At 36.9% G+C, this 576,716-nt stretch overlaps 2 protein-coding genes across 2 annotated transcripts; one reads left to right on the forward strand and one right to left on the reverse strand.

The window, feature by feature from the left end:
* Positions 1 to 43,620: 43,620 nt before the first annotated feature.
* LOC150082051 (sodium- and chloride-dependent glycine transporter 1-like) lies at positions 43,621 to 202,564 on the forward strand. Its single transcript, XM_090379081.1, has 14 exons — positions 43,621 to 43,751; positions 61,704 to 62,019; positions 66,543 to 66,674; positions 76,433 to 76,724; positions 88,480 to 88,612; positions 94,893 to 95,027; positions 98,117 to 98,220; positions 109,483 to 109,607; positions 117,067 to 117,179; positions 154,319 to 154,450; positions 165,550 to 165,649; positions 167,900 to 168,000; positions 181,312 to 181,479; positions 201,235 to 202,564. The coding sequence occupies exons 1-14, from the start codon at positions 43,716 to 43,718 to the stop codon at positions 201,466 to 201,468; spliced, it is 2,121 nt and encodes a 706-aa protein (XP_090235207.1). The 5' UTR covers positions 43,621 to 43,715; the 3' UTR covers positions 201,469 to 202,564.
* Positions 202,565 to 214,436: 11,872 nt separating this feature from the next.
* Positions 214,437 to 462,907, reverse strand: LeuRS (Leucyl-tRNA synthetase). The gene is made up of 27 exons (XM_090379080.1): positions 462,741 to 462,907; positions 457,051 to 457,266; positions 454,810 to 454,890; positions 439,697 to 439,834; positions 412,640 to 412,801; positions 402,845 to 402,957; positions 399,717 to 399,780; positions 395,347 to 395,414; positions 378,100 to 378,325; positions 361,519 to 361,606; positions 344,705 to 344,835; positions 343,629 to 343,769; positions 335,365 to 335,442; positions 317,453 to 317,538; positions 315,451 to 315,599; positions 310,075 to 310,213; positions 299,742 to 300,012; positions 298,921 to 298,984; positions 295,159 to 295,342; positions 286,956 to 287,190; positions 264,121 to 264,264; positions 254,195 to 254,305; positions 241,546 to 241,653; positions 239,308 to 239,412; positions 234,338 to 234,433; positions 217,947 to 218,079; positions 214,437 to 214,642 (listed from the first exon to the last, which is right to left on the reverse strand). The coding sequence occupies exons 1-27, from the start codon at positions 462,744 to 462,746 to the stop codon at positions 214,437 to 214,439; spliced, it is 3,543 nt and encodes a 1,180-aa protein (XP_090235206.1). The 5' UTR covers positions 462,747 to 462,907.
* Between the last annotated feature and the right edge of the window lie 113,809 nt (positions 462,908 to 576,716).

Consider the following 576,716-nt stretch of genomic DNA (forward strand, 5'->3'; position numbering starts at 1 on the left):
TCCTCTGGCCATTTAGCCGCTAGACCCCTGCTGGGGCCCAACGTTGCCCACACTCAGCCCCGTGGAGGCAGACCAGGTACACCCAGCATAATTATTTACTCTGGCAGGCCCTGCCACCTAATTTCCTGAAATTTCAGTGGCTAGGGCCTAAAAAAAAAAAAATAAAATAAATAAAAATAGTAATAATAAATAAAATAAAATAAATAAAAATAATAATAATAACGCGATTTTAAGGGGTGGTTCGCTAATGAGGTTAAGTTTCGGAATTGATGCACGATTTGGCTGTTATAATTTGGAAGTTTAAGTTTTTGTCGTGTGGGGCGTACACTGTGATGTATAGAGAGAGAGAGTGGGGGGAAAGACTGAAGTATGAGGCCAATAGGGTAGACGACCCCAGATATCAGTGTGGCATGCCCATGCCGCACCAGGAGAAGTAAACGGGGGAGACGGGGGAGGGGACGGTCCCGGCCCCTCCCACCGCTAGGATATGGAGAGAAAGTGGGCCAGACTAGGTGTCCAACCCAGATCGCCAAAAGGCGAGGCAACAGCGTAGCTGCAGTCACAGTCATGGTTTTTGGATATTCAGTTCAGTGTCGCTTCAGGTAGGTCACAGTCTTGGTTCAGTCTCACTTGTCTCGTGTTCATCTTATGGGATCAGGAAGAGGAGTGATGACTCTGGTCAGTTTGTAGTACTGCTTTGATGTCAATTCAGGTAGTCATATTCGTTGAGAGCATCAGTCCTGGCCATTTGCACCAGGTCATGAATGGAGAGTTATCTTTGTTGGTAATTTCTTCTGATCGGTTGTAGTCATGCGGTATGTTCATGCTGTAGTCTCCTCCTTGGTTAGTTTCAATGGAGTTCTTCTATTCAGATGTTTCCATATTGTTGCGGATAGCGATTTCTGTTCTCCTTCTGTTAAAGATGTCCTGGGCGTAGCGGCTGAACGCGGTGTACTCGTCTTCCGAATCCAGGAGGTGATGCTCATTGTCTTTTGGTACAAATTTTATACTGGTGATGAGTACTGATCTTTGTTCCTCATAGCATTCACATTTGTGCATGATATGTTGCCACGTCTCCATATTGCCACAGGTGCAAGTTGGGTCCTCGGTCAGTCCGAATGAATTCAGTTTTGCGTTAAAGGGCCCATGGCCCGTCAGGAGGAAGGTGGTGTTCAGTCCTGGGTAGAACCATTTGGGGGCTTTTGGATAGGTCCTGTCTACGTAGGGTATAAATTTCCGTGTGACTTCACCCTTGGTCGTCTCTTGCCATCTCCTCTGCCAAGTTTTTTTCAGGTGTTCCATGATTTTCTGTTTTTCCATTCGGTGGTTGTTTGTAGGGTCCAGTGTAAAAGTGTCAAACGTGGTCGGTGTTCCCTTTGCCAGGTAGTACATCAACCCACATCTCGCCACCTCCAGGTCCAGAGGGAGAGTTCCCGCCAGGACCTGCAACGCACAGGTACTCACCGTGTTACACGCCCTGGTGATGGTGAGGAGTATTTTTCGCTGTATTGTATCGAGGATTCTTTTATTTACTGCAGTTCTTGCTTTGACGTACCATATTGGGGCTCCATGAGTAATTGCTGGGACGAAAATTGCTTTATAGTAGAGGGATAATGTTCTTTTGTTTAGTCCCCAGTCTCTGCGTGTTACTCTGACTACTAGTGCTGCGTATTTTCTCAGCTTCTCCTTCAGATATAAGAGGTGTTGTTTAAAGGACAGGTTGGAATCTAGGTATTTCATCTGTTTTGCCAGTTTGATTGTGCTTCCCCTTACTTTTATCTGGGGCGGCCGTCTGATGTCGAGTGTTCCTCTCAGTAGAATTGAGTTCGTTTTGGTCGGGGAAATCTCCAGTGTATGCAGGTTTGCCCAGTCCTGGAGCACTTGCAGTGCATGGTTTGCACGGGCTTCTAACTGTGATCTAGAGCTCGCTACCACTGTTAGGACGAGATCATCCGCGAAAGCTTGTGCGTTGACATTACCCAAGTCGAGTGCCAGGAATTCATCAAAAACAATGTTCCACAGGAGCGGCCCCAGGACAGATCCCTGCGGGCAGCCCCTGCGGACCGATCTTGTCAGGCTCCGGAATGGTGCCATTACCCTGATTTTTCTATCTGAGAGGTAGGATCTAATGCAATTATATAAATTCATGGGGATTTTTGCCTTGCGGAGTCTGCCCAGGACGCTCGGCCACCAGAGGGTGTCGAACGCCCCGGCGAAGTCGACCGCAATTACCAGGAAGTACTTTTCATTACATTGTGCTGCGCTTTCTAGGAGTTTCCGAATTGCTTCAATCGTGGAGAGTCCGGGTTTGAACCCATATTGTCTGGGTGACTCTAGGTTAGCTTCTTTGTAGTGGCTGAGTATTCTTCGATGTAGTATTCTCTCCAGGAGTTTACTTAGTGTTGATAGCAGCGCTATGGGACGGTAAGAGTTTGGTTGTTCAGGTGGTTTAGTTGGGTTTTTCAGGATGAGCTTGAGATGTGCTGTTTTCCAGCTAGTTGGGAAATGGCCCACTCTGAGGCAGCAGTTGAAGAGGTGCAGCAGGGGTTCCGGTATGTGCTCCACCGCCCTCTTAACGAGTTCTGGGTCCAAGAGGTCAGGGCCAGGGCATTTCTTGTTGCGCATTTGTGTTGCAGCTTCCTGCAGCTCATCCATGGTAATTGGCGGCTCCATTTGTTGGGTGTTATAGGTCTCGTTTGCCTGTATGATAGCTTGTTGGTCTTCCGTGAGTATATTCGGTGGGTCTTTTATAATGGTGTTCAAAATGTTGGCCACCGAGTCGTCCCATGTTGTGGTGAGGGTGCGTTGCGGCGTTATAGTTGCTGTGGTTATTTCCCCCCTGGGGAGTTTATTTGTTGTGATCTTGTAGACCACTCCCCAGGGATTCTCATTACCTTTAGTTGAGACCAGTCGTTCCCAGGAGGACTTTTTACTTTTCTTTATACTCTCGGTATAAGTATTTCTCAGTACTGTATATTGGCGGCGCAGGTAAGTGACCTCAGCGGGTGGCCACGACCTCCGTGCTCTCTGATATTCCTTCCTTTTTTGTTGGACTAATCTCCTTTGTCGTTGCAGCTCTGGGGTCCACCAGGGCATGGTCTTGCTCGAAAGCGTTTTTCTTTTTATGGCAACTTCAGCTGCCTTGGTTATGATGTTTGTTATTATTTGTTGCAGTTCGTCTGGGTCCTCTCTTATTTCTTGGCCATACTGTCTGGTTTGCCCAATTCTATCATGTTGGGCTCTACTAATAAGCTGTTCTCGGTAGAGTTCCCAATTGGCTTTGGAGATTGCAAATCTGTTTAGCATCGTCCTTTCTGTTGCGATTCTTGCTGTGGTTCTCTGTATCCGGTAGGTGATGGTACGGTGATCCGACGTGGTCCAAGCATTTTGCACTGTCCAGTCGGTCACGTGGGAATCGATATTTCTTGTGATTAGGGTGATGTCAATGGTCGCCTCCCAAAGTGTATTACAGAAGGTTGGGAGGCAGAAAGGTTGATTTTTAACCGTCAATATTGAGTTAGCCAGGAACTCTTCCAGTCTTTGGCCGTTTCTGGTGCCTTGCCGGTCCGGCGTGGCGCTGTGCCAGACTGGGGATCGGCAGTTGACGTCGGCACCTATTATGATCCTCTGTCCTGCTAGGGTAGTTTGGACATCCTGGAGATATGTAATGGCGAAGTCAATCTCGACGCCAGGTCTGCAGTAGAGAGAGACTGCATATAGGCAGCCGACAGAGCTGATTATATGTGCACATGCTGCCCATGGCGTGCATAACTGTGGGATCTTGGTTACTGTTATTTCTGGGTTGCGGACTATAATTGCTGCCCACGGTGTATCTTCGTCACTCTGTACTATTTTAAACCTGAGCGGGTATCCCCTAACCTTCTTCATGTGAGTGTAGGGCTCTTGAATAAGGATGAGATCAGCATTGTCTTCTTCTGCTTTTAGGCATACTTGGGCGACCACTGATTTCGCACGTTGCGCATTTATTTGGTGAATTTTTAGCACTCCATCGTTATATTTTTTACGTTGCGTACCCATAATCGGTTCTGAGTTGATATATACACTTGAACTTTTGATATGTCGGACATTTTGGATCTCTTATGGAATGCGTATGATCTAGCCTTAGTAGCTTGCAGTTGACGCATACAGGGTCTTTTGCTTTGTTTGGGCAGCTACTGAAGTTGTGCCCCTTTTCGGAGCAGTGGCCGCAGGTTGGTTCCATTTGATTACATGTGTGTGTCGTGTGCCCATATTTGCAGCACCTAAAACACTTTACTATAGCCACGTGTTCTCTGTACCTGTGGCTACTCCACTCTATATAAATTGATCGCTGTTCCCGAAGGACTTGCCAGGCCTCTGGGGCCAGCTCCACTACCCAGTTACAGTTTCCGCTGCTTCTGGCCCTTGTTTTATACTTGGGCATTACCATTAGCTTTTCATCCCTCTCTGGTAGTCCTCTCTGTAGGTTTTTCCTATAGATTTCCCCGGTTAGAGTCTCGGGGGTGATGTCTTGGTCCACGTCAAATATTATGACAGATGGCCCTTTTCTTCTTAGGGTTTCCGCAGTAAGGCCCAAGGTTGGGATCTTTGCATTGGACATGATTATTTCCGCTTCTTCCTTGGTCTCCGTTTCTATTACAATCCCTGGGTTTCTTGTTTTCCTTATTGCTTTAATTCGGGTAGCTTCGAGGTCTTTCCGCAGGTTTTCCATTACCACCTTCTTTATTTCTTCGCTTGTATGTTCATCTTGTCCTGTTGACTTTAGGATGACTATGTTGGGTGTTGGTAGGAGTGTTCTTCTCGAGGACACTCTTGCAGGTTTGGCGGCAGGTTCATTTATGTTTGCAGTGGTGGTTTTGCTCCTCAGCGCTTCCGAGAAGGTCGGGGCACGCTGTGTCATTTCTCTTGCCCCGCCTTGCAGGTATGCCTCTAATGTGGCGTTTATTTTTTCGTTCTCTATGTGGGTTTTGTACAGGATAGTTTCCAGTTTTGTCCACAGTGAGACAATGTCTGCTCGAATCGTTGTTGTAACTCGATTGTTCTGCTTTGCAAAAATTTCCTCCAGTGCAGACCTGAGTATGAGAATCTGGTCTGGTACTGAGTCCCCTGGTAAGGTGGGTCTAGGGTTTGCGTTTCTTCAGTCATCTCAGTCAGTTGGTTTTGTTGTTCCAAATTACTTTTGCTCAGGTCAGATTGCGATCTGGTTTCCCGTTCGAATTTCGGGACGCCCGGTTTCTTGTTCCTTTTTTTTGAAAGTGGGGTCGGTTTTTGTTCCTCGGTGTCGTCCCTATTGCCATCAATCAGGATGGGTTCTGGTTCTTTTCCGATGTTTTCTTCGGTTTGGTTGGGGTTTTCCGAAGGCATTTCTGGTCAGATCGGAAAATCGGAGTATTCGGATTAGCGGGGTTCTGTTTATATATTCTTGTAGCTGATTTAAAAAGACGAAGTTTGGTGGGTCACACAAGTTCGTGCGTTGTATGGTTGTCACACAATACCCTGGCAACGATTTGAGCTATCCCCAAGGTCAAATCGTTGGGGGGAGGGAGTCAAGTGTTAAAATGCCCCTAGAGCAGTGGGATTACCTCCGCATGGGGTTTCCTGTGACATCTAAAATATTGAAATAGGCACGTGAGAGAAGATTCCACAACATCATGGAAGTTTATGGCGGGGGGGAGTCACTAAAAACATTATTCACTGTCTTTTAAAACAGTTGTAAGCACAGCTTGTTGGAGCAGCTTTTGCTCTGGATATATCACAGATCGTGGCACCCTCCCCAGTCAAGTACAAGGTACCAACGTGGCTTCCGCTTTAAAATCGGTGCAGATAAGGTGGCAGTGGTTCAAGGTCGCGGGTTCGAATCCTGCCTTGGAATTGGATCAGAGTATAAAATGCAAATACTTTGGAAGGTGCAATATGGCCGCAGAAGCCAATGTGCCAACAACTAACAAAAAAAAAAAAAAAAAACCCAACACACATCAATTCTTTCCTCTTTCATAATAGCATCCAGTAGGTTCTCACTGACAGAACTGATGTGCAAATCATATGTTCGGATTTTCAAATATTGGCATAACAAAAAGAAAAAAAAAAAAAAAAAAAAAAGAAGCAGTAAAATTCCGAGGTAAAAGGAAGGATTTATCGGACTTTGATAAAGGACAGATTGTGGGTGCTCGACGAGCTGGTGCCTCGATTTCCCAAACGGCTGAAGTGGTGGGGTATTCGAGAGCCGCCGTAGTTAAAGTGTACCAGGACTGGCGTCAAAATGGTCAAACAACGACCCGACAGCAAAATGCAAAGGTTAGCGAAAGGTTGATGTTAGAGGTGAGCGCCGGGTCCGACGACTCGTACAGGCGCAGCACTATTGAAGAGTTGACTACCCAATACAACATGGGCTAACCCGGAACAATATCTGGCATGACCACGCGTCGCACGCATGGGCTATACCAGCAAACGACCCCTACGGCATCTTCTCACCAAGGTTCATCGGCGTAAAAGACTCGCCTGGTGCAAAGAGCATGCAAGTTGGACGTTAGAAGACTTTCCAGTCTTCTAACGTCCAACTCAACCCCACGCCGTGGATGATCGTGTACGGATTTGGCGTCAACAACATGCGGCTCTTGATCCATCATGCATGGTATCAAAAGTGCAGGCCGATGGAGGCGGTTGTATGGTGTGGGGCATGTTTCATTGGCAGGAACTTGGACCCTTGGTGCATGTGGAACAACGTATCAGTGGTCTCTGCTGTTGTCAACTGCTTCCTGACTGTGTACACCCCGCTATGTTACATTTTTTTCTGAATGGCGATAGTGTCTTCCAAGATGACAATGCGCCATCGGGCACTTGCTGTGCAGGAATGGTTTGAGGAACACTGTTTTGAATTCCAGCATATCGATTGGCCTCCGAACTCCACCGATATCAATCCCATAGAGCACTTGTGGGACACTATGGAAAGGCATATCAGGCGTCTGGATACACCAATCACCTCCATACCTGCATTGCTGACCGCATTACACACAGCTTGGTTGGCCATACCTCCCGAACGCTTCCGACATCTTGTTGAACCAATGCCACGTACTGAGGGCAAAAGGGGGACCTACGAAGTATTATGTAGGTGGTCATATTTCAGTGATCACTCAGTGTATATTACCTGTCATAAATAAAATATAACTTCAGGTACTGTACAAATGTTTCTGCACAAGTTTACCCTGTAATATGCCAATAGTTCTCAATAGATTTGAGATCGAGGCCAAGATAAGCGTGAAGTGTTCTTGTCATCGTAAATAAACATTGACCCAAAAGCTAAGTACTGTGCAAGTTCTATAAAAGACAAAATATAAAATAGAGCATTATTTATCAGCTAGAAAAAATGCCTGGCTTTATACCGGTTGCAGTAATAAAACTTGATATGCTCGAACGGTACAGTCCGGAAATTTTTCTGATCAATATTTCTTTCATTTAACTTTGTGAGTTTGTCGAATGATATTTATAGCTGCACCTTTCATTTATACAATTGCGAATTTAATATACCTATGCCAACAGTGTAGTCGAAAACTCCGGCAACGGGAGAGTCGGATCTGGCGTTGGTTAATTTTGATAAACAGCAATAGCATTTAGTTACGTAAAGAAATCAAAAACATTCTGTACCAAGTGCATAATATGTTTTGCCGCTAGCATATTTAACGTGTTTTACCTTTAAGAGTCATCGGTAGGCATTAAAAGCGTTTTAATTTTCAGATATTAATAAAATTCATGGATATTATAAAAATGTTTTTATTTTATTAATAATAATTACATATCCATGAGATTTTAGTTCACGACTAAATACACCATATATAGTTCTTCCATTACGTGTAGTACTTATCGAAAGGAAAGGGGAAAAAAAATAAATAATAAATAAGGGAAAATGAACTTGGCCTGTTATAACGTAAGAACACTCATCGGTGAAGACAGGATATTAGAGCTGGAAAAGGAATTGGAAAATGTGAATTGGAATATCATCGGTTTGGCTGAAACAAGAAGAAGAAATGAATCACTTATAAGTTTACCAAGTGGAAATCTGCTGTACACTAATGGAAACAGTGAAAGAAGTGAAGGTGGAGTTGGGTTTCTGGTCCATAAAGATTTTAAAAACAACATTTTGGAATTCAAAAGTACATCACCAAGAGTGTCAAGACTAATACTCAAGATTTCTAAGAGATACAAGCTAAAGATTATAATGATTTATGCACCAACATCGAGCCATGAGGATGAAGAGGTTGAAGAAATGTATACAGAAATGGAGAGTCTTCTAGATGACCAAAAAACCCACTACACTATTATTATGGGAGACTTCAATGCTAAGGTTGGAAAAAGACAAAACAGCGCAGAAAGGGGAACAATAGGAAATTTTGGAATTGGTGAAAGAAATGAAAGAGGTGAAAGACTTGTGGAATTTGCAGAATCTCAAGGATTGTCAGTAATGAACACTTTTTTCAAGAAAAGGGTGAACAGAAAGTGGACATGGAAGAGTCCAAATGGATTAACTACTAATGAAATCGACTTCATCCTCACTAACAGAAGATATATTGTGAATGATGTTACTGTCCTGAATAAGGTAAATGTTGGAAGTGATCACAGAATGGTAAGATGTACACTTGATATAGATGTAGGAAAGGAAAGGAAAAAACTGACCCGAGTAAATAATACAAAGGTCTTTGAGATAACAGAAGAAGAGAAAAAGCAGTATGTACTGGAACTTAAGAACAAGTATGAGCTTCTCCAGACTGCTCAGGACCAAGATATCGACGAGGAATATTACAACTTTTTGAAAGTGATAAAGCCCAAGAAACCTATAGGGAAAAAGAAATCCAAAGAAGAAAAAATTAGTCAACAAACACTTGTCATGATGAACCGAAGACGACAAATGAAAATCAAGAAAAACACTGACAGGGAGAAAATTGGGTATACTGAGTTATGCAAAGCCATTAGAAAGAGACTCAGAGAGGACATAAGAAGATTTAACACAAGAAAAGTAGAACAAGCATTAAGGGAAAACAAAGGAATTAAATCAGCAGCCATGAGCAGTAATACAGAAAGACAAATGATACTGAAACTGAAGAATAGCGATGGTGTACTTATAAACAGCAGAGAAGGCATAATTCAAATAGCAGAAGACTACTATAGAGAATTATACAAGGAGCAGGGGAATGATGCCAGCAGTGGGGAAGATGGATTGCAAAGTAGCAACACATACGACATACCCAATATTCTTCCTGATGAGGTAGAACATGCATTGAAGAAAATGAAGAATCAGAAAGCCCCGGGGGAAGATGAAGTTACTGTAGAGTTGTTAAAATTGGGAGGAAGAGACATAACACAAAAACTGGCAAGGCTCTTCACAAAGTGCATTAGAAAAGGTGTGACACCTAAGCAGTGGAATAATGCAATCATAGTTTTGCTGCATAAGAAAGGAGATAAATCAGAAATTGGAAATTATAGACCAATTAGCTTGCTATCCCACATCTACAAGTTGTTCACAAGGGTCATTACTAACAGATTAGACAGAATACTTGATGAGAATCAACCGAAAGAGCAAGCTGGCTTTAGGACAGGATTCTCAACTATGGATCACCTTCATGTAATATCACAGCTAATGGAGAAAGCAAATGAATATAAAACACCATTATGCCTGGCATTTGTGGATTATGAAAAGGCATTTGACTCCATACAGCATAAGGCAATGTTTCGGGCACTGGAAAGACAAGGCATTGATACCCCATATATTATGATTTTGAAGAAAATATATGAGAGTGCTACCTCCTTTATTAGACTAGATAAAGACAGTAGGAAATTTAAAATTGAGAAAGGAGTTCGACAAGGAGACACAATATCTCCGAAGCTGTTTACTGCTGCCCTTGAGGAAGCTTTCAGAAGATTAGACTGGTCGCAGAAAGGAGTCAATGTGAACGGAGAGTACCTAAACCATTTACGATTTGCAGATGACATTGTGGTCATTAGCCACGATCCCAACGAATTAGAGGAAAATCTTAATCAGTTATGCACAGCTAGTAAGGATTTTGGACTAAAGATGAATATGGCTAAAACAAAAGTAATGATGAACAAGTATGCCACAGAAAGGGAAATAAAGATTGAAGGAGCAGCAATTGAAAAGGTGGAGTCATATACTTATCTGGGACAAGTCATTAGCTGTAATAATGATAAATGGCTGGAAGTCAAGAGAAGAATAAATTTTGGATGGATAGCATTCAGGAAATATAGTCACATACTGAAGAGCAATATCCCAGTTTGTCTGAAACGTAAAATAATGAACCAATGTATACTCCCCACCATGACTTATGGAAGTGAAACTTGGGCACTCACCAAAAGAATGGAAGAGAAGCTGAGAACTACACAGCGAAGAATGGAACGAATCATATTGGGAATCAGACTGTTAGATAAGAAGAGAAACACATGGATTAGGCAACAAACTCAAGTAAAGGACATTCTTATCAAAACTAAAGAACTAAAATGGTCCTGGGCAGGACACATAGCTCGAAGACATGATGACAGATGGACTAAGAAAATAACAGAATGGTATCCAAGAGGAGCTAGAAGAAAACCTGGAAGACAAAGGCGGAGATGGATAGATGAAATTCATGAGTTTGTGGGTAGTAAATGGATGGCCAGTGCTCAAAACAGAAGGAACTGGAAAGTTGCTGGAGAGGCCTTCATCCTGCAGTGGATTGAAAATGGCTGATGATGATGATGATGAAGGGTTGAATAAATTTATTAAGCTCCAAGGCGGTCGGTTAATTAAGGAGAATACGCTCTATTATCATTAACATCATGTAGCTGAATATGTACATAAAATTAAAGAAAATTAAATTTTACTATTAATGCAGGGAGGTGCATTAATAGTAACTATTAATGCTAACATGATGTTAGTGATGTTTTCACCTCCCTGCAGTAATATTAAAATTTAATTTTCTGAATTTAATCTAATTAACTAAATAAATCATTATTGAAATGAGGGTGAGTGGAGGGGGGGAGGGTCTTCGTGTTATCGGTCGATTTGGGTAGGATGGGGAGGGGAACCCTCTCCTCACGAAACTTGGTCCAAGATCGACTAACTTGGTACTGAAAGAAAACTCTGGAAACTCTTCTAGTGGGGTTTGAACCCCGGTCTTTTTCAATTAGTAAGTTCACTGCCGAAGGCACTACCTACCGAGGCCCATGCATAAAGTTTAACTTCGATTACTTGAAGTCTTTGCATTCAAGTACATTACAGATGATAACGGAGCTTGCGTTATTCCGCTAGAAATGTGCAAGTTATTTATTAGACAATCCATACTTAAAGGGAAAAATTCAAACATTTATTTAATGATTCTGTTTTTCTTTCACAAATATTAGTAAATTACATAATAATCAAAGAAAATTTTCTACGGAATTTGTATTTCTCTCTGAAAAAAAAAAAAAAAAAAGTTAATTTTACTACAAAAAAGTTACAATTTATTAGTCATTGTCTATTTATAATTGGCAATAAATGATAAAGATAGCAGCCCTTCACCGCGTTACGGCAGAAATGAACGAAAATATTTCAGTGCATAGATGGTGTTGTAGACAGCAAATATTTGATGATGGACATTAATTTAGATTTCAAGACATCATTTTATGCATAGATTTTAGTTACGTATTGACATAACATTTGACACGGTTTGCGGAATGTATATTTCTATTAAAGTAGTCGTCAGTTGTGGTAATTGATTCCAAACCACCTCTGTCTGGTGGTTTGGCAAGAGATTCCAATCCACTAGACAGAGGTGTATGTGGGCAGTGTCGCAGAATAATCGGCGAAATTCAAATTTAATCTCACTTCGCAATCAAAGACTTGTCAATCTGTCAATTTGTTGGAGTCTTAAATAGAAAAGAAACAGTGAAGTAAAGGTTCTACATATAAATCATAGAACGAAGAAGAAGAATACAATAATATCGTAGTAAATAATTAAATAATATTTATTCTTTTTGATTGATTTTTTACTGTAACACATCATATGCTTCCATGTTATTGAAAAATCGTTAATTTTCGAAAATCGAAACTATTTTTTTGAATACTAATGAGACTCAAATTTGTTAACCTTTCTTGCTGGTAAAGAACTATTTAATATCAACATTTACTGTTGATATTAAATAGTTCTTTACCATTTTTAATTTGGAAAAAGCACACTCTCCATGTGATATGGTGACAGGAAGGTGAGGAAATTTGTATTGCAATAGAAACATAGCAAGAAGATCGTTTGAAAAAAATATACTGTTACACATCATATGCTTCCATGTTTGGCTGTATAAAAATTGACAAATTTTCTGTTTCTTCGCACAAGTCAATAGCATTGCTGATAATTTCTTTTAAAGAAGGATCCAACAAATTAGTTTGTAATTTGTTGGATCCACATAATGCTGGTTTCTTTATTTAGAGATGGACACGAATAAAGGTCCTATAAAAAATTGTCTTTCGAATTTCTCTTCTTTTTGTAATATTGTTATATCTAGTATGACATAAAAATTTATTTTGTATGAAGCTTCAGGTGTAGTTTCACAATTACTTTCATAAAGAAACATTCTTTTCTTTTTTCGTGGTCTTATAATTGAGACTTCTGTAAATCTGTGAGTTTCTCAGTCTTAGCAATAGCTGTTGCTTCAATTAACATATTTTGAAAACCATCATCTGTTCTAAATTCTTTAAAATACTCAATTCATGTAACATTTTTATGATTTTTGGTACTGATCTGTTTAAATTTTGCATCGATTTGCTAACAACGTTGATTTTTGATAATATATAATACCACATTACAAGAGAACAAATAAATGTATAAGATTTGATTTTTGTTATTAATGATTTAGCTACGTTTCTAGAATCGTTATCATAGGAAATATCTGTATAGATATTGTATAGAACATATATTTTATCAAGATTGAATCTAAGGATTTTTACGGCATCAAGTCTACATTCCCATCGTTTTTCACAAATATGTTTAAGTGTGTTTGTTAGAAGTTCCGATTTTAAGACACTCCAACGATATGTTGATGCTGAAAAGAAAACGTAAATTTCATGGACAATGTTAAAAAAATCCTGCACAATTTCCTAGAAAGGTTCTGTTAAGTGTTTCTGGAAATTTTTTGACCAAGGAAGTTCAGCAATGTAAAAAAAGCTGGAGTCCACCTAGAGCTCGCCCGAGTATTGAAGGGTTAATTTATATAGTAAATTTTAAGTATACAAGCATTATGCACACATCAGCAAAAGTTCAGTAACATGTTTTTAAATTTTCTTCATATGTATATGCAAGTTTCAGGTTTTCAGGCGCCTCTTGAACGTTGGCGTCCGTGTGCAGTGCACCTCTGGTCCTCTCCTGCCCTTAGTATGCATGTAAAGTTTCAGATCTGCAAAACTTGAGTTTCATAGTATCGGCGCTATGGCGCTGACGCTCACACGCAGGCACTTTTATTATGGATACATGATATGCCTGGTTACGTAATGCTGATTATTTTATTATATTCCGGGGCATCACACGATACGATGGTTATTAATACCTGCTTGTTAATAATTGTCCTGTCATGTGGTGTCACACTGACGAAGTCACTACTAGCTGACTTTAAAATATTTCTGTTTCTATCCGATTTTTATGTCTGCTGTTAATTCTGAAACTGCACAGAGTGCATCATTTTGCAATTAAAAACTGGAAATTTCAGTGGTTGTTCATTTAACCCCGGTTGCGGTCTCTTATTTATTTGTTAGTACTTCAGTTGTCAGTACTGGGATGTTCATTTGAATTTCCCTGTTCTATTAATTAAACGTTGTTATTTCACTGGATGATTGCCGTGTAGCTGCAGATTGAATGAAAATCTCAAAGGAATATACACCCATATAAAACCTACCTGTAGAATGTCATATTTATTCAGCCTCTTCGAATTCTATAAATATCCATATCACCTGCACTGTGTACGTATTACACATAAATTAATCTCCCCCTTTTTTTTTAATTTCAAACGAATATACATTCCCCAGAATAAACTATTGGTTGGAGACAGCTTGAAACCGATTAGGATGTCACCTTGTGAGAATTAAAAATAGTTCGGCCTCCAAACATATCCTGACCTCATTTTAGCGACGTCAGTCTATAAGATTACGTGTCTTTAATATTCATTTTTTATCAACGTTATGGGTGTCTGGTTATGCCTAGATATCCCCCTGCATAAAGTGCAGTAATTTTGAAAATTACCTCATTTCTACGGAAACCATTGCTGCATGAAGAATTGGTGAATTGTATGTGATTCAGTGTTTCTACGTTAGCAAATATAATAGATATCCAAAATGTAAGGATTTTTCAGGTTGAATTATTTTTGCGATGATCACGCTACTTATTCATTCTTCATTGATAAATGTGACTTCTGCTTTCCCCCCTCTAATTTATAATTCAGTCTCCTGCTTTGCGTTATCCTAAAAACACTAACATTAAACATTATTTCGTGATATTTCTTAATTAAAGAGTTTTGGTTGTTGTTTTCGAAACCTTTCTCAGCTCCTTTAGAACTCTTGCAGCCTAGGGTACTGTGAAACCAAGTTTTATAATTACTGTAATAGGTTATAGTGCTTGCTAATAGTAACTAGTTCGTTCTTCTCAAGTAGACGCTTCACTACAAAGTTTCGAGAGATAGCAGCTTTACAACATGGAATTTTTATTTTAAAAATAAGAGTCATCAGAAAAATACACACAAATACTACATGAATAAATATGTATAAATTTCATACTCCATCACAGGAAGAAGCGACTACTTCATTTAGGAGTAAAGCCAAGTTTAATGTCAGGAATATTCCCCGATTAGACTTCTATCACAAGTTGATTGGATTTAAGTAAAATTTGAAATAAAGTTACTTTATATGTCACAGAATCTGTAATAATTTTTCTGCAAACTGCTACACATTCTGTAGTAGTTTTACAGCATGACATGACAGCAACTATTTTGTGTCTAGCTAAGTGCTTCCTACACCTGCGTTTTTCTGCCACATGTACATTCGATGAAGAAACCTAACGTACAGGTGCTATTCGCGGGTTTGGGGAGGGGGGGGGGAAAGAAGGTAATTAAGTAAAAGCCAGACTACTTGACTCCAAAGTGCCCCTGAAATAGCTAAAAGCAAAGGGATGAAATAAAAAATTACAAAATTAGCCTTTCGGTGTTTAGCGTGTTGATGAAACAGTGAAGTTCATTCTCTCAGTGAACAAAACATTTTGCTTATAATTAAGCATTTATTACAACTAATTTTGAAATGTTTCGATTTATGTTTCAGTTCGAGGGCTGGAAGTCTACATTTTTGATTTACAGGAATAGTAAACACGTAAATATATTGTCATTGCTGATTTGTTCTTTCTATATCAATTTTTGAAAGGCAGTACAGTACTAGTTTTTCTGTTTAAATAAATAATTACTTAAAACAGTTTCGAAATTGAATAACGCTCCTCTTAGCCTTCTCTGAGCAGCTAATTCCACGTACACACCTCTACCCATTTTTAGCTTCGTCTGGAATAGTTTTATTTTAAATTGTCGTACTACAAAACTACATTCTCTAAAGGAGATTTTATTTCATGTTTTTTTTTTTTTTTTAACTGGTAGCTATAAACAACATTTGTAGACAGTACTATCTTGTTACTAATATTTTAATAGGCAAAAATGCACATTCCAAAGTTACCTATTACATAACTAAATGCATTTTTAAATGTTTCAGGTAAACATTACTGGTACATATTTAAGTGTAAGGTAACGTAACAAACAGTCAATAACGTTAGTACTTGGCAATTTATTTTTTGATCGATAATAAAACAAACTATCTATTGAATAATCTTCCATTTTGTCAGAATGTTTTGTCCAATCAGTTCCTGTTTATAAATCGCTCAACACAAGGTTGCGTCTAATATTGATCTAAACATATTTCTAACTCTACTTATTTTTCTTAAGTCTAGGTAAATATTAACGGAAGACCTAGTCTGACATAATAGAGTGCAATGTGTTTGACGGTTGACCTGTTTAGAGTTCATAGCACGTAGCTGACTTCCGGGAATCAATTAAAGACCTCAGCTTTTGCAATACAAATGAAGGTAGTTTTTTTATTTTATTTTTTTTTTTAATATTCCACTTCTTAATTTTCAATTTTTCCTTTTTCTTTTGGTTTTATATTCAACTGAGTATTTCCAGATAATCCTTAATGTAAAATTTTCTTTTCACAGAAAAGTACATTAAAGGAAAACTATGTTCCCTGGCTTATATCAGTAAGATAAATTGAAAGTCCATTTTATTAAATAAATAAATATTCTTTATTTCAGAGGAAATTTTGAGAATTTTATTCTTAATTCTTTATTCATTATTTCTCTAATATATAATAGAGAGCAATATACCTGAAATAAAGCCTTCACGGCCATCTTGGCCAGAGGTTTCATAAAACAAAATAGAGGATCTGACAGCTTAGTGCTTACATCAAGGCAATTGTAACAGCCTGTCAAATGTAAATTAATAAGTTTGGTGCAGGTTGTTGTTTAACATTTTCACAGAGATTGGAATGACAATATATGTTTATTTTAAAAAAAATAATAATAAAATTATGAAACACGCGCGCGCACACAACAAATGAAATTAGTAATAATAACAATCAAATAAAAATCCTTTTAGGGAGTAGGACAGTATAAATGACAATATCTCGCAGTTAGAAGAGGAACTGCCACTGTCAAGGCCCGAAGATTATGTTAAATAAAAGGAAGGCTGTCCAAGATCTTCCGCCTATATTTTTTTGTCGGAGAAAGAAACTTTCTGTAGTCGCAGTCAAGGGACTGAAGAGTTGGTAACGTCAATTGGGAGGAACCTATCGGTCAGCACAAGCTTGTTACAACTGACCGATAACGATGGTGTCTTCCTGAGAATGCCTTGTGGAATTCCTCATGAGCACAGTTCCCAGAAGTGCAGGTTTTCGATAATTTCGGAGAACATCTTATATCGTTAATATTAGGCGCCGTTCTGCGAACAGAGCTGGTAGTCTTAATTCCAAGAGAATGCGCCATCTGGGTTGTTCTCTGTTTGGGAGGTATGTGCAGCTTGTTGGTGACCCACCGCACCAGCCAGTACTCGTTAGCGTAGATATTCAATTATGGTTGTGGTGGCTCCATATAAGATGGCAGAGTATGTGGCTGAATAAATTAATTTGGACATGAAACGTGAGTTTAGGGTCAAAAGTTATTAGGAAGTTTGGTTTTGATTGGAGATATTAATTTTACTACTTATTATTCTGGTTAAGATTTGATCGTAGTTTCCCCAAATATAAAAATTTTAATGTGAATATGAACAAATATAATACTATTTTGCTAAGAGACTCCCCTCGAAAATGAAAATATAAAAAATCTAAAGGCAGTTGTTGATTTAAAGCATCGTTATCGAGTTATATGACTTCGAACTTTTTCAGATAATTTGTGCAGTCCAATCATGCCGTCTTCCACAGTGCTAATACACATTAATGCTGAAGTGCACTTGGAATCGAGCTTGCGTGACATTTTGTGGATTTTCCACTCACCTAATAATCAAATTGTGTATGTTAAGCACCTATTCAGATGTAAAAGTCGAATCTTCAGTACAGAGTACATTGAAGAGAATATGCAGATGGTCAATGTTATGGTGCAGGATCGAAGGACAGAACTCCAACTGGATCTGTTTATCTCCAGTTTGAATCGCGGAACTCGTTGTAAATGATATATAGATGCAAATCTGATGCTAAACGAAAATTTGACTCATCCCCATTGTTCTTGCGATCTGATGAGTGCATATGGAAGAGTAAATGGATAACATTCAGTAATATTGGTTCCGATTCTTATTGTTGCAAAGCCGACTATTTCTCCTTGTTACAGAATTCCATTCTTCGAGGTTATGGTGAATAGTAATAAACACTCACCGAATGGGATATGGACGCTGCGGAAATTGACGGAAACATTCGGCTGCTGCAACCTTTGTGCGTTTCCTTGATATGTGTTAAATACGTGCGTATTGGCATTCTCTGCTGATGTCAACGTTGTGCTTCACTTTTTGACGTAGCCCAGTGGTCAGGAGCTAGAGTGCACAGCACGCGTTCCTTGAGTGGACCGGGGTTCAAGCCCGTGACTACTAAATACGATAAATATTTGTATTGACGATTTATTGTAAACTCTACTGACTTGGTTGTCGTGCCTGAGTATAAACAGAAAATTTATATTCACTGAAAGGACAGAATTCATGGGATACCTGGATCCTGGGCAACGCGACGCTGTCATCCCTCTCGTGGACGCACCCCCCCGCTTGGCAGGTATATAGGTACACTGCATTCACGTAGGCGGTAATTTGGTAAGTACCGACTTTTAAAGAGGGATGATAGTGGGTACCCGACGCATGGGTCACTCTGTCGCGGAGGTGGTACAGAATTTGCACAATCCCCGTTCGACAGTATCAAGAGTGTGTCGAGAATACCCCATTTCCGGAATAAGACCTCATCGTGGATAGCGCTGTGCGCGACGAAAGTGGTGGATGAATGTGGCCATCGACGACTGTGTCGCATTGTTTCAGCCAACCGGAGAGCGACAGTGGCACAAATCACCGCCGAATTCAACGAGGGAGGTGCCAGAAACGTCGCCACTAAGACTATCAGGCGATCATTAGCCGCATTAGATTATAGGAGTCGCTGACCCACCAGAGTCCCATTGCTAACACCACGACACAGGACTCATACGCCTCAACTGGGCGAAAGAACACGGCACTGGACTTTGGATGATTGGAGACGGGTCTCCTGGTCCGATGGGTCCCGTTTTCAGTTATTTCGAGCGGACGGTAGGGGGCGTATTTGGCGGAAACCGCACGAAGTTATGCACCCGTCATGTTAACAAGGAACTGCCCAAGTTACTTGTCCATCCTTGTAGACCATCTGCATACCTTCATGGTCATCGTGCATCCACAGGGCAATGGACTTTCCAGCAGGACAATGCGCCAACCCACGGAGCTGTGGTGACTAGAACATGGTTCGAAGAGCATTCCTCAGAATTTACCACCATGGAACGCCTCCCCGTTCACCGGATATGAACCCTGTGGAGCGTGTTTTGGATGCTGTGGAAAGGTGAGTTCGAGCTTTGGATACTCTACCCAGGAATGCGACGGAATTATGGACAGCAGTGCAGCAAGCATGGATGGAAATACCTGTGGAACGCTTTCTAGTGGAACTAGTGGATTCAGTGCCTCACCGTGTGACTGCCCCTATCCGTGCGCAATGTGGGCCTACCTGTTACTAGGTAGATACCCATTATTTCTGTCCACTCAGTGTACAATCATAACATATTTCTGTTATGATTTCCTAGTAATAAAACCACAGCAGGATGATTCTTTCTGCGTGACTACAATTGCATAGTTTAAACGAAGTCTTTTTCAAAATTAGCATACATAAAGGAATTTAGTCAATGTTTTTGTTTTTCAGAAAACCCCACAAATTATTACATTGTATTAACAAGGAACTGATTTTTTTAGGGGAAAACTATATTGGTTAACGAAAATGACTTCACGAAATTTTGAAGTTGCATGATCAATAACCCTGCTTTATGACCTTTTCTGTCATAAAGCAGGATTATTGCTCTCACATCTGCGCCATAAGTACTCTTGTGAAGAAATGCAGTGACACTGTAAAGGCCACAAAAGTAGTGTTGTATATGTAAAGTGTTGTGTGTGCAGTATCGAAGGACAGAACCTTCTGACAGTCTGTCTTTTGTCCACAGGACCCATGGTGATACCCTATGTTGCCCGTACACACCGCTAGAGGTAAGCCAGGCTGCCCATTATTCTCTTGCTGGTCTCCGCCAGGGTCGTCTGAACTTCCTGGACGGAGACCAAGTTTAAAAAAAGATGAAGCATACGCTCCACCACGCGAAAGGAGAAGAAAGCCACACAGCAGGAGTATGGTGCTGACGGGGATTTAAGCCACGGATCCTACCCAGTCCAGGGACTTGGTTAGCAATATCATACCCTGGGAAACAGGGTCAGCAGAGGTTTGTGGTTGTCAGTTCCTGGAGTAAGAAAACAAGTCGCCTTCTGGTCAATCCAGTCTGTGCCACGTCCGGGCGTGTGGTCAATCCAGTAGGTATCAAGTCCAAAGATAAATCGATACAGTAGGTGTCAGGTCCAGGGATGAGAATAGACCGGTAAATATACATTCAGTGAGGCAGATCAAGAAACTTTTCAGTAAGCCTACACATCACCGTTGTTTTGGTTTTGTGGGCGAGCGAGCAGAGATTTTCTCCGTTTAAATAAACTCTGTGCGAAACTGGAGAATGCTTTGTAGCGAAGTGCATCATTGATATTGATATAGACTCGTGTCTTCGAGGAATATCTTTTATTTCTGTAAAAATGGTGTATCGGAGATCCTCGTAGCTGGGGCAGTCATAAACGATGTGGTTCCAATCTTAAGTGTGGTGTGTTATCTGCCAGGGCAATTGTTGGGACAGTTACCAGTATTATATAGCTTACCGATATATAGCTCCACATGTTTAGGTATCCGCCATTTATGAGTTGTATGTGGATGAAGTAATATACTGCCAACAGGGCAAGTTATTCCTTATTAAGTGTCGAATATTTCCACATTCCCTTGATTTAATCCCACTCGACTTCTACTTGTATGGCTACCTCAAAGATGTAGTGCAGTATACGGTAGAAAACCAGCCTCTTAAACAATTAAAGGATAAAATTACACGTGCGTGCGAAGCTATACCAGCACTTATGTGGGGAGGACACATTAGTCATTCAGTTCACTGCTGTGAACAGTGTCTAGAAGTAAATGATTCATAATTATGCACCATTTACATGGTGAACCATTCAAATTATAATTTGAATATCTATGCTAGTTCACCATGTGCCGCAAACTATTGTTTCTGTACATATCTGATAATAATAGTTTCTGAAGTTATGAATCTTATTTCCTAAACTGTGTTGACACGTTTAAAGACATCGTGTAATTGACAACGTAGATTGAATAAGAGCACAAAATAAAGGTGGAAATTTCGTCGCTCTCACACACACACACCAATTAAATTTTGGATACACTACAAAGAGTTGTGAGTATTGCACGGCAATTAGCATTTTGGCAATCCAATAGGCTATTTAATGACTAGAACCAGTGAGGAAAGTTCGTTACTGATGGTACCTGTTCCAGTGTCAGTAACTGATCGTTTTCCGGTGGAAGAAAAAAGTAGAATTTGGCTTCAAAACTGGTGAACATTTTAGCGAGTATTTGTTACCGAAACTGCGGCACTTCTTTTTTTTGGTGAGAAAGTGACGCGTGCTCTGTTTCGAATAGGTAAAGACGGAGCATTTCGGAGGCATCATAGATATGTGACCAGATTTGGCTAAAGGTAACAATACAATATTACTTTAAGTACGACATTCAGATATCTCTGGGGCGACGTTGAGGGTGGAGAAAATAACCTCGTTTGGGGCAATATATGGATTTCCTGTGATTCTGTTGATCCACCAGAGAAGTCAGCACTTTGAATCGCAAATTTTTCTTGAGATAGGTTGGCGCCTGATGATGTAATGCGATCAGCTGTAGGCGATTAATTCGACGATTTCTTGCTTAATTCCCCACACAAAAGCATTGTAATTTGATCTAGAGCTTTAAAAATTAGAGGAAACGGTAAAGCTTTGGTCCCAGATGAGGCCCATATCTTTATATATCCTAACATCTTAGCCAGCAGGCCGTTTGCTGAGAGAGCTGCTATTGATTTTTTTTTTTATTTCTTTGAAATGGATTTTGTCCTGTTATTCGTACCTAATTATTATTAATTTCGAGTGCTACAGTTGCGTGTTGGGAAATTGCGTTGCTGATTTTATTTGAGGTGTCTAACGGTTTTAAATTAACAGAACATGATAAAAAGTGTTTAGCTGAAAGAAACGGTTCAAGAGCAGCAGTAGGAAAAGGACTGAAGATTAAAACTCCACTTGAGGAATAAAACTGAAAACTCTGAGTAATGAAAATCCGTGCAAAAATTTAAGGTATTTGTGATGAAGGATGGTTTCTAAGATGTTTAGATTTCTAATTATATTGAAATAGAAAAATGTGTAGGAGTTTGAAATTCTATCGAAAACTGATTTGATATATAAAAATATTATGATTATAAAAATTATTATTATTGTCGGTTTGTTTATCCTATAGGATTCACCCTTAGACAGCCACGGGCTAGGAGGGTAATAACTACATACAGTACTTAAAATTTAACTTCCTGTGCATGTAGTGCGAGCTACTACATGCACAAGAGTTTCAGTATACGTGAGCCCCACCTGTTGAAATATTTACATGAGTCTTATTTACAAATTCTTATCTACAACAACAGCTTATATTCTTAGTATCGTTTAATTTTAATAATGAGAGACATTAAATTTAAATGGAAACGGGTTTTGGGTGGAGTGCTAGCAGGATAAACCTGATGGCTTAGATACTAGACCGTCAACATTATACAATAGTCTCTGTCGATATGGACACCGTCAGCTGGAGCGAGACCTGATATTTGTTATTCCGAGAATTTAGGCTTGGGATGACTAGAAGTATCCTTTAGATCTCCAAAGGTGTTAAGTTTTTCAGTCGACCATCGTGGGACGCTGTTTTTTCCCCCCTTCTGTGACGGTGATAGCATTCAGGCTTAGGCTCCTTAGAAACAATACGTTTGTCATGCGGTCAACGTAAAGTAACTAATATCGATTTTAATCAGATAACATCGCCCATTACGCGAAACCATTAAAAACTTAAGGCATTGCTGTGACTAATTCCGGAACTTATTAGTTTCATCATCAGACCTGTGGTCTGATGATGAAACTAGTTTTTCAGCATCAAACCACAAGTCTGATGATGAAACTAATAAGCAACCTTTCTTTAGCAACCTTTCTCGAGCGGTGATCTGACAGAAGCACTTCGGGGTGGAGGGGGGAGATCGTCTGAAAAACCTCACGAAGAGAGGCATTGCTTTAGGAAACTGTTTCAATTTTTTTATTAACCAGCGTTGAAGTAGTGCTCCGTTTTTTAACATATGTTGTGATATGTTGCTTCGTGGCCTACCTAATATTAAGGGGCTTAATGTACATAGTGTTTGGGGAGAGGCTGCCACCAGCGGTTTCCCACAACTGCATCATAAATACCCTTGTACTCTATAAAAGCCATAAAAAAGAGTTGTGTGTATGTGGTATGCGAACAGATTATGTTGGGTTCTGGCTTTTGGCAACAGGGCCCCAGATGGGACCCCCACGTTGCCTGTACACACCGCTAGGAGGTAAGCCAGGCTGTTCATTATTCTCTGGCTGGTCTCCGCCATGGTCGCCTGAGGGAGTACATGGTGTACGCATAAAAAGAGAGAGAAAGAGAAAAGGGGAGGGGAGAAAGTGTAAGAGTGAGGGGATGTAGTTGAAGTATCTCCCCTAGTTATTGGTTCCACCGAAAACTAGGGGAGATACCTTCTCCACCAGGCAAAAGGGAGAAGGGGTAACCCCAGTGAGAGGGAAGAAAAGCTACCCAGCGAGGGTGCTGGGTGTGGTTACCTGCTGGTGTTGGAGGGGTCTTAAACCACTGGATCCTATCCAATCCGAAGACTGGGTTAGCAGCACCTTACCCAGGATAAACACGCGTTAGCATGGCAAGGTTAATTCCTACCCAACCATGTGACTGGGTTAGCAAGGGGGATCCTACCCTGGATGTTCCAGGGTTAATAGTCCATGTAAGTGGATGTAGAAGAAGGTCAAGTCCGGTATGTAGGTCAATCCAGAGAAATACTTCAAGAAGCTGTAAGCAGTGCTGTAGTCGTAAAATTAGCAGAAGGTATACTCTATGAATGTTGCGAAAAGCAGAGTGTACTGTGCATATCAGGCTTATTAATCGAATTCCAGAGGGTATACCCGTGTGTGTGTGTGTGTGTGTGTGTGTATGCTGTAAATTCAGAAATATAGTAAAAGATGGGAAATAAATCAGAAATAAGTGGGAATGAATAAATTTTCTAACATTTTAAAACAATTAATTTATCAATACATACATATTAAGAAATGATTACTTACATGATGCACATAATATATTAGTACACTTTTAAAAATTATATCGTAAAATATTTGGTTATTTTTTTCTTGTATACTGTGGATTTTACTGTACATCGTTCATAAAAACGTTTCCATTTGTTTAAGCACTCAAGTATATTTTCTGGCACATTTTCTTCACACTGAAGACCTCGACGCAAAGTTTCAAATGCTGCCAACATGTCTTGTTTGAAAGGTTTAATATTGCTGTTGCTCTCATTTTCATCAAACTCATCGTCGGTATTGTCATTAGTTCTTTAAATACGCTCCAAAATGTTGGAGTCACTCGGATATTCAGCTACTATGACATCATTATCAACTTCTAAAAATTTGTCAAGAACAATTTCTCCACTGATCAAACCTCGCTTGGAACTCCTCCCAAGATTGTTCAATATATTGCAGCAGTTCATTCCTCTAATCGCTGTTGATTAACGTTTGCGAAACAATTCTTAATCGTTGCTTCCGTCACACCTTGACTTCACACTTCCGTCACATCTTTGACTCCACAATTCTGATATGCACAACCGAAAATCTATAACAGAATCTATAGGTTGGTTGGTTTCTATAATTTTTTTCAGTATGTGCCTTCGGTAGTGCATTTTAAAATCCTTGTCCCATTGGCTGCAGTTTAGATGAGGTATTCGAGGGAAGAAAACATGCTTTACACTTGTAAGTTTCGAAATTACGGAGTGAAGGTGGGCAAGGCAGTCGTCAACAATCTACGCGATTTTTCTATTTTCTTTCACCATCTTTCTATCGAAATTTAAAATCCACTGTCCAAAATTTGACTTGTCATCCAAGATTTTTTGTTGTAGTCCAAATCTAACGACTTTACTCTTTTGAAACATCGGGGTTGTTTATTTTTGCCTTTACCAAAAGACATATTTGCCATATTTGCACAAAACAAGAATGTAGTTCTCCCCTTACTATTTTTACCAACTAAACATTTATCGCCTTTAAAAGTCAGTGTCTCATTCGACAAACATTTAAAAAATAGATATGTTTCTTCAACTTTGAATATGTCTTTGGGCTCGTATTCATCCATAATTTTTTTTTCCCCCAAAACTGTTTCTTTACAATGGGTATAGTCTTCTTCGATTGAACTGCACTTTCATCAGAAATAACTTATTGGAGTAAGCCATGGCTCTCTTTAAATTTGTCCAGCCAGCCAGAACTGGCTTGGAATGTTTTATGCCCCAGAAAAGATGCGTATTCCATAGCCTTTTATTTTATTAATAGCCCTGACATCGGCATGTTTTGGTCCCAAATCAACTTCATTCACTTAAAAACTGCTTCATCTACATCTTCACAAAGGCATAATTTTGCATGCTTCCGACACGGTCCCGTTTCCCCAAACAGTTTAAAATCGAAACAGTTTTTCAGAATGGTTAACAAACTACAGGCAGGAATACCAAATTTTAAAGTTTTTTTTTTTTTTTTTTTTAAACTCCCCGGTGTACACTATTAAGCACTTCCACTTTTTCACACTACACTCAGGGATTTCCTCTTAGACACTGTAAGGTTACTTGCACAACAGTTATAACAAAACTGAAATTAGGGACCACTTTGTACCTACCATGTACACAGAGACCGGTGAAATTTTGTAAAAGTGTGGATGACTCATTTCTTCGAAACAGCAGATGAATTTCCGGGATAAAGGAAATCACTCTCTCCTAATTCTCTAATAGGATGCTTACAGTAGAAAACAGGTTGACCAGAGCCAATGTGCGCGTCGGGAATATTCCTTAATCTTTGCCAATGGCTGTGGACACATATTAGAAGTTGACCAGCACGACTTTTCGGTACAGTAGTGTATAGGTTGTATAGATTTTACTTCTTCTTTTTAGCCACTGCTGACCCACTTTTGGGCAAAGACCTCTCCCAAAACCTTCCATCTTTTCCTGTCCCGCGAATTAATCCCTTTAGCTCTTAAAAGCTAAAGGGATTAATTCTTAATCCTTTTAGCTCTTAATTCGTACTTTTTTCACATCAGCTTTATTGCCTAAAGGCCAGAGGTGCGAACAATGCGTACCCAGGTATCTCGAAATCAGTTCGTTACAGTATATGGAAATTTTCTTCATTGTACCGAAATTTTCTTCATTGTACGGAAACTGTTTTTAATGTAATGACCAAGGGGAAATCAAAAATGTTCGTTACATAGAAAAATTCGCTATATTGAAGTTTGTTAAAGAGAGGTCCGACTGTGTGTGTGTGTATATATATATATATATATATATATATAAGTATTGCCTAAGAATCTAATTCTAATAAATTTAATTTTTTAATTTTCAGCAAATATTTTAATTATACTGTATTTGTTTTGTTTTTTTTCAAATCTTTCAAAAACCAGAAGGTATACGCTATTTACTTAAAAAAAAAAAAAATCCAGTGTGTATACAGCATATACCCTCCACTGCAACCCTGGCTGTAAGTCCTAGTTAGAGATAATAGTAGAGTCATGTCCGGTTTAAGCCAAGTCCAGATTCGGTTAGCAAGAGTTTTAGGTAAGGATGCCCAGTTTTTTGATACTCAGGTTGGGAGAAAGTTTTCTGTGGCCATTATTGTTCTTCTGCGGGTGAAAAGCTTCCGAGCGAAGTTCGTACAAGCTTTGTAGTACTGTTGGTCTCTTATGAAAAGGTGCTCTTTATTTGTAGAAAGTAGTGTATATCTGTGATTAGTTGGCTACGAAGGTCCTCATAGCGAGGACAGATGTAGACTAGATGATTTCGGTATTCTGTCTGGCCGCAGTGACAGTAGGGATCCGCAGTAATGCTCAGATATGTTAGTTTTTGGTTTATGGGACCATGTCCTGTTAATAAGAAGGTGCTGTATAGACCCGGAAAGAACTACATTTGAAGCTTGGGATAGACAATTGCTATTTCTGGAATAAACTTTTTTGTGATGGATCCCTTGGTGGAGTCGGTCCATCGTGCTTGCCGGATTTGGTTCATTTTGCTAGAGAGAATAGGCTTTTCTTGTTTGATAGTGTTGATGGTATGGTCATAGATGATTGTGGGGATACCGCGGGAGAGACTATACAGGTAACGTAAGTTACTTTTTAATCAGAAGTTTTCTTCCGATCTACCATTTGGATACTCGTCTAGATTCGGTACATAAGTTTATCGCTAAACACTGTCTGATGTTGGACCCAATAAGTTCCGAAGCGGTCACAGCAGTGCTTTCAGTTTTTAATGGATAACGGATGTATCGAATCTAGACGAGCTATTTTGTCCACGTAGTCAACTTATAAACGATATTAGTGACTTTAGGTTGACTACATGGAGAAATGTAGTCGTCTCTAACGCGATTAACCCCAAATGCTGCCACCGTCACTGGGAAGGCCGTCTACTGAAAAATTTGACACAGAATCGACGTCTTTGAAAACTATTTCAATAAAACATCAGTGTCCTAAAATTATTGTTGTTCTAGAGTATAATCATACTGGTGCGCACACACACACTAATTTAAGAATATACAGTATTGGAAAAAAGGTGCAGTATTAAGTCAAGCCTTTCTATGGCTTTATAAGCCATAGAAAACTTAAAACGATGAAAAAGGAAGTAGAAAAAAAAAAAGAGAACAGAATAGGAAATTATTCCTAATGCGAAATTAAATGTAAATAATAGGTAATAATAAATTATATAAATCAAACATGAATTAATGTTTGGACATATGTTAATATACCAGGAGGATTTGGATTTGCGTTGGACATGACATTAATGTAGTAGGAAGATTTGGAATGCCAAATATTAGAACAAAAGGTCTAGTCGGGTCTAAAGAGTGGGAATGTATTAAAACAGTAAAGTACAGAAAATTAGCCATTACAATCTATCGTTTACATTCTGTTCTCTCAATGTACTTTATTTTTTAATACATTCCGATGTATGAATTTTATTCTCGATATGTGTATATTTCCCATTGCCTTTTTTGACATTTTTGTTTGGCTTTCTTGGAGCTTTTATTATTTTAAATCATTTATATATTGAAATCCACTTTATTTAATTATAAAGTTTTTTTCTTATAAGTGGTTTTTAGAGATTTATTTTCTGTTTCATTTTTTCCGTAGCTTCCCCCTTTTCACAGCTTCCCACCGGATTCACAACATTCATTCATTCTTTCATTCATTAATAGAATCTATACTTGCTATTATTACCTTTGTCCAACTGGAAAGTTGATAGAACGAAAAGTGATGATAAATCTCAATTTAAATTTTCGTTCCATGTCCGCCTCATCTCAAGGACAATCAAATATCACAAGCATCATTAATGCTGCTATTTCAGAAGATTTTTAACTCCTATCTAGCCTCAAAGAAATTGCTTCATCTCATGGAGGCACGTAGTGAAATCGCAATATCAGATATCAATAATATGCTTTTCCTCGAGTGTCTTTCGTTAGCATGCTTTCAAAGGAATGAGAAACCAAAGCCATTAAACAACTCATTCTTAGAACTTTGCGTGGTATGATAATTCGTTATTTTTCGACGTAACTTATCATGAACGTGACTAATCAGTTCGGTGACATAATTTAGGAAGTTTAGTATATATACTTTTTTTGTTTGTTTTCAAGGTTAGCCAGCACCGCAAATGCCCTTCATGCTCAAGATCACTTGCGAAATCAACTTTGAGAATTGGAGATGGATAAATGCTTAGAAGTGATAGCTTATTTATTCTCCTCTTACTACTTCCAGAAAAAAAACTCGTTTCAGTTTTGTAATTACCATGCCATTATACAATAAAAACCCAAATTTATGTTTTATATAATAATAATATTATTATTATTTCGGTTTATTAATCTTGGTTTTACACTTTGTACAGTTCGCTTGGCTAGAAGTAAAAAAGTATAACAGATGACACAATTATTATAAGGATATAATTAGATTGAGTTTCATCTATTTACGAGGTAATAATTTAGTTTAACATAATAAAAATTAATATAAGATAATTATTTTTGGTAAATATAGTGTTTATTGGGAAGTTCAAAAGTATAATAATTTTTAAGAAATATTTCCAGTGTCCATTATTTATACCGCAAGTGCGTTACAAGAACCATAGACTTGAAAACAGACAATAGTTCTGGTAACGTGTATCTAGTAGTGCACTGCTTATTTCGTTAGTGGGGTTTTAAACAGTTCAGGATCCTATTCGTCCTAGAAACGGCTTCTGATTAACTCGTAGATGAACTAGGCTTGATGGTGTTAGTCAAAACTCGCAGTACGTTGGGGTACGATGCTGGTCTTCCAGGATATAAACTGATGAGCCAAAACATTATGACCACCAACCTAATATGATGTTGGTCCTCCACGTGCAGCCAAAACAGCTCGTACCCGGCGAGGCATGGACGCTACAAGGTTTCTAAATGTGCCTTGAGGTATCTGGTACCAACACGTAACCAGCAGATCCTTTAATTCCTGTAAGCGTGGTTGAGACGCCGCATATCGGAGTTGCTGTTCCAACACAAACCACAGATGCTCGATGGGATTGATGTCTGTGGAATTTGGAGGCCAGGGCAATACCTGAAAGAATTCCTCATGTTCCGCAAACCAATCTCGAACAATCCGGGCGGTGTGGCATGGCACATTATCCTGCTGAAAGATGGCACCGCCAGAGAGGAAGACCGTTGCGATGAAAAGGTCTACCTGGTGAGCAATGATGTTTAGGTGTATATGTATATTCATGTATGGTGGCCGCTAGGCTTCCTCCCATCCCCACCTGGATGTGCTCTGGAATTGATGTAAAACTTCTACATGGGGCCTGAAAAGTGTGAAATGCAAGAATGTTGTAAAGTGTAATATGTTGTTATTGTTGTATAAGTGTAATATGTTGTTATTGTTGTATAAATGTTATATGTTGTAAGTCAGGCCTCTTTGCCACCAGGGAGAAGTCACCACATGGGCAAATCTCCCTGGTCCCGACCCTGTCACGAGAAGCCGGGCCCGAATCTACTATTCTGTCTGTGTGACTAGCACACCATCCAGCTTTCTACAGGAAACACAACCATCCTAGGTTGATCAGAAATCAACATAGAATAGGGCTCCTGAAGGCATATAATATCAAAGTTTTCATCAATGATGTTTAGGTAGGTGTAGGTGTTAGACGTCAGAGTGCCCGGCACATGGATGACTGGACCCAGGTATCCCATCCCAACAGAACATCGCCCAAAGCACCACCGTCACCGGCTTATTTTCGTCCCACGGTGCATCCAGGTGCAATCACTTCCCCAAGTAAACGACGCACACGTACCCAGCCGTCTACGTGGTGCAACAGGAAACGTGATTCATCAGACCAGACAACCTTCTTCCAATCACTCAAGGTCCAGTTTCGATGATCGCGTGCCCATTGTAGGCGCTGTCGCCGGTGACCGTGGTTAGCATGGGCACTCGGAGCGGCCTGCGGCTACGCAGCCCCATTTTTAGTGGGGTTCGATGTATTGTGTGTTGTTACACATTACTCCCGTCACCAGCATTCTAATTACCAGCGAGTTGCGCCACAGTCGCCCTTCTGTTGCCACGTACCATACGGGAGAGCCTTCGCACACCTCGAGCATCGATGAGCTGTGGTCGTCCAACACCTCGCCAGTGGTTCGTGGGTTTTCCCTCCTCGGACCACTTTCGGTAGGTACTAACCACGGCTGACCGTGAGCATCCCACCAGCCGTGCCGTTTCGGATATGTTCTGACCCAGTCGTCTGGCCATTACAATTTGGCCTTTGTCAAACTCGCTTAAGTCCATTGCCTTTCCCATCTTAAGAACAAGAGTAACACTGATTAACGGAGCTCAGTATCGGGTGTTTTTATACCGTGTCCCGACCCGCGCATGCGCCGTAGTTCATCTGCAGTTGCTTCGATTTGCATTACGACTCGCTGGCCGTAATGTTTTGGCTCATCGGTGTTTGCTTCCTGTATTGCCATCGACCAGCTTGTTGGGGTCAGTTTTCAAAATATTCAATCGTGTTTCCTAGGAACATATCTCTGAGGCAGTTGAGGTTATCAAGTGTCAGCCTATAATGTTTATATATCGCTCTCTAGTTTGGGAGTGGGGAGATACTGGAGGCTGCAATTATTTCATTTACCTTGGGAGAATCCATTTTATTGGTGAGAGGGGTTAGTAAAATGAATGAAGGGCCTTGGGAGAATCCATTTTATTGGTGAGAGGGGTTAGTAAAATGAATGAAGGGGGAATTTTCACTGTTGTGAATAATTCCAGAAATATGGGCTATAATTTTAGCCAGCGAAATGCTGATTACTGGAACAAGTTGCCACTGCAGGTAGTTGAGGCTGGAGAAATTCAGAGGTCAACTGGATTAGTACCTACGTGAGTAGAGAAGCGCATAGTTTGTTTTCTGTTTCTTATTTGCTTTTTCTTTCTTTTATTTATTACTTTTTTTGGCCGGTGCAGCAAAAGCGTGTGGGTTCCTTGCACTGTATGACTAATAGTAATATTCCGAATATCCTTCGTGATTATACGCCGTTGTGATTAGGTTAGGAAAGAGCCGCATGCATAGCAGACTTTTTTTTGGGATGATTTTTACACCTTGGAGGTATGACGATGAATATGTATAATTAATTAATCGATCTTACCTCAAAATTTATAATCAAATTAAATTATGAAATAACACGGATATAGATATTCACACAATTATAATAAAATTACTTGTGACGTTGGTTGAATATGTTGTTGAGGGTTTTGAATAGTATAAATCAGTCTTTTCATGTTAATGTAATCGGTCTTATCACCAAAAATAGACCTGGTGTAGGAAAACAGTTTTGGAATTAGCATCCAAAGGTCTATCTAGTCCACAAAAGTTTTTTTTTCTGATGAAAGATACTTGTTGACATGTGTTATTTATTCTGGACAGCAAAACAATATCTCATTGCACGCGAAACAAACCGCAACAACTGCAAGTTATATGAGGACTGCAGCGTATACAACCATAATTGTATAGCGCAGAAAATTGGAGTAACAGCTACTGCTGCCCGCAGTAAACGAATATATGTTATGAAATTTTCGCTGCTGAATTGGGTAAGCAATAAATAAACACCATCTCCCAAACATTTAAGGGACCTCGCAGCAGAACAACTTCATCTACGGCATTTAACGGACCTAATAACTTGGAAATGACTGATGAATTATCATCATGTGGACATGTGTATATATGTAAAGGATGGCTCCTAGAACGTTTGTTCAACTCTGCCTCGTATCTCTGTGAAGAACAGTATCACTACAAATGGGCCAGATATGTGTGTGACGTCGGTTTGTGTGCATTATGCGTGTGTTCTGTTGTTCTGTTCTGGCCGCTTGGCTACTCAGAAGCATCAGTCACCTGGACAGATGATTCTGGGTACTCGTCCACACCACGTGAAGGTGGGCCAGTCCATGTAAAGCACGCACTGTCTCAAGAGAGACCCTGACTCACCTAATGTTGTCAGAAGGTAGGCCAGGATCCTCTGGGGGCCCATTCCAGAGGGGAAAAAAAAAAAAAAAACGATCATCCATGGTGTTGGATATGGAACCGAAATTATTAAAATAAAACATTTATAAAAATAAATAAATAAATAATAGTAAAAAATATATATATCATCAAAGTATTTTATTATTTTTTTTTTTGGCGGGCTCCAGGGTTTCCCCTATCATCAGTTATCACTTTACTGATGCCACACAGCTGCCAGAAGGATGGTGGTGACACCATCCTTCTGGCAGCTGTGTGGATGACACATCCCGCCACCAACCTTAAGCAGCACGAAATCCCTAAGAATGAAAAGCAACAGACTAAGGATGGCAGATAAATTTATACAAGTATCAGACAGGCGATTTGCCTGTTTTGTTAGACGAAAACTTTACTGTCCACACCTGAAACCGTCTAACTCAGCCATGAATTGAAAAAAAGTTCATAACGTTTCTCGTCATTGACGGTATTTGAACCTGGGCCTTTTCCAGCCGATGTGAGGAGGACGGTGATTATAACCACTGTGCCACCGCACGGATGGTTTTTATCAGGCAGGGCAGAGTAATTCAAGGCTTACTGAATATTGGACTTGACCTTGAAAGGTTGACAGCTGATGTTGCTATAGGAAGCACATCGCGGTATGATTTGCTCTGGCTATTGTTGCCTAAACTATTGTCTAGACTCTAGAGTCTAGAGAAATTATGTTAGGCATTTCAAGGTCACTTTCTAGCGTCCCTCCTCTCACTCCTTTCACTTACGTGAGTCGTGGTACTGACTGATTACGTATAAACAGTACGTTTCTTAGACCAGAAGTTTGTTGAGGAGAGAGGGTAGAATTCTAACATGAATACGTCGCGCAGTGGCTAGTGAATGTCATTGATATACCTGTAGAAATTATAATTCTCTAAAACGTATCTCAGAATCCACAGATTACGATGATGCTAAAATTTCTGAAGTGCCTTAAATCACAAAGAGTATGTAGCTGTACCATGTGTCAGTCACGTTGGTTTACGTGGATGGTTTTTATATAAACATTTTAACAATTTGCAAATTCGGGCTTAATAGTGAGAATGACAAATTCTGATGTATTTAGTGGGAGCATCAAAGTCACACAGGTTGTGTTGTTTTATTGTGAACATTTTATGCCCTAACTGCCATGCCACTAGCAGGGTAGTTCTTTGACTACTACAAAGTTTTATTAAGTTTACAATAAGCATTTATTATGTTTGCAGCAAACTGCCGCCGTAGCCTAGTGGTCAGGCGCGCGGGTGCATACGTACACGTGCCTTGAGTGACCGGGGTTCAAACCCGTGACTGCTGAATACGGTGCTGCTTCTTGTATTCTATCTTATGAACTCCTCTGACCGTTTGGTCGTCCCGGAGTATAAACAGAAAATTTTTTTTTTATGTTAGTACTGTATATGTCATTTCCCTGTAATCCACTGTCGTGAATGGAATTAGTCTCCTACAGTGCCGTATCCAGGTATCATCGTAACGGGAGCATGGCGACAATGCCCAGGTGTCATCGTAAGAGGGAAGGGGTATGGCTATCAGTGAGTTTTTTAGAAAGCAGAAGATGTTAAAAAAAAAATTTAGGATTAAGGAGGGGCATATTGCCCCTTCTGCCCACCCCCGAATACGCCCCTGGTCTCTTATCGGTGTATTACATTTTACTTTTTTCTTTTTAAATGAAAACTCCAAACACTAAAGGGGTTGTCATTTAAAACCCCTTTCGTGGGTTTTAAATGAAAGGATTCTGGTAGGTAAATGAACACTGTATTAAATACTACAGGTATTAGAACCCGTAGTATTTAGTACAGTGCGTGCGTTGAAGGTTGTGAAAATGAAAGAAGATACTTGTTGGCAGTAGGTTGATTGGTTAGTTGTTGAAGCGTTTTAAGCGCATCAGCGACTTAGATGATATTGCTCTATATATATTATGTATGTAAATTGCGTGTGTTCTGTGGTCAATTTGCTGGAAGAAAAACCAGAGTTTTCGGGGAAGGGGGGAAAAAACAAAAAAACATGCGACTCTCGCCCAAGACCGACTAATTTAGCAACGGTGTGAAAAAGCCCTATAAAAATTACTGGCGTCATTGACAGGGTTCAAGGATTCAAACTGGGGTCTTTTCCGCTCGGTTTGGGAAGGACGGTGATTACCAACTGTGCTACCCCACGAGGGCGCTGACATTAGACTTGAATTTCTGTAGATTGTAATTTTCAGGAAATACGTCTGAAGGGAGATTGTTCCAGGAAACGGAAGTTGAAGGAATGAATGAGGAAAAATAAAAGTTGGTTCTGTGAGTTGGAAGTTGGACGCTGATTGGTTGCGTCACATGTTCGGACTGGTTTGGAAGAGACAGGGGAAATTATAGAAGCCAGTTCGGAAGAATAAGTGTCCATGGAAGTATCTATAGACAAGGCACACAGCAGAAACAGGATATCTATGAGACAGAGAATGGTGAGAATTTGTAAGAGATGGGTCATTGATTAACCTAACTGCTCTCTTTTGAATGGAGTCTAGAAGCCTCAGTGGGATTATTGGGGCACGCCCCAGATGTAAGAACAGTATTCCATGGTAGGGTGGGTTTCAGATTTGTACAGACTTCTAAACAGCTAACTACTTTTTTGTATAATTACAAAATAGTAGTCAGCTGTTTAGAAGAAAAGTAATGCCGAGAACGAAAGAGAAGGAGGAGAAGGATGCGGAGGAAGAAATATTTGTGATGTGTTTATGCCAAGAAAAATTAGAAGTCAGGATAATATACGTAATAGAGATATGTGATATGGTCTGGATATCTGAGTGTTATCGAAGATCAGCATTGGAACAGAAGAATCCTTTTTTGCGAGATATAAGACAGGACTAAGTTTTAGAAAGATTCAAATTAACCAAGTTATCTTTGGCCCAGAATTACCTGAAGATCAGCATTTAAGGAATTGGTAGTGGATATTCGAGAATTTGAAGCTGTTTGAGCAGGACAAGGTTTTCAAACAGGAAGGTGAAATGCAGTGTGCTGTCATTAGAAAAACTATGGATAGGATTTCCAGTCAATGGATGAACTTCATTAGTATATAAGAGGAAAAGAGTGGGAGAAAGAACTGAACCTTCGAGAACACTGGCATTAGTGATTTCGAAAGCAGTCTACCATCACCGCAAAGTGAATACCCAATTACAAAAAAGGAGTTGGCAAACCAAAAGATGGAAAAGCCTTTGAAATATCAAGAGCAACTGCTTGAATTTCACCAAACTCTTCCATTGAATTTTTCCATAGATGGGTAACATAAGCCAGTATTTCACCAGTGGATCGCCACTATGGAATCCATACCGGCGATCATTGATCAGATCGAAGGTTTCAAGATAGTTTAGGAGTTGTCGGTTAATGAATTTTTCCTTTATTTTACAAAGGCTAGAAGTAAGTGCAAACGGGTCGATAATTGGACGGGAGGGATTTGTCACCCTTTTTAGGAACCGGCTGGATATGAGCATCCGTGCAGAAGGAAAATCACTAGTGGAATAAAAAAAAAAGTGTAAAAATGGCGACACAGGACAAGGGAAAGCTCAGGAGCACAGGTTTTGAGAATAAGTGGAGAAATACCATCAGGACCTGCTACTTTCTTGTCATCTAAACTGCTCAAAATTCTTTTGACATCCTTTTGAGGGAAGACTACATGAGGCATTGAATGCGTGTACTGGGTAGGATGTGCATTACCAAGATAAATACAAAAGTTAGAAAAAAGTATGTTGCTAGCATGTCGGCTTTATCTTTAGCTGAGGTGGCAATAGAAGTATTGGGTTTTAACAGAAGTGGGAGTATAGATGGTGAGACGTTTCAACTTCGGTCTCATTATGATTTTTTGCCAATAGCTTTGGCAGGAAGGTTGGACAAAATCAAGTTTTCTGCTCTTAGCCTATTCAAAGTATAGTTTGGACTGATTAATACCTGCTTTACAATTGTTGCAAGCTTCGGTTTAGGCAGAAAATATTTGGAGATTTGGATACCATTCAATAGCCAATTGCGATATGCAACATTCTTATCTTGAACAGCATTAGCGTATTTATTGAAAAACCAAGGTTTAGATAAAGGACGAGGTTTGTAAGGTGGAATAAAGGATTGCCTTCCTGAAAAAAAATAATTTCACTGACATGATCTGAGCAAACATTGAAATTAGAAGGTTTAAAACATTAATCCAACCAAGGAAAAGAGCAAAAGAAATCTTGCAGATCATTCCATTTTTCATTCTTGTAATGCCAAACAACACAAGGTCGAGAATCGTCATGAGAGAAAGGCTGCATTTGGAGAATAGGCCATCACTGAGTTGTGATCTGAGGTGACTAGAGGACCGCTCCTTCGACTGTGTACTTGGAAAGGTTGTTTGTGAGAAAAATATCAAGGGCTTTGGCTATGTGGTTAGGATTTTTGTGGTATTCTGGTAGGTAAATGAACAATCTGAGCGAGGTCATTAGAAATTTCACAAGTCTCAACATCTCGACCAGCTGGGTAGAGACTAGAAAACGGAAGCCAACTGGAGTTGTAAACGATAAAATCACAAGGAAAATTACCTAATGGTAGGACAAGTAAAGATTTATTTAATTCGTGGCAGACCTGGTTGTGTGGTAGTTTCGCCACTGCGTAATTTGATTTAATTTTTGATTTTGCTCTTAACAGTATGTTCGATAGCATGAAAAAACATGTCCCTACCTTCTCGGGAAATTCCTTCCGCTACTTCTCGACTCTGAATGGCCACACTCTGTCGTTGTAACCCGAGCATTTAAAGTGGAGATTTGGAGCATCAATTAATATTATTACCTATAGTTGTCATCTGATATCGAGCAATTAATTTTTTTTTTTTTGGTTGTAGAGCAACATGTTGGCGGTCACAGGTTTCAAATTGATGACAGGGAAACATTGTGAGGTGATGGTGAATAGGAAAGGAATACAGCCCCTTCTATCGAGAGAGAGAGAGAGAGAGAGAGAGAGAGAGAGAGAGAGAGAGTGGAGCAGGCTCGTCCAACGGTATGGTGAGTGTCCCAGTCTCTGCGATGACTGTCGAAAAATAATAGGATGACTGTACAGTTGTCCTACACAATTCATATTGTGGATTATAGTAACGTCAAATTATACCTTGTAAACTTACTACAGTTAACTCAAGATAGACTGTTCTTGTGACTCTTTGTAGTATTCTGGTATTCTGGATGCCTGTGATACACTAAAAAGTTACTTCTAGCTACAACTCTCACAGTGACTACTTCTATTAGATGGTAACAATGTTTTGTTATATATTAGAACTACTTTCAGATTTCTACTGCTTCTGAAGATTCTTCTATATGATCCTTGGGAAAGATACTCCAGTGGATTTTCCTTTTGGACTTGTATTGTCTGGTGAACTGTTGAAGTGGTGAACTTGGACTTGCTACTGATTGTACATAGTGTATATATTTGTTAATAGTGAATTTTGCCCTATTAATGGAGTGTGATGGGGTGAAATTTGGTCCATGATATTTGTACTCTTTCCTCAAAGAAGACAGGAATATCCCTAACGAGCTTTCTTTCTTTGCTGATCCTGATACCAGGATGGGATTTTTGGTAAGTTGCCAGGTCACACAACATAACACCAGAACAGAGTATAAAATTTACACACGCACATAACCGGATTTGGTGATGTGCGTGTGGTGTGGCTTTTACAGTTCTTGTGGTGAGGCTGGCGCAAGCCTCACCACAAGAATTGTAAAAGCGGCTAATGAGGAAAACCCTGGGGTACGCAACAACTACACTTACGGTAAATACTTCCTTTGTAAACTTACTCTCTGATTCCCCTCGTATGACTATCTACCAGTTTCTTGATTAGTAGGAATAATCGACATCATATGAGCCATATTCGGAAATCGGCGTCTCAGTTTGCTAACTACCTTAACTCAGATGGTTCTGCTGTTCGAATTAATATCGCGGGTAAGTTAGATTGTATGGTATTAGAACTCAACCTGTATGGTATTAGAACGAAATGCCAATAAAGATAATGAAAAATCACCATTTCGCACGATATCTAGGCAAAATAAGTTAATTTGGAAATGCGAGTTCATTATGTTCTGCAGAATCGGAATTCTCTTATTGTAATTGATTTTTGTGGTATCCCAATTTCCGATTCAACGATTTTTAACTGGCATTCTAGAGGAAACAGGATCCTGCTTAAACATTTGACGTTTGTATTTCATCAATATGTTGATATTATTTGTACATTAATAATCGCAGTCCGCACTATTTTTATATACTAAGCTTATAAATCAAGTTTCAGTTAGATTTCTCATTCTCCCATAATGGGAGATGCATTTCAGACGAACAATGCCTGTGGAAAAGGTACTGTATTTCGAATGCCATTCGATAATCACAGAGACCAGCACTGCGGCGGCGCTATGCAGTGACGCTACGTCCGTAAGTTACTGTGCTCGTGAGAATAGTTGAATATTTAACCTTTGGGTCGATGCCATCGTTACACCCACTATAAGGCCACCGACTCCACTATCGTAAAGGGAATCATACCGTGGTCTCTATTAATATTATCACTTATAGGGCTCAGTCCTATGGGTGATAATATAATAGAGACTTAGTTATCGTGGTTAGTCCAGTGCTTAGTTACGTCAGTGATACTAGACCCGATGTAGCCTCATGGTCAAGCGTGAAAGTGCAGTAATGCACGCGCTTTTGAGTGGGCCGTGGTTCAAGCTTTCGTGATTGCTAAATGCGGATAATAGAATTTATTTGTCAAAATAATTAATTGCAAACTCCTTTAACCGAATCCTGTAATGGTCGTGCCAGAGTATAAACAAGAACATTTATTATTAGAATTTGTGCAATGATCGTATTGCCACAGCTGACATGGTACAGCGGAACACGCTGAACTGTATGGCTTGGTGGTAGATAGCGGAGATCCAGGCCATCCTTCAAACACCGTGTGGTATTGCCAAAATATCACACACACCACAGTCCAGACATCGGACGATTACGTAATCAATGTTGATTCCTGCTGTAGATATCTACACAACGTTTATCACAACGCCTAAGCCATATAATTCATGACAACTGAATAGTATTATATGAGTACCGTAACTAATGGTGCTCCATCTCTCAGTTACCACATTCTTTAACATTTTCGTGCACGACATCTTTGTAGTAAAATGATTACCTTTAATTCTGATGGCATCACAGTGAGAGAACTCTCTGTCGAGTATCGAGAAACTTTTACAGTATTGTACTGTTTTTGCTCACAGGGGAGCGTATCGATTCATAATCAACAAACTGCCCATTCTTGCATATCGGTGAATGGAAGGGCGCCATTCCTTTCAGATGCCATAGCCGAGTGGTCAGTGTAAAAGGAGAGATAGATAGAAAGAAAAAAAAACAAAAAAAAAAAAAAAAAAAAAACCCACAAATAATTTATTTTAAGTGGTAACAACAAATTTAGCGCATTCGGTTTTATTTTTGGAACGCATTTACCTTAAAAATGCATGATCACGTTCACTCTCCCCAAGGAAACTGTACGTTTACATCTGGGGTAATGGTCGTTTATTATGGTCCATCATTGTACTTTTGACAGTGCATAGCGAGTTTAATTTAATTTAATGAAATCCATCGGAATCGAGACATTCGCTTGAAATCTATTTCAGTGCTGAATTAGTCTCTGTGTTATTTATCTAGATATAGTAATTTTAATCCCCCCCCCTCTTCAATTTTGATACTATAAGCGGCCGCATGTGCATTAAATCCGTTACTTCTTCAAGAGGAACTTTATGTAGGCCATTGAATATGCGAAGTGGACTTCACATTCCTCTGTGTTTCTAATATGGGTGTGGGGGGGGGGGGTGAATCGTAATCTACATGATGTTTCCGTATCCGAATAGGATAGGATGAATTGTGCAATATCCTCTCCTTCAGTTCTTCTATGAAACTTTGCCTCCACGACTTCGACCGGAACTCCACTGCATGTTCTCTTGTCGGCTACGTGGTCACGACACTTCTGCCCTTATGAAAAATCTAGGCTTCATGTTGCCAGAGAAAATAGTACTTCCTATTGGGACGGTAGGAACACTTAAGTTTTTTTTTTTTTTTTTTTTAAAGCTCGTTTGCATATACAATATGCGTTGCGATCTGTCTGTCCGCCCGCAAGTAACAACTCGACTCCCAGTATCAGCCATTTCGGATAATCTATTCTACAAACAGAAATCTGGAAATTATTTCTTTTCCTTTTTCCCCCTCGTACAATTTTATGTGTATATATATAAAATTCGTAGTTTAAATGTAGTTTTTAATGCAGTAAGTATTGTTAGCTTTAGACAGTTCGTGAACGATCGTGTTTATTGTTTTGTAAGACTCGTGACGTGGTAGTACTTGTGAAGAGATATATATATAGAGAAAAGACTTAAAAAAAGGATGTACGGGTGGAGAATAATAAATATTATATACATGTAGTTGCAATTAAACCGAACACCTAAGTTTAGAGAATGTAAAACTGTAGTTTTATTAAGTGTTCTATAAAGTAGTTAATTGGTCACTCGTAGTAACTATTATAGGGGATACGGAGATAACTATATTTACTTTTCACTTCTATTAATCACAGAAAAAAAAAAAAAAATTCATTTAGTTAAAAAAAAAAAAAAAGCGCCAAAAATGCAACGCACTGCATGAATTAATGAATTTGTTTTTTAAAAAGAAACTGCCAGAAATGTTTTTATTTTAGTTAGACCTAAAAACAGTAATAGGGATTTTTAATCCCGCAGACATGGAAAACTGATCATAGAATATATGGAGTTGAGAGATATAATATGTTCGCTTACATTGAAACAACCCTATCCAACTCTGCAACATTAATAAATTAGCAACAATTAATAAATTACATAAATTTTAATAATTAGATCAATTAAATAATAAATTACTGAAGAGTGGCACTTTAGTTGTTCTGTCCTCCTTGAGACTTTCTCCTTCTCCCTCCACAAACAGAGAAATAATGAGCATAAAGAGTAATGATGCTCCTTATATATTACGCCATATACCATATAAGATCTCGTAGATATAAGATTTCCCCATCATTTCCATACCTTTTCTACATGTACTTATTATCTCTCTCTCTAATCCGTATCCTTAATTCAGAAACATTACTACCCCATTTTTCCTTTGGAAATTCAATGCTTTATCATCAATACATGTAAAATTATTCGTATATTTCTGTATATTTTTATGACCCATAGTCATCTAAAATTCCTTCATTATTTTCCTTACAGATCTTAAAAAGAGTAAGAGACAGTGCTCTGGTGTCTTGTTTCTTTGCCACTAGAAAACTCAGAATGACTGCAGCACTTTTGTTTATATTATAAATAATTCATTGTCTTCAATATTTTCCAAGGAGTTAGCATTTTTGTCATTTCTGATGCTCCTTGCTTCGATTTTTTTTTTAATTTAAAAATTTTGTCGAAATTTCATCTTATATTCCAGTGGTCTTGATTTTTCTTGAGATTTAGTCTATATTTCACTTTCATTTATATCGAAGCTGTAAAACTACATGGACGTGAGACGGTTTTGTTTTGACGAGGATTATTCAAAAGTGGCAACCTGCATACTAAATTAGCTTGCACAGCCAGGGCCATGCGAGTTAATTGACTTCCCAGATCAAACAGTTAATACTATTTCCTCTACAACTTGAAATTTACTTAATTTTTGCGCCCCTAACAGAAAATTCCATACTTGGGCACGGCCCTGACAGCAGTAGCCGTTTCGCAAGTGCTTGTGAATGGAAAGGTTGTTTTTCAGAACGGAGAAATACAAGTGTGGTGCTGCAGGTACTGAACTATGTTTGCAGAAAACATGCGAACATAATCGGTTGCTCATTGTACTGTGACAACATGGATAGAAAAGTGTACTTGACGTTTGTCAATTGTTCAGCAGATGTTGCACTCATTATTTCTTTAAGAGATGGCTATATGCGATGTTATAGGCTATAAGCGGCTTTTTACAGGCGCTTTTTTTTTTTTTTTTTTTGTACATATAGTTCATAATTTGCAGTAGAACTACTTTTCGACTTAGCTGACCGACTCTAAACCGTGCAGTGTAGTTCACCCACTGCATTAGCTAAGCCACCAGTGCATTTCGTATGTATTCTCCCCTCCCCCATCGAGAGGTGCATCTATGTGGTCTGTGACTGATGTTCTGACAGGGCGAAAGAACCAAATCTCTCGAGCGATTACCGGGTTTCTCTCACCCTTAAAGCTGGATAATATGATGTCCACAAAACTTTAATTTGCAGTTAGTGAACAAATAAAAACCACCGCGAGTGCAGCTATCTTCTCTTATAAGCAGCAACATTTTGTAGCAATATATTTATATCCAAATATATGAATTAAAGATATTTTAACAATGAGTTTTTTATTGTTTTTTTATTTTAAAAATTTGGCCGAAAATCAGTTTCTTAACGCTACTTACTCTGCCTGTAACTATTTGCTCTTCCCAGTAAACTCTCTTCTTTTTTTATGTTAATCTGTAGTGCCTTCTTTCCTTTATTTGGCTTTGGTATTAAACGTTGCATATCAAATGCCACTCTTGCTGTGTATTTTAATACGCGCTTCCTTTTCGAAGCATAAATTACTAAATTTGCAATAAATATTTCCCTATCAATTAATATAATTTTAATAAAGACAGCCATTATATATACGGTAGGTTATTGTATTAGTACTGCTATCTTAGCAACAAGGATGACACACTGACATCAATGTCTTTGCAGAGTAAAAAAAAAAGTAAAAGAAATTGAGTAATACTTTTCTGTGGACTTCAACCGGTTTCCAACCTGAGCTGGAGTTATTTGATTTGTACCTCTTCCTAACCGGTCAGGCTGCCATCATGAAAAGAGCGGAATTTTACATAGAGGATGGAAAATTCCATTCACTAATCAGCTTCAACCCCTGTAGGAGCAGTGTTCTGTTACAGCCAATCCGAAGGAGCAGCGACTGTGACGTTACCATCCGCTCACCAGCCTTTCTCTCTCTCTCTCTCTCTGTGTTCCTTTATGTCAAGAGCACGAGCCGGTTACCGCCAAAGTGTAGTTCACTGATCTACAGCACGCACTAAAGTGTCGTCTGGTACTCCACCGTTTTCGTTCGTTTCCGTGTTCATAATGGGAGTCAAGGATTCAGCTGTCTATTCGCCTTTTGTAAGTTATGCTTTAATTAGAACATATGAAAATGAATATTTTTAAAATGGCGTTTGAAAGAGTATCATTATAATTGGCTTAGGAAGCTCTTTTTATTTTTATTCACTTCGATTTAATTAAAAGAGGCAAAATTACTTAAACCAAGCGATTTAAAATATTTGATTTACAGAATTTCAATTATAAATCATAGCGTTAATTGGTATAAAATCAGATAGCAAAAGATTATTACACGAGGAAGAGAAATTTACGAAGCTCTGTGCCGAAAATTAATGGTTTAAACATTTCAGAGGGGTAGTCTATAAACGTTTTGGACAAGCAGATCGGTAAAATTCGAACCAAAGTGCTGGGGACCGGTTACCACGAGTGGGCGAAATTTTTTTTTTTAAACTAAGCCTGTGGCATATGTATAATTTTATTATTTTTGCGGACCGGCGTAATGAACCAGTACTATCTGGCAGACCACTGTTTTGGGAGTTCCTGCTTAAAAGGATTGTCCTAATTTAAACACCTTTCTAAATTTAAATTTCACAATGCAAAGTTCACGTGTACCAAATGGGAATAGCGATCATTGAAAACGAAAATGAGTACTTTATATACCATTAGAACTGTTTTGCACTTTCGCTAAGGAGTGTTAGTATTGATTGTAAGCTAAAATACTAATCCTGTTATAAGTTTTTAAAACGAGAGAGAGAAAATATTCCGAAAAATTATGATTTCTCTTTAATAAAATGTGCATCGGTAGTAACATATGTTTCGGCTTTATTTTATTTGTTTTATAATGTCATTAATTTTCTAATTGGCATTTATCTACTCTATTTGAATGAATGTGAAAATTTCTGAGCTTCTAAGTTAAAAAAAAATATATATATATATGAGATATTTCGTCAAGTGGCAACAGTGCATCTTATGCTGTTGCAACTTGACGAAATATCCCAGTTTAGCGAATCCCTTCATCCCCTCGGTTGCGCGCAGACCGAGGAAGAGCGTCTATTTTAAGATAGTTCGTAATCATTCATCTCCCAACTGCAGTGGATTCGGATTTAGACATTTAGAAATCCACCCACCCTCAATTTTGGACCAATCTTATTCATTTCCATTGTTTTTTTTTTTTTTTTTTTTTTTGTAAATGAGCGGTTTCGTTGTTACAGCGCAAATCGTATTAAAAAAAAATCAAATTTCTTTTGAATCTGTTATAATCATTATGTGGAGTGGTAGGGTAGAGATACAGGCAAGTGTTTAGGGAAATATTCTATAATCATTTCTGTGATTAAGGAAAGATTTTTTAATAGGCATATGCATTTTAGATTATAAATACATTTTTTGTTCATACTCCTAGATGGTTACACCAATCAGAGAAATTTGGAAAATAGGCGATGCGAAGAATATCATCGTTTTTATGTTGCGTTATGAATTCGGACATTCTGTGTGTGTGTAAATCTGTATTTTACCGACCACTCGATTACCTTAGTGTATGTTATCGGAACATTAAGAAAGTTGTAGTCCCTTCTTTCCTTTATTTTTTCTTTGGTATTAAACGTATTCTCTGTATCTTGTAGTGAACTCCTTTGACCGTGTGGTCGTTCCGCAGTATAAACAGAAAATTTGTTTATTTATATAATTGTATCCTGTAAAATCTAGCAGTTATTAGTTTAATCATTCGTTGTATTTTGTTAAATTACTTTTAAAGAAATAAAATTCATTAAAAGAAGAAAATTATCAGCTTAATGAGGGATATACAAATCTTAAGATCTTAAGTTCCTGTATATGTACACTAAATGCGATTTATTCATGGTTAATCTGATTATGGGTGAAATGCGTCATTGCATAGGTGCGACCTAAAATCATTTAATTTTTGTTTTATTTTATAGCTACCTCTAAAACGATGGAGAGTACCCAATTAAGTTTTGAAGAAAGAAAGGCAATTATAAAATGATTGAATGAAGTTCAGCGTGTTTGGAAATCACGATATGGAACAAAAGCTCGCACACGTTTAACAATTATTCGTTTGCGGGATAAATTTGAGGAGCATGGAACAATTCAGAATAACAATAATTGAGCATATAGCAGGAAGTGGACATCAAGAAGTAATGAAACCGTTGAAGCTGTAAGAAATGCAATCTGGTGCACTCCAAGAAAATCAACAAGACGGTGTTAACAAGAGCTAGGTTTAAACCATACGAGCGTTTTTAGAATGATGAAGGAATTAGTCATTTATACCTCGATCAGTGCATGAAATCCAGGAAGATGATCCGATCGACGATTGCAATTTTGTGAGCAGTACATAAAAAAAAAAAAAAAATGATAAGGCCACATTTAAAATGAATGGCCATATAAATCGTCACAATTGTGTTTACTGGGCCACTGAAAATCCACACATCTCTCTACAGATAGATGCCAATCTACCAGGCATTACTGCGTGGATGTGGCTCTCTTCACGTGGAGTAATTGGTCCCTATCGATTTCACGGCACTTAATGGGAAAAAATATATATATACACTGTATCTGGATATGTTGAGGGATTGTGCTGTATCAAAAATTAGACATGTTTGCAGATACATTGTTATATTTTCAACAAGATGGTGCACCTCCACATTATCATACAGCTGTGCGCGATTATATTGACAATGAATTTCATGATCAATGGATAGGTCGTCGGGGAAGTGTTTTTGAATATCCTCCAAGTCCCCAGATCGGGTTTACAGTCACAAACCGCAATCATTGGAGGAATTGTGAATGAAAATTCAACACGAAGCAGAAAACATTTCACCTGATTTGTGCATTTCAGTATGTAGATCTGTTGAAGATAGATTCCACTCATGCATTAATGATGATGGAGGGCATTTTGAACAATTGAAAAGTAAAGTTTTATCGTTGTAAAAATAAAAAATAATGTTTTCTTTCCTCATAAAGTATAAAAAAATTACATTTGTATATATTGTTCATTAAATATAAATTTTTAAAGTGTGTATACATAATTTTGAAACACCCTGTGTATAAATATCACATTAGCGTTAAAACGGTACAGAAAATGGACTAAGATCTCATTTGTACACCCTGGCCGTGAAGGGCCTTTGGAACACTGTGATTTGTCTATTCCTCAGCAATGGAATCTGAAGTGATGAGTAGTTGCGGAGCACCGGTTGAGAAACTGGTATATATGGTAATTTTTATTGCAAGGTACTGCAAAAGAGAGGCTACTTGAAATTGCTTTCAAGTATTCTCTCTAATTTCAGTGAAATTAATTTCATTTTCACATGGAAAAATGAAAATATTGTATAAATAGAACTGTGCGGCCGAGGGACCTTGACTAGTATTGTTCAGCACTGATGGGTAATATAATAATAATAAAACTTGATAACTCAGGTTTCCTGCTGCCAGAGGAGAAGGGAACCTAGTGGACCTTAGGCCATTATATGCCAAGTATCACTAGTTTCAATGAATCATTAATTTTTATTTATTTATTATTATTTTTTATCATTAAATAATTATTTTCAGTCAAACTAATGATTTTAATACTTTACCAAATTTTTGCAGTATAAGCAATACCCCGCATTGCACTGATAATTGGTACCGAAACTGTTCCGGGTTATGTGAAACCGTGCTGATTGAGGTATAATTATAATGGGTTTTAATTAAATGCGTACCAGAGAAACAGTCTATAAAAATTATAATAAATCTATAAACAGTTTGCGCTTGATAGCTAATTAAAAGGATTTGAAATAAAAAAAATATTGCAAAAATTTTATGAGAGATGAGAAAAAAGCTTTATTGTTTATTTAGGTATTTCAATGGTGAAGTCGTCTCTTTTTCTCTGCATACAAATATTTGTAGCATCGAATCCCATCTTGTAAAATTTGCCATATCTTGATACTACGTTTCTTTTGGATCTCCATTCATAATCGCCGTGTCAAACCCCTGAAAAACTTTCTCCAGTTCTTCTGTTAAATTCTTTTGGTGCCACTTCAGTGTTATCCACTTCAGAATTGTTTTTTTTCTTCATATGCAGTTTGCTCGTAAGTTTCAAGGAGAGTTGCATCATCTAAGTCATTTGCATATGAGTCAGTGCAGTCACGTACATTGGCAGTGTCCAAACTTTTGAATCCCAAGTCTTTTCCAATCTTCACAATGTCTTAAGCAATTGTCTGAACTTCCGATTCAAAACCAATGAAATCATTTGCCAAATGGGGCAAAACATGCTGCCAAACAGAACGAATGTTGTTGGCAGTGATTTCTAGCCAAGATGCAGATATATTTTCTATCGCATTTAAAGGATAAAAATATAAATTGTGAATTGAAAAGTTTTAAACGCTCTCACGTCATCTCTTCAGGATGGAATTAAAGTAACTTTTTCAGTTAAATCAGGTATGGCTAATTGACGTCCCCCAGGGTTCATCTTAACTCTGAAGCAAGTCTATATTTCATGTGAAATGCTATATTTCATATTATGATTGCCATTGATAGTCTGCATCAGCAGGGGGGGTGAGCGGCCCCCCATAGTTATTATTTCTGTCTTCTCCTAATGGGTTTTTCCCCATTCTGGGATGCAGTGGCGGATTTCCTCACAAGCGCGCGCCTGGGGCCTCTTAAATAGAGGGGTCCTCAAATCTCAGGTCTCAAAAAAATAAAAATAAATAAATAAATAAAAATAAATAAAATTGTTTAATTTTTAATTTTTACACTCATCATTATTACCGTTACTCAATAAAACTATAATTTAATATGAGAAGTTAGTAAAGTCTTATGCGAATATCCCTACATATTATATTAAATATCTATGCGAACTAAGTGAATCTGAAGTAGAATACGTATTATCATTAATGCTTAGTTGTGCCATTTTTTCAATTAAACATTAGTTAAAATATGTATGAAAGAATTGCGCAACCAAAATGATTAAAACCGCAACACCAAATCTAGAGCGCGTGCTATAGTAAAAACGTGCGCGTAGAATGCACACTGTAGTGGTACCGAAAATATTTAGAAGGAGGCCTCAAAATTGAATTGCGCCTGGGGCTTCTTAAGTGTTAAATCCGCCACTGCTGGGATGAGTACTGGAACCAGGTGCGTGGTGTGGTTGTTACGTCCGTTTATTTTATTGGCCGAGGAGCTCTCTGACTGTCCTATAGGTGTTTAGGATCGCGGCTTTCTGGAATTCCTAGTATGTTATCTGCGAGGCCTATTGCTGCTAGGTTCTTATGGATGCTTTTTGTGCCATGCCGGTGGTTGGGATGGCCATGACTTGTTCCATATGCCACGTTTCGTTGATTTCCTATATTAGGTCTGTGTGCTTCCTGATCTTTTCCTCGTAGGTTTTCTAGAGGTTGCTGATATTGGGCACCGCTACATCGATCAGGTAGGTAGCCATTCCTTCTTGTCGATGAGGGATAAGTCTGTTCTATTATGCGGGATCATCTTGTCCGTTATTATGGCGCGGTCCCAATATAGTTTGAGTAGAGGTCTCTAGTACCGCCCGGGGTTCATATTTGTAATACGATACACTTTCTTTGATCAACTGGCTTATTTGCCCCAGCTTCTGATGTATTATCCTGGCGACCTAGTCGTCTCTATGTGTGCTCCTGGGTGATCACCTTGCATTCCGTGGTGATGTGCTGGCTTGTTGCTGGACCAGGTGGCATCGTCGACATGTGTCATCTGTTACTCCGGAATCCTTGGCGATGTATTTCCTCTAGTTACTGGGACTGGCCCACTTTCCCGCGGTGTGTACGAATACCCAGAACCATCTCTCCAGGTGACTGATGCTTGTGGGTAGACAAGTGGCCAGAACACAGACCTACACTACTCACATATCTGGCCCTTCTGTAGTGGTACTGTTCTTTACAGAGACACGAGGCGGAGTTGAACTGACGTTCTAGGAGCTTCCCCTTGGTGTTGATTACTTGGTCTTGGATGGCGAGCATGAATCCTTCGGTTTCGGGGAAGAGCCTCCCGCTCGTGAGCTATGCGTTCGAAGCCATCTTATGTAGTCTCGATGGAGGTCATTGTAGTGTCTGCCATGGAGTGCCTTCTTCGCCCATCTTTCTATCTTTGTTTGCATTTGTCTAGGCTAAAATATCTCAGTAGTCCAGTGGTTAAGGCACTTGCCTCTGAAAGAGGTTGACCTCAGTTCAAATCCAACCAAATTATTTATCGGCCGCCGTAGCCGAGTGGTCAGGCACGCTGGTGCATAAGTATATGTGTCTTGAGTGACCGGGGTTAAACCACATGACTGCTAAATACGGTGCTGTCTCTTGTATTCTGTCTATCTTGTAAACTCCTCTGAAAACTTAATGATGCCAATTTATAACTACTTAAGTAGTTGGCTACGTACAGAAATTATGCCATTGCACTAACTTGTACGCTAGTTAACTCCCTACGTAACCTGAGGCTTTAGCCGTAAACCGTTCTGTAATCTACATTACTCCAATATGGCCTTAGTTGCTAATGCTCCTAAAAACCAAATAACAACAACAACATTACTCCACACCATTAGGCATCTCTCATATTTTGGAGTTATATTTCGCATCATTGCAACACCAGGGTACCTACCCACCCGCTGATGAGGAGCCAATAAGCTCCGAAACGGTGTCGTATGGGTGATAGTACTCGCTGAGAATAAGTAACAATAGGCTTCTCCTATGGTGAAGCGTTACTTATTCGAGGTAGTGCAATATCATGGCAACTCGTTGTGAAGATATTCACAATATGAGATACTTAATGATGCAATTGCATGAACTTGTACGCTAGCGAATGAAAGCTTAAAATAAAAGTCAGCAGACGTTTCCCGTCATTGAATTCGGTTGAGACGCTGAGGAGCAGGTCAGAGAACAGCCGATGAACTCTGGTTCAGCTAAGGCAGTTCTGCTCCGGATTATCTGAGACTCATTCTCGTAATTAGATGAGGCTTGAGGAATGTCCTGATATAAAGATTTCTTGTACTAAAGTGAGAAAAGGGATCCGTGGGTGGAAGATTTCGGAAAGGGAATAAATGCAAGTCTTCAGATCAGACATTTGGCTAATGTATGTTCAAAGTACTGGAGATTTGGAAGTTAAAAGAGATAATAACGAGCATAATATGATTAGTATACGGACGATTTATGTGAATGAAGTAGTCTGGTAATATATAGAATTAAAAGCGATAAGAAATAATTGTACTTGGATAGAATGATTATAGTTTTTTTTTTTTTTTTTTAATAGGAAGTTTTAAGTTATAAACGTATAATTGGAATTGAATTGTGAGAAGAAAAAAAAAAATGTTTGTAACAGTAAATGTGCCTTTAGCGAATTTTAAATAGATAATTGATGGAAGTAGCCCTGAAAGAGGATTATGATTGATTTAAATTTGTTATTGAGTTACATCTTAGTCTAATTAAGATTTTTTTTTTTTTTTTAGTGAGGGAGAGAAGCTTGGATATTTCATTGAAAGTTCAAATGTAGAAGTAAAATTGATAATTTAATTGTAACGACTGTCTTCTGTTTATGTGTATGCATGTAAATAGTTTAACTTGTATCATTAACGTTTTTTGGCTCTTTCTGGTGGCCAACTCTTAATTGCTCACGAAACTCACGCATCTTGCCATGTATACATATTTGTAAGTAAAACCACCAGTTCCTGGGATTTCCAGACCACACTGTAGTCAGATAGTATTGGAGGCTTTAGGCTTTGAGGGGAGCTGTGGTCATAATTGTCTCTGTAGCAGTAGTAAGGTGACGAGTGTGTACAGAGAAAGTAATAAGGAAGTAAATTGAGTATAGTTAGTATAAAAATAAATAATCGAGTAAATATCATAAAGAAAACGTTAGAAAGAAAATAAACCCTCCACAACTGCTTTATAGAAAAATATCTCTTAATTTACAATTTAATTATAGACATAATTCGTCAATTTAAAAGGTTTTATTATTACTTTTTAATGGTCAAAAGGTGAGTAGCATTTTACGTAGATTTCTTCCACTTTTATGATTATCTCAAGAAAGTGGATTTTCGCGTTTGTTTAACTTGAAATAAGTTTATTACTAATCTGAATTAGACTATAAAGGCCTCATGCTACGAGGTAGAATGATTCTGAATTTTAAATGAAACGAATATTTTTTTTCTTTCTTTTCTTTTTTTTTTTTTTTTAGGTTGCACTTGTCTTGATTTGTGTAATACTAGTGACTAAGGCTTAAAAACGTGACATATTCCAAAGCTATGAAAATGATCTTGACAATATTGGCTGACTCAGGCTAACGCAATCATATTTCTTAGAAAACGGAATCCTGCTGTGTGCATCTACTTTCGTTCAGTTCTGTCGTAAGTTTACGCATGTTCGATAGCAGGCACCAAGAAGACGATCAATATCAAATGCGTTGCCTGGGAAACGATACTTCACTGCATAGTATAACGTACCACGGTGAAATGTGCGTTCAAGGAAGTGCTGGATGGCGTCCATTATATGTTGGGATTTAAGTGTACAGATTGCCTAGTGAGGGATATTTTTTTTTTTTAGAAATATGGCAGTTGTTGTTAGCGGAACATTTCCTTTACTCTAAATAAATATTATAAATATCACTTTCACAACGTACTTTAATAGTATATATCAGAGGTATTTCTCAATTATTGCTAAACGTTAGCGACCACGTTCAACATGTACTGAGATGCTGTAAGGAGGGGGATTTCAAAGCGTGATTGTAAATGATCGCAGTCGATTGACTATTGGTTGGGAAGTGGAGTTGCTGTTTTAAGAACGCACTGTCCCGATGCGTAATAATTCCACAATTGCGAGGTGTATCTCAAAATTTGTCAGCTTCATACAAAACAGTCGCATTTGTCGCGCTTCCCGAAAAAAAGGATTCGAGTGACCAGCAAGGTCTCTATTATTATTTGTCATTTCTGATTTGTATATGGTGCATTTGTTTATTTGAGTATATATATTTCTATTCGTGCGATTAATTTGGACTAAATAAATGGCGTAATGGTAACTTAATTGACACAGGATATACTCCCCGAATGGGTGGGGGTGAGGGGGAAGGAGAGTTATAAAAGATACTAACCTAATAAATTTTTCATCTCATCCATGTTGGTTACAAAGTATCAAAAAACGTTTGGGTACATGGGAAAAAACCAAAAAAGTTCCCATGTAAGAAAGCCCATTAGAAAATTTGTCCGGGAGGGGGGTATTCTCATCTGCTCTTGTGTAAAAACTAGAAAGTTGAATAAATCGTTAAATGTGGATTTTATTTATTATTATTATTATTATTATTATTATTATTATTATTTTTTTTTTACAATTCTTGCAGTTACAAGAAGGCAGGGCTGTGCCCAACCATTTTAGTACCCGAGGCAAGAATGAAAAATTGCGCCCTACTGTTAATGATGGCAACGTTGGCAATTATTTAATCTTTCTTTTGGCGTCCTTTTTAGCTTTTAACCTGAGGCAAGAGCCTCGATCGCCTGACCCTCAGCACGGCTCTGCAAGAAGGTATATATCTCAGCCCTTTGTTTGCCCCTACTCTTATCTTCTCAGAATTTTAGTGAATCGATATTGCGATTTATTATACAGGGTGATTCAGAATTATGTGCAAAAGCTGCTGGGACATATTTTAGGGTATAAAACAAGAAAATGCTCACATAAACATGTGCCAGATTCTGAATAGTTACAGAGCTATGGCTGAATATTCAGTAATTAATAAAAATAAATAACAAGGTAGTTGATGTAGATAGTGTATGTTACATTTCAGGTGCGTTATATTTTGATTACTTAAATTAATTCAATTTTTTTCTTTTCCTATGAGTAATAGAAGTCAAAAGTAAATAATTATGAGGTTATCAATTAATTACCAACTGATTAAATAATGATTATATAAAGATAATTGTTTTCACTTCACTGTACATACCTTCTAATGTATTATTCACCCCACGTTTTTTGATACTTTGTAACCAACAGCACATGAAATGAAAGATGTATTTCTGGCTGTGATTTGATAAATTAAAACACCGCAGTACAGTGGCGTATCCAGGTATCATCGTAAAGGGGGGGCGGGGGAAACCAGGTTTTTGAGTTTTTTTTTTTAGAATGCCTCTTGTGTTCATTTTCTCTAATTTCAAATTTTTGGTTAAGGGGGCCATATGCTCTCTCTGCTGACGGAAAGCAAAGTGGAGGAGAAATTGTTGAAGTTAAACATAAAAAAAAAAAAAAAAAGGTCCTGGGGTTGGATGGAATCTATCCAGTTATATTGAAGGAGACAGTGAAGGAAGTTAGCAAACCTTTAGCCATAATTATGAGAGCATCCTTAGATTCAGGGGAGGTGCCCATGGACTGGAGATGTGCAAATGTATCCCCAATTCACAAAGGGGGTTCAAAGGGTGACACAAATAATTATAGACCTGCTAGTTTAACTTCTGTTCCGGGGAAAATAATGGAGTCACTGGTTAAAGAAGTGATGCAGGATCACCTAGACAAGACTGCAGTAATAGTTCAGACACGGCATGGGTTTGTTAAGGGGAAGTCACCTTGTTCATTTGTGGTGGTGCAGAACCTCTGCAGATCAGGTCCAAAAAGTGTTGGCAGTCATGTAAGCCTAATGTGGTCTGGGTCCACTATCACCTGTAGTGCTGAAATGCATAAAATCCTGCACCCACCGGAGATAGTGCAATACTTGTTATTTGTTATTTGTTTTTTTTTAGGAGCATTAGCAACTAAGGCCATATTGCTCTGGGGATATGTGGTGGTCATTCCTTGACCTTTCCGCATCCTCTGTATTTGGTGGCCACCGGCTTGAACCCCGGTTTAATCAAGAAGTGTGTGCTATGCACTGTTGCTCCTGCCCACCTGGCTACAGAGTAGTGCAATACCGGGTGGGTGCGAAATGGTTCTGCTGTGAATAGTATAATAAAATGGTAATAATTCATGATTTATGTATTTATTAAATTGATAATGAGAAAATGTACAAGTTACGGATTTGGAACTTGGCTGGCAAATTCATTCTTCTCTGTGTAGCTAACTTCTAGAGCTTCACAAAAAAAAGTGTTCATTGTTTTTGTTATCTAGGGCAGACATAAGTTGTGTGAGAACTGCACATATATGTTGCAATTCTTTTGTCGGTTACAAAATAATTTTTGTTGGATCACAAAAATAAATTTCGGTGCCACAGTTACAAAAAAAAAAAAAAAAAAAAAACAACAATGAAGCTGCTGCACTAAGGGGGGGGGATCATTTGGGAACTGAAAGTGCAAAGAATTTTAATTTATATTACACCTGCACATGTGTGGGTGGGTGTGCAGGTGGGAAGTGTAATAATCTATGTAGAAATATATGTATACATATAGGAGGTACATTCAAAAAGTTCCTGGAATTTTACTATAAAAGTTTATTGAGTGAACAGCTGGGTTTTTTAACTAATCACATTCAGAACATGCACACTTGCTCCATTGACCTTCCTAAGCTTTGAAATATTCTTTTAAATCATGTTTTTTAGAGCATGTAGGACCACGTTGGCATTTTCTTTGATGTCATCTACTAGAGAAACAATGACTCCACAGCTCCATTTTCAGTCTAAGGAACATCCAGAAGTTGGACAGTGCAAGGTTGGGGGAATAGGGAGGCTGCTGCATGACTATGATTTTTTTTTTTTTTTTAACAGCCAAGAAACTGTTAGGCTATAATGACTAGGCACATTATAGCCTAAGCTGCTCTTGCGCCAATAGCTCTCAAAACAACAACAGCCAAGAATTGCTGAACTGTCATTGCTGTGTGACTAGGCACATTGTCATGGTGCAGGATCCAGCCATTCTTCCATTTTTGAGGTTGTCTTCACCTCACATTCTCATGCAAACATGTCAAAACCTCAATGTAGTGAGCAGCAGTAATATTTTTCCCTCTAGTCACACAAACTTATAGTGTGCTATGCCCTCCCTCATTGTTGGGGGGAAAAATCAGTATGACTGATGTTGAATGAGACTTCTTGTGCCATGGGGGACATTTTTATATGCCATTCGGATGATTCCACCTTGGTCTCGGGGTTGTAGATAAACACCCAGCTCTCATCCACAGTGACCACTTTTCTCAGGAAACTTGGATTCTATGTAGATTTTTCGAACAAATCATCTGTGATGGCTTACCTGCAATCCATTTGATTGTCTGACAGCAAGCGTGGAACAAACTTTGCACACATACATACATGCGATGCATCCCTAAATCTTGCATCGGATTGTGTGCACTGAGCTACAGACAGTCCAATTTCATGAGCAATCTCAAGAACAGTCACATGCATATAATTTCACACGAGTTCCTTCACTTTTGCGACAATTTTATTGTTTCATGACATCAAAGGGCACTGTGAGGTTCATCTTCCAGTGATTTCTGTCCATTTTTAAACCAATTAAACCACTTGTAAACTGCTGTTTTCTTCAAGGTATCATCTCCATAAACTTTCCGTAATGCTTGCAGTGTCTCTAGCACTTTTTCCCAAGTTTAAAGAACATGATGTTAGCACACTGTTCAAACTGCAGCATTTCATAATCAATCAGCTATGATGAGCGAAGTGGTCAAGCCAGTTCCCACTTTGACATGTGTACACCAAAGTTGATGTTAATACCCCATGAAGCCTTATGGCCCTAGCACAAACCATTTAAATACTAGTGTGCAATTTTCTGAACTTTTTGAATGTACTATATATATATAAAAAAGATAAAGATGTAATGAAATTATGAAAGTCTTATAAAACCGGAGAGAGCTATAAGAGTTTATGCCAAATTTATGAAATTCATGGAAGACAGGTTATGGATCTGGGAGCTACGGCAAATGCAGAAAGGACCGGAAACCATAATGAATAATAGACAAAAAAAGGTAAAAATCAGTTTATTTGTGTATATGGAAGGGGAGTTGGGCTATAAGGTGTAGTAATCATGGAAGAATAGGGAGAACCTGTAAGTAAAAAATCAAATTACCTGAAATAAAAATAAAATGCAATTAATAATTAAGAACCAAAAGCTGTGGGTCCTAGGACTTTAACTACTTCTTCAAAGGGTTGGCAGCAAAAATTGTAGGAGCCACAGCAATAGACCTCAGGCTTATGCTGCACCAGCCAAAAAAAAAAAAAAAATCCCAAGTTACCCTGAGAGAGAGAGAGAGAGAGAGAGAGAGAGAGAGAGAGAGAGAGACTCATCAAGCCCATACTCACCAGATGTGAGCCCCTGGGGGTAAATTGCTTGGTCTGACGAGTTGAAGTTCCTAGTGCATTACGTTGATGAAAGGCTCAGAATTTGGCGAAAACAACATGAATCCATGGACCCATCATGTCTGACGACTACTGTGCAAGGTGGTGGGGGCAGTGTTATGGTGTGAGGAATGTTTTCTTGGCACACATTGGGTCCATTGCTACTCATAGATTCACGTCTGAATGCCACATTGTACCTAAACATCATTGCTCACCAAGTGCATCCATTCATGTTGACAGTTTATCCTCAGTCAGATGGTTACTTCCAGCAGGATAATGCACTGGTGCACAAAGCTCGAATCACTATGGAATGGTTCCAGGAACATGACAATGACTTTTCTTTGCTGCAGTGGCCCGCTCTGTCTGCAGATCTCAATCCTATTGAACATCTTTGGGATGAGCTGGAAAGGGCTGTTCGCTGCAGGCCTACACCTCCGTCGAATCTCAAGGAACTGCGTGACATACTCATATCTGCATGGTACTCCATTCCTGCACAGCGTTTTCAGCATCTTATTCAATCCATGCCTATAAGAATTCAGTCTATTTTGAAGGCTAAAGGAGGCTCAACACGCTACTAGGTAGGTGTACCTAATAAAGTGGCAGCATAGTACACACACACACACACACACACACACACACACACACACACACACACACACTGCCCTACTATTAATATCTGGACACTTGCCCTTAGACTTAAAAAAAAAAAAAAAAAAAGGGAGCTTTTATTGTGTCATTTAATTTTTTGTGCTGAAATCTTTTGCTTTTATGACGGCCTCCAACCGTTGTGCAATACTCTCAACCAGCTTTTTATAAATGTCAGGTGATATGTTCCTCCACTTAGCCTTTAATGCAGCCACCAGTTTGGCCTTGTTCTTTGGGCGATCTTGACGTGCATGTACCCGACAATCCAATACATCCCAAAGATGCTCGATAGGGTTCAGATCAGAACTCTGGGCTGGCCAATCTAACTTTTCCACATGTATGTCCTCAAACCACTCTGTTACGATCTGAGCAGTATGGCATGGTACGTTATCTTGCTGATACAGGTATGGACCTTCCCTGAAGTATTGCCATAATGTTGGAAGTGCATAATTGTCCAGGATGTCCTGGTATTGCACAGCATTCATGGTTTTGTCAGTAACGAACGGGACCAAGCCAAACCATGAAAAGCAGCCCAATACCATCACATTGCCTCCACCAAACTTCATTGTTGGGATGATACAATCGGGAAGGAACTGTTCCCTTGGCATTCGCCACACCCGTCAGTCTGGCAGAGTGTAAACCTCAACTGATCTGTCCATAGGACTGTTTTCCACTGTTCTACAGTCCAGGATTTGCACTCCTTACACCATGTTAATCGTCATCTAGTATTTGTTGAGGTGATCAATGGCTTGTGAATAGCTGCACGACCATTGTAACCCATATCATGGAATGTCCTTCGTATTGTACTAGTGCTGACATTAATCCCAATACTCTCACAGGGGGTTTGTGTGACTTGAGATAATGGCAAATTATGATGTGCATGCACAGTTCTTCGCAGAATTCTCTTGTCCCATTATGTTAGTTTTCGGGGTTTACCAGGCTGTTTTTTAGCACGTTCAGTCCCATTCCTCTTCCATTTGCATATGTGTCACTAACCGTTGACCCAGGGATCCCCAGAGTGACTGCAATGTCTCGTACAGAATGCTTGCTTATGTGGCATCCTACTATCATTCCATGTTGTGGAAGTCTGTTAATTCTGTTGAACGTGTTATCTTGCATGCCGACATTTGCAATTGTCTGTTTGAAGTCTAGTGTGCATATTTATAGCAGGTTCTGTGATGTGTTGCATGCATAGGACCTGTTTCCCCATTCATGATGGGGTCGTAGCTACCCTTTTTCGGGCCTGGAGCAAAGAACATGTTCAGGCCCCTAGTTAATTAATGAAAATTTCAAAAAACAGGAGACAGCCAAAGACGCCAGGCCCGGAGGCAATTGCCTTGTCTGCCTATAGTAGCTACACCCACTGTCTTAATATTAATGGTAGGGCAGTGTGTATGTGTGTGTGTGTGTGTGTGTGTGTATATATATATATATATATATATATATATATAACACGAGTAAGGAATAATAATCCACGTATCTTACAGTTAGTGTGGAATGATTGGAACATATGGATGATAGTTTTTGATTAAGCTGCTTTGTGCTGTTCTTTGCCATAGCCCTTATTCTGATAAAGTTTTAAGTAAATTCCATATCAATATACTGCTATGGGCAGTTTGTAGTGCTGTTAGTACCATGAACTGATCATAGTGATTGTCACAGGCTGCTCTTTGTGCTGGTTCCTGATACCTACAAAGCTCCAGCTCCTTGTGCTGTCACTTCTGGTATGGGCAGCTGCTTATAGTACAGGATTTTTTCATTGCACCACCTGATGCCTACAGACTGAGATGTGGCTTCTTGATGATTTCTAGCTTCTTTATTCAGTATCTATTGGAAAGCAGTTCCTTTCGTAGATAAACTCCTGGCCATGTTGCCGTGATGAGTATTATTGTTTCCAGTACTTAGCAGCAATAAAGATAATTTATAAAAAGGTGTAGATTGAGGCACATTTCAGCATTAGAAGATTCTGTTTTTTAGTGTGGTTTGCCATTGGTCTGCTGTTTGGTATGGTTTGCTGTAGCCATCTTAATTTATGATGCTGTGACTTTGAAATTGGCTGACAATTATAACCTGGACTTGGACACTTTAATCTGGACTTTGGAATGCTTCTTATATATATGTCTATTTTTGTGTTGCCTTAATGTATCTATTTTTGTCTCATCTTAGAGAATTACTTGAATTATCTCTATATTAGACAGCAGTGTTGCCAAACTTTGGCAGGGACCACCTAACACAATAAATAAATAAATATGTTCACTGCAGCCTAGTGGTTTCTTTATCTCAGGGGCATCCATCCTTTTTAGGCTAGGTTCCAAAACAGATAAACTGCTGAAGGTTGCAGGTTGTGAGGTTGTCTTGGCATGCAGGTTGTGTGCCAAAAGACTATTTTATCTTACCATTGTTTATGCATTTTCTGAAATATAATTTAATTTCTATTCCATAAAATTTTACATTTGTATTTATAGTTTTTTCTTTTACATATAATAATTAAATACAAAAATTCATCATTTATTATGTAATACTCCGTAGCCAAGTGGTCAAGAGCGGGAGTGCAGTAGCAACACACTCTTTGAGTAGACCGGGGTTCAAGCCCCTGACTGCTGAATGCGGTCGATCTGCCAACCCGCACTGGACCAGCGTGGCAGATTATGGTCAATTTCCCTCAGCATGAATTGTTGAGGAGGCTTCCATCCTGCAGTTGGTTGATAATGGCTGCACTTTACTTTTACTAATAATATTCTTATTTTATGGTTATAGTGATATTGCTAAATTCTAAGGAAGGTACATAAAATTGAGAAAGAAATTGAGAAAAATTGAGTAGTAACCAAAACAGATATTTTTAAAAGTCAAAGTGAAACTATATTTTGTGATATGCTAGCTTTAAACATGGGGGATGCATAACAATTGAAGGCTGTCTACATGGCTGAAAGCTGTGCAATGTGAAGGACTGGGTTGTGCATGGCTAGTGGATTGAGCACCCCTTCCTTATTTGAAAATTCTTATTGCATGAAGAGTCACTGCCGATAATCAGATAAAGAGTATTGCTTTCTCTTTGCCTCTGTGACATGCTGTTGTAGAAAACAGTAATTCAATAAATCCAAAAAAAAAACCGACCCTCCCTTCTGCACTTCAGTTGCACTTCATTCTCATCTCTCATTTCATTACTCTTTTATATGCACAAGACTTGAGGCATAATTTTATGTTACTTCATACCTTTTTAGTTTAAAATTGTATTTTGTAAACCCATCCACCACTACAAATGTTGTGTGAATGATCAGTCTGCAAGTTCCAGTCAGTACCTGGAAATTTAAAATTCCCAATTATAAGACATTTTGATTTACTGGGTCATTTGTATGTATAGTTCATTATACTCACACAGTCATTTGGCCTATAGGAGATGCCTACTCTCACTTTTGTTTTCCCAGTAGCTATTTTCACCCCAAACTGACTCAGCACTGAGTAAATTTGGGGTGAAAATTGCCACTGGAAACAAAAGTGAGGGTAGGTATCTACTGTACCAAACTGGCTACCCATGTCAGCTGAATGCACTGCTCTAGATTCTGTATGCATCTTAATTCAGAGCTCCTAATTCATAACTCCTTAATTCAGAGCTCTTAATTCATAACTCCTCCGCCCCTAATCCTTTTGGTATATATTGTGCTTACTGTGTTCAAATTTTGCATTCCCCCTATCTCTAAGTAGCACCATATTTCTGATTCTGTTTGCTAGTGTATACTACTAAGCTATCAGTCTTCCGTTCTTATTAATGGATTTGCTAAGTGGCATCATTCTAGTTATCTATAGCCAAGGTACAGTATCCTTGGCACAGTTGCACTTCATTCTCATCTCTTATTTCATTACTCTTTTATATGCACAAGACTTGAGGCATAATTTTATGTTACTTCATACCTTTTTAGTTTAAAATTGTATTTTGTAAACCCATCCACCACCACAAATAAATTATTCTAACAATGATCTTGACTGGCATTTCTTATTTTAATTGTGATATACCTCTGGAAACAATGATATATAATAAATTTTATATTAAAATGATATTTAAAGTAGTAAAATTAATAGTACTAATTGTATCTGTAAAATTTATGCATTTACCTGTTACAGAGTCATCGTCGTGAAAAGGATAATGATCAACTTGATGATACTAGCCTTTTGTCAAAATCAGAAAAATTTGCAAACCAAAAGGTCTGTAGTACTCCTAGTTCAAAGGCAACTACACCTGGATCTATAAGCTTGTCTGTGCCACTGCCACTTCCTGAAGATTCAGCTTCTACTATTAGTGATACAAGCAGTAGAAATGGAGAAACTGAGAGGGGTACTTGGGGAAGACAGCTTGACTTTTTCCTTTCATGTGTTGGCTATGCTGTTGGTTTAGGGAACATATGGCGTTTTCCCTATCTCTGTTATCGAAGTGGAGGAGGTGAGTGCCATCTCTGTTATAAAAAAATGTTGGTTCTATTTGTATATATAGGGGTTTATATTTTTACTATTCTGTTTTCCTTTGTGTGTGTGTGTGTGTGTGTGCGCGTGTGTGTTTTGGGTAAGTTTATTTTCTGCTCAGAGGTGGTTGCTTCAGGTTTTTCCACAGGTGGTTGCTTTCAGGTTCTTTTCTTTAAATGAAAACCCCATACACAAAAGGTATTTATACTTATAGTACTTAGTACTATTCTTGAGTTTGAAGGCTGAGAAGACAGAAGATACTCGTTGAAATTATAGTTAAATTATTTCTGTAGATTGTAATTTTTGGGAGATATATGTGAAGGAAGGTTCTTCCAGAAAACAGAAGTAGAAGGAATGAATGAGGAAGAGGAAAAGTTGGTCTGTGAATTTGGAGTTAAGACAATGAATGGACACTGACTGGTTATGGCATGTTTAAACTGTTGTGGAAGGAAGTGGGGAAATTACAATGCCAGTTCAGAAGATTAGTGTCTGTGAAAGTATCTCTAGAAAATGTATGGCACAGGAACTGAACATCTGTGTGACAAAGTGGAGAGACTAGCAAGAGATGGGCCATTATTTAATCTGACTGTCCTCTGTTCAAAAGAGCATAGAAGGTCAAGAGAGGATATTATTACCAATATTCCATGGTAGTCATATTGGGGTAATTCCCACCTAGTTCCTTTCTCACGCTTCTAGACTATTGAATAGTTGTTTAGAAGAAAATTAAGAGACTGAAAGAGAAAACCCAGATTTTTGGACACAGAAGAAACAGTATTTGTGATGTGCTTATGCCAAGAGAGAGTATTGAAGTCAGGATAATCCCTAATAGAAATATTTGATCTTATTTAGAAATCTGAGTGTCATAGGAGCAGTAGACACTTTCTTGCAAGAAATGATAGGACTGAGTTCTAGAGGGATTGAAATTGTCCAAAGATGAGTAATACAGTATATCACCAGTTGATTAATACTGATAGAATCCATATTGGCAGTCATTGATCAGGAAAGTTTTGAGATAGTTTGAGAGTTGAATGTTGACAAATTTCTCCAATACTTTTAAAAGAGTATTATTATTAGCTATATGGTGCAAGGAAGCCTGAGGCTTATGCTGCACCAGCCAAAAAAAATGCCCAAGTTACCGAGAGAGAGAGAGAGAGAGAGAGAGAGAGAGAGAGAGAGAGAGAGAGAGAGAGAGAGAGAGAGAGAGAGAGTCAAAAGTAGAAAGGAATCACCAAGAAAGAGAAGAATGATGATAGCCCCTGGGGTTAATAAGTAAGTGCAATGGGGCAATAATTGAAATGGGAGGGTATGTTATCCTTTTTAAGAATTTGCTTCCTACTCTTGACTTTCAAGAAACTGGACATCAGGTATTGTAAGCAGGATGAACACAGGAGCTTTTTTGGGCCAAACAAGTGAAAAAAAAGAAGCAGAAGCGCTTCCTAAAAAAAGGAGAAAAACAGGAGATTCAGAAAAAGCTGGAGGTTTTTTCAAGTCCACATTGCACTAGAAATTAAATTTTATTGGAAAAAATCAACCTTTTATGTTAATATAAAGCATAGGGCTGTTTTCCAGTACAATATGCTTATAATTTTTCTGTTTGGATATTCTATTATACATCATCTTTATGCTGATTTTAACAATAGTCTTGATGTCTAGACTTGGTCGTCAGGAGCATTTCCAAAGCTTCACTAGAAACAGAAGATCTGAACTCAGTTTTTGTTTTTTAACCTGGATGAATATTCTTTCACACTTAATGTTGTTGTGAGGAATTGTTAGAATGCCAAACATGACTTCGGATAATTTGTTATATTTCAACTTCCTTGTGCAGTTATCATTTTCTAACTAAGAATCATTGTGCATCAGTTCTTTTTTCTTTCTTAATAACATTTGGTTGGTTTTCATACTGAAAATGACAGAACTAATTCTACAAGACGTCTGTTGATCCATCTATTTCTTTATCTTTAATGACACCAACAAGTACTGGAAACTTGCACACAAAAAATTTGAACTTTGAAATTGATGCATTGCGAGCTGATGAAATTGGTGCTACCTCAGTGTTTATAAGAATACTCATTTTCAATGGGAATTTGTGGTTCCCAACCAAAGACAATTGTATATCAACTCTTTTTTTCTTTCATAATAGTGTCTTCTAGGTTCTCACACTGAAACAGGGACTTGTCCATAAAAAAGTTCAACTTTGAAAATGATGCATTACCAACTGATGAAATTTGTATACCTTAGTATTTATAAGAACATCTGTTTTCAGTGTGCAGCTTGTGCACCATGGAGTCATATGCAGTTATGAAGTACTTCTTAGTTGAAAAAAAGATTACTGTTACCATTTGGGTAGCAGCAATCTTAGAATAACATAACATTTTGTATAGCATCAAACTCAGGTTAGTTGTTAAGGAAAAAAGATGTAGGGATAACTGTACAGTCCAACACATTCTTTGAATAGTGGAGGTAGGTTGCTAGAACAGCTCATTGCTGATTATTTATCCAATTGTATAAAGCAGTGGTTAAGCCACATCGGAAATACTGCATACAAGTTTGGAAGTTCATTTTTAGTGAAAGGAAAAAAAAAAAAAAAAAAAAATTATTTGAATGGGTGCAGAGAAGTGCAACAAGGTTAGTTGGGGAGACAAAAAGGTATTCTTAATAAGAGAGACTGGTTCTCTAAATTGTTACGTTTGGAACTGTTTGAAATGTGTAAGACTTTAAAACGATCTGAGTAAACTAAATGCTGATGAGATCTTGACTCTTCTATGATAGTGTGTAAAAGAGAGAACACATTTAAATTGGAAAAAGGAAGGTTACAGAATAGACAGGTAGCAATTCACATTGAGAGAGAGAGAGAGAGAGAGAGAGAGAGAAGAGAGAGAGAGAGAGAGAGAGAGAGAGAGAGAGAGAGAGAGAGAGAGAGAGAGAGACAGAGAGTAACTGATTGTTCGAAATTAGCTTCGACCAAGTTTTGTGGAAGTGAATAGTTTGAATAAATTAAAGAGTGTTTGGACAAATTACTAAAAGCATAGAAAAATGAAGTTGGTAAAGTGTTTTTTTTTTTTTTTTTTAAATATACATTGCTTCTTTTCATCATTTGAAGTATAAATTATAATGTATCATTATAATTTATATTTCAGTCTTTGGATATTATTTGATAGCTTAAAATTTTAATAAATTCACTGAATTTTGTTTAGGATAAATATTAAGAAATTGGGGATTTTTATTAAATTAGTTATAAATAATGATGGGGTGGCATGGCACCTTTAAGTACTGTAAGAGATTAATTTCAAGTGCTGTAAGAAAAAACGAAGGAAAAAAAGTAGATTTAATGGAAAGTAAAAAAATAAATGAATAATAAAGAAAGGTAAATAATGAAGTTTTTAACAGAGAAGTAAAAATATCTGCTTAATGTGAAGGATAATCAGTTGATATTTTAGCAGAAATAAAACATTTCCTATTCCATCACGTCTCTCTTTACTTAAAGTAAAGAGAGATGTGGTGGAATAGGATTTCAAGAAGAGCTGAAAATATCTAACCTTTTCTATGGACATTTTCAGCCCCTGAGGAGTGAAGAAAGGCAGTGTTCTTGAGAACAGTATATGAGTCAGTAGAGTGTTTTTAGAATTTTAAAGGACATAAAGTGGTAGCCCTGCATACCTTAGCTGTTGTATGCAATTCAGGAAGATGATTGATATATGTAATTATCTAAGTGGTAATGTTACAAGAAAGGCAAAGGTGGTAATTTTTAGAATGTAAATATATGGTTATATGAAGCCACATTCAAACTAAATGGGCAAGTTAATCATCACTGCTGTGCTAGCATGTTGGGCTAACAAAAACTCTTATCTTTTCTTTTGGAAAGATGTCAATCTGCCATGGGATTGTGTAACTGTGAGATTATCAGACTGTTACTGTCAAAGTTATCTTGAAATGTTAATGAATTATGCAATCTGTACAGTAATAAATGTTTTCAGATAGGAATACCACCTATCTGGATATAGAATTTTCTGAGTGGTGGATAGGTCATCAAGGAGTGCTTGCGAATATCCTCTAGTGTGAATATCTTAAAGATAAATTGTACAGTTAAAAACTTGGAACACTTTTAGACTTGTGGTAGCATTGCAGTAGGAATTGCATAAAATTGCAATTGAGGTGTGTGCTACTGTCAATCAGATGAGAAAAGATACCATTCATGCCAGTGGTGGGCATATTGAACATTTGAACTAATTTTTATTATGTATCATATCACATTTCTACCTATAACTGTGTAGAAAATTTGAGTTTAGGCCTACTTAATGTTTAAAAGTTTTTATACATTACTTTGAATTACCCTGTTTATTTATATACACTATATTAAAATCAGTTTGCGGCATAAAATAACATTGTGCATGTATGCACACCCACCCATGCACATGCTCATGAGAATGCACAGTGGCATTTTTGACTATATTATCAATGGAATGGCATGTTTTACTGTAACTTTATTCTGTATTTCTGTTCCAGGTGCATTTCTGGTTCCTTATTTATTGTTCTTGGTAATCTGTGGAATGCCGTTATTTTTTTTGGAACTTAGTTTTGGTCAGTTTGCTAGTCTTGGACCAGTTGCTATTTGGAAAATATGTCCTCTTTTTAAGGGTAGGTATTGTTTGTTTTTAATTATGTGTTTTATATTTCTAAAATTTATATTTAACATGACATTCATTTAATACATAGTTTAATATTTATTTATTCTATAGCAACTGTATATTAAATCTGTTTTTTTACTTGCAAGTGATTTAAATTTCAAAATAAGTGTTTTGATAAAAACATTATCAAAGCATTTCTTTTGTAATGTATATTGATATTTATAGTTTTTATCATTTACCCTTAAGGCATTGCATAAGGAATCTAGACACATTATTTTCCAAATTTTTGTTAGGTTTTCAAATAAAGAAAAGAGAATAATTATCTTTTCTTATATCTATTTATTATATATCCTCTTAGTACTTTCTACATGTGATTATAGTCAATGGGGTAATCCTAACAAAAAAAAAAAAAAAAAACATATAATAATAATTATAATGAAAAATATGAGATTTTCTACTAACAAAGTTAATATGCAACTGAAATGTAATTTAATAAGTAATTTAAAGTATCACAAGTTAAAAGACAAAAAGACAAAGCACTTTGTGTCACTGAGGGAATAAATGCCATTGTTATTATTACTATTATTATTAGCCATATGGTGCAAGGAAGCCTGAGGCTTATGCTGCACCAGCCAAAAAACTTTGAGTTACCCTGAGAGAGAGAGAGAGAGAGAGAGAGAGAGAGAGAGAGAGAGAGAGAGAGAGAGAGAGAGAGAGAGAGAGAGTAGAAGGAAATCGAATTTTTGAAATGTTCTACAGCTGTGATATTAAACAACTGTGTAGCCTAAATCAGATTAAATAATTTCTGTTATTGTCAGCTCTGCAAAGCATGCTCCATAAACTTTTCCTGCTGATATTACTGTATAGACATTAACTTAGGGATTATCCCTGTTATGCCCAGTTAATTTCTTCTTGGGGGATTCCCTCTCCCATATCTGCAAATTGTGCCAGTTCAAGAGATGAAACTTGCTCCAACAGCTGAAATGTCATGAAATGCCAATTGTTAGCCACATTAGCCACATTTTTGTGGAACTCTGAACAGAGGTGATACTGTTTCACTTTGTTTATGGGTTTCAATTGCTACATAATTTATAACTGATAAGCATGGATACAAATGTACTTTCAAATGACTTGTTAAACTTGTTTTGGATATGTTAAGTTGCCTACTAGCATGCATTACCAGTTTTTGCAGACTATACAAAAATCATTATTTAATGTTTTCAATGTGTTTTCACTCACAGATCTGCTAATAATTTTTTCTTTACAGACTTAATGATGATTCATAAGAACACTTTATCAACCGAGTTGGTAAAGTATTTGTTGGTATCTGTTTTATGAAAAACTATCGTCTGAAATCCTTCTCTGGCTTTTTGCCATTTTTTTCACTACTGAGGAATTAGTGAATGGATTAGTGCCTTTGCACCATGTTTTGTTCGTAGTGAACTGCCAAAGTAGATAATTGGAATCATTTAAATTGTATCTCATATTGTGAATACCTTCACAATGAGTTTCCACAGTATTGCACTACCTCGAATAAGCGACGCTTATGGCAGATACTACCACCAAGATGGCACTGTTACAACACCAGAGTTGCAACATCAGGGTACCTGGTATTGAAACTTGTTTGAGACTTGTTGGCCTCTGTTGTTGCAACTGGTTTGAGACTCTCCTCAGTGAGGAGAGGCCAACAAGTCTCAAAATAGTGCTCTCTGGATGGTGGTATCTGCTGAGAATAAGTAACATTAATCTTCTTCATTGGTGAAGCATTACTTATTCGAGGTAGTGCAATACCATGGAAACTCATTGCGTCACGATATGAGATACAATTAAAATGATGCCAATTACCTACTTTGGCAGTTCATTATGAACAAAACATGGTGCAAAGGCACTAGCCTGTTCACTAGTGAATTGTATACATAGTCTCATGCTTGATGCAAAATAATCACTTTAGTTTTTACTACTGAGGAATGCACATTAAACTGCAATGTAGGCACTATATTGAAACTTTTGAGCTGATTTTTCCAACTGAGACACATAGTGTGTATACACTCGGTGTATGTGTACACACATACACTATATATAGTTAGAAATGGAAAATCGAAAATTATTTAAGAAATGATGTAACATTATATCTGCATTATATCAACGGATGCATAGTGTTACACCATTTGATAAAAATATTTTGAATTTGAAGTTTTGTTTCTAACTTTGTAATTCTACAAGCTATCATTACTGCATTGTGCATGTAGGCGTTAGTATCATATGCCTTTTCAGTCTGCTTGTACAAATTCTTCAGTCATTTTCTACTTTATTACCCGGGTCCTGAGCTGGATATCATCATTCTTCTCTTTCTTGGTGATGCATTTTTACTTCTGACTCTCTCTCTTTGAGGCGCCTCCGTAGCCAGGTGGGAAGGAGCAGCAGTGCGTAGCACACGCTTCTTGATTAGACCGGGGTTCGAGCCCGTCACCACCACCAAATATGGAGGATGCGGAAAGGTCGGGGAATGACCACCGCATATCCTGGAGCAATATGGCCTTAGTTGCTAATGCTCCTAAAAAAAAAAAAAAAAAAAAAACCGAGACCAAAAACCAACCTCTCTCTTTTTCTCTCTCACTCAGGGTAATGCGGGAATTTTTTTTTGACTGGTGCATCATAAGCTTCAGGTTATCTTGCACCATATGGCTAATAATAACATACATAGGATGTTCTGCAACATATTTAGTCAACCTTTGGGAGCTCATTCTAGAGGTGATTTGGAGCAAAATATGTCCTATAAACTATGGGTAAATTTGATACTGCTATTGAATCAAGCACTAATGTAACAGTGAATATAGAACCAGTTTTAAATTAATCTTTATTTTAGTTACTTCAAATGTTTAAAAGTATATTGAATTAACCTTCAGTTTATTATTAACAACTTAAAAGTTTACAATTAAATTCAATTTTAAATGATTACCTTGTTACAATGGAGCAATGCCAGGCATTGCTCCATTCAATATCCCTGTGGCATGCATACCAGTTCGTTTGACAACAGTATCTTTGTTTTATGGCATCTATCAACTATCACTTTATTCCCATTTTTCAATTCTAAAAAATTAGAATTGAAAAATGACGAGAAACAGAAACAGCATTTGCTGGTATGCTCAAATTTTAGGAATCTGGTTTGCATGTTGATGTATTTAATACAACTGACCTCTGTTGTGTTTCATGGATGTTGAAAATTATATCTAATGCCCCATGTGAATAATGGGATTCATATAGAATTCATGTTAGAATGGTTTGATTTGGGGCAGCAGCTACTGGCAGGAAAACCATCAATCACGAGAACCATTTATGCATTTGGAAAGTAAAAAGACACTGGCAGTATTTGCTGGAAAGGTTGGTAACTGTTATTCAACTTTTGGAATCTTGTAATTTAGTTTTTAGAGGCCACAGGGAAACATTATCCTTAGATATGAAATTCAGGAATTTTTTTTACATTTAGTGAAATTAATTTATAAGTATGATATGTACTACATGAGAATTTCCATCATATAAATGAAAATAACTAAAATAAATATCAGTTTATTATGAGAGAGGGTAGAAAGGGTACGTCCAGTCTTATATGCTGTGAATGACATAAGGCCAGAGGGGCTTACATCATAGAGATAAAACAATAATTAACAATAAACACTATAACAATAATTTATATGTGACTCACATACATTGAAAAAACAAATTAGAAAATCTACAATATTAAATACTGTAATAACATTTACGACAGAAAACAAAGGAGAAAAATCTATTGTATTAACATAGAAAATGTACAAAAGGAGAGCAGTTGCATAACTGTGGTGGGTATACCTAAGAAGGTTAGGAACATTCTCATGTATTCCAAATTTGCAATGTGTGTATTAATATTTAGCTGGAGTTTTTCTTCTCTGATTAAAAACAAAAAAAACAATTCTTAAAATACCTTGAGGTGCAAAATATTCTTTATATATGTTGTAAATGATGTGAACATATTTACATATTTGTTACATGTACCTTTTTTACTTTTAAAGAATACCTTTATCATTTTTTGTGGTTTTCTGCTTTTGTTCTCTACCATTTTAGCTGTGTCAGTATTGAATTATATTATTGTATTATTTTCTGTCTTGATTTATGTTAAAGTCACTAACTACCATGAAAATTGTATTAGGAAACTTTTCCAATTGATGGTGGTGGTTGTGGAAGGGGATAAAAACTGATTATAATATGAAGTTTTTTTGTTCCATATTTATATTTATGTAAACGCAGGTATTGCAGTACAGTGTTTGGGGTGCTAACCTAGCCTCCCCTTTTCCACACCCTGTTTACAATATATTCCTGAGTTTTTCAGAAAAAAAAAAAAAAAAAGGTGACAAACTGTGATGTACTCTTTTTACTAAGTGCAGATCTGGTAATCCTATTTACAAATAATGGATTGTTGTTATTATTATGACTTTGTCTCCTTATGGGATTTATTATTATTATTGTTGTCATTATTATTTCAGTAAGGTCAAATAGCATCTGTTATAATTTTTGGAGCTCTAAATTTGTGTATAGTTAATTTAAAAAATAAAGTGACTGTAATTTACAATTTTATTACATAAAATAATAGCTAGACAAAATATAAAACACACACACACACACACACACACACACACACACACACACACACACACACACACACACACACACACACACACAAATTGAAGTTGTTTGTAAATATGTGTTTTCCCCCCCGAGCTTGCCCTCAAATACAAATACTTATATCAGTCAAAAAATCTTGACATGAAATCAAGTTTAATATTAATCAGAATTAAATAAATTAATTTTAAATTATTTAATTGAATAATAACTTTCACTGCCAAGTTCAGCTCCTTTACTACTATTGTGGCATAGTAGTAAATCTCAATATTATAAGTATTGACAAATTTGTTGGATGCTTTTCATTTCATATTCAGATTTTGTTGGTATTAGGTACAGGGCTGTCAACTGCTATAAATTTATGGGCTTAAAAAAAAGTTAAAATTGTGTATGCTTAGAAAAATATTTTGGTGCCTAAAACTGCAAAGAATTCTTTACAGTTTCATATTTATCTTATTCCCTTTATTAATTCTTGAAAGAATTAAAGCCATTTTTATTAATGGAGGCAGATCAAAAATGTGAAATAAAATGACAAAAATGTGCTGTGGTAGACTTGTTTAACCTTTCCTGGAGTAGCATGTATGTATGTATGTATGCATGCATGCATGTATATATATATATATTTTTTTTTTTTCCTGTGTGGGTCCTAAGTAATATATTTCCAATAATATTTCATAATGCTTCAAAGTATATTACAAATCTTCTGATAACTGTGTTTCTAAGGATTGTAGACCTATTTTATAATGGATAGTATAAAAATGATTTTAAAACTGGAGGAGGAGGAGACTGCCTGTCAGCCACTGTTGTCCAAGTTTGCATTACAAAAGCTGAAATTTTTTGGAATCTAGCAGTTGAAATTGAATGAAATGATATGAAATTGAATGAAATGATATGTAAAGAGATGTAGAAAGTAATAATATAGGAAAAAAATGAGTAATGGGCAACTAGGTCAAAATAAGAATAATTTAATATTTAAAGGCAACTAGGTAAAATTATGTAGAAAGTTCATGAAGTTTTCATTTTTATGGATTTTCAAAATTTTGTGAATAAATTCTCTCCACAGCCCACGAGTAGCAAAAATCTGACTGCTTGGAGCCCAAGCTTACAGAGTTGTGCCAAGCCATTTTAGTACCTGAGGAAAGAATGAAAATTTTGCGTCCCCTAAAATATATTTATATATATATATATATATATATATATATATATATATATATATATGACTTATTTAAAATAAAGCAGAGCATCAGTTATCCGGAATAATTGATGTCAAATCTCTTCCGGAAAGCCAAATTTTCCGGATTATTGACTGGAAAAGTTTCAAGATAATTTTTCTGGTAAGATTAAATAAATGTAATCTAATTATTTAATTGAATAAATTTAATCTTATGATTAAATTAAATAAAAAAAAATTATAAACTAATCTTTGAAAACAAACATCCATCCAGGCATTTTTATGATTTTTTATACAAAACAGGAAAATTAGAAAGATTTTTAAATGCTCTCAGTTTTTTCAACTTACCAATAACGAGCACGGTCAATCTGCTTTCCCATGGCATTTGCACACACAGCAATTATAACTTACTGTTTTCTCATCTTAAAACCTGGTACAGGCATTTCTCTTTTAGTGGCTAGGGTTTTTCTTGGTAATGCATTCCATAATAAGCCCGTCTCATCAACATCATAAACATTTCTTTCTCTTAATTTGCTATAACTGAAGCAAATTTACTTTTAAAGGACACTGCTGCCTATTTTTTTGCAGTAAGTTTCTCACCTTGAATATTTAGTTCATGTTTATTGTGTCTCAGTTTAAAGTTTTTCAGCCAACCTGTGCTTGCCTTAAAATCTTCATTACCTCTTAATTTTCGATTAAAATCCAGTGCTTTTTCACACAACATTGGGTTCACTCCAACTTCACTTCTGAAGAAAATAAAACAAAAAAATAAATAAATAAATAAAGTCCACTCTCTAAAGCGACATTTTCAGGTTTCAGTATTGTCTTTTTCCTTCTAGATCCTCCTTCACTATCCATAATCGACACAAATTCTGTTATAGCATTGGAATTTTTCTTTATGTTGTAAATTGTTGAAGTCCCCACATTAAACCACTTTGGAGAGATTTCCTAAATTTTCACTTTTTCTAATTCTATTAATTATATTATTTCTAATTCTATTAATAATTTACATTTTTTGTTGCAATGTTAAAACTACGCATTTTATTTTCATTCACATTTTACCTTAAAAATTGAGAAAAATAATAAATCGAGCAGTTTCGGGCCGATATTATTCTTACCGAATCAGCTAAACTAATCTGAAATTCACTCATGGTGTCCGAGAAAACCCAGTAATCTCTGTGATATTTTTCTAAAGCATGTTTCTGAAGATTAACAGAATTCTAGGTGTTACAACCATAAAACAATAATAATTTCCAATTTTCAGTTTATTGGGCTTTTTGTTTGTACAATCAGTTATAAATGGGTAGTAAACTCAATATTTTGCTTATTATAATCAAAATTCAATTTACTACCATGAATAAAAAAAAAAAGATCAGCCTTTCAAATTATTCTGGATAACCGATGTTCTACTGTACATTTCTGGTACACGTTTTAATAAAAATAAAAGGATGAGAAAAAAAAAAAAAAAAATTAAAACTGTTTAAAGTGATTTTTATTGTCACAAGCAATATTTATTATAAATATATAACATATTTATTTATGCATCATTCATTTCAAAAATAATAACAATACTATTATAATACTTGAAACAAACCTTTTGTCAAAAATATTACAAATTAGAATAATTTAATAATATTTCTTTAAATAAATTAACAATAATATATTGTAGACAGACACATGGCTTTTATATGTACAGATTACAATTTTATTTTGCGAGCTTCAACTGACGGAAAGTCATTAATAATTTTGTATGGGCCTCTTAATTGATAAAATGGCCATATCAGATAATTTTGATTGGCTTAATGTTGACTGTTAATAGTTTTTAATCAGTTTCATCTTGCTGAAACCTCTTTCACATGATGCAACTGTCACTGGAATTGTTAAATACACCGGGTGGTTATAAAACAAGTTTCCCTATTCAGGAGACCATAGTGTCAAAATGGTTAGAGTTAGTGCTGTGAAAATCAATGGGTATGTCATATGGGGAAGTGATTTGTAAAAAAATATTTCAAATTTCTGCCACCAGGGGAAACGGCGCTGTACATATGTAAAAGTTGTCATTTACTTCAAGACACGCTGCTTACACAAATGACATCCTGTTAGATAAAAGCAGAAAGGCCAGTGCTACTGTCAATAACCATTATGGCTCTTACAAAAAAGGAATGCACTCTTTTAGTAAAACTGTTCTACCAGAATAATAGTAATGCTATTGTAGCAGTATGTGAATATCAGAAACTTAAAGGTTTGCGTAAAGGACCTTTGATGTCAGTGGGGTTCCAAAAACCAATAAAGAAATTTTAAGCGACTGGGGAGTTAGGTATAATTCCAGGCAGGAGACAATCACGTATTGAAACGGAGGTAGTGGATGAAGTGGCAGTTGCAATGGCCTCCAGGTCAGAATGCGAAACACTACCAGTCAGTAGTGCCAGAGGTGTGTCAAGAGACTTGAACCTTCCTCGGGCTACTGTATGTAAAGTGCTTCGAATAATTTTACACTGGTTCCTGTACAAGATTCACGTAGTGCAGGAACTAAAGTCTTGTGATCAGTAACAACGAATAGACTTTGCTCTATGATTTCTGGCTTGTATGGAACGACATTACATGTGCTTGAATGATCTTGTGGTCTGATGAGGCACATTTCACCCTTCATGGGGCTGTAAATACACAAAACTGCCGAACATAGGGAACTTTCTATCCATCTGTTGTGCACGAAAGACCACTACAAAGTCCATACATTACAGTATGGTGTGAATTTGCAGCAGAGTAAGGTGCATGGTAACTAGTGCACGGTACTACACTCTTCTAAGAGATCATATTATTCCCGCTCTGCAAGAAAGGCAATGCTTGGAGACCGTAGTGTTCATGCAAGATGGTGCCCACCCCTCCCCACGTTGGTCAACATTTGGAAATGATCGCATCATTTCTAGAGGCTTTCCGTAGTTCTGGCAAGTCTGATCACTAGATCTCAACCCCTGTGATTTCTGGCTATGGGGATACCTGAAAGACAGAGTTTACCATGGTGGCATACAGATGCTTGTCAATTTGAAAGCAAGCATTAAACAGCATGTAGCCAACATCCCCAATGAGGTGCTATGCGAAACAGTCGCATGCAGTCCTCCGTTTTCAGGATGTCATCTCAAGCAAAGGAAAGCACATAAAACAATATCTGTAGATTTCTAAGTTCTGATATTAAAATCTAATCTTAAGTTAAGTATTCCATCTCATGTCTACAATGCCCATTTCTCCCCTGGTGGCAGAAATCTGAAATATTTTTTTTTTTCTCTACAAATCATTTCCCCATACCCTAAATGATATACCCACCGATTTTCACAGCACTTTCTCTAACCATTTTTAAACTAGGGTCTCCTGAATAGAGAAACTTATTTTATAACCACCCGGTATTCTTAATGTCACTTCCAGGTGATTCTAACAGTTCATATTCATGAATAATTTTCAAGAGTTTGGTCTTGAAAAAGCAAGATGATAAATGGACTGGAATAATCAAAACATAAAATTGAAAATGGCAATTATTTAATCTTTATTTTGGCTCCACTTTCAGCTTTCAAAATGAGACAAGAGCCTCGTTCGCCTCAGCACGACTCTGCATGTTCGAGAAACTCACCCCAGAATAGGTTAGTCATGCACACTGACATGTTGGGGTGTTTAGTGAATATGACTGACTTCTCTTATGACTTCCACACTTCCTGCAGTAGTGGCAGTGTTTATTTTAGGTATTACATACTACTTGTAGCATTTTGAGCTGACTTCATATTATGCACAAATATATCTAAAAAAAAAAATTGGTTGTTTGTAAATTTTTCCTATCCTGTCCATAAAAGTAACTTTAAGCAGTTGGCAACCCCTAGTTGGTTATTTGTTACTTTTCAGTCTTCAGCTTTTTTTTTTAACAGTGTTAACTACAAATAATGTATTATTTATTCTAGGTTTAGGCTATGGCATGATAATTATCTCTGGTATTGTGTGTATATACTACAATGTGATTATTGCATGGACACTTTTCTATACATATCAATCATTTGCTGCAAATGTACCTTGGGCTACCTGTGGAAATTGGTGGAATACAAAGAATTGTGTTGATAATCATGAAGATGCCATTAATTTGAATAATAGTAGTCACTTGATTAATGGTACAATTGGTTATAACGAGATAGAAAATAGTACTACAGCAATTGAAATTACTGGTGCCAAGGTGACATCTAGTGAAGAATTTTGGTTGTGAGTATATTAGTTTATTGCTTAATTTTTTTAAAAATGCTAAGTTAACATTTTAGTGTAATCTGTATTCCTGCATTTTATAAAATGGGTGTCAAACTTAGAAGTGCATGTAAATCGTGAAAGTGGTTCTTGGGGTGTTCCAGTTTTTTTTTTTTTTTTATATGTAAACGCCAAAACACAAGCGGTATTAGGAGCTATAGTACTTAGTACCGTGCTTTGGTTGGAGGTTCAGAACACGAAAGAAGATATTTGTTGACATTGGACTTGAACTTCTGTAGACTGTAATTTTCAGGAAATACGTATGAAGGAAGGTTGTTCCAGAAAACAGCAGTTGAATGAATAAACATGAAAGATGAAAAGTTGGTTCTGTGAGTTTGCAGTGGGACAGTAAATGAATGTTGGCTGGTGGCTGCACATGTTCAAACTGTTTTGAAAGAGAGAGCGGGAATTATAGAGTCCAATTCAGAAGAACAGTGCCCATGGAAGTATCTGTAGAAGAGGCATGCAGCAGAAACAGTACGTCTATGAGACAGCGAGTGGAGAGACTCTGTTAGAGAGGAATCATTAATTAACCTAACTGCCCTCTTCTGAATCGAATCGAGAAGCCTGTGAGAGGTTTTGGGGGCACCACCCCAGATGTGGGAACAATATTGCATGGCAGCGCAGATTTGCGATTTATACAGAGTGAGCAGCTGTCTGGAAGAAAAGTAACGCCGAGAGCAAAAGAGAAAACCCCAAGTTTTTTAGATGCAGAGGAAGCAATATTTTTAAGTGCTTGTGCCAAGAGAGATTAGAAGTCAGGATAATCCCCAAAAGAGATATATCATTTTGCCTAGAAATTGGAGTTTCACCAAAGATAAGCATAGGAGCAGAAGAATCCTTTTTCCGAGATATAAGAGAAGACCGAGTTTTAGAAGGGTTGAAATCAATTAAGTTGTCTTTGCCCCACTGGAGAATTACCTGAAGATCGGCATTTAAGGAATTGGTGGCAGATTTTCGACAAGTTGAAGCTGATTGAGCAGGGCAAGGTTTCTCAAAATGGAAAGTTGAATTCAATATGCTGTCATCAGCAAAACTATGGATAGGATTTTCAGTCAATGGAAGAAGGTCATTAATATTCAAGAGGAAAAGAGTGGGGGGAAAGAACTGAACCTTGGGGGACACCGGCATCAGTGGAGAAGTTAGAAGACATAGCGCCATCTACCATCACCCTCAGTGAGCAATCAAAAAGAAAACGGGATAACCAATTACAAAAAACAGTTGGCAAACCATAAGATGGAATCTTGTTTCGAAGACCTTTATGCCAGACATGATCGAAAGCCTTTGAGATGTCAAGAGCAACTACTTGTGTTTCAGCGAACCTTTCCATTGAATTAGTCCATAAATGGGTAACATAAGCCAGAATATCACCAGTGGATCGACACTGACGGAATCCATACTGGCGATCGTTGATCAGATGGAAGGTTTCTAGATAGTTTAAGAGTTGGCGGTTAATTGATTTCTCCATTACTTTAGAAAGAGTAGAATTGCAGTGGGACGATAATTGAATGGGAGGGATTTGTCACCCTTTTTAGGAACTGGCTGGATTTGAGCAAATTTCCAAGCAGAAGGAAAAACACATTTGGAATAAGAAAATGAAAAAGGGCGACATAGAACGGGAGTAATTTTTCGAGCACAGGTTTTGAGAACATGTGGAGAAATGCCATCAGGACCTGGAGCCTTCTTAGCATCAAGATTCGTCAAAATCCTTCTGACATTCTTTTGATGGAAGACTACAGGAGATATTGAATGGAGCGTGTTGGGAATGGTGGGAGGTGTTTTCTCAAGATCATTAATACATGAGTTGGAAGAAAAATGGGATGCTAGCAGGTCAGCTTTATCCTTGGCTGAACAGAACCATCTGGTTTGGACAGAGGCGGGAGCAGAGATGGGCAAAAGTTGCGGCCAATAGCTTTGTCAAGAGACCAGAATGCTAGACTACCATTAGGGCAAGAAGCAAGTTTCTACTCTTAGCCTGTTCAAACTCTAGTTTGGACTGATTAATAACTGCTTTACAATTGTTGCGAGCTTTGGTTTAGGCAGAAAATGAAACTGAAGAATTATAAACAAGCCAATTATGATATGCAATATTCTTCTCTTGAACAGCCTTAGCACATTTATTGGAAAACCAAGATTTAGATAAAGGATAAGATTTTAAAGTGGAGTGTGGGATAAAGGATTCCATTCCTGCAAGAATAATTCACTGACACGATCTGAACAAACGTTGACATCAGAAGTTTTGAAACAGTAATTGGACTAAAGAAAAGAAATCTCGCAGGTCATCTCATTTTGCATTGTTGTAACGCCAAACAACACGAGGTTGGGAATAGCCATGAGATAAAGGCTCCATTGGAGAAGAAACACTCACCAAGTTGTGATCTGAAGTGCCTAATGGACCCCTCACTTCGACTGTGTACTTAGAAGGGTTGTTTGTGAGAAAAAGATCAAGCGTGTTTGCTGTATGATTAGGATTGTCCGGTATCCTTGTAGGTAAATGAACAATCTGTGCAAGGTCATTAGTAATTTCAAAAGCCTCAGCATCTCGACCAGCTAGGTCGGTGTGACTAGAAAACGGAAGCCAGCTGGAGTTGTGAACATTAAAATCACCAAGGAAAATTACCTCACTGTTAGGAAAGTTGGACTGGAGAAAGTCAAGTTGCAAAGAGAGGAAGTCAAAGAGCTCCAAGTGATTAGTGGAGTTGGGAGAACGGTAGAGACAACAGATGAATTTGACACAATGAGGTAGAGAGATTTTAAGCCAGAGAAGATCAAAGAGAGGAGATTCCAAATTGCCAAGTCTCTGACGGGGAATATCAGAACGGACATATGCACAAGTACCACCTTTTAGGCGAAAGGAATCATACAGCAAATAATTTGGTCATCTGAGATGAGCAGTAGTTGAATCAACTGATAACTGAGATTCTGTTCGAAAAGTATGGGGTTTTGCAGACTGCAAGTGGATAGGACATCGTTGAGATTAGAATTGAGACCACGTATATTTGTGAAATGAATTAGAAAGTGTTTGGGAGGTTTAGATCTTTTCACAGATAAGCTTGCTCTATTAGTTTGACAATTCATTGTGTATTCAATGGTAAGAAAATGTAGGTGGGACGTGCTGTATAAAGTAATGAAATTTTTGGATATGGCATACACATGGTAAGAATATACCCAGATCCTTGACATAACATGGCCTCGAAAATGCCCCCTGCATACAGGGGCTCACATCTATTGAGTATGGGCTTGGCAAACCCAGGGTCCTGAGCTGGATATCATCATTCTTCTCTTTCTTGCTTTCTTGGTGATTCCCTTCTACTTCTGACTCTCTCTCTCTCTCTCTCTCTCTCTCTCTCTCAGTAATGTGGGAATTTTTTTGGCTTGTGTAGCATAAGCCTCAGGCTTCCTTGCACCATATGGCTAATAATAATACACACTACTTGGACTCCTCCAGTCACTATCTGGCAGAGTAGAGGTAGCAAGATTATACACTAGCTGATCCAGAAGCCTCCAAGACCAATAGGTTTGGTCCGGTGTACTAACTAGTGGCCGGCCTGTGAACACCGTTTTAGAGCTGTATGTTCTCGAAATGTAAGGAATATTGGATCTTGCCACGACGTTCATCATAACCTCAAAAGTCATCAATCATACTGCATGAGGGAAGAGATGGGGAAGGGTTGACTGGAACTTAGCTCTAGAGACTAAACACGGGTTCCACCACTTCAAGCCTCCAATAAGCAAAGTGGTGGTATTGCACCGGTTGAGGAGTCATCTACCACCTAGTACTGCCTGGTAACATAGAGGGGCGGCATTTCTCCATGTGTTGTGGGTGCCACACTCGACCCCTGCTTACTTTGGTTCACACCTGGGTGGTCAACCATCATGTACTTGTGCATGGAGGTTATACCCACAATTACTAACAGTCCCACCATTGTGAAGGTACAAGCATAGGATTTGGCTGTCACAGACCATCCGGACTTTGCCGAAATTGGGTCCACTTGACTTGAGTGTCACCCGAATATCAGTTTCATCAGTGTTTTAGACTCCCAGGTAGCAAGTACAGCTTGTCTGGCATATCTGAGAGAATGTCTGTGACAACCTCAAGGACCAAAGTTGGTAATGTATACACAACATGTCAGCTAGTATTAGTAAAAGATATGGTAAATATTTTCAAATATTGGCCCTTGAATATAAACAGTTTTCTGATTATCAAAGATTTGTATAATTTAATAACTTTAAGCACCACTATTTATTTTCATATAGATATATCACAACGCTGTCAAGACTCAGTATAGTTAGGGAAGGACGATATGTGGTTGTTTTCCCTTAAGGTTATTATTATATTAATACCACTCTTATACCATGTGAAATGAATAATATATTTTATTAGGCTGTTCACTTACATTACTATACATTAAAGTGACATGACATTTCAGGTATCTTACTGATACCCCATTATCAGACCATGGGGACCATGCCGTTGGAGATACAGAAAAATAGGAAAGGTTACAAAAAATATTTTACAATATTACAGTTACAATTACCAATGCTACAATTACCAAATTTTTACAATTACAATTACCAATACTACAATTACCAAATTTTTTACAATTACAGTTATAATTACCAATATTACAATTACAGTTACAGCTATCAGTATTACAATTTGAAGATTTTGATTCTAAAGTATTAAGTTTTGAATTGCCATGACAATAGAAAATAGGAAATCTAAGGTAAATGCAAAAAGATGAAATTCTTACCTTCTAACAGACTCCTCTTGCCGATGTTCCCAGAAACCTGATGTGCATACAGGCAAGAGGTGCTACCAGCAGTTAATTTATAGGTGAGTAATGAACTCCATTAGCCAATAGGATAGTGCTAAGTTTTTATCCTAGATCTGTGGTTCTTCTGTATTGCAGCCTAACCTTTGCTTCCATACTCTGGACATCAGGGAAATGTCACTTTAATATATAGTAATGTAGGCGAACAGCCTAATAAATTATATTATAATTTCACATGGTATAAGAATGGTATTAATATAATAATAACTGTCAAGAAGCTCCTAGATGTAAACAAGAAAATGCTGTTCCTTTTCACTGCATGTTGTAGTAGTAGTAGCATGTGATGCAAGAAAGCAAGTGTTATGAGCTTATGCAGCATCAGCCAAAAAAAAAAAAAAAAAAAATTTACAAAACAATTCCCTCTAAATGTTTGTCCAGTTCCTCATTAAATTTATTTAACCTATCAAATTCCATGACAGATGGAAGTTTTTTCCAGCAATTAACCACCCACTGGCTAAAGGAAAATTTCTGCACATCTGTTCTACATCTGTCTTTCCTCAATTTGAATTTATGCCCCCTCAGTTCGTAATCTGAACAAGTGGAAGAATCCCATCAGAATTCAGCGTGCTCAACCCATTAAAGGCCTTATACATCTTAATCAGATCACCTCGCAGGTGTCTAGTCTGCAGCCGCTGCAATTTGCAGAACTTAAGCCTCTCTTGGTAAGAAGATCCTTTCATTCCCCTCACCAATCTTGTTGCCCTTCTCTGTACATGCTCAAGCAAATCTACATCCTTCCTAAAATGAGGCCTCCAGACCTGTACGCAGTACTCAAGGCGTGCCTGACCATTGCCTTATACAGAGGGACAGTCACCTGCTTTTCCCTGCTAGCAAAATTCCTGTATATCATTGACAATACCTCATTACCTGCCCTGGCAGCTTGTCTGCATTGCTCAGAAAACTTCATATGTGACTGCATAATTACACCCAGGTCTTTTTCATTTTTTACCACCTGAAGCGTAGTACCACACAGTTGGTATATTTCTCTGGGGTTACTTCTACCCATATGCAGTACTTTGACAAATGCAATGTTAAACTTCAGTTGCCACTTCTCAGACCATTTGCCCAAATTTTCTAGATCCTGATGCAGTAGCACACTGCCAAAAACAATCCTGCCAACCTTTGTATCATCTTCAAACTTTGACACTAAGCATGATATACCTTCATCAATATCATTGATAAATATACAAAACAATAGTAGACCCAACACTGAACCCTCTGAGACTCCACTAATAACTTTACTCCACGAAGAGCAGCACCCATTGATTACCACTCTCTGTCTTCTCCCACTCAACCATCCTTTTATCCATTGTAGCATCTTACCCTTAATACCATTCTTCTCCAATTTGTACAGTAGTCTTCCATGCGCAATGTCAAAAGCTTTCCCGAAATCCAAGTATATGATATCAAAATTATTTTTTGCATCCAGTTCCTTTGTAACCACATAATAATATCCAATCAAATTTGTCAGACAAGACTTTCCCTTAACAAACCCATGCTGTGTCTGAATTATTGCTGCAGTCTTGTCTAGATGATCCTGCAATGCATCTTTAACCAGTGACTCCATTATTTTACCCGGAACAGAAGTTAAACTAACTGGTCTGTAATTACTCATGTCACCCTTCGATCCCCCTTTGTGAACTAGGGATACATTTGCACATCTCCAGTCCGTGGGGACCTCTCCCCTGAGTCCAAGGATGCTCTCATAATTATGGCTAAGGGTTTGCTTAGTTGCTTTGCCGCCTCCTTTAATATAACTGGATGGATCCCATCCACCCCAGGTGCCTTTCTTATGTTTAACTTCAACAATTTCTCCTCCACTTTGCTCTCAGTTATTACAAAATCATTAAGCACCCTGCTACAATTTGATATCCTTCTGGCATTTTAAAACCTTAATAACTCCTCATGTGTGAATGTAGATGCAAAATACTCATTCAGTTTGTTTGCTATCTGAGCAGGATCATCAATAGTTGAACCATCGATATCAAGTGGACCAATCAGATTCCACTCCTTCCTTTTAGAGTTTATATAAGTAAAGAAATCCTTGCTGATTTTCTTAGCATCCTTTGCCAAAGATTTCTCATAATCTGCCTTCACCTGCCTAACCTCCTTTGTGATTTGATTACAGACTAGCTTATATCTGCCATAGGCTTCTAAGTCACTTGATAATTTATATGCATCCCATGCATTTTTCTTCTGTCACGAGTCTCATTAGTTTATTTGACAACCATTTAGGCCTAAACCTTGAACAATATTTCTTAATAGGTATGAAACTTTTAGGAGCTTCCACAATTAATTCCTTGACTGCTTCCCACTTAGAATTTGCTGTTGGTAACATCATCAGTTGATCCCACTGTACAGAATTTAAAAACTGTCTGAGACCACTGTAGTCTCCTTTTCGGAAGCAAACACCCTCCTTTCCTTTACCCCTGATGTTAATTATATCTTTAAGTAAATCCCACATTAGTACTCTGTGATCACTGCCACCTAGTAGTTCCGTTATCTGCAAATTCTTAATACACGAATGATCACTGCTGATAACCAGATCAAGAGTATTGCCTTCTCTGGTTGCCTCTCGAACATGCTGCTGCAGAAAACAATCATCCAATAAATCCACAAAATTCTTACTAGTGTGCGAGTGACCAATCCACAAGTTCCAGTCAATATTTGGGAAGTTAAAATCCCCCATTATAACACATTCTGATTTACTAGCCCACTCTATTTCTCTGTACAATTGTTCATTGTACTCATTCGAGTCATTAGGCCTATAATACACTCCTACTCTTATTTTTGCTTTAGCAGTGCTTATGTCACACCAAACTGACTCGACAGTGTACTGTTCATCTATATCAACTGGATGCACTTCTTTTGATTTTATGTTTTTCTTAATTAACAGCATAACCCCTCCTCCCTTCCTATCCTGTCTAGCCTTTCTGTACACGTACTCCCCAAATTCCAATTCTGCATTTCTAATATCTGTGTGACACCACATCTCTGATATCCCAACAATATCCGCCTTTGATGTCTTGACCAACACTTCAAATTCATCAAATTTATCTACTATACTTCTAGCATTGGTATACATGCAAGTATACATGCACCTTTTCTTATTCGTAGTTACCCTAACACATCCCATATACCCACCTGTTGCACGATGACTGCCATCAGTCCCTGAAACACCCAGCACCCCTTGCTCCAGGCCGCTGCTTATTCTAATAGAAGTAGTGCAAGAATCATCTTCACGTCTGCCTATGGCTACTTTTAACCTTTTAGTCTGTGAATCCCCCCAAATAGAATCCTAAATGCAGTGATGCGTATTATGCTATATATTTTTACGTTAGAGCTACATAGTTACCACAATTAAAAATTTGAATTCCCTGCCACACTATACAAAAACAATAGCTGCAAGATTCAAACGAAACAACGGTCTTACGTATATTAAGTAGTAAGCTACAAAAACTCTTATCTAAATTAAAAATAAAATTACCCAGCATAACTAGAACTATAAGGCTACGTATAAAGTATAATATAAAATAACCATTAGGTAAATAAAATGGCAAACACTTATTGCTTTTTCGGAGCCTGTAATTTACAGCTGTAATTTTTAAAGAGAGTCAGCGTCCTCTTTTTGTACAGTAATATTGTATTCTATTCTGTAATCTGCTATATTCTGTTCATTTTGCCACTTTCCCACTATATAGAAAGGTACTCTTTGATACTTTTCATTTTGCAGCCTTTGAGATTCAGCAGTACAGCATCATTTCTATTTTAATATGACTCTTGTTCAACACTGTAAAGCTGAAAGTTGGCAAAATTTGGCATCCTAACAAATGTTTGAGTGCTACCTGTGGTTTTTCTCATTGAAGTTTAAAGCATAAGTTTAATTAAAACTTTTTTTTTTAACTGATTAATTAGATTTTTGAAACTTAAAATTGAATTTTCAGATTACATTTTAAAAAAAAGAAGAAAAAAAAAGTGTTATAGATTAATGCTGGATACATTTTATGATAATTTACCCATATTTTATTAAATTTCATTGCATTGTATAAAATGGGTGTCAAAACGCAAACAAGTAGTCTGTACTACTTGTAGCATTTTGAGCCACCTTTGTATTAAGCTCAAATATATCTTTAAAAAAAGTTGGCTTTCTGTAAATATTTCTTATCCTGCCGAGAAAAGTAATTTCAAGGAGCTGGCAACTCTTAATGGGTATTTGTTTCTTTTCAGTCTTCAACTTTTTTTTGAACAGTACAAATAATGTATTATTTTATTCTTGGTTTAGGCTATGGTATGATAATTAGCTCTGGTATTCTGTGTATATACTACAATATAATTATTGCATGGGCACTTTTCTATATTTATCAGTCATTTTCCTCAGATCTCTGAATTTCAGTGTTCTTTCATTGTATTTATTTTAATATGCTGTCATTTGTATAATTTGCTATTTGAAATTGCCATTATTCATGTTCTTTCACTTGAAAATTTGCCTATTAAAATAAAGTCCTCTTTTCATTTCACTTTGAAATACATGATAATTGATTATGCATATCAAAATTTTTAATGTAGTAACAAATAATTTGACATTGAAACATATTAGTTCAGACATTTTAATTAATAACCATACATTATAATGTTTGAAACATTTCAGAACACTCTTGTTCCTTTGTTGTGGAAAAATAATTTAATTAACAATAATACTTATATGTAAATGCACCATTAAAAAGAGAAGGAAGAGGGGAAAAAAAAAACACATACACTCACATATATATACAGACACGTATAATGTCCAATTGGCATAATTACAATGGCATTAACGTTGCACATAAGTAGTCATTAAACTATAAGCTAAAATCTAACGTATTATGCATACTAATAATAATAATAATATATATATATATACACACACAAACTAAAATAAGCAAAAAAGTTCCGGTGAATATTGGGCTACAAATGAACCATTTCCGAGATAATGCACATTTTCTGTTAAGATCCACCACTGACACTGACTATGGGAGCACTAGTTTAGCAAAAAGCTGTGAATCCTTTGCTAAGGGTGGTTTTATTAAACATAAGATAATACATTTTTAATTTTTGGTTTCAACACCTCAGGATTTTACAGATGTTACAAAAGGTGTTTGAAATGCTGTCCTTGCATCTGTACGCAGCTTTGTAGTCTTATCTGCATTGAGTTGCAAATCCTCTCAGGCATTCCTGGGTCATTTCTGATTTTCTGAAAGGCTCCTTCAACCCGTCGCTGCAATTTCTCAACTGTGTTAATGTCAGAAGTGTACACCAAGCTTTTTACATGACCCCAGATACAAAAATCCATAGGATTTAAATCTGGTGATCTGGGAGGCCACATTACAGGCCCACCTCTACCTGTCCACCGTTGACCATACCTTCTAGTTAGATACTGAGTCACAACTCAAGCAAAATGTGCTGTTGCACCATCATGCATAAACCACATCTTCTGGCATTGCTGAAGTGAAACATTATCATCATCAAGGTGGATCCCAACTAGAAATGTGCAATATCTCGAAAACGATTCATATAAGGACCAATGTTTACTAGGCTTTTTTTGCATATTGTAGCCTGTACAGTTCACCTTTAAATTATTGATCATCACTTTTGAAACTCCTGTATATAAAGAGGTAAGAAGTTCCAAAAGGTGCATAGCAGCTTTCAAATATAAACTGACAGTGCCTTGAGCTTATCGGTAAATAATACAGTATAGCTAAAGTAGGACTTGTGTCTTTGTTATAGATCACAGGTAAAGAAAGACCCAATCTTACGAAAAGGGACTGATCTCTCAGATTGTAAGCTTACTATGGTAAGCTACCTTATGCTGCATCTACTAATAAGTAACACTTTTCTGTGAAGAGAAGTCTGACATTACTTATTAGTGTACAGTTTCTTTCAACCCAAGATGACATTTGGTTCAACTTCTTGGTGGAAGGTCAGGCAACTCAATAAACTAACTCATCCCCCCCACTGCTCCAACCAAGATTGGCTAGTCTCAATTAAAAAAGGACCTTAGAAATTCCTCCAGTCATCAATGGGAATTTAACACAGACCTCTCCAAATGAGTGAAAGGTATCATGCTGACTAAGCTGCCACATGGTACTCGCAGTATACAAATTCATATTTTGGGAATTTTTGTTAATCTCTGATTCTGCTATGTAAATCTTTCTGACCTTGGCTCCTTGCAAACTATTTTGATGTGTGTGATATTAATAGAAAAATTAATAAACTGGTATTTTTATTTGTTTATTATAAATAAAACACCCAACAAAATCTTAGCATAAGTTTGATATTGGCAAATACCTTGCTTTCAGGAAGTAAAAACTTGCTTGTCAAAATACTGTTCTACACTTAATTTTATGATGTCATGTGGCCACCATGACATGTAGTTGCCAGTTATGAAATTAGTTTTTTCCACCTGTGCTGCATAATTATTTTACTGCGATGTATTTTTAGTTTTTATGCTCAATTTAAATGAGTGCATTTTTGATCTTATTTCCAGGTTGGCAGTGAACCATAAGAATGTGAATGTTTGGGGTTGGATGTTAAGACAAAAATGTCTAAAGTATTTACTGTTTTTTTTTTCAAACAGAAATCATTTGATCTAACAACATAATTTATAATGTTCATCTCTACAAAAAAAGTGGATGGAGTGGAATTTTATGTGTTTTCCCCTTCCAATTTTATTAGCTACTTTTGGAATTTTATTCCTGCACAAGTGGAATATTTCCTACAAACTCTTATATGTGAGAAGACATTGTGCCACTCCAAAAAATTAATTAATATTGAAATCAGTAATATATTATCATTGAGCTCATTAGATGTAGATTTTCATTAGAAAATTATGATTTGTTTTTCAGGAACTATGTCCTCCAGTTGAGTCCTGGTATACATGATTTGGGTGGAATACAATGGCCCCTAGTTCTCACCTTGTTTATTGCTTGGATTGTTGTTTTCCTTTGTTTGCTAAAGGGTGTTAAGTCATCTGGAAAGGTAATACTTTTTTTAATGTCTGCACTACTATTAATTGTGCAATGTTATATAAATGCAAAACTGCATTTACAGATAAATATAAATAAATATTCTGTTTTAATTTTCAGCCAGTTTTTATCATTCAGATTATAGCATTGTAGCCATGATTACCTGAGTCATATCATCTGCAGTTTATCACCAGGCAACTTTGCTTTTGATGTGATATATATACAATTGAGTGCTATTGTTTTCCTATATGCAAATTGAAAAATTAGGCTTCTCAGTAGAAAATCATGTAGATTAGTTGCTGTTTGTTTGTTATTTGGTTTTTAGGAGCATTAGCAACTAAGGCCATATTGCTCCGGAATATGCAGTGGTCATTCCCTGACCTTTCCGCATCCTCCATATTTGGTGGTGACGGGCTCGAACCCCGGTCTAATCAAGAAGCGTGTGCTACGCAGTGCTGCTCCTTCCCACCTGGCTACGGAGGCGCCGTTGCTGTTTGTAACATTTTGTTAATGGCATTTAAAGCTTTCCACCGAGAGCAGGTAACAAATTCACTGCCCCATTGAGATTTAAAATGGCTTAGTAGTGTATATGGATTTAGGAAGTGTCACTAATTCTTTTTGACAGAATTGCAAGTTGTGCTAATACTCGTGCTACTAGCTGTTAATGCATGTTTAACCCTTTGTGGTCTGATGCTGCGGCCACCATGACATCATAAAATTCTGCTTCCTGTCTGATGTTGTGGCATCCATGATTATTATTGTTGCCAGCTATGAAATTAGTTTTCCTGCCTGTGCTGGGCATAATTATTTTACTATATATAAACAATACAAAAAACTTGACCGATGTTTGTATTCAATCGTTAACGGTAGGCAGCAGTCATTTTTATTTATTTTAGAAGTCACTGAGTATATTACACTCTATGTGAGAAGTGTTGAAAGTATTTAGGCATGGCATCAACATCTTGTAAAAGCCTTTTTGATGAAGAAATTGTTAGAATGTTCTGATTCAGGATTTGAATGAATGGAAGGAATTTTTTGGTGTTAATATGGGACTAAATGAAAATATAAAATAATACTGATTTGTAGAATGGACACAAATAATTTTGTTTTTTAAGACTGCATTTAGCAGGAAGAGATTTCTGCAGATATCATGATCACCCAACAAAATAGATAACAAAAAGAATTTAAAGTAGGGGATCTAAAGAAAAAATATATTCGATTATCGGAATGAAAAGTTTTATGAATATTTTGTTTTAAGAAGAAATATTTCAGAAAAAACTACTGGTTGTTTCATTGATAGAATTTCATTCAAACATTATACTCCTCAAAAGCTAACAAAGTGGGCCTTTGTGTATTTATTTTAGCTGACTCAGAAACAGGTTATCTGTCACATATTGTGTTCTATATTTTGAAAAGCCTGCTAGTGATAGTTCAATAAGACCAGATTGACTTTCACTTTAAGGGTTATGCTTCAACTCATCCAAAAACTACATAATTTTAACATTAGCATTAGTAGAGGCATAAGAATCTACAGATACAGGAACCACTGGGTGGCAGTGATCACAGTGTGCTGAAGTGGGATTTACTCAAGGAGGTAACTACCATCAGGGGTAAAGGGAAGGGTTATTGCTTTCGTAAAGGCGACTACGATGGTCTGAGACAGTATTTAAATTCTATACAGTGGGAGCAACTGATGATGTTACCAACAGCAAACTCAAAATGGGAAGCATTCAAAAAACTTATCTTAGAAGCTACTAGGCTTTACATACCAACTAAGAAATATTGTTCAAGGTTCAGGCCTAAATGGATGTCAGATGAACTAATGAGACATATGGCTGAGAAGAAAAATGCATGGGATACATATAAATTAACATGTGACACAGAAGCCTATGATATATATAAGTTGATCTGTAACCAAGTTACAAAGGAGATTAGGCAGACGAAGGCAGATTACGAGAAATCTTTGGCAAGGGATGCAAAGAAAAACAGCAAGGAGTTCTTTACTTATGTAAACTCTACAAGGAAGGGGATGAATCAGATTGGTCCACTTGATATCGATGGTTCAACTGTTCGTGATCCTGCTCAGGTAGCTAATGAACTAAATCAATATTTTGCATCTACATTCACACACAAGGAGTTATTCAGGAAGGGGAATGCCATAGATGAAGTAAACACTGGCAGTAAGCTAGATGATCTTGTAATAATTGAGAGTAAAGTTGAGGAGAAATTGTTGAAGATAAATACAAGAAAGGCACCTGGGGTGGATGGGATCTATCCAGTTATATTAAAGGAGGCAGCAAAGGAAGTAAGCAATTCGATAGCCATAACTATGAGAGCTTCCTTGGACTCAGGGGAGGTACCCACAGACTGGAGATGTGCAAATGTAACCCCAATTCACAAAGGAGGATCAAAGGCTGACACAAGTAATTATAGACCTGTGAGTTTAACTTCTGTTCCAGGAAAATTAATGGAAGCACTGGTTAAAGAAGCACTGCAGGATCATCCTGACAAGAATTTAGTTATAGCTCAGACACAGCATGGTTTTGTTAAGGGAAGGTCTTGCCTGACTAATTTGATTGGATACTATGATGTAGTCACAAAAACATTGGATGCAGGGAATAACTTTGATACTATATATTTGGATCTTAGAAAGGCTTTTGATACTGTTGCACATGGAAGACTGCTGCACAAATTGGAGCAGTGTGGCATTGGTGGCAAATTGTTGCTATGGATAAAGTGATGGTTGAGTGGCAGAAAACAGAGAGTGGTAATTAATGGACATTGCTCATCGTGGACTAATGTTATTAGTGGAGTCCCTCAGGGTTCAGTGTTGGGTCCATTGTTGTTTTCTGTATTTATAAATAATATTGATGATGGCATATCAAGCTTAATGTCCAAGTTTGCAGACAATACAAAGGTTTCATGGTTGTTAAGGACACTACTGACGCTATGCTGCTGCAACAGGATCTGGAAAGGTTGAGCAGATGGGCTGAGAGGTGGCAAATGAAGTTTAACTTTGACAAAAGTAAAATACTACATATGGAAAACAGCAACCCCAGAGCAACTTATCAACTCTGTGGTACTACACTGACAGTGGTAGAGAATGAAAAGGACCTGGGGGTAATTGTGTAGGCAGATATGAAGTTCTCTGAGCAGTGCAGACGGGCTGCAAGAGTAGCTCATTGTGTCTTATCAATGATATACAGGAATTTTTCTAGCAGGGATAAGGAGGTGATTATTCCCTTGTATAAGGCAATGGTCGGGCCGCACCTTTGAGTACTGTATAAAGGTCTGGGGGCCTCATTTCAAGAAGGATGTAGAGCTGCTGGAACGAGTACAGATAAGGGCAACAAGGTTAGTGAACGGAACGAAGGGTTGCTCTTACGAAGAAAGGCTTAAGTTTTGCAAATTACAAGTGTCTGGAGACTAGGCACCGGCGAGGTGATCTGATAGAGGTGTACAAAGCCTTGAATGGTTTGAGCATGCTCAATGCTGATGGGATACTGCCTCCTGCTCAGAATAATCACCTGAGAGGGCATAAATTCAAATTGAGGAAAGACAGATGTAGGATAGATGTGCGGAAATTTGCCTTTAGCCAGCAGGTAGTTGGTTGGTGGAATAGACTTCCATCCCTTGTTGGGGAAGTTGAAGCCTAAATAAATTTAAGGCTGAGCTGGACAGGTATTTTGGATGAACGGAGGGGTGAAGTGGAAGGGGTTTTTTTTTTTTTTTTTGGCTGATGCTGCATAAGCTTGCTTTCTTGCGTCATATGCCTATGCTAATGATGCAAGAAAGCAAGCTTGTACAGCATCAACCAAAAAAAAAAAAAAAAAAACCAACACTCCCCCTTTCACCCATCCATTTGCTCTAAAAATTTGTCCAGTTCTTCTTTGAATTAATTAAATCTATCAACTGTCACAATGAGTTTGTTCCAGCAGTCAACCACCTGTTGGCTAAAGGCAAATTTTTGCACACATCTGTTCTTCAACTGTCTTTCCTCAGTTTGAATTTATGCTCCCTTAAAGGCCTCCATAGCTGAGTGGTCAGGAGCGGGAGTGCAGTAACACATGCTCTTTGAGTAGACTGGGGTTCAGGCCCCTGACTGCTGAATACGGTTGATCTGCCAACCCGCACTGGACCAGCGTGGCAGATTATGGTCCATTTCCCTCAGCATGAATTGTTGAGGAGGCTTCCATCCTGCAGTGGGTTGATAATGGCTGCACTTTACTTTTTTTTTTAAGTACGTATTCTGAGCAAGAGGAAGAATCCGATCAGAATTGAGCTTGCTCAAACCATTCAAGGCCTTATACACCTCAGTCAGATCACCTTGCAGGTGCCTAGTCTTCAGATGCTGCAATTTGCAGAACTGAAACCTTTCTTGGTAGGAGCAATCCTTTGTCCCCCTCACCAATCTCATTGCTCTTATTTGTGCCTGTTCTAGCAACCCTATATCCTTTGTAAAATGAGGCCTCCAGACCCTATATGCAGTACTCTAGGCATTGCCTGACCATTGCCTTATACAAACAGATAATCACCTCCTTATCCCTGCTAGCAAAATTCCTGTATATCATCGACAAGACCCCATTACCTGCTCTGGCACCTGTCTGCACTGCTCAAAAAACTTCATATCTGATTGCATAATTACCCCCAGATCTTTTTCATTCTCTGTGAAGGTACCCCTGAGTGTAATACTGCACAGCTGGTACATTACTGTGGGGTTACTGCTACCCATATGCACTACTTAGCATTTGTCAATGTTAAACTTCAGTTGCCACCTCTCAGCCCATTTGCCCAACTTTTCTAGATCCTACTGCAGTAGTGTCATTACTGTTGTAATTTAAAACACTACTACACAGTATTGAGGATAGTGGATTTCATTTATTCACCGAGTGATTTTTACACTAGTATTCAACTAGCAGACGAACTTCATGAGCTAAGTATACACCTGAGAGGCACTGTTATGGAAACATGAAGATTACCATTGTGAAGATAACAAAGAAAATTGAAAAGCATGGGATTGTTGGTTTTTGATAAGAGAGTAAAGAATAGAAAGACAAAACTGTACTTATGCTTTCTGTTTCACTTTTTTTTTTTTATAATAACTGAAGGCAAAGTAAAGAGGGAGAAAAGACAGTCAGTATTTGTGAATATGCAAGAAATATGGGTACTGTAGGTAAAGCTAACCTTATTATGCAAGTTATTTGTTCAGTTAAAAACCAGTGAAATGGTGGGTGAAGTAGCTGTCTCAGATCTGAAAAGTTTCACCTTGGTGAAGGTTACAGCTCCTTCTCAAAACAACCTTCACCACAAACAGTTTTAAAAGAAGTTGCTTGTTCAGCTAGTAGAGGCTTGAAATATGAACATCCTTTTTAAAAAAAAAAAAAAAAAAAAAAGAAACAAAAGAAAAGAAAAATAAAGGCTGTCAAGTTTAGATGCAGAAGACAGATAACCATGATTTGTAGGAGAACTACCCTTGTGCAGTTCTGTGCTGCACAGAAACATTCCCACTGTTCAGAGTTCTCTGCTTTGTTGTTCTAGTCTGAGGCATGACTTCAGTTTTAAATTTAAATTGAAAATAGACGAAGAGATATGAAACTACAATAATCACAATATGCTGTCTATTCTCAGTTTGTGACACTATCTATATTCATCCTTTGCTATAAAATTGCATTATGTATTTTGTTATATAATTAGCTTATAAAATCATATTGTTATAGTATTAATTAACTTTTATGGATTTTTATAAAAGAATGATGTAAAGAATATTTATACCGATGTAGTGAACATAATGACAGAAAAATTCTCTCCTGTTTTATTTTTGTGTAATTTCCTAGGCCAAATAAGAAATAAATAAAAAAAATAAAATAAAATAAAATAAACAAATAAACATAAATAATGATTACACTATTAATTTGAAACAAAAAGATAACAAATGATTTTTAAGTAATAAAAGAGTCTACTTAGCAGAGTTCAGAAATGGCTTCCATGCAGTAGCTAGCACATTCACACTGATTCTACATGAATTTCTCTACTTTATCAGTTATAACCATTTCCATCTGGTTTTCATTTGATTTCAGTTCTGTAGTAGAGCTACTCATATATCAATTGCTCTGTATTTGCAGATAAGTGCAGAAATATTGTTGCATTATCATAGCATTTCTTTTTACCAATTATGATTCTTGTTATTGTCATTTTTGTATTTGCTGCATAAAATTTAAACATGAGTTAAGTTAGATGTGACCTTATATTTACCATGAACAAATAAAACTAATATTACACTATCTTGACTCCAGGTCGTATATGTATCTGCAACTTTTCCTTACATTGTATTGGTGATTCTTATGATTCGTGGAGTCACTCTTCCTGGAGCTTGGGAAGGAATTGTTTTTTATCTTACACCAAGATGGGAACTACTCATGTCCTTTAAAGTAAGTATTTAAAAATTTAAATCTATTGTATTTAAAGCAAACTAACTTGAATATGAGTTCTTTTTATGATTTTAAGTAATTGTTTCAGCAGTTAAATTTATAAACACTCAGATGTGCTGTTCAAATATTTTGTTTACAACTTTGGTGACAATATATTTCTTAATTTGAACAATTTTTAAGTGGATACTTCTGTATGCAAGGTCATTGTTAAAAATTTTCCAAATAGTATGACTTTATTTTTGATTGAAGCTGTTATATATGCTTCAGTCAAAGCAAATCTGATATGAAGAATGAAGCATGTCCGAAAGTCAGGCATTCTTCATTCTTCATATCAGAGCTGGCTTTCCCTCTGCACGAATGGCTAACTGATGTGTCAAATTTTTGCCGATGGCATTATAGGATACCCATTTTTTTTTTTTTTTTTTTTTAATAGCCCATGAGGATATCCTGCACACAGAGGAACAAAAGTTAAACTTTTTTTTTGTTAGTTGTTACTGCATTGGCTTCTGTGGCCATAATGCACCTCCCAAAGTTTTTGCATTTATTCTGATCCAAGCCTGAGGTGGGATTCAAACCCACGACCTTTGGGTTGCCAGGCAGGCACTTTACCCACCTGGCTAGCCCAGTCGGCAAAAGTTAAATGTTAGGTTTCCTAAATGTGATATGTAGTGTTACATAGAGGAAACATTATATATCTCATATATAGGTTGATAAACATTTGACACTGTTAATTGTAATCACTTCACCATTGAAACAGTGCAATGTGCTGCAATGCTGTGAAATGTGGCAGTAATGTGTGCGAAAGATGAACCAGCCAGACTTTTCTCACATAAAACAGGTTTGATCAAAATAAAAAGGATCACTAACTGTTTGTGAATTTATTATACAATGCAGTGCAGAGCCGAATGGAAATAAAAATAACAAGATGCAGTTAAAATAGGTTTAATGTCAAAATACGTACAGTAAACGGTAATACAAAAGAGCTTTCGGGCAGTATGTTTCCCTTTATCAGTTTTAATGGTTAATCTAAAAGTCTAGAAATACAGAACCTGTGTGTGTGTGCGATGGCAATCATGTATGGTGAACTGTGTGTAGCAACAATTAGCTGTTAGAAGGCAAAGCTTGTGGCTGTGACATGTGGGAATGTTGTGATTGCCAATGTTTTTCAGCCATAAGGATGGTTGCTTCAGTAATAGGATGGACACGACATCCTCTGTTTCTGTTAAAGGAAGTATTAGAGCACGAGATGTGCAGTAACTCCAACCAGGCGTGGTGCCGGTAACGGCAGGACTGATCGACAACCATAACATCGTGGCGTGGATCAATGTCATGTTGGGTTGACCAGAAGTGCTGCCGAGTCTACGTAGCAACTAGTGCAGTCATGACAAGAAATGCGGTAGCCTAGTCCGCTCCGCAGTAAGGTGGAGATTTTAATCCCATGAGATTTTAAGACCCTAGAAACCTGCTGTGATAGGTTCGGGTAATATGAGATAAAGGCAGTCAGAGTGATGTGTGGCTACCCCACCAGTACCCTAGATAGGTGCAACCTACAGGCCCGTGACCATGTAGCGACCCACAGGACCGTTCATGGTAATGACTCCGCTGTGACTACCTTTATTATTGCATAATCCTGATGATCTCTCCCACCAATTAATCCGGATTAGCAAGGATTTACTGTATATATATATAATAAAGACAAATGTATACAATCAGCATATTGGGTAGGAGTGCTCACCTGTCAAGTGTAATTACAATGGAATAAATTGAGAATGCCTGCAAAGTAAAAGCAGATTACCCAAAATTAAATAAAATTTCATTATGGTTGTTGGGTATTTCTGCTATAACTAGTAGTGCCCCAGATCCATAATCCAGTTTAATAAATTAATATTTTTTCATTCTTTTTTAGATGTTCAGTTTCATCACTACAACCTATTATTTTTATTTATATTATATATATAGAATAATATGTAATATATACAGGTTTGGAAACCTTATTTTAGGAAGGACATGGCTCTGTTGGAAAGGGTGCAAATGAGTAACAAGATTAGTTAGGGGCACAAAAGGGAGGAAAGTCTAGTAATTCAGCAGCAGGAGGGGGGATAGGGGGATAGGGTAGGTTTGCTAGTGCACTCTAATGCAAACTATTGGTAATTAGCAGCGAATGGTAGGGCTATCATGACGCAATCACTGATTCATGTCATGCTTTGGAATGATCGTTCAGAGCTAGTACCATATACTAAAGTTTACCAAAAAAAAATTTTATGTACGAAAAGGTCTCTAATGAAACTATCAAATTGATGCTTCCATTTTTTTATGCAAGTTTAGATATTTCTGCATAGTGAAACATGATGTAAAATTAGAATTATTCAAAGTTTGAGAATGAATTATATGTAATCTATATCACAAGTTTATTGGGTTAACATTATTAATCTCTTTAAAATTCACCTTAAATTGTTACAGTCTTTAATTTTTAATAAGGGATCATATTATATTGTGGGAATTTAATACTAAGAAAAATTCCTTCACTGTCTTCCTCTTATAAAATACAACTTTATTCTGGATTTAAAGTGTACAGAATCATTGCAAGTGTTTTGGATAGATTACCTAATCCTTCTTCACTGATGAAAATTAAACGATAAATGAAAATAGTAATTTTCATTTATTGTTTAAATTAAAATAGTTCATTAGATAATCAAAATATATTAGTAGTTGAGATGATTTGGCAATCTCTTTTAGTTTTACTGTTCTGATTATTCTGTTGTTCTATTGTTGTGCTTTTATTACTAAGGAAGACAAGAGTAATGTTTGAATGTTTATCCAATTTCTGTAATACATGTTCAGAATCAAGTCATAATTTTTGAAAATAACAGATTTACAAAAAAATCTGTTATTTTCAAATGCATCACTTGTACACTATTAGTATAATTGTCATATGAAATCAGAAATGTTTGAAATAAAAGCAAATACATCTTTGTATTTATCTAATTACATGAAATTGCCAAAATAAATGGCAAATTGCTTCATTCTTAAATAATTTCTTTAACTTACTGTACATTCAATTATTACTGTTATTGTTATTATTTTTTTAGGTATGGGGAGATGCTGCTACACAGATATTTTACTCTGTAGGGGCAGCATGGGGGGCTGTTCTCACCATGGCCAGTTATAATAGGTTTAATAACAACTGCTACAGGTAATTTGTTTTATTAAATCATTCAATCATTATAAGTATAAAATAAAAAGTTATATATTTGAGTTTCCAAGTAGTTACTCCTTGTGTGTGTGTGTGTGTGCGCGTGCGTGCGTGCGCACATGCTCGCTGGGACACAAATTATGGCTTGAAAAAGTAAGAATTTAAAATCATGGTGTAGCTGCCATGGGCTTTATTAATTACAGCAGTTCTGTGGGGTACATACTCAGTAAGGCTGTTTTGTATAAAGCACTTTTCAGAAACTTTTATGTACATACTTTGAGAACTAGTTTTGAAAGAACTTAATAGAACCAAGTTTTAGTTTTATTGAATATATTTTATATTTTTGTAATTTCAATTTAATTTTATCTAAAATTAATTGTGGTTTCTGTTAGAAGTAGCAAGAACAGAATGACTCAGGAAGATGTGGTTTTTTGTGGATGGGCAGAATTGCCATTGGTGATTCTAAGTCATGATCTTGTTTCTTATATTCACAGTTTTGCATTTGAGTGAAACCTCCTCTAGCTAATGGCGATCTGTGTGTTTGATGTAGGAAGTTCAATGAACTGAAGTTAAAAGGGTCATACTGTTGTACAAGGTGAGACTAAGAAAATGGGTAGCTGCCTTGGAAAGTAATAAATTTGCAAGCTTGACAGTTAGACAAATGTCCAGCACTATAACATGTGATGCTCTCCTAAAAGTTTAAGGGCTCCAGGGCTGCATCATTAGAATAGTTTGGTTCTAAATGAGGCAGTTTTAATGGGGAACTGATTCATTAAAGAAGTCAGGGATATAGTATATTAAAAAAAAAAAAAAAAAAAAAAAAAAAATGGAATAGAACCGTAGAACCAGAGTATTTCTTTTTCCTACAATACCTGACATTACATTACTAGTAATCAGTTATCAGTTCTTAAGGGTATCAGGTTATGCACATGAGAACTAATGATATAAAGAAAAAACAAATTGAGAGCTTGGTCATGAAATATAAGTTCAGGCTGGGAATATGCCACAGAATAAGTCAGAATGTTGTTATGTCTGTGGTTGTGTCTGAGAGCAACTCTGATGGGCTTATAACAAATTTTTTTCAGCATAGCTTTCCCTAACAGAGCATGTTATTTGTTACAGGAGTAATTTTTGTTTGAATTTATTAGAAAATTAATGAGTTATAGAGAAGATATATGGTATAGTCAGTGGCATAACTACCATGTAGCCAGGCAAGGCAATTGTCTCCGGGCTCTTTAGGGGCCCAGCATCTTTAGCTGTCTCCTCTTTTTGCAATTTTCATTAATTAAGTAGGGGCCTGAACATGTTCTTTGCCTCCCAGCCCGAAAAAGGGTAGCTACGCTACTGGGTATAGTAGAGGATGTAACCCCTTCCCCTTTCCCTAGTTATACTTCTGTGTAGCTCATTAATTCTCTAAAAAGGAGAATTAGAAATTTTGGTTAATAAATATGGAATTAATTTGAATACAGGAGGTGCAAAGATCTTTGTTAATGCTTTAAGGATTCAGGAAATCTGTCAGTTGGAAGAGGGAGGGAGGGAAACCTCTTGCAAAAATAGAGAAAGATATGAGATAGTGGATGAATCAAAGCTACATTTGTACTTTTATTCAGAGAACTTGTGTGCAAACCATGAAATTTATGAAAAGTAACAGTAATTACTAAATAATTATAGGCTACGGGGAAGACTTATTTAAGTAGCTATAAGGAATGTATGAGGGGTAGTATTATTTAAAAAAATTATACTACGCTGATACATCTAATGCAAGGGTGTTGCAAGAGTAATGCACAGATTTTTTTTTTTTTTTTTTTTATGTGAACCCCAAACACGAGAGGTATTAGAACCTATAGTACTTAGTACCGTGCTTGGGTTGGAGGTTGAGAAGATGAAAGAAGATATCTGTTGACATTGGACTTGAACTTCTGTAGATTGTAATTTTCAGGAAATACGTATGAAGGAAGGTTGTTCCAGAAAACGGCAGTTGAATGAATAAATGAGGAAGATGAAAAGTTGGTTCTGTGGGTTTGAAGTTGGACAGTAAATGGATGTTGGCTGGTGGTGGCACGTGTTCGGACTGTTTTGAAAGAGAGAGCGGGAATTATAGAAGCCAATTCAGAAGAACAGTGCCCATGGAAGTATCTGTAAAAGAGGCAAGAAGCAGAAACAGTGCATCTATGAGAAAGCGAGTGGAGAGACTCTGTTAGAGATGAGTCATTAATTAACCTAACTGCCCTCTTCTGAATGGAATCAAGAAGCCTGAGAGAGGTTTTGGGGGCACCACCCCAAATGTGGGAACAATATTCCATGGCAGGGCGGATTTGCGATTTATACAGAGTGAGCAGCTGTTTGGAAGAAAAGTAACGCCGAGAGCGAAAGAGAAAACCAAGTTTTTTAGATGCAGAGGAAGCAATATTTGTAATGTGCTTGTGCCAAGAGAGATTAGAAGTCAGGGTAATCCCCAAAAGAGATATATCATTTTGCCTAGAAATCGGAGTGTCACTAAAGATAAGCATAGGAGCAGAAGAATCCTTTTTGCGAGATATAAAACAAGACTGAGTTTTAGAAGGGTTGAAATCAACTAAGTTGTCTTTGCCCCACTGGAGAATTACCTGAAGATCGGCATTTAAGGAATTGGTAGCAGATTTTCGAGAAGTTGAAGCTGATTGAGCAGGACAAGATTTCTCAAAACGGAAAGTTGAATGCAATGTGCTATCATCGGCAAAACTATGGATAGGATTTCCAGTCAATGGAAGAAGGTCATTGATATACAAGAGGAAAAGAGTGGGGGAAAGAACTGAACCTTGGGGGACACCGGCATTAGTGGAGAAGTTAGAAGACAAAGAGCCATCTACCATCACCCTCAGTGAGCGATCAGAGAGAAAACTGGATAACCAATTACTAAAAACAGTTGGCAAACCATAAGATGGAAGCTTGTTTAGAAGACCTTTATGCCAAACACGATCAAAAGCCTTTGAGATGTCAAGAGCAACTACTTGTGTTTCACTGAACTTTTCCATTGAAGTAGTCCATAAATGGGTAACATAAGCCAAGATATCACCAGTGGATCGACACTGGCGGAATCCATACTGGTGATCGTTGATCAGACGGAAGGTTTCTAGGTAGTTTAAGAGTTGGCGGTTAATTGATTTCTCCATTACTTTAGAAAGAGTAGAAGTAATTGCAATGGGACGATAATTGGATGGGAGGGATTTGTCACCCTTTTTAGGAACTGGCTGGATATGAGCAAATTTCCAAGCAGAAGGAAAAACACCTTTGGAATAAGAAAGTGAAAAAAGGCGGCAAAGAATAGGAGTAAGTTCAGGAGCACAGATTTTGAGAACAAGTGGAGAAATACCATCAGGACCTGGAGCTTTCTTAGCATCAAGATTCATCAAAATCCTTCTGATATCCTTTTGACGGAAGACCACAGGAGGCATTGAATGGACCGTGTTGGGAATGGTGGGAGGTGTTTTACCAAGTTCATTAATACATGAGCTGGAAGAAAAATGGGATGTTAGCAGGTCAGCTTTATCCTTGGCTGAAGTGACAACAGAACCATCTGGTTTGGACAGAGGTGGAAGCAGAGATGGGCAAAAGTTGCGGCCAATAGCTTTGGCAAGAGACCAGAATGCTCGGCTACCATTAGGGCAAGAAGCAAGTTTTCTACTCTTAGCCTGTTCAAACTCTAGTTTGGACTGATTAATAACTGCTTTACAATTGTTGCGAGCTTTGGTGTAGGCAGAAAATGAAACTGAAGAATTAGAAACAAGCCAATTACGATATGCAACATTGTTCTCTTGAACAGCCTTAGCACATTTATTGGAAAACCAAGGTTTAGATAAAGGATGAGATTTTAAAGTGGAGTGTGGGATAAAGGATTCCATTCCTGCAAGAATAATTTCACTGACACGATCTGAGCAAACGTTGACATCAGTAGTTTTGAAACAGTAATCCGACCAAGGAAAAGAAGAAAAGAAGTCACGCAGGTCATCCCATTTTGCATTCTTGTAATGCCAAACAACACGATGTTGGGAATAGCCATGAGATAAAGGTTCCATTGGAGAAGAGACAATCACCAAGTTGTGATCTGAAGTGTCTAAAGGACCTCTCACTTCGACCGTGTACTTAGAAGGGTTGTTTGTGAGAAAAAGATCAAGCGTATTGGCTGTATGATTCGGATTGTCCGGTATTCTTGTAGGTAAATGAACAATCTGTGCTAGGTCATTAGTAATTGCAAAAGCCTCAGCATCTCGACCTGCTGGGTCGGCGTGACTAGAAAAAGGAAGCCAGCTGGAGTTGTGAACATTAAAATCACCAAGGAAAATTACCTCACTTTTAGGAAAGTTGGACTGGAGAAAGTCAAGTTTCAACGAGAGGAAGTCAAAGAGCTCCATGTGATTAGTGGAGTTGGGAGAACGGTAGAGACAACAGATGAATTTGACACAATGAAGTAGAGAGATTTTAAGCCAGAGAAGATCGAAGAGAGGAGATTCCAAATTGCCAAGTCTCTGACGGGGAATATCAGAACGGACATATGCACAAGTACCACCTTTGAGGCGAAAGGAATCATACAGCGAATAATTTGGGCATCTGAGATGAGCAGTAGTTGAATCAACCGATAACTGAGATTCTGTCAGAAAAAGTACATGGGGTTTTTCAGACTGCAAGTGGAAATGGACATCGTTGAGATTAGAATTGAGACCACGTATATTTGTGAAATGAATTAGGAAGTCCTTGGGAGGTTTAGATCTTTTCGCAGATAAGCTTGTTCTATTAGTTTGACAATTCATGGTGTATTCAATAGTAAGAAAAAGTGGGTGGGACATGCTGTATGAAGTAATGAAATTTTTGGATATGGCGTACATGTGGTAAGAATATACCCAGCTCCTTGACATAACGTGGCCTCGACAATGCTCCCCGCATACACACTACTCGGACTCCCTCCAGTCACTATCTGGCAGAGTAGAGGTAGCAAGATTATACACTAGCTGATCCGGAAGCCTCCTAGAGAGTTACCAATAGGTTCGGTCCGGTGTACTAACTAGCGGCCGGCCTGCGATAACCGTTTTAGAGCTGTACCCTCGAAATGTAAGGAACATTGGATCTCGCCACGACGTTCATCATAACCTCAAAAGTCATCAATCATACTGCATGATGGAAGAGATAGGGAAGGGTTGACCGGAACTGAGCTCTAGAGACTAAACATGGGTTCCACCACTTCAAGCCTCCAATAAGCAAAGTGGTGGTATTTCACCGGTTGATGAGAGTCATCTACCACCTAGTACTGCCTGGTAACATAGAGGGGCGGCGTTCCTCCATGTGGTGTGGGCACCACACCTCGACCCCTGCTTACGTTGGTTCACACCTGGGTGGTCACCCACCATGTGCTTGTGCATGGAGGTTATACCCAGTATTACTAACAGTCCCACCATCGTGAAGGTGCAAGTAGAGGATTTGGCTGTCACAGACCGTCTGGACTTCGCCGAAATTGGGTCCACTTGAGTTGAGTGTCACCCGAATATCAGTTCCATCAGTGTTTTAGACTCCCAGGTAGCAAGTACAGCTTGTACAGATGATATGAATTTGAGTTTCTGGTCATGTTAGGTAATGCAATATTATAGGGTTAACTGAGACATGATGCACTCCTTAGTTAGGGAATAAAGAACTTCATTATGGTGAATATAATGTGTTGAGGAGAGATAGGGAGTAGAGAATGGATCATGCTTTTTATTAAAAGCTTCCTGAAAGTGACATGGAGTCTGTTCAAGTCTGGGAATGTTAAGTTTTTGTTGTATGAGATGACTCACAGTAAAAGAAAATTTGATCTTGTGATACTGTGAATAGTCAAATGACTGCAGGAGTGGGATAAAATCTCTTTAGGTACTTGAATGGGCAATTATGAGTACCTCATCATAGGTGACTTTAATTTACCTGTTATATACTGGAAATTGATGACCAGCAGTACACCAAGAGGGATCAGAGTTTTTTTTGAACCAGTGGAATAGTTATTATTTATACCAACATTTCAGAGATAGTGCATGGGATGTTAATGTCCTTGAATGAGTCCTTACTACAGATCAAATTTATATCAAAAATATGATTGTGCAGGAGTTGATGGCAAGTAGTAACTATAATGTGAGTAATGTTCAGATAAATTTGGTGAAAAAAGGGAAAGGATTAAGCTATTTTTTGAGTCTGAACTGAGATGATTGTTTTGTTATACAAATGCATCATGGGAAATTTATAAAGGAGTTAATTTGGACACCAGAAACATTGCATCCCTTGGAGAAGTACCACAGAAGAATACCAAAATGGATGACAAGAGCTAACAAGATTGATTGAGAAAAATAAAACATATAGATAGCTACAGAGAAACACAGAACACCAGTTCATACATAAATTGTATAAGAATACAGGGCAAGTCAAAATTATGTACACACATTTAACAATCCATAATTTGTGAATTAGATGACCAATCTGTATTATTTCTTTTTTTCAGATTGGCAGAAACCCATGGAAATGATGGAGAACATGAAATTTTGATGAGAGAAAGGCAATTCTTAAATGGTACTGGAAATTTGAAAATGTCATGGAGGTTCAGCATGCATGGGAAAGACAATACAGAACAAGGGCATCCATGTCTAACAATAACCTATTAGAAGTATCGAAAACATTGAAGCTGTCATGAATGCAATTGAATATTCCCCTTAGAAGTCAACAAAACTGTGTTCATGAGAACTGCAGTGGAGTCAGTTGAGTATTATAAGAATCTTAAAGGTCATAAATTCAAAGCCTTTTAGATCTCAATTATTGTATGTTTCAATCCATCAGGAAGATGACCCTGATGGATTGAATCATCACAACTGTATTCACTAGGCCAGTGGAAATTCTCACCTTGCCTTGCAGTAAGATGTTAACCTGGTGGGATAACTGTGTGGATAGGAATTGCCTCTTGTGTGATTATTAAACCTTAGAGATTCAATGGCACTGTTATTGGGGAGATGTATCTTGATATGTTAAGGTATTATGCAGTACTGAATATTTAGGCTGGTGTTTTTTCAACAGGATGCTGCACCACCACATTTTCATACTGCTGTCTGTAATTTTCCAGACAAGGAATTTCATGAATAATGTGGATAGTTAACAGTGGGAGTGCTTTTTTGAATACCCACCAAGTTTCTCAGACTTCAGTCCCTTAGATTTTTTTGAATGGGATGCCTGAAATATAAGGTGTATGCTCAAAATTCAAAACATTGGAAGATCTGTGGATAGTGATACAGAAGGAAACATGCGAAATTTCAACTGATTTATTCAATAGAGTGTTGAAAAAAAAGAAAAAAAGTTGTTCATGCATTCCTGCTGAAGGAGAACATTTTGAACATCTTAAATGAGTTTTCTTTTAAATAGAATTCAAACACGTAATTCTGCTGATAAAAAAAAAAAAAAAGTATTTAAATATAGATTGTTAAAGCGTGTATGCGTAAGTCTAATTGACCCTGTATATATAAAAAAAATCAATGAATGAAACAAGCTGAGAATAATAAATCACCGACACACAGAGAGAGAGAGAGAGAGAGAGAGAGAGAGAGAGAGAGAGAGAGAGAGAGAGAGAGAGAGAGAGAGAGAGAGAGAGTGCTCTAAGAGTGAGGATAGTGAGGTATACTTATACATAAATCAGATAAAACCCTTATAAGAGTGAGTAACAGAGAGTGGTAATCAATGGACACTGCTCTTCGTGGACTAATGTTATTAGTGGAGTCCCTCAGGGTACAGTGTTTGGTCCATTGTTGTTTTCTGTATTTATAAATGATATTGATGAAGGTATATCGAGCTTAATGTTCAAGTTTGCAGACGATACGAAGGTTAGCAGGGTTGTTAATGCCACTAATGTCAGTACGCTGCTGCAGCAGGATCTGGAAAGGTTGGGCAGATGGGCTGAGAGGTGGCAAATGAAGTTTAACATTGACAAACGTAAAGTGCTGCATATGGGAAGCAGTAACCCCAGAGTAACATATCAACTGTGTGGTACTACACTGACAGTGGTAGAGAATGAAAAGGACCTGGGGGTAATTGTGCAGGCAGATATGAAGTTTTCTGAGCAGTGCAGACGGTTTGCAAGAGTAGCTCGTGCTGTCTTGTCAATGATATACAGGAATTTTTCTAGCAGGGATAAAGAGGTGATTATCCCCTTGTATAAGGCAATGGTCGGGCCGCACCTTGAGTACTGTATAAAGGTCTGGAGGCCTCATTTTAAGAAGGATGTAGAGCTGTTGGAACGAGTACAGAGAAGGGAAGCAAGATTAGTAATGGAACAAAGGGTTGCTCTTACGAAGAAAAGCTTAAATTTTGCAAATTACAGTGTCTGGAGACTAGGCACCTGAGAGGTGATCTGATTGAGGTGTATAAATCCTTGAATGGTTTCAGCATGCTCAATGCTGATGGGCTTCTTCCTCTTTCTCAGAATAATCACCCGAAAGGGCATAAATTCAAATTGAGGAAAGATGGTTATAGGATAGATGTGCGGAAGTTTGCCTTTAGCCACTGAGTGGTTGATTGCTGGAACAAACTTCCATCTGTCGTTGTAGAAGTTGATAGCTTAAATAGATTCAAGGCAGAACTTGACAAACATTTGAAGCGAGTGGATGGGTGAAATAAGGGTTTTTTTTTTTTTGGTTGATGCTAGGATTGTCAACGGGAAGTCTTGTCTGACCAATTTGATTGGATACTATGATATGGTCACAAAGGAACTGGATGCAAAAAATAATTTTGATATCATATATTTGGATTTCAGGAAAGCTTTTCATACTGTTGCACATGGAAGACTACTGTACAAATTGGAGCCGTATGGCATTAAAGGTAAGTTGCTACAATGGACAAAAGGATGGTTGAGTGGGAGAAGACAGAGTGGTGATCAATGGGTACTGCTCTATGTGGACTAATGTTATTAGTGGTGTCCTTCAGGGTTCGGCGTTGGGCCCATTGTTGTTTTTTATATTTATCAATGATATCGATGAAGGTATATCAAGCTTAATGTCAAAGTTTACAGATGATACAAAGGTTGGCAGGATTGTTAATAACAGTAATGCCAGTATGCTGCTGCAACAGGATCTGGAAAAGTTGGGTAGATGGGCTGAGAAGTGGCAACTGAAGTTTACCATTGACAAATGCAAAGTACTGTATATGGGTAGCAGTAACCCCAGAGAAATGTACCATGTGGTGTTATACTCAGGTAGTGGAGAATGAAAGAAACCTTGTGGTAATTTTGCTGTCAGGTATGAAGTTTTCTGAGCAGTGCAGACAGGCTGCCAGAGTAGGCCATGGGGTCTTGTCAGTGATATACAAGAGTTTTGCGAGCAATGATAAGGAGGTGATTATCCCCTTATATAAGGCAATTTGTCAGGCCACACCTTGAGTACTGTGTACAGGTCTGGAAGCCTCATTTTAGGTAGGATGTAGAGTTGCTAGAACGAGTATAGAGAAGGGCAACAAGACTGGTGAAGGGAACAAAGGGCATGCTCTTATGAAGAAAGGCTTAAGTTCTGCAAATTGCAGCTTCTGGAGACTAGGCACCTGCGACGCAATTTGATCGAGGTGTATAAGGCCTTGAATGGATTGAGCAGGCTTAATGCTGAGGGGATTCTGCCTCTTGCTCAGATTACAAACCTGAGGGGGCAACTGAGGAAAGACAGTTGTAGACTAGATGTGTGGAAGTTTGCATTTAGCCAGCAGGTAGTTGATTGCTGGAACAAACTTCCATCTGTTGTTGTGAAAGTTGATAGCTTAAATAAATTCAAGGCAGAACTAGACAAACATTTCAGATGAATGGATCAGTGAAATGGAAAGTTTTTTTTTTTTTTTTTTTTTGGCTAATGCTGTATAAGCTTGCTTTCTTGTATTATGTGCCTCTACAAATGCTAATGCTAATTCTAAGATCAAAGCAGTGGAATCATAGATAATTCTACCGAAGTAGATGAGCTGAACAAGTACTCTCACTTGTTTTATTAATATTAATTTCAATTATTTGCACTTATTTTGTCTGAGGTAATTTTCCAATTGTCTTGCATTTATTGGCTATGTAGATAGGATGAGTTGAATAAGTCATATTTCAACTTTATAGTGAATGCCAGTCTCCCTACTGCAATTAATTTAAATTTGCTCTTCGAAATTCTGATGAATTGGAAGAGCAAATATCAAATATGCAAGTTCTCCAGAATATTTATAGCTGTATGCATTTCCTCTTTAAATAAGAGAAATCTAGGATAATTTTTTTCAGTTGCACAATTTTTAATAAAACTTATGTATATAGAGCAATTAAATATTTTTCAATTATGAATGATTGTTTGATTTATTGACAAAAACCAAGCTTGCTCGAGAAGAAGTTTATAAAGTGGGAGTCATTTTCTCATAGTGTAATTATATAATTGGAGGATGTGTGCTAATAACAAATTTAGGAAAATTCTTTATGGTATCATTTATAGTATCATTGCTGCATTTGTTGCATATGCACACTATTTTATTATACATATATGTATATGCAGTACAGAAGTGCTAAAATTGAAACATATTTGACAATAGAAACAAGGTAAAGCATTTTTCAAAGTTTATCATTTATCAAAGTTTATTTATTAACATGTATTCAATGAGAACTGATGTTTTCATTGAATCTGTTGTTTGGATTCCACAATTAGTTACAAATATGCTTGGACTTGTAATTGATAATGCCCATCTTAATATATTGGAAACCATTTTTTCAAAATTTAACAACTAGAATACAAAGTTTAATTGCAAAAATCAAACTTATCAACCAAAATGATATACTCGTCCAATTTGAGCACTTCTGTACAATATTGTCTATCATATATAAAAAAAAAAATCATTTATACAATAATTAATGAAACAGTTTAAGATTTGTATAGTCTTCCCAAATTTCATTAAGATTGAACCAGTAGAAATCCTAAAATTAATATTTTGTTTTGTCTGTCTGTCTGTCTGCAGATAATAACTTGAGTCCCAGTTGATGGATTTTCATGAAATTTTATATTTCATTCATTTTAGAAGATTTTTCAAGCTTTCTCAAATATCATTAAAATCAGACTAATAGAAATATGACAATTACTATTTATTTTTTTTAAATACATATCACATAGGCTACCAATATACTGTATATAGTAGCTCTTTATTACTGTTTTTTTTTTTTTTTTTTATTATACTTTCCTATAGCAACTTAACGAAAATAATAAATAATTATATATTCTTTGTTTACAGGGATTCCCTTTTAATTCCAATGATAAACTGTGGCACTAGTATTTTTGCTGGGTTAGTTGTCTTTTCTATCATTGGCTTCATGGCATATGAAACTGGTCGTCCTATTGAGGATGTAGTGTCTCAAGGTGAGAATTCTGAGTTCTTTTGTCCAGAAATATTACTTATTATTTAAGTAATACAAGTATTTCAATATGTAGTATTTCTTAAACTAATAATATTTGAGGGCAGAAAGCCCCACAATTATGAAAAATTCAAACTATAACATTAGTTAGTGCATTTGTCGACCTAAGAAGCCTAATATTGTGTAAACAACTAATGAGTAGTAAATAGGTTCGAAACAGTATTGTCTAAGTGGTGGTACTCAACTGAAAATAAGTAATAGTAGTCTTTTCTAATGGGGAAGCATTACTTATATGAAGTATAAGAAGGGCAACCCATTGTGAAGGATTTCACAATATGAGATGTTACAATAATGATGGAAATGCACTAACTAATTCTGAACCTATAAAAATGAAATTTTTACCTTATTTCTAATAAATTTTTAAGTACAAAATGTAACTTACAGTAAACCCTTGCTAATCCAGAGTGGGGGGGGAGAGGTCATCTGGGTAAAGTGATAATCCAGATTAGTGAAGCAAAGGATAGCCCTAAAAGACAAATAAACTTAGAACACAAATAAATGGAAAATTCAATGATATAGGTAGTGCTGATGAAAATAAATTTTAAAAATATCACCGTAGAGCCTTTATTTAAAAACTATAAAAAGACAATACATTTATCCATCAATAATGGATAATGTATTGTATTTTTATACATTTATCATGTGCCGCTGGCGTCGCATGTGAATACCACATAATGCCGTTTCTTCCAGCAACCCTTCTTTTGCCTTTTTTATTGTCTGTCTATTTGATACACTGCTTTTAGCACTCCCCACATCGAATTTCAAAGGAAATGTCTCTATAGATTCTTTCTGTTTTTTAATATCTGACACAGCCAAATGCCAAATTCTTCAGCATTTTTTTTTTTCCCAGTTCTATCACTTTTAGCTTGTTAATGATAGTTAAAGTAAAGTGTTTTCTTTTTATTTCACTTTTTAATTCTTTAGAACCCATAATTATATAAAATATGTTAATTTATATACATATGTATAAAGAAGTGATATAAGAAGTGACACAAATGGAGTGATATAAGCAATAACATTTGTCCGACTCAGAGTCAACAACGATACTGAACAACACACAAGACAATCTAATATATATTCCATCTCCCACTGCACAGTCAATCAGCTTGCAGTGAGAGTTACTCATCAGCCTTCCTAAATCCCATGTGTCTTTCAGAGTACTCAACTGTGAAGAGAATTTTTCATATTTTGATCCGGATTAAACTGTAACCAGATTAGCAAGGGTATTTGTATTTGCAATTGTATTTTCTGAGAAAAATGTTTTTTAATGTGAGAAGTGTTTAACAGAACTGCGGTATATCCTGTTCAGTGACTTATCTAGACATAATGCCTGAATCATTGTTTATCTACAGTCAGTCTGAATTGGCATGTGTTGAATAGGTGTGTTATGTGTTTCATGAGATTTTTAAACAAGTGATTTTATTGAGGAGCAAATTTATATCACGTTTTGTTTCAAATTAGGGGAAAGTGGAACAGAAACCCATAAAGTGCTAAAAAACAGCTTTTAGAGAAAATGCAATGTGTTGTTCAAAGACTTTTAAATAATTTACGAAGTTTAAAGAGAGCTGCTTGTCAAATAGAGATGATACTTGTTCTGGCTTCCCTTAAAATTCTAAAACCAATGATTCAGTTTTTTATGTTCACGATCTTAACAGGGTTAGTTGATGTTTTAACTATCTGTGAAGTTGCTAGTGAAATTGGTTATTTGTTATGAGTCATGTCATTCAGTTTTAAAACAAGATTTGGAAATGTGATGCATGTCAGTCAAATTTGTGTCTCACATTCTCAATGAAGCTCACAGAGAGGTGCCTCCGTAGCCAGGAGCAGCAGTTCGTAGCATAGGCTTCTTGATTAGACTGGGGTTCGAGCCCGTGACCACCAAATACGGAGGATGCGGAAAGGTCAGGGAATGACCACCGCATATCCCTGGAGCAATATGGCCTTAGTTGCTAATGCTCCTAAAAACCAAATAAAAACAACAACTCATAGAGTGGCAAGTTCTTGCATGTTAGGATGTTTGTCAGTGTACTGTTGCTGACCACCCTTAGTTTCTTCTATCATTGCTGGTGATAAGTTGTGGATGAATTATTACTGAACTGTTATTGGAAACAAATTCCCAGTCCTTTGATGGACAACTCTGCCTTCTCTAAAAATGAGAATAAAATTTTGTTACCAAAATAAATGAAAATAAAAATAAAATTTTGTAAACAAAATAAAAATTACAAGTATTAATAGGGGAGTTTTAGAAAATGACTTGTGAATGTTACGGTTTAAGCTATGAAGATGAGAAATTAAAACTGGAACTGATGACAGAAATTTCTAGACATGTAACATATTAGTCTAATACAAGTTAAGGTAAAGAGATTTGAAAACATAGTAAAAAGTGAGTAGCCTTAAAAGAAAGCAAGAGATTTGAGATAACACTTAAGCAAAGTTTCACACAACAGCTTGCAGAAAAATGAAATATAGATATAAAATCAAACTAGTGGCACCTGTAAATAAATTTTCAACCAGAATCTAGCTAAGAGTAAAAGACATGTTAAGTGAACGTAATAAAGAATGGAAAAAATAATAACTTACATTGTAGAGATATATGAGGAAAAAGGTGTTAAAACAACTGTATAGAAGACAAACTAAAACTAAAGATGCATGCTAATGAAATCTAAATATAAAGTTATACCATAATGGCACCTAGTAATAAAAATTTTCAAAACTAGAGTCTAGAAATTGTAAATGATATATAGTGCCATTTGGCAGCTTTAAAAAGGTAGACATGAGAGAGAGAGAGAGAGAGAGAGAGAGAGAGAGAGAGAGAGAGAGAGAGAGAGAGAGAGAGAGAGAGAGAGAGAGAGAGAGAGATGCATACATTGCATAAAGACATCATACTAAATGTAGTCATAAACTGTTTAATGTATGTTGCATACATAATGTACAAGCCTAGAGTAAGAAATGGAAAATAAGGTGAGATATAAGCATATGTAGTGGACCCCTGCTTTACGATATTAATCTGTTCCAGAGAGACCATTGTATCATGAAAATATCATAACGCGAACCGAATAACACATTGTTTTTTGGTAATTCATTCCAAGACCTTGGAAGTTGAAATTTTTGCTATATAACTGAGCTATTTATCTAATCTCTAAAAGATGATTTTTTATAATGGAAATTTTACCTATTGAGTAAAGCACAACACAAAAAAAAAAAAAAAAATCATCACTTCAATTAAAGGATGCAAAAACGAAAACATGTGGCCAACACATCTACAAATGCTGCTATCGGCTGAGAGGAAAGACCATGTGGTCCAGTCTGAGACAGTCGTAAGCCCATCCCATCATAAAATGAAATAAATAGCCACCAGTTAATGTGATCACTGGTTAGTAGAATCAGCCACTGTATAGAATAAAATTAAAAAAAAAAAAAAAAAAAAAACAGTTAGATAGTGATTTCTACACTACAAGGCGCCTCCATAGCCAGGTGGGCAGGAGCAGCAGTGCATAGCGCACGCTTCTTGATTAGACTGGGGTTCGAGCCTGTGACCACCAAATACGGAGGATGTGGAAAGGTCAGGGAATGACCACCGCATATCCCCGGAGCAATATGGCCTTAGTTGCTAATGCTTCTAAAAGCCAAATAACAAACAAACTACACTACATTTTCATCGTTATCATGTGTTTGGTTATAAGAATACATTTTGAATGCTTTTGTGATATTTTTCTGAAGCACATTTCTGGAAGTCACCACCATAAAACAAAAACAATTTGCGGTTTCCGGTTTATTGAGCCTTTCTGTTAGCACAATCTATTATAAACAGGTAGTAAACTTGATCTTATTGCATTTGCGATAATACTGATATCTGGAATTCTGTGGATTTTACGTTATTATGGTGAAATGTGTTTCCCCTTCAATCATATAAAAAATATAAATAATTTTTCACAATCTTTTCTTCATTCCTGTTTTTAAGCGTCGTAAACTTGTTACTCCATATTTCACCTGTGTGTATCACGTTAGTTGAAATTTGTGCATGCCATGTTCTTTGTTATTGACTGACTGCATTTCTTTTTTACTGTTTTACAACCTCCCCCCCCCTCCAATGTAAGTGATCAGAAATGTCAACTAGTGAGTATGTACGTATTACAGTATTTATTAAGCTATGTATGTAAGCATAAATTTATTTTTATTTTGCTAACCTGTAAGTAAGTTAATGGTTTTGAAAAAAAAAAATTATGGTTGATTATGTTAAGAACTTTACAAAAGTGATAATTTAAATAAGATAACAGAAAAGAATTGGCAATGAGTTTTAAAAAAAAAATTTCAAGGTTGGAAATAGCAGTATTGTAGTTATTATATAAGGTAGCAATTCTAATTGGGAACTAATGACATTATAATGGACACTATTAGAAAGATTGGAAAATCAATGGGAATAATTAACTTCTTAAAAGAGCCACTTTTATTATAAAGATCAATTGAAGTATGATCATTAACAATGCTAATGTTTAGGTCCAAATAATTAGTGGTGTTGTTACAAGAATTAATTTTTTCTATAGTAAGTTCATGAGGATACAAATGGCCAAAATCCTTAATAAAATTTGAATAATTGATTACACAAAGTTTGTCAATATATCCAAATAACAGGATATTTTGAGGAAGAGAAATTTTGGACCAGTAAAGTTATAAATTTGCAATAATACAAGAAGCAGGGCTACCCACAAGAGTACCTTTGATCTGTTGATAGATCTGAAAACCATCAAAAATGTAGTTATTAAAGATATAGAGATTAGTCCAATTGTTCCAAGTTGGATAAATCTAAAAAGTGTGCTATAATAACACTAAGTTTAAGACCAAAAAGTATATTATGAATCAATTGTACATTGATAATATCAGTATCCCATCGATTAAGTAAAAGAGTAAAATCACCTACAGGTTGGAAGGAGCAGCAGTGCCTAGCACACGCTTCTTGATTAGACCGGGGTTCGAGCCCGTCATCACCAAATAGGGAGGATGCGGAAAGGTCAGGGAATGACCACCGCATTTCCTGGAGCAATATGGCCTTAGTTGCTAATGCTCCTAAAAATCAAATAACAAACAAACACAAAATCACCTAAATTAGATTTGTTTCTATTTTTGTCTTTAGGTTTTTTATAAGATCTAACAGTAGTAGTTTTAGAAAGATATTTAACAATCTGAAATTTATAATAAATGCGTGTATTAGATTTATGATTAGAGAAATAAATTGGTGGTTGAATTTATTATTAAGATCATAAGGATAAATAGATTCATATTTAAGCATAAAGATTTCTTTCTGTTTTAACCTCAAATTCAGTTGAATGAATCTGTGTGAAAACTGAAACATAAATATTAGAAAAAATATGTGATTGAAAATTCAGTCTCATGTTCAGTGATATTATTTTTAAGTTTATTGTAGCTATAGTTATTGATATCAGAGCTATGTAAATTAATCCTTAAAATGTAAATTATTACTTGTTTGTCCAATATATTTAATGTTGCAAGTTCTGCAGGTGATCAGGTAAATGACATTATTCAATTTACAAAACAAAAGATTAGTGTAGTAGTAGGATTATCAGTATAATGCTGTGAATGCATATAGGGGCATGTGAGGCAACTTTATTATTATAGTTATTAAATTTGGTAATAAAATTGCTATTGGTAGCAGCTGTAATTTTTTTTTTTTTTTTTTTTTTATGAAACCCCCAAACACGAAAGGTAATATTCCTACATCTAGAGTGGTGCCCTCAAAAAAACCTCTTTCAGGCTTTTAGACTCCATTCAGAAGAGAACAATCTGGTTAATTAATGATCCAGCTCTTATAATATGCCTCCACTCTCTGTCTCATATACACATTTTGTTTATGTTGCATGTCTGTCATACTCTGGGCAATGTTTTTCTGAATTGGCATTCCTAATTCCCCCACTCTTTTCCAAACCAGTCCAAATACAGCTGCAACCATTAAGTATCCATTTATTATCCAACTTCACACTTTCAGAACCAACTTTTGTTTTTCCTAATTTATCCTTTCAATTTCTGTCTTCTGGAATAACCTTCCTTCATGTGTATTTCTCAAAAACTATAATCTGTAGAAATTCAAATCTAATTTCAACAAGTCAAGTGTCTTTGGTCTTCTCAAACTTTAACCCACGAACACTACTTACTGCTATTGGTTCTAATACCTTTTGTATTTCGGATGTTCATTAAAAAAAAAAAAAGGGAGGTCTTAATCTACTAGTATCTACCAATAATAAGTGTTGCCATTTCTTATCTGTGGTTCGAAGTAATTTTAGACACAGTTTAAAATGTATGGCAACATGAAAATAGCTTTTGAAATTGGAGTAGATTACACCTTTTCAGCCACTGTCCAATTTAGGCTTGTTTGTTATTTGGTTTTTAGGAGCATTAGCAACTAAGGCCATATTGCTCTGGGGATATGCTGTGGTCATTCCCTGACCTTTCCGCATCCCTACCATATTTGGTGGTCACAGGCTCGAACCCGGCGCCTCCGTAGCCAGGTGGGCAGGAGCAGCAGTGCGTAGCACACGCTTCTTGATTAGACTGGGGTTCGAGCCGTTGACCACCAAATACGAAGGATGCGGAAAGGTCAGGAAATGACCACCGCATATCCCCGGAGAAATATGGCCTTAGTTGCTGATGCTCCTAAAAACCAAATAACAAACAAACAAACAAACGGGCTCGAACCCCAGTCTAACCAAGAAGTGTGTGCTATGCACTGCTGCTCCTGCCCACCTGGCTATGGAGCCTCCAATTTAGGCTTATAAAATCGAATGTTCTCGGGAATTGAGATTCAGAATTTGATGACATTGAATTAATAAGACATAAATAGATGTAGAAGATATAATTATGTAAAAAAGAAGTAATAAGGAGTTTTTTACAATGTTTTTAATGATTTTTTTTACAATGTTTTTAATGATTTTTTTACAATGTTTTAAATGAATTTTTACTATTTAAAAAAAAAAATTGATTTGATTTTTGATATTAATTTTGCTCTATTGGATGCCAAATCAAAATAAAGAACAAATTAATATGAATTTAAATGAATTTATACAAAATTTATAATTTTGCAAATTCTTAAATTCCATAAAGAAACTCAATCCACAGAACTAGTTGCTGGTGGGGAAACTCCCTCCTCAGGGCATACACATGTTCAGTTGACTCACTCCTTTCATGAGTGAGTCCATTGAAACTGTAGCAAGACATGCCTTTTTTTTTTAAACTCAAATATGTAAAAATATATGCATGCAATTAAGACTGGTGATTCTTCCTATTATGTTTAATCCTTTAGAATATGCTTATTTTTTAATTATGGTAATTTAATGCAACTGTTTTAATGTAATGTAGCTTTATATATTATTTACTTTTGTCTTATTTTTCAGGTCCTGGTTTAGCCTTTGTGGTATATCCAGAGGCAGTTTCACGACTGCCTTTGTCACCACTTTGGGCTTTACTTTTCTTCTTCATGCTTTTCACTATTGGTTTAGACAGTCAGGTAATCACCTGTCTCTTTTCTTTCTATATATTATAGCACATGTCCAATCTGTTATAGACTTCTTTCTTTTACTAGTAATATGCTCTGCATAATTGACTGCAAAAATTAATTTTGAAATTTAGATATTTGGGTAGATTTTATTTTGAAATAAATAATTTTAACTACAACTTCTGGTACTTTAATTTAAAAGTAAGCTGTGAGACTGAGAATTAGTATTAAAAAGTGCAGTAGGTACCCCAGGACTCTGTTTGCAGCACTTGTGCATAAACAGTTTGAGGTACTGTTTATTTTTTCATTCCTGTGTATGCCATGGAGTACAAGGTAAAATTATATCAGAAAATCACAGGAATGGTGTTGTATTGTGAAGTTTACCATACCAAAGGCTTGTGTCTCTTATGTTTGGCTCTATTTGAAAGCATTAGTTTATATTTGACCCATATTAATATAATTACTGTTGTTCAGTTAACAAAAATAATATAAAATGTTATATATCATCAATCTTTTTATGAATTACTGATATTAAAAATTTATTTAAAAACTATTTATATTTCTGAAGCATAAGAGGCACATAATTAAATTTATCTGGAAATAAAACCTTTGTCAATGAACTGAACAAAATCAAAAATATTTTACATTATGTGTATGTCTTCTTTTTTAATATTTTGATCTGGAGATTTATAATCTTAACCGTTTGAAACTATGAATGGAAAGTATGTGTGGTTTTATGCATGTTCATAATGAGTATACATATATAAATATGCTCTCTCTATATATATATCCCCCTTTCTCTCTCTCTCTCTCTCTGTATGTATATATATATGTGTGTGCATATGTATATATGTATATAATGTGTGTATGTAAAATGTAGGGCATGTGTTGATAATTAAAAGAAGACATCCATTCTCTAAAATTGGAAACCTTTGGAATGATGAACTGATTAATTTATTATTTTTGGGATACCTGTGGCACTTGCTGGTACACCTTCTCAGACACACCATTTCATTGTTTGAAGTAGAAAGCAGAGTATATTCTGTACAGAAAGAAGTCTTTATTAATAATATCTCAGGCCACACTCTACATATGTATATACACATATCTGTATATATGCACACACACACACATCAAAATTTTCTTGTAAGAATTGCTTTCCCTAAAATTTTAGAGTATTTATAAAACTAAAGTGTCTGTATTTTAAAAGTAAATTCTTTTAATGATACCTAAACCTTAAAAATTCTTTTCAAAAAGAAATAAGTTTGGAATAATAAACAAACAGAACAAAAACATGAAACACTAGCAGTGTGGCCCTCTATTTATTAATGACTGGTGCATTTATGACTGCATATTATCTAAGCTTCAAAAAAAGTAATCCTAGAAATTTCAGACGGTATGACTTCTTTTTACTGGAATTAGTTTGAAGTTTACCAAGGCAGTAGTGCTACTGCATGCATTTTGCATTCCAAGTAAAGCTGCTTGAAAAGAAAAGAAAAAAAAAAAGTTTACATAAATATGAGAGGTATTTGAAATGTTTCTGGCCTATCCTAGAAGGAACGAAGCAATCTGAAAATTGAAAATGAGCATTTAATTTTTTAAGGGTTCATATTTACTTCAATATATTTACTTCTAATTGTTACATATTTGATGCACATTCCTCCTTTCTTTTCTAGATCCCTCTTATATAGAATCCACTATTTTGGTCCTCTAACCACTCCTTAGTGAATGAACAACATCATTATTGTCTTAAAGTGTGTTTTTTCAGTGCAGGAAATATATGTTAATCTGAAGGGAACCATATCCGGAAAATTGGGATGGGTTTGGCAACAATTAATTCATAACTTAAATCTTTGATTATATTCATGGATATCTGTACCTTGAGATTGGAATGATTGTTGTATAGGAAGAAGATCCCTTTGGAACATTTTAATTGCTCATGAAATTTCATTATCAAGATAGAATAATATTAATTTGTACTTAATTTGCAAGGATTTGCTCTTTTGAAGGTAATCAGTGAATATCATCCCTTCTTTGTCCCCAAAAATGTTTCCATCACTTAGAAGCTGATGGTGTCCTTTGAAATTTTATGTAAAAAGATCCTTCATGATGTCAACCCCATGGACTGTTGTTTCATCTCTGAACTGTAGCAATGAATTCAAGTTTCTTCCATAGAGTAAATTAAATGCTGATGGCATTCTAACCCTTTGTTAGACGATACACATAAGGGGACATATTTAAATTAAAAAGGGATGGTTGTAGGATAGATGTGCAAAAATTTGGTTTCATGCAGAAAGTGATTGATTGTTGGAACAAACTTCCATCTGGTATTGTGGAAGTGAGTATTTTGAATACATAAATAAAGAAGAATTAGACAAACTATTAGAGGGGATGTGTGGATGAGGTGAGTAGGTTTTTTTTTTTTTTTTTAACCAACAGATTCTATATATATATATATATATATATATAAGCTTGCTTCTTTGCATCATTTTCCACCACTAATATGCTAATTAGTTGACAAGCTTATTTGAATTCTAGGAAAATTTTGTAATGTCTTTGTGCAGTTCACCTGCTGGCCAAATAATTCAAAGAATTTGATACCATTTTGCTGAAGTTTTTTTAATGCTCACTTTTTTAATGCTCACATATCCTATGATGACAGACTCATCATAGGATATGTTTAGTGTCTTTGCTATTATAACCCAATCCAGTTGTCCTATGTTGCTAAATCCTATGTTACTTCATCTGATAATATTTCAAAATCTTCTAATGAACAATGTGAAAGTTAAGGTAGGATGTGCAGACCCATTCCTTGATGGTATTGTTCGATGCGTGATCATTGTATAATGCCTCTATTATATAATTGTGGATTTGCTTCCTAGATTGTCCCTTCAAAAAAGGAGCTTTACATTTCTGCACAACGTTCTTCTTTTGCAAAATTATTGGTTTTGTAGACATAACACTTTTTATAAACCCAAAAAGAAATAATATTTAAATACAGCAGACACTCGATTTACCACGATCGTATAAACCGGGAAGCGGATTAACCAGGATCGTATTAACCAGGAAGCAGATTAACCGGGACACTTCAAGACTCCAAAGTAAAAAAAAAAAAAAAAAAATCCACCGGAAATCATAAGCGACAAGAAGCACCATTATACGTCGTGATTGGGAGATGAATGTACCTACAGTAGACTTTCAGAATAATGGATGGAACCTTCGGGAATTCAAGGTTGCCGTTATTTCGATTTTTCCGTTATTTGGAAAGTTTTGTTTTTAATATATTTAATGCAGAAATAATGAGGCTAAATAAGAAATAGAGAGATTAATAATGTAATTTTACTGAAATACGTTAAAGGCTTTAGCGTCAGGCTGCGAGAGATTTAGACAACGTACAAGTTAGTGCAAATGCATCATATTAGTATGCAGCTAAACTCTGAATTAGCAAAAATATGCAAAGGTGGCATTGTTTAAGTTATATCTCATATTGTGAATACCTTCACAACGAGTTGCCATGATATTGCACTACTTTGAATAAGTAACGCTTCACCAAAGGAGAAGACTGTTGTTACTTATTCTCAGTGGATACCAGTTATATCTCATATTTACAATATGAGATATAACTTAAACGGTGCTGCCTTTGCATATTTTTGCTAATTCACAGTGTAGCTGCATACTAATATGATGTGTTTGCACTAACTTGTATGTTGTCTAAATCTCTCGCATCCTGAGGCTAAAGCCCTTAACATATTTCAGTCTTAATTTATATTATACACCATCAGGCATCTCTCATATTGTGGAATTATACTTCATAACTGTTTTGTCATCATTGCATCACTAGGGTACCTACCCACCCACCGAAGAAGGGCCAAATAGTCCTGAAATGGTGCCGTCTGGGTGGTGGTATCTGCTGAGAGTAAGTAACAACAGTCTTCGCCTTTGGTGAAGCATTACTTATTTGAAGTAGTTCAATATCATGGCAACTCGTTGTGAAGGTATTCACAATATGAGATATAACTTAAACGATGCCACCTTTGCATATTTTTGCTAATTCAGAGTTTAGCTGTATACTAATATGATGCGTTTGAACTAACTTGTGCGTTTTCTAATGCAATTTTATTAACTTCATATAAAAAACACGAACATGTTGACTATCCAATGTTATATTCTGCCATTAATAAACTTCTACTTTTGCCCCGTTCTATTTTCTTTATTGTATCAAGTTTAGTCTGTGGGTTGCACAGCGGTATCGTCACTGGCCTCCCCACACCAGGTGGAAAAGGCCTGGGTTCGAATTCCATCGATGACACAAGGAAATTTTATAGACTTTTTTTCACTCTGTGGCTAAATTAGTCAGTCTCATGCATAGATAGCAAGGTTCCCCCCCCCCCCCTAGAAACTGGGATTTTTCACCCAGCAAAACAGGCAAATCTAGCAGAGAACACACACAATTTACAGACGGTACGTGAATTAACATGCAGGGTGATCCTGATGTAATAGTTTGGATTATATCAAGTTTGTCACTAAGCTTTAATGTTGTTCTTTTCTTCTCTGTATGAGGTTTATTAACTCTAGGAGCCATACTGAAGGGTTTTTAATTTAAAATTAATGTAAAACAGTGGTATAATCCATGATATCAGTGCAGAATTCATTTTCAAAATGTCTAATGTACACAAATGCAGTAATCATGTGACTTGCTGTTTTCTTTTTTTTTGGCACTGCAAGGCATCTGCGCTGAATGTAAACATCCTATCTTGATGTGTTGCTAGCTTGAATGTTCCTTTATTTGGGGCTGTTATTTCGATAGTCTACTGTATTATCCCACAACCCCTGCTGTCTTCACACCCACCACCCAAAAAACAATGGAAAGAGAACAAATGTTTAGTTTGTTTTAATGCGGCTCATGTATTGTTGTGTTCCATTGCACCAAAAAAAAAAAAGACTTTTTTTTCCCCTTATTTATGTCAAGTGCGTCAATGTTTTTTTATAGTAAATATATTTTTTTTTGGTTCAGAAATCGTGAAAATGATGGGTAAAAGCAAAAGAGTTGTGCTTTCAATTGAACAAAAACTTTAAAATTATTCAAAAATTTGAAAACGGTGTGGTAAGTTTCTCATCTTTCATCTATCGCCATATTTTTTAGGTACATTGCGAACATTTTTCGATATTTTTGTATTAACTGGGAAATCGATTATCCGGGATTTTATTTTTGCCATCTATCCTAGAAAATCAAGAGTCTACTGTATTTTGAATATAAATGTTATGTAATTTAAGATTTTCATATTTATTTTGTTTTCGAATAGCAAAACAGGAGACAGGCAAGAAACCTCTCAAATATCACTTTTATATAAGTGTATAGCCTCAGGAATATTTAGAGAAAACTTCTTTTTATTTTAAACTTAAGTTTATATTGTACCTACACAATATTAAACAATAATAATAAATATGGTAATACATAGTGTATTCTTACTATTTCACTATGCAGAAAGAAATGCATCAATCAGGATTAAATCTTCTTTGTCTTAAGAAATAATTTGTGGAAAGCAGTTGGAGTGTTTTTAAAATTAGCTTTTGATTAATTTCGTTCTTTAATATTGTCAGACTTTTTCTACAGTCAAGATCATTTAAAATAAAAATGCAGTTTAATAAGCTTCTAATTTCAGTTTCTGGTAAAGTAAAGTAAATGAGTAAAATAAAAGTAAAGTAAATGAGTAAAATGAGTAAAATATTGAGTAAACAAAATTTGCACAGGCAAAATTTAGATAACATAAGTCATACCAGATTTTATAATATTCATTATAAATTGATTAACTTCACTGTATAATTTTATCAAGTAAGCTATTAGCATCAAGAGTAAAATTAGTATTATCTCTCTCTCTCTGCTCAGACTTTTTTTTTTTTTTTTTTTACTTTTTCATCACTAACTTCCTTATCCAGTGAATTATTATAGTATTTCATTTCTAGTTGGCTCTTTTATTAATCATGCTCTTTAAACAACAGCAAAAATCATTTTGAAGGAATGTTAGATAGGGCTATACTTCAAGAACTCTTCCCAGCCATCGGTTATTTCTTCTTTTTTTAATTCTAATATTGCTATACATTGATGATATTAGGAAATGTCTGTAGCTGTAGGCCATATTTATCTGATAATTCTCACAATGCCTTATTAATGAACTCATGTCTAATCAGGTTAGCTGAACTCACCTTGTATCTGAAGCCTCACTTTATCTTGAGCTTAACCCAGTTATGTCAGTTGACCTGTCATCACTAAAATGAAATCTCTGTTACAGTTAAACCTCCCAAATCTTGGCAATGTTGGGACCAGAGATACACGCCATATCTTTGAATTTTCTGGATTTCAGATGGTCATATTATAGTCATGCAAAATAAAATAAAAAATAAATACTTTATTTCTATACTCAAAATTTTATTCTATGTTGAGGAAAGGGTAACACACATTGAAAAGTAATAGACTGTAAAGTACAGTAAAAATAATATTATGTTATGGTATTTAATATAGGAAAATGTATATGGGCTAGGACTAGTTAATATATACAGAGCAAGTCAAAATCATGTACAAACACTTTAATATGCCATACTTCAGAAAGTTTATCGAATAAATATGAACCATAAAGAGTTTCAAATACATTACATATATAGAAATTGGATGCATTACTGAAATTATGGCAATGTTCAGTGTGATGTGACATCTGTATCAGTTGTGCACACACATGAAAGCATTTTTTTCCAGTGATCTGATATATGGTAATGCATATGTCAACTGTAATTTTGCCTGCTTCCTGTTGTATCATCATCTACAAATCCTGCAGTATTTGTGATTTATTAGTGCACACTTTAAATACAGGCAATCCCATATAATATGGTACTTCTACAACACGGTTTTGCTCTAACATGATTGATAAAGTTGGCAATCCTCACACAACACGGTTTCAAATACATTAGATATATACAGAAATGGGATGCATTACTGAAATTATGTAGGCATGAGAATTGTGGCAAACCTCTCATAACATGGTATTTTTGAGCTTTTGTGCGGACAAGAACTCTGCGGGTAAGAAATCATTATAATCATTATTATGTTGGATGTAATTTTTCAACATATATATTCTTTTTTGTGAATCCCTGCTTTTGGCTTGTTAATCGTTATGCAAAAATAATTATTGGGAAATCCCCGTATTAGGTTCTGTGCTATTGAACTTGTGCTTATTGAACTTGTGGAAAAATCTATATTTCAAAGTTCTGTTACTATTGGTTAAGGTGCCAGGCCATCCAAAAAATTTAAGTCATCTAAACATTGAAATAATGTTCCTACCACCTAGTAAAACTTCTTTGATTAGATCAAGGCATCATATCTACCTTTGAAACTCATTACATCAGAAAATCATTATAATAGATTTTAGAAAAAATTGATTCCAAATTGAATTGATGGGAAATTAAAGTGATAAAGAGCATTGTCCTCCTGTTGAAAATACGCCAATTTATCCAGAAACATATTTATTGCTAGAACTGCATTATTCATTAACAACTGAAGATAAATTTGCTGATAACAGTATTATTGAATCTGTAGGGTCTGATTATTTTACGAGGAGAGAGAGAGAGGGAGAGAGAGAGAGAGAGAGAGAGAGACCTCTTCATACAGTGATCCCTGAAATTGACGTATTTCTGTAGAGTGAGGTGAAGAGTGTTCCTGGCACAGTAAACACAGTTGCGTTGATACAAATAACCATTTAATTTAAATGTTGCTTCATCTGACCATATGGTTATATCCTGAAAATCACTAGCTTTGCTGTCCCTCTAACAGTACTACTCACAAAAGCAGGCTTATTGAATTGTCTTCCTGAATTGTATGTATAGTAGCAAAGGTATGAAATTTATGTCCTTGACAAATTTTGTGATACTCGATTTGCCAATGCAGTTCTTGAAAGCACTCTTTTGGTGAATAGTCATATATGCTTATGGTTTGGATGTTTTGGCACTTCTTGATGTTCTTTTCTTCCTACAACTTTCCTTATTTTTGTGAACAACAGTTCCACGTTCTTCACATTCGTTATGGAGGCAGATTATTGTTAGATGCATTGGCACTTTTAGCCTATACTGACTTTCCCATGCTAAATGGCTTTAACATTTTCGTTCGTCTGGTACCATTTCAGAATGCGCTTCCTTTCTTCAAATGTTAGTTAGTTATCCTTCATCTTTAGTGGTCACCAGTTAAACTGAAACATAATGAAAATTTATTAAAACCTAACTGTTTATTTTAGCTTTAAAGTGAACAACATTTAATTAATATTTGTCATCTCTCTGCAAAATATGTCCATTTAAAGTGTTTTACATAATTCTGGCTCACCCTGTAGATGTAAAAGCACTTAGCTTGTTTCATCCAGTTATGTATTTTTCTGGCCAACAGATTTTAAACTGCAGAGAATATTACAATAGTCTTAGAACTCACAACAGAGCAAACTTCTGTAACATGAAATGTGTAGGTATTACATTGCTTTCAAACAAAAGATGTCTGTGGCTGGTCTTTCATTTATTTGTGGGACTATTTAAGGTTGGGGCTAGTAGACTCTCATCTTTCAAATAAATGGGAGTGTAGCTATTTGGTGTCCTTTGTTTGAAAGTAGTGCAATAGCTAGGCAACTCATGGTATAGAAGTTGGCAGCTCTGCTGTGAGTACTAAGGCTATTTCAATATATTCACTGCATTTTAAAATTTGCTGACTGAAAAAACACATAGGGGACAAAATAGGCCAATCTCTTTTACATATGTAAAATCAGTTCCCCTTCCAGAATATACCACACAGTTGATGAACCAACACCAGAAGTTTAATGCCATTTCTTCACTGAAATCCTACTGTTGAATTTCTTTAACAACATATTGCACGATGGATGTGCAATATGTTGATCTGTGTGTGCATTTTGAACCGTCACAATCCTCTGGGTTACTTGCTTTTCTGATGAGTGGCATCCAGGCAAATACTAATAGGTGAAAGTTGCTGTGCCAACATTGTTTACAAAAAATTTAAAAATTGTTTAGTGGATAATGTTTCACATGTGAATTACAAGACTGAGAAATTCTTGATTATCTTTTTTGCTAATTACTGATGAGTCACAAATTATGTTTGTAAATAGCAGCAGACAATCCAATGGTCTTCTATAAATTCCTTGATGTGGTTAGACCACAGCAAAAACTTTGTCTCTGAGGTGAAATCCTTACCCTGCACAATCAGCTGTATATGCTGCTTGGGTGAATAGCCAATCCAAGAACTAAATTTTTCAATCCTTGGGTTTGCCCATTTTCTTAAAGATAGTTGGAAAATGGTGGGGCCAGATATATATATATATTGCCAGATTTAAGAGCTTTAACCATATCATTATTCCTTAGGTCTAGCAACACTGTTATCCTGGTCATCAGGAAACAGCTAGATATGGATGGTTCCATCTGTTTGGATGCAACCTTTCATTTCATCCTCATGTCCAGATTTAGAAATAAATTTATAAAATTATTATGGTATAAAAGCAGAAACTTATGCTTCCTATCTGATGACTATAATCTATTATATTCATCACTTCATCTTCTGAAAAATTCTTTGTGTGGCTTTTTTTTTTGGGCAGTAACCTTTTTGTTCCCTTGTTTGATTGTGCTCTGCTAGGTATTGGATGCGTAGATGAATCAGTTGAAAATTTTTTTATAAATAAGGGTGTTCAAGGTTCATTTGTGTTAGAAGACTTAATCTCTCCTCTGCCAGTATTTAGTTGTCTATTATTAAAATTCTTTCAAAGATGTGTGAAGCTGTTGTCAGTTTCCACATGTTTAGGACCTGGAAGGGTAATGCATTCCCTGTGAAGGTATAAGAGGTGATCCCTATCTCATTCATACTCTGTCTTGAATTAAAGCTCATGATAAAACCATTCCCTAATTTCCTAAACAATAAAAACACTGATTCTTCCTCTCAATTAGATGAAGAATACAGACAAGATATACCTTGAGTAGTTTGGGCTCTGTCAGCTATGTCAACTCCATTATTTCTACTAAAACTTATGTACTTTACTTTCTTAACATGCAGTTATATTGGATTATAAGCAGTGTCTTCAAACTGCCTCATGTTATTCTTGGAACTAATTCCTCTTTATGCATTAGTAGTTAATGTAATTCCAATATGAAGCATTATTTTTCTCATTGTTACTACCTTATTCTGTAGGAGGTATTAGAGATTGTAATTTTTTAATGTAATTTTTTTTTTTTTTTATGAAAACCACAAGCACGAAAGGTATCAAAACCTATAGTACTTAGTACCGGCATGGGTTGAAGGAGAAGTATGGGGGGGATGCCAGAAACTTTGCTCTAGAGACTAAACATGGGTTACCCTTAGCTTCACTATTAACCTTAGTCAGAGTTGTTTTCCATCTTAATGATGTGAGACAACTCGAATGAATTTAGTTTTAATGTTTTTAATATGTAGATTCTGTTGACTTTTTGCATTACAATAACTTCTGTAAACAACTTTCCTTGCTCCCTTTTGGCCATGCTGGGAATTGCCATTTCATTGTCTTAAATTTTGTAAATGTTAGTGGATAGAATTTAATATGTACAATAAGTTAATTTGTTTACCTCCTCTCCCACAACACTCATCAGAAAAGAAGGGTTAGAGAGTTGATTAATTTATTGAAATATCCACTGATTGGCATCAATAATTGAAATCACTTGAAGACTAACAAATCATAAGTATAACAGTTAAAAGAGTAAATAAAAACCAAATTAATTTGCATAATACTTTTAAGTAGCCTTTAAAATTGGTAAAAGTACTAAGCAGCGAATAAGAAATATTAACAATTAAAGTAATGTCCAGCAATGGAATGTAGTAGATTGATGTAGTTTTTGATTAAGCATAAATGAATATAAAAGTAATAAGGCAAGCATTAGGAGCTAAGCTGTTATAATTCTTTATTGAATTTCCTATATTGTTTATTTGAGTTAAATTAAAATCTGTATTATGTAGGTTGGAAAGTTTTGAGTTACATAATAAGAGAAAGAAAAACTGCATAAAGTATGTTATTATTTAGCATACTTTTGACATTTGCATTCTTCATTTTGTACTTTTCCAGAAGAAAGGGACTCAGTTTTGGCATTATTATATTTTGTTTTAGAGTAAATTAATTTAATACCAGCTTTAACAACAAATTCATCTGAATATAAAGTACTTATAAGACTTTGTTAGAGTGAATACTAGCACTCTTAAACCAACTAACTGCAGTAAGCAATTGTATGAGTTGTGAGAATCTACATAAGTAAGAAATAAGTGTATTGGGTTATTTGTTTGTATCATACCAATGCATCATATCATGGATGACTGGAAATGAAGAATAAAATGACCATGCTTTTACAAGTTTTAAAAATTATTATTTAAATGTTTTAGCAAAGCATAGGCAGAAATTTCATTGTCAGATTGTTGAGGTTTATGCTAAAATGTTAATATCATGCCAGTGTATGAATAAATGATGTAATGGTATAGGGAGAATTAATAGCAAGCACACATTGATGAAGTTATACAGAATAATAGAAGAGTGACACTGAATATTATCCACAATATTTTTAGCTACTTAAGATGTGGGCTGATGGCTCCTTAGAACATTAACTGAATTCATGGTGGTTTGTTTTTCCATTTCTCAGAGATCTTAGAGGAAGGAAATGATTTACTGTATAACATCATTATACAGTAAATGATTGATGGTGATGAAACACGAGTCTAGTTTTTTTGCAATATTCAGGGAGTAATATTCATAGAGCAAAAATTTTTGAACAATAACATGAATTAAATTCTGCTTCAACTGTGAATATTTCTTAGGATAAGTCATACGGTATATGAGATAAGCCCCAGTTATCAAGATGTGTCCATACTGTGGTGATTATTGTGTTTTTAATGAAGGTCTTGTTATCTTGATGATCTTCAAGATGTGTCTATACTGTGCTGATTATTGTGTTTTTAATGAAGATCTTGTTATTGTAGCACTAAAGGACTGCTCTCACAGATGAGAATATAAAGAGGCATTGATGTTGGGCTTTATGAAGAATAACATGCCTTTGTCCCAATGCAACAGATAGAAGTACTTCCTGTATGTAAATTTACAAATGGATTAGTCGATCTTTATAAATATTTCTAAAATTTTTCCCAAAATACAATTATTTTACATTTTATCAAGCTTCTGTAACTAGTTAAATTGGCTATGGAATAACAGAAACATTTAAAACTGACAGATCTTGGAAGTGGTTTAGATTTGACATTTCAATGCATTTGAATAAATTAAACTTGGAATTACAAGGAAAATTAAAGTTGCTGTCTGATATAGTGTAAAGCATATTTGAGTTCACAGACTTCAGTTTTTTCACAGAAATACTGTTTCACATAAATGCTCAGATTAGTTCTTTGAGCACTTTCAGTGGTGCTAGTTCAAGCTACATGTACAGAAGATTGTACAGAATCTTTAGAACAGTCTATAATAGATACATGAGTATTATTAAAGATCTGAAATAAAGCTTGGAGGAGGGAAGATTTGGAGTTTTTGCTCAAATAAGGTTTCATATTGACCCTTTTAAAAATGCTGAAGCAGATTGTGTGATGTCATCTCAACAAAGAAAATAATGGCAATAATAGTGCTTTTGGAGGATGAAAATATGTTTGTGAAACAGAAGGAACTATTAGTTTTTGGAAATCAGTACTAAAGGATAAATACTGAAGCATCAAATGTGCTGTCCTAAAATTAATTTCTATATTTTCCTCGACCTTTCTTTATGAGACTGTTTTCTTAGCGTTAATCAATGTGAAATCGAAGCACTGCTCTGTTTTAATGGCAAAACATTTAAACAGAACATTAAGACAAATGCTCCACTGAATACACCAAACTTCTTGAAAATTGTTGAAGTTAAAAAGTCCCACAGAAAGTATTTGTTCTCATCATTGATAGTATATAATATACAGCATTTCATATATAAAGTTTTTCATGTGTAAAAGTTGCATCCATAGGGATTTTTATATAATTTTATAATATTTATTTCCTGATAAGCTATAAAAGTCACATGACACGAAGAGTGAGTTTAGTCTTGATGTGTGGATGGTGAGTGAGGTGAGTGCTTCAAATTGCAAAGTGCTGCATAGCTTACAGAACAGCATCCATGGATCTGAAAACTTGCCCAATCAGCCTCACTGTGTTAAGACAGGTTTAGACATGCATTTGTCAGTTAGATTGTTGTTGTTGTTTAGGAGCATTAGCAACTAAGGCCATATTGCGCCGGGGATATGCTGTGGTCATTCCATGACCTTTCTGCATCCTCCGTATTTGGTGGTCACGGGCTCGAACCCCGGTCTAATCAAGAAGCATGTGCTACGCACTGCCGCTCCTGCTCACCTGGCTATGGAGGCACCCTTGTTAATTAGAAAAAATGCTTCCAGACTGAAGGGAGATAACAATTTGAACACTGAATTTTATAAATAAAAATTTATGATGTTATTTAAGATTGCTATGGAATGCAATTTTGTGCTACCTGTGTTACTGCTGTGTATATACATATAATAAATTACACAAGCTTCATTATGTGTAAAATATATTTTATCAGTTCATTAATGTAATTGCATCTCTTTGGTGATGTCCACTACAGTACCATGGCTTCTGTTGAGTCCCAGTCCCAGCCTTGGCACACTTGATTATTTTTGTGTGTTATTTTTTTAAATAAGAGATACTGCATATTCAAATTATCCCCATTCATTGGAAGTGCATCAGGTCACAACTGAGAATGCAGTGGATGTCATATTGACAGACACATTACATGAAGTGTTTGTTTTGTAAAATAATTTGGCAGGAATGCACATGGATTTTCCTTATGTGAGGATCATAATGGTGATAACCTTCAATAATTTCTAAATAGAAATAGTTGAAATAGTAGTTTATTTATATAATTTCTAAAAGTAATATTAGCCAGAAACTGGCTAATTTCACAAGTTGCACTGTTCTTTGAACATGCTTAGTTTCATCTCTATATATTCAAGTTCTGCAGTAATTTAAGTATATAATAAACTCTAAGATTATTACTATGTTTAATACCACTCTTACACCACTTTAAATTAATAATATAGTTTATTAAGCTATTCACCTAAACTACTATACAGTATTGTGATGTTTCATAACTATATGACATCCTTCCTTAACTATATTAAACTCCGTAACCTTAACTTTTGATTAATCTTCATTTATCATTTAAATTTCTAAATTGTTTCAGTAATTTGTACATGGACAGACTATGTGTATATATTCTGCTGAACAAAACAGCGAGTCAAAAATCATCCATAATTCTTTATGATGTTCAACCTCCTTCATGGATAGATTGGATAGGTAGATAGGTTTGTTGTTAATTTTCCTGGAACATGAGTTGCAGGGAAGGGGGTGGGGAACCTCGAGTTTCTTTGAGAATGAAGTGTGTGGTCCTGCCTTAGATTGACTAACATGGCAAATTTGGCGAGGGGAGGATTCCACAGAGATAGGGTTAGAACTGGTGTGTAAGAACAGCAGGGTTTGCCAAGGGCCTATAGGTTATCAGTTCTACCTGAGACAAAGAATTCAGTTTTATTGAGCAAAAAAAAAAAAAAAAAAAAAATCATTAACCATCTGGAATGTGTTAGTTCTCCAGCACATAAAAGATGATTTTTAAGTAATTCAAATGATTATATGTATATAGCTAAAGGAGAGGCCTTTATCCTGCAGTGGATTGAAAATGGCTGATGATGATGATATAGCTAAAAAAGTATATTAAATTATTTGCTTAAGTAAGAAAGGATCAAGTGTTTCTAAGAAAATAGTACTACCCTATGGAAATTTAGAAACTGATTGTTTATTGCTCCTGCAGAAGTATGGCATAAAAATGTATGTGGAAGTTGTTTTTCAAATGCCATTTCCCATCTAACTTAGTGAGTTGGGATTACAAAGGTCTAATTGTCTTATGTACTGAGGTATTCAAGACAACCTCTAAATAGGAAACAATATGGAATGACTTGTTAAGGCTACTTTCAAGTGGAATATTTTACATGTACTTGGAAGAAACAGTGGTAAGTGTATAACAAATCATATGCACGTGATTTAGAATATTTTAATCTTTCTTTATTTATGACCCCCTTCAATTACCAAATGCAATTTTTTCCATATTCTCTTGTCTTACTTCTCTTGTTATCTTTAAATAGAGATAAATGTCTATTTAAATCTTGCAGTTGTTGGTTATCATCTTATATGATAAATAAAAACTTTAAGGTTTAAAGAATTCAAGTGAAATTCTGAATGAAAGGAGAATTCATTAATTTTTTTACTCTTTTATTATAATGGCAATTAAACTAAATGAAAACTATTTTTCTGCCTGAATGAAGAAAAGGAAAAATTGAAATGTGAAAAATTACTTCAATAATGAGAGTAGGAACAGATAAAATAAGGGTACTAAAACACAATAGCACTATAATTTTATAATGATGAGCATCTAAACATGAGTTCATTAATTTAACATTTAAAGGAATTAACCTTGAAGCACTAGTTAAAGATAGCTTATCTTCATATTATATAATAATTACATATTTAAAATTAAAAGTACCAATGTTAGGTTAAATTTGTGCATATTTTCAAAATTTAAAAGGTTAAATGAGAAGTTTCCAGCTGTTTTTCACAAAAAAGTGTGAATATATTTCATAATAACCTATTTATAGCAAGGCATGTTAATATCAGATGTAGCAGTAGTTATCCTGTGAATTCTATAAATCTTGTACAAGGTTGGATTTCTAATTATAACTATTATTGTTCAGTGTTATATGATATATTTGTTCACCAATTCAAGAAAGATGAACTAACACTACTACATCTTGGAACATGCCATTGCATTTTATAAATGTCCCATGTTAGAAATGTATAATGTGATTTTTGCTTTCCAGCAGCTATTGCCCTTCCACCGAAGATGTGAACTTACTGTGTTTTCCAGTTGTTTAAAGGAAATTAAATCTTTTGGCAAGTTTTTAATAAAAAAACTGAATTCATAGGGATTTATTAAAATATCCTGAGAACTGGAAAACACAGTAAGTGTGATGGACGGGTCAAATACGTACTAACCGGTGCAGAGATCCTACTTCCGATTCTGTTGCTGCAGTAAAAGAGGTATCTTTTAGCCCTGTAAATGGTATTACTTTTCTGGGTGTTGGTGGGGGTTTAGCGAACTTTCTTTCCTCCTCTAAGAGGTGCTTTAATCCTTGCACAGCATTAGTGCCCTTTTTACCCCTTTTTCCTTTCTTTATTTTATTATTTTTTAAAATTAATAATGTTGCAGGTCATTTGCTTCAGAGCAGACCTAATTTGAAAAGTTTGCTTGTTTATAACAAGTTTAAAAATTATTAACCAGTGTCAGTTCACTAGTTGTTTTATACTGACATTCTTTGTGACATCAATTTTGAAGGCATGACAGTTTACTTGCTCTATAAACACATCTAATTTAATATGATTCCTTTCCCAATTTCTTTCTCTCCTTTAAAGTTAATGAAATTTTATGGACTTATACATATTAGTTAATAATGGCAGTTGAACTTAAAGAGTTTTATTTTTTTTCTCTTGTTTAAAACATCTAATATTGAGTACATATATGTTGCTGCCTCACAATATATATTTCTGTAGTTGACAGTGTGGTTGGTCTTCTGTTGAATAAGTTAAAAGGAATTATTAAAGTAAACTAGTGATTTTATAAATGCCATACTGTTAAATGGATTACAATATTAAAATTCCTGAAATGATAAACATGTATAAATTATGGAAATTCATGAGCTAATAATGAGTGATGTTTAATTTTGTATATGTATATTAGGTGTCTTAAAATGTTTAAAGGATATACTGTAGCTTATAAATACTGTAGTGTAAACTTGTTTGTTTATTTGCTCTTCAGAGGAGTGAAGTGACCCAGTTTGTGGCTAGTAGCAGGTAAAGGGTTAAATATAACTTTTTCTTTATATTTTCATATAATATAACTCTCTTCTGAAACTTTATCAAAATAAATCTGAGAAAACTTTTTTTCTTTAAGGCTAGGTTTTTAATTAGCATTTGAAATAAATGTGGTTAAGTTATAAAATTAATTATGCACCCATTTAATAAAGTTTTTTAGAAAATTTGACATATAAATGTAATATATCAGGACTTTATTTAGGATTAATATGCATAATTCATGAAAAAACTGTATATTTGTTTACAAATTGGTCTAAGTAATATGAAGCTTTTTTTTTTTTTTAAATTTTTCCCCACAAAGGCTTCATAACTATATTACAGCATCATATTTAAAATCTCATTTTCTGAAAAACAGTTGAAAATCTGCTATTCTCTGAATGATAATGGACATCAACTACTGCCAGAATAATAACACTTAGAATCTTAATTTCATTTGTTTTAATGATTTTGGTTTCAAGAGACATTGTTAAAGATGTAAATAATGTAAAGTAATTGTGATATATACATCTGCTGTGAAAGTTCCAGTTTTAACTAGTTAACTATTAAAAAAACAAACATAGATGTTCTAAGACTCCACACTATATGATGAAATTTTTGTGGAGTGGGAGTGTGGGCACATTTGTACTAATTAGTTCAAAAAAAATTAAAGTTTTCATTTTAAGCATTTCTAAATTATAATATTTAATGTAAAAAAAAAAAAAAAAGAAAAAAAAAAAGTTTTTAATACTACTTATGCTCTATAAATAATGTAAAGTAATCCCTTTCAAACTAAAAATCAGCAGAAATAATTTAACATTAACATTTTATTTGCTTTTCTAAAAAGAAAAGTACATTATGCAGTACCACAATAAAAATTGATACAATTTTTTGTCGATTTCTGCCCCTTTTTTGGCATATAATTAATAGATTGTAATTTAACCCTTTGCTGAGTGAGTTTCCTAAACACATGTGGGTTACCTGTACTGAGTTTATTTATTATATTTTGAAGTGTTTATATGCTTTTAAATATTAATTTATTCATATATTGACTCGATTGCCTATCATTAAAGTAAAATTATAAAAAATATTCATCATTACTTTTCTTTTTTTGAACAAATAATATCCTTTACATCTATTTGTTAATTTAATTTCATCAACTTCTGATTCTAAATTCAGAATTAAAATTCTTACACTTCATTTCAGATACATTATTTGAAATTTACTTCAAATGATTCCAAAAACATAGATCAATGTATGTATCCCTCAGTGTGGTCACACCTGAAAGGGTTAAATAAAAAAAAAAAATAAAAAAAATAAAATAATAATAATTTTTGGGGCTTGCAATATGAGGGGCCTGTCAATGCATTTTACCACTCCGTTTTAGCATATAAAGCAAAATATGCCTCTTTTCTGCTGTAGAACTGTTTTTGTTAGTTTTTTAACATGCCAAAAATCCATGCTTTTGTGAGTTGGATAGTACCATCTTTTTTTTTTAATTAATTAATTTTTTTAAAATTTAAATGTGATTTTCTGCACTTTACAAATATTTCTTCAACCAATATACATTACATCCTTTATATGATAAAACTATGTAAATAGATGTGCTTTTATTTAGACTATGAACAGCAGTTAGTGGTCATTTAAGAATATGTTATCTTTGTAATTGTTGACAAAGAGTACTGCTTAGCTGTGAAATCAGTAATTTTTCTTTTAGAACCACAATTGTTTTAAATCAGCTGCTGAGATGATAATTTATATATCTCTTATATTCTAAATATTTTCATCTTCCATAGTGTTATAATTTTTGTAAGTACTTAATTATGCCTTTGAACCACCTTTGGTAAGCTTTGATATGTCTAAACCTACTGCCTATATGGCTGTTTGTTGTACTGCTTTATAAGCTTAAATCCATATTTTTCATATAACAGATAAGCTGATTGTTATTATTATAGAGTTGACTTTCAAAAACAAAACTTCCTTATGCTTTCTTTTTTTTCATTTTGGACTTAGTCTCTATTTTTATGGAAGTAAGGCATTTAAGAACCTGAATAATATTTATGGCTTGTCATATTATTTTCTAATATTTAAAATTTAAGTAATTCACATTAAGTTATATAAATTTTATGTTTAGTTTATTGGTACCACTTCCCCAGTTTGGTTTTTGTAGTGGTGCCTTCTCTGTGGGAGGAATAGGATAATACAGCTACGCACCATCTTTCAATTTATGTAAAGGTTAGGTCAATTTAGGTAAAGGTTATAATAATAGTTGAATGAGTATAAGATAGAGATATTTTTGTATAGATATTTATAAGATGTAGATGTATTTATATAGATATTTATAAGATGTAGATGTATTTATATATTTCTATAGATTTACATGGGCCCTGTTTTTCTGAGTTTGTATCTGTAATATTACTTCTGTCTTCCAAAGTAATCTGAACACATGTATCAACTAGTTAATATCAATTTACTCTTCATCTCCAAACTTGCAGAACTAATTTTCTTCTTTAATCTTTTATGCCATTTATCTCTTCTACTTCTGTCCTTTGGAGTAACTTTCCTTCACATGTATTTCCTGAAAATTACATGCTATAGAAATTCAAGCCCAATGTCAACAAATATCTTCAGTCTTTGCAACCTTCAATCCATACTGGGCACTAAAGTATTAATACTTAGTAAGAGTACCCTTTTGTGCCCCCGAATAATCTTGTTGCCCTTCTGTGCAACCATTCCAGCATATCTACATTTTTCTAAAACGAGGCTTCCAGGCCTATATGTAGCACTCAAGATATGCTCTTCTGTGCAAACATTCCAGCATATCTACATCTTTCTAAAACGAGGCTTCCAGGCCTGTATGTAGCACTCAAGATATGGCCTAACCATTGGGATAATCATCTCCAATGACATATTCTGTATCATGGCATGTATGAGTGCAATAGTGATTTCTTTGAACATATTTTTGTGGTTGCTGAGTTAACAATCTCAACAGGGAGGAAGTTTGTTTTTATGTGATTTTTCAGAAAGATGAGAAAAAGGAAACAACAGCCTACTGAGTGATGTTTTGGGTAAAATATATTTCATCTAGAGAATTCTGACCATTTTAGAAATTTTAAAACTTTATCTCAATTTTTTCTTGAAGTATATATAACTTTTGATGGTAAGACTAACATAAAGTTGTTTTTTTTTTTCATTTTTAGAACCCTAGGTGAATATTTAAAATTGTTCAGTATAAAAGTTTGACATCCAAACAGTTTTTTAAAAATAATTTTTACTCCGTTATGCTCAGCTTTATTGCTTTTTATTTGATTTATATACAGTAGAGCGCCAGTTATCTGGAATAATTATGTCAGACCTCTTCTGGATAGCAAAATTTTCCGGATAATTGAACATATAAAAAAAAAAGGTAAAATTATATAAATTCTGTTATAATGTATTAAGGTAAAAGAAAAAGACTTTAAATAGCATGAAAAAAAACAAATTTATTTAATTCAAAAAAAAAAAATAAAATAAATAATAATAATAACATATATAAAAATTCATGCATTTATATATTCAGATGTATATTCGGATAGGTATTTTACTGCAAATTTTATGTGGAAAAAAATTTAAAGTAATTTTTTAAAATAATGTTCGATTGTTGTGACTTTTTTTTTTTTGTTGCAAAATCTCTCAACTTCCTTAATAATATCGATTTGATTATATCAAATTCTTCCTGGTTTTCTGCCCATTTCAGTGCTGTTTCTTTTCATTGACATTTTACCGTAAAAAACTGAGAAAAATAAATCGCACAGTTTCAGGCCACTATTATTCTTACCGAATCTGGAGCTAAACTAAACTTAATATGAAATGAAGAGAACAAAATATGTCATGGAAAATTGGGTTCACGGAAGCGAATGACTAAACTCTTATCACTCACGATTTCTGAGTTGTTTGGTTTTTAGGAGCATTAGCAACTAAGGCCATATTGCTCCGGGGATATGCAGTGGTCATTCCCTGACCTTTCTGCATCCTCCATATTTGGTGGCTCATGGGCTCGAATGCCGTTCTAATCAAGAAGCATGTGCTACGCACTGTTGCTCCTGCCCACCTGGCTACGGAGGCGCCATGATTTCTGAGAAAACCCATTAGTCATGATCCAACATTTCACCAGATATATGACATAAAAAAAAAACCAGACAGAAATACTCTTGTAGCATCATTTGTCTCAAATACTACCATTAATAATAATAAGAAGAAAAAAAGTGAGAAAAATCAGCTTTTCAAATTATTCCAGATAACCGACGTTTTACTGTATTAATAATTTTTTTTTACACCAATAAATCTTTATTTCATTGATGAATAAACAACTTTTTATTTGTGTTATCTTTTTCATCCTTTACTGACATACTTTTCCCCCGAGTCATTTTGAAGAACAACTATTTTTATACTGTTCTAATAATTCTTTCGTATTTTATGCTATAGCTCACATGGAAACAAAATATTTGAACTTTATAGTTTGTAATGAGAAAAACAAATATAAAAATATTTGGTATAGAATTAGGATAATACACTGGAATATCCTTTCTAACAGCAAAAACTTAATATGCTATGGAAAAATTGAACCTCAAGTAGCTTATGTGGAAAGTAATTTAGCAATTTTCATCTTGATTCTTATAAAAAAAAATTTGGATGAGAGTGACTTACCTTCTTTAGAATTATGGTAATTAAATCATTAAGCTTAAGGAAGTGAAAGTATATAATTAGTTACTAGTTGTAAACTTTTTTTGCAAAGTTAATTTGTGATTTCATTACTGTCTCTGGTAGTAGTTACAGTCCATATCTTATTACAGGTCTCTAGAAAAGATTCTCAATTTTGATTTTAAGAATTAATGAGATTTTAATTTATATGTTTGCATAAAAAAAATAAATAAATAAAAAAAAAATAAAATAAGCAATAAAAATTCTTGCCTTAAGGTTACACAGTAAATTTTTTTTATAATTTTCAGCAAGTAAATAAATTATCTGAAAGATTTAATGATAAATAATGATTACGATACATTTTTAATGGACTCATCAGGCTTTTAGTTTTTAAAGGAACATAATAAAAAGGGTTATGTGCCTTTATATGTGTATTATATCTTTACGCCCCAACAGTGTCAGGCGTCTCGCGTCAAGGGGGAGAGAACATCGCAGCAGAGAATGGACAACATTTCCTGTGATCAGTGTAACTCCTCTGTGCCCTATTCTTCCCATTTTTATCATTGAATTATTTTTTATATATTGTTGTTGATGCAGGTGCCTCATTCACAGTGGATAGTTGTGGTTATTTTCAGATAGCCATATTTGACTAAAAAAATTAATTTTTTTTAGTCAAAAAAAAAAAAATTTTTTTTTTTTCCTGATTAGCGTACATTTGATCATTACTAAAAAAAAAAAAATTAAAAGATTATGTGAAGCACTTTATATGTACATGATATATATAGTTGCAAAAATTGTACTAGCTTGTTGAATATCCATTATCCTAAGGAAATTGTGTTATAATAAAAATTAAATCATAAAATAATACAGCCCACTAAAATTTGCAAGACATTTTAACTTTAAACAATAAATACACCACAACTAGCTGCTAATGTTAGTTCACTGTGTGACCTATTTTGCATCTCATTTCCAACATAGAGGAATCATTTTTTAAAATAAATCATGTTATGAATTGAAATTCTGCTTTAAAAAAAAATAGTTTTACATGTTAATTATTAATGCTTAAATTATGCATTTAAAAAATAACTTCATCGTATGAAAATTTGTGAAAACAGTTTATAATAAGAAAATGGTTCCTCATAATAAGTTTTTCCTGAATTAGTTTATAAGATTTTTGAGAAAATGATGATTGTTTGATATCACTCTTGTGACCTGCACAGTATTTTGTTTTGTTTCTTAAAATTTTCATATGCAATTTTAAAGATTTTTGGGTGATATATATTGTTGTTTGATGAATCTCTGTTTTGTATTTGTGTATGTCTGCAGTTATTTATGTGTTTGTAGATGTGTGTGTGTGTGTGTGCATGTATGCATGGTTTGATGGACCGCTTCATTCAGTTAATCAGCTATTTAGTTAATAATGATTTAATCAACCTTTTTATATCCAATAACTGAAAGCATCTAATGAGCAGAAAAAAAATTATGATCCCAACTTCAAATCTTTTGGTTGGGAAACTCCTAATCCTTTCCCTCCTTGGCAGTGGTGGGTTTTTCATTTTGTGTGCATATGTGTGTGTGTGGCATTGGAGATCTAGGTCCCCATTCCTTTTAACACTTTTTGGTAAGTATAAATGTTACTTACCAAATTTTTAAAAATAAATGCAAATACAGTGCAACTTCAGTATAATGCAGGTGTCAGGCAACAACTTAATACCTGCATTAAAAGTGAAGTGTGTTATAGGCTAAAATTTTATAATTTTTTCCCCCAGTTTTTTAACATAAATATACTTTACTTAGTAAATAAATACTTTATTTACTAATGTTTTATGAGTATACAGACTAAAAGACAAAGTATTAAAGATTTATATCATTCCCTTTACATTCTACTGTTATAGACTTACATTGTATGCACCTGTTCTGAAATTAAGTCATGTAATTTAGTTTGCCAGAACTGATGACAGCATTTTTTTCAATACTTAATCCAGTGATCAGATGCAATAAATGAAGATGTTCACTATCACTGTGATGTTCTAACCACACCATCAACTCATTAATGTTTGTAAGAACTTTGTTAATTCCCAGTGCTTTTTCCTTACACAAAGTCATTCACATTATCCTCTGAGTTACTCACTCTGTCACTGACCTGTTGTCAATGGTCTTCCCACTGTTCACAGAGGCTGCAGTTTCTTGTCACTCAGGTAATGTGCAGCTGGAGTGTTCACATCCACCTCAATCCAAGCAGCCAGGTCATTTGCTTCAAGACTGCCACCAAGTATGTTACAAGCAGCCTTTGCTTCTTGTTCTGAAAATGCTGCTACTTCAGGGTTATTATTAGTGATTGTTTTTTCCAACAGTTTTCAACTGCTGTTGAGCTTACTTTCTTTAATGCTAATCCAGTGTTGTATGCAACTCCTTTCAGTGTTATTTTCAGAAATTCTAGAATTTGAATTTCTGAGTTCACAACATGATTACGTAGCTCACCATGATAGTAGGCTTTGAAGGCTCAAATAATGCCCTGATCCATGAGCTGAATTAGTGCAGTTGCATTCCTTGGCAGAAATGCAGCTCTGATCGTGCCATTTTTTGATTTCAGGACATCAGCTGAAGGATGAGCTGGGAATTGATCCAACAGTAACAGAGATTTTTTTTTTCTTTTTTTTTTTTTTTCAAGTTTTTTTGGAAAGTAAGTGGCATCTCACCAATGGTATTAACTCACTTTTAAACTATGAAGCAAAAAGATCACTTGTCATCCAAGTATTAGAGCTATTTTTATAAATCACAGGTAGAGATTTTATTTTGATGTACTTAAAAACATTGGGGACTTCGATTTTTACAGATTTATAATGGCTTTAGATTGTGATTTCCAGTCTTTTTTATGCATAGTAACACAGTAATTCTCTTTGTTAGTTTTCATGCCCACTTTCTTGGGTGCATTTTTAATGTCTAGTGACTTGTAGGGAAGTTTATAGCTCAACACTACTTCATTACAGTTGTACAACTGTGATGAAGCAGTGCTATACATCTGTGACTTCACCATCTTGAATAACATTATGCAGAAATTCATGAAATACTGCTGCAATGTCACCAAATGCAGTTTCGCCTACAAGACTAATTTGGGCTATTCCATGATGAGCCTTCCATCTCCAAATCCACCTTTCAGAAGTTTAAAATATGTCATCATCTCCAACAAATAGTTTATGAAATTTAAGTGCCTATGGTTTCAAAATTATCTCATTTATTGGTACTCCACTCCATTTATGTAGAAACCTCCTATATAAGTATTGTTCACATCATTGTTTTCATAGAGTTTAGTTTTCGTTCTTTGGAGGCCTACTTTATCTTCTATGGAGTCTATGAATGAATGAAATGTTTCTTCCTCTTTCATCCAACTACAGATCATTCCTTCTGGAATTACACACTCGTGAAATATACTGCATTTTTTTTTTTGCCACTCTTATCTCTTTTGATAATCATTAACTTTTCTTCGACTGTAAAATTTTTTCTTTTGCTGGTCATTACTTCAGTCCTACTGATTTACTAATTTTGTTATGCATTTATTTCTGATGTCTTAGAACTTACCATGATTTTGAAAAAAACTAAATCAAAACCAAAGTGGCCAACCTATCATAGTGCTGAAGTGAAGTCATGTGACTTCACCATACACCATAAATCAACTTGTCAGTTCATGTATATTTTTGTCTACTTTATCTCTTAGCAGTTTTTGCTATCCTAAGTATAACTTCTAGTCAAGAAAGGATGTCATGTGCAGTTGTTTACAGAAATTTATTTTGTAACTAATGTAATGCAATTACCAAATCGTAGCCATATTTTCCTTCAGAGGTAGCTGTTTGTAATTAGCATTCCACCTATATACTCTTTATTGCATCTTCAGCCGAGGGAAGAAATTGGGTGTCCACAGTAATTAGTCCTTAACGAGCCCTGTTGTTTACAAAAATTACTCTGCAACTGAATACCGAATATATCAAAGAAAATTTTTAGCTGATATCTCCTCTTGGAAATATGGTAGCAGAATGTACAATAGATACAAGTGTATACAGTATTCTCTTTTCCCAGTTTTCAATATGAAATTGTTAGTTCTTTGAACTCACTACTTTTTTTTTTTTTTCATAATTTGTTTTGGGGTCATATCCAAAACAATGGTATGAAGAGGTGCATTATATTAGGGTTGCACTGTGTTGATATATTTATCATAATATATAAATCTACTATTGCACATATATATATATATGAAATATATAAATACTTGAAAGAGAAAATTAAATAAATACATTTGTATTTATTTATGTATTTTTCTCTTTCATATATTTTTAATTGTGCATTTTATTTTATACTTACTTTGTGGCACATAACAGTATGTAAAAAGATGTTTGTATGTATTTTGTGAGCTGAATCCAATGGTGCCATTGGTTTTCTCTGGTTTCAATATTTTGGTGGTAGTTGATGGTTTTATGTTTTTGTGACATTTATATGTATTACCTAAGTGAATGCCAATATTGTGATATATAAAGGCCTGTAATTATTTATTTTATTTATTTATTTTTTCGGTTTGCTATGATTACCAAATAAAGGTGTAGGTTATCTCCTGACTCATTCTGCGATGTTTGTGGATATTCCTTAGGTCCGAAGCAAGTGAAGCATAACATCATTGGTGGTACCAAGTTTTCCAGTGCATACAAAGCATAATTTGGAATGGTTGATCAAGACAAGCTGTGGGCATCTCATTTCTTCTGTGGTAGTTGGAGATCAGTATTAGTGGATTGTTCTGTGGTAATTGTAAATGTGTCTTTTGCTGTAATTTGAATATGGAGAGCTCACAGTATGTCGTAGGTTGAAAAGCTATAGTATATCCTATCATCCTCTATTGCTTTTGTACCACATGATGAAGGCTTGCCAATTCCCAATTTGCCTTCCAGAATTGGATGATAAATCTGGTGAACAGGATAATTAGAATTACACCTCAGCTTGTTCAAGTATAGTGCCACATTTCCATAATCAACAAGATTTGGATGTCTTAGTGAGAGCTTGTGTCTAACCAAATCCAGCACAGAGCTCCTGACATTTTAGTTAAAAGAGTAGAATCTGTTGGACCCAGGTTGCAAAACTTCCACATACAGAGCAAGATATGTCACTTATGCAAGTTTTTACCCTGTTGCAGAATCCCAGTGCTTATCATCTTGATTGGACATTATAAAGAAATTGGTATTAATCACAATCCAAAAGAGTGGCATTTTTTTTTTATTACAGAATTCAAGTAAAAGTTTGAAAAACATGTTGCTTCATAATGAGAATATGCACTCGTTGATTCCTGTTGTACACTCTATTCATAATTAAAGATTTTAAAGAAGACTGAAATGTGAAGCATATGTTAGAGCAGGGCAGTAGATCAGCACTACAGGAGAAGAGAATGGTGTGCGAGAATTGAGTTGCATGCAATCTTTATTCCAATGTTGCATATCCAGCTGGAACTGGTCAATTTGTTAAATCATTTTATCCTCAAGGTGATATCTTCAAGTATTACGCAATTTGTTTCCATAATTGTCTGATGCAGAAGTGAATTCACAAGAACTGATACAAAATGACTGTGCTCAGTGAAATGCTTGGCTGTCATTTTGCTTTGTTGTGAATGGCTTTCTTGGTGATATTAAGAGTGAAAATTATGAAGAACTAGTTGGCAAGTTGATTGAGGAATTATAGAATACAGAATGTCAGTCAAGCTCCATTACTTGCACTCTCATCTGTATTTTTTTAGACCAAATCTGGGAGATATTAGTTAAGAGCATGGGGAGAGATTCCATCAGGCCATATAGTCAATGGAGAAGAGGAACCGAGGAAGATGAGATGAAGCTATGATGGGTAAATATATCGGGTTCTTGGTTTAGAATGATCACACTGGTCACAAAAAGACAAAGATGTTTAAATGTACTTTTTTAAAGAATTTTTTTTATTAACCCGAGAAGGGTTTCTACTTTATTAATTTGTGAATTTTTTAGCTTTTTGCAAAGATTAATATTCTGTTCTATACAGAAACTAAATATTCTTAATAAATCTAGCATAGTATTATTACATATTTACTTTTCTTTCAGTTCTGGTCAAATTGAAGCTATGTAAAAAACTAAGGCTGTATTTGGAATCGGCATACCAAAATTCATACAGAAACAGCAAAATATGCATTGAGAATAATAATAACAAAAAAAGCAATGGGGGCTCAGAAGTTCGCTGGTTTTGTAATATATATTTAAAAAAAAAAAAAAAAAAAAATTCCTTTTCTTTTTTTTTTTTTTTGCAAAGTTTGGCTTGTTCAGTTCATTGTAACAGATAAATTCCGTTATTTATATTTAACCTTCTCTCACTAAATTTTATAAACATGCTTGTGTTGTCTGTTGACACCCTTTTCGTTTTAATTATAAAAATTAATTTTTATAATTTTACTTGATTAAATATGGTAATCCACTCTGGTGGTGGTAGTGCCCATAATGTAGCAAAAATGGTGGCAGGTCACCTGACAAGTACCGAACTTTTTTTTTCATTTTTGGAAAATGTCTTCGGTTTATAATTATTGCAGTTCTTATTTTATGTACTACTTAAGTTTTAATAAAAAATTAAATATTAAAACGTGCTGTATTGCAAAAAAATTTGGACATGAAATGGAAATTTCAATCTCTTAGTCTCTTCCAGTTTAAAAGACTTAAGTGCATATATTTCTGTTCATTATGTATATAAATATTATTAAAAAAAATGCACATATATATGTCTGATGCTATTAATTACTTCCATTTTTAGGTTTATTTCAAATTCATGCTCTGAAGTGTGCAAATTTTGAAACTAGCATATTTGGCAGCATTGCAGCCCATTTGAGAGAATGAGTTTAATTTTCTTGTCTTTACTTTTTGAAAACAGTAACAAAACTTTCAAAAACAACTAAGATAAGATTATAGCTGTTTATTGAACTAGTGGAAGAAGAAAAACAAGTAATCTGAAACTTTAAACAAACACGCATCTGGTATACTGCTCTATAAGCAAAAAGTCAGAAGACCTTCCTGATCCTTGCATGCAATTTCTGTATAAAAATAACTTCAGAAACTACTTCAGTTAAAAGTTTGACTATATTTAGGAAGGTAAATTTTTAATCTTTGATTTAATAATTAACACAAGAACATTATTTTCAAGGATGACCTGCCACTATCAACCAAGTTAATTATGATTTGCTAAACTAAATTAAAAATATTGAATGAAAATAAATGAAAGAAACTAGTAATAATAATAAAGTTTTTGACATCTTTTGGCATTTTCAAGGTTACTTATCACCCTAATTGAAACACATATTCTTGCATAGTGTCTTCCAAACACGATGAGGTCATCTGTATTTTTGTCAGTTGTTTGCACTTAGCTGGTGAAATTAAAGCTCTATGGAAAGATTAGATAATTGTCACTTCTCAAAAATGCCACATGGGAATGGGAGTTGCCTAGAAGAAAGATAGATGCATTTGCTCACTTAGTGTCTTTTAAATGTCAAACAGAAAACTAATGTCTCTTAATTCATAGTATATTAAAATGAATACAGAAAATATTGTATAATAATTTAGAGAATATTGGTGGGTAAAGGTATATGGGAAGATTTGATTTCATTCATTTACAAATTTTAAAAAGTGACATCTGTAAGACACAGTGCTAGCAGTGGAAGGTTAATAAGTTAATAATCCAGCATTATTATTTCTTTAACAGTATGTTTGAGTGGACTGTGGTTAAAACTCACACAGTTAATGATTTGTATTCATTGTGAAAATAAATAATTGCACACTCTTCTGACCTAGTAGTTGTGGTGCAGTATAAAGAAGAATATACACAGAAGTCCAGGAAAATTGCATTAGTCAGAAACACAAAAAATCTACACAGAGGCAGCAGTGCATCCACATGTAGTGTTACTCATATTACTGATAAATATGTCATTGAGAGGGTGGACTTCAGTGGTTCCCAAACTGTGTCCTGTCATCCAAGGTGCCAGGACACAATTTGAGAACCACTGACGTCTACTGAGGTTGAGTGTTGCAACCTTCAATTGTGCCCACAATAGCAATCACCTTTTAGGTGTGCCATAAATATAGTGTCTTTTAACTCTAAGTGTGACTGAAGTTTTTGAACCACTGGGATAGATTGTAAACAAATCTCCCTTTGCATTACCCACTAGGCCTGTCCCTATGGTCTACGTGAAGCAGAGCAATAATTGTATTCTTTTATTTAAAGAGACTGGATTGAATTGCATGGCAGGGTGGTTAATGACAATAATCAGGGAATGCTATTCCATGAAGATCTAGATAAATTAGGTAGATGGGCTGAGAAGTGGCAATTGAAGTTTAACATTGACAAATGCAAAGTACTTTATATGGGTAGCAGTAAACCCAGATTAACATACCAACTGCATAGTAACACACTCACTTTAGTGTATAGTGAAAAAGATCTGGAGGTAATTGTGCAATATATGAAGTTCTCTGACAGTGCAGACAGGCTACCAGGACAGCCTATTGAGTTTTGTCAATGATATACAGGAATTTTACTAGGGATAAGTAAAGGATTATTATATATAAGGCATCATAGTAGTACTGCATGCAGATCTGGAGGCCTCATTTTAGGACAGATGTGGATTTACTGGAATGGGTGCAGAGAAAGGCAACAATTTGGTGAGGGGAATGAAAGGGTGCTCTTATCAAGAAATGCTTCAGTTTTGGAAATTGGGCACCTGCGAAGTGATCCGATTCAGGTCTTTAAAGGATTGAGCAAGCTCAATGGTGATCGATGGAATTCTTTGTCTTTCTCAGACTACACATGAGGAAGGATGGTTGCAGGATAGATGTTCAGAAGTTTGTCTTCATCTATTGGGTTGTTGATTGTTGGAACAAACTTCCATTTGATGTATAAGTTGGCAATTTGAATAATTGCCAACTTATACATCAATTGCCAACTTATACAATAAATTCAAGGAAGAACTAGACAAACTATGAGAGGATATATCATTGATAAATATACAAAACAACAGTGGGCCCAACACTGAACCCTGGGGGACTCCACTAATAATATTAGTCTACGAAGTGCAGTGTCCATTGATTACTACTCTCTGTCTTCTCCCACTGAACCACCCTTTTATCCATTGTAGCAACTTGCCCTTAATACTATACTGCTCCAATTTGTACAGTAGTCTTTCATGTGCAACAGTATCAAAAGCTTTTATGAATATGATATATGATATCAAAGTATATGATATCAAAATTATTTTTTGCATCCAGCTACTTTGTAACCACATCATAGTATCCAATCAGATTTGTCAAACAAGGCTTTCCTTTAACAATCCCATACTGTCTGAATTATAACTGCAGTCTTGTCTAGATGATCCTGCAATGCTTCTTTAACCGGTAACTCTATTATTTTCCCTGGAACAGAAGTTAAACCGACAGGCCTGTAATTACTCATGTCACCCTTTGTGAATTGGGGATACGTTTGCACATCTCCAGTCTGTGGGGACTTCTCCTGAGTCCAACTATACTCTCATAATTATGGCTAAAGATTTTCTTACTTCCTTTAATATAATTGGATAGATCCCATCCACCCTAGGTGCCTTTCTTATGTTTAACTTCAGCAATTTCTCCTCCTTTGCTCTCAGTTATTACAAAATCATTAAGCTCCCTGTTAGAGTTTAATAAGCTTCTGTCCTCCGCTTCCCCACAGACCACAATAGTGCTAGCTTATCAGATATTCCAGAATACTGGAAGTTTATTTAAAAATGTTCATGATGTCTTCAATTAACTGAGAATTTTTGGTGTATCTGTATGCTATTAATTTTATATTTTATCCAGCTATTTTTTTATTTAAGAAGTTAATGTTTATATGTAATGGTAAAGTATACAGAATTAAAACTGAAACAACTTTAACAATGTTTTAAGCCTTTTGCGATTGCTTTAGCATAAACTGTACACCAAAAACAGAATCTTAGGGGGAAAAAATTACACCAGTTTAAATTTTAATATTCTTCCAGTCAGTGTAGGTAGTATTCAGTTTTGACCTGCATGGTTTATTTTTATAATTGGAAAATTACAGAATGCAAACATTTTTTATTGTTTAAAAAAATTCTTTTCGGCTCTATGCTTGTTCAAAAAGTGCACTGTGTTCCCATTCCCCTGTTAATTTTCGTAGAGCTTTGGTTTTGCCTTCAGTTCTGCTCGCTTCACTACTTTAGAGAATCCTTCAATATGGTAGTTGGTAAGCATTTTTTCTCCCCCTTATTGGATAATAATAAGCTTTGATGTTACTAATAGCATTAGAATTAAGAATAAAATCTTAAACTATTTCTTATCTTATCCCCCCCCCACAAAAAACCCATGATTGGTGAATAGAATACACCAAGTGGATTTATGTGTGTGTGTGTGCACACACACCTAATATACAGTTAATTGTCCATTTTTGTCTTTAATGTCATTCATAGAAGAACCAATATTAAACTTGGCCACAATAACACAGTTTCTCAGTGCTTATGTATAATAATTTGGTTCTATTGGAAAACTTTGGTGTAGATTCCTAAAGCAGCATATTTGATAATGCTAAACACCATAATATGATTGAATGATTCACTGATAAATTTCAGTAAAAACCGAAAGCTTTTAAATTTCTTTAGTGAACCTGTATGCTAAATTATTACTAGCATATCAAAACAACACAAAATAAAATAAATTATAGATTTGCTTCCCAAGTTGTGAACACTACTAAACTCTTTTGCTAATAAATATTAACAGACAATCTTTGATCTTCTAACCTCCCTGAGTGTATAATGGGTTTGTCACTTGTTTGGAAAGGTCTGGGTTTGCTTCTCATCTGTGGCCGGAGGAATTTCTAAGGTCCTCTTCAGTCGAGGCTGTAGTTGCTTTAGTGTGACTAAGTCTGTAAGGAATCCCTAACATAGAACCCTAGCTGCAACCAGTGAATAAGTTCTATATGGTTGAATTGAAAGCACTAAACTAATTGTGTAATCAAAATTTTTGATTACACAATTAGTTTAGTTTATTGATAATCATTGTTCTCTTTTTAATGATAGTGTTATATAAACACATTATTTGTATATGTATAACGGCCTCTGTAGCTGAGTGGTCAGGAGTGGGAGTGCAGTAGCACACGCTCTTTGAGTAGACCGGAGTTCAAGCCCCTGACTGCTGAATATGGTCAATCTGCCAACCTGCACTGGACCAGTGTGGCAGATTATGGTCCATTTCCCTCAGCACAAATTGTTGAGGAGGCTTCCATCCTGCAGTGGGTTTGATAATGGCTGCAGTTTTTTTTACCACTATGGTTCTACATTATGAATGCTTCACAGAATTAGTTACACTAAAGAAATTTAGACTAGAGCATCAGTGTATTGTGTGAGAGTTGTTTGCCTGGATTTCTAGGGAGGGGGGAGAAATACGCAATTCACAGTGGGGGAAAGTACATAAACTCTCAGAATTTCTGTCTTGATAGTATTCGAACCCAAGCCACATAGTGTGGAATAGTAGGGATTATAACTGTTGTATTATTTTTGAGGTGTCCAGAATTATCTTATTACTTTCTTTTATTCTCCTTTATTAGTACCGTTGTCAAAATAGTTGATACTAATTTGGTTTTATAGTACTGTATTCTACTAGGTGGCTACAATTAAAGTATCCTTGCTCAGAGCTGCTGGAGCATGATTTAATTGAGGGAGTGCAATCAAATCTGGTTAGTACATTCTCTAGAGGATGTAGACAAGAATTACAAGAAAAACAATACTGATTTCAAAAATTACCATCGGGAAAAAAGGTTTTCTGCAAACATGGTCTGTACTGCAAATGAAAATTGCACTGTTAACAACTGTAGGGTAACATAACTTTATTGCATGACATTTTCATATAACAGCATTATTATCAACACAATATATAGTATGGCTGTTATCAAGCACAATGTTAAAGTACTGTATGTTTTAAGTAACAATATTGGATTTGTCAGTCGATACATACTCAATGTGGTCGCCACTGTGGTCCAGCAGAACCTCAATCTGAGTAATAGCATGGTCAACTGCAGAACCTAAGATATAGAAAGTGATTTGTTTGCAAGCACTTGCAATGCCTATAATCTCACATTGCTCCATTTCTTCCATTCTGGTAAGGTGAGAAGTATTGTGCTCCTAATACTGCAGTAGCCTCACCTGCCTTCTGTTCTATATTTATGTGCAAGTGAAGTGGGATATGCAAATCATTCACAACACAATAGAAGTTTTTGGAATTAATGCTTTTCATGTAATTCTCTGATGCATCCTTCAGAGATTATACAAGCAACAACTGGTTGCATTTTCCCCATTAGATTACACTCCAGACAGCTGTAAATAGGGATATAATTTAATTGTGCCCACATGGTATATTAAGCAATACATTAAATTATATTAACTTAAGTAATTTATATACTGTAATGTATTTAATTATGCAATAAAAAATATAAGATTAAAATTAAACATTCTTAAATGAAGAACAGTATGCTCATACTGTCATTACACCGTGGAATTTGTTTAAATTGACTATGTAACATACTTTTTCAGATATTTATTATTTGCCTAAATTTTATAATTCTTAAAATCCATTATAAAAGTTTAATAATTTGAAAGCCTGTTATGAACTTTTTGTAGTTAAGTTTTTGAAAGTTAAGTTTTGCTTGCGTAAATTAAGAAAATATTTGGTACTGGTGTTTGAATAATTGTCATTAGTTGTTTGGAATGTTATTGGCTAAGTTTAAAGGTTTGTTAAAGGACATTTTTCTTCATTTCGATAGTTTAATAATTGGCAGTAAGAATTTATACAAATCTTTTTGAAGAAAGCCATGATACTATCCACCAAACCATGCACACAGTGTGTATTTTTATGTGTGAGTGAAAGTTATATAAACTGTGTTATTAACCTTAATTTATATTCTGAAACAGTAAAGGCAGTATCTCTCTCTCTTGCCATCCTTCTATCCTTTCTTCATTCTTCCTCTCCTCCCACATTATTTTTTACCTGTTTTACTAACACACATATATTAATTCATATTGTTGGAATTGTTTGACAGTACACCCGACTGCATACAAGTATATATATCCATCTTCTTCTTTTTTTTTTTTTTTTTTTTTTAAATAAAGGAATATTTGCTGTATATTGTGAATGCAACATGGAGAATATAAATCTTGAGCTAATAACTGAAAAGGATGAAGTGGCCGATTCTTAAAAAGTAATTTTGTTAATACATGTGGTATTGGATATAATAGACAGTGTTATTAAGAAGAGACAAACAATATACTCTTTATTTAGAGTGCAATAATAAAGACATTTACTAGGCTTCTGGTTGTAAGTGGATTAAGAGTGGAATGAACATAACATGCTGCAGATAAGGATAAAACACACACAAGAGGATCTTCTATGAAATGCATTAGAAAATTATTAATGTCCTGATTGTGAAGGATTTGCACTAGATTAAATATATGTCGCAACATTTATTGCACCACTAAAGGAAATTACGTTTGCTAACGGGTGGGGAGGGAGAAGTTTTTAATATTGAGTATGGCCTCTATTTGTTTTTAATGACATTAATAATGCTTTGTGAAAATTTGAACCTTTCCACACCTTTTGTAAGACTGTAGCTAGTTTTCTGCTTGAACTAGGATGTCTTGTTCTGGCTCTCAATTGTTGCTTAAAAACATCCCAAAAGTGTTTAGCTGGATTCGTATTTGGGCTCTGGGCCCTCAAATGGCAGGTTCACCACATTATTTTGCTCAAAACCATTTGTTTGCTGATTGTCCTTTGTGATGTGGGGTGTTCTCATGATGATACAAATATGCCCCCATTCTGCTCAAAAGAATTGTCAAAATGCAGGTAAAGCAGAATTATTCATGTTCAGAATGTAATACCAGACTTCTGTTGTTTATGGTTTCATTGATGAACAAATGGACTATGCTCAAAACATGTAAAACAATTCAGTACTACCAGTCTACCAAACACCACTGAATTTCATTGTTGGTGCAGGACAATTTGGGTGAACTATTCTTTGGGCACATGCAGTTAAGTCCATCTGATGCCTAAACTGTATAGTTTAAGTCATTATTCCATAGCTTTCATTTTCTCTGCATTGGGCAATGACATTCATATTTGGGAGGCAGCTTTAGCTGATGTAGCCTACCTTCTGTCTTCCATTGGCATGTGATATTTTCAATAGCTTATACGTATTTGAATGCCTCTCTCTCTCTCTCTCTCTCTCTAATATTTGACAACTGTGCATACCTATTGCATGACAGCTTACTATCACACCTCTTATGAAAAAAATAGGTCTTTTTCTCATCCCATTCTGTGATCACTGGAATTATTACCAGGTGTCTTAGTACATGTTAGAAGATAGTGTATATGTGAAGAGTAAATATACTCAGAATTATAATATTACATATTTTACAAAACAATGTGTTAAATCAGAAAGATTATTTTAGAAGGCACTTCCAAAAGTATATGATGTTTGCTGAGACTCTCATCCACAAATAGTACTGTTGAAGGATGTGAAATTTTGTATTAAGATAATAAAAAATCAAATAAAAACCTACTATATGAAAGGTTTTACAGCCAATTCCTATTTAATTTAATAACTAAAAAAAATCAAGTCTTTCGGATCTTAGCATATAGATATCTATGATCACATTCAGCTGTTTGCATTTTATTAATATATTTTGTGTGCAAACTGGTAGAGTTTGCAATTCTAAATTTCATTTTATTGATTATTGTGATGAGTAAGTTCATTATACCTGTTTTGTCTCTTTCTTTATATAACAGATGTATTTCTTCTATGTGGCAGCCAAATTTGGTAAATAAATCTGAAAAGATGGACTGAGAACTCTGCAGCTCTTGATTTTGCTTAGGCTTTAGGTAGCTTGCACTAAAGTGATCAGTTGTTTCAGTCTTCTTAATTTGGATTTGCTACAGCAGCATCATTGGTCATTAGATTCATTATTATAATTGGGAAATGAGTTGCATATAATGAAGTTGACTTGTATGCAGATCAGTTACTATTTTATGATTAATATTTTATATGGAAAAAATATCAAAATTTTTATAGTGTGGTGGGAAGGTATACCATATTGATTACATTGAGGGAGCATTGTTAAAAAAAAAAAGTTCAGTGCATTTATGAATTAAATATGTGTTTGTTGGGTAGTTTGTTATTTTCTTATTGCAGGCCACAAAGTGATGTTTTATATGTCCGTATGAATGTGCGTATTTGTGAATGAATGCCTGTCTGTATCAATGTGTGTACGTATGCAGATATGTGGGGATGCATGCATATGTATGTGTGGAAATGCTAGTATGATGTAAAAGTTTAAAGAAATTTAAGAAGAAAAATGGAATATGTCTTTCAGTATTAATACACTGGCTAATTTACTTACAGTTTGGGATGTTTGAAGCCATGGTCAGTGCTTTCGTAGATGAATTTCCACAATTCCTACAGAAAAGAAAAATTGCTTTTACTGGGTTCATGTGCTTCATCCTCTTCCTGTTGGGTCTTCCATGTGTTACTCAGGTTAGAGTTTTTATCTAATTTGTATTGTTATTGTGCATTGAATTGTTAATGCAAAATTTAGTTCAGTGATTAAAAATAAATTTTTTGTGCCTACCTAAATACAAGATCAGCAGAAAGATTTTAGTATTTTAAATGAACTTGATTAATTTTTAGTATCCAATATTAGTTTTAAATAACAGAAAAAAATATTTTTATTTACAATATAAATTACCTTGTCAGTTCATGTATTTTTCTTATAAAACAACCTAAATAAAATATAATTTAAGTCATTTGGAATATTGCTGTTTATCATCTTACTCAAAGAAGTATTATTTATTCTCTCTCTCTCTCTCAATGGCAACCCCAAACACAATAGGCAACTGGAACTTATAATACTCTAGTACAGTTGCACACAAATTGTGGTCCCTGGATCCAAGGGGATCTCATGAGATGAGAGGGTATATCTGCCCATTATGGGCACCATGAATAAGTTGTATAGTAGAAAAAAGATAGAAGCTTGCCAATCATGTATTCTGATGTGTTGATTTCTACAATGTGTACTAACTGATGTGTGGAATTTTGCTTTCAGTCAGTGGGTGGGTGGTTGGAATAAACTTTCATCTGTTGTTGTGGCAGTGGGTGGCTTGAATAAATTAAAAGAACTACTAGACAAATTCTTAGAGAGTTATGGATGGGTGAAGTGTGTAATTTTCCCTTTTTTTTTTGCTGTTGTTTGATAATTTTGCTTTCTTGCATCATTTGCCACTACTAATACTAATTTTTGAAAGGTAAGTTGTTAAAGCCCCCCCCCCCCTCATCATTTCTTGAAGCTGAGATAAAGTGATTAAGTATCAAGCAGACTGTACAGACAAACATGGATAGATTTTTAATTTTATTTTTAAATCTACATACTTTAAAACATGGGAGGGAAAATTTTGAAGGTGAATTTAGAAATATTTTTATTCTCAATAATAAAATGTTGATCACATTTTATTATTGAGAACAATAAAGCAAAGTGATATTTTATTTGGGGAGGGGGTCTATCAGTAAAGCTAAGAATCAAAAGGGGTCCATGGCCAAAAATTTTGTTTGACATTGTTCACATCTGGTGAGTATGGGCTTGGCACACCCAGGGTCCTGAGCTGGATATCATCATTCTTCTCTTTCTTGATGATTCCTTGTGTCTCTCTCTCTTTCTCTCTCTCTCAGGGTAACTCGGAAATTTTTTTTTTTTTTGGCTGGTGCAGCATAAGCCTCAGGCTTCCTTGTACCATATGGCTAATAATAATAATAATAAGTACAATTTTCAAGAAATATACCAAAAACAGGAATACAGGGTATATATATGAAGAAGGAGGAAAATTAGTTTGGAGTTGAACTCCAAGTGAATGTTCTAGTTGATGCATATATTGGGACTGGTTTTGAAGAAAAGGTGGAATTATGGATGCTAATTCAGAAGAACAGTCCACACATGGAAATATCTATAGAAAAGGCAGACAGCAAAATCTGAATGTCTATGTAATGAGAAATCAATAAAAAAAAATTATTGTACCATATTTTTATTAAGTGTGCAATATTCTTATGTTAATTTTCTCTGCAGTACTTTGGTTTCAGCTTTATTTTCGCTCACTTTATGTCACTAAGAATTCTTAGTGACATGGTGAGCGAAGAAGAATTCTTAGTGACACGAAGTGAGCAAAGAAGAATTCTTAGTGACATTGAAGTGAGTGACATGAATTGAAAGTGAGGCAGTCAGGAAAAAAAATTTTTTTGGACAACAGAACTATACTTATTACAGATATTATTTTGTCTTATTATCCAATACAGTAAAGACTTGATTTTACAGATCTCAATTTAATGGACTTATGGGGCAAGAGTGTACTCATGAATCATGGCAGCAAGTGTTTCAGTCTGTTTATGGATATGCTTACTATTATATTTTTAAGTGGTCATCTGTGTTCTGTTTATTATACAGTAGCCTCACTTACAGTCTACCATCATGGCCCCTAAGAAAATGTAAAAAGAGAAAACCATGTGCATCTAAGTGTTGCGCAGAAAGTAAAGCTGTTAGAGAAGTTGAACTATAGTGTGTCTGTTTTACCCGTCTGCTTGGAAAGAACAAACTATGTCAGATATTGTAAAGTGTCAGATATTGTAAAGAGAAAGGGTAGGTTTAAGAAGTTTTTAAGCAGCCAGAGTCAGAACTGAATAGAGTTTTTCTGGAACCACTACAGTCATGGTAAATTATCTACGTACTGTATATCAACCAATAAAGTCAATGTAAATAAAGCTTTTATTTTATTGTTTATAATACATACGTACACAGAGGAACTGTTTAAATTTTAAACAGTTCCTCAGGGGAAAGCTACCCCAATGCAGGCATAGGAATGACACATATCGACGAATTGACAGTGAAGCTTGGATGGACCACATCCGTAGATTCTCCAACATACATCATCAGTCACAAGTCATGAAGTTTGTGTGGGTTCTGTTGGTTGATAATGAGCTGGAGTCTGTTATTATCACAAAAGAAGTGCTGATACAGAGTATTAACTCCCTCAGGGCCACTAATACAGCTGGAGTTCATTGGGTCGCTCACTTCATGATAGTGTCTCAGCCCATATCTAATTGAACCATTGCAAACTATTTATAACTCTATCCTTGCTAATAGAGTTTCCCCTGAAAACTGGAGTAAGTATGCTGTAATCCCTATGCCAAAAATTGCAAACCCTAACCTCATGGAGCACTATAGGCCTATATCTACTGGAAAAATACTGGAGAAAGCCCTACTGCCAAAGTTTACAGATCAGATCCTGGCCAGTCAGCCTCAACAAATTCATTATCTAACAGATCAGCAATTATGAACTTCCTTACAGTCAAACCACAATATTGAATGCTTTCAAAGTCAGAAATTAAATTGCAATAATATATTCTGATATAAAGTCTGTCTTCGATAGTCTGAATGCACACGTCCTACTACATTGCTGCAACATGCATTCCAAATAAAAGGAAACTTGCTGAAGTTCCTGCAGTCCGTACTATCTTGTCATTCCATTTATTTGTATACAGTCAGATCCTCCAATGACCAGTCCATGTGGGAGTTCCACAAAGTGGCATCTTATCCGGACTTCTCTCAATGATGATCCCATTCTGCGAGGGCAGGGATGATGTATACACAGTGGCGGACTGGTCAGGGTGTCAGCTTGCCCGATGGCAAGTGGGCTCCCTTGCAATAACATTAGACAATATGTTAAAAATGTTAAATGACCTTTTAGTAGCTTGAAAATATAATAATTTTGGGTGGGCCCCCTTTGTCTCATGGCAACCAATATTTTTAGACCCAGTCTGTCACTGTGTATACACGTACAACAAAGGCCAACAGGCTGAAGATGGCCGATAAGTTTATACCAGCCAGGACTTTGGAATCAATCCACACCTTATCTCAAATTGTAATTCACTTTGAAAGGCTAACAGAAAATCCGAACTACAGGAAACAAACTGCGATATGTTCGCTCAGGCTTTCATTTTATGCCTACACCAAAGCTCCCAACAATTATAAAGCAGTCATTAATGAGTCTAAACTAGATTTTGAACAGACTAAGAGTAGAAAACTTGCTTCTTGCCCTAATGGTAGCCGAGCATTCTGGTCTCTTGCCAAAGCTATTGGCCGCAACTTTTGCCCATCTCTGCTCCCACCTCTATCCAAACCAGATGGTTCTGTTGTCACTTCAGCCAAGGATAAAGCTGATATGCTAGCATCCCATTTTTCTTCCAACTCATGTATTAATGATCTTGGTAAAACACCTCCCACCATTCCCAACATGCTCCATTCAATGCCTCCTGTGGTCTTCCGTCAAAAGGATGTCAGAAGGATTTTGACGAATCTTGATGCTAAGAAAGCTCCAGGTCCTGATGGTATGTCTCCACTTGTTCTCAAAACCTGTGCTCCCGAACTTACTCCTGTTCTTTCCACCTTTTTTCACTTTCTTATTCCAAAGGTGTTTTTCCTTCTACTTGGAAATTTGCTCATATCCAGCCAGTTCCTAAAAAGGGTGACAAATCCCTCCCATCCAATTATCATCCTATTTCAATTACTTCTACTCTTTCTAAAGTATTGGAGAAATCAATTAATTACCAACTCTTAAACTACCTAGAAACCTTCCGTCTGATCAACGATCGCCAGTATGGATTCTGTCAGTGTCGATCCACTGGTGATATTCTGGCTAATGTTACCCATTTATGGACTAATTCAATGGAAAGGTGTGAAACACAAGTAGTTGCTCTTGACATCTCAAAGGCTTTCGATTGTGTTTGGCATGAAGGTCTTCTAAACAAGCTTCCATCTTATGGTTTGTCGAGTCAGTTTGGTGTGACATAAGCATTGGGAGATCAAAATTGAGAGTAGGAGTGTGCTATAGGCCTAATGACTCTGATGAGTATAATAAGAAACTGTTCGGAGAAATAGAGTGGGCCAGTAAATCAGAGAGTCTTATAATGGGGGATTTTAATTTCCCAGATATTGACTGGAATTTGGGGGCTGGTCACTCACACAGTAGCAAGGCTTTTGTGGATTTATTGGATGATTGTTTTCTACATCAGCATGTTCGGGAGGCAACTAGAGGGAGTAATACTCTTGACTTGATTATCAGTAGTGATTCTTCATGCATTAAGAATCTGCAGATAAATGAACCACTTGGTGGCAGTGATCACAGTGTGCTGAAGTGGGAGTTACTCAAAGAGGTAACTACCATTAGGGGTAAAGGGAAGGGGTATTGCTTTCGTAAAGGCGACTACAATGGACTGAGACAGTATTTAAATTCTATACAGTGGGATCAACTGATGATATTGCCAACAGCAAATTCAAAATGGGAAGCATTCAAAGAACTTATCGTGGAAGCTACTAGGCTTTACATACCAACTAAGAAATATTGTTCAAGGTTAGGCCTAAATGGTTGTCAGATGAACTAATGAGGCATATGGCAGAGAAGAAAAATGCATGGGATACATACAAATTAACACGTGACACGGACGCCTATGATAGATACAAGTTGATCTGTAACCAAGTTACAAAGGAGGTTAGGCAGGCGAAGGCAGATTACGAGAGATCCTTGGCAAGGGATGCGAAGAAAAACAGCAAAGAGTTCTTTACTTATGTAAACTCTAGAAGGAAGGGGATGAATCAGATTGGTCCACTTGAGATCGATGGGTCAACTGTTGATGACCCTGCTCGGGTAGCTAACAAACTAAATGAATATTTTGCATCGACATTCACACATGAGGAGTTATTCAGCGAGGGGAATGCCAGAGGTGTATTCAACTCTAGCAGTAAGCTAGAGAATCTTGTAATAACTGAGAGCAAAGTGGAGGAGAAATTGTTGAAGATAAACACAAGAAAGGCACCTGGGGTGGATGGGATCTATCCAGTTATATTAAAGGAGGCAGCAAAGGAGGTAAGCAAACCCTTAGCCATAATTATGAGAGCTTCCTTGGACTCAGGGGAGGTACCCATTGACTGGAGATGTGCAAATGTGACCCCAATTCACAAAGGGGGATCAAAGGCTGACACAAGTAATTATAGACCTGTGAGTTTAACTTCTGTTCCCGGAAAATTAATGGAGGCACTGGTGAAAGAAGCACTGCAGGATCATCTAGACAAGACTTCAGTTATAGCTAGGACACAGCATGGTTTTGTTAAGGGGAAGTCTTGCCTGACCAATTTGATTGGATACTATGATGCAGTCACAAAAGAACTGGATGCAGGGAATAACTTTGATATTATATACTTGGATCTTAGAAAGGCTTTTGATACTGTTGCACATGGAAGACTGCTGCACAAATTGGAGCAGTGTGGCATTGGAGGCAAGTTGCTGCTATGGATAAAGGGGTGGTTGAGGGGGAGAAGACAGAGAGTGGTAATCAATGGACACTGCTCATCGTGGACTAATGTTATTAGTGGAGTCCCTCAGGGTTCAGTATTGGGGCCTTTATTGTTTTCTGTATTTATAAATGATATTGATGATGGTATATCAGGCTTAATGTCCAAGTTTGCAGACGATACGAAGGTTGGCAGGGTTGTCAAGGACACTACTGACACTATGCTGCTGCAACAGGATTTGGAAAGGTTGAGCAGATGGGCTTCGAGGTGGCAAATGAAGTTTAACATTGACAAATGTAAAGTACTACATATGGGAAACAGCAACCCCAGAGCAACGTATCAACTCTGTGGTACTACACTGACAGTGGTAGAGAATGAAAGGGACCTGGGGGTGGTTGTGCAGGCAGATATGAAGTTCTCTGAGCAGTGCAGACGGGCTGCAAGAGTAGCTCATGGTGTATTGTCAATGATATATAGGAATTTTTCTAGCAGGGATAAGGAGGTGATTATTCCCTTGTATAAGGCAATGGTCAGGCCACACCTAGAGTACTGTATACAGGCCTGGAGGCCTCATTTCAGGAAGGATGTAGAGCTGCTTGAACGAGTACAGAGAAGGGCAACTAGATTGGTCAATGGGACAAAGGGGTTCTCTTACGAAGAAAGGCTTAAGTTTTGCAAATTACAGTGTCTGGAAACTAGGCACCAGCGGGGTGATCTGATAGAGGTGTACAAAGCCTTGAATGGTTTGAGCATGCTCAATGCTGATGGGATTCTTCCTCTAGCTCAGAAAAATCACCTGAGAGGGCATAAATTCAAATTGAGGAAAGACAGATGTAGGATAGATGTGCGGAAATTTGCCTTTAGCCAGCGGGTGGTTGGTGGGTGGAACAGACTTCCATCCCTTGTCGTGGAAGTTGATAGCCTAAATAAGTTTAAGGCTCAGCTGGACAGGTATTTCGAACGAACAGAGGGGTGAAGTGGTTATTTTTATTTATTTATGTTACTTTTTTTTTTTTTTTTTTTTTTTGGCTGATGCTGCATAAGCTTGCTTTCTTGCATCAAATGCCTCTACTAATGCTAATGCTAATGCTAATGTTTGCCAACTGTTTTTTTGCAATTGGTTATCCAGTTTTCTCTCTGATCGCCCACTGAGGGTGATGGTAGATGGCTCTCTGTCTTCTAACTTCTCCACTAATGCTGGTGTTCCCCAAGGTTCAGTTCTTTCCCCCACTCTTTTCCTCTTGTATATTAATGACCTTCTTCCATTGACTGGAAATCCTATCCATAGTTTTGCCAATGATAGCACATTGCATTCCACTTTACATTTTGAGAAACCTTGCCCTGTTCGATCAGCTTCAACTTCTCGAATATCCGCTTCCAATTCTTTAAATGCAGGTAATTCTCCAGTGGGGCAAAGATAACTTAGTTGATTTCAATCCTTCTAAAACTCAGTCTTGTCTTATATCTCTCAAAAAGGATTCTTCTGCTCCCATGCTTATCTTTAGTGACACTCCGATTTCTAGGCAAAATGATATATCTCTTTTGGGGATTACCCTGACTTCTAATCTCTCTTGGCACAAGCACATTACAAATATTGCTTCCTCTGCATCTAAAAAACTTGGTTTTCTCTTTCGCTCTCGGCGTTACTTTTCTCCCAAACAGCTGCTCACTCTGTATAAATCGCAAATCCGCCCTGCCATGGTATATTGTTCCCACATCTGGGGTGGTGCCCCCAAAACCTCTCTCAGGCTTCTTGATTCCATTCAGAAGAGGGCGGTTAGGTTAATTAATGATTCATCTCTAACAGAGTCTCTCCACTCGCTTTCTCATAGCCGCACTGTTTCTGCTGCATGCCTTTTCTACAGATACTTCCATGGGCACTGTTCTTCTGAATTGGCTTCTATAATTCCCTCTCTCTCAGTGTTACTTTTCTTCCAAACGGCTGTTCACTCTGTACAAATCGCAAATTCGCCCTACCATGGAATATTGTTCCCACATCTCGGGTGGTATCCCCAAAACCTCGCTCATGCTTCTAAATTCCATTTAGAAGAGGGCAGTTAAATTAATTAATGACTCCTCTCTAACAGAGTCTCTACACTCGCTGTCGCATAGACGTACTGTTTCTGCTGCATGCCTTTTCTACAGATACTTCCATGGGCACTGTTCTTCTGAATTGGCTTCTATAATTCCCTCTCTCTCAGTGTTACTTTTCTTCCAAACGGCTGTTCACTCTGTACAAATCGCAAATTCGCCCTACCATGGAATATTGTTCCCACATCTCGGGTGGTATCCCCAAAACCTCGCTCATGCTTCTAAATTCCATTTAGAAGAGGGCAGTTAAATTAATTAATGACTCCTCTCTAACAGAGTCTCTACACTCGCTGTCGCATAGACGTACTGTTTCTGCTGCATGCCTTTTCTACAGATACTTCCATGGGCACTGTTCTTCTGAATTGGCTTCTATAATTGCCGCTCCAGCCAACATCCATTTACTGTTCAACTTCAAACTCACAGAACCAACTTTTCATCCTCCTCATTTATTCATTCAACTGCCGTTTTCTGGAACAACCTTCCTTCATACATATTTCCCGAAAATTACAGTCTACAGAAGTTCAAATCTAATGTCAACAAATATCTTCTTTCATCTTCTCAACCTCCAACCCAGGCACGGTACTAAGTACTATAGGTTCTAATACCTCTCATGTTTGGGGTTTTCAGGGAAAAAAAAAAAAAGAAAAAAAAGCTACTGTTGCCTAACAGTTTTGTGTGTTTTTCAAACAACTGCTTGTATTCAGTGTGTGGTGTTATACTTAGCAGTTAATACGTTAACTGCCAGGTCTCTAGATAGAAATGTAGTGTAAATCTAATCACTATATATTTTCTGTTCCTTTATATTTTATTATATTTGAATCCTCCGGCATTTATTGCTGTGAAGGGAATTTCACTCACCAATGTAGCGCTATTTATTTTGGTAGACAAATAAAGATTTATTTAATTCTAAATAAAGAAAATGGAACAAGTAAATACATGGGCTGTATTAGGTAACTAAAAGTAAGACCAGGTGCACGTATACTTGCATATGCACCAAGGCTAGAAGCATCGTAAAAAAATTTGATGAATTTGAATTGCTGGTCAAGTCATCAAAATGCAGACATTGTTGGAATATCAGAGATGTAGTGTCACTCAGATATAAGGGATGCAGAATTTGAATATAGGGAGTACAATGTTACACAAATGACAGACAGGATAGGAGGGTGGTTAAGCTCTTAGTTAAGAAGCACATAAAATCTGAGGCAGTGCATCCAGTTGACATTGGTAGCCAGTGCAATGTTGGGTCAGTTTGGTGTGACATAAGCCCTGGGAAAGCAAAAATGACTGTAGGACTATATTATAGGCTTAATGTCTCTGATGAGTACAATGATCAACTGTTCAGAGAAACAGAATGGGCCAGTAAATCAGAATGTCTTATAATGGGGATTTTCAATTTCTAGATATTGACTGGACTTGTGGGTTGGTCATCCATACATTAGCAAGTTTTGTGGATTTATTGGATGACTGTTTTCTACAGCAGCATGTTAGAGAGGCAACAAGAGAGAGCAGTTCTCTCGATCTGATTATCAGCAATGATTCTTCATGCATTAAGAATCTGCAGATAAAAGAACTGCTAGGTGGCAGTGATTACAGTCCATCAATGAGGGATTTACTTAAAGATGTAACTAACATCAAGGATAAAGGGAAGGCATTTTGCTTTTGTAAAGGAGACTACAGTGGTCTAAGACAAGGCTTCTTAAACTAGGGGTCGCAACCCCCAGGGAGGGGTCACAGAAAATTTAGGAAAAATAAAAAAATTTGATAATGGAGTTACTAATCACCCTTTCTTGAAAAGGCAACAATTGTTGGCTATTACAGTTTTGCACCTACACTTCAGTCAAAAGTGTGGACTGACACAACAAGCATAATCTGAATCACACTTAAAAAATTGTGGTTGTACAACATTACTGGCAGAGCCTGTACAATTATGAGTACTCGATAGAGATGTTGAAAGTAATGGTATGATTTCATGATTTAGCAGTAAATATGAATTAGAAGAAATGTAAACGAAAATTAGAAGAAATGCATTTTATTTCACTACCATGATGGTATATTTGGTATTTTTAATTGCACTCGTGCTCAACAATTGCTGTGCAGTGTTAATGATTATTACCACTTCTCCTCGATTGAGACGTTCTTTGAAATAACACCTACCGAAAGTCCCTACTGTTCTTAGAACTAATGTATTGCAAAACTTTCCTGGTAACCTTTGTACTAAGAAGCTGCTGTTCAAAACACATAATTGAAAGCAGCTCAGTTGTTATTCATACAGGGCGATCCGATTGTTGATTTTCACACAAATTCTTTGGGTGAGTTTATTATTGTGAGAAAATAGTGTGTAACAATAAGTTTGTTTTTTTTGGCTGATGCTGTATAAGCTTGCTTTCTTGCTTCCTTTGCCACGACTGATCTGATATTAAAGGTATGTATTTTTATTTGTAAATCTGAGTTTGAAGAAAAGCATAGGATTAGCAGATTTGTTTTGCAATTTATGAGATAGGGCTGAGTTTTGGATGTACATATTACTGAGAGAGGAACTGTGAGGTATAAGATTGAAATTGTCAAAATCTGACGAACACTATGTTCAATGTTAGACCTTGATTTTTCTCTTCTTCATAGAATGCAATGGGGGAGAGAGAGGGGAGGCACTTTTTTGAACACTCATTAATAGCATGAGAACCCATTGTGAGTGCTACCTGGCTCTCAGAGGTAATCATACCTCCCCCCAACCCTTGCTACACCCACTAAGATTCACACTCTCCTCTGCTGGACCCAAATTTCCAGGTATGCATGAGCTAATTTGCATATTTCGGAAATAACATTCTTTACCCACAGGTAAAGTGGTACTACGTAGTACTGCTTGTCATAATATAATGTAGTTCCATATCAAATTTCATTGATTTGCATCATTTTGTGAACTATTTCACTCTTATTTTCTCCAGTGTATATTAAAATTGATGTTATTTAGCTGGAATATATATGGAACATACTAAAACATGGCCAAACCTCTGAATATGCATTTAAACAAAGTCTAAACCTTGATGAAGTTATTTTAAATTCTGAAAATTATTCTGCGGTAATAATTATTATTATGAAATTTATCAGAGTTAATTGATTTACACTGTTTTAATTCAATATTCATTTTCTATTTAAGGGAGGAATGTACGTTCTGCAGTTAATGGATTGGTACAGTGCTACTTTTTCTCTTATGATCATTTCACTATTGGAGACTTTTGTTATTGGTTGGGTTTATGGTAAGTAACCCATTTAAATGAATAAATACTTTGTTATTTATTTTTTTAAAATTATTTTTCATTTATTCATTTAATGCTGTATTGTTTTAAATATCTGATGCACTATAAATGTGAGTATTATTGCTTAAAAGTGGTTTTAATTAACCTTATATCTGTTTAAATATTATATTATAATAATATCATATTTAGCTAAACAAACATGAACATTAGCAGTAGGAAGAGAGCAAGAGAGGTAGTCTTATATCCACTGAAAGATCTCTTAAACATCCTCCTGTACATTTTACATGCTTATGACCTGGGCTTGTTGCCATTGATGAATAAGAAATCCAGCCTGGTGATCAGTATTTTATAGGTAATGAATGTTGTCCTTTGATTTACACTTGCCATGTTTGATTTACACTTGCCATGACTTATAGTTATAAGTCCATTTTAAAATGGACATTAAACTACTGTCAGCATTTATATACGATAGGGGAAAAACAAATATTCAAAGGCTGTTCAATCATGAAAGATTGTTTATTTTATGATGCTTCATAATTCAGATGTTCATAACCCAGGAAATACCCAGTAGTTTCTTATTTATTGATGAAGATATTTTAAATTCTGAAAATTATTCTGTAGTAATAATTATTATTATGAAATTTATCAGAGTTATGCGTTGCTTAGTTCTGTTGGTAATAATTAATTTAACATTCAGATAAAACTTAATAAGTTTTTAATTTTCACAGGATATAATTATCAACTGTCCATTATCAGTGTGAGTCTTATTGATATGGATGCTTTGAGAAGATGGAATTATGTGAATTTAATACTAATAAAGTAAGATAAACGTGTGTTTTCTCCTCACCAAATGACACAAGGAGAAGAGTTTTTTGAATAATGGCTGTTCCAAAACCTTTCCCTTTGTTTACTATGCCACGCAGGTGGTGCCTAGATCTTAAAAATACTTGAGGCCTACTCATTGCATTTCTGTTCTTTCTATATTCATGATATGCAACAGGATTGATGCAATCAATGAATGATACAGTTTATGAAATCAAAAATATCCAAAGCAATGGGTATGCATTAGTTATCATTCTGTATAAATAGATTACAAAATTTTAAATAGCTACCTACATAACTATTTAAGGGCACCTCCGTAGCCAGGTGGGCAGGAGCAGCAGTGCATAGCACACGCTTCTAGATTAGACCAGGGTTCGAGCCTGTGACCACCAAATTCGGAGGATGTGGAAAGGTCAGGGAATGACCACTGCATACAACCGGTGAAATACCACCACTTTGCTTATTGGAGGCTTGAAGTGGTGAAACCCATGTTTAGTCTCTAGAGCAAAGTTTCCGGCATCCCCCCCCAATACTTCTCCTTCAACCCATGCACGGTACTAAGTACTATAGGTTTTGATTTGATACCTTTCGTGTTTGGGGTTTTCATAAAAAATATCCCCGGAGCAATATGGCCTTAGTTGCTAATGCTCCTAAAAACCAAATAACAAACAACAACATAACTATTTAAATGCAAGAAAGATAGGCAGGAAAACCTTGAAAATGAAAAGAGCTTAAGCTTCATCCTTGGTAAAGTATTGCTTGATATTGTGCTTCTTCAAACAGCATTTCCCTCTCTCAGCAGTAAAGAGTTTTTTTTTTTTTTTTTTTTTAATGGTGCAGTATAAAGGCAAATGTGGAGAAAGTACTATTACTGAGAATCTTTTTTTTTTTTTTTTTTTTTTAAATCAAGCTGCCTAGAATAGGAAAAGGACATACGATTTTTGGCTATTATTCACAGGACAGTAGGAATACATGACATTATTTCAGTGATCAATATGCAGACTGGTAAAAGCATCATGTAGTCGAAATGACTACTATATAATTATGAAGAGAAATTTCTTAGGCACGAATCCTTTTAAATGAATAAAAATACCGTATAAGTTTATGAGACATTTCTGAGTTCAGACAGTTGGAACACCTGAAATTTTGAAATATGTGGTGCAGAAATGAATTCACATTACCATCTGTGTTTTGCTGTAGGTTTTGACCATTAGTCATGTTGAACAAGTATAGGTTATGAAATAAGTGTCCACCTGGGGAGGGGCCTACTGTATATTTCTAATTAATTGGATAGTTATATTTTCCATTATGACCAAATCTGACCAACAACTTAATGCTTGGAATTTGCATCAGTAATTAATATATATAATACTAATTTGTTATAAGAATAAAAATCTGTCACTTAAAGACATTTTAATTACTTAATAGGAGCAGACAGATTCATGCAAGATATTGCCCTAATGGTCCGACGTGTTCCTCCACTGTGGTGGAAATTATGTTGGTGTTTTATCACTCCCATTGCTATCCTTGTAAGTAAATTAACCTTTGTTTACCTAGTAAATATATCAAACTGATTATAAGTATATTCTTTGTGGTGGAGTGATGTTGAACAATAAAGCTGAGTCAATTTTTAATCAAAGTTGGGTCATCAAGTGCACTTTGAGGGCTGATGTTAAAGTCACTACTTCTAATTTTAGTTTTGTGTTTCATTTCATAAGTGAGTAGCAAAATTTACCAAATGATGCTATTAAAATAAGTTTATATACAGATTATACATAAATTCATGACCTGGAGCCAGAAGAAGAGATCTGAAAGCTCCTATCTACAACGAGTGATGACAGATTATTGCACACTACTGTAGGTGACTGTGGACAGCATACAGCAGTGTCGCAGTGCTACTAGCTTATAGAAATAAATCTTATGTTTAAGTCACAGATTAGCATAGGATCTTGAACTGAAATAGCTAATCTAATTCTTTTCAGAATATGTTGTATCCTCTGCCCAGGAAATTTGTAGATTCAGGATTCCATTCCTTGAACAAGGCCCTATTGGAAACTTGCAGTTGTGGACACACCAGTGAAGCACAATACCTGTTGAGAACCAGGTATTACTGCTTCATTGATGTGCCCATAGCTGCTTCATTGGCAGAGAATCCCAAACATGCAGACAGCACTACCATCATGCATGGTGGTGTTGTCTATGTGTTCAGTATACTCTCTCATGCCTGTTGCATATGGCTGGAATGGCAATTCTTTAAATATTAGTGTTAGTCATATGTGTAAGAAACTCCAGGCTTTTGCTATACTAACCAAAAAATAAATAAATAAAATAAGCTATTTATGTGTTTCTCTCATCATATAAGTACCTATCCAGCTGAACTTTGGAAAATTCAAAGCTGCCAGAATAAGTAAATTTATTCAGCCAGAATTGGTTATTTTATTCTTTCTATGGTCACTGATTACTACTCTTCCTCTAATGATGTGTTGTTTAGTTGGCACTGATTGCCAGACTATTCATGTCCAAAATTTGCATTGCATCTCCTTACCTAGTGAAACATTGATTTGATTATACTATTTAAGTTGAAATAGCTATTTTGGCCTCTTTAAGAAATAACATTCTTTTGATACATTGCCATTCTATCAAGAAGCTTGTTGGTCCTATAAGTTTTGAAAAAATCTGCTATTTCTACTTACATCAGTAGAGTGAAGTTTGGTAAGAGAATTCCCCCCCCCCCCCTTAAATTCCTGGCTTTTGTCTCTGCATGGTTTGCTCCGTTTTTAACATTTCTTAATTCCTGTAGTCAATTGGGGGTGCCATACTCCAATAGTTTAACAGGCATGGTCTTGATTTATGATGCAAATACTTTAATTTAACCCTTTCTTCTTCTGGGTTCAAATGATCTGACGATGGTAGCAGCAAAAGACCTCATTTTATGATTTATGCTGTCAGTCTTGATGTCATTCCTTGTTTTTGTATTCTAAGAACATCTAATATAAAGATTACTTAATTTTTTTTTTATGCTAACTGTTTTTACCACTTTATTTAATAAAGTGATTGATAATTTTTTTTCTTGATTTCTTGGCATGCTTACAGGGGTTATGCCTATTCTGAAAAAGCTAAACCTGACTCTGCCTGGCATCAGTTCGCTCTTCTCTTTTAAAGTTATTGGAATAGATTTTACTCAAACCTTTTGACAGACCAAATCTTCTCTTTTAGGTTTTCTTCAGGTATATTTTGGGCTCCTAGATGTTCAAGTTTGAGTTTTGTCTCAATCTGTTGATTGAAATTATATCAGGAATTGGATTCTAAACAGTTTTTATCTGCAGTGTTAATTGCTCCTCTGCTAAAACATTTTGCATTAGGTGCTTGGAATTGAAGGTTCTATATTTAAGTTGTCATTAATCTTTTTTACAGGAAATGCTTTTCTCAAATGATGTGGTGTCAACATTCCTCTAGAAAGCTGGTGATCACCATTATTTAGTATTTTTCTTCTTTATTTAGCATCTTTTCTGTGTAGGAATAATACTGTTATTTTTTGCATAAACCAGTGATGTGCTTACCATAAATGGTCCTTCTCCAACGTCTCATTTCTTCTCTTTGGGGTTTAATAAGCTAATATGGTGTCAGATTAATCACTTCATTTCTTGTGCTACCCACTTAGAACTAAATTTGTTACCTGCAGTTCCTAAGTTTGTTGTTGAATATATGAGTCAACAACAAGCTTAGGAACAAATGTTCCAACTGTCTCCTTCATTTGTTGATTAGGTTTATGGGCATTATTTTCAATACTACACCAAGCTTACTCTTGCACATGGCTTTTAAGGAGTGTCTTATTGCTTTCAGGGTTAACCTCCTTCAGGTTTAATGGTTGACATGTCCATGGTCTCAAACCCAACACTTATTTTTAAATATTTTCATTTGTTTGGTTGTCCACTATTCCTTCAAATCTACAGATACTGTTAAATGCTGAATACATTATACTTTCTCACAGTAGAGAAGCATGGCATTTTGTATTTTTTCCCCCTGAATTTGATGTGTAGGATGACACTAGTATTGGCCTGGCACAATCCAAGGAATCATCTACATCATTTGTTAAAGGCCATTTTTTTAAAAAAATCAATGCTGCATTGAGTGTTTTTAATTCATCAAATCTCGATACTGATTTATTGAGCTCTGACTTTTTAATAATTTCTGCATTAAAAGAAAATTCTGTCATTTTAAAACAGAGTTGATGTTGCAATTTTGTAAGTTTTTTTTTTTTTTTTTTTTTTTTTATGCTTGATTATAAACTCCATTTGGGGTACTGCTTGTATTTATGCTTTTTTAATTTGGTAATAAAGCAACACACACACAGATTTTTCTCCCAAACCAAGCATTATAATTGAAATAATTCCACTTATAGCCACAAATTTATTATGCATTTTATTGATAAGAAAATAGATTGATTAAAATTAATATTATGTAATAAGATGGAATAAAATATACCAGCAAACAAATATGGTTGTGATACCATTAGATATTCTATAACAGATATTAGTATTTTGTTAGCCTACCATGAGCTTCAATTACTACCTTGCACAGAGCACATCAGATACTTGATATAATTGATGCTTAATACATGATAATTGATAATGGTTTCTTGCAATGTTACCTTGCTTGATGGCTTTTTAGCAGCAGTTTCCAGTCAGGTTCAAATTGGGACTGTTTCCTGACCATGATAAGGATTGGATATTGCAGTCTTACATGATGTTCTGTATTTGAAACAAGCTAATATTAGCATATTGGAAATTATATGAAATGTTGTACTAACCTTATGTGCAGCATGGCAAGATGCAGGGTCATGTGTTAGAAAACCCAATTTTCTGTTTTGAGTTTGCTGATGATGGGCAAGAGAGTGTCCTTGAAAATTTTTGTGTAGTAGTTACTGTTATCAGTATCATTTACAAAATGTGTTATGCACCCCAAAACCTAAGGAGGCATAAATTCAAATTAAGAAAAGATGTGCGGAAATTTGCCTTTAGCCAGCAGGTGGTTAATTACTGGAACAAACTTCCATCTGTTGTTGTGGAAGTTGACAGGTTACATAAATTTTTAAGGAGGAACTGGACAGGCATTTGGAGGGAATGGTATGATTTTTTTTTTTTTTTTTTTTCTTTTGGCTGATGCTGCATGAGCTCATACACTTGCTTTCTTGCATCACATGCCACCACTACTACTACCACCATCTGTTGACTGAATGCAGTCAGGGTGGATAAGCTTTGTTAGATCTATGCTACATGTAGTATTTACCATCTGAATCTGTGGAGGTTAAATTTGGATACATTTGAGAATATTAGTTTCTCAGTGCTCATTTGTCCAATTAGCATTTTGTTTAGCCCAGGTTAGTTATTTTTTCCTCTATGTATTTTCTCAAAAAGGGCTTCTTATGAGGTTGATATTTTCTAGACCACTAGTCAGACAGTTCTGTCATTTGCATTTACCCCAGTATGTTCCTTCCACGTGGTTTTAGGTCTGTGGAGCTTGCACAACGATCATGAAGGCATAGATGCATTTAAAACCCTGTCCTGTTCTGTAGTACTTTTCCATTTCAGTCTGGTTCCAGATTTTCTTTTGACATCTCTAGTCTTGTGTTTCTTTATAAGTAACTGTGACACAGTAGACTGGTTACGTTACAGCCAGCTAGAAAAGCCTTCCCTCTCAAGAGCAATAATTACCCTTTTATTCCTGAGTGTAAACCATACATACTGCTGCTGAATGGGAAGTGAAGACACAGTGGCAGGGAGAGAAGAAGGTGTAATATAATAATAGTATTCACCATATAGTGCAAGGAAGCCCAAGCTTTTGCTGCACTGGCAAAAAACCTCCAACCAAGTAGAAGAGAAAACACAAATTGAATGCATCCCTCCTCACACAGGTGACTATCCAGTTGACCTTTGAATTTATCCACACTGTCAGCCTCAACTACTTGGAGGGGCTACTTGTTCCAGCAATCAATGACTTACTGGCTAAAAGAAACTCCCTACAATATAATCTAAAGCTCAACCCCTGTAATTTGAATTTATGGCCATTTACAATATCACATTAGTTTTATAGGATGTTATAATAAATAGCCTTATAATAAATAGTATTAAACTTTATGAGAATGATGCAATTTATGTAACTGCTACTGTGGGTGTGGATACACTCAGTGATCACTGAATTATGACCACCCCCATCTGTAATGGCCTGTGCCACATAGCTTACAGTATCCTATGCTAGAGCAGTGGTAATTTGCACCTGGTCATGTAAGTCAAAATGATAAAGTAGTAGTTATGGGATACAGTAAAATATCACAGAGTTTCAAAAGAGCATGCTTGTGTGTTGGGTGCTTCCATATCGGAAACAGCATGCATGTTGATTGCTCACATCTCAGGGCAAAGAATAGTGCGAAATGGATCAAACCACCTCATGTCTACAGAACTGTAAAGGATTACGGAAGGTGGATGTTTGTGGTAAGTAAAGGGGGCAGTGCATTGTATGGACTCAACAGCAGGTCACTGTGCAACAGTTGGCATTGCAATACAGTGTGAGGAATGCAACAACAATATCTGAAATGATGGTGTGCAGCACACACAGACATGGGTTTCCACAGCAGATGGCCCAGGAGACATCCCTCTTCACTGCTGATCATTGTCAATGGCACAGTATGCTTTGTTGTTGACAAATAACCAGTGTACTGTTTGTCAGTAATGCACTGGAGACTGGAAATGAGTGAGTGTGTTGGTCAATGAATCCAAATGTCTGGTGCGACACACCAATGGATGCCTTCATATGTGGCACAAACAACACAAGTCCATGAATCCATCTTAAATTGTGCCCACTGTCCAGGCAGGTGGCTGCTTAATATGGTGCATGTTTTTCTGGCAAGAACTAGCACTCCTGGTGCATATGGACCAGCATTTCACTGGTAAGATCATAGGAGATCTTACCAGTGAAATGCTGGTCCATATGCATCAGGATCTTTCAAGATGATAATACGCAGTATCATCAGGCCCTCACCTTGCACGAGTGGTTTGGGGAACACAGTGAAGATATTGCTATCTTGATTGGCTTTCAATCCACCTGAACACCTGTGGGATGCTTTGGAATGATAATGAGGTGTATGGACACCCAATTGTCATCTATTCCCTACAGACATCTAGTGGAGTTGCTGCCTAAGCAAATAGTGACTGCTATCTGGGCAATGGCCCAACATGGTATTTATAGGTGGTCATAATTCAGTGATCACATTTTGAGTCCAAGAGCCTCAGTAATCCTCTTTTTTGATATTAAAACACTTGCCTGGAGACAAATTCTACCACACCGCAGGACGCTACTTTTCCATTTTAAAGTTGATTTTGTCGAGGCTATTGATCTTTCCTTGGCTCCAGGATGTCATTGATGTAACAAACTGATATTTGGGGTTTAGGCTGTTTGGTCCAACAATCCTCCTAAAAGTAGGATTGCCTACCAAATGATCTATGAGATTTATGGATATTGGCCTTGGAAATCCTAAACGTAGTTGATGGTCAAAGGATTCCTTGCTGGATGGTGGTGTATGTAATTGTATGTCAAAAGATAAAAAGATGTCTTCCAGTTGTATTTGAACCTTTTCTAATTTTTGGATAAGCATTATAGTGTTGCTAATGATAAAAGGATTCCTGGGATAACTGTTGATATAAGGCTAGTAAGCCATTTGGAAATCTTTTCACCTGAGTGGAATCTATCATTGATATAGTGAGTCTGAGAGGTGGAGTTCCTCCTTGTGGTACAATCTGGTCTACCATGGTCAAATTTTGACCATGGTAGACCAGATTTGGTCAAAAAAAAAAAACTCCTCAAAAACCTAGACCAGAAGACAGGTTTTGATACTGAAACCTGTAATGCAGCCAATGTTATTTAGCTATTAGGTTTTACCATTGTACCAATTGTCCTCTAACATACCAATAAAACTAATTAAAATATTGCATGTGGAAAAAGCCTTTGTTGAATCTTTTTTACCCAATAAATAGCGGGCGCCTCCGTAGCCAGGTGGGAAGGAGCAGCAGTGCATAGCACATGCTTCTTGATTAGACCGGGGTTCGAGCCCGTCACCACCAAATACGGAGGATGCGGAAAGGTCGGGGAATGACCATCGCAGAGCAATATGGCCTTAGTTGCTAATGCTCCTAAAAACCAAATAACCCAATAAATAGCTATTTCTGTGCATGAAAGCTTTAATAATGATGTAAGTGAATCTTCTCTCTCTCTTTTTTTTTTATCATCAGTAAGAGCTGCATTTACATTACAAACTTGGGGTACCAGCACACATTTAGGAACACTGTCCAGTAGTGTACTGTCATTAACAACCCTGCCAACCTTTGTGACATTAAGCCTGAATAAATACAGAAGTGTAATTTAAAAATTTTATTTTGCAGTATCTAGTAATAGATTCATAGACATATTTGACTGGAACTGTGTGACAACTTTTTGAACACCTTGTATAATACATATTAGCATTAGTAGAGGTATATGATGCAAGAAAGCAAGCTTATACAGCATCAGCCAAAAAAAAAAAAAACCCTCTTCCCATTCATTCACTCCAAATGTGTTTTTGTGTAGTTCTGCCTTGAATTTATTTAAACTGTCAACTTCTTCAATGACAGTTGGACTTTTTGCCAACAATCAACCACCCGCTGGCTAAAGGCAAATTTCTGTACATCTGTTCTAAAATTGTCTTTAACCAAATTTGATTTTATGCCCCCTTGGGCAATTAATCTGGGCAAGAGGAAGAATCCCATCAGCATTGAGGTTGCTTAAACCATTCAAGGCCTTATACACCACAGTCAGATCACCTCGCAAGTGCCTAGTCTCCAGACACTGTAATTTGCAAAACTTAAGCCTTTCTTCATAAAAGCAACCCTTTGTTACATTCACTAATCTTGTTGCCTTTCTCTATACTCGTTCCAGCAGCTCTACATCCTTCCTAAAATGAGGCCTTCACACCTGTATACACTACTCAAGGTATGGCCTGACCATTGCCTTATACAAGGGGATAATCACCTCCTTATATCTGCTAGAAAAATTCCTGTATATCATTGACAAGACACCATGAGCTACTCTTGCAGACCATCTGCACTGCTCAGAAAACTTCATATCTGATTGCACAATTACACCCAGGTCATTTTCATTCACTACAACACAGTTGATACTGTTACACTCCCTTTATTTTGAGGCCTTGGAAATTAGGTGGTGGAGCCTGCCACAGTACTTAAATAATCTACTGGGTGCCTGACCTGCCTCCTCGTGGCAAAGTGTGGGCAACGGTGGGTTCCAATGGCTAAATAGTCAGAGAAACAACAGAACATAATGCTACACAACAGACCACTCCCCACACACTTTTTAAATCTCTGGCATCCACAGTTCTGTGTCACTCACTCACAAATACAATGTGAAGATGGGGGAAATCCTTGGTGCTGTCAGACACCTAACACTGTTATTAACGCTACTCATATGCAGTATTTTACATTTGTTAATGTTAAACTTCAGTTGCCACCTCTCAGCCAATCTGCTCAACTTTTCTAGATCCTGTTGTATTAGTGATTAGTGTACTGTCATTAACGACCTTTGTATCATCTGAAAACTTAGACATTAAGCATGATATACCTTCATTAATAAATACAGAAAACAACGCTGGAGGACTCCACTAATAACATTATTCCATGAAGAGCAGTGTCCATTGATTACCACTCTCTATCTTCTCCAACTCACCCATCCCATTATCCATAGCAGCAACTTGCCCTTAATGCCACATTATCCAAAGCTTTTCTAAGATTCAAGTATATGATATCAAAATTAATCTTCGCATCCATTTCCTTTGTGGCCACATCCAATCAAATCAAATTGCTCAGACTTCCCCTTAACAAACCCATGCTGTTTCCAAACTATACTTGTCTAGATGATCCTGCAGTGCTTCTTTAACCAGTGCCTCCATTAATTTCCCCGGAACAGAAGTTAAACTAACAGGTCTGTAATTACTTGTGTCACACTTTGATCCTTCTTTGTGAGTTGGGGTCATATTTGCAAATCTCCAATCCATAGGTATCTCCCTCGAGTCCAAGGAAGTTCTCATAATTATGGCCAATGGTTTGCCACCTCCTTTAATATAACTGGACAGATCCCTTCACCCAAGTGCCTTTCTTATGTTTATTTCAACAATTTCTGCTCCACTTTACTTTCAGTTATTACAAAATCATTTAGCTCACTGCTAGAGCTTAATCCCCTCCTCATGTGTAAATGTTGATGCAAAATACTCATTCAGTTTGTTAGCTATCTGAGCAGGATCATCAACAGTTGAACCATCGATACCAAGTGGCCCAATCTGATTCATCCCTTCCTTCTAGAATTTACATAAGAACTCATACTCTTTGCATTGCATCCTTTGCCAAAGATTTCTCATAATCTGCTTTTGCTTGCCTAACCTCCTTTGTGACTTGATTACAGACCAGCTTATATCTATCATAAGCTTGTGTCACCTGTTAATTTATATGTATTCCATGCATTTTTCTTCTCTGCCACATATCAAATTAGTTCATCTGACATCCATTTAGGTCTAAACCTTGAACAATATTTCTTAGTTGTATGAAAAGCCTAGTAGCTTCCAAGATTAATTCTTTGAATGCTTCCCATTTAGAATTTGCTATTGGTAACATCATCAGTTGGTCCTCCCACTATATAGAATTTAAAAACTGACTCAGACCACTGTAGTTACCCTTACAAAAGCAAAAACCATTTACCCCTGATGGTAGTTACCTCTTTCAGTAAATCCCATATCAGTACCTTGTGATCACTGTCACCCAGTGGTTCCTTTATCTGCAGATTCTTAATGCATGAAGAATCACTACTGATAATCAGATCAAGAATATTACTCCCTCTGGTTGCTTCCTGAACATGCTGCTACAGAAAACAATCATCCCATTAATCCACAAAAGCCTTGCTAGTGTGTGAGTGACCAGCCCACAAGTTCCAGTCAATATCTGGGAAATTAAAATTCTCCATTATAAGACAATCTAATTGATTGGTCCACTTTATTTCTCTGTACAGTTGTTCATTAGCATTAATAGCATACGATGCAAGAAAGCAAGCTTATGCAGAGTAACCAAAAAAAAAAAAAAAAAAAAAAAAAAGGAGAGAGAACAAAACCTTCCCATTTCACCCCTCCATTCGCTCCGAATGCCTGTCCAGCTCAGCCTAAAATTTATCTAGGTTATCAACTACCCGCTGGCTAAAGGAAAATTTCCGCACGTCTATTCTACAAATGTCTTTTCTCAATTTGAATCTGTGCCCACTCAGGTTCTTAATCTGAGCAAGAGGAAGAATCCCATCAGCATTCAGCTTGCTCAAGCAAATCAGAGCCTTATACACCTCGCAGGTGCGTACTCTCCAGGCGCTGCAATTTGCATAACTTAAGCCTTTCTTGGTAAGAGCACCCCTTTGTTCCCCTTCTAGCAACTCTATATCCTTCCTAACATGAGGCCTCCAAGACCTGTACACAGTACTCTAGGTGTGGCCTGACCATTGCCTTGTATAACGGGATAATCACCTCCCTGTCTCTGCTAGCAAAATTCCTATATATTATTGATAAGACTCCATGACCAGCCCTGGCAGCCCATCTGCACTGCTCAGCAAACTTCATATTTGACTGCACAATTACCTCCAAGTTTGTGAGGTTCACTATAGCCCCTAAACCCTCAATACATTTGTTTGGAATGACAAATTCTGCCCGATATTATTAAGGCATCAGAAGCAGGAATGAGTTAGCCAATTTTATAACAGAGGAGTAGAAGAATCTCAAGCCTAAGTTTTTCCATTTCCACAGATTGACAGGCTAGCTGTAGAACACAATATATTGATGTCTTGTGGATTATGTTGTTTTGGCAACAATCCAAAATGAGCCAGCTACTAGATTAAACTTCCAAGTGATTCATATTTTTTTGATATGAACTGTTTGTTTTCCTGAAATTGATGGGATTCTTCCACTTGTTCAGATTACAAACCTAAGGGGGCATAAATTCAAATTAAGAAAAGACAGATGTAGAATAGATGTGCGGAAATTTGCCTTTAACCAGTGGGTGGTTAATTGCTGGAACAAACTTCCATCTGTCGTTGTGGAAGTTGATAGGTTGAATAAATTTAAGGAGGAACTGGACAGGCATTTGGAGGGATTTTTTTTTTTTTTTTTTTTTGGCTGATGCTGCATAAGCTCATACACTTGCTTTGTTGCATCACATGCCACTACTACTACTTGGTAACTTTTATCGCTTGTTTTAAATAACTGATTGTAAATAGTAATAGTAGTAGTAGTACTAGTAGTAGTGGCACATGATGCAAGAAAGCAAGTGTAGGAGCTTATGCAGCATCAGCCGAAAAAAAAAAAAATCACACCATTCCCTCCAAATGCCTGTCCAGTTCCTCCTTAAATTTATTTAACCTATCAACTTCCACAACGACAGATGGAAGTTTGTTCCAGCAATTAACCACCCGCTGGCTAAAGGCAAATTTCCGCACATCTATTCTACATCTGTCCTTTCTTAATTTGAACTTATGTCCCCGTAGGTTCGTAATCTGAACAAGTGGAAGGATCCCATCAGAATTCAGCGTGCTCAACCCATTCAAGGCCTTATAGACCTCAATCAGATCACCGCGCAGGTGCCTAGTCTCCAGCCACTGCAATTTGCAGAACTTAAGCCTCTCTTGGTAAGAGAATCCCTTCATTCCCTCACCACTCGTGTTGCTCTTCTCTGTACACGCTCAAGCAAATCTACATCCTTCCTAAAATGAGGCCTCCAGACCTGTACGCAGTACTCAAGGCGTGGCCTGACCATTGCCTTATACAGAGGGACAATCACCTCCTTTTCCCTGCTAGCGAAATTCCTATATATCATTGACAAAACCCCATGACCTGCCCTAGCAGCCTGTCTGCATTGCTCAGAAAACTTCATATCTGACTGCACAATTACTCCCAGGTCTTTTTCATTTTCTACCACCTTAAGTGTAGTACCACACAGTTGGTACGTTTCTCTGGGGTTACTTCTACCCATATGCAGTACTTTGCATTTGTCAAGGTTGAACTTCAGTTGCCACTTCTTAGCCCATCTGCCCAAATTATCTAGATCCTGTTGCAGTAGCACACTGCCATTACTGTCATTAACAACCCTGCCAACCTTTGTGTCATCTGCAAACTTCAACATTAAGCCTGATATACCTTCATCAATATCATTGATAAATACACAAAACAACAGTGGACCCAACACCGAACCCTGTGGACTCCACTAATAACATTAGTCCACGAAGAGCAGCACCCATTGATTACCACCCTCTGTCTTCTCCCACTTAACCATCCTTTTATCCATTGTAGCAACTTACCCTTAATACCATTCTGCTCCAATTTGTACAGTAGTCTTCCATGCGCAACAGTGTCAAAAGCTTTCCTGAAATCCAAGTATATGATATCAAAATTATTTTTTGCATCCAGTTCCTTTGTGACCACATCATAATAACCAATCAAATTTGTCAGACAAGACTTTCCCTTAACAAACCCATGCTGTGTTTGAATTATTGCTGCAGTCTTGTCTAGATGATCCTGCAATGCATCTTTAACCAGTGACTCCATTATTTTACCCGGAACAGAAGTTAAACTAACTGGTCTGTAATTACTCGTGTCACCCTTCGATCCACCTTTGTGAATTGGGGACACATTTGCACATCTCCAGTCCGTGGGAACCTCCCCTGAGTCCAAGGATGCTCTCATAATTATGGCTAAGGGTTTGCTTAGTTGCTTTGCCGCCTCCTTTAAAATAACTGGATAGATCCCATCCACCCCAGGTGCCTTTCTTATGTTTAACTTCAACAATTTCTCCTCCACTTTGCTCTCAGTTATTACAAAATCATTAAGCACACTGCTACAATTTGATAACCTTCTTCCATTTTCAAACTGTAATAATTCCTCACGTGTGAATGTAGATGCAAAATACTCATTCAGTTTGTTTGCTATCTGAGCAGGATCATCAACAGTCGAACCATCGATGTCAAGTGGACCAATCATATTCATCCCCTTCCTTTTAGAGTTTATATAAGTAAAGAAATCCTTGCTGTTTTTCTTAGCATCCTTTGCCAAAGATTTCTCGTAATCCGCCTTCGCCTGCCGAACCTCCTTTGTGACCTGATTACAGACTAGCTTATATCTGCCACAGGCTTCTGCGTCACCTGATAATTTATATGCATCCCATGCATTTTTCTTCTCTGTCACGAGTCTCATTAGTTCATTTGATAACCATTTAGGCCTAAACCTTGAACGATATTTCTTAATCGGTATATAAAGTCTAGTAGCTTCCACGATTAATTCCTTGAATGCTTCTCACTTGGAATTTACTGTTGGTAACATCGTCAGTTGATCCCACTGTACAGAATTTAAAAACTGTCTGAGACCACTGTACTCCCCTTTACGGAAGCAAAAACCCTTTCCTTTACCCCTGACAGTAGTTACCTCTTTGAGTAAATCCCACTTCAGCACACTGTGATCACTGCCACATAAGATGGTTATAATATGATATAATATGCCACATAATAAGATGGTTATGATATGAGATTAAGTGCATGGAATGAAATGCAGCACAAAAGTTTTTGAATCACCAATTTTAAAAGTGGTAATATAGGGTTAAAGTGATTTTAACAATATTAGTAGTATAGGTAATTTCATTTAATGTGTGCAGTACTTTAGTTTATTTACAAATTTATAGATAAGTAAAACATTTTTAATAATGCTAATTTTTTTTATATTTCAGTGTCTTTTGTTGTTCATCTTCATTAATCATAAAGCAGTTACATACAATGATTACATATATCCTGATTGGTCAGTTTGTCTTGGTTGGCTTATGGCAGTTTGCTCACTTGTGCCAATACCACTGGTGGCTGCAATTCAGCTTTACAAAGCCGAAGGCACATTCAAACAGGTACATTTGAATATTAAAATTTTAATTTTTCATAAGAATTAGAATGTATTTATTTGAAGAGAAGGGACCCTTAATCTGATACTTGTAGACAGACATGAAGATAAAATGCATTAGAAAAATGGCATGGGCTTATGCCTTGTGATTGAATTCCATATTTCTAGGTTTCTGATACTGAGAGGTTAGTCTACCTTTTGTTTTAAACATGAGATATTGCTATGACATCCTGTTTTGCAAATAAGTGTCTCTAATGGCAACTCATAGAAAAAACAGCAAAACAAGTTTGCTTAAATTGCCTCAATATTTACAGGCTGAAAAAGAACGAAGTAGTCCTATGTATTTTACTATTATTAGCTAGGTTAAATACAGTGGAAGGGGTGTTTAAAAAGTAATGAGATTTCTCACATTATTTGTTATCTAGGGCAGCAGGCATTGGCTTACTTCACTTCTGCCCTCATAGATTATATTTAAGCATTGGAAATACCCGACATAACACAGGGTTGGTATCGCCAGTGTGCTGCATATGGTTGTGCATTATCTCAAAACAAAAAGTATTTCTTATGGGACACGTCAATCAAGTTTAACAAGATTTTTGGTAATATGATGTATACTAGTCAAGTTTTTTCCTTGCACCTTCACTGAAGACCATAGTAGTGAGTTCTTGTATCTAAGGATCTTCAACACAACAGTAATGATGGAAGTTGATCTTTCATCATTTTAAGTGCATGGCTATGACTGGAAACAAAGACCCAGTCCTCTCAGTGGAAGACTATCTGCCCCAAATCCAACAGAGAAAATAAACTCAATCAAATGTGAAGATAATGCTTATCATAATTTTAGATGCACAGTTCATTGTGAATAGTCTATATAATATTGGTGTAAACGCCCCATAGATAACTCTTAAACAAAAAACGACATTAGTAGTGTGTGAAGGGCATCATTTTATCTGTATCTCATATTCTGCCCTTCCTTCACAACAATTGCCATGTATTGCACTACCTCGAATAAGTAACGCTTCACTAAAAGAGAAGACTATTGTTACTTATTCTCAGTGGACACCATCACTTCAAGGCTTGTTTGTATATGTGTGGGATAATAACTCTACTATCCACTTGTCCCTATTAGACTCAGAAAAGCAAAAAGTAGAGGGAAAGTTATAGTAGGTGTAGAAGAATGAAAGGGACAGTAACTCCTTCAACTCACACCACTCAAATTGGCAATGCTTCCCCAGTAGAGAAGACTATTGTTACCTATTCTCGGAATCTCCGTGAATATCAAGGCTCCCCTGGTATTGCAGCCATGACAATCCAGTTGTGAAGATAATCCAACAATATGAGAGATGCCAGAAGGTGTATGTGATAATATTTAAGTAAAATTAAATGCGACAAGGCATCATATCTCTAAGAGTATAATAATCTATATAATATTGGTGTAAACACACCATAGACAACTCTTAAACAAACTATGTTAGTAGTGTGAAGGGCATAATTTTATCTGTATCTCATGTTATGCTCTTCCTTCTCTATGAGATATAGATAAAATGATGCCCTTCACACTAACATAGTTTTTTGTTTGAGAGTTGTTTATGGTGTGTTTACACCAATATTATATAGATTATTATACTCTTAAAGATATGCCTTGTCGCATTTAATTTTAATTAAAAAATTGTGAATAGTGTACCAGGAATACTGCAAAACAGTTGTACAGGCAACCCCGGTATAACACAGTACTTCTACAACACGATTGACAAATTGTGGCGATCCTTGCATAACACGGTGTGTGGGGAAAACCCTGCTATTATGTTGGATGTAATTTTTGAACGTACGTTTCCACAGTTGACTCACTAGTTAAAAAAAAAAAAAAAAAAAAAAAAAAAAAATTCCCGTGTTACATTCTGTTCTGGCGCCTCCGTAGCCAGGTGGGAAGGAGCAGCAGTGCGTAGCACACGCTTCTTGATTAAACCGGGGTTCGAGCCCGTCAACCACCAAATACGGAGGATGCGGAAAGGTCAGGGAATGACCACCGCATATCCCGGAGCAATATGGCCTTAGTTGCTAATTCTCCTAAAAACCAAATAACAACAACAACAACATTCTGTGCTATTAAACTTGTGGAAAAGTCTAGATTTCAAAGTTTTATTACTATTGTATAGTATAGCACGCCAGCCTATCCAAAAGTTGAAGTTATGTTCCTACCGCCACAGTTGTACTGGGTTAATACAACTTCTTTCAATCAGCCGTTAGATCAAAGCATTATATCCACCTTTAAAACTAATTCCATCAGAAAATTGTTACAATGGATTCCGAATCGATTTAAGTAATGGACTGTATCAGAATCATAGCTTTATCGCTGAAAGAAGTAAAACTGTGAAAAAAATGTATGGTCAGAGTCAGTTCATTCAGGAAATATGATTGAACGGGCAGAAAATGGAATTAGTGCAATAGTAGAACCTGCTGTGTCAGTAGGAGGGGAAGGTTTTGATGATATGACTACTGAAGCTCTCGTGGGTAGCACAGTTGATAGAAACGTCCTCCTTCCCACACTGGCTGGAAAAGACCAGAGTGCGAATCATGTAGATGAAGGGAGGAATTTTTATGGGTCTTTTTCACAATGTGGCTGAGTTAGTCAGGCTCAGGTAGCATGGTTTTTTTCTCCCAGCAAAACAGAAAATCGACCTCAGACACATGCAATTTATAAACAATATACACAGAGTAAGATGGCCTTAGTTGCCGATGCTCCTAAAAAAAAAAAAAAAAAAAAAAAAAAAAGATATGATTACTGAAGACGTTCAAGAATTACTGGTAGAAAATGAGGCCGGCGTAGCAGAATCGTTGCAAATGGCATCGGAGGTAAAATCAAATCAATTCTAATGATGATATCGCAGATGAAAATCCTACACTAAAAAGCATAAAATTAGCCGAGCAATTAGAATCTTATTTTTTGAATGCAGATTCTTGAATGAAAGGAGCCCAAAGTTCAAAAATGCTTAATCAAGCAAAAGAAAACAAACCCAGATTACTAATTTTTTAAAGAGAGCAGAAGATATACGAAATCTAGAATGGTGTATTTTTGTTAGCTTTTGGAACGTAACCTCCTTTTTCTTAGTCCCGTATAACATAGTTTCGCACAACACATTTTACAGGAACCTAATAACCATGTTATACAAGGGTTACCTGTATATGGCACTTGTGCAGTATTGTTTTGAGAAAACAGCCATAAAAGTAGGTTTCAGGGAATTGGTACTTGTGTCACAACAGTGTTTCTGCACACTTTTCACGTCAAGGATTTCTTGCAAAATATACCAGTATATCTGCCATACTCATTATCTTTAGTGCCCAGTGATTTCCCCCTTCCCATTGAAAGGCCACAGATTTGCAAAATCTTAGGAAATGATTAAGAATACAATGCAACAAAAGAAGCCCATCAGGAATGCTTCCAGAAGTTACAAAACATTGAAATTGGCATATCACTACCTCCTAACATTACTGTGTCAAGGAGACTACTTCAAGGGAATTCCATCTGAAGTTTTTTCACTTCCTAGATATTAGTTCAGTCCCTGAACTTTTTTGATCACATATCTTATGTACATATATAGGGTGGGTCAAAATTATGTATCCATAATTTGTAAATTAGATGCTCAATTTGTATTTCTTCTTTGAGACTGGATGGAGACCATGCAATTCTTAAATAGTACAGAAAATGTCATGGAGGTTCAGTGTGCATGGGAAAGACAATATGGAACAAAAGGCACCTACATCTAACAATAATCATCTGCACAATTTGAGAAATATGGAAATGTACACAATATCAATAAGGCAAACAGTTAAAGTAAAATGGTATCAGGAAGTATTGGAGACATTGAAGCTGCAATGAACTTTACAGCTTTAATGTCTTACAATTTGAACATTCATCACAGAAGTCAAGACAGTGTACAAGAGAACTGCAAATAGTAGTAGAGGCACGTGATGCAAGAAAGTAAGTGTATGAGCTTATGTAGTAGATGACTCTCATCAACCGGTGAAATACCACCACTTTGCTTATTGGAGGCTTGAAGTGGTGGAACCCATGTTTAGTCTCTAGAGCTAAGTTCCGGTCAACCCTTCCTTTTCTCTTCCATCATGCAGTATGATTGATGACTTTTGAGGTTATGATGAACGTCGTGGCGAGATCCAATATTCCTTACATTTTGAGGGTACAGCTCTAAAACGGTGTTCGCAGGCCAGCCGCTAGTTAGTACACCGGACCGAACCTATTGGTAACTCTCTAGGAGACTTCCGGATCAGCTAGTGTATAATCTTGCTACCTCTACTCTGCCAGATAGTGACTGGAGGGAGTCCGAGTAGTGTGTATGCGGGGAGCATTGTTGAGGCCACGTTATGTCAAGGATCTGGGTATATTCTTACCATGTGTACGGCATATCCAAAAATTTCATTACTTCATACGGCATGTCCCACCCACTTTTTCTTACTATTGAATACACCATGAATTGTCAAACTAATAGAGCAAGCTTATCTGCGAAAAGATCTAAACCTCCCAAGCACTTCTTAATTCATTTCACAAATATACGTGGTCTCAATTCTAATCTCAACAATGTCCATTTCCACTTGCAGTCTGCCAAACCCCATGTACTTTATCTGACAGAATCTCAGTTATCAGTTGATTCAACTACTGCTAATCTCAGATGCCCAAATTATTCGCTGTATGATTCCTTTCACCTCAAAGGTGGTATTTGTGCATATGTCCGTCTCGTGTTGTTTGGCATTACAAGAATGCAAAATGGGATGACCTGCGAGACTTCTTTTCCTTTGTCGGAATACTGTTTCAAAACTTCTGATGTCAACGTTTGCTCAGATCGTGTCAGTAAAATTAATCTTGCAGGAATGGAATCCTTTATCCCACACTCCACTTTAAAATCTTGTCCTTTATCTAAACCTTGGTTTTCCAATAAATGTGCTAAGGCTGTTCAAGAGAAGAATGTTGCATATCGTAATTGGCTTGTTTCTAATTCTTCAGTTTCATTTTCTGCCTACACCAAAGCTCGCAACAATTGTAAAGCAGTTATTAATCAGTTGAAACTAGAGTTTGAACAGGCTAAGAGTAGAAAACTTGCTTCTTGCCCTAATGGTAGCCGAGCATTCTGGTCTCTTGCCAAAGCTATTGGCCGCAACTTTTGCCCATCTCTGCTCCCACCTCTGTCCAAACCAGATGGTTCTGTTGTCACTTCAGCCAAGGATAAAGCTGACCTGCTAGCATCCCATTTTTCTTCCAGCTCATGTATTAATGATCTTGGTAAAACACCTCCTACCATTCCCAACATGCTCCATTCAATGCCTCCTGTGGTCTTCCGTCAAAAGGATATCAGAAGGATATTGATGAATCTTGATGCTAAGAAAGTTCCAGGTCCTGATGGTATTTCTCCACTTGTTCTCAAAACCTGTGCTCCTGAACTTACTCCTATTCTTTGCCGCCTTTTTTCACTTTCTTATTCCAAAAGGTGTTTTTCCTTCTGCTTAGAAATTTGCTCATATCCAGCTAGTTCCTAAAAAGGGTGACAAATCCCTCCCATCCAATTATCGTCCCATTGTAATTACTTCTACTCTTTCTAAAGTAATGGAGAAATCAATTAACTGCCAACTCTTAAACTACCTAGAAACCTTCCGTCTGATCAACAATCGACAGTATGGATTCCGTCAGTGTCAATCCACTGGTGATATTCTGGCTTATGTTACCCATTTATGGACTAATTCAATGGAAAGGTTCGGTGAAACACAAGTAGTTGCACTTGACATCTCAAAGGCTTTTGATCGTGTTTGGCATAAAGGTCTTCTAAACAAGTTTCCATCTTATGGTTTGCCAACTGGTTTTAGTAATTGGTTATCCAGTTTTCTCTCTGATCGCTCACTGAGGGTGATGGTAGATGGCTCTCTGTCTTCTAACTTTTCCACTAATGCCGGTGTCCCTCAAGGTTCAGTTCTTTCCCCCACTCTTTTCCTCTTGTATATTAATGACCTTCTTCCATTAACTGGAAATCCTATCCATAGTTTTGTCGATGATAGCACATTGCATTCCACTTTCCATTTTGAGAAACCTTGTCCTGCTCAATCAGCTTCAATTTCTCGAAAATTTGCTACCAATTCCTTAAATGTCGATCTTCAGGCAATTCTCCAGTGGGGCAAAGACAACTTAGTTGATTTTAACCCTTCTAAAACTCAGTCTTGTCTTATATCTCGCAAAAAGGATTCTTCTGCTGCTATGCTTATCTTTAGTGACACTCCGATTTCTAGGCAAAATGATATCTCTTTTGGGGATTACCCTGACTTCTAATCTATCTTGGCACAAGCACATTACAAATATTGCTTCCTCTGCATTTAAAAAACTTGGTTTTCTCTTTCGCTCTCGGCGTTACTTTTCTTCCAAACAGCTGTTCACTCTGTATAAATCACAAATCCGCCCTGCCATGGAATATTGTTCCCACATCTGGGGTGGTGCCCCCAAAACCTCTCTCAGGCTTCTTGATTCCATTCAGAAGAGGGAAGTTAGGTTAATTAATAATTCATCTCTAACAGAGTCTCTCCACTCGCTTTCTCATAGACGTACTGTTTCTGCTGCATGCCTCTTTGACAGATACTTCCATGGGCACTGTTCTTCTGAATTGGCTTCTATAATTCCCGCTCTCTCTTTCAAAACAGTCTGAACACGTGCCGCCACCAGCCAACATCCATTTACTGTCCAACTTCAAACCTACAGAACCAACTTTTCATCTTCCTCATTTATTCATTCAACTACCATTTTCTGGAACAACCTCCCTTCTTATGTATTTCCTGAAAATTACAATCTACAGAAGTCCAATGTCAACAAATATCTTCTTTCGTCTTCTCAACCTCCAACCCAAGCACGGTACTAAGTACTATAGGTTCTAATACCTCTCATGTTTGGGGTTCACATAAAAAAAAAAATCCACACACAACCGTTCCCTCTAAAACTTTATCCAGTTCCTTCTTGAATTTATTTAAGCTATCAACTTTGTTCCAGCAATTAACCACCCACTGCCCAAAGGCAAATTTCTGCACATCTATTCTACAACTGTTTTTCCTCAATTTGAATTTATGCCCCTTCAGGTTTGTAATCTGAGCAAGTGAAAGGATCTCATCAGAATACAGCATGGTCAACTGATTCAAAGCCTTATATACCTCAATCAGATGCCTAGTCTCTAGCTGTCTGCAATTTGCAGAACTTAAGCCTTTCTTGGTGAGAGGATCCCTTCGTTTCCCTCCTCTGTACACGCTCAAGCAACTCTACATTTTCTAAAATGAGGGCTCCAGGCCTGTACACAGTACTCAAGGCAAGGCCTGACCATTGCTTTATACAAAGGGATAATCACCTCCCTTTCCCTGGTTGCAAAATTCCTGTATATCATTGACAATACCCCATGACCTGCTCTGGCAGCCTGTCTGCATTGCTCATAAAATTTCATATCTGACTACACAATTACGCCAGGTCTTTTTCACTCTCCACTTCCCTGAGTGTAGTACCACAAACTTGGTACGTTTCTCTGGGGTTACTTCTACCCATATGGAGTACTTTGCATTTGTCAATGTTAAAATTCAGTTGCAACTTCTCAGCCCATCTGCCCAAATTTTCTAGATCCTGTTGCAGCAGCACACTGCCATTACTGCAGATATTTGTACCATCTGCAAACTTCGATATTAAGCCTGATATGCCTTCATCAATATTGTTGATAAATACTTGTCTTCTCCTACTCAACCACCCTTTTATCCATTGTAGCAACTTACCCTTAATAACATAATGTTCCAATTTGTACAGTGATCTTCCATGCGTAACAGTGTCAAAAGCTTTTCTGAAATCCAAGTATATGATATCAAAATTATTTTTTTGCATCTAGTTCCTTTGTAGCCACATCATAGTATCCAATCAGATTTGTCAGACAAAACTTTTCCTTAACAAACCCATGTGTCTGAATTATTACTGCAGTTTTGTCTAGATGAACTGCAGTGCATCTTTAACCAGTGACTCTATAATTTTACCCAGAACAGAAGTTAAACTAACTGGTCTGTAATTACTTGTCACCGTTAGGACCCCCCCCCCTCCCTTGGGGATACATTTGCACACCTGCCGTACGTGGAGACGTCCCCTGAGTCCAAGGAAGCTCTCATAATTATGGCTAAGGGTTTGCTTAAGTTCCTTTGCCACCTCCAATATAACTGGATAGATCCCATCAACCCCATGTGCCTTTCTTATGTTTAACTTCAACAATTTCTCTTCCACTTTGCTCTCAGTTATTAAAAAATCATTAAGCACTCTGTTACAGTTTGATAATCTTCTGGCATTTTCCTTATTTAATAACACCTCCTGTGTGAATGTAGATGAAAAATATTCATTTAGATTATCAGCTATCTGAGCGGGATCGTCAACAGTCGAACCATCGATATCAAGCGAACCAATCTGATTCATCCTCTTCCTTCTAGAGTTTTTATAAGTAAAGAAGTCCTTGCTGTTTTTCTTAGCATCCTTTGCCAAAGATTTCTTGTAATCTGCCTTCACTTGCCTAACCTCCTTTACCATTCAATGATATACAGGGATAAGGAGGTGATTATTCCCTTGTATAAGGCAATGGTCAGGCCACACCTTGAGTACTGTATACAGGTCTGGAGGCCTCATTTCAAGAAGGATGTAGAGCTGCTGGAACGAGTACAGAGAAGGGCAACAAGATTGGTGAATGGAACAAAGGGGTACTCTTACGAAGAAAGGTTTAAGTTTTGCAAATTACAGTGTTTGGAGACTAGGCACCAGCGAGGTGATCTGATAGAGGTGTATAAAGTTTTGAATGGTTTGAGCATGCTCAATGCTGATGGGATTCTTCCTCTTGCTCAGAATAATCACCTGAGAGGGCATAAATTCAAATTGAGGAAAGACAGATGTAGGATAGATGTGCGGAAATTTGCCATTAGCCAGTGGGTAGTTGGTTGGCGGAACAGACTTCCATCCCTTGTTGTTGGAAGTTGATAGCCTAAATAAATTTAAGGCTCAGCTGGACAGGTACTTCAAACGAAAGGAGGGGTGAAGTGGAAGTGTGTTTTTTTTTTGGCTGATGCTGCATCATATGTCTCTACTAATGCTATATCTGGGAAGTTAAAATCCTCCATTATAACACAGTCTGATTTACTGGCCCATTCTAGTTCATTGTACTCATTAGACCTGTAACACACTCCTACTCTCATTTTTGCTTTCCCAGTGCTTATGTCACACCAAACTGACTCAACATTGTACTGTCCATCTATGTCAACTGGATGCAATTCCTTAGATTTTATGTTTTTCTCAATTAACAGCATAATCTCTCCTCTCTTCCTGTACACATTGTACTCCCCAAATTCCAATTCTGTGTGACACCATGTCTCTGATATCCCAACAGTATCTGCCTTTGATGTCTTGATCAGCACTTCAAATTCATCAAATTTATTTACTGTACTTCGAGCATTGGTGTACATGCACCTATTCTTATTTACCCTAACACAGCCCATATATTTATTCATTTTATAATGACTGCTATCAGTTCCTGAAATCCCCAGCACACCGCCCACTGATCATTCTAATAGAAGTAGTGCAAGAATCACCTTCACCTCTGCCTGCGGCTACTTTAAAATGTTTTAGTCTGTGAATCCCCCCTCAAGCTAGCAGTTTTCCGACCCACCTAACGCTGCCTCTATAACAACAGCAAACACTCTTGCACCCTTTCTATTTAAGTGTACCTCATCCTAGTAGAAGCAGTCTCTCCTGTAAACAAGCACAGACCATGCTGAGAAAAGTTCTACCCCGTGAACCTTGCACAATCCCTCTAGGGCTGAATTGCTTGACAAGGCATTGATAAGTAAATCTGTAGATCTCCTACTCTTAATGTCATTAATGCCAACGTGTACAACAATATCACCCTTTGTCCTTAAAAGATGATATCTGCTCTACAAAATCAACTTTTGCCCCTGGCAGACATACACTGGTCCTATTCCATCTATCCTTTTTTAGATATATTACCCATCTCCCTGACAGTACAGTCACTGATAATAACTAACTCCTGTGGGAGCAGCACATTCTGTCTTGGAGATTACCACTGTGTTGCCTGATGCACAAGAGTGAGCTCTGGTGTTGAATTGGGCAGCTGAGAGCTTGATGGTCCCCTCATATTAATTTCTTCGAGGGCATCTACCCTACACCGCAAGTTCTCATAGATGCCCATCAGAATGCTGAGTTGGCACCTAATTTCTAGACACTCTCTGCACCTAGCACACACAAATACATCCTCTTTGGCTAGATCATATTCTTTCCAGAGAGTTTGGCAAACATTTCACAAATTGCATATTTTTTTAGGCTGTGATGCATTGTAGAATCGCGCCACTTCATGCCCGTTGCTTTGCTGTTCTAGTCTGGGTCATGATACTGAAAATTAATAAGGTCAATAAATTTAATTTATTAATTATCAATACAAATGAGTTAGGCAAGTGTTATAAAGAATCTTAAAGGACATAAATTTGAAGTTTTTTAGACCTCGATTACTGCATGCAGTACAAGAAGATGATCCAGATTGACAAACACAAATTTGGGGTTTGTACATCATGGAATCAGTGTTGCTGTATGGTTAGATGAATCCATGTTTGAACTAAATGTACATTTGAATCATCACAACTGTGTTTACTGGGCTAATAAAAATCCTCACCTTGCAGATACAATGGCACTATTACTGAGGAGAAGTATCTTGATATATCAAGGATTTATGCAGTACCCAATATCAGATGCATGTTTTCACATAGGGTGATGCTTCTCTAATAGGATGCAATACCTCTGCATATTCATACTTCTGTGCATGACTATCTGGACATGGAATTTCAGCAAACACGGATAGGTTAAATTATGAAAAATGGGATGAGTCTGATGCAACAGCATTAAAGATTTATGGTAAAATTAATGAAATTCAAAGGACGGAGGATTATCCTCTAGAGAAAGATTCATACCCTGCAAAAATTTATTATAGAAAAACCACAGGTGCTGTTAATTAGATATTAAGTTTGAATCAGTATAAGTCTGTTGAGAAGGTTCAAGTGGAAGTATTAAAATCACCTATATTTGAAAATGTTAAAAAGTGACAGATATAAGAAAGTCAGAGGTTGAAGGCTCATAATAGAAACTGATACAATTGTTGCAAAACTGTGATAACATTGAAAGAGTGAGATCTCAAAGAGCCCTGACCCAAAACCACAAGAGAAGGAATTTATTAATGAATAATATAACAGTATGAAGAGCTTGTTGAAAATACTTCCAACAATGTTTTCCATAAAGTGGTAAATATCCTGTTTATTTTGCTTTTAGTCTACTTTTCTCAGTCTCCTCCTTACTTATTATTTGTCATTATATTATTTGGATTTCTTTATCCAAATTTCTGATTCCATGTAGTTTCCTTTCTGAGATATCAGTGAGATTAAATTAATAATATGCTGTGGTTGGTTCACTTTTCCCATAGAGTTTGATTATTTCTATTCCAACAGAAATAACCTCAGGGGCTCACATCTGGTGAGCGTGAACTTGGCAAACCCAGGGTCCTGAGCTGGATATCATCATTCTTCTCTTTCCCTTCTACTTCTCTCTCTCTGGGTAACTCAGAAATTTTTTTTGGCTGGTGCAGCATAAGCCTCAGGCTTCCTTGCACTATATGTCTAGTAATAATAATTAACAGACCATGAACTTTTGAGTAGTGAAATATTGTGCTCAGCTGATTTGGTCACCATCCCTGTGCAACTTAACTTGGTGGTGATGCTACCACATACATTTTTGCACATGCATTAAAAGTTTTATTTTCTTTATTGTTGCATGTTTCCTCATCTTTACTTCAGAGATATTTGTAAACTGTACTTAATTACAATTAAGAATTTTTGAGCAAAACACATCAAGTTTGCAAAAAGAATATTCTTTTTCTTTAATCTTCTAGTGATTTTAAATAGTTCAATATATTGGATTTACTGAGGATGGAGTGTTGGCAGATTTATGAGATTCTACTGTACTCTGAATTATTTTGCTTTTCATTAAATGGAACTTTTCAGTAACAGCAGTGCATGTTCATACCATGTGACAAATTCCTACATATCTGGGCAGATACATAGAGATGTTGTGTGTGCATTTTAGTGCAAGAATAGTCATGATGGAAGGCTCAAGTGACCTTGAATGTGGCATAGCAGTCAGTGTCTCAGAAATTGCCACCTTGCTGAGGTTTTCATGTATCGTGATTAGCAACAGCTCATTGAATAAAGAGGCCAGAGGAAGCTGACAAGACTTGTGCAAGGTAACAGAAGTTACTCTGCACAAATCAGTCAAATAGCCCAGTACAACAGTGGTAACCAAAAAGGCATGTTAAAATGCACAAGTGGGGATATCACAACCAATAACCAAACTGGGTTCCAATCCTCTTGGGCAAAAGGTGGTACAGTTACAGTGGACTCATGAGCATCAATATTGGACAGTAAAGGATTGAAAGAACATTGCCTGGTGTGCCTAATCCTAGTTCCTGCTGATGGGAGGACAAGGATATGGTGAAAAGGGAGAGTATTTTCATGGTGCACATTGGGAATCTTAATACCAATAGAGCAACATTTGGATGCCATTGACTATTTGGAAAAAAATGTTTCTGCCTGGTACTATCCATTATGGTTCTTCCAATTGTACAGAACTGGTTCTAGAAACATGAGTGAATTCAGCCTGCTGCAGTAGCCACCCAGTTTGATAACTGTGGAAAGTAATTGAGACAACACAAACTTTCTTTCTTGTGGCATTATTTTGGCATCTTGTTGAGTCCATGTCATTCTGAGGCTGGAGGGGGGACCTACTTACTATTAGGTATGTGTATCTAATAAAGTGGTCCCTCATATATAATTAATACCTTTGCCTTTTTTTTTTTGTCTCATAACCAAAAATATGTAAACTATCCTTATTCCTTCTGTTACATTTGTAGTGCAACACTGTTAATACAGAATTTATCACTCAATCTCTTCTGCCCATATTGTGATAAACTTACAGAAGTGTGAGCCAATGGAAAATAAAAATCCTTTGTTTGACATGTAGACTGTTTGTTGTGTTTTGCATGTTCAAATAAATAAAGCTATAATACATTATACAAATTTTACTCCCTCCCATAACTTTGAACTTACTGATCAAAGAACATCCAAAACTGTTTACAAAAGCTGAATTTGAATGATATGGTATGTGGGGCTTAGATCTAAGAATGCTGTAAAACTTCCAGCTAAGTTATAACTGGAAAGTTTTAACTATCAATATGATCTGTGTGCTACTATGATTTATTGGCAATGTTCTCTATTCTTTATCAGCCTTATTTGCATTTAAAATACAGCCACCCAGCCCCAATATTCTCTAATCATAAGCAGATTATTTGAGTTCTCAAACTCCTTTGAGAACTCAAATCCTTTCTCTGTGATTGAGAGAGCAAAGTCAAACTGATCACTAGTATATATAAAAAAGCACGTTTTTAGTTTTAGAAAAAGTTCCCTCAGCTTGGAGTTGAAATTATGGATGAATCAGACAGCAGACAAAAGTTTTTCCGCATGTACTTGTATTTCTCTAAAAATGACAGCTTGAACAACATTCAAGGATGTTGTGGAAAACTTTTTTGCAATCTTTGGTGTGGACTGAAAGATTTCATCAAGAACATGAAAAAATTGTGACGCTTAAAATAGATTGATTCTTTTTTTAATGATATTTGTTTTGATATGTTTAATACAATTATAAACCAACCTTCCTCTATCAAATGCTGCATCAGTACATTATCCATTATCTTCCTTTTCTAAACCTTGTGGTTTTTCTTGAAATACCAAATTATAAGATATTCTAATACTGTTAATGGGGGTGGGGAGTGAAACTTGTTTTAAAAACTCATCCCACTCAAACCAGTTGTCGATTGCATCCATAACTATCAAATTTCTGTCCTTTTTGAGATGTGGAAATAGAAAACAGTCCAATGGAGCCGAATCACTTGTCAACAAATCTGTCCTCAATTTGAATTTGTCCCCTCATATGTCATTAGCATTAGTAGAGGCATTTGATGCAAGAAAGCAAGCTTATGCAGCATCAGCCAAATAAAATAAATAAAAAATAACCACTTCCACTTCACCCCTCTGTTCGTTCGAAATACCTGTCCAGCTGAGCCTTAAACTTATTTAGGCTATCAACTTCCACGACAAGGGAAGTTGGTTGGTGGAAGTCTGTTCCACCAACCAACCAACCACCCGCTGGCTAAAGGCAAATTTCCTCACGTCTATCCTACATCTGTCTTTCCTCAATTTGAATTTATGCCCTCTCAGGTGATTATTCTGAGCAAAGGGAAGAATCCCATCAGCATTGAGCATGCTCAAACCATTCAAGGCTTTATACACCTCTATCAGATCACCTCGCTGGTGCCTAGTCTCCAGACACTGTAATTTGCAAAACTTAAGCCTTTCTTCGTAAGAGCACCCCTTTGTTCCATTCACCAATCTTGTTGCCCTTCTCTGTACTCGTTCCAGCATCTCTACATCCTTCTTGAAATGAGGCCTCCAGACCTGTATACAGTACTCTAAGTGTGGCCTGACCATTGCCTTATACAAGGGAATAATCACCTCCTTATCCCTGCTAGAAAAATTCCTGTATATCATTGACAAGACATCATGAGCTACTCTTGCAGCCCATCTGCACTGCTCAGAAAACTTCATATCTGCCTGCACAACCACCCCCAGGTCCCTTTCATTCTCTACCACTGTCAGTGTAGTACCACAGAGTTGATACGTTGCTCTGGGGTTGCTGTTTCCCATATGTAGTACTTTACATTTGTCAATGTTAAACTTCATTTGCCACCTCTCAGCCCATCTGCTCAACCTTTCCAGATCCTGTTGCAGCAGCATAGTGTCAGTAGTGTCCTTGACAACCCTGCCAACCTTTGTATCATCTGCAAACTTGGACATTAAGCTTGATATACCATCATCAATATCATTTATAAATACAGAAAACAATGGACCCAATACTGAACCCTGAGGGACTCCACTAATAACATTAGTCCACGATGAGTAGTGTCCATTGATTACCACTCTATCTTCTCCCCTCCCCTTCAACCACCCCTTTATCCATAGCAGTAATTTTCCTCCAATGCCACACTGCTCCAATTTGTGCAGCAGTCTTCCATGTGCAACAGTATATCAAAAGCCTTTCTAAGATCCAAGTATATAATATCAAAGTTATTCCCTGCATCCAGTTTTGTGACTGCATCGTAGTATCCAATCGAATTGGTCAGGCAAGACTTCCCTTAACAAAACCATGCTGTGTTTGAGCTATAACTTGAAATCTTGTCTAGATGATCCTGCAGTGCTTCTTTAACCAGTGCCTCCATTAATTTTCCGGGAACAGAAGTTAAACTAACAGGTCTATAATTGCTTGTGTCGCCCTTTGATCCTCCTTTGTGAATTGGGGTCACATTTGCACATATCCAGTCCATGGGTACTTCCCCTGAGTCCAAGGAAGCTCTCATAATTATGGCTAAGGGTTTGCTTACTTCCTTTGCTGCCTCCTTTAATATAACTGGATAGATCCCATCCACCCCAGGTGCCTTTCTTGTATTTATCTTCAACAATTTCTCCTCCACTTTACTCTCAGTTATTACAAGATTCTCTAGCTTACTGCAGAGTTGAATACACGTCCGGCATTCCCCTCACTGAATAACTCCTCATGTGTGAATGTTGATGCAAAATATTCATTTAGTTTGTTAGCTACCTGAGCAGGATCATCAACAGCTGACCCATCGATATCAAGTGGACCAATCTGATTCATCCCCTTCCTTCTAGAGTTTACATAAGTAAAGAACTCTTTGCTGTTTTTCTTTGCATCCCTTGCCAAAGATTTCTCGTAACCTCCTTTGTAACTTGGTTACAGATCAACTTGTATCTATCATAGGCTTCTGTGTCACGTGTTAATTTATATGTATCCCATGCATTTTTCTTCTCTGCCATATGTTCATCAGACATCCACTTAGGCCTAAACCTTGAACAATATTTCTTAGTTGGTATGTAAAGCCTAGTAGCTTCCAAGATAAGTTCTTTGAATGCTTCCCATTTTCAATTTGCTGTTGGTAACATCATCAGTTGGTCCCACTGTATAGAATTTAAATACTGTCTCAGTCCATCGTAGTCGCCTTTACGAAAGCAATAACCCTTCCCTTTACCCCTAATGGTAGTTACCTCTTTGAGTAAATCCCACTTCAGCACACTGTGATCATTGCCACCTAGTGGTTCATTTACCTGCAGATTCTTAATGCATGAAGAATCACTACTGATAATCAAATCAAGAGTATTACTCCCTCTAGTTGCCTCCCGAATATGCTGATGTAGAAAACAATCATCCAATAAATCCACAAAAGCCTTGCTAGTGTGTGAGTGAGTGACCAGCCCCCAAATTCCAGTCAATGTCTGGGAAATTAAAATCCCCCCGTTATAAGACTCTCTGATTTACTGGCCCACTCTATTTCCCTGTACAATTTCTTATTATACTCATCAGAGTCATTACGCCTATAGCACACTCCTACTCTCAATTTAGATCTCCCAATGCTTATGTCACACCAAACTGACTTGACACTGCACTGTCCAGCAATGTCGACTGGCTTCACTTCCTTAGATTTTATGTATTTCTTAACTAATAGCATAACCCCTCCTCCCTCCCTATCCTGTCTATCCTTTCTGTAGACATTGTACTCCCCAAATTCCAGTTCTGCATTCCTTATATCTGTGTGACACCACGTCTCTGAAATCCCCAAAATATCTGCCTTTGATGTTTTGAGCAATACCTCAAATTCATCAAATTTATTTACTAAACTCCTAGCATTGGTGTACACGCAAGTATACATGCACCTGTTCTTTTTCTTAGCTACCCTAACACAACCCATGTGTTTACTTGTACCCCAATGATTCCCAGCAGTCTCTGAAATATCCTGCATCTTATTTTCCAGGCTGTGGCTCATTCCAATAGAAGCAGTGCAAGAATCACTTTCACCTCTGCCAGTGGCTACTGTTAATCTATTAGTCCTTGTATCCCCCCCAATCTAGCAGTTTTCCGACCCACCTAACACTGCCTAGATAGCATCAGAAAATATTCTTGCACCCTTTCTATTTAAGTGTATCCCATCCCTGTAGAAGCAGTCTCTCCTGTTAACAAGTACAGACCAGGCTGAAAAAAATTCTACCCCTTGAGCCTTGCACAACCTTTCCAGGGCCGAATTGATCGACAGGGATCTCATCATATACTCCCTCCTATCGTGTCTGGGTAGAATTGCAGACACTTTCAAATTCAACCCTAATTCACGGCTTTTTTTTCAACAGTGACCTGTACTTGCTAAGTAATTCCGCCGGTCTCCTACTCTTAATATCATTAGTGCCAACGTGTACAACTATATCACCTTTTGTGCCCTTAAAAGATGATATCCGCTCTACAACGTCATCAACCTTTGCCCCTGGCAGACATACTGGCAGTCATCTGAGCAAGAGGAAGAATGATCTTAGTATTGGCTTGCTCAAGGCTTAAAGCCTTGAGCAAGCCAATACTAAGATCATTCTTAAACACTTCAACCATATCACCTCACAGGTACCTAGTCTCCAGCTGTTGCAATTTGCAGAATTAATGCCCTAATTGCTTCTTTGGTAGGATCACCCTTTTTGTTCCCTTCAGCATTCTTATTGCCCTTCTCTGCACCCATTCCAGCAGATCTACATCCTTCTTAAAACGAGGCCTCCAAACCTGTATGCAGTACTCAAGATACATACTAACCGTTGCCTTGTACAATGGGATAATCACCTCCTTATCCCTGCTAGCAACATTCCTGTATATCATTGACCTCCATGAGCTGTCCTGATAGCCTATCTATACTGCTCAGAGAACTTCATATCTGAGTACACAATTACTCCCCAGGTCTTTTTCATTTTCCACTACCCCGAGTGTAGTACCACACAGTTGATACATTAATCTGGGATTACGGCCACCCATATTCCATACCTTGAATTTTTCAAAGTTAAACCTCAGCCCATCTACTTAATTTCTCCAGACCTTATTGCACTAGCTTACCTTGATTATTGTCATTAGCCACCCTGCCAACCTTTGTATGATCTGCAAATTTGACATTAAGTCTTGATCAATATTATTAATAACCACTCAGCCATCCCTTTATCCATAGCAGTAACTTGCTCTTAATGCCACATTGCTCCAATTTGTACAGCAGTATTAAAAGCTCTCTTGAAATCCAAGTATATGATATAAAAGTTATTTTTTTGCATCCAGTTCCTTTGTTACTGCATCATAGTGTCCAATCACATGGGTCAGACAAGATCATCCCTTAAAAAATCATGCTGTGACTGCCGTATAATTGCATTACTTCTTTAAATTATTTAGTTCTCTGTTAACAAATTCTAAGGTTGGATCAGGATTTTCAATATTCTTAGTTTAAGCATAAAGCTATTTTGAATAGGTTGGATAAGATAATAAATTTCATTAATTCTTAGGGTTTTATATATATATATATATACACAGGTAATCCTCTTATAACATGGTAGTTAAGTTCTTATAAAATCTTGTGTAGTGTGAAACCGAGTTATATGGGACCAAGAATCAGTACAAAAAGGGGAGTTACTTTCTAAAAGCTAACAAAAATACACTTTTTTTTTACCATCGGAAACTTAATTTTTATTAAAAATAGTAATATCCAAATCCAATACAAATACTGAGTGCTTTTTCCATTTTCTCAATTATTAGTGCTCGGGGATGAACTTTCATTTGCAGAAATGAAAGATCCTGCAGCAACAGATTTTTAATTTTCTGTTCATTTTTCTTTATGGTCCAGATTGTTGCTTCATTTAAATTTAAACTTTTTGCAACATATGATACCTTTCCCCTTTTTTAAGACTTTCCAAAAATTGTATCTTTGATTCTAGAGAAATAAAGTTTCTTTTGAGCGGTGCCTTTTTACTTTCTGTAGGCATAATTTAGGGCTGTAATTTAATTCACAACAAAGAAATTATTCCAATATGGTTCTTAAGAACAAAGTTTAGTAATACATACCCGGAAAAATTTTTAAACTATCAAATAAAAACCAAAATAACCTTAAAAGTCATGAACTACCGCTTCAAAGTCACAAATTTTTATTTATTTATTTATTTTTTTTTGTATAACGACTAGCAAGTCAACAGTGGGATTCACAAAAAGAATTGAAATGTTGAAAAATTATATCCAACATAATTGTGGGGCTTGCCGCGTTAGAGAATTGTGGCAAACTGCATTATATGAGTACCACATTGTGCAAGGATTGCTGCAATTTATCAATCGTATTGTAGAAATACTGTGTTATATGGGAGTTACCTGTACACACACAATATTTTTTTCAATAGGAAATTCCTCTTGTAGAGGATTCTGTGTAGGTCAATTAAGGCCTAGCCTTAAACTTAAATGCTGTTCAGGAGACAGCCAGAGAGGGTCAGACAAGTAGTAATTTTCTTGGATATTTAGAAAAACTATTGTCAAGGGTAAGTAATTTCTCAAAGTTGATTTGTGAGATGGACTTTGACTATTATAGCAATTAGTATTTCTACAAAATATTTTAATAAGTGTGAAAGTCTATAAATGATTCATATTTAGGAATTCTTTTTATCAATTCAAAGTTTTTTTTAATTTTATTATTTCCAGCGTTTGTTGATCTGTTTACGGCCAACACCAGAATGGGGTCCTGCCATTGAAGAACATCGCCTTCTCTACAAGAAAAGTTTAAGTATTGTTTCAAGTCGCTTCCGCCAAACACATGTTGCTGGTCTTCAACCAAGCGAGAGCCAGACTTCCTGTGGCAAGTTATCCATGAATACTGACACCACACTTCAAGTTAACAGCGATGTAGTTCCCCTTCAGTATGAAAGTGTAGTTTAATTAGGGAATTAAAGTTGGGCCTGTTCTTAGATAAGGCCCCTGGTGTACAGCACTCCAGGGATTGGTGTTAAGGAGGAGCAGGGTTGGCTTTGGGCCTTCTGTTTGCCAAGGGCAGCAAGAATAAAGTGAGGAAACAGCAAGTGTTCACAGAGGATCACTGGGAAAGTCATTAGGCTGTTATATAAAATGAATTTCAAAATTTAAAGAATAAACCAGTAGGATTACCTCTGTCCCAATAGAGCATTTGCTGAGCGGCACTGCCTTACCTTGTCATCAGGGTTGTTGGCAGTTTTCGCCCCGTGCCGGGCGCTGTGGAGTTGCTACCATAGGTGGTGGTATTTTAAATTTTTTTTTGAAAGGTAGTCATGCTGTTACTACACAGTACATATACACTTTGTTTTTACACAATATATATATAATCTTTAAAGTTGAGTTAGCAACATTCCAGACATGTAGTATTTATACCCTGTACATAATTTCTGCCTTGAAAACTGTGATATTTGCAAGTCTCGAAAACAAAACTTGTGTTGCTTTGTAGAGGTACTTTTTTTACTATTTTTTCATTGTTATTTAATTTTTTGTGATATTAGAGACCATAAAGCAGTTGAGAATGTAGAACTTTTTTTATCAGTATTATTTCTCTCAAGGACACTTTGTAGATTTATCTTTCAGCAATACAAGTCAAGATATTTATATGTTAAACTTTATTTTCTCCCAAAATATGTAAAATAAAAGCCCCTTTGGTTCATTGAATTGTTTTTATTTTTTATTTTTTAAATAAAATCCCTTTACTGATGAAATTGGTACAGGTACTGTTTCCATAAACAACTTCAATAAAATTTGTAGTCCCCCACCTCTGTTTATCCTTACGTTTTTCATTACTAAAATTTTGACCATCATAAATGGCAAAAAAAAAAAACCCCTTAAAAACCTTTTATGTTCTCTGTGAAGCATTTACCTTGCCTATTCATTAGTAAACTAGGGAGCAAAGATCACTGTGATCATGTTGCCTTGGAAATAATTTTGCCCTATCAAAACAACTTTGTATATGGAATAAAGTTTGTACCTATCTTGACTGTTTGTAAACATTAGAATAAATGACAATTTCCATTAAAATTCTGATGAGTCACTTATTTTTCATTTTTATATAAAGAAATAATGATACTGGAACATTTAAAACTATTTTCTGTACAAAAAAGAAAATTAATGACATTGTTCATACATTTTTCTTTCTTTTAAGCTGACATTAATACCCCACCATTTCTTGTCTAGATATAGACTACTAGATATAGAGTGGTACAACAACTAGTAGTTGTTGGTGACTCAATTGTCAGGGAAACGGGGAACATGCTTTGTAAAAAGGATAGGTGGAATAGGACCAGGGTATGTCTGCCAGGGGCAAAGGTTGATGACGTTGTAGAGCGGATATCATCTTTTAAGGGCACAAAAGGTGATATAGTTGTACACGTTGGCACTAATGATATTAAGAGTAGGAGACCGGCGGAACTACTTAGCAAGTACAGGTCACTGTTGAAAAAAAGCCGTGAATTAGGGTTGAATTTGAAAGTGTCTGCAATTCTGCCCAGACACGATAGGAGGGAGTATATGATGAGAGCCTTGTCGATCAATTCGGCCCTGGAGGGATTGTGCAAGGCTCAAGGGGTAGAATTTTTTCATCCTGGTCTGTACTTGTTAACAGGAGAGATTGCTTCTACAGGGATGGGATACACTTAAATAGAAAGGGTGCAAGAATTTTTGCTGATGCTGTCGAGGCAGTGTTAGGTGGGTTGGAAAACTGCTAGTTGGGGGGGATACAAGGACTAATAGATTAACAGTAGCCACTGGCAGAGGTGGAAGTGATTCTTGCACTGCTTCTATTGAAATGAGCAGAAGCCTGAAAAAAAGATGCAGGATATTTCAGAGACTGCTGGGAGTCATTGCGGTACAAGTAAACACATGGGTTGTGTTAGCTAAGAATAGAAACAGGTGCATGCATACTTGCGTGTACACCAATGCTAGGAGTTTGGTAAATAAATTTGATGAATTTGAGGTATTGCTCAAAACATCAAAGGCAGATATTGTTGGGATATCAGAGACGTGGTGTCACACAGATATAAGGAATGCAGAACTGGAATTTGGGGAATACAATGTGTATAGAAAGGATAGACAGGAGGGGAGGGGAGGAGGGGTTATGCTATTAGTTAAAAAACACATAAAATCCAAGGAAGTGAAGCCAGTCGACATTGATGGACAGGGCAGTGTCGAGTCAGTTTGGTGTGACATAAGCATAGGTAAATCAAAATTGAGAGCAGGAGTGTGCTAGAGGCCTAATGACTCTGATGAGTATAATAAGATATTGTACAGGGAAATGGAGTGGGCCAGTAAATCAGTGAGTCTTATAATGGGGGATTTTAATTTCCCTGATATTGACTGGAATTTGTGGGTTGGTCACTCACACACTAGCCAGGCTTTTGTGGATTTATTGGATGATTGTTTTCTACATCAGCATGTTCGTGAGGCAACAAGCGGGAGCAATACTCTTGATCTGATTATCAGTAGTGATTCTTCATGCATTAATAATCTGCAGATAAATGAACCACTAGGTGGCAGTGATCACAGTGTGTTGAAGTGGGATTTACTCAAGGAGGTAACTACCATCAGAGGTAAAGGGAAGGGTTTTTGTTTTCGTAAAGGGAACTATGATGGTCTGAGACAGTATTTAAATTCTATATAGTGAGACCAACTGATGATGTTACCAACAGCAAACTCAAAATGGGAAGCATTCAAGGAACTAATCTTGGAATTGAAGCTACCAGGCTTTACATACCAACTAAGAAATATTGTTCAAGGTTTAGGCCTAAATGGTTGTCAGATGAACTAATGAGACATGTGGCAGAGAAGAAAAATGCATGGAATACATACAAATTAATGGGCGACATGGAAGCCTATGATAGATATAAGTTGGTCTGTAACCAAGTCACAAAGGAGATTAGGCAGGCAAAGGTAGACTACGAAAAATCTTTGGCAAAGGATGCAAAGAAAAACAGAAAAGAGTTCTTTACCTATTTAAACTCAAGAAGGAAAGGGATGAATCAGATTGGTCCACTGGATATTGATGGTTCAACAGTTGAGGATCCTGCTCAGGTGGCTAACAATCTAAACAAGTATTTTGCATCTACATTCACGCATGAGGAGTTATTCAGGAAGGAGAATGACATAGGTAAAGTAGACATTGGCAGTGAGCTAGATGATTTTGTAATAACTGAGAGGAAAGTGGAGGAGAGATTGTTGAGGATAAACATAAAAAAGGCACCTGGGGTGGATGGGATCTATCAAGTTATATTAAAGGAGGCAGCAAAGGTAGTAAGCAAACCCCTAGCCATAATTATGAGAGTTTCTTTGGAATCAGGGGAGGTACACATAGACTGGAGATGTGCAAATGTAACCCCAATTCACAAAGGAGGATCAAAGGCTGACACAAGTAATTATAGACCTGTTAGTTTAACATCTGTTCCAGGAAAATTAATGGAGGCACTGGTTAAGGAAGCACTGCAGGATCATCTAGACAAGAATTCAGTTATAGCTCAGACGCAGCATGGTTTTGTTAAGGGCAGGTCTTGCCTGACCAATTTGATTGGATACTATGATGTAGTCACAAAAGAACTGGATGCAGGGAATAACTTTGATATTATATATTTGGATCTTAGAAATCTTAGAAAGGCTTTTGATACTGTTGCACACGGAAGACTGCTGCACAAATTGGAGCAGTGTGGCATTGGAGGCAAATTGCTGCTATGGATAAGGGGATGGTTGAGTGGCAGAAGACAGAGTGGTAATCAATGGACACTGCTCAACGTGGACTAATGTTATTAGTAGAGTTCCTCAGGGTTCAGTGTTGGGTCCGTTGTTGTTTTCGGTGTTTATGAATGATACTGATGATGGTATATCAAGTTTAATGTCCAAGTTTGCAGATGATACAAAGGTTGGCAGGGTTGTTAAGGACACTACTGACGCTATGCTGCTGCAACAGGATCTGGAAAGGTTGAACAGATGGGTTGAGAGGTGGCAAATGAAGTTTAACATTGACAAATGTAAAATACTACATATGGGAAACAGTAACCCCAGAGCAACGTATCAACTCTGCGGTACTACACTGACAGTGGTGGAGAATGAAAAGGACCTGGGGGTAATTGTGCAGGCAGATATGAAGTTCTCTGAGCAGTGCAGACGAGCTGCAAGAGTAGCTCATGGTGTCTTGTCAATGATATACAGGAATTTTTCTAGCAGGGATAAGGAGGTGATTATTCCCTTGTATAAGGCAATGGTTAGGCCACATCTTGAGTACTGTATACAGGTCTGGAAGCCTCATTTCAAGAAGGATGTAGAGCTGCTGGAATGGGTACAGAGAAGGGCAGCAAGATTAGTGAATGGAACAAAGGGTTGCTCTTACGAAGAAAGGCTTAAGTTTTGCAAATTACAGAGTCTGGAGACTAGGCACCGGCGAGGTGATCTGATAGAGGTGTATAAGGCTTTGAATGGTTTGAGCATGCTCAATGCCAATGGGATTCTTCGTCTTGCTCAGAATAATCACCTCAGAGGGCATAAATTCAAATTGAGGAAGGATGGATGTGCGGAAATTTGCCTTTGGCCAGCGGGTGGTTGGTTGGTGGAACTAACTTTCATCATTTGTTGTTGAAGTTGATAGCCTAAACAAATTTAAGGCTCAACTGGACAGGTATTTTGAACGGAGGGGTAAAATGGGAGTGATGTGTTTTTTTTTTTTGGCTGATGCTGAATAAGCTTGCTTTCTTGCATCATATGCCTCTACTAATGCTAATGCTATAGCATTCCCTTGCAAAAAGTGATCCTCTAACTTATACTGTTGAAGCTTATTCATTTTGTTTCAAATATACAAGATTAGGGGGGTCAGAAAGAATTGTCCACTCCTGCCCTCTGAAAAATAAATTGCCATTTAAAGGGGCGCCTCCGTGGGCAGGAGCAGCAGCAGCAGCAGTGCGTAGCAAACGCTTCTTGATAGACCGGGGTTCGAGCCCGTGACTACCAAATACGGAGGATGCAGAAAGGTCAGGGAATGACCACCGCATATCCTGAGCAATATGGCCTTAGTTGCTAATGCTCCTAAAAACCAAAATAACAACAAAAAAGCCATTTAAAGGGTGACACAGAAAGATTAAGCAGAATCAGAATAGCAACACAGGATGATGGGAAAAAAATTGTACACAAAGATATATTTCACTTCATGCATAAGTAAAATGCACATGGCCTAAAAAAAAAAAAAAAAAAAAATGATTATTGTTATTGCTAGTTAAATCAGTACAATTTTCTTAATACAATAAGAAATCCCATATTGGCAGCAGCTCATTCTTGTTTGTTCAGTAGCTATCTAGTTGGCTCCCCGCTAACACATTACACCCTGAGTAGGTAAGCAGTGGACACTGACACCATTAGAAATTAAGACAAAATGACTATAGCAGAGAGGAAAACAATAGGTGGCTCAATGTCACTTATTAGGCCTTTTATTCCATAGAGTTAAGGACAGTGTAAAAAAAGTTGTGACCCTGAGCTATCTGTTCTTTTTTTTACATATGTATTGTAAAAAAAAATGAGTTGCTCATGCTCGCCCCACAGAGTGGCACAAGAATCATCTGTATAAAAAATTCAAGGCCCATCTGTTGGAAAAAAAAATCATGCATTCCATTTTTTGGGATAAGAGAGGGTTATTCTTATGGATTTGGCCCTATAATGGATGGCCTTTGTTGGGAAACTTTTCCAATGATGATATTATCATTGCAGCCATCAAGAAGTGGCTCTTGGAAGCTGATAGCAGCTTTTATGAGGGGGGGTACAGTTTAAATTGGTATATCTCAGTGATATCCAAGAAAAGAATTTGAAGGCAGTTTTAAACCAAATTAGTTTCGGAACAACTGTTTTACATGTAATGGTGGAAGGAGAGGATAAAGATTTGCAGATGATGTGGTGCTGATATTTGATGCAGAAGAGGGGGGCACAGATTTTATTGGAAAGAATATGGAATTGAAAAGACTGAAGTTTGGTAAAATTAAAATATAAACTACATGGTTGAAAACTTCTACCAGCAGACAAGTGAAAATTAAAACAAGCCTATACTCATTGAGGAAAGAACAGAGACATAGTCGCCTACTTAAAAGTATGGTACAACTGCTAGAAACAAGCTAGGAGGCCTGCACTCCACTCCACTCCACTCAACCCAACCCACCCCACCCCACCAGGCAATAGATATCCACTAAGAAGAAAAACTTAAAAAGAAAATTTAGAGAACCCACAGTGACATCTTCATAACTGAATTTCAGTTAGTAGATGTGCATATTTGCATTTGGGTTTGGCATGTCAATTGGGTGGTAGGCATCTAACTTGCATTTTGTTTTTTCAGTTTCAGTTTTATTCTAGTTAACCGTATTTAAGACATTTCTGTTGTTATATCTATCTTGATTGCTCGCATTGGGGCATCCCTGTTTTTTTTTTTTTTTTTTTTTTTTGCTGTGAGCAGGCCACAACAGAAATGTAGGTGTTTTCAGAACTTCCACAAAGTGTTATTTATTCGCGGTAGTACAATACTATGGCAACTTGTTGTGAAGGCAGTAACAATATGAGATATAACCAAAACGATGCCAATTTAATTAATTAATTAATTTAACTACTTTGATAGATAGCTATGTTAAAATGATGCATTTGCACTAACCTACATATTACAATTCAAATATTATTACAACACACTGTTTTATAAAGAGAGAAGTTCTAGTAGTGAAGATAGTTGTACCCAATTTAAAACAGTTAATTATATCAAACACCGACAAAAAATACATATTTTCTGAAAATTATGTGAGGAACTGGGGCATGATCATTTTTCTTTAATAATGCATACTGAAGTTCAGTGGCTATCGAAAAGAAATGTAATTATGCATATGTACGAGTTGAGCATTTGCTCATATTTTTTTTTCACTGGAGCAATCAGAATTTTGTGATTATTTAAGTGATGCTTAATAAATTAAATATCCGTATGCAAGGCACAGGGGAAAATTTACTCACTTCTACTGACAAGTTACCTTTAAAGAAAAGTTGAGCATATGGAAAAAATGTGTAAATGAAATGTTTCCCTTGACTGCCAAAATGAGTTATACTAAAATAATTAAATGTAATAAGCGAAACATCAGCGCTGTTAAAGACAAAAATTTAGCATCACTTTCCATTCCTTGATATCAAAATATATTTGTGTAAATTTGGAAACCTACCAAAGTTAGAACTGTATCTGCAAGAGGAAGAATTAGTTGAGATTAAAAAAATGTAAACAATCTTTAATGTAAACAATGTAGTGTCACTGGGAAAAAAACAGATTAAATAAAACAGGTTGAATAAACTAAAAAATAGGAACAAAAATAATAAACACAATAGCTTTCGGACAGGGGATGTTCTTCAGTTGTGACTGCTTTGCATCACCTGAATTCTCTGTCACCATTCATTCAATTTACCATTGAACTGGAATCGGGCAATGTGCTACCTATCTTGAATACCCTGTTCAGAGTGGTTTAAAGACATCAGTCCATCGCAAGTCAATGTGTGCTGGCCAATTCACCAACTACAAGTCGGCACATGCACACAGCCATCTTCTCAACATGGTACACTGGATGTGCAAAACTTAAGAACCAACACTATTTCTAAAGGTTACAACTACAAAATCTTTACTTAAGGTACTCTTTACTGATGAGAGTAGATTCAGTCTCAGCAGCGATTCTGGACGTCAGCTAATCTGGCAAGAGGTTGGCACACAGTATCACCCCGCAAACATCACTGCAAGGGATTGATATGGCAGTCGAGGTGTTCTCATCTGGGGAGGCGTTATCTTGGATGGATGTACAGAACTCCAGATACTGGAAGGCGGTAGTGTAATCGGTGCACGCTACTGTATTGAGGTAATCCTTCCCCATGTGCATCTGTTCTGAGGTGCCATTGGCCCTGAGTTCATGTTTACGGATGATAACGCAACACCCCATTGCACTGGCTTTTGGAAAGTGAGGACATCGTTCGTATGGATTGGCCTGCCTGTTCCACCGATCCCATTGAACACATATAGGCCACTCTGGAGAGCTGACGGAGGAATGGACGATGTTACTGCAAAAACGTATCAACAACATTGTTCTAAGTATGGACAGGCAGTGCAAAGCCTGCATTGACATTAGGGGTGGCCATATCTCCTACTGAGGATCACCTCTTCCTTTTGTTCCATCTTTGGCAGTGATGCATCTGTATCATTACAGCCACAGTGCTATGTTGCCATTTTTGAATAAAGTCCCCCTGTACTGTTGTTGTTTCCTTCATCATTTCTAAAAATACATACCAAAGGTATGAAAAGCATACCTTTGGTATGCTTTTCCCATATCCAGGCCACTCCTATGAGAAGCCATAGGTGAAAACCTGACTGGTCCTTAAATTTTTTGCACACCAGTGTATGAGCCTTACTAACCCGTACCTGGACCTAATCCAGTTCTGTGGATAAGAGGCGTACTGAGATTAAAGTGAAGGCAGATCTGCAAAGTGCGGCTACCCTACCAGTTCCCTAGATAAGTGTGACCTACAGGCCCGTGACTGTGTTGCCAACTACAGGGCCACATGCAGTGATGACCCCATCTCAACCACCTTTACCCCTACTACCTGAACCCGTTGCCACAACTTTCTAGGGTCTTACAGGCTCACAGGATAAAGTGCTTTTAACTTCTGGGCAGAAGGTTGCAGTCCCTAGTTTCAAGGATTAAGACACCGATTCCCCACCTCCTGCAAAGTGGCTTAGTGTACCATATTTCATGCCGTGACCGCACTAGTGGGCTGCTACATTGGGGAACCGGCGGAAGACTCAATAGTCGGGTCTCTGAGCACGAAAAAGCTATCTGTTAAGTGGATGTTGGAGCACTCAGCAATTGCTGAGCACAATAGCTCTCCCCCCTCATCCCATGATGTCTAGTTGCCTAGCTTTGCTCTAGTGGTTGCCCTTCTCAGAACCCTTTCTAGAAGTTGTCTTTTTAGCTACAGCCTCCAAACCAGAATACACTATTCCAGAGGTGGCTTCACTATCCTCTTACAAAAAAGGAACAGTGACATCCTCCTCTCTGCTTGCAAAGGTCCTATTAATCATAGAAAGAACACCATGCACTTCATGCTAATTTATTATTCTGTTCCTTAGGTGCTGAAACCTTATATTTAGATGCAGTATGATCTGGTTCTGGTCATTAAACATCCTTTGTACCTTTAAATAATTAGCAAAAAATTTGTTTGACAAGGGAGCTTTCTTCAGTAGAGTTATACTCCATTGTCAATGTCATTAAAGAAGATTAGAAACAGGAGGGGTCCCAACACTAACCCAATGGGGACTCCACTTGCTAAATGGTTCAACCTGAAAAAGTACATTCACAACTACCCTTTATCTCCCACACCCAACAAAGCCGTGACCCAAAAAAGGATCATACCAAATTTATGTATCCAGTTTATATAATAGTCCGTCACATTAACCCACATCAAGTCTTTGTGCATTCAAAGATTTTGAACTCCTGGGAGTGATAAGTTTCTTGGAAAGTTTTTACAGCTTTTTGACTTAATTAATATATTAAATTGTCTTTAATAAATAACTTAACGGTCTTAGTCACATTCATTAGCTTATTTTTGAATTTAGATAGAGATTTTACAAGTTATGACAATATATGTAGATATAAACCTTGTAGAACCTTTGTAACAGTGATTTGGTGCGAATATTGTATCTCAGAACTTATACTGTAGTCCATAGGGGAATTCCAGTGTTCTAACCGTGGTAAAGATATCTCGATAGTTCAAATCATGCAGGCCGGCATTAGTTAGATAATTTTATTATCTATTATAATTAACTTATAACTTTACAAATATAGCATAATACATATAATGTAAACTAGATAGGCTAGCATGAATTATTGCTCTATAACTGGTGAATTGGTCATGTTATTTTTGCATTTAAGTGTTAGTTTAGTATAGTATTCTCAATTATATTGAATTTTTATGGAAATCATGCACAAGACTAGACAGAAAAGTAACAAGCTCACTGTGGCTCAGGGAGAACTGAAGGGAGCAACGAACCATGGCTTGAAGAAATGTGCTGTTTGTGCAATGTTTTCTGGAACAGGACAATGATATAGCTAAGGGAGATGTCTTTGTGTGTGTGCTTGGTGCAGAGTGTGAAGAAATAAGGTGCCAACTCAGTGTTGTGATGGGTCTTTATGAGAGCTTGAAGAGTAGGGTATGAAGGTATAAAAATGGGGTCAGTCTGGTGTAACGTAAGCACTGGGAACGCAAAAATGACTGTAGGAGTGTGTTATAGGTCTAACGATACTGATGAGTACAATGATCAGCTGTACAGAGAAATAGAGTGGGCCAGTAGGTTGGAATGTCTTATAATGGGAGATTTTAACTTTCCAGATATTCACTGGAACTTGTGGACTGGTCACTCGCACACTAGCAAGACTTTTGTGGATTTTTACTGCATGATTGTTTTCTACAGCAGTATGTTAGCAAGGCAACAAGTGAAAGTAATACTATTGATCTGATTGTCAGCAGTGATTATTCATGCATTAAGGATCTGCAGATAAAAGAACCACCAGGTGGCAGTGTATTGATGAGGAATCAACAAAAAGAGTTTGTTTTCTGTATTGGTGTATCAGGTTTAATGTCCAAGTTTTCAGACGATACAAACATTGGCAGCGTGGTTAATGACAGTAATCAAGGTAAGCTACTGCAATAAGACCAAGAAAATTTAGGCATATGGTTTGAGAAATGGCAGTTGAAGTTTAACATTGACATTGCAAGGTACTGCATATGGGTAGCGGTATTTCCAGATTAACATAACAACTGTGTGGTACTATAGTATGGTTAGTGGAAAATTGGAAAATTAAAAAGAGCTGGGAGTAATTGTGCAGACAGATATGAGCAGACAGATATGAAGTTCTCTGAGTGTTGCAGACAATATGCCAGGCCAGCTCATGGGGTTTTGTCAATGGTTAGCAGGGATAAAGAGGTGATTATTCCATTGCACAAATCAACGGTTAGGCTGCGTCTACATACAGGTCTGGAGGCATTCCTTTTAGTTTTAGGAAGGGTGTAGATCTGCTAGAATGGGTGCAGAGAAGGGCAATGAGATTGGTGAGGGGGAATAAAAGGATGGCCTTCCTTATCAAGAAAGTCTTCAGTACTGCAAATTGCAGCATTTGAAGGCTAAGCAACCACAAGGAGATCTGATTGGGATGTTTAAGGTTTAGAATGGATTGAGTAAGTTCAATGCTGAAGGAATCCTAACCGTTGCTCAGACCACACAGATGAGAGGACAAACTGAGGAAGGACAGATGTGCAGAAGTTTGCCTTTAGTCAGCAGGTGGTTGATTGAAGAAACTTCAACTAATGTGGAAGTGGATAGCTTGAATAAATTCAAGGAAGAACTAGACAAACTGTTGAAGGGGGATGGATATGTGAATGGGAGGATTTTTTTTTTTTTTGTTGATGCTGTATAAGCTTGCTTTCTGATACCAAAGTGATTTCTTATAAATTCATCCTAATAATTAACCAGATTTGTCAGGTAAGACTCGCCCTTCACAAACCTGTGCTGCAATCCATTAGGATACTATAATCGCCGAAGCCAACCCCACTGGTCTATAATTGCTCAGTATGTTATTTGCATCTCTTTTGTGGATTGGGGAGACATTGGCAGTTCTTCAGTAAAGGGATACCATGGCAGAGTTTGATGATCTCTTTAACATTCCCAATACCAATAGGCTCATGCAACATTTTTTAGTTTAACTGGATATAACCCTCCCTTGAATCCTTACCTTCATTCAGCTTGAGTAGGTTTTTTTTTTTAATGGTCTTTTAACTGTAAATATTGCTGGCAAAGTATCTATTCAACTCATTTATGTTAGGCTTTCTATTCTGATTCATTTTGATCAAATAAGGAGCCTGTATAATTTTCACATTCTTCTTTTTATATGCAGGTACGAGTGGACTTGTCTATTCTTATACAAGTCCTGCTTGTACCTTAGCTCTTGTCTGTCTTATCTTTAGTAGTTTTGTTACATATACATTTATAATACTCATATAAATCAGTGTCTTGCAATAATCTGTAACTGTCCCATGCTTTTTTCTTTTGTTCAGTTAAACTCTTGTCATCTATCTTTTTCAGAACTTCTCCACTAGATCAGATGCATTGTGGCTTCCATGATAAATTCCTTTCATACTTTCCACATAGTATGAATATAGTTGTTTCTCCAGTTAATAGTCCACCATTAATCTATCATAGTCAATTCTAAAATTGAAGCTCCATCTCTTTCTTGGGCTGCAGCAATCTATTTCAACACCATCCATTTTTGATAGTATAGGAACCAATAGCAAAGACCCTGCCCACTACTGGTTCCTGTATTGTTCACATTTTGGATACAGTTTGTTTCAAAAATTTATATAGTTTTTTTTTTGGAAATTTACTGGCATCCATTTTTTGCCTTAAATTCTTCATTATTAAGAACTTTTATAAATAACTGTCCACTTAAAGGCATGTTTTCTCTGGATTGAAAATGACCAAGATTCTTTTCACAAACAAATCAAGTCATTGCACTTAATGCTTATTTTAAAACAAAAATGGGTTCTTTATAACTTCATGTCTCACAATTAGTATTTTATTCCTGTTGTATATTTCATGCAAAAAAAGGATTACAGATTCTTTTGTTTGTTTTTGCACCAACACTGGCATTTTTTTGGGGAGAAAAAAAAAAAAAAAGAAAAAAGAATCATAAATAAGGTGGAAAACGAAATAAAATAGAAATTTTTTAAAATTTATTTAAAAACTATACATTCAAACTAAACCCATAAAATGGGTAATTAATAAATATAACAGAAACCTAAAGCATTTCTGTTCATTTTACCATATAAACCAGCTGCTTTCCAACTTTCCATTTGATTCCATTTTCCCTAACTTCAAGTATTCCATCTGATGGGTTAATTATAAATGTAGCACTACCATGGATTTCAACTTTGTCAAATTCTGGCTGGTTGAACATTGGTAACTGTCGTGGTCCTGCAATGGGATCTTCATATCTCAGTATTCTTATATTTTGTGGATCTATCAAGAAAGGATAAAAAAAATAAAACAAAATTCAACCAATAAATAGTCTGAGCAATATTCCAGTTATTTATGTACAATATATTTGCCAACTGACTTGGTGAACACAGCATGTGTCTCATTTTGTCACATATATCGATTAATATCACAATATAGAAAAAAAATTATATTTTTACTTCCAGAACTATATTCTAAAAGCTCTTCATTCAAAGGAAGATTTATGGTAAAAATGATGGCAGTTTACAAGTTGTTTTTGCTTGCAGTGAATTAAATGATTGATTTATGTTCTACTTCCTCTCCCTCGTCCCCAAACAAGGAACAGCTGGAAGTAGACCTGATATGTTCGTCTATGTATTTGTTTAAATTTAATTTCTAGTTATTAATGCCTGCCCATCATTAAGCAGCTTACATCCTGTGTTATCTAAAGATAAAACCAGTTTACATTCATATCAGAAGTAAACTGATGTTGTTTATAGATTAAACCAACGACTGGGAATAAACTTTCAGCAATTAATGATCAATGCAGAGATTTTCAGAGTATTATAGATAATTTTAAGCATTGGTCAAGGTCATCTACGCTGGACATTCTAAGGATATTGGAAACAGGGCCGTTCCTAGTTCCTTGGCCGCCTGCATGCAGAAAGTATTTGGCACTCCTTTACGGACACAAATTTAAATAAAATTTTTGTTAAAACTGATACACAGAACTGCATAATAATCCTATATATAATTCTTGAAGTGTCCTTCTGCCCATCAGAACCCTCCTGTTCTGTTTTAAAAATCGTTTGACATAGATGGCAAATATATATGGAAAGAGATATAGACTCTCATTTTTGACCTCAAAAGAAAATTGTGTTGGTACAAGCTAAAGAGCTAAAGGTTATAATGATTTATGCACCAACATCGAGCCACGATGATGAAGAGGTTGAAGAAATGTACACAAAAATTGAGTCTTCTAGATGAGCAGAAAACCCACCACACTATCATTATGGGGAACTTCAATGCTAAGGTTGGAAAGAGACAAAACAGTGCAGAAAGGGGAACTATAGGAATTGGTGAAAGAAATGAAAGACTTGTGGAATTTGCAGAATCACGAGGATTGTCAGTAATGAACACTTTTTTTCAAGAAAAGGGTGAACAGAAAGTGGACATAGAAGAGCCCAAATGGATTAACAACATCGACTTCATCCTCACTATCTTTGAGATAACAGAAGAGGAGAAAAAGCAGTATGTACTGGAACTTAAGAACAAGTTTGAGCTGCTGCAGACTGCTCAGGACCAAGATATCAATGAGGAATATTACAACTTTCTGAAAGTGATAAAACCCAAGAAGCCTATAGGTAAAAAGAATCTAAAGAAGAAAAAATTACTTGTCATGATGAACCGAAGACGACAAATGAAGAGCAAAATAAACACTGACAAGGAGAAAATTGAGTATACTGAGTTATCCAAAGCCATTAGAAAGAGACTCAGAGAGGACATAAGATTTAACACAAGAAAAGTAGAACAAGCATTAAGGGAAAACAAAGGACTTAAATCAGTAGCCACAAGCAGTAATACAGAAAGACAAATGATACTGAAACTGAAGAATAGCGATGGTGTACTTATAAATAGCAGAGAAGGCATAATTCAAATAGCAGAAGACTATTATAGAGAATTATACAAGGAGTGAGGAAATGACGCCAGCAGTCGGGAAGATGGATCGCAAATTTGTAACACATACGACATTACCCGATATCCTTCCTGATGAGGTAGAACATGCGTTGAATAAAATGGAGAATCAGAAAGCCCTGGGGGAAGATGAGGTTACTGTAGAGTTGTTAAAATTGGGAGGAAGAGACTCTTAGTCACCCTAATGCAGCCCATGTATTTACTTATTCCACTATGACTCCCAGCAGTCCTGGAAATCTCCATTGCCTTGCTTTCCAGGCTGCTGCTCATTCTAATAGAAGCAGTGCAAGAATCACTTTTGCCTCTGCCTGCAGCCACTGTTAACCTTTTAGTTTATGTTTCCTCCCCAAGCTAGCAGTTTTCTGACCCACCTAACACTGCCTAGATAGCATCAGCATAACCATCCATTTATAAAAGTCTCCACACAAACATTTACTGCAGAAACTCTCAAGTAGACTAATAGCAATAGAGGCATGTGATGCAAGAAAGCAAGCATATGAGCTTATGTAGCATCAGCCAAAAAAATAAATCACATAACCATTCCCTCTAAAAGTTTGTCCAGTTCCTCCTTGAATTTATTTAAGCTCTATCAACTTCCACAATGACAAATGGAAGTTTGAATCAACCACCCACTGGCTAAAGGCAAATTTCCACACATCTAATGTTGAGGTTCAAATTATTATCCTGATAAATGTCAGTTGTACAAGCATATCCATAGCCGAGTGGTCTAGAGCGGGAGTGCAGTAGCACACGCTCTTTGATTAGACTGGAGTTCAAGCCCCTGATTGCTGAACACAGTCGATCTGCCAACCCGCACTGGACCAGCGTGGCAGATTACGGTTCATTTCTCTCAGCATGAATTGTTGAGGAGGCTTCCATCCTGCAGTGGGTTGATAATGACTGCAGTTTACGTTTTTTTTTGTTTTTTTTTATGGGCTGAGGAGCTTATGCATAATATGTATTATTTTTGGGATAATGTTTGTAATTTCCTTCTTCCCCTCAACTTGGTAAGTTGAAGGGAGAAGAAAAACATCAAAATTTACTACTTTTATATTACCGTATAAACGAAACTGCAAAAACGCAGTAAGTCTTATTGAATGCTGTTGTTTAACTACTCAAAATTTTAACAAAAATAATAATAAAATAGGTTTATAGTTATAGCACTAACAATTCTACTACCTTTGGGACCAATGCACTCTACCCTTTGGGATCATTGTATCATCCGATGCATGAATATAAACTCTAGTGATGAAGCAGGCAGGTGAGAGCTTAATGGCTACATTAATTCTTTCGAGACCATCAATCCCATTCTTCAAGTTTTCATAAATGCTTATCAGAACTCTGAGTTTGCACTTCATTTCCTCTCACTCTTTGTACTGAACACAAAGAGTATAATATAACAAGTGGTGAATGAATGCAAAATAATGAATAGAGCCACTTGATGAATTTGATCATTGATCATTACTTCGTCATTTGGTAGATCTATATCAATAATCTTCAGCATATATTCAAATAATATAATAACAAATGTGACCACAAAAATTGGCAGGTATAATATTGTTACCAGACTACTACAGTTAGGAAGAGCTTAAAATTTCTAAATAACTAATTTTTGATATACATGAATGATTACCTCTTATTCGTTTATCTTCCTTACACATTCTAGTAGCAATAATAAAAACTGTATCCCCATTGTATACAGGAAGGAGCATTTCAAAATGGCCACTTGAAGGTTGTGGATTAATGAACCTTACAATTACTGATGGCTGAAACGAGGAAAAATAATGCTTTATCATGTACAATGTTTCCAAACATTAATACTTAGAAAATAAACACAACAAAAGTTAAGATTTCAACCATAAAAATAAATGCCTGTAGATATAGTGAGGTCATAATTCCACTGTATAATACAATTGTAAGACCGCACTTGGAATACTCAGGTATGAAAACCTGAGTATTCCAAGAGATTGTACAAAAGGATGACACATGGAGAAACTTTGAAGATATGTGGGTTACAGAGATTGGCAACTAAGCACATTAGAGGGGATCTAATTGATATTTACAAGGCTCTGAGAGGGCTAATAACATAAAGGCAAAATTTTCACTGTTAAAACTAAGATTTAATTTTGTACAGATCGTTCAACTCCTCATGGCAAGAATGAGATCCAGCCAGCAGATTTCTAGACTTTTGCTGGCAGGCTGCTAAGAGTCCAGTCATACAACATATAGGACTGGCTTCACAGAGATGTTCAATGCAGGAACACAAGCCAGGTTTGAGGGAATCCTTAGGAACTGTTCTAACAAAGCTAAATATACTTACATACATATAATTTAAATAACTCCATAAGAAAAGGAAGGGTTAATAAAGAACCTTTCTATGAAATGTCTAATGGAAAATTGTTTTCCCCACTAGGCTAACTGGTAACACCCCATAAAACAATGAAATGTTGCTGACTAATGTGTGGTTCCTCAATGGAGTTTTCTCATTTCTTACATTCCCCTAATTTATTATGAAATGAATATATCTGGTTAGGTTACAAAAAAATTAGATAAAATATTTATTTATCATTGGCAATTGATTCTTTTATGAAACACTATCAAGTGAGTAAACTAATCTTCTTTTAATTGCAAATTAAAAGATCTTCAATGCAGATTCTTGTTTATAACCTGCCTTGACATAACTTACAATCATAATGAATCTGTTACATATAGTTAGGAGAGGAAAATTCACTGAAGTATTATATGGGGATAAGAAAGTTTTTATTTCTAATTTTCAGTTAGAAGAAGACAATGTTCTCGCTTGACACAATAATGGTTCCTGAAAAAATGCCTATTTGTATTAGGAAAATTGAAAGCATTCAAATAAAAAGCCTTAAAATTTATTTTGAAAAACAATGAAAAACAATGACAATTTTCTAAGGGGTGGTCTTAGCAACTACCACCTGCAATTTTTTAAACAGAGAAGAACAGACTGATTTCTGGATTTTGTATAAGGCTGTGCACAGTAAAATGCTAAATATTATTAGAATACATTCAATTACATGTAACTCTAAAAAAGTACACTGTTGCATATTTTTCAGAATATATTACAAATGTTTAAGTCCTCACTTATCTTCATTATGATTACCAAAGGATAATGAACCTGAGCTATTTTTAGAATGCTCAAAATTTCAGATGAAGCTAAACACTAAGGTTTTTTTTTCCTTTTTAAATTATATGGTTATATGGAAAGCAATGAAACCATACCCCCCCCCCCCGGTTGATATTGATAGTCCAGAAATTGTTACTTCTTTTGTCATAGAAAAGAAATAAAAATATATCTGATGGTACTTTGTTGTAAATGGCTGTCTTTGTTAAGTACTTTTTACAATTACTAGTATTTGGTCAATGAATGAAGACACAAAAGCTGTCTATGGTTAAATGTTTGCAATTTTGTATGCAAGTGGTCCTCTGTATTTAAGAATGCAACAATGTGAGTGTTAAAAAATATATATTTTGATATAACAAAAGATCAGAAGTTGTTAAGCTTAATTCTTATGTGGAGAAAACATACTTTATTCCTATTTCACGGGTACCAATATTATGCTGACATATGGTTCCAGATCCTACTTTAAAGCACGACAAATTTTATGCATCCACTTCTGAACGCGACTGCCCATCTTACTTGGAAATTATGTGGTTTCTCTTGAGACCATCAGAACTAATGTTTAACTTTCGATTTTAACTTAATTTGCCAAAGGCAAATTAAGTTAAAATTTAATAACTCCACTGGTATTACTGTCCTGGGGTACTCCCATAAAAGGAAAAAATACGATAGATAAAGCTTAATGGTTCAATTTATTTTAATATTAACTCCACTGGTATTACTGTCTTGGGGTACTGCCATAAAAGGAAAAATATGCTAGATAAAGCTTAATGGTTCAACTTATTTGAAGGAACAACTCAAAAGTTTCTATCAAAGTTAAAGTAATCACCAGATGGTGGGGATGAATAAAGCTAAATCTCAAAATGGTGTTCCTGTAACAGAAAGTAATGTGTGAACTGGTATTGGGAGTTTAACCCTGTCGTGATGGTGCCAAAATGTTACCAGTTGCAATATGAAGAGAAAGCAGTTGGAGGATGTTTCAATCACCACTGGATAGACTATCCAGCAGTGATTGAAAATTTCAAGAAACAGGCAGTGTAAAAACTGGATAGACTATCCAGCAGTGACTGAAAATTTCAAGAAACAGGCAGTGTTTGGCACCACAAATGGGTAGACAGGACTTGCATTGAGGCCAGGACAGTTGTTACAGTTTATGAAGCCTTTCAGCAGAGCCTGAGGAAATGTGCCTAAATGGCACCCTGTTGATGTCTATATGAAAACTTTTTCAGTTGTTCTTTCAAGTAAAACAAAATATTGCTTTTTATCTGATGTACTTTTCTTTTTTATGAGAGTTTGTCTTATGGTGAATAATATATGCATATCCTGATCATCATCACCATCATCTTCAGTCATTCTCAATCCACTGCAGGATGAAGGCCTCCCAACATGCTTCCAGCAACTGCAGTCTTGTGCTTTCTGTTGTTATTGTATACCAACAAATTTTAAAATTTCATCTATCCACCTCATCTTTGGCATTTAGTCAAGCAGCTAGAGTTTGAGTCAATGAATGAAATATAACCTTTTGTCTATTGTCAGTTCTTCTTGATGTGACCTGCACATTTGCATTTCAAGTGCTTTGTTCTTTCAATGATGTCACTGACCTTGGTTTGTTGGCAAATCCATGCATTTGGTTTTCAGTCTCTTTTGGTTATGTTCAAAATTCACACTACACTTCTTTGTGTGATCCTCAGTCTTGGTAAAGCTTTGGCACTCAATGTCCATGTTTAATACCATATGTTAGGACAGGGAGAAGACTGATCAAAAACTTTTTGTTTGAGACAGTGGTAACTTTCCAAATGCTGATCCCAATTTGATGCAAAGTTCAACTTCCATCATGATGTTTCCCTCTGTTTAAATTTCTTGTCAAGGTAAACATAACTTTCCACTTCTATTTCTTGTCCACTGGCCATGATTTTCTTTGGTCTAGTAAATTTGTTGAACATAACCTGTGTTTTCTTGATATCCATCTTCAAATTGAACTTCTTGTTTTCATGCTGCAGTTCTTCAATAAAAAAAAAAAAAAAAAAAAAAAAGCAAAAGTAAACTGCAGCCATTATCAACCCACCACAAGATGGACAGCTTCTCAACAATTCATGTTGAGGGAAATGGACAATAATCTGCCACCGTGGTCCAGTGTGGGTTGGCAGATCGACCGTATTTAGCAGTCAGTGGCTTGAACCCCGGTCTACTCAAAGAGCATGTGCTACTGCACTCCCGCTCCTGACCACTGAAGCCATATAGTTGTTTTGCTGCAATTCTTCTGGATCACTGGCAAAGAGAATGATATCGTTTGCAGATCGTAAGTGATTCAGATAATCTCCATTTTTCTTGAGTCCTTTATTATCCCAATTCATCTTGCAAAAAGTTTCTTCTAAACAGGCAGAAAATAGTTTTGGGGAGATTGTATCTTCTTGTTGGATGCCTTTTTATGATGATCTGAACTTTTTTTTTTATCATTGTTGACCCATATTGATGCAGTCACCTTTTCATATGTTGACTGAAAAATATTTATGTAAGCTATTGGCTGATTAGGGCATTGACTATTGCTTGGTTTTGTGACTGAGTTGAATGTTTTTTCATAGTCGATGAAGGCTATGCATGGAAGGTTATATTCATTGTGTTGCACTGTTTGGATGTGATCCATTGTACCGAAGCCACTTCTGAAACCTGTTTGTCCTTTAAGTTATATTGCATCAAGTATTGTGCATATTCTTCTTGAAAACCTTGCAGACAACTGGCAATAGGCTTAGTGGTCGGTAGTTTTTTTAAAAATGCCTTGTCACCTTTTTTGTGCAGTAGATGGCTTCTGCATTTTTCCAAGCTACAGGTACATTGTTAAGTAAAAGGCATTTTGAAAATTGTCTGACTAGAGATTTACACACTGGCTGGCCTCCAGCTAGCTCTTCATGAGTTGAGATCATAACTGACACATGAAGTATACTCCCGAACTATGTTTAGGATCCTACTATAGGAATGGGATATGCAACCCCCAGACTGCCCAAGCCTACTTATTTTCCCTCTTTTCACTGTCCTACTATCCTACAGTTTTTTCTTGTGAGTCATTAGTTTACCGAATGCAATATCAAAGATGCTATTTTTCTACTATACATACTTTTCTCCCCTTACAAAGTTTAGTGACTATTTACCACTACTTTGCAAACATCATTTTCTTCTCTATCCTGGGATGTACTACTTCATTTGTTTAATGATGATCGCCTAATAAACTCTCTTAATTTTAATTTAACATTGCCTGACTTACTGTCTCCTTTTTACAACACTTGGGGTCACTGCAACATACCAGAAATATGCTGAACAGAATAGCAGTCCTTTGGCCCCTTATCACCACAGCACATTGTGTCTCTACATTCAGTATACCACTCAACTCCAATGTTGGTAATCCAGTAAGTTATTTTCTTTTCTTTACCTTTTTTCCCTTTCTGTGTCTCTTTTCCTTGCCTCTGCTCTGGGTCAGCCATGAAATATGCACTAGCATTACTCTTGCTTACCACTACTTTTTTAACCTTACTTCCACATCATAATCAGCCATTTTCAATCCACTGCAGGATGATGACGACCTCTCCAGAAACTTTCCAGTTCCTTCTGTTTTGTGCAATGGCCATTCATTTAATACTCATGAATTTTACTGTCCATCTCCGTTGTTGCCTTCCAGGTTTTCTTTTAGCTCCTCTTGGGTACCGTTCTGTTATTTTCTTAGTTGATCTGTCATCATGTCTTTGAGTTATGTGTCCTGCCCAAGACCATTTCAGTTCTTTAGTTTTGATAAGAATGTCCTTTATTTGTGTTTTCTGTCTATCTTATCTAACAGTCTGATTCCTAATATAATTCTTGAAAAAAGTGTTCATTACTGACATTCCTCGAGATTCTGCAAATTCCACAAGTCTTTCACCTCTGTCATTTCTTTCATCAATTCTGAAATTTGCTAGAGCAATGTTTTCACTCTTTCCAACCTTAACATTGAAGTCCCCCACAATAATGGTGTAGTGAATTTTCTATTCATCTAGAAGTCTCTCAATTTCGGTGTATATTTCTTCAACCTCTTCTTCATCACGGCTCGATGTTGATGCATATATCATTATAACTTTTAATTTGTACCTCTTAGAAATCCTGAGTAGCAGTCTTGACACATTTGATGATGTTCTTTTGAATTCCAAAATGCTGTTTTTTATATCTTTATGGACTAGAAAGCCAACAACACCTTCACTCTTTTCACTGTTTCCATTGGTGTACAGCAGATTTCTACTTGATAAGCTTAGTGATTCATTTCTCCTTTTTGTTTCAGCCAAGCCGATGATATTCCAATTCACATTTTCTAATTCCTTTTCTAGTTCTAATATCCTATCTTCACTGATGAGCGATCTTACGTTGTAACAGGCCAAGTTCAGTTTCCATGCATGGCGGCCTGGTCCTATCCAGAGATTCTTAGCACTCTCTGCTTTCACTCAGATCCTCTCGCTGCTGTAATATGGGGGGGGTGAAAGCCACAGGGGACAGAGGGCTATTTGTTTCGTCATGTTGTACTGGAGGGTTTGGTTTTTCCCTCTTTATGTTGACCAGGCATCTTGAAGGGAACCACTCTACACATTCGTTGCCACCAAAGTGACGTAACAGGGCTTACCACTGAGGTGTGCACGAGTGGATTTAAGGATGCAGGCTAACCGGACTTCTCCTAAATCTTCTAAAATAGAAAGATATTGGATCCATCAGTGTTTTATACTGAGTGTGTGATACACACAGAACGCCTGTTCCCCTCTAAGCCCCTCTTACTTCCTACTGCACTTAATTCAAATCCTAACATGGCTTCGCCACTTCAACCACAAGCTACGTATATTTCATGCCAGAAACAGAGAGCTTACTTCTTGCTGTCTTTCTCCTGTGGTTTCGACAGTTTACCTTGAAGATGATGTTGAAATCATGGGATCTACAGCATTAAGTACTTCTTTTTATTTTAATATTTTTAATGTACCTTCTGGTTTTTCTGTAGTTTCAATTTCCGGTTTTGTTAGCTCATTCCTCTTACTCTCCTTCACTTGCTACTAACCTCTATATATTATCATCATCATCATCAGCCATTTTCAATCCACTGCAGGATAAAGGCTTCTCCAGCAACTTTCCAGTTCCTTCTATTTTGAGCACTGGCCATCCATTTACTACCCACAAACTCATGAATTTCATCTATCCATCTCCGCCTTTGTCTTCCAGGTTTTCTTCTAGCTCCTCTTGGATACCATTCTGTTATTTTCTTAGTCCATCTGTCATCATGTCTTCGAGCTATGTGTCCTGCCCAAGACCATTTTAGTTCTTTAGTTTTGATAAGAATGTCCTTTACTTGAATTTGCTGCCTAATCCATGTGTTTCTCTTCTTATCTAACAGTCTGATATATATAATGTGAGGTAAGTTAGGTAAAAGTAATAAAAAATAAATAAATTTGAATATGAAGCTATGTTTTTTATTTTAAATATTATATTTATTTATTTAATTATCAGATATATATATATATATATATATATATATAACTGTATGTAAATAAATAAAGAATGGAAAAGGATTGGAGAGAAGAAGAAATATTAGGTATTACAGACCAGGAACACTGCTTAAGGAAATGAACCCTACGACCATAACGTATAAATAGTGATATATTGGAAGTGTGAAGGAGGAAGCTGTTACAATTGAATTTACAGTACAGTAAACTCCCGCTATTCGCGGGGGTTAGGTTCCTGAGAAATGTCGCGAATACCGAAAACGCGAATACTGAGTTATGGCTCCCATAGTAATAAAGGGGTTCCGTTCCAAAGTATGAAATATATAAGAAAAACAAGTCTAAAATTTTGTCTATTTATATATTATATGTACCTTCATAATATGACTATGTAGATAGACAGTACATAATGAAATGCAAGCATATGGCATCGAAATGAAAATAAGAAACAATTTAATAATAAATGTAATATTTATTAGAAATTTCAAACAAATCTTTCAAACCAGCGCCTTTGCTAGCTAAAAAACGTATCCCGCCAGTGCTATCACCAGTTTCGCTAAAGTGTTGATAAAGGAATTTTGCATTTTCACGAATGATGAGTGAACTTAACGGAATTTTATTTTGAGTTCGGTCTTCTATCCACAGATTTAAAGCGTTTTCCATTTTTTCTAATTTAACATCACGAGTTACAGAGCAAATTTTTGAAGCAATTAGCGCGTTTTCACGGACACTACGGCGGATTTTTTCTTCCGATTTCTTGATTGATCGTACCGTTGACTCATTGATTTTATAATGTTTTGCCACTGAGGAGACACTTTCTGCAATAAGGCCTCTGAGGTTGGGATTATTCATACTACCAATTTTAGACACACACCCCAACCGTTTATGACTGGTTGAATAATGAAATAAAATAAAATAAAATGATAGAAAAGACTGTAAAATAATATTTACAAAAAACTTTTAATCATTTACAAAAAACTAAACTATAACAAAAGTAAAATAAGTAAATAAGTTAAAATGCATTAAAATATAAATATAAAAGCGATAAAAAGACGATAAAAAACACTAGAGCTTTCGGAGGTGTCTTCCTCCTTCCTCAGTAATAGTGAGACTTAAATGACACATCCTTAAATACCAGGTTCACGGCACACGTGGATGACCAGGCGCATACTCAGCATTCCTTTCACTTGTGCCGGAACCGGAAGTGGGCTGGACACGTGGAAAATTAAAACGTTTGTCTCTTGTCAAAACCACCGCCTCAAAAAGGGGGTGAAGCCTAACTCCCCTGTCTCTGTTTATACTATTGTTACCAGAGGATCCAATCCACAGACTTTCCAGCCACTTGCGGTCCCAGAATCTGTGCGCCCGGTCAAGGATGACAGCATTGTCGGGGGAGATCTGGTGTTGTTTTTCCCAATAGTGCTCGGCAATGGCGGATTTATTGAGCTCTGCGGTCCGTATCGCTCGTGAATGTTCTCCCAGACGGTCCTTGAGACGCCGTCCTGTCTCCCCCACGTAACATTCCCCACAATCCGGGCATGTGATCTCATACACGACCCCACTACTAGAATCCCTAGTAATGGGGTCTTTGACCTGTGACACTACTGTGTGCAACCTCCGGCCCGGAAGCTGCACACAGCGTGTCTGAAAGTCGCGAAGCATCCTCGCAATGCGATCTGACAGGCCCGGATAGTAGGGAACATACACTGTGGTAAGCGGTACAGGCGGAACTACCCGATTGGGCTCTTCCTCTCTGTTGTATTCATCAATGACCCTCTGGGGGTAACCGCACCTCATAAGATCCGTCGTGATTTGCCTAATTTCCTTCTCCCCCTCCTCAGGGGTACTGCAATGCGTTCTCACCCTACCCAAAAGTGCTCTGGCCACACTATTCTTATGTTGAACAGTCTGTGCCGTCCTATAATGTGTGTACTGGCCCCTATACATTGGTTTCCTATAAACCTTAGTTCTAAGTCTGGGGCCTTCCCTATATACCATTATGTCCAGAAATGGGAGGGTACCATCTATTTCTACCTCCGAGGTAAATTTTATGAAGGGGGAGAAACCATTGAGAAACGAGACCACATCTTCCTCTCTCCCCTTCCTTACAATAGTAAACGTGTCATCAACATATCGTTTCCACTTACGCATAGGGAACTCCAATCTTGAGAAAACCCTATTCTCAAATTCCTCCATAGCCTCTGGGGGTAACCGCACTCAGGAATGCTGAGTATGCGCCTGGTCATCCACGTGTGCCGTGAACCTGGTATGTAAGGATGTGTCATTTAAGTCTCACTATTACTGAGGAAGGAGGAAGACACCTCCGAAAGCTCTAGTGTTTTTTATCGTCTTTTTATCGCTTTTATATTTATATTTTAATGCATTTTAACTTATTTACTTATTTTACTTTTGTTATAGTTTAGTTTTTTGTAAATGATTAAAAGTTTTTTGTAAATATTATTTTACAGTCTTTTCTATCATTTTATTTTATTTTATTTCATTATTCAACCAGTCATAAACGGTTGGTGTGTGTGTCTAAAATTGGTAGTATGAATAATCCCAACCTCAGAGGCCTTATTGCAGATATAGTTAATGTTTATGGCCATACAGTTTTGCGGCACATCCGAAGGTTCCAGAGATATAGCATAGCTGAGTCCAAACAGCAACAGCACTTAAGGTTTGCCTACCGTTGCAGGGATCATAATCTTATGCCACATGGATTTAGGATCAAGGCACCATTTAAAGATGCCCGTTTGTCCAGGATTATCACATGGTATCAAAAGAAGGTTTTGAATACATGGATTCAGAAACTTCATGATGACTTGAGACATAGTAGGAGATTGATTGATGTAGCATTAGGTGATATTAGTAGTAGATTGTCCCCCCTACACCTGATAGGTGTGAAGAGGTTAGTTCTGGAGAGGACGAATAGGATTACCTATTCTTATAAACAGAGACATATTAGGAAGTTTCACACATTATTAGAGGAGCAGTCCACTGTATTTAGGGGTAGCGACCATTCCAACTTTATTCAGAATTTAAGTGACAAATCGTTAACCCAAGAACAAGGGAGACTATTGGCTCTTGGACCTAAGTTTGCATTGCTACCCCCTAAACCTCCAATTACCGAAACATCTATGGGTATTGAGAGGGCAATTAGCAAGTTACCTGAACATATTGCTAATCAAATTCGTGTTAAAGCTGTCGCCATCCTGGGCCAAGCAAAAACGATTGCTCCAAATCTTACTCCGAAACAGAAGAAAGCACTAGAAGAACTTAAACGGGACGAAGATATTATAATCCTACCAGCAGATAAAGGCAGATCAACTGTGGTATTAAACAAAGAAGATTACCACAAGAAAGCGTTAGACTTATTAGGTGATAATTGTACTTATAAGATTGTTCACAGAAACCCCTTGGCTAGCTTAGAACAGCGTGTAAATAAGATGCTACTTTCCTGGCTAAAGATGGAAAAGATTCCAAAGGACAAGTATTGGTCCATGCATGCAACAGGGTGTCGACTGCCCAGATTTTATGGGTTACCTAAGACACACAAGGAGAATGTTCCATTACGGCCCATAGTTTCCTTCATTGGTAGCCCTACGTATGCTTTATCTGAATATCTGGCGCAGCTGATTTCCCCAGTTGTGGGGCGGTCCACGTTGGTCATTGGAGACAGTGCGGAATTTGTGAACTTTGTAAGGAGTCAAGAAATAGGGGAGGACGAGATGATGATGTCATTAGATGTTATATCATTATTTACTTGTATCCCCATAGCACATGGGGTAGAATGTGTAAGGTTGGCTTTACAAAATGATAATACTTTAAGTGCTAGATCCCACCTAAACATAGAAGATATATGTGGTGCTGTTGAATTATGTCTTTCTAGTACAACCTTGGTTTTCCAAGGAGTGATGTATAAACAGGTTCACGGTACAGCCATGGGTTCTCCAATCAGCGCCATTGTTGCAAATCTGGCTATGGAGGAATTTGAGAATAGGGTTTTCGCAAGATTGGAGTTCCCTATGCGTAAGTGGAAACGATATGTTGATGACACGTTTACTATTGTAAGGAAGGGGAGAGAGGAAGATGTGGTCTCGTTTCTCAATGGTTTCTCCCCCTTCATAAAATTTACCTCGGAGGTAGAAATAGATGGTACCCTCCCATTTCTGGACATAATGGTATATAGGGAAGGCCCCAGACTTAGAACTAAGGTTTATAGGAAACCAATGTATAGGGGCCAGTACACACATTATAGGACGGCACAGACTGTTCAACATAAGAATAGTGTGGCCAGAGCACTTTTGGGTAGGGTGAGAACGCATTGCAGTACCCCTGAGGAGGGGGAGAAGGAAATTAGGCAAATCACGACGGATCTTATGAGGTGCGGTTACCCCCAGAGGGTCATTGATGAATACAACAGAGAGGAAGAGCCCAATCGGGTAGTTCCGCCTGTACCGCTTACCACAGTGTATGTTCCCTACTATCCGGGCCTGTCAGATCGCATTGCGAGGATGCTTCGCGACTTTCAGACACGCTGTGTGCAGCTTCCGGGCCGGAGGTTGCACACAGTAGTGTCACAGGTCAAAGACCCCATTACTAGGGATTCTAGTAGTGGGGTCGTGTATGAGATCACATGCCCGGATTGTGGGGAATGTTACGTGGGGGAGACAGGACGGCGTCTCAAGGACCGTCTGGGAGAACATTCACGAGCGATACGGACCGCAGAGCTCAATAAATCCGCCATTGCCGAGCACTATTGGGAAAAACAACACCAGATCTCCCCCGACAATGCTGTCATCCTTGACCGGGCGCACAGATTCTGGGACCGCAAGTGGCTGGAAAGTCTGTGGATTGGATCCTCTGGTAACAATAGTATAAACAGAGACAGGGGAGTTAGGCTTCACCCCCTTTTTGAGGCGGTGGTTTTGACAAGAGACAAACGTTTTAATTTTCCACGTGTCCAGCCCACTTCCGGTTCCGGCACAAGTGAAAGGAATGCTGAGTATGCGCCTGGTCATCCACGTGTGCCGTGAACCTGGTATTTAAGGATGTGTCATTTAAGTCTCACTATTACTGAGGAAGGAGGAAGACACCTCCGAAAGCTCTAGTGTTTTTTATCGTCTTTTTATCGCTTTTATATTTATATTTTAATGCATTTTAACTTATTTACTTATTTTACTTTTGTTATAGTTTAGTTTTTTGTAAATGATTAAAAGTTTTTTGTAAATATTATTTTACAGTCTTTTCTATCATTTTATTTTATTTTATTTCATTATTCAACCAGTCATAAACGGTTGGTGTGTGTGTCTAAAATTGGTAGAGACACTTTCACCATTAGAAATTTTGTGTTAATAACTCAATTTTATTCGCTAATGTTATCACATTCTTTGATATTTTCACATTTCTCTTGTTATCCGTAGCCATATTTTTGTACGGGTTAGAAAGAACTTGTCCACAATAAAGTCACTTTTGTCCGTTAACACATTCGAAAAAAAAGTCTGTTTTACACTGCAAAACAGTAATTTATCACTTTTGTAAGCATATCAATTTATAAATTGATAAATTTATTCAATTTATAAGCATATAAATTAAAAGTAAACGACGAAAACTTCCATTACAAGAGCATACTGAACAAGGATTAGCGAAAAACATCCACGCTCGCGATTTTGTCACCCCTCTCCCCCCACCCACTGAGCGCTGTTTTGACCGGGAAAGATAATTTTAGCCACGCCCATGTTTTTTTATGGCGGGAAATGTTCACGGCGCTTTAAAATTCAAATTTTTTTAGGTTTCATTTTATATCAGCGATCGCGAATACGCGAAACCGCGAATACAGATACCGCGAATAGCGGGGGTTTACTGTATACATAAATGTACTGTAAATTGAATAGTAACAGCTTTCCCCTTCACACTTTCAATATATCACTATGTGTGTATATATATATATATATATATATATATATATATATATATATATATATATATATATATATACACATAGTGATATATTGAAATTTGTATGATGATTGAAATGCAGCGATTCCATGACCATTATTGGCCTCTTGGTCCTCTGTCGATATGGGGCATAATGGTCAGTCTATCTTTTTGATATTTTAGTTTTTGTAGTTTCTTTAACCCCTTTTTGGTGATATTTCACGTCTTTTGGAACTGGTACCTTCAGGGGGGTACCGCTAAATTATATAGGGGATTATCGACTACCTTTTGTCCTATTATCTCTACTTTCCCTTCCCTGTTTGTTTATTTTATATTATTTTGCATTTCGTTTCGCTCTGTATTTTTGCCGTACTACTGGCTGATGTTTTTATTTTAAATATCATATTTATTTTAATTATCAGATATAATTAGGCTTCATGTGGAGGATGTGCATTTGCTGCCTCTAATGATAGCTACATATTCATATTTATTTATTTTTATTACTTTTGCCTAACTTTTACCTCACATAATATAAATTAGTGGTAGTAGTGGGTTAATATGCTAAATAAGCAGTGCCTGTGCCGCCATCTATTCTTTTCCTTTCTATTATATAAGCTGGTTAAGCTTGCATTATGTCAGTGGTGTGGCTCTGATCAAGAGTGCTGTCTGTTCTATAGATTATTTTTCGCTGCATAAGGACCACCGCCATGCAAATCCTCTGCATTGGTTGATCTATCGGAGAATGGGAGGGTGGTTTGGTTCTTCGATATTTCCGCCTTTGCGATGATTTGTATGACGATTGAAATGCAGCGATTCCATGACCATTATTGGCCTCTTGGTCCTCTGTCGATATAGGGCATAATGGTCAGTCTATCTTTTTGATATTTTAGTTTTTGTAGTTTCTTTAACCCCCTTTTTGGTGATATTTCACGTCTTTTGGAACTGGTACCTTCAAGGGGGTACCGCTAAATTATATATAATTGGCATTATTTTAAATTTACATCTTTTTTATTAATTGGGTTTAATGACTAAATTATATAGGGGATTATCGACTACCTTTTGTCCTATTATCTCTACTTTCCCTTCCCTGTTTGTTTATTTTATATTATTTTGCGTTTCGTTTCGCTCTGTATTTTTGCCGTACTACTGGCTGATGTTTTTATTTTAAATATCATATTTATTTTAATTATCAGATATAATTAGGCTTCATGTGGAGGATGTGCATTTGCTGCCTCTAATGATAGCTACATATTCATATTTATTTATTTTTATTACTTTTGCCTAACTTTTACCTCACATTATATATATGTAAATTAGCTATTGGCTTCACCATGTCAGTCTGTCTGTCTGTCCATCTGCATGTAATAACTCAACTACTAGTGGATTTTCACAAAATTTTGTATTTGGCTCTTAAGAAATATTTGCCGAACCATCCCAACTTTCATTAAAACGGAACCAATTGAAATCCAGCAATTATTATTTCTTTGTCCATCTGTCTACACATAATAAATCTACTCCCAGTATAGGGATTTTCAATAAATCATATTTCAGTCATTCAGAACAATGTTTTGAGCCTTACCAAATTTCGTTAAAATCAGGCCAGTAAAAATCCACATAATTATTTATTTCTTTTCATACATATCAGATAGGATATCCATGTACTGTAAAGTGTAGCTGAAGCACTGGATATTACGTTTGTTGCTGTGTGGTGCCTGGAGGAATGAATGGGCAATATAGTAGATGGTCTCACTTTGCGCATAAAAGTTGTTGCTTTTTTGCTTGTTCTTTTGTGTTATTCATCATGAACTATTACTATTTGCTAATAGTAGTAATTCATTATTAATTCATTAGTAATTAATTACATATCATCATCATATATATATATATATATATATATATATATATATATCGTTATTCATTATTATGAATAGTAATTCATTATTAATGAATAATAAATTAAACATATTATTCATTAAACTGGGATTAAACATTTCAAGTGTTAATGCACTTTAAATGTAATGCATTATGTAACTAACTTATTTTCTTTAAGAAACATTTATAAGATGCATGCTAATTATAAAAGCATCAATTCTGGGGGGGGGGGCGAATCATACCTCTTATAGGTATATGATCATATGGAAGCATGTTAATTTGGTGATATATGAGGTGTGACAATAAAGTTTCAAGAATAATTTTGTTTCCGTAAAAATGACCACCCTGTAAACTGTTACATCCTCCCGCTGTATAGCCTGAACCCGCCCCCCCCTCTACCTGCATGCAAAGTGTAAACGTCATCAGTCATTTCAGTCATTGTACAAGCTGGTTTGTGTAAAGATGTGTTTGAGTTCTGTGTTACGTGAAAAATGGAACGCAATTTAGAGCAAAGAGTTGTGATAATTTTTGGTGAAAAGTGGTGAATCATCAATGGATATTTATGAAAAGTTGACCAGAGTTTATGGAAATGATACCATGTTGAAACCACACATTTTTAATCGGGCAAAACAGTTTCGAGAATGATGTGAATCCGTTGAAGATGCTGAGCGTTCAGGGCATCCTTCCATGACTTTGGGAGGACAAAAACATTGTTCATGTGAGTGATCTTGTTCGAAGCGATAGGCGGTTAACCACAAGAATGACTGCCCGAAAAACTAAACATTAATCGGGAAAGTGTGTGCAAATCTGGTACCGAAAAACCTCTCATGAGCAGAAAGAAATTCGGTGTAGTGTAAGAGTTTTTAACTTCAAAATCGATCACAACGTTGCAGCACCCTCCATATTTTCCTGATTTGTCTCCTTGTGACTTCTTTTTATTTCCTCAACTAAAAGGAGTCATGAAAGGAATGGATTTTCAGTCAGTTTCTGAAATTCAGAGTAATGTAACGCAGGTATTAAAACAGATACCAGCAAATAAGTACCAGAAATGTTACGATCAATGGATCCTATGCTGGAATGCATGTGTACAGTCTGAAGGGGACTACTTCGAAGGCGATGGACTCACATCTGTACAATTTTCAAAATAAAATTTTTAAATGAATTATTCTCGAAACTTTATTGTCACACCTCGCATGTTGAACATATATGTTGAAGATATATATTTAATCTACATACTGCCATGAAACGTGTGCATCCCATTGTTAATTGAATGCAGTAACAATGAAGTTATAGCACACGTACTTCTAGGGATGCATGGCCCATTGCTAACTGAGTGAGTGTAATGGCAAATATCATTACAGCAGATACTGCATATATCTAACTTTTTTTGTATCACATACCAAAATATTCCTAATTTCTGAAATTTTGAAGTGCAGTGTGCAGTTTAATGCACATATTTTCATTTGAATGTAGTTTTTCACATAAAGTAATTTCTCAAACTGCTTCACATGACTGCAGAAGCCTTCATAAAATTATAGAATTTGAATTAAAAAAGCATAATGATTTTCTTACCTCATTTCTATACAAAATGAAAGGTTGACCTGGACAGCACTCTTCCCTTATTTTTTCATCTGCCTCATCAGAAGACTTGACTTCAATGCCTGCAAGCTAGTTACAAACAACATAAAAAACAAACAATATAAAAGCTAGCTACAAAATAATGTAAAAAGTGTAATATTTTTTTATTCATATATAAGAATTGCATTCTGGATTACAATCAAAGATAGTAATGGATTTGAAATTTTTTTCTAGTTAGAGTACACACAAGAGCAGCATAGCATAGCATACATACATTAGTCTATTGACAGATAAAATCAGACTGAGTGGTTAAAATTGGTAAAAATGGACATTTTTAAAATTTGTACATATGGTTAAAATATGCTTCATGGATAAAATGTCACATTCACATTGCTCACACACAGGAGGATGATCAGCCCTCAGCAGAAAGGAATGTGTCAGATGACTGTCTCTTATGTGGAGCCAAGCAAGAATAACTTCCTTTTTACAATCCCTGCGTAGACCAGACTGCCATAATTTGATTTCAGGAATGATTTGATAAAGTTTGTTTGTTACCTGCCTATGCCACAGGGAATATAATTTATTATGGATTATTTGCTGTATTCTTCATAGGGAATTGACAGGATAACATTATTCAGTAGGGCAGCTGATTTGGCTGCAATGTCAGCCAAATTGTTTCCACTAATCCCGATGTGGCTGGGGAACTAGCAGAAGCGGATATCAAAAACTACTTTCACAGAGGGTGATAGTAATGGCAAATGATGAAAGAAAGAAAGCTTATATAGCAAAAAAAAAAGAAAAAACCCACACACTTAACCATCCATACCCTCCAAGTATTTGTTTAGTTCTTCCTTGAATTTATTCCATCACCCACTTCCTTCTACAACAACAGATGGAAGCCTGTTCCAACAATAAACCACATGCTAGCTGAAGGTAAACTTCAGCACACCTATCCTGCAACCATCCATCCTCAACTTGAATTTATGCACTCTCATGTGTAGTCTCAGAAAGAGGAAGAATGCCATCAGCATTTAGCTTACTCAAACCATTCAAGGCCTTAGACACCTCAACAGATCTCTTGCATATGGCTAGTCTCCAGACACTGCAATTTGCAGGATTGAGGCCTTTTGTTCCCTTCATCAATCTGGCTGTCCTTCTCTGCACCCATTCCAGCAGATCTATATCCTTTTTAAAGTGAGGCCTCCAGTCCCATATACAGTACTCAAGATGCAGCCTAAGAATGGTCTTGTACAAGGGGATAATCACCTTCTTATCCCTGCTAGCAAAGTTTCTGTATATCATTGACAAAACCCCATGAGCTGTCCTGGCAATCTGTCTACTCAGAGAATTTCATTTCTGACTGCACAGTAACCTCTCCCCCTAACCACATCTTTTTAATTTTCCACTAGTACCACACAGATGAGTGCAAAGTTTATCTTTTATTTATGTATCAGGTGTGATGCTAAAATTTGACAGAAATCACTTATCAAATTCAGATATCAATCCTCCAGTGAAATGCAAATTATCTTTGCACACAACTAAAAAAAAAAAAAAAAAAAAAACACGAAGTAATTATGGTAAAACATAAAACAAACAAACAACTAGCCATATTTGAAACATGTTACAGAGAAGCTCAAAACTTAGCTTTTGCATTATGCAGAACCAAAATTAAACCAAAAAGTTTCAATACCTTTTCAAAAAAAAAAAAAAAAAAAAAAAAAATCACACCTGTGCATATGTCACAATAATAATAAAAAAATAAATAAATAAATAACATCTATTCTGCAACACAGTATCTGTTTTCTAATACTTTTTCAACCAGAACACATCATCATCATCATCATCATCAGCCATTTTCAATCCACTGCAGGATGAAGGCCTCTCCAGCAACTTTCCAGTTCCTTCTGTTTTGAGCACTGGCCATCCATTTACTACTCAAAAACTCATGAATTTCATCTATCCATCTCCGCCTTTGTCTTCCAGGTTTTCTTCTAGCTCCTCTTGGGTACATTCTGTTATTTTCTTAGTCCATCTGTCATCATGTCTTCTAGCTATGTGTCCTGCCCAAGACCATTTTAGTTCTTTAGTTTTGATAAGAATGTCCTTTACTTGAGTTTGCTGCCTAATCCATGTGTTTCTCTTCTTATCTAACAGTCTGATTCCCAATATAATTTGTTCCATTCTTCGCTGTGTAGTTCTTAGCTTCTCTTCCATTCTTTTGGTGAGTGCCCAAGTTTCACTTCCATAAGTCATGGTGGGGAGTATACATTGATTCATTATTTTACGTTTCAGACAAACTGGGATATTGCTCTTCAGTATGTGACTATATTTCCTGAATGCTATCCATCCAAAATTTATTCTTCTCTTGACTTCCAGCCATTTATCATTATTACAGCTAATAACTTGTCCCAAATAAGTATATGACTCCACCTTTTCAATTACTGCTCCTTCAATCATTATTTCCCTTTCCGTGGCATACTTGTTCATCATTACTTTTGTTTTAGCCATATTCATCTTTAGTCCAAAATCCTTACTAACTGTGCATAACTGATTAAGATTTTCCTCTAATTCTTTGGGATCGTGGCTTATGACCACAATGTCATCTGCAAATCGTAAATGGTTTAGGTACTCTCCGTTCACATTGACTCCTTTCTGCGACCAGTCTAATCTTCTGAAAGCTTCCTCAAGGGCAGCAGTAAACAGCTTCGGAGATATTGTGTCTCCTTGTCGAACTCCTTTCTCGATTTTAAATTTCCTACTGTCTTTGTCTAGTCTAATAAAGGATGTAGCACTCTCATATATTTTCTTCAAAATCATAATATATGGAGTATCTATGCCTTGTCTTTCCAGTGCCCGAAACATTGCCTTATGCTGTATGGAGTCAAATGCCTTTTCATAATCCACAAATGCCAGGCATAATGGTGTTTTATATTCATTTGCTTTCTCCATTAGCTGTGATATTACGTGAAGGTGATCCATAGTTGAGAATCCTGTCCTAAAGCCAGCTTGCTCTTTCGGTTGATTCTCATCAAGTATTCTTTCTAATCTGTTAGTAATGACCCTTGTGAACAACTTGTAGATATGGGATAACAAGCTAATTGGTCTATAATTTCCAATTTCTGATTTATCTCCTTTCTTATGCAGCAAAACTATGATTGCATTATTCCACTGCTTAGGCATCACACCTTTTCTAATGCACTTTGTGAAGAGCCTTGCCAGTTTTTGTGTTATGTCTCTTCTTCCCAATTTTAACAACTCTACAGTAACTTCATCTTCCCCCGGGGCTTTCCGATTCTTCATTTTCTTCAATGCATGTTCTACCTCATCAGGAAGAATATAGGGTATGTCGTATGTGTTGCTACTTTGCAATCCATCTTCCCCACTGCTGGTATCATTCCCTTGCTCCTTGTATAATTCTCTATAGTAGTCTTCTGCTATTTGAATTATGCCTTCTCTGCTGTTTATAAGTACACCATCGCTATTCTTCAGTTTCAGTATCATTTGTCTTTCTGTATTACTGCTCATGGCTGCTGATTTCAATCCTTTGTTTTCCCTTAATGCTTGTTCTACTTTTCTTGTGTTAAATCTTCTTATGTCCTCTCTGAGTCTCTTTCTAATGGCTTTGCATAACTCAGTATACACAATTTTCTCCCTGCCAGTGTTTTTCTTGCTCTTCATTTGTCGTCTTTGGTTCATCATGACAAGTGTTTCTTGACTAATTTTTTCTTCTTTGGATTTCTGTTTCCCTATAGGTTTCTTGGGCTTTATCACTTTCAGAAAGTTGTAATATTCCTCGTCGATATCTTGGTCCTGAGCAGTCTGCAGAAGCTCAAACTTGTTCTTAAGTTCCAGTATATACTGCTTTTTCTCCTCCTCTGTTATCTCAAAGACCTTTGTATTATTTACTCGAGTCAGTTTTTTCCTTTCCTTTCCTACATCTATATCAAGTGTACATCTTACCATTCTGTGATCACTTCCAACATTTACCTTATTCAGGACGGTAACATCATTCACAATATATCTTCTGTTAGTGAGGATGAAGTCGATTTCATTAGTTGTTAATCCATTTGGACTCTTCCATGTCCACTTTCTGTTCACCCTTTTCTTGAAAAAAGTGTTCATTACTGACATTTCTTGAGATTCTGCAAATTCCACAAGTCTTTCACCTCTTTTATTTCTTTCACCAATTCCAAAATTTCCTATAGTTCCTCTTTCTGCGCTGTTTTGCCTTTTTCCAACCTTAGCATTGAAGTCCCCCATAATAATAGTGTAGTGGGTTTTCTGCTCATCTAGAAGACTCTCAATTTCAGTGTACATTTCTTCAACCTCTTCATCATCATGGCTCGATGTTGGTGCATAAATCATTATAATCTTTAGCTTGTACCTCTTAGAAATCTTGAGTATTAGTCTTGACACCCTTGGTGATGTACTTTTGAATTCCAAAATGTTGTTTTTAAAATCTTTATGGACCAGAAACCCAACTCCACCTTCACTCCTTTCACTGTTTCCATTGGTGTACAGCAGATTTCCACTTGATAAACTTATAAGTGATTCATTTCTTCTTCTTGTTTCAGCCAAACCGATGATATTCCAAGAACACAAGCATTACCTTACTAAGAGTTATAATAAATGAAGTTTAATAAATAATTCTGCATTCTACCTGTTTGAGCAATAATTAATGGAGATTTTTCAAATGTTCAATAGAGAAATCAAAATGCTTTTCTTTGAAGGTAATGTGAGTTTCAGCTTCAGGAAGGGGTGGCTTAAGAGCATAAAAGTCACTGGATCTAATTAACCTTAAAGCTGAATGAAACATTAAACAATGTTTTATAGCTTTCTCTCTCATTATTAAGTAACTAATTTTTTATAGTCCCTTTAAACAGACTACATAAAAATAAAACTTTAATAACAACAAGTGCCCTAATAAAAGACATTTATCTATAGATGATTTCTGTGAACCTTACCTCTAATGTACTAGACAAATATACACTATTTTGTATCAGCACCTCGGTCTCATCAAAGTCTAAGGTAAGTTTTAGGGCACTGACTCCTATCTTCTGGATTTTCTCCTGAAAAAATTGAGTAAATACATAATTTGATGTGTCAAATTTGTATATTAAGAAATACACACTGAAGACAAGGAAAAAATTTAATTTTCTATTTTATTTAAATTGGCAGGTGATAAAGTTAAATAAAGTGGTGAAGAATATTGGTAGTTTTAATTTACTGGGATAAAACTTTTTTAAAGGTAAAAGGTAAAGCATTTACCTTTACAAGCTTACAAGTTGCAATTAGTGAAGGCATTAAAACCAAATGACAAACATAAGCAATACAAGTTTTGCTGTGCTCTTTAGCAGAAAGTGGAAAAGGATGGCATGGCACTACAGCATTTACTATAGTGCACTTGATATATGGAATATGCCTCAAATTGCATTTTCTACTAATGCAAGAAGTATTGTAGGCATTTTAATTTATAATTTATTATTAGTAGGTGTTGTTATTATTAATGTAAAAAGATTTTTTGAAAGATGGCCATGTAGCCAAAAAGGACTAATCTCACACTTGGAAGTAAAAATTGTCATAAACAAGCCAAGCAGTGTATTTCTGACACTATATATAAAACTAGAACAATGAAACAGTTAGTTAAGACCACAGATAAAGTTCAAAGCTACTTTCAGTGCACTGTTTTAAAATTTTGATGTTTATATATATATATATATATATATATATATATATATATATATATATATATATATATATCAGAGAGCTGCTGCAAGATGATAATTTCATAACTTCTCTGTCTCAGAAAGAAGTGGATGCTTGGTTAATATTCAAGAGTGTTGAGAAAAATTTACATTATAAACTGAAAGACTATAAAAGACTTTAATATCATGATTACAAGTTTTAAAAAACCAGGTTGTAGCATGGACATTTTCTGCACAGGAAACTTCAAATACTTTCCACAAAGTTCGATGCAGAAGTGAAGAGCAGGGTGAAAGATTTCATTAAGATATCCAGGGTATGTGGAATAAGCAATGATGGCAGACAACTGTTAGTGTTTGAAATAGAATCCATGTGATACAGAGCAGTTTTATAAAATTGTAAATTCAGCTATGTGAAAAAAAAAAATAAAAATTTATTTGGTGAGCAAGTATGTATACATTACTATTTGTTCTTAATACTCTGTACTAAAATCAGTGTGCTGAATGCTTTAAAATACAGATTTTTTTTAAGGGTTGTACATTTTTAAAATGTTGACTTGTAAAGCAAAATCAATCACAGATTTGTTACTACCAGCTAAAACTGTACATGTTCATCAACTTGCATTAAAAAAAGATTATTTAAAAATGTGTATGATTTCTGATACCAACAAACTTTTTCACACAATGTGTCTTAAAATGAAAACTTATGAAATGATTAAAAAGTCTCTTCGGATTGTGTTCCATATAATAAAAAAAAAAAGAAAAGTGCCTTCATGAAAACTGATTTCAGTGTTAGCATATAATGAAATGTATGGGAGGAAGTATCACCTTCAGGTTTTCTTGCAATGCATAAAGTTAGCAAAAACTGTTGTAACAGTACTTATTTTGTTCATTCCAATAAGTTATTATTATGTCATATTGCAATTTCACACTTAAACTGTAAGCATATTTTTCTAATCCTGCCCTTTTTAAACTTTGTGAAAAAACAAACTTTTTTCAAAAGACATTATGTAAAAAGGATTTCTGGCAATTATCTGCATAGGAACAATGTACAGCATGTCACACTAAAGTGCTACAACAATACAGATATAATTGTAGATTTATGACAAGAAAATGCAGGGTATAGAATGGTGAGTGAAATACAGTAAGTATAAAATATCTCGCCTGAGAAAAAGATGTTCACAAGTATGTAAATAAATTATTCAAAGAGTTTACATGACAAGGCATGTTATTACTATATATACCTACACCCTGTTGTAGAGCATAAAAACAAAGAATGTTAAAATATGTGGACAAACGGGTGTATATGGTATATAGCAATCCTGAATTTTTCATACTCTAAAGTGAGTAGAACTTTTCGTAATTTTTTTAGCTAAAACTAGTTCACAAATAAAAGTCAATGTACTTATGGATCAATTTAAAAGTTGATTTTCAACAGAAACTGGTCTGAGATTATATATATACACCTTTCAAGTGATATTAATGAACCATTACTATTACCTTTTTTGCCTGTACAAAAGGCATAACCTTCTTCATATACTTTTTAAGTTCTGGAATGTCTTTCATTTGGAATGAAATTATCTTGTTGTCAGGAAGTCCATTATTTTCCTGTAAGTTATTAATTTTGCAAATCAGAATATATATACACACACACACACATATATACACATGTTTAAGTTCTTCATGACATGCATAGCAAATATAAAATTAATTAAAGTGAAACTGCCACTAATAAAACAGAAAATGAAATAGCAGCTGAAAAATTGCAACTTTAAGTTCATGGATTAATATGAATATGGGGAAGGAGGAGGCAGGAAGAGAATCACATATCATTGTGTGGATAAGAGTGAAGAGTAAAGGGTTTCAGCTTATAACTTCAGTCCTAGGTGGTATAGCAAGTTCAAACAGGTTCTTCTTGTAGCTAACAGTTTCTAGTTTCTAGTTAGCATGTGTAGCAATTTTGCATGGTTATCGGTTTACAAGTTACTCTGTTTTAAATGATCTTTGAACGTGAGGCTCAAACAATTTACAGTTATAGTTTGACTGCCAAAAAAGTTAATCTTGTTAAACCTTGAATAAAGTGGAGATTCACCAGTATGGTTCAATAAATGCAAGACAGTTGAAGGAATTTTGCGATAAAATATCTCTATGATAAAAAAAAATATATGTAATAAAAATAAATAAATAAAAGTGATGCTGATTGTCCTTTGGGAATCTCTGGGTGTTATCAATGCCAAATTTTTGGAAAAAAGGTTTACAATCAATTCAGGATAAGTCAAAAACAAACAAATATACAGAATCAAATGAGTAAGGCTCGGCAGTACAGCAATGTTGCTTCAACATGACAATGTGCAACTTCACTGCAGCCATGCAGTGCTGGCATGAACTTTGTTGCTGGGATTTGTTACGACTCTAATGAAGATATCAAAGCAGGCATGAAGAGATGGTCAGCCTCTCTGTCAAAAGAATCTTAATTGAATGGCATACAAAAACTTGTTAATCACTGGACAAAATGTACCAAATTAAGTTAGGCATAAATAGAATAATGATATATCAAACAAAAGACAACCCTTATCTATTCCATTTTTCATAGAAAAATGCTTCACATTTCATTTCTTACTAAAGAAACTTATTTTTCTTTTCACAGCTCTACAAGTCATTATTATTTATACAAGACTGGTTCACTAAAGACATGCAAACTACTGCCATGTTAATAAATACTGTAAAAGAATAATAAAAAAAAGTGACACATTATCATCTTAAATATTCTTTTAGCAGCATGGTGTGCAGGTATATCAAGAACTGGAAATTGGTGAAATAACGAGCACTTAAACCTGTGTGGAGTGTAAGTCTTTAATATCTTAAAGACTTGCAGATTATTCTCAGACATTTATTTTGTGGTACTTCCTATACCACTTCTTCAGTGACTTTAAAGACAGCAGAATTAGTAAATTATGGTGACTTGATTAACTTAAAGTTGTTAATTTCATTAAACATTTCTTATTTGTTTAAGTTTAGTCCTGAATTAGTTAACAAATAACTATTAGCAAACATCAGGTGAAGGTTAAATTTTTTCAAAATTTGCCCAGAAGACCAGAGTTTTAATTCAAAACATTCTTAGTTTGAGAGTACAGTATAGAACATAAAAATGTAATGAATTTTAAACAACCGTCTTGGTATGTGAGGCTGGTGGTGTCATAAGGACAGCATTAAGGGAATGTAAGTATTCACAGTTATTCATTTACTTATGAGGGGCATTCAATAAGTTATCTATCTAAGGTACTTCCCACAGTTATATTTCACTCATTTATGATTCATCATGTTCCTACATATCTCAACTTGAATCATACTAATTTTAATCCCACTGTGTTTTTAGGTTGCGCTGCTGTAACAGAAAGAAGGGAGACACCTGTATCAAATTATGGATATGCTGAAATTGGAGCATTGTTCAGTCATCAAGTTTCTCACCAAAGACAGAAATGGAACAAAGGCTATTCATGAAAGGCTGTTGGCTATGTATGGCAACAGTGCACTTTCAAAGTACCAGGTGAAATTCTCATCAAAACAATTCAAGTGGTATAGAGAGTCCATCGAAGATGACCCATGTCCAGGAAGGCCTGTGACAGCAACTGCTCCAAAAAAATGTGCCAAGCTGTGGAAACCCTTGTGCTGAATGAGAGATGTTTAAAGGTGTCCCAAATCTCTAGGGAAGAATGTGACATATCTGAGGAATGATGAAAGAATTAGGAAAGAACTTATAAATAGTTGGCAGTCTTCATGGACGGCTGCTGATTTAGGTAGAGCTATATTCAAATTTTTTCCAAATGTGTCAGAGTTTCATAAGCAAAAGGTGTCCTGGTTTTGTCCAGGCCTAAATTTATCATTTCTATTTTCAGGGCATGGCAATCTGAACTCCAAGCTGTTTGCTTTGGGATTGGCTGCCTTGCCACTTTGTATGTGTGGTGTCCCAGAAACAATAGAACACTTAGTTTTTAATTGTAACTTGTATGTAGATCTAAGACAGGAATTACAAGTCCTGACTGATGTTTACCTGGAGGATGAATTACCTCGTTTGGTGGAGACAAAGGAAAATTATATGGTTTTCTCTAATTTTGCAGATAAGGTGTTTAAAAGACGTAAAAGACTTTTGGGTAGAAATCACTAGAGTTTATTGATTTAGTGTGGTTTGGTTTTCACCTTGTTCTGGAATGGGTATGAGTTTTCTTTTTCTACTGATCTTTTGAAGCTCTGTTCCTTGTTGAACAGGCTGGAATTAGGTTATTTTACTTAGGATTAAAGATAGACATAAAACGAACTGATGGTTTTGCTAATGGCTTTGATTTGATTTGAAGACAAAGTACAAGTGAACATATTTAGGTTGTCTTGATATAGGTCAACCGATAGAACTGGGAAATATTGAAATGATTGTCTTAATTTCGCACATACAATTTGCGGTATACTTGAAGTTCTTGAAAGACTGACTATATAATAACATAGCTGTCGGGTTGCCTATAGGAAGTTACTACATAAGCGAAGAGGTAATTTTGTATGGTAATTTGTGAATGAAGTTAGTACAGTTATGATGCCGTTGCGTCAAGGAGTTTAATGGTAAATAAACTGTGTTGATATTGTGGTGGGTCCAGTGGCGTAGGAACGCCTTGGCATTGGGGCAGGTGCCAAGGATGCTGACAGGAGAAGGGTGCCACTGACAGGCCACATCAGTACAGTGCCAAGCTATTTTGACACTCCAGGCTAGCTGACGAAATGGCGCCCCACGATGATGAATCAAGATGACAGCACAGGGAGGGTGAAAATTAATTTTCACACAGCGATTCAAGCCTGCACGCATCCTTACATCTGAGTACATACTGCATAGTATCATAGATCTATTTGCTGTCCAGAATGTAACTATGAAGGGACCAATCAGGTGATCGCTTCATCAGCACATGCTTGAATGCATAGTAGTTCGCAATTCACGCATTATTTACAAACTGAATAAGTTACAAGTTATAGTTTTTTTTTTATGTGAACCCCAAACATGAGAGGTATTAGAATCTATAGTACTTAGTACCTTGCTTGGATTAGAGGTTGAGAAGACAAAAGAAGACATTTGTTGACATTGGACTTGAACTTCTGTAGATTGTAATTTTAAGGAAACACGTATGAAGGAAGGTTGTTCCAGAAAACGGAAGTTGAATGAATAAATGAGGAAGATGAAAAGTTGGTTCTGTGGGTTTGAAGTTGGACAGTAAATGGATGTTGGCTGGTGGCGGCACATGTTCGGATTGTTTTGAAAGAGAGAGCGAGAATTATAGAAGCCAATTCAGAAGAACAGTGCCCATGGAAGTATCTGTAGAAGAGGCATGCAGCAGAAACAGTACATCTATGAGAAAGCGAGTGGAGAGACTCTGTTAGAGATGAATCATTAATTAACCTAACTGCCCTCTTCTGAATGGAATCAAGAAGCCTGAGAGAGGTTTTGGGGGCACCACCCCAGATGTGGGAACAATATTCCATGGCAGGGCGGATTTGCGATTTATACAGAGTGAGCAGCTGTTTGGAAGAAAAGTAACGCCGAGAGCGAAAGAGAAATCCAAGTTTTTTAGATGCAGAGGAAGCAATATTTGTAATGTGCTTGTGCCAAGAGAGATTAGAAGTCAGGGTAATCCCCAAAAGAGATATATTATTTTGCCTAGAAATCGGAGTGTCACTAAAGATAAGCATAGGAGCAGAAGAATCCTTTTTGCGAGATATAAGACAAGACTGAGTTTTAGAAGGGTTGAAATCAACTAAGTTGTCTTTGCCCCACTGGAGAATTGCCTGAAGATCGACATCTAAGGAATTGGTAGCAGATTTTCGAGAAGTTGAAGCTGATTGAGCAGGACAAGGTTTCTCAAAATGTAAAGTGGAATGCAATGTGCTATCATCGGCAAAACTATGGATAGGATTTCCAATCAATGGAAGAAGGTCATTAATATACAAGAGGAAAAGAGTGGGGGAAAGAACTGAACCTTGGGGGACACCGGCATTAGTGGAGAAGTTAGAAGACAGAGAGCCATCTACCATCACCCTCAGTGAGCAATCAGAGAGAAAACTGGATAACCAATTACTAAAAACATTTGGCAAACCATAAGATGGAAGCTTGTTTAGAAGACCTTTATGCCAAACACGATCAAAAGCCTTTGAGATGTCAAGAGCAACTACTTGTGTTTCACCGAACCTTTCCATTGAATTAGTCCATAAATGGGTAACATTAGCCAGAATATCACCAGTGGATCGACACTGATGGAATCCATACTGGCGATCGTTGATCAGACGGAAGGTTTCTAGGTAGATTAAGAGTTGGCGGTTAATTGATTTCTCCATTACTTTAGAAAGAGTAGAAGTAATTGCAATGGGACGATAATTGGATGGGAGGGATTTGTCACCCTTTTTAGGAACTGGCTGGATATGAGCAAATTTCCAAGCAGAAGGAAAAACCACCTTTGGAATAAGAAAGTGAAAAAAGGTGGCAAAGAATAGGAGTAAGTTCAGGAGCACAGATTTTGAGAACAAGTGGAGAAATAGCATCAGGACCTGGAGCTTTCTTAGCATCAAGATTCGTCAAAATCCTTCTGATATCCTTTTGATGGAAGACCACAGGAGGCATTGAATGGAGCGTGTTGGGAATGGTGGGAGGTGTTTCACCAAGATCATTAATACATGAGCTGGAAGAAAAATGGGATGCTAGCAGGTCAGCTTTATCCTTGGCTGAAGTGACAACAGAACCATCTGGTTTGGACAGAGGTGGGAGCAGCAATGGGCAAAAGTTGCGGCCAATAGCTTTGGCAAGAGACTAGAATGCTCGGCTACCATTAGGGCAAGAAGCAAGTTTTCTACTCTTAGCCTGTTCAAACTCTAGTTTGGACTGATTAATAACTGCTTTACAATTGTTGCGAGCTTTGGTGTAGGCAGAAAATGAAACTGAAGAATTAGAAACAAGCCAATTACGATATGCAACATTCTTCTCTTGAACAGCCTTAGCACATTTATTGAAAAACCAAGGTTTAGATAAAGGACGAGATTTTAAAGTGGCGTGTGGAATAAAGACTTCCATTCCTGCAAGAATAATTTCACTGACACGATCTGAGCAAATGTTGACATCAGAAGTTTTGAAACAGTAATCCAACCAAGGGAAGGAAGAAAAGAAGTCTCGCAGGTCATCCCATTTTGCATTCTTAAAATGCCAAACAATACGAGGTTGGGAATAGCCATGTGATAAAGGTTCCATTGGAGAAGAGACAGTCACCAAGTTGTGATCTGAAGTGGCTAAAGGACTTGTCACTTCGACCATGTACTTAGAAGGGTTGTTTGTGAGAAAAAGATCAAGCGTATTGGCTGTATGATTAGGATTGTCCGGTATTCTTGTAGGTAAATGAACAAACTAGGTCATTAGTAACTGCAAAAGCCTCAACATCTCGACCTGCTGGGTCGGTGTGACTGAGAAAACGGAAGCCAGCTGGAGTTGTGAACATTAAAATCACCAAGGAAAATTACCTCACTGTTAGGAAAGTTGGATTGGAGAGTGTTTTGTGATTGCTATATAAACAGGTAATCATGAATATTGTGATTTATAATTTAAATAAAACAAAGGCCAAATTAATTTTAGACATGCCACCAAAGAAAAAAAGTGGACATCAGTACCGTGTAGAAAGACTGCATAAAGAGGAAATTAGAAAAAACATTCTGCTAGTTTACAAAACTGGATTACAATATGCCACTCCAAACCTGAAAGTGACAAAGAAAAAGAACATGATTCGAATGAAGATAAAATAAATGATGATGCCACTGAAATGGAAGTCCAAGAAAAAGCTCAAATAGTTGAAGTTCTTTTAAAAGAATTAGAAAGTGTGGACAATAACCAACAACAGTTGGCAGAAGAAAATGATGGCAGCAATAATATTAACATGGAACATGTAAGTCTGAATTTTAATGATCCGACCACATGGAACTTTAATACCCACAAAAACAGATCTCTTATGGTGCAACACTGTCCTGAGCATGTAGTCTTAAATATGTATCCTGTCACTAATAGCTGATGTTTCAATAATTCGTGGAAATACAAAAATGAAGGTATTGAAAAAAAAAAAGAGGAAATGGTTATTTTATTGCAAAAAGAAAGATGCAATATATTGTTTTCCATGCCTCTTATTTGTATCTGGCACAAATAATGTTCCATTTTGCAGCTCAGATGGATTTAAGGATTGGAAACATCTAAACCCAAATGTTCTTTTTTCATGAGAATTCATTACAACACAAACAATTTCACAAAATGGAAATTATTAGAAAAGGGTCTTCAAAAAGGTGGACTAACTGATGATACTGCACATAGCAACACTAAGAAGCGAAATTTCGAAATGGTGTCATACATTGAAATGTATATTGCTCTGTACTGAAAATAATTTGACATTTCGTGGACATGTTAGTAATATCGATACCGAAGAAAAAAATTGTGGCGTATTTTTAAACTTGATAAAATTTGTCAGCCAATTTGACGTTGGTATGAAAAATGCTCTAGAATCGTACCTTAAACACCACACTAATTATTTATCTCCAGAAATTCAGAATGAATTTATTAATTTGTTAGTAACAAAAGTGCAAAGTGAAATAATTTAAAATAACTAAATGCAACAAGGCATAATATGTTAAGAGTAAGAGTTTTATATCTATATAATATTGGTGTGGATACACCATAGATAACTCTTAAGAAAAAACTACGATGGTAGCATGGGAGGCATCATTTCCTCTGTATCTCATATTGTGCTCGATGATAGGCCAATAGCTTTGAAACGGTGCCGTTTCGCTTCCACGAAACAACAGATGACCACTTGTCAGGATAAAGGAAAACCACTCTCTTCTAAATCTCTAACAGTGTGCTTACAATAGAAGGTTGACCAGAGCCTATTGTCCGAATGTTTAATACACCTTGGTCTGCCCACTGGCTATGGATACACAGAAAGTAGTTGACCAGCTTGACTTCTCGGTATGTGGGACATGTAGTCAGATAGGTTTTACGGGTCCCACTGAGTTTCAGATGGTAATCTCTTTATCTTTTATTTTGGGTGTTACAACAGCACTATTGCTTGCTTGAAGGCCATGGGTGTGAACGATGTGTACCCAGTTAAGTCTTGTAATGCAGTTGTTATATGGAAATTTTCTTCGTTCATAGAATGAAGAAAATTTTCATTTCCATAAAACGAAGAAATAAAAAAATTCTAAAAAAAATTTGGTAAAGAATAAAATTCTATTTAGCGAATTCTAAAAAAATTCAGTTAAAATAAAACTATCTCTAAATAGAAAAATTCACTATAAAAAAGTTTGTTAAACAGAGGTCCAACTGTACATATTATTTATTATGATTTTACCAATTATTGAAAAAAAGTGCATAGCCACAAATTTTCCAAGGGTGCCGAAAACCTAGCTATGCCTCTGGGTGGGTCTGTGTTAAGCTGGCAGTAGATGTTGGATATAGACCAAGGTTACATAATGGGTCTACATCCAAATGCAAAAGTGTAATTTTGTATATAGTTATTCTTTAATTGAAGCTAAGATGTAAAGGAGTGCAAACTTTAATTAATTAGTATTTAGCCATACAAAAGAATTTTTGGCTAAGCTCCCTAATTCAGATGAGCTATTTAACTTTGATGTATAAGTATTATGTGTATATTGCTGTTGTGTCAAGGAGCTTAATGGTAAGGGAATTGTGTTGTTGGTATTGTAGCGATCTGTGTTAAGTTGGCGGTAGATGTTGGATATAGAGCAAGGTTAAATACACATATAGTTATAGTTATTACCCAGTTTATTAACTGGGTAATAAACTGGGTAAATCAATCCGGCTTGCCGAAACTGACCTGTCCGCGGTCGCAGAACATTTTTGGGCCACCAACCATGATCTTGACCCCAAACGCGACTTTGAGATAGTGGACCACTCACGACACTTTCGCCACACCGCCTATGGCTAGAGTCACTCAACATAATAAGCAATCCTAAGGCATTAAATCGCCAGAAGGGCATGCGTCTACATCCCATCCTGGAAACTACCGTTTTATTGCTGGATGATCAGTGGCGTAGAAGCAGCACACGTCCGTGCAACAACAATGATGCATGATTAACGTGCCGCTTTGCTCGTTGTATTGTATTCAAAATTTGTATTAACTTGTCAGTTGACAAAGGGACACGCGTCCTGAAAGCTACTGGTTTTATCTTATTATATTTTATTATAATTTGTTTTTGTTAATAAACTGGGTAATAACTATAACTATATGTGTATTTGAGAACTATGGACCCCAGTACTCCAGGCCCATTTGTTACCAGACCAAGGTTACATACCGGTTCTATATTCAAATGCAAAAGTGTAATTTTGTATAATTGGTATTTAGCCATACAAAAGATGTATTTTCGGCTAAGCACCCTAATTCAGATGTGCTATTTAAAACTTTGATGTATAAGTATAATTTGTATGTTACTATTGTGTCGAGGAATTTATTAGTAAGGGAATTGTGTTGGTCTGTGTTAAGATGGATCTAGACCAAGGTTACATGTTGGTTCTACATCCAAATGCAAAAGTGTAATTTTATTGTATATAGTAATTCTTGAATTGAAGTTAAGATGTAAATGAGTGCAAAATTTGAAAGATTTGGTATATAGCCATAGGAAAGAAGTTTTTTTTTTTTTTTTTTTTAAGCTCTCTCATTCAGATGAGCTCTGAATTTAACTTTGATGTTTAAGTATAAGGTGTTGAAATTGCTGTTTTAGCTCCATATAGTGCTGGCCATTCCAGTGTGGTTCATATCTGGTTGGAAGGATGTCTATTTGGATTTGCTCTGGTTTGGCCTCTGGTTTGGCCTCTGTTTTGTTGTGCCAATGATTGGTTTGTCTTTTAGTTACAAGACAATATGAGTGGGTTTTTTTTCTCATGATTACTGTATATATAAGATAAATTTTTGGGTGATTTCCAGAGTGGTGATTGTGCCAAAATTGTGATGTAAATATTATATAGGTTGTGGCAACAGGACTGTTGTTTACTAGTTACTCTGCTGCTGCTCTTTTTTTTTTCTTTCTCAGGGGATATCTCCTTCTTCTTCCCCCACTGTCTGTCCTCCTTCCTCCCCCCCCTTTCCCACACTTCTCCTTCTATTTCCCTTTCTTCATTCATTCAATCTTTGAGATTTCAAGTTCTCTTGAAATCTCAATGAGAGTCTCTACCTGGTTGTGGAACCTGGCTGCCTCCACGTGGCTTGGGATGGGTGTCAAGGGGCAGGGGACCAGGTGTTCCATGCCCCCTGGCTGCAAAATGCCAGGTGCCGGCACTCAACACCCAACATAACAAAACACACATGTACATTACATAACACACACACACACACACAGTTGCTGGCCTTGGCCTAGTGCCTTCAGAAGCTACAGCAGCATATAGGGGAAACCCTGGAGGCCGCAACAAAGTACAAAAAAAAAATAAATAAAAAAAATAAATAAATATCTGAGGGAACAGCTATAACCTTCCTCCATGAACATTTGGGGGTGACTAAGGTCAGTGCAAGGTGGTTCCCCAGATTTCTGCCCCCCCTATGCAGAAGCAATTCAGAATATGGTGTTGTGAGGAGAATTAGAGCTTTATGGAAGGGATCCTGAAACTTTCATCTCCAGAATTGTTATAGGGGAAGAAACATGGATTCATCACTGGGATCCTGAGACCTAGCAAGAATCAATGCAATGGAAGCATGAGGGTTCTCCCCCACCCAAAATATTTCGGACACAACCTTCAGCTGGCAAGTTTATGGCCATCATTTTTTGGGATGCTGAGGGAATTTTGTATATTCACTACTTGGAACACAAGCAGACAGTCACTGGGGAGTCATATGCATCCTTAATGTACAACCCACGGGAAGTCATAAAGTTTGTTTGTTTGTTATTTGGTTTTTAGGAGCATTAGCAACTAAGGCCATATTGCTTCGGGATATGCGGTGGTCATTCCCTGACCTTTCCGCATCCTCTGTATTTGGTGGTGACAGGCTCAAACCCCAGTCTAATCAAGAAGAGTGTGCTACGCACTGCTGCTCCTTCCCACCTGGCTACGGAGGCGGCAAAGTCATAAAGGAAAAATGCAGTAAAAAAAACTTTCCAGAGGTGTGTTGCTTATTCATGACAATGCACCACTGGGCAGGTCACATGCTGTTGCTGCTTCTTTGAGAGACTGTGACTTTACAGAACTTACCCATCCACCTTATAGCCCAGATCTTGCCCCCAGTGACTATTTCCTGTTTTGTCACCTCAGAAAAATGTATGTGGACATTGCTTTGCTGATGATAATGAACCGAAGTCTGCTGTTTCTACTTTCTTTGATTGAGAGGACAAAAATTTTTATTTGTCTAGTATTTCCTCATGGCCAACAAAATAGAACAAGTACTACAGTTCACTTACATTTAAAAATAAAAACAGATTTTTGCCTCTATCTAATTTTGTTCATAGGTAGATAGATAATTTATTGAATTCCCCTTATAATGTTAACAATTTATTTAATTTTAATTAATAATCTTATTCACTAAATTAATAATTAATGTTAAAGTTATTAAAATGGTTAAAATTTATCTTTTCTGATGTTTGCTAACAGCTATTTTTTAAATAATTCAAGACTAAACCTTCACAAATAAGAAATGTGTAATCAAATTAACAATTTTAAGTAAATCAAGTCACCATATAATTTACCAGTTCTTCTGTCTTTATAGTCACTGAAGGACATAGGAAGTACCACAAAATGAATCTGAGAATAATTTGTAATTCTTTAAGAAATTAAAGGCAGATTACACTCCTCACAGGCTTAAATGTTCATTATTTCACCAATTTCCAGACAAATTATCATTTTGTCACATTTGCTATTAAATATTTCAATCCATCATTAAATCTTAAATTGTTTCATTAAATGTAAATAAGACAAAAGTACAACCAAACCCGACGTTCAATATTACATACATATTTTTGGAAATGAGTTTAAAAAGGATTCACCTAGGTAAGGAGAATTACAGTGCTTCTACACTGTCATCAGCTGGATCAACATAGATTCATTTTATAAAATGGTATATTACTATTACTCTCCATCTCTTGTGCCACTTCAAACTCAGAAAGACAAGATTTTCTGACATTTGCTAATATTGGTAGCACCAGGTTGCAGCTTCTCAGTTCTTGTATTCTGACAGGTCAGAATAAAAGCCTCAGCCTTCATTCATGCCACCCTCCTATGCTACACAGCTATGTAGCGTTCAGTGCTGAATTTACTTTTATTTTCAGAACCTGAGATGTATGATGAATATTGCAGCAACTAGGAAACAAAATTTTTGATTCAATTGATATTGCTAACTAAATTGTCTTGGTTATAAAGAGAAACAAACTAAAATAAGAATTATTAGTAAATACCAAGTGCAAATTTATTCCTATTGCATCTCCTAACATATTTTGTTAAGTTTTCCCTTGCCTTTTTCTTGTACAATTATTTAGAAAGAAATTTCAACACACACACACACGCACACACACACACACGCACGCACACACACACACACACACACACACACACACACACACACACACACACACACACACACACACACACACACACACACACACACACACACACAGTTATCAAACAAGCATTTTTTTCTAAGGAAAATTTTTTATAGCTACTTTCATTTTATTCTTTGACTAAGCCCATGAGGCATCAGTATACTGTCCCTATAAATTGTGTAATCTGATTGGGATAAAAAAAAAAAACAAGTTTCCAGGAGGAAAAAAAAAAAAAATAAATAAATAAAGATAATATATATATATATATAAAATAAACAAAGAAAATTATATCTGTATTGTATGTTACTTTTATTTGTAGCACTGCTGCCAGATGTTTCATTAGACATAAACAATCACTGAAAGTCCCAGTTCATTGTTACCTCATATATAAATTGTAAGTCTCATTAAATTCAACCCTTCCAAATGGTTCATAAAATTATGTTAATTCTTAATGCAGCATTCTAAAAAGACGAGCCCACAAATTTACATTCATTGCTTAGTTGTAAATAAAAACTAGTGCTAAATAACTGTTATTTATTAAAAAAGAGAAACTCACATCATACAATTTCCGAAGGGTAGTAAGAATAAGGGATTGCCAAGGAGGGAATGTTTTTGCCACCCAAATGGTTCCATGAGTTGGTCTTAATGGACTGGAATCACTTCCTTTCTACAAAGATAAACACAAACATTTTACATGTAACTATTCTGATGAGAAAACCATAAAATTCAGTAATAAAATTGGCAAAAACAGCATATTAATAACTAGTAATAATATACTCATATCATATACTACTCACATCAAATAAAACTATATGGATAAATAATGTCGCAACTTCTTACCACAGGAAAAAATATATATATTAATCCTCTCAGTTCTCTAATGACTTATATAAAGTCATGCATTTTAAAAGAAATTCAAAATATATAAGAGCAATGTGGCTCAATCCTTCCTACTTTGATACTATTTGAAAAATATAAGAGATTTAACTCATACCTTTTTATAGGAAGTTCTTCGGCCTGACACTCAACATCATATTATATTTAAAATTGTTAATATATATATGGGTTTCTTAAAAATAATTCTGTATTCAATTTCCATAATCTACTCACTGCCAAAAGGAAGAGCAAAGCAAAGTCTATGCACATCAACCCACCACAAACTAAACCACCCAGCAATAATGGACAGGAAATTGAAGACAATTGTCAAATTTACAATAATATTTTAGACTAAACTTTTTAATAAGGGCCAAAGTTATTTTGGGATGGTCTGTGCTCACAAGTAGTGACACTTAACAATCGCCACTCTTTTATACTAATTAATAAGATTTAATTTAGTGTACGCATAGATTATTTTTATTAACTAATGTAAATAATGTTATTTACACATTCGCGTAAAGGTCCATAAGTCAGAAATCATGTTTATTAGCCAATGTAAATAATGTTATTTACACATGTGCGTAAAGGTCCACGAATCCAAAATAATATGATGTGAGTGTCAGGCCGAAGAACTTCCTATAAAAAGGTATTAGCTAAATCTCTTATATTTTTCAAATTTTAAAAGAAAAGATAATCTTGTAAAATTAATTACATTATTATCATCACTCACCTCTTATGATTTGTAGTATTAGCTCTGAAGGACATGCATGAAAGTCTTTTAGAGTTCATACAAAAAAAAAAAAAAAAAAAAAGTCCTCAATCAGCTAAATGATTAAAAACATTACCCCATCCCCCCCCCCCCAAAACAGAGAACCAGAAAACTTGGCTAAACGAAAAATTCCACATAACAAGAATATAAGAAACACTCACAATATTTATCAAGAACTGTGCATTATATTTAATGAGTTATTACTGTCATAGGGGATGTATTTATTTAATCATGTGGTTTGCTTAGAACTTCCTTGATTAAAGAGCGAAAGAGCTGAGTGAAAAATACATTCTATTCATTACATGTGTTTGTCAAGCATACTAAGAATTAAAAAAGAAAAGATGAAAGCAAAAGGAAGGAAAGTTAGAAATAGACCATACTGGAAGGCTTCCAAATAAAAATAAAAATAAATAAAAATAATAATAAATAAATAAAATGAAGTCAACTGAGCTTTGTTACTGATATAGATAAAAACAAATTATGTAATGTTAAAAGTAAATAGCCTGGTCATATAAATAAAAGAAAGAATTTAATTTTAAGAAACCGATTTATCTGAAATAGTGGAAAGACCCAGTAACAAAATAACAGTGTTAATTGGACCTTAAGTGAACTGGGGTCTCTCACTGAATCTTGAGATCTGAAATCAGGAAGAATTTGTTTCCCCTTTGTTGATTATTAGGGTTCGGATTTTTATGTATTATCATATTCATTTTTCGTTTACATAAAGGCAAGAAACTTAGTGTGTCCATGTTACACGGTCTGAGGATCGTAAAGAAGTGTGTTTATAATTTCATATTTCATCATATTTTACACATTAAGTCATAATTTAAAAAAATATATATAAAATATCATATTTAATAGCATATTTTATACTTGTTGACATAAAACTTTCATATTTCGTCTTACGATAATCAACAAATTATTTATCAAATTGATTTAAAATATATTTCTAAAAAACCGTGGGAATTTACTACATTTAATCATTTCACATTCCAGCGTGGGTGGGCACAAGCAGCTAAATCTAAATCCCAAAGTTATTTTGATTGCCTCTTTAGTCACTGACAACCACACCATAGTGTAATCTTAGCTATAATTTAAAACTTTACAGTAGTTTTGCATTATACTGAGCTCAATGAATTATTCGTTCAACTTATTTTATACAGTAGAAACTTCAGCTGTTAGCAAAATGAAGCCAAAATTGAGCTTTTCAGAAAATGGATTTCTTCTGTGGTGAAAGAAGAGTCCAAAGACACATACCAAATGGATGGAAAAATAATATATTGCAACGCGTGCAATAAACAGGTACGTAAATTAATTAATATATATAATATCGGTGTAGATACACAATAGACAACTCTTAAAGGACAACTACGATATTAGTGTGAAAGGAATCATTTTGTCTTTATCTCATACTGTGTTCTTTCTTCACAACGAGTTGCCAACGTATAGCTATACCTCGAACAAGTGAAGCTTCACTAATAGAGAAGACTATTGTTACTTATTCTCAGTGAGTATCACCACCCAAACTGCACCGCTTCAAAGCTAGTCGGCTTTTCATCGGTGGGTGGGCAGGTACTCTGGTATTGCAAGTGAAGCGTTACTTATTCGAGGTAGTGCAATTCATGGCAAAATCATTGTGAAGGAAGAGCACAATATGAGATACAGATGAAATGATGCCTTTCACACTACTATCGTAGTTGTTCTTTAAGAGTATGGTGTATCTACACCAATAATTATATAGAATCTTAAACTCTTAAATATTATGCCTTGTTGCATTTAGTTTATTTAAGTAAATTAATTAATATGGGAAATTATAGAGTTCTTAAAATACCGTGGTTGTTAGACTAAATTCCAAATAGTAAATGCTTAATGTACGGTACTCACCTTATACAATCTGCAATAGTTTAGGGTGAAATGATGGCTAAATTTTGGGTTGAATAATTTAAATTAGTAAATTAAAAATATGTTAATTTGACGGAATTAAAATAAGTGCAAGGAGGCAGAAGTGCACAACCCCGTCCCTGGTTGTCATGAAGCAAAGTTGATTAAAAAACTGAGTAATATAAACTGATGAGGCCAATAGTCATAACGATGGACTTTTGTTTAGTTAAAAACGTCTTCAGTGGGCAAAGTTGAGTAGAGAGTGATCACGTGCTGTATTTAAAAGAAATATCTATACTTCCATGATGCTCTTTGGAACACGTGGGAATCTCAAATGAGAGAGATTCCAGACCGGGAAAAGACTGAAGGGGAGTTTTGCATTTATGATATTAAGTTTGGAGTGGTGACGGAACCATTCAATAATAAGAGCCTCATATTGAAGAATTTTATAGCTGGTTTTTAGTTTAACTATAGTAATGGCGGAATCGACTAGGGGGGTTATGGTTGTGAGCATGTGCATGTATTGTGAGCTCGGTGCTAGATTGTCCTGTTCTAAAACTGTTATGAAAATATGCGAGTGATATCTGTACCTGTAAATACCCGACGGAACTGTCTTGCGAGTTCACTGTGATAGGGAAGGATGATACATGTATTTTCCTTAGTAATATGTTTGGTTGAGTTGTTAATATTACTTTTTGCAATGAAAATAGTGTGTTGAATTAGCAAATAACCAAATTCATAATGCCATAAAATATACCTCCTCACAAGATGATTTATCCAACTAACTCCAATATCTCACAAAAAAGTTTATAGCTAGGAACTATCCACCCCGACTAATTCAACACACTATTTTCATTGCAAAAAGTAATATTAACAACTCAACCAAACATATTACTAAGGAAAATACACGTATCATCCTTCCCTATCACAGTGAACTTGCAAGACAGTTCCGTCGGGTATTTATTGGTACAGATATCACTCTCATATTTTCAGCAAACAACAAACTCGGATCTTTATTCAATACATATAAAGATACACACCAGTACCCAACAAGCGATATGAACAACATAACTGTAGCACAACAAAACTGTAATGCTTGCTATATTGGAAGCACTACCACAAAGTTCGGTTCCACAAAAACCTCTAATACACGCGCATACTATCACTATAACAGTTTTAGAACAGGACAATCTAGCACCGAGCTCACAACACATGCACATGCTCACAACCATACCCCCCTAATCAATTCCGCCATTACTACAGTTAAACCAAAAACCAGCTACAAAATTCTTCAATACGAGGCTCTCATTATTGCATGGTTCCGTCACCACTCCAAACTTAACATCATAAATGCAAAACTCCTCTTCAATCTTTTCCCGGTCTGGAATCTCTCTCATTTGAGATTCCCACGTGTTCCAAAGAGCATCATGGGAGTATAGATATTTCTTTTAAATACAGCACGTGATCACTCTCTACTCAACTTTGCCAACTGAAGACGTTTTTAACTAAACAAAAGTCCATCGTTATGACTATTTGCCTCATCAGTTTATATTACTCAGTTTTTTAATCAACTTTCCTTCATGACAACCAGGGACGGAGTTGTGCACTTCTGCCTCCTTGCGTTTATTTTAATTCCGTCAAATTAAAATATTTTTAATTTACTAATTTAAATTATTCAACCCAAAATTTAGCCATCATTTCGCCCTAAACTATTGCAGATTGTATAAGGTGAGTACTGTACATTAAGCATTTGCTATTTGGAATTTAGTAAATTAATTAATTACCTGGTAATAGATCGATCATAATTTTTATTTTTGGATGCTTCGATATATGGACATTCCAAATTTAATGCTCATGCATATTTAGTTTTTTCATATAAACCGGAAAATAATAATAATATTTATAAATAATCTTAAATAAATATATATAAATACATTTTAAGGTTCCATGCGCGAAAGTATCCCAATTACATAATGTTACTGCTTTGCATGAAGCAAAGGTAAGGAGAAGGAGAATTTCAGGGGTGCGTACTACACAGCAGCTGCTTACTTCAGAAAACCAAAAAACACCAGATCCATTCTTTGCCGATTTATGCCAAGCAATGGTTGCCCCAAACATTCTTTGGAACAAAGTGAACAATCCGGTCTTCAAAAGCTTCTTGGAAAAATACTGCTCCCGAAAAATTCCTCACGAATCAACGTTATGGAAAAATTACCGTTAGGACTGCTATAAATCGGTATGCTTCATTGATTTTATTAAATAATTTATTTATTTATTTACTTATTACTTGTAGTGTCTAAACAATATTCGCAAAGATATTAGAACCATTGTGTGTGGGGTTCAGTTGATGCAACCAGAGATTGTGAAGGATATAGCTAATTTTATTACTGGAAAGCTTGATTCAGATGTACCATCTAAATTGTATCTCCTTGCATCAAACGTTCTGGATAAAACTAATCATGCAACTGTTGCAAGATTCACCTTTCGCAGTGATGCATCTGTATCATGGCAGCCAGTGCTATGTTGCCATTTTTGAATAAAGTCCCTCTGTACCGTTTTGTGTCGGTGTTGTTTCCTTCATCATTTGTGTATCTCACGAGGTTCCTTTGGTATGCTTTTCCCATATGCAAAATTTCCCAAGTTTTAGAGGATACGGCCATTGAAGGACTTCCTCTCGCTCCCAATGTCATTAAGGCATTTAATTTTGCCCCGATCACATCTTGTGATGTTGAGAGGTCCTTCTCTGCTTACAAGCAAATATTAGCAGATGACAGAAGAAGATTAACTCCAAAACATTTGGAGTGGATACAGGTATGTGATGAAAGGTACTTAGCAACTTAAGTGTTAGTAAACTAGTACCTTAGTCTATACATTTTGGTTTTTGTATATTTAAAAAAAATTATTTTAATGTTTATATTTTAAAAAAAAAAAAAAAACGTTTGCAAATTGTGATATTTTCATTATATTATTTGTAAGAAATTTGTATAACAAGTCATTGTACAATTTTAAAAGAATAAAAAAAGTAAATATTATCATTTATACGGTTGTTGTTTTTTTAGGAGCATTAGCAACTAAGGCCATATTGCTCTGGGGATATGCGGTGGTCATTCCCTGACCTTTCTGCATCCTCTGTATTTGGTGGGCACGGGCTCGAACTCTGGTCTAATTAAGAAGCGTGTGCTACACGCTGCTGCTCCTGCCCACCTGGCTACGGAGGCATCTAAGTTTGAACATGGAAGCAAAATTATGTTAAATGATTTGAAGGACTGATCTGCATTTTAGAACTAAAATACATACATTTTAATTTACTGAATGATTTACAACATTAAAGCTTTGCAATTGGCAAAACCAACTCTATATCATGCAACTATTTTATATGGTATGTTTTTAGTTTCATTATTATGGATCTATAGTTTCAGAAAATTAATCTTATCTGATGAAATTTCACAAAGTTTAAAATAAAATTTAGTGTTTTAATTTCACAAAATCATTAACTGATGAAATGTGTTTCAATCACAACCTGGTATAACATTCTAGTGTACATTTCTAAATAAACCTTGCATCCTCGAGGTCATAGAAAGTTCTGGATTTTGAAATCATGATTTTTTGAAGGTTATGTAGTGGTCTAAGTGTTCAGGTGTAATTCATTATTTTATTTATTTATTTATTTTTTTATCAGATAATACAGTAGCTCTGATACTTATTAATTTACACTGAATAATAGTCACCAGCATCAAATAAAGACAAAACGTTAACCGGTACTGCTGGATTGGTCTAATGAATGTATTTGGGTAAGAAATAAAAGTTGCAAGTTCAAATGCTGTCTCTGGCATGCGATCATCCAATATTTTTTTAAGAGATATAAATAGTGAGCGATACAATTTTAACAATTGAATTGCCTTAAAAAATAAATATATACTACTGTAATATTAAGTACTATCCTGTGAACTAGTATCTGAATGTCTCACAAAATGAATGATTTATATGTTGCAAATATACAGTAACAATTATCCAGGAAACATTCAAAACAAAGAAACTGTTGTTTTGAAATTATTGACGAAATGTGAATAAATTTAGCACCTGTGGTGCTTTTTTTTTAAAAAGTCTGGTCAGCCCACAACCTGAAAACAATGAAAAGAGTTTGCAGAAATGTGTCCAATTCTGAATGGCTTTATGGCTGTTCCAATTAAAAAAAAAAAAAAAAAAAGACTATGAAGTCTTCAATGGTAAAAAATAATAAAAAATAAATAAGAATAAGCAAGCTTGTAATCAGCATGAATAAACATTTTACTAGCAATATGTCTGCTTATTCTTATTTATTACTATTGAAAATTCCATAGCTATTTTTTTTTCAAATTCAAACAGCTGTATCTCTATAACAATATAGAACTGTACTCAGAACTGATCCCCATATTTACATAAGCTTGTTCATTGTTTTCAGGTACTGAACCAATCTTGAAAGTATGGCCCATACATTAGAAACACCCATATATATTAATCTAGTTTCAATTAAACAGTGATAAAATATACAGGGTGATTATTTTAAATGAGAATCCACAAAAATGTGAATAACTTCAAGTAAGAGTGCAAGGACATGAAATTACAATGAACATTCTTTATTCTTTGACATCACTTTCAAAAATACAGGAATACCTCGCAAAGTGCAGTTTACAAATTGAAAAAAAAAAAAAAAATAAATAATAATAAATAAAAAAATAACTGCATTATGCACCAATACATTTGATATGCATGTATGTATTGTAATGCCAGCACATAGGCCAATGCGTTATGAGTTCAAGGCCACGCTTGACTGTTGTGACAACTCCCATTATATATGGACTCTGCTAGTATTCATACATTAGTAAACAGTCTAGATTCTGAGCGGTGAGGTCGTTCACTGTGCGTAAGCTGTACAAATATTTCTTGCTGTGTATTTTTATTAAAGATTATTTTTTAAAAACGTTAGTTTTTAAAAAACACGAGTGGAAAGAAGAAATGTAATGGCTGCGAGTGTTCTTCTAGATTCAAACATCGAACGAGGTATGAAAGTAAGGCAGGCGTTGCAAAATGACATTCGATGTTATAAAGAGATGTATGCAGGTAAAAAGAAGAAAAGAGCTGTGAAAACTAAGCTGACCAATTATTTTTCAAAATAAAAATAATTTGTACTGTACTTACTAGTATTTTTCATTTTTATCATTTTAATTTCTTTTTTTGCAAGAACTTCGTGCGCATCAATTTAAAGTAAACAAACAACTATATATTTTTGCAACTCAACCCATATAATTAAACTGTCGGAACGTATTACATTAAAATACTAATAATACCTCAAATCAGCATGGTTTTGCTGCTTGTTTGTTTGTTATTTGGTTTTTAGGAGCATTAGCAACTAAGGCCATATTGCTCCGGGAATATGCGGTGGTCATTCTCTGACCTTTCCGCATCCTCCGTATTTGGTGGTGACAGGCTCAAACCCCGGTCTAATCAAGAAGTGTGTACTACGCACTGCTGCTCTTTCCCACCTGGCTACGGAAGCGCCCGCAGTTTTGCATGGCGCGGTATTTTTTTGGCACGAATTAACCGCGCTATGCAAGGTATTCCTGTAATGCTGAAAATGGTCATCATGGTCACAAAATAACTGAGCATGACAAAGCGTGTTCCTTGACTACAAAAGTTGATATGCAATTTTCAAGTTCCCAGTCTCCCTGAACAATTTCACAAACTTCCACAGCAGATTTTGATGGTGCTTCGCAACGTTGAAATTTGCTACAAATATCACATTGAATAAATTCAAACAACTGTGTTTTGAGGTAATAATGTTCCAGATGTTTAAGCTCGCTCACTCACACAGTGCCAGTAATAATTTAAGTTTGTTTCATGTGCTGATAAAACTAATTATTTATACTTATAATTATTTGTGCTAGTTTTTATAAAACTCACGCTCCTCTATCTTGAATGCCATGTTCATTTACTGATTGCACTGAACATGCATGTTTGAAATTTTACAGACGTTGCCAACAGACCACTGTGCACAGAATAAAGAAAGTTATGTATATATTTCATGTCTCTAGCACATTTTTACTCGAGTTATTTGCAATTTCATGGGTTCTCATGAAATTGCAAATAACTCGAGTCTCTTTAAAAACAGACTGATACACATAAACCAAAGTAGCAAACATAACATAGTCCATAAAAATATATGTAACTCTATCCACATGTTTAAGCTCACTTGTTCACTCATCCACACTCATACAATGGCAGTAATAGTTTAAGTTTGTTTCACGTGCTGATAAAACTCGTGTAAATAACTATAATCCCTTTCTGTTAATGATGTATCAGACTTAGGTCTAATAGGGCTATTGATGCTAGCTGAACTGACTAATTACAATACATACTAATATTAGGGTGGCTACCATAAACACCAGTCTCATAAATAGGGTACAAGACTGACAGACTGAAATATCATTAATCCAAAATATTACACAATTCAAAAGATAACAATTTACAGTAGCAGGATAAGTACACAACCAAGTGTAGAAATGAAACTACAGTAAATGGCTACTAACAGAGCAGGCTAAAACAAACTAGGGTAGTCGTATACCTGTGCTGCAAACCACTTGCTCCAAAAAAAAGAAAAGAGAAAAAAAAAAAAAGAAGTAATAATAAAAATAAATGCACACAATTTAATGGTTAAATGACTGGGGGATAGGCTTATATATTTCAGTGGACTACATTATATTTGTGCTATCTCAGTCTATACATTTTACCATCATTTAACTAAAAACAAATTAGTTTATATATTTATGACTTTTGCGGTGTTCAATGCTAGGCTGGTTGGTTTTGTAAGCAAATATAAATAGAATACTTAAATCCAAAATATGAGCAGATAAAGAATTATCATTCAATAAATATGAAATACATAATAATGAAAACTGCACAACAAAAGCAGTCAATACCTTAGTTTTACTGCTACTTTGAAGATATGCTTTAAGTCGCAGTCGAAACTCATGAGCTGAATCCATTAAATACTGAGAAGACTTTAAGATAATCTCATCAACTGGGCCAGCTTCAGGCCACTTTGCTTTCATAATACTCTCTTCCTACAAATAAAAGCATTTCTTATTAAAATAAGTTTAGTATGAATATATTAGTTTACAAAGTGAGCAAATACACGCCAAAAAGATTTTTACATTACAAAATACTATACTTTTTAAAGTTCTTTACAAACTTGTTATGCCAAAATAAAATTATTCCATTTATTATTAGTTCTGTGCTTTTATTTCCAGTTCTACACATATAAAAAGTAGTTGTAGTTGTTTAACAACAATTATCTGTTGTTGTTAAACAACTACAATTTTTATAATATTTTTAATAAGAGTAATAATATTTTTATAAAACTATTATTACTCTTATATTATTTCTCCCTGATTGGGGATTCTGCCTCGTGATGAGTATTGCTACCAAGTACACAAGGTGGTTGTTGTTATGTCTGGTGTTACTGTTGGTCGAAGAATTCTCTGACTATCCTACAGGTGTTCAGGATTGCAACTTTCTGGAGTGCCTTGTAGGTGTTCGCTGGGAGACCTATTGCTGCTAGGCTGTTATGTATGGTCTTTGGCACTATACCTATGGTTAACACGATGATCGGGATGGTTGCGTATGCCACATTTCTTTGATCTCCTGTCTTAGGTTTGTGTACTTCCTGATTTTTTCCCCATGGGTTTTCTGCAGGTTGCCAGTGTTGGGTACCGCTACGTCAATCAGATAGGTAGCCCTTTCCTTCTTGTCCACAAGGGTTATGTCCGGTCTGTTGTGCAGGATTGTACTATCTGTTATTATGGTGCGGTCCCAGTACAGTTTGTGGGTTGTGGTCTCTAGTACAATCTGGGGTTTGTACTTGTAGTAAGGTACACTTTCTTCGACCAACTGGTATTTCCTCGCTAGCTTCTGATATATTATCCTGGCTACCTGGTCGTGTCTATGAGTGTACTCAGTCTGGGTGATCACCTTCTTCTCTGCCCATCTTTCTAGCTTCGTTTGTGCCTCCTGGTTGGGGGGGGCATACCGCTTGTCTATCTTCCTTATGGCCTGCTGCTGGAGTGCTGCTGTGTGTTTCTGGAAGTAATCCTTCAGGTTAACTATTGCTGTCTTCTGTTGCTCAATGAGGTCCTTCTTTCCAGGCAATTGTCAGTCTCTCCAAGGCTGATTTCAGGTGGTATTGGCAGCTCTTGGTCATCATTGTCCTTGTCTTTCTTATGATATCCTCCAGCTCGGTGTTAGTCCAATCTATGACCCTGGAGGAGTATGTTAGCACTGGGACCGCATAAGTGTTTATGGCTTTAACTGTGTTCCCTCCATTCAGCTTTGCTCTCAGCAGGCTTCTGAGAATGGTGCCTCCGTAGCCAGGTGGGCAGGAGTAGCATTGCGTAGCACATGCTTCTTGACTAGACTGGGGTTCAACCCGTGACCACCAAATACGAAGGATGCGGAAAGGTCAGGGAATGATCACCGCATATCTCTGGAGCGATATGGCCTTAGTTGCTAATGCTCTTAAAAAAAAAAAAAAAAAGCTTCCGAGTCTGATGGTATTTTTCGGTTAGGCAGGCCTTATTTTCCTTGTGCTGCAACTGCTGAGCCTGCATCGTTCCCAAGTATCTGTAGGCCTTTCCTTCTGCCATGGCTTCAATCTCTTTACCAGTCTGCAGCTGGTAGTTTCGGTTGACTAATTTTCCCTGGTGCAATCCGTAGGTCTTGCATTTGTCTAGACCAAATTCCATCCTAATATCATTGCTGAATTCTTAGGGTGATCTGGAATAGTTGCTGGGGGTGCTTCTCGGTTCCTGTGTAGAGCTTGATGTCATCCATGTACATCAGGTGAGTGAGGGTGTACAGGTTCTTCCTTCCTTCTTTGAGGTTATATCCATACTTGCTACTGTTGAGCATGGTGGATAGCAGGTTAAGTGCTAGACAGAACCACAATGGGCTCAGGGGCATCTCCCTGAAAGATTCCTCTCCTGATGGGGTTTATCCTGGTTGTGATGTTTTCAACCTTAATGGTGGTACTCCATTTCGGCATCGTTTCTCCTAGGAAGTTTGTCACTATCGGATTGACTTTGTAGATGTTCAGCGCCTCTGTTAGCTAGCTATGGGGCACGGAGTCGAAGGTCTTGCAGTAATCGATGTAGGCTGTGGTACATGTTGTGCCACTTCTTGTAGGCTTGCTCCATAACCACGGCATCTATGGTTAATTACTCCTTGCATCCTTTCTGCTGTTCAGCCATTATGTTCTGGCTCTCCAAGTGGTCTGATATCTTCCTGGTTATGCAGCTGGTCAGGATCTTGTACATTGTTGGGAGGCAGGTGATTGGCCTATATTTCGCTGGGTTTCTTGTATTTTCGTCTTTAGGCCTCAGATATGTGATTCTTTTTGAATGAGAAACTTCGGGATTGTCTCTGGGTGCCTTATCATTTGGGTGAACAAGATAGTTCCTGCAATCTTTTTTCCAAGATTGCAGGAGATATCAGGTTCTTCGTGACGATGGTCCTTCTGTGGTCCACTATTTGCTGTTCTGTGTCCTGAATATCCGGGAACTGCTCTGTCAGGTGCTTGTGTGTGCAAGTGAGCTTCTTGTACCAGTAGTTGTGGACGTTATCTATTCCTGGAGTTTGCCGGTTGTGAGCATTCTCGATCGTCTGTTTTACTTTGTCTTCCCGAATCTCCCACCCTCTCATTTCTTGTACGTCCTTGGTTTTCTTGCATTCTAGTCCTATCCAGGGGGCTCAGCTGTTATGCCTTACTTCCCTGCTCCATATGTTTCCCCAGAACTCCTCAATCATCTTCTGCTTGGGAGGTCCATTCCCTTCTTTCCCATCTTCTCCAAGACTCCTGTAGAAGCCTCTTTGGTCCTCATTGAAGATTCAGTTGTTTATTTTCCTCTGAGAGCTCTCTTGGTATCGACACAGTTTCTTGCTGAGTGCAAGGAGGTTCTGCTTCAATGTGTCCAAGTACTCTCCTATTCTCTGATTTTTGTCTCATGTTTGCTGTGGACCCTGTCTCTCTTGAGGATGCTCTTCACTTTTCCAATTAATTTCTTACTCCTATTGCCCCATTGGTACTGGGTCAATTGGCCTATTTTGACTATTAATTCTTTTATCTTCTGCTGCTGGTCTCATTTCTCTTCCATTAATCCTCGTGGCTGCGGTTGTTGTTGTTGTTTGGGTTTTAGGTGCATTAGCAACTAAGGCCATATTGCTCCGTGGATATGCGGTGGTCATTCCCTGACCTTTCCGCATCCTCCATATTTGGTGGTCACGAGCTAGAACCCCCTTCTAATCAAGAAGTGTGTGTGCTACTCACTACTGCTCCTCCTGGCCACGGAGGCGCCCGTGGCTGCGGTAGCAGCCACGAGGCTTAATGGTTAATGGTGTGGATGGCCTCCAGTGTTGCACGACTGCTGTTGAGGTATTGCAGTATTATGTGCTGATTGAGGTGGTCTGTGACTCTCCACAAGGTTCTATCTGGCCTCTGCTTCGGTATCACGTGAGTCTTTGTGTGGTCCATTCCTTCAAATTCTGTTAGGGCCTTTTTCCACTCGTCCTCTATTCTGGATATCATGACCTCGTCTCTTTCCACTTCAGCTGCTGTGGGTTGTATTTCTTGCTCTTTCTCCTCAGTGGTGGTATGTTCTTCCTTCTCTGGTTCCGTATTCTTTATCCTTTGTAGTTGATTGCTCACGTCCTGCTTGATTTTTTCCAAGATTGCAGGAGCTATCAGGTTCTTCGTGACGATGGTCCTTCTGTGGTCCACTATTTACTGTTCGGTGACCTGAATATCTGGGAATCATTCCAGCCACTTGGTATGTAGTCTCGCCCTGCAAGTTGTCATATTGGTCTCCAGCTTCGTTATTTCGTAGTATGCTTGCATGATGTAAATATTCATTTTGATGCTCCACTTCATGTGTTGGTATTTTCTCCCTTCCTGGGTGGTCATCATTATTATTATTAATACCAATTTAATCTGAATAAATGTCCCTTTACAGCTATGCAGCTAGAGGACACAAGTTACATCCAGAAATTAAATAAATAAATAATGACAGACAAATGGATTGTGTACATAGTCCAGATACAATAGACAGCCTTAAACAGCCTCTGGTAAAGATAACAACATATAAAAATACATAAAGATACAACAAAGTGTGAATAGAGTGGTATCTTCAAGAGACTTACCTAGAGCATGATGAGGGCATACATATCTGCAGGAGTGGAAGATCTGTAGGTTTTGTCCTTGCACAGCTTCTCAATGTCTATGGATAATCTATTCAATATTTCAATTGAATTAAGTGGAAACAAACTGTCCAGGGAGGACATGTTATGCAGCTTAGATCTGTATGAGGGTGTGTTGGTCTGGCATCTATTTCAATCTGGTGATGATATCCCAGCTATCAGGTGAGATCAGTTTTCTAGATAGAAGCTGAGAGAAGGTAACAAGGTTCCTAGAGATGATGTGATACCTCCAAGGAAGCATATCAAAACAGGTGAAGAACAGATTTTGAGATTGTAGGTGTTAGACCAGTTATCTTATTTAGCCATTTTAAAATCCAGTATTCCAGAGATAAGAACCTGGTTTGGTAAGATGAGGATGCAGAGGACCATATAGTTGAGGCATATAAAGGAATTGGGATTATGCATTGAAATGATGATAAGGTGCAGATTATGAAAGTTGGAAATCTCCTGTTTCACTGCCCATAAAGTCGCATATATTTTCATTCTAGTGGCATTAAAATGAGGCAAGAACGTAAGGTCTTTGTCCCAGGTGATGCCAAATCCTTACGTTGGGTGACTTTTTTTAACCGGGGAGTTTGCTATAATGATGTTGACATCGTTGATATTTCTCTTCTTGGGGAAAGAGTTGTGTGGTTTTCTCTTTGTTAATGGAGAGCCTAATAGCATAAAGGTAATTTTCCAGTTCATGTAGCTGTCGGCTAGAGCTCACAGTGTTAGACTGGAGAGACTGGGGGGCATTTTGTAACGATGAAGAACTTTAAATCATCGGTGTATGTGGTAAAGTTAGCATGATTTGCAAGAAGGGTTCTAAAGATGTGGCAAAGAGAACATCCCATTGGGAGAGCCCTATGGAGTTGTTGTAGTTGTTATTTGGTTTTTAGGAGCATTAGCAACTAAGGCCATATTGCTCCGGGGATATGCGGTGGTCAATCCCTGACCTTTCCGCATCCTCCGTATTTGGTGGTCACGGGCTTGAACCCTGGTCTAATCAAGAAGCTCATGCTACGCGCTGCTGCTCCTGCCCATCTAGATATGGAGGTGGCAACCCTATGGAGCAGAGAATCCTGTAGTGATGGTTCTGATTTCTGATGTGGACTGTAGGAGCATCTTAAGAAGAACTAAAATGTGGCCAGAGATTTTGAATTAATCGCACAATATGGCACATAATGCATGGATGGACAGATTGTCAAAAGCTGCCTTAATGTCGAGAAACACAATATCAAGTTGCTCAAGGTACATTCAATTCTGAAAAGTGTGTCTATGAGGTTGGTGACTGTGAATCGTTCAGGTAGTACACTATGGAGGTATGGAGGGTTGTGGCCAAATATATGATGGGTGAGAGCAGGAAGTATGGTTTTTTCCATAATTTTGAGGAATGTGCATCCTACAGAATCGGTCTGTAATCTTTAGGCGATTTTAGGTTAGAATTTTTTGAGATGGGAGAAACATAATATGGGTTCCAGATGGTAGGGTAAGCTCCTGTTTTCAGGATGGAACTGTATGTGTTGAGCAGGAGGCCGATAATATATACATTGCATAATTTAATCATAAAAATAGGGAATCCATCTGGGCCAGTTGCGGACTTGTTGGGAAGACTGTTGATGATCTCAATAAGGCATTCCTTTGTAATAGTTATTTTATCCAGTGTGATGTTTGGTTAGCTGGTGGATTAACCTGAATAAAGGAGGTGGGAGCAGGCAGGGGCTTAGTTTCGAGTGAGTTAGTCCACGTAAGGACCACCATGGGGTACTGGTGGTTCTTGTTGGTGTACATTCATAGTGTTGAACATAAAAGACGAAGAACAGTACCTGTTGTTATCAACGAGTACTGTTCGTTGTGGACTAGTGTTATTAGTGGAGTTCCCCAGGGTTCAGTGCTGGGCCCATTGTTGTGTTCTGTATTTATTAATGATACTGATGAAGATATATCAGGTTTAATGTCCAAGTTTGAAGATGATATAAAGATTGGCAGGGTGGTTAATGACAGTAATCGAGGTAAGCTACTGCAACAAGATCTAAAAAAAAAAAAATTAAGCAGATGGGCTCAGAAATGGCAATCAAAGTTTAACTTTGGCATTGCAAGGTACTGCATATGGCTAGCAATACAGGCACTCTCCGGCTTAAGTAATACCAGACTTACATAAGTTTTTGCCAGCCGGTGTAAACTTAAAAAATGAAGTTGTGGAAACGTATTTCGCATCCCGTAGGAATAAATGGAGGTATCGTGAAAATATCGTAATATGAACCAAATAACACTTTTTTTTGGCAATGGATTCCAAGACTTTGGAAGTTGAAATTTTAACTATATAACTAAGGTATATATCTCTCTAAAAGGTCATTTTTATAATAGAAATTGCACTACCTTTCATCGTTATCAAAACATTAGCATTAGTTGAGGCATATGATGCAAGAAACTAAGCTTATTTGTTAAGCATCAGCCAAAAAAAAAAAAAAAAAAAAAAAAGAAAACAAAACCTTCACATTTCACCCATCTGGCCACTCCAAATGTTTGTCTAATTCAGCCTTAAATTTATTTAAGCTATCAACTTCCACAACAACAGATGGAAGACTGTTTCAGCAATCAAGTACCCAATGGCAAACTTAGGCGCATCAATTCCACAACAGTCTTTCCTCAATTTGAATCTGTGTCCCCTTTAGAACCCCTCAGGTTCTGAGTAAGCGAAAGTATCACATCAGCATTGAGCCAGCTAAAACCATTCAAGACCTTATACACCTCAATCAGATCACCTCGCAGGTGCCTAGTCTCCAGATGCTGCAACTTGCAGAACTTAAGCCTTTCTTCATAAGAGTACTCCTTTGCTCCTCTCACCAATCTTGCTGCCCTTCTCTGTACTCGTACTAGCAACTCTACATCCTTCCTAATATGAGGCCTCCAGACCTGTACGGAGTATTGAATGTGAGAACTGGCCTGACCATTGCCTTATACAAAGGAATAATCACCTCCCTGTCTCTGCTAGCAAAATTCCTATATATCATTGACAAAACTCTGAGAGACATGACGTGCTCTGGCACATGTCTGTACTGCTCAGAGTACTTCATATCTGACTGCACAATTACCACCAGGTCTTTTTCATTCTACACCTCCCTGAGTGTAGTACCATACAGTTGGTACGTTTCTCTTAGGTTACTGCTACCCACATGGTACTTTGCATTTGTCAATGTTAAACTTCGGTTGTCACTTCTCAGCCCATCTGCCTAACTTTTCTAGATCCTGTTGCAGTAGCATACTTTCTTTACTGTCATTAACAACCCTGCTAACCTTTGTATCATCTGCAAAATTTGACATTAAGCCTGATATACCTTCATTGATATCATTGATAAATACATAAAACAATGGGTCCAACACTGAACCCTGGGGAACTCCACTAATAATATTAGTCCACATAGAGAAGTGTCCATTTATTACCACTCTCTGCTGTTTCCCACTCAACCATCCCTTTATCCGATGCTGCAACTTGCCCTTAATGCCATACCTCTTCAATTTGTACAGCAGTCTTCCATGTGCAACAGTATCAAAACCTTTCCTGAAATCCAAGTACAGTGAAACTTCTAACGGACACCTCTCGTTAACGGACATCTCTCTACAACGGACATTTTCAAATTCCCCAACTCACCTCCATTGGTTTTAACGTGTTTGCAGCTTCTGTCTAGCGGACATTCTCTGTAACGGACGCGGACAGGCAATCTGCACTGTTTCGTTTAGATTAGCACTTAATTTGATCTTCCCATAACGGACAGCGGGCGAGCTTACGGCCCTTTTTCTAGGAACTTTTCTTCCACGTATTGCCTCAATCCTGCGTTTATTTTCTATTTCCGATTCTCTGAATTTTATCAAGGTTTACGTCGCGGTTCTAAACCCTTTATCAAGAATTTTGAAAAAAGGTTTAGAAATTTTGAAGGCACGTGTAAAACTTCTGATGAATTCGGTGTGTGCAGGGGGGGAAGAATACGGTCGGCCTTTCGTCTTTTCAGTTTCAGTTTTCAGTTTTGTTCAGTGTCGTGTGAAGTGCACAATGTCTTCTCGTAAACATTTAACTTTAAAAGATAAAGTTGAACTCATTAATGCATATGATCGGCAAAAAAATAGTATTCGCAATCTTGCTGCAAAATCAAAATCTGGAAGACGCAGGTAAGCGACATCCTAAAGAAAAAAAATGAACTGCTCAAACAATTTTGGCAACACGTAAATGATCAGGTTCAAAAATCATTCCCGAAAACTGTTGGACTTCAAATCGACAATGTTACGTATGTCGCGAACGTGCAAAAAAAATTCCCATTAATGGGCCTATTATTAGGGAAAAGGCTTTGAAGGTTGCGAAATCTATGGGAGTAAATGAGTTCAAAGCTTCTGTGGGATGGCTAGACAAGTTCAAAACTCGGCATAAAATTTCTTGGAAAACCGTAAGTGGTGAAGGTGGATCTGTTGATACTGGGGTTGTATCAGAGTGGACCGTTAAATTGGAAGATTTATGTTGTGATTTTGAAGCTAAGGATATTTACAACTGTGACAAAACAGGGTTGTTTTTTAAAGCTCTTCCTGAAAAAACAATGAGTCTAAAAAACAAAAAGTGCCAGGGTGGAAAAATTTCTAAGGAACGCTTGACTGTACTATTGTGTACAAATATGCTGGGAGACTTTGAACAACCTCTTGTCATAGGAAAACCACAAAATCCACGTTGTTTCAAGGGCATAAAGTTGAATCTTTTGAATGTTAACTGGAAGTCTAATAAAGCGTGGATGACACGAGATATCATGAGCGAATGGATAAGTCACTTTAACCAAAACATGATTCGTCAAAACAGAAAAATTATTCTTTTCATGGATAATGCTGCATCTCACCCGCACATTGAATTGTCCAACATTCAAATCGTTTTTCTGCCACCAAACACATCTGCAGAGTGTCAGCCCTTGGATCAAGAGATAATAAAAAAATTTAAACTTCACTACAGAAAACGTGTTTTAAGACATCTCATTGCAACCATGAACGATGTAACATGTGCGAGTGACCTAGCAAAGAAAATCAGCATCCTAGATGCGATTCAGTGGATTTCCTCTTCAGTAAACGCAATTAGAAAACAAACTGTCGTGAACTGTTTTGTAAAGTCTGGCGTCTCAAACGCAAAAATTGAAGTTGTGAACAGAAATGTGGAGCACCAAGAAGAACAAGAACTTCAACATCTATGGATAATGTGCGATACTTCCGCTACAAGTGACCCTGGCTACAAAGATATAGACTCGAACCTCACTACAGAAGATGGTGCTATAGATATCAACAACATCATCGATATTTTTCAAGAAGTTCCTCATGAGGATGAAGAAATGGAAGGTCATTCTGTCGAAGAACATATTAACGACGAACCACCGATGAAAATAGAAGCACTCATACAAATCAATCGTTTAAAAATGTTTTTTGCCGCTGAAGAAGATACTGAAGGACTTTCGATGGTTTCTTCACTCCAAACAAATGTTGAAAACAAAATTATCAGCCGAAAGAAGGTGCAGAAGAAAATAAAGTGATTACTTTATGTATTTTTCTTAAGATAAAGTCATAATATGCATAGCACAATTGTATGTATATTATTTACAAAAATATTGTGCAAAATCTGTATATAATGTAATTTAATTTTACATTAAACGTTGAACGATTTTTCTTTCTTTCTTTCTTTTTTTCCCCCCTCAGACTTCTTGTTAGCGGACACTTCTCTCTAACGGACACATTTTTGTTCCCCATGGCTGTCCGTTAAAGGGAAGTTTCACTGTATATGATATCAAAATTATTTTCTGCATCCAGTTCCTTTGTGACCATATCATAGTATCCAATCAAGTTGGTCAGACAAGACTTCCCCTTAACAAACCCATGCAGTGTCTGAACTATTACTGCAGTCTTGTCTAGATGATCCTGTATCACCTCTTTGACCAGTGACTCCATTATTTTCCCTGGATCAGAAGTTAAACTAACAGGTCTATAATTATTTGTGTCACCCTTTGTGAATTGGGATACATTTACACATCTCCAGTCCATGGTGACCTCCCGTGACTCTAAAGGATGCTCTCATAATTATAGCTAAGGGTTTGCTTACTTCCCTTGCTGTCTCCTTCAATACAACCAGATAGATTCGTAATATGTTTAACCTCAACAATTTCTCTTCCACTGTTCCGTTATAAGAATCAATTTTGAACACATTTGTGATATTTTTCTAAAACACATTTCTGGAGGTCACTACCATTAAACAATAAAAACAATTTGCACTTTAGGGTTTATTGTGCTTTTATGTTAATGCAATCAATTATAAATGGGTAGTAAACTTGATCTTATTGCATTTGTAATAACACTGATAAATGGAATTCTGTGGGTTTTTAAATTACGGTATTATGGTGAAATGAATTTCTCCTTCACTGAAATCTTCAATCATGTAAAAAACATAAATTTTCAGAATCTTCTCTTCATTTCTATTTACTTATCACAATGGTGAAGGGAAAGGGACCAAGGTTAAGTGCAAGTGCTGGCAGTACTAGGAAATGAAACAAAATTGATTTAAAAATGAAGATGATTAATTAAGAAGTACGAAGCAGGACAAAGTTTGTCATCTATTACACAGAATTAGGTCTCACTACTCCAATAGTGAGTACTATTTTAAGAGACAGTGCGCATATAAAAGAACATGTTAATGGATCAAATGGATCAACGCATTTAAGATCAACAGTGATCACAAAACAGTGTTCAGGTGCTGTATTTAAGATGGAAAAGCTTTTAATAATACGGATGGAAAATCAGATTCAGAAGCAAGTGCCCCTGAGTCCAATGGCCATTCAAGCAAAAGCAAGAAGTATTTATGAAGATATTAAGGATAAGTAGGGCAAACCACAAGCCAAGTTTGTGGCAAGCAACAGGCGGTTTAATAGGTTCAAGCATCACGCTGGTTTCCAAAACATTAATATGTGGTGAAGTTGCAGTGTTGATTCTGCAGCTGCAGAGAAATTTTGTGATGTGTTAGAAAAAACCCCTTCTAAATTTTCACAGCCCTCAACTTCTGCAGTGGCGTGAGCTGGAGAGTTAATTCTGGCAATGATGATTGAAAAGTAAAACTTGCTGATGTTATACCTGTCTCCTCTCTCTTTTTTGTACTTTCATAATTTTGAAATTTTTGCAATTTTGTACACTTTTGTAATTTTTCCTGTGCATGAGATAAAAAAATTCAATGAATAATTTTATTTACATGTTCACCGAACATTTCTTTTTTGCTTCAATCAAATTCAGTGTGCATAGTTGCAAGTGCTGCATACGCACTTAGGGAAATTCTGACTTATGTAAAATTCGACTTACGTAGAGTTCTGCAGAACACAACCCTTACGTAAGTCGGGGAGTGGCTGTATTCCAGTTAACATACCAACTGTATGGTAAGACACTCAGGTTAGTGGGAAATATAAAAGATCTAGTGGTAATTGTGCAGTCAGATACAAAGTTCTCAGAGTAGCACATACAGTTCATAGGGTTTTGTTAATAATATATAGGAGTTTTGCTAACAGGAATAAAGATGTGATTATCTCATTGTACAAAGCAATTGTTAGGCTGCATCTTGAGTTCTGTATATAGGTCTGGTGGCCTCCCTTGTAGGATGTAGATCTGCTGGAATGGGTGCAGAGAAGGGCAATGAGTTGGTGTGTGGGGGGGGGGGGCAAAGGGATGACCTTATCAAGACAGTCAATTCTGCAAATTGCAGCATCTGATAACTAAGCACCCATGAGGAGATCTGAATGGGATGTTTAAGGGATTTGAAATTTTTAATGGATTGAGTAAGTTCAATGTTGATGGAATCCTCACCCTTGCCCAGACTACACACATGATAAGGCATAAATTCAAATTGAGGAAGGAGAGATGTGTGGAAGTTTGCTTTCAGCCAGCAGGTAGTTGACCGTAGGAACAAACTTCCATCTATTGTTTTAGATGTGGGTAGTTTGAAAGAAAACATACAAGGAAAAACTAGACAAACCATTGAAGGGTACTGAAAGGTGATGGAAAGTTAAATTTTTTTTTATCTCATGTTTTATAAGCTTGCTTTCTTGCATCACATTTGTCCCTACAAATACTAAATCATACGCCAGCATACCCTGCAATGTAACAATGATAACTGAAGAAGAAATACAGCTACTTTCTGGCTTACATAATACTTGACTTACTGAAATTCGACTTTAAGTAAGTTTTTGCTGGCCGGTGCAAACTTAAAAAAATCATGGAAATGTATTTTGCATCTTGTAGGAATAAATGGAGGTATTGTTTTTTTTTTTTTTTTTGGTAGTTGTTGGCGCATAGGCTTCTCTGGCCATAATGCACCTCCCAAGGATTTTGCAGTACTTTGATCCAAGCCCGAGGCGGGAATCGAACACACAACCTTTGGGTTGCCAGGTAGGCACTTTACCCACCCGGCTAGCCCGGTCGGCCTGGAGGTATTGTGAACCCAATAACAATTGTTTTTTTTTTTTGGGTAATTCGTTCCAAGACGAATAATGCACTATCTCACCCTTCCCTTGAAAAACTGAATTCAACTGAGAGAGAACTTCATTGTTAGGTTTTTACTGCCAAATGTTACAGCCATGCTGCAGCCAATGTGTTATAGAAAAGTGTTAAAGGTGTGATCAAGGTGGTATAGAAAATTATGCCTCTACAGATGATGTAGAGACCTTGGAAGTTGAAATTTTCGCTATATAACTAAGTCATTTATCTCAAAAAAAAAAAGGTCATTTTTATAGTGGGAATTGCACTACACTTTCATTGTTATCATATGTTCCATTATAAGAATCAATTTTGAACGCCTTTATGATATTTTTCTAAAACACATTTCTGGAGGTCACTAACATAAAACAATAAAAACAATTTGCACTTTCTGGTTTATTGGGGTTTTCTGTTAGTGCAATCTATTAAATGGAATTAAATGGAATTCTGTGGGTTTTTACTTTATGGTATTATGGTGAAATGAGTTCCCCTTCACTGAAATCTTCAATCATATAAAAAACATAAATAAATTTTCAGAATCTTCTCTTCATTCCTATTTACTTATTACAATAGCGAAGGGAAAAAAAGGGACCAAGTGCAAGATGCTGGCAGTACTAGGAAACAAAACAAAATTGATTTAGAAATGAATATGATTAATTAAGAAGTACGAAGCAGGACAAAGTTTGTCATCTAGTATACGGAATTAGGTCTCACTGCTTCAATAGTGAATACTATTTTAAGAGACAGTATGTGTATAAAAGAACATGTTAATGGATCAAAACATTTAAGATCAACAGTGATCACAAAACAGTGTTCAGGTGCTATATCGAAGATGGAAAAGCTATTAATAATATGGATGGAAAATCAGATCCAGAAGCAAGTGCCCCGATTCCAATGGCCATTCGAGCAAAAGCAAGAAGTATTTATGAAGATATTAAGGATAAGTAGGGCAAACCCCAAGCCAAGTTCGTGGCAAGCAATGGATGGTTTAATTCAAGCATCACACTGGTTTCTATATCATTAAAGTATGTGGTGAAGTTGCCAGTGCCGATTCTGCAGCTGCAGAGAAATTGTGATGTTTTGGAAAAAAAACCCTTTTAAATCTCCACAGCTCTCAACTTCTGCAGTGTCGTGCTTATCAGCTGGAGAGTTAATTCTGGCAATGATGTTCGAAAGGTAAAACTTGCTGACATTATACCTGTCTCCTCTCTCTTTCTGTGCATGAGATAAAAAAATTTAATAAATATTTCTATTTACGTGTTTGTTGAACATTTCTTTTTTTGCTTCGGTTAAATTTTCAAGTGCTGCATAAGCATTTAGGAAAATTCCGACTTACGTAGAGTTCCGTTGAACGCAATCCTTATGTAAGTTGGGGAGCGGCTGTACTCAAGTTAAAGTGAAACTGTTATTTAACAAGACATAAAGATAAAAATACAGTAGAACATTGATTACCCGAACCACTACAGCCCTCTTTCCAAAAAATTACAGTAATTACAGTATCTACTTTTAGTACACTGGTTGTTATGCTGAGATATTACGTCTGCAGCATTAATGCATTCGTTTCTGAATATTTATTCAAAGATATATGCAGTATAGTATAGAAATAGTCCTAATTTGTCATTATAGGAGTTAAAAAGCTTTTAAAGTCTATTCTGAAAATGGCAGAGGAAAAAAGTTTTTCCATGGATGACATTTACAATGCAGATAAAACTGGTCTTAATTGGAAGTCACTCCCTCTCAAGTCACTTGCATCGCAGCACGAAATGGCTTGTCCTGGTTTCAAAGCTAACAAAGAGTGTTACAGTTATGGTGTGTGCAAATGCAGGAATCCAAGATGCTTTAAAGGTGTAACTTGCCTACCAGTATGATATAAAGCACAGAAAAATGCTTAGATGAATTCCAACGTTTTTTTGGATTGGTTTAGCCAAGATTTTATTCCTAGTGTGAAGACGCATTGAGAAAATGAGGGTAAAGCTGGTAAAGTTTTGCTTATTATCGATAATGCACCATCTCACCCTCCTCTTGAAAAACTGAATTCAACTGAGAGAGAACTTCATTGTTAGGTTTTTAGTGCCAAATGTTACAGCCCTGCTGCAACCAATGTGTTATAGAAAGGTGTGATCAAGGTGTTATAGAAAAACTAAAAAAGATGTACAAAAAACAAGTCTTGCATCACTTGCTGTTACCAAAGGGATATGAAGAATGCGTGGCTGAGTTTTCAAAGAAGCTCAACATTAAGGATTGTTGCTACAGGTTAGCAGATGCTTGGAACATGTTGTTGGAGGGAAATCTGAAAAAAGGGATGGCATAAACTTTGGGGTGCTGCCGAAGAGACTGTCACACATGTGCATGATCTGAATGAAGACATAGGTGAGGTTGTAATTTTATATCAAGGCATTTCTGGGTTTTCTGAGTGTGGGCAAGATGATGTAGAGGTATGGTTAAACAACAATGCTGATGATCTTAGTTATCATATTTTAACCAAAGAAGAAATTGTTGCATTAGTCCAGAATGAAGAATGTGCTGCATTCAGAGCAACAGTCTGAATGCAGTTCTATGGAGATACTGCTATTACAGAGGATGAGAGACCCTGCTGCAAAAAGAGACAATCTTGCATGGTTCAAAGAAAAATTTAAGATACATATTTAAAAAAATAAACCTTCCCACCTAATTTTTGTACAATTACTTGTTTATGTCAAAAAAAAGTGTGATTTATAGTTGAATCCATGTAAAACAATTAGGTAGGTTCAAAATAAATATAATATGTATTGTTCCTTCTAAACGTAAAACTAATGCCCCTCAGGTTCGTAATCTGGGCAAGAGGAAGAATCCCATCACCACTGAGCCTGCTCGAACCATTCAAGGCCTTATACACCTCAATCAGATAACCTCACCGATGCATGATCTCCAGATGCTGCAATTTGCAGAAATTAAGCCTTTTTTGGTAAGAGCACCCCTTTGTTTCCCTCACCAGTCTTGTTGCACTTCTCTGTACTCGCTCTAGCAACTCTACATCCTTCCTAAAATGATGCCTCCAAACCTGTACACAGTACTAAAGGTATGGTCTGACCACTGCCTTATACAAAGGGATAATCACCTCCTCTTCCTGCTAGCAAAATTGCTGTAAATCATTGACAAGACCCTATGACTTGCTCTGGCAGCTGCCTGCACTGTTCATAAAACTTCACATCTAACTACACAACAAGAGTTAATGATGGTGTAGAGCAGATATCTTTTAAGGGCACAAAGAGTGATATTCTTCTAATATTAATGACAATAAAAGTAGGAGTTCTGCACATTTACTTAACAATTACAGGGCAATGCTGAAAACAAGTCACGAGTTATGGTTAAAGTTGGGAAACAAAAACAAAAAAAAAAAAAAAACAAACAAAACACAAATTTCAAAGTGCCTGCAATTCTGCCCACGCATGATAGGAGGGAGTAGATGATGAGAGCCTTGTGAATCAATTTGGTCCTAGAGAGATTGTGCAAGGCTCGTGGCGTAGAATGTTTCTTGGCGTAGTCTGTTTGTTAACAGGAGAGACTGCTTCTACAGGGATGGGATACCCTTGATTGGAAAGGGTGCAAGAACACCCTGATGCTATCGAGACAATTTTAGTTGGGTCAGAAAACTGCTAGCTTGGTGGGATAGACAGACTAATAGATAAACAATAGCTGAAGGCAGAGATAAAAGTAATTCTTGCACTGCTTCTATTGGAACGAGCAGCAGCCTTGAAAGCAAGGTGCTGGGAATTTCAAGGACTGCTGGGAGTTATCATGAAACAATTAAATACAAGGGCTGTGCTCGGATACTTGCATGTACATCAAAGCTGGGAGTATAGTAAATAAATTTGATGAATTTGAAGTGCAGGTCAAAACATCAAATGCAGACATTGTTGAGATATCAGAGATGTGGTGTCACCCAGATATAAGGGATGCAGAATTTGAATACAGAAAGGGTACAAGCAGGGGAGTGGTTATGCTCTTAGTTAAGAAGCACAAAATCTATGGCATGCATCCAGCTGACATGAGCAGCCAGTGCAATGTTCAGTCAGTTTGGTGTGACATAAGCACTGGGAAAGCAAAAATGAGAATAGGAGTGTGTTATAGGCCTAATGGTTCTGATAAGCACAACAAACAGCTCTACACAGAGAAAGAGTGGGCCAGTAAATCCAAACATCCAATAATGAGGGAATTTAACTTTCAAGATGTTGGCTGGAACTTGTGGATTGGTCACTCACAGATTAGCAAGTCTTTTGAGGATTTATTGAATAATTGTTTTCTACAGCAGAATGTCAGAGAGACAACATGAGTGAGTAATACTCTTGATCTGATCATCAGCAGATATAGAATCTAAAGATAAAAGACCCACAAGGTGGCAGTGATCACGATGTATTGATCTGGGATTTACAAACTACCATCAAAGGTAAAGGGTGGGGTTTTGCTTTCGTAAAGGTGACTGACTACAGTGGTCTCAGACAGCTTTTAAATTTTATACAGTGGGACTGACTGATAATGTTACCATCAGAATTAATCTTAGAAGCTACTAGACTTTTCATACCAACTAAGAAATACTGTTAAAGGTATTTATAATGCCTAAATGGATGTCAGATGAACTGATGAGACTCAGAAGAGAAGTGACTCCTTTGCCAAACATTGCTTGTATTCTGCTTTTTCTTGCCTAACTTCCAATGTGATGTGATTTGATTATGCACTAGTTTATATATACTACAGGGTTCGGTGTCCCAATATTTTATATGTGATGCACATAAATTATCGGGTGATACAGAAGCCTATGGTAGATATAAACTAGTCTGTAATCAAGTCACAGGGGAGGTTAGACAAATGAAAACAGATTAAGGGAATTTGGCAAACGAGGCAAAGAAAAGCAGCAAAGACTTCTTTACTTAGGTAAACACTAGAAGGAAAGGGATGAAACAAATTGGTCAACTAAATATCGATGGTTACACTACTGATGATCCTGCTTGGTTACTAACAAATGAATGAATATTTTGCATCTACATTCACACATGAGGAATTCTTTAGGAAAGGAGATGTGGAAGTTTATGAAAATCTAATATGGAGCTAAATGATTTTGTAATAACTGAGTGGAAAGCGGAAGAGAAATTGTTGAAATTAAACAAAAGAAAGGCACCTGGGCTGAATGTGATCTATCCAATTATATTAAGGGAGGCAGCAAAGGAAAAGTAGGCAAACCCTTAGCCATAATTATGAGAACATTTTTGGATTCAGGGGAGGTCTCTCATGGACTGCAGATTTGTGAATGTATTTAAGGGCAGAAACACACTATTATCACTTCACGAGACTTCACTCTTATACATATCTAACGTCAATGTGGGGGAGCTATATTTACCAATAGTTTATTGCTCGGAGACGCAGTGTTTTAATTGGCTGTATTCACAAGATAACACGTTGTTTCAAGGCCGAATGACATTGTCAGGAAGTCAAATTTTTTTCTGTTCAAACAGAAATTTTGTTAGGCGTGACAAGAGGAAAATGGAGGAAATGCTAATAGAAATTAAATTAGAAGTAAATAATCTGTTTTCAGGGCACAAGTAAGAATATCCAAAAACAAATAACAACAACAACATCAAGAACGTTGCTCCTGTGCCTATTCCGAAGCACCCTCCACTTCGACCAGCTACTCGGCATACTCACCGCAAATGTCCAGTCACAGGGACGCTCAAAAATGACCAAAGGAGGAAAATAGAACCAACAGAATTTCATTTCAATTTGCACAACTCATAACAATTTCTTACAAGTTCAATTTTTAAGGTTGAGAAGTAGTTTTTTGTTGTTATTAAATTTCATTAAAAATTTTTGTTTCGTATTTTGACAGAATAAGTCCTTATTCAAAATTAAACTTGCAGTATTTCAACTTTCCTTTAACATATAACTAATTTTTCTTTAGCGCTGACTGAATTTTGAAATTGCATATTTTGCCCTTGAATGTCATCTTTAATTAGAATATACAGTATAGGAAATTAAATTCTTCTTTATTCATCCATAAGTACATCCTAAAATGATTTTCATCTTCTTCAAGCCCTACAGTAAATGATGGAATTTGCCCTTTTCTTTTCTGTTCCCTTCCAGTTGATGTCGTGTATCCATTGTATACTCTTGTGTTTTCTCAGTTATAAGAGAAGCGCATGCATTTTCTAAATCTTCAAAATCTGAAGAGGAGGATGAACTGTGGCAATTTATTTTGCTTCAGCTTTCCTCAAAGAAAATGACACATATACAACGTTACAGGTTGCCAGACGTACCCCTTTTTTTGGAAGTATAATAAAATTTTCAAGATACCCCTTTTTTAACATTTGAAATGGGGAATTTGAAAAAGGCAGAAAACATAAAGCAACCCGGTGAGATGATTATTTAGGAAGAAAGAATTAACTGACGATAAAGTTGTTGAAATGCATCCTTAAAGACTCAAATACGACATTCTATCCTTTTTACAAAGAGGATTGTAGAATATATATTATTATGCTTACTTTGTAACCTTTTACATTCTACTTGACTTTTTTTTTTATTTCGTTGTAATGGTTTAAGGCTCAGGCAACAAATTTTTTTATTTAAAATTCCCAATATCAATATCGATTTGTTGTATGAAGAATATGTTCTTCTGAAATCATTCCGTAAAAATTTTGAGACAAAAGACCTCAAAAATACCACAGATGATTGGATAAAAATTTTAAATGTGTACGAAGTACGCAATACAGAAAAAAAATATTAATTTTGTGTTTGCTTTTCCTCACTCAAATGCAATGCGTGAGCGAGTATTTAGCTCAATGTTTAACGCATGGAAAAAGGATAGAAATAAGAATGTTGAAGAACTGTTGCAGAAAACCAATCCCAAAATTTCATGCAAAGAATTTTACTCATGTGCACTAAAAAATGAAAAACTGTTAAAGAAAATAAATCAGGTTTATTGAATATGTATTGTAAACAATTATGTAAAACATTTGATGTTAATATCTATAAAAGTTTCCTTTAGTGTTTATAACTTTTGCAATAAAATTTTCTGAATTAAGGCACGAGCTATAATTCAGTTAATTTTATTAAAATATGACTAATTTTGAATTCCACGAACTTGTAAAAATCAACAAAATATAGAAATAAAATGGTTGTTATTAAAATTGTTCGGTTTTCTTAAGATATAATGTGAGTACCCCTAAACAAGGAATGAATACCCCAAATATAAGCACAAGTACCTCGAGATCAAATTTTTAATCTGGCCACCCTACGTTACAGTTTCTTCTCCAACCGACTTCACAGTTTACACTAAACAGGGACCACAGAGTACTACTCTGTGACAGGGACATGATGAGATTCACGTGACGTAATAATAGTGTGTTTCTACCCTAATTCACAAAAGGTGATCAAAGGATAACATGGTAATTACAGACCTGTCAGTTTAACTCTGTTCCAGAGAAAATAAAGGAGTCACTGGTAAAAGAAGTAATGCAGGATCACCTAGAGACAAAGCTGTAATCATGCATCAGACACAACATTGGATTGTTACAGGAAATCTTGTGTAACCAACTTGATTGGATGCTATGTGGTCACAAAGGAATTGGATGCAAAAAATAATTTTGATATCATATACATGGATTTCAGGAAAGCTTTTAATACTGTTGCACATAAAAGACTGCAGTACAAATTGGAGTAGTGAGCATTAAGAGCAAGTTGCTGCAATGGATAAAGGAATGGTTGAGTGGAAGAAGATAGAGTGGTAATCAATGGACATTGCTCTTCGTTGACTAATGTTATTATTGGAGTTCCCCAGAGTTTGGTGTCAGGATAATTTGGTAATTTTCTATATTTATCAATGATATTGTTGAAGGCATAGCAGGCTTAATGTCCAAGTTTGCAGATGATATAAAGATTGGCAGGGTGGTTACTGACAGTAATGACTGTATGCTACTGCAACAGGATCTAGAAAAGTTAAGTGATCGGCTAAGAAATGGCAATGAAGTTTAACATTGATGTTGTTATTTGGTTTTTAGGAGCATTAGCAACTAAAGCCATATTTCTCCGGGAATATGCGGTGGTCATTCCCTGACCTTTACGCATCCCCCGTATTTGGTCAAGGGCTCGAATCCCGGTCTAATCAAGAAGCGTGTGCTACACACTGCTGCTCCTGCCCACCTGGCTATGGATGCGCCTTAACATTGATAAATGAAAAGTACTGTATATGGGTAGCAGTAACCCCAGAGTAACATTCCATCTGTGTGGTACTACACTCAGGAAATGAAAAAAGATCTGGGGGTAATTGTGCAGTCAGATATAAAGGTCTCTGAGCAGTGTAGACATTATGCCAGGGCAGCTCATGGGATTTTGTCAATGATATAGAGGAATTATGCTAGCAGGACTAAGGAGGTGATTATCCCATTATATAAAGCAATGATCAGGCCACATCTTAAGTACTGCATACTGGTCTGGAGGACCTATTTCAGGAAAGAGAGTTGCTAGAATGAGTAAAGAGAAGAACAATGAGATTGGTAAGGGGAACAAAGGGGAAGTCTATTGAAAAAAGGTTTCAGTTCTGCAAATTGCAGCACCTGGAGACTAGGTGCTGCAATTTGTTGCAATCTCACTGAGGTGTTTAAGGCTTTGAATGGATTGAGCATGTTCAATGCTGATGGGATTCTTCCCCTTGCCCAGACTGCACACATGAGGGGGCACATATTCAAATCGAGGAAGGATGGTTGCAGAAGTTTGCCTTAACCAGTGGGTGGTTGATTGCTGGGAAAAGCTTCCATCTGTTGTTGTGGAACTTGATAGCTTAAATAAATTCAAGGAACAGCTAGACAAACTATTGGAGGGAATGAACAGGAGAAATTTTTTTATTATTATTATTTTGGCTGATGCTGTATAAGCTTGCTTATACAGCATCATTTGTCACTGCTAACGGCAATACTAAGACAGTGAATTCAGTCTACTGCAGTAACTCCCTAAGTCACAGATCTCAATCCCATTGAGCAACTGTGGGATGAGGTGGAACAAACTCATCAGAGTAGAGAGTTACAACCATTCAATTTTCAACAACTGTGGGAAGAAACTGAGTTAACATGGGCTTGCATCCTTGTGGCATGCTTCTCCCATTTAGTTGAGTCCATGCCACAATGAATCCAGGCTGTTCTCTCAATTAAATGGGAGCCTACTCATTCTTAGGCAGGTATACCTTATAAAGTGGCCACCCAGTGTACATAAACAAATTTAGTGCTAAGTTTGTGATGTATATACTTTCATCAATTTTTTTATTTGACATACTATTGCCTTATTTTTTTTTTGGTATTTATCTTACGTACCAACATGCCTACTGTCACCCATTGGTAGAGCATCCATTATTTAGGTTTCTTTGTTTGTTGTTTTTATTTGGTTTTTAGGAGCATTAAGCAACTAAGGCCATATTGCTCTGGGGATATGTGGTCGTCATTCCCTGACCTTTCTGCACCCTCCGTATTTGGTGGTCACAGGCTCGAACCCTGGTCTAATCAAGAAGGGTGTGGTATGCACTGCTACTCCTGCCCACCTGGCTATGGAGGCACCATCCATTATTTAGGATAAAAAAAAAAAAAAAAAAAAAGTATCTAAATGATTTTGTAATAACTGAGAGGAAAGGCAGACATTTTCATAGTGTCAAACACATTCTTATTATTATAAATGTTTCATTGAAGGCTAAGAAACACGGTGGAAATTCCAAAGTACTTTGTATATGTGTGTGAGTGAAGGGGCTTGTCTATAAGTAAGGAATGGAAACATTATAAATATTTGGTCATAGAACAATATTTAATTTCTATTAAAATCTTTTTTTTTGAGTTGAGTTTCTTTTACACAATAATATTAATAAACAATATGCATTAAGAGAAAAAAATTCATAAATAAAATGCATAATGATGAAATGCAGTTATTTCATAAATACTACTTTATAAATAGATAATGACCCTTTTCCCAAATATAAGCACATCCTTACCTTTCCCATTAGAGTCCATATATATTCGGAAATGTGTGGACAGATCGGAGATAAAATTAAAACCTGAGTTTCAATAAACCTACAAACAAGATCATAATTCAACGATTCAGATATAGCTAGTTCCCTGTATTTGTCTCGAGATGCTTGGAACTCAAAAAAGCCTGTTCTCAGAGCCTCCTTGAACATCATCTTTTCATAGTGTTGAGCTGTTTCTTGAATCCCACGATTTATTTCACTAAAGGAGAGAGAAAACAAAATAAGTCAATTCAAAAATGTCAAACAATGAGCAAAAATTTAAGTGTAAAGAAATTTGATAATTTGTGAATACTGTAAGTGACAGGGGTGAAAAGTAATGTGGGCATATCAACAGCTCAGTCACAGTTAAAGTCTGAATGCAAGTTATAGAGTAAACTGGATTTTTAATGTCTTCACATCTCTTAAGACCCAACTAACAGAGGAAAACAAATAAATAAAATATCCACTATCTATTTCTTTGCAACATTCAAGTAACTTCTCAAAACAGAATAAAGACTGGATAATATAAGAAACAAAGAAAAACAAACAGTAATGGCAGCCCACCATATAGCATAATTAAGAGACTAACTTGTGATCCACAGGTTCTTAACAGCTGTATCCCCTCTATCTAAGCATAACAGAAGAAAGTATTTCTACATCAAAACAAATTCTTCCTGACAAAGTACAATTAAAACTTGCACTTTGTCTTTTCTCAAATTTTTTTACATCTTTAAAACATTACTCCACTTGCAAATTAAATTGCAGAGAAAACTTTGCTTTGTCCTTTAAATTAACAGTAGAATAATGACACATTTTGAAAGTGCAATAAACACACACACACACAAAAAAAATTCCTACTTTGGCATAAACGAAACTGAATAATATACAGAAATACATTGCACAGTGTGGTTAACATATTGGAAAAAAAATACCACACTGACTGAATGAGCACTAAACGGGGAACAATTTCAATAGGAAAAATAATGATACGCGGGTATCACAAGGATTTTTTTATATTAGAAAAAATTATACATGAATAGCTAGAAAAATAATAAATGCAAATAGTAATGAGCTAGGCTAAGAAAGAAATTAATTGATAATCAATCGCAGTCGCAGATTACAAACCACACTATAGCGAATCCCGTACTGATTGATCACAATCAGTACGGGATTTGCTACTGATTGTGTTCAATCAGTAGTGAATCCCATACAGGAATACCTGTATGGGATTCACTGAAGCTGCACTGTGCGAGGCATTCCTGTACATCCTAGATTATCTATACGAATTTTACTGTGTAAAATGCAACTAGCTTTTACCATTTGTGAAGTATATTTTCCACTACTTTTAAAAACATTCTATTTCAAGCGAAAATAACAATTATATTAAGAAAACTCATTAAAAGTCCATCAGCAAAGGAATTAAGCAGGCCCTTATCCATGGACTCAAGGAAGGCCACCACGGAATGCACATGTACAAATGTACCCCCAATTCACAAAGGGAGATCAAAAAGGTGAAAGAGTAATTACAGACCTGTTAGTTTAACTTCTGTTCCAGGGAAAATAGAGTCACTGGTTAAAGAAGCACTGCCGGATCATCTAGACAAGACTGTGGTTATAGTTCAGACACAGAAATACATGGGTTCGTTAAGAGCAAGTCTTGTCTGACCAATTCGATTGGATACTATGATGTGGTCACAAAGTAAATGGATGCAAAAAATAATTTTGATATCATAGTGGTTGTAGACAGAGGCAAAAGTGATTCTTGCACTGCTTCTATTAGAATGAGCAGCAGCATGGAAAGCAAGGCAATGGAGATTTCCAGGACTGTTGGGAGTCAAAGTGGAACAAATAAATACATGGGCTGTGTTAGGGTAATTAAGAGCAGAAACAGGTGCATGTATACTTGCATGTACACCAATGCTAGGAGTATACTTAATAAATTTGATGAGCTTGAAGTGCTAGTCAAGACATCAAAGGCAGGATATTGTTGGGATATCAGAGATGTGGTGTCACACAGATATAAGCAGTGCAGAATTGGAATTTCGGGAGTACAATGTGTACAGAAAGGATAGATAGGACATGAAGGGAGGAGGGGTTATGCTGTTAGTTAAGAAACACAAAATCTAAGGAAGTGTATACAATTGATGTTGGTGGACAATTCAATGCCGAGTCTGTTTGGTGTGACATAAGCACTGCGAAAGGAAAAATGAGAGTAGGTGTGTGCTATAGGCCTAATGAATCTGATGAGTATAATGAGCAATTGTGCAGAGAAATAGAGTGGGCCAGTAAATCAGAATGTCTTATAATTGGGGATTTTAACTTTCCAAATATTTACTGGAACTTATGGGTTGGTCACTTGCACACTAGCAAGGCTTTTTTGGATGACTGTTTTCTACAGCAGCATGTTCGAGAGGCAACCAGAGGGAGTAATACTCTTGAATCAGCAGTGATTATTCATGCATTAAGAATTTGCAGATAAAGGAACTACTGGGTGACAGTGATCGCAATGTACTGATATGGGAATTACTTAAAGATGTAACTACTATCAAGGCTAAAGGGAAGGGCTTTTGCTTTCATAAAGGTGATTACAGGGGTCTCAGACAGTTTTTAAATTCTGTAGAGTTGTATAAACTGATGATGTTATCTACATTGATTTTCATGCCAACTAAGAAATACTGTTCAAGGTTCAGGCCTAAATGGATGTTAGATGGAATTAATGAGGCTCATGGCAGAGAAGAAAAATGTATGGGATGCATATAAATTATCAGGTGACACAGACGCCTATGGCAGATATAAGCTAGTCTGTAATCAAGTTACAAAGGAGGTTAGGCAGGCAAAGCCAGATTACGAGAAATACTTATGTAAACTCTAGAAGGAAAGGGATGAATCAGATTGGAGCACTTAACATAGATGGGTTGACTATTGATGATCATGCTCGGGTAGCTGATAAACTGAATGAGTATTTTGCATCTGCATTCACACATGAGGAGCTATTCAATGAGGGGAATGTCAGACATTTATCAAACTCTAACAGGGAGCTAAGTGATTTTGTAATAACGGAGAGCAAAGTGGAAGAGAAATTGTTGAAGTTAAATATAAGGAAGGTACTGAGGGTGGACGGGATCTAGCAAACCCTTAATTATGAGAGCTTCCTTAGAGTCAGGGTTGGTCCCCATGAACTGAAGGTATGCAAATGTATCCCCAATAACTATAGACCTATTAGTTTAACTTGTGTTCCGGGAAAATAATGGAGTCACTGGTTAAGAAGCATTGCAGGATCATCTAGACAAGACTGCAGTAATAGTTAAGACACAGTATGGGTTTGTTAAAGGGAGGTCTTTTCTGACTAATTTCATTGGATACTATGATGTGGTCACAAAGGAACGGAATGTCAAACATAATTTTGATATCATATACTTGGATTTCAGGAAAGCTTTTGATATTGTTGCACATGGAAGACTGCTGCACAAATTGGAGAGGTATGGCATTAAGGGTAAGTTGCTACAATGGATAAAGGGATGGTTGAGTGGGAGATGACAGAGAGTGGTAATCAATGGACACGGCTCTTCGTGGACAAATGTTATTAGTGGAGTTCCCCAGGGTTCGGTGCTGGGCCCATTGTTGTTTTGTATATTCATCAATGATAATTGATGAAGGTATATCAGGATTAATGTCCAAGTTTGCAGATGATACAAAGGTTGGCAGGGTTATTAAGGACAGTAAAGACAGTATGCCACTCCAACTGGATCTAGATAAATTGGGCAAATGGGCTGAGAAGTAACAACTGAAGTTTAACATTGATAAATGCAAAGTACTGCATATGGGTCGCAATAACCCAAGAGAAATGTACGAATTGTGTGGTACTACACTGAGGGAAGTGGAAAGTGAAAAAGACCTGGCGGTAATTGTGCAGTCAAATATGAAGTTTGCTGAGCAGTGCAGATGGGCTGCTAGGGCAGGTCATGGAGTCTTGTCAATGATATATAGGAATTTTGCTAGCAGGGACAAGGAGGTGATTATCACGTTGTACAAGGGAATGGTCAGGCCGCACTTAGAGTACTGTGTACAGGTCTGGAGGCATCATTTTAGGGAAGATGTAGAGTTGCTCGATGAGTGAGTACAAAGAAGGGCAACAAGATTAGTGAGGGAAACAAAGGGGTACTTACCAAGAAAGGCTAAGTTCTGCAAATTGCAGCACCTGGAGAGTAAGCACCTGTGAGGTGAGTGTAAAAGGCCTTGAATGGGTTGAGCAGGCTCAGTGCTGATGGGATTCTTCCTCCTGCTCAGATTACGAACCTGAGGGTCATAAATTTAAATTGAGGAAAGACAGTTGTAGAAGAGATGTGTAGAAATTTGCCTTTAGCCAGCAGGTGGTTCTTCTTCTTTCTTCTTCTTGGTCCTTAGCTGGCAGCTGGGGGAGGCGGTTGGCCACGCAACCAGTATGCTGCTGTAGGTGGCGCAGGGTTTCGGACTTGCTCTGTGATGTTCTTCCATACTTTACGATCCATGGCGTCAGTCCTGGCCTGGTTAAGGTCGAGACGTCGGCTCTTCAAGTCATTTTCCACTTGCTTGGCCCACGTTTTCCTAGGCGCGGTCCGTTGGATGCTCCATTGGGTGGGTCGTTGTCTCCAAAGGAGTGTGGATGGTATTCTGTTCGTGCCCATTCTACATACGTGGCCAAACCATCTAAGCCTTCGCTTCTGGATTTGGTCGGCAATGGCTGGTTGCTGTTGGCATCTGGTGCGGATGGTATCATTAGTGACACGGTCACGAAGTGAGATGCCCAAAATCTGCTGCAGGCATCGCATTTGGAATACCTCAAGTTTGTTTAAATCTAACTTGAGACAAATCCATGTTTCTGATCCGTAAAGGAGAATGGGCAGGATCAAAGTCCGGAAGAGTCGGATTTTAGTTTTTGAGGAAATGTTGGTCCTCTTCCACGGACACCATTTCAGCGAGGCGAACGCAGTGGCCGCCTGTCCAATTCTGCTGTGGATTTCCATGGTGGATGCAACTTTCTTCTCCTGGACCAGCGACCCAAGGTATTTAAAGTCCTGCACTTGCTCGATCTGGACGCCTTCGAGATAGATGGTGGCTTGCGACCCATCTGTTGTCAGGGCCTTTGTCTTATCAGCATTGATCTTCAAACCGTATGGCCGGGCAATGTCGTAGATGATGTCCGTGGCTTCAGAGTCGTTACCAGCAAAGATAGCACTATCATCGGCAAACATCAGGTCAGTCACATAGTGATCCTTGTCATATTGTATGCCCCGTCTGTTTCTGAATGCTTGCCTCATAATGGCATCGACCACGATGTTGAAAAGCAACGGGGAGGCTACATCCCCTTGGCGGACTCCAGTTTGGATGGTAAATTCCTCAGTTAAATCGTTCTGGTTGATAGCCTAAATAAATTTTAAGTTAAGCTGGACAGGCATTTGGAATGAATGGAGGTGAAATCGAATGGAAAGTTTTTTTTTTGGTTGATGCTGCAGAAGCTTGCTTTCTTGCATTGTATGCCTCTACTAATGCTAAATGCTACTTGGATTTCAGGAAAGCTTTTGATGCTGTTGCTCATGGAAGGTTACTGTACAAGTTGGAATAGTATGGCATTAAGGGCAAGTTGCTACAATGGATAAAAGGATAGTTGAGTTGGAGAAGACAGAGTGGTAATCAATGGACACTGCTCTTCATGGACTAATGTTATTAGTGGAGTTTTAAAGGGTCTGTGATGCATGCTTCACTGTAGGTGGGTGGATGCCATCACTACAATGTGAGACCTCACACTGGCTTACACTGTTAACTACTTAACCAGGATAAATGTTAAATGTGTTCCTCATCTGCCCTAACAGCCCTGACCATGCACTCTGTGATTTATTTATTCGTTTATTTATTTATTTTTTTATTTCCAAAGTTAAAGGAGTTGCAAGGAAAACATTTCCAGTTATCAGAGGCAATTCTCAAATGCATGTCAAAAAATGGCTTCCACCATATTTTTGAAGAATGGCAGAAATGTTTGAGTAAGTGAATTTCATTAAATGGGAACTACTTTGAAAATGACCTTCAAAATATGGATGATTAATTAATAAAGGTATATTGTGAAAAAAAAAAAAAGTAAAAGTATGATCACTTTTTATTGAAAAGTCCTTGTACTTACTAATACACATTCTAAAATATCTTTAATGCAGTCAACTTTGAAAAAACATTTTATTACCAAATTAATTCTATGTAGCTAACATGCCAACTGATAGATGCAACATTTTTCTTTTAATTTGTAAATGAAATGAATTCTGCCCACGTACCTTTGCCCACCAATATTCTTTAATTTGCTATATGATATTTTCTCTTGTCATTTTCATATACTATGAATTATGAGAAATTAAATTTTTTTTTGCCATTTAAACAGATGCAAAGAAATGCATCTATCAACTTCCATTTCCATGTGGCATCGGTGAGATTCTAGCAAGAGTTGTCCTCTTTCCATCAAGCTTTGGTTTCACTAAATGTGAACAGCTCACAAAAATACAGATGTTACTTTTGCAACTGTCAGACAACATGTGAGCATTATGTTTCAATTCAAGGGATGTTTCTCTCATTTACTTTTTTTGTTCAATATTTTGTACTTGAGTTTAGCAATTCATAATTAACAGAACACAGTTTTCAATTCAGAAAAAGACAAAAACAAAACATGTCTCAGGTGCTATGCGAGTATACTTGCTTCATTTCATGGCATGAGTAACAGAGGTTAAAGAGATGAGTAATTATTACTGATGAATAATCAATATTAATTGATCAGAGTTCTAGCAAAGGAGGTCAGTTATTAGACTGCATGCAGTGTATTTAATCCATAAACACTATTTCTGAATTAAACAAGCTTCATTTATATTATAACTTCATTTTTTTAATTAAAAAAGTGATTAAAAAACAGTTTGCATATTAAACTGGCTTTTATCACATATACCAAGAAGCAATTTATTCCACAAACTAATTTAGATGCTGAATGTTTCTTTTCTTTTTTTTTTTTTTTTTCTTTATCAAACCCCAAACATGAGAAGTATTAGAACCTATAGTACTTAGTAATGTGCATGGGTTGGAGGTTGAGAAGATCAAAGAAGATATTTTTGACATTAGACTTGAAAATTATTTGAATTGTAATTTTCAGGAAATACATATGAAGGAAGGTTGTTCCAAAAAATGGAAGTTGAATGAATAAATGAGGAAGAAGAAAAGTTGGTTCTGTGAGTTTGAAGCTGGACAATAAAAGGATGTTGACTGGTTTCGGCACGTATTCGGACTGCTCTGAAAGAGAGCAGGAATTATAGAAGACAATTCAGAACAGTGCCTGTGAAAGTATCTATAGCAAAAGGCATGCAGCAGAAACAGAACATCTATGAGACAGAGAGTGGAGAGACTCTGTTAGAAATGAGTCATTAATTAACCCAACTACCATCTTTTGAATGGAATCTAGAAGTCCGAGAGAGATTTTGGGGATACTTCCCCAGATTTTTAGATGCAGAGGAAGCAATATTTGTAATGTGCTTATGTCAAGAGAGATTAGAAGGATAATACCCAATAGAGATATATGATCTTGCGTAGCTTTCTGACTTTCTGATTCTTTACAAAACACCATACCATACCATATATTGCTAAACTGCACAATTTGGTTAAAAAGTAAATATTCAATTACATAATTCCTCAGTTAAAATTAATCTATTTAATTCTTATTAATGTCATAAGCTGAATTCTTCATCAAAACCTTTTCAATGATGATTGTGATGCAGAGTTCTCAGATGTGATCATGGATAAATGTATTCACCAGTGGTTTTGATAATGCATAACAGATAACAAATAATACATGCTATTAAATTCACTTTCCACTTAAGATTTTATATAAATATAAAATACACAGACTGAAAAGCCTGTATCAAGTTTTTTATATTGTTTCAAAACTTGTTTCAAATTTTTTAGCAATGACTACAGATTCAGAGCAGAAACTAAACTTGGTATCTAATAAATATCACTAAAACATAATGTTCTTTTTACAAGCATTAAGATTTATTTTTTTGAACTCTAAGCAAAAAAATAGCCATTTACCAGATTTACTTATAATTAAACACATTTCAGATCAATCTGATAATTCTATTTTAGAAGTATTATACCAATAACAACACTGTTCAAAGGTCTAACTTGCCTGATAAATACTCTATCATTAAATGTATCAGCAGGACCTTGACGGAGTTTCTTTTGGGATACAAGCATTTCTTTTACCCATTCTAGAAATGAATACAATCGCAAGATACCAGCTTCTGCCATAGTCTCTACAAAATTAGCATCTTCAACTCCATCACCAGCATCAGCTAGAGATAACCTTAATCCTAAAAGAAACAGTATAATATTTTAATTGTATATTTCATGTTTAATGCAGTCAATTTTTTCAAAAACATTTTATTACCAAATTAACCCTATGCAGCTAACATGCCAAATGATAGATGAAACATTTTTCTTTTAATTTGTAAATGAAACGAATTCTGCGATATACTTTTAATGCAGTAAATGAAATGAATTCTGTCCACTGTACCTTTAATGGTACAATACACTTACAGTACATTTCTGAATCTGATGTAAATTGACTTATGTCTAGTTATATAATTAAATTACCATAATTGATGGCATATAAGACGCATGGGCATATAGGATGCACCCCCATTTTAGAAAGGAAAATTAAGGAAAAAACGTTTTAATATATTTAGGCATTTAATATTTATTCTAATGTGTAAAAAGCTCATCCTAAACATGTGATCAGAACAGCAAGAAAAATACTATTACTGTATGATAAAACATTATTTAATCATTATTCTTAATTTACTGATGATATATTAAGGAATCCTTATGTGCTGTAATGCAACAACTAGATCATAGGTATAGCGTAGCTTAATTATCAGCACTCACCTCATAGTAATCCACTTGGTTTGATGAAACTTATAACGGGTACATAGTACTTATAAAACTTTTAAATTCCGATCAGTAGCTATTCATAACTTAAAATAATTATAAAAATTTTAAAATTTACTAAATTATGAGCTTTAAAAAGTGTTAAAATTTGCCTAAGAAAAGAAAGTGCATTTTAATCATGTCTTATTAAAATAAAATAAAAGTGAGATGAAAGCTAATAGCCACGCACGAGCGACTTTCGAAGTGGTAGTAGCCCACTACCATTTTAATACTTTCAAGTCTAATTTATCGGGTACAGAATTAACACAACATGTTCAATCTTATAATCATAACTCACGCATAAATTCGGTAGTGGTAGCAGGCTACTACCACTTAAGAAAATACAAATCATTTGCTTCTTCTCTCCTCACATAAGCAACTATCCAGTTGACCTTTGAATTTATTTAAATTGTCAGCCTCAACTACCTGTGAAGGCAACCTATTCTAGCAATCAATGATTCGTGGCTAAAAGAAAGCTTCTTACAATCTAGTCTAAACCTCTTCCTCTATAATTTGAATTTATGCACATGAGTTCTGGAATTCTCTATAACAGTGAAAATTCCACTGTTCATTTTATTAACCCCTCTCAGAGCCTTATAAACCTCAATCAGGTGACCTCAGAGGTGCCTGGTTGCCAAATTTGTAGCCCACATATATATAGTCTTTCCTCATACTGTCACCCTTTTGTCAAACTCACCATGTGAGTTGCCCATCTTTAGACCCCTTCAAGGAGCTTAATGTCTTTTTTCAGATGAAGTCTCCATACCTGAACCCATTATTCCAATTGTAGCCTTACAATTGCCTCATACAGTGGAACTATGATCCTTCCCATATCTCTACAGGATAATGTTCAATAAATCAATAGGACACCATGGGCTTTACTGGTTGCCTGTTTACACTGCTCAGAAAACTTCATATCTACCCATATAGTAACTATCAGATGCCTTTCTTCCTCTACTGTTTTTAATTCAGCCCTACCAAGTGTATTATCTTTTGGGGTTGCTATTTGTCAATGGTAAGACCTTGCATTTTGCTGCATTAAAAGATAGTTGCCACTTTTCTGATCATCCTTGCAGCCTGTTCCAGTCATCCTCAAGGAGTGCTGCTTGGTACTGATCATTAATTTTTCTACCAATCTTTACTTCATCTGAAAATTTTGATATCAAGCCTTCTATACCATCATTGATTCGTTTATGAAAATCAGAAACAACAATGGTCCAAGAACCAATCCTTGGGTAACCCCCTTCTGTCTTTATACGAATCTGAAGAATATCTATTTCTTACAACCCACTGCCTTCTGCCCTGCAGCCATCCAGCAATCCGTCTTTTTCCAGTAATCCTAAAACATGTTCCAGCTTATATAATAACCTATCATGAGGGACATAATCAATTGTTTTGCTACAATCCAAACAAACAATGTCGAAATTGTTTCCTACATCCAGTTCATGAGTAACTGTGTCAAAATAGCTTACTAAGTTAGTTAAACATTCTGTGCATTATTCAGAATGCCATATCTATCTAAATGTCCCTGAATTTCACTCTTAATCATTGTTTCTAAGGTTTTTCCTACCACTTAAGTCAGAACTAACCAGTTTGTAGTTACCAACTTTGCTCTTAGAACCGCCTTTATGTACTGGTGATATGTTGGCATTTCTCCAAACCAAAGAAATCTCTCCTGGGTCCAAAGATGCCCTCATAATTAACTTCAATGGTTCAATACACTCTCTGGTAGCCTCTCCCAAAATTACTGGGTATATGCCATCAACTCCAGGAGCACTGCTTGCCTTTATGCTCAAAAGTTTTGATAATAAACAGTCATTTGTAATTTCAAAATCACTAATTTCATAATGATTCAGCCTCACTTGCACAGCTTCTTCTCAGCATGAAGGGCATTTCTTCAGTAAAGACAGATGCAAAGTACCTATTTGATTCATCTGCAACATCAGCTGGATTGTCTAAGACCTTCTTACACCCAGTGCGCCGACCGGGCTAGCCAGGTGGGTAAAGTGCCTGCCTGGCAACCCAAAGGTAGCGGGTTTGAATCCCGCCTTGGGCTTGGATCAAAGTACTGCAAAAACCTTGGGAGGTGCACTATGGCCACAGAAGCCGATGCGCCAACAACTACAAAAAAAAAAAAAAAAAAAAAAACACCCAGTGCACAAAGGGCCGGCCTGATTCACTTTTTTCTTCCTTGTATTCTAACAGAAATTAGTCACAAGTGGCAATGATGAACCAATGGCACACAGGAAAATATACCTATACCAACCAACATATGGCCATTCATAAAATGTATATTATAAAAATGGTATTATTTAAAGACAGATCTAACTGTGAAACCATAAGCATCGTTATACACAAAACTTATTTTTGGCATGTAGGTCAGAAAAGGGTCTCCATTACATTACACTGTGACAAAACACTCTTGCCTTAAGCCTTAAAACCACCAAAAACAGAAAAGTGATGATTCATGGCAACTTCCTGTAATATATATATATATATACACACATTACTGCCATTTTTGCCATTAATGCCAAATTTTGATGGCATTAATTAATCAGAATTAATGCCATCAAAAAATGGCATTAATCGGATCTGTGACGGATTAATATTATATATTAGTAATAATATTATAAAATAGATATAAATTAACTATCCTATTTGCTTTTTACATACTTGGACACACACACACACACACACACACACACACACACACACACACACACACACACACACACACACACACACACACACACACACACACACACACACACAGAGAGAGAGAGAGAGAGAGAGAGAGAGAGAGAGAGAGAGAGAGAGAGAGAGAGAGAGAGAGAGAGAGAGAGAGAGAGAGAGAGAGAGATATTGCTCAGTTTGTGATTACAGAATTATGAACTGAATTTATAGTAGAAAAACACTATAACATGATACTCATATTTATTAAGAAGAGTAAAAACAAAATTACCATCTGCAGAAAACTTTTCCACTGCTTCTGATAATGTTAGGAAATTTCCAGTTGACTTTGACATCTTAAAAAAAAAATAAATAATAATTCAACACGTGAATACTAGTAGTATTTATAAAAACTCATCTCATCCCCATTATATTCAATGTTGACTGTTAACAAAGAAAGTAAAATTTTTTGGAAAAAGCTATTTTATTTGGGGGGAGGGGGCACTGTCTTTAATTTGTGTATTTTTTTTTTATTCTCCTCCCCACTTAAGGTCTAATTTAATATCAATTTAAGTTATTCTTCTGAAGTCGCACAATAAACAGTATTATTTGTGATCACCTGAATCAGAGGCCTGGCTATTAAGCCCATTCAGAAAGTATGTAGTGATAACGAGGAAACCTATTGTTGTTATTGTTATTTGGTTTTTAGGAGCATTAGCAACTAAGGCCATACTGCTCCAGGAATATGTGGTGGTCATTCCCTGACCTTTCTGCATCCTCCGTATTTGGTGGTGATGGGCTCGAACCCCGGTCTAATCAAGAAGCGTGTACTACGCACTGCTGCTCCTTCCCACCTACGGAGGCGCCTAGGAAACCTATCTTAACATAAAAATATGGTTATCAATAGGACTATAACAGTAACTGGAGAACTACAAACAAAATACTAATTACCAAATAATTAAAGAAATCAGAATGGAGGGATCTAAACTTCTAACGAACTAAGAGAGAGAGAGAAGAATTTTAGAAAAAAAAATTCAAAGAATGGTAAACAATCTTGAACAATTTAACATCCAATGTTACCATTTAAAAAGAGATATTAAAATTAAAATATACCTTTTCAGAGTTCAGCATAATGTGACCATTAGCTCTTACACCTCTGGGCCACTTGTTGGGTTCATCAGGCCAAATAGCACAGTGGTTATAAAGGAAGTACGTCAAGTGATTTGGTACTAAGTCCTTGCCTGAGCATCTCAAATCAACAGGATACCAATATTCAAATTCCCATTTAAGCTTGTCTAAAGCTTCTTTAGGAATTGTAGTTTGAGGAAAACATGCATCTTTAAAAAATATATAGTTCCATACTTCCAAAGTCATCTGTTCTGGTCTAAAAAAAAAAAATATATATAATAATAAACAACTTCTTTAGATGACATAACAAAATACTTTTTTTCCCCTCAACTTCAGTTAATAATGTTAATAGCAAAAATTGAGAAAACCTAATTGTGTTATACTTATTGCAAGATTTTATATTATTGTATGGTGTTTAAATACTCCTGAAAGTACTTAGCCACTCTCCTCTTAACATCAGTGAAGTAGATTCAGCCATCAGTGAAGTGTAAAACGAAAATACCAAGAGATTTGAAGGAACATCACAGATATCATCTGAAGCAAGTACAGGCTGTGAAATGGTGCATAGAGTTTTGAAAAAGATTAATATCAAGCACTGGCATTGTATGCCACTGGAAATCTGGTAGGCCAACAATGTTAATAGAAAGGAATTAGCAATCCTTTCAACAGGGAATTGACAATTATTATTACATATCCCAATAGCTGTTTCAGCAAACAGTTGCATTAGATGAGCAGACCCTGATGGTATTTACGCACTTGTTCTCAAAACCTGCACTCCTGAACTTACTCCTCTTCTTTGCCGCCTTTTTCACTTTCTTATTCCAAAGGTGTTTTTCCTTCTGCTTGGAAATTTGCTCATATCCAGCCAGTTCCTAAAAAGGTGATAAATCACTCCCATTGCAATTACTTCTACTCTTTCTAAAGTAATGGAGAAATCAATTAACCACCAAAGCTCGCAACAATTGTAAAGCAGTTATTAATCAGTCTAAACTAGATTTTGAACAGGCTAAGAATAGAAAACTTGCTTCTTGCCCTAATGGTAGCTGAACATTCTGGTCTCTTGCCAAAGCTATTGGCTGCAACTTTTGCCCATCTCTGCTCCCACCTCTGTCAAAACCAGGTGGTTCTATTGTTACTTCAGCCAAGGATAAAGCCAACCTGCTAGCAACCCATTTCTCTTCCAACTCATGTATTAATGATCTTGGTAAAACAACTCCCACCATGCTCCATTCAATGGCTCCTATGGTCTTCCGTCAAAAGGATGTGAGAAGGATTTTGACGAATCTTGATGCTAAGAAAGCTCCAGTCCTGATGGTATTTCTCCACTTGTTCTCAAAACCTATGTTGCCAAACTTACTGCTGTTCTTTGCTGCCTTTTTTCACTTTCTTATTCCAAAGGTGTTTTTCCTTCTGCTTGGAAATTTGCTCATATCCTGTGAGTTCCTAAAAAAGGGTGACACATCACTCCCATCCAATTATCATCAATTGCAATTACTTCTACTCTTTCTAAAGTAATGGAGAAATCAATTAACCACCAACTCTTAAACTACCTAGAAACCTTCTGTCTTATCAACGATCGTTAGTATGGATTCTGTCAGTGTCTATCTACTGGTGATATTCTGGCTTATAAAAAGTAAAGTGGAGCCATTATCAACCCACTGCAGGATGGAAGCCTCCTTAACAATTCATGCTGAGGGAAAAATAGACCATAATCTGCCACGCTGGTCCAGTGCGGGTTGGCAGATCGATTCTATTACCCATTTATGGACAAATTCAATGGAAAAGTTTGGTGAAATACAAGCAGTTGCTCTTGACATCTCAAAGGCTTTTGATGGTGTTTGGCATAAAAGTCTTCTAAACAAGCTTCCATCTTATGGTTTGCCAACTGTTTTTTGCAATTGGTTATCCAGTTTTCTCTCTGACTGCTCTCTGAGGGTGATGGTAGATGGCTCTGTCTTCTAATTTCTCCACTAATGCTGGTGTCCCCCAAGGTTCAAGTTCTTTTCCCCACACCTTTCCTCTTGCATATTAATGACCTTCTTCCATTGGCCGGAAATCATATCTATAGTTTTGCTGATAATAGCACATTGCATTCCACTTTGAGAAACGTCGCCCTACTCAATCGGCTTCAACTTCTCGAATATCCGCTACCAATTCATTAAATGCCGATCTCCAATGGGGCAAAGACAACGTAGTTGATTTCAATCCTTCTAAAACTCAGTCTTGTCTTATATCTGGCAAAAACGATTCTTCTGCTCCTTTGCTTATCTTTGGTGCCACTCTGATTTCTAGGCAAAATGATATATCTGTTTTGGGGATTACCCTGACTTCTAATCTCTCTTGACACAAGCACATTACAAATATTGCTTCCTCTGCATCTAAAAAACTTGGTTTTCTCTTTCACTCTTGACATTACTTTCCTTCCAAACAGCTGTTCACTCTGTACAAATTGCAAACCCACCCTATCATGGAATATTGTTCCCACATCTGTGGCGGTGCCCCCAAAACCTCTTTCAGGCCAATTAATGACTCATCCCTAACAGAGTCTCTCCACTCTGTCTTATAGATGTTCTGTTTCTGCTGCATGCCTTTTCTATAGATACTTTCACGGGCACTGTTCTTCTGAATTGGCTTATATTAATCCCTACCTTCTTTCAGAGCAGTCTGAATACATGCCGAAACCAGTCAACATCCTTTTATTCTCCAACTTCAAACTCACAGAACCAACTTTTCTTCTTCCTCATTTATTCATTCAACTTCCTGTTATCTGGAACAACTTTCCTTCATATGTATTTCCTAAAAATTCCAATTCAAGTAATTTTGAAGTCTAATGTCAACAAATATCTTCTTTGATCTTCTCAACCTGCAACCCATGCACAGTACTAAGTACTATAGGTTCTAATACCTCACAATGCCTGCATTGTGCCAATTTTGTGGAGATGGATGCTTTACAAGTATACTCCTAAATATACAAGTATATATACAATATTATATTATTATTATATTATATATACAATATTATAATTACAAGTATCCATAAATATATAAGTATACTTTTGTTGTTGTTTTTTTTTTGGCACATCTTAATTCATATTGCACCAGTATCCTCTGTTTAGAACTCTAAAAAAAGAGTGCTAAGTGGAGGAGATTTATCCATAGCAAATAATGTAAATAATTTTAACTGGTTGGCATGAGTAGTTTTCCTGGCCAATTTTAAGGCATACACAAAAATACAATATATGTTCAAGAAAATTTACTTTAAAAATTACGGAAACTTATATGTATACCGGTATTTATGTAAGTTACAATAACAGCTTGCAATACTGTTAATTTTCAGATCAGTCAAAACTGCTAGATGTAATTTAAATCTAATGTGCTCCTGAATCCATTCTTTTAGAATGCCCAATTTAATTTTTAATTACAAGTTTTTCCCAATAGCTTTTCACTTTCTTCCCATTATTAGCACTAGCTGAGTCATTGATCTTTTTGAGGAATTTTATAAAGATGGTTGAACTACGTACAATATAAACTAAAATCAATCACATGGACACAATATGCATATAAACAATACACAAACCAGAACTTATAGGGAAAACAAAACTAAACTGAAAACAACATTTCTGAATGGTGCTACTGAGTAGTGTGCAGATAAAAGCAATTCTGTGTTAGAAAAAAGGCAGTTCCTAAAGAGAAGTTCTATAAAAAACTTTCAGTAAACTTCATTTAATTAGAAATTATGACCAAGTGTTCCTTTTTCTGTAACACTGATGGCCAGGAGGATGTATAAAGTGTATATATTTTGATATGCAAGAAATGTTCTTTTCCAGTGTCTGTTTTGATATGTATTTTACTTATAACACTGAATGACTGTAGTTTGCAGCTGTAAACCTAAGAAAATTTTGCCAGTGTGAATAGCTAAAAAAAAATTAACACACAGATGTAAATTATCCACAGACTAAACCACTTTAGAGGCAATAAACAGACAGATTTTTCAAAAATTTTCCTTATCATAAATTGGAAATGCTTTGCAGCATTCCCAGTTAGCCAGTACTTCAGTCATTTTCTCATTAATTACAGTATCAGTTCAAAGTACATTTACAGGAACTCCCTGACTTACATAGTATTCGATTTACGGAAATTCGACTTTATGCAAGTTTTTGCTGGCTGGTGCAAACTTAAAAAATTCGTGGAAACGTATTTTGCATTCCGTAGGAATAAATAGAGGTATCGTGAAAATATCGTAATGTGAACCCAATAACACACTGTTTTTTTTTTTTTTTTGTAATTCGTTCCAAGTCCTTAGAAGTTGGAAATTTTGCTATATTACTAAGCTATTTATCTCTCTAAAAGGTCACATTTATAATGGAAATTGCACTACGTTTTCATCTTTATCATATGTTCCCGTTATAAGAATCAATTTTGAATGCCTTTGTGATATTTTTCTAAAGCACGTTTCTGGAGGTCACGACCAAAAAAGCAATAAAAACAATCTGCACTGTCCGGTTTATTGGGCTTTTCTGTTAGTGCATCTAATTATAAACAGGTAGTAAATTCGATCTTATTGCATTTGCCATAATACCAATAGCTGCAATTGTGTGGGTTTTTATGTTATGGTGAAATTAGTTCCTTCCCCTTCACTGAAATCTTCAATCATATAAAAAAACAAATTTTCAGAAACTTCTCTTCATTCCTATTTAGGTATTACAATGATGAAGGGAAAGTGCAAGTGGCGTTAGTGCCACGAAACAAAACAAAATTGATTTAGAAATGAAGATGAAAATCATTAAGAAGTATGAAGCAGGACAAAATTTGTCATCTATTGCAAAGGAATTAGGTCTAGCTGCTTCAACAGTGAATACTATTTTAAAGGGCAGTGCACGTATAAAAGAACTTGTCAAAGGATCAATGATCAACAGGGATCACAAAACAGTGCTATATCGAAGATGGAACAGTTATTAATAATATGGATGGAAAATCAGATTCGAAAGCGAGTGCCCCTGATTCTAATGACTATTCAAGCAAAAGAAACAAGTATTTATAAAGACATTTAAGGATAACTATGGTGAACCCCAACCCAAGTTCGTGGCAAGCAATGGGTGGTTTAATAGGTTCAAGCATTGCGCTGGTTTCCACAACTGAAGATTTTGCAGCTACAGAAAATTTTGTGACATGTTGGAAAAAATTATTGATGAAGGCAGCTATTCAATGCAGCAAATTTTTAACGTTGACAAGACTGTATTGGGAAAAAATGCCGGATTGAACATACATTGCCAAAGAGGAAAATACAATGCCAGGTTTCAAGGCATCAAAAGATAGGGGGTCATGCTTTTGCTTGGGGCTAATGCAGCGGGAGATTACAGATTAAAACCACTGCTTGTGTACCAATCTGGAAATCCTTGTGCATTTAAGGGCATCAATAAAGCCACCCTACCCGTGCATTTCCAATCGATCCAAAGAGCATGGATAACAATATCTCTCTTTGAGGATTGGTTTAAATGCTGCTTCATTCCCGAGGTTGAAAAATATTGTAAAGACAATGACGTTCCTTTCAAGGTTTTGCTTCTATTAGATAATGCTCCTGGACATCCTACGCACTAGATGATTTCAATTCGAACGTGAAAGTCATATTTCTACCGGCAAACACAACTCCACTCATCCAACCTATGGATCAGGGTGTTATTTCGAATTTAAAAGCATACTATTTATGCGCAACATTTGCTCAGGCATTTTAAATTGTATGTTAAGAGACTGAAATTTTACAATATTTACCACGGCATCTTAAACATTAATAAGGTCTGGGCGGAAATTACTAAAAGTTGTTTAAATGGCACATGGAAGAAAATATGCCCATGGTATGTAAAAGGCATTGAAGGATTTGAAAAAGACGAATCATATGAAGAGGTTACAGATAAGATTGTAAAAGTTGCAGAGCTACTTCAGTTGGAGGTTGATGCCAAAGATGTGGAGGAGTTAATAGAGGAAGAAGAGAAGGAATTATCTAACAAAGAACTTATTGACTTGCAGGCAGCAATAATGAAAGAAGAAAATGCTGACGAAGCTCAAGATGAACCAAATAAGGAGCCGAGATGCTTCATCACCAGAGAGATGGCAATTGCATTTTGTGAAATTGCATTGGCAATGGCGAGATTTGAGAAGATGGATCCTGACAGCAAACGATTCTTAAAAGTTAACAGAGGGGTGAATGATATGCTTGCTAGCTACAAAGAAATCTACGATGAAAAGAAAAAAGCCACCATTCAGTCATCCATTAATATGTCCTTTCGTAAGGTTGAGCAGTTGACCCCTTCTAAATCTCCACAGCCTTCAACCTCTGCAGCGGCGTACTTATCAGCTGAAGACAGATTCTGGCAATGATGCTCGAGAGGAAAAACTTACTGATGTTATGCCTGTCTCTTCTTCATAATTTTGAAAAATTTTTAAATTGCACGCTTTTGTAATTTTTCCTGCGCATGAGATAAAAAATTGAATAAATACAATAAATAATTCTATTTACGGTGTTCGTTGAACATTTCTTTTTTTGATTCAATCAATTCAGCGAGCACAGTTGCAAGTGCTGCATAAGCATAGGGGAAATTCCAACTTACGTAGTGTTACACGGAACACAACACTTACGTAAGTCAGGGAGTTCCTGTATATCCCTTTGAAGGCAAGCATTGTGAATTACAGTTGATTGGAAAATTGAATTGAAGAGAGTTAAAATTTTTTTTTTTACTGATCTACAACCTGACTTGATGAAGAAAACCACATGTGGAGCATAGAATTATAGTTTGATATGCAATCCATGTTGAGAGAGTTTTAGGACTTCATTTCTTTATAGAAATGCTGGTTTTACAATGCCATTGAATACTTTTGAATTCTATGGGATGTGACTCTACTTCAGTAACAAATTTGAGTTTTCTTTCAATAGAGGTGAGGGGAGAATTAAATAGTCCATTTTATAAGCACAGCATAATTTAATTAGATGAAACAATGCCAAACAAGTGGATAGGAGTGGATATCTCCTCCTTTCTGTTATGACCTGAAAAGTATCAAGATAGTCTTCATTTTCATTTATTAATTTCATAATAGTAAGAAATGTATTAAAACAGCTGAAGATACTGATTTGTTTCTTTAAAACTTCCTTCTATGGAGACAATTAAAATTGATGGATTATAAATCAAATAAAAAATATTTTTATTAATGTACAAAATGTTGTTTACATACTACTTTTTGCTTATCACTGCACCAGTCAAGACCAACATCTAAGTAACATAACACTGAAGAATTAAGTGAAGCTACTTGATGAGTGCAGCAGAGTTAACTCTAGACAAATACAGTAGATACAAGTTCTGCTTTTTTTAAAAAAGCTTTACAAAATGCATTAGAATATCTACAGGCATGTTATACAGAGAACTAAATCAATAATTTCATTGCTATTTTGGTGAATTTATAAATTTTTTGCATATTTTCACAAAATGTATATTACTGTACGTTGATTATCACTGAAGGGTAATTTAATTGGACATTCGTTAGCAATCATTACAAGATTGCTAAGTCACATGATTATGCAAATAAGTCTCCCTCTTCTCACATCTTGTTTCATGATCTGGAGTTGCTAGTTGTTTTATACTTTAGTGTAAGCCTCATGTAATGTAAGCTATAAATAAACAAATGTTACTAGTTTATTTCTTCAAGGACTCAGATACTGCTGCCTCACTGTTCTAGAAAGAACTCGTTTTTGGTAATAGGAAATTTAATCTTCAGTATATATATGCTAAGGCACTATATTAATTTCATTAATAGTAGTAAGAAGTGAATTAAAACATCTGAAGATATTTTTTAGCACTTTTAATTTATTATTGAAAATATTTAAATAATTGCAAGTAACATTGAGGTTGCAATAAAATTTAAAAACTGAGAAATTCTCAATAAACGCACCAAGCACAACTCATTTAACAATGATATGACCCATTGTGCGTATGATAAACAAGTGGCAATGAATTAAAAAAACATGCTTTTTTGTAGAATAACTTCACCACGACACACACCTGAATTCAATCGGATGTAAAATTATTACTCAATGGCCTCCTTCCTTCAAAGACATAATTATGAATGGTTTGACGTATTTGCGATCGACAGTCAAGATCTCCCAACCTGACCACCAACATACAACTCTGAGTGCCAGAAGACATTATGTCTAATAATAAAATCGTTAAAAAGATTGCAGTGTATAAAAGTTAAAATCATAAATTAGTCAAAATAATTTAAACCAATTTTGAACAACTTCCTTCTTAAAGCAGACCAGGGTTTTTCGGCAGACTGCTTGGTCACAGGATAGAAGTAACATGAAGTAAGGTTAGTGGAAATTTCTAAAACATTCAAGGTTATTTAATATCTTGGTGCATGCACACAAATGACCATGAATCTGATATGAGAAATGGGTGACGTACTCATTGAGAACTCATCCAGAATCATAGCTCTTGTTTTTTATAATAATAATAATAATAATAATAATAATAATAAATATATATATATTTATTATTATTTTTTGAAAAATACCAGTGAGGTTCAGTGTGCTAATGAAACAAAAATAGTTGCAACACAGTCACAACTTGACAAGTGCTTCAATGCAGTTACTCTCTGAAAACTCTAAAATTTCTCTTTGAAAACTCTAGTAAAACTGTCTTTATAGTTAGGAAGGCAGAGAAAGTTTTCAGTCAATAACCATGAATCAGTAATTTTTCCACAAAGATTCCTTTTGTGTGGAACCTTTCAGGCTCCTTGCAACCACACTGCAGAGGTAATAATTAACAAAATTGACATATTTAATGTTACTTACTACTATTAATGAAATTAATATATGCCTTCTCGTATATTTACTGAAGATCCAATTTCCTATTACCAAAACTTTTAAACGACCAAAAGCGAGTTCTTTCTAGAACAGTGAGGCAGCAGTATGAGTCCTTGAAGAAATAAACTAGTAACATCTGTTTATTTATAGCTTACATTGCATGAGGTTTACACTAAAGAATAAAACAACTAGCAACTCCAGATCATGAAACAAGATGTACAAGGAGTGAGAAGAGGGTTGAGCTGGCAGTTTTTTTTTTTCTCTCCTTAGTAATATTTTTATAGTTCATTAAAAATGATAAATGTGATTTGAAAGAGCACCATTCTTTAAAACTTCTTTTCTACCCACATAAAAAAAATAGTCAATTTGCCTTTTGAACATATTTTTCATGCAATATGTATAAAGGCTGACAAACAGAGAGGACATATCATGTGCATGCACGCACATGCACAGTGGCATGGTGTTGGCGGGTAAGACACCACCGGTGGTTTCCCACAACTGTGCCGTCAGTACTCTTGTGAGGTAACAGAACTCTATAAATGCCAGAAGTGTGTAGTGTGTGGTTCTTCTGGCTACTTGGCTGCAGGACCTCTGGTGGGATTCCACATTGCCTGTCACCACAGGGAGATGAGCCAGGCAGTCCACTGATCTCTGGCTAGTCTCCACCAGGGATGCCTGAGTTTCCCAACAGACCAAGTTAAAAAAAAAAGAAAAAGGGGGATAGTTTAAAAGGAGATGCAAAACGTGGGAAGTATGGAGGACAAGGAAATAAGGTGTCCTCCTGATGAGGAAGATAGGGAGCGAGTAAAGGGTTGGTCTGATATCAAAGTCCCTTTTCTGACATGTCTTCTTATTTAGGACAAATATAGGTAGCCTGCTTCCTGCTGTTGACTGACACCCCTTGGAATCGGTTCCACAAGGTCATCTTCAACAGAAAGTGGGTTGGAATTCCCAATGAACTATGTCTGTATGCTCTATCCTAGAGGATACCAAGACCATCTTAAAGGAGGCACTGGACTACCACATTTACATGTATTAATCTTTAGGACAAGGAATTGAAATTGAAGATGATATTTATTTTAATTTTATTTGATATGTTTTACTTAGTTACAGGTGCTATTTATTTTAAAGCAAGATTAATTATAAATTATTTTTGACCTTTACATCTCAATTTTTCACCAGTACACTGCTTTTATGATAATATACCTTTAAGATTTTGTTTGCTTGTCAGGTGTTTTAGAAGGCATGGGTTTGAATTTCTTACAGGGATTTTTAGCTTAGGATTGTAGTTAAGTGGTCTAAGGCAGAGATACAGGGCTTTCCCCAGTGATATATTTTAGGTTCTTCATCCTGTAAAAAATTCAAGCCAACTTTGATAGACATAATTTATGCTGACTTATATTGAAGCTTTTATTGTTATATTTAGCTGCTCAAATAAATAAATATTACTGTCAGTGAAGTTCTTACTTTATATTTAATGGGGACTGTCCTTTCCCATCTAAGCTACCACCATGCAGTAGATGAGCCACAGTATAATAAGCCATGTATATTGTGGAATCAGAGAGAGATTCTATTAGCCATTCCTTATCCCAAGGTAGTTTAGAACCTGAAATTCCAATGTTATGCATACATCAATAATAAAAAAAAATAATAATTAGATCAGTTAAATAAAAGAAAGTAAATTTAATAAGTTTTGAGTCTTCCAAAGCAATTAGGTAAAATTATGTTTCAAAAGTCAATCTGTATTTTATGAAAGAACAAACTGGTAACATTAAAACAATAAAAATGCATATTCAGATACCTTACCAGCAGTGCATGGGGTACGTAAGATCAATCTTTAAAAGTCATTTTCACTACGCTTAAATTGAAAAAAAAAAAAAAAAAAAAGGTGTCAAATGCTTCAGGTATTGAGGAAAGTAGTTACTCAAAATATCTGAAGTGTTTTATACATGAAACTGCAATCGACATTAGAATAGCAGAACAAAATATGCCTAATATTTAGTTGCCAATAATTTGCTAATAGATTTAAACAATCTTTTATAAATTTATCCATAGTTATTATTATAATGAAATAGTACTTTTGAATTGAACATCATACCAGATAGGTCTAGAAAACTGGAATTTTTAAATGAGGAACGTTCACTGAAGAAATTTGCAACTGAACGTTTTGAAAGCCAGACACACTAAAATATAGGAATGAACACATATGCATTTTAGAAAACTTCTCATATCAATTAATGATGGATGAATGAATAGAAATATAGGAAAGGTATATGCCAGTTTGAGATAAGAGAATTTGCTTTATAGTACCTTGAAAGATACTTGAAAGTAGTAGTTGAAGGATTAAATCGTGCACAAACATTTTTGGACATTTCAATGTAATATCAACAAGTTACACCTGTAAATAAACAGATTGTCTTGAAACCCTATGGGGGATGCTGCCATCTAATTAATTGCATTTTAGTAATAGTAGCAGTTTTTGTATTTACAATAGTTTCAAAAATCAGTAAGGCAGGGGCTAGTCTTCCAAGACAATGTGGACTTGCACAAGTTGAAATTGAAGAAATTCTCTGGAATTTAGATCCAGAAGTTGATGAAACTGAATAAAACAATATATATAAGTGAGGAGGATATTAACACATCAAAAAAATGACAATAAGTTTATATTTTTAGTTTTAAAAAATTTCTTAAAATGTATTTTTGATTTACTATTCTGCTAGAAAGTAAAAATAGGGAAAAAAAATTTTAACATTTAAAAAAGCATTTATGTACAAAATCCAAATTACTCACAAAAACTCACTCAGTTTTTGTGAGTAATTTGAATTTTGCACCTGAAAATTCAAACAAAGGGTTAAAAATTTCTTGAGGTATAGAATAATTAAATTAATGTGTCAACTTTGCATATAACACATTTCCACAGTTGTGACATAAGTTTATTGTGTGTAAATTGCATGTATTCCTGTTTATGGGAGAATACATGCAACTTTCATTCAAAAATTCAAAACTGGTTAACTTGGTTTCTTCACTGTGTGAAGAAAAGCCAATAAAGAAAGTTCATTTTCATCAAGGTGGGATGACAGGTATAACCATTGTGTTAGTCACAAGGTCTGCAGTTCTTCCACATCACATAGAAAAGGTCCGGAAGAACTGTGATCATAGCTATTGTGGCAGCCAAAGGTGCCTTTACATGATAAGGAGTAGAGAAAGTTTAACAGAGGGGTCAGTTACTCACAAACCTGACTTCTCTCTTCTGAATTTTTAAGACTTCAGATTTGAGTATATTATCCCACATGTGGAAATAATTTAACAGTAGGACATTTTTAGTTTGTACAAAGTAAACAAAAAAATAATTCAAGAAGCAAAAGAAAAAAATAACGTTTCTCTGGATGCAAAAGTGGTACTTGTGATATGTTCATACCGAGAAATTAAACTTCGTTAAACGTGAAGTTTAATGCAAGGAAAGAAATAGTTACTTATTTATAAGTTAGTGCTATTGAAGATGAGAACAGGTGAAACAGGACCATTGTTGTAGATAATAAGAAAGTTTTAACTGATTAACTAGGTTACTTTCATAAATTCAATTTCAGAATAAGACAACTGTTTAATATTATATATATATATTTTTTACAGATACCTTGTCCTCCTGTCAACTTTTGCAAATTTGTTATCTCTAGTTTCATTCAGCTTGTGACAATTTTATTCTCTTTTATTTCTTTGTTAAAGCCTTATCATTGTATTTATGGTTTGGTTTGGATTTTATTGGCACATTAGCAACTAAGGCTGTATTTATGTAAACCCATCTAGCTTGGCTGTACTGAGGCACTGCCCATACTTTACTGGGTAGAAATAAATAATTTTTTAAATAAATATCTATCATACAGCAATATGATTGCCTTGTCCTGAAACAGGGCAGGACAGTCAAAAGTTTTCAGAATGCAGCCTATCATACATATACAGTAGTAGTAGTAGTGGCATGTGATGCAAGAAAGCAAGTGTATGAGTTTATGCAGAATCAGCCAAAAAAAAAAAAAAATCACACCATTCCCTCCAAATGTCTGTCCAGTTCCTCCTTAAATTTATTCAACCTATCAACTTCTACGACAGATGGAAGTTTGTTCCAGCAGTTAACCACCCGCTGGCTAAAGGCAAATTTCCGCACATCTATTCTACATCTGTCCGTTCTTAATTTGAATTTATGCCCCCTTAGGTTTGTAATCTGAACAAGTGGAAGGATCCCATCAGAATTCAGCATGCTCAACCAATTCAAGGCCTTATATACCTCAATCAGATCACCGCGCAGGTGCCTAGTCTCCAGCCACTGCAATTTGCAGAACTTAAGCCTCTCTTGGTAAGAGGATCCCTTCATTACCCTCACCAATCTTGTTGCGCTTCTCTGTACACGCTCAAGCAAATCTACATCCTTCCTAAAATGAGGCCTCCAGACCTGTACACAGTACTCAAGGCATGGCCTGACCATTGCCTTATACAGAGGGACAATCACCTCCTTTTCGCTGATAGCAAAATTCCTATATATCATTGACAAAACCCTGTGACTTCTGCCCTGGCAGCCTGTCTGCATTGCTCAGAAAACTTCATATCTGACTGCACAATCACTCCCAGGTATTTTTCATTTTCTACCACCTTAAGTGTAGTACAACACAGTTGGTACGTTTCTCTGGGGTTACTTCTACCCATATGCAGTACTTTGCATTTGTCAAGGTTAAACTTCAGTTGCCACTTCTTCGCCCATCTGCCCAAATTATCTAAATCTTGTTGCAGTAGCACACTGCCATTGCTGTCATTAACAACCCTGCCAACCTTTGTATCATCTGCAAACTTCGACATTAAGCCTGATATACCTTCATCAATATCATTGATAAATATACAAAACAACAGTGGACCCAACACCGAACCCTGTGGGACTCCACTAATAACATTAGTCCACGAAGAGCAGCACCCATTGATTACCACCCTCTGTCTTCTCCCACTTAACCATCCTTTTATCCATTGTAGCAACTTAACCTTAATACCATTCTGCTACAATTTGTACAATAGTCTTCCATGCGCAACAGTGTCAAAAGCTTTCCTGAAATCCAAATATATGATATCAAAATTATTTTTTGCATCCAGTTCCTTTGTAACCACATCATAATATCCTATCAAATTTGTCAGACAAGACTTTCCCTTAACAAACCCATGCTGTGTCTGAATTATTGCTGCAGTCTTGTCTAGATGATCCTGCAATGCATTTTTAACCAGTGACTCCATTATTTTACCCGGAACAGAAGTTAAACTAACTGGCTGTAATTACTCGTGTCACCCTTCGATCCCCCTTTGTGAATTGGGGATACATTTGCACATCTCCAGTCCGTGGGAATCTCCCCTGAGTCCAAGGATGCTCTCATAATTATGGCTAAGGGTTTGCTTAGTTGCTTTGCCGCCTCCTTTAATATAACTGGATAGATCCCATCCACACCAGGTGCTTTTCTTATGTTTAACTTCAACAATTTCTCCTCCACTTTGCTCTCAGTTATTACAAAATTTATTAAGTATCCTGCTACAATTTGATAACCTCCTGCCATTTTCAAACCTTAATAATTCCTCATGTGTGAATGTAGATGCAAAATACTCATTCAGTTTGTTTGCTATCTGAGCAGGATCATCAACAGTCGAACCATTGATGTCAAGTGGACCAATCAGATTCATCCCCTTCCTTTTAGAGGTTATATAAGTAAAGAAATCCTTGCTGTTTTTCTTAGCATCTTTTGGCAAGGATTTATCGTAATCTGCCTTCGCCTGCCTAACCTCCTTTGTAACCTGATTACAGACTAGCTTATATTCTGAGTCACTTGATAATTTATATGCATTCCATGCATTTTTCTTCTCTGTTACGAGTCTCATTAGTTCATTTGATAACCATTTAGGCCTAAACCTTGAACGATATTTCTTAATAGGTATGAAACTTTTAGTAGCATCCACGATTAATTCCTTGAATGCTTCCCACTTAGAATTTATTGTTGATAACATCGTCAGTTGATCCCACTGTACAGAATTTAAAAACTTTCTGAGACCACCGTACTCACCTTTACGGAAGCAAAAACCCTTTCCTTTACCCCTGATGGTAATTAAATCTTTAAGTAAATCCCCCATCAGTACACTGTGATCACTGCCACCTAGTGGTTCCTCTATCTGCAGATTCTTAATGTATGAATAATCACTGCTGATAATCAGATCAAGAGTATTACTCTCTCTGGTTGCCTCTCGAACATGCTGCTGCAGAAAACATATATATATATATATATATATAAAGTTGATCACTGGTGACGCTTGGCCAGAACATTTTGCGATATCAAATATTCTAAGAAGCTGTTATGTGTCCAGAACTAGAATCACAATATGAAGGTCAATGTGGCAATAAACGTATTCTGCAAAGCTTTGAGAGGAATTCAGCTCAGTATCTATAGAAGCATCTAAAGATGGGAGTAAACAAGATAACTATCACTAAAAATTAATTATGCTAGATACACATTTGCACATAAAATTAGCTGATACACACAAGAACTGGACTACAGATGTTTGTTTGTTTGTTATTTGGTTTTTAGGAGCATTAGCAACTAAGGCCATATTGCTCTGTTGGACTACAGAACTATCAAAACTCATTAATTCCTTACAACATCATATTTGGACAATTATATGAAAGAAAAATACAACTCTGCAGATTTTGCTGTAATAACAGAATTTCTCTGATTTCAAGGATGATTTCTTAACAAGGTGTATTATATCTTGGTAGAATAGTACATGATATTTTAAATTTCATAAGAATTATTTTAATAACATATTCACCTAAACCATATGACCTGGAACAAGCATGTTCATGAAGCCAATCTAAAGTAGCACGAAAATTTTTTCTCACTTCATCAGAATGTGTTTCCATTTGTTCCAATGCGTTTAGAGCTTGTGATTTCCAAACAGGTTCTCCATAATTAAGAAACCTTAAGAGAAAAATAATAATCAAATAAAAAATAAATAAAATATTAATTAAGAGGAGGGAGCAAAGCAAATTGTGTTAATTTATTACCAACTGAATTACTATGCTTATCATGATAATGACCAAAACTTCTGATACAATTATGAAGGGCATAACTAAATCACACAGCTACACTAAATAAAATACAAATGTTTCACACTGAATATAATTAGCAAAAGGATTTATACAATTTTTTTAAAACCCAAACACTTTATACTAATAAACTTAAACAAAAACATATACAGGGCTTTCCAATAGTAACGCTCGATTTTTGTAACACAATAAAACAAATTGTGAGAGTGATAGTGATCTATTTTTATTTTTATTATGAAGTATATGTGTTAACATTATGTTTTAAAAATTATATCAGATAAATGTCCGCCGCGGCTTTGTCTGGTTTGGTTAATCCTGGATACCCAATTGGTGATGACGTTATCGCATAAAAGTGGCTCAATTTCAGCAATAACACGCCTAATGATGGCCTTTAGCACCGTCTTGCTGAAACCAAATGTTTGTTAGATCGATTCCATCCACTGCCACAGACCCAGTTGCTTCGAATTTGTTTATTAAACGGCGAATTGTGGATTCTGAAGGACGTTCGTCGACACCATAAACTGCACGGAGTGCACGAAACGTTTGACGAATAGAACATTGGTTTTGATAATAATTTTTTACAATTTCGACTCGTTGCTCAGTCGTGTAACACTCCATAATAAAATGCAGAGACTAACTGAATACGGCTACCAAAGATACCACCTGTGTGACTGTCGACTTCGTCATGCGCTGTTGCCAAACATCGAGCGTTACTATTGGAAAACCCTTTATATATCAACCTCTTCTAATTTTCTGTTTTACTCAATATGGTATGAGTGCTACAGTCACTGAATCAGAAATAGAGGTTTAGAGGTTTTCGAATATAACTGCAATTTCCAAGTGGCATAGATGCACAACCAATCTCAAAGAGTTATCAAGAAATGGCTTCCAGAAATGCTTCTATGAGTGGGTTCAATGATGGCACAAGTGTATATACTTCGAAGGAGATTATATTAAAAAGAGAGTACCAGCAGACCTCAGTGACAAGAATTAAAATTAAAGTAAGTCCATTCTGCAAATTAAATGATTAACTGGAGTACAAATGGAAAATATCAAAGGAAATTATAATGGCCTGAGATATAATTTCAGTTAACTTCAAGTAGGAGCAGGTGAAATTTCTAAGGGATATATGTGCTAAATGTGAAATGTTTCAGAACATAATTAAAGATACATATTTTGTGCATTTTAAAAAATGTAATACAAGGTGAAAAAGGAAACAGATGACTAAAGAATTGACAAACTTGATATTTGAAGAGAAGCTGCTTATGATATTTATAGATCATAATCTAAAAACATTATAAGCAGCTTCTCTTAACATTCTAATTTCTCTCAACTTTAACAGTCTCTAGATAATTATCTAGAGACTGTTAAATATGGAATTTATGGTAGTAGTTTGTAATCAGGTTAAGATATCTGAGAAGGCTAAGGCAGATTATAAAACGGATTTGGCAAAGGACCCAAGGAAATCAAATGGTTCTTGTATAAGTGAAGGAAATTTAACCCTCCCACACCATTTGTTAGTCAGAATATTCCACTATAAAAATATGTTAACAACATTGAATACTCTGAAAAAATCTGGCACCATTCATTAAAAATACTATTATTCTGAAATTTAATATTTAAAATGAACTTTGTTCTTCAGTTAACACCTAAAAATTCTTTTACCCCTTCCTTTGCAAAAAAAAAAAAAAACAAAAAAAAAAAAAAAAACCACATTACACTTACCATTGATCGCAGAGTGCAACAACACATTCATCTCCAGATCGTGATATTACTTGTTTTTCTGGTTCCATATATAAACATGCTTCATTCTGAAATGAATGAAAAGAGAGAGGGATATCAGGATTTTAAGCTTCCTCTTTTGCACACAAGAACTAAATGGTTATTAAAGACAAAAATAATGCACAAGATGAAATTATATACCCAGCTCTCACAGTATTTCATCATATGTTTATACAGATATGAATTTAACAAAATCAGAATTCAATTCTGCCAAAAATCAGGATAAGTAATCATTCTCAATTTACCCCTATCACTAGTATGTACATACAGAGTATTTCAATTAAAAAGGAGTGAGTTTATCTCACTTATTTTTAGGTTTAAGCTAAAATTTTTGTCTGGACCTCTTTCTTCATATTTGGGCTGAAATTTTTTAATTTGATGCTAAAATTGCATCATTTATTAATGATACTGATGGGGGTATATCAGGCTTAATGCCTAAGTTTGCAGATTATACAAAGGCTGGCAGGGTGGTTAATGACAGTAATGAAGCTATGCTGCTATAACAAGGTCTAGAAAAATTTTAAAAAAATTAAATATTATCATTCAGATTTTATGATCTCTAAATTAATTTTTCCTAATTAACTACTTTTTTGTTAATGGGGAAGTTGTTCCCTGGCCTATGTTTTGTCTAAAAACTTCACTGATGTATTTCTGAATGAACGTGAAGCAATTTTATTTGAAGAAAAAGCAAAAAAAACAAATACAGCAGAAGTATGAGGAGAAGCAACATAACTGATATCATTTAGCTAAATACATTTACTGAAGAGTGAACATCACACACAACCATTATATGCATATTTTATTATTATTTTTTTAAAAATTAAAATAAAATAGATTTATGTTCATTTTAAAAATACTCCAGCACCATTTATAGATGGAGAATTTTTTCCCATTGAGAAAAAAGTAGCTGATTGGGCAAAATTTCAATTTAGAAATCATAAAATCTAAACAATAATATGCAATTCAAACATACAAAAAAGTACAGGCAAAAAATTTTCTAAATCTAAAAACAAGTAATAGATCCCAGTGCTTTTTAATTGGCAGTCTATATATATACATTTTTAAGCATCTGGGTGCAGAAAAGATGTACATATATGTTTCAAGGTAATTTCAACTACACGTCCATTATTATATAGATTCTCTTGAAACTTTGCAGAGATTATCCTTCGGACTCAGGGGAAGTCACTGTGGCAAGAAATGTGCAAATGTATCTCCAATTCACAAAGAGGATCAAAGGCTTATTGAATAATTATAGACCTGTTAACTTAACTTTTGTTCCAGGGAAATAATGGACTTACTGGTTAAAGAAGTAATGCAGGACCATCTAGACAAGAGTGCAGTTATACTTCAGTCACAGCATGAGTTTGTTGAGGGGAGATCTTGTCTGACCAATTTGATTGGGTACTATGATGCAGTGACAAAGGAATTAAGTGCAAAAAATAATTTTCATATCATATACGTGGATTTCAGAAAAGCTTTCATACTGCTGTACAAATTGGACCAGTGTGTCAATTACAGGAAAGTTATTAATGTCTAAGTTTGCAGATGATACAAAGGCTGGCAGGGTGATTAATGACAGTAATGAAGCTATGCTGCAACAACAAGGTCTAGAAAAATTAGGCAGATAGGCTGAGAAATGGCAATTGAAGTTTAACATTAACAAATGCAAGGTAGTGCATATGGGTATCAATAATCCCAGAGTAACATATCAACTACACTCAGGATAGTAGAAAATGAAAAGAACCTCGGATAAATGCAGTCTGATATGAAGTTCTCTTGGCAGTGCAGACAGGTTTTGGGGTTTTGTCAATGATATACAGGAATTTTTCCAACAGGTATAAGGAGGTGATTATCCCATTGTACAAGGCAATGGTGAGGCTATACCTTGAGTACTGTATACAAGTCTGGAGGCTTCATTTTAAGAAGAATATAGAACTGCTAGAAGATGTACAGAGAAGGGCAACAAGATTAGTGAGGAGGGGACAAAGGAGTGCTCTTACCAAGAAAGGTTTCAGTTCTTCAAAGTGCAGCATCTGGAGAATAGGCACCTGCAAGGTAATTTGCTTGAGGTGTTTAAGGCTTGAGCAAAATTAATGCTGGGATTCTTCCTCTTGCTCAGACTATGCACATGAGGGGCATAAATTCAAATTGAGGAAGGATGGTTGATTGCTGGAACAAACACATCCACTATTGTGGAAGGGGATAGTTTGAATGAATTCAAAGAACTAGATAAACTATTGGATGGGATGGATAGATGAAATGGGATTTTTTTTTTTTTTTTGCTTGATACTGTATAAAGCTTGCTTTCTTGCATTATTTTCCACTATTAATACTAATACTAACTCGCTGTCCTTATCTATGTTTGCAATTAACCATCTAGCAGCTGTAGAGAAAAAAAAACCCATAAGTGATGATATGTGGCACATTGACTTCATCAATTAGTTTTTTGGGAGAAGGTCAAAAATATCATTAGACACAACAATCTTGTTATTAAAAAAAAAAAAAACCCTAACAAAATAGATCCAAATCTTAAGTGAAGCAGATAAAAAATTATGGAAATCAAAACTTACTTTCTGGAAATTTACCATGGGAACAGTTTTTTTTATCATTATTTAATAAATAATTACATAATGATGGACGTTGAAAGTGAATCAGTCTGGAGGAATACTGAAATTCATACTGATACAATTACATAATATTGGTGTAAACACACCATAGAAAACTCTTAAACAAAAAACTACGTTAGTAGTTTGAAGGGCATGATTTTATCTGTATCTCACATTGTGCTCTTCCTTCACAACGAGTCGCCATGTATTGCACTACCTCGAATAAGTAACACTTCACTAAAAGAGAAGACTATTGTTACTTATTCTCAGCGGGCACCACCACCACCCATATGACACTGTTTCAAGGCTTGTTTGTATATGTGTGGGATAATAACTCTACTATTCACTTGTCCCTATTAGACTTAGAAAAGGAAAGAGTAGAGGGAAAGTTATAGTAAGAGTGGAAGAAGAAAAATAACGGTGTAGAAGAAGAAAAGTAACGGTGTAGAAGAATGAAAGGGACAGTAACTCCTTCAACTGACACCACTCAAAAACTTATAAATTCCTCAAATAGACAACACTTTCCCAGTAGAGAAGACAGTTGCTACCTATTCTCGGAAACTCCATGAATATCAGGCTCCCCCTGGTGACTGTTTCAAGGCTAGTTGGCCTCTTCACAATCCAGTTGTGAAGATAATCCCACAATATGAGAGATGCCAGAAGGTGTACGTGATAATATTTAAGTAAAATTAAATGCAACAAGGCATCATATCTTTGAGAGTAGAATAATCTATATAATATTGATGCAAAAATACCATAGAAACTCTTAAACAAAAAAACTACATTAGTAATTTGAAGGGCATCATATTATCTGTATCTCATACTGTGCTCTTCCTTCACAATGAGTTGCAATGCACTGCACTACCTCGAATAAGTAAAGCTTCACTAAAAGAGAAGACTATTGTTACTTATTCTCAGTGGGCACCACCACCCAGACGGCACCGTTTCAAGGCATGTTGGCCTTTCACTTAATTTTACTTAAATATCATCACATACAACTTCTGAAATCTCTCAAATTGTGGGATTATCTTCACAACTGGATTGTCATGTCTGCAATACCAGAGTACCTGCCCACCCACCGATGAAAGGCCAACAAGCCTTGAAACGGTGCCATCTGGGTGGTGGTGCCCACTGAGAATAAGTAACAATAGTCTTCTCTTTTTTTGAAGCATTACTTATTCGAGGTAGTGCAATACATGGCAACTCGTTGTGAAGGAAGAGCACAATATGAGACAGATAAAATGATGTCCCTCAAACTACTAACGTAGTTTTTTGTTTAAGAGTTTTCTATGGTGTGCTTACACCAATATTATATAGATTAGTATACTCTTAGAGATATGATGCCTTGTTGCATTTAATTTTACTTGAATATTATCATGTACACCTTCTGGCATCTCTCATATTGTGGGATTATCTTCACAACTGGATTGTCATGTCTGCAGTACCAGGGTACCTGCCCACCCACCGATGAGCGGCCAACTAGCCTTGAAACAGTCACCAGGGAGAGCCTGATATTCATGGAGTTTCCGAGAATAGGTAGCAAGTCTTCTCTACTGGGGAAGCGTAGCCTATTTGAGGTATTTATAAGTTTTTGAGTGGTGTGAGTTGAAGGAATTACTGCCCCTTTCATTCTTCTACACCGTTTCTTTTCTTCTTCCACTCCTAATATATATAACTTTCCCCCTACTTTTTGCTTTTCTAAGTTTAATAGGGACAAGTGGATAGTAGAGTTATTATCCCACACATATACAAACAAGCCTTGAAACGGTCACCAGGGGGAACCTGATATTCACGGAGTTTCCGAGAATAGGTAACAAGTCTTCTCTACTGGGGAAGTATTTTGCCTATTCGAAGAATTTATGAGTTTCTGAGTGGTATGAGTTGAAGGAGTTACTGTCCTGTTCATTCTTCTACACCATTTCTTTTCTTCTTTAACTCCTACTATAACTTTCCCTCAACTTTTTGCTTTTCTAAGTCTAATAGGGACAAGTGGATAGTAGAATTATTATCCCACACATATACAAACAAGCCTTGAAATGGTGCTGTCTGGGTGGTGGTGGTGCCCACTGAGAATAAGTAACAATAGTCTTCTCTTTTAGTGAAGTGTTACTTATTTGAGGTAGTGAAATACATGGCAACTCGTTGTGAAGGTAGAGCACAATATGAGATACAGATAAAATGATGCCTTTCGAACTACTAACGTAGTTTTTGTTTAAGAGTTTTCTATGGTGTGTTTACACCAATATTATATAGATTATTATACGCAAAGATATGATGCCTTGTTGCATTTAATTTTACTTAAATGATACAATTATAATAATTTAAATTTTTTGCAGTTTTCAGCATATAAAAAACAACAAGAACACAAAATAACTTAAGTTTTTCATATTTTACTTGTGTTTATATGTTTCATGTGTTTTTTAGGTGAATAACAGATACAGTTTTCACAAATGGATGCACAAAATGAGGAAGAAATTATCTAGAATTCAGATCTAGAGGTTGACTGAATTAAGTAATAAACAAATAGATGTAGTGAGTAACAAAAAAGAAAGTAACAAAGACTTTTTTTATTTTTTATTATTTTTTTAAAAATTGTGATTTGATTTTTCTCAGTTTAATTCTGTTGGACAACAACATTGAAATCAGAACAAATTCATATTTAAAAACATTCATGCACAAAGTTTATTTTTATAAAATTTACATTCCACAGGAAACAATGCTAAGTCAACCACAAGCAAAAAAAAGTTACTACTCTGGGCAAACACATTCAGCTCACTGATTAAAGAGTTAATCTGAGAGCAATGCAGAAGCTGGAGGGATGGCAATTGATTTATTTTAAGGTTATGTTGTGCTCAGGCAGAAAAGAGTTCTGCCAAAAATGTTTATATATAGCAAACTTCGATTACAGGAAAACGATTTGTGATAAGCTGTCTCCAACTGAATAATTTCAATCAGTTATTATCAGGGTTATTTAATTCATGAAGATAATAAAAGAAAACAGACATGCACTATTTCTTCCATGATGTCAATCATGTGATATAAAGGTTAAAGGATATTTTTGAGGCAGATATGATGAGCTTAATTGAGGATTTATACACTGTGAAAAATCATGAATTATTTATTTTTACGTAATATACTTTTACCTATTTTTTATGAGAACTCCAAACAAGAAGGGTGTTAGAAATTATAGCACACAGTACTGTGCATGAGTTAAAAGCGAGAAAACAGAAGGTACATATTGACATTTGATTTAAATTTCTGTAGATTGCAATTTTCTGGAAATACATGAAGGAAGGTTGTTCCAGAGGATGGAAGCAGAGGGGATAAATGATAAAGTGTCCTAAGAGCAGGGGGAATGCCAATGGAAGTATTAACAGAAAAGGCAGACAGCAGAAACTGAATGTCTACAGTGTTCTCCGCAGAACATTTTGCCAGCTGGGTGGCATTATGAAGTACCGGGTGGGGAAGTGAATACTTTCGCAATATTATAAAATTTTCTGTTATTTATAAATGTTACTTAAGCGATCCAGAGCAAAACTTAATTGCATAATTTAACATTATATGCTCCTGTCACCTTGACCGCATAGTATGTTCGAATTAATACTGATCGAGATCAGTGAGCAGTACCATACAGTACCGCAAGGATTGTTTAAATTTTAGCCGGGCAGTCAGTTAAATTCACCAGGTGGTGCACCCATTCAATAGATCCTGGGGAGAACACTGGTCTATGAGACACAGAGAGAAGAGGCTTTGTAAGAAAGTCAGGTCTGCTATCTTTTGAATAGTCTTGAAGCGTGTAAGAGGTTTTGAGAACAGCAGCCTAGATTCAAAAAACAATATTCCATCATATTGATGTTATGGTATTAATGGTACAGCAGATTTCAGATTTGTACAAGATGAGTAGTTGTTTAGAATAAAGGCAACACCAAGAGCATAAAATAAAATTAAGTTTTCAAATGCAGAGGAAGCAATATTTGAGATGTACTTAGAAGTAAAGGAAATCCAAAATAGATACGCGGCCTTGTCTAGAAATCTGAGTGTTATTGATAATGGGCATAGTAGTTTGTTTGTTTGTTTGTTGATTGATTGAGTTTTATTGGCGCAAGTGTTTGTTTGTTATTTGTTTTTTTTAGGAGCATTAGCAACTAAGGCCATATTGCTCCGAGGATATGCGGTGGTCATTCCCTGACCTTTCCGCATCCTCTGTATTTGGTGGGCACGGGTTCGAACCCTGGTCTAATCAAGAAGTGTGTGCTACGCACTGCTGCTCCTGCCCACCTGGCTATGGAGGCACCCCTGCATTTCCAGTCCATTGAAGGTCATTAATATATAAGAAGAAAAGTGCAGGAGAAAGAACTGAACCTTGGAGAACACCAGCAATTAGGGGAGAAATTAGAAAAATGATAGTTGGCTACCACCACCTGCAATGAGCAGTTAGAGAAAAAGCTGGATGGATACATAATTGCAAAAAAAAAAAAAAAGGTCGGCAGTCCATTCATTAGATGGGATCTTGTTTAGAAGGCCTTCTGCCAAACACGATCGTTAGAGATGTTAAGAGTAACTGCTTGAGTTTCACAAAACTTTTCCATGCAATTTGTATAATACACACAATAACTGACAAGATAAAACACACGATAACTGATAAGATAATACACTACCATTCAATTACTATACAATTTAAAAGTAGAACAAGCATTAAGGGAAAACAAGGACTTAAATCAGCAATCAGGAGCAGTAATACAGAGAGACAAATGATAATAAATCTGAAGTATTGTGATGGCGTACTTATAAATAGCAGATGAATCACAAATTAGCAACACATACCCAATATCGTTCCTCATGAGGTAGAACATGCATTGAAGAAAATGAAGAATCAAAAAGCCCCAGGTGAAGATGAAGTTATTATTATTAGCCATATGGTGCAAGGAAGCCTGAGGCTTATGATGCACCAGCCAAAAAAAATTTCTGAACTACCCCGAGTGAGAGAGATAAAAGGGAATCACCAAGGAAGAGAAGAATGATGATATACAGCTCAGGACCCTGGGTGTACCAAGCCCACACTCACCAGATGTGACCCCCTGGGGTTAAAAGAAACAACACCATATTTTCTAGTCAAAGTGGCTTGAACTACACTCACTAAGGCAACGGATACTTATGCACCCACGCGGCCACTTAGCTGCGAAGTTCCTAAAAATCTTACTTTTGGAGGTGCCGGATATCGATCCCGGTACCTCTTGTATTCTAAGCGAGCACTCTACCATCTGAGCTGTGCTCTCTTGTAGAGTTGTTAAAATTAGGAGGAAGAGACATGATACAGAAACTGGCAAGGCTCTTCACAAACATTAGGAAAGGTGTGAGCTCAAGGAGTGGGATGGTGCACTCATAATTTTAGTATTAGCATTAGTAGAGGCATACGATGCAAGAAAGAAAGTTTATGCAGCATCAGCAGAAAAAAAAACCTCCCATTTCATCCACCCATTCATTCTAAATGCCTGTCCATCTCAGCCTTAAATTTATTTAGGTTATCAGCTTCCACAACAAAAGATGGAAGTCTGTTCCAGGACCAATCAACTACCTGCTGGCCAAATGCAAATTTCTGCACATCTATTCTACAACTATCTTTTCTCAATTTGAAACTGTGCCCCCTCAGGTTCTTAGTCTGAGCAAGAGGAAGAATCCCATCAGCATTCAGCTTGCTCAACCCATTCAAGGCCTTATACACCTCAATCAGATCACCTTGCAGGTGCCTACTCTCCAGGCACTGAAATTTGCAGAACATAAGCTTTTCTTGGTAAGAGCACTCCTTTGTTCCCCTCACCAAACTTGTTGCCCTTCTTTGTATTCGTTCTAGCAACTCTACATCATTCCTAAAATGAGGCCTCCAGACCTGTACACAGTACTCTAGAGGTGTGGTCTGACCATTGCCTTGTATAATGAGATAATCACCTCCCTGTCCCTGCTAGCAAAATTCCTATATATCATTGACAAGACTCCATTGACCTGCCCTGGCAGCCCGTCTGCACTGCTCAGCGAACTTCATATTTGGCTACACAATTACCCTCCAGGTCTTTTTCACTTTCTATTCCCTGAGTGTATGTTGGTACGTTTCTCTTCAGTTATTGCTACCCATATGCAGTACTTTGCATTTGTCAATGTTAAACTTCAGTTGCCACTTCTCAGCCCATTTCCCCAACTTATCTAGATTCAGTTGGAGCAGCATACTGTCTTTACTGTTGTTAACAACCCTGCCAACCTTTGTATCATCTGCAAACTTGGATATTAAACTGCTATATCTTCATGAATATCATCGATAAATACTGAAAATACTGAAAAAAACAATGGGCCCAACACCGAACCCTGGGGAACTCTACTAATAACATTTGTCCATGAAGAGTAGTGTCCACTGATTATCACTCTGTGTCATCTTCCACTCAACCACACTCTGTCATCTCCCACTCAACCACACTCTGTCCTCTCCCACTCAACGACTTATCCATTGTAGCAACTTACCCTTAATGCCATACCTCTCCAATTTGTACAGCAGTCTTCCATGTGCAACAGTATCAAAAGTTTTCCTCAAATCCAAGTATATGATATCAAAATTATTTTTGGCATTGTTTCAGGATCCTGCAATGTTTCTTTAACCAGTGATTCCATTACTTTCCCCAGAACACAAGTTAAACTAACAGGTCTGTAGTTACTTGTGTCACCTTTTGAACTCCCTTTGTGAATTGGTGATATATTTGCATACTTTCAGTCCATGGGGATCTCCCCTGAGTCCAAGGAAGCTCTGATAATTATGGCTAAGGGTTTGCTTACTTCGTTTGCTGCCTCCTTTAATATAACTGGATAGACCCTGTCCTCCCCAGGTGACTTTGTTATGTTTAACTTCAACAATTTCTCCTCCACTTTGCTCTCAGTTATTACAAAATCACTTAGCTCCCTGTTAGTTTGATAAACTTCTGGCACTCCCCTCATTGAATAACTCCTCATGTGTGAATGTAGATGCAAAATACTCATTCAGTTTATCAGCTACCCGAACATGATCATCAATAGTCAACCCATATACGTTAAGTGCTCCAATCTGATTCATCCCTTTCCTTCTAGAGTTTACATAAGTAAAGAACTCTTTGCTGTTTTTCTTTGCATCCTTTGCCAAAGATTTCTCGTAATCTGGCTTCGCCAGCCTAACCTCCTTTGTAACTTGATTACAGACTAGCTTATATCTGCCATAGGCGTCTGTGTCACCTGATACTTTATAAGCATCCCACACATTCTTCTTCCCTGCTACGAGCCTCATTCATTCATCTGACATCCATTTAGGCCTAAACCTTGAACAGTATTTCTTAGTTGTCATGAAAAGCCTAGTAGCCTCCAAAATTAAGTCCCTGAAGGCTTTCCCATTTAGAATTCAATGTTGGTAACATCATCACAGTTGATCCCACTGTACAGAATTTAAAAACTGTCCAACACCTCTGTAGTCACCTTTATGAAAGCAAAAGCCCTTCCCTTTAGCTTTGATAGTAGTTACATCTTTAAGTAATCCCCACATTAGTACACTGTGATCACTGTCACCCAATGGTTCCTTTATCTGCAAATTCTTAATGCATGAATAATCACTGCTGATAATCAGATCTAGAGTATTACTCCCTCTGTTTGCTCTCGAACATGCTGCTGTAGAATGCAGTTATCCAATAAATCCACAAAAGTCTTGCTAGTGTGCGAGTGACCAATCCACAAGTTCCAGTCAATATTTGGAAAGTTAAAATCCCCCATTATAAGACATTCTGATTTACTGGCCCATTCTATTTCTCTGCACAATTGCTCATTATACTCATCAGATTCGGTAGGCCTATAACACACACCTACTCTCATTTTTCCTTTCCCAGTGCTTATTTCACACCAAACAAACTCAACACTGCATTGTCCACCAACATCAATTGGATGCACTTCCTTAAATTTTATGTGTTTCTTAACTAACAGCATAACCGTCCTCCCTTTCTGTCCTGTCTATCCTTGCTGTACACAATGTACGCCTCAAATTCCAATTCTGCTCTGCTTATATCTGTGTGACACAACGTCTGTGATATCCCAACAATATCTGCCTTTGATGTCGTGACTAGCACACTTCAAGCTCATCAAATTTATTAACTATACTCCTAGCATTGGTGTACATGCAAGTATACATGCATCTGTTTCTACTCTTAGTTACCCTAATGCAGCCATGTATTTACCTGTTCCACTATGACTTCCAGCATTCCTGGAAATCTCCATTACCCTGCTTTCCAGGCTGCTGCTCATTCTAATAGAAGCAATAGAATTTTGCTGCATAAGAAAGGAGATAAATCAGAAATTGGAAATTATAGACCAATTAGCTTGTTGTCCTACATCTACAGGTTGTTCACAAGGATTATTACTAACAGATTAGAAAGAATAATTGATGAGAACAAACCAAAAGGGCAAGCTGGCTTTAGGACAGGATTCTCAAGTAGGGATCACCTTCACGTAATATCTCAGCTAATGGAGAAAGCAAATGAATATAAAACGCTATTATGCCTGGCATTTTTAGATAATGAAAAGGCATTTGAGTCCATAAAGCATAAGGCAATCTTTCAGCCACTGGAAAGACAAGGTATAGACATCTCATACATTAGAATTTTGAAGAAAATATATGAGAATGCTACCTCCTTTATTAGACTTGACAAAGACAAAGACAGTAGTAAATTTAAAATTGAGAAGGGAGTTAGCATTAGTTGAGGCATATGATGCAAGAAAGCAAGCTTATAGAGCATCAGTCAAGAAAAAAAAAAAAAAACCTTTCCATTTCACCCATCCGGTCACTCCAAATGTTTGTCTAGTTCAGCCTTAAATTTATTTAAGCTATCAACTTCCACAACAACAGATGGATGTCTGTTCCAGCAATCAACTACCCACTGCCTAAAGGCAAACCTCCACACATCTATTCTACAACTGCCTTGACTCAATTTGAATCTATGGCCCCTCAGGTTCTTAATCTGAGCAAGCAGAAGTATCCCATCAGCATTGAGCCTACTCAAATTAGTTCAACAAGGAGATGCAATATCTTCAAAGTTGAAGAAGAAGAAGCCCTTGAAGAAGCTTTCAGAAGACTGGACTGGTTGCAAAAAGGAGTCAATGTGAATGGAGAGTACCAAAACCATTTACGATTTGTAGATGACTTTGTGACCATAAGCCATGATCCTGAAGAATTAGAGGAAAATCTTAATCAGTTATGCAGAGCTAGTAAGGATTTTGGACTAAAGATGAATATCGCTAAACCAAAAGTAATGATGAACAAGTATGCCACACGAATGGATATAATCACTGAAGGAGCAGAAGTTGAAAAGCTAGATTCATACTTATCTTGGATGGGTCATTAGGTGTAATAATGAAAAAATGCTGGAAGTCAAGAGAAGAATACATTTCGGATGGATAGCATTCAGGAAGTATAGTCACATACTGAGCATCAATATCTCAATTTGTTTGAAATGTAAAACAATGAACCAATATATACTCTCCCATCATGACTTATGGAAGTGAAACTTGGGCACTCACCACAAGGATAGAAGAAAATCTAAAAACTACACAGCGAAGAATGGAACAAATTATATAAGGAATCAGACTGTTGGATAAGAAGAACACATGTTGGACACATTAGGCAGCAAACTCAAGTAAAGAACATTTTTATCAAAACTAAAGAACTGAAATGGGCTTTGGCAGGACATATAGCTCGAAGACATGGTGACAGATGGACTAAAAAAACATAACAGAATGGTACCCAAGATGGGCTAAAAGAAAACTAGGAATACAACATCAGAGATGGCCATTGCACAAAACAGAAGGAACTGGAAAGTTGCTGGAGAGGCCTTCATTCTGCAGTGGATTGAATATGGCTGATGATGATGAATACATTACCAGCTGACTCACACCGACAGAATCCATACTGGTGATGTTCAAGATAGTTTAAGAGTTCGGCTGCTGACAGTTTTTCCATTACTCAGGAAAGAGGAGGGGTATATGCAATGGAACAATAAGTGGGAAGGATCCCTTTTTTAGGCAATTTCAAAGCAGAAGGAAAAGCACCAGCAGAATAATAATTTATAAAATGCTGAAAACGGTTCCAAAATTCTGGTAAGTTTTATGAATATTATGTAAAAATCAATAAATTCTGATTTATTACAATGCAGTGAAGCGCATCTCTTCAATTAAGCTCACCACAGTAGTGACTGCCATGATATCTAAATGCTATTTTACAAAAAAAAAAAAAAAAAAAAAAACGGCTATTTTGGATTAATGGAAGGGCAAATCTGGGGTCGGTGTGTTACTGAAAATTACACAATTTCTACAAGAAATCTGTGATTTAAATAAAACAGAATGACAGCATTTTGCCTGAGACTAGTTAACTCTGCTTACTTTAAAAAGCTCTGAGTTGGTTGTCTTGCATGTAAATAAATCTCTTTCTAAGAAACATGTGCAGAGATCATAGTATTAGGTGTTTTATGGCAAGATCCTCTATTGCAGTACTCAAGGCCATGCCTTGACTACTGCGTACAGGTCTGGAGGCCTCATTTTAGGAAGGATGTAGATTTACTTGAGCGTGTACAGAGAAGGGCAACAAGATTGGTGAGGGGAATGAAGGGATCCTCTTACCAAGAGAGGCTTAAGTTCTGCAAATTGCAGTGGCTGGAGACTAGGCACCTGCGTGGTGATCTGATTGAGGTATATAAGGCCTTGAATGGGTTGAGCATGCTGAATTCTGATGGGATCCTTCCACTTGTTCAGATTACGAACCTAAGGGGACATAAATTTAAATTAAGAAAAGACAGATGTAGAATACATGTACGGAAATTTGCCTTTAGCCAGTGGGTGGTTAATTGCTGGAACAAACTTCCATCTGTCGTTGTGGAAGTTGATAGGTTGAATAAATTTAAGGAGGAACTGGACAGGCATTTGGAGGGATTTTTTTTTTTTTTTTTTTGGCTGATGCTGCATAAGCTCATACACTTGCTTTCTTGCATCACATGCCGCCATTACTACTACTACTACTCTTCCAGTGATTGCTGTTTTTATTGTACATCACTAAATCTGTGAATATGATGGAGAGATACATATTTCTTATCAAGTTAAAAGTTTGCTATGTTACTCCTTTCAGTGTAACTATTTTATTTGACGTAAAATGACACAGCCCATACAATTAATGTAAAAGAGGGGAAGTGAAAGCTATATTTTTTTTTTGTTTTAAAAGAAAACACTACCATAATTAAGAAAATGTAGTGTATAAAATATTCACAGCATGCTCTGAACATCCCAGGCTTTACATCTTATAAAGTAAATAGCCTGGACATGAGCAAATGTTTAAGGACCGAGTATAATGTACATTTGATACTCTCGATATAGCAGAAATTTTGATAATTTAATCATAATATCCCACATGTTTAGAAATAATTTTTTCTGACAATGCTGAGTATGTGAAAATAAAAGGTAAAGTATGTATGTATTAGTATAGCCCTATAGCACAAGACTTTTGCTTCACCAGCAAATAAAAAAAAAAAAGCAATGTATACATACATCTCTTAATACATTAAGAGATGAAGGCTATAGAGGACAATTATTGTCCTCTATTGCTTTCAGGGCCATGTTTGTATACATTGGGCCATGTTTGTTTGTCCTTGCAGCACAGTTAAACGTATAAAGACCAATCATTACATGTTTAAATGATGTTATGGTTTTACTATGCATATGGCCAATGTACGAAGTAAAACTTGGCTGTCCACTTAGACAAAATGCACTATCCACAGTCCAGCACATATTCACTAATAGAGACTACCAAATATCAAAAGGATAGGAGAAAATCGATGCATGATAAAGGCAAAAAAAGAAAGGAAAGAAAAATTAAATTGGACATGCACGGGGGGGGGGGGGGGGGGGGGGGGGGGTTGGAACTTGAGAGGCTTAACTGAACAAATGATTATGGGCAGTGCATCTCATTATACTGATGGGTATCATCGAACGAAGAAAAGTGCTAGGAAATATGCAGAGAGAGAGAGAGAACGAACTCTGGCTGTCACAGATATGCTATCTAGCAGAGAATATATATCATGGTAATGAAAATGCCAATTTCCATTCTAATATTCAGTTTCAATTAGTTTTCTCCTTACACTACTAATTAGGATTTAAAATATTAATGTATTAGTTAAGTTTTTTTATGAAAACCCCAAACACGAGAGGTATTAGAACCTATAGTACTCAGTACCGTGCATGGGCTGAAGGTTGAGATGAAGAAAGAAGATATTTGTTGACATTAGATTTGAACTTTTGTAGACAGCAATTTTCAGGAAATGTGCATGAAGGAAGGTTGTTCCACAATACGGCAGTTCAATGAATAAACGAGGAAGATGAAAAGTTGGTTCTGTGAGTTTGAAGTTGGACAGTAAACGGATGTTGGCTGATGGCAGAAAGTGTTTGGACTGTTTTGAGAGAGACAGCAGGAATTATAGAAGCCAATTCAGAAGAACAGCGACCCATGGAATTACCTGTAGAAAAGGCATGCAGCAGAAACAGAACATCTATGAGACAGAGAGTGGAGAGACTCTATTAGAGATGAGTCATTAATTAACCTAATTGCCCTCTTCTGAATGGAATCTAGAAGCCTGAGAGAGGTTTTGGGGGCAGTGCCCCAGATGTTGGAACAATATTCCATGGTATGGCGGATTTGCGATTTGTACAGAGTGAACAGCTGTTTGGAAGAAAAGTACTGCCGAGAGCTATAGAGTTTTTTAGATGCAGAGGAAGCAATATTTGTAATGTGCTTGTGCCAAGAAAGATTAGAAGTCAGGGTAATCCCCAAAAGAGATATATCACCTTGACTAGAAATAGGAGTGTCACCGAAGATAAGCATAGGAGCAGAAGAATCCTTTTTGCAAGATATAAGACAGGACTGAGTTTTAGAAGGACTGAAATCAACTAAGTTGTCTTTGCTCCACTGGAGAATTACCTGGAGATTGGCATTTAAGGAATTGGTAGTGAATATTTGAGAAGTTGAAGCTGATTGAGCATGGCAAAGTTTCTCAAAATGGAAAGTGGAATGCAATGTGCTATCATCAGCAAAATTATGAATAGGATTTTCAGTCAATGGAAAAAGATCATGAATATACAAGAGGAAAAGAGTGGAGGAGAGAACTGAACCTTGAGGGGTACCAGCGTTGGTGGAGAAGTTAGAAGACAGACAGCTGTCTACCATCACCCTCAGTGAGCGATCAGAGAGAAAACTGGATAACCAATTACAAAAAACAATTGGCAAACCAAAAGATGGAAGCTTGTTTAGAAGATCTTTATGCCAAAGAAAATCAAAAGCCTTTGAGAAGTCAAGAGCAACTGCTTGTGTTTCACCGACTTTTCCATTGAATTTGTCCATAAATGGGTAACATAAGCCAGAATATCACCAGTGGATAGACACTGACAGAATCTGATCGTTGATCAGACGGAAGGTTTCTAGGTTGTTTAAGAGTTAGCAGTTAATTGATTTCTCCATTACTTTAGGAATGTAGAAGTAATTGCAATGGGACGATAATTGGATGGAAAGGATTTGTCACCCTTTTTAGGAACTGGCTGGATATGAGCAAATTTCCAAGCAAAAGGAAAAACACCTTCAGAATAAGAAAGTGAAAAGAGGCGGCAAAGAACAGGAGTAAGTTCAGTAGCACAGGTTTTGAGATCAAGCAGAGAAATACCATCAGGACTTGGAGCTTTCTTAGCATCAAGATTTGTCAAAATCCTTTTGACATCCATTTGATGGAAGACCACAGGAGGCACTGAATGGAGTGTGTTTTACTAAGATCATTAATACATGAGTTGGAAGTAAAATGGGATGCTAGCAGCTCAGGTTTATCCTTGGCTGAAGTGACAACAGAACCATCTGGTTCTGACAGAGGTGGCAGCAGAGATGGGCAAAAGTTGCGGCCCAATGGCTTTGGCAAGAGACCAGAATGCTCGGCTACCATTAGGGCAAGAAGCAAGTTTTCTATTCTTAGCCTATTCAAAATGTAGTTTAGACTGATTAATAACTGCTTTACAATTGTTGCAAGCTTTGGTGTAGGCAGAAAATGAAACTGAAGAATTGGAAACAAGCCAATTACGAAATGCAACATTCTTCTCTTGAACAGCCTTAGCACATTTATTGGAAAACCATGGTTTAGATAAAGGGCAGATTTTAAAGTGGTGTGTGGGATAAAGGATTCCATTCCTACAAGAATAATTTCACTGACACAATCTGAGCAAATGTTGACATCAGAAGTTTTGAAACAGTAATCAGACTAAAAAAAACAGAAGAAAAGAAATCTCACAGGTTATCCCATTTTGCATTCCATGCTAAACAACACGAGGCTGGGAATAGCCATGAGATAAAGGCTCCATTGGAGAAGAGACAATCACCAAGTTGCGATCTGAGGTGCCTAAAGGACTACTCACTTTGACCGTATACTTAGAATAGTTTTTTTTTGAGAAAAAGATCAAGTGTGCTGGCTGTATGGTTAGGATTGTCGAGTATTATTGTAAGTAAATGAATAATCTGCGCAAGGTTATTGGTAATTGCAAAAGACCCAGCATCTCGACCAGCTGTGTCGGTGTGACGAGATAACGGAAGCCAGTTGGAGTTGTGAACATTAAAATCATCAAGGAAAATTACCTCACTGTTAGGAAAAAGTTGGACTGGAGAAAGTCAAAGAGCTTCAAGTGATTAGTGGAGTTGGGAGAATAGTAGAGACAACAGATGAATTTGACACAATGAGGTAGAGAGATTTTAAGCCAGAGAAGATCGAAAAGAGGAGATTCGAAATTACCAAGACTCTGACAGGGAATATTGGAATGGACATATGCACAATTACCACCTTTGAGGCAAAAGGTGGTAATTTGGGCAACTGAGATGAGCAGTAGTTGAATCAACTGGTGACCGAGATTCTGTCAGAAAAGTACATGGGGTTTGGCAGACTGCAAGTGGAAATGGACACTGTTGAGACCACGTATATTTATGAAATGAACCAGGAAGTATTTATGGCAAATACTATTACTATTAATTTTCAAATAGCATTTTCAAGCCTCATATCTATGAGAATGCCACTCAAACTACACATCAGCAGCTAAAGGTTACAATATATTCTACGAAAGGTATAGAAAGAAGGTTCTGACTAAACAGATCTAAAAACAGTTAACATGTACAACAAGAGAGATCCTTACCTTGTCAATCAGATCCTTTTGTATTTGCTTTTTCATATCCTGCACTTTTTTTCCTTTATAGGATCCTACCAGAAGAACCTAGAAATAAATTATACCACTTGATAAATTTAAATACAAACTGCAGAAATCAATTTGATGCAAATAAAATGCATGATATGTGCTTAGACCAATGCTGTTAAAAACCATAAAGTTTTTTAGACTACTTTTGTAGATACTATAACTTCTAATAAAAAAGAAAAATAGGTTTCTAAGAAGCCTTTCTGAAACAAAATTTGACATAATTTTGCATCAGATGGATGAATTTGCATTAATAAAATTTCTTTACTATTTTCATTTCAACTTGATACAGTTACTAACACAGTTACAGGGCATTCATTTGAATTTCTTTATATTAGGCTTGTTACTACCTTCTATAAAGTTCTGTCAAAAATTATATTTAGGTAATATATTTAATCATTGTTGCAAGCCATCTTCTGGCAAATATTTCATTCATAATTATTACATTTTTAATTAATGATGCAGTTTTATTTAGAAAATGGCATGCACAATTTTCATTGTTCTTGTGACTATTGTCAGACTAAGTTGGAAGTAAGCAAACCCTTAACCATAATTATGAGAGCATCCTTGGACTCAGGGAAAGTCCCCACAGACTGGAGATGTGCAAATGTATTGCCAATTTACAAAGGGCAATCTAAGGGTGACACGAGCAATTACAGACCAGTTAGTTTAACTTCTGTTCCAGAGACAATAATGGAGTCACTGGTTAAAGATGACTTGCAGGATCATCTAGACAAGACTGCAGTAATAATTCAGAGACAGCATGGGTTTGTTAAGGGAAAGTCTTGGCTGACAAATTTGATTGGATACTATACTGTGGTCAAAAAGGAACTGGATGCAAAAAATATTTTTCATATCATATACTTGGATTTCAGGAAAGCTTTTAACACTGTTGCACATGGAAGACTACTGTGCAAATTGGAGCAGTATGGTATTAAGGGAGAGTTGCTACAATGGATAAAAGGGTGGTTGAGTGGGAGAAGAGAGGAGTGTTAATCAGAGGAGTGCTCTTCGTGGACTGATGTTATTAGTGGAGTCCCCCAAGGTTCAGCGTTGGGCCCACTGTTGTTTTGTATATTTATCAATGATATTGATGAAGGTGTATCAGGCTTAATGTTGAAGTTTGCAGGTGATACAAAGGCTGGCAGAGTTGTTAATTACAGTAAAGAAAGTATGCTACTGCAACAGGATCTAGAAAAGTTGGGCAGACGGGCTGAGAAGTGGCAACTGAAGTTTAATATTGACAAATGCAAAGTACTGCATATGGGTAGAACTAAACCCAGAGTAGCATACCAACTCTGTAGTACTACACTTAGGGTGGCAGAAAATCAAAAAGACCAGGGAGTAATTGTGCAGTCAGATATGAAGTTTTCTTAGCAGTGCAGACAGATGTCAGTGCAGTTCATGGGATATGCTAGTAGGGAAAAGGAGGTGATTATCCCTTTGTATAAGGCAACGGTCAGGCCACATCCTTATGTACTGTGTACAGGTTTGGAGGCCTCATTTTATGAAGGATGTAGAGTTGCTAGGACACGTACAGAGATGGGCAACAAGATTGGTGAGGAGAACAAAGGGGTGGTCTTACCAAAAAAGGCTTAAGTTCTGCAAATTGCAGCGCCTGGAGACTAGGTGCTTGCGAGGTGATCTGATTGGGGTGTATAAGGCCTTGAATGGGTTGAGCAGGTTCAATTCTGATGGGATTCCTCCTCTTGCTCAGATTATAAACCTGAGGGGGCATAAATTCAACTTGAGGAAAGACATAGATTAGATGTGCATAAATTTCTTTAGCCAGCAGGTTGTTGATTGCTGGAACAAACTTCCATCTGTCGTTGTGGAAGTTAATAGCTTAAATAAATTCAAGGAGGAACTGGACAACCATTCAGAGGGAATGAATGTGCAAAATGTATTTTTTTTTTTTTTTTTTATGGTTGATGCTACATAAGCTGCTTTCTTGCCTCACATGCCTCTACTAATGCTAAAGCAGTTAATTCTGAAAGGACTGCTCAGATTGCCTAGAATCGTGAAAATTTCCAAGTTTAAACTGGAGCATTGTTAGCAATTCTAGTACTTCATATAGATGGTGAGAAATAAGTAGTACTGAAGATTAGGTTTTTTATTTTTTGATATTTAAGTATATTTTCAGACTCCTCAGGCCATTCTTTAATTCTCCCGCGAAAAGATCTAAACCTCCCAAACGCTTCCAAATTCATTTCAAAAATATATATGGTTTCAATTCTAATCTCAATGATGTCCATTTCCACTTGCAGTCTGCCAAACCCCCATGTACTTTTTCTGACAGAATCTCCGTTATCGGTTGATTTAACTACTGCTCATCTCAGTTGCCCAAATTATTCGCTGTATGAGTCCTTTCACCTCAAAGGTGGTACACTCGTGCATATGTCCGTTCCGATATTCCCTGTCAGAGACTTGGTAATTTGAAATCTCCTCTTTTCAATCTTCTCTGGCTTAAAATTTCTCTACCTCATTCTGTCAAATTCATCTGTTGTCTCTACTGTTCTCCCAACTCCATTTATCACTTGGAGCTCTTTGACTTCCTCTCTTTGCAACTTGACTTTCTCCAGTCCAACTTTCCTAACAGTGAGATAATTTTCCTTGGTGATTTTAACGTTCACAACTCCAGCTGGCTTCCGTTTATTAGTCACACCGACCCAGCTGATCGAGATGCTGAGGCTTCTGCAATTACTAATGATCTTGCACAGATTGTCCATTTACATACAAAAATACTGGAAAATCGTAACCATACAGCCAACACTCTTGATCTTTTTCTCACAAACAACCCTTCTAAATATACAGTCAAAGTAAGAGGTCCTTTAGGCACCTCAGATCAGAACTTGGTGACTGTCTCTTCTCCAATGGAGCCTTTATCTCATGGCTATTCCCAACCTCGTATTGTTTGGCATTACAAGAATACAAAATGGGATGATCTGCGAGATTTCTTTTCTTCTTTTCCTTGGTCGGATTACTGCTTCAAAACTTCTGATGTCAACGTTTGCTCAGATAGTGTCAGTGAAATTATTCTTGCAAGAATGAAATCCTTTATCTCACACTCCACTTTAAAATCTCGTCCTTTATCTAAACCTTGATTTTCCAATAAATGTGTTAAGGCTGTTCAAGAGAAGAACGTTGCATATTTTAATTGGCTTGTTTCTAATTCTTCAGTTTCATTTTCTGCCTACACCAAAGCTCGCAACAATTGTAAAGCAGTTATTAATCAGTCCAAACTAGAGTTTGAACAGACTAAGAGTAGAAAACTTGCTTCTTGCCCTAATGGTAGCCGAGCATTCTGGTCTCTTGCCAAAGCCATTGGCCGCAACTTTTGCCCATCTCTGCTCCTTCCTCTGTCCAAACCAGATGGTTCTGTTGTCACTTCAGCCAAGGATAAAGCTGACCTGCCAGCATTCCATTTTTCTTCCAATTCATGCATTAATTATCTTGGTAAAACACCTCCCACCATTCCCAACACGCTCCATTCAATGCCTCCTGTGGTCTTCCATCAAAAGGATGTCAGGATTTTGACGAATCTTGATGCTAAGAAAGCTCCAGATTCCGATGGTATTTCTCCACTTGCTCGCAAAACCTGTGCTCCTGAACTTACTCCTATTCTTTGCCGTCTTTTTTCGCTTTCTTATTCCAAAGGTGTTTTTCCTTCTGCTTGGAAATTTGCTCATATCCAGCCAGTTCATAAAAAGGGTGACAAATCCCTCCTATCCAATTATTGTCCCATTGCAATTACTTCTACTTTCTAAAGTAATGGAGAAATCAATTAACCGCTAACTCTTAAACTACCTAGAAACCTTCCGTCTAATCAAAGATCGCCAGTATGGATTCCGTCAGTGTTGATCCACTGGCGATATTCTGGCTTATGTTACCCATTTATCGGCTAATTCAATGGAAAAGTTCAGTGAAACACAAGCAGTTGCTCGTTACATCGTGTTTGGCATAAAGGTCTTCTAAACAAGCTTACATCTTATGGGTTGCCAACTGTTTTTTGTAATTGGTTATCCAGTTTTCTCTCTTATCGCCAACTGAGGGTGATGGTAGATGGCTCTCTGTCTTCTAACTTCTCCACTAATGCCGGTGTCCCCCCAAGGTTCAGTTCTTTCCCCCACTCTTTTCCTCTTGTATATTAATGACTTTCTTCCATTGACTGGAAATCCTATTCACAGTTTTGCCGATGATAGCACATTGCATTCAACTTTCCATTTTGAGAAACCCTGTCCTGCTCAATCAGCTTCAACTTCTCGAAAATGTGCTACCAATTCCTTAAATGCCGATCTTCAGGTAATTCTCCAGTGGGGCAAAGACAACTTAGTTTATTTCAACCCTTCTAAAACTCAGTCTTGTCTTATATCTCGCAAAAAGGATTCTTCTGCTCCTATGCTTATCTTTAGTGACACTCCGATTTCTAGGCAAAATGATATATCTCTTTTGGGGATTACCCTGACTTCTAATCTCCCTTGGCACAAGCACATTACAAATATTGCTTCCTATGCATCTAAAAAACTTTCTCTTTCGGAAACAGCCATTCACTCTTTACAAATCGCAAATCCGCCCTACCATGGAATACTGTTCCCACATCTTGGATAGTGCCCCCAAATCCTCTCTCAGGCTTCTTGATTCCATTCAGAAGAGGGCAGTTAGGTTAATTATTGCTGATTTGCAGAATTTAAGCCTTTCTTGGTATGGTAGGAGTATCTCTGCTCCTCTCACCAATCTTGCTGTTCATCTCTATACTCATTCAAGCAGCTCTACATCCTTTGTAAAATGAGGCCTCCAGACCTGTATGCAGAACTCAAGGTGTGGCCTGACCATTGCCTTGTAAAAAGGGATAACCATCTCCTTCACATAGATAAGTTGTGGGAAATGGAAGAAGTTTCGGCACTTGCAGATATTCTTGAAGACTGCACTACAATTCAACCAGAGAAAGCTCACTGAATTTTGGTTTCAAGCTAGTATCAGATATCATATCTATCAAAGACTCATAATTCTGCACAGACATGCCATCCAGTTTCTCTGAAACACAAAAAGTATTTTGGACCCAGGTAGCTTCACTGGTAGAAGATGGGAAGTATTTCTGAAACACCCGTTGCAACCCATTTAAATGTTGGACGATGCTATGTAAATAGTGTCTTCGAGGCTAGATTCTGTTTCTATCAAAAAGTCATTCAGAGCTGGAAAGCAATTATACTGTCTTTTTCTACACACCTTTTCCAAAATTCAAGTTTACATTGAAAAGATGCAATTCTTGTTGTGAACATCGACATGAGAGATTTAGTTCATTAATTATTGTAAAAATGTCTGATAATGTATGCCAATTTTTGCAGCCAACATGTATTTACCAAACATGAGAAACATAAAATGAGTGAGCAATAAAAAAAGGAACAAATTTCCGAGTGAAGTTCAAAACTCTAACAAAAACTTTTCCCTTAGAAAGCCACCTTATTTCTGTATGAAGCAGCACTAGCATTGTGTGTTTACTGTCCATTTCAAAGCAACTCAAACACTCTATTAAGTGGCCTATACTTAATGTGGTTCACTATATTTACAGCATCATCCAATACAATTTTTAGTCTTTTTCCATTGTTTTGGCAACAAGCGCTTGTTGTCGTTGTTATTTGGTTTTTAGGAGCATTAGCAACTAAGGCCGTATTGCTCCGGGATATGTGGTGGTCATTCCCTGACCTTTCCGCATCCTCCGTATTTGGTGGTGATGGGCTCGAACCCCGGTCTAATCAAGAAGCGTGTGCTACGCACTGCTGCCCCTTCCCACCTGGCTACGGAGGCGCCTCAAGCGCTTGTCAATGGAGCACACAGTGATTACTTGAACAAGTTGGTGCCAACCCTTTGATATGTGCCACCACTCCTGCCATTTTTCCTGTCATAGCTCTGTTCCATCAGTGCATATATCAATACACTTTTTCCTACTTTCATTTCATGATTTCATGTTCTATCGCGTAACTATTTATCACTTTAAAAATTTCTTCTCCATTTGCATGACTTTCAAGATATTTACAGAGCAGTAAATCTTCCTTGATTTTGTTCTGGAACAAGTAACATACAAATACAAGTAATACTGCTAGCCCTGACACATCGGTTGATTTGTCAAGTTGCAATGAAATAGCAATGCTGGATCTAAGTCGCAACACCAACTGTTTTTCTATATCTGCTGACAGATCTTGAATGTGACGTGTAACAGTATTATTAGATAATTGAACTGTTTCAAGTTTCTTTTTCACACATTCACCAAGCATAAAAGTTGCAATTTCCATTACACATGGATTAATTAGGGTTTCTGCAATTGAATGGGCTTCTCCTGCAAGTGTGATGCGGTAACTTATCCTGTAGGAGGCCTCGGTAACGTTTTCATTATCAATTCTTGAACTTTTTACCATAAGGCTCTGACAGTCTGAAGTTGCATTATAAATTTCAAACACCATTATATAAATTTAAAACACCAAAAATGACCGTGGTTATTTGCATTCTAGGACAAGATATGCATCTTGTCCTAGAATGCAAATAACCACGGTCAATTTTCACTGACCAGATGCTTTCACCTTGTACAGATCTCTTATTCTGGAAAGTTCCATCCAATAAAATCAAACAATAGTAGCCCTTTATTACCTAAAGTAATTCATTATGGTGTGGGAATGGAAACTGTTTTTGCTTCTAATTGATGTAAGCACTTGCTAATATTCCCAAAGGGGATCATTTGAACAATCTGAACAAAGGGGGAACCATTTAACTTATAAGACAGTAAAAGAGTTCATAAGTGGTAGTTATGGCCACCTGGACAGCATTTATTATGTGAAATAACCTTTTTGCAAGTTATTGTTTGTTGTTTTGCTTTTAGGAGCATTAGCAACTAAGGCCATATTACGCTGGGGATATGTGGTGGTCACTCCCTGACCTTTCCGCATCCTCCATATTTGGTGGTGACGGTCGCAAGTTATAGTTCTCATAGTAAAACAAAAGAAGAGATGGTAGTAAACTTATTTTTCAATAGGGTATATCTTTTTATTGCATCTCAGAACAGGAAATGCAGACTTTGTAACAGCACATGACCTGGATGGCAAATTTTTTCAGCTTGTGTACTAAAAAAATAATTTTTGCCTTGAAACTTTGTGATAACATCAAAGAAATATTGAAATATTTAGTAACAATACAAATAATAAAAATATTTTGTGAAAAATCCTCAGTCGTAGCATTCTTTGTATTATTGTTAAAAATATTGCAATTTTTGTAACAATACACATTTCAAAAAACAATTTGTTATTCATAGCAGATGCTTTTTTCTTCTTTTGCTTGCCAGTTTTCGAAGTTTATAACACAACTATTAATAAAAATATTTGCTTGAAATTTCGTTAGATGATTATATATGCATTCAGAAAACGTGCTGTACCAGTATTGCTTTCCAACAATTACAATAAAGCAAATTGTGTTTTTTTTTTTTTTTTAAAAAAAAAAATCAAATGTGCATTGTTATGTGCTATCAGCTGTTCATCAGTTTTTCCCATTTCCAGTGGGGAATTTCCTTTATTTTGTGTTGGTAGATGCAATACACATTGACGAAAGGAAGCACGGTATTTTTTGTTTTTCAAAAACAATTCAGTAAAGCAGGAACCCTGCTTCAGTCTGCTGTGTTTTTTTTAACCCAGTTCAAATTACAACTAAAAAATTCTACAATTTTTACTATATCCACAGAGCTGAAACTTGCAATAGCTGTTGCAGCTCTGCTTTCTTTGATTTCCTCACTTTAACGCACATATTTTTCTTTCTGCATCCACATGCAACATATTTTGTATTCAGATTTGTAATGAATATATATTAGTAGCATATGTAACAATGCATTGCATGATTTGACCTTAATTAAACTGACTGGTGCTCGCTTTGTGGGTTCAAGTAGTTTTTTAATCTAACGGTTGTGCGAAATAAACATATCAGCAATTAAAGAAGTTGCACAATTATTTTTAACAAAACATTATTTCTTTTATTAAAAATTTAAGTAAAATTCAAAGTAAAATCCATGTATCCCTGGGAACTGCTCGCAGATCCCTTGGCATCTGTGGAGCACAGTTCGGGAACCACTGCACTCGGAGATTAAAACTATATTAAATTACTAAAATCGAAAGTTTGGAATGACACAAAATATTATGTGTATTCACAGGAAATAAAGTTATCATACTTACTCCTTCATAATAGCCCTTAAGATAAACTTTTTCTTTTGCATCTGCCAATTTTTCTCTGTCATTCTGGCTTTGAATTTTTAGTTCATCACATACAGCTTGAGCAGACAGTGTACCATATTGTGGAACAGATATAATTGGTACCTATATGAAAAATACAGACTACTGTAAGTGTATAGATACATATCTACAACAATTGTGTGTAGTGTACAATCACATTTGTGTCATGACATTGCACCAACTGCTGTGGTCCATAATGCTACATACATCTTTGCTGTCAGTTAAGTGCTGAAGAAGCACAGGTCCTCATCCCAGACAAGCCCTAGGTTGAGGTAGTGTTCGACAAATTTTATTTTGGAATCCACAATGAATAGTTCAACTCCACTCACTAACTTCCTCTTTGTAATTAACATTTGGGTCGATTGATCTTTAAGCCAACAGTTTCAAGATAATTCTCTAATCACTGGATCTGGTTGGCACCATGAAAGATCATCTCTGGTAGTCACTTTTGATCCTTTGTAAACAAAAACTTCATATCATTAGTGTAGCATAGGAAGTAATCTGGTGTAGTGAGAAATGGTTATTATGTGAAATAACCTTTCCACAAAAAAAAAGAAAAGAAAAAAAAGCCATGTGTACCCTTGTACACACGAAAGATGTTTTACTTTATGGAAAAAACATCTTTGATGAAAATCAAAACCAGTTAAATTTGAGAACAGATGAATTCATAAAGAAATTGAACTTGTGATGTCAAGGAGAAATTATGGTACGCTAAGCCATATGCTCAGGCAACAGCTGCCTGAGCACACAATATACATAATATGCATGTTCCTTATCAACACTGCCAGTTCAGTTTCTTCACAGTTTTCATATTAAACCTGGTTAACCAATGCAGTTGATGTATTATCCAATATAATGTGTAACATATCACTAATTAACAAAATAATTTCAATTAATATTTTTTAAATTTTAAAAATTTATTTTTTTATGCCGTTCAGTAATATTATTCCAAACCTTATTACCCCTTATTATAATCACAGAAAGCATAAGTAAAATATAATACTTTCATTGCTACTTACAGGATCAAAGGGGATTACCATATCTTCAGTAATGCCATACTTCTTTCTAAATTCTAGTTTTTTTTTTAGATCTCTAAGTGCAGCAAAATCATCAGGTGAATCAGAGGGTACACTAGTAACGACTCCAGTACCTGGTAATAATAATAAAAAAAAAATTTTTTAATCCCAACAGGGTGGGTTTGTTCTTGTGCAGATGTTAGCAGCTAAAATGCTTTAAATTTGCAATTTTGCTATAGTTTTCATAGTTACGTGTATTTTTTTTAACTTGGAAAATAGTTCAAAAGTTAAGTTTCATTAAAATTAAAATTCATGCAACTGCTTTTGGCATTTGTCTTCTAGCTGTAAGTAAGAATTTTTAATCAGAGCAGTACTTAAAAAGTTATGATAACCAGTACCAAGAATCAATAGTTCGCAAAACAGTATGATTAGTATAACAATTTACACTATAATTCATGAAAATTAGTGGGCAGCTCTCCTTTAAGCTGTAGCAGGGAGTATTTTTAAAAGCATTTCACCACATCATAATTAAATATTAAATATTTTGTCACTTTTGTAATTTCACTTCAATTTTATCTAGTGAATTCTTCTAGAAAAGGTAAGCACCATGACTACAAATGGCATGACTTCGGGAACTATACTAATTTGCCTGTAGGTCACAGTGTGTTATTGCTTGTTCTCACTGTGTCATGTGTGGTGCTTTCTTGAACTAATGGTGATGCTTCTATGGGTGTTAGATGCAGAGAGTACAACAATCTTAGGTTGAAATTTGGTGTAATAATAGACAATACTGACAACTGTAGAAAGCAATTAGATGCTCTTGAAAGAAATAAATGTGGATGCTTGGCAGTTACTCAAGTGTCTCTTACTGTGCCAATTAATGATATCCTGAAGAAACTGGCCATAGTGATAGATCATTGGTTCTGAATGAGGTAACTTTATTGGGGGGGTTACCAATCGTAAAGAAAATGGGAATATTTTCCATAGCTATGTGCTAAAATCAATTAGTTGATGATGAGTTAAGTTGTCAGTTCTTAAGGTACTAAAGAGTGTGCATGTGGTAATTAATGACAAAGCTAAAAAGAACTGTGGATTGATCACAAAACAAGATCACGTGGAAAGCATACAGTTAGATAGGTTAATATGCCACTGTCCATAATCCTGTCCAGACATGACAAATTAGTTTACACCAGCGGCTCCCAAACTACTGAGATCTGCAAACCCCCCTCCCCACACACACACCTGTATAAAATATATGTTTATAAGAGAGGAGGTAAAGAGCAAGAAATGTATAAAATATAAAAATATATAGAGCCTATTGGTATAGGTTAAGTATAGTCTATAAAGAACTATCTGTTGAGTCCATAGTAAAATTGCAAGAAAGTACTGGTAAGGAAAATATGAAATTAGCAATGTGAAATTACTTATTGTTGCAATTATGATGATTTTGGTATTTTCTTCAGGAGTCAGCTGTCAAAACCAAGGGAAATGCAACAGTTAAGCAAAGGCCTCTGTTTCGAACACGAGATATATTCAGTGCACTGTATATTACTGAGATAAAGAAGTGATTAAAAGCGGGAGAAGAGTATGATAGCTGACGTATATCTTGTGGCTGACCCTACAGAGGTGGAACAAATAATAATAACTGGCATAAAAGTGAAAAATTTAAGGAAATAATATTTGAAGATAGAAAGAAAAGAAAGGATGAGATGGAATTAAAATAAATTAGCAGGTTGAAGTGGTACTTACGTGCCATGCTGGAGTGTAGGCCGTGGGTCGCAAGTCAACATGCAGCATAGGTGATCCAAAAGTGAGAGAGATTCCCACCATAAGTTGGCGTGTATATGTAGAGGTGAAGCGACCTCATGTGTAGGAAAGTGGACATAATAGAACATAGAATTATGATTGGGTGAGAACAGATTAAATGCATGTGGCATGGATCCCAGGAAAGCACAGAGAATTGACTGTAAAGTAGTGTGAATTAGAAACTGAACTTATTGTAAGGTGAAAACAGTAAATACAGTAGAAAATAGCTTCTTGCTTGCTTTCGAAAACCTAATTCTGCTCAAGAAGGAAAGTAAATAGAGTTAAGGATAGTAAATAGTATTATGAGGAAGAGTGACAAAGGAGGAGGTGCTCGGGGCAGTTCAGGGTTGTGATTCCAGTTCCTCTAGTAGGACCCTGAACGAAGTTCTGGAAGTTAGTTTTGGCAGCTGACTCCTGAAGAAAATGCTGAAATCATCATAATTGCAACGATAAGTAATTTCACATTGCTACTAATTTTTTGGCGAAGGTAAAGAAAGCCAACACGAGAACCACAGGAAACTTTTAGAGGTCAAAAGTATTTCCCGGTACCGCAGCTTCTCGCTGCATTCTTGGTAAACAGATGGTACGTGTTATCGGTAGTGGCAGTAGAAGTCGATAACAATGTATTGATTAGTTTTTTCTTTTTTCTCATCATTAAAAGCAGCAGATTATTGGAGTTCATAAATGTAATGCCTTCGCAGCTGAAATTTACTTATGGGTAAACCCTCCAGACTGCCTCAGTCTTAGGGTGCTTATCCCCCTTTCCTGCTGTTTTAACCCAAAAGGAAAATGGCTTCTACTGCAACTACTGATGAAACGCACCATCTGTAGAAGTTGTTTTTATATCAGGTTAAAAGAGCGGGAAATGGGGATAAACACCCTAAGACTGAGGCAGTCTGGAGGGTGTACCCGTAAGTAAATTTCAGCCCACTCATGAACTCTGATAATCTGTTTTTAATAATAAGAAAAAACTAATCAATACATTGTTATTATTGACTTCTACTGCCACTACTGATGACATGCGCCATCTGTTTACTGAGAATGCAGGGAGAAGCTGCGGTATCGGGAAATGCTTTTGACTGCTAAAAGTTTCCTGTGGTTCTCATGTTGGCTTTCTTTACCTTAGCCGGTATTTTATTTACAGGTACTTTCTTGCAATTTTACTATGGATTTAATAGATAGTTCTTTAGACTATACTTAACCCATACCAATAGACAAATATATATTTTAAGTGTATTGGGTAGGGGTGCTAACCTGTCAAGTGTAATTACCATGGAAAAAATTGAGAAAGCCTGCAGGGTAAAAGCAGATAACCTGAAATTAAATTAGATTAACATAAAAATAATAATGATAACAACGATGGTACCTAAAGGAGTGGGTCCTAGGGCTTTAACTACTTCTTCAAGGGGTCGGAACTCAAAACCATAGGAGCCACCGGCAATAGGCAGGGTCTCTGTTACTGTTAAGATGTATATGTACAAAACGTATACATCATAGCCGACCCGACAGAGACCAAAAGGAAGGAATAAAATTCAAACATAAATAAAAATAAATATAAAATAGAGTTAAAAAGCTAAAATAATGCCAATTAAACCTTGTTAAAGGAAAAATGAATGAAGGTTTGAATTAAAAAAGAAGGCAAAATCCAGTATGAAATTTAAACAAAGTAACTTTAGATAACGGCATAAAGTCAACTTACTGTGTGCTTAGACCGGAATCAGTGAAATTAGCTGCATGATGATTACAGAGCAAAATCGGAGATCCAAAGATGAAAGCCGATAGTTCTCTGTACTGTATATTTATATCAGTTGAAGTAACCCCGAGTGAGGGAGGAAGGAGAAGGTGTGAAATTCTCAAAGTGAACCATACCCGTGTAATGGGGAAATAAGCAATTAAACAGATGAGGTAAAGTGCCAGCAAAGGGAGAATCAATGACTAACAAGGTAGTATAGAAAAGACACTAAACTTTGTTTAAGAAGAAAAAGGGAGTGATAGTAGAGGAATGACATCTTGATATTGCTTTCGGCCAGCCTAATCGCACATGAAAAACAAGTCATAGTAATTAAGGACAGTAGAAAGCAATTGGAAGAAGGGGAACATAGTTGTGCTTGGGTTGTCCGGAGTTGCTAAACCCATACCATAGTCGGTCCCTGGACAAATAACTGGACAAATGCCTCATGTGTTTAAGTCAGTATTGGTATTGAGGAAATGTAAAATGAAAGAAAAATTGAAATAAAAATAATAATGTCGACAAAACTTAACAAAACAGCAAGCAGGACATAACAAAACATAATACCCTGTGCATAACCAATTAGGTACCATCGTTGTTATGATTATTATCTTTATGTTAATCTAATTTAATTGCTGGCTTTCTCAATTTTTTCCATGGTAATTACACTTGACAGGTTAGCACCCCTACCCAATACACTGAAAACATACATTTTGTCTATATTTCATTATGGTTGCAGGGTATTTCTGCTATAACTAGTAGTGTCCCGAATCCATAACCCAGTTTAATAATTTAATACCTTTTTCTATTTGCTTAGTCATTCAGTACTATGTTAGATCCTATTATTTTTTATTAATATTATATATATATATATATAATATTGATAAAAATAATAGGATATATATATATATATATATATATATACAGGGTGATTCACTACCATTGCGACAAACTTGCAGGTGGTGTAGGGGGCACAAAGACGAATTGGAATCATATAGCATTGCAGGGTCCGAAATGCCTTCATCATGAGGTAGAGAACGTTGAATGGGAGGTCGCGTGAACAGCGATCCCGCTGGAAGTCAGCATTTGCGAACCGGTTCCCGAGACAGTAGGATGGACGAGTATGCAAATGTTGAACTGGCCGACATGCACCTCGCGTATGGAGCTGCGGACTGTAATGGGCGCACCGCTCTGCGCTTGTACCAGGAACATTTCCCGCACAGGCATGCTCCTCATCGTACGATTTTCACACGCGTGCACAGAAGGTTACGTGAGACTGGTTGTTTCACGAGAGGTACCATGAATCGAGAGCGAACGACGAGGACGCCAGACAATGAGGAGAATATCCTACGTCTTGCAGAAGGCAATCCAAGTATGAGTACTGTAGTGATAGGCCAACGATTGGGTATTTCCCAATCCACTGTATGGAGGATACCGTCAACAAACCAAATGAGTTCATACCATCTGCAACGCATCCAATCATTGGAGCCTGCGGATTATCCACTCCGGAGGACTTTTGCTACTTCAACAGAAACGGTTTGCAAATGCTGACTTCCAGCGGGATCGCTGTTCACGCAACCTCCCGTTCAACGTCCTCTACCGCATGACGAAGGCATTTTGGACCCTGCAATGCTATGTGATTCCGATTCGTCTTTGTGCCCCCTACACCTCCTGAAAGTTTGTCGCACTGGTAGTGAATCACCCTGTATATATATATACATACACTGGTGTTCAAAGAAAATGCATGACTCCTTAAAATTGTAATTGTCGTCTGAATAACATAAGTATATGGCAATATTTCTTGGATATTGCATTAGATAAAATAAAATTGACACGTGTAGGTGATGACATAATATTGCATCAGCTGCTACTTTCAGCTATATAAGCACACTCTGAAAGAGTTGCAGTCATTTCTTGCTTGTGGATGGCGAGTTGCGTGCAGTTGATGCCACGAAGAAAGAGTGCTATTGTTGCTTTACGTGAGGAAGGATGTTCTTCCCATCATACTGCTTATAGAGTGTCTTGTAATCAGTTGACAGTGAGTAGATTTCTTTACAAACTCAAGAATACTGGTTCTGCTGATAGGAAAAAAAGGAATTGGATGCAAATGAGTCTCTAAGCCAAAACAGGACCGTGTTTTAAAGTTCTTATGCCTTAAAAACTGTAAAGCTTCTTTGTCTGAGCTGAAAAGAGAATGGGAAGAACATACAGGAGTGGTAGCAAGTGCAGTAACAGTCAGAAGACGGCACTTCAAAAATGGACTTGTAGTCTATTGTCCTAAGAAGAAGCCCCTCCTCACACAAAAAATGAAAAAGGCCCGATTAATTCGGTGTATGGAGCATATCAAATGGACCCCCGAGCAGTGGAAGTCAGTTATTTTCTCGGATGAGAAGAAATTCAACCTGCATGGCTCTGATGGGAGAGAAATGATTCGTTGTAGATGTGGTGAAGAATACCATTCAGACTGTACGGTGTCTACAGTGAATTTCCTACCAGCCAAATGATATGGGGGTGCATTTTGTATCGCGGAGTAGGTCGCCTGCAGTTTATAAACAGTTCCGAAAATGCCAATGGATACCTGGCTATACTGGAAGGCAAATTGCTGCCAACCATTAGAGACCATTTCAACCTGCCAAGTAACTGCATCTTTCAGGACGACTCTGTTTCTTGTCATCGGGTGAAAAGTGTAAGTAGGCACTTCTAGTTACTTTAGCTTCATTTCTGCATTAGAGGTTCGACAGTAATGTGTTTGCATTTGTTACAGGTGAAACAATGTTTGGAAGAATGGTCCATTAAAAATTTTAGCTGGCTAGGAAACAGCCCAGAACTGTTGGCATCATGTGGAATCTGCAGTTGCCAGAAAGAATCCAAAGCCCCTTTGTGAACTTCAGGAAGCCGTAATTTGTGTGTGGAACCACGAACTATCAGTTGATTATCTTCAGAAATTGATCTTGTCAATGCCTCGATGGTGGGTTACTGTCATCAAGGCCAGAGGTAGTTCGACTAAATATTAGTTTGCGCCTAGTGAACTTTTCATTTTGTTTTCCATTTAAAATGATAAACTGAAGCAAACCGAGGGCTTCTGATAACATTTCAGCCACAATTGTTGTGTTTACCAAAACTGTTGTATAAGGTTGCAAATGCTCATTTTGGAATATTTTGAGAGCATCTGTCAAATATTACTCAGCTTTGCCTCAACTATTATTAAATATCTTTTGTTTATATTTCTATTTGTGATGTTTGTTATTTGGTTTTTAGGAGCATTAGCAACTAAGGCCACATTGCTCCGGGAAAATGCGGTGGTCATTCCCTGATCTTTCCGCATCCTCTGTATTCGGTGGTGTTGGGCTCGAACCCCAGTCTAATCAAGAAGCGTGTCTATTTGTGACGCTAGTCATTAATGTAACATATCATCGTGAAAAAGGGTTAGAAATGTGAAATTCCTAGGTGATGCACTTTCTTTGAACACTAGTATATATATATATATGTAAAAACACATATTACTTGATATCTCTTCTGAACGTGGACTCCAGTTTGGGAAACGCTGGTTTACAAGATGAGAATCTCGACAATTAACTTTAGGTTTAAGAGACTCTGCAAGGCACAAGAAAATTTTTCAGCATGGCCTGCCCCGGTTGGTAGAAGGAATTTGTTTAGTAAAGGTGGAATTTACTTGAATGGAATCAGCTCAAGGAAACTACTAATTGAGGATTTTTTTTTTTTTTTTGGTAGTTGTTGGCGCATCGGCTTCTGTGGCCATAATGCACCTCCCAAGGTTTTTGCAGTACTTTGATCCAAGCCCGAGGCGGGATTCGAACCCGCGACCTTTGGGTTGCCAGGTAGGCACTTTACCCACCCGGCTAGCCCGGCCGGCACTAATTGAAGAGAAGGAGGAAGTAGTCACTGGAAAGATGCAGATAAGTAGCATGGACCAAGACTCTTGCACTACTTTAAATTTTCCTGTTTAGATGCATAACAATTTGAAAGTAGCAAGAATAATACATCACCTGCTTGGAGTTCTTATAATACTAATACAGTGGGAGCTGAAACTGATATTCTAGGTCTCACTGCATTAGTCGTTAAGGGTAGGGAATCATGGTAAAACAATGAGACTATGAGGTATGATAAAATAATGAGAAATTAATGAACTGTTTAGAAATGCTTCAAATTAAGTACAGGTAACCTTTGTGTAACACGGCAGTTAGGTTCCTATAAAATCTTGTGTAGTGCAGTTATACGGAACTAAGAACCAGTACAAACATGGGGGTTACGTTTTCCAAAAGATAACAAAAATACACCATTCTAGATTTTGTGTATCTTCTGCTCTCTTTAAAAAATTAGTGGTAGAACTCCAGAGAGCAGCCCCTTACAAAATTGCATCGAGAAGAAGGCCCCCCCTTCTTCTCAGTGACAGTTTGTAACTCCGCCCACTCACCACATTCCTCGGAATGTGGTGAGTGGGCGGATATGTCATGTGACACATCTCAGAGCTAAAATGAAGAGGCGCCTCCATAGCCAGGTGGGAAGGAGCAGCAGTGCGTAGCATACGCTTCTTGATTAGACCAGGGTTTGGGCCCGTCACCACCAACTACAGAGGATGCGGAAAGGTCAGGAATGACCACCGCATATTCACGGAGCAATATGGCCTTAGTTGCTAATGCTCCTAAGAACCAAATAACAAACTAACAACAGCTAAAATGAAGAAAAACTAATGTGAAAACAGCAATTTTTTTTGAGAACAAGAAACAAAAAGTAACACCACGTGTGGCCAACAATCAGTTTTTGCTTGAATCCCTCTAGAATTCATGTAAAAACCTAACATTTTTTCACTAAACACAAATGAAAACATGACCCCTCTTATAATTGTTTTTTTTTTTTTTTTTTCCCTTCTAACTACAACTATTTTCTCAGTTCACGTCCTTCACACAACCTTCTGTTCGTCATATATTATATCCACTCTTCACTACACGATTGCATGTGCGGTAACAATGAAATTATTCTTTGAAAATGCACAAAATGTCAAAATAAATGTTTTTCTTTTTTAAATCTTAGGGGTTGTCTCCTCCAAGCCTGCTTTTGTTAGCACAGCTAACGAGAACATAACACGTGTAATTAACAATAAAATTACTATTTGTATATGCACAATATGCTAAAAGAAATTTTTTTTTAAACAATTTAACAACTGACACAATACTAGGTTAATGACGTCCGCCTGAAACAAAGAGGGGGAATGCAGTCAATGGTTGGAGTGACAACCTGTCGATCACTGCTTTCCCCTGCTTCTTGACGCCATTTTGGAAGGTGTACTGCTCTCTGGAGATCAACCAAATTAGCAATTTGGGTTTGTTTGCTTTTGCGTATAGATCTTTGTAAATTTCATCATATGGAACTAAGCATTTTTGAAGCTCCCTTTTGAACTTTGTGTTCCTTTCAGTCAAAGGATCTACGTTTAAAACAGGATTTTCCATATGCTTTTTAGGCTAAAATTTGGAAGTTCAGAATTTTCATCGGCACTATGATCCTCTGAAATGAATTAATTTACCTCCGATGTCATTTCCACCAAATCCGCTTTGCCAGCCTCTTTTTCTACCAGTAATTCTTAAACATCTTCAGTAATCACATATTTTTTTTAGGAACATCAGCGACTAAGGCCACGTCGCTCTGTTGTATATTGTCTATAAATTGTGTGTGGTCTGAGGTCGCTTTTTTGTTTTGCTAGATGAAAAACCTGAGCTTTTCAGGAGAAAAAAACCATTACTACCCTTGCCTGAGACAGACCAACTCAGCCATGTTATGAAAAAGACCCACAAAAATTCCTCACATCATCGACCGGATTTGAATTCGGGTCTTCTCCATCCGGTGTGAGCAGGACGGCATCTACCTACTACTGAAACCACGAGGGCTTCAGTAGTCATATCATCAAAACCTTCGCCTCCTACTGACATAAAGCTCTACTGTTGCACTGATTCCATTTTCTACCAGTTTGATCATATTTCCTGAATGCACGGACTCTGGCCATACATTTTTCCAAGGTGTTTTTAATGCTGACAGTTTTACTCCTCTGAGCAATAAAGTTATGATTCTGATACAATCCAGAATTGAAAAATGCTTCCATGCCTCCATCACTTCAATAGATTTGGAATCAATTTTTTTTCCTAAAATCCATTGTAATGATTTTAGGTGGTAGGGACATTACTTCAACGTTTGGATGACTTAAATCTTTTGGATGGCCTTGCACATTACCCAATAGTAATAAAATTTGAAATCTAGATTTTTCCACAAGTTCAACAGCACATAACGCAGGAATGTACCAATTTTCCCAACAAAATAAAATACGAGCAGTTCGCAAACATTTTTTTGCATAATGACTAGCAAGTCAACAGTGGGGATTCACAAAAAAGAATGGAAATGTTGACTTGCACTAACTTGTACATTGTCTAAATTTCTCGCAGCCTGAGGCATAAGCCCTAATGCATTATAGTCTTAATTCATCTTATACACTATCAGGCATCTCTCACATTGTGGAGTTATATTTCATAACTGTTTTGCCATCATTACATCACTTGGGTACCTACCCACTCACCGAAGAAGGGCCAAATAGCCCTGAAACGGTGCCATCTGGGTGGTGGTATCCACTGAGAATAAGTAACAATAGTCTTCTCCTTTAGGTGAAGCGTTACTTATTCGAAGTAGTGCAATGTCATGGCAACTTGTCGTGAAGGTATTCACAATAAGAGATATGACTTAAACGATGCCGCCTTTGCAAATAATTTGCTAATCTAGAATTGACTGTGTACTAATATGATGCATTTGCACTAACTTGTACATAGTCTAACTTTCTCGCAGCCTGAGGCATAAGCCCTAATGCATTATAGTCTTAGGATACAATGAACATAAAAATATGTGTTTGTCGCATGTGAATACTAATGCCAGAAGTACTGTTAATAAATCTGATGAATTTTAAGTAAAGGTGAAATCAATAAATACTGACATTATAGGGATATCAGAAACCCAATGTCACTCTGGTATATTGGATACAGAAATTGAATATGGTAAGTACAGTATGTCCAGGAAAAACAGGCATAACATGGAGGAGGGAGAGAAGGTATGCTTCCAATCAGAAAGCCACACTCATTCAAGAAGAGTATAATTCACTAGTTGTGAAACTATCATAATAGCAGTGAATAAACCGTGAGACATAAAAGGTGGAGCAACAAAACCGAACAAGAATATACTACATCTAATGAATGCACTTGGCATGATGATCAGCTATATATGCAACTGCAGTGAGCAAGTAAATCCAAATGTCTTCTGATAGAAAACTTTACATATCCATACACAGAGCGGGATTTGTGGATAGGACATTCACCTAGTATAATTAATATTCTTGACATTACTAATAAAAGATTCATTTATCATTAAAAAATCTTCAAAGAAGTGACTAGCTGACAGTTACTATAAATGTTTTGGTGTTTAATGGAACATTGGCAGCTGAGGCATAATGCAGCAAGTAAAATTAAAAACAAAAACTAATATTTTGATAGCCTATAAATAGACTAACATGTCATGAAAGTAAATGCTATATACTAAGGTATAGAGTTCAATAAAATATATAAACTTAAATCTTTGTATAAAAATTAATTGAGTGTAGAAAGTTAAGAACGTCAGATGTTGTCTGTCACCTATAATCTGACTGAGTGTGAATGGTTCAGCCAGATTATTAAAAGCCCTAAAAAATAAGTGTGATGCTTCACTAAAAACAGGACATTCTATAAAAACATAACGAACAGTTAAAATACTGTTGCACACCTCACACATAAGTGGGTTATCCGCCCTCAGCAAAAAGGAATGCATTAGATGATATGACCTATGCAGAGCCAAGCAAGAACAACTTCCTCTCTTCGGACCCTGCGTAGACTGGATGCCACTGCGTGATTACTGGCCTAATATGATGTAGCTTATTTGTGGCATGTCAGTGCCAAGAATCTTGCCATTGGGAATATAATTTAAGGTATTATTATTTGCTTGTAGCCTGTATAGGGCACTGACAGGCAATGATTATCCATAGAAATGGCTGATTTGTCAGCGGCATCAGCTAATTCATTCCCCTGAATCCTAATGTGGCTTGGGATTCAGCAGAAGCAAATATCAAATTCTGATTTAACAAGGAAAAAAAAGCATCTGTTGGATCCAAGACAGGACCGGACGAGGGTTATATCTCATCGATAATAGAGCCTGTAACACACTTGACGAGACACTATATATCATATACCTTTGGTAATCGCTATTTTTAATGCAATCAAGGGCTACTGCATGCAACTCTGCAGTATAAATCCTAGTTTCTTGTGGAATCTTATTGGATATGTTTTGTGAGGGAAGACAACAGCAGATCCCACATAAGATTCTGACTTCAATCTAGAACAATCTAACTAGAAGGGTAGAACAATCTGCATCCCATGAAGTTGATGAAAGCGCCTGAAAGAAGTTAAGCCCTTTAACACACCTTGTTCTAAGCTGATGAATATGTTGTAGAAATGTCAGCTTCTTGTTGAAAATAAGTCCGAGAATTTGACTTCTGATACAAATGGGACGTTGTTTTGCCCAAGCCTTAATTCTGGGTCAGGATGAAGGTTACATTTGTAACAGAAGCATACATAAGCAGTCTTTTGTGATGAAAATCTGAACCCATTAGCCAATGATCAAGATGTAAGATGATCAGTGGTTTTCTGCAGTTGCCTTTCAATGACCCTCATATTGCATGAATGACAAAATATAATAAAATCGTCAAAGTAGAGGGCATTGTTTATTGCAGGTAATAGTTTATTTTGAATGCAAAAAGTGTGACACTTAGAACAGATCCTTGTAGAACTCTCACCTCCTGACAAAACACTCGAGAGAGTGTGGATCCTAAATGGACTTGAAATTGGCAATTTGAAAGAAAGTTTTTAATAAAAAGAGGAAGGTTACCCTAAGAATAAAGTTATAGAGGTCTTGTAATATGCCAAATCGCCAGGTTGTGTCGTACACTTTTTCAATATCAAAGAAAACAACTACCAGATGCTCTGATTTAATAAAAGTATCACGAATGCACGTTTCAAGTTGAATTAAATGATCCAGAGTGGATCTGTTTCTTCAGAAGCTGCACTGTATCCTGGAAAGCAGACCATTTGCGTCTGAATACCACACAAGGCATGCATTAACCATTCTCTCCAGGACCTTGCACAAACAGCTTGGCTGAGTGATAGAACGATAGTTACTTGGATTTCTAGGATCCTTTCCTGGTTTTGGGAATGCAAGAATGATTGCCTTTTGCCAGGAATCTGGAAATTGTTTGTTAAGAAAAATTCTATTAAATAAAATTAAAAGATGATCCTTAGATTGTAAGAGGTGTTTTATCATTTCATAATGGATGTCATCTGGCCTCACAACACTTGCACATGTGAGAAAGGGTGCTGCATTTAACTCTTCCTGTAGAGGGCTCCTTATATGGTTCAAGTTCTTTTGAAGAGAAGTTTAATGAATATGTCTCACTTTTCTCTTTCAGGGCCAAAAACTCTGGGGGAATGATGTTATTGCAGAAATTTTTGCAAATGTTTTCTCCAGAGTATTTGCAACTGCAGTTTGATCTGCAATTGGACATAGATTGTGCTCGAGGATAACAGAGGGGCTTAGTGGATATTTTCCCTTTATGTTCCGGATCTTATCCCAGACTACTTTTGAGTTAGCAGTCTGGGTTATAGATGATGTAAAACAGATCCAAGATTTCCTTTGGCTCTGATGTCGGATATAATGTGCTTTTACATGTGCATGTTTAAATGATATTAAATTTTCAGTCGTGGGATATCGGCGGAATATCCCCCCCCAGGCTTTATTTTGTACCTTTTTTGCTGCTGTGCATTCTGAATTCTACCAAGGTTTGGGAAATAGTGGAATTGCAGATGCACAGACAATGTTTTCTGTAATGGGATCCTGACTGCCTGTAGTGATTTCAAGATTTGCCAGATATTGAAAGGCATTCCAGTCAGATTGATCAATCTTCCACTTTTGTGAACTAAATGGCAGATATGGTGTACCACTAGTTAGGGTGATTATTACGGGGTAGTGATCACTTCCATATGGGTTTTCCTCCACCTCCCAAAGTAAGTGAAGGAAACAAGGGAAGCATAGATCAATGGCAAAGAAAGTATGGGTAGGCATGTGGAAGGTACTTGTTCCCACATTTATAAGGGAGAGGCCACTGCCAGTGAGCATATGCTCTATGACTCGTACCCCTTTCACTGATGTCAGCACTACCTCACAGAGTGTTATATCCATTAAAATCCCCAAGAAATAAGAAAGTGGAAGGTAACTGCATGAAGAGATCACCAATATCTTTCTGGGGAATGTCAACTGTAAGTGGCAAATAAACAGAGTAGACAGTTAATAAGAACCCCACTGTAAAGCAGATTGCTACAGCCTCTATGCTAGTTCTAAGTTGCAAAGACTGAAAAGGGATCTGGTTGCTCATGAGGATTGCGAGACTCCTCCATGAGCATGAACATCCACAATTCTATCCTTATGAATGATGGTAATGTTTCACATGGTGGGGTTATCATTTGCCTTTAAATAAGTCTCCTGTACACAAAAGGAGGCTGGCTTGTGCTTTTGCAGGAGTGCCTTTATGTTATCAGTATTTTGCTGGAATCCACAGCAATTCCACTGTAGGAATTTAGCCATTATTTTGGCTTGGTGGGTCCATCATGGGGCTTCCGAGGTGCTGAGGGCTTACTTGCCAGTCTTGGATTTATCTTTTTTGGAGAAGTATGGATGTTGTCCTGTGTCCATTTCTTCCTTTGCAAAGAGTTCCAAGACTGAATCATCATGCACCTCCTTGGTTTCGACATCCATTTTTTTTGCCCTAACGTGGGTGTGGTATGTCTATACAAGTGTGTGTATTGGTGTTGATTTGAGTGTGTAGGTGGGCTGAAATCCAGAATAACTCATGGGGGGAACCCTACCACCTTTGCCTATTGGTGACTTCTAGCCACCAACAGGATTTCTTTTAGTCACCAATAGGATTAAAAAACCCAGCCATCTCCAAACAAGTGGCAAACCTTACCACTCATTTACACACTATCACAGAGGACAGTTATAAAGTTTAGAGGTTTTCATTTGCTTAAAGGGAATTATATTGGCCTTAGACATCAATCTGAGTTCAATTTAGTGCGAGCAGTATAAGTTCAGAAGTGATATATATATACACACATGCTAAATGGAAAATGTTTCAGAAAATAATTCTAGATGCCTCACAGTTTCTTACTTTTAAAAAGATATGATGGAAGACAAAGTAGGTAAACAAATAAATTCTGAATCTGGTAACCCAAAAGATTGTTTGGGATATCTTAAAAATATCAAAAGATCCTGTTCAATATAGAATGTATAAAGTATTTATTCAGGTTACTAAGGGAGCAAGACAAGCTAAAGCAGATCATGAAAAGGATTTTGCAAAGAAGTTCAGGAAAAATAGTGATCACTAAACTCTTATCTATAATAACAAAGGAATTCTTAGACTCAAGTGAAGTTCCATTAGAATGGAAATGTGCAAACCTCTCTCTTCCATACACAAATGGGGATTCTAAGGGTAACTACAGACCTGCAAGTCTGACTTTCATGGCTGCAAAAATTATAGTCTATGATTAAGGTTACACTGCAAGGTCATTTCGATAGTAGCAAATTATAACGGTCATAACAATATTTACTATGGGAAGATCTTGTCTAGTTTTTTTTTTTTTTTTTTTAAGGAGCATTAGCAACTAAGGCCATATTGCTCCAGGAATATGCGGTGGTCATTCCCTGACCTTTCCGCATCCTTCGTATTTGGTGGTGACAGGATCGAACCCCAGTCTAATCAAGAAGCGTGTATTACGCACTGCTGCTCCTTCCCACCTGGCTACGGAGGCGCCATCTTGTCTAGTAAGATATTATAAGACAGTCACAAAGGAACTGGATGCAGGAAATACCTTTCATACAATTTAATTAGATTTTAGAATGTCTTTTAACATACTTGTGCATAAGCTCTAGATGTGTATGCAATTTGGGGTAGAATGCTGCTCCAGTGGATAAAGAGATAGCCAACTGGTAGAAGATAAAGTGGTTATACTCTTAAGCAGGCAGTGCTCCAAATGGACCAGTGTTATGAGTGGGGTCCCTTAGGACCTGTGCTAGGGATTTGTTTTTAATTTTAATTAATGATATTGATAATGGTGTCAAGTTTCTTGTCAATATTTGCTAACAATATTAAGGTTGATTGGATTGTTAATAATAAGAATTGAGAAATTTTTCTTCCAACAAGACATTGAATTATACAAATGATTTAAAAATAGCAATTAAGCAACTGAAGGAGTGGGTGGGGCAGCACACTAAACACAATTAAAGGTGAAAATGACCTTCAGTGTTAGTAGCACAGTCCAATATACAGTTCTCTCAAAAAATAGCAAGGTTGCAAAGCAGTGCAAGGGGTACTGTATGAGGAAGAACACTCATTGTGAAGGATTTCACAATATGAGATGTTATAATAATGATGCTTAATGTATAAACTTCAGTTTGTCTTAAAAGTCAGCTATGTAGCAATGATAAAACAGAAATTCTGTCACACACACACACACACACACACACACACACACACACACACACACACACACACACACACACACACACACACACACACACACACACACACACAGATAATTACAAATCAATGATTAGGCTATATCTTGAAACACTGTATATAGGTATAGAGACCACATTTCAGCAACTTGCTTGAGATGCAAAGAGATATTCATAGGAGGACAGTGTGCAGTTCTTTAAGCTGCAAAGTTTAAAAACTAGGCATTTGTGTTGATATTTGAGTGATAAGTTTAAGGCCATAAAAGGGTTGAACAAACTTAAAGATGAAGGCATGTTTTCTCTCTCTTGGTTGATGCAAGCAAGGGGACAGAGATTCAAATTAAGGAAATTTAACCATAGACTGGATTACCTTTAATCAAAGAAAAACTACCCTTGCAGAGATAGGTGGCTTATACAGATTTAAGGCGGCATTGGATATATAAAACTTGGGATACATTTCATTTTATTATTTTTTTGAAAGCATATGCTACATAAACTTTGCTTACTTTTATTGCTGTCATTTATTAATAATATTAAATATTTTTTTAGTGGCTCCTAAAATGCAAGCTTTAATAATGCATTGCTTACCAAAAATTTCAATTTCTGCTTGTTAAACTGTTCATATTCTTAAGTTTACCTTTGTCTTCTTTGATGGTCAGCATAGGAAGAACATATATAATACCATAGGATGTCAATGGAGATTTTAAAGCCATTCCCAATATGTCCTGGTAAAATAAAAAGCAAAATAACCAGATGATAACATTATATAAATAATGTAGCACATTGTACATTCAAAAATTCTAAAATGTTGTGATTTATGTATTTATCGACAATAATAAATACTATCCAAAAATTTAATAATTTCATATTAAAATGAATACCTTTGAAACAGTGCCGTCCAGGTGGTGCTACTCAAATTGAGAATAAGTAATAACAGACTTCTGTAATAGGGGAGTGTTACTAATTTTAAATATACGAGGAAGAACACTCACTGTGAAGGATTTCACAATATGAGATGTTATAATAATGATGCTTAATGTATAAACTTCAGTTTGTCTTAGAAGTCAGCTATGTAGCAATGATAAAATTGCACTAAACAATGTCATATTAACATAATTAATGATGTAAAATAAATAGATGTGGAAATACTATCATGTTTGTTTATAGCAGAAAGCCAAAACTTTAACAAAGTAGCTAAAGTGTTCAAGTTATTTGAGTGACTCCAAAAAATCTTCATAAATCTTTCACAGTACACCAAATTTAGAAAAACTGGTCACTCTCAACATAGGCTTTAAACAAGTGTTTATTTTGTTTAAATGATATCCTTTATGAAATGTAATAGTTTATTTATAGTAAATGTGTACAAGATTTAAGAAGTATTATAAATAAGCATTCATATTAAATTCTAAATCTCTATGATAAATTTAACATAATATGTATTAACAAAACATACCATAACCATCATTCTCCATACTTTCTCAAGTGGTAAGTATTTGTTATTTGTTTCTTGTACCACTTGTGTACAAGAAACAAATAACCTTGGGAGTTCTCTCTTTCCTTTTATGCCTAATTCATAAAAACAATTTGTTGGACTCTCTTGCTATTGAGCATTCTCCTTGGAATGCTGTCATATTATTAAACAAGATATGTGTTTTCTGAAAAGCATTATGCGAGGAACAGAGATTAGTAACGGGGAAAAAAAAAAACACAATTACAAAATAAAACTGATAAAAAAGGAAATTTATCTATGTTAGCTGAACTGGTTTATTTTGGGAAATTCAGATTCACATTAAAGGTAAATAATGTGTATTAGAATGACTGTACACCTTCAGTGATTAACAATTGTTTAGCAAATGAAGGTGCCCACATTTCAGATATATTAAGTGTGGGAATTGCAGACCTACAAAACAAAGAAATTATATAAATAAATTTCTTACATGCACCTGTCATGATGCCTGGAAACTTAAGTGATAATGTGTGTTTTAATAACCTATATGTCAAATAAAATAATGCCAGAAACCTTATAAACTAAAAATAAAACTGAAAAGTTTTATTTCTACTGGTAAGTAGAAATAAACAGAGAAGCAATCAAATTTAAAATTTGTGGCACTTCTGTTATTGATACCTAAGCTATTGAAAGAGGATTCTATTATATTGTCGATCAATTCGGCCCTGGAAAGATTGTGCAAGGCTCAAGGGGTAGAATTTTTTTCAGCCTGGACTGTACTTGTTAACAGGAGAGATTGCTTCTACAGGGATGGGATACACTTAAATAGAAAGGGTGCAAGAATATTTGCTGATGCTATCGAGGCAGCGTTAGGTGGGTCGGAAAACTGCTAGCTTGGGGGGAGACAAAGACCAATAGATTGACAGTAGCCACTGGCAGAGGTGAAAGAGATTCTTGCAATGCTTCTATTAGAATGAGCAGAAGCCTGAAAAACAAGATGCATGGTATTTCAGAGACTGCTGGGAGCCGTTGCGGTACAAGTAAACACATGGGTTGTGTTAGGGTAGCTAAGAATAGAAACAGGTGCAGGTATACTTGCGTGTACACCAATGCTAGGAGTTTAGTAAATAAATTTGATGAATTTGAGGTATTGCTCAAAACATCAAAGGCAGATATTGTTGGGATATCAGAGACGTGGAGTCACACAGATATAAGGGATGAAGAACTGCAATTTGGGGAGTACAACGTCTACAGAAAGGATAGACAGGATAGGAAGGGGGGAGGGGTTATGCTATTAGTTAAGAAACACATAAAAACCAAGGAAGTGAAGCCAGTCACAATCGCTGGACAGTGCAGTGTTGAGTCAGTTTGGTGTGACATAAGCATTGGGAGATCAAAATTGAGAGTAGGAGTGTGCTATAGGCCTAATGACTCTGATGAGTATAATAAGGAACTGTACAGGGAAATAGAGTGGGCCAGTAAATCAGAGAGTCTTATAATGGGAGATTTTAATTTCCCAGATATTGACTGGAATTTGGGGGCTGGTTACTCACACACTAGCAGGGCTTTTGTGGATTTATTGGATGATTGTTTTCTACATCAGCATGTTCGGGAGGCAACTAGAGGGAGTAATACTCTTGATTTGATTATCAGCAGTGATTCTTCATGCATTAAGAATCTGCAGATAAATGAACCACTAGGAGTTACTGAAAGAGGTAACTACCATTAGGGGTAAAGGGAAGGGTTATTGCTTCCGTAAAGGTGACTACAATGGACTGAGACAGTATTTAAATTCTATACAGTGGGACCAACTGATGATGTTACCAACAGCAAATTCAAAATGGGAAGCATTCAAAGAACTTATCTTGGAAGCTACTAGGCTTTACATACCAACTAAGAAATATTGTTCAAGGTTTAGGCCAAAATGGATGTCAGATGAACTAATGAGGCATATGGCAGAGAAGAAAAATGCATGGGATACTTACAAATTAACACATGACACAGAAGCCTATGATAGATACAAGTTGATATGCAACCAAGTTACAAAGGAGGTTAGGCAGGCGAAGGCAGATTACGAGAAATCCTTGGCAAGGGATGCAAAGAAAAACAGCAAAGAGTTCTTTACTTATGTAAACTCTAGAAGGAAGGGGATGAATCAGATTGGTCCACTTGATATTGATGGGTCAACTGTTGATGATCCTGCTCAGGTAGCTAACAAACTAAATGAATATTTTGCATCGACATTCACACATGAGGAGTTATTCAGCAAGGGGAATGCCAGAGGTGTATTCAACTCTAGCAGTAAGCTACAGAATCTTGAAATAACTGTGAGTAAAGTGGAGGAGAAACTGTTGAAGATAAACACAAGAAAGGCACCCGGGGTGGATGGGATCTATCCAGTTATATTAAAGGAGGCAGCAAAGGAAGTAAGCAAACCCTTAGCCATAATTATGAGAGCTTCCTTGGACTCAGGGGAGGTACCCATGGACTGGAAATGTGCAAATGTGACTCCAATTCACAAAGGAGGATCAAAGGATGACACAAGTAATTATAGACCTGTGAGCTTAACTTCTGTTCCAGGAAAATTAATGGAGGCACTGGTTAAAGAAGCACTGCAGGATCATTTAGACAAGACTTCAGTTATAGCTCAGACACAGCATGGTTTTGTTAAGGGGAAGTCTTGCCTGACCAACTTGATTGGATACTATGATGCAGTCACAAAAGAACTGGATGCAGGGAATAACTTTGATATTATATACTTGGATCTTAGAAAGGCTTTTGATACTGTTGCACATGGAAGACTGCTACACAAATTGGAGCAGTGTGACATTGGAGGCAAATTGCTGCTATGGATAAAGGGGTGGTTGAGGGGGAGAAGACAGAGAGTGGTAATCAATGGACACTGCTCATCGTGGACTAATGTTATTAGTGGAGTCCCTCAGGGCTCAGTGTTGGGTCCATTGTTGTTTTCTGTATTTATAAATGATATTGATGATGGTATATCAAGCTTAATGTCCAAGTTTGCAGATGATACAAAGGTTGGCAGGGTTGTCAAGGACACTACTGACACTATGCTGCTGCAACAGGATCTGGAAAGGTTGAGCAGATGGGCTGAGAGGTGGCAAATGAAGTTTAACATTGACAAATGTAAAGTACTACACATGGGAAACAGCAACCCCAGAGCAACGTATCAACTCTGTGGTACTACACTGACAGTGGTAGAGAATGAAAGGGACTTGGGGGTGATTGTGCAGGCAGATATGAAGTTCTCTGAGCAGTGCAGACGGGCTGCAAGAGTAGCTCATGGAGTATTGTCAATGATATACAGGAATTTTTCCAGCAGGGATAAGGAGGTGATTATTCCATTGTATAAGGCAATGGTCAGGCCACACCTAGAGTACTGTATACAGGTCTGGAGGCCTCATTTCAAGAAGGATGTAGAGCTGCTGGAACGAGTACAGAGAAGGGCAACAAGATTAGTGAATGGAACAAAGGGGTGCTCTTACGAAGAAAGGCTTAAGTTTTGCAATTTACAGTGTCTGGAGACTAGGCACCAGCGAGGTGATCTGATAGAGGTGTATAAAGCCTTGAATGGTTTAAGCATGCTCAATGCTGATGGGATTCTTCCTCTAGCTCAGAAAAATCACCTGAGGGGGCATAAATTCAAATTGAGGAAAGACAGATGTAGGATAGACGTGCGGAAATTTGCCTTTAGCCAGAGGGTGGTTGGTTGGTGGAACAGACTGCCATCCCTTGTGGTGGAGGTTGATAGCCTAAATAAGTTTAAGGCTCAGCTGGACAGGTATTTTGAACGAACAGAGGGGTGAAGTGGAAGTGGGTTTTTTTTTTTTTTTTTTTTGGCTGATGCTGCATAAGCTTGCTTTCTTGCATCAAATGCCTCTACTAATGCTAATGCTAATAGTCTGTGCACTGGTAGTCTGCTGACTTGGCTGTGTATGTTGGGATATCATATAGCTGAAAATGGATACCGCAGTAGCCTGCTGAAATAGTGGCATACTGTGGTATGTTGCTAGAGGGAGAGGTGCTAACTACTGAGGGGGAGAAGCTGTGAAGGGAGTTCCTGAAAGAAAGAATGGGGGAATGACTCCCCATTTCTGCTGATCTTCCTTTGTGGGGAGACTGTATAATAAAAGATTCTTTGTAGTTTGCCTGGTCCATGTAGCGGAGTCATATAGGATAAACCAGTGATTTTCACAAATGCTGTAAATCATCTTTTTCCCAAGTTCTCCAACCTGGTGTGATTATCTTGCTCTTTCATCCTGGAGAACTGCTTACTGTTAAGAGTGACTAATATTGACTTTGCACATTGTTCAGTGTAGAAAATTTTTTGCTTCCAAGGATGGGTGAGGGTGGAATTTCTGAGGAGTCGTTCTAATTCTTCTGTCCCCACATAGCATGTGTGGACATCTGTTTTTGTAAAGGGCGGCTCCTTGAACGTCAGTTCATCTCTGCCTCGTATCTCTGTGAAGAACAGTATCACTACAAATGGGCCAGGTATGTGTGTGATGGAGGTTTGTGCATATTCTGTTCTGGCCATTTAGCTATCCAGAAGCATCAGTCACCTGGACAGATGATTCTGAGTACTCGTTCAGACCACGGGAAGGTGGGCCAGTCCCAATAGTGCTCGTGATGTCTCAGTTCGAGACTCTGACTCACCTGATGTTGCCAAAAGGTGGGCCAGATTCCTCTGGGGGACCACGAGAGAGAGAGAGAGAGAGAGAGAGAGAGAGAGAGAGAGAGAGAGAGAGAGAGAGAGAGAGAGAGAGAGAGAGAGAGAGAGAGAGGTTCCTGTGGTGTATTAAAAAAAGAAAAAAGAAAAGAGAGAGAAAAAAAGTTGAGATTTACTCATCTACAGCAAAATCTATTGTTCTATAAACTGGCGTAGGAGAAGAGAGGCAACTGATTGGGGGGGGGGGACCAGGGCAAGAGAGGCCATGACATCTTGGGATACTTGTGTGCATCCGTCCAGAGGAGTAATTCTTTCAGAGGGCTCATATAGTGCTGGGGAGGCCAAGTGGGTCAATTTGGAAGGAGAGGCTGGCTTGGATAGCCAAGCAGGTGTAAGTTGCAATGGTTGGGAGGCAGTGATCAGTGCCACTAGAGCATTAGCAAGGGACTCCAAGAAGGAGGCTGCAACAGGAGTGAACATGCTGAAGTCCAGTTCAGAAGAGGTGCTCACATCAGGTTGAGGAGCAGAGGATCAGCTGGTTCCATTGCCAGGCGGGGTATTAGGAGAGGATAGAAGAGGCTTAACCCTGGACCTCCTACTAGGTTTACCTCCAGATTTGGGAGAGAGAAGGAGCTCTGGGTCATATGGCTCTTCGGATGAAGAGTTCACACCATCATGGGAACTCATTGTAGAATGCGGATTGCCCAAATGGGATGAAAAATTCGAAGTTGTAGCATCACGTGAGCTCATAGCATATAATCAGTTTTGGGATGCAAGTTCTAAATCCCAGGGAAGAGTCTCCTGAAAGGTTCAATTCTTCTGACAATTTCAGGAAACTCTGCAAGCTCCTGATTTTTGTGAAGTTGGATGGAATCAGTAGGGGGCGCTGCTGGTTATGATATCAGCATACAGTGCCCGGATGTGTCAAGTTTAATGGTTCAAGAAGAGACTTACCCATAATGCACACCTCAACAGACAATAATACAGCTCAATCCAATTATATAACATTAATGAAATTATGCAATAATTATGTAATCAATTAATAATATTTATGATGTCATCAGTCAGATCACAACAATATTGTATCCATTTGTTATTTGAGACTAGAGTTAGTAATAAAGTGGCTTACAACATCAAGTCTGGAGCCACCAATCAGAGACAGTCCTGGTGATCACGTGATCAATGACGGCAAACAAAGGCCTTTGTTTACCACAATGAGGGAGCAGCAATGGCTGCCTCCATGCTACATAATTACAGGACACAAAATTTACAGCTAGGCAAAAAAACTAGTTGTGAACCAATCATCTAAATAATAACATGAATCACTAGCGCTATTCAAGAATAGTTCACTGCACTACTCAAGTTTTAAATAAGCAATAATATCAAGGTGATCCACAACAGAAAATTGCAATGTTAACAACAGCCAAATCTTTATGGCATTTCAGCGCTGTGTTCTGTTGAAAGCAACAATGCACGGCCCGAAATTAAAATTACTCATATTTTCGAAATGCCTTAGAAGTTGGGCAAAAATAAACCATCAACACCTAGAGAATTTGATGGGTACAATTTCAATCCAAAAAGATTTGAACCACTTTGAAGACACAAAATTCAAGACATTTGAAGACAACATTTGAAGACCAAATTCATGCAACTGACCAGTGTTGCCAACTCAATCTCTGTCCCCACATAGCAGACTAACTTTGTGCCTGAATACCACGTCTATGACAGGATGATAAGGAAAGGTGATAGTTCATATGTTGATGCTTGCCTCCTTTCATATGTGAGTGCAGGGAATTCTGTCTTCCTGATGTTCTGACTGGATTCGTTATTTGGTGCTACAAGTTGGATATTTTGCAATGCTGTATCAAATTCTTGTGAGTCGTTTAAGGTCTTTAAGGTCAGGCTCTTATTGATACCTACTTTTACACTATTGAATGGTTGGTGGATCTGTAAGGGAGAATGCTGGTGTCAGTGGATAGTATCAATAGTCAGACTGATAGACACTACTACTATACAATAAATGAATAGATTGTGTGGTAATCTCCTAATTATTTTCATAGTATGCTTCATCTTTGCTTTGCTGTAGCAGAGCTACCAGTTGGTACATGTTGATATTCCTTTTGTAAACTTATATTGTAATTGAATACAGTGGTACCTCGGTATACGTCCGCTTTGGTATAAGTCCAACTTGATATACGTCCTGTTTGAATGCGAAAAATTTTGTTTGGTATACGACCTTTGTTTGGAATACGACTCGAGTGCGTCAAAATGAGCCACGACACCGCACGCTACCCTTGTTTACCTCTCTCAAGACAAAGCCACGACTCAGATGCCAGATCTTATCCCCCTCTCCAAAAACCAAATAAAAGCCGACCAAGGATGGATGCTAGCAAAGTACACGCGCCCGTCCTCACTCGGATTTTTACAAATAAAACCGACTGAGGACATATGCGTGCACAGTGTGCGCTTATGTCCTTGATCGACTGAATTTGGTTTTTGGAGAGGGGATAAGATCTGGCATCTCTGCCACAACTGCCCACGAGCTTCAGTACGACAGTTTCTACCATTCAGTGAACAACCTGTACTATAACTCTCTGTGAATTTTCACGTGATTTTGTGTTTTTTTGCGTAAATTTTTTGTAAATTCATTAACTATGAATTCTAAGAAAGTTAATGAGAAGAGCCAAGTAACGAAGAAAATGGTTAGGATCACCATGGAGGTGAAAAAAGAGATTGTTGATAAGTATGAAGGTGGCATGCGTATCCGGGACTCGGCTGCTGCATACCGTTTGCTGAGAACGGCGATATCTACGATTGTGAAAAACAAAGACTCTGCTAAGGGTGTGAAATCGATTACCAAACAAAGATCAAGGACATTGTATAATATGCCAATAACAATAGGATTTTTTCCCATGGGAACGGATTAATCATTTTCCCTTTATTTCTTACGGGAAAAATTTGTTTGGTATACATCCTGTTTGGTATAAGTCCAAGGATCTGGAACGGATTAAGGATGTATACCGAGGTACCACTGTATTTATTTTCAAAAACAACTCAAATAATATTCTTGTCTCAAGAGTACGTTACAACTTTGGTATCTTATTTCAATTTCTACCTAGTATACTTGGTAAAAAATAAAGCTGATGATGGACATCTAGAAAGGAAAGGGAATGACTGTCCTCCACCTCCAAGATGAAAGAAATATTGTCATTAATGATGTTAAGAAAAGATACAAAATTCCCTGTCATCTTTACTATGGTTCCATATGACTAGCATATCATTAAAAAAGCAAACTTATAGTTTAGGCATGTGAGGGAAAAAATGAGAAAGAGTGGAGGTTTCTAGATCTGATATGAAGTCTTCTGCTGGTGGAGGCAGTAGATTGTTCTTTCCGAGCCCCTTCTATAAGAAAAATTATCTATCAAATCTAAAATATTATCCACAGAAAGTGGCATAGGACTACCTGCATATGTATGTATTTTCGGCAGTTACAGGCCAGGCTGGGTTTGGCTTGGGGATGTCAGTAAACCTCAATTATACATGAAAGCTGGCCAGCATATTCCCAATTTGTTTGTAAATCTGCAAGCCTCTGAAAATTTAGCAAATTATTAAATAATCTTGCTGTTAATCACCGAGGAAGGTACGCCTAATAAAACTGAATGTAGGATTTGCTTTATTAATGTTCAATTAAATTTTCTAAGATAAAGCAGTTTTCTCCATTTTCTTCAAGTAATGGAGAAAAATGTCCTTTTTATCAGTTCCTTATTACTTGTTCAAACATGCCCAATGACAATATTAGAAGACTCTTCACTATGCCTTTAATTATGTTTTTAAATTAGGCTTTTTTCACAGGTGATATCGATCAAGAAATATGAAATTGTAAATCATATGCTACAATATTTACTGTGGCATATAAAGTGCTCAGATTCTCTTTATTTCCTGACTCACCTCTAGTTTTGCTGAAGAACAGCTACAATTGATTCTAATAGGCTTGGTGTTAATATTTTTAAACAACAATATAAATGGTTGATACATCTGGGAACACATCTGGATTCACTGCATAAATCTTAAGTCAGTCAAGAATTCTAACAGCATTTTGGTTTATGAAATGTGATCTTTCTCTCTTTCATAATCCAAACACTACACAGAAATATTTTGCCATCTAGATCCTATCTCACTTCCTCCATGCATCATTAATTTGTTTTTTGCCTTGAAATCCATTCTTTGGCCTATCATTTCAGCCAAATATTTTCTCATCAGAATGTTAAATGTAAAACTTGGATGTCCTACTGAGTCTTCTTGACATCAACTGTACCAACAAACTAAAGTATTGACTGTTACTGTTTGCTGGCAATATAAAGCAGTTCAGTGTTTTATAACACTGATCACTGGCCAAAATGACTTCCTTATCTGGTAATTTTTTCATTGTCAAATTCCATCCAAGACTATCAGAACCACTCTGTCAAACCAGTCACCTGTTTCAATCTTGTTCCTTATGTCTGGATTCAAGATAACATGTACAGAAAAATTACTTTAGATTCACTTGTATCAAACTTTTCACATTTACCTATTTCATAGGCTATCATTATCATTTAATTTATGTAAACTCCTCTAGCTTGGCTGTATTGGGGTATGTCCTTACTTTATTGGATGGCAATAAACAATTATATATATATAAACACTATTGTGATATCATACATTAATCCAATATAATAGTTGTGGAAGTTGATAAGTTGAATAAATTTAAGGAGGAACTGGACAGGCATTTGGAGGGAATGGTGTGATTTTTTTTTTTTTTTCCCCCGGCTGATGCTGCGTAAGCTCATGCACATGCTTTCTTGCATCACATGCCGCCACTACTACTATTAGTCCTTAATATAACTTCAAGAATGTCATAAAATATTTATATTTACAAAATAAAATTAAGACTTACGTTGACATGATGCTATCATAATGGTAAATTGAAAACAATAGTATAAAGAGTCAGTTTTAGAATAACTGTAGAAGAGAAATGAAACAGAGGTAGTAGTGTCAGTGCTGATCAAGCAGTGTTCCATGGTATCCACCTAACTACTTCAGACAGTGCAAATGTCTTTATCAATATTCCATGTTTTGGAGTTATAATGGAAACGAGTGGGAATATTCTTAATTTATAGCTGTAATTCTGCTGGTGCATCTGGGTATTCTGCTTTCGGATTCTGTTTTCATGTTATGAGGAACTTGTTGGAATATTTAGTACTGGTGGCAATGCCTATTATACTGGATTTTGTTTGGCTAGTGCACTCAAATGTTTGCCAGCCTGAGGTGGTTGCATGGCTGAGCTAGACTCTTTTAAAAGAATGCATAATATTATTAACAAAACAATCTTTGGACTATTGATGCATATCACATATATACTGATTTGAATGATATATAGGAATCTCATTCCATTTCTATTTCTGGCTAAAATGTGTGACTTGTTGAAATTCGAAAGATCACCTATTTAAAATCGCCCAGAACTTGACTTTCTTCAAAACTCTACTTTCTTCGAACTAACTTTCCTAATGGTGAAGTAATTTTCCTTGATAATTTTAATGTTTGCAATTGCAGCCAGCATTGATTTTATAGTTGCATGGATGCAACTAAAAGAGATGAGACATTGTCATTACTAATAATCTCACACAACCCATTTGCATAATAGAATACCAGACAATCCTTAACACACTCCTAACACCACTGACCTTTTCCTCATGAACAACTCTTCAAAGTCAATGTCAATACAGTCAATGACAGTGATCCTCTAGGCACTTCAGATCACAACGTGGTAATTGTCTCTCTCTAATAGCCATTTTCAGCCTCTGTGAGGGATGGTCTGCATGATTTTCATTCCTCTTTTCCTCTGTATTAAATTATTATCAGATATTCTTATACTAATATCTGCACAGATTGCATCAGTGAAATTATTCTTGTAAGATAAAATCTTTATTCCTCATTCCACCCTACTCTCATTCCTATAGCTAAACTATGGTTTTTCAATGAGGTATTCCAGTTAAGGATATTGTATATCACAGTTGGCTTGTATCCAACTCTCCAGCTTTACGTTTTGCCTAAAATCAAGCTCACAACAATTGTAAAAGTTATTAATCAAGCCCAAATTCTATTTTGAGAAGGCTGAAGTAGGAAACTGGCTTCTTGTCCAACTGATAGTCAAGTCTTCTAGTCTCTGGCCAAAACTATTGGTCAGAACTTTTGTCCACCTCTGATACTATTGTATCCTCATCTAAAATATATCTGACTTATTCATATCCTACTCCTCCTCTAACTCTTGCTTTGATGATCTTGGTAAATTTCCTCTTATTCACCAAACACCTCTCAATGCCTCCCAGCTGGATTCTTCTAATACCTTTCAGACAGGACATTAAACTGCACTTCATATTATAAAGGGACGCAAAAATCAGGGAACAAAATTGGAAAAAATAATAGACTGGACTTTAGGAAGTATATAGTTGGTCAATGGGAGAGCAGTATATAAGAATTGAACACCTATACTGCCTCCCTAGGTATCTGGGACTGACTGTCTGGTGAAATAAGGAACAGCTGGGTTGATTCCTTGTGACAACACACAGAGTATGATGAGAGTAGATACATTGTGGGGGGGGGGATTTATGAAAATTCTTTTTTTATTACATATACTTTATATTTGTATATTTTTATTTATTTATTTATCTATCCCCTTGTGATTAGATCCCCTTTTAAATAACTCCCCACTTGCGCATCTGACTATTACTTCACAGAAAATTCTAAGTTCAAGGGGAAAAGCTCTTATATGTGTTTAATTCCCTTGGATAGGCTTGTGCCCAGAACAACAAAAGACACACACATGTTGTATATAAAAAATCAGTTTATTATACATATTTACATGAGCATATTAAAACCAAAAAAATTTGAATTCATACATAAGACAACATGATTTAGTCTCACCTACATGTGTATATATATATATATTATAATCATACATCAGGTAAAATCAATACTAGCTGATATCAATCCCTTCCTTTCTAGATATATTTAATCCTGCATCCTTTAAATACCATTAGTAAAAGATATCCATTCCATTCTGCCCCCTTCTACATGTATAATACTGCATCAGTTAAACAAGAAATATCAATTCCATTCCATTCCTTTCTACATATACTTAATACTGCATCAATTAAACAAGCAATATCAATTCCATTCTTTCCCTTTCTACATGTCATATATCCAACATTCTAAATATCTTATATCTAATAAATTCCTCCCTTTTTAATGTTCTTCCTTCCTGATTCTTCCCTAAACTATCTTTACAATTAGGTATTTCTAAAGTCCTGCTGACCAATTTACTGGGTTTCTACAGTTCTTTGTGTATGTGAAGGTACTACTACAATCTAGCGACTTACTTGTAGAACTCGGCGGGGCGTCATCTTTCATCCTTCCTATCAGGTACAGCTTATCTTCACCGTCTGGGGCGGCGTCTTACTATTCTCGAAGAATTTGGCACAGGTAGTAGGGCTGCCAGGCATGTTTCGGCTTCATTTATTCAGCCCGCTTGATGCACTTCTCCTGTTCCGGAATGGCTACTTTCATGTCGGTCGGGGTTCCGATTCCATCCGATCCAGCACTTTGCTTTCCAAGATTTCAGGAATCTTGTTGAATCAAAAGATTGAATCAAATCAGGCTGATTTGATTCAACCTTTTTCTTGTGAGAGACTCGTTTATCTTCATATATTTCTTCCCAACTCCTAGACCTTTCCAAAGAGCCAACATTGACTATGTTCCACTCAAAAAACGCTGACTTTCTCAATGACTAACCCATTCTTACTAGCACTGACCAAACAAACATGTTTACTCACCTCACAAAAATCTCAACTTTGTGTCTCTTTCCAATCCTTTCACGGCCTTTTTTCCTTCATCTTAGTGCCGATTTTGCCACGCCTCTTCCCAGTGATTTCTTCCAATGTTATATCTCCTTTCGCATTTTATCTCATTCCATTTGTTGGAAAAACCCCTTATTCCGCCAGCCCAGTAGCACGTGATCAATACTCCCCTTTTTTTTTACAACCTGCTGGATCTGCAGCCATCCGGTGTACCCTTTGATGTTGCCGATTGTCCAAAAACAACTCTACCCCTCACATATAACGCCTTGTCTCCATAGCGTTCTAAAACCAAAAAAGTGACATTAGTGACCACAGCATCTATCTTTGGAAACTTGTGTGTGCTGCTTAAGAACCGACTTCGGGTTTTCAGTAAATTTCCCCTACTATTTCGACCCTGCATAAACATTAACTTGTTTGTCGCGCCAAACCCCATGCTGTTTTGCCGTAGTATTCTCCGTCTATTCCCTGCTTACAACGGAAGTTAATGCTAATGGCTCTGTTTTCATTTCTACTACCCACTAATTTTATAATTCTTACTGAATAATTCTTGTTATTGAAACTGCGGATATTACCATTTTATCCTACTAATGGCAAGAATCCAAAGGAAAACTAACTTCCAAAGTCTTAATAAAAAAATTTATTTTTGTAAGATTTTCAAATCTTACAACAGGTTATATGAATAGATTATATAAACTTTTTTTTCTTCCCCTAATGCAGCAAAAGCCTGGCTTTCTTTGATCTTTTAGCCTTTACTAGCATTAATAATCCTTTTCTGGCCTGATGAGAAGATTCCACAAGTGGCCTAAAAATGTTGCTCCATAGTTTTATTTTTAAGTTGAAATATATTACTTAGGTAAACTGTATTTATCTTAGCTGCACTGATCTTTATGCCCAAAATATTGTCAATCAACTGGATACTAATTTCCATTAGCAAACATAGTGTAAAGTGTGTTGTACAGCGTGGTCCATAGGTCAGTTTACTAAGAAAGGATGCAACTTAACAAAAACAGCAGAAAATTTTCTTTAAATGTAACAAATAGTATAATGTAATAATAACAATGATAAACACGGAATATTTCAGGTCTAACTGACTGATTTCTGTTTTGTAGGTGAAAAAAACCTTACATTTGGTAATTGTCAAATGTGTTTCTTGCATCCAACTATTAAATGTCAGTTGCCATTTCCCATATGTGCAACTAATCTAAGTCATTTTGAAGCAAAATGGCCTGCTTATGGTCATTAAACCCTCTTTCTATCTTTAAATCATCAGCAAACTTTGACAATTTCTCCTACCCTCCCTTATCAATGTCATTAAGGATGATAAAATACAGAAGTGGCCCCCAACACTGATGTCTGAAGGACTCCACTTGCTACTGAGGGACTCCATTTTCTACAATGGTTCACCCAGAGGCTGCCATAAGAATAAACTTAAGGTCATCACCAGATGTAGTCTATTTTATAAGTAAAGGGGTGATTTTGGTACTTTGATTTTTAGATTACTTTTGCTTAAAATTAATCATATAAATGTATAACAAAACAATGCAGAGAATTAGTTAGTTAGTTATTTGGTTTTTAGGAGCATTAGCAACTAAGGTTATATTGCTCTGGGATATGCGGTGGTCATTCCCTGACCTTTACGCATCCTCCGTATTTGGTGGTGACGGGCTCGAACACCGGTCTAATCAAGAAGCGTGTGCTACGTACTGCTGCTCCTTCCCACCTGGCTACGGAGGCGCCTGCAGAGAATTGATTCCGATTCTATTTCAATCTTGGTCTGTAGCAGAAGTAAAATATCTGCATTCACCCTCTTTTTCCTACTTCTTAAATACGCTGTGTATGGTGGTGACCTTGAGTTCATTCTTGTGGCAGTAGGCCTGTGTCCATTGATGACTATTCTCCACCTGCTATCTTTTAAGCAGCCCTTCATCCAACAAAGGATTTTGCCATTAATCCCAATTTTCTCCAGTTTATATAATAATCATCTTTCATGGAAACTGTATCAAATGCTCTACTGAAGTCAAATTAAATAATGTCAAATTTGTTTCTTGCATCCAACTATTCAATGGCTTTATCATAATAATTAACTAGATCAGTTGGTCAAGACTTCAAGAACCCATCCTGTGCTTGATTAAGGATATCATTCCTATTGAGATGATCCAGCATCATATCCTTAACCAGATTCCATGATCATTACTACCACTGAAGTTGAACTCACTTGTTTATAGCTGCCCATCCCATCTTTCGCTCCTTCTCCTTTGTGGACTGGGGAAACATTAGCACTTCTTCAGTTCAAGGGATTTCCCCAGAGTCTAATAATGATCTTGTTGACATCCTCAACAGGATGACACAGTCACAAGCAGCCTCTTTAGTATAACAGGATATATACTATCCACTTTTAGAGTCTTATCTTTGCTTGGATTCAGTAGTTTACTCCATTTACACTTTGCTGAGATTGATTCCTTAATTTACACTAACCTAACTACTTGTTACTGATCTTCCCCCCAAGTTTTTTTGAATGGTCTGTCAACTGTAAAGATCATTGTAAAGTACCTATTCAACTCATCTGCCACTGGGCTTTCCAATTATATCAAGGGACCATTCTGATTCATTTTCTTCTTTTTGAATTTGTGCACAAAACAATTCTTTGCCTAAATGTTTAACTCTTTTTTTCTAGTGGTTTCCCATACTCAGCATTTGTCTGTCTTATCCCAGCAATGGTTTTGTTACATATTCACTTATCCATGCATATGTAACAAAACCACTGATTCATATGATACTAAATGTATTTTTATTGTGTATTATGTTGGTAGATGCCATGTATTCACAGGCCTATATGCATGTTTTATGGGATGAAAAATCTCAAATAACTTATGGGGGTAGAAACATCCTACTTCATCTAATTGAGATTAGCAAACTAAAACTCTGATTGAAGAGACTTTTAAGAGCATAGCAGTTATGAACAAAACAAAGAAATGAAATAGCAAAAAATATGAAAAGAAAAAGGAAAGAGAATAAACAAAACAAAAAGTAAAAAAGTGCAGCAAATGTGCATTCCAAAGCACATATTTTGTTAATGCACATATTCATATTGATACATACAATATAATAAATTTGGTAAAAGGATAAAACCAAATACAGAAAATATATTACAATGATCAAAACCAATTATCATTTTTCATTCCCACTTACTTTTCCTTCCAGTTGTAGTAACACATTCACCTGACCATTATCTTTGGTGAATCCCTGATAACTCATATTGTGAGCTGCACGCTGGGTACATATAAAAACATCCCCTGATTTTAATTCGAAAGCAACATATTTCATATCTGGCCTTACCCAACAATTGGTCTGACCATACATTGTCTCAGGTCTCAGAGTTGCAGCAACAAGAAAAAGTGAATGACTTGAGAGAAAACTGTAAAATAAAAAAAATGTTAAATTTTATTAAAAAAATTAAAATAGAGCATAAAGTATTTTAAAAATTAATACAAAAAATAAAATTGATAAATTAATTATGTTCCTTACCAATCAAATAAATAACATAAAATAAAATGTATATACAAGGATTGCTAAAAAAAAATTCAAATTTAAAAATAATAAAAATCTTCCAAAATTAATTGCCAGGAGATACTAATAAAACCATGAGTACAAATAAAGTAACTATTGTAATCGAGACATTTCCAAGATCTTATTTTGAATCTTCCCTTCAATCCAAAGGTTCAAAGAATGATGTAATACAGTCTGTTTCTGCAATTACTACTGGTCACATACTCTTTAAAATGCTTTCCGGCCTGAGAAGCAGATTGAACACTGAATCTCAAATCCCACCATTTGGTAATGTGGTAGTTGCAAACTTTGTACACACCTTTGTAGCTGCACTTACAATAAGTTACTTTAAATGCATTCACATGGTCTTATTTGTATCTCCTTACCATAAATTTCATCTTCAATGAACAGCCATGTAACATTCCACCCACAATACATTAATCTTCCAAATATTTCTAATTTATTGCTATACAGAATTCTTTTTTAAATAAGCATGTGCATATGTGGTAATACTGATGCAACTCAATAAGTCCAGGTCCAGATGTTTCAAGTATCTGCATAAATTATTCAAAAAATATCAACACTATTGCTACAGTGCATGAAGATTTCTGTATGACTGAAGATCCTTACTGATATCTTGGGCACATCTTTCAGTAACAGTTACACCACAGATGACTTCTTCTGTGGATGACTTCCCTCAACATGAATCATTAAAGAGGCTTCCATCCTGCAGCAGATTGATAATGGCTGCAGTTTACCTTTTTAGATGACTTCTTATAAATGTAATAATAGGTCCAAAGACTGACGATGACAGAAAAAAAAACATATCTATCTATACATTAAAACGTTTTCCTCCTAGTGATATTTATTCAAGCCAATGGGAGAAGACGGCGAGGAAATTATGTCACTACAAATGCAATTAATTATTTACAACTGCCACCGCAGCGTTCACCAATCTTGTGCACATGATCCACTGTCTAACATTTGATATTCCACTGTAACATTTTTTGTATATTAATGAATATTGTATATTTGTAAATACTCTAGTTCAGTAATTTGTAAATACAGTATTCTAAATATTTGTATAGTTTGTAAATATTTCAGTCCTGCTCTTTTGGATGCAACAATATTTCTCATGTACTAAGTGTAAGTGTGTTTAGGGTCAAGCGGCACCAGGGGTTTCCCCCATCTCCACGTAGTTTACATTGTGGTGTGTTACAGTACGCTGTAAATGCCAGAGATTTAAGTGTGTGGGTCTTGGATTGTTTAATGTCATGTACCGTTGTTCTTCTGGTCGTTTAGTGGCTAAACCTCAATTGGAGCCCAATGTTGCCCCACTTACGACCCGTGGATGCAGACCAGGAACCCAGTAGCTTATATGCACTCTGGCAGGTCCTGCCACCTAATTTCCTGAGATTTCGGTGGCTAGGACCTAAAAAAAAAAAAAAAAAAAAAACACGGGGCCACTTAAGTTTAGAAAAGCCAGGAGGGGTTAATGTGGTCCAGTTTTCAGTTTAGAAATTGTTAATTTTGATTAGTTGTGTGGGGTTTATGCTGCCGTATTAGTCAGAGTAGGGGGAAGAGACTGAAGACTGGCGGGAAAGACAGAAGTATGGGGTCGATAGGGAAGTCGATAGGGAGGTCGATAGGGAGGAAACAGGAAGACCATCTCCTCCTCCCCCCTGCCAGGGATATGAAAAAAAAAAAAAAAAAGGTACCAGGCAAGGGAGCTGGTAGAGATCGCCATTTGGCTACATGGCAGTGAGGCTGCATCAGTTGTAGTGTAGTCATAAGTCCGGTAGTAGAGTCATTCGTGGGATAGTGTCCCGTCCAAGTTGAATGTCTTTGTTTTGGTTCTCTATCTTCATTCAGTATATTTGTCAGTTTCATTTATGTCTCATATTTGTTGGTACATAGGCAGGGTTTCTTGGTAGACAGATAGTAGCTTCCACATAATTTTCATTCTGGGGTGTGTCCTAAAGGATGTTTTTTTTTTTTTTTGTTATCTGGCTGGTTGCCTTTCACTCCTGGTGTATTGCATATAGGGTTCTCCTTCTTGAGAAGAGTTCTTGAGCGAAGTTGGTCAGGGCTCTGTATTCCTCCTCCGAATCCAATAGGTGAAACTCTTGCCCTCTGGGGAGGTATCTTATACTCGTGATTAGAATGCACCTGAGATCCTCGTATTGCGGACAGTCGTACATGAGGTGTTCCCAGGTTTCGATCTCTCCACATGTACAGCATGGGTCCTCTACAAGGGCGAAGTCTATTAACTTTGCGTTAAAGGGGCCGTGTCCAGTTAGCAAGTATGTTGTTTGCAACCCCGGAAAGAACCAAGTAGGCGATTTTGGATAGATTTTTTCAAGTTGCAGTAAGAATTTGTGGGTGATTGCTCCTTTGGTTGTTTCTGCCCACCACAACTGCAGCAGGTGAGACTGAAGCCGGATCTTTTCTGCCTTATGGTTGTTTGTTGGGTCTATTGTAAATTCCAAGAAAGTGGTGGTTATTCCCTTAGATAAGTAGTAGAGGAGTCCTGTTCTTGCGATTTCAAGATCAAGTGGAAGTACTGCTGCTATCACCTGAAGTGCTGGGTTACTCACCGTTCTGCATGCACGGGTGGTAGTGAGGAGGATGGTGCGTTGAATTGCATCCAGGGTTCTCTTATTTATGACCAAGGCAGTTTTGTCATACCAGATTGCTGAAGCGTATGTAATTATTGGGAGGAAGGTTGTCTTGTAGTATAAGGCTAGGGTACATTTTTTGAGACCCCAGTCTCGCCTTGTGACCCTAGCTGTCATGGCAGAGTAGTTTCTGATCTTTTGTCTTAGGAATTTGAGATGTGGTTGGAAGGATAAGTTATTGTCTAGTATGACACCCAGGTGTTTTAGCTGACTAGCAAACTTGATAGCTGTCCATCAATCTTAATCTGGGGTGGTCGTCTCAGTTGCAGGGTTCCTTTGAGCAGTGCCGACAATGTCTTTGTCGGTGAAATTGTTAAGAAATTCTTCTTGGTCCACTGTTGGAGTATCTGCAGGGTTTGATTAGCTAGGATTTCCAATTGGGCTCTGGAGTTTGCTTGCACTGTCAAAATCAGGTCATCTGCAAAGGCCTGCACCCCACTGCGCCTCTATTCTCAAGAACTCATCAAATACCAAGTTCCAGAGGAGTGGGCCCAATACAGACCCCTGTGGACATCCTCTGTGTACTGTTCTTGCGATCTTTTTGTATGGAGTGTTTATCTCAATTTTTTTTTGTGAGAGATAGGTTTCTATGACTTTATAGAGGTTGATGGGTACTTTAGCTTTCCTGAGTCTGCCCAAGACGCTCGTCCACCAGAGTGAGTCGAACGCCCTGGCAAAATCAATCGCTATTACGAGGAAATATTTGTTGTCACATTCTTTGACTTTGTTAGTTAGGTTTCTGAGGGCTTCTGTTGTGGAGGATCCCGGTTTAAATCCAAACTGATTCCCAGCTAGGAGGCCAGCTGCTTCGTAGTGTTGAAGGATTCGACTAAGAAATTAGAGGGCACTCTGATTTCTTAGTTGGACTCTTGATGATAAGTTTGATGTTGGCCGTTTTCCATTTTGTTGGGAATTTCCCTACCTCTAGGCATTTGTTGAACAGGTTGTGGTGTATATTCTATTACTTTTTTAAGTATTTCGTGTTCTATCATGTCTAGGCCGGGACGTTTTCTCTTTCTCATCCAGGCAGCAGCAGTACTGAGCTCCTCCATGGTGAAGGGGGGCTCCATGATTTGTGTATTGTAGTTCAGGTTTTCTTGACAAAGATGATTTTGTTCTTGTAGAGTTGGGACTGCCGGTTCCTTGAATATGGCATTCAAGATGTTGTCCACCGATTGTTCCCAAGTTATTTCTCATGTACTATGGAACCCGAAGCAAAAGGCCTTTTCCTAAGTGACCTATGTAAACGCAGGTAAATAAATCAGCCAATATTACATAGCAATATTGGCTGAAGTCCAGTATAGTATACACTGGCAGGTACTTCGATGAAAGCTAGGAAGATGGCAATAATTGACAGGTGAAGGCACCTCCCTTTTCTGATTGTTTTGTGTCGTCGAGGAGGGGGAGGCTTAGCTTAGGTAGGGTGTTTATCCCTTCATTCCGCTGTTTTAAAATGGGAAAACAAATTCCCGATTTAAAAACAGCAGTAAATGTGGGGAAAAACACCCTAGGCATATCAACCTAGGAGGACAGTGGGTGGGGAAAGTAGTGGCATCTGCCAATCACTGATTTGTCCCTGTCTGTTTGTCAAAATACGGGAGTCACAACTTGTCAATCACTGCTTTCCCACTGTTTTGCTTGCCGCCATGTTGGAGGGTGTACACTGTTCTGGAATTTTACCGCAATATTTATTCGACCTTGAGAATACTGCATACTACAAATGCACAGGCAAATAATTACATAGGTCATTTCCTGATTAGATATCGACCTGTCTCGACAGGCGTGTCTTTTACATAGAAAAGATTTGATTTACTCTGTATACCTCTACATTTTAGAAAAGTGTGTGCGGGAACGGGCGAGCAAAGCGAGAAGCTCCTAGTGTATATTAAGATATCTTTGGAAATGAGGAAAATGGTCATGGTATGACTTCCTGAAAAAGTTCATAACATCAGATGAAACCTAGCTACATCATTATGAATGCAGAGAACAAAGTTGAGAGTGCCATATGGACATCTCAAACCTCTACAGTACCAAAGAAAGCAAATATGGTGCCATCTGTTGGTAAGGTTATGGCAAAAACAGGGGCACAACAAATCCTAGGTGCTGGGTCACCATAGCACCTAGTAATTTCTGCCTTCAAACAAATTTTGATTTAAATTACAACTAAGATTTAGGCTGCTTGGGAATTTTGCTGCAAAGTTGCAACAGAGTTATGCTTGCGAGGTGCCACTGCAGCCTGCAATCACACTGTAATTAGTTAGTCTGGAGGGAAAAAAGGAAAATATAATAAAATAACAATAACAAAAAAAAAAAAAAAAAAAAACAATGAAAATGAAGGGCAGTACTCACTCCAGAAAGCACAACAGCACAGAACTTCCATAAGGCTATGCAACTGCAGCTGGAATAAGCCAAGGACTCCAAACATGAGTATACCTAAAAGCAAACATCAACTCTCACTTCAAGAAGAAAACAAAAAATATGAAGGATGACAAAGAAATATTTTGGGGGGAGATGCAATGATCTTTTCATCAGGAAGGCATCATCTACTATGGATCCCAAACGGTCATTTTTTCAGATATGGCTTGCATATAAGAAAGCCAACTGGCCATTGATATCCCTGTATGACTGAGAAAGACTAGTAGGAAAAAAATTTACTTAAATATGGAAGATACATTATAAATTTTGCATATCTGTAATATGTAGGTACTTCTCCTGAATCTAAGAATTTTCTCATTATGGTGGCTAAATATTTAACTTCCACTTTTGCAGCTTCTTTTAATATAACTGGATAGATTCCATCTAGCCTAGGCACTCTATTTACTTTTGGCTGTAGCAATTTCTCTTTCAACTCACAATCAGTATGATGACCCAGTTCACAAATCTAATCATGAATCTTCATGAACAGGCTCAACAATCATCAGCAATTATACCATTCACATTCTGTGGACCAATGTGATTCATGTCTTTCCTTCTATTGTTGAGATATGCAAAAGAATGCTGCTTACTGCTGTTCTTTGCAATATTAGCCAAAGACTTCCCATAATCTGCCTTGGCCTGCATCACTCCCCGAATAACTTGAATCTACAGCAGTTTGTACTTATTGTAGGACCCTGTATCACTTGATAATTCATAATCATTACATGCACTTTTCTTCTCTGCTATTAGTCTCATTATTAGCTCATCTGTCCATTTTGGTCTAAACCTTAAACGATATCATAGTTGATATAAAGTGGCCTCTATGATTACTTCTCTGAACACTTCCCATTTAATATTTTCATTTTTAAATATCAGTTGGTCCCACTGAAAAGTGTTTAAAAAATGCCCATCTCATTACAATCACCTTTGCAAAAACAAGAACCATCCCTTTACCCTTGACAGTAGAATACATTTGAATACATTCCGCATCAATATGGCATGATCACTGCCACAAAAAATTTCCTGTACTTGAAGATTCTTAATACATGATGAATCATTGCTGATAACCAAATCAAGAATACTGCTTTCTCTTACTGACTCTCTCTCTTAACATGTTAATGGTACAGCAGTCATCCAGCAAATTGAGTGGCCAATCCACAAGTTCCAACTGACATCTGGAAAGATATTAATCATATAACTGTCTGATTGTATCAGACAATTTTAGAAACAGATTGTGTATGCTTGAAGGTGTCTCCACAAGAATTCATTTTAACAAATTGCTTGAGTCCCAGTTTGATAACAAATAGCAAACCATTCTCTTCTCCTGTAGTACTGATCTACTGCCCTGCTGTTCCTTGCAACACAGAAGGAACCCCAACATCTGGTCATAACTGATCATCTCTAACATGTTCACATTTCCATAGCATTCTTTGTTATAAACATACTGTACAATAGGAACTGATGATGTATTTTCCCATCGTGAAGCAACACATCTTTCAAAATTTTCATGTTGAACTGTCTATAAAAAGACACCCTCTTTTGAATTGCGAATAATACCAATTTCTTCAAGACCAAACAAATCAAATCACAGAGATTTGGCAAAAACTTGAAGTGACGTCTCTTTCTGTAAGTGGAAGACTTGCAACCAGGGTCCAGTAATATACCTGATAAAAATAGGAGCCATGGATAACATTAACCACAACAAGGGAATTCAGATCGAAAACAATCATATACATATCTTTAAGAATAGAGTCCTAACCCAAATTAAAAAAATTAAGCTTAAACTTCTTAACCGCAACCCCCCCCAAACTAAGAAGTAGAAGCAGATCTAGATCAATTCCTAGAAACAGAAGATCTTAACTGGTAAAGTTTTCCGACAGTATTATTTAGATTATATAATTAAGCTTGTTTATTTAATTTTATCTCATTTTATTCTACTTTACTTTAAACAATTTTTATTTCTATTTATTTAACTTTTATCACATATCCTTAAATGTGTATCAACATCCCCATTACGCCAATACCTGCAGTAATGATACCCTCAGAGCACAAGTAAACACTGGTATCGAGACTATAAAGATAACCCCCCATTGGCATCATCCACTAAATCACCTGGTGACGAGATTAACTAAACAACAGTCTCTCTCTCTCTCTCTCTCACTCTATACACACAGGGTGTCTCAAAAATACACGGCATAACTTCAGGAATGAGTTCCTCACATGTAGACAATAAAAATATTTTATAACATAGTTCCAGAAATGCTTGGTTTCCGAGTTTTGAAGGTCTGTCTATGACACTTAACTGTTCACATCACCTTATAGTAATTGTTTAAAATATCCACCTTCTGCCTGAATACTGGCCTCACAGCGACGTCTCATGGACTTGCGAAGACAACGCCAAATTCCTGGCATGTTTCGTATTGTCTCACAACCTACAACAATTTGATTGCGGAGAGTTTCCACATGAGCTACCAGAGTCGAAAACACCAATGACTTTAAATGGCCCCACAAGAAGATATCTAGTGGGTTTAAATCAGTGAGCATCAAGGCCAGACAGTTGGTCCACCTCTACCTATCCACCGACCAGGAAACCTTCGATTTAGGTAACTGCAGGCTAGGTGGCTGAAATGTGTGGGAGTGCCATTGTGCATGAACTGTGCTTGCTGACGAATGATCAGTGGCGTGTCGTCCAAGAAATCAGGCATGTTGTTTTCCAGAAAGTTTCTGTACGCCTGCCCTGTAAATTTGTTTGGAAGTACATGGGGCCCAAATAACTTATTACCAAAAACACCCGCCCAGATGTTGAAGCTGAACTGTAGTTGGTGATGTGATGGAAGAATTGCATATGGATTTTCCTCAGCCCATACATGCTAGAATTTTTTTCAGCCTGGACTGTACTTGTTAACAGGAGAGACTGCTTCTACAGGGATGAGATACACTTAAATAGAAAGGGTGCAAGAATATTTGCTGATGCTATCAAGGCAGTGTTAGGTGGGTCGGAAAACTACTAGCTTGGGGGGGGGATACAAAGACTAATAGATTAACAATAGCCACTGGCAGAGGTGAAAGTGATTCTTGTACTGCTTCTATTGGAATGAGCAGAAGACTGAAAAACAAGATGCAGGATATTTCAGAGACTGCTGGGAGTCATTGTGGTACAAGTAAACACATGGGTTGTGTTAGGGTAGCTAAGAATAGAAACAGGTGCATGTATACTTGCGTGTACACCAGTGCTAGGAGTTTGGTAAATAAATTTGATGAATTTGACGTATTGCTCAAAGCATCAAAGGTGGATATTGTTGGGATATCAAAGACGTGGTGTCACAGAGATAAAAGGAATGCAGAACTGGAATTCGGGGAGTACAACGTCTACAGAAAGGATAGACAGGATACGAAGGGAGGAGGGGTTATGCTATTAGTTAAGAAACACATAAAATCCAAGGAAGTGAAGCCAGTCGACATAGCTGGACAGCACAGTCGAGTCAGTTTGATGTGACATAAGCATTGGGAGATCAAAATTGAAAGTAGGAGTGTGCTATAGGCCTAAGGACTCTGAGTATAATAAGAAACTGTACAGGGAAATACAGTGGGCCAGTACATCAGAGAGTCTTATAATGGGGGATTTTAATTTCCCACATATTGACTGGAATTTGTGGGTTGGCCACTCACACACTAGCAAGGCTTTTGTGGATTTATTGGATTATTGTTTTCTCTATCAGCATGTTCAGGAGGCAACTAGAGGGAGTAATAATCTTGATTTGATTATCAGTAGTGATTCTTCATGCATTAAGAATCTGTAGATAAAGGAACCACTTCAGTGGTTTCTTTGATCACAGTGTGCTGAAGTGGGATTTACTCAAAGAGGTAACTACCATCAGGGGTAAAGGGAAGAGTTATTGCTTTCGTAAAGGCGACTACGATGGTCTGAGACAGTATTTAAATTCTATACAGTGGGACCAACTGAAGATGTTACAAACAGCAAATTCAAAATGGGAAGCATTCAAAGAACTTATCTTGGAAGCTACTAGGCTTTACATACCAACTAAGAAATATTGTTCAAGGTTTAGGCCTAAATGGATGTCAGATGAACTAATGAGACATATGACAGAGAAGAAAAATGCATGGGATACATATAAATTAACACATGACACAGAAGCCTATGATAGATACAAGTTGATCTTTAACCAAGTTACAAAGGAGGTTAGGCAGGCGAAGGCAGATTACGAAAAATCTTTGGCAAGGGATGCAAAAAAAAAACAGCAAAGAGTTCTTTACTTATGTAAACTCTAGAAGGAAGGGGATGAACCAGATTGGTCCAATTGATATCGATGGTTCAACTGTTGATGATCCTGTTCAGGTAGCTAACAAACTAAATGAATATTTTGCATCGACATTCACACATGAGGAGTTATTCAGCGAGGGGAATGCCAGAGGTGTATTCAACTCTGGCAGTAAGCTAGAGAATCTTGTAATAACTGAGAGTAAAGTGGAGGAGAAATTGTTGATGATAAACACAAGAAAGGCACCTGGGGTGGATGGGATTTATCCAGTTATATTAAAGGAGGCAGCAAAGGAAGTAAGCAAACCCTTAGCCATAATTAGGAGAACTTCCTTGGACTCAGGGGAGGTACCCATAGACTGGAGATGTGCAAATGTGACCCCAATTCACAAAGGAGGATCAAAGGCCGACACAAGTAATTATAGACCTGTGAGTTTAACTTCTGTTCCAGGAAAATTAATGGAGGCACTGGTTAAAGAAGCACGGCAGGATCATCTAGACAAGACTTCAGTTATAGCTCGGACACAGCATGGTTTTGTTAAGGGGAAGTCTTGCCTGACCAATTTGATTGGATACTACGATGTAGTCACAAAAACATTGGATGCAGGGAATAACTTTGATACTATATATTTGGATCTTAGAAAGGCTTTTGATACTGTTGCACATGGAAGACTGCTGCACAAATTGGAGCAGTGTGGCACTGGAGGCAAATTGCTGCTATGGATAAAGGGGTGGTTGAAGGGGAGAAGCCAGAGAGTGGTAATCAATGGACACTGCTCATCGTGGACTAATGTTATTAGTGGAGTCCCTCAGGGTTCAGTGTTGGGTCCATTATTGTTTTCAGTATTTATAAATGATATTGATGATGGTATATCAAGCTTAATGTCCAAGTTTGCGGACAATACAAAGGTTGGCAGGGTTGTTAAGGACACTACTGACAGTATGTTGCTGCAACAGGATCTGGAAAGGTTGAGCAGATGGGCTGAGAGGTGGCAAATAAAGTTTAACATTGACAAATGTAAAGTACTACATATGGGAAACAGCAATCCCAGAGCAACGTATCAACTCTGTGGTACTACACTGATAGTGGTAGAGAATGAAAAGGACCTGGGGGTAATTGTGCAGGCAGATATGAAGTTCTCTGAGCAGTGCAGACGGGCTGCAAGAGTAGCTCATGGTGTCTTGTCAATGATATATAGGAATTTTTCTAGCAGGGATAAGGAGGTGATTAATCCCTTGTATAAGGCAATGGTCAGGCCACACCTTGAGTACTATATACAGGTCTGGAGGCCTCACTTCAAGAAGAATGTAGAGCTGCTGGAACGAGTATAGAGAAGGGCAACAAGATTAGTGAATGGAACAAAGGGGTACTCTTAAGAAGAAAGGCTTAAGTTTTGCAAATTACAGTGTCTGGAGACTAGGCACCAGCGAGGTGATCTGATAGAGGCGTATAAAGCCTTGAATGGTTTGAGCATGCTCAATGCTGATGGGATTCTTCCTCTTGCTCAGAATAATCACCTGAGAGGGCTGTGGTGGTTTTGTGGTGCTTTTTTTGGCAACTAGGCCATATTGCACCCTGAGAGGGCATAAATTCAAATTGAGGAAAGACAGATGTAGGATAGACGTGCGGAAATTTCCCTTTAGCCAGCGGGTAGTTGGTTGGTGGAACAGACTTCCATCCATTGTCATGGAAGTGATAGCCTAAATAAATTTAAGGCTCAGCTGGACAGGTATTTCGAATGAAAGAAGGGGTGAAGTGGAAGTGGGTTTTTTTTTGGCTGATGCTGCATAAGCTTGCTTTCTTGCATCATATGCCTCTACTAATGCTAATGCTAATTGTGAAAGTTTTGGATTCCATCTCATGTGAACTGTGCTTCATCTGTGAATATCACTAAGGCAGGAAAGTGAGGAGTTGTACCACACTGCTGCAAGAACCACTGGCAGAACATTACTCGCGCAGGGTAATCTGCTGGTGATGACAAGGCCTGTACCCGTTGCAGATGATAAGGATACAGTTGGTGTTCTCGCAACACTCTCCAAATAGTCAAAAGTTGAACAGCCAGTTGTATTGCTATTCTGCATGTGCTGATTCCAGGAGTGGCATGCACAACATCCAAAATCTCCTCCTCTACTTCAGGAGTTGTAGATCTTGGTCGTCCTCTGTCGGCAGCACAAGGTGTAAAGGTCCCATGTTCACAAAGGCAGCGATGGATACCTTCAAACGTTTTCCTGTCTGGACATCTTTGTTCTGGGAACCTTTCTTGGTACAAAAGATGAACCTTCAGAGCATTGCTGTCCGCCAAACCGTACATAAAGTGCATATCTGCTTGCTCCTGATTTGAGTACATGGTCGGAATGGAAAACCACCAGATACTGTCAGTACCTTGTGATGAAGGAAATCACCTGTGGGAGATAAGACATTCCGGTTAATAACTCAGAAACCAAGCATTTCCGGAACAAACCAAGCAATTCCAATAAAATATTTTTATTGTCTACATATGAGGAACTCATTTCTGAAGTTATGCTGTGTATTTTCGAGATACCCTGTATATACACCAGACAGCTGGTGTTTACATTGTTTATTACTTACAATAATAACTTATTGTTATTTACTATATAAAATTAATCCCAAAACAAATTCTTCGAGTTAGATCTAAGTTTTATTTACTAAAACTTTTAATTCTTCTAAAAAAAATTTTAAGAATTCTATAATAATAACCCTTAGTTACTGTCTTTACAGTCACTGAAGAAGTGGAAGAAAATACCACAAAATGTTTAACTCCATTATGTACATTTTCCAGTTTGGAAATAAACATAATAATACCAATTGTAGGTTTTGAGTGCTTTATTATCTTCAAACAAGGTAGGACAAGTAGAAGTAGTACTGTACTGCATCTGTTGCACTTTGAGAGTCTGTATATATTATATGATTGGGAGAGGACTAGATAAAGTTTTCTATTGTTAATTTTAGCACATACAGGTCAGAAGTATAGTTTCTGCATTTAATCAGAAGCTGTACTGAGATTTCTTTGGAAAAACTACTGCTGCACCTATAGCAGTATCAGATTTTGATCCATCAGTATATATCTGCGAAATAATAGTCTTGCAAAATGAACTTTATGGAGCTGTGTAATGTTAAGACTTGCAAGGGAGAGCTTTCTGCATTGATTAATGCAGTTATGTACAGTTGGCAAGTACTGCATCTACAGCAGACCAGGTTTATCTGTTTCTTGAAAGAACTTGTCAAGATGTTAATTCCAGCACTGAGTTCATTCTTGCAGCCACTAGGCAGGTTTATTTCTATAATGCATTGTCCATTGTAAATCAAAGAGATATGGGTGATTTTTTTTTTTTTTTTTTTTTTTTTTGGTAGTTGTTGGCACATCAGCTTCTGTGGCCATAATGCACCTCCCAAGGTTTTTGCAGTACTTTGATCCAAGCCTGAGGCGGGATTCAAACCCACGACCTTTGGGTTGTTAGGCAGGTACTTTACCCATCCGGCTAGCCCGGTCAGCAATATGGATGAAGAGGATGAGATGGACAACTCTGAATTTTAACTGTATAACTGAGCAGTAGCATCTTCCTGCTAAGATGAAGTGGGGGTTTATTTGCTTCAATATATAAACTTTGAAATGTGGAAATTCTAAAAGCAGCCAGGGAAATCCTAAGGACATTGTATTGGATAGTATTAAGCCAGCTTAATGTACTCTCTAGCAGAGTCATATTGGTGCATCTTAGTCTTGACAAGACCTCATTAAGGATTGGTACAGAACACATGAAATAGGAGGCTAATCATGTAAATTATTCATTAAGATGCATTTTATACTTCTTGAAAAAATGAGTTGAATTGGTTTTTTTGTTCAGATAGTCTGTATCCATTCTGCTGCATCCAGAAGAAAATTTTACTTCTTTAAATCTGAAACAGCCTCTCCAAGGAGCTCATTCTGTGGGTGCATGATATAGAAAGGACATTGGCATAAATGTATAAATCAACTGTGCTTGGAATGCATTTTGTCATATTGTTTATTTGGACTGCAAAGTACTGCACTACTGTAGAGTTACTGCTTCCTGAACAAAGGTTTGAGAAAAGGTATTGTGATAGCAAACTCAAAAGGTTCTACTGTGCAGAAAAATTTTGACTTACACATGGAAGGTTGCCAAGTAATCCTAAGGAATATATTGTTAAGAATCATAAAATGCCAGGTAGTATTGATAGTAGGTAGTAGTGGTAGCTTGCTTTCTCAATATTAATGCAAACCATGACCAGCTGTTAATTTCTCATTTTCATTTTTTATATTTGATTCTGGTTTGATTATAAGGTCTAAGGAGGATCTATTTTTGCAAAAGCCAAATTGGTGATTATTCATCAGATCTTTAGAGTCAAGATATCATATAAGTCAAATAAGTATAATATTTTTCTAAAAAGTTTTCCCTAGGCGGCATCTGGCAAGAGAAATTGGTTGGTAATAATGAGGACTAGAATGGTCTTTTTTGGGAAGGAGCAGAACAAATGAGTGTCTCCAGGAGCTGGGGTAAGCATTTTCACTGAATATTCAATTAAAAAAATACTAATAAGAGATGCATTGCAGATTCATCTAAATGTTCCAGAATTATATAGTAAAGCTCATCAAGACCAGCAGCATTACTGATCTCCTGGTCGATTATCATAATTCAAACATTGTGAGAGGTTAATTATAACACAGAATTAAATGGGTATTGAAGTTTTACATTTTTCTGCCCTGTTTTTAATTCTTTGAAAAGGATCATATGCACTTATTGCAGATAATTTAGTATATGCTTTTCTAAGGGTATTTGCAATTTTGTCAGGAGTAGACAGTTCTTGTCTATTCCAGATCATGACTGGGTAATTAACTGGAGAGAATTTGCCACTGGGTTGTCTGACCTTTTTCTGGATAAGTTGGGTTCTTTATTGATTGAGAAAGCAAATCTAATCCAAGATATTTTTTTTTTTTTTTTTGGCCTTTTTTCTTATATACAATGATACTGGCAGTTGTAGGACCTCAATGCCCCGGATTTGATTCCAAGGCATGTTATTATTATTTATTTATTATTACAGAATTTTGTTTGTTTTGTGTGACTGTAGCATAAATACATATTGGCTGAGGAGAAACCACTTCCTTGTTAATTTTATTTTCAATCCTGTACTCTTGAATTTGTTTTCCAACCTTCCACTTTTCAAAAGTTTTAGAATATGCTTGTGTAGACTTTTGCAATTCGGGCACACAACAGTGGTTGATATGCATCTGGTTTGAGAGTGACCTTTTGAGCAACAGCTGGGCAAGTACCTTCTCCTTGGTATATGGTCTGAAAATGACCATATTTCCAACAGTTATAGCATCATAATGGATTTAGAATGATGTCTGTATTACTTTACAGTTGAGGTAACTTAGGTGGTGTATCAAAAGTTAGTATTATACTTTAAGGATTAATTTGCCTTCTTTTTTGGGTCATGATCTGCCTAGCTATAAATACTTCTTTGATCTACCTTTCCTATACTATCTCCTCCTCTGAGAAATGCAGAAGTTCATGGCACATTTGTCTGTATTAATGGGTCTTCTGATTGAAGGTATTTGACAATTTTTGGAGGTCCAGATGCATTTTCCAAACATCTCTGTATTATAAATGGTGATAGCTTACTCACTGGCAGATCTAAGTGTAAGGAGTCCATTACCAGAAGTGCAGACTGTTTTTTGTTATTTATGTCTTTTTTTTTTTTTTTTTTTTTGTTACTATTTGGAATAAGTGTTTCATGTTTGGCATGGTATGCATCCATATGTCTTGAGTTCTTTGGCACATTAGGAAGGTATTCTACATCCATTTTTACTCCTTTTAGCCCTGGAGAATGACTTTTCCCCTCAGGTTACTGGCCCCACCACTGATCAAGCAATAAGAAGTTAGTAGTTAGCATTAATAAAGGTAGGTAGGTAGGCAGGTAGATATATATATATATATATATATATATATATACACATACACACAATAAGAAAGGTGTCTTTCTTTTCTTTTTTTAAGTTTAATTCATTCCTTTGAAAAACAAAATTAAATAACTATAAATTGGAATAACTTTTAACACTCTCAGTAATCAACCGTTTTGTGAGAAGAGGCACTTTAGTTATTACTTGAAAAATCGATGTAGTCACACGCTTGGTACTCAGGACCAAATTTCATTGGTAGAGATTCAACCAGATCCCTTAAATAGTTTATACCAATATTAAGTAATTCTGAAAACAATTGAGCCAGTCATTCATTCAGATTTTGTGGATGCTATTGCTGTTTTAACTTTCCTTTCAAGATAGTACCATAATTTCTCTATAGGATTTAAATCAAATGACTTGGCTGGCCAATTTAAATGCCCTACCATTCTCTCATGTTCCCCTTGGAGTAGAGGCCCTGTGAATGGACAATAATTCTGGAATACAGTACTGAAATCATTAGCATTTCTCAAATGTACCACAAAAGACACAATCAGATCATCCAAAATATTTGTATAGCCAGTGTGATTCATCCTGGTTAGCATTTCAAGTGTGGACTACTTCATAACAGTTAAAACATCCTCAAATAATCACTGACTCACCACAACAGCTTGTATGGCACCTTGCTTGTTGTTTGTTTGTTATTTGGTTTTTAGGAGCATTAGCAACTAAGGCCATATTGCTCCAGGATATGCGGTAGTCATATCCTGGAGCAATTCCCTGACCTTTCCGCATCTTCCGTGTTTGGTGGTGACAGGCTCGAACCCCGGTCTAATCAAGAAGCGTGTGCTACGCACTGCTGCTCCTTCCCACGTGGCTATGGAGGCGCCATGGCACCTTGCACAAACTGCAAGGTGCCATATAAGCTGGTGTGGTGGGTCAGTGTCACATGCGATGCCTCATTGCTTCTCCTGTGAACTTGCCACAATTAGAGTACCAGAAAACTTTGGACTCTTTACTACATCACAGCTTTCCAGTCATCAACAGTCCAGTTATGTCTCAAAAAGCCCATATTAGCTGGGCTTTTTTTTTTAATGCATAGCCGTTAAAATTATCCAGATATCCATGTTATGCAATTCTCTTCACAGTGTTCCCTCAGAAATCAACTGATGAGATCCTTGGTTAACTGTTTAGAGCCAGTCCTTGTCTTATTTGAATTTTTTTTTTCATTTACTAAATGTGATATTCATTGTCAGTCACGATCATAGACTTTCAACTGAATTTCTGCTGCTGATTTCTGATTGAATAAATATGTAAATAGCAGCCAGAATGTAACTAATTATTGGAATCAAACTTACATTTCGTATTGCAAATAAATTAAAAGAATCTGAATAAATTTAAAGTGGGTTGGATAAATTATTATTATTATATGGGATGAACAAATGAAGTAGGTAGTGCCATTTTATTTATTTTTTTGGCTGATGTTGTTTAAGCTTTCTTCCATGCATAATTTTTATACTACCGAGAATACTAATATTAAACAGAAAAAAGAAATAACTTTTGTAACTATGAAGGCATAACATACCTAAGTCGAGGAGGAAATGGTTGTAGTACTTTCATTTTGATCAAAGTGTACTCCTGAGGTCCAACTCCCTTCAAAAAAATAGCAAAACATAATATACTTTAATTAGGCAAATTCTTTTATTTAAAGTCAATATACATCAACAAAAGATAATGCAATATTTTATTTCAATACTGGTAACTTTTCATTTTAACTGCTATCATAATTGACCAGAAGGGATTACAGTTAACAAAAACCTTAAATACAGAGCAACAAAAATACAATCTAGAATATTTAGTATGCAGTCTGCTATGGTACAAATACACTTGAAGCTAAGTTTATATACAAATACCCTGATAAATCAGAGTGCATGAAATGCAAATGCTAAATCAGAGAAGCCATTAAAAATTGCAAGCAATACATGCTAGTTTCCACATACCAATATTTGCAAATGTATGAGATACATAAGTAAAGACTGAGTTTATCACTATTTTTCTGAAAGAGTGGATTCTTTATATTAAAATTTTACAGAATCTCTGATTAAAGAAAAGTAAAATATTTAAAAAATATTAAGCATTTTAACTGCTTATGATGGGGAACAAGCTGTAGTTCCCCTTCATTAACTCAGCAGTAGTCACTCCCCAAACTATTAAAAAAAAAAAAAAAAAACCACTGTTGTGTGGTACCTGAACAGGTACAAATAAGATTTAGGGAGATAACTAAACTATAATAAACATGGTTATTATCTAAACAGGTACCCAAATTCTTTATTTTTGTGGAAATTTTATTTTACAGAATCTCTGTAAAATAAAGTTTGATTTTTCCTTGAATCTGCTTGCAGTATACCAATTCTTGACCTTTTGTAATGGATTGCATTAATTGTTATATATATAATTCTTTATTTGTAATAAAAAATTTGAAAAATCAAAAAAAAAAAAAAAAAAAAATTTTTTTTTTTAAAAATATGTGCCATTTTCAGGGAAATAATACTTTTATTAATTCTTCTCAAAACGAAAAAAAAAAAAAAAATAAAAAAAAAAAAAAAATATAAATATAAATAAATAAACTTACAATCATTAAATATAAGTGAAACTATTTAGTCACTTTCATTTCCATTTCAGTATGCAAAACTTAACTTATGATGCATAGATATGAATATGTTTTGTCAAATAATAGAATAATGTCAAATAAACATATTAATAATAATCGAAACAAGAAACTATCACATCAATAATAATCAATACAAAAACACATCTTGTACAATAATTAAACAAAAAAACAAGAGTATCTAATTTCTAGGGTAGTTGTCTATTTTCACAGACTCATTAACCAACAGTCGGAAACACTTGTTTACATTACACTGAAACTAGCATGAAGCAGAGAGCAAAAATAGTTACACAAACAGATGGTTGGGACCTGACAGATGCTTTACAATAATTCTAAGTAAACAATAAATGCACACTTTCAAACTGCTCAAATAAAACTTTGTCTATATTTATGGAGATACTGAAAGTTTCAGCCATTAACCTTGAACCAAAAACTAATGCACAAGTTATTTTGGAAAGGGGACCTGTCCAGTCCGATGCCACCAATATTTGATTAAAATTGAATTTTACTTTGCCTACTTCCCCGCCCCCCATTTTTAATGCAGTGTACATGCATAATTTCACCAGTATTTAAAGTGCTTTTGCTTACTACATTGGACTGCATAATTGATTTGTGATGTTTCGCATTTGTTTTTCTTATTTCCATTGCTCAGGCATATTCAGGGTGCTCTCCTTGGCAGTTAACACGAGTTGGTCTTTGAGCTAAACAGACTGATCTCATTTTGTTCCTTTACACCACGTTGAGGGCGCCTCCGTAGCCAGGTGGGCAGGAGCAGCAGTGCGTAGCACACGCTTCTTGATTAGACCAGGGTTCGAACCAGTGACCACCAAATACGGAGGATGCGGAAAGGTCAGAGAATGACCACCGCATATCCCTGGAGCAATATGGCCTTAGTTGCTAATGCTCCTAAAAACCAAATAACAAACAAACAATAAACCACGTTGAGTACAGGCAAGGGCACCATGATAGGCCATTTGCGAGTATATACATATATCTAACACTTAAAACACTTTAGTAGGTTGGGTACATACATATGGCCTTACTGGGCAGTGCAGGCACACACAGCAGCCACTATTTCAGATGCTATATGATATTCAGTGGCTCCTTATCACCTAACTTCTGCAAAACCTTTATTGGCATTTGCTCTGCTTCAGGATTACTAGATGTAGTCAGTTTGAAAAAGCCAACAGTATTTTGCTGGTACTTTTTCATTTCTGCCAGTGCTGTTTTTGTAAACAGGCTTTGTATCTATTAACTATAACTATAATTTAAACTATAATTTGTATCTGTAACTGCCTTGGATTTTTTTGTTTAACTATATTTTGGTATAATATATATGTATTTATTTTACCTCGATTTATTCTTAAAGGTTGAAGCTTAAATGAATAAATAATCGATGCCTCACACTCACTGTATAAAGAACAGAGAATAAGATGGATTTCCCCCCAGTAACATTAAAAAATTATTTTAAGTCATTAACATAAATTTTTCTTTGTACCTGACATGACCCTTATATATGGGTTGTGGTTTTGAGAGCTTCCAAAAATTTCACCTTATATGAGCATATCTATGGTTATTCTTCCTCAAGGTAAATTATATCTGGAATGTTTTAATTTATACAATATTTTTTCAAAAATCATTTAAAACTGGATGGCTTAACTTATTGAAAGAGATATTTCTACTTACCAAGGCAAGACAGAGATCCTCTGAAAAGTCACTTTTCTCTTCTCTTGAGGTATTAAAAGTGACTGATCTGGCAATCTTTCCTTTTTTTGAAGATGTATGATATTTTCACATTTTGGTTGATCTGGAATTTTTTCCTTTTTGCATAGAACATTCTTTTCACAAATAAAAAGACAATAGTGCCATCCATGGAAAACTTTACTGTTTTCTGTGATTAGCAATCCATAATTCCATAAATTTAGCAGCAGATTTGATTTTTGGTATTTAGAACAAAAGCAAAAACTGATTACTTTGTAAATTTTTTGTACTACACTGATCAGCTTTGCTGGGTCATCACATATCTTCACATATACATGGCGGTGTTGGCATAAATTGGCAACACCACCATGGAGCTCGGAACTGCTTTCACTCAAGTTAAAAAAAAGAAAAAGAAAAAAGAAAGCAAGCTGAACTGCTATGTTATGTTACGTGTTCATGGAATATACATTTTAATCCAGTGCCACTGATGGGACAAGAATTAAAGTAAAACATTGTTAACACATTTTTCATACTAACTGATATCTCCTCCAAGTTAATGTTATTGTAATATTGCAATGTTTATTTAATTTCCAAGTTTATTTCCTGAAAACTGATCAAATTAACAAAATATGCAGTGTTTCTAGTAATATTCATGTTATATGCATTTATATGCCACTAATGATTAAAATAGCCACAATATGCATTTGTACATATAATTAAACGTAAAATTATTACAAACATCCTACTTGAAATGCCTCTAAGATAATAAACTATGTCAGCTTTCAGGTCAACCAAAAAGTGAATATTAGCATAGCAGACATGGCCTTTCATGAAGCTCTAAAGCTAAGTTACAGATATCGAAATCCGAAGACAAATCAGCAACCATGCTCAAGGAAACCTGTGACATGCTGCTGGTAAAATTTGGACATAGTAGATGTTGTGACAACACTAACAGGAACTATAGCCTACCTTGCAATTAGCTGAATTAATGGAGGTCTCTGCCGAATAATGCTAGGGAAGTTTCACAAAATCACATGGGATGTGAAATAAGTTCAAATATCATATGGCATGTGATATTTGGTACATGTGATTCTTGTCTAGCCTTCTCACACAAAACATAGATATCTTCCAGATGTTCTCTTGGATCAGACCTATGCAGCCTGCTGACCTAAATTTTTTCTTGACATCTGTTTATCATAAGTGTTATTGAATAAGTATTTTTCCCATCAACAGTAGGTGTCAGGAAAATAGTTAAAATACCTTGTTAAAAATGCTTTTATCTGACTAAGTTCCTCAATGTCAATCGGCTTGATTGGTTTTGATAGAAACAGTGCAGTCTTTCAATTCAAAAGAAGATTACAGAAACATCTTTTATACACATCGTCTGTATGAAATAATTCATATACAAGCTTCTAGCAGTAACTTCCAAAATTATTAATTTTAACTGTGTAATTCTCTTCTGTGTCCTCTCAGCATTGCAAACATCAAATCTGAATACTTTTGACACTCCATTATTCCACGGAGACCTCTGATGAAGTGAAATTAAATTATAGACACCCAGTACATTATAATAATAAACTTCCTACCTCACCAGTACTTCGATCATGATCCATACAAGGCTGACTGTCTTTAGGAGAATATATTGTATATCTGTAAACAAACAAGATTTTCCCATGATTAATTTTGTATTATATAAATATTAATAAGTTGAAGTAAGAAAAAATATAAATTAATTTGTTGTTAACAATAATTTTTTTAAAATTTATTAACCATCTAATAACTAACCATTCAGTTTAATGTTTCTATTACTTTCATTAGCTGAGTGCAGGTGGTGCATATCTAATGAGTTTCCCAAATTTAAATTACCACTTTATGCACACATAGCAATCTTTCTTATTTTTAATCAATTTTTAGATGAATATAGTTATTAACATTTGAGACATTACAGATTTGTAAAATGTATAAAACATGGAAGCCTTATTTCACATTTCTTGGACTGATGCATGAACTCTTTAAAAGCCACAATAACTGGTGTAGTTTTAGGAAGCATTTTCATAACAGCACAACAAAAACCTGTTTTCAGGGATTAGCAAAATGATGCAATGCAAAAGGCAAGCTTACTGAGTATCAAACTTTTACTCAATTCATTTGCTCATTCCATCTAATAACAACACCATTAAACAACTTTTTTTTTTTTTCCCTAGTTTCTTTTGTGCTGTACTGGTAAAGACCTTTTTTTAATGCATTTTCTCCCCAATTAGGAAAATAATTTCTAATATTTGTACCATGTTGGATTTTTTTTAAAAGTTCATTTTATATTCCAATTTGTACCAATGTGACAATAGAATATAAATTACAACTGCATTTTCCTCTGAACAACCAGGCCTAGTGGTTTAGGCCAAGTGTTGGCCTAAACCAGGCCAACACTTGTTGGCCTAAATCAGGCACAAAAAAATTCTAATAAACCAATGTGACAATAGAGGTTAAAGAAGTGGACCAAATATTAGAAGGAATGGATAAAAAGAATGGTCCTTAAAAGGTAAAATAAATAAATTTTACCCAATGTTTTGAACAATCATTCTACTAATTTTTTCCTCCTAAAAAAAAAATATATCCTTGGGGTAATTTAGATCCTGTGCCTGTATTGTTGTAAAGCTACCATTTAGTGCAGAGTTTCCCAAAGTGTGGTCCGTGAAAATAAAATACCAGTCCACAAACACCTTATTTGAAATATACCTACATAAAACTATAAGAAAATTTCCTTGTTTCCTTTCCTAAAATATGTAAATTTTATGTAAACTTTTGATAATAAACAAAGAAATGAATTACCTATCTTTTATTTATATATATATATATAATATTACGGATAATATAAAGAACCATTAGAATAAGCAAATAAATCCAACAATAATACCATCAGGGACCTAAGACAACGCAAAAAAAAAAAAAAAAAAAATTATCGCTTTTTACCGACAATCTAGATGACGTCAACTGGGGCCAACCACCCAGAACGAAGGCAAAAAACGACAAGGTTCTCTGTTTCTGTGATGATCAATATATGCTAAGTAATTTAAATCTAAACCAAATATAAACCAGTATAGGCCGAAAATAAATCGAAAGATGATAATAAAATTTAGAAATATTAGAATCAAAGGTAAGAAATATAAGTAAAATATAAATGTAAGCATATATTAATCATCGTTGACCCGACAGAGAACGTAATTTAATGATTAAAATAAGATTAAATATATAATACATACTACATATTGATCGTATCTAGGACATAATGTAATAGTCGTCAAAATAATATGTGGTGCCCCCTATGTGATGGATACGGTAAAAATAAATAATTAATTAAATTAAATTAACGCATAGAGAAACATGCAGACAGTAAGAAGAAAAACTAAAGGAGTAGGAATAATAGAACGTGAACTCCACAAAGGCGAAAAATAGTGGTATAGATAAGAAATAGTTTCTCCTACATCCTCGGATTGCCCTAATAATTTTGGAGAAATAAAAATAAAGAGTGTAGGACAGTTTAAAGACATTACAAGATATAAGTTGTGGCTCGGGTATGCCCGGGATCGCAAACCCGTTCCTATAGTAGGACCCTGAGCTGAATTTGCATGTTATCTCAGCGTGAACTTAAGTAAATTTAAATGAATTTAACTATATATTAACTATATATTTAAAAAAAAAAAAAAAAAAAACTATATATTAACTATATATTAAAAAAAATAAAATAAAAAAATAAATATATATATATATATATTTTTTTTTTATGAAAACCCCAAACACGAAAGGTATCAAAACCTATAGTACTTAGTACCGTGCATGGGTTGAAGGAGAGGTATGGGGGGAGGGGGGGGTGCCGGATTTACTGATGTTAATGAATACCTAATTGCATTATTACTGGTATGTTAAATGTCCTAATGGTAGTGTCATTATTTCCTGAACCTACAAGTATAATTATTGAAAATACATTAATTTATAGCTATAGGAGGACCGTGAAAAAAAAAAAAAAAAAAAAAATCTGTAAACACCAGTCCACACTTGAAAAAGTTTGGGAAACCCTGATTTAGTGTATGCATTCAATGCATTCTGTGATTAGTGAATAGCTGGTGTGGAGGAACAAAGAGTTTGCATCACGTTTTCCTTTAGGCTCAGCAAAACAAATTCAGAGACCAATGAAAGGACAAACATTAGAGGTAATTTTTCAGATTCAAAAGGGGCCAAATGCTAGTTGAAGGTCTGGAACATTCAAGTCATCCAATATTAAGTTCAACTTAACAGCAAGAGAAGCATTCCTCAAGAATTCATTCTGCAAGAAAAACTGTCAATTAACAATACTAATAGGGATCCTTAAGAATTACAAACACATCTGGAAAAGTGGTGCAATCTGAACTGATTGCTAAACCACAACAACATGCATACCCCTTTTGTCTCTGTGACAATTTTTGATTAGCAGTGGCAGAACTGCTAGAATCTGCGTACCTCAAAAGGAAAATAATCTGAGGGTGACAACACCAACCTATGACTAAGGTGAGTCTACTCTGTGTTACTGAACCAGTTTGGAAACTTTTATATCACAACTCCCAATACTAGTCTCAGAAAATTTTGCTTCTTTTTTTCTTTTCATTCCAAAGAAAAAAAGAAGCAAATATTACCATTTGAAAAACACTAAATTTCTACTAAAAGTTTTCAAAGTAAATACCTTTTTCCAAACTGAACCTTGTGGCGCTCTCTGAGACAAATAAATTGCCAATGAACAAAGGAGTCATAGAATGGATTAACGTCAGTAGTTATAAAAGAACGTCTCCAATCTACCTAAACAGAAAGATTAAACACACATCTAAATATTGCATTAAAATTTTTTATACATAATAGCTATGATAATGATCATAATCAAATAGGGTCAAAACCCTGTGGAATGATGAGTTCCTACCATAAAATAAGCTAAATCAAGAGTTTGCTAGTGTGACAAAATATAGCAGCACTCATTTAAAAGGATTCCACTTAAGGTATTATCCCATCCAAGAAGGTCAAATTTGATCCAAAAAAATGCTTTATTACTGTACTCTATGTATATTTTACACATCTAAAATAATTTTTGGCCTAAGTTTTGTTCAACATTTAAACTTACACACGTTTCACCAGTCTGCACAAAGTGCACTGCTATATAAGCATGCATATTAAGACTAGCCACAAACCCTAAATACATACTATTCACCTCTGACAACTATGTATATATGCTTTTTTTTTTTACTCTAGGCTTGCAAAGTTGAGATTTTTTTTTTTATTAATAAAGAAAAACTATTATTTTCCCTATAAGGGGAGACAAACCTCTCAGATGAAGCAACCTACATCATCACAAGTTATCTCAGTATTTCATTTCAAACAGAATTTCCTATCACTATTGAGATAGGAAAAAGTCAGTACTGTATATCAGGAGCTTATTATTCATCAATTTTCTGAAATTATCAAAAAGGAACTCAGAGTGTTTGCTTATAATGCATAAAAAGTTGTCCTGAGCCACTGAATTATAATCCTTCAGGGGTTTTGAAAAATATCCTAGGAAGAGAGTGAGGGGTTAGAAATTTAGACTTATTAAAATAAATTGAGGTAAAAGTTAAAATAAATTATTGTTTGGATTGAGTACTATCATTCACTACCCTGCAAACCTTTGTATTACAACTGAACTTTAAAATCAAAGTTCAATCAATATCATTAATAAATATCAGAAACAGTAAAGGACCACAGCTCACAACAAGTGATCCATGAATAGTAGTGAGTTTGTTTTTAATGAGGAAAATGAACTTTAGGGGATATGAGGAGATGAAACGTTCAGCAAAAGACAGAGATGTATGGTTGCAGTGACAAGGCGAAGCCTTTGGAGTTTGATGATGAAATAATTTATTACTAATACCACAGTACTCCAATATTCCTTGTTCCATGTTCCTTTACTGCCATGTTGGGCAATGAAAAGTTGTTCATGTTGGTGTGTCAAAGTGTGTTTTTGCAATGTTTAAGTGGAGCTTAGGAAAATATACAAAAAAAAAAAAAAAGTATAAAAAAAAAAGTTTAGAAGGAAAGAAAAACAATAATAAATTTAAGTAATTAAAATTTAAGTATAATTAAAAAGCATGGTGTTTGTGCTGTACTTCCAGAATACCTATAAATCTTGTAATTGCTGTTATAACAATGCCCGCAATCCACAGAACTATTAAAAAGCTACCATTGTATATTGTGTTTTATTCTTTTAGCTTTTATGTTTATTGTACATAATTTACAGTCATATTTATAAAACATCATACTATGTAATATATTTTAAACTTATGAGGAACATATTTTACATTAATGCTGATTGTGTACTCGATGACAATATGAGCAATGTGAGGTCTTGCAATGATGTAGCATCCACCTACCTGTGAGCAGTACAGCTCCATAGCAAGGTCCCATAAGTCGCGCGATGAAGCACAACATGCTTGTAAACCATTTCTTGAATGTCAAAAAAAAAAAAAAAAAAAAAAAAGGAATGGCCATAACCTTTCCTGCAGAAGCCACAACTTTTCCTTTTTTTTCAGTGTTGGTGATGATTTTGACTTCCAAATAGATCTTCGTTGCTTACTTTTTGGATTGGAATGATGAAGCCATGTCTCTTCTGCTGTCATCAACTTGTGCAGAACCTCACCTTCTTCAGTAACCATCTGTTGTAGCTCCTGACAAACCTCCATGTGAACTTGCTGTTGCTCATGTCTTGGAACCCAAGATGCACAAACACATGTGATATATATTTTCTTGAGATGGAAACAAACTTTGAGAGCAGCACGTTGTTTCTCATGTATCACATCCATTGTTATGTAAGCAAAAATGAACACGCATAAACATGACAAACTGCAAGGTCACGCTGTGCACGAGTCAACTGTGCAGTTGCTATGTGATGCAGCTTAGTTTGGTCTTTCCACAGCTCAGCTAGAAATAGAAAGCAGTGTGGGTGTTCACGAAAAATTGATTATTCTTTATTGAACAGCTCTTGTACACACATTCATAATTCCTAAGTCCATCACCCTTTCCCCCTCCATATTTTATCCAGACTTCTCATAATTAGCCCTCTATATGCCTTATTCCCCAAATAACTTTATTACAGACTAAATTATGTTTAGTTAAGCGTCAAGTTTCAGCAGTAATTTATAGTAATCTCATGCATGTTCCTTTATTGCCATTAATGCCATCATTTCTTTGAACATCCATTTTGATGTATACTTGGAACAATATTTTGCCATCCAATTTGTTCATGTCTGTTTTTCAGTATGCATTAAAAATTCAGTAGCTTCTAGATTTAGCAATTATATTTGCTAAAATGACTAGCTGGTTCCAATGAAAAAACTTCAAAAAATGTCCACAGTCACTGTAACCTCCTTCGTAAACACAAAATCTCTTGCCTTTGATAGCAGCTATTTCTTTGAATAACTCCCATGAACACACTGTGATCACTGCCTGCTAGTGATTACTTTACTTGAAGACTCTTAACATTTGATGAATCCATGCTGATAAAAAATATTGCTCTCCCCTTGAGGTATCTAATACAACAAGACAGAAAGCATACAACAAGAGAATTCAGAAAAGGCTGGTACTAAATAAGCAACCAACTTGTAAATATTAGTTAAAACTGATACCCTCCATTATAAGATTTTCTAATCTGCTGGTTCAAAATATTTGTTTGCATAGATATTCATTATACTCATCACACTGACTCATTTGGTCTAACAACACCCCTACTCTCTCTTTTTTTTTTTTTTTTTTTTAAATCATTTACATCAATACCAGACCAACTCAATATAATATTCACAAGTTCTGTCTATTAAGTGTTCCAGTTTTGAATTTATGCAATTCTTAATCAAAATGATGTTCCCTATATCACAGTGAGCCCATGTTTTTTATATTTCAATTATGTCGCAGTTAATGACTAAACAAATATGGTAAAACATCATTAATTACATATCAGTTTATTCAATATGTGATTTATTTCAAAGGTGATACAAATCCAAGAATAACAAAATAAGGTGTTTGAATTATGCATTTATATGCCAAGAACACAATGAAACACTCCCACTTTTTAACACTCTTTTCTTCTGGTCCTATGATTGTCGGCATTTTTTTTAAACATCTATAGCACTCCTATTTAAAATATTTTCCCACTTATACTATTTTTTTTATTAAGGTTATAAGAAAGAATAAATCCAGATATAGCCCTCCATCTTGAATTCCTAGAGTCTAGGAATCATTTATGGTGCAGCTTGTTTATTTCATAAATATCTTTTCCAGTGATGGTGACATTTCATTATTTCATATTTAACTTGAAGCTCTGAAGGTAGAAGGCTACTCTTTATAATTCAGTGTCTTCTTATTTATCAGTGTATTTGCATGTTTCTTTTATTGCTTTTTTTTTTAAATTCAACATTGTTTATCTGCTTCCTTCACACTGTTACAATAATTAACATGGCCATCAAATTTCATTAATGACAGCATTATGTTATTACTATATTTATCACATTTATACAATAATAGACAAGATATGCTCAATTTAATTTAATAAAATCTTTTTAAAAATTTCCGTTTTTTTGAAGAGCATTCAAAGAAAGCAAAAAATGCAAGCTTAGTATGTTAACTGTATTTTTAATTTAAATATAATAGAAAAATACTCACGATGTTTAGTTTAATTTTATAAAATCTTTTTAAAAATTTTTAATCCTGTCTAACAGCATTCAAAGAAAAACAAAGATGCCAAAAAATCAAGCTTATTACATTAACTGTGCATGTTTTTAATTTAAATATAAATCCATAATTATTGAAAAATCAGAGTTAAGTGGGTCGGAAAACTGCTAGCTTGGGGAGGATACACGGACTAATAGATTAAAAGTAGCCGCTGGCAGAGTTGAAAGTGATTCTTGCACTGCTTCTATTAAAATGAGCAGCAGCCTGGAAAACAAGGTGAAGGGGATTCCAGGGACTGCTGGGAGTCTTACATTGTCAAGCACTGATTCCATGAGGAATGTTTCCAGCCAATTGTCTTCGGATCTTCAATAAATTTAGGATCCACCCTGATAGGTTCTGTGAAGACAAGCCCTACAGGAAGGAAATCCTCATGAACTGCTACCAGATAATGAATCTATGATACTCACCTGCTCCTGGATATGACTGACTGACTTTTTTTTTTTTTTTTAACTTGCCTATTTGTATTTGACAAAGACTTTTTGTTGTTTGTTATTTGGTTTTTAGGAGCATTAGCAACTAAGGCCATATTGCTCTGGGATATGCGGTGGTCATTCCCTGACCTTTCCGCATCCTCTGTATTTGTGGTGACGGGCTCGAACCCCGGTCTAATCAACAAGCATGTGCGACGCACTGCTGCTCCTTCCCACCTGGCTACGGAGGTGCCTCAAGACTTTTTGCCTTCATGCAATTATATATTTTGTATATTACTGTATATTTTGTATATTATTGTATATTTAATCCTGTAAATATCTCTGGTCAAGCACGCATGTACTCTTGTTTATTGTACATGCGTTCCTTGCACCTTAGTCTGTAAATATTCACACCCTTCTGGCACACAGCCATCCCAGGGTGACCCAAGGTTTCTTGGGAAATAAACTGATTTCAATAATAATAATTATTATTGTGGATTAGGAAAAGGTGCATGTATACTTGTGTGTATACCAACGATAGGAATTTGGTAAATAAATTTGATAAATTTGAGGTGTTGATCAAAACTTCAAAGGCAGATATTGTTCGGATAATAGATATGTGGTGTCACACAGATATAAGGAATGCAGAACTGGAATTTGGGGAGTACAATGTGTACAGGAAGGATAGGAAGGGAGGAGGGTTATGCTATTGGTTAAGAAACACAAAATCCAAGGAAGTACAGCCAGTCAACATGGCTGGACAGTGCAGTGTTGGGTCAGTTAGGTGTGACATAAGCACTGGGAAAGCAAAATTGAGAGTAGGAGTGTGTTATAGGCCTAAAGACTCTGATGAGTATAATAAACAACTGTACAGAGAAATAGAGTCGGCCAGTAAATCAGAGTGTCTTATAATGGGGGAATTTAATTTCCCAGATATTGATTGGAATTTGTGGGTTGGTCATTCACACACTAACAAGGCTTTTGTGGATTTATTGGATGATTGTTTTCTACAGCAGCATGTTTGGGAGGCAACTAGAGGGAGTAATAGTCTTGATCTGATTATCAGTAGTGATTCTTCATGCATTAAGAATCTGCAGATAAAGGAACCACTAGGTGACAGTGATCACAGTGTGCGGAACTGGGATCTACTCAGAGGTAACTACCATCAGGGGTAAAGGGAAGGGTTTTTCCTTTCGTAAAGGTGACTACGGTGGTCTGAGACAGTATTTAAATTCTATACGGTTAGACCAACTGATGATGGTACCAACAGCATTCAAAATGGGAACCGTTCAAAGAATTAATCTTGGAAGATACTAGGTTTTTCATACCAACTAAGAAATATTGTTCAAGATTTAGGCCTAAACGAACTAATGCAGATGAACTAATTAGACATGTGGCAGAGAAGAAAAATGAATGGGATACATATAAATTAACAGGTGACACAGAAGCCTATGACAGATATAAGATGGTCTGTAACCAAGTCACAAAAGAGGTTAGGCAGGCAAAGGCAGATTACAAGAAATCTTTGGCAAAGGATGCAAAGAAAAACAGCAAAGAGTTCTTTACTTATATAAACTCTAGAAGAAAGGGAGTGAATCAGATTGGTCCACTTGATATCGATGGTTCAACTGTTGTTGATCCTGCCCAGGTAGCTAACGAACTAAATGAATATTTTGCATCTACATTCACACATGGAGTTATTCAGGGAGCAGAATGCCAGAGGTGTATTAAACTCTGGCAGTAAGCTAGATAATCTTGTAATAACTGAGAGTAAAGGGGAGGAGAAATTGCTGAAGATAAACATAAGAAAGGCACCTGGGGGTGGATGGAATCTATCCATTTATATTAAAGGAGGCAGCAAAGAAGTAAGCAAACCCTTAGCCATAATTATGAGAGCTTCCTTGGACTCAGGGGAAGTACCCATGGATTGGAGATGTGCAAATGTGACCTCAATTCACAAAGGAGGATCAAAGCACGACACAAGTAATTATAGACCTTTAACTTCTGTTCCAGGAAAATTAATGGAGGCACTGGTTAAAGAAGCAATGCAGGATCATCTAGACAAGACTTCAGTTATAGCTCGGACACAGCATGGTTTTGTTAAAGAGAAGTCTTGTCTGACCAATTTGATTGGATACTATGATGTGGTCACAAAGGAACTGGATGGAGGGAATAACTTTGATATCATATATTTGGATCTTAGAAAGGCTTTTGATACTGTTGCACATGGAAGACTGCTGCACAAATTGGAGCAGTGTGGCATTGGAGGCAAATTGCTGCTATGGATAAAGGGATGGTAGAGTGAAAATCAATGGACACTGCTCTTCGTGGACTAATGTTATTAGTGGAGTTCCCCAGGGTTCAGTGTTACGTCCATTGTTGTTTTCTGTATTCATTAATGATATCGATGATGGTATATCAGGCTTAATGTCCAAGTTTGCAGAAGACATGACGGTTGGCAGGGTTTTTAATGACACTAACGACAGTACACTGCTACAACAGGATCTAGAAAAGTTGTGCAGATAGGCTGAGAGGTGGCAACTGAAGTTTAACATTGACAAATGTAAAGTACTACACACGGGAAGCAGTAACCCCAGAGTAACGTATCAACTGTGTGGTACTACACTGACTGGTAGAGAGTGAAAAGGAACCTGGGGGTAATTGTGCATGCAGATATGAAGTTTTCTGAGCAGTGCAGATGGTCTGCAAGATTACCTCATGGTGTCTTGTCAATGATATACAGGAATTCTTCTAGAAGGATAAAGAGGTGATATCCCCTTGTATAAGGCAACGGTCAGGCCACACCTTGAGTACTGTATACAGGTCTGGAGGCCTCATTTTAAGAAGGATGTAGAGCTGTTGGAACGAGTACAGAGAAGAGCAACAAGATTAGTGAATGGAACAAAGGGTTGCTCTTACGAAGAATACCTTAAGTTTTGCAGATTACAGTGTCTTGAGATTAGGCACCTGTGAGTGATCTGATTGAGGTGTATAAAGTCTTGAATGGTTTGAGCATGCTCAATGCTGATGGGATTCTTCCTCTTGCTCAGAATAATCACCTGAGAGGGCATAAATTCAAATTGAGGAAAGACAGTTGTAGGATAGTGTGTGGAAGTTTACCTTTAGACAGCAGGTGTTAATTGCTGGAACAAACTTTCATCTGTCATTGTAGAAGTTGATAGCTTAAATAGATTCACGGCAGAACTAGACAAACATTTGGAGTGAGTGAGTGGATGGGTGAAATGAGAAGGGTGTGTGTGTGTGTGTGTTTTTTTTTTGGCTGATGCTATATAAAAACTTGCTTTCTTGTATCATGTTCCTTTGCTAATGCTAAGATACACAACAGGTAACCAATCAATGTTACCTAGCAAAATATTAATGTAAATGAAAAGCCTTCAAAAAGTGGTCCCAATCTTGCTAATAGTGCTCTTTGGGTTGGTCCCTTTAAAAATACTATAATGGGAGTTTACTATAATACATAAACCCACACTATCCTGATTATAAGACTAAAAAATCTATATTGCTAATGAAGATTTGAAAATGAAAACTGAATAGTGACATTTATTAAAACTACTGCATGAATACTGATGTTTTGGAAATAAACTAACTGGTTGAAAAATTGCACTTAAGAGAAGTGAGTAAAGTTTTGAGACATGATTTGTTCTGCTAAAATAAAATAAATACAGGGTTGTTAAAATTAAAGTATCCCTGTGTAGAAGGCTCTGGAGCGAGTTCTAAGGCTGTACTGAAGAGAAATTTGGACAACAGGTACAACGAAGAATGTGGTCGCAATTTATTCGGTAAAAAAAATTAGTTACAAAATTTGTCACTATATGGTGCTGTGGCAATACAAATCACATGAACAGTGCTACAATTGTTCAATGTGTCCTCCATTTTGGTCAACAACAGTTTCCATTTGAAGAACAGCATTTTCTACAGCAGAACGTAATATGTCAACTGGAATAGCCAGCACATGACGTCTAATGCTGTCCTTCAGATCTGCCAGAGTTTGACATCCTTTCCGATACACCTGGTTCTTCAAAAAATCCCACAACCAGAAGTCGCATGGGGTGAAGTCCAGTGATCGGGGTGGCCAAGATGTCTGGAAACAACGGCTGATGACCCATTCGTCTATAAAGTGTTGCCTTAGCAATCTTTGGACACAACAGTGGATGTGGCGTGGCGCACCATCTTGCACCCACATTGTTCATCTCTGGTATTGCTAAATTTGCCAACATTTTTATAATATCACTGTCCAGTGACGGAGCAGGTGCGGGGTCCAGTCGGTGTTACCCGTTAAAAAAAATATGACCCAATCACGAATGTGGCTGTAAATCCATACCACACTGTCACTTTTGGAGAATGCAAAACAGGACCTCTTGGATAACTCAAGGGTTTTCTGTTGCCCAAATGCAACAGTTGTGCATATTCACTTGTCCATTTAAGCAGAAGTGGGCTTCGTCGGTCCAAAGGATGTTCCATGGCCAAGTGATATCCACTGTCATTTGTGCCAGAAACTGAAGTGTGTATGTGAAATGAATATCTGCATCACCATGCTTTAGCTGCTGTAGCATGCGCATCTTGTAAGGACAGTACCGCAACACCTGACACATTACTAGCCTTACAGTGGAAAATGGAATGTCCACTTCACGAGAAATAGCTGGCACACTTGCGCTACCACATGGAGATTGACTTGATAAATCCACAACAGCCATAGCCACATCTTCAACACAAGAGGAGTCTATTCGTTTTTGACCTCTACCTGGTTGAACACCAAGATGCCCTGTCGCTTCAAATTTCGCAATCATTTTGCGGACAGCACAGTCATAGGTCCACGACTTATGTGCTTCTGAAGCTGGAATTCTATAATAGCTGCAGCTGCATTGTTGCTGTTCTGATAGCACAGTTTCACAAATAGCATCTTTTCCTGCAATGCTGTTGGCAATGCTGCTGTTGTGCAGACAAACATCTACTGTTTGATTTTGAAGAGACTGCTTTGTTTTTATACAGTACAGTAGAGCTGAGTAGTGGTACTATGCTAATAACTTACGATTAAGCAAATAATGTAAGTTATTTGCATAATCGTAACCAAGATAGTTACGTGCCATACAGTGACAAATTTTGTAACTAATTTTTTCCCCCCCAATAAATGGCAAGCGCATTCTTTATTGTACCTGTTGTCCAAATTTTTCTTTGGTACAAGCCTTAGAACTCGCTCCAGAGCCCTCTACGTAGGGATACTTTAATTTTAACAACCCTGTATTTTAATACTTCAATAATACTAAACACATTTAACATCTTGTGGAAGGTAATAGCTTATTTACCTTTACTCCCATTGACTGCAAATCTTTTACAGCAAGAGGAGGAAAATAATTCAACCAGTAATCAGGATCAGCAAACCTTTTTATTTCTTCATCTGTTAGGCCTAAAGATTTCATAATCTGCCATTGGTAACGAGCAGCCCCACTCTTTGCTACTGCTTTGCTCTGTAAAAAATAAAAAAGGTTTGTAGGATTTATAACCTAGTGTGTTGTACAGAGTCAAAATGGTCAGGAGCATGGTGCAGTAGCACATGCTCTTTGAGTATACCGGAGTCAAGCCTGTGAATGCTAAATATGATTAACATTTATATTGATTAATTTATTGCAACTTCCACTGATCTGGTGGTCGTGCCGGAGTATAAATAAGATTTTTTTTTTTTTTTAAATATTTCAGCAATTTGTGCTCCACACAGCTGAAACTTGTAATATTTGTTGTTGAAAATGTTTCCTTTGAATTCTCTACCGACAATTCCAGAAATTGTCTGCTAATTATTGCACAATGAGGAAAATTCATAATTAAGTTAAACCTAATTATATGCACATGGTGATTGATATAAGTCATGAAGAATTATTGATAGTAAGTGTGCCTTATTGCTGCAGGCTTTTCTCCAATCAGTAATTTCAAGACATTGAAATTTCTTGATTTCAAGAAATTTCAATCATCAATGTCTTGAAACCACTCTGGTTTCAAGACATTGATGTACCATTTGGAATCACACTGATTCCGTGCATGCACTTCACATTTCATATAGCAAGCGCCCCTGTTAGTGAAATGCTGTGGTGTAATCAAACTGGCGATTGAAAGGCATGGCTTTTAAATTTGCATTCGCTTGTCAACAGACATAAAGGGAATTTAAATATTCAAAAATTAATATGGAACATAGATTTTTTTTTACAGATGTGTTCGGAAAAAGATAGAATACCTATCTTTTTCTATAGACTTCCTAATTCATTTCACAAATATACACAGTCTCAATTCCAATCTCAACGATGTCCATTTCCACTTGCAGTCTACCAAACCCCATGTACTTTTTCTGACTGAATTTCAGTTATCAGTTGATTCAACTACTGCTCATCTCAGATGTCCAAATTATTTGCTGTATGATTCCTTTCGCCTCAAAGGTGGTACTTGTGCATATGTCCGTTCTGATATTCCCTGTCAGAGACTTGGCAATTTGGAGTCTCCTCTCTTTGATCTTCTCTGGCTTAAAATCTCTCTACCTCATTGTGTAAAATTTATCTGTTGTCTCTACCGTTCTCCCAACTCCACTAATCACTTGGAGCTCTTTGACTTTCTCTCTTTGCAACTTGACTTTCTCCAGTCCAGCTTTCCTAACAGTGAGGTAATTTTCCTTGGTGATTTTAACGTTCACAACTCCAGCTGGCTTCCGTTTTCTAGTCACACCGACCCAGCAGTTCGAGATGCTGAGGCTTTTGCAATTACTAATGACCTAGCACAGACTGTTCATTTACCTACAAGAATACCGGACAATCCTAATCATACAGCCAATACGCTTGATCTTTTTCTCACAAACAACCCTTCTAAGTACAAGGTTGAAGTGAGAGGTCCTTTAGGCACTTCAAATCACAACTTGGTGATTGTCTCTTCTCCAATGGAACCTTTATCTCATGGCTATTCCCAACCTCGTATTGTTTGGCATTACAAGAATACAAAATGGGATGACCTGCGAGACTTCTTTTCTTCTTTTCCTTGGTCTGATTACTGTTTCAAAACTTCTGATGTCAACGTTTGCTCAGATCGTGTCAGTGAAATTATTCTTGCAGGAATGGAATCATTTATCCCACACTCCACTTTAAAATCTCGTCCTTTATCTAAACCTTGGTTTTCCAATAAATGTGCTAAGGCTGTCCAAGAGAAGAATGTTGCATATCGTAATTGGCTTGTTTCTAATTCTTCAGTTTCATTTTCTGCCTACACCAAAGCTCGCAACAATTGTAAAGCAGTTATTAATCAGTCCAAACTACAGTTTGAACAGGCTAAGAGTAGAAAACTTGATTCTTGCCCTAATGTTAACCGAGCATTCTGGTCTCTTGCCAAAGCTATTGGCAGCAACTTTTGCCCATCTCTGCTCCCACCTCTGTCCAAACCAGATGGTTCTGTTGTCACTTCAGCCATGGATAAAGCTGACCTGCTAGCATCCCATTTTTCTTCGAGCTCATGTATTAATGATCTTGGTAAAACACCTCCCACCATTCCTAACACGCTCCATTCAATGCCTCCTGTGGTCTTCCGTCAAAAGGATATCAGAAGGATTTTGATGAATATTGATGCTAAGAAAGCTCCAGGTCCTGATGGTATTTCTCCACTTGTTCTCAAAACCTGTGCTCCTGAACTTACTCCTATTCTTTGCAGCCTTTTTTCACTTTCTTATTCCAAAGGTGTTTTTCCTTCTGCTTGGAAATTTGCTCATATCCAGCCAGTTCCTAAAAAGGGTTACAAATCCCTCCCATGCAATTATCGTCCCATTGCAATTACTTCTACTCTTTCTAAAGTAATGGAGAAATCAATTAACCGCCAACTCTTAAACTACCTAGAAACCTTCCGTCTGATCAACAATCGCCAGTATGGATTCCGTCAGTGTCGATCCACTGGTGATATTCTGGCTTATGTTACCCATTTATGGACTAATTCAATGGAAAGGTTCGGTGAAACACAAGTAGTTGCTCTTGACATCTCAAAGGCTTTTGATCGTGTTTGGCATAAAGGTCTTCTAGATGGCTCTCTGTCTTCTAACTTCTCCACTAATGCCGGTGTCCCCCAAGGTTCAGTTCTTTCCCCCACTCTTTTCCTCTTGAATATCAATGACCTTCTTCCATTGACTGGAAATCCTATCCATATGTTTGCCGATGATAGCACATTGCATTCAACTTTCCATTTTGAGAAACCTTGTCCTGCTCAATCAGCTTCAACTTCTCGAAAATGTGCTACCAATTCCTTAAATGCCGATCTTCAGGTAATTCTCCAGTGGGGCAAAGACAACTTAGTTGATTTCAACCCTTCTAAAACTCAGTCTTGTCTTATATCTCGCAAAAAGGATTCTTCTGCTGCTATGCTTATCTTTAGTGACACTCCGATTTCTAGGCAAAATGATATATCTCTTTTAGGGATTACCCTGACTTCTAATCTCTCTTGGCACAAGCACATTACAAATATTGCTTCCTCTGCATCTAAAAAACTTGGTTTTCTCTTTCGCTCTCAGCATTACTTTTCTTCCAAACAGCTGCTCACTCTGTATAAATCGCAAATCCACCCTGCCATGGAATATTGTTCCCACATCTGGGGTGGTGCCCCCAAAACCTCTCTCAGGCTTCTTGATTCCATTCAGAAGAGGGCAGTTAGGTTAATTAATGATTCATCTCTAACAGAGTCTCTCCACTCGCTTTCTCATAGACGCACTGTTTTTGCTGCATGCCTCTTCTACAAATACTTCCATGGGCACTGTTCTTCTGAATTGGCTTCTATAATTCCCGATCTCTCTTTCAAAACAGTCCGAACACGTGCCGCCACCAGCCAACATCCATTTACTGTCCAACTTCAAACCCACAGAACCAACTTTTCATCTTCCTCGTTTATTCATTCAACTGCCGTTTTCTGGAACAACCTTCCTTCATACGTATTTCCTGAAAATTACAATCTACAGAAGTTCAAGTCCAATATCAACAAATATCTTCTTTCGTCTTCTCAACCTCCAACCCAAGCACGGTACTAAGTACTATAGGTTCTAATACCTCTCGTGTTTGGGGTTCTCATAAAAAAAAAAAAAAAAAAAAAAAATATATATACGTGGTGTCAAATAAATTAACAATTTTGAATTTTTTTTTGCTGATTTTTCCTATTTTTTTGTACACAGGGGATTTCATATTTTTCAGGGATTGCTGACATGTTAAATGTGCTACAGACACACTGAAGATTCAGAAACATTCAGGCATTCATGCCTGAATGTTTCTGAAACAATATTCAAATATTTTAAAATTAGATCTGTTTGTATCAATTTTTTAGTTTCCTTCAGAAAGTCTTGAAAATATCCAATGCATATGCACTAGATTTCAATATGATAAATTGCATTTTCCAACCAAATTAAGTGGTTCTCCTACAAATTTAAGTTGTAATTTTTTAAATCGTTGTTTTATTTATCATTCAATAAATAATAAATAAATAAACAAACAATCTTTATTGTACAGGAAATGGGTATGATAGTGCCCATCATGGCAATAATACCAGCCTTTTAGACAAAGTTAGCACAAAAATAACATCACAGATAACAAAAAATACAACATCAAAGGACAAGGATTAGAAGGCAAAAGTAATCATATGCAGTTGGCCAATCAAAGTAGTTAAACATAAGACATGAGGTTATCAGGAATTTATTTATACACACGTCAGTGTCCATGGATATCATGTTATAAGATTGTACCAGTTATTGCTGTATTATATCTAGTTTCTTCGAACGACTTCCCAAATAAAAACAACCTGCTTAACTCCCTTGACACATAATGCCTTAGCAACACCACATCCTGAGTATTATCTGTGGGAAGAGGGTTAAGAAGATTCATTCTTTACTTCTAATTGGTGGAAAATTTCAGATCTGGATAGCATTTGGGTGGGCAGGAATCAGTCTGATAAGGCAAGCCTGTTGGAGCTAGTAACCAGCACAAGTATGGCTCAAAACTGGAGATTGGAAAATCTGCCAAGTGTAGCTTTCTACAACATTCAGCTGGGAGATCAATCTGAAAATTATCTTTGCAGTGAAGACAAGTCTTTTTGATGTGAAAACATCTATAGCGGCACCTAACAATGGAATGTAACAGAAATGCAAATGTTGTGGTTATATTGTTCCAATCATACTTCCAATCATAACAGCAGGAATGCTGTTACTACTGCAGAAGTATGATTTCAATAATACAAATATTTCACCACAACATTTGCATTTCTGTTACACTCCTTGGCTTGGAAGAGATTAGCGAAATCCAAGCCAAGGATGTTTTCGCGTAAAACATCTTTTGTGCGTACAGGGCACACACGCTTTAATTTTTTTTCCTCAACCAAGGATGTTAGTCTTGGTATCTTGGGTCCATTTGCCATTTGATTTGTTCTCTGGGCGGAAGAAAATTGGAGCTTATATGAGGCCCAATCTCAGTAACCAGTATTCTGCCGCATATATTTTCTTCACATTGACTGAAGCAGCAGACACCCAGGTTTTGACACTACAAAGAATTAATGAATATACAGTTTGGGATCATGAACTTGAGTCAGCTGACAGTAGTTAATCCAGTCAGCTGACAGGATTACCTACTGGAGTTAATCCAGTTTAATCTGAAGCTTGTCAATGTGATGGCTAAAGGTCAGTTTTGGGACTGAATGTTACTCTGGTGCGAGCACCAACTTTTAGAAATCAGAAACCAAAAAATTTTAATACAGACTTGTACTTGACTGAAAGAACTTAAGTGGGAAAAAAAAGTCCATTTTATTGAGAATTATTATATATACTTAAATGTACATGTTAAGCCTAATGGACAGTTTCATTAATTTATTTTACAGAGTTAATTAAAAATTGTCAGTAACATAAAATTTTGATAAAAGAATGAAAATAATACTACTAACAGAATCTAACAATTTAAAATATGAAAGTAACAAGTGAAAAAATACACCGCAATGTAACAAAATTTACAACAGAGAAAATATTAAGTTGAGGTTCCAATAACTGCTCAATCATTAAATGAAAAGAAGGAAAAGGGGGAAAAATGCTAAACAAAAGTAAAGGGTGGTCATAAAGTAACAATGTATAATTTTTTGATGTAAATATATTAATAATACATTTATTTTATTATTTTATTAATATTTAATATATTAATAAAATATTTAATTAAAAATGCTAAACAAAAGTACAGGGTGGTCATAAAGTAACAATGCAAAAATATGTAAATTATGTAAATATAATAAAATATTTAAATCTTTTATATTATATTTTAGCTTTTTAAGAAAGCATTATTTTTAAATATTAATAAATAATCAATAATAGTTATTGATAATTATTTTCTGATGTAAATATTTTGATGTATATATTAATTATATAGAAGGAAGCATAATAACCAAGTTTTGCTGCAGAACTTCACTAGACTCTGGAGAGAGACCCTTGGACTGGAGAAGCGCTAATGCATCACTAGTACATAAAGGTGATTCTGAGAGTAGAGTAAAGTGGCCATCGACCAGCCAGTCTTAACTTCAGGCAGCAAAAAATCACAGAGACATTAATCAAGAGTGCAATACAGGATCATTTAGACAAAATATGGAATTCTAAATGAAACACAGCATGGTTTTTGTAAAGGGAAAATCATGTTTAACTAACCTGGCTGGCTATTTTGACAGAGTTACTCATGAACCAGATGCAGGAAATAAGCATTTGACTCCATCCTGCATGATGGGTTACTATACAAGTCGGAACACATCAAAATCGGAAGGAATAATCATTAGAAGGATTGTAGGAAGCTTGCAGAACAGGAGGCACAGGGTTGTGATTTACAGTTATTCTTTCGATAAGGCTTATGTAACAAGTGAGGAACCATAGAAACATCAGTGGTCCCAGTACCAACCCAAGGATTGGTACTGGGACCACTGAGGTTTCTGATTTTCCTAAATGACACTGACAAAAGGGATACAGGGCATGATGTCAAAATGTGCAGATGATGTCAAGATCAGCAGAGTAGTTAATGATCAGAGCCAAGCAAAGCTTCATCGGGACGACGACAACAACAACAATACAGGTAATCAGAAAAGTGGCAGCTATGTTTTAATGCAGCAAAATGAAATGTCTTATCAATCCCAAAATAACTTGTACACTTGGTGGAGTTGAGCTAAAATCAGAGGAGGAAGAAAGGAATTTGAGTATTATGATACAGTCAGACATGAAGTTCTCCAAGTAGTGTAAGCAGCGAAGAAGGTCCATGGTGTCCTATTGGTGATTTATCATATATCTGCCCCACTGTATAAGGAAATTGTAAGACCACACTAAGAATACTATATTCAAATACTGTGATAAATATGTGAGCTACAGAGTTTGAAAACTGAGCACCTCAGAGGAGATTTAACTGAGATGTATAAGACACAGAAGTGAAAGTAAAATGAATGAGGATGTAATTTTCACTGTTACAAATGAATCCAGAATTGAAATTACAGGGGAAGAGACTGGATTGTGGGAAGTTTACTTTTAGCCAGCTAATTATTAATTACTGGAATTAGTTACCTCCACAGGGACTGTGGCAGAAAACTTTGGGAGATTCAAAGGTCAGCTGGATATGCGAGAAGGGAGTCAAATAGGTAGTTCATGCTATTTTATTACTTACCTGTTATTATTTTTAATTTTTGAGCAGTGCAGCAAAAGCTTAGTGCTTCCTTGCACCACTTGTATAATACTAATATTTAGACCACTCGGCTACGGAGGCCATAGCCGAGTGGTCAGGAGTGGGAGTGCACATGATCTTTGAGTAGATTGGAGTTCAAGCCCCTGACTGTTAAATACAGTCGTTCTGCCAATCCACACTGGACCAGCATGGCAGATTATGGTCCATTTCCCTCAGCATGAATTATTGAGGAGGCTTCCATCCTGCAGTGGGTTGATAATGGCTGCAGTTTACCATTTTTTAAAATTTTTTTTTTTTTAATGCTAATAAGGAATATATATATTAGTGTACATATACTATTACTAAAGCAGATAAAAGATAAACATCATATACCATGGTCTGCACATATGTGCAGTGGAATTCCCAGTTGGCAAAGCGAGGCTCTTCTTGGAAAAATGGATTAGAAGCCATAGCATTATTACTGTTATTAAAACAGTAATAATGCTATGGCTTCTCTCAAAACCAAAAGAAGAGAACAGAGAATGAAGAAAAGCAAAGGTCCTTGTTCAAATTACCATCTCATCCTTTAAACATCAATACCACTGTATTGATGTTTAAAGAGACTGGATGTGCTGATAAAAATAAGACCATCCTTGAACAGTCAAAAATCATTGTTGAATTAGCTGAAATGTAAAAATTAACTTAGGAGAATAGTGTGCAAGAGAGTTGTCCATACATTTATAAATATGTGAAACATACATACTCAAACAAATAATCAAGATCTTGAAACTGCATTCTTATAAGCACAAAACAGTTCAACAGTTGTTACCCTCTAATGCACAAGTCTGTCTGATTTTATATAGCTGTATATCAGCCAACTTGAACGTGACCAATATCACTCAGATTGAATTTTATGGTCCAACAAAGCCCCACTTTTAGCTTTACATGTTGCAGTGAAGATAATGCAGTAAATCCTCAACATGCACAAGAGATATGTTCCAGGACTTCTTATGTAAGTAGAGTTTTACGTAACTTGGGGATGACTAATAAAATACTGCTACTATAGTTCCCCTCATATGACAAAATTATAAACATCACATAATATCCTCAGAAGAATGAAGAAAAATAGTTATATATTTTTCAATTAATTAGTTATATATTTTTTATATATTGGTTATATACACAGAAAACTAGTTTTATATTTTTAATTAGTTCAATTAAAAACTTTATCTGGGGACAGCAGTGAAGTAGCTGGAGTGGCACATAAGAAAAGAAAACATAAGAGGAATTAAAACACATGTTATTGTAAGGTAAAAACTGATATGTATTTCATAGCCTTGGTTATTATAGTTGACTTCATTGGTGCCAATTCCTTCATCGCTTCTAGTATTCTGTCTCAGTCCTTTATTATTGTGTTCCCTGTTAACACTGACAAATGTAAATTCCACGCGATGCTTGTTAATGTTTGACCATTTTCATATATTATTTTAATTTTCTAATCCAAATTGACCACTTTCCTTTTCTTGGTAGATTTACTAGTACTGCTGTCACCTGTTACTAGAACTGCTGTCATCATTCGCTTAGTCAGCACAACGATAATGAAATTTTCTGTAAAGATCTTCACAGGATTAAGGCGAAAACACACTATTATCACCTCGTGCGAGCTCACATTTTACTAAAGCATATTTCTGGAGGTCACTACCATAAAACAATAAAAACAATTTGCGGTTTAGATGGCTTTTCTGCTAATGCAACCTATTATAAACGGGTAGGAAACTTGATCTTATTGCATTTATGATAATACCGATAGCTGGAATTCTATGGGGTTTATGTTATCATAGTTAGCACCATGATAATGGTGCCGAATAAGGGGACAACACACATTTCATCATAACGTAATCTTTAAATCTTCAGTCATATAAAAAAACAAAATTTCAGGATCTTCTCTTCACTCCTATTTTTTAAGCTTCGTAAACTTGTACTCCGTATCTCACTTGTACAATTTAAATGTGCCATGTTTGTTGTTATTGATTGTTTATTATTTTTTTTTACTCTTTTAAATTTTACAATGCTTAAAAAAAAAAAAAAAAAAAAAAAAAAAAAACAATTGAGTGAAAAAAAAAAAAAATTTATGTTAAGTCCGAAGTTACCTAACTTGGGCTTATGTAAGTCAGGGACTTACTGTAGATACAGCTATGTTTGTGAGAGCTGAACTCGCAAAAAATTTACAGACCATTATTTAATGAGGATAATACAGTTTCACATACACTTTCTTAATTGGTCTATTTCTTTTTTTGTTTTTTTTTAAATAAATTGTTAATGATTTTGTGAATGGACAAAGGTAGGCAAGACATTTTGTAAAATGTTGTCATTCCAGACTCAACCAAGTGTTCTTTCAACAGAATAGAGTGTGCCTCACATATTCACTTGAGAGTTATTACATTATTAAGAGAAATTTTGGTGGAAGAAAAGTCTTTTGAAATAAAATGGCTGCCTCAGTACAGATTTAAAGCTTTCTGTTTACTTGGTTGTGTGTTATCTATAAGATTATGTCTAAAAAATTGTCACGACTAAAGAGGGTGATCCAAATAGAGATAACAATGTGTTCCAAGGGCAGTGGTTCTCTGCTTTTCATAATTTCATCATGTGAATTGGAGCTATTATTGAGTTAAGAGGGAAAACATTTTTAGCTATTTTGTTGCCATATAAACTGATGCTCCACAATAAAATTTGGTTGTGTTTTCTTGTTTTTAGATTAAAAAATTTACATAATTTTATGTTACTTTATGAACAACTTGTATGTTGGTAAGATATTAAATGAAAAATTTATTTTATAAATGAAGACCTTTAATATCATACAAGTTAATTTTATCAATAAACCAGTCCAGTTTAAAAACAATCAATTAAATTTAACAGAAAGTGAAGGACTAAATTTCCCATAATTGATCCAAAAGACAAATAATTCTATAAATAAATATAGAATAAATTATAAGACATTAATTACTTTATTCTAAGTTCAAATCCATAATTTTTCTGGCTTGTAAATACAGGAAAATATGTCCATCATTAATTTTTTTTTTCCGCCATGTATCATTTTTTTATATTTGAAGTAATGATTAAAATGATTTCATTTCTGTCTCTTGTAAATGGGAAAGCAGTTTTGACATTAGTGCAACTTAATGTTCAGTATTAGACTACTTTAATTTTCTGTAAAATTCTCATTCTCCTGACCAAAGAGGTGCTGCATATATCGTTTTTATATCCCACTAGGAGGGAAGGGTGTGGAAGAGGAAAGTGAGGTAAATATTCACATTCATTGTTGCATTATAGCTTGAAATATGTGGCAAAAAAAAAAAAAAAAAAATGTTGCATGATTAACTTCCATTCCTAGTGTGAGTAATATCTTCCTTGAAGCACCATACAACTTTAATTTAGGTATCAAGCTCTTGATATATTTGCATTAGGAAAAAGATTCCTATAATTGTAGAAGAGATGTGCGGAAATTTGCCTTTATGTGATTGATTGCTGGAACAAGCTTCCATCTGTCATTGTAGAGGTTAACAGCTTAAATAAATTAAAGGCTAAAGTAGACAGACTTTTGGAGTGAATGGATGGGTGAAATGGGGAATTTTTTTTTTTTTTGGTTGATGCTATATAAGCTTGCTTTCTTGCATAATATGACTCTACTAAAGCTAATGCTGATAAATATATTATCTCAAAGGTCTTTACAAAATAAAACCCTTGGAATTTGTATGCAATTCAGAGCACGGAAAAAAAAAAAAAATTCTTATTCTTTTCTTCTATGATTTTGTGTTATTATACAGTGTTTGGATTAGTTTAAATTTATCTGGTTAACAGATAAATTTAATTTTATTTATCTGCAAGACTTTTTAAAATGATACTGATAATTTTTCGTTTAATAAGAGCCTGTTCCTGAGAATATCATAATATAGCGTTCCATTAATCCATACACATACTTAACATCACATTTTGAGTGAATTACAAAGGAAAAAGTTGAATAATTCATGCAAACAATGGACCGAAAATATTTCTCCTCATGCCAATTCAACATCAATTTTTTTCTATAATCCCAGCATATCAGTAAAATTAAAAATGTATCTTCCAAATTGACAACAATCCGAGTGTAGTCATGTGAACATATATCTGTCAAACTTCCAATGTTGCAGGTGTAATCATACAAAAATATATTTTGCAAACTGCTAATGTTCTTAGTGTAATCATACTCATACTGAATAAAAAGGATGCCTCTGGGTGGGAACACTCTGGACTCCCCCTTATCTAATATTGTTATGTTACCTGTAATGTTTATATCTGAATATCATAATTTGACAATTAGCTTGTTTTATGTTATCTGATTAATACTGCCACTAGGAGGGAAGGGTGTGGAAAGTGTAGAAAATATACACATTCATTGCTGTATTATAGCAACTTTTAGCCACAAAAAATTCATATTTATTTTCATTGAAGTCCATAATAATATTAACATTCATTGTTGCATTATAGCAACCTTTAGCCACTATAAATTCATATTTATTTTCATCCAAGTCCATAATACTTACCATTTATGTACATGCTAAAAGACAAGACTAATGAAGGATATAATTTGATGATACAAAAAACACACAACACTGAATTGCAAGATCATAATTTAGCTAACTTAATAGATTTAATGTGTGCAAGACTCGGGTTCCCAGGATCACATAAGCTGATCATAAGACAATCGGTGTATAACAATTCCAAGTATGCGAAAATTTGTGTGTAACAATTTGATGTATGCACAACAATTCAGTGCATCACAGAGACCTATTGTAACAACTTAACACTATGGACAGACAGTCATGCTGAAGATAGTCACCTGACTTCATTTGCTGCTCCTACCCTTAACCTATCTACAAAACTAGCCTATCATTAACTTTAACTGCTTTCAACTCAGTGTCCAAGTACAACTGAAAAACAAATAAAGCATGATAAAAAAAAAAAAAAAAAATCAGGATGTTATAACTATTTCAATTTGAATGTGATAAAATCTGAAATATGATGCTACTGAACACTATGGCAAGTTCAGTTCTCACTAAGTGCTCATGGTACGAGTGACTATTTCTGTGCTCTTTCTCATACTTTAACAAAGAAAGTTTCGATTTTAATGAATTGAGTGAGATGAGCAATTTTCAGTAAAAATGATAAAAAAAAAAATTGTAATTGTGTGATGAAAAATGAATTTATTTAAAATGCAATGAATGTGTTCAAAAGAAGCGGGAAACGTTGATTATACAAATTGTTATTTTTTGCTTGCTTACTTTTTTTCAAGTTTGCATGACTGCTAAATATGGTTAATGATTGTATTCAAGATTTATTGTAAACTCCGACCTAGTGGTCATGCCAGAGTAAAAAAAACATGACTGCCCACTAATTCTCTTATTTTTTCTTTGTTTGTTTGCTTTTTACTTTCCCTTTAATTTTGGTTATTTTATTTATTTATTATTTTTATTGCTCGGTTTTAAACTCTTGGTTAGTTGGTCAAATTTTATTATTATGACAACACAGTTATATCAGTCATGGGAGGGCACAACTGACTTTTTAGATTAAAATAATATAATAAGTAAAAAACATCTGTTTTTTTTTTTTAATTTATTAAAAAGGCTCATGTACCACAAACTTTTCACAAGAGAATAAAGGAACAAAAGTTACAAGCTAGGTTTCCTTTTTTATCATTGGTAAAATATTTGACTGTTAAATATAATCATATGTTAAATATCTTTTCCTTTAAACATTTAATTTACACATACAAAAAAACAGATTTAATTTCACAAACCAAGAGAAAATTTTACCTCACTCACTCATTTATTGCTTTGAAGTAAGAGAAGTATCATCCTTTTTTGAATGACTAATAATTATTAAGCAGCAATTATCTATCTATGTCTCTCTCTCTCGAGGAGGAGGTAAATAAAACTATACATAATAAAAAGACAGCACTTATTTTAATGTACAGCTTGTATATATCAAGCTGCACAACTATTATAGTGGCAAAAACAAAACAGTGATCTTTTTCATTACATAAAAAACATTTTAAATAATTTTATATTGCTCAATGTCAATTCCTTAAGAAAGGATTTCTTTTTTTAAATCCTTCAATACAAAAGAACTTTTTCCCTGAAGCACATTCATTGTCATCTCTCTCTCTCTCTCTCTCTCTCTCTCTCTCTCTCTCTCTCTCTCTCTTGCTTGCAGGCATGCGCACACACAAATTAAGTGAAGTACATGCTGTGATTTTTTTTTAACAATCTGTATATTTTTTTCACCCATAACATGAACTACAGTTAGGTGAATACTCTGTATGTGCTTCCACGTGATTCGTGACTCTTGGGGAAGGATAGAAATGTAAACTTGAGAGGTTCCATATACTGTATAATGATATTATATGTAGTAAATACAGTAAACCCCTGCTATTTGCGGGGGTTACGTTCCTGAGAAATGTCGCCAATACTGAGTTATGGCTCCCATAGTAATAAAGGGATTTCGTTCCAAAGTATGAAACAGATTTAAAGCCTTTTCCATTTTTTCTAATTTAACATCACGAGTTACAGAGCAAATTTTTGAAACAATTAGCGCGTTTTCACGGACACTACGGCAGATTTTTTCTTCCGATTTTTTGATTGATCGTACCGTTGACTCATTGATTTTGTAATGTTTTGCCACTGAAGAGACATTTTCACCATTAGAAATTTTGTCTAATAACTCAATTTTATTCGCTAATGTCATCACCTTCTTTGATATTTTCACATTTCCCTTGTTATTCGTAGCCCTATTTTTGTACGGGTAAAAAAGAACTTGTCCACAATAAAGGCACTTTCTTCTGTTAACACACTCGAAAAAGTCTGTTTTACACTGAAAAATGGTAGATTTATCACTTTTGTAAGCATATCAATTTATAAATTGATAAATTTATTCAATTTATAAGCATATAAATTAAAAGCAAACGATGAAACCTTCCATGACAAGCGCATAACACATACTGAACAAGGATTAGCGAGAAACATCCACGCTTGCGATTTTGTCACCCCCCTCCCCCAACCCACTGAACGCTATTTTGACCATGAAAGATAATTTTAGTCACGCCCATGTTTTTTTATGGCGGAAAATATTCACGGCGCTTTAAAATTCACATTTTTTTAGGTTTCGTTTTAAATTAAATCAGTGATCGCGAATACGCAAAACCGCGAATACAGATACCACGAATAGCGGGGGTTTACTGTACATTAACAAATTTTCATTATAGCTACATCCAATTCTGTTATAATGATGTTTACTGGTAGATGGTTTCAGGCAGTATTTTCAAATTAGATAAGCTATTCAGACTTTGAATTTCACTGTACACTAATTTTGAAAAATTCACTCTAAAATGTGTTTAAAGCCCTATATTGTTGATTGAGAAACAGTAAAGTGTAAAGTGTTTAGGGTCAAACGGCACGAGGGGTTCCCCCCCCATCTCCACGTGGTATACATTGTGGGTGTGAAAGAGAACACTGTCAATGCCAGAGATTTAAAAGTATATTGGTATTGTTTATGTGTAGTGTTGTGTATCGTTGTTCCTCTGGCCATTTAACTGCCAGATCCCTACTGAGGCCCGACGTTGCCCGCACTTCGCCCCGTGGAGACAGACCAGGTACACCAGTACTTTAAGATTACTCTGGCTGGTCGTGCCACTAATTTCCTGAAATTTCAGTGGCAAGAACCTAAAAAAAACAAAAAAAAAAAAAAACAGCTCACACATGTCGCAGCAGGGATAGCGCTAGAATTTGAAGGGCTGAAAGTTTTGTGGGCGAAGCAATTTGGGTGTTGTTAAATTTTGAAGTATAGGTTGTTCACTGGCACAGACAGAGTGGGTGGGGAGACTGAAGGCTGGGAGGAAAAGGTAGAAATATGGGGACGATAGGGAAGGTGATCCCAGAGAGTCAGTGAGACAGGCCCATGCCTCACCAGGTGAAAGGAGGGGTCAGCAGGGGGAGGTGAGACAGGGCCCGTCTTCTCTACCCCCTGCCAAGGGAAGGGAAGTTAAAAGGGGAACCAGGCAAGAGAGTCCGGTTCAGATCGCCAATATTGGCATTGGGCAGTGTAGCCGCATTGTCATTCATGGTTCAGTGCAGTATTTTTTTTTTATTTTTATCTTTGAGATGCAGGTCTGAGTTTTGGATGTTGTCTTCTAGTACAGTTCTTGTTCTTGATGTAGGTGTCTTCTTTTAGTCCTTTTATAATAATTAGTGAGTGTGGTTACATGCGGTATTTTCGGTCCTGCGAGTTGGTGGTGTTCGAAATTCACTAGTGGGTAACGAATGGTTTCTTGTGTCTGTTTGCTTTTTTCAGGGTTAAACAGTAGGCTCTAGGGTAGTCGTGGTAGGGTCCTTAGTCTGGTAAACATCTCTTGGGCAAATTGCGAGAGACCCCGGTAATGGTCCTCCTCCAGCAATATGAGGTGCTCCTGATCCTTTGGGTTGAAATGGATATTCATGGTGAGATGGCAACGGAGGTCTTCGTAGAGGGGGCAATCGTGCATTAAATGCTTCCAGGTTTGCTCCTCACAGCAGTGGCATAGTGGCGATTCGACAATACTGAAGGCAGCCAATTTTGCATTGAAGGATCCATGTGAGCAGAAAAGTGGTGTAGAGGCCAGGTGAGAATCAGGGTGGTTGACGTGGGTAGACTTGCAGAATGTCAGGGATAAATTTCCGGGGCACAGCGCCTTTGGTTGAATCCGTCCATCTGGATTGCCAGATTTGTCCAAGGTAGGTTGTAAGGCGTTTCTTCTCTGTTACAGTGTTATTGATTGGGTTGGTGGTGAAACCAATACAAGTTACTGTTCTTTCCTTTGAAGGGTGGTAGAGTAGGCTGCAACGGACGATTTCCAAGTCTAGGGGGAGACAGCCTACTAGGACCTGGAGTGCGTGCAAGCTCACAGTACAGCATGCCCTTGAGATGGTTAGTAGGATGGAGCGCTGTATAGTCTCTAATTTTCTCCTATTGACTGCCGTGGTAGCTTTTTTAAACCAGACACCCACAGCATATGAGAGGGCTGGGATAAATATGGCTTTATAAAAGAGGGAGAGTGTCCTCTTCTTTAGGGCCCAATTCTTCCAAGTACAAAGTAACTCTGGCAATAAATGCTGAGTACCTCTTAATTTTTTTCTGCAGATGTACAAGATGTGGGGTGAAAGATAAGTTCTTGTCAAGGGTAAGTCCGAGATGCTTCAGTTCTGTCATTAGTTTTATTGTGGTATCCTTTATCTTGATTTGTGGTGGCCTGTGTATGTCGAGAGAACCTTTCACGACTATCGAGGAAGTTTTGGTTGAGGAAATTCTCAGGTGATCGAGACTGACCCATTTCTGTAGTCTGTCAATGGCCTGGTTTGCAGTAGCTTCCATCTGGGCTCTGCTGTCTGCCTGTAGCATGAGGACAAGACCATCCATGTATGCTTGGGTATCTACTCCATCAAGATCCAGGCCCAGGAAACTGTCCAGGACAAGGTTCCAAAGTAATGGCCCCAGTACAGAGCCCTGTGGGCACCCCCAATGAACACATCAGGTGATTTGGCAGTATGGAGTAGTTACAGTGACCATTCTGTCAGAGATATAGGTTTGTATGCAGTCATATATATTGCCCGGGATATTTGCCTCCCCGAGTCTGCCGAGGACGTTTGGCCACCAAAGTGAGTCAAAAGCCCTGGCAAAGTCAATGGAAATGACCAGAAAGTATTTTTTGTTGCAATTTTGGGCTGCATCTGTTATGCGTTCAAGAGAGTCTTGCCGCAAAGCCCCCCCCCCACGGAAGCCAAACTGTTCGGGAAGGAAAGGAAAGGCCTGCGGCAAGGTAGTGACTAATCAATTTTATTATAGAGAAAGTTCTCAAAGAGCTTGCTGATTACTGAGAGTAGGGCAATCGGTCTATCTGACTCAGGGAGGCCTTGTGGCTTGGTTGGATTTTTCAGTACGAGTCTGACTTTTGCCAATCTCCAGTTATGAGGAAAGTGGCCTGTAGAGAGGCAGTGATTAAATAAATTTAAGATAAGGTCTGGGATATATTCTACTGCCTTTTTAAAAATCTCAGGTTCAAAGTAACCCACTCCTGGCATTTTTCTGTTTTGCAATTTGTTCACTGCTAGAAGGAGTTCTGTATGAGTGAAAGGGGGCTACAGGAGAACGGGTTTGTATTTGTTGTTCTCCTGGAACTGTTCTGCGGAGTTAGGAACCATTTGAGGAAGAAAGTTAACATCCAGAATTTCATTTACTGACTCATGCCATGTCTTGGTGTAGGTGTCCATGGGTGTTTTGATGGCTGGTATCACCTCCCCTCTGTGTAGTTTATTGGTTGTTATTTTGTATACAACTCCCCAAGGGTCAGTATTTCCAACAGTGGAGACTAGGTTCTCCCAAAACTGTTTCTTCTTTTTTCTTATTAGCGCAGTATATTCGTTCCTGACCTCATGATAACGCTGTTTTAGGGCTTCCACTTCAGCTGCTGGAAGTTCTTGCGGCATGCATTGACTTCACGACTGAGTCTTTTAAGTTCCGGGCACCACCACGGAATGGACCCGGGGGATGGTCTCTTTCATCTGATTGCAGCGGTTGCAGCTTCTGTAATAATTGTTGTTACGGCTCTTTAATGTTGGTCTGGTGTGAAACCTGCATGGTCAAAGGTCCGGGCAGCCTCAGTCAACTTCTCTCTGAAAAGGTCCCAGTTGGCTGTTTTCACTAAAATACGTACAGGGTGAGCCTAGGTATAGGTTGATGGGTGAGAGCACGATGTAACTGGAAGGTGATAACTCTGTGGTCTGAGGTGGTCCAATCTTCTCTGACCACCCAGGAGGATAGGTGGTTGGCGGTGGAGCGAGTGGCCAGACTGACATCGATGGTGGCTTCCCAAAGAGAGCTTGAGAAGGTGGGTGCATTGTTTGGTTGGTTAAGAACTGTGAGGCTGTTGTTGGTAAGGAATTCTTCAAGGCGTTGTCCATTTCTGGATCCATTTCTTTTGGGAGTTGTGCTGTGCCATGCCGGTGACCTACAACTGACATCAGCACAGATGATTTTAGCGTTAGGAATTTCATGTAGGACGTTCTGCAGGTAGTTTAGCGCCGGGAGGATGTCTTCACCTGGTCGACAGTCACATCTGGTGAGTATGGGCTTGGCAAACCCAGGGTCCTGAGCTGGATATCATCATTCTTCTCTTTCTTGGTGATGCCTTTCTACTTCTCTCTCTCTCTCTCTCTCACACACACACACACACACACACACACACACACACACACACACACACACACACACACACACACACACAGGGGGGTAACTCGGGAATTTTTTATTTTTTTATTTTTTTTTGGCTGGTGCAGCATAAGCCTCAGGCTTCCTTGTACCATATGGCTAATAATAATAATAATAATAATAATAATAATAATGATATTGCATAAAAGTCCCCCAGTGGGGAGGCAATATGGGCACAGGCAGCCCATTTGTTGCACAGATGTGAGATCTTAGTCACCGTGAGGTCAGGATTGCAGACGATCAGGGCTGCCTAAGGGGTGTCTCCATCGTGCTGTACCACTTTGTAGTTGAGTGGGTATCCTCTCACCACTCGACTATGGCTCTTGGAGGAAGAGAATGTCCAAGTTTTTCTCTTCTGCCTTTTTTCTCATCTGGGCTGCAACTGCGATGGCCCTTTGAGCGTTGTGTTGTGCAAATTTCACTATAGTTGAGTTACAGTTTTTAGGTAGAGTCTCCATAATTTATTCTTGTTTGTTGTGCATGCTTGGCTCTAACGTACACTGGGCATTTATTGTCTCTGACTGAATGATCAGCAGATTGGCACAGGTTGGAGCATCTGTCTTGTTGGGGAAGGAGTTGTAGTTGTGGCCCGTGCCTGCACAGTGGCCCCAGGTTGGCAAGGTCTGTGCACAGGTGTGAGTAGTATGGCCAAAGTGGCAGCATCTGAAACACTTGGGAACAGCCATGTGTTCTTTGTAGTGGTGGCTGCCCCAGTTTATAAAGACTCTATTTTGATGTATTGTTTGCCAGGCTTGGGGAGACAGTTCCACAACCCAGTTTGTTGAGCTTCCCATATGCGATTTTGTTTGGAATTTTGGAATGACACGGTTGGCAGGGTCTTCTTCTGGGAGTGCATGTTGGAGATTTCTCTGGTATAGCTCCTCCCATCGGTCAATATCTTTAGCAATGTTAAATATGGTTATTGATGGGCCTTTCCTCTTTGGGGGTTCAGCCAGAAGGCCTAGAGTTGGGATTGTGGTGTTTTTTAGGATCTTTGTTGCACTGCTTCGGTCTCAATAATTACGCCAGTGTTCCTGATCTTTCTGATAGATTTTATTTTTGTCGTCCTAAATTCGCTGGTTAGTTTGGCAATCACAGTCTCCTTAATTTGCTCGCTGGTCTGAGGGGCATCAGGGGCTTGCAGGTTTCAGGAGTACCAGATGTGGTGTAGGAAGGAGTGTTTTCCTTTTGGCTACGGTTGTGGTTGTTGACACTGGTTGGTTTTGTTTGCTTGTGTTCCTCAGCACCTCTGCAAAAGTGGGAGCACGCCGTAGCATTTGATTTGTTCCACAGTCAGTTTGGGGTCTTGCTCCTCCGTCAAAGGTAGGCTTTTTTTTTTTTTTTTTTTTTTTTTTGTTATTTGGTTTTTAGGAGCATTAGCAACTAAGGCCATATTGCTCCGGGGATATGCAGTGGTCATTCCCTGACCTTTCCGCATCCTCCGTATTTGGTGGTCACGGGCTCGAACCCCAGTCTAATCAAGAAGCATGTGCTACGCACTGCTGCTTTTGCCCACCTGGCTTTGGAGGCGCCTGTCAAGGTAGGCATCAAGCTTCGAAATTGCTTTCTCGTATTTAAGATTGGTTTCGTATGGCACTGTTTCAAGTTTGTTCCATAGTGTAACAATCTGTGCCCATAGGTTTGTGGTTACCCGGTTAGACTGGTTTTTGAACAGGTCTTCCAGCTCGGTTTATTTGTTGTTTGGTTTTTAGGAGCATTAGCAACTAAAGCCGTATTGCTCCGGGAATATGTGGTGGTCATTCCCTGACCTTTCCGCATCCTCCGTATCTGGTGGTGACGGGTTTGAACCCGGGTCTAATCAAGAAGCGTGTGCTACGCACTGCTGCTCCTTCCCACCTGGCTACGGAGGCGCCCTCCAGCTCGGTCTTGAGTTTTATTGCTTTCTTGAGGACAGTGCCCTCTGGTATGCTCGGATCCAGTGGGAGGTCCTGTTGTCTGGTCTCATCCAGGTCCTTTTGTACGATGGTTGCGTCCTGTGGGTCTTGCAGGTCAACCTGGCTGCAGGTCTCTATTTGACTTTGGTACTGTAAATTTTGTGTACTTTCTTTTGGTGGTTGACACTAATTTCACACCATCTGGACCTTCCTGTGTATCCAGCATAGTGAGGTAGTCATTCATCATTGTGGTTGCCTTGGCAGGCGTGGTTTCCTTCTGTCCACGTGCCGGTTTTGGCATTTTATGGTTTTGTTTCGATGAACGAGAACGGTCCGGATAATCGGGATATCTCTTGCAGATCTGCACAGAGGCTTGAAAACGTTCTTGATTGATGGGTCACACAGGATCGCGTGGTAATTAGGGGCAGAGCAGTCTATCTGCATTAATTTGGGCTGACCCCACAGGTCACGTGGGGAGGGGAAGCGCCCAAAGATTAACGTGGCCTTAGAGAGACCGGGCTACTGTCTTCTGGGGTTTTTGCAGTCGCTGAAGACGATGGTGGAAGCAGTTTGTGAGTAAGGTAAGCAGGAGAGAAGGTACTGTCTGTCCATGGTAAGTCTATGGCAGAAGAGGGGGGGGGGAAATTGCAAAAATCATGACTGCACCGAAATTGTTCACTACAAACCATCCAAAGATATTGCGACGCTGTCGCAGTCCGAAGTTATACGGGTGGGAGCATCGAACCACGTGGCCGGAAATAACCCATGTTGCGGCTCATAAACTTGGTCTTTTAATTTATGTTTGATAATATTTCCAATAGTGCCTTCAGATGAACATTCACAATTAGTGAAAGTGTTGGCACAATTCTAATTTCTGCCGAGACCGTGGGGACAAAATCAGCCGTTCACATCCAATATTCCGGCACACTGCGAATGTGTCGCCGACTACTTCCTTGTCACTATCGTTGTAACGCAGAGGCACACGACATTCAGTTACGTCTCTTAAGTTTTTGTTTTCTCATTTGAGTGTAGTAGGGAGATGAGTGCTGTGAGAAGCAGGTGATCGCGGGAGGGCAATTACTGCCAGAGGCGTAGAGTGTGACTAAGTAGTGCTCGCTAAAGGGAAGCTTATGCAACAAGTGACCTTCAGCTATGATTGTACTCACACAGGGGGGGGGGGGTCAACCTCCCCAGTCAATAGTGCAGTTCAACCATGGTAGCAACAGAAATATGTGTTTGCCACTCTCCAATTCTAGAACAAATTGAGAAACAGTAGTGAATTTCACATACATCACATTTTGAAGAATGTGTTATCAAATCAAATAGGACGTACTGTAATAATAATAATAATAGTATGTCCATAGATGCCAACTTTTGGCTTTTAAAAAGCTGAAGATCGAATAACTGTAAACAGGAGGAAAATTTGAGATTTTTTGACCCAATGAGAGAAAAAAAAAAAAAAAAAAAGGACTCTTCACAAAAAGCAGGAGCATTTCACACAAAACAGGAGAAAAGGAGGAGGTTTTTTTAATGTCCATAATGCACTATGCATTTCAATTTCACTTGACAACATACATGTCTTATATTAAAATTCAGCTGTAGGACTGTTTACTAGTACAGTATGCTTTCAAATATTTTAAAGCATACTGTACCGTGGATTTCTGTTAGACATCAAATGATTTTGATTGCTTAAAAAAAACAAACAAAAAAAAAAAAAAAAATGACTGTTGCACACTCTGCTTCTTCAGAAATGTCGAGTCAAAGTTTTGTTTATAATAATGGCCCTGCTGTCCAAACTTGGCTGTCAATTTCCAAAGCTTTACCACAAAGAAATTTGAACTAAGTTTTTGTTTTTCTCACCTGGCTAAATATCCCTTTACACTCAGCGCTAAGAGGAACTGTTAAAATGTCAAGAATGACTTGGGATAATTTGTTCTATTTCAAGCTTCCTTGGGCACCTGTTAATTCTTCAGTTTAGGACCTGCATACATTAATTCCTTCAACCAAAAGCTTATAGCTTTTGGTTGGGTATCATATTGAAAGTGATAGAACTGAATACCTGAAAAAAGTACTGGAAATTTTTATTTGCAAAAAAAAAAAAAAAAAAGTACTGGAAACTTTTGCAAACAAAAGGTACTGGAAACTTCTGCAAACAAAAGGTACTGGAAACTTGTTCTGCAAAAAAATACTAGAAAACAATATTAGTGCTAACTTGGAATTTTAATGACATTTTTCAATGGGAACTTGTAAACCATGTGCAGCAATAAGGTGACATGCAGTAATAAAGTACCTCTTCAATGAATAAAAGAACAGACTATTCTCCTCTTGTTTTAGCCTTATTGTGTTTATGGCAGTAGAAATGTCTTGTAGAGTCATCTTTCTAGTTTAGTCAGCTATGATAATCAACTTCCAAAATGGAAGGTGGAAGATTTAAAAACTGTTGGTAATAACAAATTTGCATATAATATTCTTCACCATTATCTAGGAATGCCCTCAGTACATAAATGTGAAGTATACTAGAATGAAGACTGCTTGGATTTTCCAACACTGGCAATGTTATTTTAAAAGAATCAAGAAAATTGCTTCATTCATCGAGCTACGAGATGAAATCAACAAACGTTCTGCACAAGTGAGAATAACACGTCTTGAGTTATCAGCTTGCTTGTCTTGTTCAGGACTGATCAGAAGTTTGCAATTAAGAAGTGCTTTTTTCTTGGGTAGGTCATTATCTTCTTTTATATCAAAACTTGATTTCGACAAGTCAAGCGGGCCTTTAGTGATCACTTGTACTTTCCAATACCATAAATCTAAAAAAAAAAGTGCTGATATGGCTTTTCTAAACACTTTTAACAATAGCCTTGTCAGAGAGTGCCACTGTTCTCTCATTCTAGTTAAATATGTAACCATATGCTTCAAAATCTGTTTTATTTGAGTAGTATGCATTAATTGAAATCTATCTTTTCTTTCAGCAGTTTTTTGTAGACAGCAGTAAAAGATGGTAGGTAAGGACACGAACTTTTTGATACCTCCCTCATATAAGTACAATGAAATACATTACACTATGGTCATGTGTTGCATAGAACAATGGGGTTATCCCATGTCCTTATTTTGCAACATTGACTAGCATGCCCTGACTACAAATTTGTTAAAAAAATAACACTAGTCAGCAAAAAAAAAAAAAAAAAAAACATTTCTTTTTGTGTCCTGTTATAATTCAGGGTGATTCTTGTAGACTTGACATTATTGACATTGCTGAATTCAAATATGGCAACAATATTGCTGTAACACCCACCAATTTTAAGAGAGAAGGGATTAAAGTCAAAAACTAAGTTTCTATTAAAAAACGATTTATATATTTTAAGAAAATATTACATACAGTACTAAATATTGAACGATGGGTCTATTAACCTTAATTTATTTACAGACATGTTTATCTGATAATATAACTGTTTTTATAAGATGGGAATGTAGAAAATAAAGCTTTAACTACGTGTTACATCCAAACTCTCTGTATGTTAAAATTAGCTCATCCACAATTTCACTGTCTAAAAAGTCTCCGCAGATGTTTTCGAATGCCTTATTTCTGCAGCATTTAATTTTTTTAGTGAATTCCTCATCTTGGAATAGCAGTTTGATTTGAGGACCCACAAAAATCCCCCTTTTTATCTTGGCCTCATTGATTCAATGAAATGTTTGCCCCAAACAAGAAAATCCTTCTCCTTTTATTTCCATCGCTTTCAAAAACATTTTTTTTTTTTTTTTTTTTTTAAATCAAACTTAGCTTGATGTGCAATGGAGGTAAACAGATTTTAACTTATTCACCAAAAGAGGATTTGCTACATTTTTATGGCCTGGTGTAGTTTCTGAACAGTCTAGCCATTTTTTTTTATCCTGTAGTGGCAATCCTTTGCTCGGCTGTCCCACTTGCCTAAAAAGCATCAGTATTTAGTGTATCCACCTTGGATAAACTAAATAGTGATGTATTTAGGCAAGTGGGACACAACCCATTCAGTAAAGATACCGCTTTTAGGCTGGCACAGATATTCTTGTATATTTGTATCCCTGATAGCATATTTTTTCAAAAGAACCTGTATGTTCTTGTACATTTCCTTCATGTGAACTGCATGGGACAATAGCGTTGATGGATACTTATTTCCATTATGGAGTAAAACCGCTTTCAAACTGACCTTCAATGAATCAATAAAAGCCTCCAGTGCTCGAGGACGTGCTCCAGACGTAACTCTCATCATTGTGAAAAACCGGCCTTAGAGCAGAAGGTACGTTGGGATGCTCTACTTTATGCTTGGATTTCCCAGAAAAACAGAAATATTGGACATGCAAAAGCAACAATCATTAATGTGGTATCGAGATTCCTGTCATATCACCGGAAGAGCAAAAGGCATCAATTTATGACTACCTCTAAGCCAGCCTGTTAATGCCCTTGAACATGAGCTACAGGAATTCTTTGGAGCCCGTACTTTATCTTGATCTCCGACCTTACATCTAAAATAGATGTTCACAGGCCTTTCTCTGAAGTTGCAATGGTGGCTTCTGCTGTGATATAATACCACTTCTCTGCAAATGTAGCAAAAGCTATGAGGCTTATTTCGGCAAGAACGTGGCATATTTCATTTACGGTTGGGGTATGCGCACATAAGAACACAATTAAGAAATTGTAGATTTTTATTTCTAATTTAAACACAGTCTGTGATTTAGACTAATACACACACAACACTTGTTTATAAACACTAATTCACTAAAACACTTGTTCACCACACATTCCCTAAAAATACATACACTTTTTGAAATATGAAAATGCTTGCCTGCTTGCAAAATATTGCAAGAATGCAGAACCCAGTCATATATATTGGTAGAGAAGTTTCTAGAAGGCTCACAATGTGTCTAGAGAACTCCAGTGAATGTTCTACAGCCTTCCAGAAACATCCCAGCCTTTCTTTCACACATAACAATATTCTAGAATGTCCCAAATGTTCTTGAATGTTCTAGGAAAAAAAAAAAAAAAAAAAGAGATAAAATGGACAGAAAAGATGATTAAACCAATTACAGGGCTTGGTTTAACTTAAGATATTTGAAAACTGAGGGTGTACATATCTGAGGTAAGCACATAACCGAGTTTTTAAACATATTTCCAACAAGAATCTGTCAAAATTATTTCAGGTCAGAAATTTATCCCTAACAGTGTAATCAAAAATTTTCAGAATTTTTTAAAAATACCAATTTTAATGTTTTACTGTGTTTTTGTAAACAGAAAAAGATTTCTTTTTGCAAAAAGAGGAAGAAAAACTATGTTATGATGGTGAGATATAGAGAAGTTGATCAAGTCAGAAGTATGGATTCTTTGTCTGGAGAGGACATCCTTTTGCCTTAGTAGCTCTGCATATCCATAACATTAATAAGTATTTATTGGTTACCAAGCCCAGTGAAAGTAAAAATCTGTTACTGAGATCAGTCCTACATCCCAAAATTACTGCCTCTTCTGGAAAAGTAAATCTTATATATTCACAACATAATATAAATAAAAATGTTTAACATTCACTCTTTTTTCCTTAGATTTATCAAGTGGGACATCTCTGCCTATGCTTCAAAATTTCTGCCTAAGCTAGTAGAAAAGTAAATCTTATATACAGTAGACTGTCGAAATAACAGAACATTGAGATAAGATGTTTACATACGGTGCAGATGTCTTGCAGTGCCGATAAAAGAAAATGGCAAGTCACGTGATTACTGGATATGTTTATGTGCGCCATTTTGAAATTGAATTCTGTACTGATATCACAGATTATACTACTGTTTTACATTTATTTTAAATTACAAACCCCTCATTATGGCTGCTAATAAACCTTATTTAGAGAAGAAAAGAAGAACATTAAAGCTCAGTGACAAACTTGATATAATCCAAACTATTACATTAGGGTCACCCAGTAAGTTAATTCATATACCCACATTATTGTGTCTGTAAATTGTGTGTTCTCTGGTCGCTTTGCCTGTTTTGCTGGACAAAACCCCCCAAGTTTCTGGGGGGTGGGGGAACCTTGATATCTATGCCTGAGACCAACTAACTTAGCCACAGAGGGAAAAAAGCCCATAAAATTCCTCATGTCACTGACGGGATTTGAACCCAGACCTTTTCCACCCAGAGTGGGGAGGACAGTTATGATACCACTGTGCTACCCGAGAAGACTAAACTTTATATAATAAAGAAAATAGAATGGGGCATAAGCAGAATATAACATCGGATCATCAACATGTTTGTTTTATATGTGCAGCTAATAAAATTTCATTCTTAATCTCTGTATTTCTTATTTAGTCTCATTATTTCTGCATTAAGTATATTAAAATTAAAACTTTCTAGACAACGAAAAATTGAAAAAAACAGCACCTCGAATCCCCTGTTATTCTGAAAGTCTACTGTTTTCACAAAATAATAATAATAATAAATATGTTTAACATTCACCCTTTTTCCCTTAGATTTATCAAGTGGGACATCTCCAATGTTCTCTTTAACATCTACTATATCTGCTTCATTATTTTCAGGTAGATTTGGTGGAAAGCCAAATTCTTCCATTTCCCATTTCAGTTTGTCTGCACATGCCTGTAAATTACAATGTTAATATGAAGATCACCTAATAATAATTATAAGAGCATTTGACTGACATATCACATTAATATTATGTATTGAGCCAAATCACAGGTAAAGGTTTTAGTTGCATAAAATAAAACTTTTATGATTCAGAACTTCCAACATTTTATTAAGGGGGTAGTATCATAGAAGTTTATATTTTTAGGTAGAATTAAAGCTTAAATTTTAATGCTTTTGTATATAAATGATTTATAGCACTTATTGCTATTGAAAGAATGACCTCTGGCAGATATTGCAAAAATGTTATAAGTTGAGAAAGATGGGCAAAATAAACATAATCAGATAAATTTTTTAACATGTATTTGTGGCTGGGAGATATGTCTCTTAATAAAACTTCCTGATATATTTGTTGGGTTAATTTGTATTAAAGAACCTTAATTATGCATATTATTTCACTGCCTGTTAATGCCATGCATCACTTAAAAGAAAAATAAAATGGCTACCTGTAAGTGAGGAAGCACTAGTTGCATGACACACATAAGTAACAAGTCAGTTAATGTAGGCATTACATTACATTTCAGGTACAATAGCACATAATAATTCATGACTGTGGATTACTTTTACCAGACGCAGAATCTCAAAATTTAGCAGTATTAATTGCCATTATTTAACCATCATTCAGAAACTACTGCTATACCTTAAACTAATAAGGACAAAGTTAAATAATATAAAATTAAAAGTAAGTTAAGAGAAGAGAAGGATATTTCAGAAGTAAAGAACAGAGTAAAAACATATGTGCAAGTACACATCTAGAAATATGCTCTTTCAAATTTTAGAAAATATAAACTTTACACATTTATTTTTAGAGAAGTGCTGCTTATTAGTAGTGCAGCATGGGACAACTCACTGCCTTATAATTTGAGGGATCAGTGGCCTGTTAAACCACTTACTGCTAATTCCTTTCATAATTTTTAGTGGCCATTTATTAAAAGAATGTTAGTTACTAACAAAGTTTAGCATAAGATTATGTAAAAATTGGATCATTATTATATATGGGCCATAATGTGCTGTTAAATGGTAGCTTTAAAGATCTTCAAGACTCTCCGAATGAAATAAAGGTTGCAGAGAATTGCCATGAAAATTAGATACACAAGAAAAGAAGTTATAAAAGTTGGGAGAGACAGAAAATTTACAGTGTAGACAAAGAAAAAAACTGGAATGAATTAGTAATTTGAATGTTTAGAAACAAGCTTTAATGAAGATAGAAGATTACATGTGGAAATAAGCAAAGCAGGAAGGTTAGAAAGCTAGCTGAACAAATTTGTTAACAAAATGCAATTAGCTGTTTCAACCCTATTTTAACCTATGCTAGGTATGAAAAATATAAAGTAGATGAGATAAAGGCATGAAATATGCATGAAACAAAGGAACAGATCAAAAATTAGATTCTCCAGAAATGAGCTGTAATAAAAGCAAATGGAACTACCAAATAGAAGCAATAGTAAAACAATGACAAATGAGGAAATAAAAATCTTGGGGGAATAGATATATATAATAATGGTAAATAAAGAAAACTAAAGTTTACAGGTATGTAGAAAGGACTGTATATGGGAGATTAGCTAATGAATAGTAACAGGCCTGGAGGAACATCATTAAGGTGCTAACAAGAAAGCATTAGGACTTGTAAAGATCTAACAGAAAATAAGACATGAAGGAAAATAGCAAATGGTAACTCATACAGTATATGAACCCACCATTTAATATATTCTGAACAAATTTTATTGCTCTACTGTTTTTTAATGCCAATTCTTAAACATCTAAAACATTCCATGTAACTACTCCATTTCTTATCTATAGATGAGTACATATCTTTTGGAAAAGATATGCCCTTTCAAATTAATTAATATATTTTTTTTCATTAAAAAAAACATTAATTAAGTTCATTATTCTCACATTCGCAGCTGGCAAGTGCAAAGAGGACGATATTTTGCAAATGCAGCGCACCTGTATCCTTTTCAAAATATTCCTAAAGAGCAATGAATAAATTACTCTTCACTGAAGAAAACAAAATGGAACATTCATTTCACTCCCGAAAATAAATTTATTTGTTAATTTAGATAGAATAGTATGAACAGCCCTTTTAATTACTTCTCTAATTCTTAATTTTAATTGAAAATAAAGATAAAACACTAAGATTAAAACTACAGAAATATTTTTGTTTGCAAGAAATTACTGTTACCTGTAAGCAAGAAAAAACTAAAAATAAGTAAAAAAAAAAACCAAACTAATTAACATCTATAAAATTAAAAAGATTAAAAGAACAGTGTCTATATTCACTATAGGAAGAGTGACACAGAAATCCACCAAAATGGCACCCTAACGCAGCCTTTAATTAAGCAAGAAAACTATGTGTAAGTTCATCCTACAGGTGAAAGGAGACACTTGAAACAAGAAACAAATTATATAAAAGGAGCCACAGGCATGACTTAATAGTAATACACTGGTGTGCAAAACTTAAGGACCAGTCAGATTTTCACCTGTACCTTTTCATAGGAGTGGCCTGGATATGGGAAAAGCATACCAAAGGAACCACGTGAGGTACAGAAATGAAGGAAACAACACTGATACAACAATGAAAATAAAAGTAGAGGGACTTTATTCAAAAGTGGCAACATAGCACTGGCTGCCATGATACAGATGCATCACTGCCAAAGGTGGAACAAACCCCAGGGGCTCACATCTGGTGAGTATGAATGATAGAGAAGAATGATATCATCATTCTTCTCTTTCTTGGTGATTTCCTTCTACTTCTCTCTCTCTCTCTCTCTCTCTCTCTCTCTCTCTCTCTCTCTCTCTCTCTCTCTCTCTCTCTCTCTCTCTCTCTCTCTCTCACACACACACACAACAGTAACTCAAATTTTTTTTGGCTGGTGCAGCGTAAGCCTCAGGCTTCCTTGCACCATATGGCTAATAATAATAAAAAGGGAAGAGGTGGTCCTCAGTAGGAGATATGGCCACCCATAATGTCGATGCAGGCTTTGCACCACCTGTCCATACTCAGGACAATGTTGTTGATAAGTTCTTGCGGTAACATTGTCCATTCCTCTGTCAGCGCCATCTTCAGCTGGTGAACATTTTCTGGTGGGTGTGGATGTGCCACTAGGCATCTCCCCAGAGCATCCCATATGTGTTCGATGGGATTTAGATCGGAGAAAACGGGCAGGCCAATCCATATCAACAATGTCCTTACTTTCCAAAAGCATATCAATAGCTGCAGTGCGATGGGGTGTGGCATTATCATCCATAAACACGAACTCGGGGGCCAATGGCACCTCGGAACAGATGCACATGGGGAAGGATTACCTCAGTACAGTAGCGTGCACCGGTTACAGTACCGCCTTCCAGTGTCTGGAATTGTGTACGTCCATCCAAGATAATGCCTCCCCAGACAAGAACACCTCAACTGCTATATCGAGCCCTTTCAGTGATGTTTGCGGGGTAATACTGTGTGCCAACCTCTCACCAGATTAGCTGACATCCAGAATCACTGTTGAGACCATCTACTCTCATCAGTAAAGAGTAACTTACCCCATTGCGCTGCTGTCCAGTCCTTGTGTTCGATGAACCACTGTAAACAATGTCTGTTTTTTTTGTTTTTTTTCAAGGGACATAGCGTACTGGCTGTCGAGCAAACAGTCCACTTTTGTGGAGTTGCCTCGCCACAGTAAAACGCCCCAGGTGCTTTTCCACCCCAGGTGCCTTTCTTATGTTTAACTTCAACAATTTCTCCTCCACTTTGCTCAGTTCTTACAAAATCATTAAGCACCCTGCTACAATTTGATTACCTTCTGGCACTTTTCTTTCCTAAATAACTCCATGTGTGAATGTAGATGAAAATACTCATTCAGTTTGTTTGCTATCTGAGCAGGATCATCAACAGTCGAACCATCGAAATCAAGTGGACCAATCTGATTTATCCCCTTTCTTTTAGAGTTTATATAAGTAAAGAAAAATACTTGCTGTTTTTAAAGAAAAATACTTGCTGAAAAATACTTAGCATTCTTTGCCAAAGATTTCTCATAATCTGTCTTTGCTTGCCTAATCTCCTTTGTGACTTGTTTACAGACTAGCTCATATCTTCCATAGGCTTCTGTGTCGCCTGATAATTTATATGCATCCCATGCATTTTTCTTCTCTGCCACGAGTCTCATTATTTCATTTGACAACCATTCAGGCCTAAACCTTGAACAATATTTCTTAACAGGTGTGAAACGTCTAGTAATTTCTACGATTAATTCCTTGAATACTTCCCACTTAGAATTTGCTGTTGGTAACATCATCAGTTGTTCCCACTGTACAGAATTTAAAAACTGTCTAAGACCACTGTAGTCACCTTTACGGAAGCAAAAACACTTTCCCTTACCCCTAATGGTAATTATATCTTTAAGTAAATCCTACATTAGTACACTGTGATCACTGCCACCTGGTGGTTCCTTTATCTGCAAATTCTTAATACACGAATAATCACTGCTGATAATCAGATCACGAGTATTACCCTCTCTGGCTGCCTCTCGAACATGCTGCTGCAGAAAACAATCATCCAATAAATCCACAAATTCTTGCTAGTGTGCAAGTGACCAACCCACAAGTTCCAGTCAATATCTGAGAAGTTAAAATCCCCCATTATAAGACATTCTGATTTATTAGCCCACTCTATTTCTCTGTACAATTGTTCATTGTATTCATTCAAGTCATTAGGTCTATAACACACTCCTACTCTTATTTCTGCTTTCCCAGTGCTTATGTCACACCACACTGACTCAACATTGAACTGTCCATCTATGTGAACTGGATGCACTTCCTTTGATTTTAGGTTTTCCTGTCTATCCTTTCTGTACACACTGTACTCCCCAAATTCCAATTCTGCATTCCTAATATCTGTGTGACACCATTTCTCCGATATCCCAACAATATCCGCCTTTGATGTCTTGACCAACACTTCAAATTTATCAAATTTATTTACTATACTTCTAGTACTGGTATACATGCACCTATTCTTATTCTTAGTTATCCTAACACATCCCATATATTTATTTGTTTCATGATGACTCTTATCGGTCCCTGAAACTCCTAGCACGCCTCGCTCCAGGCCGCTACTTATTCTAATAGAATTAGTGCAGGAATCCATTGAAAAGGCCCGTGGAGTCAGGAACTCTGTAATTTATCTGTAATGCTACTAAATAACACTGATTTGAACATGTAAAATGTACTGATTGTATAACTATATGTTAAAATATTAAAACAAAACAAAATAAATATTGTATAACAAGAATAAAATTCAATAAAAATGTATAAAATTAAAAGCAATAAAAGTTGTTTAAAAATCACTAGAACCACTAATATAGGAAATTTCGGCAGCAGCAGCCGCCTTCATCAGCTATAGTGGTTGCAGGATGACTGACAATCTATATGTACCACGCATCTCAGCAGGTCTGCGACATGAACTATGGCGTTTGCACACGGTTCACTTCTGCAGTGCAGGAATCACCTTCAACCACTGCCTGCAGCTTTTAAGCTTTTAGTCTGTGAATCGCCTCCCTTTCCGACCCACATAACACTGCCTCGATAACATCAGTGAACATTCTTGCACCCTTTCTATTTAAGTGTATCCCATCCCTGTAGAAGCAGTCTCTCCTGTTTATCTAATTTCCTACGAAATTAGATAAATCAGGTGATATTTTCAATATGGAGAATGACTGAAAAGTGTTTGACCGGATGGTTGAATGTGAGGGACAATCAACCAGAAAATGAAGGACCATAAGTTGCGCATAAGAACTGAAATTTGGTAAGCTCTCTACAACCAAGCAGAAGAAAATACACATACAAAAAGTAAATATGTCAACCAGTACAAATCATACCTACAAAGAAGAGGGAATAGGATAAAATAAATGACTAAACCAATATCATTGTGTGATTACTTAACTAAATGACAGAAAATTACTCAAAAACTTAAAAAAGAAAGGAGAGCGTGGGGGTATTTTCTAGTTGTTAATCACTTATGTATTTTTTTATTTTTATTTTTTTTGTAGGTATAGATAATAGTAGTTCCTTGCAACAAAATTACAGTTCAGCAACGGCTCATGTGTTAAAAAAGTGTTTAACCTTAATTTAATCATTTTGTGGCAATACCATGTATATTTTTCTTTATTTTGAATTGACTATCTAATGAGTGAAACTCAAAAGCCAGTGAATGATATCCATTTCCACTTACAGTCTGCCAAACCCCATCGCTGACAGACATATTGGCCACAGTTGCCCTTGTGTCGTGAAACTTTCATACCAACAACAACCAAACCCCATGTACTTTTTCTGACAGAATATCAGTTATCGGTTGATTGAACCACAGCTCATCTCAGTTATTCTGAATTATTCATAAGTACCACATAAGGATATATACATATGTTGTTGTTGTTATTTGTTTAACGACACAAGGGCTACTAAGGCCAAATTGTATCTGTTCATCATTAATTCACAAGAAGTATATCATTAGAGAGGTTAAATTATATGCTTCTGTACAAACCAACATGTTTTAGATATAATAAAAGTTCTTCAATATTTGCTTTATTTCCTAAGAAATTAGATAAATCAGGTGATATTTTCAATGTGGAGAATGACTGAAAAGTGTTTGACCGGATGATTGAATGTGAGAGACAATCAACCAGAAAATGATGGACTGTAAGTTGTGTATGACAGGATGAGCACTGTGGTGGGTTTTGTCCCAATAATAGAAAGAGATGAAGTCCAATCTGAGTCTTGCCAGTACCACTTCCTCTCGTCTGTTTCACTGGAAGCTAGAGAGCCACAGCTTTGGATCTTCTTTTATCTGGTAAAGTTTACTGTTGGTGTCACTTTTCCAGATCTGTGACCATTTATCGTAGCATGCTTTGCATATGACAGACTTAGAGTAAGGAACCTGAGGATGTTGTGAGAGAGCGGGTTGAGGATGTTTAGCGACAAAGTCGGCACTTTCATTTCCCAAAATGGCCAAGGATCCAGCAAAAACTGATTGGACATACTGCAAGAGAATAGCTGGAAATGAATGTTTCAATGTAGGATGAGAAGAGGAGAAATTCTTCCTTATGGAAGAGATAGCACTCAGGGAGTCTGTATAAATTATGGCAGATGAGATGGAAAGCTCAATAATCTTACTAAACACTTAACTTAATGGTATATAATTGTTGTGAAGATGCTGCAAGCTAGAGGTAGTGTGGCTGAAATTGAACATAAAGTGAAAACTGCCACAGCACCTACCATACTGTCAGTTTTGGAACCATCTGTATAAATTTTGTTCATAGTAGCATGAGCTGAATGTAACTATCTGATATTGCAGGGAGGTATAATATTTTTCCCCCACTGGAGGAAGTGCATATCTTGAGAGACAGACACATATGTCCAAGGTGGAACAGATGCAGTTGTGTCTTGAAAAATTTCATGTAATTTGACATTCCAACTATGAACAAGCTCTTTGATCCTGAGCAAAGGTCTATTTTCATTTGGCTCGCTCTCATAGAAGGCTTCTCACCGAGTATTATAAAGATACTCCCAAATTGGGTGTGGTAGATTCTGGATCTTAAGCAGCGTAGTGAAGCAGTAGTGTTTTTCTACGCAGATGTAATGGGGGATTGTGTGCTTAAATTGGGTAAATCCTGAAAGCTCCTAGCGCAGTCTTCAGAGCACTGTGATGGATCACATTTAGCTGTTTTAAAGTAGCGTTCCGGCAGAAGCATACACTGGACAACCATAATCTAGCTGTGAATGGATTAAACTTCTATAAAGATGCAGTAAAGTATATTGATCAGCTCCCCATGACATCGACGAGGCCGACTGAAGTATATTCAAATGTTTTATACAAGTTCTCAAATAAGTGATGTGGGCTTGGAAATTTAGTTTGCTGTCTAATATTAGTCCAAGAAATTTAACTGTATTAATAAGCAGGATTGGAGTACTGTTTATTTGTAGTTCAGGTTCGGGATGGTGAATTGGCTTCTTGCAAAAGTGAGTAACAGTACATTTCTTTTCTGATAGTCTGTAACTGTTCGGTGAAGTCTGGGATTCTATTTTGGTTATGGCAATTTGGAGCTGACGTTCGATGGTATTCATACTTTGAGACTGACATGAAATGGTATGATCATCTGCATACATATAAGTTTGAACAGTTTTTTGGATATTTCGTGCCATGCTGCTAACTTGGATTGAAAACAGTGTTGGACTGAGTATTGATCCCTGTGTGACTCCCTCTTCCTGAATGTGAGATGTAGAGAGTATGTTTTTATATTGGACCTGAAAAGAATGCAACTGCAGGAAATTGAATTATTTCTGGCAAATGGCCCCGAAGCCCCAGATGGTAAAGGTCCCTAATAATACCATGACACCATGTAGTATGTATCAAATGCCTTTTCATGATCTAAATTGACCACGACTAGATATTGTTTCATGACAAAGGCATTATGGATATGAGATTCGGCTTTGATGAGCACATCTAGGGTGATCTATTCTTCCGAAAGCCATACAGTTGATCTGGAAGGAGATTCTCTGACTCCAGGATGTAAGTGAGTCTAGTATGAACCATCCCTTCGAATGTTTTTCACATGCAGCTCGTAAGAGTTATTGGCCTGTAATTTTCAACACAGGAAGGATCTTTTCCTGGTTTTGGTAAGGCGATAACGAACAAATGGCACCAGGAAGAAGGAAAGGCATTTTCAGAGAAGATCTGATTATAAAAAATTAATAGGGATCTCAAGTTTTCTTCAAGTAAATGCTTTAGCATAACATAATGAACACCATCTGGACCTGCTGCACTATTGGAAGATCTGTTTAATGATTCTTGAAATTCTATTAATGTAAAGGGCTGGTGAAGAAGTTGATTTTATACCGTTCTACACTTGCTTTGGTGTTCTGGAAGGTGGATGCATAGGAGGCAGAAGCAGAGATTTTAGCAAATGAGTCTGCTACTGCATTGGCAACTTCTTCAAATGTAGATAGGTCTTTCCCTTTCCAGTGAAGTATTAAAGAGGGCAATCGAACAAATTTTCCATTTAGCACCTGTATTCTCTTCCAGATGACCTGTGTATCCGTGTCTTTGGTGATGGTTGGGGCAAAAGAAATCCATGAATCCTGTTTCGCTTTTTGCCTAACTTGTCTAGCTTTTGCTTTCAGTCTTTTAGAAGCAATTAGGTTACTAGTGGTGGGATAGTTGCGGAAATTATTCCAAGCATGGTTTTTTCCTGTTTGGCAATTAAACAATCTGTATTCCACCAGTGATTTCTGTGTTTGAGATATGGCATGGATTTTGGAATGGAAGCATTAGCTGCAGTCAGAATCTGGTTATGTTAAGTATTTACTTCATCAATATGTTGTCTTTGAACATAAAATCTGTCTAAGAGTATTTGGGCAGAATAGCCACCCCAGTTTGACTTTTTAAACTGCCAATTGGATCGTTGAACAGGATTTGGAGTTACCCCTGTTTGTAGTGAGAAAATAATTGGAAAGTGATCACTGTTAAAGGGATCAGTTAATACCGACCATGTCATGATTGGAAAGATGGATGGTTAACAAACTGACAAGTCCATTGCAGAAGCAGATCCTGTTGGTAGGTGGATGTAGATAGGAGATCCAGAATTTAATAAATTAAGATCATTATTGTTCATGAATTCCTCCGTCAATTTGCCTCTTCTATCCATTGTAGCAGACCCCCACAAATGGATGGTGTCCATTAAAGTTACCAAAGAAACAAATTGGAGTCAGGAGTTGTGAAATCAGGTTGTCAAGTTCTGAATGTGGAAGTGGTGGAAGTGAAATATAGTGGAAGTGGTGAAATATAGATGGAAACAATGGTAACTGAAATACCAACTGCAACACGAGCTGTCACAGCTTCTAGAGTGGTTCTCAATTGGATTGGCCTGGATGGAATATCAGAGTTAACAAGAATAGCTACTCTACCATGGGCAGGAGAGTTTGAACTCCTGTCTCATCTGTATGTCATATAATTTGAAAATTTTGGTGAAACTTGGGGTGACAAGAATGTTTCCTGTAGGCATACACCTATGGGACTGAATTGAGCTAGTAAATACCTTAAGCCATCAGAATGACTGCTTAGTCCTCTGCAGTTCCACTGTATTATGTTATGCATTATTTAGATTTAGCTGAGGGTGATTCATGTGACTGTTTTTTGTGTGCAGAACATTTTTTCCGGTCTTTTTTTGAGAATGTGGGTCATCTAATATCCATGGTATCATCTACATGGAGTTCTAGAATGGGCTCCTCATTATCTAGCAGCTCATCTACACCAAAAAAATCGAATCTCCCACCAACAGTATGGTGGGAGATTCGATTTTTTTAGAGCCCGAGTCAGATTTTAATTGTTCTTTTTCAATTGGGACCAATGGGGTATGAGTAGGGATGCTGATTGGAGTATTTGTGGCTTCACTAGGTTTTTTTGGAGGATTCTTTTAGAGGATGAAAGTGTAGATTTAAGCCAATTTGCTAGAGAGGTGTTAGGCAGAATTTATACATCTGTTTGAGCTGCAGTAGAAACAAAGTTTCGAGTGCAAGCTGGATAAGAACAACTACTAGGCATGCTTGACATAACTTGTCTACGGGCCTCAGGAAACTTCACTTTATTTTCTAATTTGTATTTCTGTATTTCCTTTCCTGTTAGCCATAGCTCACAAATTTTGGAAAAGGCTGGATGGCTTTCTCTACAGTTGGGACAAACAGAGGTTTTGACTGAGCAATCTGCTCGAGTGTGATCTTTAGATCCGCAGATGGGACATATGGCTTCACCTCTACATGCCTGCTGCGAATGACCATATTTTTGACATTTAAAATAGTGAACTGGATTTGGAATGCAAGGTCAAATTCAACAGTTTAGATAGATTTAGTTGGATTGAGATTTCCATCTCTTTTTGTCATAATCCTTTTCACATCTATTACTTTTTTGAGTGCTGAGTTCTTGCAGTAATTCTTCTTCGGACACTGTAATTCGGTCCCACTCGCTGATGACACCTTTTGATGAATTTAAGAGTTTTGTGGGGAGTAATTGTTACTGTCAACCCAGCAAATGTTTGGGTCTTTAACAGCTGCTCAGAGTGTTTTGCGGTGGCTGTTTCAATCAGGAGGTCTTCGGATTGCAGTCTTTTCACCATTTTTGGTGATCCAGCAATAGACTAGATGTTTTTGAATTAAGAAAGGTGATGACTTGCTGACAGGTTGGGTGGATAGCAAATGTATATGACCAAGAAATTTGGTATATCTTCATGACACTGCACTTCCCTTCGAAACCTTTTTGGTTGGTTAGTCATGGTCTATGTCAGGATGTTCCGATCTTGATCTCAAAGGCTCTAAAGATGGATGACAGCTTGTATCCATGTTGGCTCCTTTTGGCCCTGGGGGTTTATATTTACCATCCAGGTTACTGGACCTGCCACGGGTGGAGCAGTGCCGCTTGGTGGGCAAGCACACATTAGTACAGTTAGTAAGAGTATTAAATTAAAGAAAAAGGTATTTTCATTCTTCTGGGCTAATTTCTTAGTGCTTTTAAGAAAGTAGAGTTACTTAACAGAAAGGTTGATTAAGTAAGAGAGAAAACAATGAAAAACTCAGTTTCAGTAGAAAAAACACTCTTTAAATTCATAATTGGCCATGGAAACGCTTGGCACCCAGGGCCAATATATGTATAAGTACCACTTTGAAGTGAAATGACTCCTTTCACTTCAAAGTGGTACTTATGCATATGTCTGCTCTGATATTCCCTGCCAGGGACTTGGTAATTTGGAATCTCCTCTTTTTGACTTTCTCTGGCTTAAAATCTCTCCATCAAATTCTGTCAAATTAATCTGTTGCCTCTATCATTCTTCCAACTCCACTACCCACTTGGAACTCTGGCTTACTCTCTTTGAAACTTGACTTTCTCCAGTACAGCTTTCCTAACAGTGAGGTAATTTTCCTTGGTGATTTTAATGATCTCAATTTCAGTTGGCTTCCATTTTCTAGTCACATGGATCCAGCTCGTTGAGATGCTGAGGATTTTGTAATTACTAGGGACTGTGCCCAGACTGTTTGTTTACCTACCAGAATACCAGACAATCCTTATCACACAGCCTACACGCTTGATCTTTTTTCTTACAAACAACCCTTCTGAATACACAGTCGAGGCGAGTGTTCCTCTAGGCACCTCAGATAACAACTTGGTAATGGTCTCTTCTCCATAGGAGTCTTCCTCTCGTGGCCATTCTCAACCTCATGTTGTCGGGCTTAACAAGAATGCAAAATGAGATTATCTGTAAGATTTCTTTTCTTCTTTTCCTTGGTTGGATTAGTGTTTCAAATATTCTGATGCCAATGTTTGCTCATATGATATAAGTGAAATTATTCTTGTAGGGGATCAAATTCTTTATTCCACACTCCATCTTAAAATTTCGTCCTTTATCTAAACCTTGGTTGTCCAATAAATGTGCTAAGGCTGTCCAAGATAAGAATGTTGCATATCACAAAAGGCTTTTATCCAAATCTCCAAGTTCATTATCTGTCTACATCAAAGTTCACATCAGCTGTGAAGTAGCTATTAATCAGTCCAAACTAGATTTCGAACAGGCTAAGAGCAGAAAACTCGCCTCTTACCCAAATTTTAGTTGAGCATTCTGGTCTCTTGCCAAAGCTATTGGCTGCAACTTCTGTCCATCTCTATTCCCAATTCTGTCAAAAACAGATGATTCTATTGCCACTTCAGCCAAAAATAAAGCTGATCTACTTTTCTTCCAACTCGTGTATTGATGATCTTGGAAAACCACCTCTTACTATTCTCAGTACACTGCATTCAATGCTTCCTGTGGTCTTCCGTCAGAGGGAGGGCAAAAGGATTTTGGAACAATCTTGATGATAAGAAAGCTCTAGGTCCTGATGGCATTTCTTCACTTGTTCTCAAAACCTGTGCTCCTGAACTTACTACTATTCTGAAACAATTTTTTTAATTTCTTATTCTAAAGGTGTTTTCCCTTCTGCTTGGAAATTTGCTCACATCCAGCCAGTTTCTAAAAAGAGTGACAAATCTCTTCATCCAATTATCATCCCATTGTACTTCTACTCTTTCGAAAGTAATGGAGAAATCAATTAACCGCCAACTATCTAGAAATCTTCTATCTGATCAACGATCGCCATTATGGATTCTGTCAGTGTCTATCCACTGGTGATGTTCTGGCTTATGTTATCCATGTATGAGCAAATTCAATGGAAAAGTTTGGTGAAACTCAAGCAGTTGTTCTTGACATTTCAAAGGAATTTGATTGTGTTTGGCATAAAGGTCTTCTAAATAAGCTTCCATTTTATGCTTTGCCAACTGTTTTTTGTAACTGGGTATACAGTTTTCTCTCTGGCCACTCATTGTGGGTGATAGTAGATGGCACTCTGCCTTCTAATTTCTCCACTAATGCTGGTATTCCGCAAAGTTTGGTTCTTTCTCCCACTGTTTTCCCTCTTGTATATTAATGACCTTCTTCCATTGACCAAAAATCCTATCCATAGCTTTGCTTATGATAGTACATTGCATTCCACCTTGCAGTTTGAGAAATCTTGCCCTGCACAAACAGCTTCAACTTCTCAAATATCCACTAGCAATTCCTTAAATGCAGATCTCCAACTAATTCTCCAGTGAAGTAAAGATAATTTAGTTGATTTCAATCCTTCTAAAACTCAGTCCCTTCATATATCTCACAAAAAAGGATTCATCTGCTCCTATGCTTATCTTCAACGACACTGATTTCTAAGATCATAATTCTCTATTGGGGTTTACCCTGACTTCTAATCTCTCTTAGCATAAGCACATTACAAGTATTGCTTCCTCTTCATCTAAAAAACTAGGTTTTCTCTTTTGCTTTCAGCATTATTTTTCTTCCAAACAGCTGTTCACTCTGTACAAATCACAAATCTGCCCTACCATGGAATTTTGTTCCCACACCTGGGGGTGGTGCCCCCAAAACCTCTGTCTTCTAGATTCCATTGAAAAGAGGTCAGTTAGGTTAATTAATGACTCTCATCACAAAATGACTCTCACATCACCGCTCTCTCTCTCTCTCTCTCTCTCTCACACACACATAGATGTTCTGTTTATGCTGCATGCCTTTTCAATAGGTACTTCCATGGGCACTGTTCTTCTGAATAGGCTTCTATAATTCCCACTCTCTCTCTTCCAAAAGAATCCGAACGTGTGCCGAAACCAAGTCCATGTCCTTTTACTGTCCTACTTCAAACTCACAGAACCAACTTTTCTTCTTCCTCATTTATTCATTCAATTTCTGTTTTCTGGAACAACCTTCCTTCGTGCATATTTCTTGAAAATTATAATCTATAGAAATTCAAGTCTAATGTCAACGAGTATCTTCTTTTATCTTCTCAAACTCAACCCATGCATGGTACTAAATAGTATAGGTTCTAATAATTCACAGTTTGGAGTTTTCATAAAAAAAAACCCACCCTAATAGAATGAACAAAACTTATGAAGAAAAGGAAAAAATAATCTGTTTAAATAAGTTTATGGAATTTAATTTAAAAACTTCCTGTTCAAATTAATTTAAAAAATATTGAGAAATAAGATCTTCATATTGTGTTATCCATTTATCAATAAATAGATCAACCAATAATTAGTGATAAAAACCAACCAACCAAAATTCAGTGATAAAAACATAATTCATAAATAAAATTTATCCATTTATCATTCAATCAATTTATTGAGGGTATACTGAGCAATTAATTCCATTAATTAACTCCATTTTTAATAAAATTTAGTTGTGTTGCAAACTGGATTACATTTCATTTAGATAATTCTGTATATAACAATCCATTTAAATGGCAAATGAGATTCAGATTTTCAGTAAAAAAATTATAATAGGCACTTGTATGACAATATAAACTCTGAAGTTTTAGAGTATGCTTACCTTAATTGGCATTCCGGTGCAATGAAAACCAAATGGATAAAGGCACTTCTTTCCTTTTAATCGCTGGTACCCTACAACAAACTATAAAGGAAAATTAGTAATGGAAACAACACTTTTACTGCAGTATATAAAGAAATGTAATAATGGCTTAGACTAGGGGATGGCCAATTTTTACATAAATAATATAAAAAATGATTAAACGTCAAGTGGTGTAACAGTTAATTTCTAGACAAAGTAAAAAACTATACAACTGAGGTGAAATATCAGTAACAAAACTAAACACCTAAAGCAGAGCCACCATATTTTTGCATCATGTTAGATTTGTGCTCATTCTGATTTCCTTTCCCTCAGTTAAACGTGTACCTAAAAATATATGTCCCCCACCACCATTTACATGTAAAAGCCTAAAAGTTGGTTGGTTATTTGGTGTTTAAGGGCATACTGGCAACTAATGCTGTAATGCACCGAGTCAAGGTCCAAAAAAAAAAAAAAAAAAAAAAAAAAACAAAGGAAGTTCTGTACTGTTGCAGTTACCATCAACTTAAAGATAAGGAACAAAAGTAATGGCATGGCAAATAAATTTTAAATTTGCCTTTTATTGCCAGAAATTATGACTCAGACTTCAGCATGAAGGAAACTTGACTGGCTCATAATATCTTTTAGTATTAATTTAGTGTAGGTGTAGGAATGCTAGTGAACTTCTCATGACATTAATTCTATGAGGACAAACGTTTATCTGTTAACTTAATATTAATTTTATTTTAAATGTAAATCTGTTTTTTTTTCTATTACAAGTGTTTAGTATATAATTCCTCTATATAATTAGCTAAAATATGTGGTGAAGTTAAGTGTGGATCAGTGGGGGTTGGGGGGGGTAACGATTCCAGTAGCTTTTAGATCTGTCCCAAGGAGGCACACAATGCATTTCCAATGTGGCATGTTGCAAGAAAAGGTTGGCTACTCCTGGCTTAAACAAAGGACAATATTCCCCACAACCCCCCCTCCAATTAGTACTGCGTTGGGTTTGGGTTGCTTAAATTAATGGCACGCACACAAAGAAATTAAAGTGAATCACTTGAAAGGCTTCTTAGAGAGACACCTATATTGCATTTGCAAAAAGTAAGCTGGGAATGGGAAATATCAAGAGGAAAATATCTTGTATTTACAAGAAGAAATCTGGAATAAGAAATATCACGAGTATGCAGAAATGAAAAAGAATTAATTCCAAAAAATGACACCTAGGCAAAATGTACCATTCTTGGCTAAACAAGTCTATTCAGATAACAATACAATACAATACAGTACAGTACATGCAGTAGTGGACCTAGTGCTTTTTGCACCCAAAGTGAGATGCTGGATGATATATCTATAACTGAATTTTTATTTATTCATGAAAATAGAATGTGTGTCACGTATGCTCATTTGAGGACAGCATGCCAGGTACCTGGATTGCCTGTATCTTGAGCTGGTAATGTAGTCACACCGACATTTTTTTCCTCCGGTGTTAAGCATTTCAGACTAATTTCATCTATGTCTGTTGCCCTTTCATGCTTGATATTTTTACTTTGATAACAGAGACAAAACCCTCATCAGCTGCCCTAGCAGCCTATCTACAGTACTCAGAGATGAAGTTATCCAAGCAGTACAGACAGGCTGCTAGGGCAGTTCACTGGGTTTTGTCAATGACATACAGGAATTTTTCCAGCAGGGATAATTGTTGTTATTGTTATTTGGTTTTTAGGAGCATTAGCAACTAAGGCCATATTGCTCCGGGGATATGCGGTGGTCATTCCCTGACCTTTCTGCATCCTCTGTATTTGGTGGTCAAGGGCTCAAACCCCGGTCTAATCAAGAAGCGTGTGCTACGCACTGCTGCTCCTGCCCACCTGGCTACGGAGGCACTTCCAGCAGGGATAAGGAGGTGATTATCCGTTCATATAAGGCAATGGTTAGGCCACTCTTGAGTACTGTATACCAGTCTGGAAGCCTCATTTTAGGAAGGATATGGATCTGTTGGAATGGAAAGGCAATTAAATTAGCAAGAGGAACAAAAGGGTACTTGTACCAAGAAAGGCTGGCAAAAGTTAACTAATTAAATATTTTTTTAATGCTATGGTAAACTTTTCCAAGAAATTGGCATAATTGGTCAATTAACTAGGATTCCAACTCCACGACGTTTGACTCTTTAGTTCTCATTCCTGATTTTATATCTTATATAGATTAGATGGTAATTAAACTTACCTCTCCTTTGGAAAGTGAAAAGCTATGACCAAGATGGAGTCTGCCATTCATGTATGCATAAGGAAATGTAACAAAATATTTGTCTGGTAAAGGGTTAGTTGTAGTTGGTGGAGCATTCTCTTCAAATATCTTTTCTACTGCCCATTTTTCTTGCATTGCACATTCTATTTCTTGAAGAGTATGAACCTTAAAGGTTCCTTTTCTTTCTACGGTACCCTATAAACACAAGATAAATACCTCTGATTCAATAGTTGAAAAAAAAAAATTGTCAAAAACAATACAAGGCATCCATTTATTAAAAGTGGATGTATTGTGAAGTAACTTATTAACTGACATTTAAATAAAATGTTTTATAAAATTTTTAGTGAAATGTCTTATCACTTTAATCCTATATTTATTTCATTATTTGAACATATATGAAAATAAATGTTAAAAAACATAAATAATAAAATGGTGTAGATTCTGATAGCACATAAACCAAAATATTTCAGAGTACATATTATGAAATTAACATATACAGTATGTCCATCCTATTAATAAAATATATTAATATTTTATTAATAGGATGGCTCAGAACTTTCCTCCAAGCTGGTCAAAGTTTTATCATTATTAGGAGCACATCAATGAAAATAACAATTCTAGTGTAAAATGCTGTCATATGTTCTCGTGTAAAATGCTTTTATTACAAAAGATTTTTTTGCAATAAAAAATAAATTAAAATTGCTTTTTCAGTATACATATTTTTAATCCAGTGTAACTTTCACAAAAACTACTAAGTAGGAGGGGTCATTTTTTACCTATGCAATAAAAATTTCTTGAATTTCCAATGGAGAAAGCACAAGAAGATGGAACACTGTTCATCCAGTTGTAACTCATAAAAAGCTGAATTCTATGAGTTATAGCTGGGTAACAGAGTGGTTTTAGACTACTAACGAGCTAAAAAATATGGGATGACAATCACTCCCATATAGGTATTGACTTAAATGTAGTCAAAGTGTGGTATTAATACAGGCCTGTATCAGAAAGGATTAACGGCGAAGGTAAAGAAAACCCACAAGAGAAGCATGCAAAAGTTTGATGAATTTACCGGTAAAAGTACTTTGCCATAACGGCATTTGTATTGCTGCTCGCTCAGTAAACATACAGTGGGTGTTATCGGTCAGAAATAGAAATTAAATTCCATGGGAGATTGAAATCCTCCAGAAGTGGAGGGGGTAACCTGACCTTTTTTCTTTAGAATCACTAGTGGACTAGTGGATAAATTGTTTCTTAAGAAAAAAAAAGGCAAAGGCAACTCACACAAGCATGGCAAACTTCGAAAAAGTTTACCGGTGAAACTACGTTACGAACATTTTTTATGATGCCAGGACTTCCAATATGACTCTATTCGTGATTCAATTAGTTAATTCAATTAGTGATTCTAAAGAAAAAAAGGTCAGATTACCCCCTCCACTTCGGGAGAGTTTTAAGCTCCCGTGGGATTCAACTTCTACTGCAGACCGATAACACCCACCATCTGTTTACTGAGCGAGCAACAATAAAAATGTCATTATGGCAAAGTACTTTTACCAGTAAATTTCATCAAACTTTTGCATGCTTCTCGTGTGGGCTTTCTTTACCTTAGCCAGATTAACTTGCTGTACAAAGTAAAAAAGAAATGCTCATTTGCTGGTTGCCTGCTGGACCTGGGTTTTAACTGGTTGTAAATGTAGTCCACTTCATCACTGAGCCAAATGGAGGACTCAGCCATGTTGGCACTGATGGTTGATGCCCTCATCAATTGTGTAGATTTAAGAAGAGAGGGAGAAAGCTGAGTTTGCTGTAAACAGTGGAGTGTTCAGTTCATGTGGTTGGTGGGCTCTACAATTGGTCCAAATAGTTCTGCTGAATAAGTAGCTGGATATGAATCAAATTCTAGAGAGCATCTGACATTGAAATATAAGGTCACAGAGACCTCGGCAGAAAGGGAAAAGAGTTGAACAATTCTATCTACAGATAGAACAATTAAATATGCAATGCACCATAGCCCAAGAGGCAACATTAATAGGAAATAAAGGGGGGGTAAACATTTTCTGCCAGCCTTACTTATCCTTTAATCTTCACTCTCAATTCATACACTATCCAGATAAGTACTGTGACAAAATGCACGCCAGGAGGGGGCCCTCCAGGCAAAAAAAAAAAAAAAGTTTTCTCCTTAAGCTATCAAACAACGCTGAGTATTCTGAACACCTTCCGAGCTGCAAAGAGGGCCACACAAGAGCTAAACTGACCCCACCAACTTTTACTTTGTCAGATTAACCTACACAATTGTCTCCTCCTGTATCTCATATCAGACTACAAGCTCTGTCCAATCAGGTGACACCCTTCAGAAGAACATCCAACACAAATGAAGGATGTTAGAGGTCACCAGAATTCAGGGTCATGCTAGTAAAGTCATAAGAAGCAGCATTTAAATCAGAAGCTTATTATGCGTTTCAGATCTCAGTTTATAATCACATTTGAAGATTTCAGAGATTGCAATGCATGCTTATGTGTGATAGTCTAAACTCTACCGTTCAGTTTCATAAATACTTGTTATTATTATCACACACTGAAATATTATTCTATTCTCTTATTCCATTTAGCGAACGTGTGGGATTCAATTATGCTTTCAATTCAAATTCAGAGACAGAGAGCCTATTTTTAATTTCACATCCATATTATTTGATAAGTAATGTTTTGCACAATGAAATTAATGTAAAAAATTTCGTCTCCTGAACATTAATTAGCAAAACAATTTTTTCTTAGTTTTCCATTAGGGGAAAAAATTAGCAAAAAAGTTTTTTTTTTAAAAATGTGTCCCTTCCACCTTATTGGGAGCTAAAACAAATCCTTTCCTTATTCTACTCTTGAACATATAAAAAATTTGAAGTTTGGCAGTTTTGGAAGCACTGAGGTCAGAATTATTTTGACAGCCCAGAATTATCTCACTTCAATGAGTACTTTTCGATTCATTACTTTCTAGAAAACTTTATGAAGTGAAACTTAGCTGTTAAACTATTAAACACACAAATATAAAATTAGAAATGCAACACTTAACAGAATCACCAAATAATAATCCAGAAATAGTACTATCAAATAAAGTACCTAAGGGGTTAAAAACATTTTTATTGTACTCAAGAAGGGTGTGTACCAAAATGTCACTATGTAATCAGTGGCTGTTAGCATTAGTAGAGGCATATGATGCAAGAAAGCAAGCTTACATAGCATCAGCCAAAAAAAAAAAAAAAAAAAATTCCCATTTCATCCATCCATTCACTCCAAATGTTTGTCTACTTCTGCCTTGAACTTATTTAAGTTGCTCACTACAACAGATGGAAGTCTGTTCCAACTATCAACCATCTGCTGGCTAAAAACAAATTTTTGCACATCTATTCTACAATTTGAATTGTCTTTCCTCAATTTGAATTCATGTCCCCTCAGATGAATAATCTGAGCAAGAGGAAGAATCCAATTAGTATTGAGCTTGCTCAAACCATTTAAGGCCTTATATACCTCGATTAGATTGCCTCGCAGGTGCCTAGTCTTCAGAAGCTGCAATTTACAGAACTTAAGCCTTTCTTGGTAACACCAATCTTGTTGCCCTTCTCTGTACTCGTTCCAGCAACTCTACATCTTTCCTTAAATGAGGCTTCCAGACCTATATACAGTAGTCAAGGTGTGACCTGACCATTGCCTTATACAAGGGGACAATCACCTCCTTATCCTGGTGAGTATGCGCTTGGCACACCCAGGGTCCTGAGCTGGATATTATCATTCTTCTCTTTCTTGGTGATTCCCTTCTACTTTTGACTCTCTCTCTCTCTCTCTCTCTCTCTCTCTCTCTCAGGGTTACTCAGGAACTTTTTTTTTCCTGGTGCAGCATAAGCCTCAGGCTTCCTTGCATCATATGGATATTAATAATAATAATAATAATACTCCCTGCTAGCAAAATTACTGTATATCATTGACAATGAGCTACTCTTGCAGCCTTTTTGCACTGCTCAGAAAACTTCATATCTGACTGCACAATTACCCCCTAGGTCCTTTTCATTCTCCACTACTCAGTGTAGTACCACCCAGTTGATACATTACTCTGGGGTTACTGCTACCCATATTCAGTACTTTACATTTGTCAATGTTAAAACTTCAGTTGTCATCTCTCAGCCCATCAGCTCAACTTTTAAGTGCGACTGTCATTGCTACAAAATATATATATATTTTTTTATTTGGTATTCGTTGGCGCATTGGCTTCTGTGGCCATAATCCAACCTTTGGGTTGCTAGGCAGACACTTTACCCACCCAGCTAGCCCGGTTGGCACAAAATATGTATGTTGCACTATGAAACGTGTAGCTAGGCCTGCTCAACCATTTTCATGAGTGTAGAGGCTTTTTAACACATTACCATCTACAATTACTGAAATCAAATGGAATTACTGCTATTGACCCCTCATTCAAAATTTCTTTGAAAAGGTACTGAAGAACAGTACGTTTTAATAGCAATATTAAGGATTTTTAGTACCTATGTCAAAAAATCAGACATGCACATTTGCTTTTCATTAAAGCCTTATTAAATTATATTAATATATTACTGTTTTAATTACTCAAATTATCATATCAATTCACTTACAAAATCAAATAAAAATATTTAGTTTTAGATTTATCTAAAACTATCTAAATTTATCCTTTATAATAACTGATTTAGATAAAAATTAAAGCCATTTTTAAAATAAATTCAAAATCAATTATTCTGGATCTTTTCTTTAACTGCATTCTGTCTGTGATGAATTGGGCCACATTAGCCATATCTTGATTATGCCACTGTTGAAGGATCAAAAATATTTTCACAGGCATGGAGTGAAAGATCTACCCCATGCCAATGCTGGTGAATTATGATGGTTTTAACCTGTTTAGCCTATATGATAGCTAAATCACTTTGTATACATTTGGAAAGGTGTGGGTTCCAGTCAGATCTTAGACTGCTGGAATTTCCCAGTGAAAAGACAGCAGCCTTTTCACTTGGATTAAAAAGTACTAATCTCAAGTGAAGGTTTTCTCCTCACTGAAAACAGATTCTCAACACAGCTACAGACCCAAGGGCAGAAGGAAACCACTGCATACAGCCTACATAAATATCCAGGTTTGACAACCTGCTGTTGGGCACAATATTCACACTATCAACTGTAGCATGCACATACACTTTGTATATAAACGTGTTGTGTTTATTAATTTTGGCATTGGCCAATACTTCCGTTATGCTTTTCACTTCACACATATATCCAGATAATCCTGTTATAAATGAGGGACTTAACCTGGCACAAAGGTTCTGGCGCACTAACAGGCTCGTGCTAGTCTCAAAGTGTGTGTGTGTGTGAGTAAATGCTCAGATAAATCTACGAAGGTGTCAAATATATACTTTCACTCTGGCCAAGCACGCAACCATACTTTAATTTTTAATTACATCAGCTTTCAGAGCATGTAAGTAACAAAAAATAAATGAATAAAAAATAATAAGCACCAAAGTAGCATTTACTACCAAAGCAATAAAAAACTGCTTTGGTAGCAAAATGTTACTAGCCGGGAATTCACTCGGCAAAAACGGCCTGATTTCGGCCATGTGCCATGTGGATAATACAGAAGCCATGTTAAAGTGTATGGCAACAGTACATACCGACATATTATACGTGTTTTTCTTAAGGCAACGATGATTAACCCAAATTCTTTATAATTGGAAGAGTCTAGACAATAAAGTATGACAAAAGGCCATTTAAAAGTTTCATATCACAATAAATACCCAACTAAAAACTACCAAAAGATGATGTAACTATAAAAACATAAGACACGAGGATCAAAAGAATTTCCCTGCGCCACCTAGTAGACAAATTAACCAGGAACTCCATTTATGTTTATAATACATTATAAGCATAAATGGATATAATCCATTGTATAATGTATATAATACAGTATAATGTATAAATATATAATGTATATAATATCGGTGTAGAAACACCACAGTTTCCAACAGCACCCACAATATGATATACAATTAAAACGATGCCTTTCACACTAGATACACACTTCAAATTTATGGGCAAACTATGGTGTTACGACACCGATATTATATAGTTAATTACCTAAATCCATAAGAAATGATGCCTTGGGCATTTCATCTTCTAATGCTTATAATATATATACTGTACTCATATTTAAATGTTAATCCTCGCGACTTCTAGCATAGTTGTCCTAAGAGTGAATATAATCGCCTATTTAAGCACCAATAATTGTATAAAATTATTTTATATACTGTAAAAGTAGTTGTGATAGAAGGATGAACAAACACGATATGTTACACCTTTTTAACATAGTCACCAGGAAAGATTACGAACTGTTGCCATCTCTCAACACTTCCACAGTACAGTTTTGTAGAAATCCTTTGTCCTTCAAATCACGACTCGGCATTAGAAATCACCTCATTATTAGCAGCTAGTCTGTAATCAAGTCACAAAGAAGGTTAGGCAAGCGAAGGTAGATTACAAGAACGCTTTGGCAAGGATGCAAAGAAAAACAGCAAGGACTCTTTTACTTACATTTTTTTTCTTTTTTTTTGGCTGTTGTTATTTGGTTTTTAGGAGCATTAGCAACTAAGGCCATATTGCTCCGGGATATGCAGTGGTCATTCCCTGACCACTCCGCATCCTCCGTATTTGGTGGTGACGGGCTCGAACCCAGGTCTAATCAAGAAGCGTGTGCTACGCACTGCTGCTCCTTCCCACCTGGCTACGGAGGCGCCTCTTTTTTTTTGGCTGATGCTGCATAAGCTCATACACTTGCTTTCTTGCATCACATGCCACTACTACTTAAGTAAACTCCAGAAGGAAGTGGATGAATCAGATTGGTCCACTTGATATCGATGTTTCCACTGGTGATGATCCTGCTCAGCTAGCGGACAAACTGAGTGAGTATTTTGAATCTACATTCACACATGACGAATTCTGTCGGGAAGTAGAAGCCAGATGTTTGTCAAACTCTAATGGGGAGTTAAATTATTTTTTAATAACCGAGAGCAAAGGGGAGAAGAAATTGTTAAAGTTAAATATAAAGGCGCCCGGAGTGGATGGGATATATCCAGTTATCTTAAAGGAGGTAGCAAATCCGTAACCGCTCTAAAACGGTGTTCGCAGACCGGCCGCTAGTTAATACACCGGACCGAACCTATTTGTAACTCTTTAGGAGGCTTCCGGAGCAGCTAGTGTATAATCTTGCTACCTCTACTATGCCAGATAGCGACTGGTGGAGTCCGCCGAGTAGTCTGTATGTGAGGGGCATTGTCGAGGCCACGTTATGTCAAGGATCTGGGTATATTCTTACCATGTGTACACCATATCCACAAATTTCATTACTTCATAAAGCATGAACTCCCACTTTTTCTTATTATTGAATACACCATGAATTGTCAAACTAATAGAGTAAGCTTATCTGTGAAAAAATCTAAACCTCCCAAACACTTCCTAGTTCATTTCAAAAATATACGTGGTCTCAATTCTAATTTCAACGATGTCCATTTCCACTTGCATTCAAACCACATGTACTTTTCCTGACAGAATCTCAGTTATCGGTTGATTCAACTATTGCTCATCTCAGTTGCCCAAATTATTCGCTGCATGATTCCTTTCGCCTCAAAGGTGGTACTTCAGCATATGTCCGTTCCGACATTTCCTGTCACAGTATTGGCAATTTCGAATCTCCTGTTTTCGATCTTCTCTGGCTTAAAATCTCTCTACCTCATTGTGTAAAATTCAGCTGTAGTCTCTACTGTTCTCCCAACTCCATTTATCACTTGGAGCTCTTTGACTTCCTCTCTTTGCAACCTGACTTTCTCCAGTCAAACTTTCGTAACAGTGAGGGTAATTTTCCTTGGTGATTTGAATATTCACAACTCCAGCTGGGTTCTGTTTCCTAGTCACACCGATCCAGCTTTAGGCACCTCAAATCACAACCTTCCTTTATCTCATGGCTGTTCCAAACCTCGTGTTGTTTAGCATTAAAAGAATGCAAAATGGGATAACCTACGAGATTTCGTTTCTTCTTTTCCTTGGTCGGATTACTGTTTCGAAACTTCTGGTGTCAATATTTGCTCAGATCGTGTCAGTGAAATTATTCTTGTAGGAATGGAATCCTTTATCCCACACACCACTTTAAAATCACGCCCTTTATCTAAACCTTGGTTTTCCAATAAATGTGCTAAGGCTGTTCAAGAGAAGAATGTTGCATATCGTAATTGGCTTGTTTCTAATTCTTCAGTTTCTTTTTCTGCCTACACCAAATCTCGCAACAATTGTAGAGCAGTTATTAATCAGTCCGAACTAGCTTTTGAACAGGTTAAGAGTAGAAAACTTGCTTCTTGACCTAATGGTAGCCGAACATTCTGGTCTCTTGGCAAAGCTATTGGCCGCACATTTTGCCCATCTCTTCTCCCACCTCTGTCAAAACCAGATGATTCTGTTGTCACTTCAGCCAAGGATAAAGTTGACCTTCTAGCATCCCATTTTTCTTCCAACTCATGTATTAATGATCTTGGTAAAACACCTCCAAACATTCCCCACACGCCCCATTCAATGCCTCCTGTGGTCTTCCGTCAAAAGGATGGCAGAAGGATTTTGACGAATCTTGATGCTAAGAAAGCTCCAGATTCTGATGGTATTTCTCTACTTGTTATTAAAACCTGTACTTCTGAACTAACCCCTGTACTTTACCGCCTTTTTTCACTTTCTTATTCCAAAGGTGTTTTTCCTTCTGCTTGGAAATTTGCCATATCCAGCCAGTTGGAAAAAAGGGTGACAAATGCCTTTAATCCAATTATCGTTCCAACGCAATTACTTCTACTATTTCTAAAGTAAAGGAGAAACCAATTAACCGCCAACTCTTAAACTACCTAGAAACCTTCCGTCTGATCAACGATCGCCAGTATGGATTCCGTCGTTCCACTGATGACATTCTGGCTTATGTTACTCATTTATGGACAAATTCAATGGAAAAGTTCGGTGAAACGCAAGCAGTTGCTCCTGACATCTCAAAAGCTTTCGATCGTGTTTGGAGTAAAGATCTTCTACACGAGCTTCCATCTTATAGTTTGCCAACTGCTTTTTGCAATTGGTTATCCAGTTTTCTCTCTGACCACTCATTGAGGATGATGGTAGATGGCTATCTGTCTTCTAATTTCTCCACTATTGCTGGTGTCCCCGAAGGTTCAGTTCTTTCATCCACCCTTTTCCTCTTGTATATTAATGACCTTCTTCCATTGGCCGGAAATCCTATCCATTGTTTTGCTGATGGTTAGGACAGTACACTGCATTCCACTTTCCAGCTTGAGAAACCTCGCCCTGCTCAATAAGCTTCAACTTCTCGAATATCCGCTACTAATTCCTTAAAGGCCGATCTCAGTTAATTCTCAAGTGAGGTAAAGACAACTTAGTTGATTTAAACCCTTCTGAAACTCAGTCTTGACTTATATCTCGCAAAAACGATTCTTCTGCTCCTATGCTTATCTTTTGTGACCCTCCGATTACTAGACAAAATGATATATCTCTTTTGGGGATTACCCTGACTTCTAATCTCTCTTGGCACAAGCACATTTCAAATATTGCTTCCTCTACTTCTAAAAAAATTTGGTTTTCTCTTTTGCTCTCGCTTTTACTGTTCTTCCAAATGGCTGTTCACTCTGTACAAATCGCAAATCCGCCCTGCCGTGGAATATTGTTCCCAAATCTGGGGCAGTGCTCCCAAAATCTCTCTCAGGTTTCTAGATTCCATTCAGAAGAGGGCAGCTAGGTTAATTAATGACTCCTCTCTAACAGAGTCTCTCCACTCGCTGTCTCATAGGCGTGCTGTTTCTGCTGCATGCCTTTTGTACAGATACTTCCACGGGCATGGTTCTTCTGAATTGGCTTCTATAATTCCCATTCTCTCTTTCAAAGTAGTCCGTCTGTGTGATTAGCACAATGGTATCGTCACCGCCTTTTCCACACCAGGGGGAACAGGCCCGGGTTCGAATCCCTTCAATGACGCGAGGAACTTTAGTGAGCTTTTTTTACTCCGTGCCTGAGTTAGTCGGTCTCAGGCGTAGATAGCAAGGTTTTTTCGTCCGGGAAATAAACAAATCTACCATAGAACACATGCAATTAACAGACGTAAGACACACATGTGGACATGTGTTTTTGTAATGGGCGGCACCTAAACGTCAGTTCATCTCCACCTCGTATCTCTGTGAAGAACAGTACCACTGTAGAAGGGCCAGAAATAAGTAGTGTATGTTTGTGTGTATTATGTGTGTGTTCTGTTGTTGTGTCTGACCGCTTGGCTACCCAGAATCATCAGTCACCTGGACAGATGATTCTGGGTACTCGTCCACACCACAGGAAGGTGGGCCAGTCTCAATGGAGCTCGCACTGTCTCAATTCGAGACTCTGACCCACCTGATTTTGGCAAAAGATGGGCCAGATTCCTCTGGGGGCCCACTCCAGAGGAGAGAGAAAAAAAAAAAATAAAAAAAATAAAAATAAATAAATAAAATAAAATAAAATAAATAAATAAAAAAAAAATAAAAAAAAAATAAAAAAAAAAAATAATAAAAAAAAAATAAATAAAATAAAAATAAAATAAAATAAAATAAAAATTTGGGAATGTTGCTCCCTATTGAGTAGCTTCACCAGACAAAGGAGTAGAATTATTCGTAGACGTATAACTAATTCTTCTTCTTGTGAAAACATCAGATGCAAACTGCTGAAGAGCAACATAAGAATTCTTGTCTCCCACCAGCAAAGTTTCATGCCCATGAGAGAGTGTAGAAACTGACGAACGAAGAGCATCTCTAAAGTCATTATACAGCGGACATTCAAATAAAATGTGGCTCCAATTTTCATTTTCTCCGCATTGACAAGCTTCCGTCCTAGAAAGACCAAAACGACATAGTTTTTCGTTAAGAGATCCATGTCCCGTTAAGAGGAAGGATGTATATAAATCCAAAGAGAACCAGACAGGTTTCTGCTTTACACAAAAGGTCACCTCAGGGAAAAAAGTCCTAGTAACAGATCCAACAGATGACGTATCCCAGCGTGTCTGCCATAGATTTATCATTTCATTCCACAAACGATTACGTTCTTGCTTAATATCTGAATTAATGTTCAGAACCAAACCCATAAATTCAGTTGATAGTTGGTTTTTTAACCTATAACAAAGACCTCTGTAAGAAACGTGAAGGTCCAATGGCAATTGTTAAAAATGCATTTATTTTTACCGTATTAGTACATTCTTAGAGAGCACAAGGGCCTCATATTTTTTGCTGCACTGCATCTGTCATACGATATTTACTTCGCCGGAGAAGGCAGAATTACTTTCGCTTTCGCATGGGAGCAGAGCCGCACCCACGAAATTCCTAACCACCGTCCGACGCCTGCCGTACGTTATTTATTCGTTGGAGCGGGCAAGCGTCCGAGTGTATTGTTGACAAAAAACAGAAAAGTCGCGCCGCTAGTCATAAAAACAGGGGAGTTACATTTTCGGAGAACACTACTAGTATTGTGTTTGATTCAGGCATCAGCAGAGTGTTTATTATTTCATAGTTTCTTGTGTCGGAGTAGACGATTTTATGTCCATTTTGGCCTTTGGGCGAACCTCATACAAACATGTAATTCTTTCAACAACTTTCATAAATCGGACTTTCGGTTGAGTCTGAACGCTGTAAAGCTACAGTTCCCCAGATGTTTTTCTGCTTGACGAAACTAACTAGAGGGGAAATAGGGGGAGGCAGTTCGGTTAGCAGCTAGGGTGTGGTAGGGGAGAGAAAAGCAGTTGGAGCCAAGCCTTGGACAGTGTCGTTGGTCGGTGAATGAGCTGTGACTTGTAAGGGAGTTAGCGGAATTTGAGTTAGGATTTTGTTAAGATAGAGAGCCGTCGCAATGATAATCTTTTTTAGAATGTGAAGAAAATATTCTTAGGAAGAGAAAACGAAAAGTCGGAAGAAGAAGAAGGCAAAAACTCATTAATGAGATATAGGAAGGAATCGAGATGAACTACTGTCCGGTAACTACAGTTCCTGAGGCGATGCTGAATTATTCGGGTAAGTTAACCCTCGTTATTTAATTATAAACGGAACTTAATTGCGCTAAGTCGAACATACTTCCATCCCCCCCTTATATATATATATATTTTTTTATGTGCTTAGAGACATCTTTCCTCACGCACACTCATACTTTGAGGAGAGTTTTGTTATTTTACTTAGCATTTCATATTTAATAGATACTGTAACTTGTACATGAATGCCGGACGTTATTTAATTAGAATTAATTATAATTAAATATTAAAACTGAATAATCCTAATTAACATTAAAACTGAATATTATAATTAAATATTAAAACTGAATATTATAATTAAATATTAAGACTGAATATTAATCATGGCCTACAATCTTACATGTTCCACCAATGTGGTGTAATATTCGTCAGCTGCGCGATGTATGAACGCTCTTTGGCTGTCGATTATTCATGAAGAACATAACAATTTGCAAACCCATACCATTATTAATTAATCCGTTGGTTACCTAAATATGTAAAGATATAAAAGCTCAAGGCTATTTTACTAAAGACTTATACACTGTTTTGTCTAACTGTATTTTGTAACAATTTAGTATGTTTAATAAACCATGTTTTGTTTGCTAATTTTTGCCTATTGATTACTCTCTGATGACACATGATTTCTTTGAATGGATTACTGATAAAGAACTGTTAAGGCGGCGCTTTTGATTCTAATCAAATAGAAAGGAGTCAAAGGTGAAAATCACACAACGCAATCTTGATGTTGCAGATTTGCTCAACGTCCATCTGAGTAAGTTTTTAGAACACGAGATTTGTCCTAACTAACTGCTAGACGATTACATGAAAGCCAGGTTTCTCCGGATGCAAATATTAGTGTAACTCTTGCAAAGAACATTTATTCCTAACTGACACATCACACCATAACTGAGAATTGTTGGAACCCTAGCAAGTTTATACTACAACGGAGAAAAGGCCTGCGCAACACTGGTGCCAATTGTCTCCAGGATTCAAGTGTGTCCTTGCGGGATGAAAAACCCGTTTTGTATGAATGCCCGTAAATGATTCTGATGGTTGTAGACTGAGGAAAGTACTTCTAATAGAAAGGATTGGGACAGCACTGATTGTTGTGTGTACAGAGACTAGTCATAGGCATTTTTTTTTACAGCAGTACAAATAACACAGACGTCTCCAGGAACACTCATATTGAACAACAGGCAGCAACTTGTAATGTTTTAAACTAGAAAATTTATCAAAAATTAAGAATAAAACGAGTTGCTACATGTTGTAATACCTTTTGCTTTAGAATTGCTGGTTATTAACGATATATTTCTGTTTCAGCTCAACGGAAAGGTAGGTTTTACACCATTTTGGGGGACATTAATTTTACACAGACACTAATTAAGCCAAAATGGAGGGACAGAGCCCACAAACCTCGGGTATAGAAAATTCTGTTCCACTTTTTGGAACCCAGGAGACACAACCCCCTCCCGAAATGGGCAGACCTTATTTGGCAAATATTGCTGGTTATTTGGGTTTAGTGCCAGTTTTCTCTGGCAAAGTAGATGAAGGTCCGTCTGTTCAATATTTTTTTGAAATGCTAGAAAGTGTAGGACAATTAGCACTTTGGGGAAATTGCGAATTAATAGCTGTCTGTAAGTCCAAGGTTCGCTCTCTTGCTGCGGAATTCCTCGCAAATTCTGTAGACTTACGTAAAGAAAAAGATTATAGTGTGTTTAAAAATGCATTTTTGGCTCAGTTCGAAAAAACGGAACCTGGTGTGACATGTCTACATAATTTTTCACATGCTGTACAATTGCCTAATGAGACCGTAGCAAATTTTGCTACGAGGGTTAAAAATTTGGCCCGTTTAGCGTTTCAAACGCAAAGTGAGTCGCCAGAGGCATTATCAATATTAGATCAGGCAATGCTGGCTCAATTTCTCAGGGGCGTTTCAAATAAGATCAGGAGGCTGGTTCTTTCACAAAATCCTCTCACCTTCACACAGGCAATTGCAGTAGCGAAGCGCGAGGAAACCAACGAACTTATTACAGAAACAAAACACAGGCCAATTAATGCCATGTATAGTCAGAATAACAGTGGTGGAGAAATATGGGACAAACAAGAAAACTATCTTAAAGAAATCATTAAGCCATTACAGGACCAGATAAAAGACCTACAGCAGTCGCTACATACACTAGCTGTAAATAATATTACACATAATAATTTAAAAACACAAGGCGCAGATAATAACAGGTATCATCCAAGCCAAAATTTTAATACTGAAACTTATGCATTCCCCCCTTTCTGCGATCGCATAGCGTTCCCTGTAAGGCACTCACAGTCAGGAAGGGCGTTGCTAGGATATGCCACGAATGGGGTGAACAATCACGAGCACCGACGCTATGGAGAACCGAATTATGACCGGAAGCATGGGTTGCCGAATCGCATAGACGCTAGGGCGCAGGGACAGAATCGTTTTGCTGGCTGCGGCCGTTCAAGCAATCGCCGGCCGGCACCGAATTTTTCTCCTTCTCGGCATGATTGGCGCTCGACGCGCGAATACACTGCAGTGCCAAAAAATGGGACAGCCTATGTTAATGGAAAGAGCAGTAATTTTAATAGAAATAGAGATACATTAACAGATAAAATCTATAATAACAATCGAAATAGGGATACTATGAGCTCATTTACAAGGGAAAGAAGGGGAACACCCAGAAATGAATGTACCTTTGATCAAACTCAGCACAGATCTATTTTTGGAAGATCACCAAACCATGTAGACTATAGGCAAAATGGGGAGAGGTATTTATGACAAAGAAGGAACATGGTGCGAAATGGAAGGAACTTCCAACACAATAAAACCGCTTCCCCTCGCCAGAATTTCCATAGATTCGATAAATCTTATGCCTATCAGAGAAATATACAACATGGGGTGTATATATTAAATAATGATGCCAAACTGCCGCTAATTAATGGGTATGTTCAAGGCATCCCAGCCAAGTTTTTGGTGGACACAGGAGCAAGTGTATCGCTTTTAAGCACAGACTTATTTAAAAAAATTAAGCATGATAGCTCCTTGAATCCCAGACGTCCAGATTTAACTGTAACTGGAGTCTCAGGTTATGTAGTTCCAATACATACAGAAATTACAGTAAATTTTAAGTTAGATCAGGCGACTTTTCGGGATAAGATTTTGGTAGCTTCGGGAAATTTTAAGGACCAGTACGATGTAATCTTAGGATTAAATATTTTAAGGCGATTTTCGTTTACATTAGACTTGGGTAAGGGAATTATACACTCTGCCCCTTTGAACATTTGCTTAAGGGAAGAGGGTAGCGAGGAGCAAGGCGTAAGAGACCAGTATTTGAATTTAAAACCATCGGTAGCTAAATTAACTTCCAAACATTTGATTCCTGCCTCATCAGAAAAAGTAGTAACGGCTGTTTGTAACCATCTTGCTGCTTCTGCCGAACAGTTAGTGTTGACAGAACCTAACTCTAACTTAAGCCGTGAGGACTTGGCAGTCAAATGCTCAATTGACAGGTTAGGTCCAGATGGCAGAGTGTCTGTTCTTGTTGCCAATTTGACTAACGAACCCCTCCACCTTCCCAAAGGGATGAATATTGCTAGTCTTGAGGGTGTTAGGGATAATACAGTTGTTTTTACAGGTGAGGAAGCTAATGAGAAAACTACAGCTCCTGTGACTTTGCAAGACTTTGACCTCGATCACTTGACAGATGATCAAAGGCATAAACTGTCCGATTTGTTATATGAGTATAGAGATATTTTCGCTAAATCACTAGCTCAGTTAGGAAACTCGAAGGTGTTAAAGCATAGGATTAGACTGACTGATAACATACCGGTCAAGCAGACAGCTTATAGAGTTCCATATTTGTTAAAAGATGAAGTTCGTAGGCAGGTAAATGAACTTTTGGAAGCCAACATCATACAACCAAGCCATTCCCCATATGCGGCGCCAATTGTTTTAGTCAAGAAACGAGATGCTAGTTACAGACTCTGTGTGGACTTTCGGAGATTGAACGCTAAGACTCTCTCTGATTGCTTTCCTCTCCCTCATATTGATCAAATACTGCCAACTCTTGGTCAGGCGCAATATTTCTCTTCGCTCGATTTGCAAAGTGGTTTCCACCAAATTGAGGTGCACCCAGCTGATCGGCACAAAACCGCCTTCACCACTGGGGAATCTTTGTATGAATTTTCCCGAATGCCATTTGGATTGAAGAACGGGCCCTCTGCGTTCGTAAGGGCCCTCTCCTTGGTGCTTCATGACCTTGGGAAGGAATCCATTTTCGCCTACCTCGACAACATAATTATTGCTTCGTCCGACATTCTCATTTTTCGAAGCTGTGAAAGGTTTTCCAGCGTCTGAGAGAATACGACCTTAAGCTAAAACCTAAGAAATGTGAGTTCCTAAAAGAACAATTAAAATACCTTGGGCATTTAATCAATTCTGAAGGTATTCGCCCCGATCCCAACAACCTGGCTGCCGTTCGAGAGTGTCGAGCCCCAAGAACTGCGAAACAAGCGCGATCTTTTCTAGGAATGGCAGGATTTTACAGGAAATTTATTCCAAATTTTTCGGAGATTGCGAGACCTCTAACAAATTTGACGAAGAAAGAAACACCATTCGTGTGGAACAGCTCAATGCAGCAGGCTTTCGACCAGTTAAAGACTGTTCTGACCACCCCACCTTTGTTGGTCTACCCTGACTTTTCCCGACCTTTCGTGGTATCTGCTGATGCATCTTCATATTGTGTCGCAGCATGCTTAGAAGTACAGATAGATGAGAATTCTAGACAGCCAGTAGCTTATGCGTCTAGACTGTTAAAAAAGTCAGAATTGAACTATAGTACTACAGAGAAAGAAGCCTTGGCTATAATTTTTGCAGTCATGCAATTTAAACCTTTTCTAGTGTCAAATCATTTTACACTAATAACTGATCATCAACCATTGAGCTTTTTGCTTAATTTAAAGAACCCATCGCCTAGATTAGCCCGCTGGAGCATGTTGTTGCAAGAATACGACTTTCAAATTGTCTACCACCCTGGTCGAGTTCATTCAAATGCAGATTTCCTTTCTAGACCTGTGTTAGAGGAAGATGAGTCACAGAAAAAATATAGGAAACCAAGAAATACGAAGATAGTCGCTCCAATATCAACAGAGGCAAGTCAGGAACAAGTGATTTTTCCTCAAAATCAAACCAGAACTTTGATCAAAACTCTACAGAGAGAAGATCCGATCTTGCGGAAATTAATCGAAGCGCTAGAAGGAACACTCCAGGCATCAACAAGAGTGCCAGATTCCTTTTATATGAGTAATGATGGATTATTATACCACTATACTCTGTCTGGCTCTGGAAACACCCGAGAAGACCCAAATGAACAGTTAGTCATTCCAGAAGGTCTAAAGGGGGAAATATTAAAATCATGTCACGACGATTTACTTTCTGGAGGCCATTTAGGGTTACAGAAGACACTCGAAAAAGTTAAAAGGGACTTTTTCTGGTCAGGGATGTACGCAGACATCCGGAATTATCTTGAATCTTGCCCATCCTGCATGGAACGAAAAGGTTATAATCCTAAAGCCAAAGCGGCTCTGATGAGAGTCCCAGTCGAAAACGCCCCTTGGGTGAGGGTGTCATTAGACATTTTGGGACCTCTCCCGATGTCACTGAAAGGAAACAAGTATTTGCTGTGGGCAGTCGACAACTTCACGCGCTATGCCGAAGTGGTTCCGCTCCAGACCCAAAAGGCAGATGAAGTTGCAACAGCTTTTATTAATAATGTGATCGCTAGGCATGGAATTCCTAAGTACATTCTTATAGACCAAGGCACAAATTTCATGTCCTCGTTGTTACGACAAGTGTGTGAGAAGTTGAACATTCATCAAATTCATATGTCCCGATATCATCCTCAAACAAATGCCAAAGTCGAACGTCTGAATCGCACCTTAGCAAATATTTTGTCACATGTCATAAATGAGGCTCAATCGGACTGGGATGAAATGACACCACTGGCGATAGCTGTGTACCATGCAGCAACCCATAGTGCTACTCAGGAATCGCCCAATTTCTTAATCTATGGTAGAGATTTAGTGTTACCATCTGACCTATGGCATGGAAAAACCAAACAGAGCTATGCCTCGTTAGAAAATTACTCAGAACAAATGTGCGCACGTCTCCAAAGGACGTATGAGATTGTGTCTCAACATTTGGAAGAGGCTGTACAGAAACAAGAAGAACGCAGAACTGCTGTGGCAGTAGATAAAAATATTCGTGTTGGAAGTTTAGTTTACCTGTTCACACCTAAGATAAAGACAGGTACTACGAAGAAACTGGCCCGATTAAGCTCAGGTCCATACCGGGTAATTAGTCAAACTTCTTTGGTCAACTATGAAATACAAAACCTGTATAACCCGATGGACAGGCAGATAGTGCATGTGGATCGGTTGACAAAGGTTGTTGATCGGAAAGTTTTTCCCGAACTTAGAATAGAAGAGGAAGAAGAGCCCAAAGATAATGAATCACTGGATCAGACATGTACAGAGATGGTGCCTAAGGAAACTTGGATCTTTGATGAGCCCATATTAGAAGAATGTGCATTGATTCCACCAATACACCCCAGACCTGTGAGACTACAACCAGATAGAACAGTGAGTTTGCCTGTATCAATCCCGTTGTCTTCTCTCCCATCGAGGAATCAGTGGAGGACAGAGCCATCAGAGAGTTCAGACAGAATTACACAGGCACCCACCCAGTCTCACCCATACAACTTACGTAGCCGTGTGACTCACCCCCCTCCTGTGGTGTCTAGTATCTCTCCACCACAAAATGAAGTAGTGCCCGAGTCAGTTCCAGTTAGAAGAGATGAGGCAGAACAAAATTATCCTACCATAGGAACAGAGAATCAGAGGAGTGAACCTCCAGATCAAAATAGTGAAGAACAGAGAACTGCAGACCCAGATGAACAGCCAAGTATGGTGGATAGGACCTTTCAGTGGATGCTAGGAGCGCCACTGGCAGCGAGGTTAAACCGACGAGTTGAAGGCGAAGGATTTGATTGGGCAGGCGCACTTAGAGATGCTTGGAGAGATTAAGAAAAAAAAAAAAAGAGAGAAATTGTAAGATAGAAAGCCTGAAGAATGAAAGAGCAGTGTGGGAGGAGGCTCACTATTGTGTTTCCTCTGTCTTGAAGGAACAGGACAATTTTTCTTTGTTGGAACAGGAGAGGCACATGAGAGTGACATTTCTTTTCTGTATTTATATGTAGTGTAATTGGCAGGCCTTATGTATATGTCAGAGGCTAGCAGAGTTGGATCGTAGATTGTTAGGAACCCACCAGTTATTTTCTACAGAATGTGTTTGATGCCACCAATGTAAACGTGGATCAGGTTAGACACAGTGGGACATGTGTTGACTGGTGAGCAAGCCCAGTTTTCACCATATGGAAAAGGTTACCTTAATGAGAAAAAAAAGGGGATAAGCGAAGTTATGGCAAACAAAGGATCAAAGAACGTGACCATAGAGGTGAAGATATTGATCATTTTTGTCGGATTCTGTCAGGATGTTTTATCAGCAGTTGTGTAAATGGATGGAGCAACAAGCACAGAGTATGGAATAATGATGGTGGAAACACAGGAAAGAAAAAAAAAAACAAAAAAACCTAAATTCCATGTAAAGTAAGAATCATTATCCAAAAAAAAAAGAAAAGGGGAGTAAAAAGGAGATTCACTACAGCTTCTGATCAAATATGACCAGTGATGGAATATTTCTATTGAACAGACATTATTATTTTTTTTGCACAAACATATCAAGTTTATAAAAATTATACAGGATTAAATGCAGAGAGGAAGGGTGCATTTTGTCTAGGGCATGGCCAGTAAGCCCCTAGTCACTTTTGTCTTCTCTCTCTCTGAATGCATAGCTAAAGTTTAAGTTCAAGAGATTAGATCCAGAGAAAAAAAAATCATATTTGGTTCTTTCATTTTGGGGACGAGGTGAAGCAATTGTCCTGGGAATGGCTGGTTCCACCCAGGTACTACTTGTTTTGTCTTTTTCCTGAAGAAAAGACTAAAGGAAAAGAAGGTAACATCTGAATTTCAAGATCTACACTTGGGATCCATCTCCCTGTGCTATTTTGAAAAAAAAAAAAAAAAAAAAAAACACCTCTCAGTTTCACTCTCAGATAAGGATGTGAAACAATATGAATCAGATTTCTGGTTCCATAAGTAAAATTTTTCAAATAAAGTTTACCTACTATTGAGAACTCCATCATGGATGAAATTAAGGGAGCGATTGATATCATATGAATGTAGATAAGTCAATATAGAACAAACACATAGTTAATATCAACTATAATGAAAAGGAAACAGAAATTAGACTGCTGAGTATTGCACTCATGTTCGTGCCTTCAAAGTTCTGGACTGCTGATGAATAAAACACTGTGTTAATTAGGAAAACTGGGGACGATTTTCAAAATAAGAGAATGGTTTCTAAATATTTATTTTGGATGGGAATCTTGCTATTTTTCCATGCATGGCATGTTCTGTTTTCCAAATAAATTGAGTGATTCATTTCTGAAATGGAATGTAAGGAAATTGAGAAAGTGACATTTGAGGTTGTGAGTGAGAACAGGAAGACTGAATGAAATGTGTAAATGAGAAGTGTAAATGACCTAAGATATCCCTCTCCTGTGATTTAAAATAATAGGAGAAGACGTAAATGAAACAAATCTTTTGACTGAAAGGGAAGAGTGAGGAGAGAAAGAGTGAATAAATGGAATCATTCTCCTTGCTTGTGTTTTTTTTCTCTCTTCCCACTTGCAGTTACATCAACATTATTAGTCAGGAAGGTGTTAAATTTTGTTACCAAACTGAGAGCCTTCCTCCTCACATGGATGCTGTGACTGTGGAGAGATATGGCATACAAAGATGTGGGCCAAGTTGGTGTCCATGCAGAAACTTTGAAGACCTTGGTGCTCAGTCGGCCCAAGAAAAACCCCTGCAGATTGTTCATCATCCCCTTCAACAACAGGTTGTTTGTTGATATCCTGTGGTTTAGAGGTGAAGAAGTTGCACCCTCAGCAAAGGAGATTCTCATAATTGGATGTGAAAATCAGTACATGGTTTCAGTTCAAGAGCAAGGAGCTCTCAACTTCTTGACCCTCTGGGTCATGGATCGACCTGATTGCTATGCTGTGCTAGTCAATTCTCACCAAAGGGGTTGAAAGGCACAATTCCTACAGGAGACCCTTCCCTAAGGGACTTCTCCTTGCCCAGATAAGGAACTATTACCATTACCAAGAGACAACCCTTTCTTGTGTCCTTGGAAATGCTTGGTGGAGCACTGTGCAGTGCACTCAACCAACGCCTTCGTTCAGTAGCTTGAGTTTAAAGGACTAGTGAAGTTGAAGAAGGCTACTGACCAGATTGAATGTTGAGATAAATAAGGACTGATATATTACTGTCAGATGTTCATGTTGAACAATTACATAATATGTTTTCATAATAATCACAGTTTGTAACCAGTTTATGTTACTGCAGTATTGAATTATCATGTATGTAATCTTAGCTCTATCTATATATATATTAGACATATATAACCATTGAATGTCAGACATTATTAATGTATAATTTCTGAACAGGTGTAGAAGTGACTGACAGAAGTGCAACATCTGTCAGAAGTATTTATGCTCTGATTATAATACTGCATAAATATAGTTATATAATCTCATGGACAATTACTTATCAATTAATCTAATATGTTACTCTTTATTTCTTTTATATTTTTGTAGATGTAGCCATTGAAATTGTTTGTTCCTTAAGCATTTTTTTTTTGTATTAAACCCTGATTATGTATTGTGAGGGAGGGCTAATCTACATTCAATTTAGCCTAAATATATAATTACACAAATGTTGAAATAACATTATATATACAATGTATTGTCTTGGTTGTAAATTGTCATAGATGTGAAGTCTGTTTTGTGTTAGATATACATCATACTTTGTAAACAATATTAGAAACAAGGACAGATATTAATACTTTTGTACTTCTATTTGTTTCATGTCATGTTACTGCATCGAATGGTGATGGATGTCACACATCACCTACTTTCTCCATGTTCCAGAAGAGATGAACTCTTACCGATTCTTCAGATAATGAAGGATAGTTTCTCCAATACGACAGAACTTTGATGGTCCGGAACCAACAATAGTGAACAAAAAGAACATTCTACAGCACAATTAATAAACAGAAATGTATAAAACCCAAGAGACACTGTCATAATTCTCCAAGAACACTTACCACTTTTTACTGTGTTAATTTTTTTTTTGCTGCAAAGATTGCTGTTGTTGTTTCTCCAACCAGGTAAGGTTGTCATGTGCAAAAGTGTAAAAACATGAACAGTAATTATCCTCAGACAACAATATTTATGTATTGTACACTATATGTTGAACACATTGTTATATTTCACACTTTTGTTTAATTTAGGTTAAATTTGATTATGTAAGAGGAAAGATGTCTGATTTTTCCCCCCCTAAAGGCCCCATGCTCAATCTTTGAGTTTGTGTAATGCTTTAAATTTTGAGCATGTGAAATTTTCTTTTCACTTGCGCAAAATCTACTGGTGGCACGGAGGGGTGTTAAAAATGCATTTATTTTTACCGTATTAGTACATTATTAGAGAGCACAAGGGCCTCATACTTTTTGCTGCACTGTATCTGTCATACGATATTTACTTCGCCGGAGACGGCAGAATTACTTTCGCTTTCGCATGGGAGCAGAGCCGCACCCACGAAATTCCTAACCACCGTCCGACGCTTGCCGTACGTTATTTATTCGTTGGAGCGGGCAAGCGTCCGAGTGTATTGTTGACAAAAAACAGAAAAGTCGCGCCGCTAGTCATAAAAACAGGGGAGTTACATTTTCGGAGAACACTACTAGTATTGTGTTTGATTCAGGCATCAGCAGAGTGTTTATTATTTCATAGTTTCTTGTGTCGGAGTAGACGATTTTATGTCCGTTTTGGCCTTTGGGCGAATCTCATACAAACATGTAATTCTTTCAACAACTTTCATAAATCGGACTTTCGGTTGAGTCTGAACGCTGTAAAGCTACAGTTCCCCAGATGTTTTTCTGCTTGACGAAACTAACTAGAGGGGAAATAGGGGGAGGCAGTTCGGTTAGCAGCTAGGGTGTGGTAGGGGAGAGAAAAGCAGTTGGAGCCAAGCCTTGGACAGTGTCGTTGGTCGGTGAATGAGCTGTGACTTGTAAGGGAGTTAGCGGAATTTGAGTTAGGATTTTGTTAAGATAGAGAGCCGTCGCAATGATAATCTTTTTTAGAATGTGAAGAAAATATTCTTAGGAAGAGAAAACGAAAAGTCGGAAGAAGAAGAAGGCAAAAACTCATTAATGAGATATAGGAAGGAATCGAGATGAACTACTGTCCGGTAACTACAGTTCCTGAGGCGATGCTGAATTATTCGGGTAAGTTAACCCTCGTTATTTAATTATAAACTGAACTTAATTGCGCTAAGTCGAACATACTTCCATCCCCCCCTTATATATATATTTTTTTATGTGCTTAGAGACATCTATCCTCACGCACACTCATACTTTGAGGAGAGTTTTGTTATTTTACTTAGCATTTCATATTTAATAGATACTGTAACTTGTACATGAATGCCGGACGTTATTTAATTAGAATTAATTATAATTAAATATTAAAACTGAATAATCCTAATTAACATTAAAACTGAATATTATAATTAAATATTAAAACTGAATATTATAATTAAATATTAAGACTGAATATTAATCATGGCCTACAATCTTACATGTTCCACCAATGTGGTGTAATATTCGTCAGCTGCGCGATGTATGAACGCTCTTTGGCTGTCGATTATTCATGAAGAACATAACAATTTGCAAACCCATACCATTATTAATTAATCCGTTGGTTACCTAAATATGTAAAGATATAAAAGCTCAAGGCTATTTTACTAAAGACTTATACACTGTTTTGTCTAACTGTATTTTGTAACAATTTAGTATGTTTAATAAACCATGTTTTGTTTGCTAATTTTTGCCTATTGATTACTCTCTGATGACACATGATTTCTTTGAATGGATTACTGATAAAGAACTGTTAAGGCGGCGCTTTTGATTCTAATCAAATAGAAAGGAGTCAAAGGTGAAAATCACACAACGCAATCTTGATGTTGCAGATTTGCTCAACGTCCATCTGAGTAAGTTTTTAGAACACGAGATTTGTCCTAACTAACTGCTAGACGATTACATGAAAGCCAGGTTTCTCCGGATGCAAATATTAGTGTAACTCTTGCAAAGAACATTTTTTCCTAACTGGCACATCACACCATAACTGAGAATTGTTGGAACCCTAGCAAGTTTATACTACAACGGAGAAAAGGCCTGCGCAACACAATACACCTGCAAGAACCTGCAGTGCAGAAGTTGAAACAGTACGACAAGCTCTTAACATACATAATAATATTGTGCGTTGCATAGTAGCCAACTTCAATCGAAATTTAACAGTTCTAAGCCTGTGAAACCATACACCTGCCGCATAAGTAGCCATAGGAAGGAATACGGCATTATAATAAATTCTCATGGTACGTCTAGAAAGTCTCCAGTCTGAACGAGAAATTTTTACAATAGCACCAGTGAATCTTCTGATCTTTGTTGTTACATTATTTAAATGAGAGACAAAATTAAGCTTTGAGTCGATTGTAATCCCAAGTAATTTAGTTTCAGAGACAAGTGGAATCCTGTTATTATTAATCTTCACTAAAGGGGGTCATTGAGGGTTTAAATGTGATCCAAAGATCATCATTTTAGTCTTAGACAAACTTATTGTCAATTTATTATCCACTGTCCATTGAAATAAATTTTGTAAGACATCATTGGCATTACTTTCGATAGCAGATCTAGATGAACCATGAATTAAGATAGTGAGATCGTCGGCATAAGCGATGATTTTAGTGCTACTAAAACAACGGGAAATCCAATCCTGTAATACCATATTCCATATAAGAGGCCCTAAGATAGATCCCTGGGGACATCCTTGTGAGACTTCTCTAGACACCTCCTGAAATTTAGATTTCACTAAAATGTGACGATTACTGAAATAGCTTGCGAACAGGTGGTACAGTTGCTGAGAGCATCCAGCTGATCGTAACCGTTCGAGAGCACTCTGCCACCATAGAGAATCAAATGCGCCCTCGAAATCAACAAAGGTAACTAACGTCTACTTTGATGTTGAATTCTCAATGCTGCGAGCAAATTCAACAAGTGCATCTTCACAAGACTTCCCTACACAGAACCCGTATTGATTAGAGGACACCATATTTTTCGACTGAAGAAGATCAGTAACACGCAGAGTCATTAGGCGCTCTAGCAACTTCCCAAGATTTGGCAAAAGTGCAATAAGCCTATAAGATCTAGGATTTAATGCTGGTTTATCTGGTTTTTTAATCAGTTTTAAAAGCGCAATTTTCCACATATCAGGAAAGAGACCTTCTTGGAGACATTTATTAAAAAGTAAAAGCAGTACTTGTGGACGCAATTTGAAAAATCGCAAAATAAATGTATTTTCAACCAGATCTATCCCTGGACATTTCTTAATATTAATCTTTTTAGCAACAGAGGTTAACTCATCAATGGTAAATTCTTCTGTCTGAATATTGGTGGTATAAAGCGAATTTGCAACTCGAATATTTGAATGTACAACAGAATCAGTAGTTAGATCATCCACCGGGAATAGTCTGTCAAGAATAACATTAACTGTATTTATCCAATCAGTAGTCTCCAGGAAATCTTCTTTCACAGTGCCGTATACATCTAAAGAGTGAATCTTATTACGAGCTATCTTATAAATAAGACCCCAAGGATTATCATTAACAGCACTGTGAACAAACTCCTTCCATGTTTCCCGTTTACGTGCGGCTATAGCCTTTACATAACGTTGTTTGAGTGAAATGTATTGAGAGTAAAAATAAGCTACTTCATCAGAATGCCAATCCCTACGTCGACGCTGATATTTTCGACGGGCTTGATGTACCTTTTTCCTTAAAGAAGACAATTCTGAGGTCCACCAGGAACAGGTCTTTAAACTAATCTTTTTCTTGCTGGCCGATTTGTATGAGGCCTTAAGTAATGACTGGCGTAATAAGGCAGCAATTCCAGCAGCCGTAAAAGAGTGAAGAGACGAAAAGTCTTGTTCAGGGAAATCTGCAGAAATGGATGAGTCAAATAATTCCCAGTTTATATGATTTATAGAAAATCTGACTAAAGCTGGCTGTAGTAAAAATTGATCTCCAGGTTTAGAAAAATCAGTAACAACAAAAAATAGAACCCGATGATCACTTGTTGTCCAATCAGTAATCACCATCCAATCACGAACAATTGCTTTAAAATTAAAATTAGTTAATGTCACATCAATATTTGATTCTCCAACAGAGCTGGAAAAGGTTGTTACTTCTTGAGGTAGGTTTATTACATTTAAGCTGTTATTAATAATAAATTCCTCCAACATATGACCACGACGATCACTTCCATTACTGAACCAGAGTGGAGATTTAGCATTTACGTCAGAAGTTATTAAGACATTCTGTGGACCCAAGAAATTTAAAGTTGTTTCTAGATAATTCAGGGATAAATTAAAATCTTCTGAGGGAGGACAATATAGAGAAATTAAATAAAAATTCAAATTCAAATATGTAACCAAAATACAAGTAGCCGTTCTATTGCATAAACCATTGATTATAGTGATATCAAGCTGACTATTTAACACCACAATACATGCTTTAAGTTCCTCAGAGACCGGTTGAATTATACGGGCAGTGAGTGGAAATCCCGTTACCTTTGGAGTATATGCAGGTTGCACTTTAACAGTATAAGGCTCTTGAATTGCAATAATATCAATAGCATTTTGCTCAGCAGATACTCGAATTTCGCCCGATACTGCTCTGTGTGACGTAAGACACACAGCAGGGCAGATGAAATTAATTATTCGGGTGACCTAAATATAATAGTTTTTTTTTTTTTTTTTCAAAAGAGTCCTAACACGTGCCGCCACCAGCCCACATCCATTTACTGTACAACTTCAAACTCACAGAACCAACTTTCCATCTTCCTCGTTTATTTATTCAACTGCCGTTTTCTGGCAACCTTCCTTTCTACGTATTTCCAGAAAATTACAGTCTACAGAAATTCAAGTCCAATATCAATAAATATCTTCTTTCGTCTTCTCACCCTCCAACCCAAGCACGGTACTAAGTACTATAGGTTCTAATACCTCTCATGTTTGGAGTTTCATTAAAAAAAACCCATAATTATGAGATCATCCTTGGTTTCAAGGGAGGTCCGCATGAAGATGTGCAAAAGTATCCCCAATTCACAAAGGGGGATTAAAGAGTGACACGAGTAGTAGTAGTAATCGAGGCATGTTATGCAAAAAAAGCATTTTATGTAAAAATTGGAGCAGTGTGGCATTCAGGACTAGTTGCTACAATGGATAAAGGGATGGTTGGGTGGGAGAAGACAGAATGGTAATCAATGGACATTGCTCTTCGTGGAATGAATGTTATTATGGAGTTCACCAGGGTTCGGTGTTGAACCCATTGTGGTTTTCTATATTTATCAATGATATTCATTAAGGTATATTGGCTTAATTTCCAAGTTTTTACCCGATACGAAGGTTAGCTGGGTTGTTAAAGAGAGTTATGACAGTAGACTACTGCATCAGGATGTGAAAATTTGGGCATATGGGCCCAACTCTTCTAAATCTTTGCATTTGCAAATGTTAAATTGAAGTTTAACATCCACAAATGCAAAGTAGTGTATATCTGTAGCAGTAACTCCAGAGTAATGTACCAACTGTACAGTACTACACTCAGGGTAATGCAAAGGATATAGAGCCTGGAACGAGTACAGAGAAGGGCAACGAGATTGGTTAGGAGAAGAAAGGGTTGCTCTTACTAAGAAAGGCTTGAGTTCTGCAAAATGCAGCGCTTGGAGACTAGCCACCTGCTAGGTGATCTGATCGAGGTACATAATGCCTTGAATGGTATGATCAAGCTCAATGCTGTTGGGATTCTTCCTTTTGCTCTGATTACGAACCTGAGGAGGCATAAAGTCAAATTGAGGAAAGACAGTTGTAGAATAGAGGGCGGGATAGGAGCGAGTGGTGGTGAGCCACAGTTGTAGTTAGGCTACTTCTCTCACATCTGCATATTTCACTGAAAGTAACTGCTATGCTTATTGCAGAGTCAAATAAGAACAACTTCGTGGTACGTTTGCGTTTATTTTGACTGCGAAGGCATCTTGCTTAATAAAGATTTCAGAATAAATTTTGTTCCCTGACATCACAACTGCACTCACGTACAGGAATCCTTAAAAAAATCCACTGCGTGATTCAGACCCGGTGGACCGTTAGAAGTGATAACTTTAAACTGACGGTTCCCTTTATTAGCGAGTACGTAAATGGTATTAAACAGATAGTCTGCACTAATAAGTTGGTGACGTCACAAACCCTTACGTATCAATGAATTAGCGAAAAACCATATATCATTCTATCTTTAGATAGAAAAAGAATTCTGAAAAAAAAAAAAAAAAAAAAAAATTGCTGTATTTTTCACATCGTGTAGCCAAACTTAAGGATTCACGAATTGAAGTCGAATCCTTTCAAAAAAAAAAAATAAATAAAATAATAATAAATAAATAAAATAAAATGCTATGCATTCGCAGTCCTCTAGTAAACCGAGTTTGGAGAAGGTGGGGGTCTGCAGTATTGTACTTCTCTCAGAGCGATATTGCAAACCCCATTTTCGCATACCTTTTTGAATTTGAAGTTGTAGACAGAAAATTATTTACAAATACGCCGTAGTATACAAACTTAGACCATAAAAAGTACACTCAGACTCAGCTGATAAATGATTTGGAAGAAAAATATGCTCGGACACTTTCTTAAACCATGATATTCGGAGCAAAGTACATTTAAATTGGCCCATGTTCAGAGACGTATCAAACAACTCAACAAACATGGGGTATACATGTACAGGGAGAAGATAACAATAATGAAAAGAAAGAAAAGTGGTGGTGGTAGCTGATGGCACTACTTTTGCTATTTATGAGGAAGCATTTCAGTATAAAACATTTACCGCTTTGTTACTAATGTATTTTCTTGTCCAGTTTATTAAATTCAAACCAATTTAATTGTGGTAATTTCCATTGCAGATATGATGATGATAAAATCACATGTTTAGAAGAATTATCTCAGGATCATCGGGTTGTACGGGCTGTAAAAAGGTGCAGAACGCTTCTCTGAACACGTTAAAATGAACGAAAAGAAGAAAAAGTCAGGAGCCAAATTCTGGCTAAGTGTTATGTCTCATAGAATTTCGAAGATTTTCAAATAGCGTGCGATTCCGGATTTTGGCATGGAGCACACTTCTCAAAATTGTTTTTTTTTTTTTTTTTTTTTACAATGGAGCATCTTTCCTGCATGCTCAGAAGTTTCTGACCATTAGGGCTATATATATATCTGCTATCAATATTCTTCGTTGAAAATGAACATTTCAAAGGACTTTATATGTTTATATTTTCATTTTTACATATATTAATCCTATATATCTCTTAAACCTATTTGAACTTGATATACTGTCACCGTGAAGGAAAAGGAGAACGTCATTATTGCCGCTTTTATAAGCTTTGCGCGAATCTACTGGTTGCCAACGATACTAAGTGAAGACGAGTAGCTATTTCCACCTGTATTGGACAATTTCTACAAACGGAAACCTAGAGAATGAAGTTTCGCTGCCATTGTGGAAATGACCACCGAATATTTTTTTAAAAATACACTTATGTCATACATTGGGCTGCATTCTTTGCTGCCTTCACGAATATCTCAATTAACCTGTTACTTGCTGCCCATGACGAACGTTACTTACATGGAATTCACTGTGGAGAGAATGGGGAATAGAATTGCTGCTACTGTTTCAAATGCATGTGCGAATCTACTGGTTGCAACCGATGCTAAACGAAGACGAGTGCCTATTTGCATCTGTATTGGACAGTTTCCACAAACGGAAACCTAGAGAATGAAGTGTCGCTGCCATTGTAGCGATGACCACCGAAGACAAAACTTTTTCTAGTCCTGCCCTCCGTAAGCTCTTCTTTCTTTAATTGGGTAACTCATTAGTAACTGTGTGAAATAGCTCACTAAGCTATTTAAACATGATTTTCTATAACTAAACCATGTGTGTGTTATTCGGAATGCCATATCTATCTAAATGTTCATGGATTCCACTCCTAATCATTGATTCTAAGATTTATGCTACCACTGAAGTCAGTCTGACTGATCTGTAGTTACCGACTTAGCTCTTAGAACCAGCTTTATGTACTGGGGATAGGCTGGCATCTTTGATTTTGGAATCTGTTCCGAGTGTCCAAAGATGCCATCATATTTAATTTAACTTGTTCAATACACTCCCTGGCGTCCTCAATCAAAATTGGTGGGTATATATCATTAATCCCAGGAGCCTTACTTACTTTTATTTTGTATTTGAGCAAAATCAAAGAGGATTACAGGCCTGAAGTGGCTACAGGTGTCTTCAGCTTCTCGGGAAAATAACAGTTATAAAGAATTCGTATACGGAGAATAGGAGACGTGTTCCTGGAACACCTTCCGATTCTCATTTATAAACTGCAGCAGTTCCTGGCTTCGTGGTGCAACTTGGTCGGTGCAGTTTCCAACAAATGACTCGCATTTTGTCGTATTGCTCCACAGAAATGCTCCGTTCGTCTTCCATCTCACAGGAACGGAGAAACAGGACATCACGGCGAGTATGGAAGATCCCCATTAAGTAGATTCGCCTTGATCTGTCTTTGTCCTGGTGCTTCTTATGCGCTTATGCAGCGTGAATCGACATGCATTAATATGATATGAAAGTACGGTTTTATATTTTCTTTTGGAGGGGTTTTGGTTATTTGGTTTTTTTTTTTTTTTTTTTTTTTTTTTTTAGGAGCATTAGCAACTAAGGCCATATTGCTCCGGGATATGCGGTGGTTATTCCCTGACCTTTCCGCATCCTCCGTATTTGGTGGTGACGGGCTCGAACCCCGGTCTAATCAAGAAGCGGATGCTATGCACTGCTGCTCCTTCCCACCTGGCTACGGAGGTGCCATCTTTTGGAGGGGAAAGCAATGGATAGTCCGTTTTATCATGTCGGCTAGAAACTTCAACAGGTATAAGGGATATTTATAGGGGTTGTATAAGAATTAACAAAAAGGCCACATTATAGAAGTAAAGATATTCGTAAATGTGGTCACATGATATCAATACGTCGTAGAACCTTCCGACAGGCCTGACAGAGATGAACCACGCTAGATATAAGGGTGTCTATAAGGTTCTGTGGCAACTAATCCCATTCTTCCACAATCGCAGACCACAGCTCACCAAGGGATCGAGCAGTTGGCTGTCGGAGTGCAACGTAACGCCAAAGGGAGTCCCACACATGCTCGAGCGAATTTTTCTGGCGGTTGTGCTGGCCACGGATATCTTCAGTTGCAAGATATGCTTTACCACTTGAGCTGATTTTCGCGCGCGAGTCGTCGAGGAGGTAAGACGTCTAGAGGTGAGCAGCACTTGATTGTTTTGGAGGAAGGCATTCACAATAACGTGGGATTTACTTAAAGATTTAATTATCATCAGGGGTAAAGGAAAGGGTTTTTGCTTCCTTAAAGGCGAGTACAGTGGTCTCCGACAGTTTTTAAATTCTGTACAGTGGGATCAACTAACGATGTTACCAACAGTAAATTCTAAGTGGGAAGCATTCAAGGAATTAATCGTGGAGGCTACTAAAAGTTTCATACCTATTAGAAATATTGTTCAAGGTTTAGGCCTAAATGGTTGTCAAATGAACTGAGACTCGTAACAGAGAAGAAAAATGCATGGGATGCATATAAATTATCAAGCGACTCAGAAGCCTATGGCAGATATAAGTTAATCTGTAATCAGGTCACAAAAGAGGTTCGGAAGGAGAAGGCAGATTACGAGAAATCCTTGGCAAAAGATGCTAAGAAAAACAGCAAGGATTTCTTTACTTATATAAACTAAAAGGAAGGGGATGAATCTGATTGGTCCACTTGACATCGATAGTTCGACTGTTGATGATCCTGCTCAGATAGCAAACAAACTGAATGAGTATTTTGCATCTACATTCACACATGAGGAGTTATTAAGGTTTGAAAATGGCAGAAGGTTATCAAATTGTAGCAGGGTGCTTAATGATCTTGTAATAACTGAGAGCAAAGCGGAAGAGAAATTGTTGAAGTTAAACGTAAGAAAAGCACCTGGAGTGGATGGGATCTATCCAGTTATATTAAAGAAGGCGGCAAAGCAACTAAGCAAACCCTTAGCCATAATTATGAGAGCATCCTTGGACTCAGGGGAGGTTTCCAGTGACTGGAGATGTGCAAATGTATCCCCAATTCACAAAGGGGGATCGAAGGGTGACACGAGTAATTACAGACCAGTTAGTTTAACTTCTGTTCCGGGTAAAATAATGGAGTCGCTGGTTAAAGATGCATTGCAGGATCATCTAGACAAGACTGCAGCAATAATTCAGAGACAGCATGGGTTTGTTAAGGGAAAGTCTTGTCTGACAAATTTGATAGGACATTATGATGTGGTTACAAAGGAACTGAATGCAAAAAATAATTTTGATATCATATATTTGGATTTCAGGAAAGCTTTTGACACTGTTGTGCATGGAAGACTTGTACAAATTGGAGTAGAATGGTATTGAGGGTAAGTTGCTACAATGGATAAAAGGATGGTTAAGTGGGAGAAGACAGAGGGTGGTAATCAATGGGTGCTGCTCTTCTTGGACTAATGTTATTAGTGGAGTCCCACAGGGTTCGGTGTTAGGTCCACTGTTGTTTTGTATATTTATCAATGATATTGATGAAGGTATATCAGGCTTAATGTCGAAGTTTGCAGATGATACAAAGGTTGGCAGGGTTGTTAATGACAGTAATGGCAGTGTGCTACTGCAACAGGATCTAGATAATTTGGGCAGATGGGCTAAGAAGTGGCAACTGAAGTTTAACCTTGACAAATGCAAAGTACTGCATATGGGTAGAAGTAACCCCAGAGAAACGTACCAACTGTGTGGTACTACACTTAAGGCGGTGGAAAATGAAAAAGACCTGGGAGTAATTGTGCAGTCAGATATGAAGTTCTCTGAGCAGTGTAGACAGGCTGCCAGGGCAGGTCATGGGGTTTTGTCAATGATATATAGGAATTTTGCTAGCAGGGAAAAGGAGGTGATTGTCTCTCTGTATAAGGCAATGGTCAGGCCACGCCGTGAATACTGCGTACAGGTCTGGAGGCCTCATATTAGGAAGGATGTAGATTTACTTGAGCGTGTACAGAGAAGGGCAACAAGATTGGTGAGGGGAATGAAGGGATCCTCTTATCAAGAGAGGCTTAAGTTCTGCAAATTGCAGTGGCTGGAGACTAGGCACTTGCGCGGTGATCTGATTGACAGATTTTGCACTGAATTCTGATGGGATCCTTCCACTTGTTCAGAGAACCTAAGGGGGCATAAATTCAAATTAAGAAAAGACAGATGTAGAATAGATGTGCGGAAATTTGCCTTTAGCCAGCGGGTGGTTAATTGCCGGAACAAACTTCCATCTGTCGTTGTGGAAGTTGATAAGTTGAATAAATTTAAGGAGGAACTGGACAGGCATTTGGAGGGAATGGTGTGATTTTTTTTTTTTTTTTTTTTTTTTGGCTGATGCTGCAGAAGGTCATACATTTGCTTTCTTGCATCACATGCCACTACTACTACTACTACTACTCACGGTTAGATTTTTTAGGATTGGCATTTTCCGACATGGATCAAAGGAAATTAAAGGTAAGTATTTATGACTGCAGTTGAAGAATCACAGGTAAGTGTTTTTCTTGTTATAATATTAGCCTATTTACACATTTCTGACCCGTTTGCGCTGCTTCGCGATCGCCATACGCTAGCGGTACCGATTGCGCAGTAACCACCTACTATTTTATCAAGTCTCAGAACTGAGGAAATAATAGAAATATTACTATTATAAACGGTGAAATAGAGCTTATCTATCATATAGAGTACATTAGTATACTTTATTCGGGGATTTTACACGAAATTAAAATAGTATTCTTTGTTATAGAACTAGAAATTCGAGAAACTTCCATCCCCACAAAACTTTAAACTCTAATATCTCCAGTTATTCTGTGAATTTGAGCATAACTTTAGTATCGCTGGATAGCTCTCGGTGTGTTCTAACATCTTATAAGCTATTAAGATACAGAAACTCCAAACAAACGCAAAAAAATGCGCGAAAATATGCAAGACGCCGATTTCGAAACCGGAACTGAAAAAGCACTAGAAACAGACGTCGATCGCGAAACGCGAGAAAACACCCCCGCAGGCGAAACTAATGACGAAATAGAAAAATGCTCACCTGGGCATTTTAGAGCTAAGGGAAAGAGAAAGCCAAAAACTCAAGAAGCAATTGAAATGCATAAAATCCTGGGTAAAGAAGTTGTAGAAAAGCTGGCCTCTACTGCAAACAAAGGACTCAGTAAACCAAACAGTAGTCACCACACTATATTTGGAAAACCTCGTGGCTGTTAGCAGAATCACAGTTGCAGTACTCTTACAAATAGTCCAATACTGGACGATATTAGAGAGCAGTGAGCAAACTGAATGTGGAAAACAAAGTATTAAAAGCCAAAGTTGAGGCTTTAAACTCTGAAAAGGAAGCATATAGAAGCATAAATGTACAAACTTATGCACAGGCTGTTGGAGCTGCCACAAACAAAGATCAGACTCAACCTAAAGAGGTTGAGTCTGATCTTTGACTGAACCTCCCAAAGAGGATGCAAATGTAATAATATTAAAGGCTACAGAGAAATCTTCATTAAAATGTAGTGAAGAAGTCAAAGAAACAGTATTGACTAAATTGAAACCTCACCTGAAGGAAATCAAAGTTAATAGCCTTAGGAAAACCAGAAACAATGGTGTTCTGATTGAAGCATCCACTAAAGAGGATATAGAAACTATACAGGGACATCCCGAAATCCAAAAACTAGGATTACAAGCTGAAAAGCCAAAGGGTAGAAACCCAAATATCATTATCTTTGACATGCCTAAGACCACCCACATGAGAGAGGTCATGATGAACTTTTATTATAAAAATTTCAGTGAGCAATTAAACTTAGATTAAATGGCTAAGAAATTCCAAATCAAACATGAAACAACAAATAAAAAAATGGCCAATGAAATGCCATTGTGGAACTTTCTCCAAGGGCCTGGACAATCCTAAAAACTCAGCAGGGAATCTACGCTGGTTGGACCAGATTCAGGGAATATTTTCCAGTTACACAATGTTACCACTGCCACAGTATATAGCCACAGTATAGGTCTTATAGCCAGGCAGTGCCAGCAAAAAGACCTGGCCATCTGTGGCGATCATCGCAGTCACTGGCCATGACTATAAACACTGTAACAGCGGAACCACACAACCCAAGTGTGCTACATGTAAGTTGGCCAAAATAGACTTTCACCATAGCCTTAGTGACAATAATTGTCTCAGTTATCAAAAATGGTAAAACAGCTGAAATTGAGAACTAATTATGGGATGGGCCTTAATTTAACCCAGACTTGTGACAGGGCTCTAAAGTTCACCCAATTAAATGCTCACAGAGCACGTACAGTTGTGAATCAAATCAAGCTTAAAGCAGAGGAAAATAATATAGATATCCTGATAATCCAAGAGCCATATACTCATCAGGGTAAGGTTCAGGGATACCCTAGAACGTACAGAATAATAGAGTCTTCACATGAAACCTCACTAACAGCAATAGTAATTAGAAATTATTCTCTTACAGTTACAAAGGTTAACTCTCTATGTGTCCCATTAGCAGTTTGTGCACAAATAATTAGTCAAACAGGATCCTTTCATGTGTATCCCTCTACTGTAGTCCAGGAGAGGATATAAATCACAGCATTCATTATCTACAAAATGTATTGAAGTTCTTCCAAATTCTAAGATAATAATCTCCATGGATGCCAACTGTCGGTCAAGCCTTTGGCACAGCCGTACAGTTGACAGACCAGGAACACATAATGGCCAACTGCTAACAGACTACCTAGCTACTTCTACCCTACAGGCAATAAATAGACCCCACAACCTATCTACCTACAGTAGTACACTGTGGGAAAGTGATAGAGATATAACTTTGGCCCCTGCTTCCATATCTGCCAAAATTACAGATTGGATGGTCCAAGAAGCTTGGACCACCTCAGACCATAGGGCTATAATTTTTACCTTAAAGAGACAAATAGACAGCCAGATACAGCCGCCTCAAGATATAATCAACTTAAAGAAAGCCAACTGGCAGACCTTCACAGGTCTGCCAGCGAAATACAAAGCCAAATAGAACAGCAGCAGACTCAGATCCATAACAGCTATACCCCAGATGAACACAACCTAAATGTCACAATTATGCTTCAAAAAGCATCCAATCTAGCAATACCCAAAAGAAAACAGAAGAAAAATGCTGTTCCCTAGTGGTGCCCTGAACTTGATATACTCCGGCGAAGTTTCTGAGATTCCTATAGGAATCTCAGAAACTCATATACTGCTCTAATAAGAACAAAAAAGAAGGAATGTTGGCGTTTCTGGATGTCCCCACCAAGGCCCTTGGTGGGGACATCCAGAAACGCCAACCCCCGGGGTGTGGTCTAAGGATTGTCACCAACAAACTGCCAAGAGGTGATGTGGTGGACTCTACAACTAAGGCAGATGGAACTGCAACTCACACTTCGGGGGGGGACTCCATAAATAACATATTAGATAATTTATTCCAGTCTGAGAACCAGGGGTTAACCCAGGCTCAGAGAGACATACTGGCCAACAACGAAAATTATAGCAATATGTCAATAGAACCACCGCTCACCATGGAAGAACTTCAAGCAGCACTCTTAAAAACCAAAAACAATAAGTGCCCTGGACCTGACTTAATTGAAATAGAAACCATTAAAAAGTTAGCAGAAATTTCTCCTGATACTCTACTGAACTTATTTAATCACTGCTTGGCTGAGGGTTTGTTCCCACAAGCATGGAAACTGCTATAATTAGATTAATCTTGAAGAAAAAAATCATACTGAACCTAAATCATACAGACCTATAGCTTTATTGCCTGTTCTAGGAAAAATAATGGAACTCCTACTCCTCTATAGACTTAATTTATATTATACTGAAGCCAACCTAAATTCTGAACAGCAATTTGGTTTCAAGCAAGGATCCTCAACTGAGGATGCCATGCACTATATCCTAACAACAGTAAATAATAGTCAAGTCAAAAGTAAATAATAGTGATCAAAAGTACATGCTGGCAATATCTATTGACTTCGCTGGTGCATTTGATACCCTCTGGTGGCCAAGTATCCTCAGAAGACTCCAGACAAATGTGCCAAAAAACCTATATTAATGTATAAACACGTATCTTGGTAACAGGCGTGTAGTAGTTCGCATACAGTTCCAAGAAATAAAACGCCCAGTTACAAAACGTTGCCCACAGGGTTCAGTACTAGGTCCATTCTTTTGGACCTGTTTACTTGATGAATTTCTGACAAAAGATTTAGGCCGTACAGATAGGGTTGCCTTTGCTGATGACCTTGTCTTATTGGTAAAAGGTAACACCAGAAGTGGGGGTGGAAAAAAGAGCAAACGTGGCACTCAAATAACTGCAGGAATGGGCGCTAAGATGACCACCACTGATAAAAATAGGTAATACCTCAATTCACATGATCCAAGAATTGAAAAACGTAGGCATAATTCTAGACTCCAAATTAACTTTCTATCCACACCTGTCATACTTGGCTAAAAAAAGTCCAAAACTATGCCGGAATGATTGCCAGAATCAGCCGAGCCGATTGGAGTCTCAAGTGCAGAACCATGGCACTCATTTACAGAGCAGTGTTTACATATGCCAGCACCATAGGAGATTACGTGTAATATCCTATGGTGCTGGCATATGGTTTCATCGCACAACCATAGTTAGAAACAGAGCAAAATTAAATAGCATTCGAAGAACAATCTTATTAACAATAACTAAAGCATGCTGTATTGTTAGTATCCCGGCCCTGCAAGTTTTGGCCGGTAACCTACCACTGCACCTTGAAATTGCGGAAAAAGGGCTATATTATAGACTTATAAAAGGAATCCCCATGGGTTTTCTAGGCATAATCCCAAACCTTGCCAATGACATCAAGGCAGAGAAACGACAAATTGCCACACGACTACATCAGATATGGCAAACTGAATGGGAGCGAAAGACAAACCAAAAACCTACTTACCAAAAAGTAGTTTCCACAGGTGGCAATGGTTAGCCCAAAACCACCTAGTGGTATGCTCCAGGACTTTATACCACATTTCTATTGACAGGTAATGGATCCCTTAAAGCTAAATTTCACTCTTTGGGACTGGCCGATGATTTCCCCCCCCCCCACTGTAGCTGTGGCGAAAGTGAGGATTGGGCACACGTTCTATACGACTGTGTAATCTATGAAAATCAACGTAGACAGTTAATCACAGAAATTGGACCTCTTCCTAGGAGCCAAGAACACCAATTCATCACGGAGGAGGTCTTTTACAAGGCCTTCACCAAGTATGCTCAAACCATTTTTGAAATCCGCCGAACCTTGCAGAGACAGGCTCTTCAACCAGTCCCTGTAGCATATCAATAGACCAAATATATAACCAGTCCATTTCCCTCCCCATGCCCAGTGAATGACAAAATCTTTACACGACTGAACGTACCTAAATCGACTCAGAAATTACCAGGACTTTAACAGAGTTGACACCCTGCCCATGGGGACTCCTTTGGCTCATTGCCAGTGGACCATAGAGGTAGGAAAATAACCAAATGTGACTGATGGGAATAAAGGCAGGCTGGTACTGCCCTCATCACAGCATACGTCCAACCAAAACAGACTGAGTTCCCAAACATGACAACACTTCACGGAAAGGACTTTAAAGAGACTGGTATGCAGCCAAGGTTACCTGTCAGCTGGAGAAAAATCTAGTAAGCTGCAGGTTTCTGAAGTATGCTAGTATGAATGAGGATTGAATGAATGAGAATTGGAGTGAATGTAAAGGCGAGAGTATGAAATGAAATGCTAGGAACGGTGAATGAATGATAATTTATGCCTCTGGGTGTGTGAGGGATGAATGTGTGAGAAGGAGTGAGTGCTGAAAGAGTAAACGTGGAAATTGAGTAAAATTAGCGAATGACTGTGGAGTCTGAGTGAAATGGGCTGTGTGAATGTAAGGGTGTAAAAGTGTGTGCCTGGATAAATGAATTAATGCGAGAAATAGTGTGTTGAATGTATAAATGTCGAAAGCAGAATGTAAAAGTATGACAGGAAGTTCGTTTAAAAAAGAAAAAAAAAGGAAAAATTTAGTATAATTGTTATATAAATGTGTGTGTGTGTTCGTTTTTTATTATTATTTCTATGCCATTTAAATTATGTGAGATTTCTTTAAATTATTGCTTGTTTAAATTGTTGCTTTGTCTTTAAAGCAATGGTTAAACAAGCATTAAATTATTTTAAAAGCAATAATTGGACAGGCGGGATTGACAGCTTGGTGTCAGTTTTGGTTGTTCAATAAATCACCCCTCCCTGGTGTGAATGAGAATGATGGATGAATGAAAAAAAAAGTATAAAAAAGTTGTAAAATGTGAAAACTATAAAATGTTGTCTAGAAATGTAGAAGGAAAAAAAAACTATAAAATGCAAAGAAAAGAGAAGAGGAAAAAAAAATTTTTTTTTTTGTGTGAGCGAATAATATAAATTACATGCGCTATTCTAGCCTTTCCACCAGATGGATGGATGGCCATGGGAACCTTTATGGACCACAAGGTCATCCATGCTGTTGGCTGTTCCTAGCCGGCATGCTGTCCCAGGTGGGATACAACCACCAGCATAGCTCAGCTGCTGCCATTAGGCGTTCCTAGCCACACTCCCTTGCACACTCCTTTACCTCCACTCCCCGGGCGGGAGGGGGAGGTGACTCCTGGTCTCTTCCCCGTCCCCCTCGTCGCCCTCCTTTTCCCTCTGGTGGGGCATGGGCCTGCTCCTCTGATTTCGGGCTCATCTTCTATATGGACCCCATATCTCTGTCTTTTCCTCCCAGCCTTCCCCTCTCTCTCTCTCTAACTTACAATTACTAGCGTTCGAATCATTGTTAAATTGCTTGAGTCTTAACACCCAAAAACTTAATGATATCAAATCGCATAACTAGTACTTTTGGTTGAACCCTATCTATAGCGTTTTTTTAAATTTTATTTTATTTTAATTAATTTATTTATTATTATTTTTAAGGTTCTAGCCACTGAAATCTCAGGAAATTAGGTGGCAGGACCTGCCAGAGTAAATAACTATAATACTCGTGTACCTGGTCTGCCTCCACGGGGCGGAGTGGGCAAAGTTGGGTCCCATTAGGGACCCAGCGGCCAAAAGACCAGAGGAACAACGGTACACGACACTACACATTTACAAGATCCATACACTTTTAAACCTCTGGCATTGACAGTGTTCTGTTTCACACCTACAGTGTATACTACGCGGAGATGGGGGAACCTCTGCTGCCGTTTGACACACACACACACACTCTCTCTCTGCCACTTGAGCTCTATATGCAGAGGCTTTGAAAATCTGAAGAATTGCACCCCCCCTAAAAGTCACACATCGGGTTCGTGGATCTGTTCTCGGGACGTCTGCGCAGTTACAGGACTCCTATCAAAACATGAAGAGGGGTGCGGCCGTTTATCATTAATCCGCCCCACACGGAAACACCCCTTCTCCCTAAGTGTCCCTTTCTCAGACACTGGAGGGATGGGATTGCATTTCTCGTTGTTTCCACAGAAAATATCTAGATTCTGTTTATTGGCGAAAATGGAACTCATCAGAGAACAGATCTGTACCACAGTGTCCTGCTTCATCTTTTGGTGTAATTCATTTGCGAATTACACAGAAAGATGTAATTCGCAAATAGAAAACGAGTGACATCTCGTTTTCTGTTTGTTCTGTTAATTTTGTCGAGAGGTGTAGTTTAGAGCAGTGTTTCTCAAAGGGTGTGCCGCGTCACATTAGTGTGCCGCGAAATTTAGAAATTTCTTCTTCTATGACTACGTAGGTGTGCCGCGAAATTTTTCTTCTTTGGAAAATGTGCCACGAGAGTAAAAAGATTGAGAAACACTGGTTTAGAGGATAATGAATTCTTTCTTTTGTTCTATTTAACTAACCTAATTACGTTACTATAAAAAATCGTCCACAAATCTCATCGCAGCCTGAGCATTGCTCTTGTTTAAGACTTAAGAGTAAACAGGGGGATAGGACGGTGACCACCCGGACCCAAGATACATAAGTTCGTAACAAGCGGTGTGGGGAGATACACGAACGCTGGTTTTAATTGTAAGACGCTGCTCCTTGTTTTGTATTGTGGGTGTGTGTTTATATGCAGATATGAGGATTAAAAAGAAACAAATCATTTCTAAAAAAAAAAAAAATTATCTAAGAAATAATAACGTTTTGACCTTAATCACTTCAATGAAGATAATATAAAAATTGTCATAAAAAACAGAAAGGTTAAATTAATGAAGTAAAATTTGTAAATTTTTTTCTCGATTCTTAAATATATATTTAGTTATTTAAAAATTAAATTAAGTTGCCTTCCGGGTTCCTAACGAATTGCAGATCCCAGTTCTACACTCGCATGAAAACATGGCGAACACTATTGAGGTTAATATGGATTAAAAAAAAAATAATAAATTCCTTTAAGATACGCTGATAATAGAAATCAGTTTTATTTTTGAGCTTTAAACTTTACTTATTGTAATTTTCTCCTGGGAAAATATGACTTAAATATTCATTTTGAGTTATTTGGTTTTTAGGAGCATTATCAACTAAGGCCATATTGCTCTGGGGATATGATGCGGAAAGGTCAGGGAATGACCATTCCCTGACCTTTCCGCATCCTCCGTATTTGGTGGTGACGGGCTCGAACCCCGGTCTAATCAAGAAGCATATGCTACGCACTGGTGCTCCTGCCCACCTGGCTGCGGAGGCGCCTTTCATTTTTAGTACATATTTAGAAACTTCATCCACAAAGAAAGAAATGCAAGAACCCTGAAAACACCGCAATGTTATGTCACCACGACCCAACCTGATGAAATCACAGGTCACTTTTTCCTTTCTTCAAAAAATTCCATCTAAGAAAGGGAACAAGTTCGTTATTCTACGCCTTCCGTTAAACTTGAGGATTTAATGAAATTAGAAAAAAAAAAAGTCCGTATTTAAAAAAAAAGAAAAGAAAAAAAGTAGTATCTCTGCTTTGCATGATGTGATGTATTGTACCCACCTCTGGGTCTTCAATGCTTAATATTTTTCACTCTTCCACATCTCTGTCAAATTCTTTTAGAGAGAAATATTTTATTTTCAGTTCTCTGTTTCGTTTTCACCTGTATCTTTGGTTATCATATTGGCAATTAACCCCATAATCAGCGACTTTAACCGCGTTTAAGATCTGAGTTACGCTTTAATATGCTTCTTGTGGCACGTTTTAATTTTTAATCTTGGGGGTTTCGATTTGGAATTTCATATTGGTACCTGCGCTTATGTCATTAAGGTGCTGAAAGACGAGTTTTCTCTTCTGATATCCGGTCCTATCTGGAACGTAATTTTGGGGTGAAATCTCTCAAAAATATAAACACATTCCCACCCCCTCTCACCACTTTGGCAAATGAAATGAATAAAATTTATTTATTTGAGCTTAGTAAAAAAACAAACTGATTTAGTGCAGAAAATGATTCATAATCAAACAAGAATGGTCAAAGTAAAGGATATTTTACTATTTGTACTTTTCGTAGTAGACGATAGATGGCAGCGCAGCAGACCGTATAAAGTATGTGTATTAGATGATTCGTCGCTAGATGGCAGGACAGTCATTTTGTGAACCTTGAAAGCGACAACTGGTGTATTAATGTTTCTGAATACTTTTAATCAACTCTCCTCTTGACATTGCTCATCTTTTTGCTGCTATTTTTCGAAAAACTTTGTTCTCCTGAACAGCAACGTTCTGTTCCCATTTATCCGCTTAAATATAATGTTTTGTAGATTAGTTCTCACTACTGATGACATACAGTCAGCCATTTCTTGGCTTAAAGATTTCATTGTTACTGGTCCTGATAAAATCCCTGCTCTTTTCTTCAAGAAAAGTAGTTCGTCGCTCGCTACAATTCTGTTAAATTACTGTCTTCTTCATGGTTGTTACCCTTCAGCGTTCAGAGGTACTATATCATCCCGATTTATAAGAAAACAGGTGAGAAAACTCTGTTTAATGACTACAGTCCTATTCTATACTGGAGAGAATTGAGAAAATTTTTGAACTCCTACTTTATAAATATCTTAGTTCCTACCTTCACCCTTTTATCAATAATCATCAGTATACTTTTCGTCCCACGAAATAATCAACTGTTTCAAATCTTGCCTTGTTCTCTCATTTCCTACAGAGTAATTTGGACAAAGGAAATCAAATTGATTCGCTTTTCATTGATATTTCATATGCGTTTGACTCTTTCCACATTGATCATCTGCTCTTCAAGTTTTCATCCTAGATCTACGATCCCCTTTGCAGGATTTGTTTGTTTCACTTCTTAGAAATCGTAAACTATCAGTAATAATGGATGCTACTTCATCAACTCCGTTTTCTGTTTGTCAAGGTATTCCTCTAGGCTCACCCTTGGGTCCGCTCTTTTTTTTTTTTTTTTGTTATTTACATTAATGATCTGTCAACCTTATTTTGGTCCGTTCATTTTGGGTGGCAACTTTATGCAAATGATATTAAACTTTACGAAGCTATTTATTCTTCAACAAACAGCGATGAACTCGAGTCCTGTCTTGATTCACTCTTACTGTGGCTCAGTAAAATTACTTATTTCTAAACCCATTAATATTTAAATTATGTAGCTTTCCCTCGAATTATGCAGTTATACCCTCTGTTTTTACTGATTATTATATTGGAACGTCTCTAATTGCAAGTACTGATACGTTCAAGGACTAAGGTGTCCTATTTTGATCTGACCATCTCTTCGCGTGTTGATCATGTACTACAGACTTCCGAACTTCTTTTCTTAATTAAGCGTTCTTTCTCGATTTTCAAGAGTGACAAAGTTATAATTATTCTCTACAAGCAGATTATACTTCCTATTTTTGATTATTGTCATATTATTTGGTCCCCACAACAGAAGTAGCTTTCTCACAGACTTGAGATAATTCAAATTAAATTCTTATGCTTTTGAAATCGCTCTGCCTCTCACCGTCGAAACTGTGGAGCACTTTGTGTTGCTTCAGAATCATTCCTCTTCACTCCAGAGACCAAATCCATGAGTCGCTTTTTGTCATAAACTATTATCGATTCTCCATTTCTTCTTGAACAAATACCTTTCAGTATACCCGGCATGAATCCTCCTTATAAAACCAATTTCTCAATGCCTGTCCCTCGTACTCAACACTTATTTGGAAGTCCTCTGATCCGTTTCCTCCAGGTATTCAATAATTAGAACAATGATTTTACACTTAATCCGACTATGTGCTTCTTATTCTGTTTTCTTAATCTAAATCTTGTACATATTTTAGTTCTAGTTTGTATTGTTTTGCAATTCTCTGCGTAAAAAAGTATTATATTTAATAAAAAAAAAATAACATATTAATCTTAAACACTTCAATGAATATAATATAAATTTTGTCATAAAAAACATAAACCATAAATTACAAAGACCAAATAAAACACAAAATTCTACATTTTATTTGGTTTATTATTTATGGTGTGTACAATGAGTAAGATAATTCTTCTTCCATATAAATCGATTGCGTCCTCTGGATGCGAGGGATTTATATGGAGTGGGGTGGAATCAGAGTTGGCTCTAAAGTTGAGTTTAACATTCAGGACTCGGCGTATAACCGGAAATAAACTGCTTTATTTTGTTAGAGAGTATTATATACAGTCTTAATGAGCAATGATATTGACGTAAGTTTGGATATTTGTGTAATGGGTCTATTCATAAATTAGAACCCATGTTTTTATCTCTTCCTGCTCCCTCAACCTCCGCAACGCTTCATAAGTATAGCTTTCACAATATTGGGTAAGAAAAGATTTCTTCACGGTGGTAGTAGTAGCAGCATGTGATGCAAGAAAGCAAGTGTATGAGCTTATGCAGCATCAGCCAAAAAAAAAAAAAAAAATTACAAAACAATTCCCTCTAAATGTTTGTCCAGTTCCTCCTTAAATTTATTGAACCTATCATCTTCCACAACGACAGATGGAAGTTTGTTCCAGCAATTAACCACCCATTGGCTAAAGGTGGTAGGAGGATAGAGGGGAGGGCAGTAGTGAAGGCGCCCACCTGAGTGAAAGGGGGGACATAAGGAGATACCCAAGGTCGGGATGCCCATCCTGCTCTGGGGATGGGAATAATAGTTGGCAGTGGAAAAACCCACCAGGCGAAGGGTTCCACCCAGGTTGGGGGAAGGGAATAGGGGAGTGAGAGATCAAACAACCCAGCTGGTAGAAATGAAAGAACATAGGAAAAGGATCGCTACGTAGGAACACCTGCATTGGTGCTCTATCCTAGTTTTTCCCAACCTTTTTCGCACAAGGGCACACTTGGAAAATAATTTTTGTACGGCACACGGAGGTAAACTGGGGCAGATTTTCGGGTGTCTATAAGGACTTGGTGAAAAAATGTACTACATTTGCGTTGTATTATATATATATATATATATATATATATATGATAAGAAAAGAAAAATATAAATACTACTATATAACATCGGTGTAGACACACCATAGTTTACCCATAAATTAAACTACGTACGTAATGTGAAGGCATCGTTTTTAATTGTATCTCATATTGTGGCTACCTTCACAACGAGATACCAGGTATTGCACTACTTCGAATAAGTAACGCTTCTCTAGTAGAGAAGTCTACCGTTATTTATTCTCAGTGGATACCACCACCCAGACGGTCATCGTTTGCCTCGCGCATTGAATCTTCAAATATTGAATCATTCTGTACACCATTTGGCATCTGTCATATTGTGCAACCACTTCGCAACTGTGGTGGCATGTTTGCATTATCTGGATACCTGCCCACCCACCGATGATAGGCCAATAGCTTTGAAACGGTAACCGTCTGGATCTTGGTATCCACTGAGAGTAAATAACAGTAATCTTCTCTACGAGAGAAGCGTTATTTACAATTAAGAAGATACAATTAAGAACGATGCCTTCGCACTACGTACGTAGTTTAATTTATGGGTAAACTATGATGTATCTACACCGATATTATGTAGTTAATTTAAACCCATATCATATTATGCCTCGAGCATTGAATCTTCAAATATAAATACTACGTATTTTAAATATTTATTACTAAATTCATAAAAAACTTCAAAATAAAATCTCTTCGATTTTTTTTAAGTGAGAAACTTGAGCTTGCCTTTGAGAACATAATATTTTTATATCGGGTTTTATTCTTGAAATGGCTACCGTAAAACCTGATCCAGATTTTTTAATTATCTCTTCGAATTCTTGATAGTCACCATTGACGAGAAACTTTGGTCGTACAAATAGGTGGTAGCAAATGGAAGAAGAGTGTCAATTGCTTTTTCTCTGATTGAAGAAAACTCCTTTCTCCCTATTAATGAAAATTCGGATAGCTCGATTTCTTTAAAATCGTACTTGACGAGTGCGATCATTTTTTAAATCTAACATCTCTTCCGCCCTCTTGGGTTGCATAGATGACAGGATCGCCTCCTACCAACGTCCTGTGGAAAAGACTAGAGTTCGAATCCCGGAGGAATTTTTATGAGTGTCTTTTTCACAACGTGGCTGAGTTAGTCGTTCTCAGGAGAAGGTAGCATGGTTTTTTTTCTCCCGGAAACTAGGGTTTTTAGTCCAGAAAACAGAAAATCAACCTCAGAACACACAATTTACAGACAATATACACGGAGCAACATGGCCTTAGTTGCCGATGCTCCTAAAATCCAATAACAACAACAGCTCTTCTTTTACTGACAAATATAATGCTGGAATTTTTTTTTTAGGGATGATGCGAATGGATTTCGAATCCAATCAATTTCTTTTTAAGTATTTCAAAATCAACATCAAATATTTCAAAATAGTGATGAAGTTTTAGCTCAAGAAAACACAAATGTTGCTCTATTAGTCCCAATAATTTTTCTTTAGGATTTAAATTACAACACCGATTAAACACCATGAGTGTTCCGTTTTTAACCTCAGTTTTACAAAGTTGAATTTTTTTCTTTGAACCCAGAAACTTTGTCCGTACACATTAATACATTTTCATGTGATCCTTTCAATTTTCGATTTAGCTCATTCAGATGCTCAAAAATATCAGTTAAATAAACTAGTTTTTGGAGCCAATAACAATCCTGCATTAAATCTGCAAAGTAAGAATTATTCACAAAAAAAAAAAAAAATATCAACTCTTCTCTTAGCTCATAAAGAAAACTCTTTCCTGGACATCCAATGTACTTTAGTGTGGCATAGCAGAGAGTGGTATTCATAAAAAACAGATGTGACTTTAACTGCTTGGATTTTATTAAATTCACCATCTTGATAACATCATGTAATGTGGAATTCAGATTCACAGTCCAACTTTAAGATACAAGAGCTTCTCTGTGAATTTCTGGGTTTTCAGAAAGAACTCTTGAGGTAAAACTTTTACGTCTTCGGGTCACTGCACATTGATCTTCTGGTCACAAACTTAAGCAATCTTTCCACTGTATCTTATTTATCTCAAAGTATTCATTTACCACTTTGAATATTCCATCCTCAGTAGTGTGATTTGGCAGTTCTTTGCAGAACAAATAACGTTCTTTCAAGCATTTCTCTTCAATGATTCCAACTAGTGCTATTAATTGAGCATAGTTACTAACGTCTGTAGATTCGTCAAATTGCAATGAAACTTTTTTAGATTCCATAATTCTAATTAATTTTGTTTCTGTGTCATCTGATATGCCTTCAATGCGTCTGTTAATAGTGTTATTCGAAAGTGGCACTTTTACAATTTCCTTTGCTTTTTTGCCCCAAACAGTGAAAACAATATTGCAATTGTATGAGGCATTTTGGATTTGGCTATCAATGGGGTGACCTTATAACCGCCCCTCCATCCCGTAAAGAAATTCTAGGTTATGACCGCCCTTGTTTGTATGCGCAATCTCTAACTAACCAATTCTTTCTTGAATTTTATTAACTTTCCGCCTCGGTTGCCATAAAAGAAACTTATGCCAAACATTCTAAAGCAAATGCCCAAAAGGTGAACTTCAGTTTTAATCTAAGGCTACTCCGCAACTTTTATAGTTCTGCTCGCTGATTATTGTCTCCCGCATTCAGTTTACTAATTTCCAATATTGTTTTTATGCTTTTCACTTTAGTGTGTAAATATTTGTATTTTACTTTCACGTTTCTCGTCGTCATCTGTTAGAAATAATCCGTCTTAAGTGCACAGTGCTACATTATTTGCAAACAATCATGAAAAGAATTTTTTTCTTCCTCGAGGGAATAGCCTCAATCATACTCCGTACCAAATGAGAAAAGTTTAACCAAACATCGTCTCCAAAGAAAATAAACGAATTCAAAGGACGCAATATTACAAGTAGAAATGTTATTAAAGTGCACAAAATTTCAGTGCTACGATAAACACTCAGAACGCAAAAATATCAGAAGACTTCGAACTTATGTGGACAGTAAAATTATGATGTGTACTTTAAATAGCTTAGGTTCAGTTAGGTCTGTTAGATGCCAAGGCAACCAAGGCTATGCGTCTTCAATATATTTTGTCTACTACTGATGTAAAATGATAAGTAGTAATTGATTTGATAGAAATAGGTGATTTGTAGTTACATCTATTGAGGTTGGTGATATATGCGAAAATCTGTAAAGGAAGATGAGAACCACTCCCCAAGTAATGTTTGAAAATTTTGATTAGTGTGAGAAATTACTAATAACATAAAGGAGAAAAAGAAAGAAGGGATGTGTTAACCAATGTAAATTATATATATACACTGTGTGATAACTGAATTATGACCACCCCTATGAAAACTGAATGCGGTACAAGAGTGCGCAGTTAGTCGACCTACGTAGTATAGATAAGGTGTCAGTGGTTCAGTAGGTAGTAAAATTCCGAGCGTAATAAAAGGAAGGATTTATCGGACTTTGATAAAGGACAGATTGTGGGTGCTCGACGAACTGGTGCCTCGATTTCCCAAACGGCTGAAAAGTGTACCAGGACTGGCGTCAAAATGGTCAAACAACGACCCGACGGCAAAACTGCAAAGGTCAGCGAAAGGTTGATGTTAGAGGTGAGTGCCAGGTCCGACGACTTGTACAGGCGCAGCACTGTTGAAGAGTTGATGCCCTTGAAGAGGAATGCCCTACGGCATCCCCTCCTAACCAACGTTCATCGGCGTAAAAGACTCGCCTGGTGCAAAGAGCATGCAAGTTGGACGTTAGAAGACTGGAAGGTGTGCTGGTCGGATGAGTCACGTTATTTACTCCACACCGTGGATGGTCGTGCACGGATTTGGCGTCAACAACATGAGGCTCTTCATCCATCATGCATGGTATCAAAAGTGGAGGCGGTTGTATGGTGTGGGGCATGTTTCACTGGCAGGAACTTGGACCCCTGGTGCATGTGGAACAACGTATCAGTGGTCCCCGCTATGGTCAACTGCTTGCTGACTGTGTACATCCAGCTATGTTACACTTTTTCCCGAATGGCGATGGTGTCTTCCAAGATGACAATGCGCCGGGCCATCAGACACTTGTTGTTCAGGAATGGTTTGAGGAACACAGTTCTGACTTTCAGCATATATGGATTGGCCTCCGAACTCCCCCCCCCCCCGATATCAATCGCATAGAGCACTTGTGGGACACTATGGAAAGGCATATCAGGCGTCTGGATACACCAATCACCTCAATACCTGCATTGCTCACCGCATTACACACAGCTTGGTTGGTTATACCTCAAGAATGCTTCCGACATCTTGTTGTATCAATGCTACTTCGGATAACTGCTGTACTGAGGGAAAAAGAAGGACCTACGAGGTATTAGGTAGGTGGTCATAATTCGGTGATCACTCAGTGTATATTGATATGAGAAAGTATATGGTATAGTTGATACGTGTGTGATGGAAAAATTTATTGTATAATAGTTCTTATAAGTAAAATTAAATTTGGAATCTGTGTGTGTATATATAAAATTTTGTTTGTATAAGGCTCATTAAAAATTTTGTTTTGGAATTTTCTGAAAATTGCAGTCAGAGTTGCGATTTGTGTCCGCCAGGGACTTCAGTAGGGCGGAAGTCATTTATTTTAAAGAGAAAAAAAAAGTAAATAAATATATGTGGATGAAGGACGATGTCGTGCGTCTACGATGGCATACACTGCTTTTTTTTTTATTGGTTGGTTCTTAGGTCATAGTGAAGTGCTTCCCAACTAACAGTCCAGAAGTAAGGATTCGCGAGAAAAATTCAGAAATGTCGTCTTGATGAGATGCTTAAAAAAAGAGAAATCAGTTTGTCTTTCTGTTATTCGGCTAGTAGAAGAACTAAAAGACTGCAGAAAAAACAAATGACTGCCTCATCCCGACATAATCCAAAATCGCGGTTAGAGTAGCGTACGCTTTAAATAAATAACAATATACTTCTTCCTTGGACCATAGTTCTTGCATAATTCTTTAAATAAGACGCGACTCTTAAAAAGGTATTCGCTAAGAATTCTGTTTCTTCTTTAAGAGCTGACTGGATGGCTTTTGTGCGCTGCTGTCGTTTCTAGTTACCTCTGATCCTACACTATTTGTATGGTCTATACAAAAAAAGCTATGCAGCACTAAAAAGTTACGAAAATGATTTTCTATCCAACTTTCGTATATTTGGTTTGAAAATACTGCGAATGTTCAAGTTTAAGTTTGTAAAATTGACACGCTTGAGATGCATTTTACCTTAGAAATGTTGGCGTTATTAAATACAACTCCACCATCCCACAAAAATGTAACACATTATGGAAAAAAGGACAGTTCAAAAGTTTCATTGCTGCATGCCAAGAAGTGCATTGTAAGAAAGTGTACCATCAAAGTAGTTATACTCCATTTTCGAGGATCTGATGAAGATACCATAACATCGAAAGTCTTTTGCAGGCACAACAACTGACCACTTAGGACATTCAACTACTGAATTCTCTCGGATGCGAAGGTTTAATGACATTCACGCAGAAACTTACTTACCATCAACAGAACATTTTCTGTAGGTAGAAAAGTATCTGGCGGTACTGTAGCCTCTTAGCCTATATAATGATACATTTCTAGAAACTCTCTCGAGCTATACATGGTTGGTCGCCAATTGGGCAGCCCTAGTGTCTCGTCTCAGGAGTGGATTAGTGTAGAAAATGAATAAACAGCGCGAAAGGTGTAGTCCATCCAGAGGGCAGTAGATGCCACATAGACTGGGAGTGCTGGCCAAATTAATATCTCAGCGTAACCGTAGAATATAGTGACAGCTTTCGTAATGCTAGATGCATCAGACATTATTGTCCACCCTAAGTTACAATAACAAAAATCTTAGCAACTAACCGTCATTCTAACTGAAATAAACATCTGCAGTGGAAGGAATAACTAGAGCCATCAAGTAGAAGATTGTTAAAAGGTTGTCTGGTCTGAGGAATCCAGGTTCCAGTATATTTACATTATCAAGATAATGAAATATAGCGGTCATACTTCATATGACGGATCAAAGTAAGATGATAAAGGGCTCATGAACGTGTTAATGTCATGTAAACAAAGTGTAAGGTAATGTAATATACTGTTTGGAACGAGGATCACAATAAACACTACACTATTTAATAAGTGTCTGCTACAATTTCCATTCCAAACAAGTTCTAATGTGGGAACAATGTCAGGAGAATTTGCATTAATTTTGGAAAATAATTGGGAGATGCTACATACAAGTTGAAAGAATTTGAAAACGGGCGTATTAAGTTGTCTGAGGCTACGTAATGAACGCAACAAATCGCTGTTGAATTGTGCAGTGCTACAAGAAATGCACAAAGGCGTTGGCGAAAGTGAGTACAAGAAGGTGCCCGTATCAGTCGCCCATCTTTAAGAGTCGGATCATGGTAGATCATGGTAGGCGATCCCTGCCAATGTTTGGTAACCCCGCCGTGTAATATACGAATAATTTACATAAATTTATTGTAATATACTCCCTCTCTTGTTTTTACTCAAAAACAGTCCAAAGTTCGCCAAGTGTCCAAGTCCAGGTTATAAATAATTGTCAGTTCATTTCAAAGTCCACTGCGTCATCTTCAATTAAGACGGCGATGGCAAACCACACGAAACCACAGACCAACGACAAACCATTAAAAACAGAATCTTCTAACGCTGGCGTCTGCCTCAATTTGTGCCTTTTAATCTCAGCAACACAAGGAACTGCTTTCCTCAAACAATGAATAATAAAGTCCTCACATCGTCAAAGAAGTCTTCAAGAAGCTACATCTCAGAGTCTGTAGGCACCAACTACTCCGCTGAGAAAGGTCAGTACCATAAGGGGCTGCCTAGAACAGAACTGCCAATACAAGGATCTCTTTTAAGGGTCAACGATATTGGCAGAATTTTTTTTTGCAATCTGTATCGAAAAACACCATGAGCAGATGATGGAGAATAGTTGGATGTAATTCTGTTTCATCGCACCAAAGCAACAGCTAAAGCTACGAGACCGTGTACTGTGGATGTAAACTGTTTGTATTCGTGGTCAGTTTGCTGCATTTGCATCTTAAGGCACGTTGTGAAGGTGTTTTTTCACCCTACAATTAGGAACGTCAGATCATGCCGACGACGGAGCCATGGCATAAGGAAATCATCAAAAATAATTATAGATTAGTGGTCATTATCGATGCTTTGATTGTCCACTCTTGTACTGATGCCATTTTCTTGCTGAAATTGCTGTTCTTTCTGAAATTCCTCTATGATCCTATATACGCCAATATGTGCTCGTCCATCTATACACTTCCATCTTCTATGCCAAGCCTCAACACTGTTTTGGGTGTGTAGATCCCAGTTGAATGGAATCGCATACGGACCATAATATTGGTGGAAATAATGGTGGAGCGCGAATTACCACCCAATTCTTCCATATATATAATTGTCTTCAAACCACTATCACATCACTAGCTTGCCTCGGTAAATGTGGCTTCAGAACATTAAATGCTTGTGGTATCTCACCAGAAGGAATAAATGCCGAAGCACACACAAATGTCGAAGCAGCGAACTAAATTCTTCCTCGGTGCCGTACTGAGATGCTAGTCCACTTTCTTGAATTGTCCCAGGTGGAAAAAACAGACCTTATTAGACACGTTAGGGAACTCATCTTTAGAGGCATTTATTGCAGCTAATTCCAAGTCAGTTAATATGACCTGTGGTCTCAATTCAATTTCATTTCCTTGGGCAAAGTCAATCATATTTTCAAACAAAAGTTTATAATTTATTTCACTCATTTTTCGTCATCAACGCAAACTAAGAGGAGAATTCGATAGTTTTCATTGGGTGCATGTATTGTATATAAAAAATTGTGGGTACGGTTTTAAATGTACCATCCATAATCCAATATTGAGCACATGATAGGCGTTGAATATTTACTTTTGTTGTAAATAGAATTTTCCTCTCCCACTGCAGAGTCTTTAACAAAAAATCCAATTTTCTTCTTCTTATAATAATAATACGAAATTGGATATTTTTTCCTAGATTTTTTCCGGGATATTTTTACCTTTCAAAATATCCTGCCAGCGCCCATGGTCATGCACTTGTCAAAGAAATTCGTGAAATTACAGCTAATAACAAATACCTGTATAATTAGTTTTAGTTAAGCTGGTGATATTTATGACACAGCTGCCAAAATACATTACTCTAAATTTTCATATTCTGAAAGTATTCTTATTTAAAGTTTTATCTTTAGCATTTCAATGCTGTACCTATAATTATTGCTCAAACGCCCTATACAAATACCAAATTTCGACTTGAAAAATTACCAATTAAATGCAATATAATAAAGCAAAATTAATTAAGTCGTTTTTATTTGTCTGATCTTATTTTAAAGAACTGTTTGTTTCTGTAACAGAAAACATGATCTTCAAATTGAGAGAGAGATTTGTCGTTAAAATTTGATATGCTTTATATTCTTTCTATACAAAATTAATCTCATAAGGTAAATTTTTACTTACAAAAGAACTAATAATCATATAGAATTATATTCATATATTTTTACAATATTGTAGATACTGTCGAGATTTTGGCCATCCGGATTTTGAGCCAGACCCCCTTTAAGCAATCCTTCGGTCGCCAAAGGGATTCATGGTTAACGATGAGTTATTGTGGAGAGGATTCATCTCCCATTCTGTGATGCAATCACAGAATGGGAGATGAATAGTAAATGCAAGTAGAGATAATATCGCATTAATTTCCTACTGATTTTCAAATATTCGTCGGAATTTGAGTTATTTTTGTAAACTGACATTTATCTTTAGTAATTCGCAGGAGAGAATGCAAATTATGTAATCCATTATTAGAATCAATAGTTTTTATTCTTTACATTGGTCCCATTATTTACATCTTCGTGTCGTGTTCCTCCGCTTTCCTAATTGCACTAATTAATCTGACGTTAAGGAGTGGAGAAGTTAAAATTAATGGAGCGTTGCCATCAGATGACGGAATTAATGAAGTTGGTTTCGCTCCTTTTTAGCTGAATGAAGTTATTAAAAGCTAATTAATTTAGCTCTCTAGAGAAAACTGGTTGATGAGCATAAATTTATGATTAGTCGATCATTATCTGTCTGCTATTCTGTTTCCTGTATTCTTGTCCCATCACCTGAGGTTAGATTAAAGAAAAGCTTTCAAGTATGATGAGTGGCACGGGGGTAACAAATGCTTTGTGGTGATATCGCGCGCAAACAAACAAACGAATTATGAAGAAAGGAAAACTGTCCATCTATGCATTTGTCTTTTGTCGCAGTATTAAAGATTTTCTCATTAAACAATCATTTTTGTGAAACCTTGAAAGCAGCAACATTAGCGAAAAATAAACACTTGTCAAAATGAATGGGGCCAAGCATTAATCTACACTACCTCATCCAAATATTAGAGAATCGGGTACTGGAATGCGGGAACTTCTTTGGAATATTCCAATTACTTAGAAATACGCCATTCTATCACATGCCATAAGTGGACACTTGAAATTATAAACAAAGAATGCATTCAGTACAGCGTGGAAGACTACGAATTTCTGGTATATGGGTTGTACTGTGCTCCACCTCTCATTTAAAGCATTCATGAGCTTCTTAAACGAAGATGGTTTCTTGGTCTTGCCATAATTCTGTGTTCCAGTTCATTCTAAAGTTGTTCGAACGGGTTCAGATCAAAGATCTGTGTTGACCATTATTCTCAACAACAACAACGTGGATAATACCGTTCCGATATCATCCAATTCACTTTGTTGTTGTTGTAGGGTTTCAGGAGCATCAGAAACTAAGGCCACAAACGTTGTAAGAAGTCAGTTCTGACCACTATTTCGCCAGAAAGTTAGGACAAAATTTTACACTAACAAAATCTTTGACTGTCATCAACAGTTTATCAGATAGACACGTTAGTGTTTCAAACCCATGCTCCGTAATCACCAAATTTCGTCTTGCTGCACACCTTCTCCCTCCCCCCGGAGATATTTTTTTATCGTTGATTACGTAATTTACTCAAACAGCGGAATCACTAAGTGGTCATTGGAAGCTAATTTCAACGGGTTACACGGCTGTTGAGGAATATTCCTCATTTGACCTTCCTGGAAACGTTCATCCATGCAAGGTGAGAATACTTTGAAGGGGGAAAAACCAATAGTTCTTAAAATCTTGCATTCTTTCCTCTCAGTCAAGCAAGCATGGAACTTTTGAGATACAGTTTGTGTGTTTCACAAATCGCATATCTATAAATTTAATGATAACTTGCAAAAGCGTGCGAAGAACGGAGAGGCGTGCCTTTTTCATAATATTTGACACAAATACCAATGTTTGATTATAAGACAGATAACGGCAAACAAAAGTGTGGTCTCTTCTATTCAAAAATTTTGTTTTCCATCCATTACCTTTTTGGCAAAACTGCACATAATTACTGCTAATTGATATTATTTTAATTATTTCCCTACAGTGGATAATAGGCACATATATCAGTCACCTTGTGATGTAAATCGCGAACTTGGTCGGCCTTGAAATTACATTTCTCGATACGTTTAAGCCTGTAGCCAACTCATCTTACGACTGCCCTACCATTAATATATGGCCACCTGTATTCCTACAAATAACCATTATTTACAGGAAAACTAATAAATTATGCTGAAACCTTTAGCCTTTATGACAAGTCTCCCGTCTCCATGGAACGCTCTCCAGTTCTGTAAATGTCCTCCGGTATTTTCCGTCATTCGGCCTTCAAGGTGACTTCCAGCTTCAACTCTGTTTCTAGGCCAATCTCTCCTCACATACACCCGACGATCCAATTTATCCCAGAGACTCGCTATAGGATTCAGGTCAAGGCTGACTGGCCAGTCCAACTTTTCGACGCTCAGCGTCCTCAAACCAGTCCGTCACAGCGCGAGCAATATGGCATGGAGCGTTGTCCTACTGATACAGGTATTAGCGTTCCCCAACTTGTTACCGTAGTGTATTAATTGTCCAGGACGTCTAGACAGATCTCAGAATTCGTGGTTTTGTCGAAACCAACCAATGGTCCTAGGCAAAACCACGAGAAACTTCACTGATGGGAGGTAGTCTTTCAGATAATCAAGAAAGGTTTAACAGCAGTTTCGACGAATTTGTTTTGGCGAGGGACAGTTCTCCAGATATAAACCGTAGAAATAACAGAAGTATGTTTCGCGATAAGTTATTTGAAACTATAGTATCTAACTTTGTTCACAAAAGTGTCCTTAAAGTTGAAATTTAATATGTGGAACGAACTACGAGAAAAACAGATATGTAACAAAATAAAATATCAAAAGTTAAAAAAAAAAATGTATAACTGCTGCAGAATTCGAGGTAGGTTTCCACGCGTCTCTTCTCTTTTTGCAAAATCGGTAGTCCTCGTTCCACTGAGAGCAGATAGATGTCGTTTCGCATCTCAAGTGGAGCTAGTATAGAGAAAGAACACGAGTAAGATCTTGGATCACCATGACGACAGATGTACGCCAAAAAATTCGATGTTGTAGGATGGCTGGTATGAATTTGATGCCTCTACACAGAGAGAGAGATTTATAGGAGAAAACATTACCGAAGTATGTGCAGAAAGAGTCGTTCAAGATTATCTTGTCAACTATGAGCACTGGTTCTATTTATAGAAAATTCCATCCAGTATCCGTGAATCGAAGCGACCACTACATCGGTAACCTTGTAAATGTAATAATAAAACTAATTTGTGCTCTATGAATTCAGTTTCATAAATTCAAAAACATCATAATGATTTCTAAATAAACGAAAATAAGCAGGATTACACAACATTGAGAAGAGTGCCTACAAAATGAAACATTTGTCCATTACTGTGAAGTTGACGATGTCACACCTTTCTTTAGAGATGCCACATGTTCTTTGAAATGTTCTATGAACAATCGTGCTGTTACAAATAGATATTCCTTGTGTTTGAAATGATAAAAATATTTTTCTTTGAAATGATAAAAATATTTTTCTTTGAAATGATAAAAATCTTTCTTCCACTTTTTTCTTCTTGTATATTAATCTACAATTAATATACAAGATAAATATACAAGATCTGTATATTAATCTACAATTAATATACAAGTGTATATTCTATCATCCACAGTTTTGCTCATGATAGACATTGCATTTGAACATTCACTACCAATTGTTTCTACTATATTTATTCTCAATTCACTACCAATTCCCTAAATGCTGATCTCCAGATAATTCTCCATTTCCTCAATATAACTTAGTTGATTTCAATAATTCTAAAACTCAGTCCTGTCTTATATCTCGCAAAAAGGATTCCTCTGCTTATCTTCGATGACACATTGATTTCTAGCCAAGATCACACATCTCTATTAGGGACATAATCACATCGTAAATATTTCTTCCTCTGAATCTGAAAAACTGGATTTTTCTTCCGCTCTCGGCACTACTTTTCTTCCAAACAGCTACTTGCTCTGTACAAATCTCAAACCCGCCCTACCATGGAATACTGTTCCCACATCTGGGGTGGGAACAGTACCTCGCTCAGACTCCTAGATTCCAATCAGAAGAGGACAATTAATTAGATTAATTAATGCCTCATCTCTAACAAAGTCTTTGCACTCTGTCTTATAGACGTTCTGTTTCTGCTGAATGACTTTTCTATACAGGGTGTTTCAGTTAAACGTTTCAGAACTTCTAAGACGGGTAGGGTACATCCTGACAACTCGAAATCATATAGCAATGTGGGGTCGGAAATGCTTTCCTGAAGCGGTGTTGTACACAGAAGCACCATAAAGAAAAGAGACCGTAAGTGAGAAATCGTTTTAATAATACATGAAATGAAGCAAAAGGTACATGGATTAAAGTAAGTGTTCGAAGTTTCTTCCACGGGCTACAATGCACGCCTCACATCTCCGACGCATGGACATCCGAACATTCTGGAATACTCCAGGCGAATTTCGAATTTCTTCGGCAGCTACTGCGATTCTTGCAACCAGCTCCTCAGCATTGTCAACAGGGGTGTCATAAACTAGCGATTTCATATGACCCCAGAAATAAAAATCAAGACACGATAGGTCGGGTGACCGAGCAGGCCAACGCACGGGACCACCACGTCCGATCCACTGTTGACCAAATGTGACATCCAGGTAGTTACGAACATCTCCGCTATAATGGGCAGGGGCTCCATCGTGTTGGAACCACATTGTCTGTTGCGTCGATGCAGAAATCTGTTCATCTCTCAAAAGTTGTGGCAATACTTGCTGCAGAAAGATCAAGTAGATAGGTCCGGTTAGACGACACGGTAACAGGTAAGGGCCGATGAGGTGATCTCCCATAATACCGGCCCATACATTGACCGAAAATCGAATCTGTGCTGCACGACGTCGTATTGCATGCGGGTTCTCGACCGCCCAGATATGGTCGTTATGCGTGTTGAAAATTCCTTCCCTTGTGAAGGATGCCTCATCAGAAAACAACACTTCAGCAGAAAAAAGGGGATTTGTAGTACATTTTCCAAGGTACCACTGTGCGAAAGCAATACGAGGTGCATAATCCTCCGGTTGCTGTGTCTGGACACGCTGCACGTGAAACGGATGCATGGCTTGTTCTCGGAGAATCCTCCAGACGCTGCAATGGGAAACCCCGACTGCGTTTGCTAGACTTCGTGTACTCGTTCTTGGATTCCCCTGTACATGCTGCAGCACATTCTGTTCGACGGCTGGAGTCCGTGCTGTTCTTACCCTGTCCCTGTCAGCTCTTTCAAATGAACCTCTCTCAGCTAACCTCTGGTGCAGTCTTGCAAAGAAATTATGACTGGGAATACGCCTCGTCGGATATCGTTCCGCGTACAAACGCTGTACGGCTGGCCCACCACAATTTGCAGCCCCGTACGCCAAATGCATATCGGCTAACTCTGCGTTCGTGTAATCATCCATCCTACTAACTTGGCGTTCTTGTTCAAGAAATTCGAAATTCGCCTGGAGTATTCCAGAATGTTCGGATGTCCATGCGTCGGAGATGTGAGGCGTGCATTGTAGCCCATGGAAGAAACTTCGAACACTTACTTTAATCCATGTACCTTTTGCTTCTTTTCATGTATTATTAAAACGATTTCTCACTTACGGTCTCTTTTCTTTATGCTGCTTCTGTGTACAACACCGCTTCAGGAAAGCATTTCCGACCCCACATTGCTATATGATTTCGAGTTGTCAGGATGTACCCTACCCCTCGTAGAAGTTCTGAAACGTTTAACTGAAACACCCTGTAGATACTTCCAAGGGCACTGTTCTTTCTTCTGAATTAGCTTCTATAACTCCGCCCTCTCTCTCTCTCTCTCTCTCTCTCTCTCTTCCAAAACAGTCAAAACACGTGCAGTAACCAGTCAGCATCTTTTACTCTCCTATTTCAAGTTCACAGAACCACCTTTTCTTCTTCCTCATTTATTCTTTCAACTTCCGTTTTCTGGAACAAACTCGCTTCTTTATGTATTCCCCGAAAGTTACAATCTCAAATTGCTTAATACGAGAACAGATTAGATATTTTGGATCGAAGGATACCCTAAAATCCTTTGGGAATGTAACACCGTTCACCGGCTGATGTTCAGTTTTTGGAAGGTGCAGGTAACGAAAGCACTTCATTCGTAGTAAGGTTATTTTCAAGGACTCCACTTTTAACATCGGCATAAAAGGAAACATTCAAAAGCATAAGTTGGAGAATTATCGAAGAAAAGAGACGGGCAATAAGAGTATTCCCTCGCAAGAAATCTCAGGATAAATTTTTCTATCAAGGAAGCCATCCTTTACTTTTAGGATAGGAGTCCTTAAGCAAAGATTTCTGGACAAAACAAAACGATTTAATTAATCACGTTTTACTACGTGAGCAATGGAAAAAAAAGAAACCTAAAATAACTACTCGCTGTAGTTTAAGAAATATATTCTCGTGGTAAAAAAGTGTTTAATCTTAATTGAATTCTCGTGCGTGTTTCTTTTCTTTGATTTAAAACAACGTTACTGTTACTACTTGAATAAAATTTAAGATATTTAAGCAGAACAGGTCGTTGAATCACATTAAACGTAAATGATAAATACATCTAGAACAGATTATACAAAAGAATTCCAGAGATGGAGGAGAGGGGTTGTTGAATTTCCTTGAAGGAAGGCTACCGAGAAGCAGAGTTGAAGGTTAAGGAGCAGTACTTTCTAACGTCAAGTTTGGTTGTTGGGATATGGTAGCTTCTGCCTGGGTGAAAAAAAGGGAACTTTGAAAGATCCCTTGGTTTAGAATTTCCCGCATGGAGATCTGTCCTGGATTAAGAGTAGACTGTCGAGAATAGCGGCTAAATTCATTTCATTTAAGAAACACGAAAATTTCTTAATAAATACTCAAAGCAGTCACAATGCGGACATAACTTTCAATTTTAATAGATTTTTATCTTGCAATAAACGGACTATGGCGGAAGGGTTCATTTACCTTTTTCCAGGCAGGTACAAACAAGGCATTAAATAACATACATCATTTAAAATATTTTAATTTTGAAGGAACTTGATTATTTTCGGTAAGCTAGGCATAATTTATAAGAACAACAGATTCTTGTAACCACTAAGCGTGTCGGCGCATATTTAACAATCTTCCACAGTAATTTCAAGTTGTAATTCTTGTTTCCTTATCCTTTTGTGCAATTTAAATCTATAAATATTGAGAAGAAATCCCCAGTAGCGTGGATTAAGTACGACAGTAAATTCAAATATTAAAATGATGAGCGAATTTTCCGCATAAAAATGACCGGAAAGAATAAATTATAGACCATTTCGAAAGCATCAGCTTTGTCCTAATGAGATATTGTCCGGCGATGAAACTTAATAAATACAAAGTTAGATTTTTAAGGAACAATTTTAGATGTAAACAAAAATTCATTCCATTAAAGTTAAATAATCTCATGGCTGAAAATAATAATCAGAATATATGTACTGCATTGTTACAGAATAAAAGTTGTTATTCAGCTTTCAATTAATGGCAGTGGAAAGGTCGTTTCAGAAAGCAGAAATAGTGAGTTCTAATTCAAGGGAAAAAGTTGGTTCGGTGAAGTTGAATGGATGCGTGTGTTTAGAGAAGAATTAGAGATGAAATTAAGAATAAAATGATGCTAATAGAAATATTTATAGAAAAGGTAGAGTAAAACCAGAATTTATGCATGATAAAGAGCAGAGCGATTTTTTGTTTCATGAAATAGAACATGATTAGGTTTTCGAAGACTTGGAGTCAACTAAATTCTCTGCGATTGGAGAAAGACCCTGCAGTTGAAAATTTAAGCAAAGTAAAGCAAGAAGTTCACTAAATTTTAAGCATAGTAAAGCAAAGTTCACTAAATTGGAGAGTAATATTTTCTCATCAGACTGCGGTAGTGGTTTCCAGTACTTTGATACGCTGCGAGCTTCAAGTGGCACGTGACACAGGAGACTCACCACGAGGTTAGGAAAGACTCCATTGAGTTCGATGGAAATCACTCTTAGGTGTGCGGCAAATATGGAGTTCTCAGCCAAAGACAGGAGGTCACTGACACACACACACACACACAAAAAAAAGAGCAAGAACAGAACCTTAAGATATTTTAGAGCTCGCTTCACCATCGCAAGGTATTGAGAGGACAAAGAAAACTGGCCATCCAGTCCAGTCACACACAAACACGACAGAGCTTACCAAAGATGTGAGACACGATCCTCCAGGCACATTTATCTCAGAAGGAGGGAGAGGAGACGAGGCCAGCCAGCAGTTTAATTGTTATTAGGAGTCGCCTCTCTTCACTGAGCCATGGAACCCTCGGAATGTTGATTTTAGTTTCTCGAAACAATTCTATACAATATTTTTCAAAGACGAAGGACAAACCAAGAAGTCTTCGGAGGTCCTACATAAACGGTATCCACATGGCGATCATTAATCAGTGGACAGCTGGACAGTGAGGGAGATGGCAGTTACGTCTTTTCACTTACTTTTAAAAGGGGTGGAATAAAGGCAATAGAAGATCCTTTTATCATTAACATATATAAATAGAAATAATATAAAATTTACGCGATTTTTATCTATTAAATAATTTCAAAATAAATCATTGTACGTGTGTAATAATATGACTAAAAAGATATGGAAACTGAACAACAAAATAAAAAATTCTCCAAAAAGAAAAATAAAACTGAACAGTAAGATCAAATTTTCCTTTAAAGAGAAATATTGTATTATTTTTGAACGTGGTGAATTCAAATTTGAAAATATTGCCACTCACCACTTCAAAGAGTGAAAATGAAAGATTTATATGAGCATTAAATTCAATCTAATTGATAATGTAATAAATTAAATAGAAAATACCGTTGCGTATTTTTAAAACTGCATTTGCAGTTTCTCTGATCACGGTCCAACAGTATTCGGCTAATGTATTTGGAGTAGAACGTCTCCGATAGCCCTTTTCTATATCAAACATATTTGATTAAGTTCTTTGCTGTACGTATCACTACAGACATCCATTTTTAACAGTACCATCGTCACTTTCTGCTTTAACATTGCTTCGAAAACTAGCGGTAACCATCTGAAGAATTCAGATGGTTACAGAATTCAGTTTAGTTTAATATGGCTTCAAATGAGACATTTCGCTTCAATAATTCTCAGGAATTTGTTCTTTAAATATAAATATATATCACCCTTCTTATTCGTGACTTTTACAAAGTTTTCATTAGACCGATTTAATATGGAAAAGAGACCTCGCTGTTTATGAGAGGTTGATGCAACTCTGGGAAGATCCAACTGGACTGGAGAGGAGCTAACGCCCACGCAATCTATAAAGGTGGTGCGAAAGACGTGACGGGTAACTACAGACTAGTCAGTTTGACTTAAGTGGTGGGAAAGGTCATGGAGTCTGTGGTTAAGGATTTAATACAGGCCCATCTCGATAGGAATGGTATTTTTCTCGGGCTATAGAATGGATTCGTACCTTACTACAGTTGGTAGAATCGCCGTCCTCCCCAGGCCGAGTGAAAAAGACCCTAAGGCGAATCCGGTCGATGATGTGAGGAATTTTTATAGCTTTTTTCAAAACATGGCTGAGTTAATTGGTCTCAAGCGAGGGTAGTATGGTTTTTTCCCCTCCCGGAATCTCGAATTTTTCGTCTTGCAAACCCACCACCGAATACTCAATTTCAGACATATATACGGTGTATTATGGCCTAAGTGTGTATGTGTCTAAAACCTTATGACAATCAAAATAAACGATGGATTCGTGAAGGAGGTGCTTGTCTGAACAATCTAGTTTACTATTATTATGACGAAATTATAAAACAGTTGAATGCAAGAAACAACTAATGACATTATTTAACTTTATTTCGAGCAAAGCTTTTACTACGGTTCCTCATGAAAGTTATTGTGAGCAACAGGTGATTTTAGTAATTTTATCTCTAGTAAACTGGAGAAAATTGCGATATTGGTAAGATCCTTCGTTGGAAGCCATGGCTTCCAACGAAGGATCTTAGGATTTATCAACGAAGAATTTATAACCGATCTGAGTTCCAGGAGTTACTAAACAAGTTGGGGGATGTAGCTAAAAGGCAGTTCAGGAAGAAAAAGGCTTAAGATTCACCCAGAAATTAAATTTTCCAAGCAGTGTAAACAGGCGGTCAGGAAGCCGCTTGGTATCTTGTCAATGATATATACAGGAACTTTGCAAATAGGAAGGATGTCATCGTCTCTTTATATAAGGCGATGTGAGACCATATTTAGAATATCGTGTTCAGATCTGGAATCCACGCTTGAACAAGAACATGGAACTTCTATGTCCGTGTGTTTATTATAAAATATTATAATAGAAACAGATTTTTAATTTTCAAGTACACCCATTCTATTAGCGTTATACAGAACTGACTAATCAACTTCGCACGACCTTATTTACTTTGGTATCAGTCTAAAATAACGAGAGATTCATCCATCTTCAAGGAGTAGACTACGAGCTGTACCCTGCTTTTTTATTACATAGACAAGGTAATTATTAATTTATACTGTTTCCAATGAGCTTCTGAAACTGCGAGCTGCGGTGCCTTACTACCATAAACTTGAAGGATATTAGCTGCGCACTTCCGTATTTATCGAAGGTCACTAAAATAAATAAGTCCCATCGCTCCAGCAGTAATACAGAGATCACAATACGAAGTGATATCAATACTTATGACTTCTTTAATGCTCGGCTTTCTTGCATTGGTGACAGGTCATCTTCTCTTACTGGGCTCAGGTTTTGGACATTCCTTATTGCGAAAATTAAGTATTTTCTTCGTAATCTGGAATTACAACTTCGGCCAAAGTTTGTCATAGCTCGAGGGCCGTAAAAGGTGATTGCGGTTGTTCACTACAGAAATGGAAACGTTATTGGCACAAACGTATTTTTAAAGTATTAATAATGTACACACTGTGACACTGAAACTGTATCACCCTGAAGGAATAGGAATGCAGAGAGAGAGAGAGAGAGAGAGAGAGAGAGAGAGAGAGAGAGAGCAAGCACATTTAATGACGCAAAATGATGCTTACAATGGACAGATTAGTATGATGTAAATACATTACGGTTGCGGATACATTGAGTTAAGCTTCTCCGCATTGAGTAGTACACGTTTTGAATAGCCTCATGCAGTTTTCACTAAGCCTCTTGTGCTTTCTCCCACAGAACATCCATGGTCTGTGCTGACTGTGGATGACGAATCACGGTCCGCACATGCTTAATGGGGAGAAATCCGCGGACTGGCTGGCCAGGACAGTACGTCCACAACACGAAGACACCGAGAGGAAAACCCTGCGGTATATGTTCGGTAGTTGTCCTGATGGAAAAATGCGTCAGGCACCTCAATAAGAAGGGGAGAGCGACGGGTTCCAGAATCTCGGTGCATAGTGGCAAGCAGCAGATTGCTGTTGACGAACACCAACGACGAATAACTACTAAAACTGATCTTTCTCCACACCGTAACACCAGCAGGACGTTCAACACACTACAAGAGTATGCAGCGATCCTCGGTTCCCCAATAAGAATCGGAATTCATCGCTGAAGGCCACTCGATACCATTCTGTATCCCAGGTGGTCCGTGCGCGCGACATCATTCTAGACGCTGTTGTCGATGGGCAGAGATCAGTGTTAATCGACGCAATGGCCATTATGCGTGGCGACCACTTTCTGCCAGTTGGCGAGCAATGGTTGGACGGGTGATGTGACGTCGGAGTTCATCGGATGGTAGCCAGGGCGGCTGTAGGTACGGAGTAAACCTATCGAAGGATAAGACGATCCTCCTATTATGTAGTCCACTATCCATTCGACAAGCAGTTGTACCTTCCTGCAGCCGTTGCCAACATCTGCGTACTGTGGTATTGTCACGGCTCACGTTTCAATACACGACGAAGCGACAATCCAGCCTTTTGAAGGCCGATAATCCGCCCTCTGTCGAAGTCGCTGATATCGATTAACAGAAGCCTGTTAACTGTGTCTCACACGCGTTGCTTTGAACTCCACAAACTTTACTTTCGTTTTTATATTAGTCGAAGCTTCAGCTCAATTCGTCCCGTAGTCATTTGTATCTCGGCGCAACTCATCCGCCTGCTGATTTGCTACACTTCCAATCTGGTTGCTACAATTTCAGTACCATAGAGCATATAACTAATAATATAAAAATTGACTACGAATTCAGTGAAGAATGAAAATAATAAAAAAAAAAAAAAAGACTGTGCTTAGAATAATCTGATGCTATTAAAGTGATGCGAACTACTAGAACCAGAACTGAAATGGCGTCTAATTTTTTTTACATTAATTAGCAGATTCACGGCAGAAAATATGTAAATAGTTGTTTGGAATTTGCGTCGAGGTAGTTTAGGCCATGAGGCAGCATGCCAGTAATGCGCGAGTTCGGTGGTCGATTGGTCTGTTCTGCGAGATGACAAATCAGAATTTTCGGAAGGTGGGAGAAAAATCCTTTAAATATTATTATTACCAACCAAAATTAACTAGCTGCACTACTGTGTGAAAAACGTTGAGGTATTTATGAAATATTAACTTTTTTAATATGAACATGCAACCTTTCTTAAGAAAGTTTGCCCTGTCTTTTTTGCACAGAAAAGACGTCATCGATTATGAGGCGTTTAATACCTAATCATAATTGATCACCATTTTGTGAGATTTGATTTTGGTTTTTATGGAGCAACGGCGACTAAGGCCATGATGCGCCAAGTCCAGCCATTTGGTGAGTCTTGCTCACCAAATGGTGATGACACCGACTCAGGTTTACTTCAACTTCTCGTGATAAATATTTTCTCGTATTTCCTATATTATTATGAACGTACCAATTCACATTGTTAGCTCAGGCATTAATTAAAGCTTTATTTATGATTAATGGAAGCAATTTCTAGTTAAGCTCATTCGAGCAGTCAAAAAACAGTCCCATTTACAAACTCCTTTTTAAAATATTCAAAAATGTCACAATCTTTGTTCACAGCTTAGGTGTTTCTTCCTCAGAGAAGGAAATGCACGGTCACTAACCAATTTGAAACCTCATACAGAACCGAAAAAGCCCTTCATAAAAAGAAATAACAAAAGATTCGGGCTTCTTTGTACTGTATGGCTAATACTAAGACTAAAGTAGCAGTTGGTTGATTGGGGATTTATTTGGCGCATCAGCATATATGGCCATAGTGCTCCAAACTAAAATAGCTCCATGTTGTTTATTTGGGGAGCATTTGAGAGCTTCAACATTCAAGGCACTTGGAGAATTCATGAAAATTACTTCCAAATTCGAGGATATCATCTGGTGGTTGGTGTAAGTTCTGAGAGAAAGGATTCCTATTTTCAAGAAAAATGATGCAACTTGCTATCAGTTTCCTCTGAAGTTCGACAAACTAACTACTCATAAAACATTCAAATTCTAACTGAAATACTTGTCTCTTTCTTAAGTCGTTACAAATCTCCCCAGATTACCTTTCTGAACAAAAAAATTCCAATAAAATTACCATCGGTCTACCTTGAAAGAATTTTAACATACCTCTCTCGAGGACTTATGGGACTAGAAATTTAACTTTAGTAAACATCCTGAAGAATGCAAGTATTGAAATTAATAAGGTTATCTGGAGCTCAATGCAATCTCTTGCAGGGACTTTCCAACCGAACGTCGTTATTCTATCTGTCAAAACCCTATTTTACTCTGCAGAGCTGCTATTTGGGGGCTTTGTATTCCTAACCCATCGACTCAAGCTCTCAGCTTCAGAATCTTAGGTCTGAGAAAAAAGCAACAGACTGTAATTAGAAGGCAGAATTGTGGATATATTGGATCCTCTGAGTTAGAACTATTTACTGTTAATGCAGTTCAATCAATTTGTAGTAGCATTAATATAAACATAACCCCTGGAATTTATTTGTTGGAGAACAATTGTATCAAAAAATTTGCCGAGTCTTTTCCTGAAATGTTGGTGAATATGTTTAATAAATGTATAATTGAGGCAACTTTTCCGAGGTTTTGGAAGGTTGCTTTGATCAAGTTAATTCAAAAACCTGGCAAACCAATGGTTGATCCACGTGCTTACAGACCGATATCATTATTGCCTAATCTAGGAAAGATTTTTGAGAGGCTGATTTTATTGCAGCTGGAAAAGTTGTTTAGTGATAGACAGTTGAATTTTGAATATCAATACGGTTTTAAAAAGAAATGTTCTACAGAGGACGCTATAAATGACTTGGTTAGTTACAGGCAGAAATCTGCTGAAAAATACGTAATGGGTTTATTCATTGATTTTGAAGGGGCATTTGATACTGTGTGGCATCAAAGTGTCCTTTCCTCCTTAAGAAGTTTGTCATGCCCAGACTTGTTACACAAAGTTATTAAGAGTTACCTTACTGGTAGAAGATTTATTGTCAGATCACAGCATCTTACTTACAGTCGTGATGTTAATAGGGGCTGCCCGCAAGGGTCAGTCTTGGGACCCATATTTTGGAACTTGGGCTTTTCTATTTTAGTAAGAGAAAAAAATTTATATTAATTTTATACGATCGTGTTTTTAACATCGCGTTGTGTAAATGGAAGTTTTCGAATTTGTTTTATACTTCGTATTTTATTTAATTCAGTTGTATGTTATGATCTGTTGCCGATGGATTTATATTTTAATAACCACAAAATAAAATCAGAGTTGATTTCATCAGTATATACTGACGTAATTATAATTTTCAACTTTAAATTCTAGTTAATAATATTTATTTCTCATATAATCCACACGATGGAATCGTGTTGGTTGAGTTTAAGAGATAGAGGTATTTTTAGGGTCTCAACCTACCTCTTGCCTACCACTCCATCGACCCAAGTTGATGGAGCAGTAGGCAAGAGGTAGGTTGAGCAATAATTGTATAACCCATATCATGTGAGGAATTGCAAACCTGTATGACTGTTTTATTATTTATACCCAATTTTAACCCTTTCGCAGTCCCTGATATTCCCTTCCAAGAGGGATTTTCACGTACAGAACCAGGAACGATAACACTATGCATACTTCTCCTGGCTTGAGAGAATCATCCAAATCGGATAGCTCGGCTTTAAACTCTGCACCCAATTACAGGAGTGATCTTTAGACGAGCACATTTCACAATAGGTTTCATTCTGTGGTAGACGTCTGTTGATCTGTCACCTTGATCAGATGTAATGGGTATGCTCATGCATATTCATTACTTCAGAGGAATATTCCTTACGCATGAGTGGCATAAAGCAATGTCTCGCGGTCAGCATAGTAGTAATTATGATTTATCCCCCCACAAAAACTCGAGCTTTCATCCAATAAACAGGCCACAGAATATGCGCAATTTACAGAAACTATATTCTTAGGCCTCACGGTCTTAGTTGTCTTAGTAAAAAATCAAACAACAGAGACCAACTATTCGTGAAAAAAAAATTTTGGTTTTAATGCGTGTTATAGCAAAATTGTTTTCATTTCATTCACTCCCTCGGAATACTTGGTTTATTTAAAATTAGCTTCTTTAGCTTCTTTTTTAACATTTAATCTCTTCTGTGAGCAACTCTCTGAATACTCCTTTATAATTTAGATTATACAAACCTTTGAGTCTTGTTGGCATCCCATCTCAAACTTTGGTCTTTTGATAAGATTTAATTAAGGGCTTTCTTTATAGTCTCCATATTTAAAGTCATCCAACTGCATTTGTTTCCAAAACAATTTATTATAAAAGTTTAATTTATTAATTAAAGAACAACTTGCTCGTAAATTAAAAAAAAACAGAAAAAACCAAACGCCTGTTCTTCTCTGGAAACTTTTAACACAATGAACAAAAGGCCCTCTTCTATCTTTTAAGAAAATCGAGCAAAAGGAATGCTAGATTAAAACATGTCAACCAAGTGAAGCTAATATCAGCTTGTAACATATCACACGGAAGAATCCTGACATTCAGGGAAGCGAAACACCAAGAATGCGTCAATATACATCACTGCAACCGGCAAATAATAGTCAACCTTTTTTTACTATTTCAAGGATTCACATTATATCTCGACCGTCACGTTTCTACAAGCTATTTCAATTCTCACTAATTTATAGCAGGAAATATAGGTTTCCCGATCAATGCAGAAGTATCCCAGTTACGTCTAAATCTGGCCTCGACTTAATTTCGGTAGGAAAGTTTGTCTGGTAACACCACACTAGAAAGGTTTCATCAAATAGAGCACTCATTGGGCTTTTCCACTACAAAGTACCAGATAACGTAGAAGTACCCAAGAAGTTCGTGTTGTGTGCCTTTTGTGCTCATGCTACTGTATTTTCAGCTGAATAACAGACAGCGTTTCCACATTTAAGAAGATAATTCCCATCATGCACTGCAGTTCCAAACTAACTCTTGTTGCTCAGCATATGTAATACTATTAATTAACAACGCAGCCTACTGGTTGCTAAGAACAACCCAGAAGGGTATTTTGGGGCTTTAGATTGTACGGATGCAATGGATTGGGATTTTGGGAGTTTAAATTTCGGAGATTTTTTAAAAGCTACTATTTTTACTTTAAAAGAAAATATTTACAAATTATTGTACCAATACTCTAATTTTTGATCAAATTCTTCAGTGAGATTGAATAGAATGTTTTTTTTGCATGAAAAAGGATATTTTTCAGGTTAAAAATCCTTATGATATTTCCTTCAGTAGGTGACCCCTTGATTAACACTAAATATTTCTATTATTGATTATAATTGGTTACTGTCTACGACGGAGGCCCTTAAAAATAAGAATGCGAAAAGCTTTCAATATCTAACTTACACAGCATGGAGTTTCACTCGAGATTTTTAGTACTTTTAAAAACGAAATCAGTAAAACAATATGGCGACTCCGAATGAATAACAAGAAAAGTACTGAAATATTTCATTGAAGAAGAAATGCATTGTTCAATACAAATTAAATAGGAAACGTTGAGTGTCCGAATTTAATGAAAAAAATCTATCTAATATTAAAATGATCTTTTAGTTATAAAAGATCATATCATTTGTAAATTGGCATTGTTTTGAGTGAAACGACAGTATTAATACCTCTTTTTTCTTTAATCTTAATGGGCAGAATGAAACTTGATCCCAGAGTTTGCACGCTAACATTTATTTGATGAAGGGTATAGTTCTTCTATCCATGGTATGTAGCAATCCTCAGAAGGATTAGGCTATTTTCCGCCGGACTAAAACCAATTAAAGTATTGTGAAAGGTATCCCGCCAATTTTTTCCAATTAATCTTTATTCAAGAGACATATTTCTTTCTATTTCTTGTAGTTAACAATTCCCCGAAAAGATACAAATAAAGGATTACTGCACTGCGTAGTTTTGACGAAGACTACTGAATAGGATTAGTATTGCAACTTTGTATACAAGTGTGTTCCTTTTGTGGGCGTGTTTGTAAAGAGCCAAGGATTAGAAATAACAGCGAATGGAAAAACCATGAACTGAATTTCACGTAATTATATAAAAAACAAAGCTTACAGCGAGATGTAAACAGGTTGCTTTTGTATCGTTCGATAGTAAATGAAACCTATTTATATAACCGAAGTGGAGGAGGAACATGGTCAGAACAGGTTTTTTTTTCTCTTCCGTGGAGAATCAGGGTTACAGTTTTTTCACCCCAAATGTACTCGGGTTTTACATCCTAAAAACAGGTAAACCGATGACAGAATACGCGATAGAATATATACATTTATAATGGATACACACGAATTATTTTCAGAGATTCCCCTGCAGCGTTAGCTCCTCTGTACGAATAGCGTGTTCTGCAAGTAAGTAATTTCTACAGGGGCAGTTTTTTATTGTCTCTCGATGCATATAAAAAGTGGCCTTCAGTCCGAGATCGATACGCAAGTTCCAGGCAGGTGTCATTTTGCGACTAGTCTGACGCAATGTTTCCTCACCATCGTATTTCGCTCACTGGTTGGTTTTCTTTTACTTATAAACTTCCCGGATGCAGCCAAGAGTAATAAGGACACCGTATACTTTTTTTTTATACTTCGCACTGATTATAAGGTGTCTAGTAGCTGTTATCGGCATCCTTGATCTTTGTTACCCGCTTGTCTGTCACTGAAGAAAGTTGATATCTGCTGACGTATTCAAAAAATATATATATTTGCTACATTGCGCTTAGAAAGCTGCCTCCCACTACAAAAAAAGAAGGGGTTTAAGTTCTGTCGATGCTGAATAATTTTGAAATCTGACATCTAATAAATTTTAATGCTACCTATAAAATCTATTCATTCGCTAGCACCCGACTCTTTCACTATGTTGTCCTATAATGCAATTTTCAAGTTGCTTTCTTATTTTTTTCCCTGGGGATATACTTTTGACATAAGTTTTAGCGTGATGGTATTGCAGCAGTCAACCATTCCATCAGGATTACTTTTTTTACTTTTATTTTGGCTATTCGGATAAACCAAACATGTTTTGAACAATGTAAACAAGAAACCCACACTTCGAAGGGTGTAGCAAAACTTCTGCTTATCTTAGACCTTTTTATTAAAGTATACCCATGATGCATCAGACTACATTGTAGTTATTGAAATATGAGTGGCAAATGAAAAAAAAAATTCACCTTAACAAAAGGTTCGTGGAATTCAATGAGAATATAAAGGACTGTTTAATCGAAGGTAAACATTTTTAGCTATCTGTGAATACAAACAAATAATACTGTCAAGGGCTGATTAACCGGCAATCTATAGGGACTCTAGAGCAACGGCTAGGGCAGTTGTGCTTTGAAAAGATTAATGGTGTGTAAATTTTTATGGTGATTTCACACGAAGAGTTTCTCGCAATCTGTAATACTCTAGTGCTGTCAATGGATTGAGAGTCAAGAAGCCAGAGAAAGCTTGTTGTTTTAGACACGAATTCCAGTAGACTAATTTTCAGGAAATAAAAATGGTTATTCCCCAGAGAATAATGTAGATGTAATCAACGAAATATAAGAAAAATTGGTTCAGTGGGTTTCAATTGACTTGCGAATGAAATTATGGGTAGTCGGTACACGTGTTGGACTGGGGTGGAATTACAGATGCCACTTCAGTAGGATAGTTCCAGTAGAAATATTAAAAAGCAGCAACATGAAATATGACCGTCTATACGACAGTGAACGGTGAGGAATTGTTGAGAGCTATTTCTCCGAAATATAATTATTGCGAATATAACTTTATAAACCCCTGGACTTGACTACTGCAATGGTAAAGTTATAGATATTTCGTATGCAATAAAGATGATTTGCATAAAGGAGACTGGGATATTCTTGCCTACGGGCTGTAACGAATGTAACAACAAATCAAGAGTAGATTTGTTGTCGAATAGTGTCAAAGGAAGTGATTTTGCTTTCAGAATGAGACACCACAATCCAGTCACATTTTAAAGAGAAAAATGTGATTCATTAGTTTTCTTTAATAATCACCTATTGTGGTAAGTTTTGAATTTTGCTTGCCGTTTCAGTTATCCAGTTTCTTGGCAAGATTGTTATGTAGTTTGGCAGCCATTTAAGTTGGGGTTCTGCTTCACATCAGAACTGGCGTTAGGGAGAGGCCAGTATTTGTATTACTGATCTGAACCATAAGTTTTAATCAGTCTGTAAGGTATGTCAACACACGTTACAGACAACTCATTTCAATGGGTGTATTTCCTGGACGCCAGTAAAAACAAATTCGTTTTTATATACTTTTTAAACTTTTCCATAACATATTGATCAATAGTTATGTACGAGAACTCAGAAGTCTGTACAACGCCAGGAGGCATTAAAAGTAAATCTATCAACTGCTGTTGTTATAGTTTAATTTATATCGCAGATATTATCTTCAACTTTTCATTTTTTGTGTTTACTTACAACTTTTTGTTCTAATACTTGACGTACTGTTTGTTTCTCACCAAAACAAATAAAAAAGGAACAAACAAACAGAAAACATCGGGGATTTCGAGAGCGAACTTAGTTCTTGAAAAATATTAGACCAACATACTTATTTTTCATCTTATTTTTATTCATGCTCCGGGCATAAATAAAAGTAATATGAAAATTTAATCTTGTAGAAGATAATCTTGAGGTTTGGCAAATAAACAGCATAAACTAAGGAGCCTGCTGGGTAAAGGAAAAGATCCTTGCACAAACAATTTGGAGTTATTCTATTTACTTTTAGCTGCCTAAAATAACTCGCTGCACACATGCACTCACCTTTCCATCTTTTCCTTCCCATCTATTGAGCAGTAGGTCTGCATTGGCCAGAACATTTTCTGCAAAATGATTTGCGCTTCTTCAAACAGATTAGCTTACTAGTATGTACACCTTTCCGGTTTATTTATGTCGTCAGAGATCTCTATATGCTGGTAGTTAATGATTCTAGTATTCTCTTGTTAGAAACATCCCCAAATGAAGAGACTTACGACTTACGCTAACCGCAACCGAAAATCCTTCACGAAGGGAGTCATTCTTTACAGATGAAGAATGGCTGGTTTCGTGGCACTTTAATCCACAACCAGTTCTCTGTGTCTTTGTAATTGGCCGAAACACGTTCAATGATCGTTTAATCTTTTGCAAACATGCCGATATTGCAGAGAAGGGAGAACCATTAGCTGGTGAAGTGGGGGGGTCTCAGAATCACCACCGAGATATCATAGCTAATTGTTTCGACGCAAAGATGTTTATTCGTCGGAATGGCCTACTTTGTCGGACAAAGCTCCCTAATTGGTTTGGAAACCTCTACGTCCGCTTAATGAATCTTTATTTATATCCAGTAAAGATGTACTCTAGTAGAATTGAAAGAGATCGGCTGAGTTGTTTACCTTAATTTCACAGAAAACGAAGTCTGAAAACAGCCTGCCATTCTGAAAGGTATATAAGAAAGATAAAAATAACGTCCCAGTTATACGAATGAGAAAATATTCTGACATCAATGGACAAGTTATTTTGAATAAGTTAATACTGATGTGTCTGTAATTTGTTTTTATAATTCAAAGATATTTCTTTAGTTACTGTAGTCTTTTCCAAAGGCAGGTTGTAATTCTGGTTTTCCATTTCCCGAGTTGTTTTTTTTGTGCATGGGTTTCAGGGGTGATTTACCTGTCTGGGTGGGAGAGGAATCCAAGAAAAAAAGATGTCACAAACCCCTCCGATAAGACGGGACGCGAGAACAGACTCTTCCAAATGGATGCCGAGTGACTAAGCTACTGTACTGGCACGGAGATCAATCTGCGGTATATAGATAAATAAATAATCCAACAAATAAAATCAAAAATAAAGAAAATATAAGAGTAAATGAAGTTAAGATAATGATGCTGTTTTGTCATGTGAGAATTTCGTAAGTTATTTATTGAAATTTTGCTTTCCTCAATCTAAACTTAATACAGATAAGCTGCTTTTTGGGGTTCCACTGAACCCCGTCATCAGATACCTCCAAAACCATTGTGAGATGAATTATCCTAGAAACAGAAAGCGATTAGTAGTCTGATAACGTGGAATCCCATAAAGTAGCCAAGCTGTATTAAGTTTAAAAATGAAGCCATAAAATTTCAATAAATAGATTACACAAAATTCTCACAACGAAAACAGTCTTTCCTTAATTTCACTATTACGATTAACTATCACGTAATGCCCCTACCTTCAATTAATAATTACAGTTCCTTTCAGGAATTCTCTATCTTTTTTAGAAGGATAGAAAGATTCCGGTTATATCTTCAGATAGTGGAAGAGACATTTAACGGAATAATAATAACAGCAACACTAGCAAAATCAACTAAAGGATTGTTGATTATGCAACGCATCTGTTTTTATTATTCTATTCCATCTCAGAAATATTTTCCGCAGTTATGGAACTCCTACTTAAGTCACTTTCGAAATTACAAAACTTCACTTTCGAGTGCACTTGTTGTCTTCAATATCGTGGAGAAAACCTCTTCTTCCTGTTCGGAAAAAGTTTTTTTTTTCTTCTACAAATGTCCACTTAATAGAATTTTAGCACTAAGTTCAAAGAAGATATTACATCTGAAAGAAATGGGTGCCGATACTTTGTATATCCTTTTCATACAATCACCTCTGGAACTCTTCAAAAAGATTGCAAAGCTGTTTTTTAATTAGTATTTCAAACTCTTCGGGGTGTGAAGGGTATAAAACGAAAAAGACAAACTTATCATCAATTAAACTAATCAAATTTAAATATTTAAGTTTGCCGCTTAGTAGCTTACTAAGCGCTTAATGAATTCCAGCTGAAGTGCATCATCCTTGTGAATAATTAGATCATTTCTTTTGAAGTAGTTTCATATTGAAAGAATTAATATGATATTTCATTGGAATGTCGTTGAAGTGGCCTCAATCAAATCTTGAGATGCGCTTAAGGATTACGACAGCTGAAAGAAAAAAAAAAACAGTAAGACCATTGAGATATAACTGGCTTCCTAACAGTCATCCGTTGCCTTAGAATCATTTATCGAACGACCTCCGAGAGTACTTGGGTCTAAGTGTGAGAGAAAGACACCCATAAACGCACAAAAACGGATGAAACCATACCCTTATAAGAGGGAACGCTATTCTTACATCGCAAGCGAGGACGCACATCCTTGAATGAATATAACACACGTTGATGCAACTAAAGGAGCACGTGCGGTGATTTCATTTCCAACCTTAATAGAATGATCGATGACGTCGGTAGCGGCAAAGCGCTTACCTTTCCATTTACCTAAATATTAGATTTCACCGGCTTCCTTATGTTGCCGTGCGAAAGGACTAAGAGTTGATAATAACCCCTAAAGCATTCCCCGAAGGACCGTTCCGCTATTTCAAATTATGCGTGGCTGACATTTGGTGTGAGCGTAATTGGCAACGAAGCATTTAGGATTCCATTTTCTTTCGTCACTAATGCAATGGAAACCTAAGACGCCGGCTTTAGTTTCTTGAATGATCTAAGAGTTGCGCAAATAAAAGGAAGATATGGGCCAACACGTGTTAAAAAATACTGGCCTGCTCCGAGAATAATCCTGGCTTTGATTTAAAGTACTGTTATCGAGTTATAAGAGCTAAAACTTTTGCAATACCATTTCCGTTACCGGAAGCTCGTTTAAACCACACATTTATGGTCGGATCGATCGAAAGAATCAATGTTTTGTGGTGTTAGTGGACGATGTATGTTAATAAGATGGCATAGTTCAAGCTCCGAGATGTCGAACCATTGCGCGAAAAACGGTAGCAATCTAAGGAAGTGCTCTACAACTGAAGTAGTCTAATATCGCCAATGATTTCCGCACCATGTCATCCCAAATGGATTGGATTTATCCATCACAACTATAGTGAATGGAGTTTCCTAGTAGGAAGAAATTGTTGTACAAAAAGGTTACGAACATTTCTTTATTAACAAAGAACAGCAAGCGGCCCCTAGCCAGAAACTGGCAAATCCGCTATGTACATGCATAGATATATATATACAATGATATATATATGATACAATATATAATGATACATACAATGATATATACATATAATCGTGTTAATTACAATGTTATAGGTGTGATGAACATGTATCATGTTCACAGAGCAAATCACATCACGTAATTAATCAGAAGTATTACTTGTGTCCCAGGAACCACAAGACAGCAGTCTTTTCCTATCCTAGGAAGAACGAAAACCGCACCCACTGAAGGTAGTGCTATATACCAATGGGTGTTAGCTAATCCTGTATCCACAGCTGCCCAAACTGGGGTACCAGCTAAAAAAAAAAAAAAGAGAATAGATGGCAGGCGATATCAGTTTCAAGAGGCTATAGACATTGCAGGTGTTGGGTTGGTTCCTTGTTGTTGATATGTTGATAAACTTGAGAAGAGTTGCTTTCTTTTAGTGAAAACAGCAGAGCAGAACTGTTGTAGAGCTGAGAACGATTGAGAATTTTCAGTCAGCGCCACTTCATTTAATTCAGAGAAGTTGCTGACAGCAGCTTGTAATGTATTTCTGTCATCGTGGTACAGGTTGCAGCGATACAGAATGTGCGTCCAGGTTTCCTCAGCACCACACAAGCAGAGATTGGTGTCAGACAAGGCAAATTGAAATAGTTTGGAGTTGATGGAGCCGTGCCCAGTAAGTATATACGATGTTGTTAGGCTAGGAGAAAACCATTGGCGGACGCTCTTGTTGAGAGGGAAGGTAACTGCAGGAACAAAAGAGTGGGTGACTTGACCAGTAGTACTGGAATCCCATCGTGATTGCCACACACTGATAAGTTCATTCCAGATTCTCCGTTTCTCGTCTTTGATGTTAGCAGTTAAGTTGCATGAGATGCCGAGAATCTCGCCGGGAACTCCGTGCTTTAGACGATAGCATAGTCCTTTGAAAATTACATGCAGGTCTAGTGGTAAGACTCCAGCAAGGACCTGCAGAGCAGCAGAGGACACTGTCCTGCAGGCCCGGAGCATGGCAAGCAGCATAATCCGTTGAATGGAGATGAGCTTGGAACGGAGTTTAACATTAACGGCTCTATGGAACCAGACTCCCGAAGCATATGTTGTTATTGGTACGAATACTGCTGTATAATATAGTAAAAAAGTACACAAAGCACGCAGAGACTTTCAACGGAGAAGGTACTGGCCTGAACCAGAAGTCACCAGACTAAAAAATATCTATAAAGGCCAGCGGAATGAATACGTAAATACAATTGCAAAACAAAAACTTGCCTCCTGGCAACACTTAGTTCACTCCACAGGAAATTCTGATCCCTGGGGTCTATTATATAAAATTAGCAAAAACAAGTATCACTCTCATGAAGTGTACAACACTGTGGTGAACAACAACACAGAAACCACTAACTGGAATGATTCAGTTAACGCCATCCTGGATCGCTTGCTTCCCCTAGACGATCTCACCACAGAAACTCCAGAACAAATATCTATCAGGAATAGTAACTCAACCTACCACTCCTCATATGCAACAGATCTCTTCACTCTTCCCGAGCTAAAGCTGGCCCTAAGCAAAATAAATATCCATAAATGTCCGGGTTTAGATCTTGTGGAAAATGCTGTAATTATCAAATTTGCTGAAATCTTTCCAGAAATACTTCTAACTATGTACAACAAATGTCTTACTGAGGGGATATTTCCAAATCTCTGGAAGGTAGCTCTGATCAAAATTATTCACAAGCCGGACAAAAATAAATCTGATCCCAAAGCATACAGACCCATCTCTCTTTTGGCAAACCTTGGCAAACTATTTGAAAGACTGTTAGCACCCAGAGTAGCAGATTTAATTGAAGGCCAAAACTTAATGTCTCCATCCCAATTTGGCTTCAAGAAGGGAAAATCCTGTGAAGACGCCTTGGTCTCTTTAGTTAACCACATATCAGCTTCGAGGGCAAAATATGAAATGGCCATATTCATTGACTTCGAGGGAGCTTTCGATTCCCTCTGGTGGGAGAGCGCTCTCAATCGTCTTACCAAAGCCAAGTGCTCTCAGCAACTATTCCAAGTTATTAGAAGCTACTTCCAAAATAGACTCATCCAAGTAATCTCAAAACAGCAATCTCTCTCAAGGACCATCTCAAGAGGATGCCCCCAGGGATCAGTTCTGGGGCCCCTCTTCTGGAACATAGTTCTGGACAGCTGGCTCACGCAAAAACCTGACAATATCTCTGCCTTCGCCTACGCCGACGATTTGGTTCTTCTAATTCCAGGTCGATCACGTCTGCAACTAGAACAATCAGCCAATATAACTCTTTCTTAGCTAATCAAGTGGTCAAGTATACATAAACTGCGAATATCTGCCACAAAAACAAAGGTTACGAACAGAATGACATTCTTAGGAGTATTCAACTGGCTTCTGCAGTTGTTATTCAATCTCCTGGAGAACTCTCCAGGAGTCTTTCTCCGTCCGCCAAGGGCATTAAAGTTTTGAATTTTAAGAATAAAATTATTAAATACCTTGCTCAGAATGTCAAAGTCGACATTCTGAGCAAGGTTCTTCATGTTATTGCTTCTCTTTAACTTTTGTTTATGAGTAGCTTTTCTATGCAGATGTGATGTCCCGAAAGTCTAGGATCGTATAACTGGATAACAGTGCTTTGAATTCAAAAATCAGTCCGGGAGACATTTTGTTTGTGGTTTCGAGCGAGATTTCCCCTGAAAATACTAACCTTCTGTTTTTTTTAATCGCCTGTATATTCACTGATGAGGGAGCAAATGCCATTTTTTTTTATTTAGCTTAAACCTGCACCCATTTTTTCAGTCAAATTCAACCCACTATAATTTACAGAAGAGAGAGGTAATTATCTCTGATCCGAAAGTTACTTCTGATTCAGGCCGATTTAGATAAACTTGTATTTCTTTCAGTTCCTGAAAAACGTAGCTTTCAAGATGTAGCTTATCAACTTTTCACAGCCACTTAAATCCAATTAAATGAATAGTCACCTGTCTCCAAAAAGACTGTGATACAAATATGCATCAGTCTTTTTGGAGATAAAGTTGCTACTGGAGAACTATGTCACTGCTGTTGACTTCCTGGCACTACTCATTTGTGGAAATTCTTCGTGATATCCATCACGAAGTTCCACAAATATGGCCCCTCAATGGGACCTCAGGGAGATCCTTTATCAACTTCCCTTTTTATCTTTAAATATCTTGTTCTCACTATAATTTGCAGGTAACTTCTCATCAATCTATAAAGCCAATCCGGAAACTCTGTTAGACTTAATCTCCTAATGACACTTTTCCACCACACCCCATCGAAAGCACCCCTATAGTCCAAAAATATTCCTAATACACACTTCTCCAGTGTATATCTTACCCCTCTCCGAAGAGCACTTATGACATCTTTCGCAGATTTACTTTATCCAAAATCCAAATTGCCACTTTGTATAAGGCTAAAGTTATGCACTTCAAGTATCCACTCGAACTATCATTCTCTCAAACACTTTAGCCATAACAGGCAACAAGGATATGGGCCTATACGACTTTGGGACCATCACACCTTTCTTTGGATTCAACAAAATCCTCACCAAAGATTGTTTCCATAACAACGGAAAACAACCTTCACTGAAACAAGTATTATATAAGTCCAACAGGAATTCAGGCCACAGTTCAGTAAATAACTTCACAACCTTCACTTCAATAGTATCAATCCCAAGAACTTTTAACACCTTAACAGTAACTTTCAATTCATCCAGAGTGAACTTATTCACAACTTTATCCCCTGCATATTCATTATTCTAATATCTTTTGCTCCTCGGTTTCTATACTTTCATCCTGACGAGGAAAGAGGACTAAGATCTCATGAATAGAATCCTCTCAACAAAGCATTCCACCAGCGCCAGACTAACAGTAAAATAAACACTATCTTTAACTTATTCATAATAAACTTATAAGGCAGACTCCATACATCCTTATCACATACTTCTCGTACAAGCTTGCCCCAAGATTTTTGTTTACTTTTTCTTATCAAATTATTGCGCTCCCTTTTTTCTGCCATATATTCTACCTTCAATCTTTCTATTGCTATAGCTAACTGCAGATGTCTGGCCGTTGGTGAGCCCTTAATGAGAAGACCCCGACTCTTTTCCTTGTTAATTCTTCATTCCACCACGGAACTGTGTGCCAGATACCTCTTTCTCTTCTTCATCGAACCACTAGAGGCTAATTTTAAAATTTAATTCAAAAGTTTAACCTTCCCTCCCCTCAGCCGGGCTGCTGTTACAGACATCCTCTCTCTCTCTCTATCCAGAGGCATTTCATTTCTTACCAATTCTAGAAATCTATCTTTTTTAATGTATATCTCTCAATCTGATATAATTCTCTCCTTGTTTGTTCACTCACAATCTGGTAGGTTATACAACGATGATCCCTTGTGGTCTAGCCATCTTGAACTTGCCAATTCTGAATACTTCTCACAATTGCTTGCGTGGCAATTGTCACATTAATTTATAACTCTCCATTTATTGCTGAAAAAGTCGACAATTGACCTAGTTTTATTACTATCAGCATCATACATTTCTTCCAGCAATTCTCCTCTCGTATCTCTTTGAGAGCTTCCCCATATAAATGAAAAAAAAAAAAAAAAAAAAAAAATGGTATACATTAAATTAGTTAAAATTGAATAATTAGAAATGGAAGAAAACGTTAAAATGATCGTGTTACACATCGTGTGTCTTAATTTAAGTCTCACTAAAACTGTGAAGAAGTATTTGTGTGCAGTTTCAGAGCAATTAAGCAGCGCGTGCTGGATTGTTATATTTCTGCCATTTTACATAGCTCTTCAGGAAGAGCTATTATGATTAGGCTCATTTACATCTGACTGCGCTAGCCGGACATCGAGCATTTCCCGAAGGAAATTCATTCTGATAATAACTGATGTGCTTGTCCAAAGCGGGTTCTGCCTAAGCTTTTTAAAATGTATGAGTTGCAGCAGTGGTACAGTGCGAAAGTAAAGTTGTTTTCCAACTGGAGTAAGAGGCTTAATTTTAAGGTAGGACGCTAAAGAACCAAGCTGTTGGAAAATATCTGTCACGATGTTGTTTTGTAAGTGGATAAGTCCTAATTAGTCACGAGATAAATAACCTGTTCTGTTTACAGTTATGAATGCTGCCCATTTCACCAATATGGAACAAAAGTGTCCATCTTTCTTCCAAATATGCCTCTAGTAATGTTTCTCCTCGTACGCTAACTGAGAAAACTTTCAGTGGCAGAGAAGATTAACTATAATAACAACAGTAAATGTTACTGTTCTTTGTAAAGTGAGTGTTCATTTAACAGCAAGGCTATAATAGTGTTTTATCAACTTGCTGGCAGTCTAACAAACGTAAAAGGTCATTGCAACCACGTATAAATTCTAGAGAGGCGTTAGATTTATTTTTACACTACTTTATTTGGACTTTTAGCTTTTTGGACTCAATACAAATTATTGCCGAATTACTTAATTTTTCTTGTCCAAGTGAATTTCTAATATAATTCTTAACTCTTAAGCACAGAGGACGATCGTTCTGCTGATGCGTTCGAAACAGGAATTGACAAAAATGTTTTTAAAATTATGTCCACATTACGGAAAGTTGATACAATTCCTCCTCGAATTGTTTCGTACATTAAAGAAGGTGAATTTAAATTAATTTTTTGCAAAATGCGTTAATTCTTCTTTAATCTAAAATATCCTCTAAAAAAAGGAGCAATGAGTTTCTGAAACAGTGATTTTGGGCCCCTCTGATCGGGGCCTTAGGCAGATTTTTTTTGCCTCTAGGATAACGCGTCACTGACTATATTGTTTACATTTTATAGCTACTAATAAGTTCTATTGTATTGTATTGTATTAAAATTCGTTTTCATTAACTTAAGATTTTTCATCCCCGAAAGAACAAAAGTCGCTCTCTGAGAAATGTTATTATTAACATCTACATAAAGAAAAATTACAAATGGTCAAACAAACAAAAGAAAGACTTGTAAAAAAAACCCTATTAACATTTATCTGCTAACGTAAGTTCAAAACTTTGACTTTTATGGAAATAATTACACCGAGGTTTTCCAGATAATAAATTCATTCGTATAAACTCATTTAAATTCCTCCGAAATGAGTTTATACAAGGACACGAATTAAAGCGCCCCTTGGTTTACACGAGTAATGTTAATGTCGTATTCTATGAAGGAATTATACAGTTAGAATGTTCTACATCGAGAAAATAAGTAATTCAAATATATGCATCGTAATAATTTATTTTCCTCTCCCCCTTTGAACGCAGTTAGTGTAAAGGCAACTGTTGGAGATGTAACATTTTCTCTGGGATGTTTGCTAATGGAAATATTTCTGTAACTTTCATATCAATGAATAAATGAATAATTTATCGCTAAAGATACAGGAAAAGCCAACAGATCCTTGCGGGGCTGACAGTGGTTGGTAACATAAGGAAACGCAATGATCGTTAACTTACATTGGAGGTAAGATTTTGATACATGTCGGCGGCATATTGCAAATGTCCATTAAAGTAAGAAAGATCACCTTTGGTTGGCATGAGGTATCGAACTTGGCCTTCTCTACTGTCAGCACTCCAGGCAATAACTAATGGATGTAGTTAACTACCTGCGAAAATTCTGCAACTGATCAAGGACCGTACTTCGTAATAATGTGCACGAGTCTAGGCATTATGGGGCGTAATTTGCCTTAAGTTATATCGTTTGGAAATATCTCTCAATCAGCTCTTCCGTAAATATTTTTTTGACCAAGCAATGAACAAGAACTCGCATTTAAACGTGTTTTAGAAGTTATTGTTTTTCATAAGAGTAAAGTAGAATCCCTTGGCCAGGTGTATTTCCTGGACAAGGCTATAAGTGTCTGAATATTTGCATGATGTGTCAGGGTTAAGTAAGTAAACTGAGGGTCTTGAACTTAGGCAACATAGCAGGAGCTATGCGAGCTGATAAACTCTGCTACTCAACTCCTGTTTCTAGTTATTCACGGATAAAGTGCAGCTTGGGTTTTTTCGGGATAACTCCACTTTGTAAATAGGATCGGTGTCACTGCAAAAGACTTTGAAACACATTTTGTCGCAATTGGAATTTGGCCACATACCAAACGCGACCGTATGTGACAATACACATAAGCTGCATTTTATAAGATTCAACCGGATTTAAAAATGAAAAAAAATATATATATATTTTAAAGTTTACGAAATCCCTAGTCTTTTCGATTATTTGGTATTGTTATTAGAAAAAAGTAAAGGAAATAGAGATCAATCAGATTTCTTTAAAACGTTCAGCATGAACTTCCCACAAAGATTGCTAAAAAAAGACTAATATTTGTATCCAGACCATAGCACTTGATAGCCTCTTACCATCTTCAAGGTATCTTTGATTTTTCTTGCTGAGCGACCTGTCCATTTCACAACTCAGTGCGTGTGCGAGAGCCCGCATCCATGGAGACTTCCTGTTGTTAAGTTTTCTACCTTAGTCATCCGCCCGCCATCGATCTGTGGACTAATTGTTCTTCTACTACCTTAATTTGTTACAGTTTCTAATTTCACATCGATTAAGAGTTTAACAAGGCAGGTGGTGTTTGACGTCATTTTCATAATGGTTGAAAAATGAATACACGCCCTGAAAACTGACCTAAATCACTTATTGGACCGCAATCAACGAGGTGTATGAGAGCAGACGATGCAGTTTTTAAAAAGAGTGGACTGATGGAAAGAGTATCCATTCGGAGGTCAAATTGTGTAGTTAGGAAAGCCGAAACAAGGTGGATCGAGAAACAGGTTATATATTGGGTTCTGGTTTGCTTACCTGGAAGACAAGACTATATTTTGTTAATCTGCTCTGTACTGATGATACCGAGATTTTCTCCGTTATATAAATCTTTATTGCAATAATAATAATACAAATGGATACATTGCAATATTGCCCTTCACGGCCACAAGGCCAGGGGTTAACAGTGATAGTTCAATATGTAAGAAAAAGAAATTAAACATAAAAAATGCATATGTGGACGAATAAAAGTAAATACAGTTCAACACTCAGAGTATAATACAATTATAAACATCAACAATGTACAAAGAATATACAGGTCGAAAACTGCAAGGTTGGTTGGTAAGCCATCTTCATGTCATATTGCTGGCTTCAAGGAGAAGGATCAGGGAAGTACAATTTAAGGATGCGGCGTCTGTACTCCCTATCACAAGAAAACTTATTGAAGTCAGCATCCAAAGACTGGGTACATGAAAGTAGCTGAAATGGCAGAAAAGTGCAAGGCTCAAGGATGAAGTTGGTTAATGATCCACTTTGATATTACAAGAATGGCGTCATATGAAGGTGCTGGGAATGTATATATATAGCAATTACATCTATAAGGACGTTATGGTAGCTGAGAGTAACAGCGAGAGCTTCATATGCTAATGTCTGGCTAGAAACTCGATGAACAAGTGAGGCCGGTGAGCTCTTAAAGAAAATGGCAACACCGCTTCCTCTTTGGCCAACTCTAGAAGTAAATGCTGATTTATACCCAGCTGGAGTACAAAATGTAAAAAATTCTTGGTCTTTGTCAAGCCAAGTTTCTGTGACACAGAGAATATCGATATCACCAGCGAGCAGAATTTGATCAATGATATCCAGTTTGTTGCGAAGGTTTCTAACATTCTGGTATAAGGCTCTGATTATGCAAGTTTCATGGATCTTTTTTAAGGCAGGTGTCTCTAGTATTTTTATTCAAGGCAGGCTCTTGAGATGTTCGGGAGATGTTCTAGGTCCAAATCTGGACGCAAAAATCTTGGCTCTGGTGGAAACTACGGAGATGTTATATTTCTCGGCCAGTGTCAGACGAGATTTGGAGGCTGTTACTTGGCGGGGTAAGGAGATCTGGTTATGAATATTAGCCTGATGGGGAAGGCAATCAATATTGGTATCATGAAGGCATCCAGAGGAATTTGAGGCAGGGTTGGCTGTGGTCATGAGGGAATTTTGTATATCTCCAGACGGGACGTAAGTATCGCTAGAAGGGCAGTTGGTAAGCATACCAGCATATGACGTGGGCAGAGCTTGATGGGCGTTAATTGAATTACTGTTTAGTTTTTGGGCTTGTAGAGTGTTTGTTATTTTCTGGTGGGCTTTCTGGTTGGGATACTTCTTCACAAGATTGCAGCTGTGGTTGATCACCAGCTTTCTGCTGAGTGCATGACTGGGCCCTGGTAATGTGCTCAGTCGGAGTGTCTGGAGATCTATCTATCTACTAATTGTCTCGAGTGAATTTGAGCGTGGGAGCCTGTCTTTTTATGGCTAGGAGCTTTGACAGGTTGAGTAGTTTTTGAGCATTTAGGTATTACTGGTGGCTGAAATGTCAGCTTGCCATTTTCGCTCACCAGAGAGCATATGAGTGATATGTGTATTTTGATTTCTCAGCGAGTAAACCTCATCCTTCAGATCCTCAATTTGGGACCTCAACTGGTAAATTAGGAGGGTCAAGAAGTCTACGCCGTCTGGCTGAGGAGGGGTCGACACTGTAGCTTCGGCGTTAATTCTTGGAGAATCATCTTCACTTTGAAAAGTACCTGTTGTGACTAGTGTCTGGTTTGAGGTGGAGAGCACGTTTACGACCGAGGCACAGTTTTAATCATTAGTTTCTGATGGAGAATTGGACTGATTAGCGCTGCATATATCGTCGTTGGCAATCCCTTCAGGTGGTGTTCCGTTGACCACTGTTTCGTCACATGCGATGGTCATAAGTTCAGGCAAACCAGTATTTGAATGTGAATGTGATCAGTTAACAACTGGTTGATAGGGCTAGTTTCAGTCTGGGACAGAGGAAGTTCAGATATTTCAGCGTCTTCTCCAACGCATTGTCACATGCGAACCTTCTCCGACGTAGTTTAGAAAGATGTGCGATGTCTGTTTTAACTGAGTGGGCACAAAAGATTAATTTGCATACATGACATCGAATGGTTGGTTCCTTCACGTCACGGCAGGCTAGGCAGACGGGTTGTTGCAAGTTATTCTGTTTCTGTGGCATGCCTGATTTCGGGTTTTTAAATCACTTGGAAGCAGTGAACAATGTTGAGTTTTATGAGTTAGTCTTTAATTCCGAGTAGCTTGTTTGCTCTGACACTATTAAGCTTGTAGCTTTTATATTTGCGTTTTCAAAGAGATTACTGAACAAATACAAGAAAGCGTAAATGGTTGTGACAGGTGTGCTAAGCACAAAAGACAGAAGAGAGGGAGGATTTCCCTAGGGAACTCAGTAGTGGCGATGCTTTGTGACTCGGTCAAGTTTGACTCATTTTCCCCTTAAGCCTTTAGGGTAGTGGGGCGTTTGCTAGATTCTTGAAAGCTAAAGCGCTGTGCATACATCGTAATGAAGGACTTAAAACGTGAGCAGGAATAATTAAAAAAATCAGAAATACCTGTTTATCATATCACGAAGATGATACCACATCAAGCTTGAGCAGAGGAAGAGGAATTCATTGGGGGGCGAATCATTTTATAAGGTTAAGTATAACTAATCGAAAACTGAATTAATATCAGGAGCGTAAACGAACACCTAATCTCAGCTATCAACTCCATCCATAGCTATGCGCATTCTCAGCATTCTTTGGTGGTTGGTCCACACAAAATCTAATTATAATCTATCTAAATGTTCCATAATCAGTTTTTCTAATCCTTCCATCCCCCAAATTATTGATTCTATCCGATTACCAAGTTGATTTTCATCCTGTTTCAGTGTCACCGATTTAGGAATTATGTATACTTTTCAACTATCTTTTCGACTTTTCCAGGGTTGTCGCTCGGACTTCCAAAGAACCTGCTCTTCGTTTCACGATCGCTGCTTTCCCCTCCACCTTTTTAAAACCACAGTGCTTTGTTTCTTGATTTCAGTGTACATGTTTGGTATCCCACAACTGGATGGTCAACTCGCTAGATTCTATTGAGAGTTTTTGAAACTCTCATTTAAGATCACAGTTAATTAACATTCAACAGAAATCGCTTACTTCTTAATAGATATAAGAAAGACACGTCTACACCTTAGCCATCTTCACTAGTACTTTATACACCCGAAAACGGTTTAGTTGAAGCCCGAAACGTTGCCAAAATATCATATATTAAGTATGTTTTGAGATGATTACATTTCAATAAACAACTTATGCAACCTGACATTTGGTACGGGAATAACTCTATTCAAACCAGGTATCTCACTATTAAAACAGACAGCATGTTTCTTACATAAATCCTCGAATGGTAAATCATTTCCTGTAATTTATTTTCCTTTGGCATTAAGAGCCAATCTGAGACCACCTTACAACAAGAATAATTTTCTCTACACATCTCTGCCCACTACTGCTTATTTCTCCACTTTGCACATACTACGCTCTGTAATATTTCACTAATTTTCCTTATTATACGCGTATATATTATTACATACTCTGTGACCATACACATCCAATAAATAAATGGTGATTGCAAACTTATCTCCACAACAAGTCACTGTCAGCATTAAAGCAGAGAACAAAATAATACAAAAAGTTATTTTTCACTGTTCGTAGTTTTCTGAATAGAAAATTAATACCGCTATTCTTGTGAGCGAGCCCATCAATGCTCTCACGGAAGTTGTTTACGTTCAGTGCAAATTTTCCCTTCCGTTGACGATGCCATCAATCAGTCCGGGACTTCTTTCGAAAGTTGTTATCGTTGCTGACAGGAAACATTAACGGTGGCTTTGTAACTCTTAAACAGTGCGCAAAAAACCCTCTCCGTTGCATACGCGCGATTGCTCATTGAATCCTGTCCATGGACTGTTTGTTGCAAATACCTTAAATGCCTTTGTCGCAGATTTATCGGCTTCGCCATGACACCTGATAATACTAAGAAATTGCGGGGATGGCACCTTGTATAATTCGGTCAAAGTTCCCGTTTTGACAGTCTCAATTTAGTATTTCCAGTTTTTTCTACTTAAAAGAAAAAGCATTCTCTATCACATGCTCTAATGGATTTAGAGAACAAAAAATGGCGTATTTACCACGTATTTTTTTCACGCAAAATGTGAAAAAAATATGAGTAATTTTCTTATTTACATTTTCAAGGAAGATGTTGAGAAAAAATTGTTGATCGAATTTTTCCGTGTTCATATTATGGTCTTGTTTATGACAATCTCCATAGGTACAGAGAATTCGCACTGAAAAACTAAATTTCAGGGTTGGAATTAATTTTTTTCTGAATGATCTTTCAATTATTCGGGTTTTTATCGAATATATCAGTTTACGCTGCTGTTAGCGTTTTCTAAGCGCGTCCACAAATATGAAAACTATTATTTTCACTGTGTCCGACTGTCGGTATTTAAAAACACTGCGGATTTTCGCGATTGTTTAGTGTTAAGCACCAAAGCAACTAAGACTAAGAGGTTATCAGTATATTGTCTGTAAATTGCGTATATTTTGTGTCGATTGGCTGTTTGCTGAATGGAAAACCAGAGTTTACTGGAGAAACACGATGCAAACATCGCCCGAGACAGACTAACACTTCCTAGTCCATTTCACAAATATACGTGGTCTCAGGTCTAATCTCAACGATGTTTGCCCAAATTATTTGCTGTATGATTCCTTTCGCCTCAAAGGTGGTACTTGTGCATATGTCCACTTCGACATTCCCTGTCAGAGACTTGGTAATTTGGAATCTCCTCTTTTCGATCTTCTCTGGCTTAAAATCTCTCTACATCATTACGTCAAATTCATCTGTTGTCTCTACCGTTCTCCCAACTCCACTAATCACTTGGAGCTCTTTGATGTCCTCTCTTTGCAATTTGAGTTTCTTCAGTCCAACTTTCCTAACAGCGTGGTAATTTTCCTTGGCGATTTTCATGTTCACAGCTCCAGCTGGCTTCCGTTTTCTAGCCCCACAGACCCAGCTGGTCGAGATGCTGAGGCTTTTGCAATTACTAGTGACCTCGCACAGACTGTTCATTTACATACAAGAATACCGGACGATCCTAACCATACAGCCAACACGCTTGATCTTTTTCTCACAAACAACCCTTCTACGTACACGGTCGAAGTGAGTGTTCCTTTAGGCACTTCAGATCACAACTTGGTGATTGTCTCTACTCCAAAGGAACATTTATCTCATGGTTATTCCCAACCTCGTATTGTTTGGCATTACAAGAATGCAAAATGGGATCACCTGTGAGATTTCTTTTCTTCTTTTCCTTGGTCGGATTACTGTTTCAAAACTTCTGATTTCAACATTTGCTCAGATCAGATCGTGTCAGTGAAATTATTCTTGTAGGAATGGAATCCTTTATCTCACGCACACTTTAAAATCTCGTCATTTATCTAAACCTTGGTTTTCCAATAAATGTGCTAAGGCTGTTCAAGAGAAGAATGTTGCATATCATGATTGGCTTGTTTCCATTTCTTCAGTTTCATTTTCTGCCTACACCAAAGCTTGCAACAATTGTAAAGCAGTTATTTATCAATCCAAACTAGATTTTGAACAATCTAAGAGTAGAAAACTGGCTTTTTGCTGAGCATTCTGGTCTCTTCCCAAAGCTATTGGCCGCAACTTTTGCCCATCTTTGCTCCCACTTCTGTCAAAACCAAATGTTTCTATTGTCAGTTCTGCCAAGGATAAAGCTGACCTGATCTTAGTAAAACACCTCCCACTATTCCCAACACGCTCCATTCAATGCCTCCTGTGGTCTTCCGTCAAAAGGATGTCAGACGGATTTTGACGGATCTTGATGCTAAGAAAGCTCCATGTCCTGATGGTTTTTCTCCACTTATTCTCAAAACGTGTACTCCTGAACTCAGTAATGTTCTTTGCCGCCTTTTTTCACTTTCTAATTCTTCAGCTTCATTTTCTCCCTACACCAAAGCTCGCAACAATTGTAAAGCAGTTATTAATCAGTCCAAACTAGAGTTTGAACAGGCTAAGAGTAGAAAACTTGCTTCTTGCCCTAATGGTAGCCGAGCATTCTGGTCTCTTGCCAAAGCTATTGGCCGCAACTTTTGCCCATCTCTGCTCCCACCTCTGTCCAAACCAGATGGTTCTGTTGTCACTTCAGCCAAGGATAAAGCTGACCTGCTAATATCCCATTTTTCTTCCAGCTCATGTATTAATGATCTTGGTAAAACACCTCCACTATTCCCAACACGCCCCATTCAATGCTTCCTGTGGTCTTCCGTCAAAAGGATGTCAGAAGGATTTTGACGGATCTTGATGTTAAGAAAGCTCCATGTCCTGATGGTTTTTCTCCACTTGTTCTCAAAATGTGTGCTCATGAACTCAGTAATGTTCTTTTCCGCCTTTTTTCACTTTCTTATTCCAAAGGTGTTTTTCCTTGGAAATTTGCTCATATCCAGTCAGTTCCTAAAAAGGGTGACAAATCCCTCCCCTCCAATTATCGTCTCATTGCAATTACTTCTACTCTTTCTAAAGTAATGGAGAAATCAATTAACCGCCAACTCTTAAACTACCTAGACACCTTCCGTCTGATCAACGATCGCCAGTATGGATTTCGTCAGTATCGATCCACTGGTGATATTCTGGCCTATGTTACCAATTTATGGACAAATTCAATGGAAATATTTGTTGAACAACAAGCAATTGCTCTTGACATCTCAAAGGCTTTCGATCGTGTTTGGCATAAAGGTCTTCTAAACAAGTTCCATCTTATGGTTTTCCAACTTTTTTGTAATTGGTTATCCAGATTTCTCTCTGATCGGTCGCTGAGGGTGATGGTAGATGGCTCTCTGTCCTGTAACTTCTCCACTAATGCCGGTGTCCCCCAAAGTTCAGTTCTTTCCCCAACTGTTTTCCTCATGTATATTAATGACCTTCTTCCATTGACTGGAAATCCTATCCATAGTTTTGCCGATGATAGCACATTGTATTCCACTTTCCACTTCGAGAAACCTTGCCCTGCTCAATGAGATTCAACTACTCGAATATCCGCTACCAATTCCTTAAATGCCGATCTCCAAGTAATTCTCCAGTGGGGCAAAGAGAACTTAGTTGATTTCAATCCTTTTAAAACTCACTCTTGTCTTATATCTAGCAAAAATTATGATTCTGCTCCTATGCTTATCTTTGGTGACATTCGGATTATTTCTAGGCAAGTTGATATATCACTTTTGGGAATTGCCCTGACTTCTGTTCTCTCTTGGCACAAGCACATTACAAATATTGCTTCCTCTGCATCGAAAAAAAACTTTGTTTTCTCTTTCGCTCTCGGCGTTACTTTTCTTCCAAACAGCTGCTCACTCTGTATAAATCGCAAATCCGCCCTGCCATGGAACATTGTTCCCACATCTGGGGTGGTGCCCCCAAAACCTCTCTCAGGCTTCTCGATTCCTTTGAGAAGAGGACAATTAGGTTAATTAATGATTCATCTCTAACAGTCTCTCCACTCGCTGTCTCATAGACGTACTTTTTCTGCTGCGTGCCTCTTCTACAGATACTTCCATGGGCACTGTTCTTCTTAATTGACTTCTATTATTCACGCTCTCTCCTTGAAAACAGTCCGAACACGTGCCGCCACCAGCCAACTTCCATTTCCTGTCCAACTTCAAACTCACAGAACCAACTTTTTATCTTCCTCATTTATTCATTCAACTTCCGTTTTCTGGAACAATCTTCCTTCGTACGTTTTTCCTGAAAATTACAGAAGTTCAAGTCCAATGTCAACAAATATTTTCTTTCGTCTTCTCAACCTCCAACCCAAGCACGGTATTAAGTACTATAGATTCTAATACCTCTCGTGTTTGGGGTTTTCATAAAAAAAAATTATTTCCATCATTGACTGGACTCGAACACGGGCCATTTCCAACCCCGTGTGGGGTGGACGGCAATTGTATCAACTGTAAATGCTCGCTAGGATGAAGGATTTTAATGAAATTTTATAATTTGGGCAACACTTCTTGAGCACAGTAAAGGTTTAGGACAAATAATTTGAAAATCGAACGTAACTCAGTAAAATTATGTGTAGATAACGTCCCCGTTTCATTTGCTTTAAAAACAAGACTTTTTCAGCAAAAGTATATGGCTGAATCTGTTTTTTCATAATATAAACAGCGATTTAATAGAAAAGTAATATTAATTTGATTATTATTAAAAAGTTTACGCAAACAACCAATGTGCGCATGAGTAAGTCTTTTGCGGTATTTGAAGTTTCGTTATGAAACTATTTTTCTTTATATAAAAAACAAACTGGTATGTAATTTATAAAAACCAATGCAACGTCAACCAAACTATTTTCTCTATAATATTGCTATGAGAATTGCATTTCCTCTCGACTTAATATGCCAGCACTTCTTTTTTACGTTTATAAAATGATCGAAGGAGTGGTTAAATTTGATTCAAAATAATGAATTCGACAGGATGGGTTACAACACTCATAAACATTTATGCGTGTAAATATTTGCGGTTAATGTAAATGTCATCCTTTATCTCTCCTGCCGCGTTGGAATAGTTAATGTCCTCGTGGGACTGGAGCACAATTTTGCGCATGCTCTGTTTGAAAATATGTTGCGCAAACGGTTTAAGTAGATGGCAAAGTACTGACTGCTGGAAATTGTGCACGAGTCTGAATACAAAAGACTTCTTCCAGTTTAAGACATGAAACAGTAGGATGGTGATCGTCAAAAGTGATGTAGGATTTGTTTTGTCGGTCATGTTTGTTTTCAATCTGAAGTGATGGTATTAAATAAAGATGGATTTCTAATGTCAACAATTTAGGCAAACAGCAAAAATCCCGAATGATCATTTCAACTCCTTATTGAATCTCAGAAGGGATCTTTAATGTTTACCGAATCTCCAAATGTGTGGAAGACGGTTCGTGTTGTAATTGATAATCAACTGAAATATAACAGCATAAAGAATAGGTGAAGAATATATTTTTAAGGGATTTTTGTCTGTAAATTTCGCGTGTTTTGTGGTTAATTTTCTGTTTGCTGGACGGAAAACCGAGAGAAAAAAACCACGCTACCTCGCCTGAGACCGACTAACACTCAGCCATTTTATTAAAAATGGCCCAAAAAAAAAAAGGTGAGAAGGAAAACCAGCACAATGTTTGAATGTACTTTATTGGTTGGTGAAAAAGGTTTTTTTATCTTCGGAATCCATTCGAATAGATGTTTCATAAACTGTTGACGAACTTTTACGCACGTAAATGTTGCTGTAACTGTTTGTATCCTTCAGTCGGTTTGCTGGACGAAAAACCTGAGTTTTTCTTCTTCCCTCTCTAGAAACCCATTAACTCAGCTGTGTTGCGAGAAGCCCATAAATTCCTCACACCATTGATTCGAACTCGCACCTTTTGCATCCGTTGTTAGGTTGTTGTTGGGTTTTAGGTGCATCAGAGACTTAAAACATATTGCGCCGTATATACACTCTGTGACATTGAAGCACCCAGAAAGAATGATCGGAAGCGCATGCAAATCAGAAGGTGGATGAGTTGCGCCGAGAGATTTTTTTTTTTTTTTTTTTTTGATTTGGTAGTTGTTGGCGCATCGGCTTCTGTGGCCATATTGCACCTCCCAAGGTTTTTGCAGTACTTTGATCCAAGCCCGAGGCGAGAATCGAACCCGCGACCTTTGGGTTGCCGGGCAGGTACTTTACCCACTCGGCTAGCCCGGTCGGCGCGCCGAGAGATACATAAATGATTAAAATACGGGTCTAATCGGGCGGAAGCTTCGGCTGATATAAAAAACGAAAGTAGAGTTCGTGGAGTCAACAGACTTCTGTCTCGCAGGAACTGACTTCAGAGAGTAAGGAGATTGTAGAGAATGCTGGGACGACCTCAGCGACTTCCACAGAGGGCGGATTATCGGCTTTTGAGAGGCTAGGTGACCGCTTCACCGTGCAGCGGAACGTCTGAGCCGTGACAGTTCCACGGTACACAGACGTTGGCAGCAGTGGCTGCAGGAAGATGCACTGCTCGTGGAATGAGTACTAGAGCAGGACGGACGACTGCAGAACGCGAGGATCGTCTTATCCGTCGGCAAATTTACACCGCATCTGCAGCCACCCTGGCCACCATCTGACAAACTGTGACATCAGCTTGCTGTCACTCCACCTGTAGAACCAGTGCACGCCGATTGGCAGAAGGGGATCACCGTGCATACTGGCCATTGCATCGATTACCCCTGACCGCTGCCTATCGTCGACAACGTCTGGAAACTCTACGCCATTCTGTTTCCTAAGTGGTCTATGTGCCGCACGTAGACCACCTAAGAAACAGAATAGCGTCGAGTGGTCTTCAGCGATGAATCAATCTAGCTTTTGCTTTGTGCCTGATGATGTCACGTTCACGCGTGGCGACATCGTGGGGAGCGATCAGTTTTGGTGATGGGTCGTTGGAGTTCTTCCATGGCAATTTGACTGCTTGCCCCTGTCGCCGAAATTATTGAACTCGTTGCTCTTCCCTTTCTTTCTGGAGTACCTGATGCAATTTTTGGGATAGGACAACGCTCCAACACATACCGCAGCAGTTTCCTTTGAGTGTCTTCTTGGTGTGGGTGTACTGTGTTGGCCAGACAGTTCCGCGGATTTCTCTCCCATCGAGCACGCGTGGGCCATAGTTGGACGCCATCTACAGAGCCATCCACAGCCAGCACACACCACGGATGTTCTGAGGGACCAGGTGCAAGAGACTTGGTGAGAAATACCACAGAAAGCTATTCGGCACCTGTACGACAATGCCGAGCTCAATATATCTGCAACCGTGGTGGATTTACACGACATTGGTCTGTCCACTATAAGCATTATTTTGTGTCATGAAATGTGTTTAGATACACACACAAGCGTCTGCAACTGTAATCCCGTGTTCCTTAACTCTCATTACTCTCTCTATTTCTGTTACTTCAGGGTGCTGCAATTTCAATGAGCCAGTTTGCTTGTTCGGAGTGTAAATTGCATGTTTTGTGGTGGATCTGCCTGTTTGCTGGACGAAGAACTCCAGTTTCTGGATGGGGGAGGGAACATACTATCTTCATTTTGAGAACGACTAAATCAACGACGTTATAAAAAATATCCATAAAATTCCTCGAGTTACTGAAGCGATTCGAATTCGGGTTTTTTTGCACTCGGTGTGTGAATAACGGCGATTATATCAACTGTCCTTACCAGTGAAGGGAGTTTACAGACAGCAAGTCTAAGCAAATGAATTACCGAAGACACTGTTTTATTGTTGGATTCCTTTTTGTGGTTTATAATACTGTATACTCAGCGGGAATTATAGACGACAATCTGATTATGCGGCTTATGACTTTAATTTTACCAGAAAGAAAGAAATTTAACCCATGACCTAATAGAAGATGTCAATGAAATGACGAGGAGAAAAGTATCTTAAAACAAACGCAAAACAATTAATAGCATACGATTACGAATTGACATCTGTATGTAAAACTAAGTTTTTCATCCCATTTCGCCTGTAAAATTATAGGTTAAATAAAAGTTTTATTTTCAACTTTGTAAAGAAGTTAAGCGATTTTTCAAGGTTCTGTTAAGCTACACCAGTTAAAAAAAAAGAACTCGAAGTTCTATTTTAAACTTCCGAGTTCCCAAACAAACGTATCGATGCATTAGTATATATGAGAGAAAATCTCGAGCGTGGATTTAAAGATGTTTTTAAAACAATACTCTTCTTTGAAATTGCTACATCTGAAAAGGAGCGCGTGCTTTGGAGCTTAAGATAAGTGTTATGACAGATATCAATATGGACAAGAAATGATTCACTTTGGTGTCAATTCAGAACTATTTACAGCGTACTTACAAAAAGGTTGTATGTTTAAAAATGAAGAATGGCTTTCATGAACAGCAAAGTCGCTACTTCGTCTTGGCGTCTGCGCGGTAGTACAGTGGTAACGTCGCCGTCCTCCCCACACCGGGTGGAAAAGGCCCGGGTTCAAATTTCGTCGATGACGCGAGGAACTTACGGGCTTTTTTTTTTTTTACTCCTGGCTGAGTTGATCGGTCTCAAGCGTAGACAGAAAGGTTGTTTTCTCACGGAACCAGGCGTTTTTGTCCAGCAAAGCATGCAAATCGACCAGAGAACACACGCAATTTACAGACAGAATACACATGGGTAGTTGAAATTACATTTCAAGGTGACTCTAATAAAATAGTTCTTTCGTCTTGGTGAACATTAATCCATTCTTCTTGCACTTGTGCTGTGCGTTAGGAGGCTGAGAGACGGAATCCAGTCAATGTCCCAAATGAGTTCCATGGGCGACATGTGGTGAACATTCGAGCCAAGGAGGCATCGCGTGGGCATTATCGGAGGAGGAGAAGAGTATGTAGTGGCAGTGTCCCAATGGTAAATAATGTTGGGATGCAGCACAGACTGGGCAGAAGCCTTAATTTTTAGAATGGCTTCAATATAATGTCTTTCCTTCAATTCCGTTCATAATGAACAGAGATGAATAGCTATTACAACTGGTGGTCCTCCATACCATGATTAAGGAGCAGCATATTGGGTGTTGTTTGGGGGGGGGCACGTTAGGGTTTTTCCAGGCGATGAGGCGAAGACTGATTATATCCACTGCGCTACGCGCGTGGGCGTTGGTTTGGTATGCTGTCCCTATTGCAGGCTCTGACCACTGTCCCTGATATTTCCAAACGACTGTCACAGGATCTGGAATAGAAACACGATTCGTCACTAAAGGCGGAAGCGTTTACTTCAGATTTGAATTTAAAAAAATCATAATAATCGAATTAAAACGTAGTCTAGTTTTTCTGTCCTCAATCGTGTTTTAATCTCAGAACGATTGTGACATTTCCGTGAAAGTTTCCAAGAAGGTTTCACACAAGATATGCGAATTCATTACGTAGTTTTAAAACGAACTCTGATAAAGGCGCCCAAATAACTTTCATATAAAGGCGCAGGAAAAATTCCATAATCCTTTCTGATGACCAATCCGTCAATGAAGTCTAGCAGTATAGATCTTAATCTTATGGGATGAGCAGCTTCAGTTCCCAACAGTTCGTGTACTCCAGAGGGAAACCATAAAAGAAATAAGAAATTTACAATACACCCAGAAGACGGTACATCTTCCAGGACTGAATCCCCCATCCCCAGGAAAATATCCTCATCAGGACGAACATCACTACTCAAGCATCTCCAAAAATATATCAAAAGTCCGCATGGCTTTCGTAATGGCGATACCCCGCTAGGGCACCACTCTAAATCCTAAAAAGAACGTTCCCAGTCAATAAGATCGCTATTTATAAGAAGCTACGCATTGACAGGAAGAAAATTAACGTGGACAAGAATACTTAATCATAGTAGACCTAGCTGCTTGAGTACTGCAGCGAACAGAGCGATTGAATTAACGATATTAATATAATTAAATTCTCCACAAATCATTCCTCGAGGATCACGCCCCCCCCTTAATAGAGAGATTTATATCTCATCCTCGGTCAGGCAATCCTGTATTAAATTATTTCAACTAAACAGCAACTGTTGCATTCCCACATATGACTGCATCAGCTTCTCTTTCGATTAATCGTTTGTGTTAAAAGGAAACTGTTCTCTTTCCCATAAGCGAGTTTTAAGAAGGAACTTTTAATATTCAAGAGACACTCGCATACAATTATACCTCTGAGGTATAATTGTATCCAAGATGAAGGGGATGGGATATTTTAAGAATCCGTGATTCAACACTAAGCGAAAACAATTACGAAGTTGTAAAGAGATTGGTAGAAACGCAAATAACTTTATGTGGATGTTTCCTCTGAGATTATCGCGCGGAACAGAAGGCAACAAGTGGTGGCACCCGAAACGCTGTTTCCTGCCGATGTTCATTTTATCGATCGTTGGAGAGGGCGAGACACCACTGGGATCGAGATTACGCTAACAGATGCGCTCTTTAAAAGGAAACTTTATTCCCGTTTCCCCAGTCACATTCTGTGATGGAATCCACGATGCGTCTCTCCATCTCGTGCTTCTGTCATGAGAATCTGATTGCCACTGTTGGTCGTAACAACAGACACGCACTGAGGTGTTTACCACATGGACGTGCTGATCAAAACCAGCTGGGTATTGCCGATGAGAAACCGCCAACTCTCCATTCGAGTTGCTCTTTGATTTGACTGCACTTGTAAACGATGCCCATTTTGAAGTCTTTCTGTTGTGGCAAATCTGTTCGAAGAGGGAGTTTTGTAAGCGGATTTTTCACGCTGGTGAGTACACTAAACTTAATATAAAAGAATTTGCTCGTAATATGCATTAAATGTTCCTCGAAGTATAACAAAGAGCGACAAATGTATTAATACACGATACTCAAAGATCTACTGGATAAGTAAACTTCCATTTGTATTTCGATTAAACTGAATAAATAATAACAGCTTATAATTCGGCACTTTGGAGATTTGTCCCGAGTTCATTGGATGTCGAAATATAACTGGTATCTTGTCGGGTGACATGCCATAATCTGCGCCCCAAAAACTCACTGAAATAGATGGGCCACAAATTCTTTTCTGCATTTAATACAATGGTTAATATCTTACAGAGGTCAATCTTTCTGCTACTTTGGTTAATAAGTTATTTCGTTCTCATGTTTGGGTGGGTGGGGGGGATAAGGGAAGAAATATTCCAATAGTGTTAGTTCCTGAAAGTTGAAAACGATGCCCCAGTACTAAGTAGCTCTACTGTAATGGCCAGCATTGTCCCTTGAATCTTAAGCTGGAATTTTGCCGTGATTGTAGGAATATGGATTTCCTTGAGGAGATTATTTGAACATAAACTATCTAAGCATTCTGTTCGTCAGCTTTTTCAAGAGTAGAGTAGAGTAGAGTTTCAAGAGTAGAGAAGGTTGTATTGGATATGCTTGTAGGTGTTTTAGAGATCATTTGTCCAAAAGGGGGAAAAAGTATTGTTTAGCCTGTCACCAGAGCCGAATCATCTTGGGAAGATTTTGATTACGTAATCTTGAGATGGTTGAAATCCGAAAGAAACTATTACTAATCAGACAGGTGGTAGGAGGCAGTTTCATTGTGACAGCAGTGATATTTTAGGCTCGGTACGACATTTATTAGTGCGGTTGGTAATGTGGGTTCCCCCAAGAAAAGTTTATTTAATTTGGAACGTTATCTTGCATCCAAATCTTTTTGAAAAATTGGAATAATTTTTGATAAAATCCGTATTGGTTTTTCATAAAATTTTCGCACTTCAATTGTAAAACCGTAAACTGAAGTAAGCTACTAGCTAAAATATGATTGAGCTTATCATTTCAATAAACCATATATGTCCTTTAATTTTTTATAAAAAAAAAAAATTACTAAAAATTTATTAGCATGCTGAAATTTAGATTTGACTTTATTTCTAAGGCAAGGTGGATGAGTTCTTGGATAAGACATTCTCTGAAACTCCGAATATGATCAGGAGATAGATTGTGGGAATTTTGAAGTAGATTTTATGGGTACCCGTGGTAAATACGTCCGAAGTGTTTAAATAGTTATGATAGGGTTTCGGGTGAGCAGGGTTTGGGTCACAGATCATTTTCTGAATCCCTCTCATTGATTTAATTCCATTTATTAAATGTTTCACGGTTCAGCGAATGAAGAATTCTTAATATATCTTCAGAAAGTGGCAACCGATAAAAGTTCCTCTGTTTTGCAGTTGAGAAGGAGACTCTCATTCTAAATTTAATGATCAAAACCTTACTGTTTTCAGTATTTATAAGCGATAATGATAAAATCATATCAAGTTTAATATTATGTTTTCTGATGATACAAAGGTGGGCAGGGTGTAAATAACCGTATGCTACTCTAAGATATAGTTAAACTAAGTAGATGGACTGAAAAGTGGCAATATGGCTTAACATTGGTAAATGTAAGGTGCTGTATTGGTTCTCTGAACCGTACCATGTAGACTGTTGGACAACTCATGGAGCTTCTGTCAATAACCTACAGGAGTTTTACTAGCAGGGGAAAGGTGATTATCTCACTGTATAATGGCAATGGTTAGGCCGCATCTTGAATACTGCATAAAGATGTGGAATCTTCATATTAGGAAGGATGCCGATCTGTTGGAGCCGGTACAGAGAAGAGCAAGATGATTTGGGAGAGGGAGGATTAAGGAAAAGATTTGAATTCTGTGAAGTGTAGCGTCTGGAAACCAGAAATCTGCAAGGAAAACGAATTTTAAGTGGATAAGGCTTTAAAATGGGTTGAGTAAAGTAAACGTTATCAACATTACTCCATCTCGGACGCCACTTAAAAGATGGTTGTGCAGAAACCTCCCTTCAACTCGTGGATAAATTGATATTTGGAATAAACTTCTAAGTATTGCGGAGGTTGTTTGTTTGAATAAACATTGACGGTTTCAACAAATTATCGATGGTCAAATGAAGCGCGTAATTTTCTTTTATGCCATATAGGCCAGGCTTGCTTTCTTGCATAATTTTGACACTACTAATGCTAATCAAATTAACTACAGTTTTATTATTATTTAAATAATTACTTAATAAATTAAAAAAACACCATGATTAGACAATCTGTTTTTTTTAAAAGATTCATTCACGTTTATTTCTTCAGAAACACACGAATTAATTGCATCCATCCCTAGACTCCATCTACTCGGAGTATTACCATAATGTGCTTGAAAAAACTGAAGTACTTCGAAGTAAGAAATTTTGTAAATATTTAGGCACGGGTTGTCTTAGGATAGTATGTTAATTGCTAAACAAAGTTTCTCTTTTATTTATGAGATTGATTACTGTGTTTGTCCCTGGGTATCGATCATTATCATTAAAGACGTTTTTATAAGTTCTACTGTTAAAAGAGTAAAATATTTACTTTATTTAAGGGAGATTCAATATAATAGAGTTCTTATTTTAAAAGGAAATTCTTAAATTTAAGAAATAATCAATCTTTTCACTAATTCGAATTCAATTTCCCAGGAAATTAAAAATTTTAATCTACTTAGTTATGTTTAGATTAACTTTTGCTCTTTTTTTTAGTGGGATTCGTAAGTTGTTCAATTATATAAATGGTAATACCATCATTTTGTTTCTGCTGTCTTGTAACTCCATAAATATTACACTCCAATAAATATTATGAGAGTTAAGAGCAATCGTTTGAAAAAACTGTAAATAATAATGATGACCAGAGAATGAATTTAGAGCAAATACAGTTGTTACTCGTTCCAACACACCTCGTAACCTAAGACTCTTTGGCGCAGCGCAAACAACCCAGCTCTACCCGTGCGTCCTTCGATTGAATTTTGAATTCTAGAATCTACAATTCACACAAGAGACTCCTCGCGATTAATCATTTAAGTCCCATCCTCGAGCGCATTCTTACGCACGGTTCGTTTTTCATCCTGACCTTCGTGGAATATCTATTTGCCGATACCGTTTCCGCCTCTTCAGCGTTCGGTGATGCGAAACATTTCCAGCGGTACTGTCGATTTTGCTCAACCCAGTTCGGATACTAATTAGGTTCCCTCTTTCGTGTACCCTTGCCATTTATCTTCATTAGCAGTTGGCCCCACTAAGGTTTTTTGATTCCTTCTTTTCTTGCGAATATATTTTCCCCGACAGTTTCACCCCTACTTTCGTTTATTCTAATTACGTTATTTATTTATTTTTTAAATTCAGCGCGAGCCCAACGGTAGCACGATTCGTTATTTTATTAGTGTTAAAATGGCATAATAATGCAACTTATTCTGCTGGAAAAAAAAAAGTCATATTCTTCCAATCAGAACGTATCCTTGAATTTTTCCAACTCTATGCCTCAACGCCCTAATGTTCCACAACTCTCTGCCAAAATGTAAACTTCATAAGATCTAGTCTACTGTTCTTAGTTGTGCTTTCTTGTCTCACTCACCAGTCAGAATATCCCCCTTCATTCATTTTAGTAACCTCCCCCCTCACGGTTTTTATACACTTCCATCAAATAAATCTTTCCTTAAATGTCTAGTTGCAAAGTTCTGCACGATATATTTTCTAAGTAGTTATAATTATTAGCCATACGGTGCAAGGAAGCCTCAGGTGTGCACCAGCCAAAAAAAATTCCCGAGTTACCCTGTGTGAGGTAGAAAGGAATCACCAAGAAAGAGAAGGATGATGATATCCAGCTCAGGACCCTGGGTGTGCCAAGCCCATACTCACCAGATGTGAGCCCCTGGGGCGTTCCCTCACAGTCACAATGTTTAGTACTCTTCATCAACTGAGTAGCTCTTCTTTTCACCTTTTCTTGTTCTATCTTTCCTCAGATGATGCCTCCAGACATGAATACAATATTCCATGCGTGATCGCATCATCGTCTTATAGAGAGGATAATGATCTCATTTTCTCTACTTCCAAAATTCCTAAACCTATAAATAGAACACCACTTGAGCTTTTTTACCATCTGCTTACATTGCATATTGAACATTATGTCTATCTGTATTGTAATTCCAAAGTCTTTTTCATCAAGTACATCCTTTAATCTCTGCCAGCGTATGAACTGCGCCCATGCTTCTGTTCCCGAACTGAAATACTCTGCATTAGTAACTTTAAACTTCAGCTGCCATTCTTCAGCCCATGCATATTCAAAAAAATGACAGATAAACCTTTCTGTAGCAGCATAGTACCATTCAAGAAAGCCACGAGCTTTCGTAGAATCAGAAAAAATAAAATGAAATAAAAGCGTGTACAAAAACAAAAAAGAAAGTAAATTACTTGTGTTCCGGTTGACCTTTGAATTTCCCCAAACTGCCAGCCTCAGCATTGCCTGGTTCTGATCGTTAACCACCTTCCCAACCTTTAAGCCATCAGAAAAATTTAACATCTTCGCCCGTCAATAGGCTTCCATAACAGGACAATAGTTTCGCCACTTATCACTTGCTTGGAGAAGTTTAGTTTCGGGTATTTTTGGTGACTGAAGGAATTCCAATTTTTTTTTATTTCGGGTCTCTACTTAAACGAATTGTGGAGGAGGGCGTAGGGCTTTTAGGCTCTCATTGCATGCAAATCGGCCCGTGAATGGGCCGATTTGCATGCTCAATCCTTACTGATATCGTTTAGGAAAGTAGAAACAAGAAAGGTCCGAGCAATGATCCCTAAGAGACCATACTTGCTACTCCAGTCTTCACTCTGAAGAATACTCATTTTTGACCATCCTTTCCACCCCCCCCCCTCTCTCTTTCTCTCTCATCCAACCAACTCCTAATCTACTGATGAATCAATCTTCGCTGATATCCTGACTTGCTGGAATTTATACAAACTTTTAATGAGGAATTGCACCAAAGCCTTACTAAAATGCAGATATAATCCCAAAGTTGTTTTTCGCATCCAACCCCTTTAAAATTTTGCCAATAGTAATATACCATATTAGTAAAAAAAGATCCGTCCTTCGGGAAACCATGATAAGGCATTCTTTGGTTCATCTTTTATGGGTTGGAGAGACATGGGCTCTTCTCTAGATCAAGAGAATAATCGCCGAATGTAATGATCTCATCATCAGTGAAGGTCGGATGCACTCATCTGCCGCCTTTTTCAGAATATTTGAAAGAAACCATCCACGTCTAGGGCTTTCACTCAACTTTTCCGATAGGTGCTTTTCTGATATGATCATCATATCACTCATTTTAGGATAGTTCAACTTGGCTCACAGTTCCATATTGGCACTGATCCGGTTTCAGTAGTAAAGACTTGCAAAATTCTTGTTCTACTTGGCCATCATTTCGATTGGATTGTCAGTTACCATATTATATTACAAGGGGCCCGTAGAATTTAGTTTCTGCCTCTTTCCATTCATATGAGTGGAACTCTTTTCCCCCTTCTTAGCTCTCTTCGCCAACGATGCTTAACATTTGCAAGCCTTACCCCGTTAATGGTTGTATTACATATCCGTTTTTATTTGTCGTATGAAGCAGTGCAGTGCGATAATCTGTAATTTCATACGACAGCAAACAGAATTTTTGGCATTTCTTTTGCGGTTCTTCTCGAATGAAAAGAATTGGTATAAAACAGTGCTGTATATTAATAACTTCCGTTGGAGTTCTATAAATACCCTGACTCCACCTTAGTCCCCTTTCCTCTAATTAAAGCCCTGAACCACTATCCCTTTCCTTTGACGACCGAAATTTCTTTACATACTACTCCAAGCAGAGCTTCTTCAGAGCGATCTAGATAGACTTCAGGGATGGTCAGCCATGCTTTAATCCAAGTTACATCTGGAGAATAATAATCCCAAAATAACTTATACGCTAGGCGGAGTTGAACTAAAGCCAGTAGTGGAGGAAAGGGACTTGGTCGGACATGAAGTTCTCCGAGCATGTTAGACAGGTTGCAAGGATGGCTCATGGTATTCTATCCACGATTTATCGAACAATTGCTAGTAGAGATAAGGACGTCTAATCCCATTATATAAAGCTATTGTTAGACCACACTTGGAATACTGTGTTCAAGTATGGAGACCGCTTCTAATGAAAGACATTGTTCTTCTTCAAAGGGTCCAAAGACGGGTAACTCGCCTGGTGAGATCGGCAAAAGGGCGTCTTGTGAAGAAAGACTTCGAATATGTGGGTTGCAGAGTTTGGAAACTAGACACCTTAGAGGAGATTTGATTGAGGTGTTTAAGGCTCTGAGAGGCATCAGTAAAATGAATGAGGACGAAATTTTCACGGTTATAAATGATTCTAGAACTAGGGGTCGTAATTTCAAGTTACGGGGGAGTTGGTTAGACTGGATTGCAGGCAGTTTAATTTTAGCCAGCGAGTTATAAATTACTGGAATAAGTTGCCTACATGGGTGGTAGAGGCTGACAGTTCGGGGAAATTGAAAGATCAGCTGGATAGTTACCTACGGGAGGAGAGAAACGCTGAGGTTGTCCATTTCCTTTTCTCTTATTAATTATTATTATTTTTTAAATTCTCTTCTTATTATTAAATTTATTTATTTATTATTTTTTTTTTGGCTGGGGCAATATAAGCATTAGGCTTCCTTTCACCATGTGGCCATTACTGCTCTATCAGTTCCTGTATTTTATTTTTTATACTGCTGTCCTCGGTGAGAAGTGTATTTGAACTCTTGGCACTTTTTCTAACACGTTTAAATAAATAGCGGTCACCCAATTAATTTAAGAAACCCAAACCCGTACCGCCCTCGTGGGCAGCACAGTTTGTAAAATCGCCGTCCTTCCAACATTGGGTGGAAATGACCCGAGTTCAAATCCCGATGGCTGAGTTAGTTGGTCTCAGCCGAGAGGAGCATGGTTTTTTCCACCCGGAAACTCTGGTTTTTCCTCCAGCAAAACTACCACATAACACATGCAGTTTAGAGATATTTCGAGGGCTATTGAATAATGAGCATTTTTTTTCACAACATACGCTTATTAATCATCCATATTTTGATGATTCTTTTCGGAGTAGTCTTCCGTTTGATGAAATCCACTTACTCTAACATTTCTGCTATTCTCCAAAAACATGGTGCAAGCTATTTTTTGACACGAGCTTGAGAATAGCCTCCGATATCTTTACGACGATCTTCTCTCACGCTTACAGACGCAGTGTGTATGGAAACAGCAATGGTTGGAGCTCTAGGACCGCCGATATTTGTGACTGAATCACGTCCATCTTTAAAAACATTCTAAACCAGCTGCAACCTCTGCTATACGGAAGTGTAGATTCACCAAACGCCTCAACATTTCATACGCTTCGTGTGTCACCTACGCAAAACTGAACAGGCATAAACTTGACTGACCACCAAGGTCACACTGTGCGCACGAGTCAACAGCGCAGTTGCTGTGATGAAGATTTGTTTGGTCTTAAATTCCGCAGCTCATCTAGAAACAGCAACCGGTAAGGTGGTTCATGAATGGCACAATGGATACGGATGTTGTAATGGGTACTGAATTCATAATCAGTGTGCACCTTTCCTATACACAGCCTCTCCTTCCATGATATCCTCCAAATTAAGACACGGAACGTCAGGATCTTCTTGAGAAGAAAATCTGTGGAATCCCGGGAAAAATTCTCATCGCTTCTTGGAATAGACTAACTAAATACTGAACAGTAAAATTCATAGAAAATTGGATATCGCAGCAACAGAAGGAATCGAAATGCAACTCTTCCTGCCCCTTCCTCCTTGGCTACTGTGGCACGCTGCTTTCTAAATCTTCTGTATTACTGCTCGTAAACTGACGCGTTTAGACCAAGAACGATGTCTAAGAAATATGAAGGAAGTTGTTGCCAAGATACCTAAAAGTAGACGCAAACATTCGGAAGGATATTCGTCCCCAACTCTTTTTTCAAGGCACACCACACGCTAGACGAGCTGTTGGAATATTGGATTTCCACGTACATCAATTTGTATGGCATCTCTAAAGCAATTAATGGATTCAGTTAATTCTGATTAAAGAAATTCTCAGCTAATTTAACTGAAAAGAATGTCTTAGGTATCTGGCAGGTTGCCGAGAAATGGAAGAAAATTGCATTTTCTGTTTTCATAAGGTTTAATCAACCATCGAAATTTATACGTTGCGGGGAAGGGTATTATGAGTCAAGAAGTGAAATATTTGCACAATCTCTCATTGCGACAGCTATATTGTCCAAAATTACCTATGGGTTTCGAAGATATTGCGGCCTGCAATTCAGACTTGGTTGCCATGACTACCGAGAAGAGATACGCGGTGAAGTAAATGTTCCCGGGGAGATGTACCATTATAGGTTAAGCCTAGGCTCGAAAATGATCATTTCGACAGTTTTACACGCAGATGCCTCTCGCACAACCTACTATTTATGCAACTTTCTTCCACAACACACTCGCTACGATTTCCAGCTGGGTTCTCATTAAAAAAAACAAATAGCAACCCTCAATTTTCTGTGGGAAAAAGGAAATGGCTGAGGGCAAATAAACTGGGTGGTTTAAATATATATATGTACCTTATTTTTCGAAGTAAAAGACGAACTTTTCATTCTAAAAACAGGGCACAAGTTAAGTGGAATGTAAAAAAAAAGCGTGTACAACGAATAACTGGAAGGTGGAATTGGAGGCGAAACAGTAAGTTATCACACGAGGGCACGTCCATTCGCCAGACAGCAGAAAAAGTGGGGCAACCTCTTTCTCGAACTTTATTTTTTTCTCACAGGCAGTAGGACCCTTTCATGTCCACCGGTAACCTCCACAGACACTCATTTGCGTTTCACACCTTTCTCTCTAAATGTATCCCAACACTAAAAAAAAAATCAGTCAGCCTGACGCCGGTTTATTTTGACGCGAACACTGGACGTCCACTCACTTCCTGTTTTGGTTCTAACGGTGTCATAGATCAAAGGAGGCGCTTCGTATAATCCCGTTTCACGTTCTATTGTTCTTCCTTAAGCAACCCTTTCAACGCCTACAAAACAGATTTATTTACACTTTCAATTTTTGTTTAAATAAAATTTAAATAAAATTTAAACAAAAATTGAAAGTGTAAATAAATCGGTTTTGTAGAGCGAGTCCTAAACAAACTAAGAATGCGTCTTATTAACTGAAAGATACGGTACTCGTTTTGTTAGGAAAAATATTGAACGTGGAAAGAAGGCGACGAAGAAAAGAAGATAACAGGATTTATATACAGAGAACCAATAAACGGAATATAAGATACACCGAAATAAGCGGCGCAGGAAATCTAATGGGGATGTAAGAGAGATTACGCACCGGCAAAACGGCTTAAACTGCCCAGTAACAGGTTTGCTAAGAGATGATCGAGTAACTTCGAAAACTACAAACTGCTACACTTAGTTACAATATCGGATGTTGCCGGCACATACTTAACATCATTAGCCAGCATTCGGGGAAAGGGGATAACCGAGCAGCCAGAACAAATTGATAGCTCGTGCAGCGTCATTAAGCGAATGTCAAAAAGGAACTGCGATAGAAATAATAGCGACGCTACGTAGACTCCGTGTCAACTGTCGGATATCCTATTCCGACATACGATTAGCGAACTTAATCGGGACGCGTGCCCCTAAGTAATTTCCATTAGAAGAGCGAAATATTCAGTTTGGCCGTCGTGGATTGCGTCCAAGGAGATAATTCACTTAAACGAGAAAGTGCGTTAATGCCCGAGGAATGACGTCGTCTTACAGATGGACCAAAGCCATCTGTAACTACGTTATCTTCGGTGGACGCTATGCGAAGGGGGGGATGGAGGGGCTACAAACTTGCGCTTAATGCGCGAGAAATGATCCGAGTCGTAAAAGTTCACCGCTCCATTTTGACACTTGGCCAGTAATGGACCTGGGCACTCATAAACGGCATCGTTTTCCAAGCAGTAAACACGACGTATTGCCAGAAGTGATCCATTAAAGCGATGACTGTAAATTCTTCCGATGTTTTCGCGCGTGATTTGTACATCTTCAAGCGTCCATAATTCACTTCGTCTGTATCGTAAACATTTTTAACCATTTGCATCTCCAAAGAGTAAAAATCAAAATTTTGGGACCGTTCTGGAGATGAATTTGAATTTCTTATCGCACGTTTAACAAGCGCGAAGGGCCTTTAGTCACAAGAACGCCTGCGATTATTTTCAGAATAAACAACGCTTTCGGTACCCACACACGGTCTTATTTTGCGTCTATCCTCCTAAAGCCGCATTAAATCAATAAACCGGTTTTTAATCCACGCCGATTTGCTCGGTTAGTATTTTTGGTACGCGTTTGAGATGGATTCTCGTTTTCACGCTTTTCTTGTCAAATTACTTTAAAAGGCCACTTCCGATATTTATTTCTGCTTCCGGACCGAAACTTAATTTGTAGTTCACTAATTAGTTTAAGCTCGTGACTCGCTCTGATTAGCTCATACATTTTTCGCGCGAGTTCAGCTCTGCGTGAAAATGAGAGGTTGCCTGCAACAAGTTTCCACCGCGAGTTGCAGGAAGTGGAACAGGCGCATGTCGCGGATTAATACTATATAAATTTTTGGCTAGAAAAAAAAAAAAAGAAAGAAAAAAAAAGTGTAATCTCCGAATTAAGTCAAGATACTATTTGTGCGCGCACAAATTTCTATTTCCCGAATTAACTCGGGGATGATGATGATGATGGAAACTTTGCTCTGGAGGCTTAAGGATGAAACCCGTGGGTTTCATCACTTAAGCCTCTAATAAGCAAAGTGGTGGTGTCGCACCTGTTGATGAGAATCATCTGCCACCTAGTGTTAGTATTATATTGTATTATTAGTGTTATTTTATATCGGTAAGGGTCACTGCATATGTATAAAATTTTCTAAACGTGTAGTTCTCGGAGTTGATCATAAAGCATTAACTGTTCCTTACAGGAAAACTGGCAAAAATTAAGCTTTCTTGGAATTATATTTCATTTAATATTATTTATATCTTTCATTGTTTAAGTTTGAGGTTTCATAGTTAATTTTCATACAGGAAAGTTATCTTGACAGGATGTTCTGAAATTCAGTCAATAGCTTTCGTCCAATAGAATATCATCCAACCGTGCAACCAGACTGCATAGTTGGCCGGCGGCGATGGTATCATGGCTTGAGGGATGTTTTCATGGAGATCACTGGACCCCGCCCCCACCTCCAGATCCTACCTCTACATTGCTTCGGACCAAATTGTGCCATACGTCGTGACCGTGCATCGAGATGGCACTGGACGTTTTAAACAAGACAACGTATCACAAGGCCCGGATGGTGCAGGAATGGTGCTAGGATGATGTCCAAGCATTTTGTGTGCTCCCGTGACATCGACCCCCCATCGAACATTTGTGGGATGCGATGGAACGCACCATTCGCAGTGGCTGGGTCCCTTGCCGAACTTCGGGACGTCTTTCTATCCAGATGGCCCATGATAGCTGAGAGCACCTGCGTTCTCGTGAAGTCGTGCCACGCCGGATGCAAGCGGTTATCACAGCGAAAGGTGGTCTAACACTTTTAGGCAGGTAGTCATAATATTTTGGGTCATGACTATAAGTTTGCTTTCCTGCATCATTTGCCACTACTGGAACTAAGCCTTGCAGCTCAGAAAATCAGGAATAGAAGATCACCCGGCCTGGACCTCCTGGAGCCAGAGATCATTAAGAAAGTCGTTGAGTATTCCCCTGACCTACTCCTTCAATTATTCAACCACTGCACCGGATGGTTCCCGACTGCCTAGAGGGCGGCATGCGTTCGCCTGAAACTAAAGAATCCTACTAAACAACAAATCCTCATGGAATCATACCGTCCCATAGCCCTTCTCTCAGTAATTAGCAAGACATTTGAATAATTTCTACGCCAAAGGAGCATCACTATGATACAACTGGTCTCTCTTCTGACAATCAATTCGGCTTCAGGCAGGGTAGTGGACAGAATGCTTTTTTTGTCAAGCAGTTCCTATGTGTGAGCCATCGACGCCTTAGATAGTATCGTCACTGCAGCTCGCACCTGCGCCCAGAAATTTTTCTTAGTCATCTCGATTGACTTCGCCGGGTCGTTCGACACCTTATGGTGGCCGAGCGTCCTGGGCAGACTTAGGATGGCAAAGTTGCCCACCAACCTATACAAGGTAATAAAGCAGTACCTCTCCCAAAAGAGCACCCTATTGCCATGTCACCAGGCAAGTATTTAGAGGCCGACAACAAGGCCCCGTTCTCGGGCCCTTGCTATGGAACTTCATTCTGGACGACTTCCTCAACCAAGACCTTGGTAACGTCAGATGACCTGGTCCTGATGCTGGCCGCTGACATCAGGGCCCAACTGGTAGCGTTCTGGCAACCAAGCACTGGAAACTCTGCAAAATTGGGCTACCCGCCACAACTTACATATCTCACCATCCAAAACCTGCTCCATACTGCTGAAGGGTAACCTCTAACTGACCCGATCCCCAAAAAATCAAAATCCAGTGTAGAATAATAAAACTAGCAGTACAATAAAGTACCTGGGATTGTATCTCGACAGGAGCCTATCATTCCAACCCCATTTAGCCTACATCACACAGAAGATAAGGGGCTATTCTGCTCTAATTGCAAGAGTCACCTGTAAGGACAGGGGACTCGAGAAAAGAGCTCTCAGCCTCTTTCTACAAGGCAGTATTCCTACCTGTCATCACATACGGTGCTCCTGTATGGTACACAAGAGCCAGTACTGTAGTCAACCGAAGAAAACTTGAAACCATACACCGCTCAAACCTGCTCATCGTCTCTCGGGCGTGCTGAACTGTCAGTACGCACGGTCTCCAGGTCTCGATGGGAGCCCTTCCCCTGGCCTTGGTGGTCGTCCGGTGGGCCACGCTCTACCACCTGGCAAAAGACAAATCTGTGGCCTTCCTAAACTTCACCACCGATCCGACTAACAATCTCTGTGGAGAAGCGACGACTTGCTACTTTTCTTCCACAGACCCGGCAACAACAATTGACAGCCACAGATAAAGCGGCCTAAAAAATTCATTCCAGACAACCTACCTGAAGTCACCAACCTGGTTCTCCCCAGGTCTCCTGACCACCTATCTGCTGACTGGACACAGTGCCATCAGAGGAAAACTTATCAGCCTGGGCCTCACTGAAAACCCGTTCTGTTCTTGTGGCCAACTTGAATCATGGGAGCATCTGATGTACCAGTGCCCATTATATGAGGACCTTCGGTGCATTCTGATATCAAAAATTCAATTCATCCCGAGATTCGGGGAACAATATCTTCTGGAATTAGAGGACACCTATGCTGCATTTTCCAAATTTGCCCAAGATCTGTTCGGAAGGTATAGAGTTCTACGCCTTCCGAAGACATCTTCGGAAGGCGTAGGACTCAACCACCACCACAGAACCTACCTGATGTAGTCCGGCCAATTTTCCTGGATGGCACCTTTTCCAGGATCTGTGACACCTCAGGACAAGAGCTATGACTTTCAACTCTACTGCCACTGTCACCTGGTGGTCTGAATAGGGTACTCTTACCCGATTCACTTTAAAACCCAATCCCTCGGCGGTGGAGACGGTTTCCTGTCTCTTCCCCCCGCCACCCCTTATTTTCCCTCTGGTGGGGCATGGGCATGCTCCACTTGACTCCTGAGGTTGTCTTCTTTATTGGCCCCATACTTCTGTCTTTTCCCCCATTTCAGTCTCTCCTCCCTATCTATCGTCACTACTAGCGTCAAACACATGTCAAAATTTACCGAGTCCAACATCCCAAGTTTTAATCTTTATATTCCTTTTGGTCAAACCAAATCCTAGTGTGTTTTTTTTGTTTAGGTCTTAGCCACTGAAATCTCAGAAAACTAGGTGGCAGGACATGCCAGAGTAAATATCTAATACTGGTACCTGATCTGCCTCCCAGGAGCATAGTTTGGTAAACAGTGGACCCTACTAGGGGCCCAACGGCTAAAAGGTCTGATGAACAACGGTACACAACACTCTACAATATCCATACACTTTTAAATCTCTGGCCTCTACAGTGTTCTGTATTCCACGAATGTATGCTAAGCGGAGATGGGGGAAACCCCTGGTGCCGTTAGATCCTAAACATACAGACTGAGGACAGCAAAGTTACCCACCAACCTATAACAAAGTAAGGTTGGTTACGAAGTTACAGACAACTACACTTCGTGTTTCTTGAAATTTCAATACCCCGTTTTTGGGGTATTGAATTTTCTAGGTTCTCTCCTATGGGAGCTATCACCGCCCGGGAGAGGGTAGTTCCTTGCTCCCACCAAATATATTTAACTCGTTTATACACTAATACTGGTTAATACACTAATACCACTTCGAAAAGGAAAGTAATAACCTAAATATTTTTGTATTTTAGGAAATGTTTCGAATTAACGAGTCATTCACTTTTTCGATTTTTAAACAAGACGTATTGGGAATACTTCCCCTACCCCAACAAAAGGTGATGATATTTTTTTTGGATTTATGGCGCATTAGCGTCTAAGACTGTAATACGCCAAGGAATTCATGGAAGTGGCCATAAGGCTTTCAGAGCAATTTTAGGTTTTATTCACATAAAGCAGCTATTTCTCGCTCCTATTTATTCTTTTTTATATCCTTCTAAGGGATTAAAAAAAAAGGAATGATGAAAATAGGAATACAGAAAGTTTTTTTTTTATTTATTAATAAATCGTCTTCTCAAAAAATTCCGCGGCTAAATACGGTATCTAGGTTTATAAGACTGCAAACAAGAATTTTCTGATGGTTATCTTTACCGCATCGAATTTCAAAAATACAAAAGATGTATGGAGAGGAGAGATTCCATTATGGTGTAATTTTCTACTTGTGTGGAAGGCAGACCAAGAAAAATTGGTTGAAAGGCGGCAGTAAATTTAACGTCTTCCAACTAAAAATTCTTCAGAAGCAAACATCAGCCAAAGATTGTTGCCGTTGGATGAAAAGAACCTTCTATTTTCTCCAAGAAAGCAATAACTTCCACTCTGAAAGCAAAAATTTTTCTACAAACACGACAAATTTCAATTTCCTTCGGCCAATTTTTTTCTTGTTCAAATAATCCAGTCGCTCCTATCTTGAACACGATCGGTAACTTCGCATTTCTCACCGAAAACGACTTGTAGTGCATTTCCATGATGCAAATAGAATTTCAATCCCCTCACTTGTTTGATTAGTAGACGTGCAATCCTCCACCCACCCAAATCCTTTCAGATTCTCTATTTGGTCAAGTAGTGGGACTCGAAACAGTTTTTTTATTATCTTTTTCGTACTGGGGTTGATATCGAGATTATTAAACTGTGTTTCGATTAACAACTCAACGGTTACTTACGGTAGTTTATAAGAACTACAGATAGAAGCATCGCGGAATGATCTGCAACCACACGTGCACCCAAAAGTTTGGATAGCAGACTACAGTCGATAATAATCAGTGATTTATAACTCGCTAACCCTACTATTCCATTGCGCAAGCTTGTCCAGTAATATTTATTACCATAAATTGGCACAGTATTTAGATCTAGTAACCATGCTGTTAGTAAATGCACATTTCACTAGGACGTTAAGTGAACGCATCACAGATATACACTCGATGGACAATTTATTAGAAACATTTTGCTTCTGCGAGGAAATCGAATGTACCATCACATCTGACGTCACGTGTCCAAGACTTTGGACTAAAACTGACACCAGACATCACCGACGCTTCCTACAGGTATATCATTATCTATACTCAGAAAAATGAAACTTTCATCTGGACAAAAATCACCGTAATTGAACAACGGAGGAGGAGTCTGATCTGAGGAATCCCAATTTCAATTGAGACATACGCAATTGGTGAGGACAAGGTATTCGCGACCGTGAAGCCACGAAACTATAGAGCTTAGATGAAACACTACGGGCTGGGGGACAAAGCGTATGATGTGTGGGTGCATATTAAGTTGGAAGACACTGGGAAGATCCCAGTGTCTGAAGAAAACAGATGAATCGAAGTCTAGGTGAGAGAGAAAGCTTCAAAACATCGTTACTACATTACTTCGAGGAGAAAAATGAGCGTTTATCCACACCTTCAACATTCAGTTGGAAAACCTTACAAAGTTACATCGTTTTGTCTTCGCAATATCGAAAAGAGGAAACTGATCGCTCTTCTTCAAATTAAAATTTAAGATCGGGTGCTAAGAAGGCAATCTTAAGTCCAAGGAATTATGACAATCCACTGAAGATTAATGATAGATCGGCTCTGAAGACGAAATTACAGACAAGTAAATTGTTTTCGTATCGATTCGGCTGCTTGCGATAAGCTGCAAACGTTATTAAACTTGAGTTCATTAATTTATTATTAATTAAATGAGGTGCAAATCAATGCAGATAAGAAAAGGTTCGTTTAGTGGAACGCGTTTAATTATTCAGACTGAAGAGGAGTTATTCCATTTAAACAATTAGCTCTGTTAGACATAGGATTCCTTCTCGTATTTCGCAAATGCCAAATTAATTCTCGTTTCATTTGCTGTGGACATTGAGACACAGCGAGGGGGATTCCATGTAGTTGCACTATCAATTTTGAACCCAGTGTTCGTACAAAGGCAATTGCTGCGATATAGGCACAGTATCATTTTCCCCGTTATGCAGTTGCAATAAAGGGAAGCGCATTCAATTTGATTTTCTGATAATGGATATGGTGGGTGTACATCCAAGATGTGGCTAATTAACACATTACACCCTTAGAAATGTTTATTTTCGTGTTTTTGTGTAAAAATGGAGGTGAGAAACTGATACCCGTCTCCTCCCCCTGGTTTACTCTTCTTAGGCAGCTAATTCTGGTGGCTAGCCATCTTCTCGTCAACGATTTATAACTAAGGAGGGCAAAACCTGAATTTTAGATGTTTTTTTGACTGTTTGGTCCACTGCGTAATGCAATGGTCCAGTAAAGCCAAAGAAACCATGAACTTTTTATTAAAAAAAAGGACGTGTAAAGTATTCCTAACAGTCTTTTCACGACTATTTTTTTTTAAATTAAATTACTAATGGTCTTCCTTTTAAAGGAACGTTCCCTGCAAGATGTCGTTTAAGATGAGGAAACAGATGAAGATCTTAATACTAAATCACGCTATATGGAGGATGAGGTAAGGTGTTTTCGTCCCGTCTGTTCCAACCGATTTGCTTGACATCTACGTACATTCAGTTCCGGGTGGTTGATACCCCAATCTTAACCAAGAGAAGTTTCAAGCATTTGGATATGGTCTTTAATGCATTCATCTTAAGCATTAAAGCAACGACCGTTATTTGTGGGTGACCAGGCCGCTTTTTATCTTACAAGTTGCTTCTTCCTTTCTTTAAATAATCGACACCACTTAAACTTTTTTCCACACATTGCTCCTTCACCAAAGACGACCAGAATTTGGCCGTGGATTTCTTGCGCCTTTAGCCCATTAGGAATGGGCAGTTCTCGCACATCTTTTCTGTTCATTTCTCTGTAAATAAACATTTCCCTTTTGAGAAACCTCACCTGGAAAGGTCTGTTAGGAACAAAACCAGATCACGCGCTAATAATGTTCTTCCACAATCGCATATTATTTAAAATATATTTTCCATCATCGCAACAACCAAAAAAATACTCTACTCTTTGATATCGCCTGGCTCTCTCATCATGATCTTCTTTCCAGCAATACTTCAGTTGTATTCTGTTTACATTTCCAATACTCTGTCCAGAATGTGTTTCCTCTTTCGATTCTTTGTCAGCGCAGGCACATTTTTGCAATCCTTGCACTGAGGGTCAAACATGGAATTGCTGTACTTCGATCTCCTCTCGAACCAACAAACTTTTTTAGGGCGAGATAAAATTACTTTATCCACGTCACCTCCGGTTATATTTGTTACCATGGAGGCGCCCTTTCATTATGGTAAAAGGTCACTTCGATACAATCTCACTTTACACGATCCAAGCGATACATAATTAAAAATAAAAACGGCAGTAGTTGGCCGGAAAGGCTTCCCAACACAGGTTTACACGAATAGAATTCAGAAAAGGCTTCAACGCCAGAAAGCAACTTATTAATTTATAAAATATGTTTAACTAAACAAAAATTGCCTCAGTATAAATTTCTTTCTCATAAATAATAACTTATAGAAATCATTGCGCACCCGCTTTCTGAAGAAACCTGGTGTTCTGTTGTCAAAATTTCAGATGTGAAGCTAGAAAAGATAGAGCTTCTATCTGTTCTTTTTGTTACTCCTCAATAAGTAGCCGAAATGATACTACGCTTTCATGATTTGCATGCTTTGATAAATAGGACGAAAATTGGCTTATGAATTAGTAAGAGAGTAACTGAACGCGCTTCAGTGTACATAATTCTGTTCATGTATCGCTGAAACCACTTTGGTCCTTTACTAAAACCAAATGAGACTAATTTCTCTCTGCCTAGTGAGCAGACACTAGTGGGCAGATTAATATTTTAGGCTTCAAAGTCCTCAGTAACCTCTAGGGTAAGTCGTCGGGAGAGTGATCACGGAAGTATACCAGATGGTGAACACAAGGCTACATTTACAGGGTGTTCGTAGAATGGACAAAGCATCGAAATAACATACTTAGGTAACACAATGAGTTCAGAAATACGTATTACTCGCTGATGTTAAGGAGGTTAATTACTACTACCAACTATTTCACTCCTATAATCCCCACTGTTCTAATTCTAGACACCCTCTGAGGCAATCTTCTTCCGCAACAACGTACTTCATAGCTTAGATCGTTCCTCAATAGTAGGATTACACTAAAAGATTAATTACCAATTATAAGCGGTTTAATTAATTGATAACTCGAGAAAATGCCTCGAACAGTTACAACTATTGACAGACTCCAAACATGTTTCATTTTACGTTATTAATGTAAACAGGAATCATTGTTAATTATTACTACAAATGCATTCATGAACCTGCATTTCTGTATGGCAGTTAGTAAGAGCGTAATGATTCAAATGCTAGGGGGATGATTGTGTCCGGCTGTCTGTATGATATGCTCCGTAAACTTTTCTTGTTTTGTGTGTTTTTTATTTAAAGTATTAAGTTCCTATTAGTGCCACCACATAAGGATAGGCCCTTGGATTGCCAGGTGCAAGTACTGTATTATTTGAACGGACAACAGATAAGTATTAAATGAATTTCTGCATGTTCATTCCGCTACTCCATACAAGCGCTTTCAGCCATTATCTTGTAGTTCAACTTATACATGTGTCCAACAGACACTTGACCTTGACCAGGCATTAGAGTTTTGCCTAGCCGCTCTGTTCTTCCCTCCCTACTTAGTCCCCTGCTCCCTGTGGATTTCACTGCAGGGCAA

This window comes from Mastigoproctus giganteus, chromosome 8 (assembly GCF_048544385.1).
Source record: "Mastigoproctus giganteus isolate SK-2022 chromosome 8, ASM4854438v1, whole genome shotgun sequence".
In the NCBI taxonomy this organism is placed as follows: domain Eukaryota; kingdom Metazoa; phylum Arthropoda; class Arachnida; order Uropygi; family Thelyphonidae; genus Mastigoproctus; species Mastigoproctus giganteus.

Excerpts from the sequence above, each read along its gene's own strand:
- LeuRS (XM_090379080.1), bottom strand. Across the intron at positions 343,770-344,704 it reads TGGTAATCCCCTTTGATCCT|GTACCAATTATATCTGTTCC; the intron begins GTAAGTAGCAAT and ends TTTTTCATATAG. Across the intron at positions 298,985-299,741 it reads TTATGCTGAACTCTGAAAAG|ATGTCAAAGTCAACTGGAAA; the intron begins GTATATTTTAAT and ends TTTTTTTTTAAG.
- LOC150082051 (XM_090379081.1), top strand. The coding sequence starts at position 43,716 with ATGGGAGTCAAGGATTCAGCTGTCTATTCGCCTTTT. Across the intron at positions 66,675-76,432 it reads AATATGTCCTCTTTTTAAGG|GTTTAGGCTATGGCATGATA; the intron begins GTAGGTATTGTT and ends TATTTATTCTAG. Across the intron at positions 95,028-98,116 it reads AACTACTCATGTCCTTTAAA|GTATGGGGAGATGCTGCTAC; the intron begins GTAAGTATTTAA and ends TTATTTTTTTAG.